General features: G+C 48.7%; 17 protein-coding genes and 1 long non-coding RNA gene across 39 annotated transcripts; 11 read left to right on the top strand and 7 right to left on the bottom strand.

The window, feature by feature from the left end:
* Positions 1–11,384: 11,384 nt before the first annotated feature.
* On the top strand, positions 11,385–14,699 carry TIMM22 (translocase of inner mitochondrial membrane 22). Its single transcript, XM_063173976.1, has 4 exons — positions 11,385–11,625; positions 11,944–12,140; positions 13,123–13,195; positions 14,121–14,699. The coding sequence occupies exons 1-4, from the start codon at positions 11,385–11,387 to the stop codon at positions 14,195–14,197; spliced, it is 588 nt and encodes a 195-aa protein (XP_063030046.1). The 3' UTR covers positions 14,198–14,699.
* Positions 14,700–15,876: 1,177 nt separating this feature from the next.
* ABR (ABR activator of RhoGEF and GTPase) lies at positions 15,877–45,778 on the bottom strand. 3 transcript variants are annotated; one of them, XM_063173972.1, is made up of 23 exons: positions 45,637–45,778; positions 41,206–41,390; positions 36,489–36,593; positions 35,826–36,011; positions 35,351–35,458; positions 34,720–34,780; positions 31,682–31,734; positions 31,412–31,552; positions 30,997–31,118; positions 30,725–30,890; positions 30,117–30,239; positions 29,959–30,034; positions 29,722–29,826; positions 29,207–29,281; positions 28,974–29,071; positions 28,731–28,862; positions 21,594–21,653; positions 21,392–21,501; positions 20,927–21,066; positions 20,395–20,529; positions 20,059–20,164; positions 18,327–18,474; positions 15,877–18,195 (listed from the first exon to the last, which is right to left on the bottom strand). In XM_063173972.1, exons 1-23 carry the CDS (start codon positions 45,695–45,697, stop codon positions 18,106–18,108), a joined length of 2,586 nt encoding a protein of 861 aa, XP_063030042.1. In that variant the 5' UTR covers positions 45,698–45,778; the 3' UTR covers positions 15,877–18,105. The 3 variants fall into 3 exon arrangements, with proteins under 3 accessions (XP_063030042.1, XP_063030043.1, XP_063030044.1); XM_063173973.1 differs by lacking the exons at positions 41,206–41,390; positions 45,637–45,778 and adding an exon at positions 38,210–38,401; XM_063173974.1 differs by lacking the exons at positions 28,731–28,862; positions 28,974–29,071; positions 29,207–29,281; ... (11 more) ...; positions 41,206–41,390; positions 45,637–45,778 and adding an exon at positions 25,422–25,635.
* A 13,118-nt stretch (positions 45,779–58,896) lies between these two features.
* BHLHA9 (basic helix-loop-helix family member a9) lies at positions 58,897–59,619 on the top strand. The gene has a single exon (XM_063174251.1). The coding sequence runs from the start codon at positions 58,897–58,899 to the stop codon at positions 59,617–59,619; it is 723 nt and encodes a 240-aa protein (XP_063030321.1).
* A 2,566-nt stretch (positions 59,620–62,185) lies between these two features.
* TRARG1 (trafficking regulator of GLUT4 (SLC2A4) 1) lies at positions 62,186–73,065 on the top strand. Its single transcript, XM_063174148.1, has 3 exons — positions 62,186–62,591; positions 67,504–67,636; positions 68,175–73,065. Exons 1-3 carry the CDS (start codon positions 62,202–62,204, stop codon positions 68,180–68,182), a joined length of 531 nt encoding a protein of 176 aa, XP_063030218.1. The 5' UTR covers positions 62,186–62,201; the 3' UTR covers positions 68,183–73,065.
* A 7,594-nt stretch (positions 73,066–80,659) lies between these two features.
* Positions 80,660–108,344, bottom strand: GOSR1 (golgi SNAP receptor complex member 1). 2 transcript variants are annotated; one of them, XM_063173603.1, is made up of 9 exons: positions 108,281–108,344; positions 107,817–107,931; positions 106,119–106,206; positions 105,814–105,921; positions 104,661–104,752; positions 104,449–104,523; positions 90,332–90,361; positions 84,726–84,808; positions 80,660–83,197 (listed from the first exon to the last, which is right to left on the bottom strand). In XM_063173603.1, the coding sequence occupies exons 1-9, from the start codon at positions 108,309–108,311 to the stop codon at positions 83,073–83,075; spliced, it is 747 nt and encodes a 248-aa protein (XP_063029673.1). In that variant the 5' UTR covers positions 108,312–108,344; the 3' UTR covers positions 80,660–83,072. The 2 variants fall into 2 exon arrangements, with proteins under 2 accessions (XP_063029673.1, XP_063029674.1); XM_063173604.1 differs by having other exon boundaries at positions 107,823–107,931.
* A 542-nt stretch (positions 108,345–108,886) lies between these two features.
* Positions 108,887–134,400, bottom strand: CPD (carboxypeptidase D). Its single transcript, XM_063174086.1, has 21 exons — positions 133,715–134,400; positions 131,374–131,621; positions 124,709–124,851; positions 123,805–123,974; positions 122,897–123,264; positions 121,965–122,156; positions 120,963–121,130; positions 119,863–119,972; positions 119,349–119,451; positions 118,764–118,906; positions 118,092–118,261; positions 117,205–117,516; positions 115,850–116,045; positions 115,480–115,615; positions 114,627–114,776; positions 114,129–114,224; positions 113,972–114,036; positions 113,688–113,819; positions 113,201–113,386; positions 112,807–112,906; positions 108,887–111,779 (listed from the first exon to the last, which is right to left on the bottom strand). Exons 1-21 carry the CDS (start codon positions 134,398–134,400, stop codon positions 111,553–111,555), a joined length of 4,101 nt encoding a protein of 1,366 aa, XP_063030156.1. The 3' UTR covers positions 108,887–111,552.
* A 4,960-nt stretch (positions 134,401–139,360) lies between these two features.
* On the top strand, positions 139,361–144,099 carry TMIGD1 (transmembrane and immunoglobulin domain containing 1). Of its 2 annotated transcripts, none has more exons than XM_063174088.1 (7): positions 139,361–139,771; positions 140,037–140,133; positions 141,048–141,326; positions 142,220–142,498; positions 143,285–143,388; positions 143,664–143,692; positions 144,020–144,099. In XM_063174088.1, exons 2-7 carry the CDS (start codon positions 140,055–140,057, stop codon positions 144,021–144,023), a joined length of 774 nt encoding a protein of 257 aa, XP_063030158.1. In that variant the 5' UTR covers positions 139,361–139,771; positions 140,037–140,054; the 3' UTR covers positions 144,024–144,099. The 2 variants fall into 2 exon arrangements, with proteins under 2 accessions (XP_063030158.1, XP_063030157.1); XM_063174087.1 differs by having other exon boundaries at positions 143,982–144,099.
* A 1,257-nt stretch (positions 144,100–145,356) lies between these two features.
* BLMH (bleomycin hydrolase) lies at positions 145,357–161,343 on the top strand. Its single transcript, XM_063173728.1, has 12 exons — positions 145,357–145,436; positions 145,871–146,068; positions 146,467–146,576; positions 147,194–147,335; positions 148,567–148,655; positions 149,947–150,039; positions 153,485–153,640; positions 154,135–154,293; positions 154,391–154,458; positions 154,973–155,090; positions 156,737–156,806; positions 160,362–161,343. The coding sequence occupies exons 1-12, from the start codon at positions 145,424–145,426 to the stop codon at positions 160,511–160,513; spliced, it is 1,368 nt and encodes a 455-aa protein (XP_063029798.1). The 5' UTR covers positions 145,357–145,423; the 3' UTR covers positions 160,514–161,343.
* Positions 161,344–163,993: 2,650 nt separating this feature from the next.
* SLC6A4 (solute carrier family 6 member 4) lies at positions 163,994–186,144 on the top strand. 5 transcript variants are annotated; one of them, XM_063174217.1, is made up of 15 exons: positions 163,994–164,459; positions 165,509–165,659; positions 172,415–173,007; positions 173,692–173,826; positions 174,430–174,649; positions 175,044–175,182; positions 175,550–175,684; positions 177,366–177,469; positions 178,156–178,283; positions 178,571–178,683; positions 179,364–179,495; positions 180,481–180,580; positions 180,931–181,031; positions 182,333–182,500; positions 183,164–186,144. In XM_063174217.1, the coding sequence occupies exons 3-15, from the start codon at positions 172,554–172,556 to the stop codon at positions 183,236–183,238; spliced, it is 2,004 nt and encodes a 667-aa protein (XP_063030287.1). In that variant the 5' UTR covers positions 163,994–164,459; positions 165,509–165,659; positions 172,415–172,553; the 3' UTR covers positions 183,239–186,144. The 5 variants fall into 5 exon arrangements, with proteins under 5 accessions (XP_063030287.1, XP_063030288.1, XP_063030290.1 ...); XM_063174218.1 differs by lacking the exon at positions 163,994–164,459 and adding an exon at positions 169,685–169,750 and having other exon boundaries at positions 165,328–165,659; XM_063174220.1 differs by lacking the exon at positions 163,994–164,459 and having other exon boundaries at positions 165,328–165,659; positions 182,333–182,415.
* A 669-nt stretch (positions 186,145–186,813) lies between these two features.
* NSRP1 (nuclear speckle splicing regulatory protein 1) lies at positions 186,814–198,160 on the bottom strand. The gene is made up of 7 exons (XM_063174221.1): positions 198,113–198,160; positions 196,855–196,942; positions 191,879–191,935; positions 191,585–191,716; positions 190,844–191,051; positions 190,165–190,273; positions 186,814–188,440 (listed from the first exon to the last, which is right to left on the bottom strand). Exons 1-7 carry the CDS (start codon positions 198,130–198,132, stop codon positions 187,414–187,416), a joined length of 1,641 nt encoding a protein of 546 aa, XP_063030291.1. The 5' UTR covers positions 198,133–198,160; the 3' UTR covers positions 186,814–187,413.
* A 587-nt stretch (positions 198,161–198,747) lies between these two features.
* Positions 198,748–231,518, bottom strand: EFCAB5 (EF-hand calcium binding domain 5). The gene is made up of 19 exons (XM_063174015.1): positions 231,354–231,518; positions 227,707–228,282; positions 223,798–223,954; positions 223,469–223,532; positions 221,640–221,710; positions 217,425–217,580; positions 212,642–212,741; positions 211,322–211,963; positions 210,029–210,234; positions 208,704–208,860; positions 206,372–206,661; positions 205,563–205,735; positions 204,610–204,838; positions 203,762–203,914; positions 202,462–202,559; positions 201,451–201,704; positions 200,869–201,098; positions 200,583–200,679; positions 198,748–199,303 (listed from the first exon to the last, which is right to left on the bottom strand). The coding sequence occupies exons 2-19, from the start codon at positions 228,270–228,272 to the stop codon at positions 199,176–199,178; spliced, it is 3,771 nt and encodes a 1,256-aa protein (XP_063030085.1). The 5' UTR covers positions 228,273–228,282; positions 231,354–231,518; the 3' UTR covers positions 198,748–199,175.
* Positions 231,519–235,184: 3,666 nt separating this feature from the next.
* Positions 235,185–325,446, top strand: SSH2 (slingshot protein phosphatase 2). 4 transcript variants are annotated; one of them, XM_063174090.1, is made up of 16 exons: positions 235,262–235,301; positions 245,410–245,502; positions 263,374–263,417; positions 292,942–293,045; positions 297,697–297,761; positions 302,365–302,486; positions 304,862–304,930; positions 305,691–305,756; positions 306,766–306,960; positions 308,518–308,611; positions 308,739–308,867; positions 310,918–310,964; positions 312,323–312,469; positions 313,060–313,260; positions 317,332–318,154; positions 319,388–325,446. In XM_063174090.1, exons 2-16 carry the CDS (start codon positions 245,491–245,493, stop codon positions 321,341–321,343), a joined length of 4,074 nt encoding a protein of 1,357 aa, XP_063030160.1. In that variant the 5' UTR covers positions 235,262–235,301; positions 245,410–245,490; the 3' UTR covers positions 321,344–325,446. The 4 variants fall into 4 exon arrangements, with proteins under 4 accessions (XP_063030159.1, XP_063030160.1, XP_063030161.1 ...); XM_063174089.1 differs by lacking the exon at positions 245,410–245,502 and having other exon boundaries at positions 235,185–235,301; XM_063174091.1 differs by lacking the exons at positions 235,262–235,301; positions 245,410–245,502; positions 263,374–263,417 and adding an exon at positions 275,022–275,126.
* Positions 325,447–326,420: 974 nt separating this feature from the next.
* On the top strand, positions 326,421–332,975 carry CORO6 (coronin 6). 5 transcript variants are annotated; one of them, XM_063173599.1, is made up of 12 exons: positions 327,067–327,138; positions 329,055–329,367; positions 329,985–330,107; positions 330,543–330,672; positions 330,755–330,936; positions 331,055–331,174; positions 331,384–331,503; positions 331,879–331,983; positions 332,071–332,216; positions 332,295–332,352; positions 332,434–332,664; positions 332,773–332,975. In XM_063173599.1, exons 2-12 carry the CDS (start codon positions 329,170–329,172, stop codon positions 332,893–332,895), a joined length of 1,536 nt encoding a protein of 511 aa, XP_063029669.1. In that variant the 5' UTR covers positions 327,067–327,138; positions 329,055–329,169; the 3' UTR covers positions 332,896–332,975. The 5 variants fall into 5 exon arrangements, with proteins under 5 accessions (XP_063029667.1, XP_063029669.1, XP_063029665.1 ...); XM_063173597.1 differs by lacking the exons at positions 327,067–327,138; positions 331,055–331,174 and adding an exon at positions 326,421–326,445; XM_063173595.1 differs by lacking the exon at positions 331,055–331,174.
* A 568-nt stretch (positions 332,976–333,543) lies between these two features.
* ANKRD13B (ankyrin repeat domain 13B) lies at positions 333,544–341,218 on the bottom strand. 2 transcript variants are annotated; one of them, XM_063173593.1, is made up of 15 exons: positions 341,071–341,218; positions 337,663–337,798; positions 337,288–337,412; positions 337,174–337,219; positions 336,790–336,933; positions 336,517–336,706; positions 336,365–336,431; positions 336,186–336,267; positions 336,053–336,117; positions 335,845–335,975; positions 335,579–335,736; positions 335,350–335,502; positions 335,044–335,204; positions 334,767–334,847; positions 333,544–334,680 (listed from the first exon to the last, which is right to left on the bottom strand). In XM_063173593.1, exons 1-15 carry the CDS (start codon positions 341,179–341,181, stop codon positions 334,453–334,455), a joined length of 1,878 nt encoding a protein of 625 aa, XP_063029663.1. In that variant the 5' UTR covers positions 341,182–341,218; the 3' UTR covers positions 333,544–334,452. The 2 variants fall into 2 exon arrangements, with proteins under 2 accessions (XP_063029663.1, XP_063029664.1); XM_063173594.1 differs by having other exon boundaries at positions 334,771–334,847.
* Positions 341,219–342,968: 1,750 nt separating this feature from the next.
* GIT1 (GIT ArfGAP 1) lies at positions 342,969–351,344 on the top strand. 4 transcript variants are annotated; one of them, XM_063173831.1, is made up of 22 exons: positions 342,969–343,074; positions 345,896–346,029; positions 346,111–346,223; positions 346,301–346,406; positions 346,481–346,567; positions 346,677–346,807; positions 346,884–346,978; positions 347,059–347,101; positions 347,282–347,308; positions 347,591–347,639; positions 347,723–347,795; positions 348,395–348,492; positions 348,573–348,684; positions 348,769–348,896; positions 348,973–349,125; positions 349,208–349,435; positions 349,545–349,598; positions 349,870–349,956; positions 350,060–350,133; positions 350,220–350,402; positions 350,499–350,562; positions 350,663–351,344. In XM_063173831.1, exons 1-22 carry the CDS (start codon positions 343,023–343,025, stop codon positions 350,873–350,875), a joined length of 2,304 nt encoding a protein of 767 aa, XP_063029901.1. In that variant the 5' UTR covers positions 342,969–343,022; the 3' UTR covers positions 350,876–351,344. The 4 variants fall into 4 exon arrangements, with proteins under 4 accessions (XP_063029901.1, XP_063029902.1, XP_063029903.1 ...); XM_063173832.1 differs by lacking the exon at positions 347,282–347,308; XM_063173833.1 differs by lacking the exon at positions 349,545–349,598.
* Positions 351,345–351,559: 215 nt separating this feature from the next.
* ABHD15 (abhydrolase domain containing 15) lies at positions 351,560–354,441 on the top strand. Its single transcript, XM_063173669.1, has 2 exons — positions 351,560–352,435; positions 353,632–354,441. The coding sequence occupies exons 1-2, from the start codon at positions 351,597–351,599 to the stop codon at positions 354,107–354,109; spliced, it is 1,317 nt and encodes a 438-aa protein (XP_063029739.1). The 5' UTR covers positions 351,560–351,596; the 3' UTR covers positions 354,110–354,441.
* A 5,225-nt stretch (positions 354,442–359,666) lies between these two features.
* Positions 359,667–422,135, bottom strand: TAOK1 (TAO kinase 1). Of its 3 annotated transcripts, none has more exons than XM_063173667.1 (20): positions 422,006–422,135; positions 394,106–394,332; positions 390,052–390,123; positions 387,051–387,152; positions 386,214–386,259; positions 385,219–385,315; positions 384,752–384,865; positions 383,898–383,989; positions 381,324–381,417; positions 380,601–380,682; positions 378,586–378,753; positions 377,528–377,731; positions 376,218–376,352; positions 375,360–375,596; positions 374,470–374,598; positions 372,741–372,944; positions 372,011–372,250; positions 368,047–368,259; positions 366,787–366,969; positions 359,667–363,301 (listed from the first exon to the last, which is right to left on the bottom strand). In XM_063173667.1, exons 2-20 carry the CDS (start codon positions 394,235–394,237, stop codon positions 362,840–362,842), a joined length of 3,006 nt encoding a protein of 1,001 aa, XP_063029737.1. In that variant the 5' UTR covers positions 394,238–394,332; positions 422,006–422,135; the 3' UTR covers positions 359,667–362,839. The 3 variants fall into 3 exon arrangements, with proteins under 3 accessions (XP_063029737.1, XP_063029736.1, XP_063029738.1); XM_063173666.1 differs by lacking the exon at positions 422,006–422,135 and adding an exon at positions 394,556–394,703; XM_063173668.1 differs by lacking the exons at positions 359,667–363,301; positions 422,006–422,135 and adding exons at positions 364,733–366,031; positions 394,556–394,703.
* A 784-nt stretch (positions 422,136–422,919) lies between these two features.
* Positions 422,920–431,417, top strand: LOC134427684 (uncharacterized). The gene is made up of 2 exons (XR_010030214.1): positions 422,920–423,738; positions 427,710–431,417. It is a non-coding gene; the product is annotated as an uncharacterized LOC134427684 (long non-coding RNA).
* The last annotated feature ends 10,376 nt before the right edge of the window (positions 431,418–441,793 follow it).

Raw genomic sequence — 441,793 nt, 5'->3', positions numbered from 1 at the left:
AAAGCAGATGAAGAGTTTATTTCAGGGTCCCATCAGCCCCAGCTGCAGGACTGGACACTGGGCAGAGCACAAACCACAAACTGGTCTGGATGATCCAATTAAGCAAAAACATGCAGCACATACCACAGAGAAAGGGCAAGGAGGTGGCACAGAAAAAGGCATTTTCAGAGGAAAACACAGAAGCAGCTTTCAGAAGCTTTTCTATTCCATAAGAATACATCCCACAGAGCGCCAGCAATCACAGCCAGGACACCTGATGGCATTTCCCTTGCCTCCATCATTGCTTCAACAAAGTGGAAAAATGGGTGGAGGGAAGGAAGTGCACTAAGACAGAAGCTTTTACAAAAGTAACCAGAATCATCCTGGGTGACTTGAGCTGCCCAAGAAGGGTCAATCTGTTCTTTATTTAGAAAAGAGCAAATAAAGGACAAGAGCGAACAAATGCTTGAGAACGTTAACCTCTTCCTTAAGATTTTTGAAAAGAATTTCATGATTGAAAACAGGAAGAAAAAGGCTGGAGGTCTTAACAGAGTTACAGCAAGCAGAGATAGTATCAAGTTGAAGGAGACAGAGAGAATGAAAAGACATCAAATCCAAATTTCAAACAGAAAACTAACATGTTTTAAACAGGGCTTTTTGTCCAATTCTGTCTAGAGAGGGTCTGATCACCCTCTGGTCTCCCTGACCAAAGAATTCCTACAGATCAGGAATTCTCCCTCTCAACAGTGTGCAGCTGGTATTTAAGTAATGTTGATACTACAGTAGATATTTCTAGTAGATGTTGATGGATCTGAATACTCCAACCTTGTTGCACCCTCCTTACTCAAGGTGCCAAAGGGCCCTGAAGGAAGCTGATGTTATGCCAAGAGTAAATTTATGTTTTAGCTCAGTGTTGGCAGCACTACTGCTATCATAGAGTAACCAAACCCTAAAAACAGATTGAGTCAAGCCAAATCTCCTCTGAAGATTATGGATTTGGGATCCAACTTTCTGATATTCTTGAGTAACGAGCTCTTGCCTTATCTTAAAAGGCCAGAACAAGACAAAAGAGCACACCATGACTTATTTGGCACAGGATAAAGCTCTGTGCTTGGCAGGTCTCAAGCAGACATTAGTTCTAAGTCCCTACATTCAGGCAGGTGCTGTTCCAGCTTTGCCAACAGCCACAACGTACCAATCCTTCTACCCAGCCCGTTTTGACAGCTCCTTCAATGTCCAAGGGCAGGCGGTGTGAGCACAGGTAGAATTTACCCATTCTGTGTTTTAACAGCAGATTCAGAGCTCTTGAGATGATTCACAGCTCAGATAAGGAGGAAGTTGCTGTAGATACTTGGTCTGAGTGCAGAGCTCCTCCTCCCCGAGGAAGTGACCCCACATGTGATGCAGGCACAGGCAATGAGGTCACCTGGTACCCAGGGCAGGGACAGCAGCTCACCCCTCTGCTCATGGAGCACCTTCACAACTGAACAGATGCAGCTCAAAAATACCAGCTCAGGGACCCTGAGCTCACCAAGGAGAGGGACATCAGGTGCAGACACCTTGCTGAGAAGATTCTTTGGCTGAAGAAACCAAACCCTTTTTGGAGAGCAGCATTCTGCCCCTCTGCCACTGCTGATGAGTTTGTTTGGGCTCAGAGGGAGAGCAGTGTTGGCAGCTTGAGAGGTTTTCCTATCCTACATCCAAGAAATACAGAACTGAGATGAGGGAGTGGGGAGGCAAGATGAGTTCCTGTATTGTACTCTCAAATATCTTTGGGATACATTTGATAAATATAACTTGACCAAAACCTAAAAATGAAATGCTTGGCTGTAAGGAGACAGTCACAACATTTACATACTTCAGCTTGGGGAGACAGCCTGGAATAGTGGTGGAGAATTTCCCCAAACCCAAGGAGACCAGACAGTATATTTGTTTATTTAGACGTTTTCTGGGAGCCTTTATGGCTATAATTACCTGATCTCTTTACTTAGACCAAAGAGTTATTCAGCATAAAACTTTCTGAATTGATAAATTGCCTTTCTGTTAAATGAAAAAACAGCCCAGAAACAAACAGCTCAAATGAGCTGGCCAGGCTGAAAGAAAGCCAGGGCCTTAACCATAATTACTTTCACACAGCCAGGGTGAGAAAACAATTTCAAGTAGCAATATAAACTTTTTTCAAGTATCTGCCAGGTTCTTACCCAGCTGGTAAAATTGGTTGACAGACAAAATAACACTGAACATATTGCCTGCATTCTGCTCAATGCACTTGCTCCCACAACTTCCCTACAAGGTATGAGAGAATAAGATCAAACCTCACCATTAATACACCTTAAAAATACTGCATTTGAGGAATTTTAAGGTTTTATGCTGCATTAATGGTACAATTCCTCAAGAACAAGTGTGGATGAGAACTTAATGAAATGAGCAAAGGGCAGAATTTTGGGTGGCACAGCTCATTTGAGAAGCAAACACAGTGTGGAAAAAAGGCTCACAAAAGCAACAAAGTTTAAAATATCTTTGCATTAACAGATATTTAACTGCTTTTGTGCATGAAACAATCTTAATTACAAAGGAGAGAAATTCCATAAACAAGGCTATTATGTCAATAACAATATCTTTTTAAAGCAAGTCTCTAATTCAGCTCTAAGGCTCGGGACGTTGCTGTCTGGAGTTGGAAAACCAAAAGCAATTACAAAGGCACGCCTGCATCAGACAGTGGATATTAGTGGAGTCAGGCCATGGCTCTGGGACAGCATTTACTCTGTGCTTTTTCCCTTTTGGACATAACTGATCCAAACTCCTTTATTTTCTCAGTTGCAGTGCAGATGTCAGGAAGTTCACGCTGCTGGTGGACGTTTGCAGAGTGAATCATGGGGCACCACTTTCCATTTTGACAAAAACAACTGCTGCTCGGTCAACAAGATGCTGCTGATCAAATGGGTGGATGGAACTCCTGCAACTGCTGCCAAAAAGGCTCCACCAGCACAAGAAAGCTGTGTGAGCTGCCTTGGAGAACTGGGATTTATTTTTCCTTCCCTGCTCTTAAGGGACTACTCAGAGTTTCATGTTCCTACCCAACACCTGTGGCTACCAGCTTTGACCTGCAAGTGGAGAAAATGCTTGTTGCTGGGAGAGACTAGAATAATTTTATTTGGGTGAAAAAAGGCAGATAATGTTTTATGGAACGTGGAGTGCTACAGGAGACAAGAAAAACAGCTTCCTCTGGTGCCTATTGCCAAAATTTCAGAAGACCAGACAACAACTTGAGAATTTCCAAGGGAACAGCCACTGAGTCAGTCAAGAATAGAATTAGGAAACTGCCTGTTTCAAAAGTAACGCTGAAAGATGTGCCAGCATTTTTCAGTGTTTCTGTAATTTCCAAGTAAAACACTCAAGAGTTAACACACATTTATCTACTAAAAAAAAAAAAGCCAACCCGCAGAAAAAGTCAAAATGAGAAAGGAAATCTATGTAGCAAAGAAACACTCATCATATTTCATATACTTAAAATTAAAATTGCTGATCACTTTTGCACACATTTATGCAAAGTTTATTATTCTTTGCAATTTTCAAACATCTCTACTTCCTTAGGCATCATCTACAACCAAGGACAGCTTTCCTGCAGTCACTCTGTTATTCAAAACGTGGATAAATCTGAACATGCAAAAAAGGCAACACTGAGTGCTCTTCCCTGAAAGAGGACCATAAGACTTATACTGTTCTTTTCTACTAACTAATTTTCTTTATAATTTCAATGATTAAAAGCAAGAAAGGCTTAAGGGAAAGGGACTAACTTTCTATGTTATTACTCCTCGCTGTTAGTTTTCTGCTATATAGGTTATAATGTGGCACTCATTAACAATTCATAGAGAAATTACCATATTCAAGTAGCACGGCAAGTTTTTACTACCTACCCAGGCAAAATCCTGCCCAGCCCTGCTTGCTGCCTTTACTTATTGTCCCAGAGGGATCTCATGCTGGAAGAGCTGGCATTCTATCACCTAACGGGAGAGGAATTCCAACAGGTTGGAAGCTCCAAGGAGCCCGGAACAGAAGAACATGCCATTAAATCCCTGGCAGTGCAGAGCTGCGCAGCAACGCGAAGCTCTGGAGATGTGTGCTGGAGGCTGCCTTGGAATTAAAAACCCCGACGGGATTCTGGAGCAATGTCCCGCTGCTTTGAACTTCTCGGTGCTTTTCAGGGGGGTGGAAATGGGAGGTGGGAGGTGTCGGCTTGGTCTCGGAGGGGTTCCCGCTGGAAGTGCCGGCAGCCGGAACGGGAGCGGGGCTCTGGGATCCCCCCGAGCCACGGCAGCATCAGCGGGAACCGAACCAGGACAAACCCACAGAGCGAACTCGGGAAGCACCGGGAGCTCAGGATCCAGGAGAGGAACGAGCCCTCTGATGCAGAGCAGAATTACAGAAAAAAGGTTCTTGGCAAGATCTGATTCCCCAAGCAGCAACGCCCTGGAGTGCCCACCTCGGGTTTCCTCTCTGCATCTTTTACAGACACTCCATCAGTGTTGGTTCATCATTGCAGTAGCTTAATAACTCATCTATTTTACAGGTCAGGAAAGCACCTAAATTACTGAATAAATATCACAAATTAGCAAGAATCTACAGTGCTCATCGATTTTAGCTCCCATCTAAATCAGTAGTTTTGACAGACATGCACACAGAGGCACCCAGAAATTCACCAAAGCCAAATTTCTATGCTGATGTAATTAAATACAGAAAAAAAGGGAGAATCTAAATTAAAGCTCAACAATTCCTTTCTTTTAGACAGCTTGTAGGAACAAACATGTTTGCTACTGCTTAAACTTTTAAATCAGCTTAGCAGGCTTGAGAAATGGAACCAAGCTGAAATTTGAAGTGCCCAAACACCGAGACCCTCCCAGCATTAACCACAATGCTACAGAGGAACCATTAAGAAACAAGTAGTGGTATAAAGCAGGCAATTTTCATTCTGAGAGCCAGGTTCTGCTTTCAAGACTTCTTACAACATTATTTCCTTGGATCTCTTGGTTGGTGATCATAATCCCTTCAGATTTTAAACCCTTGGTGCAAATCTGGCACTCAAAAAACCTCATAACTAAAATGAATTAGAAGCATCCTTAAACTCAACAAAAAAAGATTTTGGCATGTGGCTCACGTTGCCTCCAGGGCAGGTAAGGACAAATATCAACACTTCACCAGCATGAGCTCATCCTGCAGGCACAATCTTCCCATCAAACGTGCTCAGTGCCACTCGTGCTGGCTCTGCTGTGCCAGAGTTCCCCCCACACACAAGGTGGAAGCAAACTGCTCCTCTCCTCAAAGTCTCATTTTCTCATGCACCAAACAGCTCACACCAGGGCAGAAGCCCCCTTTCCAAAAGCCCTAAATGCCCAGAAGCAGGAGGAACAGGGAAAGCAGCAGGATTAGGTGCTCAGTTTTCCATGTTTCTATAAAAGCAAGTGATAATTTAAAATCTCCAGCAGATCCTATAGTAGGAGGGCAATGAAGCAAGAGAACAGATTGCATGAAAAGGAAGATGTGCCCTATGGAGTTTGTGACCTGTTTACCATAAGTAAATAAATAAATGAAAGCAAAACAACCCCCTGAGGTGACAGTTTGCATGAGGGACATTAGTGACTCTGTCATGTGGAAGCCTATAGAAACAACTGTCATTACAGAGCAAGGGATTGATTTGCCACACAACAGGAACTCGGGAGAGAAAGCAGATGTGAAAGAAGGGAAGAGGAAGATTTGGAAATGAGGACAGCAGGGAAGTCACTCTGAATATTGCCCAGCTAACACCACTGCCCTGGTACTGAGCAGCTGAAGGGCAAGAGGAAAATGGAGCAGTTTGAGAACGCCATGAAATGAACAGAGAACACACAAGGCAGGTCAATTCTTTCTACTCCCCACCGAATCACTCAGCAGCCCTTCCTGCTCCTGTGGCAGGTGGAATATCACCATTTTGCATCCTTCATTAGGGTTAATTAGTTCACTTGCTGACAGTGCTGAAAGAAAGGCCAAGTGTTGGCTCAGCCAGAGGGAGTGACATCTTCCATTCCTGCAGGAGCCTGCTGCCCAAGGAAAGCCTGGGCTGTCCCTGCCCCTGGAATTGCCCTCTATTCCCTGATCTGAGGACAGGCTCCAGAATAAATCTTATTCCTTTCAGTTCCACTGCCATCCATTGCTATCAGAAATCAGGAATATGTTATTCTGTCCCCTTTGATCTCATTCAAACCGTGAAAACAACAGCCTAAGCATTTTGCCCTGCCGCATCTCGGGGAGCTGGAAACCTTTTACCAGCAAGAAATTCTTCCAGCAGTTACCATGGTGACTCTGGTAATAGATATTTAAAGGCAGCTCACTCATAATCACATTCATTAGATATCAGGAGGCTTTAGTAAGAAAGGCACAAAAAGCTTGAAACCAGGGAGCCAACCAGGCTTGGTGATGGTGTAGGAAATTTATGGAGAGGGAACTGCTTATCCCATCATTTAGCTGGACACAAAGGGCTCCTGTCCAAATCTGGAATGGCACTGAAGCTTGCAGAATACACTATTTTTAGTTTGTCAATTAAAAAATTGGATTAAAAAAATTTGTTCTGAAAGCCTCATTTCAATGGTGGTACTTCCATTAATCCTTTCAGAGTGGGCATTACCAGAAATATAAGAAACAGCTGTGCCACAGCTCCATCTCCAGTTAGGGCCAGGCTGCTGGCAATCTCCTGGTCTGCCATCACCTGGAAACTCCAATCTGGATAAAGCTCTCTGAGTTGACGAGATATGTTTGGTTATAGAAATGCTAAATCATTTATTTCTTTAGGTTTGAGCCCACAGCTTTCCAAGCCACTGGAACACAACCCAGAGAATCTGCAGAAGCAGATCTCCAGCCAGGGAGCCACTTCTCCAGCCTGTGTAACAGTCATCAAACTGAGATTTCCTTTCTCTTTTTGCTGCATATTTCCATGACAACTTTCCTGCAGTGTCAACTTCTTTCTCTTGGAAAGGTCTCTCAAAGAGAATTCAGGCTTCTATAGCAACAGCTGAAAGCCCTGGGAGATAATGATGCCTGGAACTTTTTTTAGACCATGCAAGTGTGTTTTAAATTTTATAGGTGAAAACAAAAATATGTGTAATATTGGGCAAACTGTGAAGAGGAGAAGGAGTACCTTGCTGAAGTGGAACAAACACAAAGAAACCACCTTATTTTCAAAAGGGATGCAGACTTTGAGATCTAAAACGTTAGGGAGAGCAGACAGGATCAAAGACTCATCTTGAAAAGCCACATCCTGTTCCTTCTCTCCGAGTTACAGAGCTCAGTCACAAGGAACGAGTCTCCTGATCCTAAAAGGAGATTTTAGTCCAAGATCTCTCTCTGCAGCCTATTTTATATTGACTTAAAGCAAAAAAAATGAAAGTCAGTCAGGATACCTTCTGAGTTTTAACTCCAATGTACCTGCCACCTATCTATAATCTAACCTTTTTCTTAGTACTTTAGCTGTTTGCCATGGTAGTGACACAGTATTCTCCAACACTGAGTGCTACTTTAGAAGGAAAAAAAACCAACTCAGCTGCACTCTCAATCAAATAAATTTGCTAAACTCATAAGCCAAGGAAAGTACAGAAGCTGAAGCAGCTTTCCTTCACTGAAATTAGATCTATTTCACAAAGCACTTCACTTCTCCAGTGCCCTCTCCAACCTAAAGTCTTTTAAAGAAAAAAAAAGACAAAACACTTTAACCTACATTCACAAGGTCAATGAGAGGTAGGAAAAGATTAAATTTATTGTAGAGATGAGAACACCACAGGGTGGAAACAAAGCCCAGCAGGTCCCAGCACCTTCCTTTTGCAGCCACTGGAAACCTCTTTGCTCCCAACAGGTGAGATCAGCATGTGACCACCTACAAAGCAGCCCCACTTTCTTCTGCTTGTGGTGATTAAAAGCTTTTCCTTTTTTCATTTAAATACTCATTAATTTATCTCCCCTTCTTCTCATCCACCCCTACATCAGGACAGTTCTGATAAGGAAAAGAAAGTGCCCAATGAGTGAAAAAGAATGGATTTGATCTAATTCTTGTTGACTTCCACCTTCAGTCACTTCTTGTCCAGCTGAACGACTTCAGAAAAGACTCTGGAACTGGCATTTTGACAAAATAAAACTGAGAACTGTGAAAACTTGTTTTAATTTTTTAATAGCACTGCTAGAGTCTATTCAAAACCTGGGAACCCTACCACCAAGACACATATGCAAAACCAGGATTTCTGACAAACACCTCATTATTTCCAAGATTTATCCTGTCTGGAGAAGAACTGAAGCGTGGGAGTCACTGAGTCACTGCAAAGGTCAAGTGAGACGCAACGATTCGGTGTCTCCGTGTGCTGCCCTCTGCTGAAACAGACACCGAGCTCGGCATCGTCTGTGCCCGCTGCTGCCGTCACACTCACCCGAACTCACAGTGTTTCATTTCCTGGGACCGTGAAATACACGAAATAAAAATAACCCGAGCTCTTGCACAGCTCCAGGATAAAGGAGTGGATGGAACAGGAACAGGGTCGGATGGTCAGGTTCACAGGCTTGGAAATAAGAAACAGCTGAAAGTTTCATTTAAACATCTTGTTTATCAAAGATGTTGAACCCTCATAGTCCCTCTCAAATCCCTAATCCTCCATCTGATTTCACCCACACGAAAAATCTGTTCAGGCAGATGAGATTATTCAAATACTCAGGCACCGGAATTTGTTCGTATGTAGAACAGAGTGGGGAAAGGAGAAAACTATTAAATATCTAAGAGGAAAAATAGCCTCTAATTACACATTAATATCCATAAATAAATATATTTTATAGAACCATGTTTACAAAATTCTTGCTTAAATATTTACAAACAAATAGTAACCTAGCATTTTCTCCTAAACTCAGGGAAAGAGGAAAGAAAGTCAAAGCAATATTTCAACTATACATTAAACTCTCAGTGCTGAAAATCCCAGCCCAACATACATGTTTTTTCCCTTTAGGCCTTTGGAAATTAGGCTTTGCTATGAGACTTCAGCAAGGTTATTTTGGTTCAAGAAGATTGAAATCTTAAGTTGAGGTTTCCTTAGGGAGACCATCCTGCCAGCATCCTCAAGATCCTGCTGTAGTAGATTTTAACCACGTGCTTTTGCATGCGATTTGACCTTAAAAATGAAAAGAAGCGGGGCAAATACCCCCAGCCAACAAACAAAAATCCCAAACAAACAACAAAAATCCTGTATTTTACAAAAACCCAAGGACAAAAAAAAAAAAAAAAAAAAAAAAAAAAAAGAGGGAATAGCAGCGGGCAGGTGGTGCAGCCAGTAGAGGGCAGTGGGATTTAGAGGAAAGTTGTTGAACTTCGTCTAATGAAGTATTTGAAGTGATAAAATCATCCATTTAAATCGTTATTTGAACCTACCTACACTAAGACATAGGCAGGAGAGAGAAAAAAAGAACCAAAATAGAAACGAAATTTTATTACTTTAAGACCTCTAAAAAGTCGTATTTCAGGGTAGGAAGATTTCATACTAAATGCATCATTTACTTAATTTTGAAAGCAATTTTCAATTACTGAAATACAATAATTCCATGCATCCTATTGGAACCAAGACAACTATTTCTCATAGATTTTAAGACCTATGGGTTACTTCAAATAGAAAAATATCAAATAAGAAGAAAGGTACTTTTAAGGCACACCTATTGTTATTTGTGAAGATGAAAACAGGTTCTAATCAACAAGAAAGTAAAACAGGTGAAGAAAAAGCAACACAAGCAGGAAACATAGATTTTTTTAAAAAAAAAATGCTTCTTATTTACCAAAAGGAAAAGCAACATTCTCACCTTATCACCAAACAGAACAGCTCCCCAGAGCTAAGGTTCGTGCATTATTTGACACCAGCCCAGTTTGCATTTTGCGACGGAATATTGTGGATGTCCTCAGAGCCCTTTTGAGCTACACGAGTCCTGAAGCAACACCGCTGCCCCACGCCAGAGGGGACCGAGCTGTCCCCGGGGCGCAGCCGGGGATGTCCCGGTGCTCCGTGGCACCGTGGGGACACCATTGCCAGGCTCGGGTGCCTCGGGCCGTGCCATGAGGGAGCCCCGATGCCCTCCGAGCCTCGCCAGAGCTGCGGGAGCCCCGATGCCCTCGAGCCCCTCATGGGCTGCAGGAGCCGCTCTGCCCCCCGAGCCCCGCCGGAGCTGCGGGAGCGCCGCTGCCCCTCAGAGCCCCGCTGCCCTCAGAGCCCCCCGGGGGATGCGGGAGCCCCGCTGCCCTCAGAGCCCCCCTGAGCTGCGGGAGCCCCGCTGCCCTTAGAGCCCCCAGGGGGATGCGGGAGCCCCGCTGCCCTCAGAGCCCCCCGGGGGATGCGGGAGCCCCGCTGCCCTCAGAGCCCCCAGGGGGATGCGGGAGCCCCGCTGCCCTTAGAGCCCCCCTGAGCTGCGGGAGCCCCGCTGCCCTCAGAGCCCCCAGGGGGATGCGGGAGCCCCGCTGCCCTCCGAGCCCCCCTGAGCTGCGGGAGCCCCGCTGCCCTCAGAGCCCCCAGGGGGATGCGGGAGCCCCGCTGCCCTCAGAGCCCCCAGGGGGATGCGGGAGCCCCGCTGCCCTCAGAGCCCCCAGGGGGATGCGGGAGCCCCGCTGCCCTCAGAGCCCCCAGGGGGATGCGGGAGCCCCGCTGCCCTCAGAGCCCCCAGGGGGATGCGGGAGCCCCGCTGCCCTCCGAGCCCCCCGGGGGCTGCGGGAACCCCGCTGCCCACCGAGCCCCGGCTGGGCTCCGGCGGGGCGCTGCGAGGACAGGCAGCGCCCGCCCCGTGCGGGACCTGTTGCCCCCAGACACCGGCGCGGGGCTGGAGTCAGCGGCGGGGAGGATACGGGGACACGGCGGCGACACCGCGACACCTCACCCGCTGCCCGCACCTCAGCCACTGAGGGCACAGTGGTCCCGCACTGCGGCACCTCAGCGCTCCCCCAGCAGCGGGATGCCCGGCGCGAGGCTGCCGGTTCTGCTCAGCCCAACCGGTGCCCCTGCGCTGCCCGCATCTCCCCGCGCTCACCTGCAGCCGCCGCTGCCGCCGCCGCGCTCGGGGATGCTCCGCAGCCGGAGCCCTCACCTCACCTGCACCGGCCGCACCGGCCACCAGGGGGCTGGCCCACGGCATGCCGGGTAATGTAGTCCCCTGGCTGCCTGGGACGGCCAATCCCCGCTGCGCGCCGCGGAGCGTGCCGGGAGTGGTAGTTCTTCCCGGAGGCGTCGGCGCGGGGCAGACTGGGAGTTGTAGTCAAAAAGCTGCGGTGCGCAGCGGCTTCTCCCAGCTGTGGAACTACAACTCCCGTGCGCCCCCGCTGCGGTGGATCGAGCAGGCCCGGACGCGGCGCCGAGCGGCCGTGGGTGTGCATGGCCATCATGGCGGCCCCGCCGCCCTCAGCGCCGGGAGAGCCGGCGCCGCCGCCGCCGCCGCCGCCGCTGCAGTACAGCCTCCTGCTGCAGCACCTCGTGGGCGACAAGCGGCAGCCCCGCGTCTGGGACCCCGCCGTCTTCGGCGGAATCCCCTGCCCGCCCAAGAGCGAGGAGCAGAAGATGGTGGAGCGGGTCATGGAGAGCTGCCCCTTCAAGGCGGCGCTGGCTTGTGTGGGAGGTGCGGCGGCTCTGGGGTCGTTCGGGGGTCCCTGTAGCGTCGGGAGAGGGGCGGATGGAGAAAAGACTGCAGTGCCCTTGTTTGATTTCCCTCCTAAGCCTCCTCCAGTGCCTGTCGCATGTCGAGGCAGCGATCTGTGTCTGCCTTCCTTGGAGATGCTCATGGCCTTTCCTCACACAGCCCGGGCTGTCACAGGTGTCCACAGCACCGAGGGATTCCTGCCCTGTCATAGACAGCCGGGGCAGAGCCGCTTCATTGCCTGCGGGGAATGCGCTGCTCCAGCCCAGCCAAGTTAATTTCATTGTTTATCTCTCACAGGGTTTGTTCTGGGAGGTGCGTTCGGTATCTTCACAGCTGGCATCGACACCAACGTGGGGTTTGATCCCAAGGATCCCTACCGCACGCCCACGGCCAAAGAGGTGCTCAAGGACATGGGGCAGCGAGGCATCTCCTACGCCAAGAACTTCGCCATCGTGGGCGCCATGTTCTCCTGCACGGAATGCGTGGTGGAATCTGTGAGTAAGAGCCTCTCAACCATTAATAAATGTTTTCTGGTACCCTTTAGAATCCTCTACTAGGTCCAAATAAGTATATATATCCTCTTTGTAATAGGGCAGTGGAGTAGGCTGCTTTGTTCTTTCTTGGCCAACAAAGCTTTTCAGCTTTGAGATCTGTCTTCAGAGCTGCTGTTCTCTGACAGAATGAAGAACTCTTCTGCAGTAGCAACATCCTTTAAGTCTTAGATGTATTGGCAAGCATAGGCATTACTTTTTAAAACCCTAGCTACAAGTGCTTGTGTAAAATGTCAGACTGTGAGTTGCAAGATGGTAATTTGAGTGTCTAAAAATTCCATATGCAGAAAGGGATTTGATGAAAGTTCTTGAGTAACAGGCTGGTTTTCATCTGGCCCCTACAGTCAGAAATTACCTTTTGCAGCTCAGTGGTAAATCTGTCATCTGTTTTTTTTAATAGGAAAATTACCCTGTTATGAATTTGAGTCCTGCCTTTTAATTGAAAGGCACAATGAGTTAAGAAGTGTAACTTATCTGGAAGAAAAGTGTATCTGCTTGCACAGCAGAGCAGAACAAAGATATCTCTGCACTGGTGAAAATCCAGCATGTCCTGGCTATGGCAATAGTCCATCTTTGTCAGCAAGTGCTGTGACTCTCACTGTGCAAAGGACCAGGCTCAGGGCTGCTCTCATGTGGCTGTTGCACTTTTAGACTCAGGGCTGTGTTCTGTCCTGCCTCACCTGAGGATCCTTCCCACAGCACTGCATTGCACCACATGGATTTGTCTCACCTCTCCCAGTTCCCTTCTCCTTCCTCCCTTCCCTGCCCTGCGAGTCTGGGAGTGCAGGGCCATCTGCTGAGAGCAGAGGGAAGAACACCCTCAGCTGAGAAGGGGATGTAAGGGCATTTAACCTTTCTTGCTGTTAGCACAGATGCTGAGTGTTATTCCATATTTCCTTGTTGGCTGTGATTTGTAACCCCACAGTATCGTGGGAAGTCGGACTGGAAGAACAGCGTTATCAGCGGCTGCATCACGGGAGGAGCCATCGGCTTCAGAGGTTGGTGGTGCCTGCTTGGAGCTGTTTCTGTGATAAGAGTGGGTTTGGTTATGCAGCACACGATGTTTTCAGTGCAGCACACACACCACAAACCTCCTTGCGTGGGGATGTGGTGAGGCCAGAGTGAGAGTGTGCTCCGGACTGGCAGAGCTGTCAGCTCCAAGAATAAGTGGGGATAAGGAAGGGTTGGTCATAGAGGAAAATCAACAAAATTCACTTGAAAGAAAAGTCAGGAGGTGGTGGTGGCTGTCCACACTCTTCTGTGGTGTCATGGGAGAGAGCCAAAAATACAGACAGAAGCTGTTAACTTAGCTTTACACATCTGCCATTTCACTGTCTCCGCTACTCTTCTTTGAAATTAGAACTAAAGAGCTCTCTTCATTTGTACCATGTGTAAAATGCTTTTCTCCTTTCTCATGTATCAGTTCAAACAGACAATTCTACTTACATGTGAATGAGGAGTGGGGTTTTAGTCCAGCAGCACTAGTGGAGATTTTCCTTTAGTGGTAACATCTGGGAAAATGCCCAAGTAGGAGAGAGCTGCTCTGCTCATCAGAAATATCAAACTTCTCTCTCTCTCCTTAAGAAAAATAACAGTCCCGTTTTAAGAAGCACAAACAAAAAGAAAGCTCTTGAAAGTGCTTCTAATTGAGCTTGTTAAGTTGTGTTTGTCCTAGACCTAATCCTCTTAGAGCTGTCAGAGCAGTGGCTGCTCTTCCTCTCCCTCCTAACCCCACCAAGGCACTTGCAGGGCTCAGATGAGAGCACAGTAAAGTCAGCAGTGGCCACGGGAGGGTTTGTACATCAGGCAGTGTCACTGTCCCCTGGGAGGGCACTGCCAGGTTCCTGCTGCTGTGAGCACAAGTTAGTGGGCATAAGAATATTTCCCCTGCTTTGTCTCATGGTCCCCACCCTTGCCTTGCAGCGGGGCTGAAGGCCGGCGTGATCGGCTGCGGAGGATTCGCCGCTTTCTCCGCCGCAGTCGATTACTACCTGCGGTAACAGCCAGGAGCAACAGTCCCTGTGCAGTGCTGCTGCTGAGAGCCTGCACCACGGCACAAGCACCAGGCTTACCTTTCCACTGCCTCTGGAGTCGGGGTGGCGCCGGCCACTGTGTGAATGACTAACAGCGACCTGGCTGCGAGCCCTGGCGAGCTGCTGCAGGCAGGCTTGCGGGAGCAGGGGAGCATGGAGCCAGGCACAGAGCAGCATCTCCAGGACACATCAGCTGACTGTCAGTTTCCAGGAAACATGCCTGGACTCTGAGCTCTTTCGATCCTTTGGGGCTGATTTTGATTAAGTCTGTTGCTGGCATCAAAAGAAGGCAGGAGGACAGTCTTTGAAGAGAAATGCGGCGATTTAGGTTGTCACATATTTGAAGGTGCTGCAAGTGTTTTAACAGTCACCAGTTTGCAGCTTGCTACTCTGTTGGGGAGAGGTAAGATCCTGTGGAGAAATAAGCTTGTTCCAGGCTTTTCTTAAAATATCATCTGAACACAAACCACCATCTGTACAACTTGTCTTATTTCAAGTACAGAGATGAGCGCCAGATTTCTTTACCATGTTTTAAAGGGAAAAGCAGAAAGGAATCCTTACCCTTAGAGCTGTGGTTACTGGCAGATGAACAGAACAGTTTAAGGGAAAAAAAAGAGGTTGTTGCTGAAGTATAATTCTCTGTAGCCACTTGGCCAGCCTGATTTAACCTCACTGTGGGAGTGCAATCTTGCTACTGCTTTAATTGCCCCAGGCACACCCCATTAGTTCCAGCAGTTTGATAGTGAGACTTAGAAAGCAGAGCTGTGAGAATAAACCAGTGTTTGACAGATAACTGGGCACCCACTCAGCACACAGCCTGCTTCCCATCACATCCCTGTGCCACCTCCAAGTGCCCCAGTGTTACTTACACAGGGAGAAGTGAGTGGTTTTTCTCAGCTCAGTTTTTTTCTGAGCCCAAAATTGGTGCTGAAATCAAAACATCTGTTTGTTAGCTCAAGGAGCTGCCGCCTCTCTGATTGGTGTTCTCTCTGCCCTCCTGCTCTTCTAACCAAGCTCTGTTCTCAGACCTCAGAGGGTCATTTTTAACCTTCACTGAGCCACTCCATAAAGGCAAACACTCCCTCTGATCTTTTTGAGGCCGTGGCAATTCAGATGCAGTGCACACAACTAATAGGGATTCTCCCACTCACCTCCCCTCCTTTGCATCCACAGTTGGACATCCCAGAACAGTGACAGCCCTTGTTGACCTGGAAGAGCAGCACTAGCAGTGTGTTTTGGCTGGTACAGTGGTCAGTTTGGAGGCACATTGGCTCCCATTCCCACATGGAAAGAAGTGGGGAGACAGCAAGCACCATGTGATCTATCAGATGAGGTTTCCAGATCTCCTGATGTCCCTTGCTGTGCCTGTTCAATATCCTCAGGCCAGAAGCTGTGCAAGTCAGCTGAATTTTAAGCTTGAGTAATTCTAGGCTGATTAAACAGCCTGGCTCCAGACAGTCCAGGGTTTTTTCCTCCAAAATGCAAGGATGTAGCCCAAACCATAAGAAGTCTCTTCAAAGATTGCCTGGCACAATGCCTGTGCTTATACCACTGGCTTGAAGTGCAACTAGCAAGAATTCCACGACAGAAAGAAGAAGCTGTGATGCCAAAGTGATCAGTTAGTGCAAACAGCAACACCACAGGGCTTCTTTTGTGCAAATATCGGGGCTTTGCATTTTTATTAACATTTTTTTTCTCCTCACGAGGTTTTACAGCCATTTAAAGTTTATAATCTACAGAAATTGAAACAGAACACAAACAAAAATATATCCTTAACAACTTTTGAAAGTCAAATATTAATTAACAGTTCTATTCTACCTGTAGCTGCAAGAGTCCACCCCCCTCTTTTCCTTCCTGTAGGGACAAGCAAAAGCCAGTCATGGGGACAGCCACAGCCTGCTGTGCTGGGCTGTGGGGACCAGGCCTCCAGCCACTGTCACAGGGGGAGATTTGGCTGTACAGAGTCTCCATCTGGAATGACAGAGAGTGGACAGAGACTTGGACACATGTAACAAATCAGACACACACAGGGATCTGTTGTGCAGTCAGATCTAAAGCTCGGCCTCCTTACTGGGTCCAGGGCCAAGACAGACGCCTGGTTATTTTCTGCAGTGCTGTTTCCCTTCTGTTGAGCTGGTAGTCAAGAGGAGCAGGGTCTGGAGTGTGAGCCCTTTGGAGGGGGACTGAGACCTCCCCTCCTTGGTTGCTTTGCTGGTGCAGGGCTGGCAGGTGCTGCCTTCCCCAGGGAGGGGGCTGAGGACATACCTGGTGCATCAGTGGCTGGGCTCTACCTGGAACAGTCCAATAGCTGGGAGGGTAAAGGCAACGCTGCTGTGGGGGACAGGCTTGGTCACTTCTCATCCATCTCCATTTGGCACAGGAGAGCACAGGGCCAACGCAGTCGGGGACATGGGGGGGCTTTTCCCACAAGAACACGGACTCAGCTCACAGAGCGAAAGGTTTTGTGTCCCAACAGGTACCAACACCTACATGGGAGCGTGGGGGGCATCCCAGGAGCCAAGCACTGGGGCAGCCTGTCCTGCCCTGGGACATGGCCTGACAGCTCTAGCCATCAGCTTGGGAGGGAGGGGTCACTGGAGCCACTAACAAACAAACCTGAGCTGGCTGGGCACGGCTAATCCAGCAGCAACCACTTTGGGAGAAAGACAGAACAAAGCACTTCTGCCTTCAGTCACGAGGGCCATGAAGGCTTTCCTCCTCCCATCCTTCTGTGCTGGTTCCCAGGCTGGGTGACCATCCAGCTGCTGCAGAGCACTTGCCTCTGGCAGCCAGGCTGCCACCGAGGCAGGGCCATGTGCTGCCATGTGCTCAGTGCAGCAGGGAAGGCCAAGGAAGGGGTAAAACATCTCCTTGTCCCCGTGGCCACGGGAGGGATGCTGTGCCACGGGGTGCATGCAGTGCTCATGGCAGTGCTGGGCTGGCAGGGGCGTGAGTGCCTCACTATGGCAGAGACAGAACTGTACAGCAGATACCCCGTTCCCCACCAAACTTCCAAATTGGGGAAATGTGCGACCACATCAGTGCCAGAGCAGACGTGGGGTCAGCCCATGGTGCAGAAAGCAAACCTGCCTCTGGCTGGCCATCCTTGCAGCCTGCTGTGGATCCAGACCAGCACAGCACCTCTGGCTCCAGCCTTGTGTGAGGGGTTACCCCATAACTACTCAGAGGCGAAATCCAGCGAGGGGAGGAACCGCCACGCCACACACACACAGGCAAAGCACGGGGCTGGAGAGGGGACTGGCCTGAAACACCCAGAGGAGCCGTGGCAGGCAGGAAGCAGCACCCTGCTCCTCTGCCCTCGGGGTCGCAGTTTGCTCGGAGCAGAGCAGGATCCAGGCACAGGGTCCGACGTTTGCGCAGGCAGCGAAGCCAAAGCGGGGCCGGTGTCACCGTCACCAGGGAGAGAGGGAGGGAGGCCCGTGAGCTCCCGGCCTCGGAGCGAGCCAGTGCTGCACATGCAGGCGTGGGCAGGGAGCTGGGCAGCAAACAGGCACTCGTGGGGCACTGCAGGCTTCAGGCAGGGGGTGCCTGGTAGGAGTGAGCGGGCAGGAAGGAGTCCAGGAGAAAACTAGCCAAGGGGAAGCCTGTGTCCACAGCCCTTGTCAGTCACTACCTCTTCCGTTGAGCAAATATACATAAAAACAATCCTTGAACACAAGAAGGGACATGAGACACGACTACTTTACAGAGAGGGCCTGGCACCTGCTGGGACCGGGCCACTGGAACATGATTGTACAGGAGCTGCAGGCAGCACCGTCCTGGGTGTGGGCTGGTCTCCCTTGGGGGCTGTGGTCCAGTCCGTGTCCCCCAGCAGGGAGCTGGAGTGTTTGCAGCTGGTGCCTTCTGCCTGCAGGCTACACGTCCGTGGAGAAGTAAAGTGTGTTGCGTTTGAGCTCGCTGAAGGAGATGGGAGGATGCTGCAGGTAGTAGAGAAGGACCTGGACCTGTAGAAGGTAAATGGGGGGTGTTACTACAGAAGAGGAAAGAGCTGCCACCTCCCAGCTTGTCCCATCCAGCAAAAAGTAACAAATCTACCCAGACAGGCAGGTGAACCCCTCCAGTACCCAGCTCTTACCTGGGCCATCACATCGTGGGACCAGATGTCAGAGGCCAAGGTGAGGTGCGCCTTGCTTTCCCCCTCTGAGGGTCTCAGAAGTGTCGGCCCAAAAACCGTGGCCAGATTGTGGAGAGACATTTTGTTGATAGGTTCCTTTTCAGCCACCCTGTGGGGTGAAAAGGAGAGAGGCAGTGTCAGCCCCTAACGATGCTCAGGAGTGGGGAGCCACGGGGTGATGTGGAGGCCGAGGGCTGCTCTCCCTTCTCCCAGCAGAAGTGGGGCACCTCTAGCTTTCCACTGCCCTCTGCAGCCCTCAGAAAAGCCAGGTGCAGGGCAGGGAGCTCTGCCCCCTTCACGGCCTCTGCTGGAGCTGCTGGGCCTGGCTGGGAGCCCTGGGTGTGATGTGGCAGCAACCAAGCCCTGACTCCTGCACTGCGGGGCCTCCACCCTTCCCCAGCCCGCAGGGCATGGGAGCCCTGCACAGCCCCTGCCCCCTGCACCCACTCCCCTCGAGGCTCCCTGCCCCACCAGCCCCGTGGGAGCCCTGCCAGCACGGAGGGAAGCAGGACCACAACATTGCCATGTTAGGAGGCAGCTGTGCTCCCCGGCACAGGCTGCTCGCTTGAGCCCCGGCCAGGGGAGCAGATGTGGGAACTGGCTGTGCCCGGTTCTCAGGATGGAAATGGATTTTTCCTTCTCCATCCCCCAGCATCAATCACTTTTTCTGTTTGGTTTTAGCCAAACCAGAGGAACAGAAAAAAAAATTTAATGATGCAAGTAACATGAGCCACGAGCCCCAGCTCTGGCCAGGCTCCGTTCTGCTCTGCTGCCCTTCCACAGCCCTGTACCTTCCCTGGGTTTTGGGGCCCTAGGGACCCCCAGTCCCTGAGTCCCCAGGTTTGGATGCACCTCATCTGGGCCAAGAAGCCTGTCAAACCACAAACTGCTGCACTCAGCCTGGGATAGCTGATATGAGGTGTCACCTGCAGTTCTGGGACATTTCCACAGAGCTGAGTGTCCTTGGTTCTTGGCCACCCGCTGCTGACAGGTGACAAGGATTGCTGCATCTTGTTTTGCAAGGACTACTGCTGGACTGGTGGGAAGGGACACAGAGCTGTTTTCCTGCTAAGGGGGACACTGCAGAGCTCCCAACTGACTCCTGCCCTGTGCTGAGGCCAGCTGCTCCCTGCAGAGCTCATCCAAGCAGCTGCACGCCGGCTGCAGCAGCCAAGTGTTCCTTGTTTGCAGAGGCCGTGTGCTCCCTGCAGAGCTGACCTGGATCACTGGCCAGGCACAGCCCAGACCCTGCTGGTACCACAGCCGGTGGTCCTGGGACACCAGGGCTGCTCTGGAGGGGCAGAACAGCTCCAGGACCCCCCCAGCATCCTACAGGGCCCAAGGAGAGATGTGGAAAGCCAACACTGATATCAGAGAAGGGTCTGAGCAAGCTACAGCCTGGGGAATGTGCCAGAGCCCAGAGAGATGGGGCAGGTGGGGCACACCTGGAGCTGTACCCTCTTGGAAGGGCTGGGAAAGGACCACTCCATGCCTGCCCCAAGCTGCTTTTGCTGGCCCTGGCTGCTGTCCTGCTCTGCACCAGCACAGCCTCCAGTCTGGGATCAGCCATGTAGGCACCGCAGGAATCAAACAGCAGCTCTGACTCTGTTCATGTCCCATCCCCACAGCAAAGCCAGTGAGACAGACCCATCCTGCGCCTCCCACCCATCCCAGGCAGCCCCTGGGCCTTTACCTTTTCAAGTGCTCCAGCAGGAAGAGGAAGGTGATGAGGTTGGGGTCAGGCAGCGAGCGGAGAAGGTGCATCATGCAGTTCTCCTTGGCAGCAGGATCTGAGAGAGCTGGAGGCACAGAGGGAGAGGGCTCAGGACAGGGTCTGCTGCAGCAGCAGGACCCACCACAGCCAGACACCTCCCAGCAGCCACCGTGTGAGCACTGGGGAGCAGAGCTGGCCTGGAACCAGCAAAAACAGCCAGGACCAAGTGGGAACGACCCTTGGGAGTGCCCCATCCCAGAGCAAGCAATGCCAAACTGAGTTTGTGCACCATCCCCTTCCCATCCCATCCCTTACCGATGCCCTCCATGAAGGCAGGGTAGAGCCTGTCAGTGAGGAGGGGCTCGGGCAGCTCTCGGAAGTACAGCTTCAGCGTGCCAGCGATGGCATTGATGTCCATGTCACTCAGCATCACCAGGATGTCCTTGTTATCTGTCCACAGAGCACCCACATGTGACTCCTGCCCTCCTGATCCCCTCTGTGTCACTGCAGCCAGCCAGCCAGGCTGCCAGCTGCAGGGCAGGGACAGCACTGCTGGGTTCACAGCCCCATCAGCCAGGCTGAGCCTGGGAAAAGCCCAGTGGTTCCCGCCTGGCTGGGCAACGGGACACACAACGATTTGCAAATCCATTTGCAACGTTTCCCTGACTCAGTGTCTGCCAGGAGCCAGCCCAGAGGCACAAACAGGCTGGGATCCCTGGGTGGTTTTGCCCCTCCTCACCCCCAGCCCCTTCCTGTGCAGAGTGGCACATCTGGCATAAGTGCAGCACAATAACCAAACCCAGGCTTGGGGGGATCTCAGAACACCAAGCTCCCCCAGGACACTCACTCGCATCAAAGACAGCTTTCAACGCCTGGATGTCAGTGGCCACTCCAGAGATCCTGTAGATGCCAACCTCTTCAATGCCCCTCTTCTCCACCTCCTCCACGCACTGGCGCACGATGTAAGGCACCTTGGAGCGCTCGCGCCTGGCTCGGGAGGCACAGCTGTCACCAGAGACTCCCAGGGGAACCCTGGCAGCCAGCCCAGCCCTGCCCTGCCCTGCCAACCCAGTGCCCAGCCCTGCCAACCCAGTGCCCAGCCCTGCGTGCACGAGGGGAGGATGGGCATGGCAAAGGGAACAGGAAAATCCCCAGCAGAGAGCAAAGGCCGAGCTCCCCAGTGCTGGGGGAGCACGGGGACACAGGGCAGCCCCAGAGCACGGGGACACAGGGCAGCCCCAGAGCACGGGGACACAGGGCAGCCCCACACCCAGAGCAGATCAGATCAGCCCCACAGCCCTGCATCATTTACTTTGTCACAACACTGATTTTCACCCCGAAGACACCGGTCTGCTTTTTGGACGGGGTCCTCTTCAGGCTCATGTCCCTGCTTGTGAACTTCATGGAGAACTCCACCTTGATCTGTGGGAGACAGGGGGTGAGTGCTGGCTGCCCTGAAAGCCAGAAGTGGCTGCATGCACAGCGAGGGGCTGTGGGTCCCCCACCCCACTTACTCCGTTCATCTCTATCACATCCATGTGCCAGTTCTTGGTCTGCACGGCCTGTGGGTCCAGCTGTGGGGAGAGAAGCTCTGTGAGTTCTGTGGGGACACGGCCTCGTGCCAGCCCTGCTGCCATCCCAACCTGGTGGCCCCAAAGCCCCTGATCTGCAGATGGTGTAGGGCACAGGATATGGCTTTTCCTGGGCAACATGCTGCCCATGAGCAGAGGATGGAGAGGTTCCCATCCCTTTGTGGTCTGGGGTCCCTCTGGCCGTGCCCTGAAGCCAGGTGGGCCCAGCCCCCCTGTCCTGCCCTCTCCCCAGAGCCCCTGCAAGGCAGTGCTATAACCCACACCCACGAAGCAAGAAACTTCCAAGAAATTAGGCCTATTTCTGGCGGCAGATTGATGAAACAGAACTAGGGCAGCGTTTTCCATGCAGAAAAACAACATCTCCCCATAGCCAAGGCTATTTATAACCCCTGGGAATGACAGGCTCTGCTATTTCTGGCTTTGGGGCTAGCGGGGGACTCGGTGACGCTGCCCCGGGTGCAGTGAGAGGTGCTGGCATTCCCAAGGCCCTGGCACGTGCCCTGGTGGGTTCCAGGCCCCAGGGCTGTGCAGAGCTGGGTGCAGTTGCCTCTTGGGGCTCTTTGGTCCCCAGCTGGTGGTATTGATCCAGCCCCATCGATCCCTGTAATGCACGGGGCGGGCAGCCCGGCCCTAATGTCCCCTTGGGGAAGGGGATGGGATCTGGGAGCTGGGGGGGGGCTCCCAGGGCTGGGGACACGCAGCTGCCAGGCCACGCTGGCACCAGGCACGTGGGGTCACCCTGCAAGGACACGGGAGCTCCCTGCAGCTGCTGGGTCAGGAGATGCTCTGGGCAAGTGTAAAGATGTCCAGAGCTGCTGCTCCAGCCACGGAGCTGCTGCTCCCCTGCCCATAAACTCCCTGCACGTCGTGATGGGGGGAACTGTGGGGTCCCTCATGTCCCTTCCTGCACACCAAGACCCCACAGTCTCAAGGACAAGCTGGAGCTGCCCTGGCTCTTGGCACAGACCCAGCACAGTGGCATTGCCACATGCCCAGCTCTGTGTCACTGTGAGCCCAAACAGCTCCTCAGCCATGGGAAAAATGTGATTCCCCAGCAAGGCAGAAATGCTGCTGTCTCCAGCATGGCTCAGGAATGGTTCCTGACATTCCTGCTCCAGCCCAGCACATGGAAGAGCCCAGAGAGAGCCACGCTGCTCCCTCTGTGCCAGCTCTGCGGCTGCTGGGGAGCAGCAGGAGGAGCAAGAGGAGGAGGAGGAGGAAAGCTGCAGCTGCCCTGGGCTCCCATGGGACCCTGCAGCAGGTCTGGACAGTAGGATCACGAGACTGCAGCCAGAGCACAGCCAAGCCCAGCCCTGCTGCCCCAGCTCCTCTGTGCTCCCCTGCAGGGCTGCATCCCCCACAGCACTGCCATGGAGCCACCACAGCCAACACCATGTCCCAGGCACTTCCACCCTTTCCCCACTCATGGCAGGGAAGCCCCTTCATCCCCCAGCCAGGCCAGGAGCCTACCTGCTCTGCAACACAATTTCATCTGCAGCCACCATGCCTGCCTTCCCTTCCCCAGCCCTCAGGTCCCCCTGGCCCCGATGGCCCTGGCAGCTCACATCTGGAAGGGCTTTAGCAGAGCTCTGAAGAAAGCTTTTATTAAAGCCAGGTTGGCTGCTGCCAGTGCTGCGGACCTTTCCCTGAGCACGTCACTCCCCTGCAGCCCCTGCATGGGCACAATCATCCCACAACGGCCAGCAGGGCCCAAATTTGGGCCAGTTCTGCTGGCACCATGGGCCTGAGCCCCTCTGCAGCTAGGGCAGGTCCCTGTGCACTGCAGTGGCCTGGCCCTGGTGCTCTCTAACCCTCCTGCAGCAGCAGCAGCACACGATGCTGCCACTCCCCAGTTTAAGCAAAGCCACGTCCAACCCTTCATCTCCAGGCGTGGGAGGATGGACAGGAGCATCCACCCACAGAGCCAGAGGCAGCTCCTGCCCACAGAGCACTGGCAAACACCCTGTCCAGCTCCCAGCACCATCTCCCTGTCCTCTGAAGGGAGCTGCCTTGCTCCAGCAGGATCAGGGACAACCCAGGTCAGTGGGGAACTCCTGGAAAACAGCCAGCGTTGTGCAGGATGAGATGTCAGCTCCTATCTGGAAGATCAGACGGCTTCAAACACCCCTCTGTGCCTGGGGAAACATCTCAGCCAGGTCACCAGCACATCTCCAGGCTGCTCCCTCCTGCATCCCAGGGACTCCCAGCCACGGTGGTATCCATGCCCAGGTCAGCGTTCCCTGTGGTGCTGCTCTCATCCACGGTGAGGTGAAACACCCTCTGTTTGTTGCCATCATCCTGGCTTCCCAAATTATCCAAAGCTGTTTGTTTGTTGGACAAGGCCCCAGGTTGTGGAGGAACAGGCAATGAGCATCCTGGCAGTCCTGCAGCACTTTGTGTGTTCTGGAGAGGTCCTGCTGGTGCCGGTGCCTCCCCTCCTTCTGCTTGTCTTGTCCATGGGACAGCTCCAGACTTGCGGTGATGAGGCCACATCCTGGAATTTTGTCCTCAAGGCACCTCCAGGTCATGGCACTGTGACAGACCCAGTGCACAGAGCTCCAAGGTGAGGAGCAGGGCTCCAAATCCTCAGGGTGGTTCCCCAGGGATGCTGTGGTGGGGCAGGGACTGTCAGGCTGGGCATGTCCCCTCCTCACATCCCAGGCCCATGAGGTCACCCCACCTCAGCCTGGGGTGAAGCAATTGGGAGCAAATTGGTGACTCAGCCTTTGAGGTCATCTCTGCCAGGGCCCTGGGGAGGGGGATCCCAGAGGAGCTGCTGCAGCCAGCGCTGCTTCCCATCAGCGTGGCACCCACAGCTTCCCCAGCCTGGCCTCCTGCGGCTGCCCTGGCAAGCAGATCCCTCACAGATCCCTCAGCAGACCTACAGACAGTCCCTGAGCCCCCAGCACCGTGGGACGAGCAGCCACCACACCAGCAAACGCTGCCAGGGACCAAGCACAGCCAAAAAAATCAGCAATCCACAGCCCTGACAGAGTGACCCGAGCAGCAGCAGCACCCACAGCCCAGCAGGACCCCGGGGCCACATGCAGCCCTGCAGCCCCAGGGAAGCCAGAGTCAGGGAAATGAAACCCCTGCATGCTGTGAGCCAGCAGCAGCCGCCGGGCAGCCTCCCCAGAGAGCCCTGCTGCCCCTTAATCCCCTGGGCTCGGCACTGAATCGAGGTTAATGCAGCTGCGTCACACACACACACACAGCCAAACCAGGCTGGGCAGGGGGACTGCGCCGAGGGAAACCCCCAGAGTGCCCCGTGGGGCTTTGGGGACAGCCTGCAAGGGCGCTGTCCCCCTCCTCTGTGGCACATCCCCGCACTCTGTGTGTTTCTGGCTGATGTGGCTGCGACACAGCTGGGAAAGCCTGGATGGAGCCGGGCTGCAGCAGGGGGACGCAGGCAGTGTCCCCAGCCAGCCCAGGAGCATCGCTGCCCCCTGGAAAAGCTCCAGGGCCGGGCAGGGGCTCCCCGGGGCTCTGCAGGACCCCCGGTGCAAACAGCTCAGCCTGCGGGAACCCGCCAGCACACACAGGGAGAGGGAAGAGCAAAACAAACACCTCACAGGCTGCCAAGAGCATCCGAGAGCTCCCAAAGCACCCAAACATCTCCCTGCTCCGCGCACAAACAACACAGCCCCCCGTATCAGCGCCCCCCACCCCACAAACCCAGCGGTCACAGCACGGAGCAGAGCCCGGCAGAGCCATCCCAGCGCCCAGCGCTGCCCCCCGCACCCGGAGCACCTTCTGCCGGAGCAGCTTGCTGCGCACCCTGCCCCACAGCCGGGCGCCCGTGTTCGGGGCTCGCTTCCCCTCGGGCTCCTCCACGCCGCGCTCGCCCCCGGTACCGGTACCGACACCGGGGCTTCCCTCGGGCTGCACCAACACCTCCGTCATCGCTTCGCCTCCGGGCAGGCGACACGAGGGTGCCCGCGGCTGGCTCAGCGCAGCATCGGCATCCGAGCGGGCAGCGGGGCCGGGCCAGGGGAGCCCGGCTGGGGCGGCGAGCGGCCGGGGCTCATCCTCAGGCTGCGCGCCGGGCGGGAGAGGCAGCCCCAAAACCTCCCTCCCTCCCTCCCTCCCCTTGCGAGGAAGTGACTCAAAGGCAGCCCCCCCCCCGGCGGCCCCCACGCGTTTAACCCTCGCCCTGCCGCTCGGGAGCGCTGGGGGGGCTGCCCGGGCACCGCCGCCGGGATCCGCTGTTATCCGCTGTTGTTATCCCCCTGCCGTTCTCCCGCTGCCGTTATCCGCTGTTGTTATCCCCTCCCGTTATCCGCTGTTGTTATCCCCTCCCGTTATCCCCTTGCCGTTCTCCCTTTGCTGCCCGGGCTCCCCGCCGCCGGGATCCTCTGTTTTCATCCCTCTGCCGTTATCCCCCTGCCGTTCTCCTCTGTTTTTATCCCCTCCCGTTATCCCCCTGCCGTTTTCCTCTGTTTTTATTCCCTCCCGTTATTTCCCTGCCGTTCTCCGCTGTTTTTATCCCCTCCCGTTATCCCCCTGTCGTTTTTCCTCTGTTTTTATCCCCTCCCGTTCTCCGCTGTTGTTATCCCCCTGTCGTTATCCCCCTGTCGTTATCCCCCTGCCGTTATCCCCCTGTCGTTTTCCTCTGTTTTTATCCCCTCCCGTTATTCCCCTGCCGTTCTCCTCTGTTTTTATCCCCCTGCCGTTATCCTCTGTTTTCATCCCCTCCCGTTATCCCCCTGCCGTTCTCCTCTGTTTTTATCCCCCTGCCGTTCCCCCTCTCTCGTTCTCTGCCCCGCAGCCCCAGTGGCAGCCGCGGCCCCCGAGGCACGGCCGCTGGCGGCTGCAGCGTTCCCTGCTCCCCGCAGGAGCCAGGCTGGCTCTGCTGCTCCTCCTGAGGCTTTTGGGGTCTGTTGTCATGCCCGGGTACCCCCATGTCCCCTCTCTGTGTACCCTGGCCCTTGTCAGCCCCACTGCCAGCAGAGCAGGGAAGCCCTGGAGGGTCCCTGCCTGCTGAGGGACAGGCTGAGGTGCAGCTTGGGGGGATTTGAGTGTCCCCCAGTCCATCCCTCAGCAGCCCCTGGGGTCCCTTCAGGTCACTATGGCTCCCTGCAGGTCAGGGGTGCCTCAGCATCACAAATCTCCCCTGACAGAGACTCTGCCAGCTCAGGGAAGACGACAGGCAGACAGACAGACAGGCAGCTATTCCCTGAGGGCACAGCAGGCACCGTGCCCATGACAACACAGGCTCTGCTCCAGCAGCCAAATCTCCCCGTGCATCAAATGGGCTGAGGAAGGGGGTCCTGAGCCCCCCTTCATGCGCCCACTGCCTTCTCCTCCAGGGCATGGGGGGCACACCCAGCCTCTGTCCCCTGCAATGTGGGCACGAGCCCTCACAGCCCGCTTTGCCCACCCCAACACCCGTCTGCCATCCTGGCACAGCAGCACACACCCCTGCCAGCACCCAGCACACACAGCCCAGCTGCTGGGAGCAACTGGGACAGCTCAGAGCAGGGCCACAGGGGACACAGGACCCTCATGGGGACACGAGCCAAACAGGGCAGCCCTGCCCCGACCACAGCATATTCCAGCTTTGGAAAATGGGGTTGATAACAACAAAACAGGGTTAGTGCCAGCCAGGAGTCACAGCTTTCCACTGAGCAGCCAGTGCTGCTATGTGGAACCAGCAGCAGCCCATGATGAGCCCAGGGATCAGCCAGGGTGAGGAACATCCATTTCTGCCCGAATGCCTCATGGACAAGGCAGGGGGGCAGCCCTGGGGCTTGACTACAGCCCACAGCCCCAGCAGCAGCACTGCCCATGCTGCTCACAGCTGTCCTGCCCTGCCACCAAGCCCACCCCTGGGGCTCGGGTGACACCAGGACAGCCCCAGCCGTGCTGCTCTTCCATCCACCCATCCAGATCCTGCTTGGGATAAGCAGCCCCAGGGCCTTCTCTCTTTCCTGCTCTTCCCCCAGTGCTCTTGCACAGCGGGTACGGGCTGTGCTGTCCCTGTCCCGACCCCCGCATCTCCCAGCATGACTCATGTTTGTTGATCCAGGCTATTTCCGAGAGTGCAGCTGGACTGATCCCCGCGGGACACGAGCCCCTTCCCTGCCCTGGCCGTCCCCCTTGGCCCAGTGCCACCCCCACAGCGCTGCTGCCTGGGGGAGAAGGCAACAGAGGGCTGATCTCAGGTATGGACAAGCCACTGGTGGAGCTGAGCCCTCTCCTCCCACCCTATGCCCCCTCCAGTGCTGCTTCCCCACAGCATCTCCATTCCCTGCAGCCTTTCCCTGCTGCTCTCTGCTCCCCTGGGACCTGCCCTCAGCTGCTTTCCCACGGAGCAGGCAGCCACGAGGGGCCCTTTGAAGTGTCCCAGGCGTGACCCTGTCGCCAGCACAGCCAGGAACACACAGAGACACCCCCAGCCCCAGCTGTGCTCCCTTCCCTGCAGCCTGGCCAAGGTGGCTGCAGGGGCAATGGGAGGTCTGGGGGTCTGCCTGCCCTCCACTCCATGCTCCTGGTCTTGCTCACCTGGGAGCATCTCAGGGCAGCCCAGGCCTCCATCCTGCCTGCCTGGCAACCACCAATCAGAGGAGCTCAGCCATTGCCCTGGAAACCCCCGTTGCCATAACAGCAGCTGAGGGAGGCACAGGCAAGGCAGATGGTGGCAGAGGGAGACACAGGAGGGACGGGGGGCTGCACATGCAGAGCCCTCCCCAGGGCAGCTGCCAACCCCTCCCTGCAGCCCCCCGGGGCCACAGCACGGAGAGCAGCAGAACAGAAACACTTCCAGCCCAGCTGGGGCTGGATGCACCTCTGCAGGGAAGGTCTGGCTTTGCCACCTCCACAAAGGCCCTTCTCACTTTGTCCCACCTGCTCCTGCAGCCACTGTGCCCCAAGACCATCACCCCCATGCCTGATGCCCACCCACCTCACTGCCTTCAACCCCACAATTGCTGTACCGTGCTCCCAAATGCAGAGCTGCCCACCCCAGGCATCACCCCAGGACAACCCTCCCAGCCCAGATGCCAGGCCCCAGGGAGTCCCCCTTTGGGTGAGAGGATGCCCAAGAGCCCCAGAGCATACCTGGATCTGCCCCTTGCCCATGATCTTGTCCACAATTTCGTTGTTGTCCTTGTTGAGTTTGGTCTTGTCGTAGCACTTCTCGTAGCAGAGGATGCGCAGGGACTGGGAGCCCTCCAGCTCAATCTCAAACTCCTGGGGTGTACAGGGAGGGTGGCTCAACCCCAGCACCCCAGAGCAGCTCCAGAACTGGGGAAATGGGGAAATGGGGAGCACAGCCCCTCCCTGCAGGCCACCCTCCCTCACCTCGTTCCACTGCGGCTCCGTGGTATCCCGGAACACCCTGGTCTTGGCTTTGCTGACAAAGTAGCCAAAGGAGTCCACCTCCAGTGTGCAGTAGAGATCTGGGGGAGCAGACATGGCTCAGCACCCCAGAACACCCCCACCATCTCCCAGGGCACCACGGTGGGCAGAGAAGGGCCACGTGCTGGACCCCAACTCTTCTGAGCCCCTCCACGCTGGGTGGGCACCACACTTACTGGCTGACTGCTTGAAGCCCTTGGCAGAGTGGACGATGACGTGCAGGAACCCATAAAGCCCCGGGGACTCGTCATCTGTGGCAGGAGAGCAGGGGCTGTGTCAGGGCCTGAGGCTGGCCAACCCCAAGGCAGCCTTTGCCACCTTTGCCACAGCAAGCAGAGTGCCTGCAGTGATACCCAAATCCCCCAGTCCCTTGCAGGGACATCCCTGAGTGCTGTATCCCCCCACTGACACACACCCCAAGCTCTCCTGCTCTGGACAGCCCTGGGGATGTTCCCAGTGGGGCTGGCTGGGTCTCACCCTGGGCACACTGCCCCTGCCCAGCCCATGGTGTGGGACGGCGAGAGCCCAAAAGCTGCAGCTGGGATTGCTCAGCCTGGGAGCCCGACGCTGCTCCAGCAGTGCCACCTGGTGGGAAGCTGTCCCCGGCACAGCAGAGTCCCCGCTCCAGCTCAGGGACCCCGCAGTGCTGCCAGCATCACCCCGAGCACAGCAGGACCCAGCGGCCGCTCACCGTCCTTGTTGCTGGTGACGGGGATGTTGTGGACGGTGCGCAGCTTGAAGCAGGATCCTGTGAGCACCTGCAGCTCCACTGAGCTCAGGACAAAGGCCTGGAGGTCTGGGAGAGGACAGAAACTTCAGAGGGACACAGCCAGTGCTGGTCATAGAGACTGGAGAGCACCAGGCTGGGATCCTAGAGGGTTTCTGGGGTGACCAGGAGCCCCAGGAGGGCCAGCAGCCCCAAACTCACCCTTTTTCTGCAGTCTCTGGATGGCCTCCCTCCACTCAGACCGCTCGTAGTCGGAGGAGAGCAGGAAGAGGTAGCTCTGTAAGAGAGGAGATGTGGCAGGCTGCGTGCAGGCAGGGCTGAGCCCAGCCCCAGCCCCAGCCCCAGCCCGCCCTCCTCACCTTCCCGTTGCGGTTGTGGATGCGGAAGGGAATGGCAGGGGAGTTGAGCAGCAGCCAGAATTCGTTCTCAAACATCTTCTTCTTGAGGCGCTCGATGGCGCGGCTCTGCCCCTTGTTGGCTTTCTGCAGATGGGGAGCAGAGGGGACCTTCCAGAGGTGCCCCATCCCTGACCCAGAGCAAGGCACCCACCCCAAGAACAAGTCCCACACCTGTCACAGACATCTTTTATGAAAAATCCTTTCCTTAGGATTTTTCCTCCTGAGAAGCTGAGAGGCCTCAGGAACAAAATGTAAACAATGGTTATCTGCTGCTGTGGAATGCAACAGGTGCATCTGGGATTGGTCTCATGTGGTTGTTGCTAATTAATGGCCAATCAAAGTGAGCTGGCTTGGACTCTCTGTCCGAGCCACAAGCTTTTGTTATCATTCCTTCTTTTTCTATTCTTAGCTAGCCTTCTAATGAAACCTTTCTATTCTTTTAGTATCATTTTAATATAATATATACCATAAAATACTAAATCAAGCCTTCTGAAACATGGAGTCAGATCCTCATCTCTTCCCTCACCCTCGGACCCCTGTGAACACCGTCACACACACCCTTCTCTCACCTCCTTCTGCACCTCGCTCTTGATGGCTGAGATCTTCATCTTCATGTCCTCCAGCTCGTGGTCGGGGATGACGTGCACCTGCGGGCAGTGCTCCGACTCCTCCGGCGAGGGGAACACCAGGTCGGCCAGGGGCACGTACCACTTGCAGTCGTACTGCTGGTGCTTCCTGCAGCCAGGGCACGGTGCTGACTGACACCTGACCCCTCCCAGGCACACCTCCCACCCCAATGAGGGACAGGGGGTTGTGGCACAGTGCCCAGCGCCCTCCTTACCCCACTGCTGTCTTCTTCAGCTTGGCACAGAGCAGCACGTCGGTGAAGAGGAAGACGTGCCGCAGCTTCCTTGAGCCCTCCGACAGCTCCACCAGGAAGCCATCCTTGACAAGCTGCCGGGTCTGTGGGACAGAGGGGCTGCCATGAGAGCAGGCAGGGAGCAAAGGGCAGCAATCCGTGGGGAAAGGCTGACGATCCTGTCCCTCTCTGTGGCTCAGCCACCAGGAGCACGGGGAGGTCCATGTCCTCTATGTCCAGCAAGGACTAGGTAGAGCCCTAATCTTGTACCTGGAACTGTATCTGGAGGAGCCCCTCCAACTCCTACCCAGGCACTAAGGAGCTCTTCAGAGCAGGGGGCTGGCAGAGGGCTCAGGCCTCACCCTGTGCCCAGGCACTGCCCACCCCACAGGCTCACCTCGCCCTTGGGGGTGGTGACCGCTGTCCTCCGGGGGTCGATGTCCTCATTGATGCTGGAGAGGAAGTTCTGGGAGATGCGGAGGGCGTCCTGGAGCAGTGGGTAGTCAGGGTGGTCAGCTGGGGTGTGCTTGAGGAGATCCTGGAAGGAGACAGGCACAGGTGAGCAGCTCAAAATCACCCAGCCTGGAGACCCCTCATCAGCACTCCCCAGGAACAGCAGAGACAGAAGCCACCACCACCCCCGTGGTGGCCCTGGTGTCACACTCACGTGCAGGACGAGGGTGCTCCGTGTCACCCGGTCGATGGGTTTGTACAGCAGCGCTGAGGGGAGAGACAAAGTGTCAGCAGCCTCCTGTGACATACAGAGGAGCCCTGGCCCCTCTCCCACCTGCCACAGACAGCACAGGGGCAAGGAGGGGAGCCCAGGTGCCCAGGGCAAGCATCTGAGCTCTGTCCTGCACAGCTGGACAATGGTGCTAGTGCTAGGAGCAGGGGGGAGCCAGCACAGCCACAGCGCCGTGTCCTGGCACTGCCACAGCGCCACGTCCTGGCACTGCCACAGCCCCGTGTCCTGGCACTGCCACAGCCCCACGTCCTGGCACTGCCACAGTGCCGTGTCCTGGCACTGCCACAGCCCCACGTCCTGGCACTGCCACAGCCCCACGTCCTGGCACTGCCACAGCCCCACGTCCTGGCACAGCCACAGCGCCGTGTCCTGGCACTGCCACGGCCCCGTGTCCTGGCACAGCCACAGCGCCGTGTCCTGGCACTGCCACAGCCCCATGTCCTGGCACTGCCACAGCCCCGTGTCCTGGCACTGCCACAGCGCCGTGTCCTAGCACTGCCACAGTGCCGTGTCCTGGCACTGCCACAGCCCCACGTCCTGGCACTGCCACAGCCCCACGTCCTGGCACTGCCACAGTGCCGTGTCCTGGCACTGCCACAGCCCCACGTCCTGGCACTGCCACAGCCCCACGTCCTGGCACTGCCACAGCCCCACGTCCTGGCACAGCCACAGCGCCGTGTCCTGGCACTGCCACGGCCCCGTGTCCTGGCACAGCCACAGCGCCGTGTCCTGGCACTGCCACAGCCCCATGTCCTGGCACTGCCACAGCCCCGTGTCCTGGCACTGCCACAGCCCCACGTCCTGGCACTGCCACAGTGCCGTGTCCTGGCACTGCCACAGCCCCACGTCCTGGCACTGCCACAGCCCCACGTCCTGGCACTGCCACAGCCCCACGTCCTGGCACAGCCACAGCGCCGTGTCCTGGCACTGCCACGGCCCCGTGTCCTGGCACTGCCACAGCCCCATGTCCTGGCACTGCCACAGCCCCACGTCCTGGCACTGCCACAGCCCCGTGTCCTGCTGTGCTGGGGGCACCAGGAGCCCCAGCCAGGCCGGTGTGCGGTCCTGGGCGGTGGGTTCAGGATGTCCCACCCCACCTGTGGCCCTCTGAGGGCAGGGCCTCCCCGGAGGGCTGCACCCACACTCGCGGTGCTGAGCGGTGCCTGGGGAGCGGAAGAGCCGTTCCTCACCCTCAGCAGCTTTTTCAGTTTCCCTTTTTGCTCAGAGCTGGGTCCCGTCTCTCACCAAGCTCTGCCACCCCACGGGACACGCTGTCCCCATCCCTCTGCACCACCCCAGGCAGCCCTGGGCGCAAAGGGGGCCCAGGCTGCTCCAGCAGCAGCAAAATCCCCACCTACAGAGAACACTGAGGCTTCAGCCCCACAGCCCTGCCCCGCGTCCCTGCCTGCAGCCCCCCTGACTGCCTGTGGGGCTCCAGCCAGGGCAGAGCTGCCTCACACACAACCACACAACACACACAGGGGGTACAGACACCCCCTTTCTCCTGCCACACGCCCTCCCAGCAGGAAACAGCCCCAGAGGCTCTTCAGAGGCACATTTCAGTGGAAGCAGACAGACCCTTCTCCTCCTGCCCACCTCTCTGGGCAGGCAAAGGCACACAGCCCACTCACAGTGCTGCTCCCCGTGCCTGGCCACATTCACGTCTCCCCAGGCTGCTGATGCCTCTGGGGTTTCCCTTCACTTTGGAGCACTTCCCCAAACTGCCAGGGCTGAGAGCAGACAGATTTGGGCCATGGCAGAGGAGGGAAAGCTGCCACCTCCTCACCCTGGGCTGACTCATGGGGGGCTCCCATCCCTGTGATCCCAGAGGGGGCTGCCTCGTGGCCCCCAGCCCTGAGACAGGGCGGGCAGGGGGTCTCTGTTCAGGAGGTGACAATGCCAGGCTGAACCCTGGCCATCCCCAAGGCAGCCTTTGCCACAGCCAGCACAATGCCTGCAGTGACACCCAAATCCCCCAAGCCCCTGCAGGGACATCCCTAAGCCCTGTACCCCCCACAGGCAGACATCCAGAGGCTGCACCCCACAGCTCCATGCCAGAGGGTGAAACAAGAGCCTGGTCCCTGTGACAGGCAGCCAGAACCCCGCTCTGGGACAGAGGTGACAGGCAGGGTGCCCCCCATTTTCCACCATCAGGAAGGATGGACCCTCCTGCTGCCATCACTACGGACACACACAGAGCTCCGGGGAGCCGCTGGAGGGGTGGTCCCAGCACAGCAGAGGAGCAAGGGGCTCCCTGTGCCCACAGCCCTGCCATCCTGGGACCCACAGGCAGCAGAGGCAGTGCCTCTCCTCCCGGCCATGGAGAGCTGGACATTGCATCCCACGATGCCGGGGCAAACGGAGACCCCTCCCCATCACCATCCCCACAGCACAGCCCGGCACGGGCGGGGGCTCCCCCAGCCCAGCACCCCCTGCCCACCGCAGCTCCCCGTGTCCCATCAGCGGCACCATCCATAATATCCATGCCCGGCGGGGACAGCGAGCGCGTGGCTGCGTGTGCCGGAGCCAAGAATGATTCAACCGAGCCTGGAACAAAGACGCTCCCAACTTCATCCTGCAGAGCACGACCGCAGCCTCCACCCCCCCGACGGCACCGCTCCTTACCGACCCCCCAAAACGGAGCCGCCCCCCGGGGCTCACCGTAGGTGCAGTTACAGCAGAGGCGGACAATGAGGAGGATTTCCATGGCAGCCCCGGCCCCGCGCAGCCATCGCAGCAGCTCAGCCCGGCTGCGGCACCGCTCCGGCCGCTCCGCACGGGGAGGAGCGCTGGGCAGGGGCTGGGGGCTGCCGCACGCCCCCCGCATCCCAAAGAGCCGCCCGTGACCCCCTCCCTCCCCTCCCTGCCGGCTCCAGGCACACAAAGGGCTCGGAAATTCACCCGCGCACACAAAAGGCTGCGTCCCCCTCCCCGAATCCCTCTCCCCGCGTCCCCCGTACCCTCCATGGTGACGGACGTGTGGCTCTCCTTGGAGTCCTTGGGGCCCTTCACCTTCAGCTCCTAGGGAGGGAAAGCCCCATCAGCACAGCCCGTGGGAGCTGGGGTGGGGGCAAGGTCGTGGCTCAAGGTCATGGGGACCCCCCAACCCCTCCTGCACCCCCTGGCCCCAGCCTGGCCGTGCTGGAGGGCACACACGGGTGCTGGGTGAAGGAGGGTGGGTTCCTGCCTGGCTGGGAGCAGCTCAGGCTGTGCCCAGCAGCTGGGACATGGTGGTGATGCCAGGGAGCTGAACAGGAGCAGGGAGCCCAGGCTGTAGCCATGGAGGTCCCAATTTCTAAAGAGGATGCAGGCATGGAGCTCCAGGCAGCAGGAATGAGCCACAGGTGCTCAGCACTGATGACAGCACAGGCTGAGCCCAACCTGAGCTTGCACAAGGTGGGGACAACCTCCTGCAATGCCCAAAAGAGCAGAGCCCCCAGTGGCCCAGCCCTTGGGGACAGTCCCTGCAAGTCCCCAGGGCAGGGAGAGCATCTCCAAAGGGCAGACACAGTCAGCTCAGTGTTCTCTGCCCTGTGCAGGGACAGCCCTGTCCCAGCCCTGTCCCACTGGCACAGCCCCATCCCAGCTCACCTCTGAGATCTTCTGGAACTGGTAGTTGCTCTGGCTGCACTTCTCTGCCGTCTCCAAAGCGATTTTGTAGTTATCCACAAAGGCCTTGTAGACGCCCAGCTGGCTGGCCTGTGGGGAGTGGGGGTTAGCCAGGCACCAGCAGGGAGCTGAAGCCCCCCACAGCACCCAAGGCAGCCCTTGAGGTGACACTGCCCAGAGCTGTCCCCTCCTGGCAGGACACTCAGCCAGCTTGGCTCCTGCTCAGGGCAGGACGGTGGAGCTCCTGCCCAGCCTGTGCCTCCAAAAACCTCCAAAATCCAGCAGGGAGATAACAAGTGCCCGGACAGCAGAAGCTGAAGCTACAGCCCTTCATCCTGGCCTCTCCTTCTCCTCTCCCCAGCACGGTCATGGCATCCATGGGCACAGCCCCTGTGGGCATCACAACTCCAGCCCTGCTCCTCTTCCCAGTGGAGCAAGACCCAGGGAAGGTGCGTACCAGCTTCTGGAAGAGGTGGCCCATGGTGACATTGCTGTCCCACTGCTGCACCTTCGGGCACAGGCTGTCGTAGAACTCCTTGTGGATCTCATAGATATCCTGGATCTTGTAGAAAATGGTCTCGATCTGCTGGAGGGTGAGGACAGGCTGCGACGTGGTGGCCGTGGCCTTCAGTGGCTTCATGGGCTGCCAAAGGAGGGAGAGCCTGAGATGAGGGCTAAGAGGAGAACACTGGGGGTGACGAGGATCTGGGCTGGCAGCGAGGGCTGCCCAGGACAGAGGGACCAAGGCTGGCAGCTGGACCAGGGGCACTCCAGGCTGGTGCATCCTCAGGCTTCCCCGCAGCGGCAGCGACCCCGTGTTGTGCAACAGCGTCTCGCCATGAAGGTCAGCAAGGCCACAGGAGGAAACAGGGCTACAAATATGTCCCCAAAAGGGACATGGGCAGCAGGGGAGGTGAGATGGGGGTAGCCAGAGCAAAGCTGGGCCTGGTGTGGCTCCTGGAGCTTTGCTCCGACTCAGGCTGATGTGGCTGGGGGAAGGCACCCAGGAAAAAATGACTCCATCCATCCATCCATCCATCCATCCATCCATCCATCCATCCATCCATCCATCCATCCATCCATCCATCCCTCCATCCATCCCTGCAGGGGCTGTGCTCACCAACAAGAGGGCCTCCAGCTGGTTGATGTAGATCTCCTCGCTGGCCAGGAAACCGGACAGCACCAACTTCCGCATCTCCAGGCCTTTGCCAGCGTCCCGCTCGCCCTGCACAACACAGCAAGGAGCCTGGCTGAGCCAGCAAGTGGCACAGGAGGAGACCCCTCATCCCACCAGGTTGGGCACAAATCCCTGCCAGTGCCGGGGGAGCTCCGTGGCAAGGCATGGGCTGTGCCCGGTGGGCAGCAGAGCCCGTCTGAGCCAGCTGGGAAAGCCACGAGCTGTGCTGGCTGCTGTCCCCTCCCTGCTCCGGGCTGGCCGCGGGCCCGGTGCCGCTGGCAGCGCTCCAGGATGGCGCACGGCATGGCAGGACTCTCCCAGGGCAGAGTCCAGAGACGCCCAGTGAAATCATGCTTGGCGCTGGATGGGCTCCCACGTGACGGGGCACCACCCTTTCCCTCGGCTGAGGTTTCCCTTGGGAAGTGCCACCCCAGCAGGCACTGCCCAGGGGCACCGGGGCACGGCCCAGCACCCAGGTCTGCTGCAGCACTGATGTTCCTGTGCTGTGACCCTCATGGCAGGGCTGGGGGGGCTCTGGGACCCTCAGCGAGGCTCTGCCAGTGCCCAGGCATGGACACCCCAGCCCCTGGACCATCCTTGGTCACACCTCTTAAAAATCACACCTGAGACCAGGCTTTGCCTCCCAGACAGGGGCCAAGCAGAGCCATGGGGGCATCACTCTGGGCCCTTCAGGATGGTTTGGGGGGGGATATTGGTCATGTCTCACCTCTGCCCATGCCAGCCCTGGCTGTTGTGCACAGCCCCGAGGTGGGCATGGATCAGGATCAGCATCTCTCTGTCCCACTCCAGTGCCCATCAGCCAGCCCTGGGGGCTGCTGTGACAACAGAGCGTCCCCCCTGCCAGGCTGCCCCACTGAGGCTGGGCCACGGTGACAGAGCAGCAGGAGGGTGAGCGGGGGGGCCACTTGTATTCACCAGGAGCTCGTGGGCTCTTTGCCACAGATTAGTCACGGGCTCTTCCTGCTTCCCCAGCCTGGGCCCTGCGCAGGAGCTCAGCAGATAAGGGGCCCACCCACGCTCGGGGCCCACGCACCCCACGGGGACAATGTCAACCCCCGTGACCCAGAGGAGTGACACAAGCCAGGGCCTTGTGGCTGCCCCATGCAGGAGACCCCAGGAAGAGCAGGGCCAGAGCCCTCTTCCAGCACCCAGGCACCCTGGCATGAGGGTGGGCATGAGAGGGATGCTGAGCTGCACCTGCCAGCACAGGGGTCGCCCCCCAGCTCTGTTTTGGGGCTGCTTAGGGGTTTCTGGTGGCCGAGTGGGGGAATCGGCCAATAGCCGAGCAGCGGTCAGAGTGTAAAACCAGCCCCTTCCTGAGCATCCGGTGCCGCTCTGCCGAGCCCCTCAGCTCCCACCCCGCAGCACGTGTGGCTCTGCTCCCCCTGGAAGCACAGCTGGGTGCTCACCCCACGCTGAGCCCCCCACACCTGGAGCCTGGCACAGCCGTGCCCCGTGCCCTGGCACAGGCAGCCCTGGGGCTCTGGTGAGGCCGCAGTGATGCTCCCGCCGCTGCCAGCTCTGCCCCCCGCCAGCACCCACCGCATCGCCCCAGGGGCCGTGCCAACATCACCAGCACCAGCGAAATGCCCCTCGTCCCCACACCCAGCGCCCAGCACGGGCAGGGTCCCCCCGCTGCCCACCTTGTCGCCGGCCGAAAACGGAGACACGGGGCTGGTGGGGGTTCCCGGCTCAGAGTCATCTTCATCCTCCAGCACTTTATCCAGGTACCCTATGGCCTCCTCTTCCTCCTCCATGGCCGGCCGGGCAGCGGGGCGCACAGGGCACCCCACAAGGCTCCGGGCAAGGCGCTCAGGCGGCCGGGCTGTCCCAGCCTGACTCAGCCCTGGACGGCGGCCACCAGCGCGGGATGAAAGGAGCCATTATGGGATCCCCGGTGCTGCTCCAGCCTGACCCAGCTCCGGCCTCCCCGTCCAGTCCCGGCCGGCCCGGGCGCTCCCGGCGGCGGCTGCGGGCTCGGCAGCGCTGCGAGCGCAGGGCCGGCCCCGCTCCCGGCTCGGCTCCGCTCGGCCCCGGGGCCGCGGGCGCTGCAGGGGCCGCTGCCCCAGCCCCAGAGCCCCAGAGCCCCAGCCCCAGCCGGCCCCGCCGCTCCGCCCCGCGCTCCTACAGGAAATGCTCTCCCGGCTACGGAGGTGGGGCCGCTCCGCCGCCCCGTGGGCAAGGCTGGGGGAGCGCTGAGCCGTCCCCGTGGGCTCCGCCGAGGTGGCTCCGGCAGGAGCCGCGGGGAGGGGACCCCTGCCAGCCCCACCCCGGCAGAGGGAGAGCATCCCCCTCTGCACCCCCGAGTCCCGTGGGAAGGAGCAGCAGGACCTCGCCGCCAGCGAGAAGTGAGCTTGGAGGGGGCAGCATCACCCGGTGCCACACGGGGACCCGGCTGGGCACCCCCAGAAGGGATCAGAGCTCTCCGTGCCCCAGAGGGGACTCGGGGCAGTGTCACCGAGCCGAGCCGGGTGCGTTCACACAGACCTGCCACACCGGCTGGCACCTCAGCGCTGAGCCCCGGGGCAGCGGGACACGGGGACAGCAGCGGGACACGGGGACAGCAGCGGGACACGGGGACAGCAGCGGGACACGGGGACAGCAGCGCTGCTGTGACGCTTGTGAGGGACACTGAGGGCCTCGGCGAACAAGGCAAGAGCAGGCTGGAGGAGGGGACACTCATGCAAGAGCCGCTTCAGCAGTTTCCCCCGGGCTCCTGAGAAGCAAAAGGGGAACTGGTGGCTGCGTGTGCTCTGCCCACAGGAGCCATCTCTTCTCCCTGCACCCATCTGAGCCTGCAACAAACTCCTGCTGTGAGATGTGGGGACACAGGGACTTTCCAGAGTCCGTGTCCAGCCTTGTGTCCATGCCACAGCTCAGCCTTTGCACCACAACCCTGCCCAACATGGCCAGGTCCCAGAGTGGGGAATGGTCCCTGTCCAGGGGAATGCTGCCCACAGTGCCAAACCCAGCAGCACCCAAGCAGGGGCTGGGACACCAACTCCACACCACAACCACATCCCACAGTGGGGTGGGGAGGGTTAAGAGGCGTCTGCACGCAGCAGTCACAGGCCCCAGACATGGTTAGAGCTGGCCCAGGAGCCTGCACGACGAGATGCCCCAGCAGAAACCTCCTCAAACCAGCCCTCACAAAGGCAGTGCCACCAGTCGTGCCTCCCTGCAGGAGAGCAGTGGGCTGCACCTGGCACCCTGTGCCACACAAGCACAAGCCTGTGCCCCTCGCAGGGCTGCACACACTGTGCTGGCATTGGAGGGAGCTCTGCCAAGCCCCAGCACAAGCAGCTCCAGATAAAGAGAGGGAGGCAGAGCTGGCACCGGCCTCCAACACTTCCCAATCCTGTTTGTCACAACCAAGTCAATGTCCCTGCCAGTGCCCAGACCCACCGTGCCCTCAAGGACACCTCTCTGCAGCATCTCCCCCCAGCCCTGTCCCCAGAGCCACCCTCTGCTGTCCCTGCCGGCCTCGGGGCCAGAGCCCAGCACCGAGTGCCAGGCTGGGCTCCAAGGGCTGTGCTGGGGGCTCGGGGAGCCCGAGTGCTTCAGAGCCAGCCCCGGAGGCGGTGGCAGAGGGCAGCACCCTCCTCTCCCTCCCCAGGGGCGCTGCTGGGACGGCGATGCTGCGCAGGGCGACCCTGGGGAGGAAGCCACACCTCTCCCTCTTCTGCCTCAGCATCCGGGTCAGGAGCTTAACTCTTTCCATGACAAAAACAAAACTTCACTTTTCCCGGCGCGGGCAGCGGCAGCGCAGGGGGATCCCCCAGCCCGGGCCGTGCGGTTGCTCCCCGCATTAACCCCGAGGGACCAAAGCTCCTGCCTGGACCCCACCGCTCCCGAGCTCTATGGAAACTTTCATTCTGGAAAAAAAAATCCCACTTTTTTCCCTTTGGATCCCGCCCCGCGCAGCTCTCCGGGCATTCCTCCTCTTTCGGAAAACCAGAGCGCTTCCCGAGGATGCGCTGCGAACAGCAGGAGTTACATTTAAACTGTGCACAGCGAGAGGGGCACCTCGTGTCCCCAGCCCTGCTGGTGCCTGGTCCCCGAGTGCCACTAGATGGAGCCGGCAGCCCGGCGGAGCCGCTGGCCCTGTCCCCAAGGGCTCCGGGAGATGGGGACCCGGCAATTCCTGTCCCCAAGGGCTCCGGGAGATGGGGACCCGGCAATTCCTGTCCCCAAGGGCTCCGGGAGATGGGGACCCGGCAATTCCTGTCCCCAAGGGCTCCCGGGGATGGGGACCCGGCAATTCCTGTCCCCAAGGGCTCCCGGGCATGGGGACCCGGCAATTCCTGTCCCCGAGGGCTCCAGGAAATGGGGACCCGGCAATTCCTGTCCCCAAGGGCTCCCGGGGCTGGGGACCCGGCAATTCCTGTCCCCAAGGGCTCCCGGAGATGGGGACCCGGCACTCCCCATTTCCAGCACGCCCATCCCATCCCGGCTCTGTCTCGGCGGGACAGGGACACAGCCTGTCCCAGGGCACGGCATCCCCCGAACTGCCGCTCCCCGGAGCCCAGACTGCCCCGGCCGGCAGAAATTGGGCTGTTGGGCACAGTGCCCAGGTCAGAGCAGCATCAGAGAGCACAAACACCGCTGGCACCGAGACCCCCGAGCCCCCAGCACCTACCCCTGTGCCGAGGCCATCGGTGGGCGTGGGTGACACACCGTCCCCGCCGTCCTGGCCGCGGGCGCTGAGCTGGGGGGACATGGTGGGCGACTCATCGATGTAGGGCATGGTTTCCGAGCCCTCCGGCAGCGCCTTGGGCTCCTCGTTGCCCTCGGCGTCGTACTCGTCCGCGCCATAGTTGAAGTCTGCCGGGGTGAGAGAGGGTGGCCGTGAGATCCGGGCACGGCTCGGGGACACCGGGTGGCACCGCGGCCACCCAGCCCAGGCTGTGCTGACCCCGAGCCCCAGGGCCGCTTGGGGCCAGCCCGGGCCAGCCCTGCTGCCCGCTCGGCCAGGCAGGCACGGAGACATCGGAGATCACAGCGAGCATCCCCGGCCCCGCAGGCATCCTCTGCTCGACACACTTCCCTATATTTGAATAATTAACGGAACCGAGAGGCCCGGCGGCCCCGTCTGCGCGGGGACAGCTGCTCCGCCAGACGCTGCGGCCCCGTGCAAGTGGCTGTGCCCTGCCTGCCCGCCGGCCACATCCCTGTGCCATCCCTGTGCCATCCCCGGGGACAGACGAGCTGGGCTGGCACCCACGGCCGCATCCTCCTCGTTTGACCATGCCCACACTCCCCGGGGCTGGAAATGCCAGGATGCCCAGCTCGGGGGGCAGTGCCACCCCCGCGGGGTGAATTGGGCATTCCCACCCCGATGGGGGAAATGAATCCCGCACGGGGAATGAGCCCCCCCCGCCAGAACAGCACCCATTTGTGGGTGCCCCACGCTGCCCCACAGCCCCCCCATCACCCAAGGCCTGGGGGAGGCATTTTGGGGACACAGAGCCCCAAGGGGGAGGCGAGGGGGGGGGTCTGCAGAGGGGCCCTGGGGCCGGGGTACATCCGAACCCGTTTCCATGGGAACGGCAGCGGCTCGGTGGCGGCTGCAGCAGCCCCGAGATGCCGACAAAGGGGAGGGGGAAGGGAGCCCGGCTGCGGCAGGGCCGGCCGGGGGTGCACCCGGCACCCCCCAGCCCAAGGCAGCGGCCAGGAGCCCCTCGGCAGCCCCCAGAGAGGGAGGGGGCTCCTCCAACACCGCCCCCTTGCTCCCTTCCCATCCAGCAGCCCCATGGAAGCCACATCCCCACAGGGTTCCTGGGCACAGACACTGGGGAGAGCCCAGATAAGAGCCCAGCTGATAACCCGGGCACAGCGGGGGGCGCTGGGGTCAGAGCAGCCAGCCCAGACCAAACCCCACACCGCTGCCACTCCATGTCCCCAGGGCCATGCTGGACAAGGACTCCCCTGGCTCCCACCAACACCACTCAGCACATTAATATTACATCCTGCTTCCTGGGGAAAGTGGATAAATCTTTAAATCAAAGAGTGCTCAGGCCAGGAGCCAGTGCCAGTGGGGAGGGATGGATGGAGAGTCCCATCCTGCACCTGAGAGGGGTTGGAGGAGAGCTGTGACATGGGCCAGATGCACCCCATCTCTGCCAGCACACCAGAGCCCCTCTTAGACATTATTTCTTTAGCAATTAGCTGATGACAATCCCTCCGTGGGGCACCACAGCCCACCTTCAACCCAGGAGCTGAGTGGATTGCACCCTCCTGGTCCTCAGCTTCCAGGAAAAAAGGATCCCAGGCTCTAACCTGCCCTGCCTCCTCACGGTGGGCTGTCCATCATCTCTCCTGTGCTGGACAGTCCCAGCTGTGATGCTGCATAAGGCTCACCAGCACTGCTGTCCCCCATGGTGGCCACTCCCCAGGACACAACCCCACAGAGCTGCCCTCACCCAGGGACTGTCCCCAGGCTGGGAATGCCCCAGAGCAACCCCAAACTCTGCCCCAAGCTCCTTTCCTAAGGGGGAGCCAGGGCAGCAGAGAGGGCCCAAAGCTGATGGTCACCATCAGGTGCCACCACCTTCCCTCCACCACAACCAAGGTGTGCAGCTCCAGGCCGCACCACAGGGACACCCAGAGTGGCACCGTCACCGTGGCAGTGCTGGCAGCCCAGGTGGGGCTCATCAGCATCCAAGTAATGAGGAACAGAGTGTTAACGAGGCAGCTGGGGCCCTGGGAGGTGACCCTGCAGCAGTGCAGGCAAGGAGGTGCCATGGAGAGGGAAGGGCCTGCAGGGATGCAGGAATGTCCTGGCTCTGCTGGTAGCTGCTGGAGCTGATCTACACCCCAGAGCAGAGCTGGGGATGGGATCTACAGGCAGTGCCCAACAGGCACAAAAGGAGAGGGACCCTGAGCTGCCCCCAGGACACAGCCATGATGTCCCCACAGCTCCAGCTGTGCCACTCGAGGCTGTGCAGGATTTGAGGGGCCTCACGTGGGGAGGCTGGGCACAGGAACCCCCCCAGCAACCCCAGAAGCTGCTACAGGGAGGGGACCAAGCACCACCAACCATCCAGGACAGGCAAGGGAGTCACTGATGGGCGAGGGGACACAGAGGGGCTGTCCCCTGGGGTGCTTGTGGCACCCAGGCAGCCCAAACCCAGCATCTCCCTCCCTCCTCCCCCACAGCTGCATTGCCCCTGCAGCCTGCTCTGTGCCTGTGCCAAAACCCAGAGTTATTTTTGCTCCTGATTTTTTAGCAGCAGTTGAAATCCTCCTGCTGCACCCCAGGCGTGGAGATGGGAGGGCAGGGAGGGAGCCTGGCCCAGGGGAGCCACTCTGGGGGACAAGGACACCCTGATCTGAAACAGCCCTGTGGCCCCAAGCCCACAGACAGCCCCAGGGCCCTGAGACACCACCAGGGCAGAGGCCCTGTGAGCTGGCACACGGCCCCAGCAGGGTGACAGGGCCAGGAACACATCCCCATGAGGGATTATTTTCCCCAGGAAAATGTTTTTGCTCTGCCACATCTTCCCAGGCTGCTGGCAGCAGGATGTTCCCCACGAGGGAGCTCAGCCAAGGGCAGCAGCTGCTCCTGCCCTGCCCAGACAGAGCACAGCCACAGCAGCTCAGGGTGGCACTCCCAGCTGTTCCCCGACACCCTGCCAGCGTGTGGGCACAGCCCAACGCTCACCCCATCCATCCCACTCCCAAGAAAAGCCCAACATCCACACAGAGCCTGTGAGATTTTGGGGGAACGCCACGGTTTGCCTGTGCCTGGGTGAAAATTCACCATGACAACACAGATGTGTGAGCTGCCTTTGGACCTGGGCCTCTGCTGAAGGCTGGCTCAACACAACAGCATCTCCTCCACACCGCCACTGCCTTTCCCAGAGTGATGATGATGATGAAGGCTGGACCCTGCCCTGCATCCCCCAAAGCACGGGCATGCCAAGCAGCCTCCCCCACACGCCTTGGGGAGGGCGGCTGGAGCGGGATTTGGGATGCAGAGCCGCGGAAGGAGGGTGCCATGGGTGGCTGGGAAGGAGGGTGCAGAGGCTGGGGCTGGATGAAAATTCACCCAGGGGGCCCCTGGGCTCCAGCCCAAACCCCTGCACAGCCACCCCAGCTCCCATCCCTGCTGGATGCGGCCTCTGGCTGTGGACACCAGAGGTTTGGGGCTGGCAAACCTGGGGAGGAGGCTCAGCCCTGCCCAGCGTGCCCCTTGGCGGCCCCGCTCCCTCCAGGGCACGGCAGATGCCAGCTCCATGCATGGAGCATGCTCCGGAGCATCCCACCTTCCCACGCACCCGGCCAAACCCCAGCAGCGCCGGGCTCCGAGCCCAGCACTGCGCCCCAAACCCCAAACCCCACCCCGGGGTGCCCACGCAGCCCCAAAATAACCACGGGGAGCCTGTGACCGAGCCCCTCATGCCCTGGATCAGCACTGAGAGCAGGACCGGCTCAGGGCTCCCTCCTCCCTGCCGCCCGGCCGTGGGATGGGATGGGATGGGATGGGATGGGATGGGATGGGATGTGATGGGATGGGATGGGATGGGATCGGGGGGTTCGCACCCCCGGGATGCTGCAGGACGCCCCCGGCCCCGCCGGCTGCCAGCCCCCGGTACCGACAGCGCGTTGCCACAGCACCGGCACCGCGCCTGGAGCTCGCTGCGAGCGCCGCGGCTGAGGGAGGCAGGGAGGGACGCAGGGAGAGAGGGAGAGGTGCCCTCCCACCGCCGCGATGGCACCTGCGGCCGAGAACCATCTCCATCCTCATCCCCAAACCCCTCCCGGGCAGTGCCGGCTGTGGGGAATAACCCGCTCCAACCTCAGCGACCCCCGAGCCGAGACCACCGCCACCCACCCTGCCCATGCAGAGCCTGGGGGACGCCGGGCAGACCCCGGCCAGGCCCCCAGGACGTGCGGGATGCTCGCGGAGCGGAGCACGACCCCCAGCCGGCACCAGCACCCCCGGCCCGGCTCGGCTCCGCCCGGGACAGCGCGGCAGCATCGCCGCCCGGGTCCGCAGCGTTACACAACAGGTAGCGGGCAGGCAGCCCCGGCCCCCCGCGCCCCCCCGGCCGCCCCGGGCACGTACTGCTGTAGAGGGTGTCGATCCAGGAGAGGCGCGGCAGGCCGCGGTGGCTCAGCGGCTCCATCCTCCCGGCGCTGCGCCGCCTCAGCCCGCTCGCATCGCACAACAAAGGCGGCGGGGCGGGAGGCGGGGGCCGGGCGGGGGCTGAGGGTGGCAGAGCCGGGCACGGGCACACGGCCGCGCTCCTGCCAAGGGTGCCCGGCGAAGGAGGTGCCGCCTGGCAATGGCAGCGCGTCCCGCCTCCCGCCCCTGCCTCGCCTCGCCGGGGGGAGCCGAGCTCGGCGTCCCCCCGCACGCAGCAGCCGCGCCGACCCTCCCCGCAGGGGTCTGGGCACCGGCCAGGAGGAGGAGAAGGATGAGGAGGGGATGGGGGTGGCACAGCGGCGTGTGCGGCTGCACCCCCAAGGAGAGCGGGGGGGAAAAGGGGGAGCTGGCTCCATCACCCCCTCCAGCACAGCCTCACCTCCTCGCTGTGACCTGGGGATGCTGGGCCAAATTCACAGCAAAACCTCCCCTCAAATACCTGAGGCTGAAGGACACAGGCTCTTCCCAGCCCTGCTCCGCTGGTTCTGGGAACCGGGGCCTGCAGGAGCCGGGAGCAGGCCTGCCCCACACACACCTGGGGCTGGCAGAGAGGGACGCGGGCAGGCAGGGGTTAAACCGCCCTCCCCGGCCGCGTGTAGCCAAAGGAAACGCGGAGTGCCAGAGTCATCAACCCCAATATGTCAGGGCGCCAGCCAAGCGTTCAAGTGCAAAGAGTGCCCTGGTTCAGGCTGTGCCCGGCAGGGCGGGCACCACCCCCGGGCACCACGGTGCCACCCCCGGGCAGCGCCCCCGGCCCGTCCTGCCCGCGGGGCTCGGGGTGGGCACGGACCGGGAGCGGCCAGATGGAGCCGGGCAGGAGGGACAATGCTCTGCCGGGCACACGGGGCAGGAGGGACAATGCTCTGCCGGGCACACGGGGCAGGAGGGACAATGCTCTGCCGGGCACACGGGGCAGGAGGGACAATGCTCTGCCGGGCACACGGGGAAGGCAGAGCGTGAAGTGCCAGGACACAGGGGGGAGACCTGAGGGGACCCTGCACTGCCACCGCCTGATTGTCACTGCCAGGGATGACCACGACAGGCTCGGTGCAGCGTTTTGGGGGAGCACAGCAATGCCAGAGCTGTGGCTCAGCATGGCTGGAGCACAGGGAGCCACTGGCACCTGGCATCCAGGATGAGGAGGCACTGCTGCCCCAGCACAGCCCTGCCATGGCAAGGACAGCCAGAACCTGCTGCACCCACGGGCTGTGGGTCAGGGTGCAGCCCTACAGCTGCCATTTGCCTTCCCCTGCCCCATCCCAGCTGCTCTGGGGAGCTGAGACTCCCCTTGTCCCCAAGACATGGGCACAGGCAGTGCCCAAGGGTGGCCAGGCTGTGACAGCCTTTGCTGCTGTTCATCCCCCACTCACTCCTGCCTTGGCTCAAGCTGAGCTCGTCCTCACTTTGCCCCTTAATGGATGGAGAGCTTCCTGCACACTCCACAGCAAACCCCACACCCAGCCCTGCACCCCCAGAGCCCGAGGCTCAGCCAGGAAGGTGGTGGTGGTTCAGCTGAGAGCATCAACCTTGCTCATGGCAGGAAACCACACAGTCCGCTGGTGCCCTGGGGAGCCCTGCAACAGCACCAGCACCAGATGCAGCTGCTCATCCTCAGCGTGGGGGCAGCTGCTTTTCCCTGCACACAGGCAGGGAGGGGCTTTTCCACATTTTTCCCTCAGCCAGACACATTTCCTGGCCACTCCTGCCCACCTCTCCATGCCCCCTTTGCACATCTGCTCCTTTATCCAACACAGGCCATGAGTGAGCACTTGGATGAGCTGCCAGAGCTCCTGGAGCCCTCCCCAGCCTGGCCACCCCCAGCCTGGCACCACCCAGCAGGTCCTGGCAGTGCCATGGCCAGGAGGACCAGGCAGGCAATTCCCCACAGCTGGGTGAGTGTCCTGGGAAGTGTCTTTGGAGAAAGCCAAGCATGCTGCCTTCATACCAAACAGGAAGGCTCAAATACATCAACAATCCCATCAGAAAGAGGCGGATAATACATTCACTCTGGGAGACAGAAAAAAAAGAAATAATTATGACCCAGGCAGGTGGCCTTGCACAGCCCACAACAAACTCCTGGGCTGTATTTTAATTTCATATTCTTTTCGCCTTTGCAAAAACAACAACAACAACAACAAAACCTCAAAACCTGCATAGCAGCTGAACCTCCCTCCTCTCCCTGTGGCTTGGGGGGAGCACCCACCCCAGCCTGGCACCCACCAGCCCTGGGTGACAGAGTTCAGTCCTGGGTGAGGAGATGCTGCCATCCCCATTCTCAGCACCCAGCCCTGGGTGACAGAGCCCATCCTGGGTTCTGGGTGAGGAGATGCTGCCATCCCCGTTCTCAGCCCCCGCCACCGCCCCCAGCTCCAGCTGGGAGCATCCCTGCGGCAAGAGTCGGGAGAAGCAGAGCTCCAGCACCCCTCCCCAGCAGCAGCCAGCCCTGCACAGCCTGCCTGGTGTCTGGCTGTCTGCCTGGCATCTGCCCAGCCCCTGCCCGCCTGCCCACGCCGCGCTATTCCTGGGCTCTTGTGCAAGAGCCCTCCAGTCACAGCCACGGGAGCTGCAGGAGCCCCAGGGCTGGCCCAGAGCTGGGCAAGGGCTGCTGGTGGGCACCAGGGCTGCTGGTGGGCACCAGGGCTGCTGGTGGGCACCAGGGCTGCTGGTGGCAACCAGAGGGCAGTTCCAGAGCCACCTGCAGCCACCCACCCACACACACACACAGGCACACTCTCTGTGGTTTTGTCCTTGCCTGAGCAGTCAAAATTAAACACTGAGACTCTGCCTGGCCTACCCCGGCCAGAGGAGGAACTCCCAGCCCCTTCAGAGCCAAACAAACACTTTCTAACAATGGGGAAATACAACAAAGTAAAAATTTACAAACAGCTCCAGCACTGGGGGTGTTTCCCCACAGGAAGAGTGGAATGGGAGACTGAGGTTGGGGAGCTGAAGTGGCTAAAGGGGGACTGGAAGAGCAGCCAGAGTGCTTTGGTTTGGGAGAGGGAGAACCTCTGTGTGCTGGAGCCATGGCAGGAGCACAGGCAGACTCCAGGAGATGCCAGAGCACAGCCTGGCTCCCCCAGTGCTGCTCTGCTGGGCTCCCAGCAGGTCCAGGCTCACCCTGCAGCTCTCCCCTTGCCAGAGGCTGCAGAGAGGAATAAATGGAAATGTTTCCAGCCTCCCTGCCAAGGAGCACAGCGGGCCCTCAGTCCAGCACTGAGCTTCTCTTCCAGCATCACCTCCCAGTGGAATTGAAACCCTGAGGTCTGCGCTCACTGGGGCACAGCTGAGAGGTGCCTGGGGAGCAGGGAGGTTACTCAGAGCATCCTGCCCTCAGGGCAGTGCCAGGCAGGGTGCCAGGGCCAAGCAAGCATGGGGAGGAGGGCAGAAACACAGCCCCAGCCTCCCAAAAACCTTTTAGTTCAGGTGGAGGCCTGGGCTGGCTATTGCATGAGAGGGAGGCAGCTGTGGCTGTGTCTGCCAAAATCCCCAGCTGCTCCTCTGCCCCCAGCCCTGGTGCTGAGCTGGCTGGGCCAGGTTTGCTCCCCGGCACAGGAGCTGAGGAGGAAGAGGAGGAAGAGGAGGTGCTGGTTCACAGCCACAGAACAAAAATCACCCATGGAACAAAAGCTGTCCGTGGCAGAGAGCCCCATCCCAGCACAAAGGTCTCCCTACCTGCCAGATCTCCAAACAATCCCTGAACTTTACAGCTGGGATTTATCTGGGGGCAGATCTGCAGGAGAATCCTCTGGGATTCTGCTTGGGCTGGCCAGGGAGTCAGCTACAGCCAAGGGAGCCAAGAGGGGCTGCTGCTCCTGATCCACACACAGCATTTATCCTGATCCACGCACAGCAGCTATCCTGATCCACACACAGCAGCTATCCTGATCCACACACAGCAGCTATCCTGCTCAGCAAACACTGACCAAGCCATTTGGGGTGGGACAGCCAAGCCTGCTCCAAGGTGTCCCTTGGGGATGGGCTGAGTTCTCCGTGTTCCCTCGGGCTGGCTCCCGGCCACTGCTCCAGGTGACCTCAGTGGGAGGAAAATCCAGCAATGCCACCAACCAAGGGGGCTCAGGTGCCACTTTCTGGGCTGGATGGACACTCAGTGAGCTGCCCTGCCCAGCACAGGCTCCTGCCTCTAACCCAGGGGAATATGAATTCCCTGCTAGCACAGAGCAAAGCTTCTCCCTGTGATCAGTGCCACAGCAGAAGACAGAGCAGAGCATCCTCTGGGATCCCAGCTGTGGGCAGGAGGGGAGGAGGAACCCGAGGAACAAAGAGCCTCCACTCACAGAAGTGTCTTCCCAGGGAAACAGAAAGAAAACAAACCCCAACCAGATTTCAATGGCCTTACAATGCAAATGTATGCAGGCCCCGCAGGGCACTGCTGGCTCTATCCAGCCACCTAATGAGGATTTCTTGCCTGCCCTGCTGCTGCCATTGCTTCTTCCTGGGGCTGCTGATCACCCACAGCCAGCCCCTGTGAGCCTGGGGCCATCTCTGTGCTGCCCGTGGTGGGCACAGCCCGTGGCACTGCTGGCACTGAAGGGCAAACCCCATCCCCAGCCCCACTGCCCAGCCCTGAGTGCTGCCAAGCTGGGGGAGCTCAGGGCTCTGCCCCAAATTCTGGGGGCCAAAACCCATTCAGTGGGGCTGTGCCCAGCTGGCAGAACACAGGGGTGCTGCATCCAGACCCAGCTACTCCAGGGGGATGTTGGCACCTCTGTGTTAATGATTGAACCACTGCCAGGCTAGGGGAGTGCCAATGAGACAGACAGGGATCCCAGCCCTCTGTGCACCCATCCTGCTCCTCTGCAGGGCCTGGCACCTGAAGGGCTGCTCCCCCAGCCAGGAGATGCAGCTGCTGCCACGGTGGCACCCACGGGCAGAGCTGATCACAGATCTCCCCTTTGCTCTTGCAGCTCCTTTACAAACCCCTCACTGTTTGCCCAAGCAGCACTTGCTGCTCTCACCTACAGCTTTAAACTTCAACTCTTCTACTCAAAGGCTTTTCAGCCTCATAAACTTTACATTTATTTATGATCTTCTTCAACAGTGACAGCGTGTTCCAGAGTTAACCCTGCAGTCCCCATCTCAGGCAGCATCACTCTCAGCCTGCCAGCACTCAGGGGCTGCTGTCACAATGCCACCAGGGGGTTTGTGGGCAGAAATCACCTCCCCAAATGCTGCCGGGCCCCAGAGCAGATGGAGACAGTTCAAAGGTCCCCAGCAGGCACAGACACACACACAGACACACACACAGACACACACACACAGAGACACACACACACTCTCTGTGGTTTTGTCCTTGCCTGAACAGCTAAAATTAAACACTGAAACTCTGCCTGCTCTGCCCTGGCCAGAGGAAGAACTTCCAGCCTCTTCAGAGCCAAACAAGCACTTTCTAACAATGGGGAAATATAACAAAGTAAAAATTTAGAAACTAAATACAAGGACACAGAGGTGGTAGATGGGCTCTTGGGGAGACACAGCTGCCCCCACTGCACCTCCCTGATTTGGCACCAAGATCCCACCCAGGTGTTGAAGGAGGGGAGGTGGATGCACAGGCCATGCAATATTTCACCCTCCTTGGGCTGTGGAATCACCATTCCTTCCCCTCCTGCCCCAGGCAGAATGAGATGCACCAGGACAAACCCTGGGCTTTGCTCACTATTTTCCATTCTGCTTCTGCAGAATATTCCAAGAAAGGGATCAGGAACAAGCAGGGTCTAAGCAGGACAGAGGTGCCCCATCACCTCCACAGCTGCAGGGATTTTCTGGGACAGACAGAGGTGCCACTTTTGCAGCAGCAGCAGCAGAAGCAGGGATGGAGTGACAAGAACAAGCCTTGACTTTACTCAAGTCATGCCAGGAGCCCCCAGCATGACACCCATGCCAATCCAGCCCCCATCTGGGCATTCCAATGCCACAGGAACTCCAGATGCCCCTTTCCCCTTTCTGTGCTCACCACCCTCCAAGGCAGGACCTGCTGCTGCTGGCAGCTCCCTTGTCCTTGCCAAGGTACCAGTGAAAGCAGTGCAGCAGAGCGGGGAGAAGAGCCCATGTGACTCCAGAATCTTTCCTTGAGAGAAACTGTAATTCCAGCTAAACAGAGGGCTGGGGATTCACTTACAGCACATCTCACAGCCCCAGCTTCCTGCTGCAACCAGATCCACCAGCTCATGCCATCACGGGCTACAGCTCATATTTGTGGGGTGTAGAGCATTGCACAGGGCAGCTCAGGGGCTCCCAAACCCCACAGCCTTCCAGAGGAGCTTCAGCTCCATGGCAAAGCCAGCCTCTTTCTCTGCTTCCCAAGGACAAAGTGAGGAAACCCAGCACCGAGTCACTTCCACCTCTGCGCTACCTGGCTGCGGGCACAAAGCATCTCCAGTGAGCATCACCTCATCCTCCTCTGGGCCACCAGCACCTCCTCCTGCTCAGCTCACCCTCTCCAGGCTGCCTCCACCCCACAGCCCTCCATCCCTCCGTGGCAAACAGGAGATGGGAGCAGCAGCCAGCCCGAGCCCGCACTGCACACTCAGCTGTGTGCTCAGCCACAGGGACAGGTGACGGCCAAGACGAGGGGAATTTCAGCCCTTTCCACGCCTCATTCTGGGCCATCTGCTCGCTGAGGCTCAGATTTGGCTGGTCCCAGGAGAGCTGGCACAGGCGCTATCGCAGATGCCAGGATGGTGTATCTGGTGCGATAGCCCCAGACGGGCATCTTGCAGATTTCCTCCCTTTAAATCAGATTAATCACAAGCTACTTAAAGGAAAGCACTGTGTTTCCCTGGTAATTCCCATAAAGATGATATCCAACACTCCTTCACTGGCTGTCCAGAGGGTGCTTCCCAAGGTTGATGCAGCTGGGGATTGACTGAGTTCAGCCACAGCAGCGCTGAGCTCCAAAATTCACATTAAATACTGAGGGACCCAGGCAGAGCAGCACTAACCGGGTTACACACCACCAGAGTGCTGGCAGGAAAAGCAAACAGCGCCACAATCATGAATTTTCAATTGCATCTGAAACATAGAGAAGTGAGAAGAAAACAACAGGAGCACCGGGTTAACCAGCTGTCCATGAAAGGGGATCCAGGCAATGGCTGCACACCTCTACTGCACTCTCAAACTCTGCTCTTAAATGTCAGCCCAGGCAGAGCACACAGGGGCCCTTAGAACGCCCAACAAAGAAAATGCTGATGCCTGGGAAAGGCCCAGGACAGGCTCAGGACAGGCTGGGGAGGGCAGAGCCCAGCCCTGTCACGGGGCAGGGGGATGCTTCCTCCTCTGATGAGTGCTGGAGCTGCTGACCCTGAGGAAGATCCATTTAGGGGAGGAGGAAGAGGAGGAGGAAGAGGCCTCATTCAACCACAGCTGATGCAACTTAGGACTTCAAACTCTTGCCAAAAGACTGCAAAGGGCTGGACCCCTCCAAGCCGTGAAGTCAGGACCCTCGGGGGCTTGTGCTGTGCTTCAGGGAAGCCCCTTTAACCTGAGAGCAGCCTTGCACCATCCTGGCTTTGGAAACATCCAGGAGCACAACCCAGACATAACAAAACACAGGTCTGAGTGTAAATCACAAGGATTTGTGCTTGGCCGCTCTGATGCACTCAAGCCACTTCAGCCACAGAGCAGCTCCCCAAGAATCACAGCCTGTGCCTGCTGCTGGGAGCTGGAGAGGGGCTTGGAGCAGCCCTTTGGAGGCAGCATTCCCAAGGTCCTTGTTCCTGGGCACAGGCTCCCACGGCACACTGGAGAGCAGGACAAACACTCACACGTGCCCAGCACGGTGACAACACCGAGAGCAGCCACATACTTTGGACATTTCGCCTCCAGGCAGCTCAGGAAGGTGAAGCGGAAACTTCCTCCAGCACTGCAGACTAATGCAATAAATAGAAATGAACTAAATATTAAGCATAATTTGACATCAGAGCACTTGCTCTCCAGGCAATCTCGAACCAGCACGATACGGCCTCAGGGGGAAACCACCACCCCACACAATCGAGCGAGAACAAAATTAACTCAAGTCAGCTGTGGAATTAGCAGCATTAAAAGTGACATTCCCTAGCTGCCAGGACTGTGTTTGAACCGGGTTTAATGCTGATGCAATAACAACTTCCAGGCTGCGGGAAGTAGGACAGTGTGACGGCTGACAGTGCCTCCAGTGCCACCACACAGCCAGGCACTTGTGAAACAGCACTGTCCTCAATCCACCTGGAAAAACGCCCCGGGACATGTCACCACCCCAGCAAGGCTCTGCTTTGGAGCCTCCAGGATTCTCCCGCGGGAGGTCACAGGGCGTCACCTGAGCAGAGGTGTTCCCTGAGCCAGGAAATGACTCCTGAGCAATGTGCCAGCCCCAGAGGTGGCTCGTGGGACACTGGGCCACCACACCGAGCGCTGCAGGGGACCGGCCAGAGCCACCCTCCCTCCTGGCACACCCAAGGACGGGGCCTTGGCATGGGACGACAGGGAGGAGCAGGGGCTTGGGGTGACCTTAGTGGCTGGTCAGGGGGTGCACAAGGCTGGCATTATCTGTTCCATGGGGATGGCAGAAGGACTTTGGCCATCCTCTAGCATGGGGTGCTCCTGGGACACGCTGGGGCTCCCGTGCCGAGTCACAGCTCGGGCCGCACCACCCGGGTGGCACGGATGGCACAGGGGCTTGGGATTGCCTTTAGCCTGGCACGGGAGGAGCGCAGGAGCGGGGATGCCCTCAGCCGTGCGCATTCGCCCTTGAGCGTGCGGCGGGGCCGGCTGGGGACACGCTGGGGACACGCTGGGGACACGCTGGGCTGGGGACGGCTCCCCCTCACCCACCTGCCGAGGAAGCGTCCTCCGCGTCCGAGCTGCCGGCGCTGCCGCCCTCCGGGGAGCTGCCCGCGGGCCGGGGGGCGGCGGGGGGCGGCGGGGCCCGGGCCAGCGCCGCCTCCAGGTAGCCCACCTTGAAGCGCTCCTCGGCCAGCGCCCGCTGCAGGCGGCGCAGGTGGCGGCGGCAGCGCTCCAGCTCCCGCTCCATGGCCCGCACCGAGCCCAGCTCCATGCGGGGCGCCGGCTCCCCCGGGAACTGCGCCTGCCAGTGCCGAGCGAAGTCCGCCCGCGCCGCCTCGCCCGCCGCCATCCCCCGCCCCGAGCCGGGCTTCCCCCACCCACCCCCGGCACCGCCGCCTTCCGCCCCCCGGAGCCGCCGCCGCCGCCGCGGGGCCTGACGTCGGTGCCCGCCCCCGGCCCGCCCCGCCTCGGCTCGGCTCGGCTCGGCCCCGCCGGGGCGGGGGCAGCGCTGCCGCCGCCCCCCGGCTCGGGCCCGGCTGCGGGAGCGGGCAGGGAGGGGATGGGGACGGGATGGGGACACCAGCGGGGCGCGGGTGCTGCGCTCCTGCAGCTCACACACTCCCGGTGCCCTCTCCGGGTCTCCCCGAGGAGCTGCGGGCACGGGGATGTAGGTAAGGGAATGCCCGGTGCCTGCAGCTCGAGGCAGTAACGAGGTGATAATTAATGCCAGAACCCATCCCACGTGCTCCAGGACATCCCCGAGCTAGGAACGACCGAGCCTTAAAGGTTCCTGTGACATGGAGTGGCTCCTGTGCCTTCCACAGCTGCCTTCCATGTGCCCTGGCCTTCACTGCAGAGCTCTGTGTGTCCCATCCTCATCCTCTGGCCGGGGAAAATCAGCCAGGCCTGCTGGTGTCAGGATGGATGAGCCATTCCTGGCACATGGAGCAGCAAGCACAGGCTCCTGTGGTGGGCAAGGAAGGCCTCCAACTCCCTGAAAGGAGTGAGAAACCTGGTGGGGGTTTGTCTCTGCTCCCAAGGAACAAGGGACAGGACAAGAGGAAATGTCCTCAAGGGTAAAATTGGATATTAGGAAAAGTGGATGGTCAGACTTTGGAACAGGCTGCTCGGGAAAGTGATGGAAATGTTCAAAAAACATGGATGTGGCATTTAGTGATTTAATGGTAACAAGGCAGTGCTGGGTTAACATTTGGGTTTGATTAAGGGGCTTTTCCACCTGGAATGGCTTTGGGATTCTGTGAAGCCTTTTGCCACATGTGCTTCAGCCCGTGCCCATGGCTCACTCCTGCCCCACAGGATGTGGCTTTCTGCCCTGTGCCAGGGCTGTTCCCTGGTGCTGGCGCAGGGATCTCACCCACAGGCGCCTCCAGGCCCTGCAGCGTGGCTGCCTGGCCGTGGATGAGTCAGCAGCCCGTGTCCCATGTGCCACCTGGCCGTGCCCCAGCAGGAACAAAGCACCCTATTTATCTCCCCGCGGGCAGTGTCGCAAGAGCCGCCTCCTCCTTCCCCTGTCACCAGGAATGGGCACCTCCCCGCCTGCCCCGCCTCTCATCCTTCCCCTGCCTTGCCCTGGCACATCCATTCCTGCTGGTGCAGCCTTCCCAAGGAGGATGGAGGGTGCTGGGGCAGTGCCAGGAGCTGGGCAGCCCCCCAGCCCATCGGGGTGTGACCTCCAGTGCTCCCAGGTGGCTCCAGCAGCTCCCACATGGAAGCATCAGCAGTTTGGGGGTGCTGGGTGGATGTGGCAGCCAGCCCAGGGCTCCTTGCAGGAGCTCAGCACCCAAAATACACTTCTGAGCTGGGACAATGGGCAGGTGCCCAGCACTCAGCAGTGCTCCAGAGTGACACAGGCTGGGAGCTGGGGAGTCCCCGAGGGCCAAACCCCTTCCTGGAGCCTGGGGAGGGCCATGAATGGCCTGATCTATGTGTGGCGACAGATAATTACTGCTCTTTCCTCATCTGTCAGGCAGGCGGGCCCGGCAGAGCCTCACAACACGTTTCTGCTCCCCATCTCAGCCCATAAATCTCTGCAGCACACGGTGATAAATCAGCAGGGGCCGGGGGAGCAGGGCTGGGGGGCGTTCCTGCTGACCTCCCAGCCCGGAATGGGCACCTGGGTCGGAAGCGCCCAGGACGAGGTGGGGATGGCCCAGGGATGTGCTAATTACAGGTGGCATCAGACACTCTGTGATTTATGGTCTGGCCTTGCTCCCTTCTGAGAGCTGGGGCTGCATCCCTGCAGCCAGGGCTGCCCAGAGAGCCATGAAGCCTGGCAGTGCTTCCCAAGGAGCTCCCAGGGGCTGTGGGTGGCATGGGGACAGCTTTGGGACTGGTTTTGTGCCAGCTCAGCCAGCTCTGTGTCTTCTTGGACTGCCCCTCCTGACCTCAAACAAACCAGCAACACCAGCAAAAACACCCCCATGGCAGGGACCTGTCCTGCTCAGCTGGGTTCTAGACAGGCATGTCTCTAGGTGGCTCTGACATCCATGTCCTGCTGGCACTCAAGTGTTCCAAACACCCCCTGGCTGCTGAGCTGAGCTCACTGGGTAAATCAGTGGTTGGGGAGCCTCCATTCCTGGGAGGTGAGATGGATACTGGGGAGAACAAGGGACTCACAGTGAGCACAGGTGAGTGCTCAAAGATATTTGCAAGCTTCACCTGCCTTTGAAGTCCTGCTGCCTCATCCTCCCCATCCCCGAGGCCCTGGCTCCTGATTTATTTGGCTCCTGGAGCAGAGGCACCTAAATCAGCTCCAGCTTCAAAGAGCCAGGAGAGGAGAGGGGCAATAGACAAATAACCCCCCACTAAGTGTGGCTATTGATCAAACATGAGCTGGGATGATCAGATAGGAAGGGATGGATCAAGGAGGGAGGGGCACGTTCTCCCAGGGCTCTGCTTTTGCACCAGACACCCCAACAATTTGTCAGAACCGCTCCCGGGCCATTTTTCAAAGCATCACCCCTGGCACAGGAAGGCATTTAGCAACTGCTGGCTAATGGGATGATGTGCAAACACACGTGGCTGTCCCCCACCGCTCAGGGGTTGGGGACCCGGCCCTGCCCATGGCCTCCGGACCTGCTGCACCTGGCCAGCCCCTCATCCCACCAGCTCGGGCCGCAGGAAACAAGGAGCTGCTTTCAGCACCGCCATCCCCAAGTTAAGCACCGGGCAGGGCCGGGAGCGCCGGCCCAGACAGCTCTGCCCCCAGGCTGCGGGAAGGGACAGGGAGGCTCGGGAGGAGGCAGCACTTCAGCTCTTTTATCACTGCCCTGATCCCCCTGCCGCATGCCTGCTTCCTGCTCCGCGGGGCAGAGGCGTGCCAGGCCCTGCACATTCCTGCGGGGCTCTGCTCCTGCTCAGGACCCACCTCAGACCTTCTCTAATCCTGCCCAGGACCCACCTCAGAGCTCTGCTCCTGCTCAGGACCCACCTCAGAGTTTCTCTAATCCTGCCCAGGACCCACCTCAGAGCTCTGCTCCTGCTCAGGACCCACCTCAGACCTTCTCTAATCCTGCCCAGGACCCACCTCAGAGCTCTGCTCCTGCTCAGGACCCACCTCAGAGTTTCTCTAATCCTGCTCAGGACCCACCTCAGAGCTCTGCTCCTGCTCAGGACCCACCTCAGATCTTCTCTAATCCTGCTCAGGATCCACCTCAGAGCTCTGCTCCTGCTCAGGACCCACCTCACACCTCCTGCTCCTGCCCAGGACCCACCTCAGAGCTCCTGCCCAGGACCCACCTCAGAGCTCTGCTCCTGCCCAGGACCCACCTCACACCTCCTGCTCCTGCCCAGGACCCACTTCAGACCCCCTCTGCTCAGGACCCACCTCCCCCTGTCCCCACGGATGCCCCCAGCTCACCAGCACTGTGTCTTCTGTACCAAGCACAAGACTTGCTGCTTTCCTTATCAATGGCACCATTTCGTGCTTCGGTTCCCCTCAGCTGAGAAACACCAGAGGTGCTCAGACCCGTGAGCAGGGCTAGGGGAGAGCCAGGCTGGTGATGCCCCTCAGGGCTCTCTCTGCCTCACAGCACCATGAGAGCCCTGGCACGGCCTGTCCCAGGGTGAGCCACCTCTGGCCAGCAGAGCAGCACGGGGGAGCTCCTGCAGCGCCCAAACTCTCAGCAGGCACTAAAGCAACGTGTGGAGGTGCTTTCCCCAGGGACGTGTGAGCACCCCGCTACCCCAGCCCTGGAACAGGGGGCAGGCAGGGCTCTCCCTGTGCCTCACCTGCGGCAGGTGAGGAGGGTCGGGGCAGACACGTGACGAGCCCCGCTGAAGGCTTTAGAGGCGGATTCCTGTCCCTGCAGGAGCGTCACCCACACCCTCGGGAGGCAGCAGCACAGCAGCGCCTCTCCCGCTGCCCTCGCCGCTGCCATGGCCGGAGCAGCCGCGGGGAAAGGGGGGCCCGAGAGCTCCGAGGAGGAGCCGGACGCGAGGGACGCGCCCCAGGCGTGCTACAGGCCGGGTTTGTGGGTGTCCCAAGGCAGGGGAGCAGACTCCAGCCCGGGGGACGCGGACGGGATGAAGGCGAGGAAGAGGAGCCGGCCGGTGCGCTCCAAGGCCAGGAGGATGGCTGCCAACGTCAGGGAGCGCAAGAGGATCCTGGACTACAACCAAGCCTTCAACGCCCTGCGCCTGGCCCTCAAGCACGACCTCGGCGGCAAAAGGCTCTCCAAAATCGCGACCCTCCGGCGGGCCATCAACCGGATCGCGGCTCTGTCGCTGTCCCTGCGCGGCGCCGGCTGCTGCTGGCCCTGCGGCCACCCCGAGTGCCGCCCCCGGGCCGGGGTCCCCGCGCAGGAGCCGGGGCCGAGGGGCAGCCGCCCCCAGCTGTCCTGGGAGCCCGTTCCTGCCGGGACACGCTGCCCTCCGTCCCCTCTCAGCGCGGCGTTCTCCGCTCAGCGGCAGCTCCATCACTACGAGAGCCCCAAGGAGAACCGCGCCTGTGGCCCCGGCGGGACCCCGCACCCCGGCCAGCAGCGATTCACGGGTGCAGCGATTCAGGGCAGCCTGCAAGAGCCCCTGGCCGGGAATGTCCCCTGGCAGCCGGGCTACTGCCAGGGCTGGGGACAGCAGCGGCGCCTCCCCACGCAGTGACCCGCGGGGCCGCGCCTGGGTCGGTAACGGAGCCGTGGGACACTTGGGGGGAGCGGGAGGGACTGCAGGGTGAGGGAGGGAAGCGCTGCTGGATGTGCGGCCCAGCTGCGGTGCCGGCGGGCTCCGAGAGCCCCCCACACGCTGTACAGGACCCTGCTGAGTGTCTCCCCTCTGCGGGAAGGTGGGAATTCCTCTGGAAGTGCCAGATCCGCGTTCCTTACAGCGAGGTCTCGCTGCTGCCGATCGCCGCTGTTATTTATTCCCTGTGGCTTGCTCTGCGAGAAAACACGAGTTGCAAACCCGGCAGCAGGGCAGCGGCTGTTAATGTGTGTGGGATGGACAGATGGGCCGTGGGATGACGCTGAAGCCCCGGCTGGCGGTGGCTCTGCTGCCGCCGGTGAAGGAGGGGAGCAGGAGCAGGCAGAGGTTACTGCCCTCCCTGCCACTTTTGACGCTAAGCTCATTGGTACAGACGTTTGTGCCTGGCAGATTTGCGAGGCCGGGAGGGGAGACAGATGTCGGCTTTCATAAACCCACCCGTCCAACTGGGGTTTCCTTCTGGTGCCAGGGAAGTGGCTCTGTTGGGACAGGCCAGCAGCAGGGTGGAGGGGAGAAGAGGGAATTGTACTGAAAAGGTCCCTTTTGGTTCCATTCCTCTGGCTTGGAGAGCTTGGAGCAGCTGCGAGGGCTCCCTCCTGCCCGAGGCTCAGCAAACTGGAATTGCTGCAGGAATCAGGCAGGGATTTACAGCCACACACACCACAGCTGGCAGCGTTCTGGACAGGACATTTTGCACCGTGGGATTCCCACAGTGCTGAGCCCTGCAGAGCTCCCCCAGCCCCTCTGCTCCCACCATTCCAGGGGCAGCCTGAGCTCTCTCCCTGCCCGGGAACACGTGCTGGAACAACCACCCCAACCTCCTGCTGCTGAGTACCTGGATCTCCTCCTCCTTCCTTAATCCCTGGCGGGACAGGGGAGCTGGTCCGGGGGCAGAGGAAAACTGGTGGCAGCCAGGAGAGAGAGCTCTTTGCTCAGCAAAGGAGCCTCTTGGAAATGCTGATGGCGTGAGGCATCCTGGCTCTCACAGGTGCTCCCCTGGCCGGAGGAAGGCCCGCAGCCACGTCCCCTGAAGGAATCCTGCTTCTCCCTGCAGCTCTGGGTGCATCTCCCTGCTCGGGCTCTTCCATGGCCCTGCCCTGCCCTGTCAGCAGCCTTCCCACGGGGAGTGAGAGCCCAGCAGGAGCAGCATGCAAAGAATGTTTCAGTGACTCCCTGACTCAGGAAGGAACCCTCCTCCTGAATTTGCATCTCCCTGTTTTTCCCACCCCAGCTTTGGTGGTCAGCCCAAGCGAGGCAGATGGAAACAGATGGTCCCAGAGGCAGGAGTGGAAGGGAACCAAAACCCCGTGAGACCCCCCCGAGGAGGGTCACCCCACTGCTCTCGGATCCACACTCACACACCACAGCTCCTCATTCTGTTTGGAGGCTGTGGGATGGGAAAAGGCTCCGGGGAGGGGTGGGCAGCAGGTCCCGAATGGCAGGAGGCTCTTGGGCACCTCTCGGGGAGGCAGAAGGTGCTGGGTGTGCCCCGTAGATGGCACTCACTGCCAGGGAAACCCCTGGCAAATTTGGAACTGAAACATAATACACAATGGACAGAAAACATCCATTATTTCCAGGCATCCAGGCTCTGAGGGTTGTTTTAGCCCTCCCTCCTGTCCCTCACATCATCCCTGCTCCCAAGGGTGGAGAAGATGTAACTCACACTGCACAGGCACCCTTTCTGCTCCGCAGGTCCTGTGTAGGGCCGTGGTGTGGCACTGATCTGGTGTCCCTGTCCCCAGCTGTGGTGTCACCACGGTCACCCACACACAGCGAGGGCAGGGCGAGCTCAGCACGGCGTGCCCAGAGCCTCTCCCAACCCTGTGCCTGGGACGATGCTTTCCCAGAGCGGCTGGAGCCAGAGGGCTCCCACAGCCTGCCCAGACCCCTCTGGGCAGCCCTGCCCTGCCCGGGGCAGCTCCAGCCCCTCTCCGCAGCGTGAGGGGCTCTGCTCCGTGTCGCATGTCCCCCACCTGCCTGGGGAAAGGCTGGCAGCCAGCGGGGACAGCGGGGACAGCAGGGACAGCAAGGCCGTGTGCGCCCCGCACGGCGCTGCTCTCGGCATCCCCCGCGCCTCCGGGGCTGGAGGCGGCCCCGAGCCCCGCGGGCACGGGCGGGCCCCGCTCGGGCTGGGCTCTCACGTCCCGCTGCAGCGGAGCGGAGCCCGTGCGAGCCCCGGGGACGAGCCGGGGGTCGGCGGGGCTGGGCCGGGCTGAAGGCGGCGGGGACTCCCCGGCTCCGCCCCGCCGCATCCCCGGGGGCCGCACGCACCGGGGCGGGCGGGGGCCGAGCGCGGGAAGGCGGCGCGGGCAGGGGGGGCCGGGGACACCCCGGGGGCGGTGCGCGGCCCCGATCCTGCCCCGGGGGCCGAGCCGGAGGAGGGGCCAGCCCGGCTCGGCCTCCCGCGGGGCGGCGGGCCCCGAGCGCAGAGCGGCGGCGGCGGCGGGGCGCTGCCCGAGCCCGCTCCGCTCCGCCGGGCCATGGCCAGCACCGGCTCCGCGCCCGGGGGCCCGGGCCCGGGCTCGGGCACGGCGCTGCCCACCCGCTTCCAGGAGACGGAGAAGCTGCTGTCGGCGACGGAGGGCCGGGAGGAGAAGGGCCTCCGCGGCTCCAAATCCTTCACGGCAGCCCTGCCCGGCGAGACGGAGCGCAACGGGCACGGGCTCGGCTACAAGTCGGTGTCGGTCGGGCACCTGGAGGCGCCGCCGCTGTCGCCGTCCCGGCTGAGCCTGGGCAGAGCCTCGTCCACGGCCACCAGCACGGCGGCGCCGGAGCAGGGCCGCCCTCGGGACTACCTGGTGCTCGCCATCTTCTCCTGCTTCTGCCCCGTCTGGCCCATCAACATCGTGGCCCTCGTCTTCTCCATCATGGTGAGTGCGGGACCCGCCGGGCGCGCTCGGACCCGCCCGGTTCTCTCCGGCTTCCCCCGCCCCGACGGGCGCCCCGGAGCTGTCCGCGGTGCTGCAGCCCCGGGAGGAGCCGCTCGGCTCCCGCAGCGCTCGGCCGGGCTGGGCCGCCCCGCTCCGGTGCGGGGCCGGGGGGCGCGGGCGGGCGGAGGCGGGCGGGGAGCGGCGCCGAGCCCGGGGCAGCGCTCGGGGAGGCGGCGGGATGGAGATGGAGATGGAAAAGGAGATGGAGAAGGAGGCGGCGGGATGGAGATGCAGAGGGGGTGGGATTCCAGGGCAGGGCTCCGGGAAGCGCGGTCCCCATCCCCCGGCAGCGCTCCGGGACTCGGCGGGATTCCCCGGGAAGGAGCTGCGGGCAAAGCGCTGACCAGGGACCTCCCTGCGAGCCCAGCCCAGCCCTGCAGCACCGGGGAGACCCTGGCTGGAGGCTCCTGCCTGGCCTCAGGCACTTCAAAGGGACAGGCTGCACCTGCAGCTGCTTCAGCCGCCCCGGAGAAGCAATTTTCCTCCATTAAACATCCCCCAGAGCTCAGCAAATACACCAAGAGCCGAGCAGGGGAGAATGAAGGCAGCCTGGCCTCCCACCCATCTCGGGTACAGGTGGCTCAGCCAGCACAGCCCTACCAGCACAGCCACCCCCTTCCCCAGCAGATGCTGGTCTCTTGTACACACCCAGCACCTCCCATGCCTTTGATTTGCAACAAAGGCAAACCTTTCCTTTGACAATCAGCTCCGCTACCTGCTCACCACACAGAAATACACCGAGGGGCACACGCAGCCAGCACTTCCCCCCAAAAACCACCAACAACTTGAAGGCAGGCACGGGCACTTGCCACAAAAAGCCCTCCAGGGAGACCAATTTCCATTTTGAGGAGGAATCATCGTTCCTGCCAGTGCCAGCTGTCATCTGCGTAGTACAGTTGTGTGGCACAGCCTGTTTAGGCAGCAGCCAGGGAAGCCAGCCAGCCTTGTCTGGCTTTGCACTGCAAGGAGAGGGAAAGCAGCTGGGTGTTGCATATCCGTGGTAATAAACAAGGGCTCTCACGGGGATTTGCCAGCCACATTGGCCTCCCTGCAGAACAGATCCTCACACTGCCCCTTGCAGGCGTGGGGATGTGCCTTGGGCCACACCAGGAGAGTTGACAGTGGCAAAAGAGCAGGAGCTGGTTCTCCTGCCAGGCTGAGAGGGCGTGGTGGCTGTCACAGCCCGGGCAGGCAGGAGCAGCAAGGCAATGGGAATATTGGGCTGCCCTCTGCTTCCAAGGCAGCCCTGCCCAGGGCTCAGCCAGAGCTGGGGAAGGGGGCAGAAGGTGCATCCAGCTGAGGACAAGGTTCCTGGCACACACAGCACAGTGCACACCCTCTGGCCCCTGCACAGCCACTCCTGCACTCTCTGTGCTGTGCTTTAATTAATGATTCCAGCCCTCTCTAGTCCTGCACCATCACCTGCTCCACACACCCACCTGGCAGCCATGCTGAGGATGAGGAGTCTCCATCCATCCATCCATCCATCCATCCATCCATCCATCCATCCATCCATCCATCCATCCATCCATCCATCCATCCATCCATCCATCCATCCATCCATCCATCCATCCATCCATCCATCCATCCATCCATCCATCCATCCATCCATCCATCCATCCATCCATCCATCCCCCTTCTCTCCCTGAGGAACCAGGGAATATCTGGAGCAGCTCCCAGGGCAGGGGTTGATGTTTTACCTGCTCACAGCAGCGAGGAGCTGAGCTCCCAGTGCCCCCCCAGGCTCAGCTTTTCTCTCAGAGCAAAGCCCAGGTGTGCCTGATCATGCCCAGGTCTGAGCAGGAACCAGGTTTTTGTGATTCCCATCGCCTGGGGAACCAGGAGCACCTTTCCACAATGTGCTGACATTCCTTTGGCTCTGCAATTGTGCTTTTCTTTCCTCAGTCAAAGCTTTTGCACATGAAAGCTTTTTCTTTTTATTTTTTTTTCTTTCCTGGGTAATAAGCAGCATCCAGAGAGGAAAGTAAATGAATGCTTTTGAGCTTAGTGTCTCATAAATCATTTTTCAAAAGCTGCTCTCAGATCCCAACAGGGCCTATGGCCAGAGGTGGAAAAAACCCTGCTCTAGCCATCTCCAGCCCATTCCTGCTAACGCTGATTTCATGGAAATTAATTACCTGAGTCTTCTCCACGGCCTCTTGGATGTGTTTTGTCACCAAGTGATGATCTGGCTGTTCTGAAGGGTTCAGGTCACTCCCCAGGAGAGGGAGTGGGACTGGTGGACAAGGATATTCCATCTCCTGGAACTGCAGGGCAATGCTGGCTACCACACACCCACCCTGCACTCCTGCTCTGAATCCTTTCCCCTTCCCACCAAAGTGCAGCCACTTCGGGGAAAGAAGCAGAGCAGCCACATCCCAGAGCCCAAAACTCCAAATAAACGAAAGAAAATTAAAAAAATCCATCCAGAACCACCACGTAGTAACATCAAGGGCACTTCTGCACAGCACTTGGTATCCAAAATAAATTCTGTCATTGCCAGAAGATGTGGGAGAAGTCAGGCTGTCCTCACCCATCATCTGCCTCACTCTGGAGTTGACTGATGCCTCTCTTGGAATGTTTCCCTCAACAAAAACCCCAAGTGTCCAGGATTAATGATTTATTCTGGGTAATTGGTGGACGGCAGCAGAGAGCATCCAAAGCCAGTTCATCAGCTGGGAGGGATTGCAGGGAAGAGGATGGGATGATTTGTCTTCCCCATCCCTGGGACCAGCACAGCAAAGTAATTGCCTTCATTTGCACAAGGCCACTTAGGGGAAAAAAACCCATTTTGGGCAGTAAGAGGAGCAGACAGCAGTGGGAAAGAGGTAAAATTAATAATCCCTGAGTCACCCAGGCTCACCTGGCCCTGGGGGCTGCAGAGCAGCACCCACTGCCCAGGCCCTGCAGATTTCCTGGAGCATGGAGTCCCCTGGCACTCTCACAGTGACTCACTCCCCCAGAGCCCTCGAGCTTTTTGGAGATGTTCTGCCTTGGTGAGCCTCGATTAATAAACAAGATGTTAATGTTTTTATGTGGAAAGCAAAACAGGGGATTAGTGGTACTAGAGAGCTATAATCAAACTGTTCCACTCTGATTAATAATATATGTACAGTACCAAGTTCTTGCTAAACACCCCATGCCAATGCCGATGTGTTTCTCATAATTGTGGAGGATAAATGAGCAGTAAACACTTCCAGAAGCTGTCGTGATAAATATATACATTGAATTTTGCCTGGAAGACAGCTAAAACTGCATATTTCTCTGCAATCTAACCCACACCCCGCCAAAATCTTGTTGCAAAATTTGTTACAAAAACCAGAGCCTGAAAATCGAAATCCCCATAGCTGGAGCTGTCGGTGAGCAGGGCAGGGATCCTGTGGATCCCCGGGCTCCTGCATCCTCCCCATCTCTCACCACCAACCCATGAGGCTTCATTTTGTCACCTCCTGTTCTGGGATGAAAATAGCTCTTGGCTGCATCCCTTTGCTTTCAGAGTGGGTCTGGCAGAGCTGCTGGTGAGAGCAGGAGCAGCGAGGTCCCGAGCACTCCTGTGTCCCTGCTGGGGACAGCCCTGCCCAGGGAGGCTCCTGAGCGGGGCAGGACGTGGGCAGGGGGCAGAGGCAGCAGCCACCCCCTGTTTGGGGCTCTGCTGGGTTATTTTCGTGGTGATACAAACTCAAAGGAGCACATGGAAACCTCCAAAGCTGTGTTTTTCCTACGGAGCAACTGCCCATGCACAGCCTGGGATGTTTTGGTGCTGCCAAGAGGCAGAGGAATCAAAGCAGGGTGAATGGGAAATGGGGCAATAACATCAATTATTGGTTCAGAGTCTCTGTGATGTTTCATTATTATTGCTAGAGCTTCCCTGCTCTTATTATTTTATTTTTTTTTTTTTAACACGAGGAAGGAGATCCTTTCCATCACAGCTATTTCTGAGATTCACATTTTTTGAAAGGAAACTGGGGGTGCTTTAATCCACTTCCACCTTTAACCCATTTTAACTAGTACACTTGGTTTTTTTAAGCAGAGAATTTCCCCAGTTTTAGCAGCCATGCTCCAAAGGAAAGAGCTGTCACACAGCACAGGGCTTTGGGGGCTGCTGCCCCACAGTTTGCCCCAGACCCCTCTGTTCTCCTCCAAGGCAGCTTGGCTGGGGATGGATGGGGCCAGGGGAAGAAGCCTTTAACCCTTATAAAAGTGTTAAATACATAAATGCAACCCCAAAGGAGGAATATCTGCTTCAAAGCAGTTAAATCATCAATAAAACCCCACTCCCAGTGAAGTTTAGGGGTTTTTTTCCCCAACTCCTCCACTGGACCAAGGACGCTGGGCTCCCTTCTCCCCCTATCCCACCTTGCTTCCCTTCCCCTCACTCCAAGCTTTCCCAACCAGATGAAAATGCCACCAAGAGGCCTTAAACCCCCTCACCCACTTTTCCTCCCTCCAAACCCCCTTCCCAGTGGGTTTTGGGGGTGGCAGAAGGGCACTGCACAAACCTGGGGAGGATTTTTGGTGCCAGGGGCCGGGCTGGCAGCAAATGCTGACGCACGGTGAGTAATTCCACCACAAACCCTCTCCCAGCTGCCCTGTGCTGAGTGCTGGGTGCTGCCCCAGCCAAGGGCAGGATGCCCAGGAGATGCTTTCCAGCAGGACCAGGATCAGGAGGACCTGTCCCCAGCAGTGATGCTGCTCCCTCACCAGGAATCCTCATTTTTTTTACTTAGGAACCAAGAGATCGCCAATTAAAGGAGCAGGAAAGGAAACGGGGGCTCAGTTCGGGGTTCTGCAGCCAGGGAGTCGCCCCTGGAGCTGCTGCCCCTCTCAAGGGACTCTTTTTGTGTCTCCCCAGTCGAGGAACAGCGGCCAGCAGGGGGACACGGACGGCGCCCGGCGGCTGGGACGCATGGCCAGGCTGCTCAGCATCGTCTCCATCGTGCTGGGCACCATCATCATCGTGCTCTACATTTCACTCAGCATCGGAGGTAACCCTTCCCTCTCCTCCCCTCAGCCCAGCTCCTGCAGGAGCCTCACCTGGCTCGAGCTCCAGGGCGTGGGACAGCCCTGCCCCTCATTCCCAGCTCAGTGCAGTGGGAGGGCGCCGACCCCAGCTTGGTTTGGCCATCACCAGCTGCTCAAACACGTGAAAAACACCTCAGAGAATGGGCTCCTTCCAGTAGAAACACGCTTTTCTACTGGAAAAATTGCCCGGTAGGATTTTTGCCCAAATGGCCAGCATGGAAAGCCTTCCTCTGCTGTCCAAAGTGCCCTGGGGACCACACAAGCTCTCCCTGGTGAAAGGCAAAGCCTGTGGTTGGGTTTAGAAAAGTGGAGTGCTGTGAAAACAGAAAGGTTTCAGGACACAAATCAACCTGCCCAGAAATACAATCCCAAAATATCTTGGGAATCTCCCAAAATCAGCCCAGCTCAGGCAAACAGGGACCTCAGAACCACCCAAAAGGAGAGTAAGGGGAGCATCTGCTGCCTGCTGGGAGCTGCCCTAAGCCACTCTTTCTTTTGCAGCTTCCTAGAAGACGTTTCAGCATGCAAATACCTTGAAGAGGAGGAAGACAACTTTCCTTTTGGGGTTTTTACTTTCAGCCTTGCAACAAAACAAAACAAAAATTGTCACAGTGTAGGTGGGCAGCCCTAGACAGTCTGCTCTGGAGCGCCGTCGGGAGGAACGCATGCGTCAATTCACCGCCTCCTGGGAATGAGCCTGGGCCAGGGACGGGATAAAAATCACCCTGAGGAGCAATGGGAGAGGCCACTGAGGAGAGGAGAGGAGAAGGGGGAAATCCACTACCTCATTCGTGCAAGAGGAGGAGAGAGTCTCCAGAAGGAAGCTGGTTGTGGAAGGAAAACACAAGGCGAGAACGGGACGTTTCTGAGGAGTCCTCCTGAGAATTCCGGCACAAGTCACTGGATTTTTTGGGGGGTTGTTGGTTTTTAAATCGTCAAATTCTCTGTCTCTACAAAAAAAACAAAACAAAACAAAACGACAAAAAACAAAGCTCAAACTGCCATCAGGAGCTGAGAGCTGTTCCAGGGAGGAGGAGGAGGGAGAGCGGAGCTGCAGCAGGACCACGGCTCTGCTCCGAGCGAAACGCAGCCGCCAAAGCTGGAGGATGTGGTGGGTGCTTTTGTATTTTTGATGAAAAAAAAAAGAAAAAAAAAAAAGAAAAAAAAAAAAGAGACAATGACCATTTGCATGCCTTTGGGAATGTTCTCCATGTCTGTTCCTACGAGCTCTTTTATCACTTAGGGCAGATCTCAGAGCTGGCAGAGGAGGATGTTGCTGCATGAGAACCCTGGATTCCTCCTCACCCCCATCCCAAGGTGGGCTTTTTAAAGGAAGGCAAAATCAGGCGTTCCCTGTGAACCCCCACATTTCTCTGTGCACCCAGAGGGAGGTTGGCACCCCTGGCACTGAGACAATGAGACAAGAGCCTGGTTGATGCCCAGCAGCAGCAGCAGGGCATGGAGAGCCCCCTCCACCCACTCACCCCCGATGCCACGGCACGCAGAGGCTTCAGCGTGATCCAGCCCCCAGCACTGCCAGTGCTCACCCCAAAACCCTCTGGGGCTTCAGCTTAGGGCCTTCCAGGAGATTTCCAGGGGCAGGGAGCAGTTTTAGACTCCTGCTCCTCTCCTTGCACCCCTCACACAGCGTTTCTCACACAGCTCTGAAAATCTCCGGCGCCCCCGGAGCTGCCTGGGGGCAGTTCCAGGAGCTGTTGTATTATTTTTTAATGTTTTGTATTTACCACAACGAGAAAACAGACTCTGCTCCTCCCACTCTGTCTGTAGGCACCACAGGCCCTGCCATGTCTTCCACAGCCCCTGGCTCCCCCAGCCCATCCCTGTGGCACCCAATGCCCCTGGAGGCTCCATCCAGCCCCAGCCCTTCTCCTCGCTGCTGTGGGGCCTCCCTGGGGTTGTTTCTCTACCCACCCACCCACCCAGACTATGCAAAGCTCCATTGCCTGTTGTTTCAGCCAGGCTTTGTGACTTCTGGCCACGTCCATCGGCTCCCTGAGGCTCTTTGATCCAAACTTTGGGGACACACGACCAAGAGCTGCACTGCCTGACCCTTCTGTTGTGTCACAACCTGAGAGCACGGACTGACTCAGAAATGCTGCCCTGCAGGGCGTTTCTGCTCCCTAACACTCCAAATTTAGAGCAAATTCAATGCTTCCCTGGCTTGTCTACATGGAGAATCCACCAAAGAACCCTCCCAACATGGGAACTGCTTGGCACTGCCCCCTGCCCTGGGCTCTGAGTGGGCACCTGGCTTAGCACAGGGCAGGGGTGGGTGTAAATCCACCCTGTAGTTACTCTGTAGTAACTAATGTGCAAAGCCACAGGCGTCTCTGTGAAAATTCTCCTGCCACCTTTTCGATTGCTCCTCTTTCAAGTGTTTTTTCCCTCTAGATGTTGTTTGAATCCAGGGGGTGAGGAAGCCAAATCCCCCAGACACGCTGTCAACATTTTCCTCTCCACTGCAAGGGATGCCAGGGGCTCACAGCAATAGCACATCACTACAGCACCTTCTTGGGCTCCATTCCCATCCACCCCTTTGCCAGCACTCCATCACAAACTGCTGGCACCTAAAATGGACCAAATCTGCAACTTTTCCTTGTGCAATTTATCTTTTGTGAGTTCAGCAAACAGGGAGTGCTGAGCATTGCTGGGTGGGAGCTCCCTCCTCCATCCTCTGCCCAGGAACTGCCTCTTTTCCTCCTGAGCCCTTCAGAAACCCTCCCTTGGATGGTCAAAATTCGTTTTATGGCTACTGAAACCCCATCAAACCCCCAAACAGTTCCTTCTTTATCTCTTGGACTCAAAAGCTGCTTGCTGGGGAACATGAGGGTTTTTTTTGGAGTTACATAAGGGCAGTGCTGTCTGTCCCTGATTCCCTGCCCTCTGCCCCTGGAGCTGCTGGGATTCAGCTGATGGGAAGAGCCCAGGAAGCAGGAAGGGCCCCATTTTCAGGGAAAAGTGCTGGAGGCAGTTCTAGGACTTGAGAGCGCCGAGCGTTTATTAAGTAAGGGTTTAAATGCTCTTTTATCATTTTATAAAGCCTTTCATCTAAAGTGCTTCCCTGCATCCAAAGGATCAAACCCTGGCACCCCCCACGAGGGGGGTTCACATTACTGCTCTAATTGCAGGGATGGCAGAAACTCAGGCTCTGAGCAGCTCCCAGACCAACCCCATTTTCTTCTCTTTTCATCCTCCTCCTTAGCAGAAACACCTCTGAGCACAGATTTCCTTGGAACCTGTGTTTTTTTTTTTCAGTGGGATCCAAACAAATTGTGGTTCCAAATGGGATTCCTGCAGCCAGATCAGGGATGGGGTTTGGGAGGCAGCTGCAGTGCTCCAGGCCAGGGCAGCACAGAGCAGTGGAGGCACCAGGATTCCCCTGGATGCAGGAGGAGGCAGAAGATTTCCCCCAAAACCCCAGGGTGATGATTTGTTTGTGCCTCCTGTCTCGTTGGACAGCTCAGGTTGATGCTTCTCACCTCACTGTCAAGTCTAACAAAAGAGAAGAACTATGACTCTTAAATCCGTTTCATTCTAAAATCTTCCTGAATAGATACAACTGTATTACACCCTTAACTCAGCTTTTGTTTTTTCCTTCTTCTTATCCTGCATTTAAATCCAGAAGAAAGCCCCCTGACAAAATATTTACTCTGTTTGTAACCTGCCTCTGCAGTGCTGGAGGAACAAACTCTCCAGGGACACCCCAAAATCCCTTTCCCTGCTCCCCCACCAACTTCTCCACACATTTTGCTGCCTCTTTTGCAAAGTTTTGCCACTTTGCTCTCTCCCCATCCCCCAGCCCAGTTCCCTCTTGGCTCTTTTTGGGTGGAATTTGCTGATATTGGTGAAGGAGGAGCCTGCAGAGCCCTCAGCACTCACCTGAGCAGGGTTACAGCTGAAACAGGCACAAAATCCTGGCCAAATTCTCCCCTCTGGTGAAGGAAAGGTGAGAGCAGGGGGACAACCCAGCCCAGGGCAGCTGAGCTGGTGGTAGGAGAGCTCTGAGGGGATGGAGAAGGAGGGAAATGTCTCTAAATGTGGGCTGGAGTGGGAGCCACCATCGAGTGTCAGCTCCTGGTGGGATGGAAATCCAGGGGAAGGGCTGGAAAAAAATGGAAATCCAGGGGAAGGATTATTAAAAATGGAGATCCAGGGGAAGTATTGTTAAAAATGGAGATCCAGGGGAAGGATTGGAAAGAATGGAGATCCAGGGGAAGGATTGGAAAGAATGGAGCTGGTGCTGCTGGCACCTCCCTGGGCTTCTGTGCCAGGATCTGGGGCAGGGCTGGGCTCATGGGGTGCCACAGAAGAGCTGCTGGCTGCATCAAGGCTGGGTTGAAGCTTTAAGCTGAACCAGCAATAAACTTTTCTTGGTTCTGCAGCAGCCTCAGTGACCCAGGGTCAGGGAAGGTCTGGCCTGAGCCAGTGGGGTCACAGCAGCACCAAAGGGATCTGAGCCCCACCAGGGGAAACAAAGCCACCAAAGGACTTCAAAGTTGGATGGATTTGCTTTTTCTGGCTGGTGTTTCACCCTGTTCCAGTTTCCCCTCATGATTTTATCCCCCTGTCCCCTCAGCATCCCCATCCCAGAGCTCTCCTGAGCCCCTCAGCTCCTCCTGCCCCTGCTGTCCCTGGGACAGGTCCTGCTGCAATGGGATCCCATCTCTGGGCTCATCTCTGGGCTCAGGGAGCTCTGACCCCCTCCAGCCCACACAGATTTCTCCATGCAGACAAGGGGAGCAGATCCTGCCTTTTCTATAAAATGGAATCTCAATTTCTGTTCCCCCCAAGCCCAGGGAGAGGCTGCACCCACCCTTGCCCTGCTTTGTTACCACAGCCAGGGTTGCCCTTCAAGCTGAAATTATTCAGATTTAAGCTTGTTCTCCTTTCAGTACACAGCCTTTAATTTTTGGCAAAAACCAGTTAGGTTTGGACAGAAGCACTCCCCTGCTTGGGCCCAGTCCCAGGGGGTGTGGGGGGACAGCAGCCTTTTCAAAGTGGGAATATTTGTAAAGCATTTGCTGACACCAGTAGGTAGCAAAAAAATCCCAAGCTATAAACACCCATCCAGGATAAGAAACATCAGAAAGGGAACGTGTGCAGGGTTCACCAAGGCAGCCCTGGCACCACCTGGGAGCCCTTGGAAGGTGCCAGGGTTTGATCCTTGGCATGGGAATTGCAGGGTCCATCCCCCCACTGGGAGAGCCACAGCTCACACACAGCATGAACACACCAGGAATTGCAGCTGGGTGTTTCTCTTTGCTGACAAATGTTTCTTTTTCTGCAGGATGGTATGGTATATCTTATATACTTTCTTTGTATTTCTTGGCATGAGAAAAAAAAAAATTAAAATGTAACATGCATGGTCAAAGCTGAACTGGTTTCTTCTGTCTAAATGAGGAGAAAAAAAATAATCCAAGCTAAAAAAAAAAAAAATCCAATTCATTCAGTGATTGCTTCACACTCTGAGAGCAACCAGTTGGTGTTTTGGGTGCAGTGGGTTGCTAATAATATGCAAAGACATCCTCCCATTATAACAGCCCCTAAACCTAAAAGTGCTCTTGGTGTTCTGCTTCACAGCTGCTCAAACCTCCCCTAAGTTCATTACTCACCCAGGCAGGTCCAAGCTGACACCACACTGCAGCTACTCCTGCTTCACACCAAGGCTGGCTTTGCACAAAGCCTCTGCTGCTCAGCCCAGCATCTCCCCACCCAGAGCCAGCACTGTGGGCACAGCTGGGGCTGCACAGCCACATTCATCTGTCCTAATGGAGGCACAAATTGTAGATATTTAGAAAATCCAGTGTAAGTTACTCCCCATGATTCAGCAAAGCCAAGAGGGTTTGGGGTGGTGGCACCTGTGAGCAACGAAAGGCACAGAGGGCTCTTGGTGGGGAGAGCTTTGAAGGAACAGATGCTGAGTCTGAGGCTGCTTTAAACCATCTTCAGCCTTCTTTGTGCATTGCTGAAAGCATCCAGCAAGCCAGAAGACTGAGCAGGGAAAAAAAAAAAAAAAAAGGAAAAATAAAAATTAAAAAAAAAAAAAAAAAAAAAAAAAAAGAATGGCTTTGTCCTGGAGGATTTGAATCCCACAGAACCCCCCAGGCTGTGCAGAGATTCCCCTCCAGTGCTGAGATTCCACCCTGACCATGCCACCAGCTGCAGCCCCAGACATCAAAGGGCAGCCCAGGCTCTGATGTTTCCCTGGAACAAGGCAGGGCTGAGTTCCTCAGCTCCTGTTTTATTAATACCCTGCTCTGATGGGCTCATGTATAATAGATCCACACAGGAACAGCAGGAGGTTCATGCCCAATTTCCACGTTCCACGTTCTCTGCTGAGCACTCTGGGCTCTCCCTTCCCCTCCCTGGGTTTCTCTTCTCTGATAAATTTGAATGAATTTGGGGTTCAGGCAGAGGACAGAAAATTGGCCACCAGCTCCTCAACTGGTTTCCATGACTTTGTTCCAGCCAGGAATTAAAAAAAACCAGGGAGAACATTTCCATTTTCTCTCTGGCTCCTGATGCTGCTGCTGTTGGGAATGAGCAGCTCAGGGACTCCTTGGGCTCTCCAAAGCCTCTCAGGAATCACTGGGGAGGTGATGGAGCCCTGGGCTGCAGAGATGAGCAGCACATGAACATCCTGGCCCTGGTGTGCAGAGGAGAAACCCCCAGCATGGCCCAAAATGAAAAATTGCAACCCAAATTCTCCCTGCTCATAGAGCAAGAGCAGCTTAGCTGCAGAGATTTGAAAAAAAGATTAAATTTGGGTGTATTGTGGACATCTTCAATATTTGAAGCAGCTCACCAAACACACTCCTGATGGAGAACAACAAAAGAGTTTAGAAAAAAATGAATGAAATTAATTTGTCTTTGTGAGGGTGCTGAAAGGCTCCATCTCCCCATTTCCCTACCCAGATCCAGCCTCCCCTCTGCAGACAGGAGCTGTTCTGCAGCTCTGCACCTTGCACCCAGTCCAGAGCTGTCTCTGCTCCTCTGTAAACAGAGTGGGAGTGACACAGCCACAGCCCCACATCCCCACAGAGCCCTTGGACCAGCTCAGCATGGAATCAGTGGGGCTGGAAAACTCCTCTGGGATCATCCAACCCTTCTGGGATCATCCAACTTCATCCAACCCCTCTGAGATCATCCAACCCTTCTGGGATCATCCAACGCCTCTGAGATCCTCCAACTTCATCCAACCCCTCTGAGATCATCCAACCCAACCCCTCTGAGATGACCCAACCTCATCCAACCCCTCTGAGATCCTCCAACCCCTCTGAGATCCTCCAACTTCATCCAACCCCTCTGAGATGATCCAACCCCTCTGAGACCATCAAACCACTCTGGGATCATCCAAACCCTCTGAGATCCTCCAATCCAACCCCTCTGGGATGACCCAACCTCATCCAGCCCCTCTGAGATCCTCCAGCCCAGCCCTGCCACGCTCACCACGTCCCCAGGTGCCACCTCCTTGTGCCTCTGAGCCTCCCAGGGATGGGGGTTCCACGAGATCCCACATGGTGGCTGTTTCTGTCACATCTCAGAGGAATTCCTTAGGAATTGACAAATTTGGTAGACTTTGCACAAGCCTGGGTTAGGTGGTGAGGATTTAGGGTTTGTGTGTTGGAGGAGAGCCTGGCGTGCCCAGGTGAGTGGGAATTGCAGCAGCAGATCTGTTTTAAATCAGGACTTTTGCTCAATTCTGGATCCTTCAGAAGATGAAACATCTCAGAACACCCAAAATAGAGAAATGGGGATTTCTCCATGAGCTCAGCTACCTCGTTTATGGGCTAAAAAAGCCCAACCAACCGACAACTGCTGGCCCCCATTGTCTCCAGCTTTGCTGTGATGTGAGATGCTATTCTTGGTCAAGAGCTGCCAGTGCTTCTGAAGCTTGTGAAGTTGTTTGCTTTAATAGCACACAGCATGAAGCAAAGCAAAGACTTCCCAGCAAAATGCTCCTTCTGCTGAGCTCACTGCACCTCGCTGCCTCCTGGAAATCTTTAATTACAGCCTGAGGATTCCAAAGCCTTTTCTTCCAATTATTTGATATCAGGTACAATTTCATAAAACCCTTGCTTTATCCTCCTTCCCAGCAAGGGTCAATGCAGATGGATCATTTCATCAACTCCAGATGGGCAGGAAAATAAGCCAGTCCCTGACACCCTGTGCTGTAATTCCTCACTGGTCTGGAGCAGCTGGCCCAGGTATGCAGCAAACAGCAGGAAAACAAAAGGAGCTCCTGTCTTAAAGCAATGCTCTATTTCTACTTTGATTTTTGACCGCAAAAGAGAGTGGGTATTAGCTAAATTGTCCTAAAAATGAGTTAACAGCTGAATGGTCCTAAAAAATGAGTTAACAGCTCTTCTTCCCCTGCCCAGAACCCCCGGCCCAGCAGCACTCACCTGCCAGGGGCTGCAGAGGGATCTTGGCTGCTGGGTTAAGGAGCCCCATTTCCTCAGGAGGAGTGGGACAGGCTCATTCCCCTGGGATGTGGCTGTGGTCAGACCTGAGGATGCTGGTGGTGCTGCAGGATGGCCAACCCTGCCTGCCTGCCATGGCAGAGCTGACTGCAGGAACTCAGGTTTTCCAAGACCAAACACGCACCCCAGTGAATGGAAAGGATCCAAATTCCAAAACCCCCACAGCAGAATCCCTCCTTTGCCTTCCCAGGGTGGCACAACTTGAGCTGAAATCACCCTGAACTTACAATAACTTCTCATCCCACTGTGCTCGTTGGTTTTCATTTTAAAACAATTTCACCTAAGCCAGAGCGTAGGCTTGGGAATTATTTACATTTGCTGAAATGTTTGCAAACGCAGGAAGAGCTGGCCAGCAGATCCTGCTGTAAGGAACACACAGCCTGGAGGTGCAGTTGCTGCCAGTACAAAGATCTATTTGTGCAGAGAGGGCAGACACACACCAGGAATGGTCCCTGCTGGAGCCAGAGCCCCCTCCTGCCTCCTTCCAAACTTATTTCTTTACATAAGCACTGCATGCCTTTATAGGCCTGAGTCACAAACCTCCCCACCTCAGTAATATTTTGAAGTAAATTTAGCCCTGGTGATACATGCCTGACCTAGAGGGAGCTGCATTTCCAGCACAGCAGGGAAATATCCCCATGTGCCCCCTCCTGCACTGGGTGTTGTCCCACATCAAGGCTGACCAAGCCCCAGGGTCACTCCAGCCTCCCCTGACGCTGAAATTGGGGCACACACAAAGGATCCCATCAATTTCCAATGGGGACAAGGTCCTTGCAGGGTCCTGTCACTTTTTAAAGTGATAAATTGTGGTTTGTGTGTTAAACCTGGACCTGCCAGGGCCACCCGATCAGCACTTTCCCAGCTACTCACGATTTCTTTTTACACTTGCAACATTCCCGAGCATCCTGCAGCGTCTTTAGAAAAGGCTCCCTTTAAAAAGCTGAGGTTTCAGCAGCATTTCACCCCGAAGGAGCCAGCTCAGCACAGCTTGGAGCAGGAGGCTCTGTAGCAGATGACATGCCCAGGCACAGGCGCCACGAACATCTTGGGGAAGTTTCCACTGTACAGCTGGCAGCTCAATGGGGCTTTGCAACCTGCAGAGAGCAGCTTCTATTTTCAGTGCAGCTTTAGAAACACAAAGGATGAAGAATGCTGTCCCCACTTCCAAGAACCCCGCATCAGACGGAGGGGTATGGGCAAGGGAGATAAGAAAAGAAATAAAACATTGAAACCCTCCCTGCTTGCAGCATTTGTGGGAGAGCCCCGTGCTGGGCTTGTGCACCTCAGGGGTTATCAGTGAATTTCCTTCAGGTTTGCCTTTGATTGATAAGCTCCAATCACCCTGGACAACCCTTCTGGAGTTCAAAGGATGCATTTTTTAAGAAAGAAATGAAAATTATGAAACAAAAAAAAAAAAAAAGAAAAAAAAAAAATCCATGCGTTTGAAATGTCTGAACAGGAATGAAAGGAGAATCGGACGGGCAGTGCAGATAAAGCAGCACAAGATGTAAGATGTGAACAGCCCCCATGGCAGGCGACCTCTCCAAACCCACAGGGTGCCAAACCCGAGAGAACCAGAGCACAGCCCGCCAGGAGAGGATGGCAAACGCTGCTCCAGGGGTGCGGGGGCTCTGAGTTCCAGCCAGGCTCCTCCCGCCTGGCTCTGGAATCTGGGTTAGCAAAGCCTCAGGGTCCCATTAGGAACAAAGAACAGGGGAAGGGCTGCGGATGGAGCGGGGCAGAGCTGCAGCCAGGGGAAGGTGAAGGCGACAGCAGGCTCCAGCGTCAATGAGCACAGCCCAGCTGCCAAGGCACGGCGCTGGCAGCGCGGATTTTCTACCCGGAGATGGTGGATGAAAGGCTGGCACTCGGCAAATGTTAGACCAACTGTAAACATCGAGGTTTTCTATTAAAACGCTCCAAAATCGAGTTCACGGCGCTGTACACCGCCCACGTTCGGTGAAAGGGAGGAAACAAAGGCACTGGTGTGAATTTCTGATGGAGGGCTCGGCTCCCTTTCAGCAGGAAAGCTGCTGGGGAAAGGCTCATCCATAATGCAGAACTGCCACTGCGCCCAGGCTGTCAGCAAGGACAGCGCTTCCCAACGCCAGCAACGCTGCTCTGGGAGGGGGATGGTTAAAAATATATATCCTATGCCTGTGCCACTATAAATTATTGACTGTACAGGGAGCAGGAAAAAAGGATTCAGTGCCATTAATAATTTATTTTCTAATCCAAACGAAGATGGAATTTTATGCACCACTTATTACCAGCGCCGCAACTGGAAAAACTCACTGCACTCCCACTGTCTGGAACCAGAACTGCCTTTCCATTTTCAGAAGTTTTTTTGAAGTTTCTCCCTTTAGCTTGAGCCATACAGTCAAAGCTTTCCCTTGGGAGAGCATCTGGTCACTCTTGAATATTTAGCAGGCATTAAGGATACAGAGATGCATCCCTGCTTTAAGGCAGCGTTTACAGGCACAGCACGACAGCTCTGCAAGGAGAAATCCCTCTCTTCACTCCCAGGTACCACCACAGCAGGCAGCTCTGCTGCTCTGAGAATACAGATTTGGAGTGGCACTGAAAGATTTAGCATTGATTGCAAAAGCAGCAGGCACAAGGTGGATCCTTCAGGCACAATGAGGGAGATAGACCAGAGCACAGTGGGGCTGGAAAACCACTGGGTAATAGAGTCCCTCCTGTCCTGAAAACAGAAATTCACAGAGAGAGAGATCTTCCTTTTAACACTTACCTCTAAAGGAAACCATACCTGTCCCACCTGGTGAAGAAACAAAAAAAAAAAAAAAAAAATCCAGGGAAAACCACCACGAGTATAACCAGCCCCCTCCCAGGCAGGAGAAACACAGGCCCCAAATCATTTTGGGTCAGGAAAGGTTCCACCACGTCTGATATTTGACATAAAACCTGAGAACACAGGTTTTGTGTCAGAACACACTGATTTGTATGTCCAGAGACAATTCCAAAGGGTGAGATAAATCCCCTCTGCATTTTCCCTGAAGTTTAGGTAGGCAGAGATTGTCAAGGGGAGAAAGAAGCAAGCACCTTGCTTAGAATTCTAATTTATTATTAAATTACATATCAAAGCCTTTTTTTAAATTTAATACATACAGAGAATGCACAATAGGTGAGAACAAAAATAATTACAGTTACAATAGAAGTTTCAAGAACATGTATGAAAAAGAAAAAAAAAAATATCAGAAAGTGCAATCAGAAACTCATTTACAAGGTATGGGACGTTTTGTGAGAAAGGGCTTTGTTTTGGGTGTAGAGTGTTTATTGAAGTGCTTTCCTCACTCAGTACCACACTGACCAACAGCTGCTTCTGTACTCAGAATTAAAACATCACCACTCAAATGTGCAGTGCCAGGAGAGGTGCAGGGCACAGAGGGCACTGGAGATGTGACCTGGCTCAGCTGTGGCTCACTGTGCCTCTCACTGCATTCTCCTGTCCTGCACATTCCACAATCCATTCTGCTATAAGGAATTTCTGAACTTCCAGAATTTCCTCCTTCAGCAGTGACAGCTGTTACCCTCTCCTTCCTGTCTCAAATGAAAGCTTTGGGACAAAACCAGTAAAAATAGGAAAAGGTTATGCCTCAGGTGATCTTGGGAAACAAGTTGCTACATTTAGAGAGTTAAAACTCTCATTTAGTCGTGACTGAATGAGCTGCACCATCAGAAGGGGTGGAGCAGCCCCAGCTCCCTGTGCAGCAGTCTGGGAAAGCAGCACCTCAGGGGACACAGCAGGACAGCAGTGAACATTGCACCTGACACCTGCACATCACCTAAAAATCTACTGCTGCTCTTTCACTGCCAACATCCAGCAAGGAACTGACTCTTCTCACATTTATCTTAAGACAACGCAATGAAAGGACTTGTGAGCTACGAATGAAAATTCTTGTCGATTACTCAGTAATCCAGCAGTAATTTATACCTAACTTTGATATGCAAAACTCCTGAAATCAATACTGGTTAAGAAAAAAGTGTTGCCCAGGAAGGTCAAAGCCCTGGGGAGAAGCCACAGCTGTGGACACAGTTCTGGGTGTTGCCCAAATGCTCTGCTGCAGCACCAGAGACTGAGGATCTGATGAACAGGTGAAAAATAACCTAAAGAACAGGGATAACAATATTCCCACATGTGTGAAGTGTGGCACCAACATTACCAACATCATCCTTTGTGCTCCAGTGCCTGGCCAGGTTTGGAGAAGCTGCTTATCTGCTGGGAAGGATGAAGCAGAAATTGAAAAAGAGTGTCTGTGTGTGTGAAACACATCCTGTAAAATACCCTGGATTTCCCCCCTTCAATCCAGTGCTCAGCAATGATTTTCTTAGCACACTTCTGTTGGGCTGAGTTAGGAAACCGCCACTTTGGCAGGAATTGCAGGAATGAGGATTCTTTAACCACATCTTTTCTCCTCAGAGCAGGAGGAACCACACAGAATGAAAAACTCCAAGAACACATTTAGCAACAGGAGACACACAAACCTGTATTTTGGGATTTGAGGCAGAATGCTACCAACCCACTGTGTTCATTTTCCAGTCCATTGTCCTGACCAAGGTCCAGGCTGTTAGAGATGAATTATGAGGCTGATTCTCCTGAATTTGGAAGCCTTTCCCTGGGCCAGATGCAAACACATCCCTCCAGGGAGCACAGCACAACACCCGCTCGCTCTGCCAGATGATGATGAAGGGAAAACTCCAAAGATAATTAAATGTATTTTTCAACACAAAACTGACTCAAAACCAGCACAAACAAAAACCATGGAGGGGCTGCCAACACCGAAACCATTTCCAGTAAAGCTTTATCAGAGATAATTCAGCATATTTCCATTATTTTATACTAAAATATATCAGTTCCTCCAGAACATTTTCATAACATGAAAAATCAATTATGTTTACATATTTATTATAATCTACATATTTTCCATAGCAGCTTTTTCACAATAAGATTAAATATATGCACCAAATAATCAGTTAAGTCCAATAAAAAGACTTGTTATAAGATTAAATAAATGAATTTATTTATGGTACTGAAGATCTTATATTGCCAACTATAGAGCAACCAAATCCTACAAATCCTAAACAGATGCACAAGTGCTGATCAGGGTCCCTCAGGGGGGAGGAGGAATCAAAGAAAAGGCAACAGGGAGAGTTTGATCTCCCAACACACAGACCCATTAATAACCCTCCTTTATCCATCAAGCTTTTTCATAAACCCCCTTAATAAACACTTCATTTCCAAATGAGAACGTTCCCAAATCAACCAAATAATCACCCTTTATTTCAAATTCAAGCCCCACAGTTTTACACATCTTAATTCCAAATGCTTCCAAATCCCAGTGGCAGGATGGCTGATTAGAAGCCCTTGTTGACTTTTTAGCACAGGGTTATTAAGTCTGCAAAGAAGCCTTTAAATCCAGACATTTTGGGTGTAACAGCGCGGGTTTGCACACTACACAAGTCTCTATTCCCTCCAGCTCACAGGCACTATAAAATGAAGTAAAAAATTGTGTCCATCCCACTGGACTCTGCTCCAGAGGAGAACATGGGGACTGTGTGACATTTGTGGGAGATGGAACACATGGAATCTGTTAGGAGCACTCTAAGTGGATTGTGAAAAGAGTTAATCAAGTTCTTAGAAAGGTATTTCAGTGCCAAGGCTCGAATTTATTGGGTTATGATATGACAGATGGAAAAGTGTTGTTGAAAGAGCAGAAAAAGCTGTGATCTGGGAAGCTGCAGGGCCAAAGCCACTGCAGATGTCAGCTTTGTTTACAGACAAACAACAGGGTTCTTTTTGCCTGTCCAGACCAAGAAAAAGTTTTTCCCCCCCAGATAATGGTAAATAACACTTGTTTCACTATTCATACAGTCAGCTCTTGGCTAGGAGGAGTTATGTCCAAAACCTTTGTTATAACCATCATCATTTTCATTTCCAATCAACAGTTTAGATCATATCCTTCTTACGTGCACTATCAGAATAACTTCACCTAAATTACAGTATAGGCTTTGTAAACTGCTTATTGTGTCTTTATAAAGATCTTTTATGATGCCAGCCAAAATGAAAGCGTTTGCACCCAAAAGATTCCTTCAGGTGAACTCATGTTTGGTCACTTTTCAGATGACTGAACACTTGAGTAAACAGCTGCTGGGACACTGTGCTCCCTTTTTACACAGTGGGACTTTGTCAGTCCCTTTAAAGCCACAAAAAATCTTATGATCTCCCTCAGAGGGTACTTTCATATTCATGTTCTGTGCAAAAAGTGAACACAAACTCCCCTTTTTTTTTGTTAACTTTGAGGAATTTGTGTGAAGCACAGTTTTCACAGCATGAATTATGCAGAAATAACTAGAATCTCAATCAGGAGTTAAAAAGAATTACAGAACATGTATTTAGTAGTAAAGCAACCTGAAGGCTTAAAGCTGCAATATTCATCTCTCAGGGTGAAACTCAGTACTGGGCTGGGATTAGAGGGAAAAGCCTTCCTGCTGAGCTTCCACACAAGGCAAACCTAATCCTCTCCCACTCCCCAGCCAGCACCAAACCTCCCCAGCACTGCTGAGCACTGGAACTGCTGCCCCAGTCCTGGTTAAGCATCCCATGGGCACTTACCTCGCAGTGAGAAAGGGAATTAAAGACAAACAAATCCCACCAAATTTAACCCCAAGGAAGGTGAACAGGGGAGGAGAAACACTGCAGCTTCAGCCCGAGCCCAGTGTCGGTGGCTACCATCAGAAGCTCCAGACACCCATGCTGACAGCCCCAGCCAGGAGCAGGCTGTGCGAGTCTGATGCTTCCCCCAAGTCACTTTTCCTTGGCTGGGAGGAGGGAAGGGTGTGATGAGGTTTGGCAGAGTCCAGGGGGGAGCAGCCATCAATGGAAGGCGTAGAGCAGCAGCAGGATGGTGCAGACGCCGATGACGCCGCCCAGGATGAGGGAATCGCGGCGCTTGCGCAGGTTGATCCTTTGGATCAGGCTGTTCACGGCTGGAAAACGGTCTGGGAGGGCTCTGAGTCAAGGGCACAGCACAAACAGGGATTCACCAACAAGCCCCAAAGGCTGGATGGGGCAATGACAACACTGGGACCATTCCCAAGCTGGGAGAAGCAGGAGCAGTAAAGGCTGCTGGATGGAGAGCAGAATTACAACTGCACTCCACTGACTGCAGACCAGCAGAGAAAAGGGAACAGCCCAGAGCTCACAGTTACACACAATTCACCACCTGACCACCTCTGTCACTCTGAGTTTTTAAGATTTTCTAAGCCTTCTGATGTTTACATTCTTGTAGTAAACTTTCTCACACACTTTCTGTAAATAATAAATAACTTATTGGTTTGCATTCTTTTATGGAGGAGGAGAATTTGATGGGCTGTTGGTTTGTCCAGTGTCATTGGAGAGGTGGCACTTTCACCCTCCAATCCACTGTCACTTTTGGAAAACTAAAAATGTTTGAGTCAGAAAATAAACTTGCCTTTTCTCCACCTTGAGAGCAGCAGTGTGTGCTCGTGTTGTTTCATGTCCTACAGCAGCAACCTCAATCACCATTTTAATCTCCACTATGTGAGGCTTAGTTACTTTTATTAATCATGTTTAAATGAGAATGAAAAAAAAAATGGGGTGGTTACATGAAACATCTGTGGAATTTCTTCAATGGGATTCTGTTACTGGTGAAGAGACAACCAAAGGAATTTCTTCAATGGGATTCTGCCACTGGTGAAGAGAACAACCAAAGGCATTTGACTGAGAAAATCCTGCACATTGCATGACCCACACACTGTGCAAGCTCTGTAAAACCACCAGGGTGTAAATCCATCTCTTAATGTACAAAATACAACTGCCAACAGGACAATCAGAGCTTCGTGTCTTTGGAATTGAGAATCTTTTTAAGGCCAAAGCTTACTGAGATTTTATTGGAATGTTCTTGCCAGCTGCTAAGAACTGTAATGAAATTTCTGGGTTACCAAGATGCATCTTTCCAGGATGCCATGTGTCTGACCAAACAGTGCTGACATTGTCTATTGAAGAAGGGAAGGAATAAGTGGGAAAACCACAAACGTGCCTGACTTGACAACGTGGCACAATCTTCAGCCCTGAGACAGAACATGCACAGAAACCAACAAGCCAAAATCTCACAAAAGTCTGACAGACAAGAGGATGCTCAGGCCCTCACTTCTCTTAGCTGTAAACCACAGCAAGCAGTGAGGAACACCAAGCTTCAGCTGTTTTGAAAGCAAAAAGCAGGACCTGAAATGAAATTGCACTTCTAGAACAGCATACAGCAGGGAAGGAAGGCCAGGAAATGCTGTTGCAGGCCTCTACCTGAAAATGAAATTCTGTTAATTTATATGCAATGCCCAAATTTGACCAGAACCAACTTACCACATTTCCCATTAAGATGCTTCAGTCAGGTTATCAGGTGAGCCTGATAAAAACCTGACCTGTTTGTCACTGCTGATGACAGAGTGAAACATTGTGCCACAACTCTTCTCAGGCACAGGCAGCACCAATACTTAGGAAAAAGGATACTTGCCAAGGTATTCATCTTGCTTTGTATTGACTTCAACATCCCTCTCTGAGAAGTCATATTTTCTTTTGTTGCCATGGCAATGCTGGGGAAAGAAAGAGGATCAAGTTGTTGGTGCTAAGAATAATCCACAGCTCCCACAAGAGGAGAACAAGCAGGGAATGCTTCTTCAGAGGCCAATGAATGGCGTGAAGCAACATGAATGAAACCACAATTTTCCCATTAATCTCCCTCTTTTACAGTTAAATGATTTCAGTTTTATGCGAACTGTTAACAGTGTGAAACTCTGAGATTTCTTGAAACAGGCAGGGTTTGACTTTTCTCCTCCAGCCCCAATGAAAACTGGTATTACCTTACAAGCAACATAAGAATGATGCTCTCATGGCTTAAGCTTTAAATTTAGAAGTTTGTTTCATCCCAAATGATGCTTCCATCACAGCACAGAAAAAAATCAGTTTCTGAAATCTGGTCCTAATTAAGAATATCCCCCATGGTATATAAGTTTTCATTTTCTTTGTTTCTTTACCAATACAAAACTGAATTTCCCATTTCAAATTTAAACTGTTTTGAAGGTCAGAAAAAAAGCAACCCTGCTCTTAAAAACAAGATATTAAATGAAATTATAAAGAATTGTTCAGTTGACAAAGCTTGAAGACACAGAAAGAAAAATATGGCAAATACTGTTCTCCTTGCTGGCATGTGTTTCAAAAATACATAAAGCAGGACAGAAATACAACAAGGCTTCATAATAACTCAGAAAAGTCACCTCTGCTGCTGTTGACTTCATCTACAGGAATAACAATGATTAAAATAAGTCCTTGGATGAGTTTATGAGCCTTAAATATGGAGAGGAAATGTTCTGGAGGAGTAAAAGTTAAGTGGAAAAACACAACAGAAAAATATAAAAGGAAACCAAAGCTGTCATTTCAGAGGGAGGAAAATGTGAAATGCTGCTTTTACCTGATACAAACATACAATTTTTCAATGCAGGTATTTTAGTCCTCTAAAGTAAAAAACAACAAACTCACAAAACCAGTAAAAATTTGCTGTTAAGAAGCGCACTCAGGGAATTTTGAATTACTAAGAATCAAGTTATGAAAAAAAAAATCCTATCTGCACACAGGAAAGTTTGTTCAGTAACCTACAGATTCCCATCTCCCACCCCCACACTGACTTGATATTTGTCCAGATGAGTTTTTAATACAGTGTCTCTCAAAGCACTCTGAATTAAGTCCCATATTTTTGTAAGATGCATCCAATGACTCATTAAAACATCCATTCATTTGCAGAAGTGAAAACACAAAATGATTTCCAGTATATAAAGTGCTCCTGAGCCACCTCCAAAATGCCTTTAGAAATAATTATTCAGGGAACACAAGGTTCCTGCTTTAATATCTGGGGAGTGAAACTGTCCAATTCATATAAAAAGGCAGCATGTAAAGGGTTAAGAGATTGAAACCAATTTAATTTTTTTTTATCCAGTATTTTCAAGAATTTAGCTCAAAGGGCTGGGTTTTACTGGAGAGCTCTGAAGGAAAAAAACCTGGGGTAATTATAATTTTTAATATGATATGGTCTAGTAATGAAATGTAATTGTGATATTCATGAACAAGAGCTTAACTGGATTCCAGCGACTATTAACAAATCAAAATTCAAGCAAAAAGCAATGTTGTTCACGTATAATTTGATTATTCAACCCTTGAGCTGGTTTATCTAAGCCTTCAGATCTGTAAAGGAGATTATTAAATCTAAGAAGCAGCAGAAATCAGAGTTCCTGGGGACCAGTCCAGAGATTGGTTCTGTATCTTGAGCACTGCAGATTCCTCATATCCTCCATCAGACAGTTTTGGTTCCATTCCCATCCCTGACATATGTTCATTGACTTGCTGCTGCCATTGCCTCACTGACAAATGCAGATTTTAAAAAAACGAATCCTATCCTTGCCATTCACAAGATTGGCCCCATTTAGTCACTCCCAGCCCAATCCCAGATCTCAGGACCTGGTTCTGCTGTTCCAGAACTCATGTGGACCTTTCCCATCAAAAGATGAAACATTTCTGACTGGAACAGGGATGACCCCAATTCCACATTTCACTTGGAAGCCAGCAGGAACTATTCTCAGTGCTGCACTGGCTGGAACTACCAGAGCTGGGTGTAAACCAAGTTTCTAAAAGCAGATGGTATCTGGCCTGCTCTCTATATTTAATATTAAAGCCCTGCTCAAGCACAATGCTCAGCATTGCTGCACTTCTGGAGAAATCTCTCCCAGCTAAGCCCAAGGTCACAGCCATAAAAACCCCACCTATCTCCTCCCCAGAGCAGCAGGAGAATCTCAAATTCCTGTGCTTGCAGTCATATTTCCCTCAAAAGTTCTGCCACATTCCAAGTTTGCCCTTGATTGTTCAGCAGTGCCGTGGGTATGAGAGCAGCCAAACCTCCCTCCAAAGCAAACTCAACTGATATTTGTACTCAGTCTGCTCTTTTCACTGGCATAAAACCCTCAGGGTAATAAACACTTCCAGGCATTATCCCAGATGGACAAGTCTAACATGCAGAAATACACTTTTAATGCTGCCTGAGTTGGAAGCAAAGATTTTTGAGTTAAATTAATGTTTAAGCTGTTATTTCACCCCACACTGCAGCCACATCCAGCATCACTGAGAGAAATGTAGCAAAAAATCAACTCCTGGCTTCACCCATTGAGACACATCAGTCAAATCTACACTGCTGGAGAACTGAAACAAAAATCTAAAGAAAGAAGTTGTGTTTTTAAAAATCAAATAATTCACGTATTACTGGAACTCCTGCTTCATTTTGCATGCCATGAATCATACTTGCTCATTGAAATTCATGACAAGGTCTATGATTAGGGAATGGACTCTGTGACTGTGCATAGAAATGAAAGCTCTAGGTTTAAATTGGTAAAAATTCTGATTGCATCACTTATTCTTTGTCTGGAGATACACTTCTATCTTTGTATCTCTAAATATACACATATGTGTATGCATCAATGCATACCTACACTCACACCCTGGCAAATTCCTTTATTCTTTTATTTATTCCATTGTTTCCTTTGATGAAGCCTAAGATAAAAACAGAAGAAACATTTCCCCAGGAATGCAAGTGATTTTGCCTGGACACTCTGGCAAGGTGGTTGTGAAATTAGAGAATTCTCCAAACGTGGCTCATGCCTTTAAGAAGTCAACACTCAGTGTGGCTGAGCTTTTCCCTTTTATTAAATCCTAATTACTACCTAAAGAGATAGACCAAATACATAAGGAGACCATTTTAAAAAATGGAATTTATGGCTTTGGTCTGGCTTCAGTCCAATCTGCCAATATCCAAAGATTGATGGATCAGGTCTCAGAAATAGAATTACAATAAAATCCTAAGAACTTGTCACACTGTACAGACAAAACTATAAAAAATATTCCAACTGAGCCAACATAAAAACAGAAATTGTTAGAAAACAAGAAATAAACGGTCTGCTATTTTGGAGGAGTGATAATGTTTGAAAATGAAAACCTGAGAACTCCAAGCATATTAAGCAAAATCTCTGCTTATATTTAAATCTGGCCAAGGGAAGTGAAGGCTGCTCCAAAAGAACTGCAGTACAAAGTATCACATCCCACTCGCTTCTGGAGAGAAATATGCTGCAGTAAGAACCCATGGCACATAATTCATTTAAAAATTGATTAAAAGTTTAGTAATAATGACACATCTGGAGTGACAGCCCTGCTCAGTGCTGTGGTTACTGAATCATTTCAGCTCAGGTGCCCATGCACTCCCTGGCACGGATGTTTGCTCCATGGAGAGCGAGAGTCAGACTCCTCACTTCTCCTAATGACAGAAAATCAGAGCAAGGGCCCACAATTAGTGGCTGCAGCTCGTCAACAAAAGCCTCTGCACACACAAAAATGTGCTTCTCAATGTTTGGAATCAGTGCTTAGTAACAAAGCCTAAGGAAATAAAAGTGTGAAGGAAATAAAACGTGATTTCCTGACTGGCTTAATTAAAAAATGAGTAATGAACTGCAGCAGATGTAAACCTTGAAGAGCAGTAGCCAGAATAAGCTAATTACATCTCAAGGAATCTGTCCTCAAACAGCTTCTTCTGCACAATTCCCTCTTTTATTTGGGTTACAATAGATAAAAACAATTGGTGAGTTGGGTAAACTCCCATCTGGTAAATTCACTTGGGAGGCAGCAGGATTTGCCATCAATTAATGTCACACCCAAACATTGTCATTACTGGGGACCACAAGGAAAAAAAATTCAACAAAAAATTCACCCTGGTTTTAACAGAGGCAGAATTCAACTCAGATTTAAGTGGAATTACATTTCCTACTCCATGTCATTACCAAACCAGCTCTTTTTGTACCAAAAAACTGTAAAACATTTCTGGCAACAACTCAAGCAAGAATTTACTCCAGATAACAAACTGTGCAAGGTTGAGAGCTCCGAGTTCCTCTGATGACACAGAATCCAGAAGCCAGGCCAATGACATAATTACCAGTAATTACATGTAATTTTGCAGGATATTAAGAGTAATAAATCACCATATGCTGCTTAATGTTCTGCTTACTTGGAGTGGCAGCAAAAAAAGAAATTCACCAAACACTGAGCATTTCTGAGATGGAAAAGTAAGATTACAAGCATGACAATAAAGGAGAGGAAAGGACTAGAACCCAAAACAAATACAGCTGGGCTAAGCTGGAGAAATATTTTTGTGAGGCTGTGCTGAAATTGCACCACATTTTCAGGTATTATTGCACTGATCTGGCTCATCACTGCACACTGATGTGGTTTAACACATTCTTCCTCCATGTTAATTATCCTGAGCCCACTGTGTGCACTTAAACCAGCCCTTAATGGACACAGCCCTGCTGCAGCTCTAATTATTCTTCTTGATCATTTATGTCAGTACATGCATTGTCTGAAAGCATATCTTACTTGACTTCTTACCTTTTTTTCCTTCTCTTTTGTTTTAAAGCAATAATCTAAAATTTAAAACCATTAAACTGGGCATTATTACAGTTTGAGTTATTGGTCTGCAAAAGGTTGCCTTGGAAAAGGCACAGATAATAAAATTTGTGTTGCTGCAGTTCTATAATGTCTAGATTAGTTAGAGAAGGTATCACTTAAGTATCCAAACAATGTAAGAAAAGATAAATAAATGTACAACAGCAATAACCTCTCAAGCAGTTGTGGTAAAAGCCCTCACCTCTATCAGCTGCACACTGGGTGCTGAATATTCTGAATACATTGAAAGGCACAGAAATCAGGTTTTACAGGAGTGTCACTGTGAGAAGGAACATCTTGACTACAGGAACAGCCCTCAGCAGCTCAGCCTGGGATTCACTCTGCTCCAAAGGTGATTCACCCAAATTTTCTAAGCTAGGGTGAATAAAATATTTAAGCAACATTCCTATGTCAATATTGAATAGAAAAAACCCAAACCAAACCCATCAGCAATTCATTGTAGTACTGCCAAGGAGCTGGAAACAATACAGTTACTCTATAAATATAGGGACTGATATATTTAGACACAATTTAATGGAAATGCTGATTGTATGGAAAATAATGAAAATTTTTACATTCATTCCTACCTTATTGTTTCTTCTATCAGTCGATCTGAGCTGAAAGCCAAAAGAAAAAAAAACAAGTTAAAGAAAGTAACAAGCACTAAGTACTACTTTAGATCACTAATCAATGATCCCAATCATCATCCTAATAAATTTGCTCTTAGGATGTTTTATTTCTGGACGTTGTCATATTTTGCTGCTACACAGGTTTGGTTTATACAGAGTTTGGAGAAGATGCACTGGAGGAGTGTGACCATGTCTGAGGATGAGGGAAGAGATGAGGATCTGACTCCATGTTTCAGAAAGCTTGATTTATTATTTTATGATATATATTACATTAAAACTATACTAAAAGAATAGAAGAAAGGATTTCATCAGAAGGCTGGCTAAGAATAGGAAAAGAAGGAATGATAACAAAGGTTTGTGGCTCGGACACACTGCCCAAGCCAGCTGACTGTGACTGGCCATTAATTACAAACAACCAACATAGGCCAATCACAGGTGCACCTGTTGCATTCCACAGCAGCAGATAATCAATGTTTACATTTTATTTCTGAGGCCTCTCAGCTTCTCAGGAGGAAAAATCTTAAGGAAAGGATTTTTCATAAAAGATGTCTGCGACAGAGGAGCATTTCCTAAGTGTAGCAAGAGCAGCTGCTGAGGAGAACATAAAACACTGAGAAAACAAGAAAAGGGGAAATAGCTCTGTGATTTATGGAGGTCTGTTTAGAAAGGAGTATTAGAGAAAGGAGCAGCTAATTTTATTGCTTTTTAATCCTGCCCACCCCTTCAAAAAATATCATTAATGATGAAAAAGCTGAGATTGGGTCCATCTCAGAGCCCTGCTCAGGATCAGCTCCCCAAACCCTGGTTCATGCTGGCAGAGCCCTTCTGTGGAACAGCAGCTGGGTGAGAGCTGAGTTGATGGAACTCAGCACAGCCCATGTCACACACAGCCCTGGTGACAGCGGCTCTGTCCTGCCTGTCACACATTGATCCAGCCCTGTGCAGAAAGGGCAGCCCCAAGCACAGCCCAGAAAGGACATTTCATTAAAAAAACCCAACACAAACCATTAAAGAGAGTAACAAGATCCTGGGAGGAGTGCAGCTATTTCCCCTTTTCTGTGCTCAGCTTTCACACAGGGTTTTTTCATCACTGCTTTGCAGGCAGTTGTGAAATGTCACAAAAACCCCTCTTGTCACAGCAATCAATATCTGCAATGTAACCCTGCCATGGAACAGGTGCCTGCATCATTCCCACAGTGCACCCCTACAACTGCTCTGTTTATCTCACAGATTCACACAAATTCTTGGAGGAAAATGGTAAAAAAAAAATTCAGTTTGCAGTATGAGGAGGAAATCAGCCTGACAGAAAAGCAGTTTGATGTTGTACTGGCTACTGCTTCCAGTAGTAAATCAGAATTGATTGCTTCCAAACTCCAAGATGCCAGCAGGGCATGGCCACCTCCATCCTGCACCCTCCTCATCCCAAGTGTTTTGCCAGCCCCCAGAGCAGCACAGCTCTGCCTCTGACTCAGCCTGAGCTGCCTGATTTGGAACTTTTCTCCTTCCCACAGGAATTCTGGAGATCCCCCCACAGCTCCAGCTGGAGGAACGTGCTGGGCCACGTGTGTGACCTGCTGGGGAGGGGGACAGGCAAACACAATGACTTTATTCCTCTGTGCAGAGAACTGAAAACACCAAGGTTGCTATTTCAGGCTGCCCATGGCTTGAAATACAGACACAGAACAGAGCACTAAAAATATTTTGATCAATTTTAAGCTGCCAGGGACTTGACTGGGGCAGCAAACAGAGCTGCACTCTAAGATTCACATCAGCTGTGAGCACGCTGGTTTAAGCAAATAAAATCAGTTTTATTCACAGTGTGGTGTTTATTCCACTGGCACAGAGAAGGGAAACACCCTAGCTGTGTACACAGAGCAGTCTCACAGCATCTCCTCATGTCCCCAAGGCAGGCAGAACAGGAAAGCAATGCATTAAAGATTTCTGTAATCACTGAGACTCCCAGAGACACAATCCAGCTGAGAATGTGCCTTTCATAGATAGTCTCTAACAGACAAGTGTGTTATGTGGGCAGGGCATAATCAGAATAAACTGCAAAACCATTAGAAAACAGCCTCAAAAGCAAGAGCAGTGCACAAGAATGAATCAGTTTAGAAAAGGTTCAATTCTTTTTTAAAAATATCAATGAAAAGGTAATAAAAACCTTGCTGGTAACAGGTTACACATAAAAAAATTCTGTGGAAGAAAATGTTACAACAGCCCTATTAAAAAACCTACCTTAGAAAAATGATTACCAGCTCTTTGTCCATTTAACTGATGAAATGATAGAATTTTTATGCTGATGAACTGAAGATGACAGAGAAGCTGAACACTTTTACAGACCTCAAGTGAACTAGGATGTCCTCCAAGGCTTTTAGAGCACCCAAATTAGGCTTGCCAGTGTGCAGCAGGGACACTCACTGCTTTTTATGCTAGAGAAAGCTGTAGATGGGCAGCTTTATTCCTTACTCAGACACATAAACACAAAAAGTGACTTAAAAGCTTCAGATGACATGACACTGCTTAATTTTTCTATGTGTATGTATGTTTATACACACACAAAAATAAACTCTGGGAATGTGGCTATAGAAAATGCTGATAGAAGGTCATAAAAATGTAAAAATGTAAAAACCAGTTCTGAACACCAGCACAAGCAGGCATGAGCTGCAAGTGCCAACACAGGGCATTTAGCAGGCACCTGAAACCTCAGGATCAAATGTTTCTCAATTGATGTGGAGTGACCCCAAATATTGAAAAGGATGAGATGCACAGGAATTTTCCTCAGAATGAAGATGTGTAGGTGAGGGCAGACCAAAGGAAGCACAGATTTATTAGCACAGCTTTCAAGCACAAGAACAATCAGCTCTTGAGAGGATTTCCAAACTCATCCCTCCTTGCAATGTGAACAAACCCCACAGGAATGGCCATGGCAATCCCTGGTAAAGGCAGGCACAGCAGGAACATTGCAGGGATTCTGCTCTGCAGGTTTGGATTGCTTGGCAAATACAGATTGTAAAGTTCACTCACAGTGACACCCAAACAGAAGCATCTGTTTCATTCATTTCACAGCTCATAGCCATAAAAATAAGTCAGATTTAAGGAAGATCAGGAACACAAAGTACAACAGGGCCCAGAGACACAAGGGAAGTTTGCAGATCTCTGACTATTAATAACCTGTTCTCCACAAATAGAAGCTGTTCTCACAATTAAAAATAATGTTCATTTCCCAGAATAAAAAACTAACATTGAACGAGGCAATTGTGCTTAACTTACATATTCAAAACACTACAAAAAAAAGCTCTTAAATTAAAATCTATTGACTTTGTTCTTCTGCTGTCCAAGCAAAGACAACAAATCCAGTGGACATTTCCTCATGAACACCCAAGCAAAAAATGGTTCTGGGCATTATTAATCTGACTTGCCATCTGTTTCAATAAACTCTGCATTTTCACCTGTGCAGACAGACAAAGGTTTTTAAAAATCCTACAGGAAAGAAAGGCTGGAAGGTGCTGAGGCAATCAGCTCCTGTAGGAATGGCACAAACCCAGCAGCAGCCATGCATATGGAATAGCCAGGCCTCTGTGCAACTGCTGTCTGCAGAGGGTGGCACAGCTTGTCCCTTAAATATGCAGACAGGTTAATTAATCAGAAGGAGAAATTAAGTGAAATATGCCCCCCATGATAGAAAAAAGCCCTGCTCACAATATATCAGGCTTTTAGAATTAAAAGAAAGTATTTTATGTTGTTTGCAAGGCAAATCTGTGTGTCTGTACTTCAATAAAATTCATTAATGGAGATGAATACTTAGCTGAGTAAAACTCATCTGCACACAACTCCTCTCACAACATGCTTTAAACCCTTCAGATGAAATTAAGGGCAATATTATCATATAGACTTATTTAAAAGGGACAGGGAAAACCCTGTAGAATAAACTAATATAGCACCTGATAACTATTTTCTTCCTTTCAGAAAGAATAACTACAGAAATAATTTTACATTGTTCTAACAGCAAGATAAATCACTAAGTCTCTGCTCTCTCAAACTGCCTCCAATAAATCTTTCGGATTTTCACAGTCCTGGATCACCAGGCAATGTGGAGCTTCCAGGAATGCAAATCCTGCAAAACACACTGTAATACAAATCTACAGGTATAAAGCAAATCTGATTTATACACTCAGTTATTTTCATCACCATAATAACAGAATAATAATAAAAAACCACTGTGCACACATACACACCAAAAAAAACCCCCATCTCCAACTCATTTTTTCTGCTTGCCATCAACATTCCTTATCATATTAAAAATTCATAAAGTCATTAAGCTCTTTAAAAACTTAAGTAGAAGAATGTAAAGCAGAACACTTTTTTTTTTCCTCTCCCTGTGATATTCCAGATATTTTAAGACTTGTCCCAAGTTGCTAAAGAAGACAAGTATTGGTGTAAAGTGTATTTATTTATTAAGAGCAATATATCTGACCATGAAGCATACATCTTCCACTTCCAGCATGAGAAAACCTGGCTGGCCAAAAACAATGGCATGAGGCATTTTCAGGGATGAACACTTTCCCCACAGAAACCACTCCAAAAGCAAAGAAAGGTTCCAATACTGACCCAAACTGCTCTCTTTTGTTGGTTTTCTTTGAGTGCTAATTCAAGCACAAATCAGGATGCTAAGGAAATGCAATTTTGTCACATTGTCTGTTGCAGAAGACAACAATCAAACACAAAACCCAGCACAAATGTGAGCATTAATCAATGTATAAATTTGCTGAACATCATCACACCTACAATCTCTGAACAGCTCAGTGAGCTTACTTCTGCACATCTCAGAAATCAAGAATGAGGAACAGTTGCAAAATTGGAAAAGAACAAAGCAAAATATCACGTTGCTTTTCATCAATGCAAGCAGTTTGTTAAATCTAGAATGAAAGGCACTGGAACAGAATCCATTGCTCTAGGCAAGAGTAAACCAACATTGGCTGGTGCTGAATTTCTTTCCAGATGGAAAGAAATTGTACATGAGGGCAGAAAATACACAGAAGGCATCTCTTTTCACTGTAGGGAAAAATCTGCCAAAGGATTTCCAGGAAAATAATCTGGTGAAACCTCCTCCAACTGCAACCCTGTAACACAAATTCAGCAAAAAACCCAACTTCTAGCTACATCTCTAAGTAAATACCTCACCAGCTCATCAGTTACAGCCATTTGGAGTTTAGATACACTAAGAAAAGCACTTTCTTTGCAGCTAACACCTGTAAACACATAACCAATAAAAAAATTAGTTGTTCTAACTCAGTTTAAAGGAGGCAAACAGGTACCATGGGATTTTCTCCCTGAAAACAGTGATCCACCTTCACAACATAGGTTTCTCCTGGATGTCCAAAGGGTATAGCCAGCACCTCCACTGAACTGCATGGAGTTGTGTGGGAATGGTCAGAGTGGAAGAACTGTTTCTCTAAAAGAGGAGTTAGCCAAGAAAGCTCTTTGGCATGCAGACGACTGGGAAAGTGCCTGAGAGCCCCAAGAGGGTGACCAGCAGCAATACTCCTTCCCTTAGAGCAAATCTATAAGGGAATAAGAGCTTCTCAATAACCTGCAGGGTTCAGTTTACCCAAAGAAGCCAGGTAAAAACTTTAAAAATGAGAGCAGCTCCTGCTCTGCACATGAAGGGCACAAACCAGTGCCAGGGTGGCACCACCAGGGTGGTGGGAGAAGTTCTTGGAGAGCCTGACCCTCCCCTATAATTGCTCCATATTACCCATAGGAACAAAGTGAAATGAAGTGAGCAGGGCAGGCCTTACTGTAAGTCATTATCAGCAACCACAACTGTCAGAACAATTCCAGTAACTTCCTAATGGACTCCATCGGCATTTCCTCAAATTTTACATCTGCACGCTCTGCCAGCAGCCAGGGCAGGGCTGCCTGCACCATTCCCCTGGTATCAAACATGGAATTTGGATGGGACCTTGAACCAAAGGGAAAATCCCTCCAAAGGAAGCAGCACAGGCTCTGCTGTCTGCCATGACCTGGGTGCAATGGAGCTCTCCCAGGATAACCTGGCACGGCTGATTTGTTGGGCACACACACACAGGAGATGCTCAGCTTACAACAAACACAAGCTGTTTGTAATCTGTGCTGTAACAAAATAGATGGGATCACTTTTCTAGCTCAGTGTTTTTTGACTAAAGCTTGGCAAGGCTAAAGAGCCATGCTAGTATTCACACATTCCTAAGTAACAGGAAAACACAAGGTGGAATGTCTTCTGCAAGAGACCCATCACATAAAAACCTTCATAATTAATATCTTTTTAATTTCCAGTCCAGCTAACACAGAAATGAAGTGAGAGTTATCCTTAGGATGACAACCCAACTTTAATGTAGGATGAAACCCTAAAATCCACACTGACAGACACGTGTTCTGCTCCCTAACTGCATTTCCACCTGCTGTGGTTCTGAGGGTTTTTTTGGGAGAAGCTCTGTGGCTTTCATGCAGGACTTGGCTGAGGTGCCTGATTTACAACTCTCTACCTGCCTGTTAATTAAAGCTGCAGAAAATGATTCTTAAAGCTGCATAAAATGATTCTTAAAGCTGCATAGTTAACTATGCAACGTAACAAACACTTGTGGTTCAAAATGTAAAGTGCACACTACATTTCAACCATCCACAAGCCAAACCCAGGATGCAATTCATTAATGGGTAAAGATCTCAGCATTTTTCTCCTGACCCAATTTCCCAGGGTTCTCAGGGCTTTTTATCTGAGACTGAACAAGATGCATTCTTCCAGAAGTGCAACTAGACTTGATATAAACAAGTCTCTCAAGTGAGAGGAAAACACTCTGCATCTTTCAAATTACAACAGGACTGAAGTCCTTGAAAAGTTCTAAACAGAACTGTATTATTAGGATAAAATAGGGATGCTTTAAGGGTAATTTGGATCTAGTTCTGCTTAGCATCATGGATTTGATGGAACACAAAGGAATCTGCACAGCAATCATTCAGCAGCCAAGAATGAGAACCTAATTCTGATGCATTAGGAGAGGTTGAAATTAAATAAAAATTCAAGAATGACATTTATGCAGCAGTGTGGTAACTTTCCAGAGATACACTCTGCATATGAGAAAATGGAAATAATCACTATTTAACATATCCATACACATCAAATTGAGTTCAACAGCTTGTTTTTACTGGAGGATCCAATAGCAAATAATGAGCAAGCACTTCTGGCCCTAAGGAATAATGAAGTGCACAGCCACACTGACAAAAAAATGACATGCTGCATTAGAATATAAAAGTGATTCTGAGATTGCACAAAAGGAATTCTATAAAACTCCACAATTGTTGATTCTGTTGAAAAGCTGCACCTGCTTTTCAGAACCATGCAGGAAGGATTTCAGCACTCCTGAAAGCCCTAATTTCAATACAGACCTTTGAGGGGGGAAGCTGTCCTAGTTAAGAAACAACGTTGAAAGGAAAGCTAAAAACAAATAAAACATGCATCAGTGACTTGTTTATTTCTGAAAGGAACAAAAAAACTTCAGAAGAAACCACAGAGCCCTGAAGTTTGAAGTGTGGTTTTATATCCTTCCCTTTCCCCAGATTAAGACCAAAGTGCTGTTTCTAAGGGGAAGCCCAGAATCAAGAACCAGAGCAGAGTTTTTGTCCCAGACACTTTTTTTTTCCCATTATATATTCAGGCAATCTTTCACTCTGTGAGGGTTTGCTCTTTAGCTCCTGCAGACATTCATAAAGAGCTACAAGATTTCCATAGCCACTCTCCCTAGGGTATATGGAATTTCATCCATAAACCTTCAATTTTTAAACAGATAAAAAGCAAACAATGAGCTTGAAGCTTTTAATGTCAATGTGGTCACATCCTTTGCCACCTGGATAATAATAAAATTCAGTTTTGTACTGGAAGTAACACAGGAAACTCCCAAACTAAGTTTTGTGCTGTGTCTGGAGGGTTTGATGGTTTTTTCTCCTCATTTGGTGTCCTAATCACTTTAGACATATTGAGGTATAAAAATGTCACAACAGTCATCAGTGTCAGGGAAATTACTGATTGTTAAAGCAATCCAACAATCAGGAAAGCATGCAAATAAACACTGAGGCACAGAAGCTTTGGTTTAGTGGTTTGGGGTAGAGGTTTTTTCTAAGTCCTAAATACAGCACAGGAAGATTAAAAGAAATAGTTGATTTTACCTTAATGAAGCCCAAACTATTTTTAGAGGAAAAAAACCTCTTAAATCCTAAACTGCTTGGCTGATTTTCATGATCTTTTATTAAGTTATTTATAAATAATAATAATACCCAAGAGAGCATCTTCCTTCATTGCCTGGAAGCTTTGAACCTCCCCAAATTCTCATTAAACTACTTCAATAACTTGCTCATACAGACACATAATTATATATAGTGAAGTTTCTCCTTTCCCAGAAGACATGAACTGTCTCCCTCTCTGAGCATTATTTACTATTAAATAAGAAAACAGCAAATTATTCTCAGTCTGGGGCAGCAGTTGAGCAGATGATGTGCCCAAATGTCATTTTCAGTCTGGACTGTGACAGGGGAAGCTGATCCAGCCACTTCCAGAGTGGCCTCTCCCTGTGCCAGGAGTTTTCAGGAGACAGAGGCTCTGCCAGCAGCCTGGGAGATAAAACCCATTCAAGCCCAGACAGAGATAAGGCTAAAGCAAAGAATCACTGATGCAATCAAGAAAACTCTGCAGCCACAGAATAGGAGACAGAGCAGAAAGACAGACTAGAATTGTATTTTGAAACAGGATTACAGGACAAGCTGTTGTGCATCCTTAAGTAAGCCTTTGCAACACCAAAAATCCTCCTTTGCTCAAATCCCTTCTTTGCAAAGCATTTTCTTTGTGCTGCTGCTCAGACAGAGCACAGAGCCCTGCCCCAGAGCTGAGTTATTCAGTGCTCAGGCAGGGAGGTGATTACCACAGCCACACAGCACTGGCACAGCTTTTAATGCAGCAATTTCTCAAACTTCTTCCAGAAACAAAGAAAACAAGCCAAGAGTGTTTGGGAAAACAGCAGCACACCATTGCCAGAGCTCTTGCAATTAATGGCCAGCAGAGAGATGTTTTAACCTAGATTCCCCAATCCCTCCTTGCACTGTAAATTCCAGTTCAATGGGCAGAGTGCTGCAGCCCCAGATCCAAACCCTCCAAATCAGGGCCATCCAGAGCTCCTCTGTCCTCCCAGGGCAGAGCTGGTTGGGTTTTTTTCATCACAGAACAAAGATTATTCATTCCCAAGTGCTGCTTCAGTTAAAATCTGCATTCAAATTAACAGAATGGAACCACAAGAACACCGCATTCTGCTCTGACATGAACAAAAAATCAGTTTAATTAAGAGGCAAGTTTGGTAATTAAAAAAAAAAAAAATAAATAAAACCCTTCCTAGGGCTGACTAAAGTGGAGCTCAGCAGTGCTGAGGCTGCAGAGCAGGCAGGCAGCAGCACCCAGGGAAGGGCTGATCACATTCCTCCCTCCCTGCTGCTTCCCCAAGCACCTTGGGATGGAAAAAGGAGCTGGTGAATGAGCTGGTTCTCCTGAACTCTCTGTTTCCAAGAGAAGATGAAGGAGATGCAGATGAATTCTGTCTCAGCTGGAGCAGTCACTGTGTGTGCCCTGCAACTGGAAATTAGGGAGGGGATGGGAAAGGAGGCAAGCACAGCTCCCTGGTCTGAATCCAACCCTGAAGTTCCGCTGAAATCCACAGGAATCTGAGCAGCAACAGCACAGTGAATGGAAACCAGGGCATGCAGAGCAGAGAACAGGGAGAACAAAAGAAAAATAAATTCTATTAAGGTAGGAAACTGGCAGCTTCCTCCCAAAAGATCAAATCACCTGTAATCAAAAACCCTGCAAGGTGTCTCTGCATTTTGTTGAGCTGATTTCCCTCTGCAAATCAGTGCTGAAGTGAAAATTTGTCAGGAAACACAATATTTAGAGGAAAAACAGTCACTAAGGCACTCCCCCCATTAAGATCTTGCCTGTACCACCACCAAAGTTTGGAAGCAGTTTTCCTGGTGATTATTCTCTAATCAATGTGCCATTTCTGCCCAAACAACAGCAGGAAATTTGAAATAGCTCTGCTGATAACAAAATCCCATAATGAAAGCAATAAAAGTGTTTACTACTCCAGAGTACTTCACATACATGAAGCACTGCACAAACAATAATTTCTCCTCATCATCTCAGGTATGTATTATTAATCAGCACCATTACACAACTGCTGCAGGTTCCTGTTATTTCTTTTGCTCACTCCTCTTATTCCTCTTTTCTCTCTCCCATGCAGCACACGTCCCTCTGATTTGTTTACTCTCCTCTTTTTCCTCCTTCAAAAAAAGTTCCTCACCCACCTACTCTGGCACTTTGACCCTCTCTGTGCCAGTTTTGAATATTTTAAGACACACAGAGGTGTCTGAACTCTTGCAGCAGGTTCACCTCATCTACCTGCACCATTCACACATGAGACTCCAACTAAGAGGATTTATAAAAATTTTTATTGGATAGATTCACTCCAACAAAGAGGATTTATAAAAATTTTTACTGGATAGATTCACAGGCTGCATAGCAACACTCAGCAGAAACATGCAGTCACCTGACAACAATTAAAACCACAGCTAATGAGATCTGCACCACACAGGCACCTGCTTCACCACCAGCCACTGCTTTTAGAAAGGGATAAATGACTAATTTCTGAGTGCTGGAGCTGAGTAATAAAGCAATAATCACAGACTTGCCCCACAATGACAGAACTGGTGTGTTTTCACCCAGTTTTACAAGGAATTCATTATGGGTAGTAACACCTGTAATTTCAATCTAAACTTCTGAAGATTTCATCAATTTTTACACAAACTCATCAGTACCCCCTGCTATCACTCACCTACAACACAAGGGAGATTTTCACTTGCATACACACACAATATTGCAAATTTAATCAAGGACATTAATTCCTTCTTTGCTGACTTAGACTATAACCCATCAATAACTGCAGAATTTCTCAGGGCAGACTCTAAGTTAACAGAATTGTTTCCTCTGAGGCAGCACTTTTCAGAGCAGTTTTCAAAATGCTAAGCTAGATCTATTCATCAAAATTGTTCTCTTTAGATGGAAAACAGCATTAGAAGAAAAAGGATGACTTGTTTGTACCCCTGGCCAAAAACACACAAACAGAGAAGATAAAATACCTTTAGGGAATGGCACAGACCCAAGAAAACAGGATTTCAAAAATGATCAGCAAACATGACCACGCTAGATTGGGTATTTCTTTAAGTCAAGAAAATCTGAGGTATCAGGTAAAAATATTAACAGGGCATCAATACTTACCAACATCTGTCTGCCAACCTTATTTTAATTAATAGGAGTTTAAAAAATCACGTGTTATTGTTCACATCTCCAGTGGTTGGCAAAGCTATTCTGGAATTACCTGTCTAGAACTCAGAAACTGAGTGACTTGGACACTTCATGCCTCCTATCCACAGCCAGCAGAACTTCTGGACAAATCTCCTTTCCCAACAAAAAGCTGATTTATAAAATGGACTGAGCAGCAGTGAAGCTTCTGGAGGGAGAAGAACATGATGTGTTTTGTGTCACCCTCCCTGGTGTGGGGAGCAGAGCACAGGGCCCCCTGTGCCCCCTGCCCAAGGGCTGCCCCAGCTCCAGGGGATTCCAGGGTGGGAATGGCACAGCTGCCAGCAGCACTGACACAGCAGCCAGCCCCTCCCTGGGAAAGGGAGGCCAAATGGATGCAGGATCCTCATGGCTTAATGGAGAGCCAGGCACTGGCAGGGTTTCCTCAGTGCTTTTTGCCATTCCCTGCTGCCTAATGTGTGCTGGAACCTTTGATTCATCAGCATCTGGCACTCACAGATCTTTCACTTCCTCTCGTTTTTTAGGATTACCTACATGTGTAGCACTAAGAGGATCTCTGTGGTGCTCACAACGTGACACAAAAATGAAAGAGGCAGATTTAGGCAAAAAGCAGAAGCTTCTTGTCTCTCCTGTTGCTCCCCAGTGAGACATCCCACAAACAATCCCAGCCTGCAGCTTTTTGAAGAGAATTCATGGAAAACACAGCCCAGGGCAAAGCCCAGTTTGTGTTTATCCTGTCTCACATGTTGTGCATGAAGGAAAAGGCTGACAGAATATCTGGCACTCAGCACTGGGGCAGCAGCTCACACATTCTGTTATCAGCTCATGCAAGAAATATGTAATAGGTTGAAATACTTAATATAATAAATTAGGCAGGGTCAAGAACAAGTGAATTCTCCAATATCTGACATGAATATGTAATTCCTGTGGCATTACTACACTGCTTTGGAGAATATAATAATAATACATTGCAAAGTTTATATTCCTGTGTCTGTTTTTCAAGCTCTTTTCATCGATTTCACTCCACTGAAAACATTTGGATTTTTACTCCTGTCTCTTCATGTAATTATATTCATCATCTACTTCTGTCAATTAGTCTGGCACCAGGATTTACTGCACTACAAATATTCAGCATCATGACTCACACAAAGCTTGTCAATTTATCCTAGGAGCATGTTTGGTGTAATTTGCCAGCTCCTGGTGAATTCTTGGGACCTTTTCTTAGCTTTTTGGCATAAATAGCTCATTAACTGCTTCCTCTGAAGACAAATATGTTGAAACTCTCTAATAATTTCCTCTGCCAGTATCTTTTTCTGAGCTTACTGATTCTCAATTCAAAAGTTTTGCAAGCTTTGATTTCTTGCCAATGTTGTTTTCTCCTTTTACACTGGATTTCTTCACAGCCCTTACAGTTATCTCCACCTTGCAGAGCATTCCATGATTAATTTGGCCCTGTTTACTAAAGATCCTCAACTCACACTTATTTCTGGTTTTCTTTTCCTCAGTGTTGTGGTGGGTTTTTTTCAAGTCTTAACATTTTCAAATAATCACCCAGGTGGTTTTAAACTATTTCTAAAACTGCCTTAACTTTATTTTTTCATGCATTTTAATCCTATAAACATACTGCAGAGCTTAGTATATTAAAAAAAAACAAATAATCAACGCTTCAATAAATGTTAGGCTCAAATTCTGAAGACATCTGCCAGAAAATGCTTACAAAATGCTGTAACTTTTCTGCTCTTAATTTTTGCAAGCTTTTCAAAGCAATGGACTCAGGACAATATCAGTCTCTTAGAAGGGTATTTTACAACTCCAGAAATATTTTACCATTCTATTTCAAGATCATGCTTAATAGCAGTCCTAATTCAAGCTTTCAGTCAATTAAGTTTTAAGTTTTAAATACATTACAGAAAACTGAGGATGAATTGATGATAAGCCACAACTGAAAAAAAAAATTGATTTAATTTCCTGTACATGTTTCTTGTGCTGTTTTGGCTATAAACTTAAACATAAGAAAGCCACATGTAATTATTTATTTATTTGTTTTTTTTAAATGCAAGCCTGCCCTCTCGTGTGAGCCTGGGATTTAGCACAACTACAGGCAAGGAGAGAGGCAGGAAGACCAGAGCTATCTCCTGACTCTCCAAAAACCACAAATCCTCCAGCTCTTTGCTCTCACCTGTGCTGTTTTTGCTGAACAAGGACACACAAAGCAGCTACTCATAACTTAATGCCCTCTCTGCAACAGGAATAACAACAAAGTGCTTTCTATTTGGCTTATCTGCTAACCTAGAATCAATTTGCAAATATTCAAGTGCATAGGTAATTTAGGAATTAATCTCTTCCATCATTTTTTGTGTAGAGACAAAAGGAGAAAAGGTTTTTCTCTGTCTGACTGACAAAAAAAAAAGGAGAGGGAAACCCAGCCAAATCATGAGAGTTTCTATTTAGTTTCTTAAGCTTTACCCCAGTCAGAATGAAAGACATCCACTCCCTTGGGAGGAAGAGGTCTGAGTCACAAGTGACTTGCAAAAGCCCCTGAAGAAAACACAAAACTGGCACTGACAAAATCCTAAAGCCCCAATCACTGACACTACCAAGCCATGAACATTTAACCAGCTGAGTGAAATTCAGGTGTTTCACCCCCAGAGAAGTCAGGCAGCAAAGAGGAAACAACACCTACTTGCGGAGGTGCTCGTGCTCCTTCAGGAACAGCTCTGTTCTCCTGTTGTTCACGCCAGAGCCGCTTTTATACGACCTGAAATCCAACAGAACAGAACCTCACTGAGAACTGTGGCTTCAAGGAACTTCTGCTTTATTCAGAGCACAGACACATGAGCCATGCCAAGCATTCTCTGCACCTTCCCCCTCCTTTGCTGCACCAACACAACTTACTCGATGTCTTTCCGTACCGATCCCAACAGGTTCTCCCTTTCTCGTATTGCCAAGAAGTTTGCTTTGGTTTTGTGGAACTCGTGTGTGTAATCCTGTAATGACAAACAGTTATCCCAAAATTAGGGTCCCGAGGTCAACTGAGCAACACAACACACCCACAGGAGATCCAGCCACCTTTAAAATTGTCAGGTGTTCTCTAATAAAAGGTGCAAGATCAACCCAGGAATTTAACAGCAAAATGCTGGAAGTTAATCCAAACTATTCTTAAAACTCACTGCTCTTAGAGTAGCTGCTAAATTGGATGGCTGCAGCTACAGTTGTGGAGGAAAATCCACTGCAATTCCTTCTCCCAGTTTCATCTATCCTCACCTTCCTGATGAATTGGTTTGTGCTGAAATTTCCCATCAGAATCCCTAACAAAATCTACTTCTTTGGTGTGGTGAAGATGTTCTTGAGTTTATTCTGTTGTTACACAAGATTAATAAAAAAATAAAGATGACTGCTATTTTTAAGATGCAATTTTACATTTTAAACCATTTCAGGCAGGTGGTACTTCTCAAAACACAATTTAACTGGCAGCTGGTGTGCACTAAAACCACTGTAACCATTCATACAAATGCTATTGCTTTTCACACTGGGCATGGATTGCACAGATACCAAACAGAAATCAAACTGTACACAACCAGCCAAATAAAATATGCATTTTAAGAGTACTACACCATGAAAACATGGTTAATTTATAGCACTGACTGGTAGCTTTAACCATCACATTTCCTTCATCTCCCTTGAGAAGCTTAGGAGCTTTTACAATCATGTTTTCTGAAGTGTGACATTCCCTTGCACACTGTTACATGACAAGCCACACAGACAAGGTAATTCATTACATTTCCCCTTTTGCTATATAAAACCCACCCACACAAGGCAGCAGCCTTTATTGTTCTCTCTCAGCTAAGTTCCAGTCACCAACATGACATAAAAAGCACAATTTTCTTCAACTCAGAGGTCAGCGGGTGCCTGGAGAAAGTGAGATGGAATCAGTGGCACACACAACTCCTGGTGAGACACTCTGTGATACCAGCAGAGATAATAATAATAATAATAATAATTTTAGCCAAAGAAAGAGCACAAAGGCAGGGAGGAGGCCCTTGGTTACCTGCAGGATGTCCCTGTGGCGCTGCAGCGTGTGCATCAGCGCCGCGTTCAGCGACGGCACGCCCGCGCTGTTGGTGTACTCTGCCATCTTGTCATTTATCCCAGTCAGCTGCAGGAGAAAAAGCACCCCAGAGAATGAGAAATGGCTTATTCTTTGCAAGAAAACTACAATGCACAAGCTGAAGGAGGCAGCTAGACGTGCACAGCTTGTTTAATACCCGCATTGGGATTTCCTAATATCCGTCAGAGAATCTGGATTGTGATACTGCCTAAATGCTGAAATCAACCCAAAGTAACTCGAGTTACCTTTCCCAGAAGTTGCTCAATTTCCACAGCCATGGTCTCAAACATTCTGTCCTGGCTCGATCCATTTAGTAGAGGAGTTGTGTCAGAGCTAAGGAGAAGAGGAGGAGCAGTTACTGAAAAGTTGCATCATTTCATGAGCACCAGAAATAAGGAACCACCAGTGACAGGGGCTGGAAAGCTGCACTATACCCAGGTCTGCTAGAGATTAAACAAGCTCTGAAAAATTACATTTTCTTATTGTGCATGCCTTTAACTCTTATCTGAACAGATAACACAGTACCACGTGCAGGAAATAAATATCACCTCTCCTGGGAAGAAATTCCTGACAGCTGTCTGGTACCAGTGTCCTCTTCCCCCCAGCTTTTAATCTTGATTTATTTATTTACTGGCAGGAGAGAGCACTGCACTCTTAGCATGTTACTCCAGCAACACAATCACAGCTTAATAACAGTGTTAGGACAACCTGTGACCTGTTAAGCAATCACTGTCCCACAGAGCAACACACACCACACCATTTATCACAATTAGTTTCACACACCTTCCCTGCTTGCTTGTAAACTGAAACCACAAGGAAAAGTCACATCCCAGACCATCGTGCAGATCTGTGATAACACCCCTCAGAGATTACTCATGGCTCTGGTAATCTGCCTTGAGTAAGAGAAGTAAGTTTGGCACAGGACAGCAAAAATAATGAAAACAACTGGATAACATGGGAAGTAACAGCACAGATGCAGAAACAAAAGTGAAACTAGAGCTGTTCAAGATTATCATGGCTGAGATGCTCTCAGGCTTCCAGAACCGTAAACTGAGGGAGAGGTATAAAATGGATTCAGTTATTAAATTAAATAAAATAGAAAAATATCAACACACATACCTAAAGCAGCAACACCCACAACAGATATAGTTAATAAGCAAAGAAAAGTTTGCAAATGGACAGAGAGGTTGATAATTCCTGCTGTGGAATTGCAGGGAAGAGCTCGCCTCTGGCTCACAAGACACACCTGAAGAGTTTTACCACATTAATTCTTCAGTCAAACATAAATGCAATTAAAGCAAACAGAAACCACCTCTATATATACACAGAGACCACGTGTATACACACACATCTAAAAACACATGTGCAGCTCTTATTATTCTCATTAACACTGTCCCTGTCCATGGCAGAGGGGGTGGAACAAAATGATCTTTGAGGTCCCTTCCAACCCAAGCTGTTCTGTGATTATTACTCACCTCAGCAGAAAGACAGGAAAAAATAGCCACTGGTTTTGAAGAGAGGGCTTGTTCCCTGCACAGCTGCTCAGTGCTCCAGTTCCCTTAAAACTGGGATTACCAACAGCACACCAGCCCACCTGGGAGGTATAAAGCTAAATTCCCCTAATACTGAACTCCCTGAAAACCTCCTGTTAGTTTAATACAAGAAAAACTCAGAATTAAGCCAGTGTAACAAGCATTAAAAAGCTCACTGATCCCACACAGACCAAAATCCAGCTTTCCCCAGTGACCTGTCACCCACAGCCTGACTCACACACCAACATCACATCCAGAGCAACACCAGCACCGAGAAGCGCTGAAAGCTCCCCAGGAATCCAAGCCTTGAGAGCCACAGGTGGGACCAGCACTCAGCAAACGACAAAACCGCACCAAGCACCACAGGCAGCGTTTAAAACACAAAAGAAACATAAAGAAACGGGCTAGTACCTATACCTGTCGCGTCTTCCGTCTCGGGAGCTGCTGTAGCTGGTGCAGAGCTTGCTGAAGGAGACCAGCTTCAGGTCCAGCTCGTTCTCCAGCTGCCTCGCCTGCTTCCTGAGATCTGCAGGGCCCGGGGACAGTCACGGACCCGCCCGGGGACCCCGCACCTCCGCGCTCCCGTAGAGAAACCCACAGGGGAGAGGGGACCCTCGAGGCCGGGGCAGCCCTCACGCCGACGGGAGGGCACGGCTGGGCGCCCCCAGCGCCTCACCCGCAGCCCGGGAGGGTCCGGCGGGGCCGCGGGCTTCATTCAGCAGACACCGGCGCCTTATGGCTGACAGGCCGGCACCGCCCGCGCCCGCCCCGGAGAGAGCAGAGGGGTCCCGGCGGCCGTCCCGCCCTGCCGTGCCCGGGCCGTGCCCCGGGGGCCCCGCAGCCGCCCCGTGCCCGCCGCCCCCCGCCCCACTCGCCTTCCCAGTAGTTGCTGCTCCCCGCCGCCATCTTTGTTGTCCAACGTCAGCGCGGGCCGGGCGGGGCACAGCGGCCGGGGGGAGCGGGGCGGGCCCAGCCGGGCGGGCCTCCCGCGGCAGCGCCGCGCAGCGGCCGGGCGGGGAAACACCGCTACCGGTCCCCGTCCCAGTCCCGTTCTTCCAGCCCCAACGGCGACCGCGATCCCCATCCCAATCCCATTCTTCTAGCCCCGATCCTCATCCCAATGCCTCTCCTCCAGCCCCGACCGCGATCCTCATCCCAATCCCGCTCCTCCAGCCCTGACCGCGATTCTGATCAAAATCCCGCTCCTCCAGCCCCGATCCCCATCCCAATTGCGCTCCCCCATCCACGACCCCGGCCGCGATCCTCATCCCAATCCCGTTCCTCCAGCCCCTATCCCCACCAAAATCCTGCTCCCCCAGCCCCGATCCCCATCCCAATCCCGCTCTCCCAGCCCCGATCCCCATCCCAATCCCGCTCTCCCAGCCCCGATCCCCATCCCAATCCCGCTCTCCCAGCCCCGATCCCCATCCCAATCCCGCTCCCCCCCGCCCCGTTGTAAAGGAAGAACGAGGGAACGCACGTGGACATCAAAATAGTTTTATACAGATTATTGATCTCGGAATACAGGTAAAAAACAGGCGGCGGCGGCCGAGGGCAGAGCCAGGCCCAGCCCCGCGCCGCCCCCTCCCCTCCCGCTGCCCGGAACGGCGATTCAAGTCCCTTTGAAAATTACATTTATTTATCTGAAGGCACAAGTGCACGGAGCCACAGCGACAGGGACGGTGCCCGCGGGGACCGGCTCCTCTCGGCCCGGGGCACGGCTGGATGGACGGACCGAGGGCACGGGAGCCGCTCCTGCCTTCCCAAAGAGCCCAGAACAGCCCCAGGGCTGGCCAAGCTCCAAACGCGGATCTGGGGCCAGAGCCAGGCACCTCCCTTGGTCCTGCTGCGTAGAAAAGTCTCACACGTTTGCAAAATATCTCAAATCCACTCACCTTAAATATACATACCTACTCCCACAGCTAATTCCGAATGCATTCTGAGGGAAAGGGCCAGTTCCTAACAGGACTTATTGCTACAGGGACAAAGCAGGGCCAGCTCTGTCCATTTCCTGCTGCCAGAGCAAAGAAAGCCCAAACACAGCCCCAAGAGCCATTTGCAAACTCGACTTTAAATAAAACCTACTGTGTCTCTTGTTAAAGGAGGAACAGGTCAGAGATGAGGCAGGATTAATGCTACTGTGTGCTGGTGTCCTGCAGCCCATTTCAGGTGGAAAAGGGACAAAAAGGGACCAAAACCCATTCCTTGCTCAGCACAGAGATGTTCATGGCTCCTGCACAAGGCAACCAGAGCAGTTCTGGCACAGCAGATGTGGGACAGGAGCAGGGGAGTGCTCAGCATCACCATCTCCCTGTTCCCAGAACACCTCCCCAGCCACACCTTGTGTTCCCTGCAATGGAATTCCCTGTGGAACAGGGAATGAGGTGCACTGGTGTCTCAGGGTTCTCTCTGTCCCTGCCCAGAACCAGATGAGATGATGACACAGCACAGCTGCAGCCACGTGGCTCTGGAAGGGCATTTCAACAGGTAGGGGAGAAGAACAGCTTGTGCACCAGGTGACACAGCCCATGGGACTGCAGTGGGGCTGTTCCTCCAGAGGAGATCAGTCTGAGCCCTGCAGAGCAGACCCCATTGGATTTTTGGGTGCAACCCCTCCACCCACAGACACCACGTGCAGGTTTCACCCGTGGACAGCCCCAGAGCAGCTCAGGGCAAACTCGAGGCCCAAGGCTCCTGCACCCCAGAAACCAGGTCAGTGGGGCAAGAATTAAAAAAGAAAATGAGCAAGAAAGTAAGTGCCTATTCTAACCCCAGCCTTCTGCTTCTGCAGAAAGCACAGGAACATCAGAGATACAGAAAGGCTTTGGAAATCAAACATTTCAACCATTCTTTCCTTCTGGACACCCCTTCTATTCCCCTCAAATCCCTCAAATGTCTTGGGGATGTGTGCTGCAGCTCCTCTTTCCAACCTCCTGCCAAGTGCTACTCAAGAGGATTTGGCTGCTTTTCCCTTCTCCCTCAGCACAGTTCAGCCCTTCCTCACTCCCTGCACCACAGCTGCAGCCACACACACAGGTGGAGCTCCTGCTCCACACTCCAGGAGCAGAACAGAGCCAAGCCAGCAGAAAATCTGCTGCCTGCCATCACCAGCGCCTGGTGATTAGGTGGACAGTGGCAAATGGTGCAGGTTTTCTTCAGAATTTAGCACCAAAGTTGGGCCATGGATACTCCCATGACCTCTCCCTGCTGCTGCAGTAATGCTCAAATACAAAGCAGTGGTCAGATTTCACTGTTCCCTCCTGAATAGCGGTGGATTTGAGCAAAATTGATCAAGTTTTCTACAGATCAGTGAATCGATTTGCTTAGAACAACCTTCCAGCTGCTCTCTCAGGCACTGAGCTATTGGAAGATGAACATGAGACCCCAAAGCCAAGCCTATGACACAAACAAAACACAACCAGGGTGATGGGGATAAAGTTTCTTTGCTCCCCAGAAGTGAGGAGCAGCAGCATGGCAGAGCTGGCAGGCAGGGGAGCTCTGTCAGGCTCACTGGAGCTCTGACTCTCTCCAGCTCACATCAATGTCATCTCCCCCAGCCTTCAGGAGGGGGAAAGTAGTGACACATTAGAGGTGCTCCACAACCACTGCAGGCCACAGCAACCCATGGTGGGAAAAGCTGAGAATCAAAGGATTTTGGTTTTTTTGGGCTTTTTCTGAGGGCTGCTCTGCAGAATGTGGAGTCACGTGAAGGACCTGTGCTCCCCCAAGCATGTAGTGGAAAACATGAAATCAAAACAGGTAGAGAGAACTTTTTTGGAGTGTTATGACCATGACCCTGTGCAGGTCTTGGGGCACTTCCCCACCATCTGCTCCCTGTGCTGAGATGCTGGGGAAATGCTAAGAGCTCTGCTGGCCACCCTATTGAAGCTGCCTTTCAAACCACATCATACAAACCTCCAGATCTTGACCCAAAAATGTAACAAACCACGTCCCTACCTCAGAAACAGCCTCCAACACCCACTGAGTGCCTGCACACAGGAACAGAGCAAACAGAGGGAAGCTGGGAGCTGCCACCCACCCCTCTGGAGGACACATCCTGAAGCTAACATTTCAAAACTGACCCACAGGGATCGCCCCCCACCACCAGGTCTGGTCCATGGGAACCTCCTCTCCTGCCCTGGAGGTGTCAGTGTTTGCTGGAGTACAGTGTTTCTTCCTCAGTGTCTGTTTCATCCTGGAACTCGTGGCTCAGGAGGGATTTCTTGGAGCCAGTGGACATCATGCGGATCTCGTCCTCGTAGTCGTCGTGGTGCTGCCGGAGGCGGTGGAAGCCATCCTTGTGCCTGTTGGACTTGATGGAGCACACACACCAGATGATGCAGGCTGTGAGCACCAGGGCAGACATGCTGGCACCTACCAGAGAGAGGAGACCAAAGTTAATGCCACCTTCCCCCTTCCCGTGGCATTCACATTCTCTGAAAAATCCCTTTGCCCAGGGTTTTTCTCCTGAGAAGCTGGAGAGGCCTCAGAGAAAAGGGAAACAATTCTTATCTCATTTGCTTCTCCTGTGTTGTGCTCATGTAAAATGTGTTTAGAAATTGTTTACCCAAAGGTGATTGCCTGATTAGATTCCCCATGTGAGCTGTTTTGACTCATTGGCCAATTATGGCCAAGCTGTGTTGGGACTCTTTCTAGAGTCATGAGTTTCATTATTATCTTTCTAGCATTCAGTACCTTTTCTGTATTCTTTATATAGTATTCTTTAATATAATACAGTTTAATAAAGTAATAAATTAGCCTTCTGAGAACATGGAGTCAGATGCATCATTCCTGCCTTCGTCAGGGCTCTTTAATTACAATACCAGGCCAGAGGCTCCCAGGCTGGCCAGCATCTCTCCTGCCTCCTGCAGTCACAACCACTTTCTTCACTTCATTGTGACCCTGCTCCTTCCTCCTAGGCCATGGAGGACAGGAGAGCTGCTCCCAGAACAGGACACACTCAATTTTCTCTGTTTGACATCTAGGAGATTATCCCCAAGCTGCACTACAGACCACTGGGTCTAAACTCCCACACACCCCTCCCCAGCAGCTGCCACCTTGAGAAAATAAAATAATCTCTTCATGCTTACCTGATGTCACCTAAAAAAGCCTTGAAGAAGCAAGATCTCCCATGCACACAAGCTTTCCCTATTCCAGATATCTCAAAGTACAATTTGGACCTTACAAATCCCTGCAAAACATTTTATTTCCTCCCTCCCTCCTACCAAGCAGAACCAAGGGCTGTTGGATGAGTTTGCAAGGACAAGAGTGTGTTCAGAAGGGAAAGCAGGAGATGGCTTAAGCCTGCAGGCTGCTTTCCCAGTTCAGTGGAGAGTCTCTGTCAGCATGAGCTGGTACAGAATGCAAAGCTCCAAGCTTTGATAAAAAAACGTCACTGTACCTGCCACAGTTATAACCAGCTCTCTTGGCAGTCCAAAAATCCTGTTTTCTGTGTCAAACACAATGAACACAGAGCTGGGTGCATCATCACGTACAAAGACCTGCAGAAAGACATGAGAGGTTAGATCATCATTGGGGATCCAGAAAAGAGAGACATTTGTCATCTGCCTGGTCCTGCCCTGATCAAAGACAAGTGCCATGCAAAGAAAAGGCACTCCCAAAACCACCCTGCTGTGCTTGAAAGTTGCTCTCCATCCATTCTGTCAAGGCAGAAAACAGCTCCTGATGGCACCTAATCAGCAGCTAAACATAGGCACAGCCAGGCAGAGCCCAAACAGGGAAGAGTTTATGTGAAAGGAAATGGGGAAACATCTCCAACATGGACATTCACACACCTTGACATGTTTCTGCTGGTACCCACTGGCTGTTGCATCAATGCTGTGAAACCCTGGAGCCAGGAGCACGTGGAAATAGCCACCTTCCTTAGTGTACACCCTCAGGCCTTCATTCAGAACAATGGCAGCTTTAGCAATTGCCCTGCCACTCTTGTCTTGGACAATGCCATGCACTCCCTTGTGGACCTGAAACAAAGCATTTCAAACACTTCACATTCAGATCCAAGCTTACAGTGCTTTTGTAACTAAAATGAGATCTCTAAAACACAGCCCACTCACCATCCCTGACCCTCACAATAAATAACAGTGCAAGGCAACACAGCACAGATGTTTAAATCTTGTGCCCTGGTCACTTGCCTAAGCCATGAACATCTGTATTTACACAGCACCAACCAAACCACAAAAACTCCCCATGCTGTTGTCTTCCTTTCCCCCTCCCCACCACTTCAGTCCCTGCCAGAATTTCCTCCCACAGCCTGCAGCTCACCTCCACAAGCATGCTAAGGAGAGATTTCCTGTGGTCTGCCCACAGGCCAGGAAGCTGTCCAGCACTGGGGAAGTAGCAGCAGCCGGTATAAACAGTGATCTCAGGACACTGACCAAACGTCACGCTGAAATCCTGCCAAAAACAAAACCACAGTTACAAGGAAAGAGGTAACAAAAAAAAGCTTTGCAAAGTGCAGCTGGAGGGGGAGAAGCTTTGCCCAGACATCAGGACAAACATGCTCTTTTATTAGCAGAGATGAGGAGCCATGTGCCATGCAGCAGTACCTTCATACTACCCAGGTGACTGTGCCATTCTGAGCCACGGATCACTCCACCAGGAATATTCTCATCTGTGAGAGCAAAAACACAGCTGTCAGCCAGAGCCTGCCCAGCAGAGTCTGCCACAAGCTGACAGGGGGTTAAAGGATTCAGCCAAACATACCTGACTTATTTGGACAGCCTGGCTGGCCCAAATGCATCACTGGGTGGTTGTTTGCATACACAGATGCCAAATGCTTTAGTGTTTCTTTGTTCTCCACTGCAACAGGAAAAGAGAGACTTTGAGCATGCAACTCTCGTTCCCTGCATGGGGAAGATTTCCATTTTAACCTCATGATCCTGTACTAAACAGAGACACATTGTTTCAGGAGCATTCCTATTTCCCCTAACAATAAGGGGCAGTATCAAAAGCAGATTTTATACTGGTTCTGGAAAAGGAATGGTTGAAATACTGCTGTAGGCATAGAAACTGTAAATCTTCTGATCCCTAGCTGAACCCTGTGAGGTTTCATAGGTTTACTTACAGACTGTCAACTGCACACACAAAGGGCTGAACACAAAGGAGGCTACAGAACACCACGAGCACAAAAAGCCCTTACAGCACATGGCCACATGAACCTCTGCAGAGCCAGCCTGAGGGGAACCAGGCAGCTGGTCACACCTGACTGTGTTGGCTTGTCATAGGGGTAAGTGACAAGCAGAGATCCTCCATCCAGAGCAACAGAGAGGCTGAAATCATGCTTCAGGATCAAGTTCTCCACGATGGCTTTGGTCTCAGGCTCCCGTGCCGCTGAGTACCGGGTGTAATTGCCTATAAATCAGAACAACAAATAGAAAAGGGAACTAAGAACAGTTTCCTCTGCTGTTTGAGAGGCCAGAAGTACATCCTTTATGTCAGAAATTAGGTCTGCTGCAGGTATGAAAAGGCCTTTGTTAGATCTCAGCAGATGCAGCTGACCAATCAAGTAAAGCACCCAGCCCACTCTGTGCGTGGGGGGATTCATCTGCAAAGCTAAACAAATGTGCAGCACCACAAACTCCCCAAGCTATTTCCTTTTGTGTTGCAGAAGGTATTTCATGTGTGTTTGCTCACAACAATGTCACACAATTGACATTTTCTTTAGGAAGGAGTTAAGATGATCCCAGCCAAACTTGAGCAGAGAACATTTCCTGCTCAGGAAGGGTGGGCTGATACAGTGCTATGGTTACAGTTACATGGAAACCAGAAAAACATGGAAAAAGGAGACTCTTTCTGGGCAACATGAACAGAGAGCATTTTTTCAGAGATGAAAGAAATCCATTAAGAGTAAGAATACATCAGGTATTATCTGACCTCTCCTATTCCTAAATAACTCTGCTTTGTCTCCTGCGCATAAGGGACTGCAAATTGCTGTCTGTATAGAAGATCCAAGCTCTGGAAGCCTCCCAGCAGCTGTGCTGCCTGGAGCACTGCCTTGTTTACAGGCAAACCCTGTAACCCAAGGACTCCAGCCAACCATGGGGCAGTTATTTACTTGTGAAATCTGTGTCCAGATCTCTGCCATGAGCGTTGGTCTGGCCGATCTTGGAGGTGCAGCCTCTCTCCTGCGCGATCTCGCGCCCGTCGGGGTTCAGGGAAGGCACAATCACAATCCGGGTCCGGTCTATCAGCTGAGCAAAAGGAGAAACAGCACAAAGTGTAATTAGGAGGGTTCATTTCCCTGCATCTTAAGCTAGGAGCTGCAGTTTGAGGTTCTCATCCTGTGGATCACACACCTCCCCGTTACACATGGAACCACAGCAAGCCCCACACCGGTTTTGGCAGAAGGAGTCTCCTCCAGTGAGCACTGTCATTTCAGGCTACAGCTGGAAGGCTCCAAGGAGGTCTTTGGATTGGCCTCTCACCTTTGTGATAGCATCATTCTTCTTGTAGTTCATGCAAAGAAATTCTGCCAGTGTCAGGAGCAGCTCTGTCCCAACGGGAGCGTTCCCGTGAATCCCAGCAACAAAGCGGATCTTGGGCTCCTCAGGCTCGGACTCGTTGGGCTTGTTGGAGATTTCAAGGGACCAGATCTGGCGGAACTCCACACTCTGCCCCAAGCTGCCAAGAGATGGGAAATGGGAGGGTCAGCTCAGCAAGAGAACTGCAACTCCAGCCTGACCCCATGGAGAAATCCCAGTGTGGAAACGAAGTGCTGCCAGCCTCCAGCGGGAGGCCGCAAAGGCAAGAGAAACACAACCAGATCAGGGGCCAGATTTGCAGCAGCACTGAACAGAATTCACCCTCAACATCAGTTTGAGCACCAGCATCTGGGTACGGGTGTATCCAGGTCCAGATGCACACAATATCCAATGCTCCATACATCTCCATACAGCCTATGAGATCATAATAAATGTGGAATTGCTGGATCCTCTGTGCTGCCAGTGGTGGGTTTTGTTTTGTTTCTTTTTTCCCTTCAGAGCAGGACACATTTGGACATCAAACTAATTTACAAAGCAGGACAAAAGAGGCCTGTTCCCAGTAATGCAAGAGCTGTTGCTACAGCCATGCTGCTAAGTTGGCAAACTGAGTGCAGGGAAAGCAGGGAACAGGCTCAGGGCTGATGCAACTGCAGGGACAATAGAGGCTACAGATCAGCAAAGCAGCCTTGGCACCAGCAGGGACAGCACATGAGTACATTGTGCCTGGTTACAACAAGCAAATGAGGCCCTGGGACAAAGGGATTTGTGCTTTCTAAAGCTGACAGAGGGTGAGCGTTACAGGTCACAAAGGAAAGCAGAGGATGGCAGCAGCTGGTCTTCTGCAGGAGGGCACAGACCTTGGCCCAGGGCAAACTCACACAAAAGTGTCTTGCACTACTGAAATAAAATCTGGAGGCAGACAATGAAAAAAAGGCCATCTGAGATTTGTAAGTAAAAGCTGGTCATTTTTGCTGGGGACTCTTCAGCAGGGTGGATGTCAGAAAGGATTTAAAGAACAGACAAAATAGCAAGGAACAGAGATATTTGCAGAAATCTGGGATATCAGTGCTGGGAATATCACCAGTCCCAAGCATCCCTGGGGAACTAAGTCAGGGAACAACACATGGATGCACCTGTGAGGCCCTGCAGCCATTGCTCTGCTACCATGTCCTTACACATGGGGCTCCCCCCTCCTCAGAGAGCACAGGGAAGGAAGGGGTGAGCCCCCCATCTCTGCACTGTGTTCATGACTAACAACTTCCCAACATCCCCAGCCCAGGCTGCTGCTCTGTGTTCACCTGGTGAGGTTTGTGATGTGGGGGTAGTTGAGGTAGAGGCCTCGGAGGAACTCGGAGAGGTCCTTGTAGGGCCGGTATCTGTAGGGAGTCACATCCCTGGAGGAGGTGAGCAGGAGCTGCTCCAGACCATTCTCAGCAGAGAGATCCTTGATCAGGGTCTCAAACTCCTTCTCGTTGGGGTTGCTGGTGTCTGGGGTGTTCAAGACCAGCCCTTTCCCCTCTTCCACTTTGCTGTCTGTCCGTGAAAGGGTGAAGTTGACCTGCACCCCACCTTTGCTGTCAACTTCCACCACCTTGCTGAGTGGATCATACCTGCCCAGGGAAGAGAAGGCACAAGAAAACATCAGGCATTTGAAACCTTGGACAACAAACCAGTCCTGTTCCTGATTACACACCTACATGGGACTGCTACTGCTGCCCTGTCCACAGTGAGAGGCACAGAAATGAAGAGCAAGAACAGCTCAAAGGGATGTGGGAACGGCAGGAGGACAGGGAACAACTCAGGCCCCAACATGGCATTCAGCTGCTTTTGGCTCAGGTGTTCAGGGTTACATGGCAGACTGGCAAGACAACAAGTCAGGCTGCTTTAACACAGAATTTTGGCAGCACTGAAGTGATCAAGTCACTTTTGTGGGCAGCTGCCTGGAAGAGAATTTCCCCCAAAGACACCAAGTCCTCCACACCTAACAAGGGAGGATTGGGATTGTTGCCCAGTGCCAGGTGAGCAGTCTGACACCATGGCAGCCTCACACTGCTACCTCTGCACAGGCCAGGGGGCAGAGGAACACCCATGCCCACATGTGCTGTAGGCAGGCAGAGGTGCTGGAATACTCCTGAGTGGGAAGGCAGTCATGCAGCTGTTTGCTCCTCCTCTGGGGCTGGCTCACCCTCGGGCAGACGCTGTGATTTTGTACGTCCCTGGGACCAGCAGGCGCCAGAAGTCTCCATCCTTGTAGGTGGTCACGGGGTGGTTGATGTCAGCCACGCTGATGGTGGCGTTGAGGATGCCCCTCTTGTCCACAGCATCCAGCACAAAGCCCCAGACACCCTGGTGAACCTGCACAAAGGAGCTCTGCTGAGTGCCAGCCCCAGCTCTGCCTCCCACCCCTCACGTTTTCAGCATTCCCAGAGGAGCAAGATGTTCCAAAAGGGCTCAGGTTGGACTGGCCAGCAGCTGGCGTGGACAAGGATCACCTGATGAGGACAATGAGCAATTGTTTGGCTCAGGGTGTCAGCATGGCACTCTCTACTCCACACCTTTGTTTGCACACCCCAGGTGTGCAGCACCAGCCCCACTTAGATAGGAAGAAAATATGAGGGACATTCCAGCCTCAGGAAACCCAAGGCAGTGGTACATAAAAAGCCCCCACCTGCATCATCTGGATGCTATTTCCATACAGATTTTTGGTATGTTGAGAAGAGAGAGTATTAATATAGGTTCTGATGGGGGTGATTTCTGTAGAGCAGGTAGCCAGGAGAGCTGGCCTGACCACCCTGTTCATTCTCCCTTGTCTAAAGCAAAGCCCAGAGGGAGCTGGCCTGAGGTCAGGGCACCTCACCTGTTTGATGAACTGCAGCAGCGAGCGCCGGTTCTGGGCCCAGTACTTGGGCAGCTCCTCAGCCCTGGGGTATTTCACACAGCCCAGCTCAATGGTCACTTCAAAGCAGTTTGTATGTAAGTAATTCCAGTCTTGCATCCCACCTACAACAAGAATGTAAAAGCTTTGACTTCTGAAGTACCACAGCTCAAAAAAAAAAAAAAAAAAAAAAAATCAGCTATCAGAGAAAGATGAAGCACAGACTTGAAGGGAAAAGGCTTTTACACAGGGCAGGATTCAAGCTTCAAAGGGATGCCAAAAGAGCAGACAAATAACCTTCCTTCTTGTAAATACCTTTCATGCTAATAAAGTGCTGTAAAATTTTATGAAGCCGTTTTGCTAATAGTCAGAGAAACTACACTATAAATTCCTTCCCCTGGGAATAACTTTATTAGGGTACATTATTTAAGAGATTATAAAAGAAACCTGAGTCCCATTAATCTGAGCTGACCAGTGCAGAGTTCCTGACTGAGCAGACTAAATTATTTAAGCTGCACATGCATTAAGCTGAAGACAAACAGTGAGGAGATTTCAGGTGTGCTTTACCTGGAACATTGTACCACTGAGCCCCATTAGTGATGCCATGTGGGAAGTACTCAGTGGGGTACATATCCTTACAAGGGCTTCCTTGGTACATCTTTGCATTTTCCTATAAAACAAGATGCAACATTAGAAGGTGAGCCTGCACTCCACAACCACAGGAACTCTTGTTGTACCCTTAGTCACACATTCAGGGTTACCAAACACAGATGTGTGTCTATCACTGCAGCACTGGCTGCACCCACACCCAATCCCAGCCCAGATATCCTTGCTCTCTCCTCCCAGCCCATGAGCAGCATTTTCCACCCCCCTTCAAAGGGCCTGCACAGAGCTCTCCTCCCTCAGTGCCTGCAGACAGAGCAAGCCAGGCATCACTCAAGGAATGGGAGCCTCCTGTAGGATCCTCCCTCACCCACAGTGCCTGCACCCACCTCCACCAGCTGCTCAGGAGGCTCCCTGGGAGCTGAAAAGGAGTTTCCCATTTTAGCAGGATGTGCCCATTTTCCTGTTAGAGCTTTACCTTGGAGTAGGCAAGTGCCAGCTTCTGGAACACAGCATCATCTGGGGATTTACTGTATATGGCTATTCCTTGTTCATCATCATCGAAGGGGTAATTAACCACCAGGGAACCTGCAGGCAAAGCAAGCTTTGGCTCATACTTGGGTGCTTGCCCAGTGATCCCTTAGCATAACAGTGGAAATTTTTCTCCAGCAAGTGCCAAGCCTTCTGTTTCTCAAGACTTGGCATTAAACAAAGCACTAAGCCCAGTGGATAGAAGAGACAGAAGCACAGGAAGAGATAACACCACACCTAGTCAGGAAGGAGAACCAAAGCCACAACAACATCAAAGCTTTGGCTCTTACATGAAGGAGGGCTGAACACAACCACATAATAATTGCTTTCACAGAAAAGTGGAAGCAAGGGGAAGAATTTCCCAGAATATGCATGGTGCTTTTGACCCAAATGATGCAGTTTTTCAGCTTTCTGGAGTTTATTGCTAAGGGTTTCCCCAAGAAAGCTGCACTAATAGCACCACAAAACCCCAGACACCACTGCAGCTGGAGACCTGCCAGCCCCCTCACACCCACACATGACACTTCTGCTCTACAAACCAAACACAATGGCAACAAAACATCCACCTGCAAGTTACCACAGCTACAAGCCAGCAGACAAACTGTCTAGGGAGTAAGCTATAATACACAGAGATTTAATTTAGAACACTCCAAAAGGATAATTTAATTACTGCCAATTTCATAGTTCTGCCATGCGATTCAAGGCAGGGAACCCTCAGGATTGCATTCACTCCATAAATGCTGCAAAGCCCTTAACAGCCACAGCTCTATATCCCATTCCCAGACCATCTGCTGAGCAATTGCTGATAAGAGAGTCCATCCCCATCTCCCAGATGCTCCCTTCAGAGAAGTGGTTGGGATCTTCCCAGCAGCCGCCTCAACTCCCTACAAATATGTTTGGGCACACAATTTTCACCCTCTGTTTCCAGTTTCTGCTCCATCTTGCAGCATGAGAGCTCCCCAGCGCACATCTAGGACACCCTGGAGACCTCCCTGCAACTCCCACAGAGCCCAGCACAGAGGAAGGAGCTTGGTTTGGATGTGGTACCTCCATGCAGGTTTGCTGAGAGCACAAAGGGGTAAGACTGGAGCCAGGCCATGACAGCACGAGTTTCTGGCTGGGGAGGGTCTGTCACATGGAAAAACTGGTCTGGAAAGTTCCTGTTCAGGTCATAGTTGTTGCTGTTGTTTCTGCCAACGGTGCCTCCTTTGTCTCCTGAAAATGAAACACAAGTTCAAGCCCTGTGAAGAGGCTTCAACCTCTTATTATAGAGTTTACAAGTAGTTGTTGGTGAGGAGAGCAGAGAGCACAGCAGTGCTGGCCCCTTGCACCCAGGCCCTGCCCAACAAGTGGCCTGCTCTGTGCAGCAATGCCTGGGGGCCCTTCCAGAGGGTGTTTGCTCAGGCTCTCAGGGCAGTCAGACCAGCAGCAAGGCACTGAACCATGAACAATCTCTGCAGCCAGATGTCACGACCACAGAAACCTCAGAGCTCACCTTCTCAAACCAGCCAGACAAGTTCTTTGTTAAACCCAAGCAGAGCTCTGCTTCCAGAACGTGATTCTGGACAGGCTCTGTTCTGCCAATCTGCAAGAGCCACGTAGCTCTAAGACTTCCCTGAAGGATGTTTTTGCCAGTTTCAGCCTCATGGTGAAAGTCTGTGTTATCCTTGGACAAGTGCTCTGCAGACAGCCTGGCTCCCACACTGCATTTACTAAGAGAATGGACCAAAGCACAGCAAGCAAGAGCTGTGTCAAAGAAATGTCTTTTTTCCAAAAAAGCCCTGGATTAGCCACAAACCATCAGGGGACCCAAACAGGGGCAGCTCACAGCCCTGCTGAAGTATAAGAGCTCTCCCCAACAGCTTCCAGCATCCATCAATCACGATCCACCCACTCATCCCACAGCACACACCAAGTCCCTTCCCAGCCTCCCTGTCTGGAGAGCACTCCTGCTCCAGCAAGGCTTCCAGATTTCCCAGGGAGTCCATGAACCCAAAGGCTTGTTCTGAGAGCTAGGAACCCCACAGATTTTGGCACAGACAGCAGTACCTTCCTGGGACTTCTCGTAGCCATCAGGGTTCATGGATGGCATGATGTGGATCCGTGTGCTCTGCACCAAGTCAGTCACTTCAGGATCTGTGCCAAAGTTCTTGCAGAGGTACTCGATGAGGTTCAGGAGAAGCTCTCGCCCCACAACTTCATTCCCGTGCATGTTACCGATGTACTTGAACTCTGGCTCACCTGCAGACACATGGTTACACCACAGAAACAATTATAGCCACTATGTTACAGCTTGGAGCCACCTCACCACCCTGAGCATAGCTCTTGCAAGCTGGGCGGGAGGGCATGTACCTAAAACTCACATTTCTGCTCCCACAACCCCAAAAAGAACAATGTCTCATGGAAATCTCTTTGTCCTTCTTCCCCAGAGCTCCATGATCAGAAAAGATGTCCCCAGCCATGCTCTAACACCCCTGCACTCACCCTATTATAAAGGATATCAAAAGGAGCAGCTCAGTCTCTCGGGAGAGGCGCCAGCTCTGCCTCTCCCAAGGGCCACTTGCACTTGTGTCACAGACATCTTTTATGAAAAATCCTTTCCTTAGGATTTTTTCTCCTGAGAAGCTGAGAGGCCTCAGGAACAAAATGTAAATAATGATTATCTGCTGCTGTGGAATGCAACACGTGGATCTGTGATTGGTGTCAGAGTTGTTTCTAATTAATTCAAAGTGACCTGGCTCGGACAGAGAGCCTGAGACACAAGCATTTGTTATCATTCTTTCTTTTTCTATTCTTAGCTAACCTTCTGATGAAATCCTTTCTTCTATTCTTTCAGTATAGTTTTAATGTAATATACATCATAAAATAATAAATCAGCCTTCTGAAACATGGAGTCAGATCCTCGTCTCTTCCCTCATCCTAAGACCCCTGTGAACACCATCACACACTTGTGCCTTGCTCAGGAGGATTTCCCACATCACCTGCTTCGTGGACACCAGGGTTGTCAGAGATCTCCATGACATAGAGCTCCCTGAGCTCCACGGACTTGCCCACGGAGTAGAGGCGGGTGATGCCCGGGTACTCGTTGGCGTAGCGCCGCAGGAAGATCTCCATGTCCGAGAAGTGGTGGTGCCTGAAGTCCACGGGCTGGATGGGCTCGTGGGCAGGGGTTGGGTTTGGGCCCTCAGCCTGCACAGGGGTGGGGGTGATGGCAGTGACAGGGGCAGGAGCTGCTGTGAGCTGGGTGACGTTAGGAGCTGGTGGCATCACAGTGGGCTGCAAGGAGAAGTTCACTTCTGCTGCATCTCCCTCCTTCACCTCGATGTTCTCTTTGGTCACTGGCGTGTAGCTGTGGAATAAACAACTGGTTTCAGCAAGGAGGCTCTGCAGAGCAGAGGCCAAAACTCCCTGCAGTCCCTCCATCACTCCAGCCTGCTCCCCCCAGCCCAAATGCACTGGGATGTTAATGACTGAGAGATTCACAGGGACTCATCCCACTGCCACCAAACCCAGCTCCACTGCTGTCCTTGCAAGAGTCCACAGGCTCAGCAGGGAAAAAGCCCCAGGTGTATCTCAGAAGGCAAGTTACACATCCACACCCAGGCTTGGGACAACACAAACTCCTGTTGGGGTAACCCTACTCCACTTCCCTTTGCACAGAAGTTGCAATTTGATACAAGCAGTGAAACAGAAGTTGACAGGAATTCTGTGCACTCAACAGCACCCTGCTGCAGGAGCAAACACAGCTGCAGCTCTGAGCTGGAACCATTTACTGCTGCAGCTTCCAGCCGAGCCCCTTAAATTCATAAGGTGCTTTGAGGGGGGGGAATTCAAGAGAAGGAACAGGAGCAGCTGGCAGTGTGGGCACAGGCTGCCACAGAGACATTACCCCATCACAAAAGCAGTCACGTTGTAGGTCCCAGGCACCAGCAGCCGGTGGTAATCACCAAACCTCCCTGCTGTGATGTTGTGAGCAATACCAGCAACAGCAATGGTGGCATTTTCCAGGCCAGCTCCTGTGACTGCATCCCTCACAAAGCCCTTCACACCAATGTGCACCTGAGGAAAACAATGACAGGGCCTGGCTGAGGACAGGCAACATCAGGGCAACCTGAAAGGAAACATCCTAAGGCAGCAATACCCCCTCAAGCTTCCCCAAATGCAGTACAGCAGGGCAGCTGCCAGGCAAAGGCACCCAAGGGCTCAGGACTCAGTGTTCAGCCAGACAGCAAAGACAGGAATTCCAGCATGGACTGGGAAGGCAGCAGGATCTCAGAATTTACCCTCCCTAACTCATCAACTCCCTAAGTCATCAACGTTGGCAAACTGCAATATGAACATAGCAGTGTTACAGGCCAAATTCAGCTGCCTCTGATCCCAGCCTAAACTGTCACCTACTCAACTCATACACAACATCTAGAGACAGCCTGGCAGAGGGCTCTGCAAGCCAGGCTCTCAGCAGTGAGGATGCTTGTGAACATCACTGGAGATTCATGGCACTGAGACCAGCCAGGACTTTGCATGACTTATGGAGACCTGCACCAATCAGTCCCTCTAACACTGCACCCCACAAGAGCAAAGCTCTGTCATTGTGGGGCATGTGGGAGCTGTGGCAGAGAAACAGAGAAACACAGCAGCTTTGTAACCACTGACCTCCAAACAAAGCTGCAGCACCTGCGTTACCTCACACAGCACACAAAGCCATGAGGGCACCTGAACATGGAGCTCCCAGCCCAGGATGGGCTGCACAGGTTTCACAGCTGCCACCCCACACCCAGCCCAGCCCTCACTACCTTCTCAATGAAAGCCAGAAGAGACTCCCTGTTGTTCTCCCACTCCTTTGGAAGCTCAGAGGTCGGTGGGTATTTGCAGCAGGACAGCTCCAAAGTGATCTCAAAGCAGTTGGCCCACACGTAGTTGTAATCCTGCATCCCACCTGAGGAAAGGAGGCAGAGATGTCCCAAGAGCAATGCACACACGTCCCACCTCAGGATGCTCTTTCTCCTGTCCTTCAGCCCCACACAGCACCTGCCCAGGATGCTGCCTCAGCTCCAGAGACAGCAGCCTAAGGAGAAAAGTCAGGTCACATTATGATGACACCCTGTGCTGCAACTGGAACACTGGGCCATTCAAATCAGCCACAGGCAGCTCAAAGTGACAGTCCTTTTGTCCCACTGCTCCACCAGTTGAACTCACCAGCTCAGCTCTTGGGAATTCACACAGGTTCATTTTACATTTGCAGACATGACAAACCCCATGTGCAAGGGCAGGCACACCAGATCCTGAGCATTCCAGCTGCCAAGTCCTTCCCTGAGCATTCTAAGCTACCTCAAGATTTGTGAGGTCTGCCTGCAAGAGAGGTTACTTCACTCAAAATGAGTTTGAGGCCTTTGATAGAAAAGAATAGCAGACTATCAGCTTGGGAGCTGGCAGCTCAAATCTGCACACTGGAATCAGTTTCAAGGCCAACTGTTCTCCCAAAAGGCTCTTAGCAAAACCACAAGTCTGTGAAACAGGTGTCAGAATCACCCTGCTAAACCCCACCACATGACAGCAGCCAGATGACCACATGAAAGGATTGCTCCCACCACCCAAGCAGGCAGTTGTGTCAGTGAGGAAAGACATCACACCATGTTTATTGCATGCTCACAAACTCTTCTGGCTTACACAAACTTATTTGGTTATAACACAGGCAGACTGGTGGGTCACAGCCTTGGCCACCACTTCCTAGACAGCTCCAACCCAACCTGTACAGCAGCACCTGCAGCCTCCACACTGACAGTGACTCCTGCCAGGGTCACCTGGACACAGGGGCCCACAGGCTCTTCTGCATGAGTTGAGGGACCTGAACTGACCCTCACAAGTCCCTCTCTCAGAGAACAGCAATGCATTTTCTGCACAGGAGGCAGATGTCAAGTCCAGGAGAAGGAAAGCAGAGAGCTGTGGCAGATTTGCAGAGCCCCAGCAGGAAGGTCTGTTAGAAATGCAGATTTTGTGCACCCATCCTTCGCTTGGCCCACTGAAACACTGCATCAGTGCTCTGCCAATAGACCTCATTTCCTCTGAGCAGTTTCCTAATCATCCACAAGCCCCTCGAAGTGAGGGACCCTCTGTGGCACTGGCCAATGAACCAGCCAGAAAGGATCAATATCCTGATGCAAACACACTGCCTGGCACTGGCAGGGGCTGTGCTAATGCCTGGGCAGGAACAGCTGAAAACCAGCAGCACTGACCAAGCAGAGGAGGTTTCTAGCAGAAGTGGTGGCCCAGAAGGTCACAGTCCACTGCCCTGAATCCAACAGCCCCACTGCAGCTGGGTAAAGCAGGACTAACACCATAAAGTAGGATTTAGAACAGGGCCCTGGGCAGATGTGTGGGATGGGACCACAAAGATGTCCCAGTTCCTCTCAGTTCTCCTGGGAGTGTGCTGCTAAGGGAACACGGAGCTTTTATTGTAACAAACCAAATGTCCCTTGCAGCCAGAAGAGCACTGCAGCTTGTGCATGGCTGACATCAAAACAGGAAAGAGACTTTCCTGTCCAGCACAGGGGGTCACAACGTGCTGGAGGACTTTCTAACTCTCAAACTCAGTTCAAGGGGTTAGAGAAACAAGGGCTGTGGGTCTGATCCACCCTCAGCTTCATTCAGCTCCTGTAAGCAGGCTCAGAACAGGCACAGCAGGCAGCTCTCTCACCAGTAAACACCACGCCGAGCCAAATGATTTGCCAGCCCATAACCATCTGCTCCTAGCAGGACGTTAATGCACTTGAAAACACCCAAAAACGTAAACCAGAGCCATTATGAAACATATTTAGTGCTTCATCTGCCATTCAAGCAAATTTAGGACAGATGCTCACCCATAATAGAGCAGCAACGGACTAAATTAGAGCTTGCTACATCAATTCTGGTAAAACTGTCTCTTGGAGAAAGTAGTACACTGCATTCTTGAAAATTTGGATTGTATCCACTGCACATATTTGGCCTTCACACAGCTCTGTTGCAGAGCAGGACAGTTATTTTTACAGCATGTGGAATTACGTATTTTCCCACATACCATCTGCACAGCCTCCCCTGACTATGCAGAGACCCAGAGGGGTAAAGAGAGCTCTGTACTCAGCCTGCCATGAGCAGGGCACTGCATTCATGGAGCAGAGCAGAAAACACACACCTGAGGGAGAAAACTGCCAGGCTGCAGTGCTTCTACTCTGTTTGGGTAATGTCTGGGATAACCCCTTGGATTTACTTCAGCATTTTAACCACGGGGTGTCTTTCAGCCCACACTGTGAAAAGTTTCAGCCTCCCCATGAAGCACCACTGCCCTTTTTACCAGTGAGCAGCTTAATGGCACAGCAAGTCAGCCCCTGGCTGGCAGCAGGTCACAGAAATGCTCAGAACAAATCTCTCTCCTGCTCAGATCCACTCCCTGAGCATCAGGGCTGCACTTCAGGCAGGGATCCCAGGCTCCAGCAGCACAAACACTGCAGAGCTCACACTGACAGGGGGGCCTCTGCTCCCTGCCAAGCTCAAACCAGCAGAATGCAGCTCCCCAGAGTCAAGCCTGAGGATCCAGATACCATAAATACTCCACGTGCCAGGAGAAGCCTGCCAGGCCAGCCAAGAAGGGCTCTATTTTCAAACTGCACTATGCAGAAAACTGATTCCAGCTCTCACTGGAACAGACACCAGCAGATCAGGAACCTGCAGCTAAGTTAAAGCAGGGAAACAATAATTTCTGCTCTGCAGAGAGAGCAGATGGCACCAAGCAAGCTGGAGACATGATTCAATACATGACACAAGTTGCTGACTCTGCTCAGAACTGATTGTCTCATAGCACAGGACTGAGTGAGCACCAGCAGCAGCACCAAGCAGGCAGAAGAAAATTCTGGTCCATTAGTCTGCAATCATTAAAACCCAGAGGAGGTGAGGTTAGGGCCTCCAACTGCAGCAGCTGCATGACCCAGAGCAGCCCAGCCCAGCAGCCTTTTCTCAAAGACAAGGGCAGAGTCTCCCCAGGAGCTGCACCAGCACAGCCCTGCCCAGCACCTCATGACAGGTATGAAAAGAGGCCTTAAGACATTCAACCCACCAAGCCAATACTTCTCTCAAGAAGAAAAATAACTGCAGAAAGACTTTCATGAAAATACAAACACAAAACCAGCAAATTGTGAAGAAAGACGTGGCTGAGAGCTTCTGCAAGAGCTCACTCTGTGTGAGTGCCCTCTGCCATGCCCAGGAAACAGAGGCCACCACAGGGATGCCACCCTGTTCTCAGCACTTCTTTTAACTGCACTGAGCTGGATGCCCCCAAAAGCTGGTTGGAAGTTCAGTGTGGCTTGGCTGGCAACCACAATCAAAACAACCCAGTAAGCACACAGGTAACCAAGACCCACTTTCAGCCTGAGAAGTGTCTCCCAGTAGACACCAGAAACACCTCAAACACCTGGACATCAGAGGGACAAACTAGCAAGAAAATATATTTTAGGAAGGGACTGCATGTAAAAACAAACCTTGCAAGGCTGCCCACAAAATATGCTCAATGCTGAATTTAGTTTCTGATCTGGATCTCTGAACAACACAAAGGCAAAGCACATCCTGCCCACAGCTGAGAGTGGTTTCTCAACTGCTCTCCATACCCCAGCCCAACTCTGCATGCATTCCCTTGATCTGAACCAGCCACTTGGTAGTTAAAACCCTCATAGGTTAAAAAGGAAGAGAAAGAGCATGCACACCAGAGATAGCCTCCAAAAACATCCCAGTCACCAATGTGCTTATCTACAGCAGCTGGAATGCAGGAGCCAAATTCAGCTGTCTGGCAGAGATCCATCTTCCTCTGTGCACACTTGACCTCAGCAATTACTCCCATGGTTTGTACTTGCCACCTCGGTCTGACACATGTAAGAGGCTGTTTGCAAACTCTAATGGAAGTTAATGGAGCCTGGCACCAGCATAAAACTGAGCTGGTAACTCTGGGACAATGAATCCCGTGGCAGTTTGCTCTCCAGCATGTTTGATTTCACATGATAAAATGTGGCAGGAAAATTTCCACCTGTTGAAACACTCTGTTCCCATTTCTTTGTTTTTCCTGGCTTTGGTTCACTTGGAACCTGCAGGAATCTCTCCTGGCACAACCTGATCTGGAGGCCTTGAGCACATGCCCTGCACAGCTCACAGAACCAGGAGCTCTGGTTACCCACCTCTAGAGCTCAGCTCAGGGACTGGGGTTTCCCCAGCCTCACTCCACCACACATTTCAATCCTGCAATCCCTGGGAAAGGCCTCCTGATCCAAGCATGAGCCTCTGCAATCCTTGGCACAGAGCTGAGCAACTCAGATGACTCAAAACAGCCTCTGATGGTTTTGGTGCTTCTGTCACAGCACTTACAACTGACTCCCCTCTGCCTGCTCCGTGTCCACCACTAAAAATAAACATTAAAACCTGCAGCCCCAAAGGGGTGAACTGACACAACATCAAATTACATGCATGGTATTGGTCAGCTCACCCATGCTCTCCCTAGGTTACATGTTACACGAATCCCTTGGCTCTGGGGGAACTCTGCTGTCACCCTGAGCAATGTTCCACTCTCAGAGCCCTGTCAGTGCATCCTCCCTGCAATCTCTGCCCCTGAGTGCCCTACAGCCATCAGTGCTGAGCCCCAGCCTGTGGCTTGTCACAGAGACAGGGTTTATTTCTGCAGAGGCTGGGTGCTGGGGGCTATTGGATAGATGTAAACCACAGTGACAGCAGCACAGAGCAATCTGGTCTGCAGTTCACACCTTTTATTTCCTGTGAAAAGAAAGTTATGCCATTTCTTTGTACTGATGGCAAAGCAAAGGCAGCCTGCAAGGTTCACACATCAGTGCCACAGCCACCAACCAGCCCCACAGCCACCCAGGAGGATGAAAACCTCATCCCTGCAGTGAAAAATGCAGCTCCTTGGGGTCAGGAGAACACAGACCCAAAGCTCTGGAATAAGTTTTCTTTCAGAGCACACCCACCCCACTTCATTACGAGGACAGAGCTGCAATAAAGAAACTTCCCATGCAAGGTGTTTGCCCAGAGCAGCCACCACAACAAGGCAGCACAGATCATCCAGGATATCCTGTTCCCTCACAAGCCAAGTCACCAGATTACACAAACTTTCCTCCTGCTGGACTTCTCACAGCAGCAGAATGAACCTTGAGCCTGCAAACAGCAGGGTAGAGGGAAGGAGACAGCTGGTAGAGAAAGAGATCAAACCACATCTTATTTGAACACAACATCTTATTTGCCCAGTGAAACCCTGGGGGATGACTCAACCACTGCTAAAATTCAAGCCTTCCTCTTCCAGCTGAGATGATGTGTTCAGGCCCTATAATGGATCCCTCTCCAGCCTCCCCAAGCAAGCTGGATGCAGAATGAACCCAGGACTCTGCTGCAAAGCCATGTTCCAGAAACACACTGTCTTACCAGAAATCATTAAGCTGCAAGCTCTGAAGGATAAACAGCACTGCCTATCACTGCCTGCTCAGCACTTCTGCCACCACCCCTCAGCCACAGCAGAAGGGAAAAAAGCAGAGCAGCACAGCAACACAAATTCTGAGATCATTTCTGCAGCTTTTTTGCTGCGTTCTCACCACAGAAGTTCCTGCCCTGCCTGTACAACATCCACCAAGGAGCCACAGCAATGGGGTAACCTGGGAGCTCTCCCATGAGAGCTTCTCCTCACATGAATTATTATTTAAATTTTCAACCAAACCACCACACACAGAGCAACTGTGTGGCTGAGCCAGGCCTGTAACCTCCACCTGCACAGGCAGAGTGGTGGCACCAGGAGGTTATTTGCTCCTGTTCAGCTCATTTCCATGTGCAGCTGCACCATGGAGCATGGAGGGATCAGGAGCTCTCCTAGAGGCCCCTGCAGGGCAAATCTCAGATCCCTTCTAGATCTCCCACACAGGTCATGCAGGCTGTCACCTCCCACACAGGTCTACGAGCAGAGCAGCCCATGGAAAAGCTGCCAAGAACTCCTTGGTTAGCTCAGAACACATCTAAATTTCACACAGTTTTACAGCAGGTTATTCTAGAATCACAAAATTACAGGCTCAGAGGTTAAAAGAGCTCACAGAACATTGGTATTGGTTTAATACCGTTAGGAATCATTTCCTCTTTCCTGTATCAAAATTTAGCAACTGTCAAGAGACCTACAAGAATTCATTTGGCACATGAAGCCTCCCACGTGCAGGACAACTCTCCACTACACAAGAGGGTCAGAAAGAACCCCTCAGTTTGCTGTGATCTCTTCCCTACAAACACCTCCCAGGCTGTTACTCATCAGCTGGTGTTCCCACAATGCCACCTCTCTCCATTTCAAGCTGCTAGAACACATTAAAAATCTAAAAATACCACTTAACCCCCAGAGCTTTCCTCTGTGACAATCACCACTGGTGTGGATGGGAGTTCTGAGGTGAGCACAGCTTACCTTCCACGTCATACCACTGGGCACCATTTGTGATGCCATCTGGGAAGGTCTCTGCCTCCTCTCCAGGGCAGTTGGGTTTGCCAGTTCTCATGATGGGGTGGTGTGAAGCATAAGCTTTTGCCAGATATTTGAAGACTTCATCATCAGCTGATTTACTGTAAACTCCTGTGAGCCTGTGCGTGGGCGAGTCGTCGTAGGGGTAGCTTGCCACCACAGAGCCCCCGTGGAGATTGCCAGAGAGCAGAAACCTGGGGTTGGGGAGGAAAGGGAAGGCAGAAAAAGTCAGACTGGAAATATTGCAACAGGAAGTTGGCTACAGCCACCCAACCAGTTATTCTGCTGCTTCACCACCCAAATCACGCTCTCTGGAGCCCCCAAAGTCTGGTGTGGATTAATGAGGCAAAATGCACACACTGGGAGTGGAATCAGTTCTGAACAGGTTTTTTTCTGCAGCCTAAGGCCAAGCCCCAAAACTCGGTGACAGACACAGCAATGCACTCTTGTCAGGCTCTGAGGACACCTGGTATGTGCAGCAGAATTAACTCACAAATAAAATCTGGATGTGAAACAGAGTTGTTAAAATCTCAAGTCATAAAATATAACAGGGCATGGCCCACATTTCCCTTCAGTCTGATCACAGGCTGCACAAGCATTTCAGTGAATCCCAAAGGTAATTTTCTCTGTTCTCCTCTTCCCACCAAACACAGCACTGAGGGGAAAAAGAACTCTCCTGTGCATTTGCTCAAATGGGATTTGGTTTCCAAGCAGAGGTAATGTGACCAATACCTCTACCTTGCTTAAAATAGTGCACACAAATTGCATTACACCCACTATCTCCCTTTTTAATCAAACAGTTCTGTTTACCCATTCATTTTTCTATCAGCAGTTATGTTAGCCTAACAATTACACCAGTATTAGCTGGTGCTGCCAGGCAGAGGGACACACAAAGCACCACGTTCTTCCTGTTGCACCCTGGCTGAGGGTGATAGCAAATATAGGTGGGAGAGCAAATCCCACCTCACATACTAAAAGAAAAAAAATTAAAAAGCTCAAGGAGTTTCCAAAATTATATAAAGAATGCACACGAGTTTCTCCAGTACCTAATTTTGTGCTGAACCAACCCTGGAGGGATGTCAGTGCAAAGTGCTGCACCAGAGCTGTCCTAAAGGATTCTCAGGACAAGAGTTACTTCTGAAGTTTCTGCAATTCCTCTGCAGCACCATCCCCATGGGCACTGCCATCCACCAGGCGTTAATGAAAATCATTTGTTCACATAAATTTCGTTTCTTAAACATGAGCAAACACTGCAGGATGCTGAATGTTTTGTGTGTTGGTTGGAGTCAACCAACAGCTCTAGAGTGCACTGTCACCCCTCTCTTCACCTCTTTCTATCCCTACTTTGGGAAGAGGGCCACAGTTTGCTGCAGTGCATTGCTGCTTTCTCTGCACAATTTCCCACAGTTGGCTGCATTGACCTTTGTAGTCTGGACCTTACAGAGCTCCCTGAAGAACACACGGCAAGTGAAGAGTCAGTGCCCAGCTTGGGCACTGCATTTTCTGGGGCTGCCCCAGACCCCCACACCAGAGCTGGGCTTTAAAGGCACCATCTCCTCTCCTGGGCTGCTGCACTCCAGGCACAGCAGCTTCACCCTGGGGTATCCCTTAGGATGGAGAGAGACAAACAGGTCAGCAGGGATGCTCCAGACTCAGCCCCACGTGCTTCAATTGAACTCATGGGGAAGGCAGCTGCACAAACAGGGCCTGTCTTTGGCAAAGCTGCTGCACAGAACATTATTACTAAATCCAGGGAATTTCACATGCAACACAAAGATGAGGGGAAGAAGCCCTGTCCAACACAATTTGTTAACATGGTCATACATAAATGCTTAACCCCAAATATTTCCAGCATCCCACAGCTTGTGGAGTAAGCATTATTGGCCCTAAGAGCAAGACCCACTGACAAGCTCACAGCAAAGCAGGTGAGAAGTTTCCAGCCACAAACTCGGCGAGATGGGAGACCTGCAGATGGCCATGGAGGCCTGAACACCTGGGGGTGTGCAGGGCACACGGGCTGTGCCCCGCGGGGCTGCACAAAACCTGGGGCCACCAAATGCTCCCCCAGCGCAGGATGGTCCCGGCTGCAGGGGGACAGGCTGGGGATAACCAGGTGGGGATAAACAGGTAGGGAAATTACTTCTCCTTTTCTCCCCAGGCTTTGCTGGGAAGCACCGGGAAGGGCTGGAAGCTGGAAGACACCGTCGGGGAGTGAATCCGAGGGGAAGCGGGCACAGGGGACGGGGCAGAGGGGGAACCGGGGCAGAAGGGGCCGGGCAGCGCTCACCTGTTGCGGCGCATCCAGTCGATGAGCGCCTTCACCTCGGGCACGGGCTCCAGGTTGGGCTCGGCGTCCCCGAACTGGTCGGGGAAGCTGCGGTTGAGGTCGCGGCCGCGGCTGTTCTCCCGCCCGCTCTCGGCGCCGCCGCCGCGGCAATCGCCTTCGCGGGCGCGCTCGAAGCCGTCGGGGTTGAGGCTGGGCAGCAGGTACAGGTCGGTGGTGTTGAGCAGGCGGACGATGCGCTCGTCGCCGCCGGCCCAGCCCAGCACCAGCTCCCAGGCCAGGCGCAGCAGCAGCGGCCGTGCCAGCGGCTCGTCCCCGTGCATGTTCCCCACGAGCTTCACCTGCGGCCGCCCGGGCAGGGCCGCGCCGCCGGCCGGCTCGTCGGGCCGCTCGGGGCCCAGCCCGGCCGTGAGGCGCAGCACCCACAGCGGCCGCTTCTCCACCGACTGCCCGATGCTGAAGAGCCGCACCAGGCCCGGCGGGGCCGTGGCCTCCAGCGCCCGCAGCGCCTCGCCCAGCTCGGCCGAGTGCAGGTACCGCAGCGCCTCGCCGGGCGCCGCCGCCGCGGCCTCCGCTTTCTTGATGTGGGGGGAGCGGGCCGGGTTCTGCAGCGAGGGCGGCAGCAGCAGCGCCCAGAGGAGCGGCAGCAGCCGCGGCATCGCCCGCAGCCCCCGCGCCGCGCTCGCCATGGCCCCGCGCACGCCCCGGTCCCGCGGCGCCGCTCCGGGTCCGGGCCGAGGGGGACGGTGGCGCTGCCCCGGGGGGCGGGACCTGTCCCGGTGCTCACCAATCAGCGGCGCCCGCGGGGGCGGAGCCGTCCGGGCGGGGAGGTGAGGGACCAATGAGAGACGGCGGTGGCGTTACGTCACGGGGTGGGTGTTGCCGTGCGCTGCGGCGCCCCCTGCGGGCCCCGGGCCGGCCCCGGTGCGGGGCTCAACGGGAGCGGAGCGGGGGCACTCGGGCTCCGAGGGGCTCCCAGGGCACGGGGGGTTCTGCCCTCCCTCAGGACAATGCGGCCTCTCGCTCTTCGCGCCCGCTGTTTACCCTCACGAACGCCCCTGCATGAGCGGTTCCATGGCGCTCACCGCTGCGGGACAGGCGGATCAGCCAGCACAGAGTTAGTGCTGCACAAACAGCAGCACCGGGCGATGCCCCGGTGCCTCCGAGGGGTCACGACAGGCCCCATGTCTCCAGCGGATAAAGCTGGAACACAAACCAGGAGCTGGAGAGGAAGGACGGGACATGGCCTGGGCACGGTGACAAGCTGTGGCTCACGGGGCACAAGGTGTTGCTGCTGGTGCCTCCGTCTTCCCCAGCCCTGAGGCAGCTGCCTGCTCAGATCGGACCTCTGGGGATTAAAGACATCCTAACAGTGCGATGTTTGCATTGCATGTGGCTGTGACTGCACAGCCATGAGTACTTTGGTACTTCTCCATCAAATTCCCTTTCTGAGGCAGGTGAGATGACAAGGACTAAAGGCAGGACACCTTACTCTGCTAGCATCACTTTGCAGTCCATAAAACAATGGAAATGTCCATCTCCAACAGCAGTTTCCTGCCAATTGCTGTTTAACTTTTCAGTAGTATCTCATGTACACATCTGCTTCCCAGCTCTGGCATTTCCTGCTGCAGACACAAGCCCCAAGTCTAGCACATAAAACCGATTTTCAGGGGAACCATCAGTGGTGTGACTCCTTCATCTCATGGCGTTCCAGCATCCTTTGTGCAAGAGATCAGATGATGCAAACTCATGTGTGAGCCAAGCATGGTACAGCGTCAGAAGGGCTCCCAGGAAAGGGAGAGTAAATTGGCTTTGCTTTCTTGGGGCTCATCTGGTCTGCACGATCATTAGGAGAGGAGCAAGCAGGAAACGGGTTATTCATCAAAAAGATACCCCAGATAAAATTAAACTGGAAAAGCCAAAATACCTTGGTCAGCAGGATGTGCTTAAACCAAAAAGGAGAATGAATGCCAAGAGAGAACGTGGCTCTCTTGGAAGTGATCACCATGATATATATTTAAGTCCTCAGTCTACAAATGGATTGCTCTGGATTTACCCAGAGTAACTGAGCTCATTTCCCTTTTTAGCTGATAAAAGCCCAGTTGTCTGGAGCTCCTGCAGGCCAATTGTAAAAGCAGCATGTGGCAGAGGCTGATGAGTCACCAGCTCATTTGCTCAGCAGCCAGTAACAGCAAACTCTCCATATTTCCTTGGGCCAGCCCAAGACTTCCACATCCCTGAGCGAGCAAATATCCAGGATCTGCCTCCTCCTTCTCTTCCTCCTCCCTTTCCTCTTCCTCTCCCTCCTCCTCCTCATCTCTGCCTTGTGCCAGTGCTGTGGCACTCAAAAGGTGGTTACTCAGGAGCTGGGGCTTTTGCCTCACCACACTCCATAGTGCTTCCAGCCATGGAGCAGGAATGTGATTTTCTCCTGAAGATCAGCAGCAGATTGTCCCCCATGAAGTGCAAAGATGGAGCAGCTCAGTCCTGGCAGATTCCTCACAGAGGGAGCGAGGGATGACCCCACAGCAGGGAAGTTAAAGCTGCTAATATTGTTTGGCAGCACTTCACAAAATCAAATCACCACTTGGTTTTCCAGCAGAGAGCACTTCCAAGAAATCCCACTGGTGATGAAAGTTCCTAGGTACACAAAAATATCTGAGGTCCAGGCTGTAGAGCAGCCACAGCAGAACAGGGTGTTGAAAGAGAAGCAGCTCTGGGAATTCTGCTCAGGAATGTCCTGTACTTGCCATCAGCATGAAGCCAGCACCAGGTTTAGCAGCCTCCCCAGTCATGAGTGTGGCTTCAGCTTTCTACAGGATTTCCTGCCTTTGAGCTCCTGCCAAGGTGATCCCAGGGATCTCAGCTGGTTTCCAGTGCTACCAGGTGATTTTGCTTCCCTTCCATGGGTGGGTACCCAGCAGGTGGCATCCACGTCCAACACTTGTGCTGGAGCCTCGCCTTCCTGAGGGCTTCTCTTCCACTTTCTGGATCCCAGGATTTGTTTCTTCATTAATGCTTATTTTCTATTTGAATTTATTTTAAAATTTCAAAATATTCACTGATTTAGTATTTCTTTAGTTATTCCTGTTCCTTCCCAAAAAGTTCACTCATAATTCCTCTGTGTTCAGTGGCATGGCACGTGAACTTTTATATAAAGACCATCAGGAAATAGATTTACTATCAAATTTATGAAAATATACTTGAGATCTCTCCATCTCACCAGTGAGAAATACACTGGATCTAGGCTGGGAGAAATCAGGGCATCTCACACCTCCATAATGTTTTTAAAAAACATTGGAAATATAGGTTTGTGGGAGGGAACAGGAGTGCTGAGTAAGTTCAAGCAGCATTCCCGGACAGCCTCAGTTTCCAGCCCAGTTATCTGGCAAGGAGAGGCCCTGGATTTGGTGTTACAGTCATCCTCCAACAATTGAAATGTTGCAAAATATGTATCACCACATATTAAGATGGGATTAGAAGTGGAGAACCACAAAGAGTAGGAAGACAGGAGCAGCCTTAGAGCAGAGCCTCAGGCACTATTGCAGAAATGTTTTCTGGAGCAGCATTACAGCCACGTTCCAGCCTTTGTTTGCTTGACAAAACCATAGATACAACCCTGGGTTTCCACACGTCTGTGCAGATCCTGCCATGCCCCTGACTCCAGGAGCAGCCATCAACCCCCACAACTGCTGAGGATAAATCAAGATCTCACCTGCCAGTGAGAGTGTGGAGGATTAGGAATTGTGCTTCCTGCTCCTGCAGGCACTGAGGAGATCCACACAGAACCCATAGAACTGCTGGGAAGTTTGGAGCTGGAGGTTAAGAGACCTGATGGAAAAAAAAAAAACACTTCTGCTCAATCTCTATCATGTTCTAAATCTTCTCTGCTCAGGTTTCTAAGGCTTGGATTACACCCAGGAATAGACTGGTGCTTATTAATTAATTCCTTTGAGGCTGTTCAGAGTCATATTTAACAACAGTCTTATTCTGGGTTTGTTGGTTGCCATAAGGATGATGAGCAGGAACTGGTGTGGTGGATTACTGACTCCAGCCCATGGTCTGTCTAATCCAGCCTTGGCTGTGCAGATCCAAGTACCCCAAATGTGAGGGTTGGACCCTTTGCTGTGGGGAGTTATGGAGTTCATGCCTCCTTGAAGAGGTTCCTCCCAGTCTGAGTCATTAGTGGCTGCTTTGCATTCTGGAACATGAGGTTTGTGTCCCTCCAAAAAACGTAATGGAAAGGTGGAGAATGCAACCCACAAAACTCTAGAGCTCAGTAATTAGACACCCACAAGATTAATTACACCCTGTATGAAAAGAAAAGTGTAAAAAGCCATTGCGAAAGTAATTCTTACCTGGTCTAAACAGCTGCCTTCCAGTGCCTCTGGCCAGGCAACACCTTGATTTTCTAGTCCCTCTTCCTTCAGCAGATCCTGAGCCCATTGCAAATGAGGACAGTACCACTGCTCCAGATGAACCTCAGCTCACCTCAGTGCCTGTCATGGACCTGCTGGGACAGAATCTGACCCAGGTCCCAGCTCGTGCTGGGTCTCACATCATAACAAAGCCCCCCAGAACAGCTGTGGTCTGCCAATCTTCTCCCCTACTGCAATTTCTACAGTAAAACTCCCAAATTCCACTCTTTCCTTCTATACATCCTCACTTACTCCAAACCACCTCCTTCTCCAGAGTCTCAATCAGTGCAGTGACCAGAGGGAGCACAGACTTCACTTTCCTGCCTTTGGCTCACCTTGTGGTGGGAGCACATGAGCCATTTCCCAGTCCATTCCTTTGAATCCCTCTCTATTTCAACTCAGCTTAATTCCAAACCACAGGGATTACTTTACTCCTAGGAAGAGCATTTGGATTAAAATTTGTACTGAGTCATAAGCCAACATTAAGTTGAATTCTACAAGGACAGGACAGTTTTTTAGAAAGGGGACTGAGAACACTCTCTTCAAGGGATTTTTGTACACATACACTTTTTAAACCAAGAATGATTTCCTGTTGGTTTTAAGGGTAAACCCATAAACACAGAAAGAATTCTGTTAAGAAACACTCAAAGGTGACCCTTGTTTGCAGCAGCCCCACAAATAAGCAGTGCTGTGTGCTCCTGTGCTGTGTGTGCAGGCAGCAGCCCCTGAGCAGGAGCCTTCCCTGCCCATTTCTGTGTCACTGACCTGAGACACGGCGTCCACAGGCCAAGAAAACAGCAAGGACACATCCCAGGCTCCTCCTGCTTGTGAAATGCATTTTATGGCTCTGCTGAGCCCATTCCTGATGAGTGATGTGCCTGCAAGGACACTGGCAGCAGTGACAACGCGTTTGGAGGCTGTGAGGACCCTGTGCTTTGTGACCACGTCACCATCACCCTGCTGGGGTGCAAACAGCAACCCCAGACAGATTTCCACATAGCCAAGTGCTTCAGTCGTGCCCTGGACACACAGCCCAGGCACAGCTGTCCCAGCAGAGGGGACAGCAGGGACAGACCCCCTTGCTCTGTGCTGGGGGGTGCCCAGGGCTGAGCCAAGCACAAGAGCAGCCTGGGGGTACACACTGGTGAGCAGGACAGTGTCTGCTCTCTGCTCTGCCAGCATGCAGTTCAAAGTCTGAATCAGTGAATTTTCTCATTTTCCACTCAAAGGAGGGCATGGTAATGGGGCTTTGGGCAGAAAGGGACAAATCGGAGTCTACTCCTGCTCTAGAATAATCTAGAATAAAATCCCTGTGGCTTGAAACAGTGCTGTGAACACACGGAAAGCTGGGGGAAAAAAGGTATTATTTTTGGCTGAAAGTCTTTATGGCTGATGCAGGAACTCTCTCATTAGTTACTCATTGCCTCAGAAAGTCTCATAAAACAGCCAGCAGAGCCCAGCAAATACTTCAGTCTTGTGGGAGCTCAGAAATCCAGGAACTGAACGAGGCCTTGAACCCATTTTATAGACTCACTTCTTACTGAACGATCATAAAATATTAAAATTCAGACCTTATAAATAAGGAGGGGAAAGAACTGTGCATTTCCCAGCAGAAGCAGCCTCTCCAGAGACTCTTCCCAAGGTAAGTCCAGTGCTACCTGATCCAGAGACGGGTTCCCCTGCCTGACAGGTGATCAGGGACAGCAAACTCATGTAATGGAGATTAGAGACATAAAACCCCTTGAATCTGCCATGGAGTGGAAAATGCCCTGCAACAATGGACTCAGTTCACTCCCTGGTGACCCTGTGCCTGCTGTGGGGCTCTCCCCGGGGTTCTGATGGCTGCAGGGATTAACCCCTGCGAGCCCTGGGCAGAGGCAGCAGTGTTGTGATTCTCTCTCCAACAGAGCCAGCTCTGCTCCGAGATGGTGCAAAGACACAGCCTGACCATCCCCCATGGAGTGCCTGTCCTGGCTGTTTCCTTCCTGGCATGTGTGGCCACAGGTAAGCAATGGAAAATCCATCCTGCCTTTGTCCAGGCCCCATCACACCAATTATTGAAACTGCCCAGGGCTGGGTGATGTGCCACAGCAGCATTTTTATGTTCTGGAGATCATCCCCAGAGGACTGGCTGAAAACTGTCCTCTGATTTGAGAGTAGCAGAGCAGGGAATGGAGAAATGTCAGTGTTTTCCAGCATTATTGCAGTAGGATGATGAAGCCACAGTTTCCAAACCTGCTCTAAGCAGTGATAAGTGTGATAGGTTTGGCCACCTGGGAACACCTTCAGACAGGGACCTTCAGGCTTCTTTATATTCACAGGACCTTAATACCTTTATAATCTGAGCTATATTTTTAATTTATTATTCTATGGCCCAGGTTGCAGTAGCGAGTTCCATCCCATTACAATAATTTATTTCCCATACTGGTTGTTCATTTAGGATGTCCTGAGGTTTGTACCTTTAACAAATTGCAGCTCTGCAACAGCCAGGATACAGCTGAGGGGCTGATGAACTCATTTATACTCCCAAGGGCATCCTGCTCCAACTGAAAAACAGAGTATCAAACAGTGAGCACAGTGGGGCTGCAGCAGTGATTGGCAGCAGGAGGGTGATGGGATGGGAATGACCTTTTGCTGGGTGTCACAAGTCCTGGCATCAGACATTTTGTTGTCACAGGTCAGGCCTTGTTCTGGCAGCCAGCTGCAAAAGGCTGATTTTTATTTTAAATAACTGGAGGGAGATTTGAGATGAAGACAGCTTCTTGTCTCAAAAACTAACATTCCACCTGAAAACAGATTGAAACCTGAAAGTCTCATCCCTCCTTCAAGGTGGAGGCATGGAGAAGCGAGCATGGCAGTTTTTGTGGGAATAGTATGGCTCGGGATGCTTAAATGTCCTTGTCCTCCTTCTTCTGCAGGTGTGGAGCTGTCTGTAAATAACCAGGCTGCTGACTTCACCCTGTCCACAGGGCTCAGCCCTGCCATCTCCCTCTCCTGCCTCGTGCACAACAGCAGCCAGGCCGAGGAGCTGCTCTGGTACCGCGGGGATGGGCAAGTGGATCTGAAGGATGGGAATAAAGTGAACATCAGCAACATCTGCATCTCCCCAGTCAACGAGTCTGACAACGGGGTCACCTTCACGTGCAGGCTGGCACGGGACAGGGCTGTGCAGGTGTCTGTGACCCTGGATGTGCAGTGTGAGTCGATTCCTGCGTGGAAGGGCTGGGGTGGGATGGAGTCCTGGGCACAACAGCTCTGTCTGGGGCTGTGGAGGTGTCTGTGACCCTGGATGTGCAGTGTGAGTTGCTGTGGTGGATTCCTGTGTGGAAGGGCTGGGGTGGGATGGAGTCCTGGGCACAGCAGCTCTGTCTGGGCGGTGTTTTGCACCCTTGTACGCTGTCTTCACCGAGAAAAAATGCGTTTAGGAGGAGATAACTCACGTGATAAGGCACTCCCTTCCTGCACTGGTGCTTATGGCTGATCTAAGGGCTCTTTTATAGGAGTGGGTGGGTACCTTAAGAAAGATACTCTGGATATTTCCCTGCCTCCACCTAGGTTATTTCCCAAGGATACAAGTCAGGGCAGAGGAAATACTGGAGTGAAAGTCTCTGCCAATGAGTGCCCTCCTCATTCCCAGGGATCAGGAAAGGCTGTACTACTGTGATCTGTTAGACCACTGAACAAGGAGCACGAGGGATGTGAGAAGGGAACTTATTTTGTGGTAAATGTGGGCATTTTATGAAGTTGGAGCAAGGTGGGGTCAGTCTCTTCTCCCAGGTAAAAAGTGATAAGAGGAAATAGCCTCAAATTGTGCCAGAGGAGGCTTAGATTGGGTACTAAAGAAAATTCTTTTACTGAAAGGGTCATCAATTCCTGGCACAGGCTGCCCAGGGCAGCAGTGCAGACACCATCCCTGCAGGGATTTAAAAGATGTGTAGATGTGCCACAAGGAGACATGGTTTTGTGGTGGCCCTGGCAGTGCTGGGTTAATGGCTGAACTCAATTTGAAGAGGCTTTTCCAGCCTAAATGGTTCTGTGCTTCTATGAGCAGCATTACTAATGACCTGTTGAAATGCATTCCTGTGAACAGTCCCTCCCCATCTGAGTGGAGAGGAGACCCTGCACGTGGAAGAAGAGAAAGATGTTACCCTGACCTGCAACTCCAAATCCAACCCTCAAGGCCAAAGCACCTGGTTAAAGGACAGCCAGAGCCTGACCCTGCAGCAAAGTCGGCACAAGCTGTACCAGACCAGCGAGGTCTTTCAGCTCTCCATCAGCAAAGTGCAGAAATCTGACAATGGCACCTACACCTGCCTGGTGGAATCACGCCTGGGAAATGGGACAAGGGATTTCCACCTCATCGTTGAAGGTAGCAAGGCTGCTGCTGATTAATAAGCTTTACAAATGACTCCCTGTTCTCTTTTATAATATCAACAATCCATTTATATTACGCAGTGTAAGTGGAGTGTGAAAATTCCCTGTGTGGATTTCTGAGGGCACAGCAACAGCAAGGAGCTCTCCCTGCACCTGTGCCTGGGACCACAGCACAGGAAGGGCCTCTCCTGCTCTACCTGTTGTTGTTCAAAAGCATTTGGCAAGTGTGACCTGGGGCAGGCTCATCCCACTGCTGCTCTTCCCACGCTGACAGGGCACACTCAAGTGTGGGTTAAAGCACCTCAGGTCCTGTGTGAAGCATCTTACTGTGGCCACAGGGTTCTGTCATGCCCAAAGAGCTGCTGAAGGCAAGAGAAGTTGTGCTCCAGAGGTGACTCCAGGGGCTGGGTGCTCAGGGCTCAGCCTGGTGACACTAAATCACCTCTGTCCCTTTCATTTCTGTCCTCCTGGCACAGGGAAGGAAGCAATGTTACCTGTGTCAGTGGTACCTCTGGGCTGCCTTGTTTCTGAGCATAACACTGCCTGGGGGATCTTCTTCAGGAGCTGATGTTTCAATCCTTCTTCAGTTCACTAAAACACAGGCTCAGCACCCTCCTCTCCAGGGGACTAACACACAGAGTCAGTCTCTGGACAGCAGGGAGAGCAACAGTTAATTCAGCAGTGACAGCTGTGGGAAATGTCTTTCCGCAGTCCTGTGAAGTGTTCTGGGTTATGTGACTGCACAAATTTCTCACATATCCAACTACTTCTTTCCTGACAGATAAAAAACCTGTTTTTCCCAAGGAGGCTGTTATTGCTGCTGTCGTGGTGGTTACAATCACAATACTTTTTGGAATTGTGGCTCGAATAGATAAATTTCTTAAGGTATGGAAAGCTCTAATTTCATAGGAAAAAAAAATAGTATTGTTTGCTGCAGTGCCCTGTGGTTTTTTCTACCTTTTCTATTCTATTTCATAATGTTGCTTTTCACAGTTAGAAAACTGCTACAAACTACCTCCTGCTTTAGAATTACCAGTAGATAAACCAAGCATTAGACATTTCATGTGGAAGGCATTATGTACTTGCAACATTTGTAACAATATCCCCACGGCCAGGAAACGTGAATGATAACAGGGCTGCTTTTTTTCTTTTCTTTTCAGTGCTTCAAGAAACCAAAAGAAACATCTCTGTAAGTATTTCACTGCTTATTCACACCTATTCCAAATGAATTCCTTCTTTAAAATTAAGTATAATAAACCCACCCTACTCTTGCTCTGGCTGGTGAACATCAGCCCTGTCCCAGCAGAGAGGGGTCCCTGGGAACATGACAGGACACACAAAAATCCTGCCCTTTTCTGTGTGTAACCACTGGAAGGGAAAAATCCCTAATATCATATCCTCAGCCTGCTGGCAGCTTTCTGGAGCTGAACACAGCCCAGATGAATTCAACTTACTTGTGCTTTTTATTTTTTTTCTAGGAGGTGATTTTTCATTTCTTCTGTTCATTTTGCTGCAGGTAAAGAACACCCAGAAAACATCATTTCTAGTGGTCAACCAAAGCCATTGTGTGAGATGATGAGATAAAGCACTGAAACTGTTTTTTTTTAAATATAAGTGGTTCTTTGCCTCTGTTGATTCTAAGCTGCTGCTTAGAAGGTCAGAACTGTTAGAACTGGTCACTGGGAACCTTTCCTTGGAGCACCATTCATGGGGTGATGCCAGCTCTTGCCCTCCAAGCTTATTCCAACAAGGAATGCATGTGCAGTCAGGCATGTGGGATGTGGATCAGTATGCAGAGCAATCTCTACTGCATTGTGATGGACACAATAAAGTGAGGTGTTGTGCTCACAGCTGCTCTCTGTCCTTCAGTGCCATTCCACAGGGCATTGGGGTGATGGCCACCCAACTCTCTGCCCCTTCCCAATGATCCTGTGGGCATCTCAGCTTCTCTTGCCAGGGCAAAAGCTGCCTGGCACTCAGCACTGTTGCTGCATGTCCCATCTCTGTGGCTCACCAGGGCTTGGGGCAGCCCCAAGTGCTCGATGACACACGGTGAAGTTCCAGTGTGATTGCTCCAGCGGCATGATGGGTGGAAAACATCTCCATCCATCCCTTCCCCCAGCAAATGTGCCACTCAAGCACTTTTCTCAAGGTCCTGGAAAGCTGTTGAGGCCTCATCATGCCTTGGAATTGTCCATTACTAATGCTGTCAATAAACACTGCGTGCTGTAAATCAATTTGAGGCAGTGAGCACCAGCATTCTTCTCAGAGGAGCGGGCAGTTCCTCAAGAGGAAAATTCAGCAGCTTGATCTGGAGTGTGATCCAGAGCCTGTCCTTGACTCACCAGTGCTCAGGGAGGTCCCTCAAGGTGTCACAGCAGTGCCATCTCATGTTTCTGGGCGCTTGGCCTCAACACCACGAGCCGTGGAGAGCCGTCCCAAACCTTTCTGTTGACACAGTGTGCCCAGTCTGTGCCCCTGGCACTGACACGAGCTTGTGCCACAAACAGCTCCCAGCACTGACCCTCTGTGGGGCGGGGAGATCATGGACTGCAGGAAGCGTGGAAGGGTCTGGAGCCGGGGCTGTGTGGGTGTGAGGGCTCCCTGTGAGGGGCCCGTGTGCGGATCTGTGCGAGGGGTCCCTGTGAGGGGCTCGCTGTGAGGGGCCGCCGAGAGGGGTCCGTGTGAGGGGTCCGTTCTCAGGGATCGCCGCCATGCACCGATATCAGGCGCCGGCGTGAGGGTTCTCTGTGGGGGACCGCCCCACCGGCCCTAATTGTGTCCCTCGCCTCTCGCCGTCCGCCCTCCCGCCGCCGCTCCCCCCCTCGCCCCCGGCCGCGGCCCCGGGCCCCTCTTCCGGCTTCCGGTGCCGGCGCTATAAGAGCCGCTTCCGCCTCGGGACCGTGCTGCCGGTGCCGCCATGAACGCCCGCGGTGAGGGGGGGCTGGGGGTCCGTCCATGAGGGACGGGTGCGGGCGGAGGGGGCACAGCAGCACCTAAGCGATGGAGGGCGGATACCGGGGAGGGGGGGTTTTTGTCTATGGCGGGGATGGGGGCGGGGGGGCTCATCGGTACCTTAACAGCGAGTCGGGGAACGGAAATTCCCGGGGAAGCGAGGGGCTTACCGGCCATTACCGAGGGGTGGGAGACTCACGGATATCTCAGCAATAAGCCAGGCAGGGGGGGAGGGGGGGAAATTACCGGGGGCAACGAGGCATTCCGGGACCTTACCGGGGCTGTGGGCAGCGATAACGTGCCCATTGTTACGGGACCGGAGGCTCTCCGTTATCAGCGGTGGGAGGCTGTGTGTGTGTTACCGGGTGCGGTGCCGGTGGCCCGGCCGTGACCCTGCCCCGCTGTCCCGCAGGGCTGAGCACGGAGAAGGCCGTGGCCTTCACTCGGCGGCTGCGGGCCGAGCCGCAGTTCCTGCTGGCCCAGAACGTGGCCACATGCAACGACCCGCTGGAGGTGTGCCTGCAGCGGCAGGTGGTGCAGGACACGGTGCAGGTGTTCCAGCACGCCGTGCCCAACGAGGGCAAGCCCGTTACCAACCAGAAGAACTCCGGTGAGGGCGCTCGGGGCCGGGGGCGGTGTTTGGGGGCTGACTCCTAATGCTGATTGTGCTCCGGAGCCCTTTGTCCGGGCTTCGGGGAAAAGTCGAATTCCTGCAGCATCCCCTTGAGTTAATAACACACGTTAGACTCCCCTTGAGTTAATAACACACGTTAGACTCTCCTTAAGTTAATAACACATTAGACCTGCAGCGTTTGCCTCCTTTCCCTCCTGCATGGTGTAACTGAGAGATGTGCTTGCAATGAAAGATTTCAGAACACCTTCAGAGCTCTTTGGTGTTGCCAAAGGCTCGAGGCAGAACTGTGTCATGAATCTCGTGGTGAAAGGAATTGTCGTGCAGCTCCTGAGCACAGGTGTTCCAGTTTAATTCCTGTTCCTTTGATCTCTCAGGGAGATGCTGGATCTTTTCCTGCCTCAACGCAATGCGTCTTCCTTTCATGAAGAAATACAACATTGAAGAGTTTGAGTTCAGCCAGTCCTATCTCTTTTTCTGGGATAAGGTACAGTCGTGTAGGTTGTTGTAGGATTGGTTATGCAATCAGGTGTTAGTGTTGGGACAGAGCTTCTTTTAGGCTGCATTGTTTTAGCATGTATGAGAGGAAACTTCAAAAGTTCCTTAAAAATGTGTTTTAAATGCAGGTGGTCGAGCACAGTGGGACTTTCAACTTGAGAAGAAAGTTGTCAAGATGTTGGTGTTTTGGAGTAGTAGAAGACTTTTTTGTCAAGAGTTCTGTATATTTGGTAGTTCAGGGGAAACATGACTGTAGCTCTGAGGTTTCAGTTGTGCTCGTGAGCTGTGTGCCTGCTCCTCCCCCTAAGGGAAATTAAGCAAATCTAGTGCTGGTTTGGGTCAGGCTTCATTGCATAACTTCTGCTCCCCATTTCCTCTTCCCCTGTCCTCAAGCTCTGTGTGAAGTCACTCCTAAATATTTGCCCTAACAAAGAATTTTATAGGGTAGCCCCTGGAATGCTGGAGGGGAAAATGAGGATTTCATTGGATGAGCAGAAAGTTGCTTCATGTATTCTGTGCTTGCAAAGAACTGAATAGTCAGCAATTAATTAATGCATAATATATCAGACTTACAAGGGTTGGGGTTGTTTTATCTGTGTGTTTCAGGTTGAGCGTTGTTACTACTTTTTAAATGCCTTTGTGGAAACAGCTCAGAAGAAGGAGCCCGTGGAAGGGAGACTGGTGCAGTTCCTGCTCTCCAACCCCACCAATGATGGTGGACAGTGGGACATGCTGGTCAACATAATTGGTGAGAGAACTGCTCACAGGGAGCCCTTCCTGAAACTGCAGCCTGCTTTGAGAAATGGGGGATGGAATAGAGTAAAAAATTGAGCTTGAGACCTGGGAATTGGCTAAGGCACATGATGCCATTAACCACTGTGGGATTTTTTTTTTTTTAAATCAAAGACTTTTTTGGGGGCTAGATTATAAATATCGGGCTTAAATCTTGTCTGGCATTACTTTTGCATAGTTCTGTTGATGATAAAAGCTCAGATGATGAACAAATAATTAGATAGCCCTGACTTTCAGGTTAATAACAGGGTTCAATCCCCTTTTCCTGCAGTCATCAACTCAACCTCATTTATTTATAGCCATGTACAGTCTTTAGGGCACATGGTAAGGGAAAAGCCCCTGCTGGACCCAGGTGTGTTTACAAAGCAAAACTGCTTGGAATTGCAGCCTGAAGTTGGTGTAAAGATCAGTGAGAAGGAATTGATGTGGAATGTGGCACTGCTGGTCTTACAGAGCTCCAGGAGGAACCCACGCTGCTGGAGATACTTAATTACAGCAGCACTTGCTCTCATTTGTGTTGTGAAACAATGTGACACCTTTGTAAATCAACCAGGCAATAATACAAATTTAGAATCACAAAAGGAATTTGTTTCTTTGAAGCCTGGAGGTTCCTTTTTTCCTCTTCCCATTGTTATAAATACGTAATCAGGGCAGAGATTTTGGCTGCTGCTGTTACATCCAGAGCCTTGCATGGTGAGATCTGTGAGTGGTGCTCTAATGTAGGAAGCCATGAGCTTTTTGACCTTAGATAATTTACATGGAGTGATTCACAGGAGGCCCAGTTCTTTAGAAGGTATTTCAGGAGATTAATTTTAAAGTAATCAAGGTTTTTTGTTGGGTGTTTTTTTTTTTTTTTTTTTTTTTTTTTTTTTTTTCTCCCTGGGACTTCTTAAACAGGACTTCTTAAAGCACTAATTAATTCAGAACTTTTAACTGTTGAGTTAAATAATAGTGAGTAGTTCAGGGATTCCACTTACTGGGATCCCTGTGGAATGCAGCTCAGAGGTCAAGATTCAGTCCCAAATTAAAAAGTAAACTTTGGGTACTTGTAACCTTTAAACAAGAGCCTTTCTGTTATAATCTCTGCACAAACCCAGACTCTCTTTATCTTTCATATAGATATGAACAGTAGGAGCATCTATTGTGTGAAAAAGCCAATTGTTAACCTGTAGTTTTATTTCTTTTAGAGAAGTATGGTGTTGTCCCCAAGAAATACTTCCCAGAGTCTCACACCACAGAGGCTACCAGAAGGATGAATGAGATCTTGAATCATAAGGTAAAATTGATTTAGATGATAAAATTTAGGGGAGGGGATGGGAATTAATCTGCTCCAAATGTTCCTAACCACCTTATCCTTACTGGCCAAAGTGTTAAGTGCATTCAGCAACTTAAATTTATTTACAAGCAGCCTAAAGTCTCAGCAAAGTCTGATGTTAATCTTGAAACATGGAGCAGGAAGGTGAGATCATGGAAGAAGTCCATTGTCAGGCTTCAGTACCTTGAAAGTACCTTTTGTGGTTTTAGTAGCAGTTATTCCTAATCTTCAGATTTCCAAAGATTTCCTGACATGTGGCTGCTAAAATCTGTTTCTGCAAAGCCAGCACATGGTGTCTAAGTGTCTCTTTCCCACCCTTCCAGTATCTCAGCTCCCTGTGTGCCAAGGTTTCTAGAGATGACTGCCAAATGTGGTGAAAAAGATGGAGGAAAAAAATGTGTTTTAAAAACACTGCATGTTAAAAATCAGCTTTCAGTATAGAAGTGCACAGCTTTGTCTGAAGGAAGGTGTTAACTCCCTCCCTGAACTGCAGAAATGAATTAGCCTGGGAAGAGGCTGGTGTAGGTAGCTAGATGGAAAAGGCAATTAAAACATTTTTTACAGTTTGCTACATTTTTTCCAGTTCATATGCTGCATGCTCAGGGAGAACTGCCTGCTGAAATCCACATAAAAAATGCAAAATACATGGTGGAATGAGCTTGGACATTTTAAATGTTGTCAGTGTTGTTCTAATCCTGAGCATGGCCAAGCAGCTGCTCCTGAGGGAGCCCCATCACCCTTCCTGGCCTTATGGATGGTGACACTAATGGGAAGCTGGTGCTGCTCTGACTGCAGCTGTGCATGCAGTGGGGAAATGCCCCTTTCTTTTCATCAGCAAGGAGATCAATTATGCATTAGAATTGCAAAATAAATGTGACAGCGTGAGGAAAGTGTGTTCTGTGAGTCACAGACGTGCTGGTGTGTGTGGATGTTGTGGCATCACTTGTGGGACTGAGGGAAATCAGGCTCTGAGAGCTTAATGGCTGCAAGCCTCACATCAGTGGTTGGAAATGGTAATTGAATTGTGACTATTTGTTAATTTTTTGGTTGTATTTTTACTTCAACAGCATTCAATTATCTTGTTATTTGGTATTGAATTAATCTCTAATGACACCTCTGAAAGGTCTTTTCATTCTGGAAACTTTTTGTGAAGAGTAAAATAGGTGCTGGAAACAAGCAGATGGGAAGTCCTGAAAATGATCAGGTGACACTTTTCACACCCTTTTAACAAAGTGACTTTCTCTTTAAACAGATGAGAGAATACTGTTTGAGGCTAAGAAATATGGTGGAAAGTGGAGGAAGCAAAGGAGAACTTTGTGCTGCCATGGACATGATGATAGAGGAGGTAAATAAAGTGGTGTGACATGAATCTTGGAACACAAGGCTGGAATGGATGAGATTGCTTATTTTCTTGTTGTGTAGCCAAAACAAGTGCCTCTTGTTGCTTAACAAAATGGTTTTGGAGCTGTTCAAGTGAATTTGTTTTGCAGTGGCTTGTTGCTTACTTCATCCTGAGTTTTTCTAATCCTTCCAGACAAAGATTTTGAATCCATAGGTTTCAGAATGATGATATTTTACAGCCATTTGCCCCTTGCTGTAGGAAAAGCAGCATTTTGTCCCTTGAGAGATCAAAAGGTTGCCCTGTCTGGCTCTTAGAAATAACAGGAAAGGTTGAAATTTGCATTCTGATGGCTTTGAATGCAAATCTTGTAGCACGAGTGTTGTGCAAGGATTCCCCACAAGAGAGCAGAAAAGAACCACAAAAGGGAGGTGCCTGCCCAGGGCTGAGCCCAGCTGAGGGCTGGTCCTGGGGGGCAGCAGAGCAGTGAATTGCAGCATGGCTTTGGCTGTGAGCAGTGTGTCTGCAGTGCCTCAACCTCCTCCTGCTCACACAAACCCACATAACTTTTCTCATCCTGTGCTGCTCATACTTGATTCCTAAACTGCCAAAAATAGCTTAAACTTGGGGCTGTTTTAGTGTGACTGAGTTCATGCACTTTAAAAAAAGTATTTAATTTGTTTCTCAGACATACACTGCCAAGTGACCCAGTGGTTAATGTATGTCTTTAGATGAGTCAAGAAATCAAATGTTTTGGTGATGTGTGTTGGCTTTTCCTGCAATCCACTCAACATCACTGTTAGGCAGAACATACCTTGGGCTATCTCTGTAGAGTTTTAGTTCCACAGTAATGTGTTGGTTTAGGTTTTGAAAATTCATCTTTGCACCTCATGTAAAATTATGTAGCTTTTTATAATCTAATTAAGGTTAGGGTTACAGAAGAAAACTGCTTTGTGTTCCTTGGGTTTCATCAAAACTGTTGTGAAATTCATGCTTTAAGAATGCTGTGCTTTGAGCCTACCCCAGAATGTTGCCAATCTGCACTTGGTTCAAAGGTGAATTAATGCAATTTACATACAGTGTGTGTCCAAAAGCCCTTGGGGATTCTGCAGCAAACATCAAAAGCTTCCTAGAGATGGTCATTCTTAGGGCATGGACACACAGTTCACTGCTAAATATTTCCTCATTGATTTAGAGCTTCTTGCCCTGTGACAAGAGATGCTGGAACTGGCATGAAAGGTTCTTCACTGATTGCAGTTTCTGTTCTGTAAATGGTTGTGCTTCATTCTCTGAGGTTACCACAGCCTTTTCTCCTGCAGTAGTAAAGGTGGTTTGCATGTGTTTGGATGTGTATGAATGGTGTTGCCTCTGTATTTGGTTTTGTTCTGGGAGGTTCTATTTGCATAGCAAATCTTGGTTTGCTCCTGCTGGGAGCAGCACTCAGCTGAAATGGGGCAATTGTTATGGAACATGGGATTAAATATTCACTCCAGAACTGTATAAACATTCTTATCAAACCAGTGCACAGTGGGTCAGAAGCTGAAATCAGTGCAGTTCATGCAATAGAATTTTTCTTCCTTTGCTGTTCTCTTTGTAGACTCTTACTTATCAGGAGTGTCCTCCTTTTCCCCTCCTCATTTGTTTTGGGGTTTAGCACAAACCACTCTATCTTTGCCTTATCTTGCTTCTAGTTGTCATTAGGGCAATGTAAGTCACCTTTTAGTTTAAATATGCTTATTTTATTTATTGGCAGAGGAAGCTTGTGAGATATGAAGAGAGGGCCTATGTTGGGTGTGGTGGCAAAACAATATAGGGAGGCCATTCCAGGCTCCAGTGCCTCTGTTCACTGGAGACTTCTGTCTCCATCGTTTTCCTTCCTCTGGCTTGGTTGCTGCTCTCCTTTCAGGCATTTTTCTTGCTTATTTTGTGTTCATGGCCTCATCTCTCAGTGCTTGCAGTTATCTGAGGTAATGTGGGTGTAGCCACAGCAAATGGTGCCTTTTGTGCAGTCTGTGCAAAATTAAATATTTATAGTAGTTCAGGGGTTTATATTTGCTCTTTACCATATTTATTGAGAAATGTGTGAGTTCCTGCAGTAGAAGCCTTATGCCCACACCCTGGTTTCAACCTGTAATTAATCTTTTCACTTGTTTTCTTAATTTGCTTGGAGCAAGAACACCTTTATTTAGCAGGAGCACTGCACTCCTTTTGCTGCCAGCACAAAGAGCACATTAACATACAGCCAGTTCCTATGGATCAGCTCCAGAAAGAGTTAAATCAGCTTTGGGAAGGTCTTGTGTCTATTCTGCTGTGTAAGTGTGAAGATTGCCAGGCTGGGCAGGCTGGCACAGACCACAGGAGCTGGATCCCAGTGCAAAAGGTGCAGCTGAGATTTGACTCCCTCTCCTCTTATTTAAAATAACCTGAAGGTTCCTTGCAAGGAAGAGGCTTGTGCTCAGGACATGGACAGAGCTGAAGATCAGTGTCAGCTGAAATAAAACAGATTCAAACCTGTTTAACTGTGATTAAATTCCCTGTCCCCAGAGTACCTGTGGCAGGTCCTGCTCTGTATCTTTAAAGACACTCATGTGGTTACACTGCCAGTGTTGGCACATTTTCTGATAAGCCCTGTGAGAAAGTACAGTAGTGGTTCTGAAGTGCAGCTTTATATTCTGATGTTCAGGGAGGCTGATGACTTGAAATCTGGTCAACTTTTTGTGCTAAAAATCCAAGGATAGCTGCCAGCTGCAAAGGATGTCACAGGCAGCAGGCAGGGAGATGGAATTAAATTGCATAACCTGCCAGCTCAGCCCTAAACAGATGCTAAATGTATTAAAAGAGATGAGGAGATTATTCTGGGGTTTTGAAAATAAGCAAAGGCCCATCTTTGAAATCCAAATGAACATTACAATAAAAAATGAATTAGTACAGGGAAACACTGGGATAAAATGCCCACATTAAAAGGTCTGGTTTGTCTCTGCATGGGGCAAACCAGCTGGTGGAGCAGGTGATGCTGAATGATCAAGCCTGTAGAGAATCAATTTGATTAAGTTTCTCTGTCAGTGTTGGAGGAGCTTCAGAATTACTGATAAATGTTGTAACGAGGCTGGGAAGTGTCCTGTTTTTGCTTTGGGCTGCTGCATTCCTAGGATAACCTGGAATCAGTAAGCTTCTGTTTTGCCTGGTGGTTTACCTGAGAACATGGAGTGTGAGGGTGGAGAAAGAAGCTCTGTTCATTTTCCTGAGGCCTTTCAGATTGGTTTTGAACTGCTGAACCACCAAGATTTCAGGAGCTGAATCCAGATATTGATGTGTGTGTGTGTTCAAAGGTGACCATTAAGATCTCACTGGTTCTCACATGGAGAAATCCAAGCTCCAGTGGCATTGCTGTGGTAGGAGAGGCACAGCTGCATGTCCCAGCAGGCTCACAGCTGTTTGCTTCTCTGGGCAGGTATTCAGAATAGTGAGCACTTGCCTGGGCAGCCCTCCGGAGACTTTCTGCTGGGAGTTCCGTGACAAGGAGAAGAATTACCACAAGTACGGCCCCATGACCCCGGTGCAGTTCTACAACGAGCATGTGAAGCCTTACTTCAACATGGAGGACAAGGTTGGGCATGCTGAAAACTTCCCAAGGCCTTTTTTTTTTTTTTTTTTACTGCTAAGCCGTTTATTTTCCACTGTTGCCAGTGTCTGCAGCACCTGGGATGGGCACAGCTTGCCCAAGTCAGTGTGTTTATTCTCCCTGTTGTGCTGTTTGTGCTCTACCCCTCAATTATCTGGGATCTTGTGTTGCAGTCCACAAGGGTTTAGTAATGATAAAATATGCAGTGATCTAATCAGTTGTAATAGGTCATAAGGCAGGCATTAGAGAAGGAATAACACACAGAGCTGCTCTGCCACAGTTATGAGGTGAACTTGTGAAACAAAGCAAAAAAAGCCCAACAAGCACAACCTTAAGAAACCTCTTATTTCAGCCAAGTGGCTTGTTTGCTAATGGGACAGACAGCTGGCTGGGACAAAAGCCATTCCCTGAAATCCTTCTAGGTTCAAGGATTTCAGTTATATTGCACCTTATTTTATGACATCTTGGTTTTTTGGCAGATTTGTCTAGTGAATGATCCTCGACCCCAGAACCCCTACAACAAGCTCTACACAGTGGAGTACCTGGGCAACATGGCTGGAGGGAGGAAAACTCTCTACAACAACCAGCCTGTGGAGGTCCTGAAGAAATTGGCTGCAGCATCTATTAAGGATGGCGAGGTGGGTTTGGTTTCTCTTTGTGGGTGGCACAGTGCAGCCCATGCCATGTAAAGCTCCTGGGATTTGGCCCAGACATGACCCTTCCTTCTCTCTGCAGGCTGTGTGGTTTGGCTGTGATGTGGCAAAGCACTTCTATGGCAAGCTGGGAATCAATGACCTGAATATGTGAGTAGAGAATCAAACCAGGCTGTCATTTGGGATCCTCAGTGAGGACATGAACAGTGCTTTAGTTCTTTCTACATTGGATTATAAACCCCAAAAGAGTATATTTAAGTAATTCAGCAGCAGAAGAATTTTTTTTACTTGTTAGTTGAATCTGAATCCTATTAAGATGCACTATGAGTAGCTGTAAATATTCTTACTTATTTAAATGTCTAATATATGGTGAGCGAAACTCCTAAAGGGATCAGGTTTTGCATTTATTCTGACATTAAAATTGGTTGAACTTGTGTGTTCCTGGCATAGGGCAGTCTCCTGATCCCCTGACTTTGTCAGAACTCCCCCTGCATCCTTTCTCCTCTCTCTCACCAGGGGACACCCTACTCTCTGGAAAGTCTTGCTCCCTGACTGTGCTTTGTTTTGCTCTGAGAGTTCCCTGGAAAAGGGCCTTGACAGAAAATCCCATCAGAGTTAGGAAGCTTGCCTCTATTTCAGACTGGCTTATTTGTCTTTCTGCTAGATTTAATCATGAGCTGGTGTTTGGTGTCTCCATCAAGAACATGAACAAAGCAGAACGATTGATCTTTGGGGAGTCCCTGATGACCCATGCCATGGTCCTGACAGCTGTCACTGAGAAGGTAGAGTCTCCCTCCTGGAGTTCTGGTGCTGGCAGGGATGTGTTGGAATATCCTGAGAGGTTCTTTGTGTCCTGGGCTCACTCAAAGTGTGCCACAACCCCCTGGTGCACAAGGCTGGTTGTTTATTCCCTTTGTGTTGTTTGTGTCTGAGTGTTCAGAACTATAAATATTTAACAAGGAGTGAAGAATTTTAGACATCTCAAAGGACTTTTTTCCTTTTGCCCACAAACTTGGATTGGACAACCACTGCATGGTTAGTCCAGTCTGGTTTAGAGCCTGAAGCTCCTGTTAAAATGCTGGCAGGAGGCATTTGCAGCAGGGTTAATCTCCTGCAGCTCCCTGGCATGTGATCTCCGACCTCTAATTAGGGAGGGGAAATGGTGTCCAGCATAGCTCTGTGGCAAACAGCAGGCTGAGATGAATCCACAGCTAGATCTGCTCCTGGCACCATAACAAAGCACATAATGAAGTAAAAAGAAGCATTCAAAAACTTACAACTTGGGGTTATCTGCAGGGTTGATGTTTCCATTTATTTCCAGAAGCTGTCATTATTAAAGTTTCTTTGAAGTGATCTCTTCCTGTCCAGCTTGACCTTGGCTTGAGAAATAGCAGCTTGCACAGCACTGAACGAGTTTGCCTGAGCTGTGGAGTTTTGAGACTTGAGGTGGAACTGCTGAGTCATAAGAACATTCCAAGTTACTTTTTACAGCTCAATTTTTTCCTGTTTTCTGCATTCTGAGCTCTTAATGTTTCCACCATGTATCAGATTGCACAAACACCTCTGTAAATATCTAACTGAAAAACAAGGAAAACTTTGTAGGTGGTGCTTAAAAACCTTAACCTGAAGGTGCTTTGAGAATCTGAGTTGTAAAACGTAAGATTTTGGATTTACTTACTTTTTTATTAAAAGGCTTTGAAGATTTAAAAAAAAAAATTACAATTTTACATCATCAAAAATTGATATGGATTAAATGCACCTTTTTGTTAAAAAGTTATTCTACATGAATGTGCTCTTCCCAATTTCTGAGAGCATCCAGAGTTGACATTCTTGGTCTGGGAGCTCTCAAATGTCCCACCTTAAGGAGTGTTCTCTTTTCAAGGGAGAATAGAAGCATTACAACAATAATCCATTCAATATTAAAAATGGATTTATGGGGTGTTTTTTAGGTTAGTTTTTGTATTAAAATATTTTAATTGCACAGCACCAGACTTGGAGCTGTGTCCTTCAGTTGGAATTCTTCAAGGGTTTGCACTTCTCTTACCAATGCTGTTCTGAATTCTGACATTTCCTTGTTCCTTCCCTCTGATTTCCAGTTCAGGCAAGTTGTGCATCCTGTGTTTAATTTCCCTCATTCCCTGATGGGGGACAGGGACAGCAGCTGAAATTCTGTGAGTCAGTTAAGTCCAAACTAGAATTTAGTTAAATTTCAGCTGCCTGATGAAATAAATATTGATTGAAAACTCTTCTTCACCACATTTTATCTAAGTAGGTAGATGAGTATTTTATAAAATGGCATTAGCAAGAAACCATTGGGACTCTGAGGAGTGGAGCTCTGTGTGTTCCTGGTGCTGGGTTTGGAAGGGGTTGCCTGCTCAGGTGTGGCCTCTCCTTCACCACTGACTGTCATGGCTTTGTTTTGGCACAGGATGGGCAAGAAGATGCATTTGAAAAATGGAGAGTGGAAAACTCCTGGGGTGAAGACCGTGGCAATAAAGGTAATTTATAGTCATGAGAGCAGAAAGCTGAATGTTTGGAAATAAGGATGTGGCAAGGACAGTGAGGCAGCTCTTCCTACGTGGAGGGGAACTCCTTGATTTTTATCTCCTGAGTGAGAGGAGATGTGGGCTCAGCCATGGCACAGCCTCAGTGGTGAGTGTGCCAGGCCAGACTCTGTGTCCCCAGGAATAAGTCACTGCTGGCCACATTTTTCTGCTGCACATTAATCCCAAATGTTGTGCTTGTAAGACTTGGTGTGGCAGAACTTTCCCAGGATGTCTTGGCTTTCTTCTGGGAATAGACTATTTTTGGAGAACTCTGTTTTAGGATGTGGTCTTATTTATAAGCTTTTCAATAACATGAACAACTCAGAGGAAAGCATAGACTATTCTAGAAAGTGTCTTAATTTATGTTGTGCCCTCTTGGTCTTGCAGTAGTTTCTGTTCTGAGTTAACTGTATCCATTCACAGCAAAGTATTTCAATAAAAATCTTCAGACTTCACAAAACAATGAAACTGTTGATGTCCAGCCTTCAAGGCTCAGCAATATGACAGCAGTTCTTTGGAATGTTGGATTAAGTGAAGAAGCCAAATCAATGCTGAGGGGTAACATCAATGGCTCAGGGCAGCAGCTGAACCCTGACACTGCTCCAGGTGGTGCCTGCTGGGCTGGGACTGAGCTGTGGCACTGCTGTGCTGCAGCATCCAAACCCACACTCACCTCTCCAGAATGACCTTTAGAGCTGTGAAGAGGAGCTGGTTGTTCCTTTGAAATAAAATAAATAAAATAGGAGCCCAGAGTGACTTGAATAACCCTGCCCTATCTTGTCCCCATGGCATCTGTGTGGCTTTGCAGGGTGAGTCACTGTCCCTTATGTGCCTCGTGTACCAGGGGACACCCTGCTCTCTGGAAAGTCTTGCTCCCTGACTGTGCTTTGTGTTGCTCTGGGAGTTCCCTGGAAAAGAGCCTTGACAGAAAATCCCATCAGAATTAGGATGCTTGCCTCTATTTCAGACTGCTTTTTTTCCAGGGAACTGAATCCCTGAATGATTTTCTTGGGTGTGACCAAATGAGCTGCTCTGGAGCAAGAGGCAATGGGACATGTCCTCCAGGGCTGCTTCCCAAACCCTGGGAGAGGTAACTGAGAGTCACAGAACCATTTAGGATGGAAAAGCCCTTTTAAGGTGCAAAAGAGTCCAACTGTTCACCCAACACTGCCAAGTCCCCACTGAACCATGGTCCCCAAATGTCACATCTACACATCATTTAAATCCCTTCAGGGACTGTGACTCAACTTGATGGGGTTTCTTCTCCTTGCTGCCCTCATTTTCCACTCTGCAGTGTACAGGAGTAGCTGTGTAGGAGGGTGAGGACTCAGAGTTTGCCTGAGCTGTCTTTTAGTGCCACTGAGTCTGTATCTCACTGTGATAAGAGTTAAGATTTTTATCTTATCTGCCTTGTTAAGGAATTGGGAAGCTGTGCTTGGGCAAGTCCAACACCAGAAACCAGAGTCCACATCAGTGAAGAGTCAGCCAAGAATGATGCTGAACTTGGCACATCCCAGCTGGGTGTGGGGATGGGATGGGAGTGAGCCCCAGCTCCCAGGATTTCTTGGCCAGGGTGACCAAGGGTCCAGCCTGCAAGAGAACACCAGGGACTGCACTGGAGTCATTGAACAATGAGCAAAGAAATTATTTTTTTGTGAGGAAAGAGCAGGCTTTTTTCATGTGGGGTTCCCTGTTTTCCCAAGTACAGTCCAGGGTGCCAGGTGCCATCTGTTTCCCCTGACAGGAATGGTGAAAATGGAAAGGTTTGGGAATTATGGGATGGTGTCAGTTATATGCTCACACTCCAGAGTGGCAGAACTGAAATCTTGTGGCTTATCCTGGAGAAAGGGAACCCCTGTGAACCAGCCCAGCTTTGCCTCTCCTAAATATTTAGTAATTCCATTTATATCTGTTGTATAAGTGTTTCTGGAACCCTGTGTTTTTCCTCCAGGAATGAACACAGCTGCTGACAAACATTGCTTGTTTTCTGAGGTAAAAAAGTCACTTCCCAATCAAATATTTCCTTGCTGTTTTACTGGCTCTTTTTCAGCCACACAGGCAAGTTGAATTATTCTGAGTAGTCCTTTGTTCTGGAGACACACAGGACGTTATTGCCTAACTTTGAACCCAGCTTATCCCATCGGATATCTGTTTTTAAAAGCAGGGAAGAGGAGAGTACTGAATCACACTGTGGAGAGGGGTCCATCTGCTTGTTTTGGCATGAGAGGAGCTTTTTTAGGACGCATCTCCAGCTAGAAGCCAGCTCCCTTTGGGTTTTTCATGTCTTGTCTTGCTGTTGCTCCCCTGCAGGAACAGACACCCCGTGTCTGTGTGCGCATCTCTCATCCCAAAAGTGCCCTGGGACAGAGATGCTGTTTGTTTGCTGTCCCTGGGCAGGAGTTCCAGCTCCAAGGCTCTTTGGGGACTTTCAGGGGGTTCCCAGGTGTGTGTAGGGAGTGTGAGTGTGGGGCTGCAGTGCCCAGGCCTCCCCAGAGCTGAGTTATTTGCATGTTCTGCAGTCGTGCTCGGCGCTTCCTCCCGCTCAGACGCTGCGATCCCAATCGGCCGCGAGGGACAGGATGTCAGAGGCAGAGTTCATTAATCCTCTCAGGGTGCAATTACTTGTTGGCTCTTGGGAGTGAGAGGTTTTTGTGTGTCCCAAGAACTCATATCCTGAAGAGAGGATAATCAAGGCAGCTCCCTTTGGCAGTGTTTCCAAAATGGCTTCTAGCTCGGGTTACAGTTGATAGGGGTTTTAATTTATGGGATTATCTGATCTCTTGCTTTAGAAACAAGATGGTGGAGATAGATGCATTTATTGTCCATATTCTTTGGACATTTTCTTGTTTCATTTGATTGTGTGATGATACAATATAAGGACACGAGGAACTTTATTACATAAAGCCTTCTCATCTCTCTCCTAAATGCTTCCTTTCTCACAGCCACTCTTATTCCCATTTCACCTGGAATACCTTGTTTCCAGAGGCAGCTCTCTGCTAAAACCTCTGAAGTGACTTCCCTCACTCCCAGTTCAAGGGTGTTCACTGTCATTTTCATATTAAGGGAGACAATTTGCTTCAGCCTAAGTGTGATTTAAATGGCTTTCAGGAAAGCAGTGGCTGCCTCTTACTGCAAAAACTAAACCAAGAAAGTTTTCTTAGAACAGGTTGATATTCACCTGAAAAATTCTAAAGCTTCAATAGATTCAAATGTAATATTCTGTCTTAAAAGCTTTGTAATTCCTTTGAGTATTCTCAATGCCCATTTTAACAGAGCAAACATAAATTATGGATGTTCTGGCTCTTGTTTTTCCCGGTGGGCTTCTTGCCTGACCTTGAGGTGCACACTAAGTACATCCTGTATGTTAACTTCCTCGAGATATTTTTTGCTGTGTTTTGAGAGATAACCAGGGTGACCAGGCCCTGTTCAATGCATCACTCACAGGTGAGGCTTGTCTGTGGCTGCTTTCCTGCAGTGGCTCTGAGCTGTGATGCTCTTTTCCCCCAGGTTACCTGATCATGACCGACGACTGGTTCTCCGAGTACGTGTACGAGGTGGTGGTGGACAAGAAGCACGTGCCCGAGGAGATCCTGGCCGTGATGCAGCAGGAGCCCATCGTGCTGCCAGCCTGGGACCCCATGGGGGCCTTGGCCAAGTGAAGCAGGGAGCATTTGCCTCGCCATGGCCATCAGAAGTAGCTGCAATAGAGAATTCCAGTGGTCGGAAGCCATAGCCAAACGATAACGAGACCGAGCCCTCGGCCTGGTCCCTATTCCTGAAATGTAAGTTAAGGATCCTTGGGAAATAGCGCTTCACTGATCCCAGCTCTCAGACAGGCTGCTCCAAAACTCACAAGGGAAAAGGAAAAAACCTCACAATGAAAGCAGATGATAAGTGCTGTCAATGGCAATTTGATTTTACCTGAAATTTTTAATGCGAATCAGCGTAGTAATGTAGTAAAATTATCTTTACTGATGTTTTCCCTAGGACAAATGGGCATTAAAGGCCCTTTAGAATTAATAGTTAGGTGATTGTTAGAGCAAACATATTGAGATAATTAACCAATTATGGTCTGGCTTGTCCTATAAAAACTCCCCAAAAATATTTTATATATTTACAGTTTTAGTTTTGCTGAAGTTTTGGAGGGGATGTATGAATTGAAACTGCTAAAAATGACCTTTAGAAAACTTTCTCTTCCAGCAGAATTGGGAAGGGGAATGGTTTCCTTGAGGTATCCAGTTCCACTTGGTTTTATTCTTCCATTATTGAGCTGGGACTGGATAATCCCCCCAGGGGCCAGTGCTATGTCTGTGTGCACAGGAGCGCTATTTTTCAGTTATTTTAGCAAGAACAACCATAAATATGTTCACAGGTGGAGTTAGTGTCATGCTCAACAGAAAAACCAACGTTTTAATTGCTGCATTTTATTTGGTTGTTTTAAAAACAAGATGGTGCTATGAAGCTTTTGAATAAACACTTTCTAAAGTGACTGGGACGGTTCTGGTTTCTTTTTTTGAAGAGGTGCATGGAGCTGGTGGAATGGGAAGATGTTGGTGAGCTGCAGTGAGGGTGTGGTGCCTCCATCACAGACCTGGTGCAGAAATGGGTACACAAATGTCAGAAGTGGCACTGGTGGAGCTGATCCTCCTTTGGGCAGGGGGATGGAGCAGATGATCCTCCAGGGACCCTTTTGGGATTTCATGCAGTCTCCACTTTGTGCTGTTACTTGAGTGAAGGCAAGCAAACAGTTCTTGTACTCCCTGGTGGATCTGACACGGAGCCAGATCTCTTGGAAAGCTGTGCTATGCACAATATTTTCATTATGACTAATGCATGGGCTGTTTTGGGGGCTTTTTCCTCCTTCAAAAGGTCAGTCATTTTAGTCCTTCAAGATCTTTCTACTTATGACTTTACCACCAGTTCTTCTGTTTCCTCTGTGCTATCTATGAGTGTGATATCAGCCAAGGAGAATTAACTTTTTCTCCAGAGTTTAACTGACATTTTTGTTGCTGGTGCTAGCACCGATGAGGATTGAGCTTGATAAACTCAAAACTGATTCCAAGCCAGTTTTTGTTGGTTTCAGTGTTTTAAGGTATTGTCCAGCCTGTGCTTATCTCCCCAGTTCTTGCCCAGATACTTCCCTGTACACTTTATACAATAGTGCTGTGATTTTTTTTCCTTTCCTTCAAATAAGCACAGAAAATACACATGGCTGAAACACATTATGGGGAATGAAGCCAATCTGGCAGCAGCACTTGTGCCTTCATGCCCTGTGATTTTGTAAGTTCTTTCCATGGTGGAATGGGAAAGGGGGAAATGCACATGCCAAGGTGAGAGCTGTGGTTTTTCCTCTGGGGACAGTTGAACAAAGAGGTTTTGAGGTTTGTGCTGGTGCCACCAAGTCAAGGACATTCCTCTGCCTGTGGGAGACAGCCATGGAAACTTTGGTAAGGATTGGTGCCTGCAGGCTCTTTATCCATAAACACCTTCCAGGTGGCTGCTTGTAACCTGTGGTTTGAAATGTGGGTAAAATCTGTGGGTGGAATGATTCCCCATGAACTGATTCCCTCCTGATGTGACTTTCACTGGGTCACTCTGCCCCCCTGTCCTGAGGGAGAGCTCAATGATGAGATCAGCAGCCCTGAGATAAGGCAGGAGGCAGCTGGGTGATGATGGAGCTGCCTGAGGAATCCTCAGGGTCCTGCTCAGCACAAGGCACAGCTGGATCCAAGGAGAGCCTCAGGCTCTCCCAGGTGTGTGGGAGAGACTTCACAGCCAGGGATTGCTCCCAGTGAACTGTCCCAGTGCTTCTGCTGAGGGTGTGCTGGAGGAACAAGCCACTTAACCCCTCTCAGTGCACAGGAGATGCTTCAGAGATGATAAAAAATTAAACTTTCCAAGGGATGGAATAGAAATAATGTGGGAATAAGCCTGGCTTGCTGCTTTGTTGTCACTCAGCAAAGAAAGCTCTGTGAACTGTAAATCCAGACTATGAAAAAGTTAACATACTAAAAACATGCTTTGGTTAGAATAAAAAAAATTTAGTGCCCACTGTATTCAATGCTGATTTCTCCCTTAATTTATACATTATATTAATCCTTTGCTAAGCTTGATCTTTAGATTGCTGAGGAACCAGCTGACTTAATAGTTTCCTTTTCCAGTTTGTCAACAAAACCATGCAGTTTTCATGTGAGAATTTGAAGACAGTTCCCCTGACAGGTGGTAAATATTGACAGATAATATTATTAAAGTCAACTCTCTCAGATTTGAGTGGCAGAAAATAACAACAATTCCTAATGAGGGAACTGAGGAGAGTTGTGTAGTGGTGCTTTGTGGGTTCTAGGAATCAGATTTCCCCATTGGAATGTGCTCTTAAAGCAGTTGTAGTGGAAATAACAAAACCTCTCCAAAACTCATCTCACTGCCAGATGTGCATCCCAGCAGTGTGGAAAATAGCAGGAAAGGGCAATCAGAATTTCTTTTATCCCAAAGCCAATTGTAATAGCTTCTAAATGCAGTCTGATTGCTAACTAAGGAAAGATATGAACAAACAAATATTGCAGGATTTGTTTGGTCTGTGTTATTTGGAAAATTGTTCCAACCCTTTTATTGGCAGTGAATCAGAGTCACTTGCAGAGCCATTGCTGATCTCACAGAACAGTTGGTACTACTTTTATGAGGTCATTTAAATGATGATTCCCATCCTTGTGCTGGAATCTGCAGCTGCTTTATCTGTGTGTCTTGTGTAAAGTCCATTTTCTTTCTCTTTTTTTTTTATACTTTCTCTAAATCATCAGAATTTCAACCAACAATGCCCAGATTTCATGAGAGTCCGGATCTGGCTCAGTTACAGCCCCTGAAAGTTTTTCACTTATGAGATAAATAAGGTGTTACAAGGTTAAGGGGTTTTGCCTGACATCCCCAGTCTGTTATTTCTATTATGTCCCAAAGGCTCCAGACTGTTTGGCAAGAAATTCAAAACAAAAAAACCCAACACAACAAAACCAAACCAAATAACTGCTGCTGAAGATAATGAAAAAAACACCTGAACCAAAAGGCCTGGGTAAGGCATAAAAAACCTACTCTGAGCAGAGACTGAGATGGAGAAAAACATCAGGCAAAGGTTACAATCCCTCTAAAATTTTTTAAAACCCAAGATATAATTATGCAATGAGCAGAAGGGCTTTCAGCAGAGAGAATTCATTTCTTGTAAGCAGATGGAAAAAGTGAATTTGGAAAACCCCTTCCAGTCTCCCAGCAGTGGTGAGCTGGAAATCTGTTTGGAAAGTAAAGGTGCAGACTCCTTGTGCCACCCATCCTCTCAAGAAAGAAAAATTCTGCTCTCCAGAGCCTGGGGTCTGACCCACAGCTGGATATTTGCACATTAAACTCTGTGCTGTGACCTCCAGAAAGGTTTGCTGGGTGAGGCATGGCAGGATCTGTCCTTGCAACCCGTCTGGAATAGCACAAAACAGAGGAGGAATATCAGAGGCAAGGACACGAACTGGGGGGGTTTTCCTGCCTGCAGCCAAGGGAGGCGAGCACCAATCCTGATGATTTTGGAAAGCAGGACACAGGAGGGAAATCCAGCCCGGCAGACAGGAGGTGAGTGCTGCTGTTTGCACGAAAAGATCAATGAATTTCTACAGCAAGTGAAGGGGGGAAAACTCAATTTAACGAAACGGCCTTAAGACAGTGCCCAGGGCGGTAAATGGGAAACAAAGCTGATCCCAGCGCGTTCCCGTGTGCGGAGCTGCAGTGCCCGAGCTCTCCTTGAGATGGTGCAGGAGCCTCGCCCTGCCTGCCCACAGCTCCGCCGGGGACCGGGGACAGCAAAGTGCCAATTGCAGCTCTTCAGTTTCCAGTTTATTTTATTTTCAATTGTTTGGAAGAAGTCTCTGAAAACTGGCAACTGCTTACAGCAAAGCTGCTGCTGCTCCAATAATCAGCTACTCTTACTTGTTGCCCCTATTCTGCTTTCCCACCTTTTTTTTTCCCCTAAATCTGCCACCTAACCTATGGCATTGACCTGTGATTATGAACTTTTATAAACAAGTCGTGGAGTGCAGGAATGAAGAAATCCTGGATGAAAAACACTGGAGAAAAAAAAAGTGTTAGAAGTGGAGTGAGGTATTTGAAGTAGTGGTAGGAAAAAAGGAAATTACTTGTTGAGCTTATTGAGGCAGCAGAATGCTTGTAAAGAATTTGTGCTTCAAGCTTTAAAATCAAACTAAACCTTATTTCTTTATTAAAATAATGCAGCTATTCAGGATTATTGAAAAGAAACTATTCTTTTCAAGAATTTAAGAGAATTGAAATTATTCTTTTCAAGCCCTTTTATTGTGATAATATCCCCGTCCTTCCTACCCCCCTGTAATCTACACAAATTTCTAATTCACTGACTCCCTCAAAACTTCGTTGTGTCCATCCTGTTAATTATATTTATAACTACACCCAGCAAAGCTGTCCCTTCCCAGGAAAGCTCCCCTTCCTTCTGCCTCTGCCTTCATTGGATCCTGCTTGCCAGAACAGATCAGAGCAGGCAAATGTAGCCACCCACCTCTAGGAGGAAAACTGAGCTGCAGCCCTGGTGAAACATAAAGTTTATTTGACTAAAGTGACGCAAAAATTCTTAAAGAGCTCTTTGGCAGCAGATTATCTGGCAATCAGACCATGTGAGGGGGACTGGTGTACAAAAAGCTGCCCAGGATGCTGAGGTGGCCACAGGCTGAGGTAAATGTGGCTGAAGGGGACTCGAGCTCGGATCTCCGCCAGGGCAGCGCTTGGGACCCACCCCGCACACAGGTACTGAATCATTTTGTCTTTACACAGCCACGGCTCAGGCACTTTTACACTTTTATGAAATTCAGGCAGGCACAGAGAGAGCTGCTCCTCAGAGCTGCCCCCCTGCAGCAGCCGCAGAGTTTCATTAACTTTCCCTCCTCGTTGCGTTTCAGTTATAAAATCTGAAATACGAGTGACAGGCTAAAATCTGTACTCTGGGTTTTGTTTGTTTTTAAATCAGCTTTGAGGGCTTTGACAATTTCTAAAACATTTTTCATCTAACAAAGCTTTGGGGGCAAACAGAGATACATTGATTTTAGTTTGAGTTTTCCTTGAGTTTTTAAAACTTTTAGTGCCTTTTATTTCTTTCCTGCTGTTCCATGCTCTGCTCTGTCGTGTTCAGGCACTTGTCCAGCAGTTATGAATGTTGGGAGTCAAATGCCTGTAGCAGAACATGTTCTGACAATCTAAACTTCAGAGTTTTGGCAGTCCACATAACTGCATTACAGATGTAAAGTTATTTAAAGCTTACAAAAAAGCATTAATCTATAAGGAAAAATGAAGGAAAACAGCAGAATCTGAAGGAAAAAGAAGAAAAAAATAGGCAATTTGGGCTGTTATTTATTCTGAAAGGGTGAAGTGAGCTTTATTAACTATATTGTTATATTTTAAAAGGTAAATGGTTCCAGCACAGTAAATTATTGAACTCAATGGGACAGATTTATTGCAAGTAATAAATCTGAAGTGTATGTCCTACATATATTTATAGTCAATCACGTTTACTGAAACCAACAGGCTTGCTGGGTTAGTTCATAAGAAATATGGAGTTTAATTAAGGAATGCAATGCAACTGAATATATAAATAGGCAAGGAAAACATGTTTTGATATGTTGAGAAAGCCTGGGGGAAAAGGGATTCAGGCATTTAATGGATTTGGATTCTTGAAAATGTTGTGGCATTTTTTAATGTGGGTTGTCAGACATTTACCAGGGAAGGGCTCAAACACTTGGGCTGCATCTTCTGGTGATTTTGATGGTGAATTAACCATAATTTTCTTGGAGAATACTGTTCAAACTTCTCATATAGCAAGTGGCTGTTGTGACCATTTTCTAATTGGACAGGGTGTGATGAATTTCAGATGGTTAAATTAAGAAAAACTGCCCCAAAACTAGAATTTAATAACAACACAAAATTATTTCCACACATGGAAACGTGCAGTGTTTAAGTTTGTTCCAGCTTTCCTCCATGGAAATATAAACTGCTGAGTTTTCATCAGTAACAGCCTAAAGAAATGTTAATTCTGTGTCTTGATCTCCTTCCTGATGCCCATGTTTAAACTCTTTTCCCAGCCTGTGTGTTTGCAGCTCTGTATTTTACAGAACTGACAGAACACAATGAGCCCTGCCTGTGGGGTAAATGTTCCATACAGAACTTGAGTGGAACTTGGAGCCTGAATTCAGGGCTGTAATTTGCAGATAGCCATTAACAAATCCCCTTCAGAGAAACATCATCTGTTACCAGGGGATGGTGCTCCATTTATTTAGTATTTAGCTTGCTGTGTTATGACCCTTCCTTCAAGTTTATATAAATAACTGGAGGAAGAATACAAAAGCAATATCATCCCCTCCAAGCTTATCTGTTTCCTTGCACTACACACAGACACTCTCAAGCCAAAAAAAAGCATTTCCCCTCCTCCCTGTTCTTTACATGACTGACACCAGCTTGGCAGCATTCCCACTACAGTGCAGGGCCTGTCTTCTCTACGCAATTGTAAAGGTAAAAATCTCTCTGTCCTGATGAGTTTTTAATTTCAGACTGAGACAGGGACAAGATTGGGGGAAATATAAACCTGCACTGGGAGTTTTACATCACAAAGTGCTGCTTTCAGAGGAATTATTTTCCCATCCCACCCATGTGCAGCCTTATCTGGGAATACAGGAGTTAACCTCTCCTTGTGCCTCTCTTTGGGAAGCAGCCTTTGAGGGCTTTCAGGGCCATTGTCCCACCAGCAGGGCTTGCTGAGCTCACTCTGCTTCAGCAGGAACTTGAGGGACCCTTGGAGCCCTGCAAATATCCACACAAAGGATATTTTGTCCATTTTGTCACCTGCGTGCTCAACGATTCCTCTTAAAACACTCCCAGGTGACAGTGCTGTGCCTAAGTACCCAACTTTTGTAACATTTAAAATCATTGGCACAATTCTCTTACAATTCACTGGACCATTAATTTCAGTGGGGTTTGATCACTCTTTATTTTGATTCTCTTAAACTAGAAAAGAATTTCTAAAAAATTCCCCTGAATAAATCAATTTTCAGCTGTGGAGGGATGGTCTAGATATCAGCTTAGATCTGCTTTACACCTAATGCCCCTATTCTGTGGCTCCCAAGCAGTTTTGACTATCAGGTTTTGAAATCTGAAATACAGACTGTCACACTTGCTAATGAGCTAACAGGAAGGGACATTCTGGGTACTCATTTTTTAAAGAAATCAGTAAAAGTGAGCACATTCAACATCAAAAGGCACCAAATTCTTTTTAGCATTACGAACCTAAATATGACTTGTGTATGACACACAGCAGGCAAAATCCACCATAATTGAGAGCAATGCAATTTAATTGGCTGAAATTTTAAATTTTTTAACAAATCCTCACAGTATGGGGACATCTATTCCGTGATACTTTAAGGGTTGCTCCTGACCTGTGCAAACTCAGAGGAAAATCCTGAAACCTCTCTGGCTCATTTGTGGCTCAGGGGTGAGAACAGGTCCAGGCAAACAGCACAGCCCTCTCCTGCCTGGGGTGAGTGATTCTATCTTGTCACACAAACTTCTTGCTTGATATTTGAGATAAAAGTAATGTCCTTGGACTCTTTCCATTTCTGCACAACTGCCTGGGTGAGCTGCATGGTGTCAGGTGAGTCAGGCAGCTGTAACTTCAACCATCTCAAATTCTCTGTGATAAATGTGAGATTTAGGTCAAGTTAACAGGAATCATCCCAGGGTTTCATTCTGTTTGCCAACACCCTGGGCTGACTCTTCCTGAGGTTCAAAGCTTCAATTCCCAGCGAGTGCCTGCATGTGAAGGGCTGGAGGATGGAGGAGCAGGGGAGGGAAGGTGGGACCTGAGTTTTCCTTCAGCCCAGCGAGTGCTGCTTCCCCACTGTGACGGAATCAGCACATGAAATAAGAACTTCATTGGTGTGAAGTGATATTTGTACAAATCTATACATTCTGCAGCTGTGAGGGCTAAAATGGGAGGCACAGGGGAGGGTGAAGGCTCTGCAGCCCCACTCAAACTCAGGAACTCCTGGTGACTCCGGATTTGCCTCCCTTGCTGATTCTGCTCTTTGCTGCTCCTCAGCCCCATCGCTTTGCTCTCCCAGACACATGAAAAGCCAATTCCTCCTTTAAAAAGTGCCGAGAGCAGGAAAATCCCGTTGTTGTGGTGCTGGGAAGAGTTGTTTACTCTGTGGCAGAGCATGAAAGGCGAGGGATTCCCGCACTGCCAGGAGAGGTCACTGCGAGCCTCCAGAAATAAACAGGAGATGCTCCAACACCTAAAACTTGAACCGGGCTCCAGGCCAGGGATGCTCCTCGAGGATTGCTCTGGTACAGGCTAAACAGCCGGATTTGTGCATCAAGGAATATGCAGGGATTTTAATTCCTGCAGTATTCAAGCTCATCTCCGTGAGGGAGATAAATAAATATAATTTAATTAATGTCTGGCTGATGTGAACTGCGTGGGTGGCTGCAGCAGCACGTGTGGGAACACATGTCTTCAGTTATCACCCAAATGTTTTCAGCAAAGCTGGGACAGCTGTGCAGGACTGCGGGGTCACTCCTCTTGAGTCACTCTTTGCTCAGGGAGGTGACACTGCCAGGGCTGGCACCTTCCACGTGCTCCTGGAGGGAACAGCCCCAGCTCAGGGCACCGGGGCTCCCAGAGGAGCAAAGTCACCAAGTCTGCCAAGCACAGATCAAAGGGAAACGAAAGCACACGGCTCTGTCGTCTTCCCTCTTTTATCTCTTTTTCTCCTGCTGCTACTTAGGCCTGATAAGAAGCCAAGGTGCAGTTATGTAACAGCAACCTTTGTGACAGCTCGGATTGAAAACAGGTAATAAACTTATTTCTAAAATCACTGCTGCCATCATTCATTCACCTGAATTGGGGATCTGTGCAGAGAAGTGATGGAGGCAGAGGTGGGCAAAATTGGGGTCATTTCCCCCTGGATATCTTCCCTGTGTACGAGCATATTTCCCACTCCAATTTCCTCTGCAGCTCTTTACACTCTTTGTAGTGCTCACAGCGCCTTCAATCTTTTTTTTCTTGATTTGTAGCAAAGCAAAGAACAATGTACAGTCTCCCACAATTTTTTATGGTGTAATGAAATAATCTGAAACTGTTCTGCTTGTATGTGCCAACTATGCCCCCGTGAATTCCACTGTGCAGCCGTGGACTCCATCACTGCAGAGATTTCCCGGGACAGCTGACAAGCTGGAACTCCTTTTTCAGAAAGAAATAATTCTGATTTCAGCTGGAGCCCCTGAACATTCACAAGTAATTTTGCATATTTGAGGCTCAAACTACTGAAAATTCAACCAAAGTATTTCAAACAATGTGATTTTTTTTTTCCATGTGGTGTGCAGAAGAACAGGAGAAGGAGAATTTAGGTCTGAATGGACAACAATCCTGGTTGTCACAAATCTTGGATATCAACAATAACTCCTTGACCTCCCCTTAGTAAAGAAAGCACTAAAAATGTGCAGAAATAAAGAGTTTTACAAACACAGTGAGAGTTTAGCCTCAGATATGGAAAAATCAGTTCCATGAGATAATGCAGTTAAATCAACATCCTTTACTGTGTTCCCATTTATGAGTGAGAGGTGTAAAGTCCAGAAGGGCTCAGGTTACTTTTCCACATTCCCACCTGGTATTTACCATGCTCTGTACAAGGGGAGGATTGGCTGTGGCCTTCCCTTGGATTTCTCTGTGGCCACCAGGGCTGTTTCCATCTCCAGAACCTCTTTTGGGACATTTGGAAGGTTTTGGACTCCAAAGGCATTCAGGTTTTATAGTCCTGCAGGTAAAAGAGAACCTCCTGTTCTTTGCCCTGGTGTTTTTCTCTGGAACTTGAAGATGTTTCAATCTTTGTGGATAATTAATTAACAGCAGCAAAGCACTTGCTCTTGTAAGAATTCACATTAATGATGCACTGCTTGCTGTATGACAAAAAAGAGAGTATTTGAGTAGAGATAGAATGTAAACCTGAAGAACTAAATATTTCTGAAAGTTATTAGCAATATTTTCAAGTGAATTTTATCTCAAAACCATCCTCCTGTTTGCTCTGCAGCTCAATAACTTTCCTTCTCTTTCTGCTTGCACTGAGAAATGTTTAGAAAAGGTTTAGCAAACTGTCTTTGCAAAAGATGGAAAGCTGGGGAAAGCCTGAGTTTTCATAGCTCTGATAATCAGCAAATTCTAGAAATAAGCAAGTGATATCCCTTCTCTGCTTTAGTTTTTTCCTGCAGTTAAAGTAAAATAAGTAAAATAATGCTTATTTTCCTGCTAGAATGTGACAATGACATTTACTACCATGATAAAATGTTTTGAAAGGGAAAAATTAGATGTAACAATTTAATCTTGGCATGGTGTAGCTTGTGTGACTCTTTGCTAGCAATAAAGCAGGGTTACTGCCCTGGGGAATTTACAGCCCAGGGGATCAGCTCCTGTTCCAAGGTTTTCTTGGGTAAAGGCAGCTGGGTGTTTACCTGAACAAATCAGCAGAAAACAAAACATGACCTGCTCCCAGAATCACAACTCCTTCTCTGTTATCTTTGTTCTGCAGGAAAAGTTAATTGTGTTATACTTTATTTCAGGATGGTTTATTTCCCTTGGATTCTGTTTTTAGCACACCAGAAGAGGGCAGAGCAGCCAGGGATCCTCCCAGGGCAGGAGCACTGGAGCTGTGCCCACCACCCTTCCCAGGGCTGGGACCACAGTGTCAGCAGATCCAAACTGTGTGAAAGATGATTTCATTTGCCCAGGGAGTCAGATAAAATCGGGGACAAGTTTTGTCCTTTAGACTCACATGTCAGTTCCTAATGAGAAGAATCAAATTGAAGTTTATGACTTCTTCTTTTTCTTATCAGTGTTGACTGAGCCTCAAAAGTTAGTTGATGCAAAACCACTGAGATTTAAAGACTTTTCTAAAGTTTCATTTAAGCCTTTCACATCTGCTGCTAAACAAAGCAGACACTGGGATTTCTCAAGAAAGGTGGTTGTGAAATGTAATTTTTATATCCTTAGTTATCTCATATTTGTTTAATGAATTCTTTTCCCTTCATACCGGGTGAATCTAGAAATTGCCACAAGATGAGTGGATGAGTTGCAGGATGAACTTGGGAAAATGTCAATAAAAGTCCCACTAAGCTCTGCCCTCAGTTTGCAAACTGGGAGTCCAGCAGTGCTCAGAGGAGAATGTGATGCCAGAAGACAGCAGGACTGTGACTGGGTGTGAGGAGTCCAGGAATGCACAAAGTCCAGCAGATCCTCCTGAGAGGGTGTGATCCAGGTACACCAGGTTCTGCTGTCAAAGAGGATGATTTCTTCCTGCCCTTCTCTGAGCAAAATCCCAGATTATCTATTCTGTGATCCACACTGCATGCTGTGATGGTTAATTACCTCTGTATTTTAATCACAGAATCTGCTGGCTGTAACTTGAAAATTACCAGCACCAGTAAAGCTTGTAATGGATTTTCAACTCTTTCTCATTTATTAGATGGTGCTTGTGCCTTCAATCTGATGGATTTAAGTATGGAAGAGGAATTCTAAAAGTGCTGGGAATAAAGGAAGATAAACCCCAAAGGGACCCTGAGGTGCTGCCTGTCCGCAAGTGACCAGAACAAATCTCAGCAAAGATGGAAAAAAAGACCACAAGCAATGAGACAGAGCCCCTGACTTCCAAGAAAGACACCTCAGACTGTAGCAAAGGAGAAGACTGCAAAGAGAACGGACTTGTGGTCAGGAACCCCAAATCTGCCCTGCGGCTGGTGGAGGATGGCAGCAAAGGCCACCCGAGCCAGGGGGACAGAGGGGAGGCAGCCCAGATCTCCAATGGCTATTCAGGGGTTCAGAGCTCGGCTCCCTGCAGTGGAGAGGGGGAGGATGCCCAGGGCACGGCCCCAGCAGCCACCACCACCACCACCACCACGTCCACCACCTGCGGGGCCGAGGCTCAGCAGCAGCTGATGGAGCTGGAGGACAGGGAGACCTGGAGTAAAAAAATTGACTTTCTCCTCTCTGTCATTGGATACGCAGTGGATCTGGGAAATGTGTGGAGATTTCCTTATATCTGCTACCAGAATGGAGGAGGTCAGTGCCCACTTATTGTTCCTTAATGCTGAATTTTTTGGTTTATAAATGGATGATTTAGTGGCTTTTAAAAGATCTTGTGTAACAAATGATCAAGGAGAAATTATTCACTGAAAAACCTAAATATTGGGATAGGATAATCACAGAAAAGCTGTTTAGCACAGTACAACTAGAAGCTGAGAACCAGGTAGGTGCAGACCCACACTCCAACACCTCAATCCCTTTCCCAAGGAGCATTTTAAAATCTGATAAACCAACATGTCTAAACCAACTCATGAGGAAGGCTGGGTCTTTGACTCACTGACATAAGAGACAAAATACAAATCTAAAATCTAATCAAGGAGATCTTAGAAAGGACTTTCGTCTCTCTGATGTAACAAAGGCATTTTATTGGAGAAATTAATAATTTTATCTGTAGCCCACCTCACAGGTGTGCGAGTCAGTGGAGTCTTAGTGAATCCTGGGTTGCAGAAATGTGAGAAGTTTGGGCTGGGTGTTGCTTCTTGTTCACACTGCTGAGGAGTTACTCTCATGGGAAACCCCACAGTAATTCAGAGGTGTGCTGGCTAGGGAAGGGACATGCATTTTCCCTGTGAGATAAAAGGAACTCCTGTTTATGGAGTGCTGGTAATGCTGTAAGAGAAGTCTGTGAAGAGTTACAATCATCTGCTTTCTCTCTTGCAGGAGCATTCCTCATTCCTTACACAATCATGGCCCTCTTTGGAGGGATTCCTCTCTTCTATATGGAATTAGCACTAGGACAGTACCACAGGAATGGCTGTATTTCCATTTGGAGAAAAATATGTCCTATATTCAAAGGTAACAAAGGGAAATGGAACTTTCTGAATAACTGGAAAATCTTCCTATAAAGGTGGCACTTCGGGGGAAAAAAAGAAAATCTCATAAAGCCAAGTAAGACTTGTTCTAAACAAGATTTTGGCTTTATAAAGAAAGCTTTCCTAAAACTCCAGGTACACCTGCACATGTGTGTGTACTCTTGTATACACATACACTTTGCAACTCAAATTGATTAGAGAGAGGCTGACCAAGCCTAAAATGATAAAGAATAAAAAGAACTGCTCTATATCCTCACTTAGTCTGGTTCCCAGTGCTGAAGCTCTAATCCTGTCTTTATATATTTACTGAGACTGCAAGATGCCTATTTCTAAATTGTATAAACTTAGGAACACATAGAAAATATCCCTTAAAAGAATGTTCTGTCTTGATTAAGGATACTTTGCTGGAATCAGAGTATTTCTGAAGTCACAAGAAATGCCAATGCTGTAAACACTTGGGAGGGTGTGTGTTCCTCCTGCAGAGCTGCCTTAGACATATGGTTGTTGATGTGATAACCAATTATTTTCTCTTTTTTTGTGCCTAAAACTTACACTGACTGAATGCAATTCTTTCCTGCCTCTCCAGGAATTGGCTTTGCCATCTGTATCATAGATCTTTACGTAGCCTCCTACTACAACACCATCATGGCTTGGGCTTTTTACTACCTCATCTCCTCCTTCACGGCGGAGCTGCCCTGGACCAGCTGCACAAACCCCTGGAACACAGGAAACTGCACCAACTACTTCAGCAAGGACAATGTCAGCTGGTCCCAGCACTCCATCTCTCCTGCAGAAGAATTTTATACGTAAGTGCATGTAAGTGAGGATGGTGGTGGTAGCCAGACTGCTGGAACACCAGCAAGGTTTTCCTCAGGGCAGCAGGGCTGATTGTTGATGGCATCCTCTTCAAATCACTGGATTTTTGGAGGGGGTCTAAGCTTAGGGTGCATGTGGTGCACTCGGTGTTTTAAGAGTTTCCCAGTTGCTGTCTGCTGTCACTTATCATCACTGCTGTGCTGTTAATACCAAACTTTTAAGTAAAATAAAATGAATCCAAAATGTCATGACTTTGAAGGCTGCTTAACAAGACCTCAAGATTCCTTGTAATGCTCAGATCACGATATGGGACTGTTAAATGCACATTTAATGTAAGGATTTGTTTAAAAAGTATCTCTGCTGTGTTTCTCTTTCCTCTTGCAGCCGCCAGGTTCTGCAGGTGCACAGGTCCAATGGGCTGGACGACCTGGGGGGCATTAGCTGGCAGCTGACCCTCTGCCTGCTGCTCATCTTCACCATTGTGTACTTCAGCATCTGGAAAGGGGTCAAAACATCTGGCAAGGTGAATGCAAAAGCACAACACATCAGCTTGTCTTGAGGCAGTTCCACCTGAGCCAATTAACTGCCAGGGGATCAGTTCAGGTTGTTTTCATGACAGGGATTATGGGCTGAGGTATTTGGGGAGCACTTGCTGTACAGTGACTGCTACTCTAAGCAACAAAATAAAATAAGTGACACCACTGTTCTCTGAGCAGGACCAACCCTGCCAGGGAGAGGGTTCAGATGTGCAAACTGCCTCTTTACAGACCTGCAGAGAAGCTCATGTGAAGATGCTACAAATGCTAAGACATATTATATGATTAACTAACTTTTATTATCCCTGCTACCTTTCTCCTCATGGCAAACGCTCTCACCACGTTCCCCCACAGGTGGTTTGGGTGACTGCCACGTTCCCTTACATCATCCTCTTCATCCTGCTCGTGAGAGGTGCAACTTTGCCTGGGGCTTGGAGAGGTGTCCTCTACTACCTGAAACCTGACTGGCAGAAACTCCTGGCCACTGAGGTAAAGAACTTTATAAAAGGGAGATTTGCTTTCAGCCTGCCTGTGTGTGTATCACCATAGATGCATAGAGCATGACTGAAATATCTTAGCCTGAGCCCATGCTCTTTCCATAATCATAAAGAATTTTAAAGATTAGAGTCTACCCTCAGTTTAGCTTGAACTACAGGCAGAGCTCCCATACAGTGGCTGAACAGAATGAGTGATCTGATTAGAAGAAAGCAAGTGACCAAACACTTTTTCACCAGGAAAATGGTGACCAGGCTGGCACTGAGTGAGAAGATGTGAGTGCTCCTACACTGCAACAAATCCTTCCCCTGTGAGTCACACTGAGAAAAGTGAATTTATTAAACCCTAACAAGTGGTAGAGCTGCAGATTTTGGCTTAAGGGGATGAGTACAGCCCTACAGTGTCCACAGCTGCCCCTATTTAAATAGTGCAGGTTACTGGAGCAGAAACTTCTGTCTCCATCCTGTAACAAGCTTTGGCAGATGAGCCCACAGACACCAACTAAACTCTGGCCCAGTAACTCATGTAAGTGCCTGTGGAGGAGGAATAAATCAGTCAGGCCTGCATGCACCACCAAAATTTGACAGGAAAGCAGGAATGAGGACAAACTGAGCTAACCAACAAAGCCCAGGCTCTCCAGTGTCTGATCCAGCCTTGAACTCTGTGGATGACAAGCAATCCATCAGGCTCAAGGCTGTGCTCACTCCACTGCCTGTGAAAGCGTCTGGTGAGGAGAGTGATGGAAAAACCCCCAATGCAATAAATACTACAAACACAAAGATTAAAAATTTCCAATGTTTGCAAGTCTGCTGCTGCCCAGCTGATATGGAGAGTTTTGAATGAAGAGGAAATGAAAAGACACCAGCCTGTGATAAAGCAGCATCTCCAATAAGGAACCACATCTTCTGAAAAAGCAATAAAGGGCATTGATATTGTATTGGATGTATCTGGAGTGAGGACAGCAGATTGCAATCTGTGTGCTGGGTGATGACAGAGCTCTGTCTGGGTGATACAGGATGGCCTCACACGATGGGAGAGAATATTAGAAATGAGTTGTAATGAACTCCATGTTTCAATCAAAAGAGAATAAATGAATGAGGACTTTCACCTTCAGAAAGAGAGCTGATATTGTACTTTAGAACATTACTCATTAGGGCTGTGGCCACTTTTCAAGTACAACAAGCTTTTCATAACAAGATCATCACACTTGCATCTGTCACAGCTACAACAAAGCTGAATTGAGCCCCAAGAACCAGAACTGCATCCACACAGCCAAATGGATTTCCATAAATCCAGGAAAAGTCTACATAGCCTGGAGGACACATTGCCAAGCACAGAGCTATTCCATAACACACAGAGTTTGGAGGAAGATTTGGAAGACTTCAAAATCATGGGTATAAAGTTCTCCATACACTGCAAAACTTGTGTTAAATTGATTACAGGCAATTGACTGAATTAATCTAAGATGCTGTCAGCAGTGCAACAGCCACAACAGCTCTACAAACAAACATTCATATTTCAACAGCTCTCTCAACAGAGTGTCTGTTAGACCAGGACTAGGACATAGGCAGACAAGTGAAATGCCCTTTTGTAGACCTAAGTGATATTCTGAAAATGCCAAACTCATTCAATCTGTTTCATGGCTTTTTTCTTCTTGGCCTTCAATATTTTTCAGGTTTGGGTGGATGCAGCAGCTCAGATTTTTTTCTCCCTGGGACCAGGTTTTGGGGTCCTGTTGGCTTATTCCAGCTACAACAAATTCCACAACAACTGCTACCAGTGAGTCTACCTTATTCTATAAGTAAAATTGAGTTTAAAAATATAACTGTGGGTATTTATGAAAAAGAAACAGGGTGTTGGTGAAAGGCACTAAATTGTCAGACCTGTGTACATAGAAATCAGAAGTAACAGAGAACCTGCAATCTCAAGCATTTCTCCTCTGTTGCCCACTTAAAGTAAGATGATTTTTACTAATTTTACAGCAAGAGGTCTAAAATGTAGAAACCTGACACAACAAAATGGACTAAACCCCTGCCAAACCATCACATTGTAGTTACTTAATCTCAGTAGTCAGTTAAAAAATAACTTCATTGTCTCAAGCAGACAGGCAATTTATGTTTTTTCCTTGTTACCTGAAAAAAATCTATTTCTATATTCTAAAATAAAATTCTCATTTTTTTAATATTCATGTAGTAATTCCTATTCTTTTAAAACAGCAGGATGCAGCCACCATTCAATCCAGTGGCAGACTGATGTTACTGCACCTGTGTGGATTTGAGAAGAAAAAGTAGTCATGGGTTGTTGGGGTTTTTTCCTCTGTCTTTCAAATCTGCTGCTCATTTTTTCCTTGTATTCCCCTAGTTTTTCTAGGAGTGTGTCTAGATTGTAAACCAAGAGGTTGTAAACCCTTTCTAGCAGGTGCAGATGAGTCAGGTCCCTGATGAGAGTTAGGTCTTCTGTTGCAGAGATGCTCTGGTCACCAGCACCGTGAACTGCCTGACCAGCTTTGTGTCTGGGTTTGTCATCTTCACCGTGCTGGGCTACATGGCTGAGATGAGGAATGAAGATGTCTCAGAGGTTGCCAAAGACACTGGTAGGTAAACATTTCATACACATCTCAAACTGCTTCTAAGATAGAATATATTTGTATATGTACTTCTAGATCGGGAGCAGCCCAAGAGATGAGAAATATTTAATATATTATTCAGGATGCTGACTTTATTGGGCACTGTTACAGCTAAAAAAAAATAGCCTATAAATATCACATATAAAAGGCAGATTTCAGATTTGCAGTTTCACAGGCATGGCAAAGCAGCCTGGGGGTAGAAGTTCTCCCCTGGGAGACACCATGTCCTGACAGTGATCCCATCTCTGCTCCAGGACCCAGCCTGCTCTTCATCACCTACGCAGAGGCCATTGCAAACATGCCAGCTTCCACCTTCTTTGCCATCATCTTCTTCCTCATGCTTCTCACTCTGGGCCTGGACAGCACGGTGAGTGGCCAGCAGGGTCACAGCCTGGCCCCCTGAGGCACCACAGAAACAGAATTACAAACACTGCACTGCCACTGAGGGGTTTGCAGTGCCAGGTGCCTTCTGTAAGACAGCAACTGTTACTCCAATTTTTATGTGAATAGGTTTGAATATAATCAATTATTTGTCACTGTCATGCTGTGACAATTAAGACTCTGAAATACAAGCAAATTGATTTATACATTCCTAATTGAATGCAGCCATCCAGTCTCCTTTCTTGCTTGTAAACTTACAAAGCAATTAGGAAAATCTGGAATTTTTTCACATAATTTGGATTTAAAAGGTGGGAACTGGAGATACGCTAAAAAATTGTCACGTGAGTCTGGTTTTACAGGTGGAGAATCAGCTTCTTCCAGCAGGGCTGAACTCAGCTGATTTCAGTCTTGGTGCTACTGAGCCACCTCTCATTTCTCCACATCCTGGTGCCTTTGGATGACAGTGCATCCCCACAGACACCTGAACACTAAATCCCCACCCTAAAGAGTTTTAAAAAGTTAGGAGGAAAGACTTGTCTAAAACCCCACCCCAACTCTAGAGCAGAATAAAGCACCAATGTTTCAATGTTCCTTTAAGCACTCAAGCATACTTTAAAACAGGTAACACTGCCCTCTATTTCCCAGTGACTTTTCCATGCTTTTCAGTTTGCAGGACTAGAGGGAGTGATTACTGGAGTCCTGGATGAATTCCCCCACGTCTGGGGCAAACGCAGGGAATTGTTTGTCCTTGGTCTGACCATCCTTTGCTTTTTGGGGTCGCTGGCAACCCTGACATTTGTGAGTATTTCACTTCAGCCTCCCTCACTGGCAGCTTCCTGCCAATGACACCTTGGAGAGGGCAGTAATTTTTTGAAGAGAGTTTCAAGAAATCAGATTGAACCTCCAGGCTGTTTTCTCTATGCATTAGAAATTCATTACTTGGAATAAATGTGAAATTAGATTTCACTAGGAAATATGTTGCAAAATGATCATACTGCAATTCATTATGTGCTATAGATCATAAATGGTGCTGCTCATCAGTCAGCAGACAACCAGCCACATTTTTATGTGGTTTATTTCTTATTCCCAAAAGCTCTGTGTTTAAAAATGACATGAATAGTTATTATAATCTTCACAATGTGTCAAATGTATTTTGAATTTAAAAAAAGATCTAGTAATGAATTTCCTGGATCTTCCTCATTGTTTCAAGGCAGAAATCACCATTAGTCACATCAAATTGTTCCCATGGGGCTTGTGGATTTCATTCCCACAACAAGCAATTTTTGAATAATGAGTGTAATGATCACAAGGGAAATAGAAAGAAATACTTGGCTTTCCTGTCATGTTTCACTCCACTTGCTCATTTATGTGTAACTTCCTTCTTATATGAAGTGTTTGCTGTACAAGGATGCAGAGTTCCTCTGCAAGAGGTCTCCTCCTTCGTGGTTCTGATCCCAAACAGAAAGAAAGCAAAGCAACACTTTATTTATTTGCTGTTCAGTAGCCATGACCCCTGGTGGAGAGGAGGGCATGCACAAAGCCATGCTGTAAAATCCCCTTTTTTCACTAAAACCCAGCCAGAAGTGCCATTAGATTTTAGCTTCTCTTCATGGCAGCCCCCGGGTGAGGGGTGGCCACAGAGGGTGAGCAGCTCACCAGGGTTTCCCTGGCAGGAACAGCCACCAAGTGACAGATCTGGGTGAATTCCCCACTTGTGAACATTCAGCTCCAGCAGCAGCAGGGCAGCATCCTGGGCACACTGACAGCTTGGTCTCTTTTCCAGGGAGGAGCATATGTGGTGAAGCTGTTTGAGGAATATGCCACGGGTCCAGCTGTCCTGACCGTCGTGTTCCTGGAGGCAGTGGCTGTGTCCTGGTTCTATGGTACCTCCAAACACCCCACCCCAAACTCCTGAGCTCCTGCAGCTCAGCATGGCCTCAGCTTCTGCAGACAACATCACCCAATCCCCAGAAAAAAGTTTGCAAAAGCTTTTCACAGCCTCACTGATAACTAAGGCAGTGAGAATTAGTGTTAATTGCTCTCTGATAGCTAAAAGTAACAGGAGGTGTAATTCAGCATAATTAAAGATTTAGTAAAATTAAGAGTTATAGGAACAAAATAGTCTTCTGGGATAGATTCTGAATTTACTTGCTGGGCATAAGAAAGTGTTGAGTATCCACTTAAGAAAATCTTAGATCTGCTGTCATCCCTCTCCTCCCACTTGTGTCCACAGGCATCACCCAGTTTTGCCACGATGTGAAAGAAATGCTGGGCTCTGCCCCAGGCTGGTACTGGCGAGTTTGCTGGGTTGCAATTAGTCCACTTTTCCTTCTGGTGAGTTTTCTTTAGAGCTTTTTCTTTCCAGCACCAAGAAAATCACCACTGAACAATGCAGCTCATTCTAAAAGCTTAATTCCAGAATTCTCTCCTGAAGTTCTTTAGTAACAATTTTTGTTAAACAAAAAAGGCTCAATTAGTAAAACACCCAATACCATGCTGCAAGGTCTTTGTACCAAATCACAGTTTTAAGAATTTTTATAGTAGAATTAGCTGAATAAGTCTGGATTCTGAATAACTCCCCCGCTGCCCTCTGCTAAACAAATTTACTTTGTTTTGCTGCCTTATGTTTACCTCAGCAAAATGTAGCAATAAAAGCTGATGAAACATACTGTCAGAGGAGGAAAACCAAGATAAGTAAATACACTGTCTCAGCAACTGCTGATGGACAACTTTAGAATATTCCACTTTAAATTTCCAGCAGTTAATTGGAACCATTATAAATCTATAGTTCAGAATTGGAAATACTGTCCCAGTGTTTGGCTTGGCAGTGTTATTAATAACATTTGAACATAAAGTGTTCATTTCCTGATTCAAAATTAGTCCATGCTATCTTTTATTCTGACTGACCTTAGTGGGAGCACAGCAGGTCAAGATGGAGTTTATGAAGCACAGAATGTAGATTTAACACCTACAGAGTGAATTCAAAACACTTATAATGATCAAGGCATAATTAACAGACCTTGATTTTATTACCCCTAGAAAGAGAAATCTACAAATTTAAATGTCACCACAGTAATTTTTAAATTTCTGTCCTCTTTGTAATCCTAAACCAGCAAAATTGAGAGGCACAGAGCTCTGGGGATGTGGTTACCAGGCAGAGCTATTTGTATTTCCTGTGGAAACCCACCTAAAATAAGGAAAGCTCAGGATACAGGATGTCATTTCTGTATGGAAGTTTTGCTGGTAAATCCTGAGCTTCTGATGATACTCTGGAAAAAAAATAGTCAGAGACCCTTCCTGGGACAGTCACAAATATTATTCCTGTAGTATTCAACTAAAAGTGTTTGTTGTTTCCTAAGGAATTTTTCAGTCCTGAATGATATGCTCAGGAAGATGATCCAACAGCAGTAACTGAGCTGACTTTTTTCCTTTTCCTGTTCTGACAGAGAGCAGTGTAGAGTGGAGAGCATCTGTTTTGGGAAGGATCCTCTTGGTGTTTGTTTCATGATTTGTTGTTGATTTGTTTTAAATCTACACTCATGTAATTTAGGATTCTTTTTCAGTGTCAACAGAGTTCCCCGAAGTGCGTGCCATGAAAATCCACATATTCACACTTTGCCCTTTTTCTCTTTCAGTTTGTCACTTGCAGCTTTCTGTCCAGCCCTCCTGAGCTGAGGCTCTTTGATTATGATTATCCCTACTGGACCACAGTTGTGGGGTACTGCATAGGAACCTCCTCCATCATCTTCATTCCCATCTACATGATCTATCGCTTGGTCATCACCCCAGGGACACTCAAGGAGGTATCCCTGATGCTCTCTTGCTTCTGTTTCACTGTTAGGAAGGAGGTGATCCCTAAAAAAATATCATGACTGGCTGTTCTGTTCCCAGATTCTCACAAATCTCCCCAGTTCTTGCTGAGGCTGCTGACAATTCTTATAAAATATTACATCAAGTAGTTTTTTAAGCTCTGATGAACTGGAGAGTCTTCCTAAAATTCACCCCAGACACTCAAAATCCCCCAGTCAAGCAAATGAGGCAGTGAAAGGCTGGTTTCCTGGGGTGTATCTGTAAGAAAAGCTTGTTTTTCTTTCACACATTTAGTAAGATTTCTCTGCCATAAATCTGTAATGACAATACTGGGATTTCTTCTAAGTTTAAATAAATACCAGTTCATAAGAAAATATTTAGTAGGCTCAGGGTACCCAAGTAAACTGCAAAGTCCTAAAGCATTAATATGATCTGTCAAGCTTTGATTCCAATTATGTTACAAATAATTTTAAAAATCCTGCTGTGTACTTCTATAGCACTTTCCATCTCCATAGTGCTAACAGAGGCTTGCAACACTCCTAAGTAGCTCAAGAGGTGTAACTTAAAGTCATACTTTATTATTAATATCTTCCTAAATGGCTGACATGATTTGCACTGCCTCTAAAATCAATCCATTTCTGATTTCTTTCCAACAGCGTATTCTGAAAAGCATCACTCCAGAAACAGCCACAGAAATTCCCTTTGGAGACATCCGCATGAACGCAGTATAAGCTGCCCTGGTTCTGGGGGAGGAAGAGGAGCACAAAATGTCACTTTTCCCCCCTCTTCCCCCAAAGAACCTCCTTTCCAGCTGAGACAACAAACAGAGTTTTCCAGGGAGGCTGCACCACAGGCACCAGTGGGAAAGGTGATGCCTCCAGCACATTGATCCAAGCAATTCAAGGACATGCACTGAACTGAGCACTCACTGAGGAGCACGAGGGAACATCCCTGCTCCGGGAGCGGCACCGAGCGCCTGCAGCAGCCCCTCCAGGACGAGCAAGGCACGGCAGGAGTAGGTGTAGACCCCCAGTGTGTGGCAGTGCTCCTGTAGCTCCTCCCTCCGTGTGATCGTTCGTACCGGGCAGTGTCGTATTCGCTTCTAAGGTTCTCTACTTGCTTCAACTGCGTGGGAAAATGCACAAATATTTCTGATAGCCATACATTACTCGAGTAACGCAGGGGTTTATACACTAGGAAAACAAAATTAGGAAGTTCCCTAGGTTTGTGGTGGCGTAGACAGAGGGAGAGGAAAAATGCTGAGCAGCACAGCTCTGCACACATCAGCACACACAGCTGGTAGCACCGGCCTCACGTTGACTTCCTCTGGTTTGTAGGTGGTAACAATTTCTATTGTTTCTTGCATAAAAAAATTTAAAAAATAATTTTTTGTGATGTTCGAGGCTTCACTTTCCTTTAGACCCAATCAAGCCACAAAAACTCATCATGAGTTACTTGACAAGCCACTTAAGCTGCCAGCACTTACTGTACTGTTTCCATAACCAATCATTGTCCTGGCAGAGCTACAGAAACTAAAGACCAACAATGAATCTTTTTGAGTTCTGATGCCAAAAAGTACAATCTTAAAGATCTCTTTCTCTGTTTCACTTCAATTTTTTTAACAGTTAATTTCACACCTAAAATTTGCTGGAGCCAGCCTGTGGGGTTTTCCTCCTCTTTCCTAGTACAGAAGTTAAATTTAGAATAATCCTTTTGGCTGGTTGACAAAAGTACATTTACAACAATCCAAACCTACTCTGAAGGGTTAGTAGCTCATATTCTGATGTGACTGCATTGGGTTTTAAAGCTGAAGAAGAAAGAAGAGAGGAATTTTTTTTCTTAGCAAGAAGCTGAGTAGAGTTCAGCAGGATTGATTCTCATCAGAATATTTATATTAAATTTCAAGGCACTGACACACAAATTACCCCCATGTCCATCCAAAGCTCTTGACATGGCATGCACAGAGGTGCTCCCCAAATGCAGCTGCCCTGGCCCCTGCAGGACACGAGTTGTGCTGCAGTGGGAGTGCAGGCAAACCCAGGAAAGCATCCTTTCTGTACAAACCTGCACTGTATTTTTACTCTGGCACACAGACTATGACAAAAGTAAAATAAAATAGAGGATAAAAGTCTCTTTTGTATCCCTTTGCTAAAGTTGCCAAGGTTCCCTGTGCAGCCAGAGCAGGGGCATCAAGGAACCTGTGGGAGCTGGCCTGGGTATGAAGCACTTGCCAGGTGAGAGGCAAGCAGGGATGCTGTGTTTGTGTTCTGAAAACATTTCCACCACCTCTGCCAAAGTTTCCCCCCTCTGTGTACCTGGAGAAAGGTCTCTTCACTTCCTCTTCCACTCTGGATAATGACTTTGAGCTCATCTAAGTCTCAATCCTAACTTCCAATGAAGAAATAACTGAAGAGGGACAAGGACTGTTCTTCCAGAACTAGACTTCTGAACTACTTTTAAAAAGGGAATATGTTCTTTAATTGCCACTAGAAAAACACAATAAATCTGTCTTACTGGACAGTTACTCATGTGAAAGTTTTGTAGCTTCTGCCTCAAGTGCATTTGAAACCCACTTCCAAGAGTTAAATTTTCTGAGCTCATTAACTGAAAAAACACACATAAAATGTCAGTGTAAGACGAATGAGGTATTTGCACACATCCAACAGCAAAGTGTGGAAAATAAAGGACAAAACCCTACCCCGTTTCTTTCCTCTTCAGACAGGGTTCAGCTAACAAAAAAATTTGTAACTTTAAGACACAGGACAGACACTGGCTTGCTGGGAGGTTTCAGAGAGATTTCCCAAGAAATATCACATTTTCCAGTGAATTAAGTCAGCCAGGAAGCCCTGATAGTAACACAAGCCCTGCAACAGCTGAAATGTGAGACCAATGTGCTCTGAGTCCCGAGATACTGAGAGAGGATGAAAACTCTTAGAACTATTTGAAGATACAAAAAGCAATGTAGATTAAAAAGGCTTTTCCCTTCCTGAATAATACAAAGATAAAATACATCCATGTTTTCATGCTATAAATGCTGAACTTGAAAGGCAGTTTAGTCCTCATTACTTTTTTGTTACATGCTGTACTGGTTCAAATACCTTATTATGGTAAGTTCATTTTTTAGTATTTCTATTTAGCTGAGTGGTTGAAATATTGAGAAATTGATTCATTTATACAATTCTTTTTTTTTTTTAACATACCCATCTGATAACATGTAAAGCAAACAATATTTATCAGGTAGCTCAGCAAGCAGCCATACCTTAAACACTGGTTTTGTACAAAAACTACTTCTATTGATACCAAATGAACTGCACTGCAGTTACAAAGTGTTTTGAGGCAAAAAAATTCCTTCTCTTCAGCTCACCTTCCATCTACCATGAGTATATCCTACCCTCTGTTCTGAATAGTGAAAAGGGAGTCATGAAAATGGTAAATTAGGACCATCTTTGTCTTTTAAAGAGAATTCAACTGGAGTTTTAGCTGTACAGAACTAAGCATTCCCTCCAACTTGTACATGATGCACCTGTATTAATTTATGCAGCTGTTTAGTTACAAGTGTTGCAAGCTGATTGTAAGTCATCAGTATGTGCCTTGTACTGTAAACTGTTACTGTAATAAATTTAATATTCATAAACCATCTGCAGATGTCTCTTGTGCCTCTCTCTTCTGGGAAGAGCAAAGATAAAAATCTCAATTCTAAGTAACAGCAGAATATCTAGTCCAGCAAGGCCTCTGACAAAAAGCAGAGGATTTCCCTCAGTGTTTGACCCCTGCATTCCAACAGAAGAACCAAAGCTCATTACAGTTGTTTATACAGAACAGAAAACCAAACTGTTCCACACTGGAGTATGTGCTTAACTACTTGATTAGCTGACATATAAAACCCATTCCAAGCCTTTATAAAGTGGCTGCTTTTGCATTTAATTTTACTCACACTTTGTATCATTCTCAGTCTGCTGAAAAAATCATTTGGGAAACACCAATCTCAAAATCTTTTTTTCTAAATATAGAAGTACAACTTACTCTAGCATAAAAGTGATAAGCTTACAACAAAACAAAGAAACAATTATAAAAGTGTTGAAAATGTATTCTAAAAGCTATGACCACTGTCAGACATCCTACTTACCTAGTTGGAAGATAATTTTATTCTTGAATATCAACCTTTGAACAGAAAGTTCATATGACCAATCTAAAATATCACTTAACAAACTGATACAACTGTAATACATGAAAACAGACTCATCTACCTTATTCCATGCAAAAAATATGCAGTAAAATAATGTACACACAAAAAAACCCCCATACATTTGATCCAATATGTATCTTACACTTTATTAACTGCTTCTGTACATCAGGTCCCCGGACCAAAACCCACACATAATACAAAATTCATACCTCAATATGCATATATCTTACAGAACTCCACTCTACATACAGAAATCTCCTAGATCATTACTCAGGCTGGTTTTCTTGCTTTTTCACCCACTTTTACAGGTTTGCTCCCCATTTTTGAGAGCAGCGGTGGGCAGTGAGCCCTCCTAAGGGCTGAGAACACCTTTCTTTCAGCAAAGCTCACTGTTTTGGCTGCTGAAAGGATCAGGGGGATGCATTCTCACCTTACACTGTTTAACACTCCCAGGTCTGTCCAAAATCTTCATGTACCAAGGACATGCTACTGAAGGGCAGGGTGGACAGGCAGCCACATTCAACATTTCACCTGCACACACAGACTAAGGGTGTGTGTCAAGAGACCCACTGATCCATCCCAAAAGCTGTTCTCTTAAGGGACACACAACTTCTCAAAGGAAAGCCAGGAATAATAGGTGGGATAACAAGGATCTGCACAGCAGTGGCCTTTGCTCCTGGCTGCCAGCCCAGGTGTTTGTGCCCAGCCCAGGGCCATCAATCAATCCTCCTCCTTCTCGATGTAGGGTTTGCTGCTGACCCGGGCCATCTGCCGGGCCAGGTACCGGTCCCGTGCCGACATCACCGTCTCCTCGTTGCTCCTTTTGGCAAATTTGCTCAGGGTCTCAGGTGCTTTCTGTGCTTGTTCCTTTTCATCCTTCTCCCCTTCTTCTCCAGCTTTACGTTTCTGCTCAGACATTCCGGAGCTGGAGCTTCTCTTCTCATCCACCTCTCTGTCTTTTCCTTTTCTCCCTTTTCCCAGATCACTCTCTCCATCTTTTTCCAAAGATGTAGGAGTACCTTCTCTCCTCTCTCTGTATTTCTTTTCCTCACTGCCATACTTCTCTCTCCTTTCCTTTGCATGATCTTCCCTTTCTCTGTATTTCTCTCCTCTCTCCTTCTCTCTGTCATTATATCTATCTTTATCATTTCTGGTTCCTTCTTTCTCTCGTTCCTTCTCTGAGCCCTTCTCCTCTCTGTCCTTTGCCTTCCTCCATTCTCTGCCATGCCCCTCCCTCTCTTTTCTTTCCTTCCCCCTTGGTTTGTCATCTTGATCTTCCCTCCTCCTGTGGTGATCTCTATTAGTGTGATCCCCATGCCTGTGCCGCTCTTCCCTTTCCCTCTGGTGATCCTTTTCATGGGTCCTGCTTCTCTCATAATCCTTTTCCCTGTACTGTTCATCACTTCCCCTTTTGCTTGGCCTGCTCTCTCCCCTCTGGTGACTTGTTTGGGCTTTGGTGCGTGGTTCTTCCTCCACACTGGATGAGCTTGGTGACCTGGAATGCCTCTGGCTTTTGTGATGTTTCACCTCCTCTTCACTGCTCACAGAGTCCTCCCTTCTTTTCTTCTTTTTCAAATTTACTTTACTGTGCTTGTGTCTCTTGTCATCATCACTACTATCAGTTCCTAGGTCGGTATCAGCATCTGGATCATTTTCTTTCTTAGAGGGCTTCACTCTTTGTCTTTCTGAAGGGCTTTTGCTCCTTTCATTGGGTTCTTCCTCAGTGTCAGGTTTTTCTTCCTTTATCCTACATTTTTTACATTAGAAAAGAATAACAGCATTAAAAAGCCTGAAATCTTGGACTTTCCTACAAAGTGACTCCTGGTCAGGACTTAGGCAAAAGATGCTGCTGAAAAGTCTAAGAAAGCAAATCTGTCTGTGGCTCAAGTTCCAGGATTCCAGCACAAAGTGTCCATATCTGTCTCACTCTGTGAATGTGAGCTGAGGAATTTATCTAAAAGAGTTTGACTATGGTAACGTATGTGCAGCCTCCATCTAAGGAAAAAACATTAACTTGTGTTCCTGTGTAAGCCTGCTGGCAAGTTACAGGTCTTCCTACATGTTTGGTCTTCCATTCATATCAAATAATTATCCAGAGAAGAAGCAGGTTGTGTGTTTTGTGGACAGAGAGAGGAACGTGGGTTTTTTTGATCCAGTATTTCTGAAGATCTCACTTGTGGCTGGACAGAAATTAGTAACTTTGTACAGCTCAAATATTCTTACATGCAAAATGCTGACTCAAAATGCTGAGGGGGTTGTGCTTTGCCATTCTCCTCTGGCTGATGAGGAAATCCATGTTCCCTCACACAAACCACGACTCTTCCATTTAACCACACAGCTCCAGGAACAGCCTGTGGGGCTCTCTCATGAGTCAGCACACCACCAGTGACATTCTGTGTCTGCTGAGTGCTTGAAGGCACGGACAGCCTATCAACAGCAACTAAAAACTACACTGAAAAGTTTGGTAATTTACTTAGTAATCCAACTCAAAGGTGGGGCTCACTTTAGGGACACTTCTGAGATCTACAAATGGAGCTGTTTTCTCTCTGTATCCTGCTGTATCACCATGAATAAGAATGAAATTAAAATATACACCTGAGTTTGCTTGAAAGCCTTGCTGGAAACACCATCTACAGGACAATTTGTTTCCTCTGAATTAATTGTATGTGCCACTAAAGGAAATTTCCTTAATTTATGTTCTAAAAATACAATCTCTTGATGAAAGCTGCATTTTATTTGTGATAGCAAACACTTAACTAGTGACATCATGCTTTAAGCCCCTATCAACCAAGGTTTAACCTGAGTTAATTGTCTCAAATGATCAATTGCTGCATACAAAAAATATCCCCTTCATCACATTTATCCACAGGGCAGAATGTTACCATGTTAAACACCTAAATAATTCAGTCTCATCTCATTACGTTGCTTTGGAATGTTCACATATTCAGATTTCAAAACACTCCCACTGGATTTCCTATATATTTGACTCATTTCCTTTTACCACAGTATCAACACTCAATGTAGTTTTTATGCAACTAAATGTGGAGTAAGTACAAAGTGAAGAGAACATTCTTTACAGGAAATTCATAGCATATTCATTTCCTATAACTGACTACTATGCTCACTATTTTACCTCTTGTCTTCCTCATGATTCAAAATGTGTAACTTACACAGATTGCTAAATACTATGTAAACCAAACAAAATGTAGGTTAGAATAATAACAAGCAGGATTACAATCATAACTGTCCTCTTGATACCTTTCAGACAGCATCCTTGTCCTGCTTGTTTCATTTCTGTGTCACTGATGATGTTCATTAGCTATTTACCAAATAATTCAGTTAATCAGCTGTAAAATTACCAGTTTACCTTACCACAGTTTTAGTGCTCTGTCTAATCTTCCAGTGAATACAGAATCACAAACAGCCAGTACTGGTTTTCATACCTGTAACCCTGCTGGAAACACATCCTACCTGGCTTCACGGAAGCTGCATTTTGGCATCTCTTCTTCCCCCACACGCTGGTTTAAAAGATGTCTGTAGAATCCACTGAGATCCCTCTGTTTGGTCACATCCAGGTATGCTGAGAGAAAGAAAGGGAGGTTGGATTTACTGCATCACAAATACTCGTCACACACAACTCACAACTGCAATTTCCATCCTGGGGGTTTTCAAATTCAAAATGGAAAAAGCTCAGAGTAACCTGATCTGGTCTCACAGCAGACCAAGCTTGGAGCAGACAGCTGGAACAGGTGACCTTCAGAGATCCACTCCAGCCCAATCTAGCTAATGATCCTACATCCTGTGCTTCACACCTACTCCTGATGCTGACCAGAATGTCTGAGGTAAGGACTGGAAACATCTCTGTACCCCAGGCTTATGAATTTTCCTGCAAAAACTGATGCTCCCTCAAAAAATAAATCACCAACCCAAACAGAACTGACACACAAACAGAGGAGCTTCCTCTGTTCCATGTGTAACACATACAAAGGAAAGTAACAGACCAAGGTTGATCTGATTCAGGATCTGCTAATCTGGTTCTCTTTGATTTTAATTATCAACTCTCACACAGAGACCACCAGAGGAATATATTGTACATCATGTACAAGGCCCTACTTCTTTTTCAGAACAATTACTTCACTATTAATCTCACCCTCGAGAGCTGATTCTCTTCTTTCCCTCTCCTCCTCCTCAGCTCTTTCTTGCAGCTTCTTCTTATAGGCTGAAGTCACAAAAGCCTCTTTGTGTGCAAACTCTCCTCCTTCCATTTCACGCTCTTTCTGAATTTTTCTTTCCATTCGTCTTTCTTGTTCCTTCTTCCTAATCTCAGCAGCTTTCAGGATATTGTGGATGTATCTGGGCTGAGGTAGAAGGGAAAAGAGTTACCATGCTGAGAGGTAATTGTGGTGGCTGAGAAAACACAAATTGGGATTGATGGAGATGTTGAATTAAGTTGGTAATGGAAGAAAACTGTCAGGAGCTGCTCTAATATTCTCCCTCTGACTGACAGCTATCCAAAACAAACTGCCATTCCTCTCAGGCCCCTAACACAGCAGGTTTCCCAGTACCAAGAGAGGCTGCTGTATTCATTCAAAAGTCATCCCACCTTTGACTAGGAGGATTTTTACTCCTAATGAAAACAAATGTTGTGGGTTTTTTTTATTTTTCATCCCTCTGTCTTCCTAACTGTAACAGCCTTGCCCTTCTTTTAAGGACTGGGAGGCTTCCTTTGATCCAGAACCTCACAAGAGCCTTGAAATGAATGGGAATAAGTAACAATGAAAGCATCCCTCGCCAGGATAATCCAGCAATGCTTTGAAGCTTACAAAGTAACCACTCACGTTACCCCAAGCAGACAAAGTGGAACAGACAGGATACATTCTCAGGTACTGACCTTTTTGTCATCGTTTCCAGCTAGCAATTTGGCACTGCTTTCTTTCTTCTTCTGCTGCATTTCATCATAAATACTGTCATATTCATACACTGTAGCATCTTCTTCTAAAGCCTTCTGAATCTCCAGTTTAGTCTAAAACAAAAACAGGGAGGAGGAGAAGAAAATATGTCAAAATAATAATAATGAAATCTTTACTATTTTCAAATAGTTCATTCCTATATTATAATTTGAACAGATCTATAGTATAAACTCACCCATCAGAACATTGGAAATAAATTAAAAATAGTCCCTTACCTGTTTCATTGCTTGCTTTTTCAATGCCTCTTTTTGAAGACTTTCCCCAACAGTTGGCTGTAGGAAGCACACATTGCAGAAACAAAATTAACACAGGTTCTCTTTCTACCATTCTAACAAACAACCAATTACAGACAGGTGTGATACAGAAAATATTGAATTCTTCCTGCATGTCCATCAGAGATGTAGCAGTAGCAAGCAGAGATACTGACAATCACATGAAAAAAGAAAAACTGTATTCATAGTTAAATAAAAAATTCTGCAAGGATTTGGTGTTTATTTCAAGTCTCATTTGTATCATTAGTTGTGTATTTTCAGAAATAAGAACACAGCTAAACAGTGTGTACTTCAAGTGTTACTGTTTCATTTCTCAAGATAAGCATGCTACAAAATAGCCATTCTAATCTTTCCTAAGAAGAAACAGATCCATATGTTTTCTAATCATACTGTCTAACAAAAATGCTTTGCATTTTATTTACTTTTTTGCTTTTAATTAGTTTTGACCTAAACTACATATCTATCTTTTCTCAACCAATAGATAATAGATAATGTTTATTAAACAGATCCACTATAATGGCAGGACTTGTATCCTTGCTTTTGTAATTAAATATCTCTTAATCTTAAAAAGCAGAAATAGGAAGGAAAAATCCTTTTGCATTTTGGCAACTTCCCAAGTTTTGCAACTTTGACTAATACATGCTTTGTGTCACATTTAAAAAAGGCAAAGAGATTCTGTAATTTGTGGTTGCTGATTATTTGGACTAGAATTGGATACAGTCATTTATTTATTTATGTGGCTGGTTGGTTGGTTAGTTGACTGGGGGAAGTAGATAATGGATTATTTAGTTTAAAACCTACAAGAATCCTGGCTTCATTCATCTCATGTTTACCTCTGCTTTCAACACTGAAGAACTCTGAAGTTCTGAAGAACTAATGTTCAGAAATAATTTACAATGCTGTAGTTAATTTTATAACACACAGCATCTTTTGAAAATGCCATAAATGAGTCAGTATGAACCATAAACAGCCATTTTAAACTAGCACAGAGCACACATCAGCATTACACAAAAACCTCCATTTCCTCCAGGTTCTTGAGAAAGAAGATGCTCCTTTGTTTGACACCCTGAGGGTCACCCTGAAGGTTTCCTCTGTGGGAAACTCTTATACTGGTTTAACCAAAAGGTCCCTCAGCAGTGAAGAATCTCCCCTGCACTATTCCAGAAAGCAGGGGCTCAGTGAAAAACAAAACAGATTCTGCAGTTACATTTACAGAATAAGCTCTATTCCACCAAAATACCTGAAACCCTGCTTAGAATGTTTTCCTTGTCTGCCTACATGTAATAAATGCACTGATCTACAAAGATTGGGTAAACACTAACATAATACATAATCCTCATTATTGGACACATGATGGTAAAGAAGCCCATCTGCCATTTCTCCAGACTGGCAGTAAGAGTTTACAGAAAACAAACACCTTCCCCAATGGTTTATGGTGGACAATTTCCTGTTGTGCTCTGAGCTCTGACAGATGAGAACTTCCTGTCCTTTTGTATTGTTTTACTTATCAACTGCCCATTTATTAAAGGCCCTGTAAGCTCAGCAATCTGTCTCATACTTTTTCCCTCCCTCTAGTCAAGCTATTCTTCTGGAGCACAAAGCTTATAGTTCAATATTTTCTGAAAGGAGGAAACATTTTAACCCTATCCTGTGAAAGGACACAGAATCCATGCAAATCAAGGGACTCTGAGAAATGAGGCTCTCCAGTCCAGCACTGCTACCAGACCATGGGAGACAGCTTGTACACAACTGAAAGTTATTAAAACAATCAAACAATGAATTGCACCAATCTGCTAACATTTCTCAAGGTTCTCTCAATTTTTTAGCTCCTTCTCACTCTAAAATGAGCCACTTACACCCTCATGTACATGGATTTAGGTGTGAATCCTTATGGCCTGCCCTCACAGAGAACTGTACAATGCAAGCACAATCTGCACATGAGACTCCAGCCTTCATGGAGTTAAAAAAAAAAATCACACCAGGCAACAGATTCCTCTCAATTCACAGACAGTATGAGCCATGGCTACTAGCAGAAGATCAGGAGAATGAACATGAAAAACAAGTCAGGTACACAGAATTAGCTTTTCTCAGCACTCCATCCTGGTTTCCAGAAACCAGATCAAGGAGTTCCCGAGCTGAAGGATGCACCTGAACCATTGTCTGACAAAAAAGAGCATCCCTTAATTTGACTAATCCATTTCTCAATTCATTTCTATTTCTGGCCATGCCACAGCATCCTGTGGCAAGGGGTTCCACACCTTAACTACACAAGGTCCTTTTGTTTCTATTATTGGTTATTCCATAACACAACCCAGTGTTCATATTATGAGAAATGGCAACATCACCTCACTTCTCTGAATTATTCTTGATTTTACATACATCATCTTGATTCTTTTCCACTTTCTCCTTCTCAGAAAACTCTTTTCTAGGAATCCCTTTACACAGTCTTATTTTGCATGCAAACTGTTGCAAAAACTCTGGTCAGCACCAACATCAATTACTCAGCAAATCCTTTTAGTCAGAATTTTCCTTTGAAAAGTTGCAAAGGAATATCCATTAGCAAAACCAAAAATCTGAGCCTGCAAGACAGAGTTTCCTGCTTATTTTCAGCTTCTGCCTGCTTAAACACTCAATTTATCTTGTAGGTGGTCACTAAAAACCCAGCAAATCCAGCTGATACATTCACAGAACTGTTCACACTGGCTCCACAATTTCCCTCCCAAATTTAGCACCTTCTGAGGTCTATTTGCAGTTTTTTTTTTTTCATCCTTTTTTAACAAATCAGTTTTGAAAGACTGGTACAGTACAGGAACATACACTGGGTAATTCTGGTGCAACCACAAACCAGAAATTTTATTTGCTGTACCACAGAGATAATTTCAATTAAACTCCAAAGATAAAAAGGAACAATGAACACCACACAGACTGACAAGCCAACTTTTCCCATTCAACACTGTATTTCCAGAAAATTCCCATCCCAGATGCTCTGTTTCTTATGAATTAACACAAAGACCATCTCCAGCAACTAACAGCCATTAATGCACTTAACCACAAGGGAAAAAAAATCCAAATTCCTTCAGCAAGAGTAGAGGCAAAATCTGAGTGAAAAATGCATAGTAACGTTAAAAAAAAAATGGAGCAGAAGTTTGGTATCTAATATTTAATCACAGACAAGTCAGGTCTGCAGATTTCCCAGCACAAACTTTATTAGAGTTCAGTTAAAAATACATAATCTCCAGACATTTGAGATGTAGTTCTGACTGATAAAGTAGCAGACAGGAAATGAAACCCCTCCCAGATGCTGCTCCTTATCTTGAAAAGCTCTGAAATCATTACTGAACTAATAAAGTAATTCTGATTTTTAAAAAAAAAACAATCTTCTTTGATAAAGGCAGTTATGAGATTATTACTTTTTGCTGGGTATGTACCATACTGATGAGCACAACAACTTTTAAGAGGTTTTATAACAGACTTTGACAGTGAATCTGTCAGTTTTTCTGAAAGGGAGGATACTTGAGATGTTAAGCTAAAAGCTGGCAGACAGCATCATCTGTTATTTTTACTAGAATTACTAACATTCATTCTTTTGTTTCAATGTCCAGATATTAAGAAAAAAATGAAGAAGTGAAAAAAAATACAAGACATCCCTTAGGGAGGTTCCCAAACCTACCACACAACATTTAATGACAACAGATGAAATGAAGTTTATTCCTGGGATCTGGAAAATGTGGGGTCAGATCCTGAATGCAGAGAAAGACACCAAACCCCATCTAAGAGGGGAAGTGCTCCATTAGCACCTCCAGCAGGTGAACCTAAAGGAAAGCCTCTCTTTACAGGGAAGCACCTCTGAGGATCACAGCTAAGTGAGGGAAGAGATGGGATTTAAAACACATTTGTGTCCTGTAAGCTGCACTGAGGCAGCTCCATCATGAGTGGACATCACTAGAAAGGTCCTCAGCCCTTTTCTGCCCTGTAAATCATGAGCTCAGACACCTTCAACAGCAACATTCCAGATTTTCTAATGGAACCAGGTACACACAGGCTGGGAATTGCTAAATTCAGGCCTTCTGTGGCATAAAATTAACAACTGCTAGTTCATTAAAATAAAAATAGATTTTAAGAGTAAATATTTTTGGTGAGTCAGAAACCGACCAAAATGATTTGATGCTTTATTAGCATTGTTTTTCTCGACCACACAAAAGAGCAAGCATGGAGTGAAGCTCTAGGGAGGAAAGAATGTGTTTGTAGCACAGGGTTCTGTAAGTGCCCCAGCCCACATCCCAGCCTGTCCTGGGCACTTCCCCTGCTTCCAGCAGCACATCCAGGTGGGATTTACACAGCACAGAGTGCCCTCTGCTGGGGCAGGTACAGACAGAGCATTTTGAATCTAATACTTTAAAAGAAATTAAAAATTTAAGATTATAGAAAAAGAACACTCTCACACAATATCATACACCTTCTCTTGCTGTAGAACTTTTGGGTTGTACAGCTTTGCTTTTGTTCCCAGTATGAACACCATAAAATCAATTACATCAAATTTGGGTGGAATGAGCTCAAGGATAAAACACACATAACTACCACACTTAGTATTTGAGTGAGACCTGTTGATTACTACTGATCTTTCTATTTGCAGGCATTCACCAGTGACAGTCAACAAATCTCTTTACAAGCTACAGTTAACTCTGGCAAACAGACTGTCACCTGTGCTGAATTTCTGGAAGAGTTGACAGAAAGTAACAAAAAATCATCACTTCCATGTAATGTGTACTAAAGAAAATACAGATCATATTTCACACTCAAATCCAAAATGATGACACATATCCTAATGACTGCCAAAACCTGATGCAGCCATTAAGGGTTGGACACAAATAAATTTGCAGAATACAGGGCAAATTTCAGAAGAAAATTGTTGAACTGACCTCTTCATCTGACTCATCTGCAAACACCGAGAGCTTCTTTGAAGTCAGATTTTTCTGTGGCAACTTTTTGGGCATAATAAGCCCATATCTAGAGAGAGAAAAAAAAAATACCTTAAGCATCACTTACAACATAGCAACAAACCAAAAATCTGCCATTTATCATTTGAGAAGTAAAAGATCAGCATCAACATAATGTATGGAAGTTATATGCGAGCAGCCTTTGCAGCAGAGCACACTGGGCAGCTTCTCCCAGAGCTACTGCTGTTTTTTGCCATGCAAAGTTTCTGGATGCAATGATTGTCCTATTAGGATACAAATCTCTCCTGTCCAGAGTTCTCCAAGTAATTTCTTTTCTTTCTCAGAGAAGTAAGAAATTACTGTTTAATCTGAAGGGATTTAGTTTTAGTCTATACCAAGCACTATTCCATGCCTATGTTTGCAGTGCTGTAATTTCATGTTTTGCTGGCAATGTAACCACAGGTGCTATGGCAAAGGACAAGATTTACAGTCAGATTGTGTCACGCTGCAATTAATTAACCACACACAAACAACCCTTCTGCTGACAAAGTCCATCTCTGTGCTAAAACCACTTCCTTTGGGTGCTGAGCAACCTCTAAATCGGGGGTTTCTCGCCCGATTCACAGGAACATACACTGGGTAAAGCTGCCTTTCCCTGAGTCCATCACTGAGTCAATAGCTCGCCACAGGGTGTATGGCTGAACCGAATGGAACACCCCCTCATTCTGTACCACACATGGGTACACCCCAACATTCTGGGGTACCATACATGGGTACACCCCAACATTCTGGGGTACCACACATGGGTACACCCCGATACTCTGGGGTACCACACAATTTCTGTGAGCGCTGTTTGCTTCCCTGAGCCCGCCCTCAGCTCCGTCTGACCCGGCCGCGGAGGCCGAGCAGCAGCCCCGGCTGTGCCCGAGGGTGGGAGTTGTGAGGGAACACTGAGGAAATTCTCCTCCGTAAGAGTGAAAAACACCCCCGGGGCAACACCCCCGCACCCTCAAGCGCCTGACCGCTACTCGAGTTCTGCTTGTTTTTAATAAACACAGTTTTAAAGTCAGACCAACATAGCGAGGCCTCAGGGCGGACACCTGGGACAAGCGAGTCCCTGGGCAAGAGTTTTCCAGCGCTCGCCCCTGCCCTCAGCGCCGGCCCCGAATGCCCCCCGAGCGCTGCCCCCAGCCCGGCTGAGCGGGGCCCGTCCGCCCGCCCCGGCCCTGCCGGCACTCACTGCTTGCCCAGCGCCGCCATCTTGTCGGGCCGCCTCCCCCGCGCAGCTGCTGCCGTTCCGCGGCCGCAGATTCCTCACGGCCGAGTCCTCCCCACGCACTTTCCCCGCCCGCCCCGGAGACCCTCACGGCACCGTGCCGCGGTCCCGCTCCGGGAGGGAAGCGGAGAGCCGGCGGAAGGGGCTGGAGGCGGCGGGGGATTTTTTTTAACAGTTCGTTGTGGAGGGGCGAAAGTGCTGATCAGGGAAGGGAGATGGCGGGCGCTGCCTGAGGGAGCTGGGGGCGCCTGAGGGCAGCGGCGGGAAAGGCTCTGAGGAGGGAGAAGCCCTGAGGGGGAAAAGCCCCCGAGACGCTCTGGGGCCGAGGCTGAGGAGCCGCGCTGGTTCCTCCCCCCCATCACAGACCTGTCGCTTGTTTCCCGCTAAAGACTGAAAGAGGAGTTTAATTTCCCAAAATGTTATTAAAAAAGTGATTCTGCCAAAAGGGACGTTATTGGAAAGATTAAATCTCACTGTAGACAGTGCAGTTGCTGTAATCTCAAGCTTTATCCCAATAAGAAAGCTTTTTGTGTTTTATTAATAGTGTTAGGCTTTTCTGCAACGTGTTCAGAAGAACGTTACAAAATGCTGATTAACAAGCTTTATTTAAAATTATTCCTAAAAGGTCCTTTAAGGAGACTGAACCTTGAAAATTAATGCTGTATCATTTATGAGCCTTGTAACTTGGGACCCATAAAGATGTCCCTTCTTCTCGTTTTCCCACCAGAATTAATTTAAGAACCCATAAAACTTTTATTAAGCCTTTAAAATTCGGTAGCTATGCTGGCAAAATTCTTCCCTTTAATGTTTTTATTGCTTTTTCTTGGTAATCCTTAACAGACTCCCTATCATCTTAACTAATAATCCCTAACATATTTAAGCCATTTTAACAACAAATACTAGTGCCTATGCATAAAAAATAAAAAATCAACAGTTAATTTAATAAAATATGTGAAACACCAGTATCACAAGGGTTAGATGAGAAATTAAGAGATTTAATTGGAGGCACAGTAGATGCCAAAAGGGGCTAAGGATGGTTTTGTTCAGTGTGTTGGGTCTTTGTGATCTCCACGAGTGCCAGGCAGGTGTGAAGCCACTGGTACAGGTATTGGGCTGGAACAGAGAACTGCTGCCACTCTGGTGCTTGAGGGAAACCTGGAACAATAAAACAGCTGGAAATACAACAGGAAAGGTCAAAACCACGAGCAGTGTTACCACAAGAACAGAAAGTCATCCCCTCAGCAGAGTTTACCCTGAATCCAGTAATTCCAGGAATGGTGATGCTTTGAAAAGCACAGCTATATTGTGACAGTGACCTGTCAAGTGCTGACTTTCCACTGTAATTTATCTTATTTTGTGGTGGGTGGACTGCTATATTTTAGTGCTAAACCAACACTTATATTTCAGCTATATGGACATTACCTGATGTTCATTTTAAAGAAATTCCCATAACTGTGAGTTATACCTGCATTCACACCCCTGATCTGACACTGCTCTCTCAGAATAGGTTCCATCCTGGGAAACCAACCTCTCCTAGCACATCTGCAGTTTCCAAAGCTACATTCTTTAATCTAATTACATCGGCATCCCTAACTGCCAGAAAACTGGATGCTCTAGGCCTGTTTTGTTCTTTCCAGTGAATTAGTTTAATATATATGAGAACACATGAAAAGGAACTATCACTGCCTCAAGTGTTTACTCTTTATCAGCAGGCAGGGTACTGTTGATAAATATCCCCAGCTAAAGCAATAACTCTTGTCCACGTTTGGCTTTTAACAGGCCTCTCAGACTGGTATTAGATCACAAAGAGAGAGATCTCAAAGAGAACAAGTAATTTCTCTTACAGATATATTACAAATAATAATAACAGCCTCTTGACTGCTCTGGCACCAAAAAAGCTCACATTCATTAAAGGAGTAAAAGACAGACTGACAAAGAGCTCCTGTCTATGGCCCCTGAGTACACTGAGCACTTGGCAGATGGTGTTGATGAAGAGGAGAGCTCACACTGTGTGTTCCTGTTTGGAGATGGGTCAGTCCCCAGGGCAGGGCACAGAGGTCTGAAGCAGACTCGCTTGCCAAAAGGACTATCATTCTTCATTTGTCTTTACATGCTGCTTGCCAAAAGAACCCTCATTCTTCATGCTTATCGGGAGCTTTACAACGAGATCACTTGTTCTGGAAGGTTTCAAAGCTGATCTGCTCCCCTTTCCTGAAGGCAGTGCATTTTGAGTCTAAATTTAACAGGTTGATTTCTATTGACCAAAAAAACACTGCTGATATTGAGGACCCGTTACCTGTTGTTTAATCTGTTGTGAAATCAAAGTTAATTTCTGAAGTAAGGCCCATAAAAGCATTCAGCTGAATGTTACCATTGACACAGTTTCATTGTTGAACTGTACCTGGTAACCTCCCAATGAGTTTATGATATTTACCAGTGATGAGGTCCAGCAGCAGCTCTGCTTCAACTTGCACAGATGAAGCAGTTGGATCAAAGCAATAAATCTCCTGAATCAAATTGTCATCGAGTTTCTGCAATGCAGAGAACAAAAAGATTATGGTGTTTGTGAAAAGCTTACAGAATAAAAGATGCATGAGAAACATATAGGAAATCTATAGGCAATTAATTATTTCACTGCCATTTCCCCCTTGGCAAATTCCACTGCGTCTTCCTGGAGGGGGAATAATAGAAAGCAAACTCTAAAGAATTTGAATTCTCACCATTTTACAGTGAGTCCAGCACTCAATGTCTTCTGACCCCTTCCAGTCTGGATGCAAAAGCAGCAGCACAGCCTTAAGCACCTCGTATACCAGAGCTGGGGGTTCTGCCCAGCTCTTTAATCCATCAAAGCTCTCAGCACCGAGTTTCAGGACACACTCACGCAGATCCTGCAGCATGAACCGGTGGAACAGAATCCCTGCGTGCCTCACATTTGTCACATGTTCTGCCTCTGCAATCAAAAACAAACCTCTCCAGAAGCTGCTCAGAAACATCTCAGAAACATCTGCTACTGAGGACTTTCACTGCTGACTGACAGTCACTGTGCTAGATCCCTGAGGGCAACAAGGTGTCTGCTTCACACCTCTGATTTCAGCGCCAAGTACCCTGTGAGCCAGAGTTAAAATCTGCCCATTCTGTTTAACTCCACTCTGCTAAGCTCTGAGGCTTGCTCGGGAGTAGTTTATATGTACCAAGGATTTGTATTTGTCTTTCCATACTTGTAGGAAGGATACTTTTAATATAGTTTTACTGAGATTCCTAATTTCACCCCAAAAACTATCTCACATCTGTATGCACAATACCCAGCACTTGTGTTGGTTCTCTTTCCTCTAGAAACCTCTGCAGGATCTCTGAGCAGGCAGCTTGGGCCATCTTTAGCATTTTCTGCAGGTCTTTCTGTTCCTGAGGTGGTAATTTCTTGTTCTCGCCGATGCTGATATCAAATATGCCGAGAGTGTGTCTTGATAGGTCATGGAGAGGTACTGCAATGTGGTGTTCTCCATAGATAGAAGTGAGAGTGACCTCTGAACTGTCTGTGCACTTGAACAGGTAACCTCTGAAATGAAATGTGCTAGGGTTTACAATCCTAGTTTGTTTTGGTGATTTACTTAGTGTATATAAGATGTCATTCATCTCTTGTTCTTAAAATAAAGGTATTACATTACTAAATCGTAGTTTGCTTCCTTGAACTGAAGTTTGCACAGCTCTAAGTATCATTCAAGGCATGTACACAAAGGAAAAAATAGCATTGGGAACATGATATGACTTAGTCAAGGTGATTGCTGAAAATCATGAGAATTTAACAAATCTTGCTTTAAAAGCAGTTTGCTGTTTCTAACTGCATTGACGTTTGTTCTAGACAGTTTTATAAAAAGTAAAAACAGCTGCTGGAACTGCAAATGGCTGTTCAACTTTGACAACAAGGATGATACACTTAAAAGACAAGTCTGAGGATCTTGGCAGTGGAAGGAAGCAGAGAATTTAAGGAAATGACACTAATATGGCCAGGAAAAAATACAGATTATTCTAAAGAGCAAAATGGTTCAGTGTAAGCTGCAATCCTGCAAACCTTGGCAGCTCAGCTGGTAAACATTAAATCAGGAGTTTTTGCAGCCTACAGTCAAAGAAAAAATACTCCTCAGCCCTTCAGAGTTCAGTGCCCTGTGCATACACACCAGAAGCCTTGATAGTGAGAGAGCTGCAGCCAGACACTCTCAGGGCTGTACCAGGGCCTTCAGGTAATGTGGGTCAGCCTGGTGCAGGTTACTCAAGGAGCAGAGGGGAGCAGTCCCATTGCAGGTGCTGGAGCCTACCTGAGGATGTTTTCCTCTCTGAGGAGAACAACAGGAGACTTGTGGATTTCCTTTTGTCCTGTGTTATCTGTAGTGATCATCTTGCACAGAACATAGTTCTGCCAGAGAGAAAAGAAAGGTTTAGCTGCATCCAAGAAAAGAGCAGACATTTTGAAGCTTGGAGAGGGAGAAAATGGTTTCTTATAGGAAACTCACATGTACATTCAAGAGTAATGGGATTGTTTAAAGACATCTCCCAACACTGCTAAGTTTTCTTCCCAGAGATGGGTGAAGAATGTGCCCTGGACCACCCTCAGCCAGACTATTTAATCCACCCCAGGCTCTACACTGAGGAACACCCACAGGCCTAGAAGTTTCCATTCTGTTTCCCATCCTCTTGAGTCCTCTCTCATGTCATGTTTGTGTCAGTGTGTCTTGACACATGAAAAGCACAGAGGGGACCGAGTGACCTGGCTATCAGGCAGCTAACAAGGGAACAGTGCTGAGCCTGGAATGACAACAGAACACTGCCAACATAAACCATGCTTATCAGAGGAAGCAGCTGAATTATGACTGCAGCAGATGTCATACAGAGTTTGGGATGACACGGGATCAGTCCTAAATATTGCATATACTTTTTGTGTTCTTAACTCACTGGTACATGAAGTGACAAGCTTCCCAGGGCCTGAGTGCCTGCTGAACAACTGGAATATGACCTGCATGGAGCAGGGCTGCCTTTACAAGCTGGCTAATTGGGAACCAGTCACTTCCTGAGCTGTATTTATATCTTGGCTGCTGACATAAGTTCAGGAGAAAAAGCTAATATATTAGCTGGAACATTCTCTTGTCCCTGTAAAATACCATAATTTTGACATGCAGAGGGTCTCCAGAGAGAAGCATTTCCCTTAGTGGAAATCCCAGAGAGCAAAGCGATGGATGGATGGATGGATGGATGGATGGATGGATGGATGGATGGATGGATGGATGGATGTAGGGTTCTGCTCTGTTGGTTGCTATGCAGCAGTGAGCACTGAAGTAGGAGAATACACCCTTTTCATATGGAGAAAGGATTATACTAGCAGTGCTCTTGAATTCTTTTACATGGAAGGATGAAAAGAATGAAGAGGGATCTCCTTTACAGAGGGAATCTTCCATCTCTACCTTTGTAGCCCTTTTGTTGCATGAGCAGGCACAAGAATCTTGTGCAGGTTTCAGCTTTAATGATAAAACCACTGGAAAAACACAGGCAGGTGGAGATGGCATTTCCTCTCTAAAGCAGCCTTTGAGCCCCTGATGATTCCAGAGCTTTTCTCTGCAGTACCTTGTCTGTGCCAGGTTCCACCAGATAGATTGTGACAGCGTGGATGCTGGGTGTCCTGGGATACAGCCAGTCCAGAGCAGTGGCAGCCACTTGGAGGACATGTTCCCTCATGCAGATGTGGTGGTAGGCTTTGCTGAATGCATGGCAAACTCCCTGTGAAAGCAGAATCCTCCAAGTGAGCCAGACAATTTCACACAATTTTGGAGAAAAAAGCTGGGGAAATGTTCATGTTGTAACAAATTGCTTTAGTCAGAATTTGTAAAGTGGAAAAGTGACTGTGAAATGTCCCTTATCAAATGATGCCCTGAAGTGCTCAGTACCCAGTCACGGCCAAGTCCTTAACCAGACAGAGCTGATTTTTAGTGGAAATAGCCAAATGGGCCGCTAAGGTTGGCTTGCTGCGCTCCCTGCTGCCCAGATGATGCATCCGCAGTGAGGCTGATCCCAAAGAGCATTCCAAATAAATCCGGGGAACTGTCACTTTTCATTATTCCACCACGTAAAAAGTCAGGTTTTGTGTCATTTTATAAAAACGAACACAAATATGAGATCGAGAGCTTGAGGAAATAAAAGCTGCTACCTTTGGACTTTGCACAAAAGGTCAATTAACATCCTAGTCAGGAGAAGATGAAATAAATTATTGATGAAGTGATACCTCATAATAAATTTCAGATAAGATGCTAATCAGGAGGATACTGATAAGGTGCTCTCCTTTTACCATATACTGCAGAAGGGGACCCACAGATATGTTTTTAGTTGTACATCTTACATTTACTCAGAACAAACATGTAAAATTCACAAATTTTTTTGCAGGCTGGAGTAACAAACTGCTTTCTGATGGTGCCCACCTCATAGAAAGTGATCTCATGGGTCAGAAAGATGGATGTATGAGTCTGGTCCCAAAGAGTGTCAAGTCCTAGAATGCCAAAAACTCTCCAATGAGCATCATGCAGGGGCAGCACCAGGAGAGAACCTTTCTTCTCCTCCTCAGGGTCATCAGAGCTCCAGAAGTGGATGTTTCCGTGGTGCTGAACTCTTGGAACATAGATTGGCTTTCCCTGGTCAATGACTGCAAAGCTGAAATATAAATTTATGACAAGGTTTGTCAGGAGGAGCAGAAAACCTTTAGTGAAACAGTAAATACTGCAGCTTTGATCTCTCCCTGTTTTCTGGCATCAGAGAAGGAAGGTGTGAGCTCCATACCCTGACCATACTCAGCAATACCACATTTACCACTTGCATCCCAAAGGCAGTGGTAATAAAGAGGCACTTTTCATCTTTAGTACATTTTAAAAACATCAGCTAATGAATGGAATGAGAAGGAATACAGAAGCAAGTAGCAGTTACATTTAATAGGTTAGAGGCAGCAATGTTTAAAGAGACAAATACATCTGGCTTTTGGAAATGACAAATGAAGAAGCATGAAAGCTGTTTATAGCATAAACACTAGGGAAGGAAAGGCATTGTTCTCAAAAATATCCTGTGGATATAAACTGGCATAAGGGAATTAATTTTTAAAGTGGAAAATGTAGGCCCAATGCCACAGACATTTGCTAAAGGATGAGATTTATTAGACTGTGAGCTAATCTCCCCAAGGAAAGGAGAGAAATCCCAAACAGAGCAGTTCTAGGCAGACCATGTGGAATATGTATAGGATATTGGATCATTCCACAACAGTCTCTTGGGAGATTTCCTCTCTGGAGTACTCCATTAACCTCAGTTTCCAGAGCATCCCAAACACTGCCCCATCCATTCCAAGCAGTTTAGAGGAAAAGGAACAGGTATTTGCAGCTTTTCTTACCTGATTCCTTTCATCTCTCTGTGCAGTACTCTGTTGAGGATGTAGGGAGCATTGTCTCCGGTGCAGGCCATGTAGCGCAGGAGAACCTGGCCCTGCTCTGGGGAGAGCTGGTTCTCCTCCAAAAGGGCAATGTATGCACTGATTGTCTTGTTATTCCCGTGGGCTTCCATGTCCTAGCAACCAAATGTTCCCCATTACAGCCTGTACATTAGCCACTGGCACTTAATTAATGCACTTAGCAATTGTTTAATTTTTGCTGAGATGCTGCTCTGGGTCACCGAGTTTGTGTGCCACCAACCCCATGACGTGGCTGTGTCTCTGTGACAAGCACAAACACTCAGTATTTTGATTGGCAAGGGAAACTGATTTCCTTTTTCCTGTTGCTAATGGAAGGAGTAAATAGAAAAATAATCCCTAACTATAATCTGTGCCTAAGAAAATGTCCTATGGATTTCTTCTCCAATAGGAGATTTCTTTAAGAAAAAAAAAAACAAACAAGTACCAGAGTTGCCACATTTACAAACCTAGACAATACTGCAAGAACACTTCAGCTACACTGAGAGAAGTTTGGCTTTGAGGAGGGCTTTAATGTTGATAAAAACATCTAAAGTTGCAGCTAAAAACTAAAAATGAAACTATTTCCACTACAAATTAACCATCTTTTCCCAAACTGACTCTGGTGTGTTTCATCTCAGAAGCTCCAAAACTACAACTATGGATTTCCAGATCTGCCCTGAATCAGCTCTTCCATAAGTGAGATAAAATTATCCCTGAGATTCCTTCAGCACTGGGAGAGCAAGGATGCCTACCTGGTACAGGGCCTTGATCACTGCTTTGTACACTGGTTCCATGTTTGTTCCACTGGTTTCAGCCGCTTTCTGGATATCCTGCAGCCATTTCCTCCTGGCTGAGCTTTGCAAGCTCTTGATGTGACTTTGTTCCACACTTGTGGTCAGGAAACTCACCAAGTTATCCATAGTTTGATCCTCATTGCCAGTGAACTTGGAAGCAATTAATTCAAGGAAAATCTGGAATGCCTTTGGGGTTATCTTCCCCACTTTACCGAGCTGTGGGTATCGGGAGCAAATCTCTTCCTTTGCTAGTAGAAAAAAAAAAAGAAAATAAGAGGGGAAATTTAGTTGATTAATCAGTTTTGCAAAATAGGAAACAAACAAGACTTAAACAGGCTTTGGGTGGAGTCTATGCAGCCCATCCTTCTAGGCTTCTTTTAGCTCTCTCCTACATGGAAGCGGGCACATTGCCCAGTAATCTCCAGTTTCCAGACTGGACGCATCCTTTTCTCAAGATGCCTGCTTCCCTCCTATGAGAAAGAGTCCCGCACAGCCCTGGTTTAGGCTCCGCAGCGGGTCTGTCAGGGCTGTCCCAGCGCGGGCAGGCTCTGCCCGGCCCGGCTCTGGGCTCACGGGGGTGCTCTTGCACAGCCTGAGCAATGTGCAGGCGCTGCCTGGCTCCGTGAGAATGGGGTTCACGCCGTCTCTGACTGATGCTTCCATCATCCTTTCTGCATCCTGTTTTCAAATCCGAGGATGTCCCTGCTCATGGCAGGGTGTTGGACTAGATGATCTTTACACGTACCTTCCAATCCAAGCCATTTTGTCATCATTATCACAGATTTTAGCTGAAGAAGTAGCAAGTACTAATTTGGCCTCAATTACGGTGGGGCCATGATGCTTAATGCTGTCTTATCCAGCCCATCATCTAAGGAACATTTCAGTATTCTAATTTAACTTCTGATTTTCTGACAGAACTAGGATGGAGAATTTTTTGATCATATAAAGCATTTGGATTTTTACCTCCACTTTCTCCTCACTTTGAAGAAAGGGATATAGAAAAAAATAGACATGAAGTTGAATGTGCTATGATCACTTCTTCCACTACTGAGACACAGCATAATGAATTATTTTTCCCTTTATATCCAATGTTACACTTTTCACTTGCAAGGACAATCAAATAACTCTACTCACTTTTTACTCTGTTTCCATCCAGGAGAAGTGCAATATTTGTGAACCCTTCCCCCAGACCTGCTTGTCCCACACCCTTGAGGCATTAGGTTGAGGCTGCTAGAAATAATTCATGCTGCTGCTAGGTGGTATTGATTTTGCTATTCTCCCTTTCTATTTATTTGTCCTTTAGTTTATGAGCCCTTCATGGAAGGGACTGTGTCCTTCCATATTTCCATGGTATGTTCTGGCATGCTTTGAATGCAAGAGAGCAGTGAGCTGCCAGTTTCTCCTGGCTGGACAGCCTGGAGATTATTTACAGTGACATGCTGGTGTGTTCCCCACCCCACCAGCTGCCTTCAGTGAGCTAAAGGATAAAGAGATTTTGGTGGTTGCCAAAGTGAGCCATTTTTAGCGCTTTGCAGCAGAACAAGCAACATGAAGATGAGCATGGAGATGAAAAAACCACACCTGTCCACCCAAGCACACATGCAGAAATGTTCTTAATTGCTAATACAGTGTTTCAGAGCACCTTATGCCCACATGTTAATATGCATGAGGCTGCCAGACAGGTTCAGGTGAACATGCAGCATTTCTGCTGGACTAAAGTCTTTTCTATCAAGGACCAAATGTGCTGAGTTTATGCAGTGAAACAACCAACAGAGAAGTGATACTCAAAGCTGCTCTGTAATTCATAAGAGCTGTGTGACAGTGTGAATAACTACAGGCTATTTGAGATCTATAAGGAAAGCTGTTCTCTCCTGTGAGGTACATTCCTGCTGGAAGCACAGCAAAATGTATCTATTAAAAATAGCTGGATTACACAGATGGACTGGACTAAAAGTGCAAACACGTCCTCAGGCTTTATGTGTGCTTTTTCACTGCCATATCACATGTATACATTACATGTTACAGCTGAAATAATTTTTCAACTCATCTCCAGGTCATTAAACCATTGGACTACTTCTCTGCCTGGGAATCTTGCGCAGGAGGAGGGGATGGAGCAAGGCATTAACAAATAAGTCTGGGTAACAGTTCCTTCCTATTTTACACCTCATAGTGTGTATGCTTGTGACTGCTTGCACAACCAAACTGGTGCTTGCAGCAGCCTCATTAGCCCTGTCACTGAATGGTTGAAGGCCTCCTGTGTTGTTCTGACAGAGCAGAGATTTCTCCTTACCCTCCATCAAGGCCTCTTTTCCCTTGTGTCCCTTGAATGTGCTCAGAACAGTAATCACCTCTTCCAGGTCCAGAGACCCACATGCTTTGCTGTCCCACTTTTCAAACAGTGCCTCCAAAAGATGTTTCCTTTGGGCCATGTGAGAGAAGCCGTGAATCTGCAACAGAGGAACAGGTGTTTGGTAACTCCTGGACACTGATGCTGGACACTACACAAATGGGGGCACTACACAAGTGTAAAAATTCAAAATTCTGCAGTGGTTGTGCTAATCACATCATTCCTATGGGCCAGGCCAAATCTGTACATACAGGGCTCAGACTTAAGAGATGAATCATTAAACCTGGGAGATAACTTAGAAACACTAAACACAGGTGACAGTTCAGTTTACCAGGTAGGATTTAAGGTGATGTCAGCTCAGGTAAGTGCAAGTTTCCCAGAACACAACTGTCTCCCCAGCAAGAGCTAACCACAGCCTTGTCAGTGACATCAGAGATGTGACAGTTCATATTTCTGTACACTGTTGTTTTACTGGTGCTGCCCTGAAGTGTGTGGGCTCCAAGCAAACACATGTTACCATTTGTCCTCTAAACCCAGCATGGAGGGATAACTGGCTGGAGTGAATTCTCTCAAAGGCCAAAATCCTGGCAGTGTGTGCTGTGTTCAGTGAGGACTATGGAGCCGTCAGATCCAATATCTCATTCAAATTAGGTCAGCAGCACAGAGGGAAACCAGAAGGAGGACAACACAGCTAGAGAAATGCACCACAAAACAGACTTGAAGTGATATGAGGCACACTGATGCTGGGCATGAGGAAGGAGAATATTTTTTTTACAACACATGGCAAGAGCACATTTTAACTTAAAACCAAATAAGCCTGTGCCCATTTACATCCAGCCATGCACATAGCAAACCCAAACACACTTGTTTTAAAATCCTCCCCAAACATCCACAACCTTCTGTGTACACGCCAGTGCAGTAGGTCAGAGATCAGGTTCTTGGCTATTATAAAGGTGAATAAGCAGAATGGAATGTTTTGGGCTCTTTCACAATTAACTATCAACTGTTGTCTCACTGAGTCCAGCTCTAGGACAGACAGACAACCTCTAACAGGATGAGTCTGTCATCACTTCCAGAGCTGAGGGCTAGGGAGGGAGCATCTGTATGAAGACAGAGGGGTAAAAGGTCTCCTGAAGGAACAGGGGATGCAAGGCTGCAAGTGGAGAGCTCTGCCAGCACCAGATTAACAGTTGACTTTGCAAAGTGTTTGTGGGCATTTGCTTGATTTTTGTTTGGACATGAGATCAGCAAAACTTATCAATATTTACTTTTTCTCGTTGTTTAATTTTTTCCTCTGCTGTCTGTTTGAATTCTCTTTTCATAAATGCAATAAGCCTCTTCAAAGTAGGCAGAGAAATGTCTTCACCAACAAAATTGTCCATGAGCTGTACAAACTGTGGCAGGGTGAGGCAGCTTGCAGCAAAGCTGCAAGGATCCTGATGGTCCTGAATCTCTGCCACACTGGAAGCTGAGTCTGAAAGGCAGAAAGCACAGTGTGTCACAGGAAGCCAAATGCTGCCCTAAAGCCAACCACGTGGCAGCTATCAACACAGCCCTCAATCCTGCACTTCCTATCCAGGGAAATTACAGCTGAATACAGACTGACTCCATGCTGAGTAAAGGCCTTAATCTGCTTATACTGCTCTAATAGCAGCTCTGCAGACCCAGTCTGGCATGGATGCCATCCTGCAGCCAGGTCAAACCCTGACTGCAGGTGAGCTGGAATTGCTGTTACTCAGCAGGGGGCTGTCTGAGACAAAGGGACTGCTGTCCCAGACGGACAGGATGCACACCCAAGGACTGACTGAAGGACAGGGTAGTGCTGAGCACTGGAAGTTAGCACAGAAAGCTGTAGGTCCCAGGGGGCTGTACCATCAGCTTTACATGGAGAACCTGTCACTGGGTTGTTCAGACAATGCAGGCCCAGTTCTTGCAGTGTTCTAAACACTGAGACACAAGAGTGTTCACAGAGTGCTAGCAAGGAGGTTGGCCCTTCTAGGATGTTTAAGAAAATACCTCTTTGAAACACAGTTGTCTGATCACAGCCTTCCTAGAACAAAGGCCTTTGTAGACAATGAAGTAGGATCATCCTTTGGAAACACAGTGAGAGATTAAAATAAAAGGTTCCTGCTAGATGATCTCATAGCTCATCTCCCTATAGGCAGTCACAGTCTAAAAGTTATTTAAGTAATTTCTAGATGTAATGTGCTCAGGTTCCTGTCTTGCTATGGTAATATTACAGAGTGAAACAGAACATAAAGTTTCTCCTTATTATAAAAATGCTGCTGCTTCACAATGTCCCTACTTGAATTAAAGTGTCTGCTCAGGGCCTTGAATACAGATCACCAGCAAAGTGACTCACCTGCCTCCTGTGAGAGGAATAAGCTCTGAAACCTTGGCAGAAAACACCATGCTGAGAAGATAGCAAAGCTTATGGTCTTCTCTACTCAGAAATCATTCACATGATTTTGAAATGGATTTAAAACACCCTGTAGTTAAACCAATCTAAACATATACATAGAATCTGATTAAAGTCTGTCAGAAAAAAGAAAATACTTTACCCTGGTCATGCAGTCTTGTCTCTGAGGTTGTCTGTTGGTCAGACTGGCTCTCGCTTGCAGAGGTCTCTTTCATAGCCTGTTGGGAATCAGTGTCTGTCACAGCTCCCTCTCCTGAGGCTCCTGTGCTTGTACCTTCATGTGAGGCTCCTGTAACTCCACTGCCCTCTCGACTCACTTGCCCTTCTGATCCAGGTTCTCTGTCTGAGGTATAATCTTCTTCTGGTTTTGTTTCTGTCTCAGGCTCACTACCCAGAATGGCTTCCTCTGGTTTTCCAGATCCAGGTTCTCCATCCAAATCAGCAGCTTCAAGGCCAGTGCTGTCCACTGCTGAAATGGCCTCCTCACCTTCCTTGCTCACTTCAGGAACACTTGGCTCTGCTGCTTCACTTTCCTCCTTGGAAATTCCTCCAGTCTCAGTTTCACTCATGTCCTTTTCTTCAACAGCTCCTTCTGTAACACTGGTGCTCATTCTGTCAGTCTCTTGCTTATCATCATCTACAGATTCATATTCTAAATTCTCTGCCTCAGAAATTTCCGTTTCAGACCAGATCAAACTTACACTGACTTCCTCACAAACTTCCTGGTCATCAAGGCTTCCCCATAAATCAATAAGATTAATATCTTGCAGCTCAATTATTGGCCCTAAAACAGAAAAAAATATGTGTAAGCTGATAGTGTCTACTGGTTTTATCTTCTCTAGTATTGCATAAGAAAATTTAAAGAAGAAAGGTAATGCCAAGTAAATACAAACTACCAGAAAGTATCTTCTGCAAAGACACATCTCAGGAACACAAAACTTCAGAATAATGTCTTTGCCTGCAGAGATCTACTCTTCTGGCTAAGTATTACACCACTTTTCCTTTGAAATAAATATTTAATCATTCTCCACACTTAGAAGGAGGGATGTAATTCACCTTGCATTTGATCTCAGCAATTAATAAATGCCCAATATCTTTAAAATATTTTACTTTCATGCAGATGATTCCCTCCGTTTTTTCTTTCTGGAGGTATTTTAGTGCAAACCCGAAATTAACTTCTAATAATCATTTCAGAAATAGTCTTTCTTTAATTCTGTTTCCCAAAAAGTACTTCAGAATTTTGTAGCAAGGAAAACTTTTGGATGCTGAAGCATTTCTGAACATTGCATCACAGTTTGCCAAATGTGCTTGCAAATTCTGGGGTATAGATCATAGAAGTCATTTTGGTCCCATTTTTGGGCTCTGTTCACATCTGGTAACACTTATAAAACATATCTGAACCATCCAGCCTTGTGTGGACTCTCAATGTTTTAACCACAACTGAAACATTCCATGTGCTCACATTCTCTGGGGTTCCAGAGTTGCAACTTATGACTCGTGGACCTTCTGTCATAGAAGTGTCTCAGCAGGGACAGTATTTTTTTTCTATTCAAGACACCAACCTAGACAAAAAGATTACAATTATTGGGTTTTTCCTGTGGTTCTTTGACTTACATCAACATTTGCAGCACTACAAAGGCACCATAAGCAAAGAATTACCCGTGGCTGATAATTATCCATTACCAGAACATCACTACAAATTCCAAAGAAGTTAATTTATTTCATAGAGGCAAAAATTTCTTCTGGGCTGAGCTGGAACTCTCCACACATATTACTTTGCAGGCTCTTCCTTTTCCATGTCCTTGACAAATTACAGTGAGATAATTGTAACTGTTCTGCCAGAGGAGTTCTTGGTGTAAAGATCAAAGCTTCAACACTTCATACTCTCAGGACAGATATTGATTGCCTGACAGTACCATGGAAGAATTTCCATCTATTATGGGCTGTGCTGTGTTACCTTAGTGACTGCACATTGTAGTTTGGTTTTGTGCCCCTTCATCTCCTTTGAAGTGTGATGTATTGGCCTGGAAACATAATTAGTCCAAAAATCTGAGCTATTATGACAACCTCCCTAATTTCCTTTAAAAATTCAAAGACATTTGACCAGAGAGGTGAGAGAGGCATCAGCAGTTCCAGTGCAGAGGAAGGTGCAGAGTTTATTAAATCCTTGTTGCTCAGGGTAAGTGTACACAGATGATAAACCCAGGAAAAGGCAATGAAATGGGTCATTTCCAATCAGGAAATTGTGGGGTTTAAAAAGTGCAGCAAACTAAATGGTTGCAAGTTTTCCATTTTATGATGTATTCCCATTGTCATTATTTAAATCCTGTCACCTTTGTAGTCTCCCTCCCATTAGTGAAATAAAGCAGTTAATTAGGAAACAGATTTACTTAAGTTCATTATTTGTAGTGAATAGCTTTCCATCTGAATTATTGATTTCCTTTTCACATTTCGTTCTTAGATTAAAAACTGCAAAATGTAAATTTCACCAGGCTTTTAATTTCTTGTGAACTTTGCCTGCCCTTAAACTAAAGAAATAAAGGAAGAATTTTGCTGATCTTTTCTGGAAATTAGCTCAAGATGACTGCATTGTTTATAACCTGAAACTGTAATTATTGGCAGCAATAGTTAAAAACAGAGGATATGGAAACAACCCAGAGATACACATCTCACCCACTGGTGAAGTTAATTCTGGAGCTAAGTGAACACATCACATTTGCTGGTACAGCAGCACCTTCCTCTACAAGGAAGGGGTTTTGCCAGTTCTGCAGAAAGGACCAGAACTGAAATGTAAGAAGCCATCTGCTACAATTTTAGTGCTTCAGTATCTGGTAATTTAATTCCTGCTGGTAAAAATAATGCTGGAAGTCAGGGTTGAATTTCAGCTATGGGTGGGTTTGGAACAACAAATATCATCACAGAATTCTGTCCCTACACTTACAAGATGTAGGTCCTGATTCCCAGTATCTTGACATTAACATACAGATACCTTGCACACCCCTGTGCAAACATTTCTTCTTGTTATTTGTCTTTCAGTTGAATATATCAGATCATGCTCTGATCCATTTAGGAGATGCACAAACACACAATGTTTTAAAGGTGTTCCCAGATCACTGTGGAATATTTGGATCCTCCATTCAGTATTTCCATTACACACACTTAATTTTCCATTCAAATTTCCTCAGCTGTTACTCATCACAATCATCTGCTGGTTGCCCAAACTTTGCAGCACTAATGCATAATTTTACTTCATTAAAATGGGAATAGACGAATTAAGTACTATTAAAAAGAAAATAAGGACGTTGTTTTGGGATTCAGTTACCTTTTTGTCATATTAAAATAATATAATTGAAGGATTTAAATAACTCAAATTCTTGAAGAATTTTTTGTTCTTTAGATCCAAAAATTTTATTTTTATATAAAAACAGGTAAATATAAAAAAAAATAGATAAAATAGCTGAAATTGTCAAATATTAATAGGGATTTATTTACTTATTTAAACATTTCCAATTTACATAGATTTGCCATTTTAGCAGGGGTTCCTGTTATTTCAGGACACTTTTCCTTACAACCCACCCTGGGAGGAAAATGTCACAGTACAGCCGCCTATAGAAAACAGGAGCTACAACAAGAAACCATTTCCAACTCCTCTCCCCAGCTGTGCTATTCTTCCCAGTTCCTAAATTTAGTAGAAAAGGTGACTTTTCTTTGCACTTGGTGTGTGACTAAGGAGGCTGATGACAGATTCCTGCCCACCTGCCCTTCGTGCTGCACCTTGTGAGCAGGGCAGGTACAGCCTCTCCTCTCTACAACAGAAATCCATCTGTGTTTGTACAGCTGCCCAAAACTCGGGGCAGCTTTAGTGCCCAGGGAGTTGAAACATGTTGACCTAATTTTTTGTCACCTAGATATTGGCAGGTGATGATTCTCAGCTGTTTTCAGCAATGTTCTGTGACCTGTGAGTAATTCCTTTGGCAACACAGACTAAACCAGACTTGCCATTTAATCAGGGATAGGTCAGTGTTTAACCATTTGATTGTTTTTCTGGAAATGTGATGTGTGTATCCTGAACCCTTCAATGAGCTTGTTAGTGAGCAAGAGGGTAGAACAGACATTTAGAAAAGGTCATGAGAAAGCAGACTTTGTTGTTGCTGTATGGCAAGAAAGATAATCAGGGGTGTCTCAAACTACATTGGCTTGAAAACTAATCTCTGACTAAATTAAATTTAATTTTAAAATCCCTTGTTTAAAACATCCTTGGAAATTAATGAAGAGTTATAAAATAAACTGATACAAGTGACCACAGGGACAATAAGTTAAAAATTCACAGAGACATTGCCTTTTGGGGTATTATAGCAGTGATCCAACTGTGTTCTGGGATTGTCTTGGGAATTTTCTGCTGCAGTGGATAGCCCAGGCTGTCCTTCTGAGCTGCCATCCTTCTGGATGCATGCATTTGAAATCATAATAATGATCATGTGGATACCTTCTAATTTGACTGTAATTTAAACACTGCTTTCTCAGCTCCCTGGCCCTAATTGCAGCTCATTGAGGCAGCCAGCCACACTCACCATGCAGACTGGAATAACTGCCTGCTACCAAACAAATGGAAATTAGGAACTGAAACAACTGCTTTGCTGTGCTTTGCAGAATGGGCTCTACAGGTAATGGATCACATTCAAGTGGTAGAAGTCCTTGGGTTACTTTGCATTTTATCTCCCCTGTGGCTACAGTAGAACTTTACAAAAGAAACCAGGCCAGGTTTAAAAGAGCTGCGTGGCCCACACGACACTTGAGTGAACTCAATTTGCAGGGCAGGGCTACCTCGGAGCCTGGAAACCACAGCTCTGTGCTCTGATCAGTTTTTTTTCGGTAGCAGTGGCGTCATTGCTGATAGCTGCTCACTCCTGTTGTGTTAGTGCTTTTGGCTCTTTGCCCCTGAGATTCCACTGGGATTAGCAGCATGGAGATGGTGATTACTGCCACAGAAATAATAGGAAGAAAGTCACTTTAAAACATGAAATGAAAGAAGGGATCCTTTGGAAATCCATGGCAAAGCCAGGACTCAGGTCTCTATATCCTTGTAGGCAGGAGGATCCATCCCAGCCCTTCTTGACAGAGCCTTAGGAAAGTCAAATGTCCCCTAGCTAGGAAGCAGACACATTTCTTCCCTCATCCCTGAAACTGCAGCTTGCCTGCTATTCTCTACAACACACTATTGGTGTTGAAATGAGCCCTGTAATTCCTTTCTCTTGGCAGTAATGACATTATTAGCATGACATTGTAGAGCACAGCTCACTCTGGGTAGGCTCTGCAAGCATAGCTGGAGGAGTGCTGGGTGGAATATAAAATTTATGTTGGGGAGAAAACTGAGGTTAGGGCAACTGCTTGCTCTGTAGGAGCCAGCAACTGCCAAACTGAGGGTACTCATAACAAGTACCACACTTTTTGGATGAAGCCCAAGTTTTTAGCAATAGTTTATGCCATTGATTCTTCAGTTCTTACTATTTACTGGTTTTCTAATGAGTCTAGCACTTTTTTTGTTTGCTTTTTAATGGAGGTGCAGGTGCACTGAGACGATGATAGATAGAGTTTAAAGCTGCTGAAAACCAAATTATGGCTTTTGAGTTTCAGTTCCAGCTCTGTAACTGACTTACTGTATTTTAATTTCCTGTCCATAAACTGTGGCTGAAGTTCACAGTACTGTTCTCAGAGAGGCTGTAAAGGTGGATTATCTTGCATTTTAAATTTTAACTATGAGATTTATTGATAGAAGCCCTTCTGATCTACAAAGTAATGCAACATAATTAATGCAATATATGTAATTATTGAAGTAATGTGCACATTTGTTAAAGTCAATCTACATCAGATTAGCTTTGCTGAAATGTGGCTGAATAGATAAATTAGCACTCAAATATTCTGAACGTGCTGTGGAAGCAGGTAATTTTTTAGAATTAAAGGCCATGGTTAATTTTTTCTCCAGAATCACCAAACTTCAGTCCCAAGTCATCAATTTAGCTAATTCAGTTTCTAATTAGCCATCAGTTAATAGGCTGTTGGATGTTTCTGTGTCTAAGAACTATGAATTTAACAACAGTGCAGCAGCTATTGTTCTCTAAAATACTGCTGAGTAAGCACAAAGAGAGGATCTAGAGCCGAGGAAAAGAAAAAGCAAGCAGTGACCCAGAGAAATACCAAACTGGGAGCATGCCCACATTGAAATTAGGCTGAGCTGCTTTGCCTACCTTGCCACGATCACAAACTCGGAAGAGATCAATAAAAAATTGCCTCCGTGCGTCAAGTCTTGTTGCTTCTTGGAAGTCCTCAGCACACTTATGGAGATATTCCACAATTTCTTGGAACTTGGCACTTGAAACATGTTCAGCATAGGAAAAGATAAGCTATAGAGAGAAAGCAGCAGTGGACATGGTTATCTTTCTTCAAGTATTTTCACCTTTAGTTGAACTCCTAAAAATCTATTGCGTGCAATCAAATATTTGGGAATTTGTAATTTAATCTGCCAACACAACACAGACTTGGTGCCTACTTCATTCTCCCCTTCAGAATAAACAATATTCTCCAAACAAGCCTGGCACACTGCAGAAATGTATGCTGATCAGTTCCTTTCCTGGTCCAGAGACCACTTATCAAGCTCAAGCAGGGATGCTGGATCAGATCCTTCCTATGAAAAGTTGTGGCTTAAGCTCAATTTTCTTGTGGAGGATTTAAGTTCTCCATGGTTTTCTGCAGAATTTAGTATTCTTGACTTCACCCCCAAGGAGGCATTTTGAGCCATTACATTTCTGCAGGAGTGACAGTCACTCAACTCTCAAATGCCACAAAAGGAGCATTGCCTACAATTTCAGTGTTTAGAGAAGCAGTTGGATACAATAAAAAAAATGGAAGATCTTTTTGAAAATGAGCCTGCTGTCACCCAAGTCCTCCGACACTGGGAATACTCCTGACCTGAGACTGATTTTATGTTCCAGCCTTGGAGACACCTTAACACTTTGGATTTATAGCCATGTGGCTTTTATGAGCAAAAGCAATATGGTTCTAAAAATGTGGTGTGCATGACATAAATAATAATGGCCATCAGAACAAACCACAATCCCAGAGCCTGGGCTGAATTATTACAGTAGGTTTCTTGAGCCAGCCACACTAACAGGGAGCTCATACAGTTAAAAGGAGGAATTTCCAAAGCACAGAATGTTTCCCATTATCCAATTTTGAGAGTATGGATACCTGACATAAGTGCTAAAATATCTTGGGCTTGTTGAAATGCCACACAGGCAATAACCAGCTGAAATATTAATATATGTTATTATTATTCATGTCTATATTGTGTAATTTCCAAATATATGGGACAAGTGGAGAAGAGAGGAAGAACAGAAAAAAAGCATTGGCCTGAGGGATGGCTGGTAGGAAAGAAGAGCTCCTAATGCAATGTGGGTTTTTTCTTCATTTCAGCATAAAAAGAATGTAGGTTGGAGAGAAGGTGACACATCTGGGGCTATGAGTATCCACCAGCTTCTTGGGGTTATTAGATGTCGGTTTCTCGGCTGTTTAGGTGACCTGGAAAGGCCCAGGGTGGCCTTGGACAGCCCACGCTTCAAAGGACGAGAAGAGGCTTCAGATCTTTTCTCGGTCTCGGTGTTTATTAATTGTTTATCTAAAAGATTTTCTCTCGGCCCGACAGAGGTCTGCACAGCAGCCAGCCATGAGCACACTGAGAGCCCCCGGGGCGGTCACTTATCTTTATACTCAAAATTACGTATACAATATTTATCATTTTTCCCCAATACCTTTTACCCTTATTAACCAGTGCACTTATAGTAATAACCAATCCCAAAGTGCCAACATCACCACAGAAGATGGAGGCCAAGAAGAAGAAGGAGGACAGGACACGCCCCAATTCCTCCATCTTACTTCTTTAGACCCCCCTGTACAGAAATCCTAAACCCTGTGTCTTACTCTAATTAATTTATCCCTTCACCATTCACCCAGTGAAATCCTCCCATCCTCATACAGGTGTGTATGTCTGCTGTGTAGGATCAAAGTCCAGCCACCAGACACTTCTGGCAACATTCCAGGACTCCCGAGCCCCCCAAGGGTGGTCTCGGTCACTCTGCGCATCAGTCCTGAGGTGCTGAGATCCCACAATTAGAACCCAGAGCCCTGTGAGAGAGGAACCTTAAAGGTGAGGCTGTTGGGGTCAGGTAGGTTGGACAAGCAGTTTGTTATTCTGAATGTCACCTTGATGACACATCCAAAGGCTCCTGCACTAATACTGTCTAACAGCTTCACAGGACACTGTTTACAAGCATCATGTGGGCACCATCACAGGCTTAAGCCTTGCTTGGCTGATGTGTAAATTACTGTACACATAATTAACATACATGTATTTGTTATTAACCGAGAGATTTTGACGCCTCTCCAAAGAAAGCTGGCACGCCTCCTTCTTGCTACACAGAGTCCTTGGTATAGTTTGTGACCACATTATCATCAAAAACAATGGATCTGTTCTTGTTCCTGCTGATCTCACTAGAAATGGAGATAGCCTCATACAATCGTGGAAAATAATCTCACCTTTAAAGCCTGATTCTGACCCTGCAAAGACAATGTGAGCATTTCCCTTGGTGTCAATAGCTTTGTGCCAGACTGCTGGGGCTTCTGTGTGTTAGAGCACAAAGCTTGTGAAATAAACCATTAAGGGCTGGTCCTTGGGATTTAAATGCTTTTCATATAAAAGACCCCACGAGGTTGTCACAAAGGATGTAAGAATACAACAACCACAGTTCTGCATTTCTGAAAAAAAAAACCCAAACCTGAAAAACAATGATGTGTGAGGTCTCTCCACTGAGTTTCTAACAGCCTTTAAGTAACCCAAAGCTGCACTAAATTCAAGAAAGAAAAAAAAAAAAAAAAGTGCTTTTTAATTTTAAGGTCCATTAAAAGCAATGCTTTCCACATGGGAAAGGGCCGTGACCAGCGTGGAGGAAGATCATCTCTTTCTGGGTTTGGTGGGTGATGGAAAGGGGTGAACAAAGGTAAATTGTAGCTGAGGATTAGAAGCAGCCCTGTCCTGATGATGGAACAGTCCCCAAGGGAAGTGATGAAAGCCTCATCAATTGATTCAATTAAAACCAGACTGGAAAAAGAATCAGAGAATATGTTCTGAGAGAACATTCCTGGCAAATCACACAGCCTGACAATCCATGTCTTTCGTGCTTCTGATCTCTGTTGTCATATCTTTAATTGAGTTAAAATAAAGAGTACACAAAGTACATTTTAAACAGTTTTCTAATGCTAATGGAGCATGAATTCATTCAGTGATTATATATATGTACCATAGGGGTTATGGACTGATGCTTCATTGCAGTGACAAAAGCAATTCTCTGGGCTCTCATTATCCACAATAGTCTTCTTAATTAGATGCAATAACTCTGAGGTTAAATTCAAAAATATCTCATTTCATGCTTAAAAAAACCTTCAACAAGTTACCATAAAAAAGCATCTCTGTGCAAAATACCAAACATGTGAGTCTCCTGAGAGGGAAGAAGGCACAAAAAAATCACACATGGTTGCTTGGAATTAGTCTCTGCACAGCTGCTTTATACTCTGGTTTTAATTATTACAACAGTACCCACTAGCACTGCTGCAATGAGGGTCTGCCATTATTCCTATTCTAAACACCCCTTTTTACAGGTTTCATTACCCAGCCATAAAATCCAGCTCTGTTTCAGGTAAAAATTGCTGGCAAAGCCTTGGCCTGGACAGCTTTCAATAAATAGAGTTTGAAACAATTTGGTTGTTTTCAGCTTGAGGAACAGCAGAGTAATGGGGTGAAACTTCCAACTACATTTATGATTTTGATGAGTTGAAAACCACACTTCTGGTTTTCCCAATGACAGTTTTGAGATTAAAACTACTTGGTTATGCTTCATGAATATTTATGAGACTTGTTGCAGTTTGGTTATGGCTCAGACCAGTGATAGTTCAGGACAAGGCTTCTCATCCCAGATCTTCATGACTTGGTTCATCCCGGTTAATGGAACTTAGTCAGAAATAACAATATGTGAGGATGTTACTAATTACCTCAGGCTAATGGTTGTAGTGGGACACCAAACCTCCTGTGAGTCTGAATTCCCAAGTGATTCAGGGCTTTGACATTTTAGAAAGGGATGGGGAGGGGTGTCCTAAAAACCACTGCTCCAGGAGTCACTTCCCAAAGAGCAGCAAGGCTGCAGCTCTGAGGAAAGCAAAGCAGTTCCCTCCAGCTGGCCAGAATGGAAGTGTGGTGAGAGGATGGAATGTGAAATGTCCAGATACAACCAGTTACCTGGGATGCTGGAGAAGGGAAGCCCTTCACTTACTCCTCTAGGCTGTCCCCAAGGAAATGCTGACACTTTGTGATAAGTGCCACATTCTGAACCAAATGCTCTTATTTCATTTCTCACCTTTGTGAACTTATCTAGGTATACTGGTTTTTCCAATGTGTTCAAGATTTTCATCTTCCTGTCATGGGTTGCTGGTAAAAAAATGAAGGGATATTGGTTTAGAAAGCAACAGTTGTGATTTTGCATATTGTACACATATTTTGCAGGATGTGCTGTTACATTAATTTTCTTCTCATGTTGGATGACATTTATTTGAGGTTATCCCACAGTAGCTGAACCATCTGACTGTATACAGAGCATCTAAATCTGCTTGCATTTCTCTTGCTGAGAATCTCCATTTAGCTATTCAAACTGTAGAGTCATATTTATTCTTGACATAAGTTGGTGCAAATTGCAACGATTTTAACAGTACTTACAACTAATTATGTGAGGGAGGAAATGATTTTTGATTTAACAAACAGATAAAACTGCCTTAGAACTCTGGAGACATGGATTCTGCTTTGCAAGAGAAGAATCTGAAAATCATAGTAATTTTCTCAAGAATATGGGAATATTTTAACTGATGATGATATTCAAAAGCATGTTTTGGTCAGCTTCTGGGTTGCTATAATGGAACTGAGAAGAGACATCAAACATCTATATAGGTTTCTGAATGAGTTCTTTGAGAACAGACATGCTATTTCTGTTGGCATTATTTTTCTGTTCTTTCTTCTAAATATATCAGTAATAATGAGAAAATTCATTATAGAAAGCATTTATCTCTTGTTGGTTGATATGTTCCTAAACTGTACATTATCTTTATTGAACTATAAAACAGAGTGTAATGTTCTGTTAATGTACATTGAATGCTATTAAGTAAAATAAATTAAGAAATGGAGCCTATTAGAGAAATAGTACAGAGAGCACCCCCAGCATCTGGAGAGCAAATATCTGGGCAGGAAATTCCTTCTCAATCTCATGTCCCAGGGTCTGTTTGCACTGGGGAACCACAGCTCCACAGCAGGAGCACAGGGGCTTTGTTTGGCAGCCACACAACATCCTACCAACATTGGATGTTTACTCAGAGGAACAATTCTGTAATACAGACAGGGTGAGCTCCAGGCAGAGGTGACTCCAGCAGCAACAGAAACACTCTGCAGTGTCCTGTTTATCATCCCAAATCAGCAAAGACACATTTGTTATCACTGATGATCATTACAGGCCCTCAGTGTAAAGGGCTGGCAGCAGGCTCCTGTTACCACTTCAGTGTTCCTGGTTCTATTCAATTATCATCATCTGGGGAGGTCAGGTGTGAGCTGTGTAAAGTGGACAGGAATTATGGAAATCTTTCTGAGCTGAGTGCTCTGGTACAGAGGCCCTGGGCTGGGTGTCACTGGATGCCAGGGACTGGCCAAGGGAAGGGCTTGATGAGATGAGCTATTGGGTGGAGCATGAGGTAAACCTCAGCAACTCCCCTGAAACCATCACAGGTAACAACACTGCAGTTTGTTGATCCCACCTTTGTTCCATATCTCCCAGTATGCCAGTATTTCCAGGACCTCCCATGAGACAAACTCAAAAAGGAGGAGGTTGGTACAGTGACTCTTAAAAAGAGCAATAAGCAAATGGCAATGTGAGGCTACTAAGGGATGTAAGTGGAGAAGGTCTGCATCTGGTCTTTCTATCTCCATGAAAGATTTTTTAAACATTTTTCCATAATTTTCAAGACCATATTAATGAATTACATGGTGGTTCAGTCTCTTTCCAATCTATCTGAAGATTTGACATCCTGATGTAACTACCCTTAGAGATTCTTTCTTTGTTATCAAATTAATTTGCTGTTTGCTCACAGTTCATGTCAGAATTCAGATCACAGCAATAAAACTAAGGAAGACACATTGAAAACTTGCCTTTTCTCATATCTTCAGGAATAGAATCAGTGACATCTGGAAAAAACCTCAAGGCACTCTGAACCTAAAAATCAAGGTAATAGCCTGTGTCATGCAGACAACAGTAGACAATTACTAAAATAAATCACCCAGAATAATCAGATACATGGGCCAGTCATGGGTCTTACACATAGGTAAGATTTGTGGACAATGCCCTGTCCCCTGACCCTGTGGTGGCAGAGCCATCACCATGCTTGTGCCCCATGCTGCCATGCCTGGGCACATGGCACTAGCACAAATGTCCTTTTGATCCTGTCTGCAACAACCAGAGCAGGATCTCCCCCAGTTACCAGGGCTGCTGGGATTCTTTCATGGGCATCCACTGTCCACTCCTTCAACAGAGCTGCCAACACCTCCTTTCTCCTTGCTGTCTCCTCAGCCTTCTGTCTTTCCACCTCCTCCCTTTCCTCATACATCTTCTTTGCCTCAGCCCTCATCTGGACCAGCCTGTAGGACATGGGAACATGGATTAGAAAGAGACCATCACAGGCATACTTAAGAGTGATTAAGCCTTCCCTAAAGAACAAAACAAAAGGAAGCAACTCTTTGCTGAAATTCCTGTCGATGTGGAAGACATTTAATGGAAAATCATCTGTGCAGCTCTCCTAGTTTTGTGTCATTTCAACAGTGACACATTTTACCTTCACATTTATAATGACATTCATCATTTATTGTGTAGCTGTCCTTCAAGTTCCTTTCAATTCTAGCAGGGAGACAGGTGCATAATTTTGCTACACTTGATTTACCAACAAAATTGCATCAGACTTCATTGTCTCCAAACTCAAGTACCTTTTCACACAAGCACTTCACTGGCAAAGAACAATGTTCAATAAAATTTCTGAAGCGGCCTCACACAATAGAGCCCTCAGTGCCTCAGGACAGGGATAATACCTCAGCCTCTCCATCATTTTCAACACATGGAGTTTGCAGGTTTGGACTGCCAGTCAACTCCCTTTCTTCCTGCTTCTGTTTTCTTCGCTTCTCTAAACACCCAGCCATGCTTTTTCCCAATCCTCCATTTCACACAACAAAAGAAGTTAATAAAATTGATCTTGAACACATCTGCTTTGATTTTGACTTTGTTAATTTATGAAATGGGGAAAAAAACACTTTAGGAAGGTCAAAATGCTTAAAGCCAGATGATCAGTTCATATGGAGAGAACAGCTCCTGTTCATGGAGGCTGCTGGAATCTCTCTGCACTGAGGCAGCTGCTCATCTTCATGGCCTTCACACCCTCTGTAGCTATTCAGAGAAGGGGGAATTGCTCCTCTTTTGTACCTGACAACTCCAAAAACTACATTTTAGCTAAGGATTCCTGCTCCCTTCTTCCCCCTTGGTGTCACGTGCTGTGAAATGGGCTGATCCTCTCCCTGCCCTTTTCCTTTCCTCTGGGGTCATCCTACAAATTACAACCCATCAATATTTTCTTTAATGAACATAAAGACCTGTTTTACATGTCACAGCAATACACTTTGATCACAGTCAGTTTTATCACAAGGTCCTTGTTCTTCATGGCCATTTATCACAGAGGTTTCTTAATGAATCATTTGGTTCCTTAATCCATGGTGGGCATTGCACAAGTGCTGCTGAGGCAGCTCAGCCTCGGGCACTTTGATAGCAGGGGGAGGGTAAAATATTTTCCCAATTTCTGACTCCCTCCCAGAGCTGGAGAAGAGAAGGAATGCAGCAGGTACCAACGTAAGTGGACAAACAGATTTTTCTCCAATGCAGCAGAAAGAGAAAACCAGACCATTTGTAGAAGTAGCTGCTCCTCTGTCTGCAAAGTGGAAGCAGAGCCTGGGTTGTGCTCAGGGCTGCCCAGGTGCTCTGGTGATTAATTTGGGCAGTGTCCAGCACAAGTTACATTCTGTGCTGCACCTGCACTGGGCTGCACTTTTGCATCCATTTCTAGGGTCCTAAAACTGGGCAGCTGCAATCTCTGCCTGGTGTCCCCCAGACAATAATGGCAAAACAGGGATAACAGTACCAGGCACCACCCATTGCAAAGTGAGCTCATTTTGGATCAGACATTTCCAGAAAAGATGAGATGGCAGCGAGGTGACTTCTCCCTGCAGAACCAAACATGTTTCCTCAGGAAGAGAGCTGCCTGCCTCCCACACAGGGCTGGGTGACTCAGCCTGAAGGACTCCCATCCCTGGACAAAGGCTCTGTTTCAGGTATCAGTCCATGTGCATAAAAAATTTCTCCCATCTGTTCTCCTTCCTGCCTTGACTCCCAGTCAGGTGGCAGCTAAGGAGAAACTGGAGGAAGTCCAAGAGGGCTCACTGAGGATAGAAAAGTGTTAGATGGGAACCTGTGATGAATCCTGCCTTGCCTGAAGGTAATGCTGAGGCTCCCAGGACCTTCAATTGGGCCAGAATTTCATTCCTCACCTTTCTGCTGCTTATGTGAAAGGTGTTAAGCACAGACTGGCATTGCTCTTGTAACAATTCCAGCCTGTTTAAATCCAGTGACTCACATGAGGAGTCTCACTGCTGTGTGGTGCTGTCAAAATCCTGTGTTGCTGTGATTTAAGAAGCCCATGCAAATCCCACAATACAGTCATCACAAATATGTAAATCCTGAGCTGCTGTGAATGCAAATCCCATGGTACTACTACCAGTGGATATGCAAAACCTGCTACAGCCATGATTACAGAACCCCCCTGGCAATGCTGTCTATGGAGATATTTATTTCTGTAAGTCTTGATAGTCACTTCCTTTGACTCAGTTCTGAGAGCTAAAATGCAGAACCTGGTAAAGATGGGCTTAACAGCCAAGGTCAAAATAACAGGTCATGGGTAGCCAACACTTTGTATTCAACAAAAGCCCAATCCAAAACCCCAGGAAATTTTATACATTTTAGTTCAATTGCTTTTTCAAAATAAAAGAGAGATATCCAGGTGTCCCTCTGTGAAACAACAGGAATGATAAAACTGTTCCCAAAGCAAAGGCGTGGCAAGGCTGACATCCTAAACACCCCCCCAGAACAGCCTGTGCTTGAGTGAAAACTCACTGAAAGATGTGTTTCCTCAGCTCATTTGTTACACTGGACCAACTTTTAAAAAATAGAAAATGAAACTGAAATTCTTTTATCAGTGACTGTATGAAATTCACTTCTCACACTGCTTTGTTGTATTCACATCAGGCATGTTCCTACAAACTGCAGCAGTATGTTTAATGGAAATGTGGAGACAGAAGCTCAGATAGAGAGACTTAACATATCCTTTTAAGCATTATAATACTGGGAACTTTAATTATCTTCATTTAGGGTTTTTGCATAAGACATGTCAACATTTTACTTCCCTAATTCCTGACACTGAAACCAATTTTCAAGGTGTATGCACTATTTATGCAAATAGAGAGTCATTCAAACAGAAGTCATTATTCTGCAAACACAGATACAGAATAAAGTGATCTAGTAGTGAATGAGTAATTTTGACATTAATCACAATCACCTCTGGATCTTCTATGAACTGAAAAGTTCACATCTATATATTCCTGAACAGAGCAATGAAAATACATTATTGTTCAACTAATGCTCTCACATTTTAACCTTAACATTTTGTAAGGTGCCGTGGAACCCCATTCCAACATTCATTAAGTATTATACTAAAGCAAACAGCCCAGAAATAAGCAACAGGACAAAATACAAAACTGTTTCTACTTTAAAAGGAAAAACAGAATATGAAAGGAAAGCCTAAACAAAAATCCTGGGTGGAGGAGTTTCTACAATGTGTCAGGACAATACTGTTGGCTTAGTCAAGAGAAATCATCCTGAAGGAGGAAAAAAAGGTTATGTTTTTATTAAGTTTGGAAGACTAGAGAAGAAACTATCTGAAGAGTCTCCAGACCTTTCATACTAACACCTGTCCCAAAGACCTGCTGTCACTAAGCTAGACCAGTTTGGAAGCAGTTTGCATTGCTCATGTGTTATTAAGGTAGAGTCTAAGGAGGAATTATATCCTTGTGAAGGGCAGAATATTGCCTTAAACAGGAATAACTAGTGTTTCATTTTGTGTGCCATGTTCTGGTATTTGTCCTGCCTCTCAAGTTTTTATGAGACAAATAAATTTCTGGCACTGCACTCCACAAGGTGTGTTTTGCTCAAGATTCTGCCAGCCAGGCCACAGGGACTAAAACAGAGACCAAGACACCAGCTGTGACCTTGTGCCCAGCCACCCTGCCAGTGCTCTCACCTCTGTGATGTTGTACCTTGCCTCAAAGATTTGAGCTCCTCCGAGACCGCCTCCATTTCTCTCAGGTATGGGCCTGGTTTTGTAGGAGCACTGTACTGAGGGTTGTGCCTCATCAGGTATTCTGCAAGATAATTAGTGGGCTTAAATCTGGTTGGGTCTTGGTCTGATACAAGCACATGGTTTCTTTCCACTGCCATTAACAAGTTTTCTGCTCCTGGGATTAATGTAGGGAGGAGGTTGTCGAGCAAATAGAGGCGAGTGTCGAGTGTCTTCTCCTCCTCATTGTACCAATCTCTGGCCAGGCAGTCCCCAGGTTCTCTCCTCCTCACCTTTGCCTCTTCTGCCTTTTGTGTTTGAACCAACCTCATCTTTGTCTCCTGCAGACTCAGACACCTCTGCTGTACCTTTTCATGAAAACACTCTTTCCAGGAAATGTAATGATGAGGATGTGGCAGTTTGTGACCCCCCTGATTGCTTTGCATCTCTGTTGCAGTCCCATCCTTATGTCCAAGTTCAGGATTCTGTAGATCTGCACACTGGGCTGATTCTTCTGGCTGAGCAGCCATACCTCAATCACTGTGACACAGAAAAAAAGAGCTGTTATGTAATGCCAAAAGATGCAGCAGTGCCCTAACAGGTGACACAGGAATAGAGTCTATTGTTAGGCATTAACTAATATTTTTTCTATGTTCCTTTTTTATTCTGTTACTGCTGCTTCGTACTCTTAAATAAATACAGACCCTTTACTTCAAAGATCAGTAAATGATTTATAAAGATTAATTATGTATCACAACAGCCCTTGGAGACAGAGCAACTAAATTAATGTGTTCCTTTCTTAGGGCAGAAGAAACTGAGACACAAAAGGGGAATGATTAATTCCAGGTCACTTAGAGACTCAGAAACCAATCAGTGAACAGGGCTTGGAACTTGTCCCCCTAGTTCCAACCAGTGGAATCCTCTTACCCCCAGCACATCATTTCTGTTTAGGTCCATTCCCTGCCTCCAGGAAATCCAGTGGATATGAGACAAAGGAAGCAAGTAATGGAAAATTCCAGATACCCAGGAGCAAGATTCCTCTACATGCTTCAGCTTTTCTGAGGCTGTGAAGAACAGTGAGGAACTTGTCCCACAAACTGTTTAACTTCAACTGTGGCAAATATTTTTTGCTCAGGACATTTTGTTAAGGTAGCAAGGACACAGGTGCATGGGTCAGCAGAGCTTCTACAGAAAGGAGAAACCTATACCATTAATTCTGTGATTAAGTTACTCACAAGCATTTTGTGTTGTAGATCACTCTGTAAAATAATAATCTCTTTACAATTTCAAGAACTTCACTGCTTAAAATGTTCATTCTGTGAAATATCAGGAGCAACTGAGCTGCTCACAATTTGAAAAATGTCCCTATATATCTCCATGCATAACTGTCTGCATCTGGAATGGGATTAACCCACACAGAATGGAGCAGAAGACTGGCTACTACTTGATTCAAAGCATGAAAAATCCCCAGGTCAGTGTTAAACAACAGCAAGGGAAGGGTTATATTAAAAATAATTTAAAACCATTCCAAATTAGAGATGAAACTCCACTCTGAACTTGTTACCACTCTACCCTCTTCAAGTTTTTATTTAAAAGTGCTTTTCACTGAGGCCTTTCAGTATCCATAGCAATAGCACTGCTTTTGATATGCACTGCTCTTCCTGTTTAAGCATTTGTAGCTGTTCTGAGGCAGTTCAGCTTTCCAGGAAATGCATAAATGTGATCTACAGCCCTCCTGGCACACAAATTTAATTATGGATATGTTGACCTTCTGGTTCATTAACACTGATGGAGTACAAATACTGCCTGGATGGGTGGGATGCATCACAGCATTAAATTTCTAGGTTTGTTTTCTCAATGGGCTTGTTGGCAGATTCTAGTAAATTTTTTCCAAAGGCACATTCCTGCTGGGGATGGGATGGCTCAAGCTGCCTACCTGACCCACAGAGAAGGTTTTAGATTGGTGGTTGGTTTTGCCACCAAAGGACATGAGCTGGAAAGGATTTACAATGGTAGAAAGGGAAACGTGTCCACCCTGTGGAATTGTTCCTTGCTTAGGTGAGTTCCTTTCAACAAGCTGTAAAACCAGAGTCCTTGGTTCAAAGCAGGGTGTTAACCAAATGTTCTGGTCACATTCCAAATCAGCTGGTTTTGTTGTGCCAAAATAAACTGCTCTTGTAGTTTCAAATACTTCTGTTATTTCTTAAACATCCTTTATGAAACCCTCTGCAGTTTCTGTGCAATGTTAAAGTGACAACTGCACTCTGCTTTATGAGGTGGCTGATTCTCAGAGATGATGAATATGTTTTTTACACTGCTCTCAACCTTTTGTTAGGATGGTTTTGAGGATTAGTAAATGTTTGTGAAGGATCTCCATGTCTCTGACCAAAACAAAACACAAAACAAGCAGTGGGACTGTTCTGTCTCCATTCCATGGCATCCACGTAACTCCAGGAATGGAAGCAGAGCATGGAGAACTGTGCCCAGGGCTTTAATGCAGCACAGATGGAGAAGACTAAGAGGGTATGGAAGAACAAACAAAAAAAATAAACAACAAAGGAATGCTACAATCAGGTCATGAAACTTGGCATTTGTGGAGGATTACAGAGACACACAATGGATGAGACTCCATTGGCTCATAACCTTCAGTGATTTTCATTAGCTGAGAATTTGGCCCATAAGGAAGAATTTCCCCACTGAAAGGGTGGTCAGGCAATGGAAGGGATGGAACCATCCCTGGGAGTGCTCAGGAAACAACTGGATGTGGCACTCAGGGCTATGGTCACATTGGCAATGTGGTGTTTGGTCAAATGTTGGATTCAATGATCTTGGAGGTCTTTTCCAAACTTACTGATTCTACAAGTCTTTGATTTTACAATAATATTGGGAGCTCTCAGGGCCTGTGGCATTCCCAACTGGAGCCCAAATAACAGCGAGCATGGAGCACAGAGGCAAGCTCTAGAAACACCCAGGAAATTTGAAGTGTGATATAAAGTTTCCTGTAAGCCTTTGTTCAAGCTGAAGGCAAGATAAGCTTTCCATTATTTAGTAGGATGCCACTTCCCTGGCTCCTTTCCTGTAAGAAAAATATTCTTGCTGGAATCCCTGCAGGTACAAAAAGATTATCTCAGTGTTTCCTGTAGAAAACCCAAATGTGCTCATAAACAATATTCTTATGGCTTCATTGTTATTCTGTTAGAGAATTTTGATGGGTGGGATAAAGCCAGGAATGACTAAAGTTTGTTTAGGTAAATATTTTCTAGATGTTTGAGTTATAAAAGTCCTTTCAAAAACAAAGTTCAATCTCTTTGACATTCTATTGCTCAGAAATAATTTTGTCTTTCCCTCATGTGTTTCATAGAGCATATTTATCTCATCACAAAAAGCCCAATACACTTTTCATACATGATCTTTTCAATACAATTAAAATTTAGAAACATTTTCTCCTTTGCTTTCTGAAGCTTTGAAGAACTGTTTTTCTTACCTTTGGAGCAGGTATCAAAATAGATCTTATTCCTCCTGCATTCAAAGTGGCTTTGCAAATCAACAGGGATTTCATATATGCCCATCAACCATTAAAAATCTTGAAATGAATTAGGGATTTCTCAGACCTGCTGTGGAGCTGGGCTGTGAGTTTTACTCCTCTGTGTGTTTGCAGTTGCTAAGCAATAATCCCAAAGGTTGCTATGTCTTTCCACGTTCAAAATTGCTGTAGGTTGTCTTTTGGCTGTGGCACAGCCCAACAGACTCTTCTGTACTGAACTTAGAACATTGCATCACATGACTGAAAATAAAATAAAATCGAGAAAAGACTATGAATAGCAACAGAGAACATTAAGGGCACAAACAGAGAATCTGCAGGTGCCAGTGACAAGTTACCTTCAGATTCAAGACTCACAAAGTCCAGAACTGTCTCCAGCCCATTACCAGCTGAAGGGAGGACTGTGTTAACCAGATGTGAGGATCTCAGACATAAAAAGAAATTAATTACAAACTCAATTTAAACATTTTCAGGCTTTCTTTCTTGTGCTGCTTTGAAGCAGCCTTGCAGGAAAGGCACACAAGCATTAACAAGGGGGGAGAGCACGGTGCCATTTTGTCAGACTGCTTTTAAACCTGAACTAAAGGAATTTGATGAATCCCCTTTCATAATCTCTCCTATATTCTTTGAAGAATAATATGACAGGAAAAGGAGAAGGCAAAAGACAAATACATCTACAACAGGCATTCTGCACTCATTTACACGAATGTAAATCAGGTGCCTGTTCAGCAATTCCCTTGGGTAAGGCACAACTTCCAACTAAGAAACTTATGGCAATTTCTGCCAGGAAATGAGGTTTATCTAATGCTGTTTCTTTCTTTGTATTTTATAATGGAAGTGGCAAAACCTTTGGATTGCCTACCTGCAGGAAAACTGAACTGTGACTTTATCTATGGTATTTGTCAAGGTGCAAGGTGCCCTGCCCTCTATTAGTCTCCATTTCATGGGATGGCCTGTAAGAAACCTTGAAATAGAGGAGGTCAACTTTCATGTGAAAAATACACCGTAATAAATTATCATTTCTTTGCTATGTATTTGGAGAAACGTACCAGAAGGAAATATGCTCATTGCAGTTCATTTCCAAGATGTGTTGAAGTCTAGCATCAATTATGTTAACAAAATGAAGCAGAAAATTAGAGCTCAGGAGTAATTTAAAATGAGGCTTTAAACTGGATTGTGCACTTTTTCCTCAAAGCAGTTTGCTCATGATTAATTCCTGTTATCTCTTCTCCCAGGTGGGCTTGGTTTTTCCCCTTTGCAATTCAGAATTCTGTTGCTATTATGATTAACTTATAAAACTTTTTGAGAATGAAACATAAATTAAAAAAAAAAAAGGTGTTTTTTTTCAACCCCCAAACAAGAATATACAACTAGAACTTAGAAGGATGGATCAAAACAGCTCTATTTTTATTTTTCTGGAAGTGGAATCCCATGGGTTAAGCAAACCTTTAATTGTACTCTAACTTGGCTGTTATTCCTTGATGTTTTTGCTAAGCAAAGTGTATCCTTTTATTATGCCACCAAATACTTGCACTGTTGACAAAATAATGGGCTGAATATGTCATCACAGATGTTTTGCTGGAATTGCCTCTTCTATCTTTTTTTTTGTTTTGTTTTTCTCTGTAAGATACATTTTGGGAGCACTCTGTTGTCTTTTGCAGCTGATGCCAAGATTGTGCAATAAAAGCCCTAACATGTAGTAATAATAAGTTGTGTTAGCCAGGGAAATGTTTGCAGTGTATTAAATAGTCAGTTTTGGAAATGTGTACAAAACCAGCTCATGTACAGCTCCACTTCTTTGAAATGCTACTCTGGGCTGAAGCAGCAGGTGCTGACCACAGCACAGGAAGGAATAAGGCCACAAGCTTCCAGTCTGTTTTTTGTACCAACCCTGATGCTGTGACCACAGCCTGCCCTCTAATTGCTCTTTTCAATCCCAATACATCTGTCTTATAGCTTCCTCCTCCACATTTAAATTCTGCTGCTAAAAAAACCCCAAAACACTGCACATGAAAATTACACCTTCCTAGAGGCTGGAGAACTGTCACAACTTGTGGTTGTTGTAGCTAATAACTGATATGTCAGACTTTTAGTGAACTGTAGATAGCAACTCCATTGTTTACCTGTGGTAAATGTTTTTTAAAAGTGTTTGCTGTTCAAATACCTGGAAGGTCTACGGGATATATGAAAATTACACAAAAGTCTACTTTGGAACATGGTTTAAATAATCATTTCTTGATAGTAATCCCTGCATGACTTGATCAAAATCCAGAATGAAACACCAGCCTCAGGTGAGGGAATAGCTACAATATTCTGGGTACTTTAGTCTTCCATCAATCCTCTCTATCAATGCAGACATACCTGAACATGAGCTGTGGGCATGAAAGCAGCCCCACATTTGCAAGTTCAAGACTCTGGCTTGCACTCTAAACTCAGTTTAGTCCGATTTAGGGAGGCTGTCCTCCATCCTTTATCCTCCATCCTCACCCGTCCACCAGGAGGCAAAATGCTCCATTAGCAAGCCTGACTTCTCCACTGCAGCCCAGCCCAGATACAGGAGCCTCCCTAATCATTATTTTAACTGGGGAATAACCTAAAGAGAGACCATGTGGCCTCTCCAGTTCTTAAATTTACTGGGAAAAAGTGCCGTCAGCATGAGGAACAGATTGAAGCAGCATCAGTCACGAATGGAATAATGGATAATAATTGGAATCTATGGGTTGATACACACTCCTGACAAAGAGTTTGCTCTGTTTAACGTTTAGAACAGTTTCTGGTTATCATACATAATGTTGTCATTCAATGCCCAAGAGACAATTCTTGATCCCAGTCACCTCCTTCCCATGAATTTTGTAGATTCTTGATCGAAATTACCTCCTTCTGATGAATTCGGTGGCACCAGGCTGAAACTGCAAAGCAAATTAAGTTTAATAGCACTTAACCCTTTGTTTCAGACCCCCAAACACCCAACAGTTCTGCATCTGGGAATATTTGAATGCTTAAGATGTAATCAATAGACTTGGTTTTTGGTGTTTGGGCGTGTGCATTGATGTATGAAGAGGTGTTATATGCTACTTTCACTATGGAGTTACTGTAGCTGCCTAATCCAAGGAAAAGCTCTCTTATGTGACCATTAATGCCAACTTTCACCAGAGGTTTCCATACCCACCATCACGGCTCGCGGTGGGATGGGACTCCACAAACCGTCACCAGCCAGGAGGCACACTGGGGGTGCCCTACTGACATAAATTAATAAAAGCCATCTATGAGGCTGAGGGACTGGGGGGGGGCGATGCCGAAACCCCTTCAGCAAGCGGGGGAAGAAGCCGGGGCACCCCAGCTCCCTCAGGAACGGGGTGGGGATGCCGGGGCCCCCCTGCCCATCGCAGCCCCCTCAGGGATTGGGGTGAGGATGTCGAGCCCCTCCAGCCCATCGCAGCCCCCTCATGGGCCGGGGTGAGGATGTCGAGTCCTTCCAGCCCATCGCAGCCCCCTCATGGGCCGGGGTGAGGATGTCGAGTCCTTCCAGCCCATCGCAGCCCCCTCATGGGCCGGGGTGAGGATGTCGAGTCCCTCCAGCCCATCCCAACCCCCTCATGGGCCGGGGTGAGGATGTCGAGCCCCTCCAGCCCCCTCAGGGACCGGGGCTGGGAGCGCCGGGACCCCTCAGGAGCCGCCGGCGCCGCGGGGGTTAACGCGGCACGGCCGCCAGGGGGCGGCGCCGCGCGCGCGCTGACAGCCGGCGCGTGCGCGCTGGCGCCTCATTGTGCCCGGCCGGCCCGGCCCCGCCGCGCCTCAGTCGGCGAGAGGCCGCGGGCGCGCGCGGAGCTGCTGCCGCTGCCGCCCCCTGCGGCCGTCGCCGCCGCGCCACCTCCGCTCCGCTCCCTTCCCCTGTCCCCGCCATGGAGTGAGGCCCCCGCCGGACGGCCGGACGGGGGGGCCCCGCCGCGCCTCGATGGCTCTGGTCACGGTGCAGCGCTCGCCTACCCCCAGCGCCACCTCCAGCCCCTGCGCCTCGGTGAGTCCCGGCGGGCACTGAGGGCAGCGCGGCGCTCGGCGGCCGTTGGGGGTCCGGCGCGCGGCTCTGCGCATGCGCCGCACCCCCTCCGCCTCACCCCCCGGTGCCGCCGGTGTCCGGGCCCCGGGCCGGGGGCGATGCGGGCCCGCGGTGCCCGGGAACGGGGCTCGCACACCCCCGGGCTGCGGCCTGCTGACAGCCGAGGGGACGGGCGGGGGTCCCGGTGCCCCTCAGCAGGCCCGGGCTGGGGTAGGGCAGCTCCCTGCCGGCCCTCGTGGTATCGCAGGGTCCCGCTCGTGCCCAGCCCTTCTGTGAAGGATGCGGCGGCGCGGGGCTGCTGCCATAAATCCGCCCGGTTTATTCTGTGTTCATTGTATGCGGTGGGAGAGGCGGGAAGCGTGGTGTGGAAGCGACCTGACGCGGTTGGGGCTCCGGCCGTGCTCAGCTGATCTCATCTGACAGCACCCTCTGGGTATCCCCAGTGCCTGCTCTGCCTTTGCGGGCAGCTCAGGTGCTTTTCTGCCCCCTTTTTTTTAGAACGGTTCATGTAATCTCCATAGGGCTGTGTCAAGCTCAGGAGAGACACAACGGCCAGATTCCAGATCCCTGAGTGAGATGTGCAGCAGGACAGATGTTCCCATCGCTGCCCTGGGTTGGGCAGGCAGCTTTGAAGGCTTCTGCCTTTCCATGCTCTTTAAACTTGGGACAGGCTGTTGCTTTGTTTGTTGCTTGTATTTCTCTATTATAACCCCCTGCATGTTAACCCTTTAAGCTGCTACCTACCCCCCATGTGCTGTTTCTGATGCAGTCAAGGATGAGAATGAAAATAGCTCTGCTTTCACTTCTCTACGCCTAGTTCTAAGTTAGCATTTATCCTTAAAAAACCCCATGCATTATCACACTGCTGTTAGGCCTGATTTGCAAATGTTTGGAGGAAGAGAATAGTTGAAATCCCAGTGGCTTCCATCCTCAGTGGGGGGGAATGAAAAAGCCAACTACTCTGAAAATATTTCTCGTTGTGTTAGGTAACCTCTTCTGAAACTGGATCAGCTGCTTGACAGGTCCTGCCTGCCCTAATGGCATTTTAGCTGTCAGAACACTTACCTCGTTTTTTCCCCCTCTTTCATTCCCATGTCTCTCCTAAGGTATGTTTACTTAGCAACACAGATTAATTTCACTTATACTTACCTGCTATAAATATTAATGTGCTGCATTACTTCAGAGATTTCTTCCCCCTCTGACTTCTTTACCCTTTCCACTATTCCTTTTCCCATACATTTATAGCATTGAATGCATCTAGTGAGAATAGATGGGTCTCTCTTGGCATCTTCCTTCTTTCTCCCATTTGGATGCATCTTCCTTCTTTCTCCCACTTGGATGCATAGACCCTCTCTTTGTTAAATATTTTATATATATATGAACAATTAGTTGTATTCTCTAAAGCTTTTCCATCTGCAACAGCCAGGCTGTTTCCCAACCAATTAAATTAAATTAAAATCGTGCTGATATTTGGATACTACTTAGTTGTTAAATATATAAACAACTCCCTGTGGAGCCTGATAAATCCAGAGGATGCAGCCTTGGGTTTATGTGTCTATAATATTCTCTTTGTCCCATGACATGATATGGAGGTGTATTCTGTACCAGAAATAAGTGTGTGGCATATTCCTGGCCTGCTTTTGGGCTTTGTAATTACTTCTGCTTTCTCAGAGTCCTCTTGCAGTGTAAAGTGAACTTGATTTTCATCACGATCTTAACTGCTATTGTTTGAACACTTCTGCATTTCTTGTTGCAGCTTCCTAACCACACTTGAGGGCTGGGCTGCCCTTTTAGCCCCTTGGATATCTGGGGTGGGTTGTTTCTCCCTCCTTCTGTTAGAGCTGTGTTCCTCCTTTGCCACAAACTTCTTGTTTCTCAATCAAATCTTTATCATTTCAGATGCTTCTCCTTCCTCAGCTGCTGAGGGTTTGTGAGCAGGGCAGACATATTTTTAGTCCTTAAGAAGGTTTTGGACCTTGCCATTCTCCTGGGTCCCTGTCAGCTGCAGCAGGACTTGATTCTTTCAGTTTTAACTCAGATTGTTCCAACCAATCTGTAGTAAACTGATGGTACTTCCTTTGACTGTCTCCAGGTTACCTCTTTAAATGAAAACTCATCTTGCTCAGTAATTTTATCAGTAGGGTAAGGGTCTGTCCTTGCTGTTTTGAGCAAAGATTATCTGGTAACTGCTGGAACTTAGCTGCTTCAACTTGTGGCCAAGGAGAGGCATGTGAGTGTGCAAGCATATGGCTATGTCTAATTCTGTTTCCAGGTCACTAAGAATTTTGAGGACAGAAAAGGATTCTCTTTTTAAATTGCTTGATGTCTTTTTGCTTCAGAGATAAACTCTCAGACAAGGAGAAAGGGTGAAATTGGTGTCCTCAAACTGGATTTTTTGCATTAAGTGTGCCCTATAAACTGTTATAATTGGCTCTTACAGATTCAGGGGAATAGCTGATCTGAATCACTCTGAAATTGGACAGCTTTTATTTATAGGTTTTTATCTTGTTCCCATTGCCACAGAGCATCTCATGAGCATTCATTTCAGGGCAGTTCATGCAAAGTGTTGATTATACATTTACAGCCCTCTGGTTGCTTGATGACTTGTAAAATTCCTTTAATTGTCTGTCCAGACTTTTGCTGTTTGTTTTGGCCTTTGGTTATGCAGTCACTCTTGAGAAATAAGACTGCAATCTTCAATCCTTACAGCAGAGCAGTTGTCTTCTGATGTGCCATGTTAGCAAAAAGGTGTGGCAGACAGGGTCGTGCTACAGTAAAATACAAAGATGCCATGAGCTCCTTGGTGCTAATGCAGTTCTTGGCTGATAATTACCTGTATTGAAAATAATCTGTTGATTCTTGGCCTTTTAAGGTATTTTTGATGCACAGGTACCAAAAAATTGGATCTGTAATTTCTGGAAAATGGTATTTTCCTTTTGTTTGTTATATCTCTTTCCTGAGAAGTGAAGAAGCTGGGCAGGCAATCTGGCCCTGGCTGCTCTCACAGTTCACTTGTCTTCCCTACCCTGAGGGAGGCAATATGCTTTTCTTGGAAGGGACCGACTGACCCAAAAAGAGAGGAGACACTGGGTATATATTGTTCTAAAATGCACAGTTTGGGAAAAAAAATATGCTACAGCAAATTAAAACCTAAACCATGGGACTTGCCCTCCTTAATCCCAGGAGAACAGCTTGAGCAGGAAGCATAGGCCTGGAAATGTGTTTGGGAGTGTCTGTCATGTTGTGCTTGGAAACTCCTTGCTGGTAGAATGTTCAGGAAATATTTTCCCCACTTCTTTATGGGGAAGCTAAATATAACATTTCTCTCCCCCTGGTCCTGTAATTGCTGTTAGACAATATGGTAATTGTGAGTTTACTTAATCACTGATAAGTCCAGTCTATTTCACATAGAATTATTTTTCTACTTTCCTTTTTTTAAATAAATAAATTAAGATCTTGATTGCTGCTGCATGGGTAAGGTTATGGAGAGTTGATTTTTGGAGGAACTAAAATGTAGCTGGGCCATCAGAAGCTTCTTATGAAATATTGAGTAAAGTTAGGAATGCCTAATATTTAAAAAACTCTGATCAGTACAGATCATCTATTGTTTCTTGGTTTTCTCCAGCTGATGTCTTTCAGGCATAGCCAGAGCTCTAAAAACTGAAGGTTTTGGAGGCAGTGGCCCAGAAGAATGAGCTGATTCCTGCTTTAGGCAAACCTTGCAGTGCCCCATAGGTACCTGTTTCCTCTGGTGCCACCATCTGGGAGATAAAACTGCTTCAGTGAGGTGATCTGTAACATCCCATCTTTTAAATTTCTGCTGAAAGCCCTGTGAGGGAACCAGGAGGCCTCCACCTCTCGCTGGGTGTGATGCTGTTATTGTTAAAAGATGATTTCTCTGCAGCTGGACAAGACCAGGCTGTTGGAGCACAGATAATTTTTGTGTGTGTAAATGCATTCATGTGTGGTGAGACTCTGCTGTTCCTAAAGCAGTTTGGTGGTTAAACTGTGACAGAAGAGCTGTCCTCCTCTGGAATTTCTGCTGCCTCTTGTATACACACTGAGCAGGTTTCCTCTAGGATCTGCATGACATGCAATGTCCCCAGAGAGGTGAGAACAGCATTTGCAGCTGAGGAGGAGGATGATGACAGTGGAATTGGAGCCTCACTGAGAACCACTGAGAAACACTCTTAAAACTTGCAGAGTGCATGAAAAAAATCTTCACTTTTTAAAAGAGATCTAACTCCTTTGGTAGCATATCTCAGTGATAGCTTGATTTCAGTATTCACCTCTTGAGTTCCAGTGGCTCATAAATTCTTGTGTTTTGAAAAGGAGCTTGTAATTTGAAAATGCAAATAGCTTGTGATGCTGTAATGAGTCATTACCTGACCAGTATTGATTCTTGCTGTTTAAGAAATAAAAATAAGTTGAAAAGGGCTGGGTACAGTAGCATCTACAGTCATTCTGGGAGCCAATGACATGTTTATTTAAGTGGAAAATGCTATTTTGAGCAGAGACTGCCATCCACAAAGCAGTCTGCTGGAAATATTTTAGTGTAAGAGAGCTGCCTTTATGCAGGGGTAATGCCTGAGGATTTCCAGTTACTGGAAAAAATCCTGAAAGATCTAAAGCTGCAACTCTTCTGTCTTGGGAAATGAAAAAAAAAGAAAAAAAAAGGGAAATAGCCTTTGGGCAGCTTAGCCCAGTGAAGCTGCTCCCTGATCACAGCCTGCAGCTCAGGGTTTCATTCTTCAGTCACAAGAAGCCACATCCTCCCAGGCCAGCTGAAGCAGGGGGCTCTTTGCAGGCTCTGAGTCTTCACGTCTGACTCCTGCTGGTGCCATCAGCGAGGAGCACAAACGGAGCTGCTGCTTTGTGAGCAGTGCTGCCTTCGCATGAGCCGGCCCTGCCACTCAGGAGCTCTTGGGCCGGTCAGCTGCCTGCTCCAGGTGTTCCAGTTGTTTAGTTCAGTCTGAATTAAAGATACCTCCACTCTGTGCCAGTGGTTTGCCTGAGGGTCCTTTTAATTTGATTATTAGGTAGTGACAGTGAAGCTCATATATTTTGCATAAAAGGGGAGCCTTGGAAGCAGGAGAAGAAAGAGGTGAGACTTATTGGAAGCAAGGCACACACTGTTTCTTACCTTTTGGCTGGAAGCTCTGTTTAAAGGGGTAAAAAATTATGAGGGCTAAAAGCCATTTTTGCATTTCTGAGTTGGGCCATATAAAATTACTGTCAACCCAACCACCTACAAAAATGTCTTATCACAATACTGCAACATTGCACTGTGTGTGCTCATGTGTTTTAGTCAGCGTTTGGGGAGGCTTCTGTATACAGGGGTTTGCATGTGTCAATAGCTTTTTGCCCAAATAGAATTGCTCTGAATATGCATCTTATCAGCGTTGCTCACTGCAGGCTGCTCCGTTGCTGTGAGATGAGTCACCGCGTTTAGCAGCTTGTTGCCTCCATGGTGAGACGCGCCCTTGCCGTGCATGCCAGCGCTCATGGAGCTCCTGGCAAATGCCCTGTGACGTGAACTCCCCATGGCCCCGGCCCGTGCAACGCCCCTGGCATCGCTGAAACGCCTTGTGCTGCTCCTGGGTGCGCTGCTCCTCCTCCTCTTCCTCCCCAGACGCTCCTGAACTGAGGCTTCGTGGAAATAATGAAGTTACTGCATTGGTGGGGGCTGTTTCAGGGTGAAATTACTGGGGAACTTAAGGGCACAGTGTAAACTTCTTGTACTGGAGTAATCAAAGACATTAGAGCATTTCATCTGAGCTGTTTTGAAAGAAGTGTTTTATCAGGGATCACGCTGTCCCTGTGCTGAGCTCATAGCAGAGCTCAGGAGGTGCCTTTGAGGCTTGAGCTTTCCACTGCTCTGCCGATGGAGAAGCACAGGAGATCTTGGGGAAGTGAATTCCAGAGATGTTGTCTCAGGAGTTGGACTGCAACTTGTAACTGAATTAAATATCCGAAAAGTGAATTTTAATGTGGAAAGGCAGTCCTGCCCAGGGAACTGTGGCTGTCCTGTTCTCGTTGGCTGCTACCATGTCCCTTCTGTTTTGATGTACAGAACTATCATATTTAAAATTGCAGCAAGAACTTTTAAGACTTGTTCAACTGGCTTGGTTTAGCTTCAACAGCTGACATCTGAGAATTGTGTACATTAGGATTCTTCAGAAAAAACCCTGAAACAAAACATGTCATGCTTTTCATCTTTTCATTTTACAGGATGATGAGAGGGAGGGATAGGGCATGTGCCTTGCATGTGTAAAGTGCTTTGCTTTCCAAAGGAGTGCTGGTTGGTAGTTAGAGGTAGTTTGACTCTCTGAGTGGTGCAGGACCAACCCTTTCACTCAGTGCATCTAAAAATGGAGTTTTCCACAGGTCCCTGAAGCTCTGAATGGACTGCAGAGAGTCAGCTGATGTCTGTGAGCTTCTTGTATAGTAGCAGGTATCCTTTGGAGCCTGCTGTTCCCTGAGTCCTGGAGCATCTTCAGTAGGAAACTGGGTGTCACACTGGAAATTTAGCTCATGAGCTACTGTGGGGCAGGCAGGGAAGTGACTCAGCTTTCTGACCTACAGACAGCAGCTAAACCTAGGTACAAGAGGAGGTGCTAGGTGATGAGATAAAGGTGTTTCTGGAATAAGGATTGATTCTTTTTTTGTTCTTTGTTTCTGTTGTCATTCTCTTTTGTTTTCCTTTCCGAAGTCCTCCTCAGCTGTTTTAAGTAGTTTAAGGACAAACAGCTCTGGGCATGTACTTCAGAGATGCTGAAACCACTGCATTTAAATACAGTGCTTCAAGATGTGTCAGGAAACAGCTACGTGCTGTATTGTCTTCCTGAGTGAAGTGCAAACCTTGAAGTGACAGCCCTCCCCTTTGCCCTTTCACATTGCAGAATGGTTAACAACTATTTCATTCACACTCTAACCAAATATTTTTTATGTAACATCTAGTGAGTTTGATTACTGCGAGTTTGCTCTGGGTTTTTTTCAGCTGAGTTGTGCTTACATGGGGGAGCAAGCTTGTGACTTCAAAAAGTGAAGTGAAACAGGACAACTTAGACCTTTTTGTTCTTTGTGGTGTTCCTTCCTCCTTGGTAGTATTTTGGTTCAGCAGCAGTTATTAGAATGTGTAAGCCTGAATTCCACCTCTTAATGAATCATGAGACAGTAGCTACCCCTGTAGTGTGGGTCGAGTTTAATATTGCATAAACTTGTCAGTACAGCTGCAGATGGGGATCAAATATTAATATATTATCTTTTGCTTTTAGTGTTTGCCTGCCACTGCATCCCTCAGCACTTCCCTGTGTGGCTGCCTTGGTCCTGGGAGGGAATTGTCCTTCAATGCAGCTTCTGCCCTGCTCCTGAATCTCAAATAAAGGTTTATCAGGGAAAACCAATATGAGCAGAGCATATTTTCAACCCCCTTCCCAAAAGCTGCCCATAGTTGTAGGATACTTTAGGGCAAGGGAGGTATTACTAGTTAACATTTATAGTATGGCTGGAATAGAGTTTGCACAGTCTCAGTGGGTGAAGTGAATATTTTTCACATAGACTGCACAGATCCCTGGTTTCATCTTGTGCATCATGCTGCAAAGATAACAACTGTGCCACACGCTTCTGCAACCCACACTTCTGGTCCTTGAAGTGGAATTTTTCTCCTTTACACATAAACCAGAAACTGCTCTGGTGGGGAGGAAGCTCTGTTTAGCTCAGATCTGTTCATGTTGACCATACATGGCTGAGGTGGTTATTTTGGGGCAGTTTCTCTCTGCTTCTCATATGACTGAGAAAGTTCAAACTTGACTTTGCCTTGAGGAGAAGGGAAAAGTTTGAGAACTTTTTTTTTAGTATTTGAGGAGAAGATGGAATGAGCCAAAATAAATTTTTAAGCTTGAGCACTTGCTCACGTCTTGGTCCTGAATTTGAGAAGTGCCCCATTTAAGAAGTAAAGTAATAAAAAAACCCAACAAAACCAAAACTAAACAGCCCCACAAAACCCAACCCAAAATTACTCAGCTTATTTAAAATTTAAACTTGCAAGTTTGATTTTAGGACAGGTGAGCACAGAATGCCTTGAGCCAAAGGCAGCACAAGACAGAGACAGCTTGAGGTGAGAAACAGTCTGTGTGTGTCAGAATTTCATTTGCTTGCTGAGAAGTGGGACATCCTTGACATACTCCACCCTCCTAAAACTTCACTTTGGTGGTGAACATTCTCTGCATGTGCTGTGGGAGATGCTGAAGAACCCTGAAGGGTGAGAGATGCCAGCAGGATTTTGGTGCAGATTCTCTTCTGGGGCAGATGGGGAGCGATTTCCTGGCCCAGTGCTGATATTTTGTCTGACGTGCAGTCTTGCTCTTTGTGGCTTGGCACAGGTTCAGTGCTCTGTGTGGTGTGGAAGCACGCTGTGTAAAACGTGAGAATTTCCTGCTGTGATAAGGAACCAACAGTTCTTCCAACAGGTGCAGTCTTTAGCTGCAGTGCTGGAGATGTAACAGAAATGTTTGATGTCATGGGCCTTCAGGATTGTCAATCTCAAACTGAGTCTGGCCTGAGCAGTTCAGAAGGCAGAGCTTTGCTTTTGCTTGCACTGCTATGATAAGAGAATTAGGAGGGGAAGCTGTGTTCAAGAATCTCTAATCCATGATGGATGGTGACTGTGACTGAAATGAATAATCTTATTTTAAAGGGTGCCCTAAACCACTAAAGCTTTATAAATATTAATTTTGTTCATTTGTTTCCTAATAAAAGGCTTTTATTCATGAAATTGCTATTTATTTATTAACCTGACAAACTAATAGCAAGCTCTCTTCTTTCAGTGTATGCATGTGCCATATCACAATTCTGCTTGTCACTGTAATAAGAACTTCATTCATCTGCCTTAAAATGTCATTGATAACAACCTGGCAGTGGCCCAGCTTGGAGCAAGTCAACTACAAAAGGCTGCATTGTAAACCTTTCTGAGAGCACATGCTACATTAAGTCTAAAATTAAAAAAAAAAAAAAAGAGAGAGAGAGAGAAATGTGCAGGCTGGTCTGAGTGTCGTACAACTGCCAAATAGCTTCAAACCTCTGGAAAAAATTGGAATTCTGTATGGAGGAATTCTGGCTGAGATGGGTTAGTTTGGAATGAAGGATGCATTCTGCTCGCTTTGAAATCTTTGGGGTACACTGAATTTATAAGCCTCATCTTAAAATGAGAGGGAATGCTTTGCTGAACCACAGGCAGCTAAATGAGAGCTTGGACATGTAAGGATCTAGTTATTTCCTTCAGTCTTGTCTTTCTGCAACTGGGATAAAAGCTGCAATCTGAGAATCGTCACATGCCTCTGGAGTTAACTGCTAGGAATACTGGGAGTTTGTCTTGGTTATAGAAACCTTCCCTGACCCCATCTGCAGCCTGGGCACCAAACATATTTATCCTCCCATAAGTTCACAGAGTGCAAGGAGGGTCTATCACATGCTGAAGTTCAAATATCTGTATCTGCCAGCTCCTCTGGAGGGATCTGAGCTGCTCCTTGCTCTGCAGTCCTGTGGATGGGGCTTCACATTCACTGAGCCTTAGGGCTTCCTGCCTTTGACTCTGCTGTTCTCAAAACTATTACAAATTAAATCAGTAGCCTGGGTGAGGGTGAACTGATCTATCCATGCAGGGTTTGTGAACTTTATGGACAAAAGCTTCCAGGGACCTTTAAAACAGGCTGTGTCCAGTCCTGCATGTGAGGGCAGTGGGGTTTGGTACAGCCCCTGACTGGCCTAGGCAGTCTCACTGAACAATTTAACAGCTGAGTTGACTGTGAAGCTTTAACACATCTTCATCCAAGGTCTTCTGGGAGCACTCTAAGCATGCCTTAAACACCATGATTCTCATCCTACACCCCAGACATGGCAAAAGCTCAGGCAGTGTGGGGAAGGGCTTGCTCACAACTGATGGGTTTAGAGTTGGATTTCTTAACTGGAACAAGGACTGCAAGAGTCTTTAAAAACTAAAAACCCAAACCCTGCAATTTCATGCTGCTTCACTTCTGTGGTTTTTGTTTTGTCTCTTTCTTAAGTATAGTGTATGGACAGCGCCATGGGTTAGGGAACACTTGAGCTTCATCTTCAGAGACTTTTCGTATGTAGCCTTCTGCTGAAGTCAATGGGTGTGGAGGTAAGCGGTGCTTTCTGACAACATCACTGCCACCCACTCTGAGCCTGATGCACACAGCACTCCTTGTATTTGAGCATTGTTTTTCTCCCAAAAAGTCGCATGCAGTTGCACAATAAAGACACGGCTTATTTGTGTAATGCAAATCTGTTCCTGCTTGTTGGTACAAAGTGAAGCAGCGAGCATCAAAGTGCAGAGACTTCACAGATCCTGCATGAACACTTGCCACTGAACTGCAGTGACATCCTGCATTATGTCAGAATAAAGGATGACATCACAGTTGGTCTGTGAGTGAATGGGATTTGAACTCGGGGTTGAATGTTGCTGCCTGGAGCATTTGTGCTGCTGATGCTCAACACCCTTTGCTCTGCTACTGTTTGTTTGTTTATGTATTTTTACAGCTGCTGAGTTTAGTTTCTCAAAGGTTAAATATTTTATCAGGAGCCAGTCAGAATCGGAGTTTCCTGTTTCCTTGTCTTTCTGTTGATTTCCTTTCCTGTTGAAACACAACTTTCTCTGTTGGAACAACTCAGTTGCTGCGCTCTTCAGTTTCCGTCTGGTGATTTGAAGTGTCTGAAATGGCCTGATATTCTCACAGAGATATTGACAGTGGGGTCTGGTGACTAAATTGTTGTGATAAAACAAAAATTCATTGGTTGATGCTGTTGAAATCCGCTGACTTTTCTATGCTCCTAATAGAAGGCTTTAAAATATCCAGCTGCAGACTGATCCTCTCCAAGCATGTGACACTGACATCAGTCCTAGAAGTGAGGCGTTGAACTGCCTCCAAAAATGAGCTCATCGGGTAATATTCAATGCACTGATTTAGTAAAATATTAATTTATTTGATTACATGATCACCTGTACATACTGTTTGAAAGATGGGAATTCATTCCAGTTTTAGTTGCTACTGTTCCAGATACCAGTGTTATAAAGATCCTGTTGATAGGACACCATGCTCCCACTGTATGCTGGGACCTGGGCTTGGCAGAGCCGATCTCTAATTGCCACTAATTTGCTCTAACATTTGGCAGCTTCTTGACTTTTCTTCTCCCTGCATCCCTCCCAATAAACTGCAGGGAATAAGTCAAGATTCTGTTGTCAAGCCATCCATCTAAAGCCACTCATAAAACTTGCTTAATTTTCTTGTGGCTCGCTTGACTTTTTTAAATGGCTGTGTGAAAACACAACCATGTGCTTTCCCAGAAGTTTGAATAGTGGTCCATCTTCATCTTGACCTGCCTGGTGCCAAAGCTGAGTGACCATAATGAGATTAAACCCTGGCAGAATGGCCCTGGAGGCCTCCTCCCCTCCTGTAGCTTGAGGTCAGCTCAGTAGCTGAGACTTCCTCTTACAGCCCACACAAAGGGCGTGGATTTGGGCAACACTGGACTCATGGTGACCCCAAATACTTGCCTATTATTTTTTAAACTTGAAGAAATTTTGTATTTTCGTTTAACTACAGTAGCAGCACATCCTAGATGCAACTGTCCAAGCACATCAACATGTGTCTGATTATTTATTTGAAACATGGGCATAAGAGAAACAGTTTGTTAGAAGGGTTCATGTGCATTTGTGCAGAAACAGTTTTGTCTTCCTCCCTCCACCCAGTATTTTCTGCCTGTTACTGCACATTGCAGGATTGTTAGTTTTGGATTCTGTTTCCCTCTGAATACAAGTCTTTATGGAGCTGCCCATAATGTTGCTCTTTTCTTTCAAGAAGCACTGCTGCTAACTTAGGACAGAGGAAGATGCTGTGTGTTACAGGGCTGTAAGGATGCCTGAATTGCAAGCCGTTGTGCAACTAAAGAGTGGTATTGTGCAAAACAGAGTGGAAAAACGGCTGCTGATGAGCACAGAGAGTCGAGGCAACGAGAGCCCTACTTAGAGAGCAAGAGGAGAAGCTGGGTTTGGAGAACAAGCAGTAGAAAACAAGATAGGAAGGCTCCGTTCCTGCAAGAGTAAATGACCCCTTAGAGCAGCCAAGGAGGCTGTTTGATGTGAACTCTGTGCAAAGTTCATTGGAGAGTGTGCTCCAACATCCCAGGCAATGCTGCTTCTTCCTCCTTCTTGTTTACAAGAAGCTGGCACGATTTCAGAATCAACTACTAAAACATCCTTGGTGGGAGAAGAATTGGGATGACAAAATACTTCTTTGCATCTAGAAAGTTATTGCTACAGCAGTAACTGCTGAAGCTGGCTGAGTGGCTGCTGCCTGGTTTTGGTTAATGTCAGGAATTGTGCTGGTGGGAAGTGAGTCCTGGGGTGGGACTGTGCGGTCCCCGTTGTGCCTCAGCACAGTTCTCAGCATACTTCAGATGCTGCCTCTGCAAAATGATGAAGTAAGCTTCCTCTTTTCCCAGTAAAATGCCTGTGGTACACCCATCACGGAGTTGTCTTTGTCCATCCTTATTTAACAATAACAGGGGTTGTGCAGAAAACATGCAGGGCATGGAAATGGGGAGCTGAGCCCCGTCTGTCCTGTGCTGCTGAAGGGTGGGAGGAGGTAGGGAAGCAAGGAAAAGAGGAAAACAGCTTTGCCTGTGCCTGTTTTGATACTGAAGAGCTCTTCCCAGTGATCTGAGAAGGGGGTGGGGAGAGAACCAGATGCTCTTAGGAAGTTCATACCATTGTTAATAATGTAATTCACAGATGGTGGTGAAGGCCTTGAAGAGGCTTTCATGCAGTTCTTACGCTCTGTAACAGATCATCACATAAGGGCTCACAAATAGAGATGACTTAATCCCAAGGATGAGTCTACAGTGATCTGTTTGATGGTAGGCCTGCAGATCACTGCAACCTCTTTAAACAGTTAAGAGCCTTCAGGATCCCTGGATGCTGAGCACTAGAATTGGACCAATCCCTAATTAAATTGTCAGGATAAAATGTTCATGTAGCTTTGAGACTTTTCCAATGAAAATGGTTCTTGTAATTAAAAAACAAGTTCCTTTGTCCTGGTGCAGAAATCAATGCAGGTAAAGCATGAACATCAGTTTGTACAATGACATCTTGTTAAGAGGCAGTTCTGCTTTTATTTCCATTTGTCTGCTTGGAGCTGGAAGCAGAGCTTGTGTGTGTTCTGAATAGCTGTCAATACTTTGTGACAGCTGAGGAGGATTGTGCCTTGCATACAGCAAATGAACAGGATGCTGGTTTTCAGACATGTAGAATCAGGAAAGACTTAGCTCAAGTGCTTGCAATAAAATTCAGTATTTGTTTGTGAGAGGCTTATTGATAAGATCTTCACTGGCTGCTGGTCAGCTTTTGCTGTAAGCTGTGTAACTACAAGTATTTATCAGGGACTTGTAAGCAATACCAGTTTGCATGTGTAGCACTAGAAATCAAAAGTTTCAAATAACATGAGAACTGATCTTGGCTTTGTTGTTTGTTGCTTTCTTTTCAAGTGCAGCCTCTCCTTCTCTAAGAGACATTCCCGTTGTGGCTTTTATTATTATTAACTTCTTCAAGTTTAAATTGAGTTTAGTAAATTGACTTCTTGTGATGTTTGTCATGTGATGGTTTATGAGCTCTCAAGAATGTGCTCCTGTGACTTAGCCATGTATTTGCCTGTACCAATGCAGGCTGTATCATGTGTTCTTGTTGGGCTTGCATTTTGAGCTAAGTAATGGAGGGGGTTGGGAGAAAAAAATAAAAAAGGTGTGGGGGGGAACTGATTCAGGGCTAAGCTACCAGAAATTCTCAGACTGCTTAATTTGTGACCTTGTTCCCTAGTTAAATGCAACCCAGGATTTTCTGCCTCTTCCATAGTTTCACAGAATTGTTTTCTGCATTAACAGCTGAGTTTTTCTCTTACTACCCTTGTTAAAAACAAGGAAAACCCAATGCTTTGGTAAAAACAATACCTTGACATCTTGGGAGAAAAGATTTTTTTAATCCTTGGTGGGTGGGTGTGCCTTAACTGAGAAAGTTAGAAACTGCCTTTCTGATCCACATTTTTTGTGTATATCAACTGTGGCATCAGTAAAGCAATATCTTTATTACTGCAGTAAAATGAACAAAGTTGAAATTACTGCATCTGTGCCAAGAATTTTTGGTTTCTCCACGATGGCCAAAGTTTGGAGCAATAAAAATTCTATCAGTGAGTCTCCAGCTCCTTGTCCCACTGCCTGCCTGTGATGTCTGTGTCCAGTGGAAGCAGAGCCCTCCCAGGACTGAGGACTCACAAGGTTTGTTTTAGGTTTGTTTTAAGCAGCACTTTCCAGCACTGGGCATCCTGTTTATTTTCCTGACATCATGTAATGCTGTTTTTCATTTATATACACACATACATACACATACACATACATTTGTGTATATGTGCTGCTACTGCTGTTGAATGCTCTGCATTTCCCCCTCTGCATTTGTGTAAATCATGTTTCAGCAGAGCTGTACCTTATACAGTTCCCATACTATGAGGGTTTTTTGTAGTTTTTATGTCTGCGTGGGCTAAGCATTTCTTTAGATTTGAATCCAACATCAAAGTAACATTGGTTTAATACAATGTTTTTATATCACCTTTTTTCTCCAAGTTGGATTTTATTTTCAGCTCTGACTCTCTTATTTTTGCTGCATAATTTGAGACTTTTTGCTTGCTCTTCACATTATTTAAAAAAAAATCCAACCCACACACAAAACTCTGTTTTCCTTAGCTCATACAGTATTTCCACTTGGCTCAGGAGATGTGGATTTGTGAGCTGAGGGAATCCTCGTTTGGCTGGTCACCCAAGCTTGCTTCAAGAGTATTAGAAGGATCTACAGCTTAAGTTCATCAGAGGGATGACCTGCTCTGGTTTTAATGAGATTTATTATACCTGTACCTGTTGGATTCTGTGGTTTTGATCTTCAAAATGATCTGGATAAACCTGTTAGTGAAAGCAAAACCTTTGACAGAAAACTGACTCTACTCAGTCTGTCCTGTGTTAAGATTATTGATTTTTGGAATTAAAATAATGTCCGTTGTGGCATTGGCATGGAACTTCTGTGAGATGTTTGGCACAATGCTTGTATCCATGCTTCCCTTCTCAACTCTTCCAGTCCCCCTCCTCAGAAAACCACACTGATCAAACCCTGATATCACAGCCCAGGCTTGGAGAGGGTGGAAGAAACAAATGTGGATGTGGGAGTTGATGGATGAGTGTGTGTGGATGTTATGGATACAGCTGCATTCCTAACACATGCAGGAGAGATTGGGAGGGGTCGGTCTTGGCCAAACATAAATGTGTGTTCTCCCTAAAACTGCCTTTGTTTTTCATGAAAGCTCAACAGCATTTAGTGATTTTAGTTTTGTTAGCTTAAGGAACCTGAGAGTTCTCTATTTACTCCAAAATGAGTTTCTGTGAACTTTCAGCTTGTCAAATATCTGTGGTCCTCCAGGGCCTGGAAGGGGATGCAGAGGCACTGGAGGGGTATAGATGTGCACTGGTTATGGTTGAGTGAAGGCAGCCCTGGGGAGCAACACGAGCAGGGAAAGTGGTGTCTGGAATGAGAGTATCTGGGTCAGCCTCCTCCAGAGCTGCAGGACACGTGAGATGCTGCTCTGGTCTGGTTTAACTTCTCTCAGTGTGGTGACTTCCACAAGGTTTAACACAGCTCTAGAAGATGCAGGTTGACAGGCCTGCAGCAGAGGTGGCCAGTGAACACAGAGATTTGACTTGTTCCATCAAGATTTGGCAAGCCTGATGACTGGGTGATCCCTGGAGCTGTGAGGAGGAATGTGGCCTGTCAATAACAGAACTCATCAACTTTCCTGTGCTGGGATTTTGGACATGCAGCACTCGAGTCTGAGACAAATGCATTGCTGGGTGTAACGCCTTCCCTTTTTTTTTTATTTGTACCTATTAATGGAAGCAGAGAGCATAATGTAATCTTAAAATAGCTCCTCTGTGAATGCAGAAACATTCCACTTCTGACTAATTGGCCATTCAGAATGAGCATTTAAATATGCACCAGAGACTGAGCAGCGGCTTTCCATATCCGCGTGAATGGAGCTGGGAGCGTGCTGCACTGCAGAGCTGTGCAGGCTCCTTGCTTTGTCCTCCTGCCACACACTCTTCACTCAGTGGGACTGCCCTGCCCTAGCAGGCAGAATGCATGCCCTGCTTGCTGTCCCTTTGGTTAGGCAGCAAGCTGAGGGGGCTGTTCATTTTCTCTACTCATGAGATTGAGGATCTTGGAAGCACTGGGCTGATAAACAGTTCTCAAAACCAGATTTCTCTTTCTCTTGGTTGTGAATGACCAGGAACACAAAGAGCTTATGGTGTGAGTGCTGGCTCCAGTGCATGCCCTGGAGAGCTTGGCATGCACAGGGAGCCCATGTGCAGTGTTTTGACTCTGGCAGGCAGGGCCTGCTGCCCCAGAGCGTCTGGCCCAGCTTCACAATGAGAGTAAGACACACAGATACACATGGGGGCTGCAAGGGCAGGATCCACGTGGTGAATTGTGTCACTGACCTAAAAGCTGTCCCAGCTTAAGGACTTCTCTTGCACACCCACTTCCCACCTCTCCAGAGATGGTGCCATGATACTCAGGGCTCTCTCCCAGGGGAGACAAGTGCCACTGGAAGTGGGTAAGGTCTCACCTGTCAGAAAAGGACACACTTTCATTCACCCACTTGTCCTGGCTTTCTCTGCACTACAGGAGTCAAATTCCTCTGTGCCCTCACTGGGTGTGTTTTGTTTTTTGCTGGGTCAGACTGTTGCTGTTTTGTGCGTAGTGAGACCGTCCTCATGGTCTGCATGTGCCTGACTGTGTATGGCACTGCCTCTCCTGGCAGCTGAGGGTGAGGGCTGGCTCCCTGTCCCAGTGCTGCTTTCACTCTCCTGCCCACGGGCTCAGTGCCAGGGGAGCTGCCTGGGCCAGACCAGCCAGGCAGAGTCTACAGAGGTGATTTTCTTTTGCTGATCTGTGTTGCTTTTCCAAATCCCACATGGCCTATATGGCTGTAATTGGAGCTCATTTAGAGCTGACCTCAAAGGCAAGTTCTCCTTTCCTCCCAAAAAGGAGAGGTTTTCACATAAGGGCTTACTCTGGTTTAAGGCTGCTTTATCTTAGTATAACATAAACCTGTTTCTAGTTATCTTAAGGCAGAAAGCAACTAGAGGATTTGGATTGGACTGGATGATTGATTCCTGCTGATTTAAGCAATCCATAAGGAGTGCCTTTTGCCCTTACCTAGCTAATCTTGATTTCCTTTTCTGGCATAGGCAGCAACAAGAACTTTACACTGTCTTTTGCAGTGGGACAGAGTTTTGGGAAGTGCCATACTCTGAGCATTGGCTTCTGCAGCTCTGCTCTTCAGGTGGTTATTTATGCAAGGCACTAGCCAAAGGGAAAGGAGAGTTTTAACTGGATTAACCTCAAGAAGAGAGTGTGGGGATTTAGGGATTAAGGAACCAAAAGCAGCCAGCAATCAGTGACTTAAAATCTGTGGTAAGAGAGCCAGTCTCTATAGACAGGGAATACAGTCCTTTCTTACCTGCACAGCATTGAGATTGGCAGTGTTTCTGCCTTTGAGATCTTGGAGAGGATGGTTTTAAGGATGAAGGGTTTGAGTAAGATGTTTTCTCTGAAGACTTTTGTATTGATGGGAAATTGTTTATAATTGGCAGCTCTTTAAGAAAAAAACTGGTAAAGGACTGAGTGTTCAGATGAGATCTCAAACCTGGCACTGGGAAGGTTTGTTGGTGGCTTGCTCCAATATAATGAGAACATCTGGTTTCCATAGACTTGTAACTCTTGTAGCTTCATGCACACCCCTTTTACACCTTCTACCCTTGCCTTTAAAGTGTTTTTGTTGTCCCATATATTTTTTTTTTTCCACTGATGCTGTTATGTATCCCCTGCAGGGAAAATCCTGCTAGATTACCGGATTGATAGAAAGATTTGGAGGCGCGGGGGAGATCAACAAAAACCTGTTACTAAGGAGACACGAGTTTTAGCATTGAGTCTCTAATGGCCAGTCTGCCGAAGGGGAAACAGATGGCACAAAGGAGGCTGGGATTATACAGACAAGTACCACAGGGCTGCAAATCTGATACATCCATTGAACTTCCTGGGGTCAGGCAAATCCAGCCTTGTGCCAAGACTAATGTGGTTCCTTTGCCTTTGGCACCGTGTTTGTGTCCTTCTGTTAAAGGCTGTTCTGGACAGTGGGCTTCTGCCTCCAGCATTCCTGCCCCAGGGAACAGCAAGGTTTGGCACAGAGTGAGGGCAGGTGGCTGTATGGAAGTGTGTCCCTTTGACAGGTCAAACTGTACCTGCTGCCAGTGGTTCTCCTTTCCTGAGAGGGGGAAATAACCAAACATAACCCTGCATTCTGCTTGAGTACAGCTTTTCTCTTGTTACTGGTGCACTCGTGTAGAAAAGTGATTTCTGTGCTGGAAGAATGGGAGGATGGATGGTGGCCACAGTTGCTCCTCTCTTTTGACACAGCCTGGCCTTTATTACAATATAATGTTTCGCAGAGGCTTGAATTTCAAGAGTGATGCTCCCAGCTGTGTGCTGCTTGCTGGGCTCCTGCTTCTCCGGCTCCTGCCTGCTCCAGAGAGACGTGACACAGCCCTGCTGCTCTGGACAGAGCAGTGGGTAAATAAGCAAAGGCAGAATTCATTCTGGCTGAGGAGAAACAGTGCTGGAGTCGCTTTTGCAAGAGGCTAATTAACATCTGGTTTTGTATTTAACTTTCAGGCTGACTCTAGAGAATGTTGCAGTAAACAGGACACTGATTCGTTAATAGTGGGAGAGTGCTAAATGACTACAGTGCTAGAATTAATAGCTTGACAGCATATCCTCTTCTCTTCTCTCCTCCCACAGCAATTTGGACTGATACCCAAATAAACAATAACAAATAGATTTTTGGAGGAGCTGGCTGGGAGAAATAACAAAAGTCAAGGGGCACTCGTTATGCAACATTGTTCTGCTAGTATTTGACTCATCCAGAAAACCCTGTTCTTCTCCCTAGCTTCATTTTCCTTTTTCTTTTTTTTTTCTTCAGCTTCTGTTGAGGAGGTGTTATATTTGCTGCCTTGCTTTTGGTCCCTCAGAAACTCCCTATACCCTTGGATCTCCAGTTGCTGTAGGCATGGAGTGCTGGAAGAGTGTAGGCAGAACCCTGCTGCAGAGAAATACCGTGTGAGAGCCTCTAAACCAGCTTGGGTCAGGCAAGAAAATTGCTCTGGCTTTAATTCCAACCACATGAGACTAATACCTGGGTGTATTTTGTGAAGAAGTGAGGGATCTGAGCAGTTTATAAGCGTTATGTCCCAGTTCTAGCAGCAGCAGTCCCCTGGCAGAAGTGGGGCGGCTGGGAGGCCGCTGTGCGCCCCGGGGATGGCGGATGTGAACGAGGAGTACGCTCTGTACCTTGTGATTCTCCCTGCAGTGTCTTGCCAGGGAATATCTCCAGGCGTTCCTTTCCCTCTGCTCTCCACAGACTCTGCTTTGTGTCCTGCATGCACAGAAAGCTGTCCCAGCAATTCCTTTTGAAGTTTTGCCTGAAACACTCGGGGGTTTTTCCTTACCCAAACGGAGGCTAGAGGTGAAGGGACTTTGCTGCCAATTCCTGCTCTGATCTAGAGTCTGAACTCCTGCTGTTAAAGCTCTACCAGCCACTTGTGTTCTAGATATGTCACTGCAATAGAGCAGAGCCTCCCCGGCTGTGCTCCTGCTTGAATCCAGGGTTACGCAATAGCAGCCTGCGAGTGCCAACGCAGATGCTGCTGCATCCAGACACGCTGTACAATATAGTTGCTTGGATACCCCTTTTTTTTTTTTTTGTTATTTTTCTCACAAGTGCTAGGTAACAATTTGCAACTCATAACGTTGAACACAGATTCAGGTTAAGCAATGTAAAGAATTAGAAATATTAATGATTTCCTCTCTGCTTTTTAAAGGTTGAGCATTGTGGAATTTGCAAAGATTGAGTGTTGCTCTGTTCTCTTTTCAGAGTCTTTATTTCATCTTCATAAGTGTTAAATAACTTCCCCCTTTGAGAATATCTTTCATCCAGAAAATCATCTCTTAATTATTGATGCAATATGCCAAGATCCCTGAGTGGCCTGGCTGCTGGTGCTTTTATTTTGGGTAGGTCACGAAGATTTCTGCGCTGCTCCTAATTCTCTGTGTTGTGTGTTCCTTACGTCAAGAGGAGATTTGACAAGGACTTGCAGGGATTGGATCTCAGAGGAGCTGAGTGGGTGAGAGTCTCCTGTAGCATTCTGGCAGGCAGAAGGATGCTTTTGTGTTACAGGCAGCCCCTGGGCTCTACGAGCTGGTGTGGGGTGAGGGTGCAGCTGAAACACGTCTCAGGGATGGCGGTGTGTGCTTCAGTCTGTGGAATTTGACAAGCTGTCAAAATGAAAAAACTGTGCCTGGTTATGCTGCTGCTGACCAGGAATTAGACTTTTAACAAGTGGGCTGTGCTGGCACAGCTTCATTTTATGGACACAGCTATGATGTAAGTAGGAGTGGTATCCAAATAGCTCTATTCTTGTTCCATTATAGGAATAATATATTTCGTGTATGTTGCAGGTGGATCAGCATTGTTTTAGTGACCCTACTGTACATTCTGGAAGAGTCAAAGCTCTGGAGTTACAACTTGATCAGAGCCCTAGAATAACTCCCTGATTTTTAATTGAGATAACTCCTGCAGGGATACAAATGAGTGTGCACCAAGGTAAACTAGATGCTAACAGGAAGATGGCTGATTGCAAGACAAAGACCCTTCCCTTTGCCGTGTACCTCCCTTCCTTCCACCCTCCTTCTCCTCCTAAAATAGCCTTTCAGCATGAATGAAAACCAAATATTTTCCTCTCTTAAAAACACTTTTAAATGCTTATTCGTGTCAATGGGAAAGTAATTTAACCCAGAAGCTGGTGCTGTGCATCTGCCGTGTCTGATCTATGTCCTTATTCCTTGAAATGCTTTCCTATTGCTCATGGATGGTAAAGGAGTATCAGCTGCAGTTCCGGGTCTCCAACTTCCCTGCACATGGCTCATTAGCCAGTTTGCTTTTCAGGCTCCTTCAATCTTGTTTAATTCTAGCTGCCACGTTTTTAATGCAGCAGTTGAGGAGAGTCTCTCTCTCTCTCTCTGTCTCCATCTGGAAACAGGCCCAGCTACTGGGGGTGAGGAGCAGCATGGCCAGGGCTGCTCTGGGAGCTCTGGAGGGCATTGGGAGCTTGGGTAAGGTCTGTGTTTGAACAGGCAGTGACTGGAGAGGGTCTGAGGTGTGAATGTCCATCGTGTTTAATTGCAGAGGGACAATTTCATGCAGGTGAATGTGTCAGCCTGCATGAGTGGGTAATGAAGGGCTGCTCGTCGTTGTGACCTGTGCAGCTGGGATCTCATTTTAATCACAGACTGTTGGCTGGGTAGAAGCCCTGCCCTGGGATTCACCAGTGTACACATGCATATCTTTGACTTGGTCTTAGTCAAGCCTTGACATCAGCAACAGTTTCCAGTATGAAAACTGGAGTTCCAGTGCCTGTGTTTTTACAGCCACTGAGTCTTCTCACACTTGGCTCATTACCATGAGCATTTGTTACTGTTCTAGGGTAACAAATGCTCCTAGATTTTAAGATTTCCAGTTGACAGTGCCCCTAGCTTTGCTTGAAAGGAGATTAAACAGATACCTTTAGGGTTCTGCTAGGCATTACATCCAGCAAAGCATCATAATTACATTAAATACCTGTCTTTTCTGTCATACTTGCAGGGTGCTGAAGGGCCTTCTGAAAATCAGGGGGAAGGTCTATTCAAGGAGACCATAGATCTGCTGAGTTTTTTCCCATAGTGTCTGTAAGTGGCTAGAGATGATGTACTACTACACAGTTTTAGAGAGAAAAATTATATTAATACATGTTTGATGTAAGGATATTTAAAGTGAATATATATCTGCAATATATGGGGATTTTTTCTTTCCCCTTAGGTGGGTCTCTGATTAAGGCAAAAGCTGTTATACTCCTCATCAGGCAGGCTGATTTCACTGCAGAAATTCAGTTGACAGTAATCTGCTTTTTAATCTGTTCTTGTGGTGTAGTGTAGCAGGCTGTGTCACACTGTATTTCTCATCCTAACTCTTGTTGTACCAGTTGAAGGCTTGTAATTTTTGTCTTGAAGTGTCTGAGTTTTAGTTCTGCAGTTTTTAGTGAGTGCTAATCTAAACAAGGTTTGCATAAATCTCTTTGCTCCAGCAGGAAGATGAAAGCTTTGATAAGGAACTTGTTTTTTTCTCTCTCCCAAGCAGGAGCACAATGTCTTTGACCTAAATATACCAATTACTGACATAGCAAAGTGATACAGAAAACAATCCAGAAGGAATGCCAACCTCTGAATGAACACTTGGCTGCAGAAAGCTACTCCTTATGTGGAACCTCAAATCCAGAAGACATGTGAGGAGGAAAACAGCATTCATTCAAAACATTTCATGCAAATAGTGAGGGGTGAAAGAGCAGTGGCTGGAGAAATGCTTCTTTATCCCTTATCCCTATGGCTCAGGAGAGGTAAAAGCTCTATGCAAAACACAGAGCAGTTCTCCCCTTTCTCGTTTGTGGCCTGGTTTGCTCAGCTTTTTGAAGAACTTTTATGTCAAATTTAAAGGCTTCCTGGTAGCAGCTTCTTCTTTAAAATGTGTTTGATGGCAGATAGAAGTATTTCAAAAAGTAGCAGTAAGCTTCCTCTCTAGAGCATGCTAAGTGACTTTATGAATTAGTTTCGTAATTTTTATTCATGATTAAGGTTAACCACCTCCAGAGACTGATGGAGTCTGAACTGGTTTTCAGTTCAGCTTTGAGACCTATCCTCCATTAGTGAGTATTTGCACATTGCAACCACACTGATGGTTTCCAAAATACACTGAGTAAATTGGTTCACACAAACTGCCACAGATTTCTGGTTCTCCATGTTGCAGCTGTGGAATTTGCAGATTCTGGATGCCCATTTTTTTGGTGGCCAAGTGACCCTTTTTAGTACCAAACTGCTACTAGACATGGTCAGACTGGAAGTGGTACCTGGTACAGTTCTGCATCTCCCCTCAAACCCCAGTGAATTTTTGTGTAGTCTTGGGCTTCTTGCAAGAAACAGGGAACCTTTTATCAACCCAGGTTTTGGAGTCAGCCCTTATTTCGTTTCCCAGGCAGTGTTGTTGCTGGCACTTCAGCCATACTGCAAAGGCAGCATGTGTGGGCTTTTTGCTCACACAGTTTATTTAAGAGATTGATACAACTCAGACTACTGCAGAAAAGTCCCTCTGCTACAGAAATGTGTAATAGATATTTGGCAGTGCGACTCAAACATTTGTCTTGCTTTGTTCCAGCAGATGATTTGAGATTACTGATAGGAGCAGCTTTGTGCACGGTCTGCTGTTGAACAGGAATCTATCAAATATTTCGTCTTGGAAGGCGCTGAACTTCAGTTCTGTGTGATGTCCATGCACAGATCCTCATCCCTTGGACTTCACAAGCCTCCACTGAGTTGCTTCTTTGGGCATCTGGTGCCAGTTCCATGCAGATGTTGGTACCCCACATGGGTATCTTCAGGGCATCTCCACCATCACCACGTGTCTGTGTCAGGAGTTGAGTTGAGCCCTAAGGAATCTGATTGTCCATGGATGCTCTTATCTCTATGTGCCTTGTGTTGCATTAGGGGAGAGGCTGTGGCTGCAGCAGTGGCACCCTCTGCAAGACTTGACCAGACTGGGTGATCCATGTGTTGGGAAATAGTTGTGGGAGTGTGGCTTTTGTACTGACTTGCTTAATATTTGCTGGTACACGAGGAGAGCTCCCGTATGGGGAAGTGTGCAGTGCTCTGTGTGGCTGCAGCCCAGACAGAGGGACACTGGGACACTGCTGGATGCTGTGAAAGGAGCATTTGCATGGTTTAACCACTGGGTCAGTACCTGGTTGCACAGCCTCTGATTTGATTGAAGCTGCTGTCTTCTTCCCAGGAAAGGTCATGTTCAGCTCAGAGACACTTAGTGTATGTCTGAACAACTGGATGGGATGTAGGCAGGGAGCTGGGAGACTGCTCACTTAATTACAGTCCTTTGCTTTGTAGTTTCTCCTTTGAGACTGAGTCCAAAGCTGTGCACATGGTGGGTGTTTGACCATGTTAAGTGAAAATCTCTAATGGCATGGATACATCTGAATGTTGCTGTGGGTTTGGGGGGATCAATATTAACTAATTTTCTGTAGTATCTGAAGTGTTCACCTCACAGCTACAAGATGTTGACTTAAGGGGTGAAAACTCTCTAAATTGTTGGTGCTCTTTTGATATTTGCTGGCTGTGACCACTCACTCCTGATAAAAACACTTCCCAGGCATTGTCTATACAGTCAGGTATGTTGGCATAAAATCATACATAGCCAGCAGTTATTAAATGGGAATCCTTTTAAGCTTTGAAAGATGTTTTTTTAGGGTGTAGTCTGTGTGAAATGTTCCTTGGTTAATAGAAATGTAGTGATTATTAGGCGCATGACTTAGGCTAATAATCGTATCTTACAGTACAGGAACTTGCTGTGATGTTCCTGATGTTAAATCCAAGCAGACAGCTCCAGTCCCCGTACGTAAGAATGGAGATTGAATCTTGTTTATCATTACATCGGTCTGCAAAAAGGAGATTTATGAGAGCAGAATTGTTTGCGTGACATGGAGTGACTCCCATTGTATAGAACAGAACAGCTCTCCAAAATTTCTCTCCTCTCCCTTGCCCTTTTGATGACAGATAGTTGGCAGTGGATCAAAGCACAAACAGGATTAATGTTTTGCATATTCTGTCCTACATGGCCTGAAAGGAGCAGAGATGGAATTTTTCATCTTTCACTTTAAACTGCATTTAATATCGTGGCCTAGTTTAGAGCTATGCGACTCATTCCTTCCATTTCCCCTGAGGCCTCTGTTTCTGGTCAAGGAAAGCAGGGCATGACTCCCTCTGGAGCTCATCAGTGCTGCTCAGCTTCCTCCTCTGTGCAGCCTGGTGGAGGAGGCTGGTTTGAGGCTGGAGGAATGCAGCATCAGGAACCTCCAAGGAGCATTTGTGGCAGCTGCCATTTCTTGGGCCTGTCGCTGTGGTCACATCACGGGTGCTGCAGGGAACCCAGAGCTGGGGCAGCACCCAAAGTTCCTGTCACCACCTGTGCAAAGGCAGCTGTGAAAGCTGGGGTGGTGTCGCACCTCCAAATGGCTGCAGTCACTTTCCAAGGATGCTGTCCAAGCTTTCCAAGGATGCTGTCCAAGCATCTTCCTCCTCAGAGATGTCCTCAGGAAGGAATGTTTGAGCCGCGTCCTGGCTGATGAATTGTTGTACTGGCAGCAATACTCCTTCACCTTTGGAAACAGGCTGGAAACGGCGAGAAAGGGTGGAGGAGCTGGTTTGGGGGCTGTGTCAGTGCTGGGGCCGTGTCAGTGCTGGGGCCGTGTCCCCTCAGAGCCGTGTCAGTGCTGGGGCTGTGTCACTGCTGGAGCCGTGTCAGTGCTGGGACCGTGTCAGTGCTGGGCCCTCAGAGCCGTGTCAGTGCTGGGGCCGTGTCCCCTCAGAGCCGTGTCACTGCTGGGGCCGTGTCACTGCTGGGACCGTGTCACTGCTGGAGCCGTGTCCCCTCAGAGCCGTGTCAGTGCTGGGGCCGTGTCTGTGCTGGAGTGGTGTCAGTGCTGGGGCCGTGGCAGTGCTGGGGCCGTGGCAGTGCTGGGGCCGTGTCAGTGCTTGAGGCCGTGTCACTGCTGCAGCCGTGTCATTGCTGGAGCGGTGTCCCCTCGGAGCCGTGTCACTGCTGGGGCCGTGTCCCCTCGGAGCTGCTCCTCCCTCCCCGGAGCGGCCCCTGAGCGGGCCCAGCGCTGTCCTGCCCTCCCCTCTAGCGGGAGGAGCCGCCACTGCAGCCGCCTGCGCTCCCTCGGGCACCCGGGGATGTTCTGTGCCTGCAGGATTTCACAGCGACCACAGCACTGCAGCAGCCACCTGGAGTGGAATATGTGAAACACAGGAGCATTGGCTGTATCTTCTTTGAGCCCTGTCCATGGATGTCACAGACATCTTTTATGAAAAATCATTTCCTTAGGATTTTTCCTCCTGAGAAGCTGAGAGGCCTCAGGAAGAAAATGTAAACAATGGTTATCTGCTGCTGTGGAATGCAACAGGTGCATCTGTGATTGGTCTCATGTGGTTGCTTCTAATTAATGGCCAATCACAGCTGGCTCAGACTCTCTGTCCGAGACACAAGCCTTTGTTATTCATTCTTTCTTTTTCTATTCTTAGCTAGCTTTCTGATGAAATAATTTCTTCTATTCTTTTAGCATAGTTTTAATATAATATATATCATAAAATACTAAATCAAGCCTTCTGAAACATGGAGTCATATCCTTGTCTCTTCCCTCATCCTCGGACCAGGGAAGAAGTAGGCTGCAGACTGGTCAGAATTGTTGATGAGGAGGAGGCTGCTGAAGGTTAGTTCGGTTCCAGACAGCATCCCAGGTACTGGCAATGGGTCTCTTGCTCAAATCACACTTGTCTACAGTTCTGTTTTAGTAGTCAGTTGTATTCTGAATGTGCTCCTCACACAAACCTGCTACATTTATGTCTGGTATCAAAGAGATGTAAGAGTTTCAGCAGAGACAGATGGTGATTAATTGGGCCATGTCTGGCCTCCTCCACACTGAGCTCCTTAGGGTTGAATTTTGAGGGGAGCTAAGATAATGATCTACATATTTCAGGATCTTCTCCTGTCATTTGTGGGACTTATGGCTATGGCACACCAGGCTTGCCAATTGCTGTGACAAGGATTTTTCTTGGCAGGTAGAAATGGCTGTTCATTATAATACTAAAAATGTTTGCATAGCTTGAGTTCCTGAGCAGTACAAACGAGATTTCAAGGGCTCTTTCAGTTGTTTTGCCTTACTGTGGAGTTGGAGGAACTTGTTCTCTAACTAAATACACACTTTTTATTCAAAAACCCCCATCGTGTCTTTAAGAATTCTACATGTAATGAAGCATCTTCCCCTCCCTTTTGACCTCTTTCTCTTGCTCCCCCAAGTCAACTTCTTGTAAACCCACAGGGAACTCAATTGGAACTTATGTTCTGGCAGGATTGCCAAAGGAGACCTGCAGGAGGGAAGCCCAAATCAACCAAAACCAAAATTATCTTTTTCCTTTTTCTGAACTCTGCCCCTGCCTTGACAAAACCCTTGGTATGTTTTAAAATGCTTTTTCCCTGTGGACCTGCACATAGTAAGTTCTCACTGATACAACAGATCCTGTACCCTATTTCCAGTGCCTGGCAGGGTGTATATAAATGTACTGTGAAGCAGAATTAATTGCTGAGATCTCTCTGCTGAGGTATTGCTTTGGGCTGTAGTAGGTAGGCCTAGTAAAATTCCACAGCACATTAGAGATTGTGCATATTAATATCTCATCTAAAGCAGCATAATATGTCAAATTTCTCCTTTCTGGTCATATCTGTGCTCACTCAGTCTGATTTATCAGGTTTATTACGTGCTGGTTTTGTAGATTTTTACACTTGACTGCTGACTGGACTATGAATTAATATGATCTCCATAAAGGTAATAAAAACTCAGAGATTTTTGCCCAGAAGTGAACTATGTGTTTGGCTCTTGGCCTGCCATATTTGGCAGGGGTCACTGGAAGTCCATGCAAAAGCATGCAAAATCCTGCAGGGGCAAAAACTCCTGTAACACTGAGTTTTTTAAAGGCTTTTGAGAGAACATGAAGTGACAGCTGAGCAGAAAGTGAGTTCCTCTCTAGTGACAGCTGCATGCAGGAGCAGGCAGAGTTCCCCTTGCCTTACACAATCAAACCAGTGAAATGCAAGCCTTTGCTTTCTGCATGTATTAAAAGATATTAATGTTTTTTCTCCTTTCCTTGTGTATGCAGGAGGCAGACAGCGGGGAAGAAGAATGCCGGTCCCAGCCCAGAAGGTAAGATTGTCACAGGAGTCCTGGCTGTGTGCAAAGCTCCACAGGGCTTTTGCTGTTCCTCTGGCATGTCCTGCAAACACACATCACCTTCTGCCTGTTGTTGATGTTGCACAACCATCCTTAATGAGCCTTACTGAAAAATGGGTTCTGATAAAGGGTTTGCTGCAGAGGAAATGGGAAAAGTCAGGCTGCACACTAAAAAATAAATATGGGGAACAGTTGGCGAAGGTGTCAGTGAATATATTCTCCAAACTGCTGTTTCTGGAGCTCCCTCCAGTGTCCTGTGTGGCTTCTCAGGATTTAGTCCACCAGCAGAGTACTCTGAGAGGCATAACCAGAATAATAAACTCTTGTTCTCTGGTTAAAAAGTCCCTGTTGCCACCTAGGGTGATCCTGATCCATACAGGCACCTGCTGCTTAAATAGCACCTTTAGGATTTGTGGATATTTGCTGCTGATGCAGGTAGATGAAATTATTCTCAAAAATTAGGAGACATTGAGAATTTGCAGGGATTTTTTTTGTTTAATTTGGATTGTTTTGCAGAGAGATATTCATTCTTGTAAAGGCTGATTTCAGTTGCTTCAGGAAGAACTTTTCTTGGTAAATATTATTTGTTAAAAAGAAACATTGAAAGTCAGCTGACTGAATGGTGACAGGTAGTGGTGATTTTTACAATGTAGGTATAGTCTGCAGGGTAAGACTTCTGGGGGTGTGGTAAGCTTTATCTCCTTTCCTCTAAGCCATCAAAGAAATTATTTCAGCTGAACCTAATAAAAGCAAAAAATGTATATATCAGGTGACTTCTGCAACGGCAGGAACACTTTCTTGGCTTAAAATGTTGCAGCCAGATTTTGTGAAAGGCTTCAGATTCCCTCCAGAGGGAGTAAAGGGGAAGTGAAGGTGAAATGGTTCTCCCTTTATGAGCTCTCTGGCTGTTACAGTTCTTTGCTTAATGGTGTTTGTGTGAGTGGGTAGCAGCAGAAGCCATAATATCTAGCATTTAAAATACTTGAGCAAGATCTGGGCTTTGTGTTTTGGGGCCAACTTGGATAAATCTGCTAGAGAAAAAGCTGTCCTGGTTGCACATTCCCATGATTTCACTGGAGTTCTGTGATTCTGTGGCTCAGGGAAGGTGACTGCCCTGTTTACTTCGGTCTTCTAGCCCTAAATGATGAGTTAAGAATTGCTGAATTTCTTCATTTTACAGCTTTCATGAGTGAGAGGAAAGCTGGAAAGCACAATTCCCAAAGGCTCAAATTGAACTCAGCCAAACTCCAATTTTTCATTTTACTCTTGGCCTTCCAGCAGTCACAAGATCAACTCATGACTTGACCTCAGTATACATAATGTATTGGAAGGGATGGAAGGTATTTAATTGTTGTGGGCACTTAGCAACCATTGTAGGTTAGGTCTGAAATGAGCATTTTTTTAATATATTTGAAATAACTTCCTGGGGTAGGAAATGACAACCTGCTGTTGATGTGGTGATCTGAGCTCTGTGACTCCTGTTACTGGGGTCACAGAGCTAACTAAAACCAAACTCCTTCTGGGGAAAAGCAAGGGGGTGGGTGTTAAATGTGTTTGATTACAGTAGGATAAAAATAATAGAGTCAAATGGGGTAAGTAGTGAACCTGGAGTCCTGCTGTGGAGGAGCAGCAGATGTCCATAAACAGTTCCTGAGTATATCTAATCCCCAATTTTCACAAGAACATAGCAAGTAGCAGCTATTAGAAATCCAGGCAGTAAAAAGGCTACAGACTGAGCTTGGCTTAAAAGGAAAAGTGTGTTTGCAGCTGCAGTGTCACTCAGGTGGTGCTCTGCAGTAGCCTGACATTCCTCACTGCCTGCCTGGGCAGGGCCCAGTGCTCCTGAGGCTTCATTCAGGTGACCTGGCTGCAGCTCCAGGCAGTGGTCAGTGTTTGGGCTGGGATTCTTTTTTTTTTTTTTTTGCTGTTTGTAAAATTCTTCTGGTGAGGAGACCTTTTGTCTCCTGCGGTCATGGAAAATGAAAATGTGTTCCTGTGCTACCTCAGCGTATCAGGCATGTCCAAACTCATGCTGGCAGCTGGACACTGGAGCCAGGAGTACTGCTGTGGGAGGACTAAAAGTGTGTGTGCATAAATAAAATAACTTTTCAAAGGTTATTAAATAGGATCTTAGTGCTCAAAGGTGTTAATGCTTGCAAGGGAGTTGGTGGAGACCAGAGCATAAGCATATGGACTTGTTTGGTGTCAGAAGATTTTTGCAGTGCTCAGTCTTGACAATCATTGGGCAGAGCTTCATTTCCATTCCTGTGTCCCCAGGTCTCTGCAGAGCCTGGGGATTGCTGTCTCAGAAGAAATGTTACACTCAGATCCAGCTCAACAGCACTGCTAATCCTGTGGTTAGCAAAATCTAGATAGCTGCTTGTGTTAGGTTTGTGCTGTTTATCTTTCCTCCCTGATGAGGTGTGGGATATACACTGAGGTGAGGGGAGCATGCAGGAAAGCCTGGCAGCAGGACAGCAGCAGGGACAGTGTTTGTTGAGCAGAGATTCTGAAGAGCAGCAGACTAAAATGTGCTCCAAAGAGGCAGAGAAATAAATTACAAACAGAAGCTTAAACTTGTAGGTGATCACCATAGTTAAACAAAATGATCTGTGTGTTTGCTGACCTGTGCTTTTTTAATCTAACACCACACAGGCCTGTGATTGCCTGGACTGGGTCTCACAGAGAAGGGAGAACTGTGTGAAAATGCTGTTTAAACATAAACCTGCTCTACAGAGCATTCAAATGACCTGACAAGTCTGCACTCGTGGACTGAGGAGCTTTCTGCTTTGGGAATTAGCAGAATCTGCCTAAACTTTTGTCCAAAAGATGGGAAGAGCTGTCAGAGTGCAGAAAGAGAGTTCCTGTGTGCTCTGCAGTAATCCTTGGAAGGTGCTTGAAATGGCATTTCCTGTCAAACTCTTTTGTGTTGATGCAAAGAGGAATGATTTTTTTTTTTCCTATGAGGAAATTACTTGGGTATAGCGACCATAGATCAGACTCCTACAAATATTTCTATCCATTATTAAAAACCCCAGCAAGTTAATGCTGCCAGTACCTGAAGCTGAACAAATAGGTGAAACCAGCTTGGCTTCTGCAGTATTTTTTCTCACACCCAAGCCCTGCTCTGTGTCCAGCTGTAGCAGTGACCATTCGTGCAGGGTATGTATGGTGAGATCCCCAAAGCCCTGACACAGATCCAGGCTCTTGCTCTGGAATCCCTGATCCAGCCAGTCCCTGTCACTCTTGGCTAGTGGAACCAAGACAGTGCTGCATAAGCAGATGTCCTGAACAATCTATTTATTACATTTATTACCTTCATAGCTGTGTTCTGACATTTTTATTAGGCTGTCTGGAGGCTGTGGAGCTAAACTGGCCTGCACATCCCTGCAGTCCCCAGCCATGCTGCTGCCACACTGAATACACCTTTAATGGAGCATCTGTGTTAAGGAGCTCTCTGCAGCATCCCAGGTTGTTAAAATTTACCTAAAACGCTCATGTATTGAGCTGTGAGTTGTGTTTACACTCACTGAGGTACTGACATTCAGGTTTTGTGTGCTCTGTGCCAAGGTTGCAAGGATTCAGCATCTTTGTTTTGCTGACAAATGACAACTCTGGGCCTGGGGCAGCAGCGGTGCTGCAGCTGCATTGGATTTGCTGTCAGGATCTGCCTCTTGCTTTTTTGGGTTTTATGTTTTAAATGGTGCCTCTATTTCCACACCATCATGATTTTACCACTTCTGTGTGCCTTGAAACCTCTCTGGTTGCTGAAGTGCAGCGTTTGAGGCTGCTCAGTAACTGAGCATGTATAATTGGGTGAGCTGTATTGCCTAGTGACTGCCAGGGACTTCACAGGGATTCTTTGAACTTTTATGGGCTGGCAGTGGGTCAGACTAAAGTCCATTTGCTGAGGTAAAGCTCAGGAGCCTGTCATTCCCTTCAGGTGCCACGGAAAGTGCTTACATCCTGCTTGAAATCTGAAACTTGTTACCTGAAAATGTTCTCAGAAAGTGCTTGTCCTCCCCTCTTCAAGTGGAGGCAAGAGTGTGGTGTTAAATTATAATTTAAAAAGAAAAAAAACCCCACACCTTCTGCAGCACAAGGATGGTTACCTTCTGGTTTGGTTTTTTTTAGTCAAAGTAGTTCCTTCCAGGAGTGAACTGGGAAGGAAAGCAAATCAGATTATTGCCATGATAACAGCTGGATGTGCCAAGTTGCCTCAAGGTCTCAAGCTGTGAGTAAATACCTTTGTTTTAGGAGCAGGAGACCACAGTCTGATGCAGTAGGGGATGGTTTATAGCAGTATAAAAATTGCTTTTCAAAGAGTAAGTGGAATAGGTGAATGTGCTTTCTTCTGCAGGGCAGCAGCTCAATAAACTGCAAGCCAAGGTGTTTGATTTTTAAACTGAGACCTTTTGTACAATATGTGTTAGTCCCTGTGAGAAATGGGGGGTGATGGTGTGATACTGAATTGGCTGCACTTCCAAAGGCTCCTTCACACTCCACACTGAGCTGAGGGGATCTGCAGCATCCTGTGACTTTTGGAGATGTGTGTCATCACCATTTGGTGCTCCTGGGGCAGGCTCCTGCCCCTCCTGGTTATCCTTAAAACCTCTCTGGTGTTACATAAGACACTTCCAAAAGCTCTGTGCTGAGTTCTGGCAACTAAACCTTCCTTGTGCTGCCTTTGCTTGCTGCTGCAGCTGCCAAACAATTACTCTATTGGTACCTGAACAGTAGCTGGATCTTTATTGGGTGTGCAAGACAGTTTGTTAATTCCATCTTGAGTAGGATGGGGCTCTGTGTGTGCTGTACAGGAAAACGTGTGTTTATCCGTGCTGGAGATTACACTAAGCTCTTGTAGTATGAACCTTATCTTTAGAATGTGTTTCCTGAATTCATCTTTCTGTCTTTCCTTTCAGTGACAGCTCAGCCTCTCTCTGGCATTTACTACAGCTGCTTGGGGAGAGTGTAATGCTGAGATAAAGAACAGTTCTGGTCATTTGCCAGCTCTGCTGACCACCAGAAAAAGTTCTGTGGGCCAGATTCATTGCAGTGACCATCATTTTTGAGTAGCAGTTCTTTTATCACTAAACTGTGAGCAAAGGTATTGAACTGGCAGTAAAACTTGGGTTTATTAGATTAGTAACAGGTATCTGCAGGGCTGGTTCACTGCAAGGTCTGTGCTTGTGGTTGCAGCGTGTTCAGTCCAGTCTGATGACATACCTGTGGATCACAATAATGTGTGAGATGATTTCAGGTGTGATCTTCAGGCTGAAGGATCAAGCAGAGTAATATCGTAGCACTGCCAAATTACCAGGTAAGCACAGGGAGCTAGCTCAAAATCTGAATGCATATGAAAAGTGGTTTTGAATTTGTCATTCTAAGCGTGTGAACAGAGGAGAATGAGGAACAGGGCAAGGACAAGCTGGGAGGTGAAAGGAATGAAGGTGGGTCAGATCCTTCAGCTACCAAAAGGGTCCAGAGCCCAGAAGAGCTGCTGCCACACACTTGTGCTCCTCCAGAGGGTCACCGAGGAGGGGCTGACCAGGAGGTGCCTTAATGATTCCATATGTGCTTCTGTCTCCTCCTGAGCATGAACCAGGTGCTCTTAGCTAAAGGATTTCTATTCCTTTAGAACAGAAACTCTGAAATTCCCTCTCCTGGTGAGACATCTTTGCAAGACTTCACAGTTAAACATGAATCTTCAGAGTTTTCAGCATTTCATGGATTTCAGACACTTAAATGTATTTTGATAATCTGAGCCAGGGTTTTTGGACTCAATGCTGTCCAGTTCTTTGGTGTCTTTGCATCAAAATCATTCCTTTATAAAACTGGGTGAGTGGATGGTTTGACAGTTGGGAGGATTTAGATCTTTCTTCTCCACAGGTCACTGAAATAATACATTACCTACACTGGTGTTGCTTGTTGGGAGCAGACATTGGTGCTTGTGTCCCTTTTCCTGCTCGGGTCCCTTCAGTCATCTGAGCTTCAGGCTCTGTAAAAAAGGTGTAATTGAGCATTGACCTCTCTGTGTTAGACCCTGGAAGATTTAATGATAAGTAAACTGTACAGTGATTGGATGTGGGGCTGGTGAGGGAAGGGTTTAATGAACTGATAATATTGCAAAATAGGTGTTGAATTCTCAACTAGGCAGCCTAATCATCGATCATGATGGGCAGCTGACCAAAGGGCTTTAAAAGCAGGGGTTTGTTCTTTCAGTGATGCTTATCTCCCTACCCCTGTACTTGGCTGATTTCTTTGCTCAAGAACTGGAAACAGAAATACTCTTTGACAGCTTAAATAACCAAATTTAGAATGTGGCTTCCTGTTCTGACTGGTTCTTCAGGATTAAAGTACAGTTTTGCGTGCTTTCCCTGTTCCTGCCTCCCCCTGCCTTTTTTTTTTTTTTTTTTTCTTTTTTCTTTTTTGGTTTTTGTTTGGTTTGGTTTTGTTTTAACTAGATATGGGCTCCTTTATAATGACTTGGTTAAGTTCCCCTGTGTGTGTGCAATCCAGCTGGTGTGTGTGAGCCCTGCCTTGGTGGGTGGTATGTCTGTTATCACTGGGAAAGCTTTGTGTCTCTGCTGTGCTCTATCTCCTTCTGCCCTGCGTGCATTGGCTTGTTTATGGTGGCTGCTACTGAAATCGTTCATGTTTGCCTGATAAATTGGGCTGCAGAGTGCAGAAGGTTTTGTCTCCCATGCCAGAAGCATCCAGAAGGCCTCTGACAGATCAGCTTCTCCTCCGAGGTGTGGAGGCAGAGTAGGAGATGAGTGCTGCTCTCAGCCAGTCAGTCTGTACCTATTTACAGGTTTGCTGCCCTGATTTAAGGCTCTTCCCAAATAAATCATCTATTTGGACCCCTAATCCACTCACACTCATCTGTCAACTCTGTTCAGTGCTTAAAGCCACATATCCTCACAGTAAAAGGATGACTTCCCACCAAAAACGCAGGGTCATCAGGTCCTTTGACCCTCAAAGAGCTCAGTGTGGCAGCAAATTTTTCAAGGCTACCCCTTAGGACCCTTTTCCCAGCAGAGCTGATGCAGGCACAGCTGCCTTTGTGGACAAAGACTGAGTGTAGCTGCCGGTGAGAACAAAAAAGGACTTGGCCCCACCTCTGCACACGGAAGTGAACTTGCTACCTCTGCTCCCAGCCGTGCCTGTGCAAGACTCCCCTGCTCTGCTGTGGGCAGGGACAGGGACGTGCTGTTTTCAAAACTCGGTGGCTTTTCGTAAATATCACGGGAAACAGCTGTTGAGCAGCACAGAACAAACTTTCCACATGTGCAGTAAAGGTGGCTGAGCAGACACGGCCGTGGCACAAGGCTCGGCAGGGAGAGGATGTGCTGGGGCTGAGGGGGAGGTTTGTTTGTCACAGCAGCTTCACGAGGTTTTTTTTTCATAATCCCCTGAAAACATGGGGCTGGGTTCTGCATTGTCTTTTCTGTGATACTGAGGGCAAAATTCCTATGTGTGACAGCCTCTCACTGTCCCCTTTACCTTGAACATTATCAATGTTACGGCCTTACTACTTTCCATGTTTGTAGGAACAGAACATTCCTTGCTTTTGCAGAGTACCTGGACTTCAATCCAAACAGGCTTAATAATGCCCAGCCCTTGACACCCACTGGAGTTAGACTATGACAGTATATTGTGTTCATTAGGGTTCTTCAAAGAGAAGAACTGAGGGGACCAGAGAAAGTCTTGCTGGTAGATGTAGTACAAAATGAAAAGAGGTCATCAGGTCCCCCTTAGTGTAGACTAAAAATTGAAGATGCCTAATAAGACAATCATTCTGCAGATTTAATCATGTTAACACGTGAGCAGACACTCGGCAAGCCCCTGTGGGATACGAGTGGGTGGAACACGATGACACCCACACCTCTGTGTGGTCTGACAAGAAGCAGCAATTCAGCCTGAAGCTGTTGATCTTGGATGGAAACAGAAGCTTGATGAATGCCCTGTTTGCATGTGGGCTATGTGCACTGACATGACTGGGTGTCCAGCTCTGAGCATGTGTCAAATCTAGGCATTGCCAGTGCCAAGCCTGACCCGTGCACCAGGGATTGGGCTGGACTAGGAGAAACCCATTAGCAAGTGCCAGTCCTGTGTAGGACACAGGATTGCTCTGTGTGAGATCAAAACTGCTAAAATGCATCAGGAAACAGCTGAAGGTTCTGTGCAGGCTGCTGTGGTTGTGGAGTTTTGCAATGCAGACACCAGGGAGAATGATGACTGTATGAATAAACAATATGTTGTCAGCCTCGTCTGCCAGACTGAGCACTACAAGTCAATATGAGAGATTTGTGCGTGCATGTTCTCCTTTCAGCCCCTGAAACTTCTTTCCAGAGGCAGCTCTGGTAGCATTCCCTCTGCTTCCCCCTCCTGAAGTGCTTGCTCAGACATCCCTCACACTCTTTGTTTTGTCTCCATTGTGCTTCCCTGACTGGTTCTAGCTGCTGCATTATTGTAGCAAAGGTTTGGGGATTGGTGTTTTTACAGTGTGTCTCACATGCAGTATGTAACTCCAGTTTATCAGGTGGTGTGGTGTTGGAAGGTTGAATGGGATCCTGCTGCCCCTCAGGCCTGTGGTGTCACGGTGCCTTGCCGGGTTTGCTGCCTGCCCCGCTGGTCCTGGGGCCTCCTGGGGAGTGGGAAACGCTGAGCAGAGCTCAGACAAGCAGTGCCCTTTGCCCTGCAGCAAAGTGTCATTTGTGCACTGGGCTGGGCAGCGCTCGAGACCCCAGACAGGCGTATTTACATCTTGTCATGCAGTGATTAATGGCTCTGCTCACATGCTCTGCTGCAGCACGGCGTGATTTAGGCTGCTACCTGTCATCACTGCAATTTTGTGCACTTTAAATTCTTTGTGTGTTTGTCCCAGCAGAGTGCACCTGCTTCCAGCCAGGAGCAGCTTCTTGGCTGTTTCTTGGCTGTCTTGTGACTTGCTGCCTGAACTCCGTCTCGTGCATCCCTTTCTTTCTGCCTGCTCCTTGCTCCTGCATGCTGAGAGATCAATTTACTGGGTCTAAACTTTTACTTGTTTAGTAAACAACTTTGAAAAAGAAAGAGAGTTGCTCCTTAAGTCTGATGTTAAAAGCAAAATATGAAAATAACACAGCATTTATTGCTGTTGTCTAGTTGACAATGTGGAGGTCTTTTCCAACTTTAATGATTCTCTGAGTCTCCACAAATGGACAGTGGGAACTGAAATGCTAATCTCACTAACATGCACCTGAAAACAGTGCCACTTTCAGGCTGGGGTTTCAGTCTTTATGGCAAAAAACCCAAGTTCAAATAGCTTTTATTAGTGCAGATTTCAAGATACAAACTTACTTGAGGATTTCCTATTTCTGTTCTCTAAAGGTTCAAAAAGAAAACAAATGGGTGATTTCTGTCATCACTTGGTTCCCTGGCATATGGAGATGCAGTGCATGATTGTATTAATCCAGGACTAATTCATTTACAAATCTATTATCCATATGTTATGAGTAGCTGCTTGTAGTTAATCACTGCACTTGTTTTCAACAGGTTTTAAGGGCTTGCCTTGTAATGGTAGTTAAGTGTAAGAAATCTGACGTGTCTGGACAGTATCTAAGTACATTTAGTCTTTAACAATGCTTGAATAAAGCCCTTAAGTTATTAATTAGAATAGAACAGAAGTTCTGGGCTTGTTTTTCAGTCTGTGAATGTGTGGTATGTGTTACTACTGAATATGAGGTTCTTGCCAGTCTCTTGACCTCTGGAAGGATTGAGTTACCCTCCATTTCTTAGTCCTGATTTTTCCATTGCTTCTTGCAACTGACTTCATTTCTGCCTAACAAAATGACTTTTTTTGGCATTCCAGCAAGCTGGCACTGCATTTTCTTTACAGCTGTGAGGCACCATTACCAGAGCTGCGCTCCTGGCTATATAGGATGACGTTGCTTAAATTATTGCAACCAAACAATACCCCAGCAAAACTTGCAGAATCACAAATTCCACTGCTTTTCCCTTTTCTCTGCCCATCCCTGAAGAGGAGATGGTCAAGACCTTTCAGACAAGTCTCTTTTTGTTCATGTCAAATCTCCTATCAAGACCTGAAGCAGCTGCCATCACACTGAGTTGGTTTTTTTCCAACCTCTCTCTGGTTCTCTAAAACTTTTAGTTAATAATTGGAAATAAAGCTGATGAAGCTTTTGGCTTCCAGCTCTGCTGCCAGATCTCAGGGGCAGCTCTGCAGTTGATGCCTTGGTATTTTTTGCTCTTGAGTAGCTGTCATTAACAAGTAGTTGTGTTTAAACTCACATCTTCCCCTGCCAGCTCACTTGTGCCTCCTTGCTGGGCATGTGCCACCCATAGCAGATGACTTAAGACTGGTATATCGTGTTCCTCTGTGCCAGGATGTCATGCATTCCTATGGAAACACAAAACTGAGCTCGCTTCCAATCCAAGGCTCCTTGGCTGCTGGCTGGGTGTGAGGGCTGGAGAATGCCGCTCCGGGATGGGCAGGGCACGGTGGGATCGAGCTGCCCCCGGCCCTCCCCAGTGGAAAACCGTACTAAGTTTCCCTCGCACTGTAATTCCCAGCAGCCAAACGACAAGACTTTTTGTTTTAAATAACTTCATTTCTTCCTTTTCTCGAGCAGCGATGGAGCTAAAGATTAAACAGCACTGAAAGGCAGCTGCTTCTCTTCTCCTTTGGCAGAAAGCAAGTTGTCGCGTCTCTGCATATGAAAGTTACTGCCAAGAACTCTTCCCCCCGTCTCCTGCAGGAGAGAAATTGAGGTCGTTTCCTAAGCACCCGAGTTGTCGCTGCCTGCCTTTTGCAAAAAACAGCGTTTGATGTGCTGCATCAAACCCGCTTGCAGGGCGTGCAGCCTCGCTGGCTAGATCTGAGGGAGAAAAAAGGAGAAGGGGGGGAAAAGGGGAAGTGAAAAGGGAAGGGAGAGGAAAAGCTGGGCGCGCCCGCGCGGTGCTGTGCCCTGTTCCTCGCTGCCGCCCGCCCGGGGAACCGATAGCCGAACCCCGGTCCGTGAGCGGGGCGGACTGTCCGCCTGTCCCTGCTCCGTGTGTCCCGGTCCCTCCGGTCCCTGCTCCATGTGTCCCTGCTCCATCCCTGTCCCTGCTCCATGTGTCCCTGACCCATCCCGGTCCCGCCTGTCCCTGCTCTGTGTGTCCCTGATCTATCCCGGTCCCTGCTCCATGTGTCCCTGATCTATCCCGGTCCCGTCTGTCCCTGCTCCATTTGTCCCTGATTTATCCCGGTCCCTGCTCCATGTGTCCCTGCTCCATCCCGGTCCCTGCTCCATGTGTCCCTGATCCATCCCGGTCCCGCGTGTCCCTGCTCCATGTGTCCCTGATCCATCCCGGTCCCGCCTGTCCCTGCTCTATGTGTCCCTGATCTATCCCGGTCCCTGCTCCATGTGTCCCTGCTCCATCCCTGTCCCGCGTGTCCCGGTCCCGCGTGTCCCCTCCCTGTCCCTGCGCCGCCACGTGCGGATGTGGGCGGGGCAGGGGGTGTGGTCTGGGCTGGCCCCGCCCTCGGGGCGCGCCTGCGCGGCGGGGGCGGCGCGGCGGGCGCGGGGCAGAGCGGCGGTGCCGATGCCGCGGGGCAGGGCGGCCGCCGCGGCGGGGAGCGATGATCCCCTACTTCTCCGACAACGCCGTCATCTCCCAGGGCGCCATCGCCCAGCTGTGAGTACCGGTGCACACCGCCCAGACTCCCCTTCCCGGTGCCGCTCCGCCTGCCCCGGCTCCCGGCGGCTCCCCCTGCCCCGGGTGCGCTGCGCTCACTCCGCTGTCCCCCCCCTCTCCCCTCTCTCCTCGCCCGTCCCGTTCCCCGTAGTTCGCTCCGCTGCCGGCTGCCTCCTGCCTCCGGGCAAACTTTCCCCTGGCCGGCTCCGCAGTGTGCAAGTGCTGATAAGCGCCGGCAGCGCCCGGCAGCTGCTGCTCCCTCGCCGCTCGCTTCCCTGATTGTTCTGTTTTTCACTACTCCGAGCACTCCGAGTCCCATCCGAGCGCTTCTCTCGGTGTAATACTGAGCTGCCCGGGCAGCTCGGGGCCGTGCGCGACCCCCGGCAGGCGGGGCGCTGACAGCGGGCTGCAGACCCCCGGCCCGCACACTCTGGCCGTGTTTTGGGCTCAGAGCAGAGATCAGCCCCTTATCTGATCTGGGGTTATCGCAGAGCGGCAGGGGAGGGGGGGCTGCGGGGCTGGGGTGCCCCAGGTCGCAGGCACAGGAGCGGGTCTGGGACCGTACCCTCAGCACCTGCGGGTCACAAGGCACGGACGTGCCGTGCTGCTACTGCCAGTTGTTGGTACTGTCAGTCTCGGGCAGATCTCAAGTGCACAGTGTCTCCGTGTCCCAAACTAAGCCGCATGGAAAATCAGTCTCTCCAGCTTCACCGACCTCGCCTTTGATATGCAGATACGAATAATCATTTAATTTATAAACAATTAACAGCCGCTGCCTAAGTCGTGGGTTTTGGCTGGAAGGATTAAGGAGGGAAGTGGCAGCTATGCGGTGGTAGATAAGGCGTTCTTCAGAGAGATAGTCGCCGTGGTCTAGCCGTGCTTGATACTTCTTTAAAGAAACCCACAGATTGCTTTATCTCTTGAAAGCATCATGAAAGGCTTACAGATAAAGTGCTGGGTCCCACCTGGAACTGTGCTCTTGTAGCAAGAAGCTCCTGCTAGAGCTGCAGCTGGAAGTCTTTAGTAGATATCTCTGCTTATGCTTCATATGGAAATGAGTCCCCGGACTCTGTGCCTTCTTTTGTGAGCGCTAGCAATCATGCTGCAGTTGGTAATCAGTTCAGCTAAGTCTCTGTGAGCTCTCATACTCAACCCAAAATGTTTGTAATTAGTAATTTTTTCCATTTGCAGTGTTGCCTGTAAACAATCAGGGCTTCCCTGTGGTTGCTGATAATGTAGGTTTAACAGAGATGTACCTAAACTCTTCTTCCAAAGCAATGAGGCAAACTGGATGTGCCCTGGGCTTTGGGAAGATGCAGTAATTCTGGAGTTGTGGTGAAAACCCCAACATACTGTGGGCTGAAACATTTCCTTGGAGCTCCGGATGATTTACCGAGCTAGAGTAGGTAGCCAGGTAACAATTTAAGTGCTTTTAAGGTGTTTGTTTTATCCCCTGCTCAAACACTTCACCCCTGGCTGGAGACTGTACAGAAGGGGATCAAAAGGAAGGGGAAATGCTGCTCGTCTCTGCTCCCTCCGTCACATGTCACACGGATCCCTGCAGCAGCAAAGTGCCTGGTGGTGCTTTAAATGGCCACATGGGTGGAAGGACCACCCTTTCCTTTCTGGGCAGAGAGATAACGGAGTTATCAGAGTGGAGCTTACGCTGTCCTTTGCCTCCTGCGAGGGAAGATTAATAAGCCTGAGAATGACAGAGCTTTTGGCCCACGCAGAAGTGTTCTCAGAGGGCTGAGTGCTGGATTAATATTTTGCTAGTGTTCTCAATCAGGATGGTGCTGTGGCTCTCGGGCTGGCCTAGTAAAGACCAGCATTTAAAGTTTGTGCTCCTAATTACAATTTCACAAAGGCTGATTAATATTGGATGTCCTTATTTCATCATGAGCAAGACCTAAAAATCCAGATTTCGTTTTTTGCTACGCTAAAAATTAGTTCTCTGTGGAATGGGAAGGGCATTGGTGACCCAAACATTATCAGAAACCTCTGTTTCAGTGTATTCTTTAGTAGATGTATTTGGCTGATCAGCTCTGACTTTCAGAGATCAGCAGAAATTGCTCTTGTGTTGACGCTTTTAGTCAGTAATGTAGTCAGCTGGTCTGGGTCTAATTCATTTCAGGTTCACAAGGATTCAAATAATGTCCGGGAGACTTGTGTTTATCAAAATGCTCAGAATTTGTAGTTGTAACTTGTTCCAGAAAGTCTTGCTGCTCTCACTGAACCTGGGGGGAATTCTGCTGATTTACTAGTTTATTTGTGTGTAGGATTCAAAATTTACTTTGGTCTATTAAAACTCTAAGGCAGCTGATGGGAAAGATAGAAAGAAAAAAGCAAAGCTTCAGAGAGTCTGCAAATATCAAAGAGTTTTTATCAAGAAACCTGGAGGAATTGCCATGGATCAGTTCTTCCTGCCTGCAGTCGCTTCCTTTGCCTCTGGCCAAGTTTGAGTGATTCAGTTCAGTGCTGGTGTCCCTCAAGTGGCTTTTCCGAGTTTCTCTGATAATGCCAGATTCCTCTGTCACCCAGTTTTCCTCTCTATCTCAGTGACAAAGCAGGGTGACCCAGCCATCAGGGCGCTCACTTGGGGTTTGAGAAAACCCAGCTCTTGCTTTCACTGTGCCACATCCTTCCTGTGTGAGCCTTGCCAGGCTGTGTTCAGCGGGGCAGGAAGGTGCAGAGGGATGCTCAGCCCTTGTTCAGAACCTGAGGATTGACCACCTCCCTTGTGCCCACATCTCTCTGGCATTTTGAAGCATTTTTGTTGTGTTTAAACTCTTTTGACTCTGCCTTGTTTTCCTTTCTGCCGGGCAGCAGTGGGAGCACATGCTGTAGCACTCCTGCCCTGTTTACTCCTTCATCCTCCAAAACTCAGGAGCCAAATGGATCTAAAATCACAGATAGGCTCACTGCTTTCCATGGCTCTTGTGCTTGCCTCATACCAGTCTATTTTCTGTTATAAGATGTTAACTCAGTTTTTATATGTATTTTAAACTTTGAGGGGGAAAAAAGAAGGAGCGGGAGTAGACACTTTCTTCACAGCATTGTGAGTTTATGGTGGAAAAATAGACCCAGGAAGTTAAACTGAATTATTTTCAGTGATAGGTAGATACAAAATGTCCTTTCAGACCTGCCTTAGCAGCCTGTTGCTCTCTCCTGTAATCAGTTTTCTTCCAAGTGATAGCCCTGGTGTGCAGAGTGTGAAGAAACAACACTTGACAGTGCAAGAGGAAGTTCTGAGGCTGTGCAGGTAATTACAGAGTGTACAGTAAATGACAGCACTGGGTAATTCAGGCTCATTGTGTTGCCACCTCTGTGCTATAACCTGCTTGGCCCTTTGTCCTCCCCCACCCCTTTCATTTTCCTCTGTCACACGGCCTTGACCTTTAAGGTGGGAAATTTCATGACCACCTAATCTTGAATTGTGCCCAGTGCCAAGTCAGGAACTTGGATTGGTGTGTGGCTGATGTTGCCATTCTTTGGAGAGCTGCTTATTTATTTATTTCTTGTATGGGAAGCCTTACAACCTTTTTATCTCCTTACAGTGTGATTGCTGCCAAAACCCTTGACCATTCAGCAATTAGACCCAATCCTCTGAGCAGCATGTTATTGGAAATCTTTAATTGCTTCTGTGCCATTGTAAAGCACTGTAGCTTTGTGAGTATTTTACCATTGTGCTGAGAGTCAATGATATTTAAAAGCCAAGGAGGAGATGCTTGGAAACTGCTGCAGAAAGCCTGGAAGATCAGCAGAGTCATTCCAGTTAGCACTGTCAGCTCTGTCTGAAGTTGCCTTACGAGCTGAGGGTTGCTCTGGTTGGAAGTGCTTGAAATACAGAGAGTGGCTGATGAGCCTTTCATGTCTTGTAGAGCCTGGCAGGATCAGGGCAGGCTGCAGCAGTTGTTTTCTCCATTCAAACATGCATTGTGTGCTCTGGGTTTGTTGGGCTGCAGAGCACAGCCTCACACTCCATCAGGGATGTGATGGGAATGTGCAGGCAGGGGAACCTGACCCCTTCCCCTTCCTGCCCACCCCTCCACACAGCTGAGCTCACCCTGCACTGTGCATGGGCTTCCTGTTGACAGAGCAGAGTCGTCGGGGATTTCTCATCTTTTTTATTTCTTTGCTGCTTGTGATGAAACAAATGCAATGCTGAAGAGGCCTCTTACTACCCACTGATTACTGAAAACTGTTCAAATTGGTTGTGGTATTTGCATAAAAGTGGTATGGTCTGTGCAGAGTTGATCATTAACCAAGCCAGGGCTGTATTGTTCATAACTACTTTTCCTGTTTGGCTTTTCCTTTTATTCCCCTGGAAGCTGTGGATATTTGTCTCACCGATCCTTCCTGGTAAGGGCTGGAAGAGAGACAGAGATGGTTATCAGACATCAAATCAAAACCTCAGCCACAAACCAGTGTTTCAAGGACAAACCCCCCACGCCAGCACTCTTTGAGCAATATGTTTTAGTTAGGAAGCCCACGCTGCTGGGCTGCCAAATTAATGTTTTAAAAGGATTTAAATGGTAGAGTTGACTCTGAGATTGTGTTGTCTTGAAACATCTGCAGATGTTCCTGTCTCTGAAAATGCTTGGGATTTTTGTAAAGACCACAAAGCAGAAGGACCCCAGTGAGATTATCAGCAGAAAAAGACCTTTTGGGGCCAGTTAATAGCTGGCTGGGATTTTTTTTTCAGGATTCTTTGTCCTTGCACCTTTATCACAGAGCCCCTGGTTAAAATATTGCTTCATTGTTTTTAAAACAACTTCAAGCTAACTTTCTTGACAGTTGCTTCTGACTAGTGTTTGTGGGGTCAGAGAAAGTTTAAATTCTGCATCCCATTCTGCAGTAGGCTCTGAAAAGCTGCTGTCTCCCCTGTATTGGTCTGACAAACAGCATTTAAATTATCAGCCCGTATGTGCTTAAAACTAGTTCAGCAAATATTTTTCTCCAGTGTAACATATGTAATGTGTACAGCGCAAATCTGCAACTTGAGTTTCCAGCCATGGTGTTTCATAGCAGCTGGTTGAAGAGTGAAATTTTCACAAACACGTGGAGCAAAACTCACTCCTGTCCTTAATAGTAAACACTTGTGCTTTTGCTGAAGTATTCCAAAGCCACCCCTTTGCTTTGCATGTGCAGCTTGGCCAGAGCTCGAATCCAGCAGCTTGAGAAGGAGCTGCAGACTGGCAGGAGCTGTTCTGCAGCCACCTAATGCTGGGCTGTGTGGGATTAACCAAGTGTGTTGTGACAGACAGCAGCTTTCTGGTTCAAGGACATCAGCCTGTGCATGAGGGAGGCTGGGGAGAAGAAAAGCCTGTAAAGGTAAACTTAAAAGACAAGTCTCAGAGTTGCTGAAGGCTGGGAGTGACACAGGAATCCAACCTGGAGGATCTCAATGTAGGATTGGCATTTTTTTGTGATTGGCAACTTGATCAATTTGGGCGCTTCTATTATATTGGGGTGACAGACTCCTTGTTCAGTGCATATTCCTGTTTATCCAGTACTTATCTGCCCCTCATCATCAACATGTTCAGCTCTTTGGGCTCTCTGATTTACTTGCAATAAGCCATTTAAGCAGAATGCTTTTCCTCAAAACACCTTTGTTACAAGTAGGCTAAACCCAGACTGCTGAACCAGAAATGATTTAGTCCTTTCTTTCAAACAAATGATCTTTGTCACTTATTAGCGAACTCTTTCATTTGTTCACACACTTCTCACAATGGCTTAATGAGCTCCATGCTGTCCCAGCAGGCAGGGCTCGCTCCTGCCCTTTGGGAACACCACAGGTTGGGGTCTGGTTTCCCTGTTAAACTTCCAGTTTTTCCCTGGAAGAGCACAGATCCGGCTGCTGCAGTGTGGCTTTAGTGGGGGCACCCAGGTGGATCAGAGGAAGTTCATGCCAAGGTCCTGAGCAGTCTGGAGGTGCCCAGGGTGGACTGGGACCCCTGTTGAGTGCAGCTTGGAATTCTCTGTACTGTGGTGTTGTTGTGTATCCTGTGCTGGATTTCCTCGCTCCCTGTGATTTGTTTGCCAGCATGAAGAGAATAAATTTGCTTCTCTGAGCCTCTGGTTGCCCTGCAGCCTCTTTTCCTACAGAATTCCAACTGGGTGCTTTGGAGAGGGCTGTTCCTGTGGCTTGTGTAGCTGACAGGCACGGGCAGCTCTGTTCTGGGTCTGTTGCTGGTGTTTTGTGAGGCTCCAAATGGCAGGTGGGACTGGAGTAGGGTCATTTTGATTAGCAAATGATGAATTTACCTTGGTCAGGTTACAAAGTAAGGGGGGATCCCGTTTGCACAATGTGTAGAAAGCTATCATTAGTCTTACTTTTGTCCTCCTTTTAGTTTCCTGCTTGCTTTCTGCAACTCGATACTGAATTAAAATGAACCCAAATTGTGGGAGGAGTTTTACTGGGTTTTTTTGTTTGTTTAGCTTGTTTGGGTTTTTAAAGGGCTCATTGCATGGTGGTGTGTGAAGAGCTTGTCACTGGCTTTGTTGTTGTTATTGTTAGGGTTGGTTTGTTGTTTTTTTTTCCCATTATTTGCTTTGTAAAAGAGATGGAGAAATCAAAAAACAAATGCAAAGTGGAGCAGCCGCATTCCTCTGTGGCGCAAAGACTGAAAGACAGTTAGTCTAAATAAAAACAAACAGTTTGTCAGCACCATTTCTGGCCCTCCTCTTGGTTTGCCATGATGAGGAAATCGCAAGAAAGCAGAAAAGGAATATCCATGTGCCTTGATAGCAAGCGGGGGTGGCACAAATACCCAGCCCAGAGTGGGTGATGCTGTGTCCAGTGTGTGTGAACAGGACTGGGGCTGCTGAGCCAGCCCAGGAGCTGCATTTTGGGTCAGGACATCACCCAGATTCCCAGCACAGCACCAGCAAAACCTTGACACTGCTGTAATCTGCCTGACTCTTTTGTCCTTAGTTCCTTCAAGTACATAATGAAATGTTCTATGAGAGGCTCTCTAGCTTGAAATTAAGCAAATATCTATTCTGGAGTCTTTTAAAAAGCTGTTTAAGAACCTTTTCCCTAAAGTACACTGTGTTCTTTTTAGAGACTTTGCTGGTTCTGTGGTACATAGCAGTGTTTAGTATTCTGATGGTCTTTCTACTTTAATGTGTGGTTTTTAAAGGGGTTTCTATGCTTTTAGGAAATACGAAGACCTGAGTTAACCACAGAAAATTGGCTGCCAAACTGCTTAAAGTGCTAATTCTGCTGAAATTTAGCACCTGACTTTTGCAGGGATAAACACATCTGGAATCTCTACTCTTCTGAGTTCAAACTCCTGGAAAATAAAACTTTTATTTAATGTGTTTTCAGTCTGAGTCGTAGTCAGCAAAACTATGCAGGGTTTTTATGTTGAGTTTAAAACTCCTTTATATGCATTTTGAAGTAAAGCATTGACATCCCCCTGAAAGTTGCATGAAGGTGCTAAAAGAATTGGTTAATTTGCAGCTGTGCTGAGAAATCACAAATGCAAAACTGCTTCAGAATGAAGCACTTTACTGTTTTTCCTTTAATTTACTTTTTTTTGTGAGCAGATACCATGAAGAGTGGATGGTTCACACTACTGCTTTCCTGCTTGTATTTAAAGTAGCTGTACAAAAACATTTCAGTTCTTAGGAACATTTTGAAGAAGTTTTCTTGTCTCCTGTTTAGAATCTCCAAGTTCCTTTTGCCTCTTAGGGTGCCCTTCGTTTCAGCCTTTATTTAAGTTGGGAGATGCTGTGCTGGTGTTAGACATCCCACAGTCTGTCAGCTTCTGTTTAAAGTGGTGTATGGTGAGTGATTAATGGAAATTATTTCGGGAATAAAGGACTCCTGGTAAGCTGATCCCTATTCAGAGCACCAAAAGAAAAAGCAGAGTCACAAGGGATGTTGTCTCCAGGAAGAACTTGTAACATCCGTGGGGGGAAGAGCTGCATTGGAAAGTGGTGCTGAGCTTGCATTTTGAAATGGATCATAATTATATCTCATGGTCTGATTTGGAGAGCTTTTCCTGATGGCTCCGGAGGCTGATCGTCTCTTCCAGCAGCAGGATGTTGGAGTGGTTCTTGTGGCTGCTGCCAGGGTAGGTGTGCTGTGCTGGGAGCTGCTCTGAGCTCCTGGGCACCAGCAGCCTTGTCTCTCCAGGCTGTCACCCCATTCCCCCAGTGCTGGGTCACTGAACCCACAGTGAAGCTGTGTTTCTTCTTTGGTTTGCAGCTTTTAATTGAATCTGAAGTTTGTGTTGACCTTGCTTTGTGCAAGGAACTGTCCTTCTAAGGGTTGCCCTGCTTTGAGGGCACAGAATCCATTAAACTATTCCAACTATAAAATGTTTCTGAATCTTTGTCTTTGATGATTCCTTACTTCTAGCTGATTAAAATTTCAAGTTATTAGTTGCAGCCACATTTAGGTTTGTATTCCCTTAAGTGTAGCTTTCCTGTTCCCTAAAATAAAGTCTCTGGTGTATTTGCAAGGGGGAGCAGATCAATGGCCCAGTTACTGGCTGGATCATCACAGCAGGTAAAGCTCCCTGTGACTTCCAATTTCAAATCAAAACCTATTGAAAGAAACCTGGCACATGGCAGTTCTCTGTGAAACAGCCCACAAACCATCTCACATCACTGGCTACTGCTGACTGTCCTTTTTGCTAATCTAAAGGGACAGTCGTTCCTAAACTGATTTTACTGGTCCTGGTGGAAACTGCCATTCAGGGATCAAATACCATTGCACTGGGAGGATGCAGTAAGAATGAGAGAAAATTGAAAGTGCTGAGCGCTGCAGAAGTTAAAATACTGAACAAATAACCTCCTTCTATATTTTTATGAGTCAAATCCAACAGCCTCTTGATGATTTTTGATGCTTTTGGTAAACAAGCATCTGCTTCTTCTTAGCAGGAGGAAAAGGCTTATTATTCAGCATTGATTTCTTTGTGCAGAGACAGAGTGGTCCTTGTTTTGGTGCTCTATTTACAGGGGTCTGTTAATGTATTTACTGAGGGCAGCCAACAAGGCTGTGATCAGAGCCAGGCAGCTTCCCCAGCGTAATTCCTCCATGCCATGCCCTGGTTGGGGTGGCTGCAGAGCCAAGTCCTGGCACAGTTCTGCATCTCAAGGCAGGAGGAGCTCTGCTCCCTGGCTGACCAGAACCATGCTCAGTGCTGTCCACAACCACTGAGACCAGAAAAACACAGAGCAGCATCCTCCTGAACCAGTCCCATCCTGGGGCTGTGCCTGGGGGAGCTGTGGCTGCTGGGGACAGAGTGGGGACACAGCGTGCCCTGCCCTGAGCGGGTGCTGGGGACTTGTCACCTCCTGGTCACACCCAGCACTGGCCATGCTTCATGCAAGTCAGTGATCTCCTTCCATCTGTAAAGTGCTGGACATTCTTTGTCTAAATATAGGGGGGCCTGGACTTGGCTGTGCAGGGAGGGACAGTAAGTTGACCTCGGTGTGTCTCCTGTCACTTGTGTTACAGTTGTATTTAAAGCAGATGGGTCCTCCTCGTGGGACACTGCCAGTCAGGCCAAACATGGTCAGGTCTGTGACAGTGACATGCCGGGAGACGGGCATAAAAATTTATTATAAAATATCTCATCTTAAATGCATTTAATCGTAGTGGGGAGAGACCAGGTTGTTAATTAACTGCTGGAGGGTCTGTCAGCTGTCATTTAAGGTTTAAAAAGAAACGTGCTGTGTATGAAGGCAATGCTTTCAAACTCTGGTGGCAGGGGAGATTACTGTGTGGTTTAAAGATAATCAACATAGACTGTGTTAATTAGGAGAGAAAAAAGATAAGTACGTGTCAGTCGGAGGGGTGTTCTTCCTGAAGATTAATCAAAAAGCTGGTGGTTATTTTTCTGTTCCTTGATGCGATAGATTATCCTTAGAAAGTTTTTTCATGTTGATTAAAGTGTTTCTAAGAACACATTTGTGAAAGCATTTTGATGGTACCACAGCAGCTGGCTCGCTCTGGGCAGGCTGAGCTGGTAGGAGCACGGTGGTAAAACACTGTGGAGTGTTCTCCTGGGTACTGCTGTCCTGCTCCATGAACCCAGTGGTATGCATTAAAAATGCCCAAAGGATGTTTAAACAGTATATGGCACAAGAAGAATGTCATGTAGAGCTTTCATCTGGGAATGTCTTGACTTGGAGACCTGGGAGCCTTTGGGGACTATCATGTAAAACAAATTCCTTTCATGGTCTCTCTTCCGGTCTGGGTCTCTTGCTTTAAAAAGTGCAAAGAATCAAATTTCTTCTGTAAACACCAAGTGCCCAGATTTCTTAATCAGCATCCTAATTGTGTTAGCCACCCCCTTCCTAGTCCGTGAGCTGCCGTGCTCGTGCTTGGACTGCAGGAAGAACGATTTTGTGCATATCTTCAGTCTCAAATTCCAGAGACATCAGGGCTTTGTTTGCACAACTTGTTTTGCTGCTGCTTTTTGGAATCTTTTGCTTTCTCTCTGGATGGATTCTCTGAAGCTGCCTCAGAGGCTAAACATGGGCCACCAACACATGCCTTGCTGGGACTCCCTCTGTGCTGCATAGCCAGAGAGATGGGCAGTAAAGCTTTTTGCTGTTTGTGCTGCATGGAAAATGGGTCCTTTCAGCCTGTGATAATTTAAATCATCCCTGCTTAATTTCCTTCTTCACTGCCATGGCGATCCTACAACCTGTGCTCAGTGAAATAAATCATTATCTGGTGATCTGTCATCAGCGGGGTGTGCCCCAAGTCTGTTTCTCGGTGGTGACAGCAGCCACAGCTCAGCTCAGCACATGTCCCTCTGCCCAGCCTCAGCACCAGGACATTCCCTCCCTTCCCAGGCTGCTGAGGGCTGGCACAGGCGATGGGGACAGGCTGGGTGGCACAGGGAGGGCTGTGTCAGGGTTACTCAGCAGCAGCCCAGTGAAACCCACCCTGGGGCTGCCAGCAGCAGGCTGGGCACGGGGCTGGGTGCTGAGGTGAGCTGATGTCCCTGCCAGGGCTCTGCCTGGGCTTTAGGAGTTTGTTGAGCTGATTCATCTCTAGGCCAAGAGTGTGTGAGGGGAACAGGAAACCCGCATGGAGTTTCACTTCCGTCAGACACCATAAAATGCTCATCAGCTTAAAACAAAACCCAGTCTGCTTTCCTTTGCCTGTAAGGAATAAATCCCAGCCCTGCCTGTGGTGGAACACATTGGATGGGAGTGTGAAACTCAGCCCTGCAGAGCAAGGCTGGGGCAGGGAGGCAGAGGAATGCTGCAGGTGGTTGGGGTTGTGTGTGCACAGTGCAGCCCTGTCGCAGCTGCGTGGGCTGAAATCTTGGGCTGCAAACAGCAGCTGTTGTTGCTCCCCTCGCCTGCAGCAAGGCTGGGATGAGTTTCTGGCAGGGATCAGTTTCTCAGCCCAGAGCTGTTGTCTTCTGTGTAGTTTCCAAAGGATGCCACTGCTCTTTCCTGCATACCCAAGCTGCCCAAGTTTGCAGAGGTATTTCTGAGCTCAGTTCAAATGATCTGGTGGCAGAGGAGCTCTAATGGCATGTTCATGGTTGGTTCCAGCAGTGGGTGTGACTTGCAGACTGGTAACTCACTTTGGTGTTGAGTAGGTATCAAAGCACCCCAGAGCCTGGTGGGATGACCTGAGGCTGGTTTGATCCTGTCTCTGAAACTGTCTGAGTGTGGTTGTTTTGTGCACCTGAAGCAGTTCTTCACTTACACAGACAGTTGTGGTCATCAGAGTTCCCTTGGCAAGTTGTACCCTCTCTGAATTCAGCAGAAATTCTCTCCTTGCTTGGAGCAAGGTAAAAAAATTAGTCCTTTGGAGTTCAGATTCACACCCATCCATCCTCACCTTTGACTGTCTTCTGGCAAACTTAGTTTGGCTTCAGAAGTTGTCCATATTAGGACCCAAAACAAGGGAAAAGTGACCTGGTGCTAGTGAGAAGGGATCAGTGGGTAAGTTCATGTGGATGAGTAACAGTTGGCATTGCAGATCTCTCTGTGATGATGCCTCTGTGTGTGTCATGAAAGCTGAGTTCTCTCTCCAGGGAGCCCCACCTTGGAGCAGAGGAAGTGCCTGCAGACAGTTCCTTTTTGTAAAAAAAAGGCACAAATGCAGATGTTGCTAAAAATGCGGTTTGCGTCAAACCTCTGAGCCCAAGTGGGTTCCCACGCTCAGTTTGTTTTTCTCCTTGGGCTGTTTCTTAAGTTGCAAAAGTGCTGAGAGATGGCCTTTGGTGGAGAACCACTTCCCTTTTCTCTCCCTGCCCTCGGGGGTGTCACCTCTGCTGGCAGTGTCACTGACCCCTTTTCTGTAACTTGTGGCTCTTGTTTTGCTCGGCGCTGAGTTTGTTTCTGTTTTGGGTATCAGAGAAGCCTCTGCTTGTCTGTATTTGCTGCCTGATAATACACATGTCAGTGCAGGGCAATCCTGAGTTATCCTTGCCTTTTCATTTTCCTTGTATGGTTTTGGTGGGTTCTCTTTATTAGTACCTGGTATTGTGCTTTACACAGCTCTGAGATCTGCCCTCTGTGTGGAAAGAATCAAGCACCTTAATCCCTTGCCTAGGAGCAAAGATTTAAACTGGAAGCCAGACATTGCTTCCCTCTAGTTAATTCATTAATACTGTAGGCAGTTATTAAAATAGGTGCTTTAAAAAGTAAACAAGGGAAGTAGGGATGTTGTTTATTGAAAAACAAACTACAGTGAAGGTGAAAGAGGCACTTCCCTGGGGAGGGATGCTGGAGGAATGCAATGCTTTTATCTGGTGTTTGAGGGAGAAGTGCCCTGGGCTGCCAGGCTGCACATCATCCTTGGCTGTGGGACTGATGCTTTATTAACCTGGACTTTTCTTGTGGGCAGGTGAAGGGTGGGAGGCTGGCAGTGAGAGCTGCCCCCAGAGCAGGTGTGCCTGCCTGTGGAGAAGGGGAGACAGCCAGTTTGGGAAGGGGAGCAGGGAGAGGGAGGGAAGTGGCTTGAGGTGCTGAAAAAATCAGCAGGCTGCGGGGGAATTGCTGCTCTTGCAGTCCTGGCTGCTCCAGAGCTCACTCACACGTCCCCAGCTGCCCTCTCTCCCTCCTTCCACACCTCGGGAATGAGCTCAGTGTTGGTGCCTGCTGTGCCACTCCTGCCAGCCTTGGAATTTCCTTTTTGCTGGGTTGGAGTTTTGCAGCCGCTGGATTAAGGGAGGATGATGGAGCTGAGCAGGCAGCTGAGTGTGCAAGGCAGCACTGGCTGCTCATGTTAGGGCAAAATCTGGAGGGCTCTTGAGGGACTGCACAACTCTCTTGTCATGGGGAGCTACAGCTGGAGCCAGGCTTGGCATTGAAATCCCATTGTAGCTGCTTCAGAGCTCTTTTCTGCAGGGCTGTGGTTAATAAATACCCACTAAGAGAAATTGTATTTCTGTAAATCACACAGGTAAATCACACAGGTAGTGGACTTCCATTCAAATGTGGAGTACCTTGATACCCTCATTTCCCCCACCACCACTTTTCAATCTCCCATTTCATCTAAGGATTAGGGTGAGCAGGGTGGGAGGATGTGACCGCATGCAGTGCCCTTGTGCTTTGGGCACGGCTGTGAGGAGGTGACAGCACAAGGAGCTTTGGCCTTTGCCACACTGACCTGTCCTGTTGTGTGGGAGGATGTGCATGGAAGGACTTCTCCTGCCGAGCCTGGCAGGGAATGGTGCCAATTTCTGCTTGTGCTACTTGGCAAGTGCCCCACCAAGGGCTGGGCTGGACAGGACAGAGCCTGCTGCGAGGAGCTGCTCCCATGAGTGAGGAGAGCAGACTTTGGAAAGTCATCCTCAGGCTCTCAATAGCTTAATTAAGTGTTTATTAGGATAAAACATTGCCAGCAGCCATTCAGGTGCCTCCTTGCCTTATTCCTAAAAAGGTTTTCTCTCCTTTCATTGTGCAGCAGTTTCAAGAGAAAGCAGCAAAGTTCCTTTTTGAGTATTTTACACTGAGGACTGAGGGTTTCTCAATGAAATTGGAGAGTGGTGCAGATTCACCTGGCTGGGAGCTGGAAGGCATTGTCCAGGGGGTCGTGACAATGCATCCAGTGATTTATCACATGTCTTTGGCACAGCCCTAAACCAGTAACACTTTCTCTTTTATGTCCTCAAACCAGTGTATTTGGTGTTTGTGCTTGCAGTTCATGAATGGAGCTGTGCAGTGTAACATCTGGGAAGGCATTTATTTTTTGTTTGCCATCTATAAGTTCTGTGTGGATCTCATTTTGTAGCATAATGAGAATTTAGTTTGAGCTGTGCAGTGATTTCCATGTCCAGGAGGAGCTCAGCCCTGGGCAGCACATCAGGGAGCCCAGAATCACTTCTGTTTCCAGCTGTTAGTGCTGGTTAGAAGCAGAGCCTTCTGAGGGCAGAGTCTGTGCTTTTTGTGCAAAAGGCTTTCAATAGTTCTGATGTGACTTGTACAATTTCTACGAAATCTTTTCTGCCTGGGAGAAAAATTGGTACAAGTAGTGATTTCTGTAGAAACAGCTTAAGTCTTCTGGTTGCACTGGTTCTCTTCCCAGTGAGCAGGGAACTACAAACAGCACATCACTGGTGGCCTTGGTGCTGCTGCTTCACTGCAGAGGTGAACGTGGAACAGAAGGGTTTTTCCCCAGCTGTAGTGCTGAGGATTGTGAACTCTTTCCTAGGTATGTCCTGAGTGAGTCTTCTCCTGACAAAACCTGCTGTGCAGTACAGACAACTGATGACAAGCCTGGGGTGCTGATTAAACCCAGCTCAGCTTTGTTACCTGAGCCAAGTTGGCTTCTTGTCTTCTGCTGTCCTGGCCTCAACTTCTCCCCTCAGCACGTTGAGTGTCTTTTAACACCAGTCTGTTCCAGGAGAGTGTTTCAAAGAGCCCTGAAGCTCCTGTAGGCTCTGGCAAGCCAGATTTTGTGAAGTATTTCAAAGCCCACGTTATGCTTGGAAGCCATCGAGCTGTCAGCAGGGTGAAATCAGGAGTGGATGGCAACACTTGTTTAGAGCCTTAATTGCCCTTTTCACAGCCATCTTTTCTACCTTTTGTGGTTTTGAAGTGTCTCAGACTGGGGCCTGCTCTTGGTGTCCCACCCAAGGAATCCTTTTTCTTTATAAATCAGGGACAGCATCCAAAGGTGATCTGAAATATGAGCTTTAGGTGAAGGTCATGCCAGGGTGGACCCAAATGGAGCAGCCATCTGAGTGTGGCACAGAGGGTGTCAGGCCAGTGATTGTTTTTTTTTGTCCATGTAGTGCATCACAGGCACCAAAATCAGCATCTGCTGAATTCAGTATTAGAGCTACTTGGACTTTCCCATGAATTTGTTGCCTTCCCTCCCAAGATTTTCTTTACTGCTTGAATCTCAAAGCAGGAGCTTTGTTGTGTGTGTATGTGCTCTGGGTTTCTTTTCTGGACACTGATGCATCTGGGGTTAGAATTCAGGGCAGGTGGTGCCAGAGGTGCACAGGGAGTGTCCCCACAGCTGGATTTGGCCCGAGGCTGTTGTCCCCATGGAGCTGCTGTTCTCCCAGCAGTGCTGATGCCCATCTCCTGCCCTGCTCCTGCCCTCCCTGCCTGACCTCCTTGTTCCACAAGAATGATCTGCTTTGCCACATTCTTCAGCTGCTCCAGCCCTTTGTATGGGAAATTACTTTCCCTTTCCCTAGTCCTACCAAGTTACACTTAAAGCCCGTGGTTAATGGCCCAGAACAAGGCTCCCATGGCCTTAGGAGAGGAGGTGGCCTCCTGGAAGGATGCACCTGATGGGAATCTCTTTAGTTCTGCTGCTCTTTCCTTTCCAGGCTGGTGGCTGAGAGCTGGTGATAAGGGAAAGTGATGGAATTGAGAAGGTTTTTAACTTCCTGGCCCTCTTAGCTGCATGCTACATTATCCACTAAAAATAGTTGCTAATTCCACCTTCTGGGGGAACCTCAGGCACAGACTAAAGGATTGCTAATATTAGTGGTTGGCTTTGCTGATAAAATGAACAGTGTGAAAGCTGTCTGTGAGTGCTGAATTCTTTCTCCTCCTCTGCAGCCTAACATCTTTTAATAGTTTTCTTCTGTGGTGAGATTATAATGGGAGGAGGAGAATTTATTTTTATCATTAATAATACTACTATTATTTTTTTAAGTATCCTTAAGATAACTCGGTGTTTTTCTAGTTCAGGCTGTAAGAAACTCTGTACCTTGAGAACTTGGAGAGGATTTATTTGTCAACAAAAGCTAGAAAGGCTCAGTCAAATTTTTTAATGTGAGAATGGTCTAAGGAAACAGATTCAGTGTGCCCAATGAACTTATATTTTTTGGTTTTAACTTTAATGTAAGCAGAGAACTCTCTGATCCATTTTAATTTAGGATGAGTGATTTTCTCCTTTTCAAAACTCTGTTTTTATTGAAACATCCAGACCATGTTTGACATCTGGTTCAATTTTAGGAAGAAAGTTCTGGGAGAAACTTTGTCACTCAGGAGTGCTGAGGCTATGACAGCAGGGTCTAAACATTGGGATGTGCTGCAGCCTTGAGAAAAGTCTTTCTGACTCTGTGCATCTGCTTTTCTGGAGCTTGGAAAACTTCATTTTTTATATCCCTGGCAGCAAAATGGAGAGGTGCCCAGAAATGTGCTCGAGCTTAGGGGGGAATCCAACTTTAACACAAGCTTTTCTAAGTCTTTTACTTCTAAAAATGTAGTCAGAAAATCCTTTTTTAAAGCAGTCAACCCCAAATAATGCAGGGATTTTTGCTCTATTAATTTCCCAGTCCTCATCCCTTAGAGGAAAGGAATAACACACTAGGTTTGATATTTGCTTAAGTGGAGAAAGGAATAAAAAAGCTCCTAACCTCTTGCTCAGTTTAAGAGTTGTCTTGAAGGACAAGCCAACATCTTTTTCAAAGCATGGAGCTGTTGGGATGCACGATGCCAGAGACTCTCCCATCCTGTCTTATCATATTCATCACCCATCCTGTTGACTAGAGAATTGTTTCTGGCTTTCTTCAAAGCCTCTAGTATTGTCTTATCAATTCTGAGAAAAGCAGGAGCCCTCGAGTATGCAGCAGGATGGCTGCAGTGCAGAATCTGGAGCGTGTCTTGCTTCTTCCACGAACCACAGCATCTGCAAGAAAAGGGCTGGAAGATGTGCTTAAAATACCAGCTGTTCTCAGTACTTGGGAGTTCTTTATTGCCCCTTTTTACAAACTTCTCTCCTCATGTGACTTCAGAAAGGGCAAAATCAAGTCATGAAGTGATGGCCGATTTCAACAGCGTTACAGTTTCTTGCTTTCTTGATTTATAGGTCTTTAAGAGTTAATCATCATGCAACTCACAGAGAGCAGTTTTATGATTTCTTAATCTTTTGTGTACACTAATTTTCTTTTGGCTAACTGCTGAAGGGAGACATTTGTTTCTGCAGGGCATCAGCTGTGTCTGAACCACAAAGCTCAGGGTTAACAGAGTCCATAATTACCCAGATGCGTGGGCTTGTTCTATTCATCACCATTTAGAAATGTGGATCTGTCATCTTGACTTTCAGATCGAAAATGTAGCCATAGGTTAATTCCCCCTGCCTGCTCAGGTTGCACCTCTGCAGGCAGAGTGGCACCAGCACATGTTCTGCTTTTCAGTGTTTCTCTGTTTGTGTTGTTCTCAGTTATGCTTTGAATGTCTGCAGTACTTACATGGGGGGAAAATCCTTTACCAGCAGAATGATTTGGTCTAAATCACTTCATTGCCAAAGAACAGAGCATGCATTCAGTGCTTTTAACCTGTAGTGTTCATTGCTTTTTTCCTTTTTGCAGACAAGACACTTTTCCTCACCCCCTGTATGCCTTTTCCCTTGCAGCATCAGCGAAAGCTTCCTCACTGTGAAAGGTGCAGCTCTCTTCCTGCCACGAGGAAATGGGTCCTCCACCCCCAGGATCAGTCACAGGCGCAACAAACACGCAGGTGAGTGTGGTATCGATGGCTGGGCCTTGTCTGCTCCCTCCTGTTCCAGAGTTCACCTTTGCTGAGCTCACTCTCACCTGATGACACACGTTTGTCTGGCCCACGTGTGTGTGAAAGCCTGGCCTGCCAGTCTCAATGATGGCAGGAAAGAAAGTTTTCAAAACTCTGCTGTTCAAACAGGATCCTCAAATGAGTGACATCAGGGCAGCAGTGGAGACTTGAGAATGATAAAATATCATCCTGTAATTTCAATATGAGAGAGGGAGGGGAGGATTGCCTTCCAAAACCTTTGTGCACTGCAGTGAGAAACCTGAGTTTGTGATACTGCGTGAGTAATGGTCCTCCCTAATCTGAAAGGAACCGGTTATGATGGAGGAGAGGAAGGAGGTTTACCAGGCTTACCTCCATGTGGGGATGAGGAAACTTCTGAGCAAAGTCAGTGTGACTTCTCAGAGGTGTGAGCAGAGTGAGTAATAGAGAGTCAGTTATAATTCCACCTCCTTTATCTGCTGGAAGTTTGATTTGTGTTTTTGCTTTGACTCTCTTTGAACAGTTGCTCTGAATATCATAACTCAAACATTTCAGGGTAGGGTTTTTTCACTGACTATATGGTGCTTAATCACTGCTGGTATTTTACTGGCATCAGGTGATAGTGTGGGGATTTTTCCCTTCCATAAAGCAATTGGCAGGAAACAAAAATAAATTGAGACCTTCAGATGTTTGCAAATGGCACAGAGATAGAAACAGAGACAGGAGTCAACGTGCTTTGCTAGAAGGTGACCAGGAAAAATGTGATTTGGTTTGGTTCCAGGTGTATATCCCTTTGTACTTTGACACCATCAGACTGTCATCCACCTCTGCATCTGTCAGAGTTATGTATGTGATGAGTGGCCACCTCAAAATCTGTTTGCAAACATATTTATAGAAAAAGTTTAAGTCAGAAGGCATTTAATTACATACTTCCACTCAAACATAGCACAAGCAGTACCCAAATTGCTTTGGTGAGATGCATTAATTACCAGTTGTCAAAAGAAAATGTGCTGAAACTTAAATTAAAGCTGGCCTTTCTGGTCGAGAATGAAGTGAAATGTCCTTTAGTGTGAAAGCAGAATGAGCAGTCTTTAAAAAGTTTCTCTTGGCCTGTCTTGGTGTTTAATCTCTCCAAAGCCCATTGCTGAAGCCCCTGGCACTGCTGCCTCGGCTTTGCCTCCCTGAGGAAACCCAAAGATTTTCGTGCTGAACCTCTGCAAGGCAGCACAAACAGCTGTTGAGTCTCTCTGCTTGCCTCATTTACTCGCTCCAGCTGATTTGCATGAGGTCTGGAGACCTTGGTGGAAAATAATTGCTTGTCTAATCGGCCCAGAGCTCTTGGAAGCCAGATTGCCAAGGAAGCAAATCCGGTGTGTTGTAATTGCTTACAGCGAGATGTTTGGTGCTGCCGAGGCTGGCTTGCCTAAGGGCTGGGATTTTTGTTCTTAGAAAACTTACTTTATTCCTGTCTCTTCAGCTTACAGGGTGAGATTTAATGAGGCATCAGTGCTTGCCCTTTCCTCAGTTTCCCTGTCTGTCAAGTGGTGGGAACGCTTTTGTGGTTTTTTATGGTGCTTGGAGGTTTCACTGAGGAGAGTCTCTTGTCAGAGTCTGCACCAGATTTCTGTGAATTTTTCTGGTATCAGCAGACCAAAGCACCAGGGAATCAGTGTGTCACCTTCCTGAGGAAAACATCTGTGCCACCAGAATTAAATCAGTGATGTGGAGAGTGTGGCTGGCACAGTGTGTGCAGCTGCCTCCTTTCTGGGACACCGATAATCCATGCTCAGCTTCCATCCCCATGCGCGTCGTGACTTATCTCTGGCACACAAAATTAGAAAGGGGTAGAGAGCAGACAAAACTTTCCAGTATGGAATTGCTGCCTATAGATGCAGTAGTATTTCAAGTGGCTCCAAGAGCATTTTCTAGGAAGGCTGGCTGACCTTCCTGACCTGCCTTTTTAATTCATCAGAGGCGCTAGAATCCAGCGTGAAGAGCGAATGGGTAACAGGAAATAATTAATGCTCACACCCATTTCTCTAATCACACCTTCATCAATGGGAATCATTGGCAGATTGACTAGATATGGTACCAGCTGTCCTTATTCCTCTCCCTGGGTGGTCCTGTGCCACCTGGCAAACTTCTGTGGGATGATGGGCTTGCTTTTCCACAACAAACAGTGCTGCAGGAGGCCAGAAAGGGATGTAACTTTCCTGGGGCTTTTGCCATCTCTGGAATACTGTGAATCACTTTTCAGATCCCACCCTTGCCCATGCTTTGCACCTTGCCTGCCAGCTCAAGGAAACAAAAGCATCTGCTGGGCACAGGACAATGTGATAGGAAGCAGCAGCCCTGCCATGGCTGCCAGCAAAGGCAGCTCTTCACGGGACAGGATGTGATATCTTTGTGCTGATTCTGGCATGTTAAAGCCCTTCCTTTGGTTTTTCTTAATCCAGGAAGTTTACAAAATGACTTGTGTGTTTGGGGCTGAAAACCCTGCAAGTTGATTAAAGCTGGCCAAGGAAGCAATCCTTTACTTTCCAGCTCTGGAGATCCCAAGGCTGGCAGGGGGACAGCAGGGAGGAGGAGTGTGGTAAACTTTCTGAGGATGAAGGATAATGGAGCTCTTTGGCTGAGCCCTGCAGAAAGGGTTGTTGTAGAAACTTCCTCTCTTTAAGTATTGAGATAATCCAGTAGTCCAGGAGATTTTTTTATGTTTTTTTAACTGTGGAAACTTTGGCTCTTAAGAAGTCTCTGAATTACTGGCAGCAATAAGTGGGAGCTGCTACATTTTGGAGAGGGAAAAAGCTGAGGTGAAGCATCTTTCATTTCAGACTAAGACATGTGGAAGCTTCATGAGTCAAATACTTGCTGAGCTCTTCCAAGCTGTGGGCAGGAGGTGCAGGGGGCCCTTTGCTTGTTGACTGACAGTTCTCAGCAACTCCCACTGTATTATTAGCTGGAACTTGCTGGAACTGAGCAGTGCTGTCAGGATTTTGCACTGGTGTTGACGTGGGGAGATCCTGTCATGGCAGTCCTGGCAGAACAAGCACCTGATGGATGACTTGGCCTTCCTGAGTGCCCTATCTCCATAAATAATTTCTATTTAGGGAGGCTCGTGCCAGCCACTCCCGTGCTGGGAACAATGTCCATGGGCTGGAAGCAGCTTCAGGTGCTTGTGGCCTGTGATACTTGGTGATTTCCCTGGCACTGCTGAGTGCCTCAGTTTTCCCCACCCCCAGTTAAAAAGTCATTCCCAGAGCCTTGACTCATTCTCCATATGCTGAAATGCAGTTCAAGGAGGAAGGAGGAGCAGAGCAGGGATTGCAGTGTCCTGTGTAACCCACTCCATGCGAGGCTGTCTCTGTCCCATACACAGAGGGGCTGCACAGCCCTTCAGCCTTGCTCTTCCACCAGCTATAAAAATCATTTGGAAACCAGGTACTCTCACTGGGCAGCCTTTCCTTTCCTCTCCTTCCCTTTTTGGTATTTCTGGATGCTGCTCTGTGGCCAAGCTTTCATTATTTCTGGGAGTCTGTGAAATAGCATGGATTCTGGCAACCCTGGTGAATCAGGGAGGTCAGGGGGATTAACTGACCTTCCTAGAAAAGGTTCCTGTAGCTGATCCTGCTGAATATTTGCTCCTTGCAGTGTTGCCTAAACTCAGCTTCCTGGCTGTGGAGGAGTGGGAGAGGTGGAAGAGTAAAGGCTTCTCTTCTTGCTGATCTGTGCCACCCACCTGGCAGCCCTGCACTCTCCTTTGTGGGAATGCAGATTAATTTTTCCATGCAATGATTGAAAAACCAGCCCCTTGCAGGAGCTGTTGCTGCTGGCTGGTACTCAGGGGATGATGTTGGCTCTCTGCATGCCAGGAGTAGTGCTGAGAAACCGGTGCAGCAGTGCTGACAGAAAATCATCTCACTTGTCGTTGAAATGCTTGATGTTTTAGGAACTTGTGACACTTGTCTCTTCTTAATAAGACTTAAAATCACTGTCATGCACTAAATTTAATTCTCCTTTATTTTTCCTCGGCTTCACCAGGAAAGCTGTTCCAAGTGTTTTCTAGGAAAAAAATGGTGTTTGATTTTTCAGGTGGCAGTTCTTAGCTGCTTTTGGGTGGGGTTGGTACATAGCCATAGGTGGGCACATGCTGCTCTAAATCAGAATTAAATCTCATTCCAAGCAGAGTATGCTTCTCCCTGGGTAGTATTTCTGCACTGAGTAATAAGCTGGTGTAAAAGAAATGGCAAATTTCTGGTTTGGAGCACGTGGTAGAATGAGATGTTGAACCACAGGATGGGTTCCATTTCTAACTAGGTTGACTTGTCTGTCAAAGGAACAAAGAGCAATGAAACACTGCCTATTTCTGTTAAAAAAAACCCAAAACCAGAATTTAGCAGGAGAGAACATGGTAACACAGGAACAGGTGAGCACACAGAGCAAAGAGCAGCTGACTAAGAGATGACAAAACTCCCATCTCTGAGTAGGTGGGAGTGACAGTGACGACACTCTCGGTGACGTGTCAGGTTTCTCGGTGGACATTTGCTCTGGCTGGACAGCCAGGAACTTGCATGTGATTTTGAACTATTTTTGTGCATTCACCTTGCCCTCTTGCCTGCAGGGGATCTCCAGCAGCACCTGCAGGCCATGTTCATCCTGCTCCGCCCAGAGGACAACATCAGACTGGTAGGTTGGCTTTCTGCTTATCTCCTGTGAACCAATGCAAAGGTTAAGCACCACTTGACAAACACACCTGTGTAACTCAGGGAAGCTGTGGTGTGTGTGTGTGTTGGAGTGGTTTCATCAGCAGGTTTGGGGAGCCTTTGCAACCACAAAGGTAGGAAAGGAGCTGGTTGTGAAGGGTCTGCTTTGGTTGTTCAGTGAGACAAATTGTTTGGCTAGAAGGTTGTCTTGGAACCAAGTACTGAGTATTTGTGCTCCCAAAAAGTATTGTAAGAATTGCCAGAGAGAATGGGTAAATTATCTTGGTGTTCTGTTTAAATTAAGAGTAGGTGACTTATGTCTGACCAGTGTGAGTGAGCATCTGCCCTTATGTGAGAGCTCAGTTGTGTTCCTCACTCTGCTGTCCTGACTTGTGGCATCCCAAAAGGCCATGGCTGAACAGGTGGGAGCATGCAGGACCCCCATGTAGCCATGTACTGAACCTTGGCCTTCTGCTTTCCTGGGCTGTTGCCTCCTGTAATGATGTAAAATGAGGCATTGCTGTTCATGGCATTGATGCACAGTCCTGAGGAGCTCCAGAAGCCAAATGTGAGCAGTGAGGAATTTGCCTGGGACATGTTGAAGTGCTTGACAAGGCCAGGCATGACTGCAGTGAGTCTGCACCTTTCAGCACTTGGTAGCCTGAAGTTTGTTTCTTGTGTTTTCTTGGTGCATCTTAGCAACCTCTGCCCAGAGAAGGACTGCCAGCATCCCAAGTGTTATTCCAACACCTCTGGTTTGCTGAATCCTCCTGAGCTGTGCTGGAGATGGGCTGATTGGATGAGTATAGCTAGGAAACAGCCAAGATTACTATGGAATGCTTTAGCTTCCCGAATGACCATTGAAAATAATTTGCCATAAGCAAGCCAAAAGACCTACTCCCCTAAATTTTGCCAGGCACACCTTGCTGTCACTAAAATTTCAGTGAAAGTGATGGGCATGGGGGTTCTCAATGCTTTTCAGAATTTGAGCCAGGGTTAGAACATTGGAAACTATTGAACAGGGCATTGTTCAGCAGTATCACTGGCTACATTGTGTGATTTGGGACAAATTAGCCTTAACAGCTGAATAAGGACTTTGTGGGCTGAGACATAAACCCTTTTGTCCAGAGCTACATTTGGAATGCTGAAATCTTGCATGAGGTTAAGTTCGATAGTCTACTTGAATTTAATTGATTCTTGACGAACGAAGGGTGTGCAGGGCTGCAATGGACTCTCTCATAAAACAGCAGATACAAATGAGATTTGAAATATAAACACTACTGAGAGAAATACATTCCCTTCATTTTCTTGGCTGCTGTCATTTGGAGGGCTGGCTTCACAGCTCAGGGGCCAGCAGAGGAATCTAATCCTCTAAAAACCTACACTTAAAATTTGGAACAACTCTTGTTTCTTGGAGCTGTTGGCAGAGGTTTCTAGCCTTCCATGAGAGCAGGATTAGAGCCATGGTAAGATCAGTAGGAAGGAGGAAAAGGAGTTAAGAATGCAAAGTGATTGAATATGTTCCTGTAGCTTAGCAGAGCTGGGAGCTTGAAAGTTGGACACACATTTTTATTTTTTTTTGTCTTCAAATCATTTATCTCCATGAGAAATGTGTCCTTGTATGAAACACCTACTGTTGTGGAGCGTGAAAGGTCAGTATGAACTTCTTGGAATGTGCTGTTCATAAGGGCTGGTGAAATATCACATCATGCTTCTGATGATACAAGAATGCAGCAGAAGATAAAGTTGGCTTGTGTTCAGGTGAGCCTAAAACTTAAGAAGAATGTGGCTGGCCCTGTTTTGACCAGACTACAAATAACCTTCCCAAACTCAGGAGAAAGCTCGGTATAGATGAGCTGGTTGAGAAAGAACTTTCCATCTCATCACAGTCCCTGAAGCCAGGCCATCCTCCCTACAATAACTGGGATTTCAAATATCTTCATTTAAAAGACATCAGAGCACTTGGTGTGCTCCTTCTGAGAGGTGAGCATGTGAACTAGCACTTCGTGGAAAGGTTAGAGCTTCATTTGTGGTTTGATAGGCACACTGGGGCTCTAATAGCAGCTTTAGAAGTTGGCTGGTTTACAATGTCAATTCTGCTGTTTTAATACTCCATTAAATTTAGCAAAACGCATTGTCTGCCCAATCATGGTTCTTAGCACTTTGTGCTAAGGGTGTAAGTGTTGAATCCAGAGATTCACACTGAGCCATGCCCTGTTTCTCTTAACTGACCTCTGAAAATCCCACCCTACCAGTGTGTAGCTATGTGACCTTTGCTCACTGTTTGTCTTGCTCTGTTCTAAAGGGTCTTGCATCAAGACTTCCCATTACTGCTGGCCAAATTGGTTTAGCAAAGTAAGTTAGATTTTGTTAATCCTCTTGCTGCTGGACTGTCCTCAAGAGAAGCAGAACAGAAACTCCTGTGTGGATGCCCCAGACATGGGGCAGCTGTGTCTGTCTGCTCTCATTTTAGACAAGTCTGTGCTGATTATTGAGGTTTGGTTCCTAATGTAGATAATTACATTAACCACCAAGACCTTGGTGATTACTTGCTCTTCTAGGTTGAAGAGCACCTTTCTGTTTTCCCACAAGTGGTTAGTTCTAGAAACAACCATCTTTGGGAGAATTTGCACCTTGAAGGATTGACCACTTTGATCCTCCGTGTTTCCAGAGGAATCCCAGTGACTCAAGAAGCAAGAAGGAAAATAAGGCTGGTTTTAGCATGACTTATCCTAAGGAGATGGGGTGGGGCACAGTCTCTGGCTGTACAGAGCACAGCTGTCTGCTGGCATCAGCATTTGGGTAGTTTCTGTTGGTCTTTGGTCCAACTGGGCAAGTCTGGAAGATTCTGACAGCACTGTCTCCTGCCTGCACTTGCTGTTCCACCCCATCACCAGAGCTGCTGCTCCCTGCAATGCCACGCTCAGCATTCCCTGCACAGAGCACTCTGCTGGGATGGCGAGCTCTGTTCAGCTGCCAGGCACTGGTTTAACCTTTGTTGTAGACTCCACCACGTGTTGTGGTCAAGGTTTCCCCGCTGGTGGTGGACAGGAGAGCTCTGAGATCTGAGGGGGCTTCCTCTAAGCTGGGAGATGCTGCTCTGACCTCAAGGCCAAGTTGTGAACAACTAAAGGAGCATATTGGGAAAAGCAGCCTGCTCCTGAGGGATCTCACTCTATAGTTTATTTCTTAGCTTTTTAAGGATGACTGTTTCAGCTGGGGTCTCTGAGCCATGACCTCCTGTGAGGACCACCAAGAGACGTCTACACAAGCCGTGGCTCGGGAGTTTGAGGAATTTGGTTTCAGTTTGTGGAGGATGTCAAACACCACTTCAGACTTCAACCACTGGCTTGCAAGGAATTCAGGACCCAAGTCCTGTTACAGCAGACAGAGATCTGTCCATGGCACAGTGCAAGGCTGGGCTAGGAAGGCTCCTTCCACCCCTGTTTGCTCTCTGCAGGCCCTGCTCAAAGTTCAAGCAGCAGTTTAACAATATGGTAAACACTGAGGCCAGACAGAGTCTTGGGGTTGGTTTGGGCCATCCAGAGTTAAGGTTTAATGTGCAGAATTAAGACACTTCCTTTCTAGGGATGTCCTAGTTTCTCTGCTTGGGATCCTGTGACTAAAATAGCTGCAAACAGCTCGGAACGGAGTCCAAAAAGTGTTGCAAGTAAAGGCTGCTTGCTGCAAGTGTTGATAAGCAAAACTTTCAGTGCTGGGCTGCCTTCCCCAGCCTCCTCATGAACCAGCAGTCTGTCTGCAAGACTTCCTGGAGTCCCTTCAGTTCTCACTTCCTTGTGGCTTCTGGAGGAGCAGCTCACCTCCGTGCAGCCTTCCAGAGGCTTCAGCATTGGTCTGACATTCACGGTTTAAGTTCCACTGTTCTCTGAGTGCTCTCATTCGTATTTGATTTGGGGGATTTTGGGCTGAGCACCAGTCCTCCTAGAGCTCTTTTGGCTCTGGGATACAAGTGAACGTGGCAGGAGCAGCAAGGCACAATGACTTTCACCTTTCCTGGGCAATCTGAACAGTGAAGGATACAGCTTAGCCATAGGGATATCTTTTCCTGCCAGGTGTAAGGCAGTACGATTGCCAGAAGAATTCAAAGGGCCAGCAGGAAACCATGTATGAATTAGGTCCTGGTTGTCTGTCCAGCTGCCTGGGAAGCTGGTGGAAGGAGACTCATTGGAGCTGTTGTAGCACACAGAAGTTTAAAGGAAAGCTCTGGTTCTTCGGTGAAGGTGAAGGTTCAAAGGTTCAACACCCATCTGTCTACTGATGGCCCACAAAGCTCAGTGGGCTGGGACCAGTCAGAGGGCTGTAGGTTGTTCAAAGTCAGCCTTGGTGGGGCAGAGCAGGGCCTGCAGCCAGGTGTGCAGAGTGCACCAGGAAGGTGCCAGCTGTTGAGGAGGGCACTGTGTAGGAGTAAAGCACTTCTTACCCAGCTGAGGAGCGTGGGACATCCGTACCAGTCCAGGCTGCATCGCTGCTTCTGCGCCTCACTCAGCATGAAAAAGTGCCCTGTGAAGGTCATAATGTGTGTTTTGCTGACTGCACTGCTCATCTCTTCCCCTTCTTTTCTTCAGGCTGTAAGACTGGAAAGTACCTACCAGAACCGCACTAGATACATGGTGGTGGTGTCCACCAATGGCAGACAAGACACGGAGGAGAGCATCGTCCTAGGAATGGATTTCTCTTCCAATGACAGGTACTCAGAGTGCCCAGGTGGGGAAGTCCTTGTGCTCACCTCCACACAAGTTACCTGTAGAAATCACTGTCTGGTGTCCTGTGTTTTCTGGGGACAGGCTGCTTCAGCTTTTCTAGCCTAACATTTTTCTTGAGATTCAGAATTGCCTTTTTTTATTTCTTGAGAGGAGGTAGTAAATGTGAAGGCAACAGTGCAGGTCAGCATTTCCCTTGTTCCTCCAAGCATCAGGCTTTCTGTGAGGATGTTCAGTGCCTCTGAATGGTAAGTTCCCAAAGCCCTGCATCTGCACACCAGGGACAGGGACAATCTTCATGCAAAGAAAGAAAAAGCTGCAATTAGAGGAGCTGGACCTCAGCATTCAGGAGAACAGGTGATAAATAAGAGAGGGACTGTCAGGCAGTCCCTTGCCAAGGTCATGGCACAAAGGCCTGATGGCACTGTCAGGGTTGGTGATGGCAGATCCTGCACACCATGTGCTGTCCCCAGGCAGCACTGTGTCATCAGGGTTTAGTGCTTCTGCTTCATTCATTTAAATTCCTGCTGACCTTTCCACAAGGCTGCAGAATGTGGCTGGGAAGCAACTTTTGCTGCTGGAGGGGCTGTATGCCAGGTGACAGCAACCCAGCAGCTTCAAGGGCAGAAACTTCACATTTAGAAGGGGACAGTGGGCACTTTGAAGAGGGCACGGAGGCACATGACTCTTTTTAAAAGAGTTTTAAGTAAATCTTGGTCTCTATTGGAAGACAATCAGCTGGATATTCAATTTTGGAAGGTTTCACACTCATGCTTACTTCACCACAGCTGCTACAGGAATGAATCTTGCTTTTGACACTAGTTGGAATAAATGACTTCCAGGTAGTTAGTAGGATCACAGGAAAATATTTTTTAACTGTTTGGCTAAGAAATTGCCTTCCAAATATTGCCTGCTAGTCACAGCAGCCACCATGCTTGGTTTGGATGCTGAGCTTGGGTGATGCCTGCTAAAATGGGGGACCAGCTTGATGCTGCCCCTGGCTCCTGTCTCTGCACATGTGTGCACAGCTGTAATTTAGAGATGCTCTTGCCTTGGGGCAAGAATAACTTGTCCTTGCACAGGTTGCTGTGAGATTGGAACTCACTGTTGGCTGTGATGTGCCAGCGCAGCCACCTTTGATAACTGAGAGCTCACTGGTATTCAGTCTCTAATAACACAGCAGAGTCATTTTAGCTTTCTGCTGGAGTTCCTGGGCTTCTGGATGGTCACTGTGATCTGCCCTCCCCGAGCCCACTCGGTATTTATAACTCCATGTAGACTTGTTGCTATGGTCTCTGATAAGCGCTCGCTGAACAGTATCACTATAAATACCCCAGCCACCTTGGGAAGCCTTTTAAAAACACATCTTTCCATGAGCTCATCTCATGTTGTCAACAGAAATAGCTGCATGCTGTCTCCTGGTGCTGGGCACCAGGCGTGTGCATTTCCAGGGCTCCCTGTCTGACCCTCCAAAGCCTGGTCTCTCCCTCTTCCCACTCTTCTCTGAAGCTGGAGGCTGGCAGGTGTGCTGGAACTGCTGGAAATCTAGGAGCATAAGAGCAGGAGGCAGTTGAATTCAGTTCTTCAAGATGCTGCTTTGATTATGGAGCAGATTTGCAGCTTTATGAGATTCAGCTCTTTTCATTTAACAACATAGAGGAGGTTGTGTTGGGTTCCCCCGCCCCTGCCTTTTTCCCATCACTTGGTTTCTGCTTTTAGCTTGGCTTTTTGCTCAGCCTTACAGAAATCTTGGGGGACTGTGAGGGCAAAGAGAGCAAAGCAGCTGAGGGAGGAATGGCATTGCCAGGGATTGTATGGCATGGCTGTTGTGCTCCTTCTTGAGGGCAAAGAAGGGTCAGGAGTCAGCCACAGGTGATAGGCTGAGATTGCCAACTTGCCATGCTGCCAGTCATCCTGCTATTGCACTGCCCTGCTCCCAGTCCCCAGCAGCTGTGGCTGGGAGACAAACAAGAAAATAAAGCTGTGGATTGCAAAATCAGAGCTAGAACCAAACCTCTTGAGCCTGAGAGGGATTAATCTGTAAAGAAGGCCTTGAGCTGACCAAAGACTGTGAGCCCCCTCTGACCTTCTGCACAAAGTTCAGTGGTTTTGGATCCTGTTTGCTCTTCTCTTGGGTGTGTTAACCCTTCAAGCTTGCTTGAAAGGACAGTGCTGTGCCCTGAATCTGGTTGGTAATCCTTGCCAGGCCCCTGTAGAACAACACTGGCGCTGTTTGTCTCTGAAGCAACAGTGGGGTTTTTCTTTTTCCAAATGAATACAAAAATATGCAACTATTGCCATGAAATTAGAATAATAACATGGTGCTGTAGTGGATAGACTGACTTTCTATTTCTCACTGCAGTAGCACTTGTACGATGGGCTTGGTGCTGCCTCTCTGGAGTGACACCTTGATCCACCTGGATGGGGATGGGTGAGTGCCTTTTGTGTGTTCTGTGTTAATACAACTTAGAACAAGGTGCATGGGGAAGGATTCCAGTGCTTGCAGAGCCCTCACAGGTCCAGCAGCCCTCCTCTGTTGACCTGTATCAGGTTAGCAGGCTCAGAGGCCCTCAATCACAGTGGTTGTGGCAGGGAACAGCAGTAATTGACTTATCTGTGAATAAACACGCACTGAGACAGTGGCTTATGTGTGTGTTTAAGCTGGAGTAAAGGAGCTTTTACTGGAGAGTGGGTGTGTAGTGAAAGCTCCTTAAAGGGATCCTATTATGTGTTCCTCCATCATGCTTGCAGCAGGCAGCACTCAGCCCAACATAAAGCAAGAATGATGTTTCTCTGCCAAACAGACACCTGACTTGCAGACTCCTGTTTGTGCCAGTTACTCAGGCTGTCCAGTGCAGTGCATGGAATGACTTTTCTTTCCTTGGTAGCTGCCCCAGGATCTCTTTAGCTGGACTCTGTTGCTCCCAGCTGTGGCACTGAATTTGTGTTGCCAAGGTAAACAGCACAGCCCAGCACTGTCCCACTGTCTTAGTTTCGTTCCCAAACAGCAGCTGCTTAAAGAAGTTATCTTAGAGCTTTTAGTGTGCTATTTTCATCTGTTTGCTAGCTGAACTCAGCAGTGTATGCTTAGGGCTAGACCTTTGCTGTTCTAATGTGCTAAGACTATCAGTTATTAACTAAAAAGTGACTTTTGGGAGACATTTTTACTTTGCCTTTTTTCTTCTCACCAGAGGCTTCAGCGTATCAACAGATAACAGGGTGCACATATTCAAGCCCGTGTCTGTACAGGCAATGTGGTAAGTACTTACTACAGACTATCCCAGTGATCCTTTTTCCAGGTGTTTTAGCTGCTTAAGCTCTTAAAAACCAGATGCTGCTTTAGGTTACTGTGATCTTGAGACCTGCTTGAGCAGCCAGAAGTTTCCTTCAGAGACAGGGAAGGAAGTTTGGTACCAAAGGAAAGAAGAGATGTAAGTGCTGGTGTAGAGCAGCTTTGTCTCAGCTGAGGGCAGGAAGGAATAGGGTAATTTTCCTTGCAAAGGGCTGCTGCTTTGAGCCCAGAGTCACATTGCTTTGAGTATACGTTTGAAATATTTTGAGTTATGTTCATTGTGATGGAGGAAAGAGAAGCTGCTTGCATTTTTCTTTCCTTTTAGGGTGGTTCATGTAGTGATCATGAAAGTATTTCTGGCTCAAGCTTCTTTGCATTGCAAAAATACATCGCCTGTCAGCGATGCTGCTGTCACCCCAGTGATTTTGACCTGGATCCTTCTGATCCCAGTCAAAGATTTAAAATAAGCTAAAAATAGGAGAGGGGGATTTGTTTCCCAGCAGCAGCTGAAGAAACTTCTGCCATCCCTCGTGCAGTGAGAGAGGGCAGACACCTCAGCATCTCAGTGCAGTCTTGAGCCCTTGGTTGTGCATGTCTGATTCCTGGGTGTTCCTGCCCTCACATGGGACAGCTGATGGCACAGTAGGAGCTGTCAGCACCCTGTCTTGGACACAAACTCTGTGCATCTTATTTAGGGCTTGGGTATTTGTAGCAGATTTTGGAACCAGAGACACGGGTCTGAATTGTGGGCACCTTCACTGCTATCCAGCCTTGTTTTGGCATGCTCCAATTAAGACATGCAAGCTCTGGCAGCGTGTGGGAATCCAGAGCCTTGCAGGACAGCCTGGTGCACAGTGCCAGGGGTTTGTACCAACTGATGGGACATGAGCAGCATGCTGGATTTGGCTGCTGCTTAGTGCTTGATAATGCCGGAGGAAGAAATGATAAACTGACAAATGTTGTTCCCTTGCTAGGTCTGCTCTGCAGAGTTTGCATAAGGCTTGTGAAGTGGCAAGGAGCAACAACTACTATCCAGGGAGCCTCTTCCTCACGTGGGTCAGTTACTATGAGAGCCACATCAACTCTGACCAGTCATCAGTCAACGAGTGGAATGCCATGCAGGACGTGCAGTCCCACCGGCCCGACTCGCCCGCCCTCTTCACAGATGTGTAAGTTGGGCTGGCTTTGCTGAACTATCCCCAAATGAGGAGAGAGTTTCCACAAGAGATTGCTATTAATTAGGTATTAATAAGGAGAGACTTCCTGTTCCATGTAAAAAGTGGACTCATGGTTAGGTAAACACCAGCACTGGAAGTTTAGCCCTCCTGGGGCTCCCTTGCATCTCCTCTGTTTTCAGTTTAGTTGTTTACCTTGGGCTTTGCTTCTGCAAGGTGAGTCCCATGTTACTGGTGAGAGAGGTGTGGTGTACCTCAGCCTTGTCTCTGCTGGTTTTGTCCTCTTGTTCCAGGCCTGGAAGGAACAGGTTTCTCTGGACTTTGCTCTTACACTGGCACGTGTCTGAGCACATGTTTAGGCTAACATGGTCTTTTTATCTTTACTCAGTTCATTTTGCTGTAAAGTGAAGTGTTTATGTATGGACTTCAGGTAAATGGGTAGACAATTTGGAAAGGCAAAATTTATAGGCTGTATCAACATTCAAGGCTTACCACCCCTGCCATTAGTAACTGCTGATGGTACTGATACCATATAACCTGAAAGGCAGTATGTGACCAGATGTGGTGCCAAGTGTGAGAGTTTTCTCTTGCCCATTTTATAATTACTTCACTGGTCCCAGCTGCTTTCCCAGAATAATAGTGCCTTTGGTTGATTTATGCTCCCAGATATTTCCTGTTGCTGGAGTCTAGTGAGTGAATAATGATGCTGAGCAGTTGTTCAGCTGTGAACAAGTCTTCACACTTGATTGTTTTTTAATGTACAAGGCGGGTGGCTGAAAAGTTTTGGCAGACTGACAGATTAATGTTTTCTTGTAGCTTTTCATATATAATTTTTATCTAACCCACCCTTTCCCTGGTGGCACCTTGAAATTGAATGATTTCCTTGGGACACTTAAACAGCACTCTCTTAATGGAATCCTGAAATAATGCATGAGATTAAAAGAACCAGGAACTTGCATGATTTTTGTTTGTGAACCACTTGTACCGTCCATGCCCTCCCCATCCTGGCAGCCTTCCAGAAAAAGGGAGAGGTGGTGGGACATGGCACTGCTGGGTCCCCTCTAGAGATGCTGGGTGAGCCAGCTCCGTGCTGCTGCTCTGCTGCAGCTTCCCCTGGTGTTACTCAGGCTATTTTTGCAGCTGGTGATAAGGCCCCTGGCAGCAGGGGCAGGAGGAATGCAGAGGCTTAGCTGCCCTCAGCTCTCCATGTAAGGAGTTTTGGAGCTGTTACCTTTCCAAGAAAGGTAGGGAGAGGCTTAGATATTGCTCCAGAGGGTATAATGCAGCCTTCCCAATTTAAATTTTACCAAATACCAGGGGTTCTCTGGATGACTACAATGGATTAGGAGCATTCAGTTAGTGGCTTTCATATACAACTGTGAATCTAAACTGGGCTTTACTGTCACCTGAATTCCCTCCAGAGGACATGCCTGGGGGGAAGTAGTGTGAGAGTCTGAGGCTCTACAGAGTATGCAGTCTATACCTATTTTAAAAGTGTCATGAATGCAGTTTGTTTTCCCTCCCAGTGACTCTGTTGCTTTCTTCTGACAGCCCAACTGAGCGGGAACGCACGGAACGGCTGATTAAGACCAAATTAAGGGAGATCATGATGCAGAAAGATTTGGAGAACATCACCTCAAAAGAAGTGAGTGGTGAGGGTGCAGCACTGGACATGCTGTGGTGCAAACTAAAGAGCTCTGTGCTTCATGCCATGAAGAAAGGCCAGAACAAAAGATTCACATCATTTCCTTGTGTCCCTTGTACCCATGCAGATCCGCACAGAGCTGGAGATGCAGATGGTGTGCAACCTGCGGGAGTTCAAAGAATTCATTGACAATGAAATGATAGTGATCCTTGGGCAGATGGACAGCCCCACACAGATATTTGATCATGTCTTTTTGGTGAGTCTAACAGTGAACACAAAAGTAAACACTCCAAACAGTTTTCACTATGGGTTGGTTGGCACAGGAGCTTCTGGAGGAAGTAAAAGGAATTCTGAAGGAAAGGTTGGTTGATCCTGGGATCAATTACTCTTAAACAAGACAGTAATGAACAAGAGCAGCTTGGCTTTTTGGCCGTGCTAAACTTTGCCACGTAGCACCAAGCTGTAGACCCTGTACCTAGTGGATGGAAGAGACAAGGTCTTAATTCTAACAGTTTCTCAGGGCTCTTTCCATTGATGTAAGACCAGTTTTGTGGCTTTAACTGTTCAGGGTAGCCACATGCCAAGTTCTTGTGTTTGGGGAAGACATAACATAGCAAAGAGGGAGGGGAGCTGTGGAATGACACTCTTTTAACATGGAAAGCTCTGAGTTTGTGTGATCCAGGAAGAACAGAGTAAAGTAATGAAGAATTCTGGAGATAAGTCACTTAAGGAAACATAAACATTTTGCTGTTTAATGTTTTGCTTGCTTAGTTGCTGCTGGGGCCTGTCTTAATTACTGCAGCTCCTTCTGGTGAGTCAGCGCTCTGCTGGATTTCCCAGCCCTGGAGCCATGGACACAGGTTTGGTGGGGCTGTCTAGCCTGTGAGCTTGGCTCAACTTTAAACAAAGCCATTCCTCTTGGACCAGCTGGTCTTTCCAAGTGGAGAGGGCCTCTCCCAGTCTCCAGCTCAGAAGGGATGGTCTCTGCTAATGTGAGCACTCCCAGGATATCATGTTGGGGTAGAGCCAGGAAACTTGGAAGCACCTAAGATGTAATGGATTTTTTTTTGCAGACTATGTGTTATAAGGAGAGAGAGGAACCTGTTACAGGCTTATGGTGCTGGCCAAAAGCTGTTACAGGCAGCTGGATGCACTGCAGGGCTTGGAGTCTTGGCTCTGAGTACATTTAATGGGGAGAAAACCTTTCAAACAAGGCTTGCAGGCAGCACCAAGAAGAGCTGTGGTTAATGTGTGGAATAAAAGTGTTTGCAGAGCAGCTGCTGTGGTGAGGAGCAGTGCTGCTGGGGCTGGGCACCAGCTTCACCCAGGAGCATGTGTGCTGCAAGGCAGGGTTGTGTTGTGAGGGCTCAGAGAGGCAAGGAGCTGTTTCCTTCCAGGTGGAGGCAAGAGCCCTGTGGGATCCCATTTAAGGAGTGCTAAAAGAACTAAGCAGGAAGTAAGAGAACTGATGATGTTGGTACTTGTGGATCAAAGGACAGGAGAAAAGGCTTTCACCCCTGAAGCATTGTTCTCCCTACCTGTGGAAACTGATGGTTCCCAGGCCTGAATTAAATTGTTCTGCCTTGACTGAAAGAGACATTAAACTGAGTCTGGGCCTTGGTAAATACAATCAATCATCTTCATCTGGATCATCTTTCCATTTGGGAGCCATTTTAGGGCAGGGAAGCAGAGAGCTTGTGCACCTTTAATTTTGAAGGAAGTCTTTGAGTGGTTTTGTCCTCAGTCAGGTTTGTGTTTGAGCAGGAAGCCAGCAGCTGTGTGTGCTGCAGAGGAGAGGGTTACCTAGCCAGGGTTAGTTAAATGTCTTAATTTCTCTGCTCACACAGGCTTTGAACATGGGGAGAAGAGGTGTAACCCAAGTGAGCTTAGGTGTTGCTGCCTTTGATGTTGGAGATGGGTGTTTTGTGTATAAACAGCACCTGGATGGCTCTTAAATGCAGGCAGCTTCTCCTCTGTGGGGCAGAACTGGCAGCAGCCTCCAGGGAAAGGGTGGGGTGGTCCTGTCTTGCTGAGGTTGATTTGTCAGCAGTTTGCAGGAAGTGCCAACACAGTGCTGGGCTCATGTTGGCAGAGCTGCTTCTTGTTTCAAAAGGGATCTGGTTAATGGGGTGAGAGAAGGGGCTGAGCATCAGCCCTGGTTACCACTTGTGTATCCCTGTGCTCAAAGGAGCCCCAGCTCTCCAGCCTTTGGCTGGTCAGCTCTGGTTCACTGTCCCTCCCTCCACCAGTTGCCTGGCCATGCCTTCCTTCTGCCTGATGTGTCCCTTTGCATGTTTTCCCTGCAGGGCTCAGAATGGAATGCCTCCAATTTGGAAGATTTGCAGAACAGAGGGTGAGTAGCTTCAGGCCATCAGCTTAAAAGCAAGAGCCTGGCCACACTTTTCTATGCAACAAACTATTCCATACCTGCTGTATAACCTGAGTCTTATTTAAGGGATTGCAGATCCAAACGAGCTCTTGCTTCCTCCAAACTCCTTGTCCCACAAACAGGCACCTTAATGTAGAGGGATCTTACCCTGACCTTGACTGATGTCCCCAAGGCAAACAAAGGAAGGCAGCAAGCTCATAGCTATAAGTAGTAAAAAGCTGCAATTACTGAACTGGATGCTGCATAGTTGGCTCTGTGCCCTCAGCCCCAGCCCATAGTTCTGGACTGATTACAGAGGCACTTAGGACCTCCAGGCTGTGCAGGAAGGAAAATGTGGAGAAGAGCATTTGTTCCTCTGAGTGGGGCCCAGTAGGAAGTAAAGTCCTGTAGGAACCCCACCAATGGGTTCCTCTGTTTCCTGCCCTTTCTACTTTTCAAGTTTAAATTGTCCTTTCTCTAGACCAGGTGGTTATAAGCACCAAGATTGTGCAATTAAAAAATTATTCACGAGTTTGGCTTATTTGTGACAAACCAGTGGAAAAAACTAATTGTGCTGGTGAACTGCTAGTGTCATTCTGTACCTCAGAAATTCAGCCTGGCAAAATTGACTCTTCCTGGCGAGCTCAGGGTCTGCTGTGATTTCCTTGAGTCCAACAGGCCCTACTTGATTGCCAGTGATCTCATACCTGCTTGGGAAAGGGGATGTCACCCTCTTGCAGTTCCCTTGTTCTGCCTGATATCCCAGCATGAGTGCATTTCATAAGCATCTTACGAGCAACCCTCAGGGCTAAAAATACTGAGTGCTGTGTACATAAATACCACATGCTTTCTCTAGCAGTTTCCTTTCCAGAAAATTTAGGGATAAGAAATAAATCCTCCCCAGTGGCTCATTGTCTGTTACATCTCTCTGTAGTTGTTTTATGTGCTTGTTTAGCTCTGGTGTTACTGGGAGGCTTAGGCTTCCATCTTCCTGTGGTTTTGGTGCAGCAGGAGGAGAGATTCACAGAGGGGTTGGAAAGGTGTGCAAACATCAATTGCAGGAGCTCCTGTGGCACAAGTGTTGCTGACATGTAGAGCAGAGGTGGTGGGCAGTGTGAGCTGACATTGTGCAGAGGAAGTTTCTATCCATGGATCTCTGTTATCAGGCTCTGAAGTGCCCAGCAAAACCTATTGTCTGTGCTAGCTGCTGCTTCCTTGCATAAATTCCTGATTTCCCAAGAATTTTGTTGAAGAGTGCACTTCCAAATGCCCTTGGCAAAGCAAGGCAAGGCTGCAGTGCAGCAGTGGGACATCTCTCTGAACTGGCTGTGTTTCCCATGCAGGGTACGGTACATTTTGAATGTGACTCGAGAAATAGACAATTTCTTCCCTGGGCTCTTTGAATACCACAATATCAGGGTTTATGATGAAGAAGCTACAGATCTTCTGGCTTACTGGAATGATACCTACAAATTCATCTCCAAGGCAAAGTAAGTCTCTTCAGAAAACACAACACACACATTTAGAAGATATATACTAAGCATTTTGTTTTCCTGCTGATTTTCTTAACTGATTTTCCTCCTTGCATACCTAGCATCACAGCATTTTCAGTTTGTGGTTTGCAGTAGAAGAGCATCTCTGTGCTAGAGGCTGCTCTGAACTGCTTCATATCTTTCTGGGATGTGTTTCTAAATTGTGACACCATGTTTGTGGTACAGGTTCTCTTTTCACTTGGAATGTGGCTTGATACCAGTGGGCCATTTGGGCTGAGTCAAGGGTGCCACACTAGTCTTCAGAGGTTTTTCTGTATCTCTGTGTTTTTCCACTGTGCAATAACAGCTTCAGAAGAGCTGTTGTAACAAAATCTCTTAGGAATATTAACAAGACCTTGTTCTTCAGTTTCTTTGTGTGTCTTGCTCCAGTTTGTAAATTGGATTATCAGATCACATCCCAGACTCCAGCTGTGGCCACAGTGCTGAAAATATGTTCGATAATTCTCTGGTAAAGAAATTGCTGTTTTCTTCAGCTTGTCAGATGTTTTCTGTTTAGTGATCCTCTTCTGTTCTTTCTCCGACTTTAGGAAAAATGGTTCTAAGTGCCTGGTGCACTGCAAGATGGGAGTGAGCCGCTCAGCCTCCACAGTGATTGCCTATGCCATGAAGGAATACGGCTGGAACCTGGACAGGGCTTACGACTACGTGAAGGAGCGGCGCACGGTCACCAAGCCCAACCCCAGCTTCATGAGGCAGCTGGAGGAGTACCAGGGCATCCTGCTGGCCAGGTGGGTGCAGGGATTGATCCTCATTACCCATGTTGAGGTGTAACACTTCAATGGTTGACTCCATTTTTGTGTTGTGCAAGCTCGGGTTCATAGCAAAGGTAGCGCTCTGTTTTCAGGGTTAGCTCAGCCTGGGAAAATGGGTGTAACCAGGAGCTGTCAGGAAGCTGTTTGACTTCTTCTAGGATGTTTGCTTTTTGGAAAGTAGCATCTCATGAGGTGTTATCTGAGTGCAGCATTCAGAGCTATGCAGGCTCCAGCAGAGATAAATGATGATCCTGTTGCTTGTAACATCACTTGGCAGGGAACTCGCTTTGTCTCCTCACAGTTCCCTGTTGAACATGCCCCTCCTCAGCAGCTGGTCTGGTTTTATTTAGATCCCTTTGCTAAGTGTTGGTGTGAGGGGAGGGGACAGGATGTTCTGTGCATTGCAACAGTGGTGTTTATTCCTGCCTGGAGTCCTGAGGCTGGTCTGGAGCTGGGCCTGGGTATGGGCAAGTGTGTTGTAATCCCAAGCCAATCACCTGACTAGCAAAAAGACATAAATATTGCATGTTTCTAGGCTGTGTTAAGCAATGTGTTCACGTGATCAGCAGGAAGGAGGTAGTGATACTCTGTTTTGCCAGGTTATGGTATTTAGTTTGGGATCCTGGTGTGCTTTGCCTGGAAGCAGATCTGCAGCAAGCACAGTTACTCAATCTGAGCCTCCTGCCACAGGAGGTGATCTTAGCTGGTTTGGACCAAAGTAAATAGGAAATTTCAAAGGTTTTTTGGTGCCTGGGAGATGCCTGCTTTTTGTAAAATCATTTAGGTTGGAAAATAGCTTTAAGGATGAGTCTAGCCATTGTTTTATATACTGTTATTTACAGCAGCTCTGTCACTCATGTACTGTCTTTAGGGCACACTTCTTACCTCTGTCCCTTCATGTCTGTTCTATCCACTTGCAATGACCTCCATTCCCTTTCATTGTAATAACTTTTTCTTCCTCTTTTGCTCTCCACCTGTTCCCATCAGCCTGACTGTGTTTGTTGTTGGGCCAGGCCTGAATTCCCAATTTTTACACCAAGCCCTTGGTCTGAGCTCCCCTGTCACTGGAGTGTGCTTCCTCTTTCCCTCTCTGCACAAGTAAACAACCTCAGGGCTCCTCCCAGCTTATTCCCTGACCAGGTGCACCCACAGGAACTTCATCCACCAATTCTTCCCATCCTTCCTCTCCCCTGCTCCCCAAACCCTGCCTGCCACACTGACCCTCTTTCTTTCTAAAAAGCAGCCAAGTAGTATCAAGTCTCAGGACAGATCACGTGGAATAGACAATTTTAAAAAATAGTGCCCTGCTGGACTGAAACCCCTGGAGACAGACAGCACACCTGCCTTGGGTGCCTCCTCATGTGACACCCAACATGCTGCTGGCACCAGTTGGTAAAGGTCAGTGGAGTCCTGAGCCAGAGGTGACCTGACCAGTGTAGTGTGCATTGAGCAGACTGGGGAATTAGATCTCATTGGTGTAGATTGGATGGAGAAAAAGAAGTTTTTTAAGTGTGAAAAACACACAAACAAGTTGGTGAACACCTGTGAGGAGCTCTGGTGTGGGAGCAGCTGGTATCTCACATCTTCCAGCCCTGAGCCCAGCAGGTTTGGGTAATCTGCCAGTCTGGTAGCTGGTGACATGCCTGCAAAGCCACCCTGTACAAACATTTTGGTTAAGGATTATTTTTCCCTATCTTTTAGTAATTTATTTTTTGGAGGTATATCTTTCCTTTTGCCACCATTAATAGCATGTGGCCTCCCTTCCACTGAAGCCCTGCCCTGCTCTGCAAGTCCCTGTACAATGGCACAAACAGGATTGCTTGTGAGGCTTTAAACAATGCAGGAGCAGTGTGTTACATCTGTGTAGGATGAAAAAGCCTGCAGTAAATGAAGCTTCACTGAAGCAAGGAATGGCCACTCCATGCTGCAGAGACTGTCCCTCTTTGTCTCAAAGCTGCATTTTTTCCTCTTTGTTTGCCCTCTGGCTGCATTGTTTATTGCTGCAGTATTCCAGGACAGGCAAAAAAAAACAAAAACCAAAAAAACCCAACAGATTGACACTCATGTGACTGCTCCAGTTTCAGGGGGAAGGTATGTGAGGGCAGCCATGTGCTCACACTATCCAGTTACGGTTTTGTGCTGGGGTTATAGCAACTGGGATATGTTTTCCAGCTGTAAAATAAAAACCCCCTGCCTGCTTTTAGTCACAACAACAAGTGTGTATTGCTCTTTGGGACTGTCATACTTCCTGGGGTTAGTTAAACTGTCCCCTCCCTCTGTTGATAAACACAGCAAGGCTGAGCCAGGCCTGTTTCTGGTATTAGTTATAGATAAGTTACAGGAAACCGGTGTTTGGGATCTCCTGTGCCTGGTGCAGCTTGTGAACCAACAGCAGTTTTATACCCAAGCCTGGAGAGCTGGTGGGAGGTGTAGGGGCCTCCTGGTCCAAAGCACTGGGAATGTTTCCCAGGAAGGTCAAGAGGCAGCTGTGGGCTCTGGGGAGGGAAGTGGGCTCCTGTTCTCTGACTGCACCTCATGCAGATTGTCAGACTGAGAATGTGTCAGATTGGGAGATAGCACAGCACACCTCTGCCACTGGTGCTTGACATCTGCTTTGGTCCTCAGATCTGTGCCAGTTGCTCACACTGGAGGGTAATTCTGACTTTCAAAAATCAAATGTGCAGCAAAGAGATGGATCTGAGCACTGAAGTGCCCTCAGAAAACACCAGCAGCTCCCCAGGCTTTATGAGCAGAGATGTCAGATGACATTCCATACAGAGCCCGAACAAGAACCTGCCTCAGGGACAAGCCTGTTTCTGCTGCCAGTGTCAAACTGCTCCCAAACCCACTAGAGATGGAGCATGTGCACCCCAGGACGTGCCTTTGGCCTCTGATCTTGATCCTCCTCTCCTGTGTCAGGACCTGATTCTGCCCTGTGTCACACGGGAAGGTTGTCACTGATTATAGGGTTGGAAAGCCAAATGTGCAATGAGTTATTTTCCTTAGCTGTTGGGCACCCACAACTGAACTGGCACGTGGTAATTAGCTCAGTACCATCTGTTAATTAACTTAGAGTGGCCACTGGATGTGTCTGGGAGCGCCTGCTCCTGCTAGCAAGGGACTGGAGGGTTTTTGCAAGATCTGCAACTCCAAGGAGGCTTCTGTGGTTTCTGTGTTCCTCCTAGGGGCAATGGGTGGAAACACATCCCTGTGGCCATGGCCACTCACGAACCCTGGCAGCCTGGGCTGGCTCTGGCATTTCATGGCAAGAAGTTGCCTGCAGTGCTCTCTGTAAGCCCAGGTGCATGGGTTGGGGATTTTGGCAGGTGGAGTTGAGGAAGGTGATGCAATGCCACTGGCAGTTATTTGGCCTTTTGATGGTTCAGACTTTCCTAAAGGGGCTTTCCAGGAGCTGGAGGAGTTCTGAGCTTCCTTCCTGTGGAAGGTGGGTGGTAATTTGGGCTGTGTGTTTACTGTTGAGGATGTCTTGTGTGTTTTTGCACACACCCGCCTCTACTCATCCCACCCTTTCCCTTGGTTACAAGAGCCAGTTATTGATTACTGAAACTATTCAGAGAAGGAACCACGAAGGAAATTGGACTTTATGGAAATTGGACTTTATAGAAACTGGACTTTTTTCAGTGTCCACCACCTGCTTGTGTCCAACACAAGAGGTTCTCTCTCTTCTTGTCACCTCTCACCTGCTAGCAAATGGAAAAGTTCTGGCTGAGAAAAGAGGACCATATTCTGCAGTCAATTGAACATTGCATTTGAGTGGATGGATCCAGCACTGCTGAGAAATAGGGAGGGCTGTGTGGAGCAGAATGGTGCCATGGAATTCAGCTCCTGGAAAGTGGCTCCTTACTGGGTCAGCTTCTCCAGCAGCAGGTCTGGCCCTGAACTGTTCAGGTGAAGCCACAGCTGTGGTCAGTGACTCCAGCATTTGGCACAGTTTCAGTTGTAGGTTGTGTCCTCTTACAAGCAGGTGGATCTGGCTGTGGTATGTAGAAGTTACTCACTGTTTTCTTTTGCTCTCCTTCCCTGCAGCAAACAGCGGCACAACAAACTGTGGCGCTCACACTCAGACAGCGACCTCTCGGATCACCACGAGCCCATCTGCAAGGCTGGGCTGGAGCTGAACAAAAAGGAGATCACCACCTCAGCTGACCAGATCTCAGAGGCCAAGACCAATGACAACCAGCAGCCCATGTCTCCCATTTACTCAGCTGAGCTGGAGAGGGAGCAGCAGCTCCCAGAGGACACAAATATGATTGAGGATGTGTGTGTGAAGGAGAGAAGGATCCACTTAGAGTTTACTTGCAGAGACTTCCACACTGAGCAGATGGAGGACAAACTGAACCTGAACAATATCAATGGCTGTACAGCAGGGTGCTGTGTAGACTCTGTCCCTTCTGACAACTGCCGTGCTTCTGAGGCCTTAATGCAGCTCCAGCACCCTTTGGAAATAACAGAGTTTCCTGATCTGACAGTGGATGATCTGGAAAAAGATGCCCTTAAGCCTGATATGAACGTGCACTTGGTTCCCATGGAAGAATTCACTTCATGCTTAAAAGACTTCCCCCAATCCCCAAACCAGAATTCCCTAGGTCCCCAACAGAACCCTCACCCCGAAGTGACAGACCTCAGCACAGACAGGATTGATTTCTTCAGCGCTTTGGAGAAATTCCGCTCCCGAACCTGCTCCCATTCCAGGCCAGAGGAGCAGGGCACTGGGAGGAACGGGGTCTCCAGGGTGCCCGTGCTGGAAGTGCCACCTGCTGCAGATGGGGGTGCAGATGCTCGAAGGAGCAGCCCTGGAAACTCTCCTCAGCCATCCGATGACTCTTCCACAGATGAAGAGCAACAAAAGGTTAAAATAACTTGCTCAGGTTTTTTAGGAGCTGCTGCTTGCCCCTATCTCTGGCTGTTTTCTGCTCTGGGGTGGCCGTGGATGGGATTTTCTAGCCCTGCTTTCACTGCACATAGTGTTTGGGGAGGGATTGCTAGATGCTTCTCCCTTCCTTCCCTTTTAGATACTTGCCCTTTTCTGCACTTTTTCCTTAAACATCAGTTTGCTGGCATTGGCAAGGCCATGAGCCGACCTTGACCTGACCTGCTGTGCTGTTCTCATGAGAAACTTATTTTTGAGTTTTGCATCAGGAGAGCAGAAAGGTGGGACTTGACCCACTAATATAGCCAGACCCTGAGCCCAGCCAACATCCCAAATCTGACTTGAGAAATCCACCAAAGAATGGGGCAAAACTGGCCCTTTTCCCTGGTTGGGAAGCACCAGCATTGGGGTAGTAAATCAAGGCAGGTGTAGAACTTGCACTGCTGGAGGAAGAAATTAACCTGTCCAGGTCTGGAGTGATGGGATTGGTCATGGCTCACTTCTCCTGGGTAGAGAGATGGTCTTGACAAAATTTAGTAACCTCTAAATTTAGGTACCTTTTTCTCGTAATTGCTTTTCAGCCTCCAGGACTCTCACAGGGATTGATGATGTCCGGGGCCATCATTTTCTGGGAGCCTCTCTTATTTAAATTCCATCCTGCATTGCTTGAATCTTTTCCATCTCCATGTGAGGCAGTAAGGCTCTTCCAAATATAATAGGCCAATGCTCTCTCCTGTGATTTAGCAGAGAGTGTCTGTGGGGACTGGGAGTCACCCTGGCCATTTTCCTCTGGGAAATCAGAGCATTTGGTCATTCTTTCTGCTGTACTTCTGTCTGCTCCATACATGAGCAGAATTTGTCATGTTTTCAGTTCAGAATGGTATTTTAGCAGTATTAGGTTTCTTTTTGTTTGTTGGACTTTTCTTCATTTAGAAAATCAAAAAAGCTACCTTTCCTTGGAGTTTGTTGAAATTAAGGTTCTTAGATCTTAGTCTAAGTGACAATCCAGCCTGGAGTGTGTTAAATTTAGTCTCATAGACAGTAAAAAACCTACATAAGTGATCACTGCTCTTGTGATCTGTCTCCACACACTGCCACATGCTTTTTTAGTTCCTTTGGGGATGTGCACCCCTATTTTCTCTAACCTGCTGCTGTTTGCTCCGTGTCAGCACAGCTGATGCAATTTGTAATTCTCCTGTTTGTGTGTTGCAGGAGGTCCCTGAGCTGCCTGGTGCAGGTCATCTCACAAGATCCCACTCAGAAAATGCCATTTCTGTGAAGGAAATTATCACAGAGATCGAGTCAATCAACCAGGGAGCAGGACCTGCCCAGCAGAAAGAGGGTTCAGCCAACCTCAGCCAGACACCAAAGAGGAACACGGTGCATGACCTGCCAGTGGAGGTGACTTGGGCATCAGAAAAGTTGGAACAGAGCGAAGGAGCCTGTGCTGGACACCAGGAGAAGGAGAAGGACCCTCTGCCAGCTGAGCAGGAAGAAGCCCCATCTCTGCAGCTGTCTTCTGGTAGATCAGACCTAGAGGAAAGCAGCTCTGGTGGGGAGCAGCAGGAGCCTCGTGGCCCCACCAAGGCCGAGCCCAAGTGGTGCCCCGGCTCGGTGCGGCGAGCCACGCTGGAGTTCGAGGAGCGCCTGAGGCAGGAGCAGGAGCACCAGCACACGGCCCCAGCCTGCACTTTACCCACCCGCAAGAACTCCAGGAACGACTCCCCTGCTGCCGAGCTCCTGCCCCGGGGCAAGAGCGAGGAGCCGCCCCTGGAGCTGGCTCCGGAGGGGGACAAGGCGCAGGAGGAGCCGCTGCAGCCTCCCAGGGCAGAGCAGCCCGTGGGCAGACCCCTGCCTGCACCCCTCGGGGCCCCTGCCCAGGAGTCCCTGCCCACAGAGCCCAGCCCGGGGCAGGAGGCAGCAGCACAGGAGCACAGGACAGTGGTCTCGTTTGGTGGGACGGAGGAGCCATCCCTGCCCTCCCTCCTCCCAAAGAGAATTGAAATCATTGAGTACACCCTCACGGTCAAGCCTGCGGAGCAGCGCCCCCACACAAGCTGTGAGCAGGGCGGGCTGGCCCCGGCCACCCCGTCTCTGGATGAAAACTTGAACCCCTCGATGCGCTTGGAGAAGGCTCCAGCGGATCCCTCGCCGCCAGAGCACGCGGTACGCAAGCAGGCTGCCTTCACCCTGGGCAGCCCCAGCAAGGAGGGCAGTGGGAGATCTGTTCACCTCGGTGCTGCTTCTCCCTCTACCCTGGTGACCTGTCCACCTTCAGCCAGCCTCGAGCGCTCTCCTTACCCCTGTGTCATTCGCCTGGAAGGTGTCACCGAGCAGAGCACGAGCACAGATGATGAGCCGGTCACACCCTGTGGCACCGAGGGAGATGCGACTCTGCCCTTCAGGGACAGTCCCAAACCTCTCTGTGGGGACAGTGCTGGCACCTCAAGGCAGCAGAGCAGCGAGGACTTCAGCAGGCAGCGTGCTGCAAACATGGACCTTCTGGACATCTCGTTCCTGTGTTACAGCCTCCCCCACAGCTCCAGCAGCCTCAGCGTGGAGGAGCGCTCCGGCAGCCCCGGGCCGGTCAAGCTGCGGGCCAAGGAGATCGAGGCTCGGATCCGGCACGCAGGGCTCACCAGACCCTCCCACATGAAGCGCTCGGCATCCCTGGCCAAGCTGGACTGCCTGGAGCTCTCCAAGGATGACTTACACGACAGGGAGTCGGCCTCTTCCAATGCCAACCCCGTGCTCCTCACCTGCGTTGCCCTGGGTCGAGGCTTTTGTGGGGGGAGGTCGGAGAGGGGCTCAGAGAGCGCGTGTGGGAAGCATCGCCTCTCCTCCCCAGAGCCCACCAGGCATTTTGTGGAGCAGCTCAGAACAGCTGAGTGCATTGCCCAGAGCATGCCCGTGGAGAGGCCGCTGGCTCAGTACGCCAAAGAGTGCAGCTCCAGCCAGCAGAGCTTGTGCTCCAGTGCAGATCCGACGTGGACTAGCTCCAGGGAGAGCCCTCCGCTGCTCCAGGTGCAGGTCCTGGACTCCTTGTCTCCATCTCAAGCTCTGGCTGTTGCCCCACGGCAGCAGCACGGGAGAACTCACCCTCTGAGGAGGCTCAAAAAGACCAATGACAAAAAGCGGACAACCAATCCCCTCTACAACACGATGTGATCCTGGGCCCTTGGCTGTGATTTCTTACCCAGAACCTGTGGTGTTGCTTTCACACAAGGGGCAGGTGTAATATAAGGAACATGCACTTTATTGGTTAATTTTATATATATTGTCATTTTACTGTTCCTGGCGCATGTAGGTGTGGGTTGGTTCTTCTGTGTGTGACTCTGACTGCAGGACTGTTTGGGTTTTTTTTAAGTTTAACTCAGATAACCTCAAATGTTCTTTTTTTGTTGTTGTTGTTGTTGATAGTTTGTTTTAAAAGAACACCTTTATCATGAGAAAATGGAAGTTGGCTTGCTTTGGCGAGGTGGAGTTTTTGCTTACAACCAGATCCTCGTTCCTGACTTGAATTTTCCCCATGCCTTGAAATGGTGCTGGGCAGTTGGTGGGGTGAGAGCCCCTGTAAATGTGAAGGTTGTGCCAAGGTCCCTTTGTTTGGCCTTTCTTTTATTCTGCAAACTGGAACTCCACCATGCTGGCAGATCCCTCACAAAGCTGCTTCAGGACAAACACCCTGGGCTCAGTTCAGCTGGTGCTTCCCCATGAGGAGCACACAGGGGTAAATCCTCCCAGTGGATGGGCTCTAATAACCCTGGGCAGCACCAAGACCAGCTCTCCCATCTGCCATGGGGCACACAGAGCTCTCTGCTCTGGAGGTGGGGCAGAGCTCCTCCAGGAGCTGCCAGGTTCACCTCTACCCCCAAAGCCAGTGTTCTTTTAAAACAAACGTCTCATTAGGGTTTTAACCCTCCCATTACTTGAATACTGCTGTGGGCCTTCCAAGTTCATGGCCATATCATCTGTCCTCTGCCCCAAAGCTGTTCTTGTGCTGCCTGAGTTTCCCTCTCCCCTCTGCCATGCTCACGGGTGTTTCTGGTGGCTCCCAAAACTTGAGCTGTTTTTGTTACATGACATACTGCCCTTAATGTATAGCTTTGTCCTCTCTGCTGTCACTCCTAACTCTAGACCCAGAGGGAAATATTTTCTGGAAGTTTATTCTTTTTTTTTTCTTCTTTTTTTCTTTTTTTTCCCCTAAATTGTATATATGATATTTATTTTTTATTTTTGGCTTTTCTATGTTTTTTTTTTTTTTAAAGAAGGGCAAGACTGCATTCTGTAAACTGGAAAACAAACCCACGTGACTCAAACTCAGTGCTGTTCTTTGTGATCTGCACAGACATGGGAGTGGATTTGACATTATGAGCTGTCTTCCCTTTCCAAAAGTGAGCCTGGATGCCAAATGTGTCCCTTCTCCTCCAGTCTTGTGTGAACCCCTGTTGTCCCACTGTGGGAAGGGCACTGTGTGTCTGTCTGTCCATCTCCTTCCTGCTGGAAGCTGGGTGCCAGGGGTGCCAGTTGGACTTGGAAAGCCTTTGGCTGCTCAGAGCCATTCTGCAGGTTCTTGCTTCCCTGGAGAAACTGTGTGTGAAGGCTCTGCTGCAAATTTCAGCAAATTATTTTGTGGTTTCTGAGCAGTTTGGCTAAATCAAAGCTCCTCATTTCTAGCAGTGTGCATCAGCAAGTTGTCCCTGTGCTGTAGGAGCAGAGGGAAAGGCCAAGGGGAGCTCTGGGTCCTGTCCACAGTCCCGTGGCAGGTCCTGTCTGAGCTGTGCTTGGCTGGGGCCCAGACCTGCCCTCTGGGGAGGAGCAAAGCAGCGAGGAGATGCAGAGTGGCTGGGGCTGCTGAAGCCCAGCATGGAGAGGACGTGGTGTGGGAGGAGCAGCAGCCAAGCCATGCCTAGAAAGCAGCCCTGAAGCTGCAGAGTCCTGCAGGCTCAGATGGGACAAACTCCCCTGAGCTGGAGAGGAGCGCACGGCGCTGGAGCTCTCTGCAGTATTGGGAAGCAGCATCTGCCTGCCCTGGGGAAGGGCTGTGGGGTATCCTCAGCCTGTTTGGCAAGGCAATGCCACCTTGCTGCCCTCCTGCAGCCCCCAGGGTCCTCCTGTGCTGCCTTGCAGCCTGGGCAAGGTCTGTGAGTCTGTCTGTGCTCCAGCAGCCACGAGCACTGTCCCTCCCTTTCCTCAGCTCTGGCAGGGGGCTCTTACCCCTGCAGGAGCACAGCCCTGTCCTGGGTCACACAGCACGTCTTCCCAGGCCATTTCAGTCACTAGAAGTCACCCAAGCCCCTGGCCCGGGAGGCCAGATATCTCTTTGGGACACTGGAAAACATGTGGCTTCTCCTAGCCCGCTCCAGCTGGCTCCGGAGCAGGGCAGGCACTGAGCAAAGGCCAAGTGGCTCATGTCATCTGCAGAAGGACAGGTTCAGTCCCTGCCTCCCCCACAAACTTCATCAGGCCCCACTGCCCACCGTTCTGACCCCGAGGACATGCCTGCCTGCCCCTCCAGGGTGGAAGGCACTGGTTGCCCCCAGGCTGCCTTGCACTGGAGGGTGCGTGCTTGGCTGGCAGCATGTCCTGGTGACAAGGATCTGCTCAGGAGGGAAAAGCCCTGTGTGGAATTGTTTCCCTTGAGAAGGCAGGAGGAGGAAAAGGATTGGGTTTCTTTGCCCAGCTTGATCTCAGGAGAAATGCCCTCTGGGAAGGGTCTTCAGTGCAGACCAGAAATGCTGCTTCCTTCCAATACTCAGCTGCTTTCTGGGTGCTTCAGCTGGGGAGAGCAGCAGAGGGGCAGAGGCCCCTGCAGGGAGGTGCTTTGCTGTCCCTTGTCCTTGGCTCTGGCCCAGCACAACTGGTTTTTCTCTGAGGAGGCTGTGGGCAGGCACAGGGAGTCAGGAATGGTGGTTCTCTTGCAGAGTGATGAAGGCCTTGGAGGTCTGGAGGCTCTGAGCAGGATGGCAGGAAGGGGATGGACTGGAGGGGTATGGACCTCCTTTTCCAGTGTCTGGGCAAGGAAGCCACCAAGGCCCTGGCATCAGAGGTCTCTGCTGGGGACAGTTGTCCCTTCTCCACGCTGGTGGCTCTTGGGAGGTGAAGTCTCTCTCCTGGTTCCTGCAGCCACCCCACAAGAGCTTCTTGTGACCTGCTGAGCACCACAGGGAGCAGCAGCACCTCCAGGGTGCTCAGCAGCTGACAAGCCTCGCGGGTAGAGGGGGTTTGGGAGAAACGTGTTGTTTTAAGGGCATTTTTGTACAAAGCAACTGTTCTTTGGTCTCTGGCGAAGCCTCTCTGAGGACGCTTTATTGTTTACATTGACTCCTGTACAATATCCCAGCCATGGCTGCCCCGTCCCGGCCGTACTGTAACGTGTGAGCCTTGCACAAACGGGCTGTGTGTGCGTGAAACTGGTTTTACACTGCGTTCTGTTGCACTCGGTGGTGTGTGTGGGTGCTCTGTGTATGAGTGTGAGTGTGTGTCTGGTCTGCTTGAGAAGTTGTGACCTGTACAAATCTCTCCCCTCTCGGCCCTTTCCTGGGGGCGCAGTCCCAGTGGGTGGCAGGAGGTGACACCCAGGTCACTGGGGTGTTTAAACTGAGCAGGGATTAGCTCAGTGTCCCTCTGCCAGCAGGGCATGGTGGAAGGGATCCCACCCCACCTCCGGCCGCTCCGGGGACCTCCTGGGAGGAGCGAGCTGGGGATCCATGGCCGCAGGGGCACCGCACCCACCGGGGGCTCCAGGAGCCTCGCAGCTCTCTGGCAGGAGGAAGCCATACCCACCACAGGGCCCTGCTCCCTGCACGCTGCGTCCTGCCTTAACTCGGGCCTGGCTCCACACAAACCCCCCCGGTTCTCCCCAGGGGAGGGGCCCCGAGCCCTCGGTGTGGGGCAGAGGCAGGTGCTGGCCTGGGGCAGGGCTCCGTGCCAGAGGTGCTAACAGCCCGCCCACGCTGCAGACATCTCTGTTGGCACGAGAGAAGGTGCCAGTGCCTTTTATTTTCCTTTCTGGAGATGTGACGTCGGTGCGCTGGTTTGTAGGGATTGTCCAGGGCCGAGCAGCTGGCGGTGGGGCTGCGAGTCAGGGAGGGGAGCGCTTCTGTCTGCCCCTCCTGGATCTTCCTTGGTGGCTGGGATCGCCCCCTTACCCCCTAAAGACTTTATGACCGATGTGCTCAGCTGTTTTTAAATGTGAACTTGTGCACTGATGTGCAGATTCAATGTTCTTGTTACCGAATGAATAAAAGTTTTATTTTGAAGATGACAAAGGCGTGTGGCTTCGTGTTTGGGATTGGGGCTGAAGTTGAGGGAGTGATCAGTGCTGCTCTCGGAGCATGGGGTGGCAGTGGGGGTCTGGAAAGCCAGAGTGGGGTTGTTCCCTCTCATGGATGGCCCCATCCTGTCCCAAGTGATGGAGCTGTGCTTCTAAGCAAGAGATATTTCCAGACCACGCTGCAGTTGCAAGATTCTGAGGGTTGTGTATTTAAAACTCTCAGGATGCTGCAGGTGCCCTCCTTGCACTGCTGCAGACACAGGAGCTGTGAGGAGGGTTCTGGTTTAAGCTCCAAGGGGGATGTGAGGTTTTAGGTGGACACTGGATAACTTGTCTCTGGTTTTGCTCCCTTGTGGCAAGAAAGGCAGTGCAAGGGTCTCTGTGCCCTTGCTGTGAGCGAGGGACTTGAGGAAGCCAAATTCCCTGGGCTCAGCCTCACCTTCCATGCAGGAACTTCCCACCAGGCCAGAACTGAGTGGGCACCAGGGTGTGGGGCTGTCACTGCAGGGCTGTCACTGTGGCTCTGGCAGTGTCTCTGGGGTGCCCCATCCCTTCTTCCTCCCCCCAGCACCACCTGGGGAAAGGCTTCCCAGGACCTTCACTTGCTGGGGATGTGTCTTGGAGTTAAGGACACGAGACGCGGAGTGAGCCAGGGCTGTGGTGGGACAGGGCGAGCAAGGAGTGCCTCTGCAGCCCCCTTCCTCCCTGCCACCCCTTTGGCCGGGCAAACAAGGATGTCACCTCTTCCCTGCCTTTTTGCCAGCTGCCCCCTCCTGCCCGCTCAGCCAATGCTCGGCCAGCTCCACACGGTGCCCTTGTAGGGTCCAGGGCTTTGCTGCCTTTCCAGGAACCACCGCTCCCCTCCCTCTGGTCCCTGAGCCCTACAATCCCTTAATCCCCTTGGGCCAGGGCATCCCTGCAGGGCTGGGCTTCACTGAATCCCAAATCTGATTCCTGGATGTGCCTGTAACCATCCTGCTGGGCTGGGACTGAGGTGGGCTTGCAGACCCTTTTATCCTGGGGCAGGTGGGGACCCGTGGAGTGTCGGGAGCCTCAGGAGCAGCGCATGGCCGTGGTCCCTGCGGGGCTGGGCTGGCCCCGGTTCGGTGCGGGACCCACGGAGGGTCACAGCCCTGTGCAGAGGTGACCCCCGGGGTGATGCCCCGCCCCTGGGTCTCTCCCAGCACTTCAGAAAGGCTCGGGGGGCTCCTCCTGCCCCCATCTCCCCGCCCGAGGGGCTCCCCGCACCGAACCGGGGGGCTGGGGGCACCCTTGGGACCCCCCCGCATTCAGGGTGGGATCGGGGGGCGGCCGTGGCGGGGCTGCCCCGACCCCGCGGGCAGAGCGGGGGCCGCGCAGGGCGCGGGGCAGGCGGGGCCGGGCCGGGCCCCCCCTCCCGTCCCTGCCGTCCCTCCCGTCCCTCCGGTGCCCGCCGCGGGGGGGCTGAGCCGGCCCCGGCGCCCGGCTCGGCTCAGCTGTTCTCTGCGGCAGCGGCACCGCGCGGGGCCGAGCCCAGCCCAGCCCAGCCCAGCCGAGCCGAGCGGGGCCGGGCGGAGCGGAGCCCAGCGGGGCCGAGCCGGGCCGGGCCGGGGGAGCGGAGCGGGGCTGAGCGCGGCCGGAGCGGGCGGAGCGGAGCCCAGCGGGCGCAGCGCGGAGCGGGCGCGGAGGAGCCGCCGAGCGAGCGCAGGTGGGAGCCGGGCGCGGGGCGGGGGCGGCGGGAGCGCCGTGGGGAGGGACGGGGGGACGCGGGGAGCGGGGCTGAGCCCCCCGGGCCCCGGCCCCTCGCCGCCCGCCGGCGGAGATGGCTATATTTGGACAGTGACCTCTGGTCGTTCCCGAGCAGTCGCTGCGGATTCAATTGTGGCAACGTAATGGCACGGCCGGGGAGCGGGGAGCGGGGCTGTCCTGCCCGCACCCTGCCCGTATCCTGCCCGCACCCCACCGCTCTGTGCCGGCATCCCATCCCACCCCGCCTGCACCCCACCCAGCTCTCACGCCTGCCCCCCACACCTGCACCCCGTTCCGCCCTGCCTGCACCTTGCCAGCGCCCCACCTGCTCCTGCCAGCCCCTCCTGCACCCTACGCGATCCCTGCACCCTGCTCAACTCCACCTGCACCGCATCTGCCCCCGGCTGCACCCGGCCCAGGCAGCCAGGCCGTCCCTTCCTGCCCTGCATGCGGACACCCCACACTCTGCTCCCGCTGGCGATGGTTGAGGCGCTGGGGGAGCGTCCCCTCGGAGCCTGCTCGCTCCTCCCCGGGGCTGGGGACCGTGCTCGGCACTGGGGGTGACACCGGCAGTGCTGTGGTCCAGCCCCGCTCCGGGCTCTGGGCCCCTCAGACCCAGCTCAGCCAAGCCAGAGATGATGCTGAAGTGCCGTGAGGACTCCGGGGACATTCAGGGACTGGGCAGATGTGGTTTGGCAGGTGCTGCATGTGCCCTGTGCAGAATGCACCGGCTGGGACTGGAGGAGCAGATCTGCTCCTGCCTCTGCCCCACCGGCTCTGCGTGGGGGACAGGGGTGCCTGGCCGTGCTTTGGTGGCTGGACGTGGCTCCTGACAAGGGCTGTGCACCCAGAAGAGCACAGGGGATTCCCCAGGGCAGCCGGGGGCTCCTGGGTGCTGCAGAGCCCCAGCTCCGAGGGTTCTGTGGTGCTGAATGTCTCAGTGTCCCCCTGGGGCAGGTCCCAGGAGCAGCACAGGCTGGGGGCTGAGGTGGGTGTCGTGGGCATCGTGCCCAGCTGTGGCTGAGGGCTGGAGACCCCACTGAGGCCACAAAGGGGCTCCTCCACACGCCAGTGTGCCCGTGGGGCTCTGCCAGGTCCTGCCCTTGCCCAGGTGGGGGTGCACAATGGGTGCCAGGGATGGGTGGCACAGGACAGGGAGCCATGGAGCGTGAGCCCCCAGCAGGCAGCTCTGCAGGCACAGCCTGACCCCCCTCCCGGTGCCGGGGCAAGCCAGGCAACCTCAGGCCACTGATGCAGGACAAGGGGACAGGATACAAGGGGACGAGCTGTGACCTGGTGCACGGCACCTTTATGTCCACCCCAAAGTCCCCTCCAGCCTGCTGCTCTGCTGCAGCAGCTCATGTGCCAACCCCAGTGCCAGCCACGGGGCACGGCACAGCTGTGGGGAACAGCACAGCCACAGGGCATGGCACAGCTTTGGGACATGGCACAGCCACAGGGCATGGCACAGCTCTGGGACATGGCACAGCTTTGGGACGTGGCACAGCTTTGGGGTATGGCACATCTGTGGGTTATGGCACAGCTGTGGGGCACAGCACATCTGTGGGACATGGCACAGCCATGGAGTTAGCACATCTGTGGGGTATGGCACAGCTGTGGGACATGGCACAGCTGTGGGACATGGCACAGCTGTGGGGTACAGCACAGCTTTGGGACATGGCACAGCCACAGGGCACAGCACAGCTGTGTGTTATGGCATGGCTGTGTCCCTGCCCAGTGTCAAGTGGCTCTGGCCAGCAGCTGACAGCCCCCAGCCCCTGCAGCACCCCCCCATCCCTGCACAGGGGCTGTCCCTGCTCCCTGCTGTGGGGTCAGGGCTGTGCCATCTCCCGTCCTCATTCCCCGTCACCTCAGTGTTTCAGGCTTCCCGTTGTGCCCAGAGTCTCTCGGAGCAGGAGGCCTGAGGGGACTGAGCCCCTCCAAGCCGTGCCAGGAGGGGAGGAGGAGGTGGCCTGAGTGTCCCCCAGCCATGAGCCGCCGCGTGGTGCGCCAGAGCAAGTTCCGGCACGTCTTCGGGCAGCCGGTGAAGGCAGACCAGATGTACGAGGACATCCGTGTCTCCAAGGTGACGTGTGACAGCTCCTTCTGCGCTGTCAACCCCAAGTTTGTGGCCATCATTGTGGAGTCCGGTGGTGGCGGGGCCTTCATTGTCCTGCCCCTTGCCAAGGTGAGTGGGGAGGGTGCTGGGGTTTGGTCACGCTGCTGAGATGTGTTGGGGGGAATGTGGTGATGGGTTTTGCTTTTTTGGGGATCTGCTGTGGCCCCAGAGCCCCCCAGCTTTGCCCTGACAGCCCTTCCTCATGTGGAGGCTCAGGGCAGGAACAACCTGGGTGATCATTAGCACCTGCCAAGGGTGACATCCCTGGGGCAAGCGAGGTGATCTGGAAACCCCCAGCTGCCTTCCCCCAGCCCCAGTTCCCTGGGGGCACAGCATGGCCAGGGAGCAGCACCCGGTGGAGTGGGGGTCTGCCCTGCCAACCCTGGCAGAGAGACTAAGAGAGGGTCCCCAACTCCTCCCTGCCATCAGAGCAGACACAAAACACCTCTCATGGGCCACATGATTCTCCTCTGTGTCCCTATGAGGCCTTGTGCCAGGTGAACCCCATTTCCCCCGTGTGCCTCAGTTTCCCCCTTCAAGGCAGGTATAAACCTTTGGCCACTGCCAGAATCCCCTGCACGTTCCCATTTGTGCCACAACCCATGTGCTGGCCAGGCTGGCCTTTGGGGGGTACCTGGCAGGGTCTCTCCTGGGGGGCTCACGCTGGTCCCTCACCGTTGTTGCAGACAGGACGGGTGGACAAGAACCACCCGCTGGTGACGGGACACACGGCGCCCGTGCTGGACATCGACTGGTGTCCCCACAACGACAACGTCATCGCCAGCGCCTCGGAGGACACCACTGTCATGGTGAGGGGCTGGGCGCTGCGTGGGAGGGGTGGGAGGTGCAGGGGGAGCAATGCAGAGCACCCCCCCCCCCTCGCTGCCTGTGAAGTGTCACTGGCCTATTTTTAGCCGCGGTGCCATGCGTTCGCGCTGGCGGCGGCTGCTCGCTCCATGATGCAGCAGTTTGTGCTAAATTTACCCTCCCTGGCGACTCAGCATGCAGGAATAGCTGGGGGGGGGAGCTGGGGGCTGCACCCCGGCCGTGCCCCATCCCTGTGCCCACCAGCACCCCAAATGCTGGGGATGCACCCCAGGATGGAGGCGCTTCTGGTGTCCCCTCGCCACCCTCCCCGCAGGCTGAGCTGGGATTAATGATGAGGTTAATTGGCTCCCAGGCCCTCATCCGCTTAGTGCTCACACACAGGGTGATCCCCAACACCCCGCTCTGTCCCCCCCCAGGTGTGGCAGATCCCCGACTATGTCCCCGTGCGCAACATCACGGAGCCCGTGGTGACACTGGAGGGACACTCCAAGCGGGTGAGCATCATCTCCTGGCACCCCACCGCCCGCAACGTCCTGCTCAGCGCAGGTAAGGGGGTCCCGGGTCGCCCTCCCAGGGGTCACAGGAGATCCATGGCGTGCCAGCACCTGCCCCCCTGGCTCCTCTGCAGGCTGCGACAACCTGGTGATCCTCTGGAACGTGGGCACCGGGGAGATGCTGCTGGCTCTGGACGACATGCACACCGACCTCATCTACAACGTGGGCTGGAACCGCAACGGCAGCCTGCTGGTCACCACCTGCAAGGACAAGAAGGTCCGTGTCATCGACCCCCGCAAGCAGCAGATCATAGCGGTGAGTGCCCCTGCTGTGCCCCCCATCCCACCCCGGGGTCCCCCCAGTGCCTGCCTGACCCTACTAACCCCTCTCCGCGCGTCTCTGTGTTTGATTTAACCCGCTAACGCCGGCGCAGGAGAAAACCAAACCGCACGACGGCACCCGGCCCATCCGCGCCATCTTCGTGGCCGATGGCAAGATCTTCACCACGGGCTTCAGCAGGATGAGCGAGCGGCAGCTGGGCCTCTGGGACCTGGTACGGGACAGCAGCTCCAGCCCGGCCAGCGCCGATCCCGCCGATCTCAGCCAGGAGCGCTCCGGGGGCCGGGGATGCTCTATGGCAGCGCGTGCGCTTAGGGAGCATCGCGGAATGGGATCCAACGGCTCTTCTGGGGGACACATCTGGACCCCCTCCATATTCCCCCCTCCCCATGCCCCGTGCTGACTGTGTCCCCCTCCCCCCAGGAGAGGTTTGCCCCCCACGAAGGGCTGAGGCCCGTGCGGGCCATCTTCACACGGGAAGGACACATCTTTACCACGGGCTTTACCAGAATGAGCCAGCGGGAGCTGGGCTTGTGGGACCCGGTAACGAGGCCGCATGGAGTGCTGCCCTGGGAACTTGGCCTCCCCAGACCCCTTGCTAACCCCCCGTGCCCCAGGATGCCGTGTCTGTGCATCCCCCTCCCAAAAGATGCCAAGTTCCCAAGTGTGCCGTGCAGTGCTGGGGTGGGGAGGGGGCTGGGAGTGCTGGGGAAGGGGGGTTCAGCCAGGCTGGGGGTACCCAGCCATGCAGGTAAACAGGACTGGGGATGGGGGGGCATGCCAACCTGCCTGCCTGGGGGGTTGTGTGCCCCAGAGGGGACAAGCCCTGTCCCCCAGTGTGCCGTGGCTAATGTGTGTGACTAACCAGGCTGGGGGTTTTGGGGTCACTGCTCACACCCCTCCACCACTGCCCCCCAGAATAACTTTGAGGAGCCCATTGCCCTGCAAGAGATGGACACGAGCAACGGGGTCCTGCTGCCCTTCTACGACGCCGATTCCAGCATTGTCTACCTCTGTGGGAAGGTAACCCCCCTTCCCCGGGGTTCACCCCCAATGCCACCCCGTCCCTGAGGGTGCCAGGGCTGGCTGACACCTGTCCCCACCCCGCAGGGTGACAGCAGCATCCGGTACTTCGAGATCACGGACGAGGCTCCCTACGTGCACTACCTGAACACCTACAGCAGCAAGGAGCCCCAGCGGGGCATGGGCTTCATGCCCAAGCGAGGGCTGGATGTCAGCAAGTGTGAGATCGCCAGGTGAGAGCCAGGGGGGCTGGGGGGAGCCAGAGGGGGCAGGGGGCTCAGCCGGGCCCTGACTGCCTGTGCCCCACGCAGGTTCTTCAAGCTGCACGAGCGCAAGTGCGAGCCCATTGTCATGACGGTGCCACGCAAGGTGAGCCTGGGGGGGGTCCCAGGGGAGATGGGGGCCTGGGGAGACACCCCACATCTCACCGTGGTGTCTCTGCCCCCGCAGTCAGACCTCTTCCAGGATGACCTGTACCCCGACACGCCAGGCCCCGAGCCGGCCCTGGAGGCAGATGAGTGGCTGTCGGGGAAGGACGCAGAGCCCATCCTCATCTCGCTGCGGGATGGCTACGTGCCCATCAAGAACCGGGAGCTGAAGGTGGTCAAGAAGAACATCCTGGACAGCAAACCCCCGCCAAGCCCCCGGCGCAGGCACTCCACCTGCGACTCAGACTTCTCTGTGAGTGTCCGGGGATTGGGACCTGGCAGCAGGGCTGTCCCCCTGCCCTGGGGTGGCACGGGAGGGGCCTGACTCATCGGTGACCCTGTGTGTCCCCCCTCCCTGCAGCAGCCAGCCTTGGAGGAGGTGCTGGAGGAGATCCGTGCCCTGAAGGAGACGGTCCAAGCGCAGGAGAAGCGCATCTCCGACCTGGAGAACAAACTCGGCCAGTTCACCAACGGCACGGACTAGCGCGGTGGCCACGGCCACGAGCACGGGCAGGGCCAGGACTGCCCCGGCCTGCCGGGGATTAAAGCCGAGTCCCCACCTTGGGCAGGAGCCCAGAGCCGAATGCTTTCCCCAGGAGCCGAGGGGGCAGGCAGGGGTCGGACCTGACCCCGCCTCCACTGGCATCAGTGGTGTCCTGGCCCATGGGCACCCACTGCAGCACCGAGGGGTGTCCTGGCCCATGGGCACCCACTGCAGCACCGAGGGGTGTCCTGGCCCATGGGCACCCACTGCAGCACCCGAGGGGTGTCCTGGCCCATGGGCACCCACTGCAGCACCCGAGGGGGTCCCACTCAGGGCCCACAGGCTGGGGCACAGCAGCCTCTCAGCACAGGGAGCTGCCACCCCCCCCCAGGCCGGGATGTGCTTGTGTACGGTGCTACCCCCCCCCCCCCATCACCCCCTCACCTCCCCCTGCCCCATCGGCCCCTCGGAGGGTGCTCCCACCCGGCTCATTGCTCCTGCACCCCTTTAATAAAGGGCTCAGCCACCCTTGGCTGCGTGGCAGTACCAGGGATGAGGGGCACCGTGCCAGGGGTGCTGCCAGCACCCCCCTGCCAGCTCCCACAGCCTGTGAGCCCCGGCCCAGGCAGAGGGAGGCCGAGAGAGACGAACATTAAAGAGCATTTATTGGTGTTGGCCGCGGTCGGAGCTGCTCGGGCTCCCCCGGCCCTGGCCCAGATGTTGCTGTGGGGTGCACGGGGGGTGAAGGGGGGGGCACCAGCTGTGAAAAGTCCCAGGGGAGCGAGCCCAGCCCCCCCCACCCCGCAGCCCCCGGCCCCCCGTGTGCAAAGGGGGAGCAGCCGGGGCAGGGGCCGGGGTTAGCACCATTTGACAGAAGGTTTCTCTCGGGGTCAGTGCCCGGGACCAGGGGGTGCAGCGCTGCCAAGGGGGGGCATCCGAACAGGGTGGAGGGGTGCGAGCAGGGCTAAGGGGGGGGGACACCGGGCTGCCCTCCACAGGCACCCCTTCAGCTGCCCCAGCAGTCCCCGTGCCATGGGGGGCAGCTGTGCAGCCCCTCGCTGGCTGTGGGGTGCAATAGGGCTGAGCCCCCACCCTGCTGCAGGCAGAGCAGCTCCCGGGTAAGTGCACTTGGTAGCGCCTGGGCAGGGGGGAACAGGGAGCTGGGCAGAATCCCCTGGCTCTGGGGGCACCCCGGGACCCCACACAGCTGGCAGCCACCCACCCGGGGCAGGATGTGCCCCCCACCCTCCCTGGGGTGAGGGGCTGAGCAGCACCCCGTGGGGCGGCTGGGGGAGCAGGGGTGTCCTGGAGAAGGGGTACAGTCCGTGGGGTCCCCTCCCTGGTCCTGGTTAACACCCAACCCACCCCTGTGCTGCTGTGGGGTGCCCCCACCTCGCCCCAATGTTGCCCCAGCTCTGGGGCCGCTCTCCCAGGGCCAAATCCTGCTCCCCCATTCCCCATTCGCCCTCCGCAGTTCTCGGGCTGGCTCCCCCCGCACCGCTCCCCCCTCTGTGTCCCCAGACACGTCCCCATCCCCACTAGTATGGGCGAGGGGGCTCAGCGGGGCTGCGGGGTCACTTCTCCGTCAGCGAGAGCTGCAGGATGCGCTGCAGATCCTCCTCCTCCTGGCGCGTCCGGCGCTCCGCTTCCTCCTGCTCCCGCGCCGACAGCGCCATGGCCAGGCGCAGCTGCTCCGCGTAGCTGGGGAACAGCGCGCCCGGCGCCCGGCCCGGCCCCGCCGCCGGGGCCGCGGGGGGACGCGGGGCTGCCGTGTGCTGCGGAGTCCTGGGGGGCAGCGGCGCCTCAGGGGGGTCCCCCTGGGGCGGGCACCCCCACACCCCTTCCCTCCCAGGGGGGTGGCCAGACCTTACCAACCTGTCTCCCCGGCGGCCCTCGTGCGACATGGGGTGGGTGCCCGGCTTGCTGTTGGTCAGTGCTTCCCAAATGGTCACCTGCGGCCGGAAAGAGGGGGGCTTGGAGGGTGGCACCCCAAAAAACAGCCCCCCCTCCCAGCATGAATTGTGACACGCCGCCATAGGATGCAGGGATGGAGAGGGGCGGGATGAGTGAGGATCACAGGTGGCATGGGGATGGGGTGGGCAGCGGGGTCCCTCAGCCAGGAGGAGGTGAAGGGGGGGCAGTGCCCACCTGGTCGTACTCGCTGCCCGCCTCCAGCAGGCTCTGCTGGATAGCAAACTGCAGCAGGTCATCCTCGTCCTCCCGCAGGGCGTCCTGGTGGGTGCCCACCACGCTGTACCCCCGCGGCACCTCGAACAGCGCCGGGTCCATCTCACACGCTCGGCACGAGGCTGTGGGGACAGCAGAGCTGGCCAGGCCGGGCACCCGTGGGGTCCCCCTAATCCACCCTGCCAGCCGTGTGTCCCTTACCCTGCTGTGACCCCCAGACCCTACTGGGACCCCTTCCCACCCCACCTCACCGTGTCCCCCACATACTGAGGGAGCTGGAGCTGCTGACGCTGGAGGAGTCGCTGCTGGGCGAGGGCGCCTCGCTGCTGGGGCTGTGCCGCAGGGAGCTCACCGGCTCATCACACCCATTGAGGTTGCCGAAGGTTATTCGGGCGTTGAGGATATGGAAGATGGGGATTTCTGCAGGAAAAGGAAAAAAACACGAGGAGGGAAGCTGACTGTGCCAGCCAGGTCAGCAGCAGAGCCCAGTCCATACCAATCTTGACGGGGAAGCCGGGCGGGAGGCGCAGGGTGATGAAGTCCCGCAGTTTGGCGAAGAGCGCGTTGCTTATTGCCATGAGATCGATGATGGGGGCAACCTGCTCACACAGGGACAGCGGGTGGTCCTCACACAGCCACAGCTTTGCCTTGAACCTGCCAGGGATGGACATTGGGCTGGGGACCCCACCTGTCCCCCCCTCGAGCTCTGCAGCAGTGGAGGGGGGGACACAGGGAGTCCCTGCCTGCTGCTGCCCCTCTCACTTCTGTGTCTTGGTGGTGAGCTCCATGGGCCGCCCCATGTCCCGGTTGCCCAGCTCGAAGTTGGGGTTGAAGTACTCCTCGGGGGTGATGGCAGTGGGGTTGGCGTGGCTCAGTGTCTGCGTGATCAGTGTCTGCACGGGCAGAGACCATGGGGTGAGAGGGGAGGTCTGACTGCAGGGCCACCCCTTCCAACCTCTGAGACACTCACCCCATTGTTGGGCCCCACGTGCTGCTCAGCGATGCCCAGGAAGGATTGCAGGGGGGTCTTACAGCCTGCGGGAGAGTCGGGGGTGAGGGCAGAGCCGGGGGTGCCCTGCCCGCCCAGCCCGTGCTGGCTCCACCTTTGCTCTTGCCCTTGTGCTGGTCTGAGAGGTGCTCGGTCCGTGTCCGTGTGATCAGCTCCACGTTGGAAGCGCCATAGACCTGGCCAAGGAGGGGGGATGGCACAGGTGGGCACCTAACAGCTACAACCAAGTGGGCAGCTACAACCCCCTGGGCAGCTCAGCTCCCTGCCCCTCACCTTCGCCTCATACCCATTCACCATTTCCGTCTTCTCGCTCCTCCAGCCCAGGATCCCAGATTTGTTCCTAGAGTGACACAGCACCATGAGCTTGCTTGGACAGCCCGGGGCGCCAGCACCCCAGGGGTGGGCTCGGTGCCACCCCAGCCCACCTCTCGAAGGCGATGTTCTTGGTGTCGAGCTGGGTGGTGACGACGGGGGCCGTGAGCCGCCCCATCACCTGCTCCTCGGTGGGCTGCACAGCAGCCAGCAGCACCTCCTGGTCGTGGCCGGCCAGGGCCAGCGTCTCCGAGTAGACCACCCGCCTGTCGTGGTCAATCTCCATCACCACCGCACTGCTGTCTGCAGGGAATGGGGTCAGCACAGCCACGGTGCCCACCGTGTCACTGCTCCCCAGGGAGGGGGACACGGCGGGGTCACCTCACCTTGTCCCCGAAAGACGAAGCTGCGGTTGCCCCGCTGCCAGGTCATGTGGTCGAAGCCCAGCAGCGTGGTGTCCACCCGCAGGTTCTGGCCACTCTTCCACACCTTGTAGGTGTCGCTGGGGCAGATCTTGGACACCAGGGGCACTGGGGAGAGACGCCAATAGCCCAGCCAGGGATGGGGACACCTGCACCCCCGAGGGGGCTGAGCTGGGTGGGGAACACACCTGGGGAATGCAATGCCTTGGCAGGATAGGGGTCTGCAAGCTTGGGGTGTCGGGGGGCAAAGGGGCAGGTGACCCCTAACCTGGGGATGGGGATGGATGCTGGGGGACTCTGCTGGGAAATTCCCATTTCCCCCACAGCCACGCTGTGCCCTGAGCTCACCCCAGCTGGTGAACTCCCACTTCATCTCCACGTAGAAGTCCTGGGCCTGTGGAGAGCAGGGAGGGGTCAGGGGCAGCCCTGGCTGCTGCCCCGCAGCCCCTCTGAGCGAGGTACCTTGCGCAGCTTCTCCAGCAGCACCGGGATCCCCGCCAGGCGCTTGATGGCTCTCTGGTAGTCGCGGTAGCGCAGCACCAGCTGCACCAGCTCCAGGTCACGGGTGCTCACAGCCTCCTGCAGGACTGGGGGCAAAGGGGCAGTGCCCAGGGCTGTGGCACGGCATGGCACAGCACGGCACATGTGGCACCGCAGAGCTGGGCGCTGCACAAGAGCCACGGGACAGAGCACCACGTGAGCAGTGCCTTGGGGAGCTTTACCATGCCTGTGCCCGCGTTCATGTCCACATCTGTGTCCGTGCTCATGCCCACACCCACCTCCATGCCCATGTCTGCACCAGGGCAGCTTGCAGGAGAACGGAGGGCAGCAGCTCACCCGTCCATCCGCTGCGGTTCTCCTTGCCCACGTCGGCGCCATGCTTCAGCAGCACCCTGGCACACTCCAGGTGGCCCAGCGTGGTGGCCAGGTGCAGGGGAGTGCGTCCTCGGGGGTCCAGCTGCTCGATGTCGGCCTGCCAGGAAGGAACGAGGCTCTGAGATCACTGGGGTGGCCAGACCTCGCTCTCCCACAGATGCGCAGCTCCCAGACACAGAAAGCAGCCAACGTTTGACTGTGTCTGGGAGAGCAGCCCCACCCCTGACCTCCCCCAAGAGAGGCACCTCAAAGCCCCTCCCTGCTGCCACCGCCAGACCCACGGGGAGGCCACGGAGAGCACGGCGGTGGCTGCCAGCGCCCAGCACACCTGGTCACAGCCATGCAGGGCTGCACCCACCAGGCGGGCACACAGCAGGGGCACGGCACGGCAGCGGGGGCACAGATGCCCCTGGCACGGCGCACGGAGCTCTGCACATCGCGGTGCAGCTGCAAGCTCCAGAAGAGCCCCCACCTCTGGGATGTGGAGGGGGCCGTGCCCAGTTGCCAGGCAGCAGCTGCCGGCAGCCCCCCTCTCCCCCTCTCGCCGGCAGGGCCGGGCTGCGGCGGGCGCACGTGTTCCCCTGCCTGAGCCGGGGGCGGCGGCTGCGGGAGCCGAGCGGCGGCTCCGAGGATCCCCGGGGCCCTGGGGAGCCGTCGCTGGGGCTGCCGTTGTTTGTGCCAAACCCGGAGCCTGGCACCCGGCCAGCCCTGAGGAATCCCTGGTGCGCTGGCACCCCCGGCACCCACGGGCCCTGCTCCCCGTGTGGAAGCAACGTCACACCCGTGCCCAGCTGGGGACATGGCTCGGGCAAGGGGGGACATCCTCTGTGCCCCCAGCTGGGGTGGAAGTGCCCAGAGAGGGACACTCAGATGCTGCCAGGGCAGGAGGCAGCAGGGCAGTGCCCAAATAATTGGTTTTGGGGAGGCCACCCTCAGGAAAACAAACCTGGGGTGCAGGAGCCAAAGGTGCCAGCTGGGGTGGGCAGCCAGAGGTGTTTGGGCACGGGCAGAGGTGGAGCATGGGCTCCCTGGTGCCCAGTCTCACCTGCCTTGCTCTGGGCATGTCCTGCCTTGCTGCTGCTCCAGGGATGTTCCTGTCCCTGCCCAGGCTGTGCATTCCCACCTCCCTCATCCCCAGGGACTCGCCAGGTATGGGGACCCCCCAGTCTGCCCCTACCACGGGAGCAAAAGAGCCCCCCAGTTCCCTGGGAGCCAATGCGTCGCTCCAATGCTCTCCAGGCGACTGCTGCTTCTTAATTGCACTAATGAAACCGCTCTAATTAAGGCAATCACCCCCCAGCTGGGGGCGGGGGCAGCAGACTCAGTGGGGCTCCCCAGCTGCAGCCCTGCCCCAGCACTGGGCAGGATGGGGGTCCCCAGTTGGGGACACGGTGCTGGAGCCACCCCAGGGGACACGGCGTGACCCAGATCTGGCCAGCAAGAGCTCAGCCCTGAGCCCTGCTGTTGGGTTGGCTCCAGCTTGGGGAGCACAGCACAGACCCCCAGGGGCTGCCCATCCTGGGGCTGTGACACCCACAGGGACGAGGACAGGGTGGCTTTGGGGTGGCTTTGGGGTGGCAGCGGTGCAGTGCAGAGCCGCAGCCCAGCCGCTCCTCCTGTGCCAGCCGGGCACGTGGCAAAGCACGTCCCTGCACTGGGGCTGTCCCCGGGCTGGAGAACCCCAGCTCCTGCCCCTGGGTACCATCAGGGGACGTGAGCCAGTGCGGGAAGATGGTGCCAGGCACTGCTGTCCCTGCACAGCCCCGGGTCCCTGTCACGCTGAGGGGGCAGGCTGTGGTCAGGGATGTCCTGGCACCACAGGCTCCATGTCACTGCCTGCCACATCAACGTGATGTCCCTGTCAAGGGGACCCACTGACCCTTACTCCCTTGGGCAAGTGTGGATGGGAGCCCATGGTGGCAATTCGGGGGTGACAGACACAGAGCCCTTACGAGGACATGGAGAGGAGCAAAGCTCTCAGCTGCCCCGGCGCTTCCCAACCCCAAAGCCCTGCACTGGGCAGGGGCAGCACATGGAGCCACTGCCCTGGGGCTGTCACCAAGGCAGAGGGAGGGCAGAGCCCTGGGCAGGGGAACACCCAGCCTCCAGCATTTCAACAGCACCCGCCCCTTACCCGGGGGATGCTCTGGCAGGGATAAGGGCTGAGCCGTGTCCCTGGATGCCCTGGACAGAGCAGGGAGCCTCGGCCGGCCCTCACTTCCTCCCCCAAGCCCCCGCCTGCCCCAGAGTCCGGCCTGCAGCACCCATGCCCTCCCTTGCACCCCTGGGGTGCACCCATGGCCGGCTTTGCTCTCACCCAGCAAACGCCAGCGGGGGCCAGGGCAGAGCCCCCGCACCTCCCAGGCGGGAGGGTGGGAGCCTCTCTGCAGGCAAGCGGGTCAGAGCCCCCCCGCAGCCCCTCCACCTCCCCACGTCTGCCGAGCCCCGCTTTGATCTCCGCCGCGCTGAGCTCCTGGGAAGGCTGACCCCAAATTAGCAGGAAAATAAAAACACTGCCCGTGGGGTGGGAGACCCGGGCGATGCTGGCGCAGCCTCCGGCTGGACCCCACAATGGAGACGGGTGTGGCGGGAGCCATCGCCTGCATCCCGGCGGGAGCTTGGCGGCACAATGACCCCCGTTCCGTGCATCACCGGGGTCCACCCAGCACGGCCCTCAGCGCCCTGGGGCTGGAGGACCCGGGCCGAGGGACCGGGGATGCTCAGCACAGCTTCCCCGCCAGCCTCCCTCCAGCGCCTGCGGTTTCCTGCGTCTTCGGGGTTGGGTTTTAATTACCTGAATTGCATCGCCACGGGGGAGAGGGAGGCTGGGAACCCGCCGGGGAAGCACCCACACCCCGCTCCATCACCGGGCAGCTGGGAGGTTCCCGGGCTCAGGGACAAAGTGGGTCCCCTCACGCTGAGGAGAGCCCTTGTGAGGCAGGGGGGCTGCGCCCCGACAGCACCGGGGCCCTTGTGCCCCCCGCCCCCAGGGGGCTCAGCCTGAGAGTGGGGGGCTGAAAGCTGCACCCCCAGGGGGGTGGCAATGCCCTGAGCAGCGGGGTGCGGGCCGGGGGTCTGCAGAGGCCTAGCGGGGAGCGGGGGACACGTGCGGAGGGATGCTCGGGGCTGCGTGTGCTGGGGATGCAGGGGACCCGCGGGTGGCAGCCCCGGGGGCAGCAGGCACAGAGCCGGGGTGCAGGTGGGGACACACACCACACCCCCCGGGCCCCGCCAGCGCACAGAGCGACCCCATCCTTATCACCCCCCTCATCTCCATCTCCATCCTCACCCCGGCCCCGAGCATTGCATCAGCCCGAGCGGAGCCGGGCCGGGCCGGGCCGTGCCGGGAGCGTCCCCGCGCCGCCCCACCTGCTTGGCGCTGAGCTCCCGGTCCAGGTCACGGGCGCGGTTGTGCCAGACGAGGTAATGCAGCGGGTACCTGCCCTCCGGCCCCTTCCTGCCCGAGCAAGACGCGAGCATCCTCCGTGCATGCTGGAGCGGCGCGGCGGGCGCGGCGCGGGGCGGCGCGGGCGGGCGGGGGGGCGCGGGGCGGGGCGGGCCGCCACCTCCCGCCCGGTGCTTCCCCGGCCCCCCCGCACCGCCCGGCCTCATGGGACTTGTAGTTGCCCTGCCCGGCATCGCCCCCTTCTTCTTCCTCATCTTCGTCCTGCTCTTTGCTCGCCCCCCTCCCGCAGCGCTCAGCCCATCACCGCGGCCGCGATCCCGCGGGGGGGCTGCAAAGGGGCGCCCCATTGGCGATCAGCATCCTCCCCAAACTCCCCCCTTTCCCAGGCTGATCTTCCCCCTCCCGGCTGCCCAGCGGGGCAGCGGCCCGAGCATATGGCGGGGCAGGGGTGAAGGCGGCAGGTGGGGACCAGGTGGGGGCCGGGGGGGGGACCCCGATCCCGCCCCCGCAGCACCAGGCACGGGCCCCCAGCCCCGTTTCCTTTTCCGCCTGCGTCTCTCCCGGGCGGGCGTCGCGTTTTCCGGCTGCCGCCCGAGAACAATGCAAGGCTGGGCCTCTGCGGCCGCCCCGGCCTCCGCCGGCGCCGCGCTCCCGGCCCCGCTCCCGGCTGCTCCCCCCTCCGGTGCCGGGAACCCCCCGGTGTTGTTCTCCCGTGTTGTTCTCTGCCCAGCCCTGGCGCTGGCGGGGGTCGCAGCCCCCCGCCCCTGTCCCCACAGCATCCCCATCCCCCTGCCATGCCCCATGACGTCATGAGCCACCTCCTCACAGCCGCGGTGAGGTCACCTCGCTGTCCCGCGGTGCTGGGGACACCGTGCGGCCCCACTGCCCCGCTCCCGCCGGGCTCTGGCCCCACCAGTGTCTGTGGGGCCCCCATGGGGTGTCCCCTCTGGTGCAAGCACCTAAAGGGTCGCAGTAGGGAGCAGACCCCAAATAGTCCCCAGTCCCCTCACCCACCCCCAAATCCCCTGTTGAGCACCCTAAATAAGGGGTGTGTGGCCCGACCCCGTGTCCTGGAGAAGGGCTCTGTCCGGGAGTGTCAGAGGTGGCACAGGGTAGAGGGCTGGGGTGCCCCAGGGCTGCTGCTGGATCCAGAACAAGTGTCCAGGGCAGGACTGAAGCCATTTGGGGGTGCCCTGGGCTGGGACTGGGTTACACAGGATCCGGAATAGGAATGGGATCAGTGCCACCCCTCCGGGATAAACAGGACAAGGGCTGAGGGCAGGACCAGGACGGCGCTCTGGGCTAAGGGGACCGGGAGTGCACCGAGGGCGGGCACGGGGGTCAGCACCGGGAGACGCCCGGGATCAGGGGCAGAGCAAGGGCAGGGCTGATGCCCAGCAGCAGATGAGGTGCCCGGGTGCGGGTCGGGGCTGTCCGGGGGGCGTCTGCAGGTGCGGCTGCGGGTCGGGGGCGTTCCCGGTGCGGCTGTGGAGCGGTGCCGGTGCCCGTCCGAATTCGCGTGCGGCTCCTGCTCCGTGTGCGGGGCGGGGGCGTTCCCGGTGCGTGTCCCGGTGCGGGGCGGCGCCGGCGCCGGTGCGGGTTCGGGTGCGGCTGCGAGTGCGGGGCGGTGCCGGTGCCGGTGCGGGGCGGCCGCGGCAGCGCTGCCGGTGGCGGGGCGGGGGCGGTGCGGCCCCTCCTCCGCCGGGGCCGGGCCTGCGCCGCTTCCTGCGGAGCCGCCGGGCGCAGGGAGCAGCCGGCAGCCCCCGGCCCCGCCGCCCCGGGCCCCGCTGCCCCCGCCCCGCCGCCCGGCCCCCCCTCCCCTTCCCCGCCGCCGCTCCCCCGGCGGGCCCGGGGGCGCCGCCGCCGCCCCACGCTGGCGCAGAGGCCCGGGCCCGGGCCCGCCTCGCCGCTGAGGATGTCCCGGAAGGCGCCGCGGGCAGAGGTGTGCGCCGACTGCAGCGCCCCAGGTAAGGCCCCCCCGCATCGGCACCGGCTCGGCCCCGCCGGCCCCCCCGCGCCTCCGGCTGCCCCCCGGAGCCTGCCGTGCGCGCCCCCCCGCCCCGCCGAGAGCCCCCCGTGCGCCCCACGGCACCCCCGGCGCGGCCCCCGCTGGACCCCGAGGTGTTTGCCCCGGACTGCTCCCCGTGACCCCTTCTGCGCCTCCTCGTACGCCCCACATCGAGACCCCTTTGCGGCTCCCTGAGCGCCCCCAGGATCGCCCTGGCGATTCCTTTCTGCTCCCCGCTCCGCACAGCCAAGGGAGCCCCACTGAGCCTGCCCCCAGGAACCCTCTGATGTGCCCCCAGTGAAACGCTGCCATGAAACTCATGACCCCGTTGCTGCACCCGCTTTTAGCCTCCCGGAATGCCCTCGCACACTCGAGACACAGCCCCGATACCCCCGCACGCCTCCTCCGTGCGGCTCCAGCGCGCCCCGGGTGCCCCCACGCCCCCCGGCACCACCCACGGCGTTCTCACCCCAGCGCGGGGGCTGCTGGCACAGCCCGGGGACGCGCCGCTCGCTGCCAGCAGCGCTGGTGACCCTGTAAATGACAGCATGGTGGGGGACACCGTCCTGCAGCCCGCAGCCGGCACCCACCCCAGCCGGATCCGGGCTTGGCGGTGCCGGTCGGGCGAGCCGGGCGGCCGCGGCGCTGCAAGCCAGAGCCGAGCCTGGGCAAGACCATTCCCATCCCCGGCGGTGCCGGTGCCCGCAGCCCCCACGCTGGGGACGCGCCCGTGGGCGTCGCGGAGGGTTTGGCCCCCCAAACCCTGCCCACGGTAGGGCCGGACCCCAAACCTGCCCGTAGCCAGCGCAGGTGGCCCCACGGCAATGAATGAACGGGGCTCGGAGCCGGCCCCGGAGAAAGCTGCCCGCGGGCCAAGGCTGTGCCGAAATTATTCCGGCCACGTGCCAATGGCCGGATCCTGCCAGCGGAGCTGTCGGCACGCGTGGGCGAAAGGCTGCCCTGCCTCCAGGCATCCCCCGTGCCCGCGGGCGAGCGGGGGGCCCGGGGTTCCCGGGGCGGTGCCGGGGCTCCCTGCTGCGGCCCGGGGAAATGGAAAACAGTTTCTTCCAATCTCTTATCGCCTGGCAGCCATGGGAGGAAATGAGTTATAAAGTCCAGAGGCCGTTTCCTAGCGTGCGGGGAGCACCGGGGATGCGCTGCCTGGCCCTGCTGGGGAGGTGCCCGTGGGGCGCTCCGGTCCCTCGGCCCCACGCAGGGATTCCGGCTGCCCCCAGCCCTGCCATCGCCGCTGCGGGGCCCACTGCTGGGGCTCCCGGTGTCACCCGCATCCCGATGCGGGGATTGAGGTGCTGCGAGCTCCCCTGGGCTCCAGGGTCCTCGCAAGGTTTGGAGTGTCCCTGTGCGAGCACTCCGCGATCTGCTGCAGTGCCCGCCCGCATCCCACGGCATCCCCGCGCTCCTGGGGCGGGAGGAGCTGCTGCCCCAGGGATACTCTGGATCCACCCGCCCGGGGGGGCCGCGGGCCGGCTCTCCCCGCACGGAGCGTCCTGTTCCCGGCGGTGGCCGTGGGCAGCGGGTGCGAAGGCGCAGATGCCGCCGCACCGGCTGCCAAGGCGCTGCCATCTGCGTGCGCGGGGCTGCCAGGCTGGGGGGGCCGCCGCTCCCCCCGGCCACCCCAGCCCGGCCCCGGGGCACTGCAGCAGGGCAGGATGCCGTGCCCCCAACGCGGGCTCCTCAGGGCTTGGGGGGTGCGTGGCGAGGGGTCCGGGACCCTGCAGGGAGGAAGGAAGTGGGGGAGGCTTGGCTGCCTGCCTGCCTTCCTCCCTCGGTGAGGTGGTGGGGCCGCTGTCCCCCCTCAGGCCATCGGGCAGGACAGTGTGGCCACCTCCCAGGCCCTGTGTCCCCGGGCTTGGGGCTGCCCCCGCCGTGGGACACCGTGGTGTTTGTGTAGGATCCACAGAAACAAGGGGAGGGCAGGGGGTGGGCACAGGGTGGCCGGGCTCCCGGCACAGGGGACACCTGGGGACCCTTCAGCATCGTCACCCCCTGCCCGGCTGCGTTTCTCGGGAGGGGGGAGGCGGCTGTGACCCAGCGGGGGTCCTCAAATCCTGTCCTCATTCTGCTGTGAACAGCTGCAGCTCAACGGCCGCGCCACGGGGCCAGACCCGTGGTGCCCAGGGTGTCTTTTTGGGGTGCAGGCGTGGGGAGCTGCTGCCGGGCCGGGAGCGGTGCCCCCGCGGGTGCCGGGGCTGGTGCCAGCGCGGCTGCTCAAACGATCCTTTGTTCCCGGCGGGGACACAAAGGGCTCCAGTCCGGCCGGCCGGGGCCAGCGGCGGGGCTGGAGGGGCACGGCAGCCTGGGGGGCCGTGGCACCTGCCCCGGAGCTGGGGTGTCCCGAGGGCTGGCTGTGCTGCGGTGCTGGGGCTGCAGAGCTGCTGACCACCCTACATAGGAGCCCATGGACTGGGGGTGCCCACCCATTGTGGGGCACACTGCCCCCATCCAGGACCCCCCAAACACCCAGCTGGGGGCTCTGGGGTGAGTGACCTCACAGTGAGCCAGAGTGCCCCTGATTTGAGTGTGCTGGCATCATCCCTGCCACCAGCTGTCCTCCTGATGGTGGGGGGCCAAACCCTGCCCCCGTTTTGGCTGGTGGTTGCTATGGGAAACCCGTGGGTTTCCCCTGGTGATGGGCTGAGCCCCTCTCCATCTCTCGGGAAATGGTTGCTGTGGCAACGCATCCCCCCTGCTGGAGGGATGCACGAGGAGGGGACAGCACAGGGAGGGGACACCCGCTGACACCCCCATGCCACCCCCAGACCCCGGCTGGGCGTCCATCAACCGCGGGGTGCTCATCTGTGACGAGTGCTGCAGCGTGCACCGCAGCCTGGGCCGCCACATCTCCATCGTCAAGCACCTGCGCCACAGCCCCTGGCCCGCCACCCTGCTCCAGGTGGGTGCTGGGGACACCGCAGTGTGGGGACACGCACAGTGGGACCCCCCGTGCCCACTGGGCCCTGCCTGTCCCCTGCAGATGGTGCACACCTTGGCGAGCAACGGGGCCAACTCCATCTGGGAGCACTCGCTGCTGGACCCAGCGCAGGTGCAGAGCGGGCGCCGGAAGGCAAACCCCCAGGACAAAGTGCAGTAAGTGCCCCCTGTGCTGTGGGGAGGGGGTCAGCTCTGGCTGGGAGCCCCCTCCTCACCCACTGCCCACCCTCCAGCCCCACCAAGTCGGAGTTCATCCGTGCCAAGTACCAGATGCTGGCCTTCGTCCACAAGCTGCCCTGCCGGGATGATGACGGCGTCACTGCCAAGGACCTCAGCAAGGTGGGGAGGGGGCTCAGGGACCTCCCTGTGGCAGAGGGGACAGATCCCCCCATTACCAGCTCTCTCCTCTGCAGCAATTGCACTCGAGCGTGCGGACGGGCAACCTGGAGACCTGCCTGCGCCTGCTCTCGCTGGGTGCCCAGGCCAACTTCTTCCACCCGGTGAGCTCTGGTGGGGCTCAGGGACCCCAGAGGGGGTGTGGGGCCCAGGGGGCTCCTGGAGCCTCATGCCACATGCAGGCTGCAGGGCTGAGGCTGCCCATGCCTGCAGGAGAAGGGCACTACCCCGCTGCACGTGGCCGCCAAGGCCGGGCAGATCCTGCAGGCAGAGCTGCTGGTGGTCTACGGTGCCGACCCTGGGGCGCCCGATGTGAACGGCCGGACCCCCATTGACTATGCCAGGTGAGGGCAGGGAAGGGGGTCACCCCTGTGTGCACCCCAGCTAGGGTGGGCATCACCCCTGCCGGCCCTCCCACAGGCAGGCAGCCCAGCACGAGCTGGCGGAGCGGCTGGTGGAGTGCCAGTACGAGCTGACCGACCGGCTGGCCTTCTACCTCTGCGGCAGGAAGCCGGGTGAGTGAGGGGGTCCTGGGGTGAGGGGGGTACCCTGGAGGGATCCCGTGGCCCTGCTCACCACCCCTCTCTCCGTGCAGACCACAAGAACGGGCACTACATCATCCCGCAGATGGCCGACAGGTGAGTGCCTGGCACCCGTGGCCCCGCTGCCCTGTCCCGTGTCCCCCCCAGCGTCCCCGCTGGGCTGGGGGGGGACCCCGGTCTCTGGAGCGTCCCTGGGGGGTGGGGGGTCGGCGTGCCCGCGCGTTTAACGTCCGCCTTTATCCTGTTCTTCCCTCCGCTGCCTTCTCCGGAGCGCAGGGTGCGCCCAAAGTGCATGGCACAGAGGTATTGTCCGCTCGGCTCCGGGGGCCCCCCATGCTGCTGCATGGGCCCCCCCTGCAGCCCTGGCCACTCGGCCCAGCCCAGCACCCGGGGGACACTCGGGGAGGGGGGTCCCGCCCGCCCCCTGCCACCTCACCCCCCTGTGCCTGCCTGCCAGCCCTGCTTGGTGAAGCCCCCAATGCCTGAGGGGGGTCCCTGTCTTGGTGGGGTGCAGCTGGGGACTGTTTTGGTGTGAACAGGCCAGGAATAACCCCCACCTCGCTTCCCCCTCCTCGCACCCCCCAGCCTGGACCTCTCTGAACTGGCCAAGGCAGCCAAGAAGAAGCTGCAGGCGGTGAGTGGGGGCCAGGGCAGGGCTGGGGGATGTTCCGCCTGCCCCTCTCATCCTGCCTGACACTGTCCCCTGCGCTGCTGCAGCTCAGCAACCGCCTCTTCGAGGAGCTGGCCATGGACGTGTACGACGAGGTGGACCGTCGGGAGAACGACGCGGGTGAGCGGGGGTGCGGGTGCAGCCCCCCGGGCCGGGGCGGGCGCGGCGGCGGCGCGGGGGAGGAGCAGCGGCGGGGCCGCGGCCGAGCCCTGCGCTCCCCCCGATCCGGACGCGTCCGCCGGGACCGCAGGCCCCTCCTTCTTCATTCCTCCGGCCGGGAGGTTTGCTCAGCGCGAGGGGCCGCCGCTGGGTGCCAGGGCTGGGGTGCTGCCGGAGGTGGGTGCCGGGATCCCCCAGGGACGGGGGCTCAGCCTGCGGTGCTGCCGCTGGGCTGGGGGGTGGCAGGGTGGGGGCAATCCCATTTCCGTGGCAGGGCGGGTGGCAAGAGATGTGCCAAAGGGGCTGAGGGGTGCTGAGCTTGTGCCTGAAAGGGTGAAGAGCATTTTTGGGGTCCTGTTGGTGGGTTATGGGGGATCCCAGCCCTGCTGGGTGGCTGGGGGAGGCGATTCCCGTCAGCCTGGCCAGGCTCCATTCCCAGCCCCAGCAGGCTGGCCCTGCGCCCGTGCCTGCGTCCTGCCGGCTCCGGGCCCTGCAGCCGGCTTGTCCAGGGGTGCAGCCCCTGCATCCCCCGGGCTCTGACACCAGGTGCTTTCCTGCAGTCTGGCTGACGACGCAGAACCACAGCACGCTGGTGACAGAGCGCAGCGCCGTCCCCTTCCTCCCTGTCAACCCCGAGTACTCAGCCACGCGCAACCAGGTGAGGCCCCCTCTAGGCCACGCGACCCCCCTGTGCACTCAGACCTCTGCTCACCCCCTTTTTCCCCCTGCTGCCCCCAGGGCCGGCAAAAGCTGGCCAGGTTCAACGCCAGGGAGTTTGCCACTTTGCTCATCGACATCCTCGGGGAAGCCAAGCGCCGGCAGCAAGGGAAGAGTCTGCTCAGCCCCACAGGTGAGGCATGGAGGGCAGCGAGGTGGGGCTGAGCGCTTCCCCCATGCCCTGTGCTCAGCACCCACCCTGCCCTCCCTTCCCCAGACGCCCTCGACTACTCGCTGCGGAGCCAGAGTGACCTGGACGACCAGCACGACTACGACAGCGTCGCCTCTGACGAGGACACGGACCAGGAGCTGCTGCGCAACGCGTCCCGCAACAACCGCGCCAGGGTGAGCCCCAACCCGGCCTGGACCCCCTCCCAGACCCCCACCTCTGGGATCCTCACACTGAGCTCCTCTCCTGCAGAGCATGGACTCCTCCGACCTGTCAGACGGCCCCATCACGCTGCAGGAGTACCTGGAGGTGAAGAAGGCTCTGGCAGCCTCTGAGGCCAAGGTGCAGCAGCTGATGAAGGTGAACAACAGCCTGAGCGATGAGCTGCGCCGGCTGCAGCGCGAGGTGGGTGTGGGGCCAGCGGGGCTCCCTCCTCAGTGTACCCCCCCTCTCCTCGCTGATACCTTCCCCCTTCACCTGGCTGCAGATCCACAAGCTGCAGGCAGAGAACACTCAGATCCGGCAGCAGACCGGCCCTGCACATCCAGCCCCAGCCCCCAGCGAGCGGCCAGAGCATGGGCACCCCCCGGGCACGGCCCCCCAGCACCGCCGGGACCGCCAGGCCTTCTCCATGTACGAGCCGGGCTCGGCGCTGAAACCCTTCGGGCAGCCCGTGGAGGAGCTGGTGACCCGGCTGCAGCCCTTCAGCCCCAGCGTGAGTGTGCTGTGCTGGGTGGGAGGGTTTCGGGGTGCAGCAGGCCCCCCTGCCCCACAGGGCGCTGGGTCCTGTCCCCGCGGGGCCGTAACCTCTTGTGTGTCGCCAGGAGGTGGAGGACGAGGCTCTGTACTCCATGCACATCCCGGCCAGCGTGTACCGGGTAAGGGGGCCGCAGCGGGGGCGGCTCCTGCATGGGACATGGTGGCTGTGGCCTGCCCAGGATGTGGCCTTTGGGATGTCCTGTCCCCCCGCCGCCCTGCACCCCCCTGGGTCAGGCCGGGGACCTCCCCAAGGGGTGGCAGCTGCGGAATGTTCCTGCATGCAGGGTGGCGGTGTCCCCTGTGCTCGTCCTCCCCTGCACGTCACCGGGGTCGGCTCCACACCCTTCTGCACCCCGTTCAGCATGGGCTTCCCCTCTTTTCCCCCTCCAGATCCGGAAAGGTCCATCTGCCTCCTCGGTGCCCTTCCCTCCATCCTCCCCGCTGCTCTCCTGCCCGCCTGATGGTGCCCGACACATGGTGATGTATCAGGGAGGGAGAACAACCTTTGGGGTGGGCAGACTCCTGAGCCTGAGTGGGGAGGGGGCTGGGCAGGGCTTGACACTGCTCCTCTCCTCTCCAGAGCAAGCTGGACCGGCATGGCAGCGGCACTGACAGTGACTACGACAACACACAGGCTGGTGAGGTTCTGATCAGGTGAGTGGTGGGGCTGCACCAGGGTTCGTGGGGACATAGGGACAGGGGGCTGATACTGACCCAGGGCGGTTGGTTGATTCCTGCAGCATGGAGGGGAAGCGGTATGTGGAGCTGAGCAAGGATGAGGATTTCCCCCACGAGCTGGACCCGCTGGACGGGGAGCTGGACCCTGGCCTGCCCAGCACGGAGGATGTCATCCTCAAAACTGAGCAGGTCACCAAGAACATCCAGGAGCTGCTGCGGGCAGCACAAGAGTCCAAGCATGATAGGTAGGACTGGGGCACAGCCTCAGGGTCCTTCTGGACACCCAGACCAGGGCTGGGCCCGTGCCCTCTGTGTTGCTCACCCTTTGTCCTTGCCCCCAGCTTCGTGCCCTGCTCAGAGAAGATCCACTCGGCTGTGACAGAGATGGCATCACTCTTCCCTAAGGTAGGAGGAGCTGTGTGTCCCTGGGGTGGTTGTGGTCCCCACCAGACACTGTCAGCCCCCTGAGCACAGGATCTGACGCTGGTCCTGTGCTCTGCCACAGAAACCAGCCCTAGAGACGGTGCGCAGCTCCCTGCGGCTGCTCAATGCCAGCGCCTACCGGCTGCAGAGCGAGTGCCGCAAGACTGTGCCCCCCGAGCCCGGCGCCACCGTGGACTACCAGCTCCTGACCCAGCAGGTCATCCAGTGCGCCTACGACATCGCCAAGGCCGCCAAGCAGCTGGTCACCATCACCACTCGTGAGAAGAAGCAGTGAGCGCCAGCCCGCGTCCCCCCCATGTCCCCGGGCCCCTTCACTCTCCATGTCTCCCTTCCCTCCGGCAGCAGCCGGCACCTGGGGCGAGCATGGCTGCAAGTGGCCTTTTTGGGGAGCCGAGGTGCGGGGTTCCTCGTGCCCCCTGCGCCATCAAGGAGCCGGTGCTCAGCCCGCGGGGTAGGTGCCTGCATCCCCCTGTACAGCCCCCTGCCCACCCCTAACTTATCCTGTACATAGCCTCTGTAGCTGTCCGTGGCGGCGGTGGCCTTGTACCCCCACTCCCCACAAAACCCCTCTCTGGGTGGCCGGTACCCCCGAGGCCGCCCACGGCATTACACTGGACTGGGGCGCCCCTCCCCGGGCGTCCTGAACCCCTCCCCGGGCGTCCTGCCCCGTGCCGGGGCCGCACTCCCCACTGTAAGATGTGTCCTTGTACATTTGTATCAATAAAGGTGTGAGCATTGCACGGCGCCCGGCTCCTGCGCCCGTGGAGGGTCCGTGGCTGCGGGGGCTTCAACCCCTGCGGCGCCGGGCACGGCTTGGCCACGTGTCCCTCCCGTTTCACCCAGTCCCCTTGGCCCTGCTGGCGGCCGCTCACGCCATCCCCGGCACAGCCCTGCTGTTTGCCCAGCCCCGGGGCTGGGCTTCCCCAGCGCGGCCCCGCCATCGCTCTGCGAGCCGCCGACCATCGGGGCTGCCGGCTGAGGCTCCTGCCGCCTCCATGCTGTCCCCGGAGGGTTTGGTGGCCGCAGCTGCGGTGCTCGTGGGGCTGGCCCTCCTAGCTTGGTGCCTGTGGGCAGGGAGGCTGGAGGTGCCTGCAGACGGGGGAGAGGAGGACGAGGACGAGGAGGAGGAGGGGATCCCCTTCATGGCCGAGGAGGGCTCGGGGCACTGGCGGCTGCTGTGCAAGCCCTCGGCTCTGGCCCAGCACCTGGTGCGGAGCTTGGGGCGGTCGGCGGCGCTGCGGGGGGGACGCTGGCTGTGGCCGTGCTGGCCCCGGCTCCAGATGCTGTGGCAGCTCCTGCAGCCACCTGAGCCGGAGCCGGTGGTGGCCCGTGAGCTCCTGCAGCTGTCGGACGCTGGGCTGGTAGCCCTGGACTGGTTGGTGGGGCCGTGGGGGGCTGCGGGTGGCGGCGGGGGGGTCTCCAGCCCGGTGCTGCTGCTCATTCCCAACGCGGCCGGGAAGGTGACGGGGGGGCTGCTGCAGCTGGGGCTGCGGGCGCTGGAGCGGGGCTTCATCCCCGTCATCTTCAACCGCCGGGGCCACAATGGCTGCCCCCTGACCACCCCCCGGCTCCAGCCCTTCGGGGATCCCGGGGACCTGCGGGAGGCCGTGACCTACCTGCGGTGCCGGCACCCCTGTGCCTCCCTGCTGGCCGTCAGCGAGGGCTCGGGCTCGGGGCTGCTGCTCGCCTACCTGGGCGAGAGCGGCTCCTCCAGCCGCCTGGCCGCCGCCGCCTGCCTCTCCCCCATCTTCCGTGGCCGCGACTGGTTTGAGGCCAGGATGCCCTGGCTTTACGAGTGGCCGCTGCTCCTCCACCTCAAGCAGGGATTGAGCAGGTCAGTGCAGTCCCTTGGGCCTGGGGAGGTGGATGGAGGTACCCCGGGGACCCCTCGGTCTTCCCTGGGGGTGTGCATGGGGTGGGTGCTGCTGAAACAAGGCGCCCCAGTGCAGGGCAGAGGTGCTGAGGGCAGCAAAATGTGCTGGTTAATGAACACCAGCCTGGAGCCGGCTGCCATGGGGCCAGCTGGGCCACCACGTGTGTCCCCAGCCTGGCTGCGGCTGCCGCAGCATCTTGGGGCTCCTGAGCAGGGAGATCTGGGGCAGGGTCTCACAGCTCCTCCTGGGAGGAGTTGGTGAAGCCCCTGTTTGGTTTTGGACCCTGCGGGGTGAGTGGGGCTGGCCCCTCTCCCTGCACTGCCCCTTGTCCCCAGCACCTGAGCCTCCCGTTGGCCCTGCGGGGGGACTGTGATGCCAGCCCAGGGCTGGGCTGGGGGCTGTGACTGCTGCTGTCCCTTCCCAAGGGCTCTGGGTTCCCTATTGCCCAACACAGCCAGGCTCGAGTGGACCAAGCACTGGCTGAGACAGGAGGCAAACTGCCCTGGGCCAAGGCCTTGAGCAAGTGGGCACTTCCCTGGGGGGTGCTGAGAGCTTGTGGGGGTAAAGGGACCCTGCAGGTGGCCAGATGGGGGCAAAATAATGTGGATAAACCCCAAAACATAGGGGCAAACAGGTGACAGGCGAAGCTGCAGCAAATCTCAGATGGGTGCAGCAAGGAACAGTGTGTACTGCAGGGATGGGGTGCTGGGGGTGGGCAGCAGGGAATCTCCCCCCTCCCTGTCCCCGTTCCCACTGCAAATGCTGCTGTCACGGTAACGAAGCAGGAGCGCCGGCCGTCTCCCGTTGTCATGGCACCCGGGCTGTGCTGTGGGGACCCTCCAGGATCCCTGGCAAGGGGCTGGGATGGGCCTCCTAAGCCACTCTGGGCTGGGGCAGTCGAGGTCACCCCTATTCCTCTGCGTGCAGGGCCAGGACTGTTGAGCAGCCCATGGGCACACAAGCTGGTGGCACCCCCATGGCAGCATCCCTGTAGCCCCCAGCTCCAAGTGCACCCCTATGACCCTCCACCCCCACAGCAGCACACCCCGGCCGCTGCCAACATCCTCCGTGGCCCCCATCCCAGCATCCCCACTGCCCCCAGCCCATGCAGCACCCCTGCCCCTCCAAGCCCACGGCGGCCGCCCCATCCCCGCAGGTACGCGGGGGCCCTGGCCGAGGTGGTGGACACGGACAGGCTCCTGGGCAGCCGCTCGCTGCGGGAGCTGGAGGAAACGCTCTTCTGCCGGACTCGGAGCCGCCCCACCAGCTGGGAGAGCTACTGGGAGCGCAACGAGCCCCTGCGCGACGCGGACGAGGCGGCGGTGCCGGTGCTGTGCCTGTGCAGCGCCGATGACCCGGTGCGCGGCCCGCCGGCCCGCAGCCTGCCCCGGGAGCTCTTCCGCAGCAGCCCCTACTTCTTCCTGCTGCTCACGCCGCACGGCGGGCACTGCGGCTTCCCCCGCCGCGGGCCGGGCCGCTGCTGGGCCCACGAGGCCGTGCTGGAATATTTCAGGGCCATGGCCGAGTTCCTGCGGACGGAGGAGAGGAGGAAGGGGCTGCCGCGGCCGCGCAGGTGGGGGGGTCCCACGGTGGAGCCCCCCGTGTTCACCTGGCAGAGGTCCTACACGCGGTAGCCCCCCCCGGGGCAGGGTCTCACAAAGGCAGGCAGACACTCCGTGTACTAAAATTACTTTATTACAGTTGATTTTTTTTTTTTAACATTTCCTTTGCTATGATACAAAGGATACTTACAAACAAAATATTACATATGACCTTATTTTTTTTTTCTCTTCTCTTATTTTCTGACAACTTGGTAACAGCTTTAAATGCACAATCTATACAATTAATACAGGTTATATATGAGCTATAATGTATGTTGAACCAGAAGAATACCAGAATACTGACAATATACTGTACATTAAGCCTTACCAGTTAGTGCTCGTGGCATTTTCTACAAGAAGGAAAACGCACACCTGTAGATTCACTCATACCAGCTGGTGCTACCAGACACGGAAGCAAGAAGGAGTTTAATTCCCCTGGTTAAATCCTTCGTGGCCCATCACCGTGGTGCTGAGCCTGGAAACCTCAGACCAGTGTTCATAGTAAAACAGCAGATATGTGTGTGTTTTTTTCTATCTAATGCTCTGTGGCACAGCACGGCGCCGGCCGGGCCTGCCCATACCTGGATGATGCCCCAGAGCAAACGGCCAAGGCGCTGGGGCCGGGCGCTGGGTGAGCTTTTGCTGGGGAGCTGGACCTCCTTGGGGAGGGGGAGAGGAGGAACAGGAGGAGGAGGAGGAGAGGAAAAGCAGCAACAGCTTTGCTGTCATCAGCAGGCAGCTCTGGGGTTTGTGCACACGAGCAGGCGGTGGCCGAGGGGGCAGAGCAAGCCCAAGGCATGGCGCATTGACCCTGCACGGGGTTGGGCAGCAGCTGCCCTGTGCTCACCTCCTCACCAGGAAAGGTCTGCTTTCGTTTTGCAGCCAAAGCCAGAGGTGTGTGGCTACAGGTGTGCACTTCCCCTCCTCCCGCCGGGGTCTACATCGCACTGATAAGGTTACATTTTTTGTTTTTTATTTAAATTTTTTTTTTTTCCTTTTTAAAGCAACCAGCAAGTGAAGCATTTTTTTAGTTGACTGGCAAAAAGACCTGGCATTTGCACAAAAGCTGCAAATGGAAAAGAGCCATCCCCTCCTCCCACCCGCTGCATCCCAGCCCAGAAAAATCCCAAACTGTTGGTGGAAGAAAGAAAAAAAAAAAAACCACAACAGGGGTGGAGGAGAGGAAGGGGAGGGGGAACAGGTTGGAAAATACCAGGTTTGAGTTAACATTTCCTTGACTTCACACAATTCTTGTGCAAAAAGAAACAACCCCCCCCCCCCCCAAAAACAAACAAAAACCCAAACCCAGAAACATGCTGGAAATAATGAAAACAAATGGAAAGTAATATATAAAATTAAAAATATAAATAGGATGTCTGGCTGACTGGTAGAAGAATAGGTCATTTAGGTTACAAAAAGGAATATACATTCAAGAGGCTCTGAACCCAGTGGGGTAACTGATGTTAAACTTGTGTTAATAGTTAGGCTAGAATTCTCAAGTTTGTCTTTAAAATCTTCACAACACAAGCAAGCTATTTTTAAAAAATATACACTATACACACCTCACACAGCTTCTCCTATCCGTATTACACACGTTACGCTACCCTCCCATCCACTACACCGAGGGGTGGGGTCCCCCCATCCTGTCCCGACCCCCCGGCCCCGCGGTGGCGGTGGGGCAGCGATGGCTGCGGGGCCGGGCAGGTCGCTTGGCCCCTCCACGTCATACCACAACCTTCTCAAAGCATTTACAAGTCACCAAAGGGCTGTAGCCTTTTATGTTATACACACTTTCACTTTGCAACGTTAATTATTTACATCAGGGCTGCCCCCCCCCCCACCCCCCCCAAATCTTTTAGCTGTTTCTAGGCAGGTAAAAAAAATGTTCCTGTTCCAAGCAAAGCAGGGGGAAGAGCTGCGGGGGGTTAGGAGGGAAGAAAAGCTGAAGAAAGGAAGCGGGTGGTTTGCTTGCCAAAAGCCAAACCCGTACGCGCACGTCTGCCTCTCCTTCTCTGATCCTTGAAATCCTTACAAGCTCCCATTCCCTACAACCTCCAGGATAACCAGACCCGGAGAGCACGGCCTCACCGGCGCTCAGACTCCTCTGCTCGCAGCTTCCCGGGATGCTCAGCACAGCTACTGACTCACAGCTTGCCTCTGCCACAGGACACGGAGCACAGATCCTGACCATTCCTAGGAGCCCACCCCTCGCTCAGCAGCAGGTCTTGCAGGGCAAGCCAGCTGCACTGGGGCAGGGACACTGGGACCCCCACAAGCCACCACACTGCACCCCCAAAGTCGCCCTTGGCAGCTGCCACCAGGCACAGCCGGGCTCTGCCGGAGCTGTGCAGAGGCAGCGGCCGCCGACTTCAGCTTGTCAACAACCCTGCGCTGATTTCTGCACTCTGCTGAGCTCAGAGTTGCCATAGAAATGTGTGATCCTGGCACTAAAAGCAGGCAACGACCTCAAATCAAAGTCTTTTTTTGTTTTGCTGTTTTTTGTTGGTTTTTTTTGGTTTTTTTTTCCTCCAGTAGATTTAGATGAACTCGGGCTTAAGACAAAAACAGTTGGAAGGGGAAAAACAGATCATTTCTAGAGAGATTGAAAAACATAGTCACAAGCCGGTATTAAACTGCAGCAAAGAACCTGAACTTGGTTCCCATTGAGTTCAGCTCCAGAGCAAGCTCGAAGCCACCGCTCTGCTCTGTCCCTCGCACTGCCCTCCATGCGGTACAGGACGCCCAAGGGAAGGAGATTCCACACAGCCATCAGGGAAAACCCAGCCGGAGGCTGGAAGCCAAAAGCCCCAGGCCAGTGGCTGTTTGCCTCCCCAGCTTGCAATATTTAAGCACAAATTCCTTACAGCATCACTGGACAAGTCTCAGGGATTAGGTGCATGCTGAACTACGACTGGCAATTACAGTAGCTTTTTGCTAGCTGGCACATACTGTATCTATAAATTTTAGTACAAAAACTTAAAAAATACAGAAACTAGGTCAATTTGTTAACTACATATTTACAGATAATTACAATTCTTTTCACTGACAATAATTAAACTAATTGTCAGTGAAAATTCAAACTGTGCATGTTCTGAGGTACCCGTACTCAAGGGTGGGGAGCGGGGCAGGGGCCGGAGGGGCGAGGTGGGGAGAAGTTTCCCCCCAGGGTTTGTTCACATCCGTGGGGGCAAGGCTCGGCCCTCCTGGTTCCTGGTCTCACTGTGTGCACTCAGAGAAAGCAAGGAGAGCGGGAGCTGATATTGGGGTCTTATTTTCCCTAGGACATGGCTTAAGGGTGTTTTGAGGATGCCAGGCAGGTGCAGAGCTAATGGTCGTGAACCAAACTGCCTTCTCCCCACCAGGGAGCCTTCAGGTGAAGTGCAAGTATTGAGACCCACAGCTCAGTGGTTAAGGTGCTTGTTTGCTGGCAAATCCGATTTACTAAGTCTCTCTCTAGCTGACAAAGGGCTCTCCTTCCCCCGGAGGAGGGGGCAGGGATATAGCAGGCAGCATCACAGCCCAGTTGGCTGAACTTCATTGTGCAACAGGAACCTGGGTTATCTGCTGCCACTGCTCCCTGGTGGGGTGATGTTTACTAAAACCACTAGATCTATCAGGTTTTCTTATTTTTTGCCTGTAAACAGAGAGCCCCAACCCTCCAAAGCGCCTGACATACAGTCATCAAAAGACTTCGGCTCAATCGATTTGTAAAAGTGCAAACTCAAACAACCACAGCAGAGAGACAGTGACCAGCATCCCTGCCTGGGTATCCACTGCTCCTCTGTCCTTGGCACGTGGTTCTGGGCTCACTGTGGGCCAGCACTGGGGTGGGAACATCCTACAGGCAGGAGCACAGGTAAAGACAACACTACTCCTTGGGAAAGGGTAAGAATGACCCAACCAAACCCAAGTCTCTCCTAAAAAAACTTGCAAGAGACCTTCCAGAAGGGACAGGGGGAATATTGCCTCCGAATTCTCTGGTAGCACACAGAGAGCCCAGGGTTGGCATTCTGCTGAGTTGGCGGGGCGTCCTTGGGGGAAATGCGTGACCTGACACATGCAAGAACCGCTTATCCCCTGAACTGTCAAATGCCTCCCTAAGATGGGGTCTGGAGAGGACAAAGGAGAAGGTCAGAAGGGTCTTCACAGCTTGAGGAGCTGGTGGTGTCCAGCATGGCACTCACCCCTCTACTATGAGAAAGACCAGGGCCAAGATTTACTAGAACTGCAGAGCAAGCACCCAGGAGAGGAACAAGGCTGTCCGCTGCTGGCTGGACTCGAGTGACGAAGCACACAGGGCCTAAGCAGAGTAAAGAATGGACCAAGAGCATCTCTGTGTGTATATATGGATGTACAGACCATAAGTCTCTAAGAACACACATGTGTACTTAAAATCTTCCAATCTAGCTTCTCTTTTGCCCCTCCACACAACCTAAGAACCTCCAGGTATCAGACACATGCCAAGGCAGCCAGTGCTCAGAGCTAGCAGCGGCTCCACCTCAGGAATGCCAGAAGCCAGTGCCGGTGCAGCGAGCCAAGACCGTGCCGGGCTTGTGATCTTTCGTGGCGAGACGCAGCTGGGGACTCTGAGCTCAGCCTGCTGAGCACTTCACCGGCCCACTCGCCGCCTCCCCAGCAGATCCCTACAGTGCCTCCACTGCTTGCCTATCGCTAAACCATCTTGTTTGCTTCTCTGCTGCCTTGTGACTTTCTGGTACCCTCAGGAAGCTCCCTGGTCTCCTTCAAAGCACAGCCGCAGCAGCTACCTACCCTCTCACGCCCCAGAAAAAGCAAGCTGCAGTTACCAGGGCTGCTAGGGTTCAGCCCTAGCACAGCCTGTGCCACGTCTGTGCCCTCGCCCCGAGAGCCCTGCTGAGGGGTTGCTTTTGCTCACAAACAGGAGCGCTAAAGAACAGCAGAACTGAAGTGCCCTGACAGAAATGCACAGCATGAGGTGTGTGTGCACCTATACCCACACACACATACATACAGAGTATATAAATATATACAAATGAGATACCATATATATATATCCAGAGAGATGTGCGTATTCAACAGAGTAATGGGAGACAGTGGTACGATAGGATTTATTGCCTCTCAAGAAATGGCACGTAAGCAGGGTCGAGGGGCTGGGAGCCTGGAGGCGAGGGGCCCTGGGGGTTTAAACAACAGCACAGCCCCAGGAGTGCCCTGGCTGCACCCCCGTGCAGGTCACAGCGAGTGTGCAGTGCCCGTTCTTCCGGCGCAGGAGGGCTGGGTGGGACACAGAGCGATGCCAGCCTGGCCCCAAGCCAGGCAAGTAATGGCTGCAGGGAAATTTTTCTGTGGAAAGTTTGGTATCACATCATGTATTTAGTTGTTCAGCCTCTTTGAAGTTCACAGGCTTGGAGGGAATGCAGGTGAAACAGAGCTGTGGCCTCCATTTCAGTGCTGCATCCAAGGAAGAAAGCACGTAATGTTCAACATGGAAGGGAGAGGTGGCTGCTGGCTCCCTGGGACCATGGAAAAGAAGAAAAATGTGGTCCCTTTCACAGGTTTTAAATAAAATCAAAGTAAATTTGAATCAGAAAGAGGTAAAAATGCTGGCTACTTTGTTTTTTTTTTCCATCTCTGGGCTAAGCTACACCAGAACTTCAGGTCTTTGCAGAGGGGAGAGAAAAATAACCACAGAAAAGAGATTTCAGGGGTCAAGCTGGTGATTTAAAAATACCGCAATAAAATTTTTAAGTAGTCCACACAAAAGAGTTCCCCAGTGTTAAATATGAATGTAAGAAATGCAAGAGAACATCTTTGCTGAGGTACTGGAGTAGTTTCCACAATTTACAGATTACAGTAATTTTAAAACTGAGGGCATGACTGCACTGAGCACAACATGGAGCAACTGGCCTTACTTTTAAAAACGCTTTACTTTTAAAAATAAGAGTTTGCAAACTGATTCAGAGAGTGTTTGCATCTCTCTAGTGCACAGTTGTTCATGTATCTCAGAAATAAACCTGAGATACATTAAAATTCTCAACACCAAGGGCCTCCTCAAATACCTCCAAGGCACAGCCTGACCCTGAGTTCCTCTGGCTACAGCTGTGTAATGAGGTGCTTCCCCTCGAGATCAGGCAGTTTTGGGACAGCTTTTCTTCCCCCACGTACACACAGGGACACACACATTTAGACCAGTTGATCTGAATCAGTTTTTGCAAACTATTTTAATTAAAATATTAACTTGTTGGAATAGTCCAGGTCTGCACATGATATACATGTAAAAATGGTTACTACACAATTCTTTTTGAATACAAAAAAGCCAATATGGGATAGCCATCATTTGGATTCAGCATTCAGTCATGCTTGACATTACACAAATAGATGTGTTGAGAGAATTCTGTTGAAGTAGCTCAATTTAAGCCAGAGACTTTGACCAAATTCAAACCATAACAGAAGCAGAAGAATGAACCCACTGAACTTGCAGGTATAGCCTGTCCCCACTGTAGCTGCTGCTGTTTGGGATAGAGGAGCTGAACTCAAAATGCTGTGTTAGCACCATGCTCTGGGCGCACCCTCCACAATCACATGGTGAACCCCAATACAATTTTGGCCTTTCATTTTGGTTTTGTCTCTCCTTCCAAACCTAGGAAAACACAGGTACCTTTCCTAAACGAGTTGCGCTTCATTTCAACAACACTGCAATGCAAAAGAGTGACCCCAAAACATCCAATTCCACATAAAAACATAGCAGAGGAAAGGACAGGACAATTCACAGTTACCACTTGCCCCCACGAGCATCCAGAGAAACCTCCATGGGACCCACACCTCCTCCCAGGCTTCTGTCAACTGTTAGTACAACAAAACTCCTTACAAAGGGGCTGCTCAAACATGTTTTGGTGGAGTTTCCATCTTCAATTAGAGTGATACGCTACATCACAATGCTAGAAATCCCAGCTGGATTCACCAGACACTGGCAGAGAGTTGAGGACTGGGAGTGGATGTTAATTTAGCTAACGAAAGAGCGCTGCCCTGTCGGGTACTGAACAGCAGCGAGACACTATTTACTATATAAATATGTCACGTGGACAAACACATTCGGAAAACCTCGCTTTTGAGCCCTATAAACATATTAAAGGCAAATCCTAGAGTTAGCAGCTAGTGTTTTCTTCAAGATGATTAGTGTGCAAGGAAAAACATTTACAAAGAACCCTGGCTGGTCAGTCCCCAAGACGGAAACCTTTGCCTCAAACCAAACTTCATCTACCTGCTCTTCCCACAGTCCTGGCTGAGCGACACCGTCCTGGCACTGGCACGAGAGCATGGGGGCATCTCTGGTTCCCAGCACTTAAGGGATGACACGATGCCAACAAAGTCATTCAGTTATAAGACTCCCTGACCTTTTATCACTGTATGGATTTCACAACCTCCTTTGTTTCCTTTCAGTAGTACAGCAGCTCCAATGAGCCCTCTGGAAGTAGTGCCTTCTCACATGGTGTGATACGCTGCCGAAATATCACAGCATCTCTAGGGACTGTAAAAGTTGTGAAGTATTGCAGCAATGAAAACAATAAAAAAGGAGCCTCACATGCAGCAAGATCTACAGTGGTGATGTGGGTTAGTCATCAGCTGGGAAAGAGTCATTGGCTCAGCTCCTCCTGGTACACCATGGCAACTAAACATTTCAACAGTTGGCTACACACTACATGTAAACAGGAAATTGCAACAAGCCAAAAAGGTAATAAATTGATGGATGTAGTGTAATAATGAAAAACCCGATCAATGGCATTTTGTGACTATGGCATCCTTCAAAACACCTCTGGCATTTGAGACTGATTGGCTGAAAGTCTAAACATTTCTGAATGGAGCAAAAAGGACTACTCTGGGCTCCAAGAATTATTCTGATGCTTAGCTAAAATGAGATGTCACAGTATTAGCTGTACAAGTGCATTACTTACGCTCCTCTGCCCAACCTCATCTGAGCTACCAGCAGCACAGTCAGGGAGTGCCAAAGCAGATAGACCATTTCAAACATTCCTAGCCTGTTCCCCCAGACAGGTTTCCCTACAGAGTTCTCGGGAAGCTGACCAGTGCCTTCTGACAGAACGTCACTTCTTACACGACACAGAGCGTGCACTTGGGTAGAAGGGCCCTGTTGAGCCCTGGTGTCTCTTGGCCTCTCTTCTCACCTTCTTCCTCACCTACAACTCTTTGAAAATGCCTCCTGGCAGAGGCAATACCCTAGAAATTTATCCAATTTAATGACAAATAAAAATGGAACAGAAGATCCAGCTGTTCCTCCCCTGGATGTTGGTTTAAAGGCAGCTTGCCTGGTTTTTGCAGGGTGGCAGATCGAAATTCATGGATATGGGAAGAGGTCTCCATTCTCCCTCAGACTTCCTACATGGATGGCATGATGAAGGCAGTCTGAGGCCCTTCTGTCAGTGTGATGACCACCAGCCAACTCTTCTGACTAATTGCATATATTTCTCAGATGCCCTCCCAAGACCCCTCCAAAACATAAAAAAAAAAAAAAAAAAACACAAAACAAAAAACCAACAACAAAACAAAAAACCAAAAACCACCCCCCAAAACCCTGCAGCCAAATACTATGACATCCCAGTTAGTAAACACAAAACGTAATGCTTTACAAAATGAATACAATATTCCATGTGCACCCAGCTTCCACACGTCAGCACCGCACTGAGGAGGCTGCTGGGCTGGTGTCTGTAGGCAGTTTCTGTTGGCAGACAGCTCCAGTGGAATTGCCACCCTCAGTTATTGTTTAAGTTATGTATAAGACATGTGTGAACCATTGGATATTTGTGAAGTAACACTTGTGCTCCTGCTCATGCCCTGCTCCGTCCGTCCCCCAGAAGCTGTCCGCCTCAGAGCCTGGGGGCTGTTGCGGACCCCTATAGCACTACTTCGAGGTACCCCCTGCATGGGCCCCGAGGGGTGACCCCATGGCTGAGGTCCACCTTGCATTGGATGGCCCCAAGCTTGCGGTGGGCCACCCATGGGATGACCCCAGTGAGGTCCTGCACCCCCAGTAGGATTGTGGGACCAGCCAGAAGCTCCCGGGTAGCTGTGGCTGAACGCCTCGGGGGAGAGATTAGAAAGAACCATATTACTAAAACCTAGCCTCATGCTTTCTGAGTCAAAGGCTTCGATCTCGCGAGCTTGGCGCTCCAGCAGGCTTCGTATCCGCTCGGTGCGCTCGTTCTGCAACGCCAGCATCTCCTCCTCAATCTAGGAAGGAAAAAAAGAGACAGTCTGTAGCAGCAGGACTGGCACAGCCTCTGGAGGACCTGTAACAGCTACTGAGGGACTTCTTCCTGCATTTGTGCAGGAAACTGGCTCTAGATCAGATATCCGTGGACATGCAGTCTGCTCTGAATACAAAAGGGTGAATTTTTAAGGGTTAAGTCTCAAAGACCCACACAGCCCAAAGAATGATGAACACCAGTTGGAGGGTGCTGGTCCCTGTTCCCTGGCGAATACATGAAATTTGAGGGATGCGAATCTGATACCAACATCTTGACATAGATTAATCTTCTGAGATCCAGCAAAGTCTACAGCTTCCATAGATGCCTACTGGGAAAGCACCTTCAGGTACAGCCTGCCAACACAGCTTATGGTGACCTTCACTGTTTGTAGCTGAATCTAATGATGATTATGATGATGACTGCTGTTTTCTCTAGGATTCAATGCACAAGCCCACATTCAGCTTCCTCTCTAATGTTCACTGGCCAGATTTTCTTAGCTCATGTATTTATCACCTCCTCTCTACCCCTTTCCTAATTTGGTTTTCTCATATTTCACTGCCCTGGTACTTTTTCCAGGGTGTGTGGCTGAAGGACATAGGCAGTGCTGTTTGAGTTGTGTGGCAGATTATTAGCTAGATGATATGCAAGCTGGCAACCCCAATTTCTCCTCCATAAGACTGTTCCAAATTGGTTTCCAAGACTACTTTGGTAGGGGCACTGGGATCAGCACTATAAGTACTGAAAACACAGGACTACGGCCTCCTGACACCCATCAGACAGGGATGAAAGCATTTCTTATTGAAATCTTTGCAGTCAGGTGGAGAACCAAAACCCATTATCTTCTTGCCAGCACTGAAAAAGCTTCTTTTGGCCTCAGTGAAAAAGACCAAATGGGGAAAAAGCAGGAGCCAAGACTTTCAGCACAGCTCACTGGCATCTCCCTGCTGTCAGCAGCAACATGGCCAAGAGGTGTTATCTGGGTCTGTGCTGAAGGCACCAGGCAGAGCCTTGTACTTGTAAGCACTCTCTTGCCTGAGTCAGGGAATATGCAAAGCAATTTCATCTGGAATTGAGGAAACAATCTGCTCCAGCATGAGTCATCTCCTGAGCCATTTGGGGCTTTCAGAAACTCCTTCTCCACTTGCCTGTTACTCTAGGTGAGTGACAGACTGTGCACTGAGCAGCCCTGCTTACTATTCCTGCTGAAAGCCACAAAGGCAGTGGAGGAAGAAGGTACCTTCTGTAACATTACCTCTTTAAAATGCTCTGCTTGTTTTTTTCCTGTCCTGCTATCTAAGTAGAATCCTTCTTTTTCTCAATGTCTTCAGCATGTCACCATTTTCAGCCTCAGTGACAGTGCAACACACAGGACTTGGTGCAACTGAACTTCACTGAAAGGCCTGACACTTTGTTAAAAGTGACATCACTCAAACCACTCTGAAAATGAAGTGTCTGAGGCATGTGGGAAGGAAATGACTAAATCTGAACTCTTTTAAAGACACTCTTGGGACACACTCATTGCTGGTGCAATACAAACAACATTTCACATCAATGGAGCTTGGCTATTCCCTCCTTACTCCAGGGATGGACATGACACACATGCTCTGGTGAGTTATGATGATGGGCACCACCAAAAGTAAAGGGCAGCCTGCTGAAAAGGAAGCAGATTTCTATGCATGCAGTAACTTCTGGAATCTGGTTTATTATTGAACACCAGGGACTGACTTTGCCACAGGCTACACATTTATTTGTGCATATAAATGCAGACATTCATCTTGTGCACATACCTGCCCTTTCTCTGGCTGCCAGCTTCAGTTAGCACATGCCAGCAAACACCAGGTGACATCACCGAGGAACCCACACCAGAAAACTCACAGTTCTTAGTCCTAACAAAAACAGAACATCATCTCTCCTCCCAAAAAATACCTCTGCAAAAGAATGATGTGTCTGCCTCTGGACCCACATGTTTGCCCTTGAGGCACTGCAAAAGTGACTGGAACCCCACCAAGGTCTCACTGCTGGTGCATGACCTGTGATTTTCCTGTGCCAAGACTGCACATATTGCTACAAGAACCTATGAAAGCTGAAGCACCATCCTTTTTTTTTTTTTTTGCTATTCTAAGGCAATATAGGGACACAAAATGAAAAACTACGCTAGATGATGTTTTTATCTGTTTTTTCTCTCTGTGAAATAGTATTGTTAAGCTTCCTGTCCCCATCACTGATGCCAAATCCTCCACAGGGGTTCTCCATGCACACAGAGACTTCAATCCCGGTACACAATGGAAGACTTCGACAACATTATTGGTTGATGTGGGTTTCTTTGAGTTGCTGGCTTCACTGAAGCTTCTAACACTATCTACAATACATGCTGCTCCCACAGAGCAGGGAGCACTGGCTCACTGTGGCACCTCCTCCCCGAGCTGCTCATGCCACCAGAGGGCAATGCACCTCCAGATAAATCCATACTCGTGCCAGGCTGTGACGGGAGCTGGGACCAAAATAACTATCAGTGGTGTCTAAAGACAGCTATTGCACACGAATGACACACAGGAACTCTGCTTTCACAGATTCATTTATTTTCTGAGAGCAATTGCCTCCTTGCAGAGGCCAAAGCCCAGCAGGACTGTGCTGCCTCCCTGGGGTGCTCCCTCCGCTGGCCATGAGGTGGAGCAGTGCTCTGAGGACTATCCCAGCATCCATCCATTAGCCCCTAGAAGAATTTCAGTGTAAGGAACCTCGAGGCCACAGAGTAATCGCCCTAATTTATTACACACTGATGAACAAAACTGGGAAATGTGTAAATGGCAATGGCTGACACTTATAGCACAAGTCCAAAGGGAAAACAACTCCAGGAGAAAGGCTGACGATTTATTTCTTCTCACCACTTTTTGGTGCATTTCCCTTCCCTTGGTCTGTGTAGGTCACTCACAATTCTAGACACATATCTAGCACTGCACCTGCAGCAAACTTTAACAAGAAGCACCTGAATACACTTTAACAAGAAACACCTGTAGCCAACTACAAGCTGAGACCTGAGGAGCAGCAAATGCACCACACCTGTGGCTCTGGCTACTTGAGTTTGCTCATAAGACACATAATTTCATAGGGACACTGCAGCCCCCTGCCTTAGGTTGTTACTGTCTGCTCTCTGAGAGGCCAGGGAAGCCAATCTCCAGCTCAGAGAGAGACAGTACAGTTCTCTCTCCCTTCTGCCCAGAGAGGCACATCCCCCTCTGGCACACTTCAGGCAGCTCTATCCCAGCCAGAAGCTGCTCACACAGGAGGCCTGAGCTGGCAGAAAGTTTAGTCTATGTGTCACTGAGCTTTCAACTCCAGAGAGACAAACACCCAAATGATCTGTGTTACTATATACAGCAAAGTAAGAGCAGTTTATCTTTCACTGATAAGTGGAATTTAGGATCTGAAATATGGATTGTGCTTAGGATGCTCACATGCCCCCTTTACCTTCTGCTCCAGGAGGGCCCGGCGGAGGGACACCCTCTGCTCCAGATCACGCAGCTCCCGATCATGCTGGGCTTCTGCCTGCATCTTGATTTTACTCTGATATGCGTTCAGCAGCTCCAATTCTTGCTGCAGCTGCATCTTCAAAACCTGGCACTCTGCTTCCTGTGCCTCATCCAAACGCAGCTGGGAAAGACAGACAATAGAGACGTTTCACCATGGGGTAACCACTGCTGACACTCCAGGGGAGGACCGTGGGGAGGGGGGGAATGGGCTGGGACATTGTTTTCTTAGCAATACAATTGGTCTCTATTGTACTTGGCTTGGCTGAACAGAGGACCTATAGTGACAAAGACTGGTGACAGTGAGCCCACAGCACTGATGCAAGTGATGCTGATGAGCAGTGGCGCCTCAGGAACCACGATCCACACTGCAGAGACCAGACTGCTGGAGGTGCAAACATCCTCAGCTCTCCTTTTGCTAGAGGCAAAGAGAAGCTCTCTTGCTCTATTCAACTGGATCAACCAATTACCTCTACCCAGGAGACTTAAGTCCAGAGCCTTGCCAATGCAGGACTTTGGGTACAAGGATATAATGAAATAAACCTAAAAGCAACATGATACTGAACTTTTAACCTTCCCATCATAAAAGAAGCCAGCTACCCTGCCTCACAGTGTTAAATTTGTGTACAAAGTGATGTGAGCAGGATGCAATATACAAGAATTGCAAAGAAAAGTGCACATTAAGCTGTAGCAAGGATTTGAAGCATTGCTCATGTGGTCATTCCTTAAAGAAGGAATCTCTTAAAGAGGAATCACAGAAGTTTCACAACACTTTGACCTCAGATTTTGTGGACTCCTCCATGACTCAATGAGCATCTTCCGCTGGTGGCACATGCTTGGGTTGGTATCATCAGCAAATCAAAATCTAAATGAATTAGGACAGCCAGTTGCACACTATGTAATGATGCTCTTACAGGGATGTTTATGTTGCCACATTTCATGCAAAAGCAGTTCACTGGTCACACAGACGCATCACTTTGCATCTCTACAACAGCAGCTTCAGCTTCAGCCTGCCTGGAGGGGGTGGTAGGTCTTTCCTCTGGGTTTGAACTCTGCTTTCTAAACACAGAGGAAGGACTGTGCAGGGAATGGTGGCGTGCGCAGCAAGGAAGCAGAGAGCCTGCTGTCAGGATACAGAGCGGTTCAAATGCAAACATCCCTCTTTGGCTGAGGAACCCTGGGTCCCTCAGAGGCGACTCACAGCTTGTGTAGAGAGCATTTCATTAATGCTGTGATCATACTGCTCAGCCAGGATAGCCAGCTTCCGGGTCTGCTCCTCCTTGAGCCGTTTGAGGACAGCTTTATGTTCACTCTTTGGCGTGGTCTCCAGCAGATGGTTTCTCAGTGCTTTGTACTGTCTGGTTTGGATCTTGCATGTATCCTGAAACTGCTTCTTTATCTGTAGTTCTTTTGACTGGAAAGATGGAGGGGACACAAAGAAAAAACCAGCATGTTTCAAATGAGCGAAATATCCATTCAAATGGATATTTAGGATTACATTAAGGATATGAGTTCAAGAATCCACAAATGTATATTAACATCTACAGTGCAAGGAGGGAAGCAAAATACACAAGAGGCAATGACTATTGCTGCAGCTGCTTTGACACTGCTACTGTGCAAAACAATTACAATACAGACACTTTTATAACAAAGCTCCAGCCTAAATACAGCTGTCTCTGCACAAAGAGCCTCACATTTGTCACTGGACTGAATCCAGTCTTGGGTGCTGCTTTTCAAGAAAAGTTCTTGAGGGACAGGACTAATATTTATTAGCACCAAAAACCATACTTACACAACTGTGCTTGTATGGCACATATATATGAACAGCACTTAATGTTATGAAAAGAAGCAGATCTGGTGCATGGGAAAGCACAGGAAAAAAGAGCAATGCTTTTTCCATTGAGGGTTTGATGAATATAAGATGTATTCTAACCCTTGATATTATGAGCCTGGTTTTCATAAAGAAACCAAAAAAAGACTAGATGCTTAAAAATGTACACCACAAAACAGCAGTATTGTTTTGGTCTACCAAACAAAACAATTCCCCAGTCCCAGTGGAGACTTACTGGAAATGGAGTTTTCCTCCCTTTGCACTTGCTAACATCTCTGTACTGCTTAGAGACATAGCTGTGATTGCACATAGGGTTGGGGAACACCAATCCTGGAAAAGGTATTGGGATCCAGCTTTGCTGTATGACCTCGAAGAAATTTTTTTTTCCTTTTACCTGCCTTCAGAGTAGCCTGTGAAGTTTAACATATACTAAGTGTTTCAAGATCCTGAAAAGGAAGGTGTTCTGGAGTTCTCTGTATCTTTCTGTGGGATGTCTGGCAGGGATACTACTGACAAAGCAAAACCCAGAAGTGATGAGTGATGATGGTTAATTGATGGTCAAGTTCACCATGGTAAGAATAAACAAATAAATAAAAAAACACAAATCACTAAAATCAGACATGAGGGCCTTCCCATTGTTAGGCACCATGCCAAATACTGAAGCACTAGAGGCACAAACAGAGCACAGGACCAGACTCCTGTTTGAGCAAGTTGGAAGAGCTCTGGGATGTGAACCAGTGAGGCAGAGCAGATCTCTGTGCATGGCCAAATCAGCCCCTCCACTGCCTGCTCCTGACACCAACTCAGGGCTCAGCAGGGCAGGTGATCAGCACAGCACTTGCAGCCACCTCCAAAGGTGCAGTGGGATCAAACAAAACCCCCAGACCAAAAACATTTTGCTGCATAAAACAGTAACACTTTGCTAACCTGATGCAGAGAACAGGACAAAGATGGGTTTCATTCAAATCAAAACACGTACCATGAAGAGGAATGCATCACTTTTAACCTTTCTCTAATTTCACAGAAAGTTATTTCCTTCCAGGAAACCTTTAAGGTTGTTTCTCACTGCCCTTAAGGGAAGTGTCAGCAGGTTACACATTCCTATCAGGGACCTGGTCACAGCAAAACACTATCAACCTATTTTGTCCTCATTTTTTGTGAAGTCTTGCTGGGACACCAGACTGTTTACAGGCTCCCAATCCAAAGGCTTTAACAACAGGAAACAGAAGGGAGGGGTAAGATTTCCAGTCAGACTTCTGACAAGATCATTTTGACCTAGTATTGTGAAATACCAGCAAGAGGGTATTTGCATCACAATTAACACACTTGAAATAATAACAGCCGTTTTCACTGAAGGGTGAATTCTAGTTATGGGTCCTTCTGGTGCTGTCATAGAACAGACACTGACCGTTAAAAACCTGCTTCCAGGACAAAGGGCCTCACTAAATAACAAAGGGAAAGCCTGAAATGTGCCCTTGAGGGAAAACGTTGCTGGGGAGAGAAACTGAACAAATGGTCAAATTATCTATCCAATTAAGAATACTTGCCTGCATTAGTCAGAGGCAGGAGAAGGAGTTAATGCTAGAGAACAGCCTCGATAAAGAGGGGATTGTGCTACAAACCCAACGGTTGTCCAGGGCTCTGCTGTTGGCACTGCCGGTTTGCAAAGGTGCAGGATTGACAGCTCAAGCCTGAAATCCTTCACTAATCACAGAACAGCCATGCAAAGCAAAGTGCAAGCTTTCCATGCTTCCTGCAAAATGCTCCAGCCCTGTCCTCCCTGGAAAAGGGAAGGGTTGCAGAGTCTGCAGAGGTGTGAGGGCAGCCAAGCCCCTGCAGCACACAGTACCACAGATCCTGCTGCCAGGGAAGGAGAATGGACATGCTGCCCACTCGTGTGTGCACCACATCACCTTGGGGAGGCAGAACTCATTCATGCTAATCTCAGAAGGATCAACCTAATACAGCTGCTTCAGTTTTATTCAGCTCAGAGTGCAGCACAGCTTCCCTGTGAAGTCATCTGCTATTTATACACTATATCCTTGGAGATTCTCAACAGTGATCAGATGGTCCCTTGTTCTCACACAAGCCAGGTTTTCACTATTTAATATTATTCTAATATTGACAAATCAGGTATCATTTTTTCTTTTCTGAAGTTGTGTTTTCAAGTTGGTTATTTTCTCTGTAAGAAGATAAATTGCAGGTGGTGAAAACTAAGTCAGATGGAAAATATCATGAAGAGGAAAGATGTAGAACAACAAAGAAACCCCATGCTCAGTATGCCATACACTCGTTTTGTTACTGGCACAGCTGAACACTGGGTGGAGAGAAGAAGTCTGCCTCCTCAAAGGAAATGTACCAGGCAGCTTTGTGAAAGGCCTTATACACCCTTCCCAGACACTTCAAAATAAACCACTGGACTTCTTCAGATGAAGTGAAGGCTTAAACAAAAACACTAAAAGCCTCAATCACAGAGGCCCCATAATTCTGGTCAGCCACCAGAGCTACAAGGGCAGCATGAGAAACCCAGAGGAGACAAACAGCAAAGGTCAGTGCCAGGAGCTTCCTGAGGACACTGCACTTGGCTGCTGTCTCTCTCTTCCCCCTCCTCACTTGCCACCATGCCAGCTTTAATATAAAAACACTAACCAGGTGAGTTAGCCAAGACTGAGAGTGAAGTTCATTTTGATACACACAGCAACACAAAGCTTTTGGGTTTTGTTTTTAAACGACACTGCTTCATTACAGAAACGCGGATTTTATTTTTGTATATGGGGGAGAGAAGGATCAGAAAATGGTGTAGGAGGGGGAAAAAAGCACATATTGTGAACATTTAAATGCATTTAAAACTACCCCAGAAAGGAAGGGACATTGCTGAGAAGAGCTTTTCAAAGAAGAGGAGGGACTAGTGCTGCTGTGGCCTGCCTGCAATACCCTGTAATGCTGATCACCACTAGGTGCTCTTCAAGTTAAGGAGCCTCAAATCATCTTGGCTTTGCTTGCACTGTAAAAGGGCTGCAATGGACTAGTCTTTCATGGACCAGTTTTCCATTACCAGCTTGAACGGGAGTTCCTACAGCACTGAGTACCTCTAGAGCTCCTACACCACTGAGTACCTCTAGAGCTCCTACCTCCCTTAGCACCTTCAGAGCTCCTACACCACTGAGTACCTTTCAGAGCTCCTACATCCCTTAGCACCTTCTAGAGCTCCTACATCCCTTAGCACCTTCAGAGCTCCTACATCCCTCAGCACCTTCAGAGCTCTTACATCCCTCAGCACCTTCAGAGCTCCCACATCCCTCAGCACCTTCAGAGCTCCCACACCCCTGAGTACCTTCAGGCTCTTGGGCTGCTGCCGGACCTCCATGACGTGCTTGCGGCGCAGCTCCCGCTCGCGGCGCTTGTTGTACTCCAGCTGGTTGGTGAGCTCGGTCTGGTGCTGCAGCCGGATCAGCTCGCAGCGCATCTTCTGGATGGTGCTGAGATGGCGGAACTCCAGCTCCTGCATGGACTCGTGCTGACGCAGCAGCATGGCGTGCTCCAGGTCCTTCTGTGTCTGCCTTTTGTTCAGCTCCTAGCAGGAGGACACAGGGAATTATTAGGTTCTTTGTACTTACTTGGATTTCCGTTGACAAAGTGACATTTCACTTTGTTCACAAGGGCATTTCTCTTTCCAAGGCATCTGAGGACAGACCACAGAATTTCTTGGTCTTATCAGCAGCAGACAGCAATGCCACCGGTAATTTTCCTTCCTCATTTCACTTTTCTTCTTCCTGTTGTAGATGCTCAACAGGATTCACAGTAAGCATTTTCTGTTAACTGTTGTGTCTGATGACTTTTTGGACCTAACAATTCTCCTGCAATAGGGCATTAACCAGTACACTGGATGCCACAGGGATTACCAGATGGTACTGTAAAGCATCCAACCACTGCTCTACCAAAACACTTTGGATGTGGTAACAAACACTTGTGTGTGATTTGAGCAGGAATTCAGGTGCTCTGGTGAGATGCACTCCCCACAGGTGCATCCAGGCCTGATCTCTGCCTGTTCCCTGTTCCCTTACCTCCCGAACCAGGTCCTGCTCCAGGTTGTGGCGGCCCAGGAGCATCCGTCTCTTGAAGCGGCGACACTCCAGCTCCAAGTACTGCCTCTGACGCCTCAGTAAGTTGGCCTCTTCTTCTGCCTGGAAATGCTGGATGTTCTCCTTCTGCTTAGAGAGCCACTCCTGCTTCTCCTTCTTTGGAGTGCTCTGGTTTTCATTCAGCTCCTGATAATTGCAAGGTGATTAATTGTGGAATAGTTACATTAAGTTCTTTGGCTATGAACTGGACAGACCTGACTAATGAACTACTGAACTATGTTCTACTCTCTATTCTCAAGGTTGGTGCCATCTCAGCCTCTTCAAAATACATCACATCATGAAAGGAACACTAAGGAAATACCAGGAGACAAATCACAGTGGAACAGATTCAACTGCAGCTTTTTTTTTTTTTTTTTTCTCCACTGGCCAAAATACTGATTTATGTCCACAGTTTCCAGACCTATGTATCAACTGAAAATGTCAAAATGAGGGGCTGCCACTGAAGACACTTGGAGGTACTGCCATACTGCCTGGTAAACATTCTTACAGGCTCCCAAAGGACTGAGAGAAGGAAAGTGTTCACGTCCTGTTGTTCAAACAGAACTCCAGCCACATGAAGCACATCAGAAAATTTTTTGTGTCTTGCTTGATCAGAGCACATACCCATTTTACTGTAACTCATCAAGGCAGACTGCTCACTGAGATGCTGTAACTCACAGAAACAATGTAAAGAAGTTCACAGGTAAAACTAAAGAATTTCCACATTTGTACTACATAGCTTAAAGTATCTTTGGCAAAAGACTCTGCTTGCTTGAATTGCATAATAGAGATGCCCATGCAGTAATTAAGACTTGTTGTGATACACTTCAACTGAAGAATGAGACAGAACTCCTCTGTATTTCATCAGTGTTTCTTGGTGCTCTGTGATCTACTGCCCACTTAGAGAAAGATTCTGTGTTATTATAAAGAGCCCACGCTACTGTAGTTTTTGTTAGATCTTTCTTGGCTCTGCTGCTCTTTAGCCTTTTTTTTCTCCTGGGAAATGCCTATGTTTGGGAATATTTCCCTTTGGAGCAAGTTCCAAAGTTGTGTCACACAAGTTGATGGTTGAGCATTAAATGGTTCTTTCAAAAAAATTATTTATAGTGCTTAAGGTTTCAGTCACTCCACAAAAAGAATTGGAAGTTTGATTCTACAGTTTCTCTGCATTTCACAGAGATCTTGATTTTCACTAAAATGCAATGATTATTAAATAATTACACAGCTTTCTCCATTAAAATTAATAGTGCTTTACAGGTATTTTCCTTACAAAAAAATTAAGTGATAAGAAACTTCACTAACTGCTGCAGGGAATGGCCACTACCTGCAAACAACAATGTATGAGAAAAATCTTCATGACCTTTCATAAACTTTTTTCATTCCTTAGGATTGCCAACTTTGCATGTTTCTGGCTAAAAAGCAGCATTAAACAATGGAGAGGTTTGTACTTCCACAAGACAAACATATAGTTACCAACAACTAACTAAAAAAATTAATTCTCTTATTCAAAGGTCAAAGAGATGAAACAAATATAGTACACAAAGGACTCATGTGCTCATGAAATGCAGAACTCACTGCAATCCTGTGGAAGATCTGTGGTGCAGAGTCACTTATTTTCACATGCTCACCACTCTCACACTGTATCTCACATTTCTCACTGGGGATGAGTTACCTCTTTCAGCTGCTCTTTACGGAGTTTATATTCTCTCTTCTGGGACTCCAGGAAACTGTTCAATTCTTTTTTCTGTTGGGCCTGAATATGCTGTTGGAACTTCTTCTCTTCGTTGGCCATCACTTTAGCCTACAGCAAATCCAGCAGCAAGTCAGTCTGAGTCCCAATGGATTATAGCTCATGTCCAATTTCAGCCTCAAGACCCAGGACTCATGGTAGCCACCACAATATTCACCATGAGTCTGGACAAGTGCAAGTCAGAGGAGCTTGTCCTCCCTCTCTCCTCATTCCCCATCCCATCAAGGCACCCAGCAGAGTCCTCCTCCAGTGCCACATTCCCTCAGCCCTATTGTTCACCTAATCTTGCCTACAAAAGTCTAAACCTTATGATAAACTATAACCTCAGCCTTCCACTGAGAGATCAGAGATGAACAAAAATCGATTATAACTGCTGTAGGCAGCACCACTTCATTATCAATTATTTAAAAGCACAGCCCCCCACATATCCATACACAACTAGACAGTGAACATTTAAGTGTAGCTGGCACATTTCTCTGCAGGCTAATCTGCTTCCACAACATTCAATGGCAGGCAATTATTGACAGCACAGACAGGGCAAGAGAGAGGAAAACCCTCCGTGTTTTTTCTGGGGTCAGGATTCTAACATTCAGTACAACCTACTGCCGTGAAGGACATACCTTTTCTCCAGTTACATAACTCCTCAGTGTAAGGAGGTGATGTATTAACTTTTTTCTAACTACCAATTTGCTTGGCTCCTGAGAACAAGACATCTCAGAGTCCACACTGTCATCTCTGCATCAGTGAGGGGAAGTGGACAATTCAATGTAATTAACAAACATGGGTTGGTCTGACAAACCATAACCTCCTACCTCTTTTTCCATGGCTGCTTGGTGCTTTTTAATTAGCTTTTCCATTTCTGCAGCAAAATTGTTACGCTGTGTTTCGAGATCTTTGTCCAACCTGAGGCGGTGCTCGTCCATCTCTGCCTTCAGTTTATTCTCTAATGCCATCAGTTGCTTCTGGTGCTGCCTTCTCATACGTTTATAGCCAGACATCTGCTCTCGGAGCTCAGAGTCCTGCTCATGTTCCTGCATTTGCCTTGTCACCTAGGAAGATAACCACATCGGGCCAGAGGAAGTTAATGCTGCTTAATCTGCTTTTCAGCAGTCTTCAAACCACAAAAGAAAACAATTCAGTTAAGAAATATGATTTTGTTGTAAAGAAAAGCACACATCCTAATGGCAGCAGAGCAGATTAAAAACTCAATTCTGCTGTAGGAGATAAGCTCACATGGGCTCCAGCAGAAAAACAGTACAATTGTTATAAAGCTGGTACTAAATAACGGCCTTTTAGCCTAATACAATGAGGGTGGATACATACACACACCCACAAATATTCATAATATGCATATGAAAATAAAAACCAGCTTATTATTATAAATGGGTTCCTATATTCTACGGGGCACATCGGATTTGACACTTAAAATATTTAATATACACAAATTACATTTGCCCAGGTATCTCACTGAAGCTTTTATTAACCGACGCTAAATTATTTCAGTGCCAGTATCTCAGTCAATGAAGATAGCTCATATTATGGTGATACTCTGAAAGCTCTGAGAAGTTGCTCATATTGTGGTGATATTCAGAAAGCTCTGAGGAGCTGCACAGAGCTGTGTTCAAAGCATGCCCTCCTGCAGAGCTCTCCCAGACCAGCCCTCCACGTACCAGCGACGCTGTGCGTATGGTAGCAAAGTGCTCTCGGTTCCGATAATGAGACTTGTGGCGAGACACTTGGGGAGGAGACTGGGGTTCTGATGCCCTTGTCCGAGGATCCGACTCCTCTCTGTAGTTCTCTTCCTCCTTTATCAGCAAATATTAATGTCAGAGAATAAAGAGAAACTGTGTTACTAAAGATCTTTAATTTTGGTCTTTTTATTTGAAAGGAAGAAAAAAGTGTTTTACATTCATCAGTCCTGAAAGATCCTCCTGCTGATGAAGGTATATACTGCAAAAGGAGTTCTGATCTACAACCTTTGCTTTCAGAAATTTCATACTGAATTTTTATTACTAAGAGGAAGATTACTAACCAAAGCTGAAAATGAGGAAAAATAATGGAAAAGTGAAAGCTGATTTAAACAGTTTACTGCAACAAAACATAAAAGCTATAAAGTAGATTTTATCAAGTCTGAAAGACAAAAACAACATCTTTGTAGCTCTGAAAGAGAGAGGAATATTTTCATTACACCCACTGCAGAAATACCTCAAAGCAAATTTTAAAATTTGTCATGGTGTATTCCACATTCTTATTTTGAGTTTGTCATTCATCATAGAGCGATTACTAGTTAGATATGATATACTAATTAACTCCCTGAGGAAATACCTGTGTCTTTGTTGCATATCTGGGCAAAGAACAAGACATTCTAGCCACACCTATTATCAGCCACGGAAACAGCAGTGCTTTGAGCAAATGGAGTGATAACCCCTCCATGGCAAGAGCAGCCCAGCTCAGAGGGCACTCCCCAGCCCACCCTTCATCTGGCAGAGGGAAAGCAGGGAAGTGGTTTCGGCTGCATTTTTTTCCCCTACACTTTATTCATTAACAAAATATTCAAATCAAGTGCTGGGAAACTGGGTGCTGCAGAACTGATTTCAGCTCCTACTGTAGGCCCTGACTTTAAGAATTATCTAACAAGGAGGTAAAAAGGGGAAGTCACACATCCTGTTGTCCCACAAGGCAGTGCTATGCATGTTAAGGATAGCCACCAAACAAACCTATTTACAACCTCCCATTCCAACTCCTCCTGATAAAGCAAACTGCTTTTGAAACAATTCCATTAGTCAAATAATTCTTAGTGAATTAAAAAAAATAAACCATCTTCACAGCCACTTTCCCAAATCTCCAGGGTACACTCATATATTTGGAGCACAATAATAAACACTGCAGATAATGACTTGGGAATGGGAACAGGTGACTTTGCACCAAATTCTCTCCACTTTACACCTTGGAAGCTCTGCAGTGAGAATCCAGGGCTCACCGGCTTTAGATGAATGACAGAGCTGTTTGACATCACGGTGTGGTCCCCCTCCATCATATCCAGCTCGCTCTTATCATCCGAGGCATCTGGAAGACTGTTAACACTACTGCTTTGGCTACTGGCACTGATAGACATACTAGGAATGGACTGATTGCTTCCGACACTGTTCACTGTTCCCGTCCTGCCCACACCATGATCTTGTTCCTAGGAGAAAGGAATTAGAAAGAAAATTCAAACCTATCCCAGAGGTACCTGTGGACATTACCCAATGGAATATTCATTCCATTTCTCTCTAAAGGCATCCAACCTGCCACGTCATGGCACTTTCCAACCTCCAGGCATTGCCATGAAACATTTTTCTTGTGGGATGCTGGGGAGAGAAAGAGTCAGCCCTGTCAAGATTAACTGGCTGATGTCAGATTCTTTTCAACAGCAAGCCTGTTAACAAGCTGAATTCTATCATGTATCAGCCACAGCGTGTCACCAGAAACTGCTGTGACACCAGAATCACCTCAGTGCTCAGCTGGGACCCTGCACCTTGCAGGCTCTTTTTTGTACAGGAGAACTGGAATTCAGTCTCCTTCTCCACATGGTGACTGCAGCATTCAACCCAAAAAAGAGAAATCCATTTCCCTGATGACCTGTTTTTCTTTTCTTTTCTTTTTTTTTTTTTTTTAATAAATCAAGTAAAAACCTCAATGCCTTTAGATTTAGAACAACATTCTCAGTACATATGGTCAAAACAGAGGTTAACTGCAGTTGCTAAAGAGTCCTCATGAAGCCTCATAAACAGGCAAAGAAAGAGAGGATTTACAGGACTGGAAGCTGACTGTTCAAGCATGAACACATGGCACAGCTTCTTGCCAGCACTAGGCATCTACCCTGTTTGTCCTTGTTTGTGCCTTGAGGTAGCTTTATTCCAAGCACAAAGAGGGAGACTGTGTTTACAGCCAGGTGTGTAAACAGCCTCCCTTCATTTCAGCAATATCTGAATTGTGGTTATTTAAATGACAGTTCATTCTCTATGGTTCAGTGATGAAATCCAGCATTTCTCTCACCTCCTCCTCCTCCTGGGTTTCCACTGCAGGGCCATTGTGGGCCTCCTGGAAGAGGAGCTTCTTCATTTTACGATACTGCAGGTTGTCCAGTTCTCTCACTGCATCCTTTGTTCTCTGAATCAGATCTATTAACACTGTTTCGGGTCGCTCTCGAAGAACAAACATGTGCTGCAGAACACAAATAGGTAAGTGGCTCTCATGCCTCCAATGCACATGCTTTGAGGACACAGTGATGAGCTCTAGTTGGGTTTATTAGCCCTCTTCCCTGCACAGGAGGAGAACATCTTCACAGCTAACATTGGTATTATTTTCAGACTTTGCAATCAAGATAGATTTCAGAATGATTGTACCAAAAACTAAAGGTGTAAAAACCCAGAAACAGCATTTTACATGCCATGAAAACTTGCTCACTATAAACTTACACTTCAGAAACATCATCTACTAGTGGTTTAGTGAGGGAAGAGCAAAAAATACCAAATAAAAGCTAAAGCTGCTAGACTGGCTAGTATCTTTAACCAAATGTTAATTAACTCATCAGCTAACTCTCAGTATAAATCCCATTTCCTTGTTTAGAAAAGCCTGGGAATCAAATATTCATCATACAGCTCTGAGTCATAAAATAGGCTGTGAACCTTAGAGCTTGGTCCTGGAACAGTTCCCCACGTTCTGCTCCTCTCTTGGAGATAATTCACCACATTTCTCTGCAAAGGTGCTATATTTTACCCATAGGTAAAGCAAGAACTGTCTATGTATGTCAGAAGCAGCTTTTGCAGTCTCCAGATGCAATGTGCTGTGGAAGCATGAGTCATTACTAACACCACCACTACTTTCATTTTGTTCCTTTGGAGAACTGCAATGCTGTTTCCAACATGGCACATTCCCTACCTGTCCCTGTAAAGTGGCATGCAGCTGTTTCAGACTATAGTTATGGAAGGAATACATTTCCAAACGTTTCATTTCCATCAATGTTCTCTTTAATTGCAGCACATTGCTCAAAATAAAACCAATCTGTAGAATTCTGAAATGGCAGGACTACACACCCACACCGAAACCTTTCCTGGATAATTGCATTTACTTTCTGAATAGACAGTTTTCAAAGAGGCACAAGTCCCCAGAGCCATTTTTAGGTAAAACCATGCAAAAAGGTGCTGATAAAACCTTCATAAATAGCATCCATTTCCCTGCAATGCAAAAAATTTGGAAAAACACTGTTTAGCAGAAGCAGGGCCAGGATAAAAAGAAACCCAAAATGTCAGAAGCACTGTAAAGAGAATGACAAGTTAGCAAAATTCTGAATGCCACCTGATGCCACAAAGGAAATCCATCAAAGTCACACAAAAAAGCAGCTCCAACACCCAACTTCTCTGAGTTCTGTTCACATGCCAGCCTTTTGCAACAATCTACCCCATTGGCTTTGTCTCCAGACTACAGTGAGCAAAGCCAAGTACCTGCAGCACTCAGGAGCACAAATGAAGAATTAAAAAAGAAGCTAAGAAATAAAGCAAGAAAAAACCTGCAGACTGCTGAGGCTTTTTCATGCCAAGGAAAAATAGAGGGAGGAAAAACTGGTTTCTTTTGCCTCCTTTTCCCCAACAGTGGATTTCAGGTACTGCATAAAGCACTTTGGAGTGCTCTATAGCACAGAACACAGAGGGAAGTAACAAAAGGTATTTGTTAGCTAATGCATGGCAGCTCTGTCAGGATTAATTATAATCACTGGAATGATTGAGTTTACAAACTAAAACTCTTGACAAGTTGATGGTCATCCAGTGTCACCTTGGTGGCGTGACCTTTTATGCTGAGAACTCCAAGGCTGGCTTGGAAAGTCACCTGGGGAACACTCTGAGACACTGCAGACAGGCAGCAAAGCCAGGGCTGCCAGCACAGTCCTCACAGCTCAAAGGTGTTTGAGCATCATTAACCATAACCTTGTACAGTAGGTGAGACAAACCATCATCACAGGGCACAGTCCCTTTTAATAGCACATGGAAAACAGAAAGGACAAGCAAGCCAACCTTCAGAAGCTCCTCTGATGTAGGCCTGTCTTGAGGAATTTTCTGGAGGCAAGAATCTACGAAGTTTCGAAAATAATCAGACCTGTGTCAAGGAGAGGAAAAAAATCCACCTAAGTTAACAACCCAGTTTAATTCATTAAGGAGTCAAGATCCTCACATCTGGATGCTTGTAGCTCCTAGACCAAGAACTATGGTTCAGTAAACCATAATTAGGAAGTTTTTAACTTTTGAAATTAGTTTACTGTATTTGCTGTTTTCAAGACAGTTTTTGAGGCTGGGAGGCACAAAATGTTACTACTGTGCTTTATTCTTCTGAAGTTTATGCAACAGACACTTGCCACACACAAGCTGTGTCTTCATCTTGCAAGCAATACTTCAACAAAACAGGATTTAGAAATTGACAGTGTGGTTTGTGATAAAAAAAACCTAAACCCCACAGTTTTGGCTAGCTTGGGAGCTTCATAAGTTTACTGACCCATGGACGGAATTTTTTACAGGATCTTAAGTTCTTCCAGCAGCCTGTCCTGTTCCTACTACAGTGAAGAGTCTCAAACATATATTTAGTAATTGGTCAATTTTGTGTACGAAATGTATAGTGAATCTAATGAGAACCTTCCAGCTCACATCCTCCCAACAGGACTCCAGCCATTTCAAGAACTCAGCATGACAAAGCACTCCATTTACAGCCATCCCCTCCAACATTCCTCCCTCAGCAATACTCACCATTCATTAGACTGTAGTGTAGGGGATTCATTCTGCGCTATGTGATATAAGGCACTCATTGCGTTCATGTTAAACAAAGGAGGCTTCCTTTCCGCTGCACACAAGAGAAAAGAAGTTTTTATATTGGGAGATAGTCTCATGTTGTTGCTCTTTTTTTTTTTTTTTTTTTTTTTTTACAGTTTACAACTCTTTAAAAAGAAAACCACATCAGCAAAATCCCTACTGCCTGAACATGGAACCCCAAACCAACCCTACCCTGCAATCAGACAGATATGTTGGCATATGTCCTGTGCCATTGCAGAAGATGAAAGCCCTTTGAAGATCAAATGCCTTGTCCTCTCAAGCTTTTAAATTACGTGGTTTATCATAGTTGAGTTCTCTGACTCATTGTAATGTACTAAAATAGGAGCAAGTTAACAGTAAGCCCTATACTGGGTGTTCAGCCACTAAGCATTCCTGGCTTCATACACCCCCCCTTTGTTTTTTTTAATCTACAGTTGCTAAAAAGCTAAGAAATATTTATTTCTAGCAGGATAGCAGTGATGAAGAAAATGCTGGTTACAAGAACCATCAAATCACACTTAACTGACTAAGCACATGGGCAGGAAGTCAGCAACAGGCCAACTCTTTATACTATTTTGAGAGTTGCCTTCTCTCTTTGGCTCTTCTCTCTTTCAAGCTTGTATTACTCTTATAGACTGACACAGCATGAAAGCCTAATGAGGAAGGAGATGATCTCACTGTAACAACAAAATTGAAGCTTCATCAGAATGTTTATGGGGCAAACTTTATAAAGCTCAGCCTTGCCATAGACATTCCAGAGAAGCTGGTCAGGCCACGAGGATGTTCCTACACTACTGAAAATGCAACAGAAAACTTTCCTTCCTCAAAAAAAATAAACAACAACAAAAAAAAAAAATGCTGCTTTTCTTAGTCTGCTCAGTTCTGAGTTGAATAGCAGCACTGAACTATGGATCAGAGATCATGGTACACTCATGGCTATGGCAGGATGGACTAAGCCCTACAAATTCCTCAGACCGGGTAGATTGAGGACTTAAGTCTTTCCTCAAATTCAGCACTTTACCTCCTCTAATCTTCAGATAACTAGTTGCTGCTATCAAGGATCAGACAGATTATTCATTAAACTATTGTAACTGACTGTTCTCTCTACCTTTTTTTCCCTCTTAGCTCACCTGAATAAAACAGAAATCTTCTGGAAACCCCGAAACCAAGTCCTCAATAAGACCATTTCTAAGACTTAAGTGATAATTTGAGAAGACTACAAGACATCTCATTTCCCTGCTGCCTTCCCATGCTCACTCAAAGCAACACAAATGAGCCAGGCATGGACCCAGCCTACACTGCTCTGCTGTCCTGACCTAGTCTCACCTCCCACCACGGCAGCAGCCGTAGACGAAGCCCAACACGCTTCATCCTGCAAGAACGCGGCGTGCAGGACTCCCGGGGGTGTGGTGGCCATGAGCTCACTGCATTCCTGGAGCCCTGCAGCCAGCCAAGTCTCCTTACTCCACTCAGAGCAGGATTCTGTCATGACAGTCACACCCCTTCAACTTGCTTTATATTGGCAACCAAGAGGAAAAAAAAAAAGAAACCCCAACAAACAAAATCTCTGCTCTGAAGAAAGAATCTATTTCGCGTCCTGGAAGAAAATGAAGTTGACAGTTTGGAATGCCAGACAGCATTTTTAGCTAAACTGTGCAGTTCACATGGATTAGTGTGTTCCTGAGAGCTCTCACTGCCTGGCTGGGCTGCTCCTCCATGGAGGATGGGTTGGAGCACGAGCAATCAGATCTGACAAGGATGGGAGGACAGCCTCAGGTGCATGGAGCAGTGGCGTGCATGGTGTGCTTCAGCCAGGGTGTTTTTGTTCCAAGAAAACATGATGTGTTAAATTTAAACAGAATGCCATACTAACACTGTCCCTTTAAACTCACATCCTGCTTTAAAGCTTTAAAGGGTCTGTTCTATGGCAATGCAATGCCATCATTTCTTTAGGCTTTGAGTTTCAGGTTACCACTTCAAAATTGGATTATTTCGTATCTTTTTGTTGAAGGAACAAAAAGTCTATTCAGAAGTGGCAACACACACTGAATACAGCTTTGAAGTTGTCAACTTCTCCAGAACTTCATCACTGCAAAATTTTTAATGTATGTTAAATTTTCACAGAAACAATATCAACTTATAGCACTAAATAGATCTCCACACTGGTACCCTTAATGGTTCACTTCTAAAGCTGCTCAGCAATTGACTGTTTTTCAGTTCAGAAGTTAACTGCCTCTCCCACAGAATGTGAACACCCTCAGTGATATCACTCTCTTTGTCTATATAACTCTTTTTCTTCAGGTAATGAAAACACAAGTTCCATAAACATCAGACTGGAGACTTGGTCTGGAATTCTAGAAAGCACATTTCACTCTCTTTTCTAAAGCTCAGGGCCCAGAGAACCCAGGACAAGAAAAGGAGCACAAATCTTCTGCACTGTGATTCAACTGAATAAATTCCAGGTATTAAATAATAACATTTTAATTTTTTTTTTCAAAGGAAATAACTTACCTAACTCAATACAGGTAATTCCAAGAGACCAAACATCTACTTTGCCATCATACTGCCCTTCATCCATGGCTAAAATCACTTCTGGGGCCATCCTAAGAAAAGAAACTGGTGCTCAAAATAGGCAGTGGAACACATTATCTCTATCAGTATGAAAAAGCTGTTTCCCTGATTTCAGCTACCATAAACAAATATTCCCCAAGCTATCAGGCATGACCATGGGATACTGGGAACAAAGACCAGGCACTCACACTGGTGCAGGCCTGCAGAGGCTGGGTGATGCTCTCCTGTGCTTGCCCAGCTTTCCATTTGTGAGTATCATCACCTTCTCACCCTCCCACATTTCCAATAGTTTAGCTGGCTGACCAACTGTGGTGAAATAATTATAACATGCAGTTGAGTAAACACCACAGATTAGGTGTAAGAGATCAAAAGCATACAAGGGATCTGCAAAGGGGGTGGTTCAGTGAACCTGGCCTTTCCTATGGAAGAAAAAACACTTCAGTTATTTCAACAACCAGACATGGTGAGAATACATGAATTGTTTAAACCACTGGGGGGAGTGATTAAAATATATTACAGATGATTCAATCCCACCTCTATCACTTTAGGTCAGTCTAAGCAGAAAGCAAAATGTTTTTATTACTTTTTGTGAATACAAACACAGGGATACACAATTTCTTAGAACTCAGAGCCTGCTTACTATTGAAACTGTTTTTTTCTAACAAAGTACATTTTAATCATCACCACAACTGGAAGATTACAAAGCTAGCTCCAATAAACCCAAGTATATTAAATAGCCAATGCATGATCCTTTCACTTCACAAAGCCAGAAATGAGTAAATCTCTTGGCTTACCAATATGGCGTCCCCACAAATGAGTTGGCAGGAGATGCTATGGAAGCAGACCCAAAGTCAGCAAGTTTCACCTGTCCTGGCTCTGTCAGCAGGATGTTCCCTGCCTTGATATCTCTGGTGATAGAACACAAGTGTCAGTATTACTCCCCTCCTAAGAAGAAAACTCCCTATTGGACAGACTATGAAACACACCAATATTCACATGTTCAAGCTGCAAAATATTCACATTTCCTCCAAACACCAAGTCTTTAACCATTAGGTTAATTGCTTAAAGTGGTCCTTGATTTTGGATTCTTTTGTCTTACATGTTAGTCTTGCTAGTTTTTAGACTACTACAAATAACTTGTTTGGAGTATATGGATACTGTGAAAAGCAAATCTCTGCTTACAATGTAGAATTTGGGATGGAGAGGATACAATCAACAAAACAAATTATGTGTATGAGACAGCAAAAGTGTAACTACTCACCTATGGATCATATTGTGAGAATGCAAGTATGCTAATCCCTGGAGAGCACCATGGGTAATTGCTGCTATTTCCACTTCTTGCAATGGCTTTTTATGAACTTAAGGAAAGAATTTATGTGAAATTCAATATTACAGAAAACAATACAGTTTGCAGCATGCAAGCCAGTACTGTTAACAATGTAAACAGAAATACTAAAAGTCCATTTTCACTGGGTTCAGTATGAGAAGCAAATGTAAAAATAGTTCACAGAGTACATTCTATAATCAGCTGTAATCTTCTAACTGTAAACCAGCAGCTATTTACTACCAGAGAGACCACTCTCCAACCATAAACTGCATTCCTGTCAGTTATGTGACCAGTCTCCCAAGTAACTTCTTGAGATTCAGGATTGAGTTTTCCATTAATGAGGTAAAACCCCAAACCCCAGAAATTTACAGCAATTCATACACAAATAAATTTTAGCAACACAGATCAGATTCTGGCAGCTCAGCTTTTGGTCCTGAAATGCTTCCTTCAGCAAGGAACAACTTACTGGCCATACAGAAATCTTCAAAGCCAGGCCATTTTAAGAAGCCTGATAGAAAAATGACCATTTAATGAAAGACCTCATCAGCACAACCCTAACACTGCTGTAGTGCTATTCTAGTCAACAGGCCTAGAGTTGTTAGTAAGCATTTGGATCAACAGCAAGGGTTTTCAGAAGTAAATCTTGAACTGTCGTGGCAGGAGAACCTAAAACTCAGAAGCAAACAAATAGCAGACTGACAACTTTAAAACAGTAAGAACCAGGGAGAAACTAAGCACACCTGGGAAAATCAGTATTCTACAGAAAACCCACTACAACTATGCAAGAATTTGACAAACTGCACCTATTTATACACGCTCTGGCCCCAAACAAAACTATAAATTCAAGGAAAATTCTGTAATGCTGTAACCCCCTAGTTCAGTACTCTACTTCTGACTTTCCATCAAATAAATATGTGTGACTCACTTACCTTCTAGTAAGTCTGATGCTGATCCTAAACAATATTCCATAACAAGCTGTTATAGGAAGAAATCAAAGTAGTTAGAAAATCTGTAATAGTAAATAAATGTTTTCTAGACTTGTATGGAGAAATCCAGAACTAATTCCTGGAACACACAGTGCAGGCTGCCATAACAAAGCAAATATTGCTTGTATTATAACATAAACTCCATCCCAGCACTGACCCCTCCCACAAGTACAGCTCTAAGTGGAATTAAGCATAACCCTCCAGTAAGATACCAAGCAACACCACTTGCAAGGAAGGCCAAAGCACATTCATGACCAGTTAGATATTGTATTACATATCATATTTTATATGCACATACTTAACAGGAATGTTAAACTGCACTTAACAAGCTTATCAGAGTATTAAAGGGCTATTTAGGGATTTACTTAAGATTCTGTCCCAGACAGATTTCAAAAAGAGAAATTAAAACTTTGCCCTACAGATTTATTGAAGCTAACTCACAAAACAGTACTTACAACTTAAACTATTAGTTCAGTAATATGATTTCTTTAGTATATTGCACTACAAAACTTTATTAGTGATGGGTGCACATTATTTCAAATACTCAGTTTATCAAGCTAAATACACTAGAACAGCAACACTTAAATCTAAGCAAAAAGGCAAATTTCCTTAAATCTTGGCTCCAGAAAGTACATTCAGTTTGTTGAGCACCTGCAAGGCCCTTGGCTATGCTCATCTGTCTGTACAACACCAGTGCTCAGGTGCCTCCCAAAATCCAGCTGGAGGGATTTCAAAGCACCTTTAAGCAAGGAAGAGAAGTGCAGAGCAGCATTTGCTTACCCATGCTGTATGCTCCCGCAGATAGCAGCCTTTGTATTCTATACTGTTAGGGTGTTTTATTCTTTGGAGGAACTTGACTTCCTTAATAATATCCTGCCATTTCTGTAGGGAATAAAATAAACAGAAAGACTTTTTAGAACTGTTACCTTGTTCTTGTTGTTGTTACTATGTAGTTTAATTATTTCAAGAGGCAAAACTATCTCAAGGTTCAAATCAAAGTAAGTTTGTATCAACACTATGATATTCACTGCTTAACTCCTCAGCAGACCCACAAAATAAGTTGCTGATCAATTAGACTCAATGCAAGGATTTCTCATCAATGCAATGCTTTATGTTTATATATTTGTATGTGTGCATAGGATATACTGGCAAACACTTAACATCTGAGCAAGTCCTCAAAAAATAAGTGATCCTCTACTAAGGGATACCAATTCTGTTGTCAAATCATACACCCCAACCTGAAAGAGATGTGGGTGCTAAGTGTCCTTCAGTAGGATCAGCTGCCTCTCTCAGCTCTTGTTACTATAAAGACCTACCCCTACTAGTCACTATATTACACTGGATGAGGCTCCCTTTATCAGCTGCCAACTATCTGAGCACATTCTTGATAACGTTTCTCTATTACTAGTTTAATCTTTACAAGGGCCAATTTAAAACTAGTTACCTACTAGATAAAGGGACGGCTCTGCTGGAGAAAAAATATAAACAGATAAAACAAAGCCAGGTTTATAATAAGGGGAGCTCTGTTAGTGCAACTTTAAAGCACAGAAGAGGCCAAAATGTCAAGTTCCAACGTGTGCCTAGATACTGACATTACTTGCCTTGGAGACCTCCAAGTTCCCCCCATGTGTTGCACATCCACTTCTCCTCAGGTAATAAAGGCAAGAGTCTGAGAGTGCCACAGCAAAACTACAACCACAGAAAGTACCTTCAATACCAACTGCAGTGGCTGAAACCATTTAAGTATGCAGCCATAAATGTAAGAGTGTTGACACTGTAAATGTTTTTGAGCAACAGTATCAGTTGTGAAGTTAACCAGAGGGAGAGGAATCCAACACCAAAAGGCTCAAAAGTTGGTTTCCAGGTCCTGTTAATCTCTCAGCACACTCTTCCTCACGTGTTGGTATGTGGGCAGTACTCACAGAAGGCCCATCCACCCTAAGGCTTTGGAAAACATGTGCAAAACCTCAATAACAATTTTAGGGTTAGAGAAACACACGAAACCAGGGAACACAGAATCCCACAACTGAGGCAGCTGATTGACTACATTAAGCATTTCTCAACACCAGAATGGCTATAGAATGACACAGTGCAGCTATAGCACAAACCCTCTCACTGACACTGGAGTGACTTCGTTGCCTTTTACCTTCAGCCTTAAAGGCTCTGAGGTACTAAGCAATAAAAGCCAAACCAAGAAAGCATCATGTTAAATTTCTATACTGGGAAGAGAGAAGTCATGTATTAGTCAAGAAATATTCATGATTTCCTGCATAAAAAAAAAGCTCCAAGATCACATTAAGAGCACAGTACTACATTTTTCAAAGGTTTTAAACCTATTCTTAGTACAAAATATGACATTATTTGAGAGAATAATTTTTTCCCACCAATGATAATATCTTATTATGAAACTAAATGATACCAGAATGCCCTTAATCAATTTTCGTTACATCAGCTCTATCATAACTCCAGTGAACTTCTGAACAAAACAAATAAATATGGATGTGAAATAGAAAGTGTTTTAATCCTGCTCTTATTACTTTCTTCAAAATAAAGAAACATACGCATTGAAGACAAACAAAAGCTATTTTTGAAGCATGCACAGTTTGTTTCATTCATGTGAATAGAGTATTTATAGCTCACAGTAATTAAAACAGTAGGACAAGTAGCAAGTACAAATTATTCTTTCATCAGTACACAGTTAAACAAGTCACCGCAGCGACAAAACAGAAACAGGCACAGCAAATTTAACTCTGAAGCTAGAATTCAGGACTGCTGGAGAGACACTGCCACCTCTACCTCCTACACAGACACACACACAGAGGAAGGAATAGTTCAGCCCCTTGGAGTGCAGATGATCAATACACAAAAGGCAGGCACAGAAAGCAATGAGCTGTTAGTCGAACTCATCAGAGCAAGGCTGCTGCTAAGATTGGAATATAGAGAATGGAGGGAGGGAACCATAAATGCTTTGGACAACATGCCTATGAAAAATACTTCTGCTGAAAAATCATGCCATGATTTGATAGATGTTATTTACCAGAAATAATACCAAATTAGCTGCTTGTGTCATCTTGGGCTTTTCAAGAATCTGTATTAGCACTTAAATGTTTCAAGTATAAAATCAACTCTCTCTGCTAAGCATCCCAGGGAAAGGATACACATCTGGGGTGGCCATAAAAACACTTAATGTCCAAATCTCAGAGGCCCACTTGTACAGACCCTTCTGCAAAGACTGCCTTAATCCCTGGCTCTGGCAATTCTTGTGGAATTATGCTGCTGTTCAGATTTTCACACTCATTCATTCACCATTCTTTTGCCTTTGTTTCAGCTGCTCATCAGCACAGTCATTCAGGGAGAGATGCATTCTGCCTCACTACTTGGTACAAGGAAGGCTCCCTCTCACTACTGCATCCATTTCTATCATTCCTTTGTCCTGGATTTTGGAAACGTATTTAAAATGGAACATTTAAGGGCAGTAAGACACCAACATACAAACTCATCATTTTAATTTTTTTTCCTGTCTACACATTTCTGTGGTCCCAAAAAGAGCCCTTTGTATCTGAAAGAAGAGAGTTCCACCTCTCTTTTTTCAGGAGCAGACTACACAGAAATACACGGAACAGTACACTGATTTATTTACACAGTACTCTTATTCACATTTGCAGTTATAGAAAATATATAGAAAATATTTCTCCTGCAGGAACCCAAGCTAACTAAAACCATCCCAATATAGCAATTATTTGCAATGATCAAGGTTTAATATACAACATGTTTTACATACCTCATTGGACTGCTTCCCACTATATGACATTTTCTTGATGGCCACCACTTCATTGGTGCGCACATCACGTGCCTGTAACAGGAAAACACAATCCATCAGCTCCTTCAGGCCCCAGCTTCCCATAAGATGCAAACCACACACAATCATCAAATAATCTCTATTCTTAGCTAACTTTTGCAGAACATTAAACTAAAATATCTTCCAGAGGTGTGACTGCTGCAAAAATTAGGAATTTCTTTCCAAAGTGAAAGGGAGACAAGGTGTGATATTTTTCCATGCTCAGCATCCACCAAGTCTCTGCAGGAGTCAAGCATTGTGACTTAAACTAAAACTCAGCTCTGATTCAAGAAGGGATTTTCCCTAAATCAGCTTCTCTCCCTGCCCAGGTCCATTCCACATGAAACAGAAGCAAGGCTCAGCCACCCAGTTCCATTCAATCCATAAGGAAAGATGCCACATGATGCACTGGAGACAGCCACCAGTGTCTGGAGCAGGTTTCTCCCCAGTGCTCCCAAAAATTTTGTGTCTTAAAGGAAGGCAGAAGATACAGAGAGACATGGCAGCAATCCAAGTGACCCATCTTCAGATGAGGCTTCTCAGTTTCATAGTATTGTTATTTACACTGCACCATAAATGTACATGGTTTTTCACACTTCAAAGGCAAACTTCCTGACTTCAGACAGCAACAATGCAAGGCAAGGACTAGACAAGAAGCTTTGTTTAATTCAGCACCAAAGCAAGGGCTCATTCTCCACAGCAGGAGAAGAGGCAGCACCTTGCAGGAAGGATGGCTCCAAATAAGACCCCAGATTTCCTCTGTTAGAGATTTCAGCAGCACAGGAGGGTGGTGGAGGAAAAGACCTCTGAGTCTCTCTGATAATAATAATCAACCTGGACATGAAGCCAAATGATATAAATCAGAATCATGTGCACCACAGCATTCACAGATGACTGATGAAAATGTTGATTTTTAATATATTTGTACTATCAAGCACAATCCAGAACATGGATTAATGAAGTACTAGGGCTCTGCCTTTTGTAAAAAGATTTTTCAGTCATGTTTTAATTCTGCTGTTCATTAAAGAGATTCCCAGAATTCCCTGCCAGTCTTTATTTCAACTGGCTATGATAAGCTTGAACCAATACTATTTTTACTTTTCTTTCTGTTTCAGAGGATCCTCTCACTGACAGTACCTGTAAAGTTGGGGGGGGGGGGGTGTGTGATTATTTTTGTTGTTTGAGACAAAAAGAATAAAATTCTGACTGCTAGATCTTTACTGACTAAAGACAATCTCTGAAACATTCAACTGTGTGAAGAACTGCCAATAAAGCAGGGAAGCAAAATACTACAGTAAAGCAGAAGGAACCCAGCTCTAACAAAAGAGAGTGGGTTATTCTTCTGCTCCATCTGCAGTGTTCCAGTGTAGTAGGTTTCCTGTGTCAAGCAAAAGCTATTATTACACTGCAGAGCAGGGAGTAGGGTAAGGATAATACCAAAAATGATTCAGAGGTGCCAGACTTGCAGTTTCTAAGAAACTAAAACCATGAGGTGAACCAGCAAAATTCATATCAATTATAAAAGGAAAAAAAAATGAAAGGAACTTTTTGCTATGAAGGATGCAACAGAAACAAAGAGACAGGAGTAAGATCAATATATATCACCCATTGGTGGGATCACTGCTAAAAGGGAAGGAATATGGGTACAACTATCAGTAAAACCCTAAACTCTATTTTAAATTAGGTAGGAGAGATTTCAGGATTATATGGATTTTCTATTGGGTAATTACCCCCACATCTATTTATCAATCAAATTTTTGGTGCAGGCTGCATGCCATGAAAGCTGCCTGGAGAGAGGATGCTTTGCATCAGAAAACCCAAGCAAACAACACCTGACAGAGTCTGCTGAACACCTACAGTCCTAGAGAGGGAGAACTGTCCTGGCTGACACCCCAGAAATATTAAAATCACAGAGTTGCATTTGCTTTTTTAAGTTTCCCTGTGGTCTGGGATAATTGAAAAACAATTCCTAGACAAAAGCCAGGAAGATGTGCAAGGGCAGCTCCCTTTAACCCTCCAAATGAGCAAGGCTTGTTTCATGGCAGACATGTATGCACATATATCCTGCTTTCTTCCAAAAACTCCACACAAAGGATCAACATCTGGTGACCAGAGTAGCTTCAGCATTGATACAGGCAAAGTATGCACAAAGAAAAAGTGGAGTATGTCACTGGCTTCAGTAATATCATTTAAAGCAGTTATTAACTATAATCCAGTATTATGTTAATTAGAGAAAGTGTAATTGTTTGCAGTAGAGAATGAAAATTTTGTCAAGAAACTTAAGAAGTTTTATTTCTAGCTTTACAGAGGAATAAAGCACCCAAGAGACAGACTCCCCTGTTTCAGTTCTTCATGCTTTCACATTAAATTTCCCTCTCCAGAGTTGTCTCTCTGATCTTTTGGGCTTCTCTTTGAAGGATGGGGCACATTGCATGGAGCAGTTTCAGATTCAACATCTCAGAACCATTAGTAGTAAAAAGACACAACACAAAACTTAGAGGTTTAAACTTCCTAACACAGAAACAGCAACAGAGTGCCCTTATCAGAAACCTTCTCTTGACAAAAATGAAGCCCTTACATGGGCTGGGGTTGTGTGATACACTGCTTCGACTTGTCTTTATGCAAGTGCCAAATCAGAGGTACTTTCTGACAAAGAAGCACAATCCGAATGCCAGCAAGTAATTGCACTCTATAGTGAGTAAATACCGATCTATAATGAACTGGTGATTTAAAATGGTGGGGGAAAAAGAGAAAGAATGACTAGAAATTAATGGCCTCTGAGTTGCAATTGCTTTGGAGATGGAGCTGGTAATGGGCCATCAGCCCTTACCACAAGGACAAAGTTCAGGCAGGCTACAAAAACCCCATGGCAGCTTCCTGCTGGTGTTTGGGAATGCTGTTTGCCTCCAGCTCACAGCCTATCTGCAGCTGCATTTTGGGTTTCCATATCTGTGTGGTCCATGCGTGCCTCTGAAAGATACAGTGTTCCAAAAAAACTTCCACAAAATTTCTTCAATAATATTTCCACATAGCAGGAAGATAGATCTGTCAGCTCCCTCCCTTGATATTCACTCTTTAACCAAAGTGAGGTGAATTTAAGGCCACAGGTGAAGACTGTTTCGTTAAAAAACACTTCCTCCCCCAGATCTGTTCCCAGACAGTGGTGGCTCATAGTTTTAAGCAGGGAACAAAATTAAGAAGCTTTTCCTAATTAGTTCATCTGTGCTGCATTAAATTTGTGCTGGAAGGTTCCCAACATGGTCTGCTGCAATTATTAACACTGAATAGGCATCTCATAAAATAGTGACACAAATGGCTTTCTGAAGGAAAATTGGCAGGTTTGGCCACACCTCCTATAATTATAAACATGAAAAGGTTTTCTGAGGAAAGTGTTTTTTAATGAAGGCCCCACAATATTTGGTTAGCACACAGCAAGCTGCACTGAGGTTGCCATGAGGATCCCTTCATGTCAGGTAAGTATTATGCAGATGGATACTGGGATTCTTGCCTGCAGTAGGAATGGATGTGACAGGACAAATGACAACAAAAGCACCCACACTCAGGTGTCAAACATAAAGAATGGCTTTAAGGGAGCCTCGGGGTATGCACAAAGGGGAAGAGAACTCAATTTCTCTCAAGGAACAAGAGGTGATAAGGAGATGATCAGACCAAGAGAAGTGCACTGCCAGTCAGAATTGATGGAGCAGAAGTCCACGTTTTAATTTGCACATAAATCCCTGCCTGCAACATAATGATGCACCTAAAGGGCAAGGACAAAGTTTCCAGGGTTTTTTTTTGTATGCAAACAGCTCTCAGAGACTGCAAGTTTGTGAAAGGATTGAGACCATACAAACACACAAGATAACATCTCTGCCCCAAACACCACACAAAAAAAGTCACAGTAGTTAGTTTCTTTTCCTCATTATGCTCAAAAAAGTCTACACCCACAGTTTAAAAAGAAACACAGCTAAAATTCACAAGTCGTGCTGCTACTTACAAAATAAACTGCTCCGAAGCTTCCATGGCCAATCTCTCGGAGATCTGTGAAGAGCTTTTCTGGATCTTCTTTGAAGAAGAGCTCTGCAATTTCGGGGTCCTTCAGGCTGCCCGCTCGGCTGGTTGATGGCATCCTGCTGGGCAGTCAGCCGACCGACTATCTGGGTTTAAAGTGCTGCTTCAACCCTTGGCTCATCTGTATGAATGGAGCCTCTTCAGCATGGATTACTGCAAGGAAAAGATTGCAATCCTTCACTGCTTATCCTCTGCTCAAAGAGCCCCAAACAAGCCAGAGCAAAGCAGCTTCTACTTCCTCCAGAGCAGGCAGCCCTGGTGCTGGGATAATGTCACAGCCCCACTGTGACACCAGTCAAGGACCTCATCTAGGACAGAGACCAAAATCAAAACACAAAATGAGGCGCATTCCATGCTCCAGCATCTGCTCCATCACCTGCAGAGCAGCCAGAGAATCTCTGACCAGTTCATCACCAGTGAGTCCACATTACTGTGACACCCTCCCTCTGAAGAGCTACACCCACCGTGTCCTAAAAAACTGTTTGGATTTTGTGCTGTCTATCACAAAGTGCCTGCTCTTCAGAGGTTTACTTGCAATCCCTTTCTCAGAGAAACAGCATCCAGAAGAGGAGATACCCAATTCCACACCCGCTGCTCCTCCTTCTGCTCTGCTTCAGCAGAGGCAAACACACATTGAAATTGTGACTGGCATTTGAGACAATGGACAATAGGCCATTGGCAAACCCTTTCTTCAGAGGAACTTGCAACTTCAGACACAACTGGGAATGTATAAAATTCTTTCTGTCTGCACCATGAGTTCACTTTCATTTACTACAAGCTTTGTGTCTTGGAATCTATCCAAAATAAAAGTATAACGTTAAGTTGTGCTAAAATCTTACAATATTTTTACAACAGGTGATGCCAAAAAACCACTACAAATAAAAAGCCCTTTTGCTCCTAAAGGGAGGTCTTAGGATTTCCTATCAAATCCCTGTAAATTATCACTAATAAAAACAATTCTGTCACTGGCAAACAGTTAATCACATATCTCTCTTCTTTCCAAAAAAAAAATCTGTCTGGACAAGAGTTGTGCTTTTTTCATTTTTATTTCATATATCAAATTTGTTTTTTAAAAAAGTTGGAGGTTTATTTCCACTATGAAGATGTGAAAGACAACAAGCCTAAGTTTAAACAACACATCAGAAGGCCCTGTCCATTTCTCCTCCCTTTCTGGACACTATAAACTCCACCTTTTTCCAAGCCTCTAGACCATCAATGAATCATTTGTTTTCCAGTCCCTACAGAGCAATTCCTACAAGGATGGAAAAAGACATATTCCTGCATGTTTGTGCTCAGTGGTTCTCCTCTCTGGAGAGTTGCAGCATGTGCAAGTCCCACAGCCTGCCTGCTCCTCGTTAGAGACCTCCCAGCATTGCTGCAGAGCCTGGCTGTGAAACACAGCCGAGATGTACCTGGCTGTAAACTCCACAGGAATCTCCAGTTTTTCTGAGGAAGACAGGCATGGGAGAGAGAAAGCACAGAAAGGAAGGAAAATCCAGCATTTTCCTCCAAGCAGTCAGCATTCAAAGAGATTTATAATGCAACCCAGAATGCATTTCCGTGATCGCCCGCTCTCAGGGGAGAAGGAAAAGCTGACACTGAAATCCCAGTGGTGGACCAAGCAGAAGAACAAGACACACATACAGAAAATATGCAGCTGCTCACAGCCCTGCCACACTGCACTGCTGAGCACTCACACTTTTCCTATGATGCAGGATCACTGCAGGAGCCTTGGAACAACCAGCATCTGCACACAGCTGCCAGGGAGGCCGAGTGGGATGCACAGGATCGGGACTGTGATATCCCCACCTTCCCTTGCATAACACCATAACTAATACTGTGTGGGAAGGGAAATAATTAGCTCTAGCTCAGCCCATACCTGAAGCACACTACATTTATGAAAGCTGGAGGAACAGTGGGGTTTTTGCTATTTTTCTTTTTCATATATCAACAATATTCCACTTGATTCCAGCTCTAGCAAGCACGTAACACTGAAAGACAACTGTTTCACATTTACAGCCCCCAACAAAACAATAGACAAAAAGCATGTCAGAAAAGCAAGAGAAAGGAGCTGGGGGAAGGGAGCTGATAACCAGAGCACACTCAGTGTTATTGAAGGAATGTTTCTTGGATCGACGGTAATGATGTCATGTTCCATCTTTTAAGAAGCATCAGATTCTTACAAAAAGGACATTGTTGTTCAAAAGCAACTGCTGCAATCCCAGAATGCCCTTTTCCCTACATCTGTTAGTCAGAGGGGCTAGGCTTGGATAAACCTGCTAATATGGCCAAAAGTCACATGTCCCTGTGAGCGAGCGTGCGTGTGAGAGCCAGCGCGCGGGGAAAAGCTGAGATGGGTTACAGCCTGCTCCCCCTCCCCAGAGACCCCCCACGCCAAACCAGCCACCAAACTCATTCCTGCTGTCCCTTCTGAGCATGGCTCTGAAATGTCAGCAACAGGAACATTTCTTCCAGCAGCTGAAACTCCTACCAGGCCCACTGACAACACACACAGGCGTGGGATGGGACAGAGCAGAACTCCTCACCTACCGTGATACACCTTAAAATACATTTTTTTCCCCCCTTTATTCTTGAGAACATCAAGAAAAATTTCATTATCTTTATCCTTGGAAATAATTGCTGCTTTGAAATGCATGAGAAAAAAAAACCTATTAAGTATTAAAATCTATTTAACAGAATAGTCACAAACGTGTACATGACACTGTGCTTATCATTTGATCTCCTCAGATGGAGCAGTAAAATGCATTAATGTAAATTCCATCCATAAGAAATCTTTACACAGTCTCACTTAATGAAGTGCTCCAATTTTTATGGATGCTACAATATTAAATTCCCTCTTCTTTTTACCCAGACAACAGGCACTGCCTGCCAAAGCCCAGCAGTGCCAGCAGCAGAGCTCTGCCTCCTGCCTTGCAGTAATGACACCTGAATGCTGTGGGGAAATGGAAAGCAGGAGAAGTGGCACACAAAGCAGCCATTGCATTATTTTAAGTGTATTAAAAATACAAGCGAGACTTAGGATTAAAACAAAAAAATCAACCCCACAACTAAACTGCCCTGAAAATTAAATCACACACCAGCAGGCAGCTGCTTTTCTGAAGTACAGTCAAGTTGCACTTGAGTATTTTACATTCTTCCACCAGTGCAATCTATTCACTACAGGGTTTTTGGATTGGTGCAGGATACTGTTAAATACAATTGTTCCCAGTGGATGGGACTGATCATCTCACTTCAGATCAGATCAGGTGGCTGGATCCTGGCTCTGGCCAAGGGACAGGCACTGCAAACAGGATACAGCACCCTCTGAGTTTGTGTGACTACCTACAGGCCACCTTGCAGGCTGCTAAAATTAGAAAAAATAAACCCACATTTTTTCCTAGGTGTCACTCATATGAAAAGATAATATTGCACTGCATTAACACAATTACCAGGACTTCAATCTTAACCAATAAGGTGGAGTAGGAATGTGAGAAAGATTCAAAGCAAACCAGGGAATGACCAAAGCACAGGACTATTTCCACATAGTAGTCTGAACTCACTACACTTAGTGGCTACCATTACTGGTGTAAATGACACTGACTACAGGCCAAAATGTTTTATCACATTACTTTCATCTGAACAACTATCAGTTAGCAGAAACCACATGCACACATCCACAAAAGTCTATGAATCGATAAGATGTTACATCCCTGTAATTATGGCTACATTAAAGGTACACACACACCCCTCGAACCTCTGACACAAGAAAGCTGAAGATGAGGACGGGATAAGACCTGTTCTCTTTGGAGTTTTCTGCCTCCTGCCATGTCATCTCAAGCTCAAGTTAAGACCCACCCCTGTGACTAACATCCCCTGGGATGCTGCAGAGTGGAACAAGCAAAGCTCCAAATGGTCAGCTGCCATAATTAAAGTGCATATTTCAGTCTTATGCTAGGAGACCTCACAGAAAGTAAAATCTGTCCACGCTACACTAAACTCTCTGATAGATAACTCTGGTTATCTGTCAGTGTCACAGATAACCATTTTCAGGTAATATACACCAATGTACTAAAGAGAATGTGCTTGGCATTCCCTGCAGAAGAGAAGGGAATCACACACTGAGGTTATCACCTGTCCATATTATTTTTCAAGTTCCCATTCAGACCAACTCAGTGAGTGACAGTGACTAGAAGGTACTTGGTTACATTAATCATGAGATATAGTATAGCATTTTTAGTTCCTTAAGACAGTTCAAAAGTTTGCAGAAACCAAATTACACCACACACTTGCTTGTAGATGATTAGCACTGAAGAGCAGCATGCTTTGTCCCTACAAATGACATTTCAAGGAACCAACACATCCAACAAAAATATGAGAACCAGAGCTAAACAAATACCATGTGAGCACAAAATGGAAACAACAAACAGATTTCTGCATCCATCATCCTGTGTCTCCCCATTTCACTGGGAACCAGAGCCACACAGGCTTCCACAATAGCTGTGGAGGCCAAGAGGAAAGCTGTCCTCTATTACTGAGCTATAAACAAAGTTATTTACAATTCCAGACATAAATCTTGTTTTATGTTATAGTCATCTGGTATCCCATACACTTAGCACAGTCACATCTATAAAAACTTCTCTTTGCTGTCAAACATAGCTACTCTGTGTTTTTCCCTCATTGAATATATATGACACTTTAAAAACAAACAAACCAAGCAGGAGACCAGTTACAGCCCCTAAGATCTTCACAGCTGACACTAACAGCAAAGACTAAAAAGTGAATATTCAACACAAAAAACTACTGGTTCTTCGCAGATCTTCTCATTCAAAGTAATAAAACAACCAACAAAAACACCCCTCACACCACTAAAATCAACTACCCATCATTTAGAAACTGATATTTAGATTTTTTAAAAGAATCTGTATTGCTGGTAGCGCAAACAGTTGCTAAATCTGAGTGTAATTTTCTCTGGCATGATCTAATGCACAAGCACCAAATAAGATGGGGAATGAGTGTCATCATACAACTATCAAAAATGGGAAAAGGGATTTTCTGTTACTTGCATATGGGTCAGATCCAGGGAGTGTATGAAGCTGAGATTAAATTATCCTCTCAACACACTATTAAAAATTTCCTGAATGGCTTCCAGCTGACACTGAAAATTTCCACAACTATCCTAAATATGACAAACTGAAACTGTTGAAAGAACTGATTTTCAATTATTTTCTTTTACTTGCAATTACACCTGAAGTAAGAGCTAGATGGTAAGAATGCCTAAAGAATTATTAGATTTTTTAAATGCTTAAAATAACGAATTTTAAAAGTTTCTCTGTAGTATTGAATACTTGACCTGAAAGCACAAATTCTTTTGGAAGCAGCAGACAAATCACTCCCCATTTCTATAAACTCAGAATAAAAGCTTGCAATATAAAAAAGATTAAAGCGGTCTAAGAAAAGTAAGAGTTTAACCTGGAATGGGAAGTGAAAGGGCTGTACAGTTCATGGGAACACAGCAGAAAAGATGATTAAGGTCCAGCATCAGAAAGCATGAACAACTATCAGGCAGTGCTGATATATGCCACTTTAGGAATGATGCCACTTAACCACGATTTAAATTTATTATCTGCATTTAAATCAGCCTTTAAAACTTTAGCCTGATAAATTCTATGCATGGAGTTACCTTACCCAGAAAAGTAAAGGGCAGGAATTACCCACTACAGGTCCCATCACTTTATTTACTGTTCCCAAAGCCAGGTGCCAGCAGTGGTGGGGCCTTTCCACAAGGGCACGGACAGAAGGAGTTCTGGTGGCTCCCCTGAAATTCAGGGAACCTGCAGCCAGTGTGAGACTGTCAGATCCAAGACTGTCCCCATCCTTCTGCACAGCTCAGCAAACACAGAGGGACTCAGGTCCATCGGGTCCTTCATGGATCCTGGGAAAGCACATTCCTGATCACTGCACCACACTCCTCCTTTCCAGCAAGCCTGTCAAAACTATATACACTGGTTTTTATTGCTTTGCATTTCTTCAAACCTCTTAACCCAGGCTCTGCTCCACCCAGCCAGCCCCTTTTTTCCTGTTCTGACAAAAGCAGGGTAATTCTCAAGGGCCTTAACATGCTCTGAACACATGGAAGAAGAGTTACTGCGCTCACAGCAGAAGGTGGCTGTTTCCTTGAATAGCTCAAAGTCAGCTTCCTGTCCACCCTCAGTGACCCCAGGCAGATGGCAGCAAGACAGTTGTGTCCCAGTGACTGTCACAATGGAAGGTCCATCAGCACCTCAAACCTCCCAGAACAGACAGGAATTGCAGTCCCTTGACTCATGCAAAACCCCATATCACAGACTCCTGGTGCACTGGGCTAAGCCTCTCCCACCAAGCTAACAACATGTTATTTTTTCTCCTCCTAGTTCTGCAGTTTGGAATTTTTCCTAGAGTGGCAATTAAGGGGAAAAAAAAAAAAACCAAACAAAAAACAACAAAACCAAAAAACAACAAAACCAAAAAACCCCAGAAATGAAACAAGAAAAGGCTGGAGATGCAGCAAGGGGCATTTAACTTCTCCCATGCCCTGCAAAGGGGACAAAGGGCACTCAGGAACATCTCCCTTGGGATTCTGCTAACTTACTTGTACCACTTAGTTGTGAGCTGCAGCTCAGACAAAAAAAGTGCTGACAAAGTAATGAACTTGCCTTTCTCTTAATGATCTTAAAATCATTCTTTTCAGTACACTTGTTCTCCACGCTGGATCCACCAGGGCTGTCAGTCACAAAGGAAAAGGGAAATGCAGATGAATGACATTCTACACGAAACTGTTAGAAAAATGTTAAATACTCAGAAAAATATCCAAAAAGCTGTCACCAAACTGATCATCCTAAAATAATGCCAACTGCAAGCAGAACAAAGCCACCTGGAATGGGATGAGCAAAGTGGATTGTGGAAGGTACCTGTGGAACATGGGAAGCCCCACTGAGATTCTTTTCCACACTGCTTTTCACTCCAAGCCCATGTACATGAGAGTCTCCTTTGCTTTCTGCCAGTCTCCAGGGGAAGGGGAAAGACAGATTAATTTCATTTCCAGGTGAGAAGACCCTTCTGCTGCCAAAGCCTGAAGCAGGTGAGATCTCAGACACTTCCATCACTTGCCTTATAGCAGCAAGGGCACTTCACATGGTCTCCAAGCCCATGTACACCTCTGTAACAAAGTTCTGCTTCCTGCACAGGAACAGAGAACCTTCTCCACAGGAGTTCAGCAAAGAACAGGCATGAAATGCTGTCCCCTTTATCTTTCACATTCCCTCACCTAGGTATTTCTAGAAGGAATAGATTAGAAGGATAAGATGAATCTGCACCTGGATATTACAGTGAATTCTTGCAATTTTTTGTCTGTGTGAGCATCTATGTTCAAACAGGCTTTTCTTCCCCGCTCAGTCCTTCTTTCTTCATCTGACAAGGAACAAGCCTACCATTCCTATAAGATTCCCTTTTCAATTTATTTTTAAAAGATTTTTGAGGAATGGTTCTATCCTGAAAAAACCTCTATGCAGTTTTTTTTTTTCTTTCCCTCTCTGCTTTTCTACTTCTGTTTTTTTCTTTCATTATACTTTTTCACAGAATAGCCTCAGGAAGACCCTTTTATGTTCGAGCACTGCTTGCATTTCTCTTATACGTGTACTTGTAGACTCTGTGCCTTACTTTGATTTCCTCTCAAGATTCTGACACTAAAATGTCCATCATCAACTCCTTGAATTACTTACCCCAGCACACTTTCTGATCCAGCTGAGCTGTTCTGCTGGGGTGTTTACTTTCCAGGAATGTCACTAACAAAAGGGTCAGAAAGTTGTATTTCCCAAACCTTTTCTGACAAGCCCAGGATCTGTGTTTCTGTGCTGGGTGTAAATATTTATTTTTAATTATTTCCATGATATTTCAAGTTTTCTAAGAATTTAAAAGATAATGTGTGTTCTTGTGTTAAAGACAAGATATTCTGAACAAACTAAATCTCTTTTGACGGGTTTCACATGTCAGTTATAAGCAAACACTACCTGTATTCTTGAAAATACTAGTTTTGTTAACTGGCAATTTTTACAATATCACTCACACCAAATCTACCACTGACCCTACCACTTAAACAACATATATAAAAGACAATACTGATGTAGTTGAGAAAAATTAATACTAAAAAAAATCTTGCTTTTTTCCTCCTACTATTTAAAGCAGAATATCCCACAAGATCAAAAATTAGACCTATGGAACAGCTGAAGAATAGCCAACATTCATTTCTCAAATGAATGTTCAAGAAGTGCTCACCACTCCTTAACATGTTCAACACTAACATCTCCTGGATGTCTTTGCCTGTGATAGTTCTGGTACATTTATTAAGAAGGTCAGCTCTAAATTTAGTGATTCCTTAGGCTAGCAAAGCTATGAGGAAGGCAACTGGAAAAAATGAAATCTTCTGTCGCCCTTCTTTCGCAATTCAGTAAGTTCACAGTCGTTGCCAGCTCTTTTCCTTTATTAATGTAAAGCATCACATTAACAAGCATTCTGTGAGTGCATCACCTACAGCCAGCTCTCCATGGCCACATCTCTCCAAGCAAGGAGCACATTTTACAAGGGATCCAGTGTGGGAGATGCTGTGCTGGCAGCACACTGGCCAGGAAGAGGTTAGCAAGAGGCCAGTTGATGAGAGTCAATTAAGTCTAGAGGCAAAAATACTGGGAAACTCCAGCTGCCCATAAAAAAAAAAATTAGTCAGATATCCTAATGGGACTTGAGTTTAAAGAAACCTTTTCTTGACCCCTAAGCAATTCTGTCCCAGAACAATAAATAGAGTAAACGTAAGCAAATTAGCTATTTTGGATTCAGCATAAATAACTCAGAAATAAGCTTCTGAAGCTCACAACATAGATAATTACCCTTGAGAAAAGAAGTAATTAAAAAGTGGCAGTATCACCATAGTTTTTGAAAAGAGGCCTGAAAGAAAGCAATTCAAAGTCTTTCTGGTCAATCAGTAAAAAAAAAAAAAAAAAAAAAAGAAAGAAAGAAAAAATGCTTAAATTGAGCTTGCAAATGAATTCCCTGGAGTGCAGAAGAACACTCCCACTCCTGCAAGAAGCTGTGTCCAACCCTCCAGTCCACAGGTCAGATTCTTATTTGAGCAAGTATAAACCTGACAAAACTGATGCCAGTAGGAAGAACTTGAGGCAGAAAATAAAACCGAACACAAACAGAAAAATCCAGGAGAACTCTGTGAGATTCTGTAGGAACAATCTTACAAACCAACAGCAAGAAGCCTTGGGGAGTCACCCAGCCTGACAAAAAGCCACACAGCAGAACAAGGGAATGGAGAGAAAGTAAACAAAGAAGATAACTGGGTACAAGGCAAGGTGCTGTCACAGACCAGGACAGCTGGTCCTTCCATAAACACTTAAATTAAACATTACTGACCTATGGGGACGAGTAAGCAGCTGCCCTAAAGTCTGACGTAGCTCCAGAGTGACGTTCAGCTTTTGTCACAGCTGCTGTCCCCTTCCAGCAGCTGCTGCTGCTCCAGAAGCTCCCAACAACGGCTGCAACCAAACTGAACAGAAGAATTAACTGAACTATCAATTAGTGGGAGCAACATGCTAATCACTCGGTGACTGTGCTGCACTAAGAAGCAGAAAACGAACCATTTATGCACTAGACTATATGTCATTAAAAGAACAGTACAACTCAAAAGAATATTCAAAAAGAAGGGGGAAAAGTACACAAAATTACTGTGAGAATTAGTCATAGGTGGAGAACAGAATCATCACCTCTGAACTGATACAAAACTAAAAAAGGCAAGAGGTCAGATAATAATTACATTACATTTTGAACAAGAGAAAATGTGCTTGCAACCAGAGTGACCACAGATAATGTGTGAATCCAGCATAATATCTGCACTTAAGATCTGGATGGGAGGGAAAGGTACATGACATGTTTTATTTAGGGCAGCTGACAGCATCAAAAAGCACACAAGAACCTTAAAAATGAGCAACAAGACAGGAGATGAAAGGTCAAAAAAGTAAAGAACCATAAAGCAAACATCTACTCTTAAACTAAACATAACTTAGGAGCTGAGCCTGCTGCAGAAAACTCAGCAAAATTATTGCACAATTATGCCAAAGACAATGTCAGACTGGGTTTTTTTTAAAAAACAAGATGGAGAATCAATCAGAAAAATAATACAGAATTTCTGACAGTACTTGAAGAAGTCTCTGCCATGGCTGGAGATTATTCTTCATTCACATATAGCAGTAAAATGGAAGTACAGTAAAAAAAGTCTCAGAAATTGGAAGTTGTAAATGCCTAAAAAGACAAACTAAGCTTGAGCAGAAAGGTGTAAGAGTAGTTAAAAATCATAAATAAAAATGCCATGATAAGTGCTCAGACTTCAAAAACAAAGAGAGAAGCCATAAACTGTAAGAGCAACGTGTTTATAACACAGCAAAGGAATTCAACCAATCAAAGTACAAACAGCAAAATTAACCTGCAGAAATGACTGTGAGGCATTGAACCCAAGAGACAGAAACACTGCTTTTGAAACCAGAAACTGCTTTTTAAACATTTACATGAGTAAGAACATCCTCAGCCAGGTCAGGTAAGGTATTCCTGGATGCTCCTGGCACTGCTTCCCAAGCACCCAGGTTGTCACCACTGCCAGGGACAGCAGATAGGAGCAGACAGGCGAGGTATCAGAACCTGGATGACAATTTTTATGCTTCTGTTCTTCTAGGGTCAAATAAGCACCATCAAAACACACCTTGCTATGAAAAAGGTCAAATTCTTTTAACACAGGATTTTATAAAACACAGGATTACTATCATTAATAGAAAAGAGGTTTATTGGAAGGCTGCAGGGAAATAAGGAGAGGTTCTAGGAAAGTGCATGGCCCTTCAGCACTGGGCACAGGCAGAGAAGCCCTTGTCAGAACAGATGACCAGTGAAAGATTATTCTGTTCTTCAGGTTGAAGATGACCATCTTCAGATGACCAACCCACTGCAGCACACAGACACTGCCAGGGCAGCAAGGATTTATAGCTGCTCACCTATGTTTGTAACTTAAAGCTCATTCAAAAAGGGGTTCAAACATATTTCAGCTTCAAAAGAGTTTAAAACCTTTTTAGAGCTGTTAAATCTGTGTTACCAGATTATCTGTACCCATAAATGGGATAGCTTTAATGAGCAATTATGTCACACGTTTCCAGAGCCCGTGAGCACCTCCTTTCCTGCTGGAATTCCCCAAAGTCATGGCAATTTGCTTTACTCCAGCTCAGGTTATTTTTTTTCCAGTCTTCACATGACTAAGCAGAACCATTTCCTACACAGCATACAACAATAGGAAGAGGCAAACAACCAACACCAAACAAAAACAAAATTTAAAAATCCCCTTTTTTTACTGTTCTACATACTAGAAGGAATGCCTCTCCACCAGTTTCTGCAAGGTCTGAATCCCTTCTCTTTATGCTTTCCACTTAAAACAAAAAATAGTTCTCAGTGTGTATTAAGATGACAAGCATAACCTTTTAATTTGATGAGTTTTATTTGCTTTCATGGGGAAAATGTTCATTTTAACTAATACACAAAACAATTTGTGGTTCAGATATACAGAATATGTCTCAATTGAATTGTTAAGATCACAGGACTGCAGGTCCAATTAAGTCCTGCTCCTGCTATTTTAAGCAACTTTATAATAGAATCCAATCATCAAATAATAACCAACTCCTGAGAACTTCTCAAAACCACTACTCTGATTACAAGGCTGCTCCAGAACCCTACTCCTATTTTGATTAGGAACCAATTTAAGATTAAGAACTGATTAAGACTGATTTACAGATTTATTACTGTAAGTTTACACTGCCTTACTCTTTTTCCCACACCAGCATTACTGTTTAGAGTTTTCCTCCCTTTTCAATATGAGGGATAAGCACAAGGAGAGACAGAACTGTTCCCTTAAGCCTGTTAGCTGAAAAAAGCCAGTTTTGTCTCCCTTTATGACGCAGGAGAGAGCACTGACTTCCCAGACCATCCTAACAGCCCTTCCTCACATCTGTCCCAAATGAAGTTGTTTTTTTTTAAATCCTCCACCACCATTTCCCACATCTGCTTACTTCCTAGATAAACAGCACAAAAGTTTAAAAATCACCATGGCACCAAGGGATATATTCAAGTCTTTTGCATCTTTCCATTTCTAACTGATAAACCATATTTTTCTAGTTCATATATTTATATATAATAATTCTAAAACCCCAGAAGATTTGTTGTAGAAGCTCTGATGTCACTTTCACACAGGAACACACATCCTGGCAGTGAGAAATGAGACTGAAGCAGAAGTTTGTAAGGGCCTGCTTCCCCAATTCTGGTAGTCACAGGTTTGTGTGCTACATTACAGCTGTTCTGACTGCTGACATCTCATCTCTTATGTACTTATATACCCATTACCATAGTAACCAAATTCCTCTGAACATATAATGCAATTTTTGTATCTGGTGTATTAGAACAAAATTATTAAGGTTACAAAGGCAAGCATTCCAAAATTAGAAAGTGTCAGAATTCAGACTGCCATCTCCCTTGCCAACCCATCTTCTTTTGCTGCCTCCCTCCCCATCTCCCAGGCTCCCAAGTCACCTCTCCTGCAAACCTCCAGCTCCTTTCTCTGCAGTCCCAGTTTCACTGCACTCTGTCCTGACATATTCTTATCTCTCCCCTCTCATCTGACTTTTATACCTCCTGCATTCACACCAGGCATTTTCCTCCTCCACACTGCCTGAGTGCTCTCCAGGAATGATTCACTGAACACAGGGCAGATTCCTGACAGTCTAGGAACTGGAAACAAGAGGAGCCTCTCCTGCAGGAAAAGGTCCTTCTGATCTCTCATAGTCCAGGGCTGGAGCATCTCCTGCTGCTCTCCAGGGATAACTGCCTGCTCCAGCACCAGGAGCTGCAAAATGCCTCAGCAACACTCAGTGCTGCTTCACCCTCTTATTGCCACTGCAAAGATGGGTCCCACTGGGGAACACACCCCCATCTCAGGGAGTGATGGCAAATACAGTCTCCATCTTGATGGAACTCGACATAAACAAATTAACCTTTATACTTTACCTCCCTATAGCATTATTTTATACACATAAATATGCTTCTAGGAGGTAGACACATACACAGAATGCTTAAGAGCTGTGTTTTCCCTGAACACCAGCACCTGCAAGCACTGTGGAGTCAGGAGCTGAATCCACTGCAGTGGAACACACCCAGAACATTCAGCACATCTGTCCTTCAAGTTTCCTAAAAACTCCATCAAACCATGGACTCAGACATCCTTGTGCATGGCTGCCTCTCCACTAGAGAAAAAGGCTGAGTTGATACATAATTCTGCGCACACAGAAGGTAAATGACGACACCCTTTCTCCAAGAACCTGCTCTTAAAAAATGATCTGTATATTTTCTGGTTTGGCAGTATTACTAATTGTCCTGAACATAAGGAATGAAAGAGGTAGGTCAACATCTGCACCTGAAGCAAATACTTGCAACAACAATTCATAAACATGGCCCACAAAGCAAGTTTAATGCCCAGGATTCCTTCTACCTCAATTAACTCTTAGTATTTTTAAAAAATTTTCTCTGATACACAACTCTTCAGCTCTTAAGTAAGAAACGCAGCATTTTTTTCTGGTCTGAAGAGAGGAGAAAAGACCTTAAGCCACTTGTATGCATCTACCAAGTGCTACAGCATTTTAAGGCTGGAATGGCAATTTCAGCTTATGTAGAAACACATCCATCCTAAATGTGACAGAAAACTGTAATCAGAAATTGCTCTGTTTCAACAGCACAAATCCAAACACCTCTATATTTCACAGGTTCTTTGTGTGCTCACACATAAAGCCACTTAATCCAGCTGTTCTCAACAATCATTCACAAAAGCAAATGAATGAAATAGAAATAATTAGTAACCATTTCCACTCCTACCATTTAACTGAGGGGAACAATAATTTGACTGCTTCAGTCAATGGACAAAACTATTTTCTGTGCATTTAAACAGAAGGTTAATTGAGATATGGTGGAACCAGCTCTCACACTTGGACTTTCTGAAAACAAGGTTGTCCTGCCTGTTTCAAGGACTTTGGCCTCAGCTTTCTCAGGAAGTGAGGCAGGAAGCTTCCAACAGGTGACTTTTCCAAGACCGAACTGATCTTCAGGACATATAAAGGAGTGGTGCTGCAAACAAAAAGGCAATTAAATTAATCTTATTTTTCTCCCTAAGCATTCCTGCTGGCAGGGAGTGGGCTGGAAGGCTGTGTCCTGGGTTGGGCTGGCTGCTCCAGGAGCTGCTGATCTGAAGGCAATCAGTGATTTGGCCCAAGCTAAGCCACACTGCTCAGAGCCATCTAATGAAGGATGGGAGCTGCAGATGATTAAAGCTACTACCCAGAGCAATAAGCACACAGCACAGCTGGAGCAGGACTGAGCTCCATGGTTTGAAGGGCCTCCTTAAAATGGTCTGCAAATGTGTGACAGGAGGGGCCTGGCTCTAGCAAGACATGAAGAAGCAAAGCATCAGGGAACAAGGAGAGTTACAAGACCAGTTCCAAGACAGCAGTGGCACAAGGGATCCTGCCAGAGAGGTGCTAGAAATTTTCAAAAATCAGTCACCTGCTGGTTTGTTTTGGTGTTGGGTTTGTGTTTGTTTAGTTTTTTCCCCTCAAAAAAAGGGCTTGATATTTTTTCTCTATTTTCATTTTGGCAAATGGACGATTCACATCACACTCCTCTTTCATGACAGCTCCTAGAGAACCTCCCATTCCCCTGGAGAATTTATCAAACACTTTTAGACAAAGCAGAAGGAGTTGGCTGTAGGAGAGTTTCCATACTAGAGTGGTAAATCTTTGCAGAAGAACAGCTAAGTTGGTGAATAACAGAATCATGACCACTAACATCTTCTGCCTGGAGACTCTCAGCCTGCCTCCAGCCAGAGAACTTGGGGGCCAAAGGCTGGCTCTGCTCCAGTGGCTGTTTAGAAGTAGATGTTATCAAATTCCTTCCACATCTCTTTAGATTTCAGGAGACAAGCACCCACATCACACACACAAAAACCACCCTCACATCCTTTTGTCAGCCAGCTCCCTGCAGGGGCACAGAGAAAGGAGGAGCTCCTCACCCCAAGAGGCTGCCTGTGAAGGGCACAGGTAGGGTGGAACAGCAGAATAATACAGGACATTTTAGCACTACTGCAGTCTGCACTGCACCTTCTCCAGGGATAAATAAAATTCTGATCTCCACAATCTCCATGGCTGTCAATCTGACACCTTTTGTGAATACTAAATTCACACATACAAAGAACTTTCTCCTTTGTAGGTTTTGAAACATCTCACATGCCATTTCCTACTGGTAACGGAACAAGCAGCATAATTTCATACCTGGCAATTTGAAGCCTCTTTCAGCAGTTTGGAATAATGGATTTTGCCTTTTTGTTTGTCAGTAGGAACAGACAAATAAGAGGAAAAAAAACAACTGCAAAGTTTCAAGCAACAATTCCTGTATTAGAAGAAGAGCTATTTTCTGACTGTTCATGTTGGCTAATAAACAAAGGGAACATCAGGTGTCCATTTTATAAATTCTAAGGATCTTGGATTTTTGAACTGGGAAAGTAGGACAACCTCCTGATACCTTGGGCAGATACATCCCTAACAACCAACCAGCAAAAAGCAAGAACTGCTCCCTCATCATGCATGCAGCTCACCCGAGCAGCCCAGCTGGACAGGGAGCTACTGAGAGCTCAACAGGCCATGCCAGAAAACACTATTTACTTTTTGGACACAAGCTATAAAGAGCAACCAAGAAGTAATTAAGGTTCTTGAACATAACAGGGCAAAAAATATCAGCTCCAGTGTTGCTCACTGCCCAGAAGTTCTTAATACATCTGGACAGCTTCTCAGAGACCACCAGCCCATCCTCTCAATATCAATACCCAGTTTAGAGCCTCCAAAAGCCTCAAAAGGCCTCTCTGCAGATTATTTTGCAAAGTCATTCTGAATGAGGGAATATCTAAAGCTCTAGCCTGAAAAAGAATAAACCTATCCATGTTTGCAGGAACTGTATTGCTCAGTATAGCTAACAAGCTGCATGAGAGCCAACTGCTGCCAGGCCACAAAAGGGCTCCCAGAAAGAAGGAAAAATTCCAATACATTCTTATATTAATATAATTCCAAAGGCTTGAATAAAAATCATCCTGGTTATATCAGCCCAGCAGTTGGTTTTGGCTGCTCCCCTGACTCTGGCCAGGGCCCAAAAGTAATCTTGGTGGAAGGCTGCTGCTAGTACTACCTTGATATCTATACAAACACCTCAAATGTACGGGACGGTTCCCTGGTAGAAATTCACATAAGCACGGCAAGAAGACACTGTGCAGTGCTCATTTAAATATCTCCAAAATAATCAAAACCAGAGAAAGATTATATTAAAAGATAAAAGATCTCGGAAAGGGATATTTGGATATTCATGAAGTGCCCCTATATTTGCATCTGGCACAAAACATGCATCCCATCCTCCAGCAAGACAGGAAGGAGTTATTTTTGAGAACTTGATAGTAACAACTGAAAAGAAATAACTCAACTTCTCTCACTCTCTTTTTCTATTAAGCTAATTCCTGTTGTATAAAGTCAGCTTGAAAGCTCCTTTCAAAGCCAAAGGGGGAGGGAGGATAGGAAGAATCAGATCTGGTTGTTTTTTGCATTTGCCATTCAGGTCTCGTCCCCCCGTTTTGTTTTCCTGGAGGAGGCGGAGGCGCAGAGCTCGCACAGTGATGACATCACAGCCACAAAAAAAGCCAAACCCAAACAGGGGGGAAGCAGCTCTCCCTCCAACAGCTCTCCCTCCCTGCCTTCTGCATAATTCAAACTCACTGGGGCTGGGGGTAACCAAATATTCCTTCAGAACCCTGGCCCGTGTGAGCAGCCCGTGAAAATGGGGGACAGTCCTGCTCCTTTTCAGGCCAGGCAAAAATCAAGTTAAAAAGTGTTTAGCTACTGTTCCCCTCCAGAGATACCTTGAACACTACATTGTTTTCTGCCTGTTTATACCTGTTTTATTGTTGGTCAGGAATTACACAGGCAAGTGGCTTTTACCATGATGAAATAAAGCAAAGTACAGCACATTTAAGTCACTCAGCAAACTGGAAGCTGCTCTTTCTGAAATGCATTATAAAGTTATTTTTTCTGTATGAGGCAGGCACTCTGAGCAGCATCCTTCCTGCAGAGCAAGGAGCCACGCTGCACCAGGAGCAGAGGAACTGCTAGGTGTGCATGCATGCAGAGTGCAGCACCTGCACAGGATACAAACACACCTCTTGTGGTGAAAACGTGCTCATTCCTTGTCTGTATTTATTAAATCTCAGGAAAGGCCCTTGACAGAACACGTGCACTCACTGCTCCATGTCACAAGGAGATTTACCCTTCATCTAATACCTGACCCAACACGTTGACATGATTGGCAAGCTCAGAAATAGCAGGTTTTAAGTGAGAAATACCTGCCAAATCTTGGAAGAAAATCTCCATTTAAGACACCAAACTAGATAGCACACGACCACTCTCCTTGCTTCTAACAATTTATGACTTAATTTTCACAACAACAACAAAAAGCAGGAAAGAGACAGAGAATTACAGAAGTGGAAGTTACTAAATAGTCAGTGGTCACATGGTTCCACTTATACCTACTGAACAGCACAATGGTGACAAAGCATCTGATTGCTTTTGCTGAGATTCTTTGGTAATTGAAGATGAAACTAAGAAAACTGCCATCTCTACCTTATGTACAAGCTCAGTTCAGACAGAACACTAATTATTCCTCAAAGCAGCAAAACAAACCCAGACTTGCTATTAACTTAGGGACAATGCTCCACCAGGAACATCAGCTAACCAGGGACTATTCTCAGATTTTGTCCCCAAAAGTATTTTTAAAATATGCCCTCACAGAGGGTCTCACATTCCTCCTCAGAACTCAAATGTCTTGTTATTACTCTACATTAAATACTAAGAGAAGGTTCTTCATCCAAAGGGTGTTGGAACAAGCTCTCCAGGGAAGCAGTCACAGGCAGAGAGTTCAAGAAGTGTTTGGACAAAGATCTCAGGCACATGGTGGGATTCTTGGGGCACAGGAGTTGGACTTTGATGATCCTTGTGATCCCTTTCAATTCAGAACATTCTGTGATCAACTACCCTGAGAAAGCCTCTCACAACAATGACTGATTTCAGATCAAATGCAATCACAGATTTCTGTAAAGCAGCTGATGTTTTCTATAGAATTTGACTTCCAGCAGTGAAACAGTAAGTGCATTCCAGGGTCTATCTGAAGATCTCAATCTCCTGCCTCAGCGATTAAAAGGAAGGAAAATGAAACAAGCAATTGCCTTTAAGGAAGCATCAAAACCAGGTGGGAACTCCAACCCAAGATGGAATTCTGCTTCTAAGTTTGAAGTCTGAGCTCTGCTGTCTTGGATGGGCCCAATGGAGCGTGCTGAGTCCTGCTGGGTTGACTCCAGAGACCAGTCAGGACAGTTGGACAGTGACCATCTCTGTAATTTTCTGTTTACATATTTACAGAATGTATTTAAGTGGTGAGACCGTATGTGTCATGTCCTTAGAAATGCTAATCACAGACATGAAATCACATACAGAAAACCCCTAAATCAGCAGGTGCTCACTGCCTCCAAACCAGAAAATAAGCAGACAAGTAGAATCACAACTCACACCATCCTCTCCTTCCACTCATGCTGCTCCATATCATCCTTGCTTCCCCAACACCTATGTAAATAGGTAGGCAGATTTTGCAACAGGCATAATGAACAAGTATGAACTACTTCAAACCAGCACAGGTAACATTAGTTTCAAAGCTGAAAGCAGCTTTTGGAGAAAGCTTGCTAAATTTCACACTCCAGGTCTGTGGCAACATGGAACAAAAATCCCTTGGAAAAACAAGGTCCCAAAATACTGAGGACTTTCACACAGGTACTCAGACTTCAAGGTTTTAATGCTTTTTGGGGGTTATTCTAGTTTAAAAGGATGACTAAAGCAACAATACTCTTTAATTTTATTATTTCCAGGTAAGCCCCAGCTATTTTACTGCACAGATATGCCTTAAATGAATCCCCACACTGCAAAGACAGGTACAGCAGAATCTAGATCAGATGAAAGTTACTGGTGATGAGCTGAGCAATGGCTCACCCTGCAATGCTTATGGATTCCCAACAGGCACAGGGGCTGGGAGCTCCTCTTCCTTCCCAGGGCACCAGGTGAGAACCCTTTCAGCTCTTTACAGCAGTGTGCATTTGCATTACACAGTAACTAGACCCTGAAGAAAAGGTGAGATTCAGCTGTGGCAGAGACTGCACAAACAGGGTCAAAGATACACTCTGCCTCCACAGATCTCCATAAAAATGTCCAGACAATACCCAAGTCTTTCCATTTTATATGCACAGGAATATTTTTAACTTAGATGGGCAGTCCCTGGTTATCCCTGTGCGTGACTGACTTCAAAAATGAAAAAACTTAAGTTTGTTGTTCATCAAGTTCAGGGACTGATTTACAATGCATTAAAAGCTCTTTTCAGATTTATGTTAAGATAAAAATCAGCAAAAAGTGTCAGATCATAATAACAAAGAATATTAAAATTTTCAAGATTTAGCCAGCTTATTCATGAGCAGCATTAAATTGCCATTATGGCACGAAAAATCTACACAGTGCTCCTCTGATGAAACAAGAAACCCCAAACCCCATCCCCTGCATTTTCAGCAGGTCGGGCTGAGTTTCAGAGGGAGATTTGGGACAGTGCTGCTGCTCAGCTTTGAGGGCTGTGCTGCTCCACCACACCCCACAGGCAAAGCAGCATCTCCTACACTCCTGCTTCCACCTCACAACCTGGGAGTGCTGATGCAAACTGGGAGCCAAGGAGACAAATTCTCCTACACCATCACCACCAGCCATGCTGAGCAAATTGCTCATTTCTCCACCTGTACTTCAGCATCCCCACCTCATAAATGTAGAAAATAAATATGCCTTTATCATCCATCTGAAATACCTTGAGATTTGTGGGTGAAATTCAGAGCACAGAATTACTATTATTATCCTGCTAATTCAGAGAAAAGCATAAAACTATCACATATGTAAGATAATATTTCTTTGCTATAGCTTAAATTTCTATTTGTGTATTAATATTTCATTTCTCATATTAATATTAATTATAACTATTTCTGTTTAAACATACAATAGTTGTAATACCTACAGAAAAACATTGTGATTATATTAATTTATAGTCACTAGAGTAATTACTTTTCAGTACCAGAGATTCCCACAGCAATGGGAAGAATATTCAAATGTGGATCACACACCCTGGTGCTGGACCAGCCCCTGGAGAAACTCCAGAGCCCAATGTGACAGCCCACCTGCACAGTGGTCCACAATTATAAATTCCAACAACAGAGGTAAACACAAGAGACTTAAAATAATGTGCTAATTAGTATTTTAAACATATAAGGGCCATTCGAGAAAAAGCACTAAAATACCTGGGAAAATTTAAGGGCTTTTCCAAAATTCCATGTCAAATTTTTATTCAATAAACTAGCAAGTAATTCTTTAAATGTTCTTTATGGTTTTGTGACTAATTATGAGCTAGTGAAGGTAAATCATGCACTTTATAAGTAAACTATTTTCACGTTAGTCTAGTATTCAAAGCACTCTGCATGTTATTGTCAAATCAGGAACGAATCTTTTGCCCAGTCTTGTTTTTGCAAATAAATTTACATCATCAGTATTGTAATGAAATCAAAGCAAAGGTGAGGATGAAGACTTCCTTATTCCATAACATTTTATTTTGGATAAAAAAAACACGTATTCAGATGTCTTCTGAAGTACAGATTATCTTAGTGTTTGGCTCCCTGTGCTCTGTCCCTCCAGTCAGCAACAGAAATGTTGAATTCTCTGGTCAGTTCAGGACATATGTGTAGGCTGATCTGCTAAGAATGTGGTCAACTACTGAGCTAGCAGCTGACAGCAACATCTTCTGAGAGCAGAAGGAAATATCTCCAGTGATTGTCATGCAACCACCTAAATTCAGCCCCAGCATCCTCACTAAGCCCTCCTCTCCCCCTCCACGAGCACTCCAATTTGTACAGATCTGGCCACTCAAGGTGGCTTCTGGAATGGAGATGCTCTAGGATTTCCTTGCCCATGCATTGTGCCAAATGAAGGGAAAAATAACCTTCCATCACTTACAAAGGCCAGATGATCAGCATTCAGATGGGTTTGCCTGCATTCTTGCTGCAAAACGGGCAGGTCCCAGCAAGAATGAAAAGGAGGTTCTACCACACACCTCCAGCCAGAGACTAACCTAGTTTTGAACACTTCAAAGCATGTGTTAGAGGGGGTTTGTGTGGAAAGGGAAGAAGGAAAATTAAGCCAAAAACACAGGTAAGAGTTCAGGGTTTGCCTATATGGCAATTAACCCATAATAAAAATGAAGCTTGGCATTCTTTGCAAGGCACTGCCTCTGAAATGTATCATTATTTCCTTCCCAACTCTGACATGCACTTCTAGGAGACGACAGGAGTTTCTGTCAAGGCCAAGGTTACCCTCTTTTTTAACTGAAGCTGCAAGCCCTCATAAAAACCCCAATCCAAGAGCCTGGCTGCACACCCAGATGTACCAAGCCAGTATAAAGGGGGGTTTGGACCAGCTCAGCTGATGCCAGTGAAAATCAGATCACTGCACCTTGGTCTGTATGGGTGGCAAAACCACATTTGTGCAGCCAGTCCAGCACATAATTCCCAAGACAAGACTTGGATATGCAAAGATCAATTTAAAAAGCCCAAGGGGACAGAGGAGAGTGATGGATTAAAGGCAGAAGATTGGGTGCTGTGCACAGCCCCTGTGTTCTGTCTGACCCTCAAAGAGGGACACAGCTTACCTAGGGGTACAGGGCAAAATCATACCAAAATAGATTCCAAACCCAGGGTTTAACTAGTTTGCTATCTAGGCCAGGAAACAGTTCTGGAACACATTTAACACAGTTTAATCGCATCAAATCACAGCTGGCCCAGAACTGATTTTAACAACTGTCAACTGCTCCTTGAAACAGGCAAAGCCAAAAAGAAGATCACAGCACACAGTTTACAAAGAGCACAGACACAACCCAAACATCCAGAGCAGCAGCAGCAAAGCAAGGCACATTCAAATCCCATGATCTTTATTCAGATTGGGTTACAAGGAAGTGGGAACTGGGAGGAGTTAATGTTAGTGACAACTGCAAGGCAGAACTAAAGGAGAAACATGTTGCACTGCCACCAGGACACAGCTTGAGAAATCCTAATACTGATGGAGAAAGTTACTGCACTACTTACTGAAAACCCGTGGCCTATTTGAGAAACAGCACTAGCAAAAATAACCTCTCCTCATATCTCATCTCAGCTGAGGAGGGAGGGACAGTCACCAATTAAAAGGGGACTGAGGTGGGAAATGAGAACTGCATATTAAGAATGGTGAAGGAGGCAAAAATAACAAATATGTGCAATAGCACATGAGATTCTTTCCAAGAAATCTCAGTCCAACATTTCTCTGGGCAAGGGCTCATGGGTCTGTTAATGCCCTTGAGCAGTGGAATGTCAGGGAACAGGAAGGATTGCTGGGTGCTTGAAAACAGACTGAACACATGGATGGGGAACAAGCCAAAAGTGCTACAAGAAATGCTCCCCACACTTCCAACATACTTGCACTTGCATATTCCTCCTTCCCATCCTCCTGGACCCCAAAGCTTTCCAGACATTAGAAATCAGCCAGAGCAGAGTGAGCTGAAGCTGAACCAGGAATGCAAAGGGAAGGACTGATCCTCAGGGCCTACTCCCCCAAAATCTGTGTTTAGCAGTGCTCAACTAAAGACAGAAGGCTAAAGGAAAGTAAAAGAAGTTTTAAAATTTAGGTGAACTAAGTGAAAGGCTGAAAGCAACTTTATTCACATTTTAAGAAATCAAATGTAATACATATTGGCTTTCAGTCTAAAGCCATAGCAAAAATCTCTGAGATTAACAGTAAACATAAGAAATTTTCCTTTCAAATATGGATTGATAAAGCTGACCTGCAATAAAAGCTTCCAATGAAACTCACAGGCACTGTTCCCCCACATTCTGATAGGAGTCTGCCCTGTAAACATGCTGAACTCAATGAGCATAGCAGAAAACTGTTTTTATAAAATTACATCTCACTCTAAAGAAAATATTTGTATGGCTGTAGCCAGGAGTGTAATAAGGGTCATTGGAAGATCACAGGCACAGAAAACTGAAGAGCCTGCCAGCTTTAGAGCTTTGTGACTTCTACTTTTTTTCCTCAAGATCTAACTTTTCCCCCAAACCAAACATTTCAAGCCTTTTCCATCCTGAGGACAATACTCAATATGTAAATCTCATGCTGTCACCCCATTCTGACCCCTAAAGAAAAGTCAAAACTGTTTCCAGCCAAGCAATACAGCAGGCAAAACTACAAGCTACTGTCCAGTTGTATTAAGAAGCCATCAGCACTCAAACTCATGTTGGACTGTCCTCACCAACTCCTAAGAGAAAGGAAACCTCACCTCCAAGCTATAGGTGTGTAACTAATGCTGTAGATCTGTCCTCAGCAAGCTCTGATTGAACTGGAGAAACTTCTTTGTTTAGACAAAACTTATTGCTGCTTTGGCAATTTCATGTTTTGTTTACAGTGGCTACCTTGCCTTTTCTTCTGGCAAAGAAACAAAGATTTAGCAGAATGTGAAAAAAAAAAATAAAAATCAAGACTAATAAGGTACTGATTTCTCATCAAGTATTAGAAGTTCCTAATGGCTACTCTTTCACAATTAAAAAAAAAGCTGTAATTCCAGTGATCATCAAGTATTTGTTCAAAAACTGCTTTAAAAACCACGTTTGGAGCCCCCACTGTGCTGGCTAATGTCCATTGTGTTTCTAAGGGCCTTCAGAAAGTGTTCCCTCCTCCATGTTCTGTACTGTAAATGAGCACTTAGGCAAAGAGGAAGGAATAGTGTGTAAAAGCCAACTCTGATTTTAAACAGCTCTCTATCTTTTTCTACTATTTTTTGCACACTTCTTCCCTTCAGACACTTTGCATTTCACCTCTGATTTCATGTTTTTATATTTTAAATTTTTTCACAGGAAGGACTCTCCCTTCACATGAGGGGTTCAGTGATTTTCTGACCCTTTGTCCATTGAATTTTTTTCAGTCTCTTCTCCACAGAGAAATCAATGTACAATCAGCAATGCCTCAGCATGTTAAAGGACAATAAAAACAAAGAATCCTGAACCCTAACCACTACAAGTTTAGCAAAGAGTGCCACCAGCCACCTCTGCCTTTAAACCTCTCTGCTGGCTGTGGTGGTGCAGCCCAGTTCCTGGGGTTGTCTCTAACCTCACCTCACTGTGCACTGAGCATTTCAGACCACCAAGCTGACATAAAACCATATTTTTCCTTAGCTTAGCTTTCTGCTGGTGCAGGATCAAAGACCAGAGCCAATGGAATGACACATGGAGAGAGGTGGGGGACAGGACTGACACCTCAGTGAGGGGAATTTGCCAAAGAGCACCAGGCCTCACACACCAGGGCTTCATCCTGCACTGTGTCCATCCAGAATGAGCACTTGGTGGAGAAGAGTAGGATACACTCAATATTATGCAGGAAAATACAGATGTGGGTCTCAGAAAGTATTAAATCATCCTGCTCTGTGCTGTTACAGGCAAGCTTGTCCCAAGCATGGTTAACCAGGAGAGGACAGAACTGAAACTCTGCTGTCAGACCCAGGAAACTTTCCAGTTCAGACATGACTCCAGGCCAGGGTTGGAGCTCAGCTCTTCCCTTTGTCCAGGATCACAAAAGGAAATAAAAGTAAAATCCTTGACACTGCACAGCACACTTGAACAGGAAAAAGGTAAGGGCCCCCCAGCAGCACTGCCATTCAGAAGGCAAGAGCATGGTTCATCCCTGGTAACACCAAAGATTTTTCTAATTTCTAGTATGCACTTCAATCTAACAGGATGTTGTTTACATGATTTTAATATGAACAGGAACACAACAGAAAATGCTTCTAAGATAGGATCTTAGTGATTATGGGAGTGTTCTTCAAAACACACTGAGAATGGAATAAGGCAAGTGGTATTTACCATAGCTTCCTCACCACTTCTGGATCACAAAGAGAGCCAGATCAACCCTAATTATCTTCTAACTTGACAAAATACCTATACTGTCAAAAAAACTTCTATGAGGCATATTTTGGAAATGACCTTACAAGTTTATCCTCGCAGAAGTGACAGACACCAGCAGCAGTACATCCAGTCTGTCTTTGCTAGAAAGAAAACTACATCTGAAAAAACCAAGTACCTGGAAACCACCTAATGTTGAGTATGCAAGGGTTGTGTCAAAGTGGAACTCACTACTGCAGAGTCAGCTACCTACAACATCTTTAAAACAAATCTCTGAAATTGCTGCCATATCTATTGTTCTCTACAAAACATCCTCATTACAGGAAATCCACTACTAGGATACATCTGAAGATGTAATTATTAGTGTGATATTTGTTTCTCTTCTAATGAATCTCGCCAAACATAAAACCTGAGACTGTCCTACTACTCATTAAAAACATGTTATTCTGGAGACAAAACTGGTGAATAGAGCTAGAGATGAAAACTGCACAATTGGAAATGTTATTTAGCTGTAAGTAAACATTAAAAGTTCTCCAGTTTAGCTTACACTGGTATTTAACAGCAGGACATAGATAACTTTTTCAAATAGTCTAACTTGAGGCCTAAGCCACCTTATCTGTGCATAATTTTAATGCCAACATCTGGTCCTCTACAGGCAACACTTAATTCATTCAACTTAAAAAGAAAAATAATATCCAACTATCCAAAGAGTTTGTAACTTCAGGCAGCTGTATTTCAGCAGGATTAAACTTAAAATTAGGCTGTTCCATCAGAACCACCTTCTCTTCACTGAGATACTGTTAACAGAGGAGAAAAACCTTCTGTCAAGTTCAAAGGACAAATTGAGGTTCAAGTTTATCAATGTATTTCAGCCAATGGATAAAAGGAAGAGGAGTCCTAAAAATGGCAAACAGACCAGTCAGAACTAGGCCAATGTTGTGGAGGACCTAATGTGAAGGCTCAAGCCAATCGTTGATTAGGTTTGCCCTTGGACATAAGTAGCAGAAACTATGGCACACTAACTATGAGGAGGCACAAAGGCAAGGAAAATACAGGCTCAAGAAAAGCATACCAAAACCTGTATTTATTGCAACAGAAGTTGCTATTCTGTAATCCTGAAATATGAAAACAAGCCTTCCCTAGTGTCAAAATGTATCAGTTTTCCACGGTTTTCACTATTATGTGCTATCTGGTAAAGCTGTTTTTCAGACACTGAGAATCTGAACTATATTGTTCAATTTTATATATATATATATATATATATATATATATATATAGGGTGGTTTTTTGAAACGTTTCATCTGAAGCATTCCAAGCTGATAACCTTTATCCAAATACATAAAACAAGAGCCATGTCAAATGCACTATAAATAGCATTAATAGTAAGGAATCAATAACATCCAAACCTTTAGGTAACATCTTATTAATCCGCCCTTGGCATGCATGGGCACACTGCTGTAACGGCTCTCAAAATGCAATAGTCAAAGGTGAAGGACACAATTTGTTCAACTAGTTAATGCAACTGCTATTTAACCAACAGAGCCACTAAAATGCCACCTAATGAAATACTCCGTACCATGATAAGCAGCAGAGACAAGCACGATAAACACGAAACGTTTTTCTAAGAAAATATATTAGAAGTCCTCAGGGCTGTTACCGATCTGTCATATTTTCTTCCGAAGGCATGTAAAGATCTACATTTGACAACAACCATTTTAATCTGTGGTTCTCTCCCCCCCTCCCCATTTCTTGTACCGCGCCCAACACAATGGTACAACTGCATCTCCCAGGTATCGCCTTGGTATTTATTTCTGCTTTCACAGTGACAAAGGTCAACTCTGATGCTCCAAAGATGCTTGCAGCAAAGCTGGGTGAGAGATATTTCTAACGACATACCCATACGCTGGGTTACAGAAATCCAGCCTCCATGAGATGTTTTAATCTGACAAATTAAAATGGTTGGGAAACGCTATTTGGGTAACGGAATCGGCCGCCACAAGCATTGCTGAGAGGGGAGCAATAAAAGGTCTTTAAAATAGGTCACTTTCAGCCAAATCCCACACCAGCACCGAACAAAATGGTATATACACTGAAAACTCACCGCTTGGGGAGGAGCGAGGGGCATGGAGGAAAAAAAAAAAAAAAAAGAAGAAAAGAAAAAAAAAAGGGAAGGGTGAAAAAAATAAAAGGGCATAAATCCGCGCAGGTCTCCGAGGGACCCCAAAGCCCCTCTGGGGGTCGGGGCTCGGCCGGCGGAGCCCCCGGGGGAGCCGCAGACAAAAAGGGCCGCGGCGCTGGGCACGCCTGGCCGCGGGGCCGGCCCCGGCCCCAGCCCTGGGCCTCCGGCGGCCCCTGACAGCGGGGAACACCCCTCCGCCCGCGGCCGCCCCTCCGCGGGAAGCGCCATTTCGCCGCCCGCTCCCCCGCCGGTGCTCGGCGGCGGCGGCCCCGACCCTGCGGCACTGCCGCAGAGCGCGGCGGGGGAGGCGCCGGCCCCACCGGGCCGCCCCCCCCACCCACCGCCTCCCGCACCCTCCCGGGGCCGCCCCGGCCGAACCCCCGTCGCGCTGCCTGCCTTACCCTCCGCCGCAGCCGGGCTGGGAGCGCCGGTCGGCCCCCCGCGGAGGAGGAGGAGGAGGAGGAGGAGGAGGAGGAGAAGGAGAAGGAGGAGCGGGGCAAGGGGCGGCGGCCCCGCGGGGGGAGGCGCCCCCGGAGGGGCGTCGGGCCCGGCCCCCGCGGGTGCCCGGGCGCGGCGGGCACAAAGGCGGCGGGGCACGGCACCTAAGATGGCAGGGCGGGCGCGGCGGAGCGCTCAGCCGCCGCCACCGCCGCCACTACCACCGCCGCCGCCGCTGCCTGGGCCCCGCTCGCCGAGCCGCGGCCAGGCCGCGCCGCGGAGGCGCGGCGTGCGGGAGGGCGGGCGGCGCCGGCCGTGCCGCCGCGGCGGAGCGGGTCCGTGTGCCGGGCCGCGATCGCTGCCGCCGCCCCGCCGCCACCTCCCCTCAGCGCCGCCCGGGCTCCGGCTGCGCCGCCGCCGCCGCTCCGCGCTGCCCGCAGCCAGCGGCCCCCGCCCGCCCCTCTCGCGAGACTTCGCCGCCCTCTCCCTCCCCCCCCACCACCGCGGCCGGCGGGAGGGGCTGGGGGCGGCGGGGGGAGCAGGGGCGGGGCCGCGAGGGGGCGGCGGAGGGGCAGTTGTGGCGCGGGGGCGGGCGGGGCTGCGTGAGGAGCGGGCGGCGGGCTCGGGGGTGCCGGCTGCGAGGGGCGGGCGGCTCTCGGTGTGAGGGTCTCTCCGAGGATGGAGTGTCGGTGTGAGGGTCTCTGTGGGGAGAGGGCGTTGGTCTGGTGGGCTCTTGTGAGGAGGGGGCAGCCGGTTGTGAGGGGTTATGGGGGGCGGAACCCTTGGTGTGAGGGGGTCTTGGAGAGGGGTCGTTGGTGTGAGGAGAGGGTAACCTAACCAGCTGTGAGGAGGGGTTTTGGCGTGAGGGGCAGTTTTAGGGGACAGGTGAGGGGTTGCTGAGGGATAGGAGAACAGGAGAGAGCTGGCTGAGGGGAGTTTGGGACAGAGGGTTTGTGGAAGCCCCGTGTGGCAACACTGAGGGCTGAGTGGGGCCTGAGGGAGAAGATGGTGAGGGGCTGCTGCTGAGGCCATTTGAGCTCAGACAGCATTTTGAGGGGCAGCAGGCCTGAGGGAGAATGAGGAAAGGTGTGGGAGGGAGGCAAGAGAGGTGAGGGGCTCAGCAAGGGGATACATGGGGCCAGGACGTGTGTAGGGGAGAGGCCTGACACGGGTGGGAGCTTTTTGAGGGCAATGTGGCAGAGGATAGTGGGTTTGGGGCAGGCTGGCTGTGGTGAGGCCATGGAGCCAAGTGGAGCTTCCTCTTTGGCCAGGAGCAGCTCATCTACAGGCAGTGACAATCCCAGGAGGTAGTAGGTGACTGCTCTAGTGCAGCTGCCCTCACCAAATGGGTGTATTTCAGCTGCCCTTGGCCAAGCTGTATCTGGGTTGTGGCCAGAAGAGGGAAAAAAAATCTCATGGGTTGAGCACATGGTCTCCTAAACTGTACCCTTGGCTCACAGTGGTGGGTGTTGAACTTGGTAGGTTGTTGAGCCTTTGTGTGCTTTGGTATCTCCATCTACGAAGCAGAGATAACAGTTGGCTTCATGCAGGGATTAATTATCGCATCTTGTAGTCACGTATTTGTTTATTTGTTTTTACTATAGATTACAGCTGGAGGAATTCTAAACAGTCCACTTCTCCTTGTCATGGTGTTTGAGCGCATTGTGCTCCTGTCTGAACAGAGGAAATCACTGAGGTCAGTCTCCCTTGTGTTTATCGTTGCTTTCCCTTTCAGAAGTAGGGGGACAAGGAATCATCAAAATAACAATTTGTACTGACATCCTGATAATAAATTAATAGAAACAGTTACATAAGACACAAAGTTTGTCAAAGGTGTGTTTGTAGGGATGGCTTCCGTTTTTAACTTCAGAATTACACTGCAGGCACAGTGCGCTCTGTTATAAAGTATTCTGCAAATACTCAATTTTGAGATGTCCCCAGTAGGAAATTATACACCTCTGTAAATCCAGTATTACTGCTACTGCTGAAATAAAACAGATGAAACAAACGTCCTTCCAATTTCCACATAATCTAACAGAAAGCTTTGTATCCAGCAGGTGTTGAGGTGATCCTGGATACAGCTTAGGTGAATTTTGCATTTACCTTTAGACAGGCAGAGCTATTGGGGATTTTAATTTGGGATGGGGAGACACCTGAGGAATGTTATTGGCCGTAACCATTGTGGACCACATCTAGAGTTTTGTGAACTTGTCCCAAAGTGGTCTGATACTTTGCCTTTTCAAATCCCTATAGGAAAAGTGAGACAAACGTGGATCACTTCAAACATATGTTGTTGTGGGTATTGGGAGAGGCAAACTAAAGGTTTATCTGATGATCTCAACCTTGAAGTTGGCAGCTTTGACAGGAAACTTGGTTTCATTCATCTGCCAAAGATATTTGTAGTGTATCATTTGACAAGTTAAAAGGCATTTTTGTAATGACACAAAAATAAAACCATCCGCTTTCTGAAACTACAGTTTCTGTCTTCAGAAATAATATGGGAGGCACGCTTCTGGGGAAATTAAGGGCATGTTTAAAAGGTAAACATTTGTGTTTTCAAATTTTGGAAGAATGGTGTTTAATGTGAATCTGCTCAGTGTGGCCTATTGATTCTAATTTGGTTTTGTACTTGTTTTGTCGAATTAGTGGGTATAATTTGCTTTTGGAGATGGGAGAACAAAATGGAGCAGTAAGAGAGAGTGATCCGCCCACGGGGTCAAAAGGTGGAATTAAGAATCAGGTTCTTCTGAATCTTGATCTTGTACTTCTTCCTGCAGACAAATTGCCTGTAAAGCTCATGAATTATGAGAGCTAGCAAGGTCCATGGAGCTAACCCAGCAAATGCCAGCAGAGAGTCTGGGCCACAGCTCTTAGTGTTACACACATGAAAGATAATGAGAGGTCTAGGTAAAAATCCTCAGAGTCTCTTAACAGTGGCTGTGGAAAAATGTGAATAATGCTTTGCCCTTAACTATCAAGTATTTTACTTGAAATGCTAGATCTGCATTTGATATGTATTCAGTGACTGCTTCAAAAATATACAGTATAGTCTGTGAACAGACTGGAAAAAGTTCACTGAAATTCTGATGGAACAGCCAGTGTGAAATTTATGTTTATTGTCGCCAGCTGAACTAAACAGCACATTTAGCTCTCCTAGTCCATTGCTTTAGGTGTGTTCTTGCTGCCTTCTCAAAACACCATACTAAGTATCTAGAAAGTTACTTCAGCTTCATTTGCTAATTTCCTGATGCAAATTTAGTCCACTTAAGAACTAAACAGGTTTATGTATGTCTGCATCTGGGATTTGCACCAGTCTACCTGTCAGATAGCTATACCCAAAGTTAATTCTGTCTGAAGGAGGTGCCAGAACATCAATAAATAAATATTACAAATTGCCTAGCGGTTCAGCTGACAGGCAGAACTGGTTTCAACACATTGCTCTCAATGTGCTGCTGCAGAGCTGGCCCTGGACTAGACCCATAGAACATTCCAGCATGGACAGGACCTTTAAGAGCTTGCACCAGCTCTCCATGATATTGTAGGAGAGGAAGCAGAGAACAATGCTGAGTCCAACGGAAACTGTGGCAAGAATTTCTTCAAGGCACATTGTAATTACTCGAGCAGGGAGTTTGGCCAGGACATTGGGGTTAACACCCCTGCTCCTGTAGAGGTGTCACAGTTTATTTTTTTTAATGACTTGAAGTGATGAGAAGCTTGGCTTTCTGCCTCAGCAGAATGACACCAGTTCAAGCAGTGTAAACTTCTTATGCCAATATGAAGGTGCTGGTTCAGAACCAACTCAGAGCAGTGATGGGGCCTAGTACAGTAATCATTGCTTTATAAATACTTGCAGTAGATAAGAAAGATAAGAGTGTGATTAGGGCACAGTTTCAGGTGCTGTAATTATAGCCATGCCTTCCTCAGCCTTTGGTCCAAATGCTGCTTGAATCTGAACATTTTTAAGCAAACAATTGTAAATTTTAGAAGAAATCATAGAACTTGAAGCAGAGAAATATGGTTATTAGTTATATAGCAGCTGTGGACAGCAGTTATCAATGCTTTTTCTTAGAAACTTGTTATCATACAAGCAGAATGTAATTTAGCCAATTCTTTCATGCCATTGGGATTTTTAGAAAGTGTTCTTTGTATGTATGATGTACTAATTTAGAAACTAACTTTCTGCTTGTTTTCTGCTTGCTGAGAAGATAAGCACTTGTGTGTTTTAGTGAATGACTAGTTGTGCAATGCACAAGTGAGGAATTGTTTTGATTTTACTAGCACATGAAACCTGCCATCATTCCTATAGTGCACTTTGGGCCATTATTATGGGTTATGAGGTTATACAGGAAAAACATGTTCTAGAGAAAGGCTGGTCACAATAAACGAGGTAGAGTCTTCCAGATTACAGCAATCTGGTTTTGTATCAATGATGTCAATGCTTGGGCACATCCACTGGGATGAAGATACCATGGCAGGCAGTGTTCCTCTGACAGTTCTGTTGTAAGGACAAAAATGAAGCAATACTGACATTGTTACGTAACTGCTTTTGTATTCTATGACAACAATTATAATACTTCACTCTTCTCTTTCCTTTTGTTAGATGCTCCTTGCTGTGCACTTATGATTGTTCCATGAGTTGAGCGGTTTTAGCTGTTAGGAAATGGGGAAATGGTGGCACAAGAAGAAGTACTTGCCGAGGTCATATGGGAAGTGAGTGTCAGAGACATAAACAGAATCTCAGCCTTCTGACTCTGCCCTCTGGGAAACCAGACAAAAGTGGAAAAGTGGCTTCCAGTGTGACTCAACAGCTTTTCCTTCCCCAACCACTGCCATGCTGGGCAATTACAAATAAATGCCAGTAGGTCATTTCCACCTGAGTCAAGCAGGTTTCCAAGGGACTCTAGGTACCATGTCTTCTGCTAGTGAGGGCTCTTCCATGGGCCTTTGCAATAAATTTCCTTTGAAATCTTCTCAGAATTTTGGAACTAACTGTTTTTTGGGCCATGACAAGGAGAGTCTGTTTAGGTATCTCAGCAGGGCTGAAGGGGGTTTTACTCTGGCATTGGTTCAGAATACCTGCAATGGGTACATGGACCAGTATTATGGAGTGACTGATGGAAAGAAGCAGCACAGGAAGGGCCTTGGCTCTGGTCCTTGGATGGATGGGTAAGAAGAGGCCTTTGGCAGAGAAGGAAGAAAGGTGACTAATAATGTGAAACTGGGAGGAAACTCATTTCAGTTATGCAATCTGCTGGCTTGCTTTCTCTGAGGGAAGACACCTTTTGGTAGTTGTTCCACTGGCACTTGCTGCTCATGCTGTCTTCTGAATAGAAATCTAAACCAATTATTTCTCTGCTTGACTTAGGAAGCTTAATTTAGCTTCACAGCAATGAAAATACAACAGCATTTAATTTCTTTGTTCTCCATCTGCAGGATTTCTTTTAGATTTATTTTGTCTCTTCCTTTTATTATTGGTTCTTTTTCCTGGCTGTCCAGTAGTTTAGCCAAGATGAAGAAACTTTTTTCTGCTATCATGCACTTATTCCCTATATCTCACTTGTTCCATGGTTTTCTGTGTCCTTTTTGCTCATTTCCAAAGCTTCCATGGAGAATTTTGCCGTGGTGGTTCAAGAAGTTGCTGTTGTCTGATCTAATCCTTCTCCACAGGTTTTCCCTCACAGCTGAGCCAGCAGAAGAGAGTGTTCTGTGCCTGACCCTGCTGGGTTAGTGCTGCTGTCCCAGCTCAGACCCCAGCCTGACAGTGCTGTGACTACCCTGGGCTGGCTGGTGCAGGGATGTGTATTTGCCTCAGCTGACCATGGTACAGGGAAGTAGCCTCTGGAAGAGTTTGCTGGAGAGGATGAGTGGAACTGCTGGACAAGAGTTGGTGGAACTCCCTGGGAACTCCTAGATTCCATATCAGCATGGTGGCTTTTCCAGTGATCTGCCATGAACAGCTCTCCTGTTGACCCTATCTAGACCTTGATCTCTTGTTTTACAGATTTTATAGGTAAAACAACATTTTACATTGTTGTAAACTTGCTTCCAGGCACTGATTCTTATAACCCCTAAGACAATTGTGAAACTGTGGCCTTGCTCTTCAGCAATTCTGCAGTCACCTATCTCTGAGACATTGTATTTCACCCTAGAATAAGATTCTAGACCAAAAAAAGAGTTAGACTGCATACAGATTAACAAATGTGTTGCTAGTATCTCTGGCTACTGCAGCATGACTCACCCATCAGTGCTTGTCAGAGGCTGCCGTGACCTCATTGAAAGCTTCAACATCTCTTATGTGAAGGCAGGTTGTAATCCAGTGTGGGAATCCTAAATAGGTGGGGAATGAAGTTCTGAGATTGTGATAATGCATACATCATAAACATCTCCCTGGAAATCAATTATGCCCTCACCAGGAATATTCTTACAGGTTTCTGAGGATCTCTTGGTGCTAAGCCTGCCTTTCCCTGCTTTCATTAAAAAAAAAACCACCTGTATTATTCAAGACAGCAACAGAAATCAATGCTGGTAGGAAAATTTAAGAGTGAATGGGACATGTCAGGGAGGAGATGCTCTGTTATTTGCAAGGACAAGAAAGAGCTGGTGGTTCCTTTTTATTTATCACAGCACCTACAGACTTTATTTTTTTCTTATGTCAGTAATGGGGCTTGTGGTACGCAGACATCTGCTGCTGCTCAAACTGAAAGTGAAATCCCTGGCTGTTGGTCTGGTTGCTGTCCTAAGGACACGTGAATGTCTGCTCCTGTTTGGCTGTATGTAATTTCTGTATGTGGCAAAGCTGTCTGCGCCAGCCTGGAAGCTTTGTCCATAAGCAGCAACAGTTACTGTCTTGGTTTCTCAAAGCTGCAGCTCCTCACTGGTTCCACAGAGCTGCTTTGTCACAGAGTGTCAGTAACTTTGTAGAAGTCACTGCATCCTCTGCTGTGCTTGGGATCAATCTGGCATCTGTCTGAATGTATGTATGTCCCTCCTGCACAAACTTACCTGGTGAGTCTGTTCCCTTACCCTTTGCCATAGGTACATGGTAGTATGACTCCTGTATTTCTTAACAGTTTTTAATCTTGAGTGTGGGACAGGGATTGTTATTATTTTGGGATAGGGGAAAAGGGCAAAAATCCTGAGTAGATACATTTTACATTCTGGTCCTTCTTTAAGGAAGGTGTAGCAGGTCACAGAATCAATGCATGCATATCATTTGTAAGGAAAAAATAGGTGACTTTAGGCCTTTTTATCCATGATTCTTTACCACAGAGATCAGACAGGTGCTATATCTCCTTAGCTGTTTGTGAATCCATGGGGAAATAAGTTGATGGGTCTGCACAGTTTCTAGTACTGAGCACTGTGCATGTGCACACAAAAATACATCTAGTTCTAAAAAATGTCTCTGATGTTCTTTGTGCAGAGACCAAGGCCTGATGATGTTTGCAGACTAGGCATATCTTTGCTGGATGATCTGATGGATTCACATCATGATGTACTTGGGCATAAGAGATGGAATCTCCATAAAAGTGTTGTCCATGCTGCATTCAGCTGTGGGGATGTTGCCTTAAATGATTGATCTAGTGTTTGAAGTCCTATTGCTTGATTTACATCTTGATTTTTAGTATCTTGGCAGACCTTTGTCTCACACAGTAAAGCATACCTGGGGTTCTAGTAGAATTCTGCCCTTAGGTCAAGCTCAACCTCATTGCTCCTCCCTGCCTTCAGCTGGAAATGGACAGACACCATTTGTGACTGAATATCCTGAGTCACCGATTCCCAGCTGGCATGTGCGCTGCAGTTCCGTCTCTTCCTTTCCGACTGCACTCCCTAGAGGAGATTGGGAATAACTGCAGTCGTCAGCTCCAGCGTGGTGTGTGCTCTTGCCAGGATCCACACAATTGGTGGACAATCCCTGTCTACGTCTATGGGGTGAGCTGCATCTGATTTGTTACTGTATGCCTGGTGTTTCCACACCGGAAAATTGAACATGTGTGGGAATATTTAAAAAAAAAAATTCTTGATATTTTCTAGAAAAATACCTACATTGTGGAGGTGGTGATAGAGTATCTCCATTAAATAATCAGTTGAGACAAATGATAATGCCAGTAATGCTCTCACAGTAAGATTGTGTGATAATGGATGAAAACTAAGAATCTAGAGAGATGATAAAAGGTGAAGTAGTTACTCCCTACACTAGCAAAATTCTGCTACCAGGAGCATGAGTCCACCATGCAGGAGCTGATAGATTATCTGTTGTGTCAGACACTTGTGCTGTGTTTATTATCCTGCTTGTGCAGTGTCCCAAAGAAAGGCTGCTTAAGCTCAGCAGGGGAATTATGCAACATGTTGCTATGTTATTCCATCTGACCAAAACATTTTCACTGTGTAATGCTTGCTGCTAGTTTTGTGCATAGCTCTGGGGAAAGCTGAAACACAAACCACTTCATTGAGCTTTTTGATCCAACAGGTCTTGACATATTGCTGCTGGACACATCTCTGTGTCTGATGTGAACTGTGACAGTTCCATTCTGTCCTGCTAAAATAACAGCATATTAAACAATACTATTCTGTCCATGTAATTTCCACCTATTGGCTAAAAAGTTAAATTCTTATTAAGCTAGTTTCAATTTACATGTCATAAGATATTAGTTAATGGTCAGCTGATTTTCCTGGCATGAAGATTGCAAAGTGTATAACACAGATTAGTGCTTGTGTGGGACCAAATGAGTTAAACCAGCTCCTTCTGCTGAGATACCCAGTGAAGTACAGCGATGGTCTGCATATCAAATCTGTTTGCAGCAGGTCACCAGTGTTTGCCTGGGACAGTTCATCCTGTTAGCAGGCACTGATCCGGCTGCAGAGGAGATATGTGGCTTGTGCTGACTCATGAAAGCAGGTGCAAGTTGCATCAGTGAAGTAAGGAGTGGCTCACCTTAGGAGCAGGATATAGGTTTTAGTGTAAGAACTGTTAACAAATCACCTTTAGAAGAAAGTTGGGGGGGAAAAAATACAGGAGAGACACTTTGAAATCTGACTTGATAAATTCTGATTCTTCTTGCTGCATCAGGGGCTTGTTCCAAATGGGGAAGGTGTGGAATTGTTAACACCACTGAGGTGTCTTGGGAAAACGTGCACTGTAGCTGCAGACAGCAGTTTCTGGCACATTTTCTGGGAGGGTTGAATGACAGCTGTTCATAAACTGTCATATAGTTACTCTCTTGTTCCTTCTTTATAGATCTGACTCATCTCTCCCTGTCCTAAACACACCAGTTTGTTTGGGTTTTTTCTCTCCTCTCATTTACCTCATATCTCATATCCTTCAAGATTCCTTTTGTATCTCTGGGCTTAATTCTATTAAATCCAGTTCCCTTGACTTTTACTTTGCCTGTGCTTTGCATTTGCTACAGAGCCCCAGCAAACTTGGCAGCCAACCCTTGGGCACTCCAGAGAAAACAACTGTCCAGACCAGGCACCTTCTGCCCGATGCCCTGGATGTACCCCAGAGCTCCCAGGAATTACTCTGGATTCAGAACAACATGTTGCTATGCTAATGATTCCTTTCTGTTCTTCCTCTTAACCTACACAGAGTTACATGCCCCTGACTTCTCAGCAGGCACTAGTCTAATGTTTATTGATCTTTTACAGAGGTCTGATTCAAAGGAAGATTGATAAAATCTTGTCCGGTGTTTTTGGGAACTTATAATTGCACCTGCCTCCTCCTAGGGAATGAGGCAAATGGGACTGAAGGAGCCCACAGAATAAATAGTGAATAAATAGTACCTTCTGCAGAGCTGGAGATAGTGCAAGCTGGAGGCCACCACTGCAAAGGCCTTGCAGAGCCTCTGGTATCCAGCAGAATTCAGGAAGGTGTGTTACCCTTTCCTAAAAGGAAGGGAAATCAAATCTTGGTCTAAAGACTCCTATGGCATGGGAAGGGCACAGAAGCTTTAATGCAAAGTTGCAAGCTGTGCCCGTTCCCAGTTAAAGCCCCTGTTGCCCTAGGCAATCATTGAGCCTGTCAGTGTCCTGCAGCTTTCATACAGAGATGTGACCAAAATAGCTCCACAACTTTACAATGTGGCTAAAAATAGCTTGCAGGTCAGCTTTTTTCTCAAAGGTGGTGGCGACATCAAGGGGAGAGCACTCTTGCTCCTGTTCAGTGCAGGTAGAACTGGATAAACAAAGTGGGGACAGCAGCAGTTTAGCTGAAAAGCCTTGAGGAAAGAGAGGTGATAAGAGATGGGAAGGGACTGGGGAGAGACGGGCTAAAGTGTCAAAGGCATGGGCGGACCCACTGCTGCTGGCCAAGTTGGTGTGCTCATACCCAGACAACTTCTCCCTGGGGTTTTGTTTCCATGATGTTTGAGAGTTATCAGTCTGTTCCTGTCTCCTTGTGGCCCATGTCAGGATGTGTCACTGGATGGGCTGGCCAGCCAGTGCAGCGTTTCTTGCTCCTCATTTCCAGACAGTGAACACAGCCCATGACATCACCTCTGGCCAGCGGCGGATCAGAGGCTAGGCCATGGCAATGTCAAGTGTGTTTTGCTGTGGCCATTCAACCAGAGAGCTGATCTTTTACAGTGCAATTTGCATGTGGAGAAATCTGGATGGCCCTTAGTTCTAGGGGGATTTCAGCATTTGTTCTTGGGCCAAAAATAGGCTGTTTTTATGGGGTCCAACTGTCTGTTTTTGTAGAGCATTACATTTTACCAAAGGAGCAAAGCTGCACACCATGATCCTCAGAGTTTTAGTCTCTGTTGTGTATACTAAGTCTGGCCCTGGAGATGAGTCTCAGCCAAGTCTGGAAGTTAAGTGCCTGATTTGGAACGTTATGGGAATCTAATGTAGGTTATGTGAGGTTTGCCATGCCTGCAGCTCCTGTGCTGCTGAGGTAAGTGTACTGCAGCAGGCTGTGCTAGTGAGAATTTCCTTTGTGCTGCAGGTTTCATGCCTGCTGCTTTCGTAGTGCTGAAAGAGGGGAAGGAGACAACAAAAATGTGAAAAATCGAGGCCAGGTCATTACTGTCAGATGAGGACAGTCCTGTAGCCAGTCAGATGTGACAGAATGCACTTGCTGATGCTGCTACCAGGAAGCTTGAGAGAAATGTGACTGAGAGCAGTGCGCATGCGCCTTTGGAGGAAGGAGGCTATGTGTGTGCTCTTGCAATGCTTTTCTCTGCCCAGCAACATCATTGCTTCTTTTCCTGGTGTTCTGCTTAAGCAGCTGTTCTGCATTTATGATCCAATCTATTCTTCATGCAGGGCCATCTTCACACTGAGCCACCTTCACTGTCTCTATCAGAAGGACTGATAAGACCTCAGGTTTGCTTTGAGTAAGCACTATAAATAGGGCAAAAGCACTGTAGTTATTGTTCTCTTAAACTAGTGTGAGTCTTGTAGGACCAGCCTCTGTCCCCACCTATTTAAAATGGCTCCTGTTGCCTCACAAGGGAGAGACTTCAGCCAAATACATCTCCATATTGACAAGTATGGAGAGAATTATGCGCATGATCGGCTCGCTGAGAATTTCATTTGATGTGCAGCTGGAAGTCAGCTGCCAATAGAAAAGGGAGCTCTGCATCCCTACTTATGTGCTTCCAGTGCATTTAGATGCTACAGGCCACATTAATTGCAGACTGCAGTTAGAACAGGTTATAGGTGAAATCAACTCAATACCATCATCATGACCAGTTAGTACAGTCATTTCTGAGCACTGCAATTTCTCACCACAGCCTGCTCCTTCCCTTCAGTGAGAGCTGTTCCTTGGTCTGCCCTGCCCAGCTTGTAAATGTAGCTCATCAGTCTCTGCTTCTTTGCAAATGAGCTGCTTAGGTAATGGGAGGAGGCAGCAGCACTGCAACCTGCCCATCCCCAGCTGGTCATAAACGCTCCGTGCTCCTTAGGCTTTCTGAAGTTATTTGCCCTATGAATTGTGTGGGTATAAAACTTTGTTGTTTCCTTAAATGCTCTGCCTTTTGGAACAGGTCACTTCCCAGTGGGGAAAACAGGCTGTTGATGTAGTAGGCACTCAGCTTGGCGTTTGGATGAGATCCAGAGGCGATTAGTTTGGGCGCAGCAGTGTGCTAACACAGGCAGAATGCACCCAGACTGGCTCCTGTTAAGATAGCCCCACTCTCCTCACTCTCCACACCTCTGTCCACGGCCCCTGGCTCACTGTGAATGCCAGTCCCTGTCCCTCTCCCTGCCTGCACTGGCACGCCCACAGGGAAACAGAATTTGCACCCCACGCTGCTTGCCCGTGTCCTGATCAGTACCAACCCTCCCAAAGCAAACAGTGATTTGCCTGTCTGCTCTGACTCAGCTGTGCTGAAGGCAGGAATCAGTAATAAATCCGGTTCAGTAAAGTCCATAGGTAAGGAACAGCCTTCTGTAGCAGATACTGAGGCATTTTAAAGGAACTTGACTCTGTCCCAGGAAGGGCACTGAAGTGAGCAATGCTGCATTGGGCAAGAAAACCTACCCAGGAGCCATTAATCTCTCAACATCTGTAGCCCTGTGGTTGTAAGCACTGGGGGTTGTCTTCCCCTGCCTGCAATTACTAGCTAGCAACTGGGAATTCAAAGGAATCTGGGCTATCTTTAGGAAGCAAGTACCTACTCTTTGCCTCCTCTCAGGAAGCAAGGTCCTTCATTACAGCCTGTCATGGCAAGGGGCTTGAAGATAAGGAGGAAGGGCAGGAAACCTGCTGGGCTTTGCTTCTTTAGCAGCTCTAAAATATTTTCTATAGTCTTAGCACTGTGAGTCAGCATTTCTAGAGCCTTGACTTGTTTACAGCAGCAGTCAGTGAGATGGTATAAGGTAGGTGGGGTGAGGAGGTATGTTTGTGTCTGAAATGAGAAACCTTTTGCCCAGGCACAAGTGGAGAAGTTACCAACTGTATTTGCTATTTGTGACTAACAGGAAGCAAAGGATTGGATACCCTAAACAGTAACTGCAGTGGAGCCATTTCCAGAGTAAGGAGTTTCCTAGTGTGAGTAAGGGAATTGAACTTCAAAAAGCTGTAAACCTCATGTTTCATAGTTCACTTGATATACATATCTACATATTAAAAAAAAAAAAAAAGACTGCAAATACTTAGGATTATCAGTATAGTGGGATAAAGGTAACACTTCCCATCTGAAGTGGTATGGATTCATTTTGCATTGGCCTGGCCAGGCAGGCTGTGGGGCAGAAAGACCCCCCAGAAGTGTATAGGTAACAAATCAATCACTGAAGTTTTCATTCAGAGCCGATACCTACACTGGAATAAGGAACATCAGCCATGGGATATCTCTGTCACCACATGCAAGCTTTTTCCTTATGCCTGACTGGTCAGCCTGGCTGGATCTCATGGTAAAGGGAGGTGACATCAAAACCAAGATATTTTAGATCTGCAACCTCAGTTCTGCAAAGGTGTTTATTTTGAAAATTCTAGTTTCCATAGTGATGTAGTGCTGTTCTCTCTCATCTTTCTCCCATTAACCCAGTCTTAGCAGCCATTAGATAAATTATCACTGAGGAAAACCTTAGCATTTTTTAATCTTAAGTGATTTTATATGTGTTGGTTCCTTAGTGAATCAGAAGCATTTAGTCAAGGATTGACTCACATCCTTTCCTGAGGCTGCCATGAGGTCTATTGCAGTGAAAAGATGATAATGAAGAGTGAATATTATTAATTGGACTTGATGAATGAATTAGTGGGGGGGGGGAGGATCTCATGTCTGGAACTCTGGTTTGGTTATATGTCTTTTAGTTTTACTTGGGTTCCACTATAGCTTCATTAGGACATCATATTTTTGTTTCATACATGTAGTAAATAAACCCTTTTGTAAGGGTTGCTATGTACTGCTGTTCCACTGCTTTTCTCCACCCCAGAGGTGACTTTTGGACACAGTTCCCCTTCCCATTGTTTACAGAGTCAGTGCTCATGGCTCATTCCTTCATTCTTCTTTTCAATACCTACAAAAAATGCAGTTAAGAAAGTAAGGCAATATCTTTTTTACTGGTATGTTTTGTTTATTTGGTGGTTGTTGTTGTTGTTTTGTTTCCTGGTGCATCTGGCCTTTCCTGATCAAGGAACTATTAGTTTTGAAAGAACAGTTATGCAGGTTGGAATGTAAAAATCCCAGACTTAACCCTGCAGCAGTAATGGCATGCAAAAAACCAAGAGGTGGAGATGATTTATTCTGATGGTGTAGCTTGCCTTTTAAGGAGATGATTTAGTGAGTTCTTTTGCCTATATGAACTGTATCTCCACCTGGGGAGCTATGCCAGAATAGCTGTTCCATAAACCCTTTGCTGTGAACAACAGCCTTTGTCCTGGAATTCAGTCCTCATGAGTAGGTAAGCAGTGAAGTACAGAAACTGTGTGGGAGAATGAGAGTGGCACTGTGGACCAGATTCCAAGATAAGGAAGTAGGGCTAAATAGAGGCAAGGGTTAGCCTTTGGTTCCTGCAGTGTCCTGTAACAAAAATACCTGAATTGTATAAAATAGAACACAGATCCAGTAAGCTGAGGATGCAGGAACTCTGTGGAATCTGGATGTTAACAGGCATCTGCTGCACAGTGCCCACTGCTTGCCTTGCCAGTCAGTCTGATTTCCTCCCCACCTAGAGCCATCAGCTGTCTTGTTGGTATTCAGTCCATGAGTTCTTCAGAGGAGATGGGTTTTCAAAAGTCAGTTCTTCACCCTGCTTCTGTTTGGGCTCCCCAGGCCCTGGATATCTGGCAGAAATAGCCTCTTAAATCCCAAGAGGTATAAGCTCACTTGTACTCCAAAGAATAGTAATCCTAACAAAATCTCTATTTTAGATGTCAAATATTTACTTTTAGCTGAATTATGCCCATCCATTGAGAAAACTAATAATACTTTGCTCTTCACAATGTAGCTTATCAGTGAATCCTGATATATATTTTATGCAAAACATTAAAAGGTGGTTGCTTATCTTTTCATTTACCTTTTTTTTCCCCTTCATGTTCCTGCATTCCTATGTTTTGAGATAAGGTGAACAAAAGTTCTCCAGCTGCTATCTCTAAGCTATGCATTCTGCAATACCTTCACTGTGTTCTTTCTGATTCACTCCCTCCAAGGTGAATGGTCCCAGTCTTTTTAAATTTCCTTCAGAGAAGGGCTCTTCCCAATCGCTGATCTTGTAGTCAACCATCATTGCCCTGTGTCACATAATGAAGCAGCACAGTAATAACTCAAGCAATAACCCCTCCAGATCTGTCAGTGCTGAGCATTGTTAAGATGGAGATCCTGAGTGCAAACACAAACAGAGGAGTCCCCATGTACCAAGTGGAGACATACCCAACCCACATTTAAAAACTAATAATTTTTAAAAAAAATTTCCTGTTTCAAAATACCTTCTTGGTATCCAAGTGAAATGAGAATGAAATGTGACTAGCAGCCTTGTGACTGTTGTGTTGTATAACAAGATAAAAAGTGCTTGGGATTTGTGGATTGAGCTTTTTTTCATTTGTCTTCCAGAGGTCAAAGTCCACTGCAAGCAGTGACTGATACAATTCCCTGTGTAAGTCAGGCTGGACTGCCTGTGCCTCAGGTTCTAACAGCAGGGGAGTTTGTGCAAGAGCACCTTGGTAGGTGTTTGTCTGGATTTCTCTGTGGTCCCTGTGATGATCCTAGGAAGCAGGAGGAGATCCAGAATTGTCTGATAGCCAGGACTCTGAAATCCCAGAGAAGTAATGATGAGCAATGTGGCTGAACCTGCTAGCCTGCTTCCCATTCTGCTTCTTGGATGTGTCCAAGAAGCTGCCTCCAGTTTATACAATTGCACTCTAGTAAACAATTCTGCGTGCAGCTGTGGGCAGCAGATGTTACTCATGCCTGTGTGAACGCTTCAGTGTTTTTACAACAGGGATGATCCTCAGATTGAGTCCTGTTAAACAATGGATGTACCCACCAGAAGTCCCACTGGTCTCAGCCATTCTGTTACAGCTTGCTCAGAACACTTTGAAGGATGGTCACGCCATCCTTCTTTGGCCACTCAAAGGGATTGACTCACAAATATGAGCAAAATAAAATTAGATGGCTTAAGTGGCTGCAGCCCCAGCTGTGTCCCCACTGCCCAATTCCCAGAAGGTCATCCCTGCAGCCAGGCTGGCTGTGGAAGGCAACTCCAGAGCTGCTGTAGTGACAGCCCATTCTTCAGGGTGTTAATACTTGTCTGGCTCCTCTGTGAAACAGTTTAGAATGCTTAACCAGAATAAAAATGTGCACTTTTCCATCTGAAGAATTATTTTTTAGTTTAATTTCTCATATGGGCTCTGAGAAGCAGTAGTGTTGCTGTGAGGGCAGGGCAGAGAGAGATGACCTTCCCTTTTGGGAGCAGCCATTACGTCAGTTTTGCTGCCTCACAAAACTATACCCTATGGTTATTTTTGGTACTAGACTGCCTTAATTTTCTGGAGACTGAATGAAGGATTAGCATAGTGTGCTTATGACATTTGGAAACTAAGCTTTCAGAAAAAAAAATCATAATTCAGCATGTGCTGAAATGGAAATGCTTAATTTGCTGGGGATTGGAAAGATGAGTCAAATATGAATTTTTTACAATTTTCACAATTCAGCTAGGGGGTTAAATCCTTTTTTCATTTTTTGCATTTTGCTGCTTTTTAAGACCTCTAACCCAATGCCTACTATCCAGCTGCCTCTAGAGAGAGAAGTCTTTAAAGAGACCAGCTTTGTACCTATAAATAATGTACACAGCAGAGTACAAAAATGGAGTCAAGGAGAAGCTCCTCCTTACCTGAATGTAACTGCAGCAGCTCTGTGAGAATAGCTGTGGTCAGGCTGTGAGCAGCACTCGTACCCTGCCATCCATCTTGGCTAAACTGCTGCTGAGAACTAATGCTGAGATTCCAACACTTGAATATCAACTGGTAAATCCCAACTGCCTTGTGCTGAAACACATGAGATGCCAGCAGCCAAACGTGGCAAGGTTTTGAACAGTGTGGTTATAATCCTACTTGGAAATAAAGGTTTGCTGGAGTGCTTTGTTGAGTTGGATGTGCTGGAATATGGAGAATTTCTCAAGTCTGAGCTCCTGCTATAAATGAAAACACTGTGGCAAAAAAATGTAAATAAATGCCACACATATTTTGTGTAAGAGTCCTTCCCAATATGTATAAATATGGTAATTTTAGGGTTTCCCAGTTTTGAGTTTTAAACAGGAGACAGACACATTTAATATTACAAAGCAAGCATTTTATTTTTTTCATGGATTAATTTAATAATTTCATTTTTAACTTACCTGAAAACAATTAATGGAAACTAAATGTAGTGTTTTAAAGAGGATTGCCTTTGAAAGGAAATAATTTGTTCTTGAAAAAATAACTTCAATAGCTTCTCAGTTTAACTGCATTTTAATATGAATACAAAACTCATCCTGGGTCAGGCTCTCCAGGAAAACTTTCTCATGATTCCTGTAGCAGTTGATTCATTCCATGCTGCCTTAATTTTGCAGCTTTAAATGGCAGGTTCTCTGCAAAGCCATCCACTTCAAAGCTTCATAAAACAGAGCTTTGAATAAATTACTGAGTTAGAAATTATACTGGCTGTGCCCAGCTTTGTGCCTGGATGTGGGAATACTTGGCATTGGGTGTGGAATTCCAAGGAAAATTGCCTCTTTGCTGGCTTGCCAAAGAGCAGCAAGGAGGAAAACTGCTGCAGATGAGCAGACACGGAAATCTCCAGCTTCCCTTTCCAGAGAACACATCCTGAAGAACTGCTGAATATTAATACACATTATAATGGTGCAACAGTGGGCAAACAGTGGGATTAACAGGAACTCCTGCTGCTGGAGGGGACATGTCCCAGTGTGGTCACAGGGCAGCACTGCCTGCTGGAACCACTCTTACCTTTAAAATGCATCCCTGAGGATGCAACTGGAATCAGTGGGAAGTGGGGAAGGCCCACTGTGTGTGGACACACCATGCTGGGGTGTGGGATGCCCATGCTTCATGAGCCCCAGGCTGTATTATTTGGGATTTTTTTTCTCTCTTTTGCAAGATTTAGATAATCTAATACTGATAGCAAGACACTTCTAAGCAGTGACATAGTTGCTTTGTCTTTCACAAAAAGGCAGCCCACCTTCCTCTGTATTCAGATTTCTGGTATGTGTGTGTGGAGACGATTTGTCTATAATTGTTTGCTTTCTTCAGAGTCTTTTGAAGTTTAAATCTTCAAGCCAACTCCCTATATTAAAAATAAATTCTTCCAAGCCACCAATAAAATGTCAGCTGGTGATTAAAGCCCGACTCCTCATTTTAAGACTTGTCTCCTAAGCACTGTGAGGTCACTCAATGAGTCAGCGTTTGAAAGGACCAGGACCGTTATTGTTTGGGTAAAGCCCAAAGTTCATCATTGCTTGCTTAAATGGTTTCATCACGTTTTAAATGGATTTGCATTGTGCTGAAGGAAATGTAAACTGCAGGAATGATTTGGCAGAGAACTTGTGATATTTCAGGCACCTCAAATCTTGAAAAAACCCTCTGTATTAATGTCGAAGTTGGTATTTCTGGTAAGGAAAAGCTTTACCTTCTGTGTAGTAAAGAGGAGGGTGAAGTGGGAAGCTCTGTCTGAGGCATAAACTTTCAACTGTGTTCTCTTAAAATAAAGCTTGGGAACTGTAAAATCTCCAGACAAGGGCTCTTGTACAGTGCCAAAGTCTGATAGGGCTTTTCTAGACACATGAATTTTATTAATTTTGTTCATTTAAATAGTGAAGAAATAGAACAGAGATTAAGCTGCAAGGAAAAGCCTTGAGAAGTGAGTCCATACCATTTTCAGGACTATCTGTGGAGCCCATCTATATTACACACATTAATTGTAACAGTGTTTAATTATATGAACACATTTAATTTTTCACTTTTCCTCCCTGTTTGCTGCAGTGCACACTGTTGGGACTATTTGGAGGCAATTAATCACACCAGAGCAGCAAATAACTTGGAGCAGGACTCTGTCTCCAGCCTGTGTCAGTCGTGTGTCTCCCCATTCTCTCTGCCCTTTTCCTGCATTCCTAATTAACTCCTGCCTCAATTCCTCACTGATCCATACAATCCAAAACCTTTCTCTCAGTGCTATCTGGAGAATTGGGCCTTGGTTTTGAGGAGGAATCCTGAAACAGCAGTCGAATGTCTTGCCCTCCTGCAGTGGAGGCTGGCTGGAGCAGAGGCAGGAGTTCAGGTCATTTAGCTGGCACCACCCCCCTCGGAACATGCTCCAGTGGGGGTAATCAGAGATTGAAATTGTATGAAATCTGTTACAAATTCTGTCAAGTTTCAAGAGTTCTCCTTACACTCTCGGGCTTCCCCATCAACCTTTGATTTTTGTTAAGCATCAATTAAACGTCCCGTGCTTCTCTCGGAGGTGGACAGGTGCATTTGTCGCGCCCACCTTTCCCGGGCCGGCTGGGTCCGTGCGGGGAGCGGCGCGTCCGCCCGGGCGGCTGCGGGTGGAGCCCTGGAGCCGGCTGAGCTCCGGCCGCCGCGGGAGCGCTGCAGCTCGGCCCGGCAGCGATCCGGGGCGCTGCTGCTGCCGGGAGCCCGGCTGCTCTCGGTGCTCACATCCCTGCCTAGATCCCCTCCGCTGGGGCTGTTCCACCCTCTCCGCCTGCCCCGGGGCGCGGTTCACCCGCTCCATGACGGCAAAACGCGGCTTTGCGGCATGCCGGGCAGCCCTCCTCCCGGTGACCCTGCGGTGAAACCCCCCCGGGGCCGCACGCCGCTC

The sequence above is a fragment of the Melospiza melodia genome, chromosome 21, assembly GCF_035770615.1.
Source record: "Melospiza melodia melodia isolate bMelMel2 chromosome 21, bMelMel2.pri, whole genome shotgun sequence".
NCBI classification, from domain to species: Eukaryota; Metazoa; Chordata; class Aves; order Passeriformes; family Passerellidae; genus Melospiza; species Melospiza melodia.
The sequence above is the reverse complement of the archived record's forward strand: the minus strand, read 5'-3'. Positions and strand labels throughout refer to the sequence as shown.

Excerpts from the sequence above, each read along its gene's own strand:
- CPD (XM_063174086.1), bottom strand. The coding sequence starts at position 134,400 with ATGGCGAGCGCGGCGCGGGGGCTGCGGGCGATGCCGCGGCTGCTGCCG. Across the intron at positions 118,262-118,763 it reads TGCTGCAGTTCATCAAACAG|GTTCACCAGGGTGTCTGGGG; the intron begins GTGAGGTGCCCT and ends TCCTTTGTGCAG. Across the intron at positions 113,820-113,971 it reads GTCACCTGGGTAGTATGAAG|GATTTCAGCGTGACGTTTGG; the intron begins GTACTGCTGCAT and ends TGTTTTTGGCAG.
- TAOK1 (XM_063173667.1), bottom strand. The coding sequence starts at position 394,237 with ATGCCATCAACCAGCCGAGCGGGCAGCCTGAAGGACCCCGAAATTGCA. Across the intron at positions 390,124-394,105 it reads GCTTCGGAGCAGTTTATTTT|GCACGTGATGTGCGCACCAA; the intron begins GTAAGTAGCAGC and ends TTCCTGTTACAG. Across the intron at positions 374,599-375,359 it reads AAGCAGCCATGGAAAAAGAG|GCTAAAGTGATGGCCAACGA; the intron begins GTAGGAGGTTAT and ends GATTTGCTGTAG.
- CORO6 (XM_063173599.1), top strand. The coding sequence starts at position 329,170 with ATGAGCCGCCGCGTGGTGCGCCAGAGCAAGTTCCGGCACGTCTTCGGG. Across the intron at positions 331,175-331,383 it reads AGCTGGGCCTCTGGGACCTG|GAGAGGTTTGCCCCCCACGA; the intron begins GTACGGGACAGC and ends CCCTCCCCCCAG. Across the intron at positions 331,984-332,070 it reads TTGTCTACCTCTGTGGGAAG|GGTGACAGCAGCATCCGGTA; the intron begins GTAACCCCCCTT and ends CCCACCCCGCAG.
- GIT1 (XM_063173831.1), top strand. The coding sequence starts at position 343,023 with ATGTCCCGGAAGGCGCCGCGGGCAGAGGTGTGCGCCGACTGCAGCGCC. Across the intron at positions 347,640-347,722 it reads CCAAGAAGAAGCTGCAGGCG|CTCAGCAACCGCCTCTTCGA; the intron begins GTGAGTGGGGGC and ends GCGCTGCTGCAG. Across the intron at positions 349,957-350,059 it reads CTGATGGTGCCCGACACATG|AGCAAGCTGGACCGGCATGG; the intron begins GTGATGTATCAG and ends TCTCCTCTCCAG.
- EFCAB5 (XM_063174015.1), bottom strand. The coding sequence starts at position 228,272 with ATGGCTGCTCAGCCAGAAGAATCAGCCCAGTGTGCAGATCTACAGAAT. Across the intron at positions 217,581-221,639 it reads ACCTAGATAAGTTCACAAAG|CTTATCTTTTCCTATGCTGA; the intron begins GTGAGAAATGAA and ends TTCTCTCTATAG. Across the intron at positions 199,304-200,582 it reads GCTGCTGGACCTCATCACTG|GTTTCCCTCAAGCACCAGAG; the intron begins GTAAATATCATA and ends TTATTGTTCCAG.
- SLC6A4 (XM_063174217.1), top strand. The coding sequence starts at position 172,554 with ATGGAAAAAAAGACCACAAGCAATGAGACAGAGCCCCTGACTTCCAAG. Across the intron at positions 178,284-178,570 it reads AGAGGTTGCCAAAGACACTG|GACCCAGCCTGCTCTTCATC; the intron begins GTAGGTAAACAT and ends TCTCTGCTCCAG. Across the intron at positions 180,581-180,930 it reads GGCTGTGTCCTGGTTCTATG|GCATCACCCAGTTTTGCCAC; the intron begins GTACCTCCAAAC and ends TTGTGTCCACAG.
- TRARG1 (XM_063174148.1), top strand. The coding sequence starts at position 62,202 with ATGGCCAGCACCGGCTCCGCGCCCGGGGGCCCGGGCCCGGGCTCGGGC. Across the intron at positions 62,592-67,503 it reads CCCTCGTCTTCTCCATCATG|TCGAGGAACAGCGGCCAGCA; the intron begins GTGAGTGCGGGA and ends GTGTCTCCCCAG.
- ABHD15 (XM_063173669.1), top strand. The coding sequence starts at position 351,597 with ATGCTGTCCCCGGAGGGTTTGGTGGCCGCAGCTGCGGTGCTCGTGGGG. Across the intron at positions 352,436-353,631 it reads CTCAAGCAGGGATTGAGCAG|GTACGCGGGGGCCCTGGCCG; the intron begins GTCAGTGCAGTC and ends CCATCCCCGCAG.
- TMIGD1 (XM_063174087.1), top strand. The coding sequence starts at position 140,055 with ATGGTGCAAAGACACAGCCTGACCATCCCCCATGGAGTGCCTGTCCTG. Across the intron at positions 141,327-142,219 it reads TGTGACCCTGGATGTGCAGT|TCCCTCCCCATCTGAGTGGA; the intron begins GTGAGTCGATTC and ends TCCTGTGAACAG. Across the intron at positions 142,499-143,284 it reads TTTCCACCTCATCGTTGAAG|ATAAAAAACCTGTTTTTCCC; the intron begins GTAGCAAGGCTG and ends CTTTCCTGACAG.
- ANKRD13B (XM_063173593.1), bottom strand. The coding sequence starts at position 341,181 with ATGCTCGCGTCTTGCTCGGGCAGGAAGGGGCCGGAGGGCAGGTACCCG. Across the intron at positions 337,799-341,070 it reads GGGAGCTCAGCGCCAAGCAG|GCCGACATCGAGCAGCTGGA; the intron begins GTGGGGCGGCGC and ends CCTTCCTGGCAG. Across the intron at positions 335,205-335,349 it reads CAGCAGCTCCAGCTCCCTCA|CCTCGTGCCGAGCGTGTGAG; the intron begins GTATGTGGGGGA and ends CTGTCCCCACAG.
- GOSR1 (XM_063173603.1), bottom strand. The coding sequence starts at position 108,311 with ATGGCGGCGGGGAGCAGCAACTACTGGGAAG. Across the intron at positions 105,922-106,118 it reads TTGAGCAACTTCTGGGAAAG|CTGACTGGGATAAATGACAA; the intron begins GTAACTCGAGTT and ends TTTCTCCTGCAG. Across the intron at positions 84,809-90,331 it reads CTGATAGAAGAAACAATAAG|CATTGCCATGGCAACAAAAG; the intron begins GTAGGAATGAAT and ends TTCTTTCCCCAG.
- SSH2 (XM_063174089.1), top strand. The coding sequence starts at position 235,239 with ATGGCTCTGGTCACGGTGCAGCGCTCGCCTACCCCCAGCGCCACCTCC. Across the intron at positions 235,302-263,373 it reads CCTCCAGCCCCTGCGCCTCG|GAGGCAGACAGCGGGGAAGA; the intron begins GTGAGTCCCGGC and ends TTGTGTATGCAG. Across the intron at positions 293,046-297,696 it reads CAGGCGCAACAAACACGCAG|GGGATCTCCAGCAGCACCTG; the intron begins GTGAGTGTGGTA and ends TCTTGCCTGCAG.
- ABR (XM_063173972.1), bottom strand. The coding sequence starts at position 45,697 with ATGGAGCCGCTGAGCCACCGCGGCCTGCCGCGCCTCTCCTGGATCGAC. Across the intron at positions 29,827-29,958 it reads CCAGAGACTGCAGAAAAAGG|ACCTCCAGGCCTTTGTCCTG; the intron begins GTGAGTTTGGGG and ends GTCCTCTCCCAG. Across the intron at positions 20,165-20,394 it reads TGCCTTCATGGAGGGCATCG|CTCTCTCAGATCCTGCTGCC; the intron begins GTAAGGGATGGG and ends CTGTGCCTCCAG.
- BHLHA9 (XM_063174251.1), top strand. The coding sequence starts at position 58,897 with ATGGCCGGAGCAGCCGCGGGGAAAGGGGGGCCCGAGAGCTCCGAGGAG.
- BLMH (XM_063173728.1), top strand. Across the intron at positions 146,577-147,193 it reads ATCTCTTTTTCTGGGATAAG|GTTGAGCGTTGTTACTACTT; the intron begins GTACAGTCGTGT and ends TGTGTGTTTCAG. Across the intron at positions 154,459-154,972 it reads GGAATCAATGACCTGAATAT|ATTTAATCATGAGCTGGTGT; the intron begins GTGAGTAGAGAA and ends TCTTTCTGCTAG.
- NSRP1 (XM_063174221.1), bottom strand. The coding sequence starts at position 198,132 with ATGGCGGCGCTGGGCAAGCA. Across the intron at positions 191,936-196,854 it reads CAGATGAGTCAGATGAAGAG|CCAACTGTTGGGGAAAGTCT; the intron begins GTCAGTTCAACA and ends TGCTTCCTACAG. Across the intron at positions 191,052-191,584 it reads CTGGAAACGATGACAAAAAG|CCCAGATACATCCACAATAT; the intron begins GTCAGTACCTGA and ends CTTCTACCTCAG.
- TIMM22 (XM_063173976.1), top strand. The coding sequence starts at position 11,385 with ATGGCCATCATGGCGGCCCCGCCGCCCTCAGCGCCGGGAGAGCCGGCG. Across the intron at positions 11,626-11,943 it reads GGCGCTGGCTTGTGTGGGAG|GGTTTGTTCTGGGAGGTGCG; the intron begins GTGCGGCGGCTC and ends TATCTCTCACAG. Across the intron at positions 12,141-13,122 it reads CGGAATGCGTGGTGGAATCT|TATCGTGGGAAGTCGGACTG; the intron begins GTGAGTAAGAGC and ends GTAACCCCACAG.